We start from the raw sequence: 558,793 nt of genomic DNA, 5'->3' as shown, positions 1-558,793 counted from the left end.
TAATATTATAATTATGTCATGTATTTAAAGTTAAGGAAATTATTACTCACATGAAAAATATTTTTTAAAACATTAATTGCTAATAATGATAATAAAAATATTAATAAGTGATTAATATTTTAAAATATTTTAAATATGATATTAAAATTTGATATAAGTTTAATTATAAAAATTTTAATAATATTAATATACAATTATTTGTTTACTAAAAAGTTTTGTTAAGTAATTACTGTATATAAACATAAAATTTTTGAAATTTTAATCCATCATTCAAACACTTATTAATGATTTAAGGTATAGTAAAGATTAATATTATAAACTATTTTTCAGAATTTATAAATTAAAATAAATAAAGACAGAACTTTCTTGTATGGCCCACACCGGAGGCGGGTATGGAGTATAGGTTAATAGTGTTTGGTGTCTAGTATACACATGTAAAATATGGGGGGGGGGTCGCAAATCAAAGATTAAAAAGTTATTTGTATTTAAAGTTTAAAATTATTAGAATATATTTATATAATATTATAATTATATAATAATTTATATTAACTTTAGGCCTATTATGTGGTGTAGAATTCACTTTTTATGACATGAGTAATATTTAATACATTGTTTTAATAATATATTAAAAAGATAAGTTAGTTATGATATGTTAAACTAATGGTGTCCAGTAGGCCGATAGGTCTGTTAGATTAAATTCAGTGGTTTGTTAGGTTAGGTTTGATCGTTGAGTTAGTATTACATAGAATACTATTATAAATTTAAGTTAAAACAATAGATATCTTTTTAACCTTTGATTTGCGACACCCTATATTTTATATATGTATACTATGTAGACACTATCTACCTATACCCCCATACCCGCCTACGTCGCTGGCCATACAAGAAAGTGAAGCCTAAATAAAATTAAAAAATAATAATTATGATAAATATTTGTACTCAGATTTTTTAAATATACTATAATAAGTTTTTACTTATTAAATATATAAAGTATTCCGGTCTTTATATTTGTTTATATTTGAATACAATTTATTTAAAACTTTAAAAACATTATTACTATTTACTTATAAATAAGATATAATAATTTTGGTTGTTGATATAAATTATTTTTGTTGCATATAGATAAAATGTAGTCAATAAATATAGTCTAAACAATAGGAAAAAAACAATAAAATTAGCATGCTTATATTTAAAATATAACCTTCAATTCATGTGATAAGTTCAATGTAATTATCATTATTTTTTGTGATCAATCATCGCATCAACAAAAGTGTTTTTGCAATAATAATACATTTTTTTAAGTAATTAATATAATATATAATTTGGTGTTTTATTATCAATTTTTATGCAGTATATAAAACAACACAAATTTTCATTTATTGATAAAATATCGTCCAATTATAAAGATTGATGTTTATGTGATATATAAATAATTTGTTATAAAAATCTAATTAATTTAAATATTAATGTTTTAAAAAAAACTTCATAACATTAGCTATTCTTTAGTAATCATAACTGTTTCATAAAGAGATAGTTTGCAAACATTAAAGTTATCAAAATTCACTTAAAATATTTGTATAGTGTTTGTTGTGAAACAAGTTTTACTACACAATAAGCTATTATTTATGGAAATAATAAGTATAAGAATAAGCAATCTTTGTATTCAATGATAATTCAAAATTTGTGTTAATATAATATTAAGTTATTTTACTGTAATATTAGATGTTTTTTAACTTTTAACTTATAAACTAATATTCATTAGAGGTTTAAATGCGAGCAAACATTGAATCTCATTAATAGTGATTGACAGTACTGTCTCATTGGACAGTATGCCAGACACGACTATCCGTCCCCTGTGGGCAATACTTTTGTAATCTTTTTTACTAAACATTTGCTAATGTATTGACCAAAATATGGCTGTTTTGCAAGTATTGTCCATCCCATCAAAACTTATCTAACAGTTGGTCACCTATTGGCTTATCATAGCTATAGATGCAAACTGTTGTGCATATGTTGTTATATTTGATTAATATTATATAGTATTTAATAAGTTTGGCATCAATTCAATGCTCTCACAGTTGTGTTATGTTTGTGTCGGTTTGAGAGACAAACTAATTATAAGTTAGAGTACACTATAGTAATGATATGACTGTTAGGTATGTCTGAGTTAATGCATATACAGTGCTATTGTATGTGTTGTTCAGTGAAAACTATAGTCAATGCATAATAACATGGAGTGAACAGAGAGTACATTGAGTTTGCAGTGAAAACATAGCTATTGATTGAATTGAATGAATGAATGATTGAATGAGAGTCAAGACAACAACAACAGACAACAACTCTTGATTTATTTGATCCAATTGACCAAACATTGTCTCATTTATGTGATTATTGTATATATAGTGGTAACCAGTTGTCACCACTTAACCAAATGGCAACAACACAGACACATAGCAGAGACCGACGAAATGGCTCAATGAAGATAAGACTGACCAGTAAGTGATGGACGACTCAGTTATTTAAAGATAATATAAGATTAATATTAATTGTTTGACTACTCGTTGATTATGTAGTTTTATGCGCCAAAAATCTGGTCAAACGTGACTTCTTTAGTAAGTATTTTACCATTTATTACCATTTATTTTCATATATCATATATCTATTGAAAGTTAATAATTATATTATTATTTTATTAATAAATGTGTCAATAAATTAATGTATTATTTATTATAAATTTATCACAATTTTATTGTCAATAATAGCAATCATTGAATCATAATTTTGTTAATAAAATTATAAGTGATTTCAATGTCAATCATTAACTTTTATGCTATAAATGAATTTATTTACAAATCATTGCATAAAATTTATACTTATTTTATGACTTTTATTACAATAAATGATTTTTATTGTCAATCTATAGGTCTTCCCGACCCCTTCTGTAAGATTTGTGTGGACGGTTCGGGTCAGTGCCACTCAACCGAAGCATCAAAAGATACGTTGAGTCCCAAGTGGAACAAACACTATGATCTGTAAGACAACAATTGATTGATTTTAAGACATTTGTTTAACTATTTTTATTCAATAAATAGATACATTACAAGAACAGATTCAGTGACAATAAGTATATGGAATCAGAAGAAAATTCACAAGAAAGCCGGCGCAGGATTTTTAGGATGTGTTAAGATTATGCCAAATGACATACAAAGTCTTAAAGATACCGGATGTATGTCTTTGTCTTTTATTCTGTTAATTGTTGATAATTAAATATTTTAGTTATTTTCTAATTATTTATATTATAATTTTCATAATTTTCTAAAACAGATCAACGGTTAGATTTGCATAAATTTCGTGAAGAAGATCAAGATATAGTTAGGGGTCAGTTAGTGATAAGCTTACTCTCGAGAGACGGGAGTCGATCCAGTAGTGGTCGCCTTCAAAATGTAGTCATTTCTGATTCGGGAAATTCCAATAATTCTCAGAATTGTCTTCTCAATGATGATCTGCCCGAAGGATGGTCTGAATGTCGAACTTCTTTAGGAAGAGTCTATTATATGAATCACGAAACTAGAACTACTCAATGGGAACGACCCAACACTAGTGCCTATACATCTTCTCGGAGGAATAATCATAATTCAGAACAAAATAGTGGTACAAATGGTTCAACGAGTGCTTCAGGTTCTCAAAATGCAAGTGATATACCAGCTGTGAGACCACATGGACGCCGATCAACGCGACATCGAAATTATTTGGCCAGAAATCACTTACATGAAGCCGTGTTGAGCGCATCAAACTCTCATCAAAATCGGACACAAAATCTGAATACAAATCAACCAGAATTACGTGTAAACAATGATTACTCAAATGCCAGTGATTTGCCCGAAGGATATGAAATGAGACAAACATCTCAAGTATGCATTGATTTTATTACTTAAAATTTAAAAAGAGATTTATAATAATATTTAATATAATATAATGTATTTAAAGATTAAATTAATTTTAAAATTATGTTTTGTGTAAAACATTAAAACAATTGTTTAACCCATAAGACTACCGCAATTAAAACAATGATACTAATTATTGGTAAAACTTATTGAATCTGTAGTATCAAAATGTTTTATGCTGTTATTCAAACAATTGCAAAGCAAAATAATTTTATTAATCAGTTGTTTCAAATATTTACACATTTTTTAGCTTGATAAATTATTTTATATAATGGTATACATGATAGTAAATTTTAAAAAATAGTGATAGTTTAACAATGTATTTAAAATTTATATAAGAATGTATTTACCGGTAATAAAAAATAGCATTTAAAAGATTTTATTATTGTACAGTAAGTATTATTAAAATTATGAATATTTAGATTTTATACAGTAATTAAAGTATATTTTTAGTTATTTATATATTAACAGGTTTTTAATTATATATTTCCGACTATTATTATCTGAATAATTTACACTATTATTATTTTTTCTAAAATTTATAAGAACTGACTTATAATAATTATTTTATCATTTTTATTGATTATTTCGTAGATATTATATTAAATGAAATTAATAGATTGTCTAATAATAGTAAATTATTGTTTAACCTGATTTTTAAATGTTTTTAATGATAAATTAGGGTCAGGTATATTTCTATCATATGGAGACAGCAGTGTCCACTTGGCACGACCCGCGTGTACCCCGAGAATTGTTACAACAAGGTATCAATTTAGATGAATTGATAGGACCACTACATAATGGTTGGGAAGTAAGACAAACTCAATCGGGTCGTCAATATTATGTGGATCACAACAACAGGACCACACAGTTTACTGATCCACGACTTGTAGTCAACTCAGTGATGCTCCAAAATTTATTAAAGTATGGATCGAAATAAAGTAATAATATTTCTTATAATAAAATTATTTTTATTATTTAGGATTCGCTCGAACCGTAATAATAATGTTAAAGAGGATAACAAGAAAATTAGTCACAATATTAGCAATAATAATATAAACGATTTGCTAAGCAGTTCTCAAATACAACGACGAAATTTGGTTCAAAAGATGAGTGCCTTAAGACAAGAACTGCAAGCATTTCAACCCCAATCGGGTCACTGTCGGCTGGAAGTGTCGAGACAAGACATCTTTGAGGAATCTTATAGAGCTATACTCAAAATGAGGCCAAAAGATCTGCGCAAAAGACTTATGATTAAATTCAGAGGAGAAGAAGGTCTCGATTATGGGGGCGTCGCTCGTGAATGGCTTTACTTATTATCACATGAAATGCTTAATCCATATTACGGTCTCTTTCAATACACCAGAGATGATATTTATACGCTTCAAATCAATCCGGATTCAGCTATAAATCCGGTTTGTTATATATAACATTATTTGATAAATAGATTTACAATAATTTTGTATTTTAGGAACATTTATCGTATTTTCATTTTGTTGGTCGAATCATTGGTTTGGCTGTATTTCACGGACATTATATCGATGGAGGATTTACACTACCTTTTTATAAAATGTTATTAAATAAACCGATCACTTTAGATGATATTGAATCAGTGGATCCAGAGTTACATAGAAGTCTTTGTTGGATGTTGTAAGTGATACTTGATTTAGTGATAATTACCGTTAATGATATACTGTAGTAAATACGATAATTTTGATATTTTTAATTACAGAGAAAATGACATAACAAACGTATTTGATATGACATTTGCTGTAAATCACGATTCATTTGGTGAGCTTCAGGTTCACGAACTGAAGCCGAATGGAAGGGATATTATGGTAACTGAAGAGAATAAGAAAGAATACGTCAAACTTTATGTCAATTTTCGGTTTACTCACGGAATTGAACACCAGTTTCAAGCCTTACATAAAGGATTTTGTGAACTCATTCCGCAACATCTTCTCAATCAATTTGATGAGAAAGAACTTGAAGTATATTAATAATCAGTTATGTAATGAACGATATTATATGAATTATTTTTTTATAAATAGCTTGTTATCGGAGGATTAGGAAAGATAGATCTCGACGACTGGAAGGCAAATACACGGCTAAAACATTGTAATTCTGAGTCAAATATTGTTAAATGGTTTTGGAGAGCTGTCGAGGAATATAGTGAAGAGAGAAGAGCTCGTCTCTTACAGTTTGTAACTGGAAGTTCAAGAGTACCCCTTCAAGGTTTGTTAAAAGTTATAAACGATTTTTATATTTTAACCGTAAAGACGGTTTCGTATGGTTTACCGATAGTTTATATTAACAAATTATTAATGAAATGTCAATATAATAAAAATATTTAATTGATTTTTATAGGCTTTAAGGCTCTACAGGGGTCAACAGGAGCTGCTGGTCCGCGACATTTTACAATACATTTGATAGACACGGATACCGTTAATTTGCCTAAAGCTCACACATGTTTTAATCGTATTGATATTCCTCCGTATGAATCATATGAGAAACTTTACGAGAAATTAACGCAAGCTATTGAAGAAACGTGTGGTTTTGCTGTTGAATAACAACCCTTTATTCACATCACTTCAGTGCCTAAATCTACTGACAAATTGTTTTCAAAAATCGATTACTTTTTTCATTGTTATAAACAGTTTGTACGGTAAATGTTTCTCAAATTTATTTCTTTTAAATCTGTGATCTATTATTATAATTAAGGGAAAGGTATTGATTTTAAATTTGTTGACTTTTTTAAAAAAAAACTTTACAAAATATTCTTATAAATGGATATACATCTTATAATGAATTCTTGTATTTCTTACATTTTAAACATTAATTTAATAGTAATATTAATATTTAGGCAAATTTTTTAAACAAAACATTTACTATATATCATGACAAACAAATTATATAAAATATTTAATATATATTAGGACTAATGACAAAATTTATTATTATATTAGAAGCTCATAAATATTATACACTATAAGAGTTTGATATATCTGATAGCAGTCAAACAAAATATCATCAAATTTTTCTCAATTAAGTTTGCCATTAATGCCAACAGTTGTAAGCTATTCACGATTTATAATATTATTTGAAAATGTAATATCATATCATATATCAAATTAACTCATATATTCATTTTATTGTATATAGCTTGCATTTATGCCATTTTTGTTATTATATATATTGTATATAATGTGATATTTTAAACAAAATATCCCATTAATTAATTGTTGGTAAATAAAAAAGTTTTACAAATATTTAAATTTGAATTTTACATTACATTATAAGTTATAACTTATAACAGACAACACAATCAAATGTAACGTTATATACGAATAAATAAATGTATGATTTGTTTGCAATGTTTCCAATAATAATGTAAAGTATTTATTGTCTGTTTTGTTGTATGTATTGAACACGTGTTTCAATCAATGCATTCAATTAATAACTGAATTAATATTATAAACACTTTAAACATGTATTTAATGTATTACTTGAATGACGACAACAAACGGGTGTACACTATGTCTAAAGTGGATCCCGAAGGAAGACCTACACTGTCAGCACATCCAGGTTTGTCATCAAATAATAATAAAATGATTAAACAATTGACTAAATTATTTCCATGATTTCAATTACAGCCCGTTTCTCACCCGAAGACAAGTACTCGAGAGAGAGGATTACAATTAAGCGAAGATTTGGTTTACTTCCCACACAACAGACACAACAACCCGTTTAATATCATTTGACAAATACTTTAGATTTATTAAATTCTGACTAATTTTATAATAATTGAATTGATATCATATATCATATACTTATCATTATTTATAATTATATTTCAAATAAGATTTTTATTTCGAGTAAATACCAAAAATGTCTGAATTTCCCGATTTAGGCCAACAGTGCTATCAATGCAAGAGATTAGGTATATATTGATTGATTGATTATTACAAATATTATGTAATGACAAACACATGTTTTAATTTTGTTAAACAGATTTTTTACCATTGATTTGTCTTTCTTGTAAAGAAGTCTTTTGGTATGTCTTATCAATTTAATAAAGATTTTCTCTGATTAACAAATTTTTTGATTTTCTTTAATTTCTAATGAAAGCAAAGAACACTATTCAGTGGTGACTCACAGTTGTCCAAAGTATGACACAAAAGAAGTGAAACCCGTAGCCACTGGTGGTCACCGAACTATATTAGGAAAGTGTTGTTATTGTGTTGAGTCAGTGCCCGACACGGAACTGGTCTTATGTGACAAATGTAATGATAAACATTGTTTAGCTCATCGTTACTATGATTCACACAAATGCAAACACAATACTACCGCTAATGTTAAGTCAAATGTAATACAATTTGTCAACAAATCTACCATAAGTTCAACACCGCCTCAAATAAAGGGCACTAAAAATGAAGGTTTGGCCCGAAGAGTAGCTCTTATGAAACTCAAACAAACAGCTTCGGGACAGACATCGATTCCAGTGACCGAACGATTGTACTTCAAAATGCGATATCAAAAGAGCCAACAAATCCAAGAGTTTGATATTAAAGACATATTTGTGTCTAATGAGTGGTCAATTGGCAAATGTATTGACTGGTTGTCAACACATTTTGGTTTAATTAATAATAATAACAATCCATTGGAACCAAAGTTAGTTCTGTCGTCTGATATTAATAATTATGAATCGTTTCCTACGTCTTCATCACTGAAACAATTAGAAAGTGAAGGATTCGTTCAAAACGGTGATACACTATGTCTTAAATATGTTAATTGATATGAATTACTCAATAAATTTCTTTGAATAAGTTTTATAAATTATGATTTGTATTTTATTTAATAACTTAACATTCAATTCAATGTTAATTATTGTTAAATTAGTTTTTATTGTTACAAAAGTTAAATATTTACAACATTTATTGAAAATGTTATCATAACTTGAAAATCCTATCCATAAGAACCCATTTTTCTCCCGGTTTGGCAAATGGTAGGGCTTTCTGGAAGTTCGACATAAGTTCTTCCCATTCCTTTACTTTAGGATTATTTGAATCCATTTGTGATTTCTTATCAAATGAAAAGTTGTCTTCAGTTTCCATAATCATAAACATTCTGTCATTTATCCGATATATTTCCAGATCTCTTATACCGGAATCACTAATGCTTTTCTTGATCTCCGGCCATACATTTCGATGATATCTTTCATATTCTGCTATAATCTTTGGATCATCTTTTAGATCCAGTGTTAAACAATATCTCTTCATATTTAAAACAATAAACTAATATTCAACTTCTGTATAAAATACTTGTAATATAATAACTGATAAACAAAATTGTTTTTATTTTAATATTATTAAAATATATTACAATAAAAGTAATGAATATTTTATAAAATGGGAGTTATTTCAAAACACTAGAAAACATGACCAAGGTTATTAGTTATTACTAATTAGTTATTTATAGTTTTTGTTAATTTTTTTAATTACTCATATTTTTTTAATTATTTAATTGATTGAAAAATAAATAATACATTTGTTTATAAAATAATTAATATATTGAAGAAATGTCACTAAAATAGCAATAAATTAAACATTACTTTACATATCATATGTCTTAATACCTGACATACAGTGTATTGAATATTATTGACTGTTATGTCAAACAAATATAAACAACAAAACAATGAATTATTTGTAGAAATCATTGACTCATTCAGTGATCAATTGATTAGACAAACAAATGAATGAATAAAACGACGATTTTTGTGACTATTGTTTGATTGAATGACAGCAAAGATGTCCAAATCATATGAAGACCAACTGATACGTAAGTTTTATGAGATAATCATTTGATTAATTCATCAAATTTGGTGATATCTTTGTAGGCGAAGTCAATGAAAATGTTTTGAAACGTTTCGGTCGTTTTGTTGATCACTTTAACCACGAATTGGCGACAATTCATAATTTAAATGTCAAACAAATCAAATCTTCAATTGAAGTGCCATTTGATTGTCCGTCAATTGATTGTAATGATGTGAAAGAGAGGACAGATCTGATTGAATTACTTCAGACTTGTGGTAATATGCAGTTGAATAAAGTTGTCTTAGTTTTTGGTCGACTCACTCAAGAGATGCAATATTTGGCGCAAACCGGTTCCCAACGTTTCTGTGATCAACTGGTTCTTTACGGCGAACCAATTACCAGTGATATTAATAATGAAGACATGTCTTCAATCGCCAAACTCTTACCTTTACTTCACGATCTCTCTTCATTTGTTAATCATTGTCTAAATGTTGTGTCAAATGTTGTCCAACAGATCAATGGATTAATTAATATATCAAATATTCCGACAAAGAAAGGTTTGTCTAACAATTATAAGGAACTGATACCAGACTTGAGTTCAAATCTTAGATTTGATGCAGTTTTTGATGCCATATGTGAATTGGGAGTGACTTTAATTAATTTGGATGATATTATTACTAATCAAATGAATTTGAAACTTGATTTTGTTAATTATAAGCGTATTATTGAATTAGTTTCGGCTAATTCAGACAAATTTGATGTCAAAAATGATATCATGAAAGTCAAGACATTGTTTAAGTTAATAGATAAGATTGAGAAGCAGCTCATTGATGGCGATGGTATCTTCAAAACATTTATTGATGCCATGGCTAATGATGAAAGTATTGCTAAAAATAGTCAAATGGCTGAACAATTTGCTAATTATATTAGATTTAATTGTTCCGATATGGAAGTATCACCCGAACTGATTTTAGACAACAAATTTTTAGGATTGAATGCCTTTTTTGTTATTTATGTTTGGATTTTCAAAAAAGAAGACAAAAGATTATATAAAATGCTAACTGATTGTCAAAAGAAAATTGGGATCAATTTATGTCATTTAAGAGGCAATTGTTGTGTAATACCAGATAAGTTTGTGGCCAACCATTTACCGCGATCTATGTTTGACAAGAAATTGTTGGAGACTTTTAATAGTCAACGCGAGTTGTTTTTAAAACAAAATTTCGATCGTGAAGTCAAACAAATTAACCTCAAAGTCACTAATTGGTTGGTCCGCTTTGAACAAGACATCAGCGGTACAACTGATCTCAACACAAACCTTATTGAAGTTTTAACAAAACAACAAAAAGTCATTGAAGAAGGTCTTGAAAATGTGAGGATATTAACTAATCTTATAAAGAATTGTATATCACTTCATCTACAAAACGGTCGACCGATGGCTAAACAAGACTTACTGGCCATTTGTAAAGCCATTTGTATTGTTAAAGGCATTCAATTAACATTTTATCATAAAAAGGGTCATTTAATTAATATTTTAGGACATTTGGCTCAATATATTTGTTGTGTTATCTTAAAAATGTTAAGTAATGTTAAAACACGACTTATGGCAGACGTGAAGAAATACTCGGAAAAGAAATTAGATTTGTTGTCGGCTGTCATTCTGACCTCTAATTGTCTTAACGGTCCGATTCTTACCGAACAACGAAGGATTTTGATTTCAATTTGTTTGGCTTTTATATCATTCACTCTCAGCGCTGAAGAGTTGACAAAAATATTAACTTTAACTAAAAAACTTGAATTATTTACAAAAGTTCATTCATTAATGAATCAGTGGTCTAATTGTGATTTCTTATACTTTAATAGAGCCGTTTTGGGCGTCTATTTCATTGACTTTTTTGAAAATGATTCCTCAAATGTTAATGAATTGAGACATTTTTTCAATGCCTTAACCGATTCATTGACATTAATTAATAAATGCATTGATGAAGAAAAGCGTCAAATTTTATTAAAACAATTTGATTGTGAAATAAATGAAATTTTTGTCAATGAATTTCTAGATAAGATTTGTACCGAATTTGAGACCGAATTGCGACTACAGATTCATTCAGATCTTCAGCTCGACGATCAAAATCCATTCAAAAGAAATTTATATGATTTTAGTGCACTGTTTGCTGCGGAACCCATTTATTTCAACAATAAATTATTATCAATTAAGAACTACGTTGAAGAATATCTTAATGAAATGGCATATAATTTGACGACAATAGCACTTCACGATTGGAAAACCTATGAATCGATGTTAAATTTGGCCAAAACTAAGTATGGGTTTGAGTTTGTGAGGTCACAACTGCCCACTCAAACACTGGAACAGGGATTGGATGTGTTGGAGATTACCCGCAATATTCATGTTTTTGTTTCGCGATATTTATATAATCTAAACAATCAAATGTTTATTGAAAAGTCATCCAATAATAAACATTTAAATGTTTTACTCATCAGACATGTGGCCAACTCTATACAGACTCACGGTTTTGGTATAATTAATACTACAGTCAACTTCACGTATCTCTTCTTACGTAAAAAGTTTTACACATTTTCCCAATTTCTTTATGAAGAGCACATCAAATCGCGACTGATTAAAGATTTACGACATTTTCGTGAATCAAATGCTATTAAGTTTGCATTTGAAAAGGCAGACAAATTGGTTAAAGGTATTCGCAAATTAGGACTAACTCCCGATGGTATGTCTTATTTGGATCAATTCAGACAAGTCATTAGTCAAATTGGAAATGTCTTAGGATTTGTTCGAATGTTAAGAAGTGGTGCACTTCATTGCAGTTCCAATTCAGTCAACTTTGTACCCGATTTGGATGACTTGACTGAAGTTTCATTTCACGCGATGACTTCAGAAGAGAATTTAAGTGCCGATACGGTGACGGCAGCACACAATTTGGACTCAATTCTGGTCACTTTGAATCGAAACTTTACCGAATCAACAGATTATTTCAAGTTATTAGTTGATGTATTTGTTCAGATAATTCGCGATCCAAAGAATTATCACTTAAAAAACTTTTATGTAATACTTCCGGCTTTGACTTATAATTTTGTTGAGAATTTAATTATAAGCAAAGAGAAGATGACTCGCAAGAACAAAGTGGGCGCCGCCTTCACTGATGATGGCTTTGCAATGGGTGTCGCGTATATCCTTAAACTTCTTAATCAATTCAATGATTTCGATTCACTTCATTGGTTTAGTTCTGTGTCCGACAAAATTAAGGCTGAGATCAATGAAGCCAACAAACAAAATCAAATCAATGCCAACAGTGACGTCAAGTTAACACAAACCACTAGTTTAACAATTAAAAGGTTGGAAAACCTTCAGAAGGAGTTTGACCTCTTGGAGTACAGTCTTACCAGTTCTCGGATCCTCTTTAAGGCAACTCCTGAATCAGTCAACTAATTATCATAAAAATGTTAATATATTTTTATATTTATTATCTAATAATTTAAAATATAACTATAAATTTATATATTAATAATTTAACATAATAAATTTTTTAAAACAATCATTCAAATTATTTAAGTAATTAAAAACAGATTAACTGATTAATTATATAATAGATTCATAAAAATAAAATACGGTAAGCTTAAATATAGTATATAAAAAATTAATTTCTATATTTAAACTATATTATCAGTAAGTATTTATATAAATTACTTATACAAACGAGAAATAATACTGTATAAAGTATATTATATTATATCAGATCCAAAGATAAAATATGTAAAAATTAATTATAACAATTTGGCAAATAGTGATTATATTTAAAAATAAGAGAAAATACTGATTAAAAGTTAAAAAATATTGAATTTATAAATTGATAATTTAGTTATCAATTTCCATCATTTTAAAGATTTCATTAGTTTGTTGAGTGACTCTAACAAAAGTAGTACGTATAGGTAGTTCCTTAAGTTTTGAGGCACCGGTATAAGTACAGGCAGATCGTAGACCACCTAAGACATCAAGAATAGTGAACTCGACATCCCCTCTATAGGGCACTTCTACTGTCTTGCCCTCAGAAGCACGATATTCAGCGACCCCTCCGTGATGTTTGTTCATAGCTGTCTCAGAGCTCATACCATAAAACTGTTTAACTTTCTTACCATTCGGTTTGACCACAATTTCACCGCCGCACTGGTCGTGACCCGAGAGCATTCCTCCTAACATAACAAAGTCGGCTCCGGCACCAAACGCTTTACAGATATCTCCCGGACAGGTACAGCCACCATCCGAGATTATATGGCCTCCCAATCCGTGAGCCGCATCCATACATTCAAGAACTGCTGACAATTGTGGATAACCGACACCAGTCTTCTTGCGAGTAGTACAGACAGATCCCGGACCAATGCCTACTTTGATGATGTCAGCGCCCGCCAGAATCAGCTCTTCAACCATTTCACCCGTTACTACATTTCCAGCCATTATTGTATGATTTGGAAATAGATTGCGGACCTGTTTGACGAACTCAACGAAATGTTCTGAATACCCGTTGGCCACATCCAGACAAATGTATTTTATTTCCGCAATATTCTGAAGAATTTGTGATAATTTATCCAAATCTTGTTGACCGATACCCGAACTTACGGCCACATTCTGTGTTCAATAAAATACTAATTATAATATTGATATCAATTGATTACCAAAATATCATTTACAGTTAAAACCGATGGATTATTAGCCGCGAAATCCATCCACTCTTGCAATGAATAATGTTTATGTATTGTCGTAAAACAGGTGTGTTTGTTAAGAGCCAATGCCATCTCAAACGTACCAACGGTGTCCATATTGGCCGCTATTATTGGTATACCCGTGTATTCCTGACCAGAGTTACGAAAATGATATTTTCGAGTCAACTCAACCTGTATTTAGTGATACCAAAGGCATCAATACATGAGATACTAAATGCTTAACAAATTGCTTATCTATACTTCAGATCTACTCTTAAGTGTTGATCTTCTGGGTCTTAATAAGACATCTTTGAAGTCTAATTTGACGCCTTTCTCGATGCGTGGCATGTCTTCAAATCAGTCAATTAATTCAAATACAATATACTATTAATTTCAATGAAATGCAAACAATATTTATATATCAATGAATATTCATTTAACTATTCCTTCAAATATTGAATTCAATGTAAATCCCAGACAAATGTTATTTAAATAACTTTGAGATATATTTATAGCAAAATAATGACTAAAAAATATAATATAATTTTTATAACAATATAAAAGATCAAATAACTATTAGATCAGTGAAAATATGGCACAAAATGAGAAAAAAATTGTGATAAAATTTATTAAATTATACTTTAAAATCACGTTTTATCAAATCACTGCTACTATTCATGTAATACTGTAAATGTGTATTGAATTTCAATAACAAAATCATTTGACACTATATTAGACGCTCTCTATTGAAAGTCATTGTAAACATAATTCTGTAATATTCTGTATATTCACGAACTCCTGAAAGGAGTCCGTATATGCATTCTGTCGGTCTGTCGGTCTGTCGGTCTGTCGGTCTGTCGGTCTGTCGGTCTGTCGGTCTGTCGGTCTGTCGGTCTGTCGGTCTGTCGGTCTGTCGGTCTGTCGGTCTGTCGGTCTGTCGGTCTGTCGGTCTGTCGGTCTGTCGGTCTGTCGGTCTGTCTGTCCAATATAGGTTAGTGGTTCGAATCCAGACTCTGCTACAATTTTTTTTTTTTTTTTGAGCTATGAGCTATGGGTTAAGTATTGAAATTTTGATATTTCATCAGGAACATGGAGAAAATGGCGTCTAAAAATTAAAAAAATATATTTTTTGATTTTTAAATTTAGATTTGTATAAAGCATCAAAAATGAAGTATAAGAAATCTGCATTTAAATTTTTATCTCTTCAAGAACTACGAGAAAATGACAGCTAAATTTTTAATTTTATCATACTGAATCATTTGATACCCCACATGATTATAGTTGATAATTTTTTTATTCTGAAGCATTTGTTATCCAACATGTCTATAGTTGGGTTTATTTTGTAATATTGAATTATTTAATACATTGTATGACAATAGTTGAGTTATTTTAGTATTCTGAACTATTTATATTTCACATTACTATAGTTGATTTTATTTTGTCATACTGAATTTAATTTTTAATTAGGATTTAGGAGTTCGTATGGAAATGCTTTCTAGCATTCTCAACTGGTTTTTACATTCATTTGTGTTATAAATTATTATGTATATATGTATATATGTATATGTATATATTATGTATTATACTATATAATATATAGTATTTTGAATATTATAACTTATAATATTCAAAATACTATATATTATATAGTATAATACATAATATATACATATACATACATAATATATATACATAATATATATACATAATATATATACATAATATTATATATAATTTTAGTTATAAAAACAGCATTTAAGATCAGAATAAATAATAGCAATGATAATTAAATTTTATTATTTGTCATCAAAATTAATTTTATTTATTTCATTTTCATCATATTGAAAATCCTAATAATATTTTGAATATGATTTTATACTATATATTATCAGGGTTAAACAAAAAAGTAGGGTTGGATATCGCCAAATGATCCCTCTCTAAGATCGAGATTTTCGGATTTGAATACAAAGACTTTTTGACTAAATGGAAAAAATTGTGGCTAAAAAACGAGAAAAAAGACCAAATTTTTTGTTGTTAAAGTTATTATGCTTTTAAAATTTATATCAATCTAATTATTGCTTAAAAATAAGTAAAGTAGTTAAAATCACGTTAAAATTAATCTAAAAATAACTATTATTTTATTTAAAATATTCAGCTAAAAAATTAAAAATTATCTATTTGTTGAAAAGACAAAAATCATATAACAATTTAAATAAAAGTTAAATAAAGTTAGTAAAACAAAATATACTTATATGATAAAGTCTTTATTAATAATTTTTAAAATATTAGTTTAAAAATTTGAAAATATTTTCAATTTTATAATTACTTCAACTAAAACTTTAATAAAAAATAAGTTAAATAATTAGTATTCAGTGAATATTTATATAAAAATAACATTTAAAAATATGTACCTACAAACTTAAAAATTAATTATTCTTTAAAAAATCAATTATATTAAAAATTATTAAAATATTAAAAATAACTCATAGTTTATCATTAATGTATTTATCAACTATTTTTAAATTTTAAGTACATGATTATTTTATTTTTTAGTTAAAATTTATTTTTATAATTTGTTTTTATGTTGTTTTTAAATTTTGAAAATTTGTGTAATTTTGGGAAAATTTCCTATTATCCTTGGAATATATATATATGGGAATTTTATGGACTTACGTGGGAATATTCGGGAATTTTATGGACTTACGTGGGAATATTCGGGAATTTTATGGACTTACGTGGGAATATTCGGGAATTTTATGGACTTACGTGGGAATATTCGAGAATTTTCTCTTGACCTCTCCCTTGATTTTAGTTTTTTGAAATAATTTCCGTTTAAAAATGCAATAAAAGCTTACATCTCACCCTAGACCCCCCCCTCTAAAATCCAAAATCATGCTTAACCCTGATATATCATAACTTAAGATTCCTAAGTATATATAAAATATATAATAATTATGTATACATTAGAGCTATATTATAATAGTATTAAATTTAATACTATAGTACTATAATGTATATAATGTATGATTTTGTGTAATCATGTAATCATCTCTACGGAAGTCATGTGTTGACATTAGTTTCATTTGAAATCAGATACTATTATAACTTATATCATAACTATTAATAATAAACATAAAGATTATTATAATAAGCTATTATTTTTAATATTTCATATAATTTTATTTGTATTTAAACAATTTATATAAAAAATTTATGCTAAAACTCAAAACATATGATAATTTATAGTTTTAAGATTAATAAATTATAATTCATAGGAATAAATATTATTATCATTATTTTATATTAACAAATAACTTTAAAGGTTAATAAAATTTTATACATTAAAACAAACAAAATCGATAAATTATTATAAATATGATATGATATTAACAATTATTAACAATTATTTAAAATATTTACTTTATTTCTAAACACACATTAATTTATTCATAAGTTTAATATTCATTAATAAGTTATTCATTTATTCTTCAATTGATTCTATCATTTAATTGCTATTTTATAATAATAAATATTTTAATAATGTATTGTATTATAAATAAGTAAAATAACTAATCTATTGAATAAATTGTTAATATAATAGATTGTAATTATAATTGAAAGTTTCAATTTTCAAACAAAACTGCAAACAATAGATATGTAAATATTATACAGTATTATAAGTCCATCTGTTGTTTTGATAATAAAAATACTGTATTTAAAAAATATGAGACAATATAATGTTTTTAATACTAAAAATTAATTATAAATTATAATACGATATCATCATATGATTCACTATTTGTTAAACACTAAAAAATAATATACAATGTGTACAGTACTGTATAATACAGTGAAAATATTTATATAACAAAAAATATTAAAATTAATAGATTGTACTGTATTTTAATCATTTAATAATCATATTATATATTATGTAATATTTGTATTCATAGCTTAACATTGACTTTGAAATATAATTTTTGTTTTGTTTTTTTGAATTACTGTACTATTAATAGATTGAAATCATAACAACAAATGTCTTAAATATAACGTAATATCAAATGATTAACAATTGATAGCATTATTGTTATCGCAAATCATTTGTCTAACTAAACAAGTGATACATATTGTGATTAAATGTCACAAAACAAGACAACTATGAAATCATTTAGTAGTTGTGTTGCCATTGAAGTCATTCATCTGTTTGATCACCGAAAAGACAGTCTTAAAGTGTTAGACAAAATACATATTAATTTGAATGAATTAAAAGATAAATCCGATGAAACAGTTATTCAAAAGATTGGCAAAGATTTGTTGAGTAAAGTGATTGTCAAATGTCTGGAGAAATGTTTGCGAGAGTTGTCGGACAACATTGGTTTGCGTATCAATTCATTGAAGTTGGAAACCAATTCACCAATTGATAAGACATCAAGTCTTCGCCATTATTACGAAGAGTGTGGACTCTTTAAGTTTGGTGGATGTCTTCAGTTTGAATATTATGGCACAAGAAAAACGGGAAGAGCTTTGATAAAGAAGTTTTGGACTCAATTTTGCGAAAATAATTGCTTTAGAAATACTAACATTTCATTGATTGACGAAAACTATGAAACCATTAAATTCTTATCAAATATAAACCGATTGATACCACGGATTACGTTTGAAATAAAAAGTTTCAGTTTTGGGACAATCATTGATTTGACTAACTTTGTTGAGCACTACAATAGTGAGAGCTGTGGTAAGTCATTGAAAGTGGCGAAAGGAAACAATGATTTGATAACAGACTTTCAAACGGATCACAACAGTATGAAACTGAAGTTCAGACTCACGAGTGGTGGCAAAGACAAACATTTGACTAGTATTCGCTATAAACTCGAGTACGACTATAAACAGATCAATTCAATGATTGTTTCAATTGATAACCAAGTTATGAAAGTTTACTTTACATTAACTAATCCACCGATACTTTACAAACTATACGAAGACACGATGACTCCCGAAGAGAAAGTAGAATATCATAGTTCTAAGCAGTGGTCCGACAAAAGAAAGCCTTTTTACAAACGAAAACAATTCAAAATAGTTGAGTCAGATATTGGTGTTCATTCGGATGATGTCCAGAATCACCACAATTGGATTCGTGACAATTGTTTTGGTGACTGTGAGCCGCAAATCATTGGTAAATGCAATGTCTTAATGATTGAAATACCTTTGATTGTTAATGAAAACAAATTGAAAGATAACTATCGAGACTTAGCCGATCCCTATTGTCTTCTTTATCTAATGAAACGATTTGCAAGAATTCCTGTTTATATATCACGTATGGAAAGACAAGTTTTAAATGAAATTGATTTGAAAACTAAATTATATTTGAAATTATCAAAGAATTTAAGTTCAGAAGAAAGATTTTCTGTTGAATATGCTTTTCAGGCATTGTTTTCGCATACATTTCAATCTTCAGACGAACTTCGATTGAATAATCAATTAAAAGAATTTCTTGATTTAATATTACAATTATTAAATGATTTAAATTGCAGTCAAAAAGTTAATATTAAAGCAATGGAAGAAACCTTATTTGAAATGTTGGCCGTAAGTGAAAGAAAAAGCATTTATCGTACAATCAATGCATTGAAAAAGATTTTTCAAGAATATCAACAAATGAATGAAACGATTGAAAAGGAAAAAGTAGTTAATTTGAATTCATTTCATACGGAACTCGAAAACATCAGACGTTGTATTTTAACGCCGACTCGTCTTTTAATACTTCCACCGCAACCGACTCTCACGAGTCGGTTCATTGTCAATGCAAAAGCCGATTATGCCATAAGACTATCAATACGTGAAGACACTTTAGAATCACTGCAATTTACAGTTCAGTCTCAGAGACATTTCCTTCCGCTACAAAAGAAAGCCATTTCTGATTTTCTTAAGAGAACTATAAAAACCCCGATTGAAGATAGCATTAGAATCGGTGACAGATATTTCAAATTTTTAGGAAGTTCTTCAAGTTCTCTACGAGACGCCGGAATGATTCTCTACGCCAAAGATCCTGACGGAACAACTGCTCAATTGATTAGAGAAAACATCGGCGAAATGTCACACATTAGGAAAAATGTGGCCAAATATGTGGCCCGACTCGGACTTGCATTCTCTCAGGTTATGAAACATATTATTGTGAATCCAAATTCAAATGAAACCGAAGTTATTAATGATATTGAAGGAGATTTTAAAGTGGATGAAAATGGAGATAAATTAGACGAAAAATACAACTTTAGTGATGGAATTGGAAGGGTTTCGATAGATATTATGAAAGAGGTTTACAAAGAATTGCCAAACGAATGTACAAATAAGCCGTCAGCGATGCAAATCCGTTACGGAGGCTGTAAAGGGATGCTTGTATTGGATCCTAAACTTAAAGGAAGGAAAATACTATTTAGAGAAAGTATGCAAAAGTATAAATCCGATGCCAAAGAATTGGGTATTATAAAGCTATCACTTCCACGATCACTATATCTTAATCGACCGTTTATCACAATTCTGGAACAATTGGGCGTCGAGTCAAATATTTTTCTTAAGATGTTAATGAAAGATCTCAAAGGTTTGTCAAATGCAATGATATGTGAGTGTGCGGCCACTCCTTTACTTCGATCGCATTCAACTTTGGGTATTCCTTACACCAAACTCTTGAAATATGGAATCCCTTTCTTATCGGAACCAATATTCAGACAAATCGTCGATTCTGTGATTAATCACAGAATTGTTGAATTGAAAAGAAAGGCCAGAATTAAAGTACCGATGAATAGCGGTCGCACTGTGTTTGGAGTTCTCGATGAAACATCAACTCTTGAATATGGACAGGTGTTTGTCCAATTATCTGAAGTGGATGAGGACAATATGCCACAGGATAAGACATTTATATTGAAAGAAAAGATTATGGTCACAAAGTTTCCTTGTCTACATCCGGGTGACGTCCGAAAATTTGAAGCCATAGATGTCCCGGAGTTACATCACATAAAAGATTGCATTGTTTTCCCTCAGAAAGGCAGTCGTCCGCATCCGGATGAGATGGCAGGCAGTGATTTGGATGGCGATGAATACGCTGTTATTTGGCAATCAAATCTTATTTTTGAAAATGAAAACAATAAACCGATGATATTTCCCACAACAAAAGCTAAAGAATTACACAAAGAAGCCGATGTATCGGATATTCTCGACTTTTATTGTGATTATATTATCTGCAATAATGTCGGTGTTCTGGCAAACGCTCACTTAGCTAATGCAGATCTCAAAGATAAGGGTATCTTTGATGATATTTGCATGAAATTAGGTTTGTTTAATCAAAATCGTAGTTATTTATTAACTGATTACTTGTAATTAAAAATATTTATTTAGCGCATAAATATGCCGTTTCACTTGATTTTGCCAAAACTGGACAAACTGAAGAACTTGAAACGTAAGTAATATTTAGTTTTTAAAATTTGCAAATTTATCGGTAAATTATTTTAATTTATTCATAGGAAAGAAAGGCCTAAATTATATCCCGATTTTATGGAAAAGTTTGCACAAAAGCGAAGCTATTTGTCGAATAAAACATTGGGACAGATCTATAGATATTGCGATCGGTATTTTAATTTTATATTAATCTAATTATTGTAATTTTGTATTACAATTTATAACTATTATATTTATATATATTTTTTTAGTTATAGTTTGGGAATCTATTCAAACAGAAATTTAGAAATAAAAGCTGAACCCAACCCTACTTTTATATTAGAAGGTTATTATTTTTATATATTTTGTTATTAAAATTTTGATTAATATCTATATTTTTATATCTATAGGTTGGCAAAGATATGAAGAATCGGCAAAAAATGCTTATCAGACTTACAAACTAAAAGTAATGTTTTTATTGAATCGCTTCGGACTCGATAACGAAGCAACTCTTCTAAGTGGAACTTTCAGCAAAACTACCAAATATATGACCGGAAGAAATGAAACCAATGATGTCCACGAGTTGCTCGAGAATATGATTAATAAATTATTTATTGAATTTAAAGATAGATTTAATTTTGAATCAACAAATGACAACGACTCTGAAGATGAACGAAGATTAAGAGCCAGTGCCTGGTATGTCGTTCCCTTCAATGCTGACGTTGGTATTAACGAAAGATATTTTGGATTCTCGTGGACTATCACTGAAGAATTATGTAAATTACACAAAGATAACGACAAATTTAATGTTAATAAAGTAGATCACAAATGCATTCATTTGATGACTAATTTTATTGACAAATATTTTTACGATAACTATATATATCGAGATCCAGTTATTGACAATTCAATCACTGATGTAGAAAAAAGACGACTAATAGAAATGAGAAGTAGACTCGAGTCGGCAGAAGTTGTATTGAGAGCTTGGCTCGAAAGACAGGACCACTTGTTTTTCAAAAGAAATATCAAAAAGAAGTTAATTTCATCGACAGATTATGTCATTTCAGATATGGATCGCAAACTCAGAAGAAAGTTCACACAAATGAGATGTTTAGAGATGGAAATTGCAACTAAATGTCTCACTAAACCACTTAAGACTTCGGGTCAACTAATTATGACTTTCTTTAAGGAAGCCGTAGACGAGTGGCTCAATATTGATAATAACAGACGAATAGTAGACACGCCTTTAATAAAGTTTGGTTTCAGTGCACTCATGACTTTATATCATTTCTTTAAAACTCGAGAAATAAGTCATATAATAGATTTAAGACCGAAATTTACAATTTCATTACAATCTCCTGTAAGAGAATTATCTTTTTTTATATCACTTGATATACCAATGCCTAGAAAATCACAGCAAAATAAAGACGAAAAGATAAAACCAAAATCTTCAGCAGAAAGTAAACTGGAATTTGCAATAAATAAAAGACAAGAACAGAGAATTGAGTTAATGAAGAAATACGTGGAATATATGGTCGTTAATTCGGATCAGTTTATAGAGAAGTTGAAGTTTATCAGTGGTGCCATTGAAATATATCTTGAGCCGTATCCGCTTAAAACTAAACGGGTTCAACATTACTATTTGTTGACAGCTTCGGGAACTGTTTGGTCACTACAGACGATCAAAAATTTCATAAGTCATCCGTCTTTCTTTAATACAGTTGTCAATCATGACATTCCGTGGAAACGAAAAAATCTCTTTTACAAAGGAGATCCAGCGCTTGAAAGTATTGCAGAAATAAAGTCTTAAAATATTAACACAATTTTTATCGATTATTATTACATTTATAATATCAGAAATATTGTCAATTAGGATAAGACTATAATTGTTAAAGAACTCAAATATTTTATTTAATAAAAATCATTAAATTTAAATTATTTTATAATGTATTCATATACAGTATGTTTAACTGTATAATTGTATTACAATATTAATAGTCAAATAAATAAATGATTGTTAAACATTACAGTACTGTTTATATCTTTTATTGTATTTTGTTTAGTAATACTGTATTATAAAATCATCTATTAATATAAATGCTGTAATAATAATATCATTAATAATCAATTTCGTAAAGCAAATAAAAATTTGCAAACCATAGGCAAACTTAGATGATATCAATAATAATAAATAAAACATTTTTAAAGACATGAAAATCCTTTTTGTTATAATTTTTATTCTTACAATAAGTTTTTTAAATTACTACTTATTTATAATTATAGAAATATACGATATATTTCAGTAGATAATTAAATTTCAATCAATAAAAATAAACTAAAAAAATAATTAAATCAGTTTAGCATAATATACTGTATGTTAAAAATAAGTATATTATTATAGAATTTAACTGTATTTTACATTTAGAGTGACATTAATTTATTTGATTTATTTTTATCATCACTACTGTAATGTACTGTATATACAATATTTTCACTCCCAATGAATGATATTTTTGTGTTTTTCATTCAAACATTGTTTGAATTACACAACTGTTGTGCTTAAAAATTACACAAACAGTTGTCTTTATTTTTAGTTTTTTATATATACTGTATTAACTATACCGTTAACCTAACTTAACTAAATAACTTCAAAATAATTTTAAAAAGTATTTACTCTAATAATCACTTTAAAAATTTATATGAAAAATAAACATAACTTAATTGGCAATAATGACTAATTGATAAGTTTATGTGCTTTTATTAGTATAACTTTATAAATTCTATGTTTAAAACTTTTATAACATATTTTTTCAATAACAGTTCAACAATTTTAAATCTCTTATGTAATAAACTTAAAATTTATTATTTTATTTCAAATGTGTTTTGTTGTCTCACAATACAAGTTTTATTTATACAATACATTGTGATAACATATCGATAATAACCATAATTATAATACTCGATATTCAAGTGCTTATTACTGCATAAATTTTAACTAAAAAAATAATATATTTAGTAAAAACTGTTTAATAAGTATTATATAATCAATGATTATGGAAGTAATTGAAGAGAGATTGCATCCAAAACCACTAATTGTAAAACAAAGAGTTATTTACAACAAGAGATTAAGTGCAGAGAGTTTGCAATTAAGTCAAGTCTATTACTTGCCGTGGATTTTGAGTGTCATTATAGCGATTGTAATAATAGTTTACAACTATTACTTCATTGAAACCGAGTGCTGGAGTGATGGCTGCAAAAGAGCTACACTATTGGTATCACTTATGCTATGTTTGGCCACAATTATCGTCTTAAGCATAGTATTTGTTATAACATGTGTTTCCGATACCAACACATCTATAACCAGAAGCCGTTTCGTGACAACAAGTTTTGTCATAATAACACTGTTATCAGTACTCAATCTAATACTGGCTTTACTTATATTTATGCAAAAGTCTTGTTATTATAGCTCTAAAGTGTCGACTGATAGGATCGTCGGTCGAAATTTTGTCTACACTTTAATAGCTAAATACGACCTCAAGTTTTCTGGTATTTTTCATCTCATGGTATCTGTCCTCTCGTTTTTTGTGGCCATGGCTTTTGCTATCATTAAAAATAACTACAAATATGTCAAACAAATTAATTTTAATATTGAATAATGATTACTGAATACAACACTATTTCTGTAATAAAAAGTGTAATTTTTAGTTCAATTATTGCAAAAAAATTTATAACAATTAACTATTACCGATAATGAAACATATGTATTAATAGAGTTAGTTATAGAGATGAGTAAAAACATATTTCTAATAAATATTATTAAGAAATTTCACAGAAAAGTCACTACTAGATGGGATTTGAACTCAGTTCCTTCAACCCCAGCAGTCAGCTATCCTATTAAATCTACGATTTCTTAGTAATTTTAGTTATTTGATATGATAAATAATTTTATTGAAAATTGCAATTTTAAATTGTAGAAATTACTATTATTAAACTTTTATTGAATTTTATTATTTTATTTACTTTATTTTAGTGAAAATCAATTTATATAATTTTACTATTGATGGAAACCTAAGCGAAATTACAGTATACAATATATTGTTTCATTATTATCATCAAATTAATATTTTTTCGATATTTTAATAGATTTAGATTTTTATATTATATAATATTTAATTTGTGGTTTGTGTACAACAAACAAAAATTACATTTTGAAAGTATTATACTTATATTTACAGTAAGTTATAATTAAATGCATTTTATGATAATCTTATAATATATCATACAATAAATGTTTATAATGTTATTATGTATTATAATTTAGTATTATAAAATTTTGTTTTTAATAAGTAAATCATAGCTTATAATACTGTATAAGATAGCATATACAATAAACGTGTATATTAAAATTGAACGTTTTTAAATATTATTGGATAATTAAAAAAAGTGATTTATTAATAAGTGTTATTATGAATTGTTTAAAGTATACTATTATTTTCAATAATTTATTTAATAGATACAATACTTAACAATGATATATTGCCGATTCATAAAAATTTTATGGTTTATATAATATTTTTCTAATATACTGTATATATATACCGGTATAATATACTGTAAAGTTTATATACGGTAATGTGATATAATTTTAAAGAAAATTATTATTTTTTGATTTAAAGCCAAACAAATTTTGAATCAAATCTAAAAATATTTGTCAAGCAATTTCTTTATTTTATAGATTATTTATAATTTGTTTTTATTAAATTAAGCTAATATAATGAATTTTTAAATTTTGAGTTTTTTAAACCGTAAAAATAAAAATAATAATTTTTATTTTAATAAAGAATTTAAATTTAGAAATAGTTATTTCGATTTATGTTTTAACTGCAAATTATATCAATATTAACACATATAGTAAATGTATTGTACAGCATATAAACGTATCATTAATATTAAGTTATCGTTATATTTTAAATAAATAAAGTTAATAAGAAATTATTAATTAAATTATTTAATCATAAGTTGTAAAATTATATTTTCAAAATATTAATAGTCGAGAATAAACATTAATTGTGTTATTGATATTTTAAAAATGTTTACAAATTGCAATTCATGCCATTGAAACATTGCATATAATTATTTTAGATCACTAACTAATACCTGTATATGTTTTATTATAATTAGATATATTAATAATTTAGTTATTGTTATCAGATTGAAATATTCATATACTTTTATATTAAAAAATAGTTGATAATCAATTTAATAAAATATAATAATGATTGAATTATTAAATACTGTTAAATATTAAGAAAATAATAATAATCAAAATCATTGAAATTAATAAATTTAAAAAATACATTTTAATAACCATTAATTGATAATATTATTAATATATTAATAATTTAAACTTAAATCTCAATTGATTAGTACAGTAATGTGAAAAACAAGTTTTCTGACATTTTTTTGAAGTCATAACTTAAAGTACAATAACACTAAAGTGAAAGCAAATATAAGAATGTTAGGAATGGCAGGTAAATGGTATGGTATGGGAGGTATGGTATGACAGGTATGCATGCATTGGACTTATACTGTATATAATATGTATAAACAGTGCATCAGTTTTGTTGGGTCTCTTTGTTCAGTTGTTTCCATGACATACACTTACACTACAATATAATACACTATAATATCAAATAACAAATACATTTGAAAACAGTGGCGAAGTTTGTTGTCACGAGTTTTAGTCGACACTTGCAATGAATAGTAATTAATACACATTTTTAATGTAAACTTATTTTTATTTATTAACTATAAAATTTAACCACAAAATGTTATTAATTGTTAATTATAATGAAAAGATACAACAATTTTTAAACTTTTTATAAAAAAGTTTAGTTTTGTTTGAGTTGTGGTCGCAAACAATTAGAAAATGTCTAAAAAAACTAATAATAAATTTGACAGAAGTTGTAGTCATTTGAGTGAAAGAGAAGTTCAAATCAAATACAAAATGTTTGAAAGATTATCACAAAAAGGATTTCTCCAATCAATGCAACAACAGATGAGAAGAGCCATTAATCAAGAATTGGGACAATCGAGAGAAACAAATGATTTCATTGAAAGAGAAGTTCAAACCGAAGACAATGGGATATCGATTAAGGAAACAAATGACTTAAAGTGGGACTCTTTGGCTAAAGTGTCTTCAATTGCCAATTGGGAGAAACAATTGCGATATGAGTTGCAAATCGATAAAGAGATTCAAATGCGAGAACTCGAGAGACAAAGGGAACGACTTCTGACTGAATCCAGAGAACTACAAGAAAGAGATAAAAGTTTGAGAATTAAATTAGACGCGCGAGAGAAGAGAGTCAGACAGCGGGAAGAAGAACTTAATACATCTCTTCAAGAACTTAACGACAAGTTGGACGAAGTGACCGCCAAAGAACACACCATCGATACTATTGTTAACGAAAAAATCAAAAATGAATTAAAAGATGAAATCGAAAAATTAAAGAAAAAGTTTAATGAATTGGAAATAAATAAAATTGAATTAAATAAACGAGAAAACAAAGTGAAAGAAGTGGAACAAAGACTTTACTCTCAGGTGAAGATTGTTAAGGAAAAAATTGATAACAAAAAACTCTTAGATATGGAGTTAATTAAAACTCGTAAAGATCTAGAAATTGCACGAAAAGAAAATGAATTAATGAAGGAAAGGGTGGACAGTATGGATGACTACCAGATGACTAAATTTGAAAACAAATCACTAAAGAATGAGTTAAATATTGTCAAAGAAAGTCTAGAAAATAAATTGACTGAATTTGAGACCGAAAAACAAAAGTTTGAGAAATTGATTAAAGAAAGAGACGAAAAGGTATTAAAATTAACAATTGATTTGAGGAAATGTGAACAACAAATACTTTTAATGAAACAAAAGCATCAAGGTGATATTGACCAATTTGATAATAAACTCATACAATTAGATAACCAATTCAAACAATCCAAACTCGTTACCAAACAATTACAATACAAGTAATTATGATATTATTTTTTATTTTTTATTAGGATTTTATATTTTTTGATTACCGGTATTTGAAATTTTTATCGAAATTTGAATATTTTTGATATAAACAATAGTATTTCAAATTTTAATCAATATACTGTAGAAATAATATGATTTGTATATTAAATACACATTTATTTATAAACTATAATTTATTGTTTCAGAAACCAATTGTTATCAAAACAAGTGTTAGAATCAAGAAATGAAAGACAACAGTCCGTTAAAATCGATGATATTATACATAATAACAATATTATTAATAATAACGAAAATGAAATGAATGGCCATAACTATGGCTGTTATATATGTGATGAAAGTGTTAAAGCATTAGAAGAAACTTCATTTGACTTTATGTTAACTCAAAGAATAAGCTCAGAAATGAATGACTGGTTTAGTGGACAACAAAATATAAATTTACAAACATTGAAGACCAATGTCTCCACTCCTCCTCATCATAAAAACGAAGTGCCATTCAATGACAATAGTCAAGCCATACAAAGTCATAATCACAAGACTTGTGCCAAACATACTGTCAAAGACAACTCTAATATCGGTAATTCATTGCAAACAAGTGATGACAAAGACATTAAAAGTATATATAATGAAAACAATAACACTTTAAAATATAGTATCAGTAATGTTAATAATAATAATAATAAAGAAAAAGTAGAAAAAAGTACACAAAATAAAGTTAACGACAATAATATATCAAATTCAGAAGTCAATGATTGGTAAAATACATTTAACATTTGACACATAAGATAATAATAGATTACATTATTTACAATAAATTTATATACTTGTATTTGTATTATTATTATACTGTATATATATATATATATATATATATATTGTATATACAGCATACCCTTATATATAAATGTCAAATAATATCAAGTATTATCCAAAACTAATTATATTAATTGTGATTAGTGTTAATATCCTTTACATCTAAATGAGACTCAATAGTCTCCAAAGCGTTCTTAAGAACCGATGAAACGAGAAGTAAATTTTGTTGTCTTTCAGCCTTTAATTCCTGTTTATAAAAACCAATTAATTTATATTTAAATTTATTTGTTTTATTTTATAATTACATTTCGTTGTTGTTTTAAAATATTTTGAATAGTTAGAGCCGACACTTCTCCTTCTTTAGCATTATTTACATTATTAGTCTTTGGAGACAATGAATCGCCGGAATCAATGATTGAATCGTTTGTATTCACAACTCTAGTCTCTAAAGATGTAAGTCTTTGTTCCAATCGATCCATCGCTGATGTAATAGTTGATTGAAATTTATTAACCGTTTCAGTTAAGGTCGTTATCAATGCTTCTTGAGTTTGAGGAGAATTAATAGCCAATTGTCGCGATTGTGACTGTAATTCACGAATTTGTGTATCTTTTTGAAGCAATTGCTGTTGTAATAAAGCTTTTTGTGTTTGTAATGTCTTCACGTCTTGTTCTAAGCGATTCATTCGCATATGATTCGTGTCATTTGTGCCGTTATGACCACTACTTATCGTTTCTGACATTATTTTTGACGATCTGTTGGCTAATGAACTATTGGCCGTCGATTCGCGTGAAAAGCTTGGTTTCAATGCATTAGTGCTTAGAGTAGATTCACGGCTTGTGGTCAACAATGAGATATCGGGTAAATCTCTCTGTTTAGGTATGGCTCCCATATCTCTATGGTTCGGACGCATCACTACATTATGTCGCGATTGATTCGATATCACCGACTGTTGGTTCATATGATTTGATGGTTCGTCATGTGATGATTGACTCGAGTCAACCCTCAAGAGGTCTAATTGCGAGACAATCGGTTAATAATGATATTTACAAGTCATGTGTGTTAACAAACCGGGAAATACCCAATTGGGTGGTCCGCCCATCGCCTGAACACTTTCTGGCGCCTCATCTTCTGGACCCTCAAAGTCACCGAAGTCGTCGTCTTCTGTGGCGTCCGTCGGCTATCGGATGGACATTAAGTTCAGACAATTGTTGTTAACATTCATTCATTACATCAAATTCACTCACTTTTGATTGGTTTCTATCATTTGAACTCATTTTTTAATCACTTGTTATTCAAAATTAAATAACAAATCAATTATTCAATCAATGAATGAGTGTTTCAACCAATTATGACATCAATTAATCACTGAATCACTAATTGATTGAATATTTTTGTCTAAAATTGATTGTAAACTAACATAAACTCCAAATGCATTCAATCTATGTATTCATGTAATCATTCATTCAATGCATAACACAATGCAAGCGATCACTGAATACTGCTTTTGTACGCAAACTTATGTCTAAATATCATATAAATTACGTTTGAATGAAATAAAAACATTATTATAATATAATAATAAATGGTTAACTCATTTGTATTATAAAGTCATTTATTTTGAAAAAGGGTTTACTATTTTATTGACGTTATTTATGATTACAATTTATACTATAAGTGTGTAAATAATAACAACAAATAATTGTCAAACATTTGGTTTATTATTATTATTGATAAACATATCGTCTATTATAACAACAAATATAATGAATAAATTGATAAAAATTTTGATTATAATAATTGATTAGAGATTTAGTGTCAAACCATTCAAATGATTGAATATATTCTTTGATTTATTAAATATATCGACAAAACTATTAACTAATCACTGAATTCTGTGATTCTGTTGTTAAGAATATTTTCTTTGGAAGTGATTCTTATGATTAAAACAAATCTATTGTTTATGATATGTATTGTCAGCGGATTTCTGCTAACTCTTCAACTGATATGTCTTCAGATACTCGTCCGAAAGGTATTAATATTAATGACTTTATTAATGACAATAATTGTGATTTTAATCACTGAATTTAGGGTCAAATTGAAGTCAAGTCTTCGTGGGTATGGAACCGATGAAAGTATTGTTTGATTACTGAAATTAATAAATTATTTTGATATCTTAGTCCCTCTTAGATGTGGTCACATTCAACGCTCACCATAACTCCATCCCATTGTTTATCATTGATAGTGAAATCTTGAAGAATATTTCGATGAAAAGTCATGACTTGACTCGTAATACGTATTGCAATATCTTGTGTTCGGACCGACCGATCATACATTTGGCCACTTTGTCACAGTTTGCCACACAATTACTCGTCGACCGATTTATAAATGCCGTCAAAGCCAAAGGTTATACAGTATTACAGTTCAAAGAATTGGATCCAATAGTTAATCATTTAGACATTGAGGTCCACATTTTGACGCATCTGATTATCATTGATGAGAGCGTTAACTTTGAAAAGACAACTCATGTCATACATATCGCTGTATTTTACGAAAGACTTCAATCGACCAATTGGTGGCACGGATTGCTTAATCTTAATGATGACCAAAAAAGATTACTTCATCGACAAGGAGTTAAAAAATCTCACTTTAAAGTGTCACTTAATAATGCCATTTATGACAAGTATTGACTAATAATTAAATAATTATCATATTATTTATTATATTTATTAATTTATTAATTTATATCATAATAGAGTTGAAATAATAAGGACAACAATCGATGGTTTGTATTTGCATTTACCGAATCCAATGAATAATTTTATGCAAAAACCAGAAGACGTGGAGTTTATAGAATGCAACAAAAGTCAGGCAAACATTTTCCGTGAGAAATACGGTCGCGAAGACAATGAAGAAGCAAATAATTTTCGAATTAAAGCAACTCTTTTACTGACAAAAGTTAAACATATTTTAGATGAACTATCGGTTCCATTTTGGTTGAGCAGTGGAACAGCTCTCGGATATTACAGACAATGCGATTTCATTACATACAGTCAAGACGTCGATATTGGCATTTGGATCTATGACTATAAGCCTGAATTAATCGATGCTTTTTCCATCAATGACTTGCTTTTGATTCACAGATTTGGTGAAATTGGTGACAGTTTTGAATTGTCATTTCTGGACAAAGACATCAAATTAGACATTTTCTTTTTCTATAAACAAGAAGATCATGTTTGGAACGGTGGAACTCAGGCTAAAACCGGCAATAAATACAAATATATTTTTCCTGATTTTCAACTTTGTTGGACTGAATTAATCAATTTAAAAGTTCGTATACCGTGTCAAACGTTGACTTATATTGAGGCCAATTATGGTCGCAATTGGTTTGAGCCAATTAAAGAGTGGGACTGGAAGTCTAGTCCACCAAATGTTGAGCCCAATGGTCAGTGGCCACCAGACAAATGGAAAGATGTCATTCAATTACTTCCTATTCCTGGATTCTAATCATTATTAATTTAATAATCATTTTTGTATATTCAATAATTTATACTTATTTTTATATTTTATTATTTATTATAATTTATATAAAATAAAAATTCATATTTAGATTTTTATCAATTAAAAAAAATATTTTATTTAAAAAATATTAATAATTTTGTAACTTTTTTAATGATAAAAAAATAATCTAATAAGATATATATATATTTTTTTGATATATGTAACATCAAATTATATAATTTTCTTATTATTTCTTAATTATATAATAATTATCAGCTCTTAACACAAATTTCTTTAATTATTATTATTTTGGCCAATAAAACAAATGGTTCGGATAATTATGAGCCGATTGATGGTTTGGTTGGGCACTCAAGTCGTATGTTTCTAATGAGTGGTTTATTGAATAGCATTGAGTGCTCTGAGAGGGTGGTGGAGGTGGGGGTGGACTTAGGGTTGACATTGCATTAAAACTGGTGATTGAATTGCTTAGAGATGAAAGTGTTGCTAATGAAGAATAGTTCATAAAATTTCTATTATTTGTGTCAACCATTAAATTATAATTTTGTTTATGGTTTGGATTTGCATCCAATTGTGTTAAGTTATTGTTTGAGTTATTTTTGTTGCCATTTATTGGACTAATTAGTTGATTATCACTCGAATTAATTAGTGTTTGACAGCTCTTCTTCTGTGTTTTCCTTAGTTTCTCTTCACGTCTCCATTTGGCTCTTCTATTAGAAAACCAGACCTGAATTCTCGGTTCGGGTAAACATATTTTGTCGGCCAGTTTTTCCCGAGCAAATACATCGGGATAGTGAGTCCGCTCAAACTCTGTGCACAATATCCATACAAATTTAATTTATTATTTAATTTTTAATACCTGTATATTCATTTCAATTTATATTATATGCAATTTTTTATCAATTTTTATTTGTAATTACTAAATATTAAAACTAAATATTAAGAAAAAATATGCAAAATATAACAAATAATTTGATAACCAATAGTCAAAATGCAGTGAATAAATAATATAGTGATGAAACTAATGTTATAATATTAATATATTGTAATATACTGTATGTTGTATTAATACTATAGCTGTTGAATATATGAAATGACAATATATACAGAAATATAATATTTTTAAATTAAAATTTTATAATTTAAAATGAAATACCGTTTTCAAGAGCTTTGATTTGTTGGTCAGAAAAAGCAGTTCTGTTTCGTTGAAGACGTCGTTTAAGTCGAAGTCTAATCTGAGAATCGTCTTCAACGGTACCATCAGATGAATAGTTATTCTCAGAGCTAACATCACATGTAAGCCGATGTTGAGGCCGAAGACAGTCTTGAATTGCAATCATTTTAGAGATTAATAAGATATATGATTACATGAATTAAAATAATATACAATTTTTTAATAGCCTTAGGATTACTTCGTATTAATTATAATTAAAATTCAGTTAAAAGTTAGGCCTTTTATTTTGAAAAATGTCATATTATATGAAATTTACTAAAAGATAAAGTACTAACAAATTCACGCAAACAACTATACAATTATATGTTTGTAATGCCGTCAATAACTAAGATACTGTTCCGACCGATACATACTATTAATACTAAATATTATAAAGTAATAGTCATTTGATTGACTCGAAGGCATAAAAATATAACTAAATATTTGTTTTGAAGTCAAATATAAAAATATTAATAAATCTATAGTATATGTTACCTATCAATGGTGTCTTAATTGAAAAAATTGCATGACTTTTAATGACAATCGCTGTGATATTATACGCACGTAATACTCATTAAAATATAATAATTGTCATCGAAATTGTTGTTTAAATCATAAATTGATAATTTTAATTGTTTGTATTTAATGAAAATTTTGCAAAACAATTGATATTTGTTAAATGATATTTTTAATAATAAAAAATAAATATAACAGATTGAAATTTTAAGTAAGTTTACTTATAATTAACAAATATTTGACACATAATTAAAAATAAATTGTATAAAGTTAAAATTTTAGAAAATAATTATTATAAAATATTTTTTATGATTATATAATAAAAACTTGTATTTTAATTTTTATATCATAAAATAATGATATATTTTGCTTAGAAATTAAATATCTTAACTAAAATAATGTATTAAATATAATATGTATGATATACTTTACTGTAATACAGTATAATATAAATTTACAGTTTATATGGTATAGGCTATACCGTATAAATATTTTAAACAATTAACCATTTAAACAGTTTTTATTTAAACCAACTAATTATTAAACACAGTTTATAAACATTTATTATAAACTGATTATTTATATTTTTGAGTATAAATTTAGCTAACATTTTAAAAAAATGTTAGACAAAATTTATAGTAAAATTTAGAAAAATATCTAATAATAAGTTATGATAAGTAAAATTAACATATTTTAATAAGTAATCTGAAATATTACATTTCTTACTTGTAATTGTCAATAATAATTGTAATATATTTCACAAGTTTTATAGAATTTATAGGAGTTATAGAAATAAAATAAATCTTTTAACAAATCAATACTTTGGTTATACATTTGCAATGCATTATAGGTTGAAATGGGCGTTAAAATGGTGGTGACTGATCCGCAGACCTTTCGCAGACCCCATTTATCTCGAGAACCGATGGTCTGACGACAAAATGATCAAAAGTAATCTTGTAGATATTAGTAAAACTAAGTTGCACATCATGGTCCCGATCGGATCGGATCACCCGTTCCCGTTATATAGCCGAAAAACTGGTTATTTTTAACAAATTTTCTCTGCAGACCCCTATTATTTCGGTAACCGATAATTGGACAACAAAATGGCCAACATATATTTTGTAGATATTAGTAAAACTAAGTTGCACATCATAGTCCCGGTCGGATCGGTTAACCCGTTCCCGAAATATACCCGAAAAACTGGTTATTTTTAACAAATTATGTCCGCAGACCCCTATTATTTCGGGAACCAATGACTATACAAAAAAATGACTAATAGTAAAAATGTAGAAAATAATTATATAAAGTTGCTCGTATTAGTTTCGGTCAGATAGCTATAGCCGTTTTCGAGATATATCCGATTAAGTTTTTAATATATTTAAAATATATATTTATATAAGCTATGTCCGCAGACCCCTATTATTTCAGGAACCAATGACTAGACAAAAAAATGACCAATAGATAACTTGTACATATTAACAATATAAAGTTGCACATGTTGACTTTGGTCTGATCCGACTACCCGTTCTCGAGTTATACCCGAAAAACGGGTTTTTTTTAAACAAATTAAGTCCGCAGACCCCTATTATTTCGGCAATCGATGAATGGACAACAAAATAACCAACAGTAGACTTGTAGATTTTTAAAATATAAACTTGCACATCTTTGTCCCGACCGTATCGGTAATCCCGTTCCCGAGATATACCCGAAAAACCGGGGTTTTTTAAAACATTTTTCGGGTATATCTCGGAAACGTGTAGATAGATCCGACCGGAACTAATACGTGCAACTTTAAATTTTTATTTTTTACATGTTTACTGTTGGCCATTTTGTTGTAAAATGACCGGTTCCCGAAATAATAGGGGTCTGCGGTCTTAATTTGTTTAAAAAACCCGTTTTTCGGATATAACTCGGGAACGGGTAGTCGGATCAGACCAAAGTCAACATGTGCAACTTTATATTGTTAATATGTACAAGTTATCTATTGGTCATTTTTTTGTCCAGTCATTGGTTCCTGAAATAATAGGGGTCTGCGGACATAGCTTATATAAATATATATTTTAAATATATTAAAAACTTAATCGGATATATCTCGAAAACGGCTATAGCTATCTGACCGAAACTAATACGAGCAACTTTATATAATTATTTTCTACATTTTTACTATTAGTCATTTTTTTGTATAGTCATTGGTTCCCGAAATAATAGGGGTCTGCGGACATAATTTGTTAAAAATAACCCGTTTTTCGGGTATATCTCGAGAACGGGACAACTGATCCGGTCGGGACCATGATGTGCAACTTAGTTTTACTAATATCTACAAGATTACTTTTGATCATTTTGTCGTCAGACCATCGGTTCTCGAGATAAATGGGGTCTGCGAAAGGTCTGCGGATCAGTCACCACCCGTTAAAATAGTTAAATGAAAGATAACGATCCCATTTGCGGTCGTTTTGTATTAGATTTTATGATAACATATAACAAGATATAAGACTATAAAATAACATTAAATTATCGAAATTGTTACTATAATAACACTTTTTTAATTAATATTAAAAACTATAATATTGAAAATAATATTTTATATTTGAAAGTTTATTTATTATTATAAAGTAATTTATAGTATATTCAATTAAAATAATAAATTTTATTTGCATTCATATTGATTTAAATCTATAATTTAATTACAGAAATCTTCATATTTTACTAAACTTAATAATAAATTTTAGTTTCATAATTAATTATAAAATGTATATTTTCAATAATTTTACGTTAAATTAATACAGTGTCATAGCATTGATTTCAACAATTGATTCAATAATTTCAACGATTGAGATCATGAATTCAACGGTGAGATAAACAATTCAACGAATGTATTATTCAAATCAACTCATATATAGAGTATCACAAACTGTACATAAAATCTTATTGTTTGCATTTTAGACTTAAATGTTTTTGTATTGTTTTTTCTTGAAATACAGTAAATGTTTATTTAATTTAACCACAAAATGATTGCTTTACAAGAAGTAGATATTAACTCTTGTAAAACATTGATAATAAATATTTGTTTAAAATATTACTATATATGAGTTGATTTGAATAATACATTCGTTGAATTGTTTATCTCACCGTTGAATTCATGATCTCAATCGTTGAAATTATTGAATCAATTGTTGAAATCAATGCTATGACACTGTAATGTAAATTTATAATATGTTATATCAACAATAATTTTTAATGATAATGATCTTAATATCAATTTTTACAACATATGATAAACACGATTATTGACATAAGTTTGTAATTAAATTATTGATATAATTTAAATAAAAACATTTTAAAATATATATATAATTAAATAAAAGAAGAAAACAAAATCTGTTGATCTATTTGTGAAAAGCTATAGAAATATTGTGAATGAAGTTTAGCGTTAAACACAAGGATTGAAAATATTAGAAATGTTTAACAATTGAAAGACAGGTCAGTGAGAGTGAGAGGGGGTTACTATTATAAACACTTGTATTGGCTATGAGTGTAGTAAATGACAATAATTGTTACTTTTGGTGTCGAGAAATAGTTTGCAAAACAGTATGACTTAAATGACAATACTGTAGTATTTTTTCATTCATAGAGTCAAATGTTAGTAAAATTGAACAAACATTTTGAATATTTGTAGCAAACAATGCAATTCAATCACTTCAACACTTTTAAAGACTATCAGAAAAATTCACTCTAAAGAAGCATTTATTTGAATATAGTTAGTGAACATTGCATTCAATCAGTTGTATTGAATGCAATAGAAAAGTAAAACTATTGTAAAAATATGATATCTATATATAAATACCTTTATGTGAATTGTCGCTCACATTCTTCACATTATCGACACAATTAGGTGCGGGTAGTGTATGATTGGCACTAACTGTTAGATCATTATTGCAATTGTTATTTTTTGGCAATTGTTGAGAATGAGGTGAATGAGATTGTGGTGATGATGATGATGGTGATGGTGTGGTTGAATGATACCATTGATAGGAGTGATTGGATGAAATCATCCGGAATCTGTCGTTTATATCGTTGTTCGCACAGTTAGTCAGCTCTCTGTGTGATGTCTGTGATGAATGTGTATCATAAACTGTATGTGAGACCAAATTTCTTAATACTCTGTTTATTGATGAGACCTAAAGATAATGGTATTAAAGGAAGTATTAATAAATGCAAAAACTTGTAAAAAGATTGCTCAGTCTGTGTGCAGATGCGCGCCGGCCTTCTAGAGGTATCTCTGTTTTTAGGCTCAATTCCTCCCAATCCTCTGACCGACCAGTTTTTCAATGCATGCCATGGCTTTGCATTGCAATCAATGAAAAGAGTGTTTTTGACATAAGAAACCTCTTTTGAAATGTTGACGTTTTGACACAATCACTGACAACTAGACTCATGAGAAAATGTATGACTACAGCACAACTCATAACACTGACTACTGTCCCCTAACTATAGGAACCGCTAAGAATATAATATATTCTTAAATCTATCGCATTCTTCTATATTCACATTATATACCAAACTATTTAAATTAAAAATTTCAAATTACCAAAAATTTAATCATATTTCGATATCTAATATTGAATTTTAAAAATTCAATTATTGATATACTGTACTTATTCTCTTAAGTAATAGTTTTATTAAAGTTTATTAAATTTAATGTCATTTAGCATTGATATAATATTTGTATATTTTATATATTAATAGCAATGATATATACAATTATGTTTAAAATAAATACAATCAATAATAACAAGGACACAAAAAATGCTTACACTAGGAATGGTATCATTATTGCAAACTCCATGAGCGAGTAGCCTATCCCTGATTTCCCAGGCAAATATTGAGGGACACTCGCGTTTGTATTGTGTTATGGTTTGAACGACTTGAGTGGTAGCAACTCGTGGTTTACTGCCTCCGATAGCTCTGGGCTTTATAGATCCCGTTTCATAATATCGACCCAATATTTTGGAAACACAACCGTTTGATATTTGAAGCATTCGTGAGATATCACACGGACGGACACCACTGTGCGCCAGATCTATGATCTTTTGACGGATATAGTCAGGTAATGGTCTACCATTTACATACACTCCACCCAATTGATTGACACCACTTTGACCTATATTTGCATAATTTTGTTTAATTATCTTTTTAATTAAAAACAAATCTAATTGCAATTTGAGAAAAAATATTTAAATGATACAAACCTTTATTATGCATTTCCACAAAAAGTTTATTATTTTCAATTCTCACCCTAAATATGATATATTATCTGTAATAACAAAATTATTTTTAAATGATTAAAAAATTGACAAAATTCTCTCATTACTTACAAATATAATTAGAAAATATTAAATGATTTATAAAACTTTTAATTGATTGCAATGTCTCTCATCTCTCTTTAAGTGTCTTTAAAGCTGTCATTCGTTAAAATGATAAATACAAAGCATTTGACATATTTTTTAATGCAATTATTATAACATTATTAACTAAATTGTGAATACAAAACTTAGAAATAATAAAATGTTAAGCTTTTTGGTTCAATCAGTCCATCAAAAATATATTAAAAGCAATAAATAAAAACAGAAATAGTAATAAAAATTAGAAACAATAAATCGGATTAAAAGTGATATTTGAATAGATTTGGTATTAATGAAAATGAGTTGCATTTTATTGAATAATAATAAAGTCGGTGAAGACATTTTGGACAGTTGTTTTGATAGATTAATATACTTTTAATGGCAATGCAATTGTTATACAATATACAGTAAAGCTTACGTAAGTCAATGGGACTTATAATCAAATATATGAATGCATTTACATATTGATATATCTGAAAGTCGTGATCATTATATGTCAGATCACTTCAAAGTCCTGGTGTCCGACAAAACAGCCGTAACTTATAATCTTCTGATGAGGTCTTAAGTATTTGGCTCTTATAATACATTTAACGATAACATGAAGACACACACAACTGGAGGGGACTCCAGGGCTTCTTCAATAAGTAATATCATAATCGCTTGAAGGAAATGATATTTGTTTTTATTTTTATTTATTATATAAATATTTTATTTTATTTAAATTTAACGTCAAAATGATCGCAAAAAAGACACAAAGTTAATATGCTATTGAAAAGTAATTCTAATAATAAATAAGATTTTTTTTGAAAACTAATCAAAAACAAAGGTCTGATATGTTAAACGATTAAGTGATATCTCTCTTTATTTTTTTGATATTCATGTCCTTAGATTTTTGTCAAATTCAAAATATATACAATATTTTTGTATATAATATTATTGGGAAAAAATATTTCAAGAGGTGGTCGCATCTCTTGTGATTAGTTTATTTGACAGCTCATCACTCAGCTAACAGTGCGGCCATCCCTTCAACAGTTGACAACTCAAAGTCAATTAAATTTAGTCGGCATTTACTTTACATATGGTTTGAATCGTTTGAATTTCTTTGTCCTAATCAGAGACCAAATTTTAGTTTTCAAATTATTTTAATATAAAGTACTGTAGTATTTTTTATTAATATTTGTAAGTTATTATATAGAAATTATAGTGTTTCACCATTTAATTTCAAAGTATTTCAAAACTATTTAAATTATAAGCAAATTTATTTAAAGGTAACATTTTCTCTTTTATAACATTTAAATGTAACAAATTTATTTTTTTTAATGTTGAATCAATAGTATTTATTATATTTTACTTTTGAAAACAATTATGCTTTGTATTGCATTACATTGAAATACTTAAAAAATTAAATATGACTAATGTATTCTAAATTATTAATTGTATTATTTTGTTAATACTGTAAAATTTTTAGTCACATTGTGAATATATTTATAATTATGAAAACCCGGGGTTTAATATGTTTAAACCGTTTAAAACAAAACATAAGTAACAAAAATATTATTTATTTATTTTACATAAGTAATTATGGTTTAATTATATTTATATCTTTTACTATTATTATTTTTATTAGCAGATTCTATATATATATATTTTTTAGTAAAATCCAACTTTTATTATAAATATTTAAAAGTTATTTAGTTGTTTATTTCATAAGTAAATAATTAATATGTTTAACAATATGCAAACAATAAATTAGGAATAAAAACTATATTAACTAACTAAAAAAATAACTATTTCTAGTATGGTTTAATAGAAAAAAGTATTGGATAATATACAATTTATTATAATCCTAGTAGTCTAATAGTTTTTAAAAAATATAAGTAGTAATTAATTTTGTCACTTTAATTTTTTATAATAAATGTATATTTAAGATATTTTATAATTAATATACTGTAAATATTATATACTATATAAATTATATATACTGTATATCAGTATATAACTTAGATTGAATCCAATTTATAATTAATATTATGTCCAATTTAAGTCAAATATTTTCAATAACATGTATGTTTGGTTGAGTATTGAAATAAATACTAAAAAGTTATTGTTGTAAAGCAAACCATGAAATACAACAGTTGTCTCTAAAAAGGAGACAGTTTTTGATGAAAAGGTAACGCAATATAAGCTTTGAGCCTATTGTCTGATACAGGAGTGTATGTCCATTGAATATTTTAAGACATACTCAAACTATAGTATACATACCGTGCTATATATATACACACTATTATATACTCAATATTCAGTATAATAGGTATTAAACACAATAGAGAGACACACACTCATAGATAATTGTATTGCATATCTGCTTCTGGACAGACCTATTCTGAACGCCGACTCATTTAACGATAAGGATTACCACAAATGCACTCATATTTTGAATACCAATTTTTGATATACAATATATGGTTTATAAAATTTCTATCCTAAAGCTCACAATAGGTTTAAATTAATCTGAAACTTATAATCAGTAATTTTGTTAAAATGCATTTTGAATATATATTTATCAAATATACTATTGAATATGTATATTATATATAGTATTGTATAAACTTATGTTTGTTTTTTATTCAAAACTTTTGAATATAAATATCAATAACAAAATACAAATATTGCATATATTTTAAATTTTTTAATAAATATTTAGACAAATTTTATATAATAGCGTGCATAACTAATTAATGATTAGCAATTATTTTTAACATTACAACATATTAATTTCAGAAATCATACACTTAATATTATCTATAAAGTTTAGAGTATATCTTTAATGTATAATATAATAATATATATATATATATATTCTTAAATCCATAAATTAATGATTAATAATTATTAATTATCAACAAAAAATACTATCGTACAAATTGTGACACATCTTATATTTGATTGCATGCAATAATTAAAAACTAATGAATTGGAAAATCTTATTTTAAAATAAATATTATATAAAAATAATATTAGTTTAATTTTTAAATGTTTTTTCATTATTAGAATTTGTGATAATTAATTCACGCAATACTAGAATATGTTATAATTTGATGAATTATACATAAGTTATTGAATAAATTAAAATATTTATTCAAATAATAATAATAGTTGAGATTTAGTAAAATAATTTATAACTATAAGTGTAGCACAAAAATAAATAAATAAATAAATATTGAATCTTACCTTAAAATGTTGAAAAATGAAGAAAAATCCGTTTTAAGTAAATCTGTATTCATTTTATGTGATTATTTAGGAAAAAAGTACAGCACAGGTATTATTATTATTTAATACACTATGAGAAGCACACAATAAGCTTAAGCCGTCCCACAACTCGCCAATAAAGGGATTCTATAGATCTGGCGGCCAATGCTTTAGAGACGCCCTAACAGTTCATTGGGCACCGGTATGTGTTAAATGAATGCATCAAATATTTATCATACAGTACTGTATATTCAAATTTTATTTTATTTATTAATATGATATATACTTTAATATTATTTTATATTTAAATTTTGATTCAGTATTTTATAATAAATAAGAATAAAAAAATTAAATTATAATATTATAAGTAATAAATAAGTTTATTAATATTAAAGTAAATTTAATTAAATTATTCGTAATGTCAATCAATATAAGATATTTTTAAAAATTAAATACATTATCAAATTAGTTTAAAATAATAAATATTCTAATTATTATAAGAATAGAAATAAATTTTATAAATGTTTGTTTTTTGTTTTTAAAATATTGAATATTGTTTTGTAGATTGATATTTAAATAAAAAATCAAAATATCATATGAGATAACAGTTTAAACAAATATATATATATTATATACTACAAGTTAATGGTGAATTGAAAATGCTAACTATAGTTAGTAATACTGTCTTTGATTGACTCGTTAATTGAATATCTTATAGATATAAACCTTATAGAGTCTGTACTATACTATACTAACTACATGTATACTACTTTAACTACTATAATAACATTTCACTAATTTTTATCTTAAGTTTATTTAATGTAATGTAGTCTCAGTTAAATCAATAGGTAATCTTTGATTTAAATCATCACTATTTTACTAAACATCTACTGTATTAAGTGTCTCAAAGAAATATCCCCTCAGTTTTAAGATTTACTTATTTACTGATTAATAATACATAGACTATGGTTTATAGCCTGAGGGTTAACAATAAAATAAAGCCTATATCACAAAATATTTTATAAACGTGATTATTGTCTTAAATTTATCAATGGCTAAAATATTCAAACAAATTCAATATAATTTTAATTTATTTAACATAATTTAATATAATGTAAACTTAATATTATCTAATATTCTTATTGAAATAATTAATTAGAAATATTATTATAGACAACCAATTTATTTAATTGTACCAGTACCAATTGGACTTAATACAAATTATATATATATATTTGTTATATTTTAATAATTTATACGATATATTTCTAACATAATACTGTATATTGTATATAAATTATAAAATATTTTTTTATTTAAATATATTAAAATATATCTTTTTATATTTAATAAAATAATTTTTATAGTTAAATTACACAAATCTTGTAAATCACGATTTAATATTTATAAAATACATAAATTTATATATAATGATAACTTATGAGTTTTGTTTGTAATAATTATTGCCAATAACTCCTATATTATGCATATTATCAGGTTTTCAAATATAAACTACTTATATTAATATATATTTTTTACTAATAATATTTCTAATTATTTCTAATAAGATCGAGAAATTGGGATTTTACCACACTTTTTGACCAAATTGGAAAAATTGTGGTTTAAAAAAGAGGAGAGGTGACCCCCCCTTAAAATTTCGGCGCCGAAAATTTTTTTAAGTTTATAAAAATTTTAATTTTAGTTGATACTATTTTAGTAAGTGTTTTTATGTTTTTAAAATTTATATGAATCTAATTATTGATTAATAATAAGTAAAATAGTTAAAATAACGTTAAAACTCATCAAAAAATAACATTATTTTAATTAAAATATTAAACTAAAAAATTAAAAATTAAAAATTACCTATTTGTTGAAAAGAGTAATCATATTACAATTTAAATATAAGTTTAAGATAGTTTAAGAAGTTAATAAAACAATAAATACTTATATTATAAGGTTTTTATTAATAATTTTAAAAATTTTAACTAAAAAATAAAAAAAAAATTAATTTTATAATTAATATAACTAAAACTTTAACGAACATTGAGTTAAATAATTAGTATTCAGTCAGTATTTGTATAAAAATAACATTTAAAAAATAAAAATATATAACTAAACTATAAACATTAAGTATTATTTAAAAAATTAATTATGTTAAGTTAAAAATTATTAAAATACTAAAAATAACTCATAGTGTATCATTAATGCTTTTATCAACTATTTTTAAATCTTAAATACATTATTTTATTTTTTGTTAAACTAAGTTTTTGTTAATTTTTAAAAATTTTTTATATTTTTGGAAATTTTACCTATTTTCCTGGGAATTTATACGGGAACTTATGGATACTTTATGGAATTTACATGGGAATATTTGGGAATTTAAGGAATTTGTATGGAATTTTCTCTTGACATTCCCCTTGATTTTGGATTTTTGAAAAAAATTGCCATTTAAAAATGCAATAAAAGTCTATACCCCCCAAGATTTTTCGAGAATTTTGCAGATTTCACCCCAGTCTATCCCCCCCTAAAATCCAAAACCTTGCTTAACCCTGATGTATAATACAGTATATCCTTTATGATTAGACTAAAAAATAGTAAAGTTTTTTATTTCAATAATTGATAGCTCGATTTCAATTAAAAGTTTAAAAATACATTTAATATGCCCTTTGAAAAAATTATTAGTTTATATAATATTTAATAAAAATTATGAAAAATCTAAAATTAAAGTTTAATTATTTATTTAATTGATTACAGTATACAGGTATGTAATACCGGTATTATATTCAATACTATTATTAATATACAGTATTTAATACAATACATGTAGTATTGTGTAAATCAATTGAAAGTCACGTAATTTGTTATTAATATTAAAATCAATGCATTCATACATTTAATATTAATATAACTTATTATATAAATAGTGTTTGTGTTGTGTTTGTAAAGAAAATCACAGATCATATGATAAAGCGATCACTTATTAAGTGACTGTCTATTAGTACTCAACTGTATATATGATATCACAGACGTATTAGCAGTTGAAGACTGATATCTCTCAAGACATCGCTTCCCAACCATATCTACCACTAAATGAATGGCCGCTTCATTGAACACAAACTCCAATTGTATGTCTTATCCATCGAAGACTCCATTCCTTATTGGCGTCACTGGTATTACAATACTTTAGTTATTAAATGCACCGATAGTTTGATTATTGTTTATTATAAAACTATCATTTAAGGTGGAACTGCTTCGGGAAAGTCAACAGTATGTGACCGCATAATGGAGCAATTGGGCGAAGACAGTGTGGCCAATCGGGAACGGCGAGTTGTCTGTATAGGACAGGACAGCTTTTACCGAGAATTGAGTCCCGATGAGAGGGCGCAGGCATTCCGCGGTAACTTTGACTTCGACCACCCGTCGGCTTTCGATGAACATCTGATGCTTAATACACTGAAGGATGTACTCTATGGCAAAACAGTAAACATCAGTCAATACAACTTTAAAGAGCACACTGTGTTAGCCATCATTTGATACATTGATTTGCAATTTATTATTTAAATTATATTTTGTTGTTTAGCGGAGAAACCATACAAACGGTATATCCGGCGGATGTCGTACTCGTCGAAGGAATTCTTGTTTTTTATTTTCCAGAAATTCGGGATCTCTTTCATATGAAGCTCTTTGTTGATACAGATTCTGACACACGACTGTCAAGACGTGGTATTTAATCGATATTTAAGAAAATGATTTCAATTTATTTAAAAAAAAATGTTTTGTTTTTACAAGTTTTAAGAGATGTGAGAGAAAGAGGTCGTGATTTGGAAAACGTTTTAAATCAATACACAAAGTTTGTTAAACCAGCCTTTGAAGAGTTCTGCCAACCGGTCAGACATTTGGTTTTATATAATTACCGCAATATATTGACTTATTATTGATTTCATATTATAGACTAAGAAGTACGCCGATGTCATCATACCTCGTGGAGCTGATAATAATGGTATGATTCAAATGTATTGATTTTGATTTACATTAATTTAAAAATTAATGTCAAAAAAAGTTAATAATTTTTATTATTATAAACCCTATTACTGTATTATTGTTGACTGTTTTTATAAAAGATTACGATATCATTGATAACTATTGAAAAGGCAATCAACTATTGACAACTCAATGATTGAATTAATTATAGCTTTCTTTAGTAAATGATTTTATTTTTTAAGAGTTATTTTGTTTTGATTTTCAGTTGCAGTAGAATTGATAGTCAATCGCATTGAAAATCTGTTTCATTACTATTCGCTTCGGTTATCTAATAATGAAGAGGAGTCTAATAATGTGGTCTCAAATAATAACCATTGCGTCCTAAAAGCCGAAGAAAATGCCGTTTTATAGTCAGATCTATAGAGTATTAGTTTTTAAACAAATGTTTTGAGTTATTGATTCTCCATTAAGTTTATTAATTAACTCAATCAATGACCTTAAATGATCTAATTATATATTTTTTACTTTAATGAGTTTAATTTTATGTAAGATTTTTTAAATTATTATTTTAAAAGTATTATTTTTATACATTTTTAAAAACATATTGTATAAGTTTTTTATACCAAGTTTACATTTTTATTATTATAAATTACTGATATTTATACCGTAACATTTTAAATAATGATATTATTTTAAACGAATTTCTATTGTATGAATTAAAAATTAATAGTTATTTAAATAATTATAAATTAAACTAAAATGAGATTAAAATCATATTAAGATTGTTTTTTTTAACTTTTATTTGAATAGTTGCCATTGATTTGATCGTTCAGACAATTAAGGATTTGCTACAAAATCCAAGAGTCCGATCTTCGAGTCCATTATCACCGCCACCTAACTTAAGGGCACAAATGGATCAGTTAAGGAGGACTGCTGTCACCAGAAGTGTTTCAGTTGGCAGTTCATCGCGTCCACACTGAAGATGTCTAATGGACTTTTGACTGACAGATAAAATTTGTTATTATTTCTGACAATATTTTATTTCATTATTATATACAACACTCAGTATTTTTTATTTAAAACTGAAATTAATATCACATAATATTTTTTATAAATATTTAAAAATCATTATTATTATTATTACACTATAATATAATATCAAATGAAATTTGTCACTTATTACCGGTAAATATTATATTTAGTCATTTGAGATTAACGTAGTTATAAAGCGACAATTTATTGTTTGTGTTTTTGTAATTTTAAACGTTTTATTATTATTATTATTAACCAAAAATAAGTATTTTGTTAAATGATATAAATGTTTATTGTGTTTTATTTACATTTTTACTAATTAAATACATTAATATATTTGATGTCATTTATTAAACAACGAATTAATTGGCATTTCTTCGACCACTTCTTTGAGAAGTTGGAGTGCAATCACAGCTTTTTGAACGCATTGACTGTTTGGCTCTCTTTCTGTTATATCTTTTATATAAAATGATTATAAATTAATTTTAAATTAAAATTAGATTAATTTATCATATAATTGTCACCTTTAAGCCAGAGTTGCAGTTCAACTATTTGTAGTGACATATTATTGATGAGACAAACTGGAAGAACATTCATAAGAACCATACAAAAAGCAAATATAACGGCTTCCCTCACAAAACTAACAAAAAATTATATTAATAAACAATAATTAAAATAATTTCATAATATATCGAAAATTATCAAATAAATAGAAGAATTTGTCTAAAAATCAAAATAAATTACAAACATCTATGTATTGATATATATATATATATATATATATATATATATATAGTATATGAATATACAATACTTACACTTCTGAATGATATCTAAAAACAATTATGAATTCTAACAATTCTTTTGCCATTTGTGTAGATATCGGTGCAAACGAGACATTCTTGAGAATGAGTCCCAGAGTATAGACAAGTCTTCCTAAAACATAATCTTCGTCTTCTAGGAAATGAAATTTAACTTCATTTCCGTAAATATTTTTCATTAGCGGAAAAAAGAAATGTCCGGCAAATGGTATAAAACGATTGACAAATTCTTCTGAATTCTTACTCTTATGCGCTATAATTCTTGTCTTAGCCTCGACTCTCTTCTTAACGATATGAGTCCAGTGAATGTCAGCAACTGAGACATCATAATTAGGTAATGATATCTCTTTTAAATCACTTTTATTATTCATGTTTTGTTTGATATTAGTTGAAAGTTCAGTACTCGAAGATAAAAGAACTTCTAATGTATCTAATCTTTGGCGGATTGTATAGTTTGGTCCATAAAACTGTTGACAGAGATAAGTAGAAACAGATTTAGGCGAACAAACGCATAGAGATATCATTGCTCTTAATCTAAGACCAACAAAATCATTGATCGCATAATTGTCATCCAATCGGAACAGTATTTGTATGAAATCCAGTGAAACTTCTTCAACTAAATCACTATTTGTCCGAATTATTTGTTCGGCATTTTGTAAACATTTGATAAACCATTCAGTTTTCTCAGAGTCTAGAAGACCGTCCATACAGTCTCTCAAATATATGGGTTTGTTTTTATCTGCCAATAGTTTATCTTCTGATATATCATACGGAATGAGATCATCGTCTTCATCATCATCGCTGTCTAAATCATTATTTTTATTACCATTGTTACCATTATTAGCGTAATGTTTATCATAAGAGACATAATTATTTTCTTGACTTTCTTTGACATCATTTTTCGGTAAAATTTTTTGTTCCAACTTTTCTCTGTCCTTAACGTTACAATTATTCAGAAATAAGTCGTTTAAATGTCTTATTTCGTCATTTTCTTGGATTTCAAAATTAATTTCATTGTTTCCGCGATACAACACTGACATCAATGTTTGTCCGACAGTGAGACCAATATTGCGAAAGTCTGTCTGACTATTCCTCAGATGAGCTTCAATTCCATTCATAGTTAATCTTCTGAACGTATCTTCAAAATCACTAAAATCAATGGTTTTCATAAACCGCGAACCAATCATAAGAGCTCGCGAAAGATATAGATGTTGGGAATAACTTCTATACTTTATGGCACTCGAGTTACTCCAAGAGTTCAACACATTATTAAAAGCAACAAAAAATAATTTGTCAGAAGTTTGGCAAAGATATCCAAAAATATTAACCAAAATTTGGTCGTTTTTGAACTCATGGATCAATAAAAATTTATTTGTCAACAAAAATTTGATTTTAATATTTGTGTCAACACTTTTGCCAATAACCCAACCGATGGACAAATGATTTGAAACAAAAATGAAAACACTTTTTAGTAAGACTTCAATATATTGTGGTTTTTGTCCGATAATCACACGGTTTGCTAATCGCCTCCAAATAAAGTCATTATCGCAGTTGTCTATCATTTTAATCAACACTTCTTTGAAAACAATGTCTATATATCCTAATAAAGAGATTCGTCCCAAAAGTGATGATAAGAATTCAAGAGAAGAATCGACAGATTGACTGATATTTTGATAGACGTCTTCAATACATAAATAAATTGTTTTAACGATTGTCTTGAAATAAAAATTGCGCTCAAATTTGTGAGACTTATCTGTCTTCATATTGTTGGCCACAATATCTGGAAGTGTCACTAAAATGGTCTCTAATTTGGGACCAATTATGTTCAACTCGTCTACAGACCACATGCGACATGTCTTAAGCAACAATGACTTCAATGTTTGATCACAATAGACATATCTTGTCGTTAAAGATAACAATTTGTTTCGTTTATAACAGTCTTCCTTAATGTCGGCAAAACTGTTAACCAGAAGTACAAAGACTTTGAAATCAGAGCTCAAGAAGTGGCGATCAAAATCGTCTTCAGCAACACTGTCTGAAAAGGTATTGGCATTCAATTGATTAATTAGTTGATATAATTTGGACACCATTTGTGGTGAAGACTCTTCATTAGTGTTGTCACTCATGTCTCCAATCAATTGAATGTCAAGTTTTGATCCAAAAGTTGTCATTCATTGACACAAATGTTTACATATGTTGTAATCACGTGACTCTCATTTCTTTCATAATATTTTAATAAAATTTAAATTTACACAAACTTTACAATAATAATGCAATTATTGCATCAAATTATTTACTTAATTAACATTAATAACAATAGTTATCATTGAAAATGTGGATCAATAGTAAATTATAATATAAATATTGTTAATATTATCGATATTTTTATTTTAATGAATTAAGTAAAAAATATTTACATTTATTAAGTTTTGAATATACTATAAAATATACAATTTGTACATAAATTAATGGATATATATATATATTTAATAATTAGTATATTAAATATGAATTATTTAAATGTTTAACAATTAAATAAATCCTTTAACACTAACGACTCGTTTTTGTCGAGAGGTTTCAAATTAAATCCTTTCAACTCTTCTTTACCCTCCAATTGTCTCAATTGATCCACTTTTGGCTTTAGATCGTCTCTCAAATCATTGATTTGTTTATTCAGCTGATTGTGGTCTTCGGTAATCAAAGATTTGGCTGATTTAACACTAGTCTTGATAAATGAATTGCCAAAACATAACCACAGCTTATTTGACTAAATTTATTACAATAGATATAAACCAATGATTATTGTTATTTAAAAAACGGAAAAGAAATCTGTTTTGCGGTATTTAGGTATTATAATACAGTTAATTAAAAACTCAATGACTAAACCTCCCATACCTTCCTCACACTACACACCCCTTCCTAACCCTCCAAACCCACTCAACCTAACCTAAAAACATATTAATATATAAAATGTAATCATTTGAATGATTTTAATAATAAATATTTTATGGGAACTAATGTAGATTATATACAGCCAGTAGAAAATTATTTGCAACAAAACCCCACCCCACCCCACCCAACCACTTCCTAACCCACACTTACCCCAAACTAAATAATAATTAAGTAATAAAACAAACATTTTATATATCATATGTATAACTGCATAAAAATAATACTTTTTGCTGTCTGTCTATAAATTAATATACATTTAAGCCCTAAGTTTAGCTAAAAAACAATTATTAAGACAAACCTCGTGTTTGAAGTCTTCGTGTCGTTTCAAGACATTCAACGCTTCCCTATTGTTGTTAAGCTTAACATTTAAGTCAATTATCTCCTGTTTTGATCGCAATATATCTTCAGCCACTTCTTCTACTTTTTGTAATGCATTTAACACTTGATCCACATTACTGTCCATCTGATGATAGGTAATAATGTGTCTTAAGTTATGTAATGTCTTAATAATCAATTAGCTGTCAGTCATATGATATGTTTGAAGACAAATGCAATCAAAATATTAATAATTGAAAGCATGTGTTGTTGTTATGAGTTACTCAAAAACAACATAACAATTAACAAAAGGGTAATCAATGTAAACTCAAAGTCAATGCTTTGCTTTAAATTTGGGGAACAATTGGTATGACTTTGAGTAACAGATTTTGTTAATTATATGCTTATTAATGAAGAAGTGGTGCCAAAAGATGCCAGTTTTGGACATCAATTACAAGACATTGGATTGTCATTTAAGACAATTGGTAGACAAAGATAAAAGTTTAGTCAATGAAATACAGATCACTAACGATGGATGTGTTAAACAACTCAAGTATGCGACAAAAGATTGTGTCAAACAATTGATTTGCCGATCAAATGGTGACAATGATAATAATGGATCAATTGATGTGATCGATGGTAATAATGATGTTATTGTAAACCAATATGAGGGCGGATTCAAGATATGGGAGGGTTTATATGATATTATTAATTATTTTATTGATTATAAAACTCTTCAGCATTTCTCTGAATACCAAAATCTAAATGTTTTAGAAGTAAGTGATTGAAAAAATAATACAATTTTAATAAATGAAGAAATAATTAAATTTGTTGTAACAGTTGGGCTGTGGATCCGGTTTGGCGTCAATTTATTGCTCAAAAAAGTTGCCAAAAGCTAACTATTATTTACAAGATTTCAATGAAGATGTCATTAAATATTTCACAGCAATTAATGTATTACTCAACAGTCAAAACACAAACTGTGAACTAAAGTCTCAATTTAATCATTTGTGTGGCGATTGGTCTGCAATTGACACCGATATCGACAAATTAGGTCTTAAATTTGATTTGATTTTTACTTCTGAAACACTATATAATTGTGATAATTATGAAAAGTTATGCAAAATTTTCAAGACTGCTTTGTCTGCTTCGGGATCCGTTTACATTGCATCCAAATCTCATTATTTTGGATGCGGTGGCGGAAGCTTTAGTTTTATGGACTTTATTGATAGCCATAAATATTTTAATTGTCAAATAATTCACGAAATTGATAGTCCATTAATTAGACATATATTAAAGCTTTCGCGCAAATAGTTTATTTTTGATGTAAAAAATGAATTTTTATGACACTTAAGGATCACATTGTGGTATATCAATAAAAATACAATTAAAAACATATATATTTAAATATAGATATTTATCAGTATTTTATATGAACTAAACTATTTATAACATTATTGTTAATATTAATATAAAAATCTCAATTACCGTAAAAACAAATGTTTGGAACTGTTGTTAATTATAGATAAATTAAATAATATTCATTGTCTATTAAATACGACAAAGAGTTGCATCAATTTGTGTCAATTGAGGACATAATAACATAATCTTCTTTCGATACATTTGATGGCTAGAGATCGGGTTGTGTTCAAAATAAACAGTCTTCAAATTCTTCAAGTTTGACAGCACTTCTAAATCCTTCCAGTCATCAATTCCATTGTTATTACACCAAAACTCTTCCAACAGTTCCAAATGACCGATGTTGACCATCTTCTTGATCCGATTAGCGGCCACATCCAAAGTGGTCAGCTTTGTATTGTTGTCAAGACTTTCAATATCAGTGATTCCATTATTACTAATATATAATTGCTCTAAATTGTTGTTTTGATCCAATCCTTCAATTTTGATGATTCGGTTGCTTTGAATACTAAGTAATTCTAAACTCTTGAGTGACGACAAGTTTTCCAATTTTGTTATTTTGTTTTTGCCGAGAAAAAGGCTCTTCAAGTTTATTAATTTATCCACATTTTGGATGACTCTAATCCTATTAGATCCCAACTCCAAGAGTTCTAATGCCGTCAAATTCGATAGATTCTCAATTTGAGAGATTTTATTATTTATTAAAAACAATTTCTTTAAATTAACCAAATTCTCTAAATTCTCTATTTTTCGGATCCGATTGAATGATAAATCAAGAATTCTATGAAAAGATATGAAAGTTATTTAAAAAAATATGACTATAAATGGTAAGTAAACTGACTCTAAATTGACTAAAGAATCTAAATTCTCGATTCTTGTAATCTGATTGTCATATAACTCGAGTTCTCTAAGTGTCACCAATTGATTCAATCCTTCAATTTTCTTAATAAAGTTATTTCTAAGACCTAAAAACTCAGTCTTTGTCAACGTCGACAATATATCCATTGATTTTACTCGAGAGTGGTTTAACTCAACCTCTGTGGCGTCCAAATCCAAGTGGATCTCTTCATTGTCTTCATCTGACAACACAAATATGTAGTCAAATAATATTATATAAAACAAATTTCTATTAAATATTTGATTATCAATACCTGGATTATCACCGTTTTGGTTGATATCGTCATCTATGGCTATACTGTCTTCTGTTTAAATTAATTATATGATATATTATAATATATGATATAAATTGGATCAAATAATATGTCATTAAATATAAAATGATACCACTATTGTTGTCGTCCATCTGTTAATTAATTGGATTCAATATTAATTATAAATTTAACTTTTTATAAAATTAAATATTAACCAAACTTTTGATACAATATTACAAACAAAACAATTGATTCGCAGTTTGTTTACAATGTTTGACACAACTGTTCATCAAAAATGTCAAAACATTTTTAATTATTTATCAATTTGTTGTTTACTTTGACTTTTAATATTTATTTATATTTTGTTGTAAATAACAATTAGTTATTAATTAAAATTAATTTTACTTTTAGTTGTTTGCAATTATCTAATTAATGTTTGTGTAAAAATAAATTAATTAAAAAGTTTATTATTTAACTGTAAACGTGTTTTATTAGTCATTGTATAACATGTGATATAGCATTGCATAACAATAAGCAAATAATAGACGGATCCATATATTGATTGATAATCACTACAAATATGATAATTAATTGATTTGTTATCAATCACTATCTAATTGATCTCATTAACAATTGGATGGCTTCGAGAGGCACTACAGAAACAAACCAATTGAAGAACAATTTGGAGGATCAGTTGGATAGACTGGTCGCTCAATTGGCTGATCTCGAGGAATGCAAGTAATGTCTATTTATTGATGACAATCAACAACTTATATCTTATGATATATCTATTAGATTGTTATATATTTTACATTAATTGCTATATATATATCATATATTCAAACTGTTATTTTAGTCTTATTATACATAAATAGATCAATAGATAATAAAATAAAATTATTTAAATTAGAGGTGACTTAGACTCAGAGGAATATGAAGAGACAAAACGTGAGACATTGGAGCAGTTGGAAGAGTTTAGCCAATCGTTGTCTGCCATGAAGTCGGGAAATATGACACTAATCGATGAATTAAATCAAATGCAATTGGTTTGTATTGAAAATTAATTATAATAATTATTACAATATTTTGTATTACCGGTAATATACAGTAATTAATGAAATGTTATATTAATACACATTATGTATACTAAAACATATGAAAAGGCCATTCAAGCAGCTATTAGTCAAGCATTTTATACTCCAGAAGTTATTCGTATGTTTGCTAAGAGACAACCGGAACAGCTAAGGGTTAAGTTGGCTCAGGTATGTAGGCTTATAGTTTGGCCATCATTTTGATGGTTTCACTTTATTATTAGATTGAAAGGGACTCTAAAATTGCCAAATTATCACAACAAGTCTATACACAACAAAAAGTTGAGATTTTAATAGCATTAAGAAAATTAGGAGATATTTTGGATTCAAATGAAGAAAATTTCATAAAAAGTAATACAACCGATGCTCTCAAAGAGTTTGATAAAGTGGTTGACGAACAAAGTATTAATTAATATTTGTTATATAAATAAATGTTTAAATATATTTTAATTATTTTTTTGTCATTTAATTATAGTTAAAAACGAAGTAATTGCTTCTCAACTCAACAAAAACTGCTAAAACAGATATTTTCTATTAATTTAACGATTTTTTACTTAAAAATATTTTTCAATAATAATAATAATTTATTTGAATAACTTGTATAATGTATTATATTTTATTTCTAAAAATTTATCTAAAATATTAATTTTAAAAAATATTTTTAAAGCTTAAACTACAGTATAGTTTGCATGTTTTTTCATAAATTTTATTTTATCTAAAATCAATACATTTGATTGTACTGAAGGTTATATTAAATAAACTAATATTTATTATATAATTAATGAAAACTAATAAACTATAATTAATGATATTTTTATCATGTATTCAATAAAATTTGGCGACACTTAGAGACTGACTGTCTATTGATTTCTAAGATGTCATACGATATTATTGTCATTTATCTGTAATATATTTCACTACAAAATAGATAATAATTTATTTCAATCAAATTTGAGAATATACCGGTAATTATTAAATAATATGAAATTTAAAAATTATTAAAATTAATATTTACTATTTGACTTTTAAAAATATATAATTTACTAATTATTTAAAATAGTAAAGAAAACAATGAATGATAAAAAAATTTATTAAATTTTTGTTTATTTAATTAATAAAATTTTGTTTTCAAAAATCAATTTGTTATCTCAATCATTGAACAGTAATCACTGGATATCCCAATCAATTTATTGGACAGTTAGCTTATGACAAGGAATAGGCATATGTTTTATGATTTCAAAATTATTTTTAAGACCAAACTTATTAATATTTTAAATTATATTACAAACGTTTTTCAAGTCAACAATTTGTCAGTTAAATTTGAAAAAATATATAATTAGTTACAATTACTTATTGACTGAATTGAATAATTTATATAATACAAGAAGGTATGTATTGAATTTTAAACAAATTATTAATAGTACTAAACTTATATGTGATATGAATGATATAAAAAATAATTATAATAAAACTAACAAATATAGACTCTATAATATTGTAAAACGTGATTTTTTGAATATTACTAAATAATAAAAAATTATTTTATTTGATATGATTTAATTGAAAAAATACAATGATATAGTGCTCATGTTATATAAGTTTAATAAAATGATCATGTTACAACTGAGAGTTATTATATTTGAAAAACCATAATAGATATAACTAATTTTAACTATATAAAAATTAAATAATATTGAAAATTATTTCATTAATTTAAATACAATTTGTATAATCGCATAGTATTTTATTTAAGTTAACTTAATTGCTATCTAATTAAAACTTTACAAAGTTTATAGCTATAGTAATAGTATATTATGATATATTTATTGTATTAAATTTCATAACTAATAAATCATCTACAATACAATATATAAATTATATAATAACTAATTGTTAACTTATAAAAAGTTTATTACACAATACAGTATAATTGTATGTTTTTATGCAGAAACCACCTATAAATTCATTACGCTTATCGAAAATAGTGTTAATATAACTTATTTAAATTTTGAAATATTTTAAAAATTAATCAAAAAACATAATTATCCAATAACTATAATACAATATTAAAAATAACTATAAATAATTATAATATAAAAAAATTAAAATTTGAAAAATATTTGTAAAACTTGTCTATTAATTGAATGAATTAGCTATATGTGCCTTATATTTATTACTTGTATAATAATAATGTAATTATTGATAGTATTAATTGAATGACATTCAACACATTCAACACATGCCTATACTGTATAATACCAGTAATGTTCACAAAATTAGTATAATTTTTTTTGTACAATCGTTGGCTAATATCTGTAGAAATAATATAATTGTTTGTCAATGTATTTGATCAACAAAAGTGTTGACTGTTGGGCGGCTTAATGTAAGTAATATGAATACATCAGTGATATTGTGCTACAAATGTCTGTAAAACATGTCTTCATTGATATATTAAAAGACTATTTTATTCATAAATTTATTGTTTGTTTAAATTAATTTAATTTAATTTATAAAACATTTTTATCATATTATATATGTGTTTAGCACTCAATTTATTTGTAAATATATTTTAATTTATTACTCATTTCTTAATGTTATCGTAAAAGCACTGGTGTTTGACATAACCTCTTAAAAGAAGAAAACAGTGACAAGTGATCGGTATGTTTACCATTGATGTCGACAATTAAGACATATGTTATATAAAGATATGACTAATAATCAATTGACTGTTTTCTTGTAGAGATAATAGCAAAAGATTGAAATTTTTTGACATAATGTATGACCAGAACAGTGATAGTCATGTAATGAATGGTTTGCTTCACTCGGAGAGAGTGGCCATTCTTGACTGTGGAGCACAATATGGCAAATGTATTGACCGTCGGGTCCGCGAACTTAACGTCGAGTCACACATATTGCCGTTGAACACATCGGCACAAAAACTCATATCTGATGGATACAAGTATTCATACATTTATAACTACTTTTTGATTTGATTTTAAATGATATCTAAAATATGATAACATTTGATAATTAGAGCCATTATAATATCTGGAGGTCCCGGAAGTGTTTACGCCAACGATGCTCTACCCTATGATCCCGAACTTTTCAAGATAGGTCTACCAGTACTCGGCATCTGCTATGGTATGCAAATGCTTAATAAAGAGTTTGGAGGAACCGTTCATAGGAAAGACGCCCGTGAAGATGGACAGTTCACCATTAGTGTCGATAATACATCCCCACTATTTCTGTATTACTTTAACTGATATCTATTTTTTATATATACCGGTACAGTACTATTACCCTTAATTTTGTTAACCAGAAACATGGACTCATCCCAAGAGGCTCTCCTAACACACGGCGATTCGGTAAACCAAGTGGCAGATGGATTCAAAATTGTTGGAAAATCTAGTACTCTTGTTGTCGGTAAGTAATAATTAGTAAATACATATAACTATTAAATTTTTTAAATAATTTAAATAAAATTTGAATTCATTATTTGTATTAGCGATCGCTAACGAGAAACTCAGGTTATATGGAATGCAATTTCATCCCGAAGTAGATCTAACCACAAATGGCAAACAAATGTTAAAAAACTTTTTATATGATATAACTGGTCTGACCGGCAATTTTACGATGCATTCCCGTGAAATGGAATGTATTGAATATATCCGTAAAATTGTTGGAAATAATAAAGTCTTAGTAAGTATTAGTAAACATTGTATTTAATTTATCTGTTGATTACAATGTTATAATCTTTGTTACAATAGATGTTAGTCAGCGGTGGTGTCGACTCAACAGTTTGCGCGGCATTATTACATAAATCACTTAAAGAAGATCAAGTGATTGCTTATCACATCGATAATGGCTTTATGCGGAAAAATGAGAGTAAAGCTGTAGAAAAATCTTTAAGTGATATCGGACTCAAACTTAAAGGTATTTTATTGAATAAACTGAAGGAATGAAATAATTATTTTAGTATAATATGTATCGTATATTGAATTAGTGATCGACGCTTCGTATCAGTTTTATAACGCCGTTACCACTGTTTCCGTATCGAAAGCCGAACCAAATAGAAAGCGAACGACGAAAGTTCTTTGTCAGACAGCAGCGCCCGAAGAAAAGCGTCAAATAATTGGCGACACATTTGTTCGCATATCTGACGATATAATTAAAGAACTTAAGTTAAAACCCGATGAAGTACTCTTAGGTCAGGGAACTCTTAGACCCGATCTCATAGAGAGTGCCTCAGCATTGGCTTCAACTAATGCCGATGCGATTAAGACACATCATAACGACACTGAATTAGTCAGACAATTGAGAGAAAAAGGACGGGTCGTAGAGCCACTTAAAGACTTTCATAAAGATGAGGTCAGAATACTCGGCAAAGACCTAGGATTACCCTCAGAACTTGTACAAAGACATCCATTTCCCGGTCCGGGACTTGCCGTTCGTGTCATTTGCGCCGAAGAACCATTTATGGAGAAGGACTTCTCTGAAACGAGTGTTTTAGTGAAAGTTATCGTCAATTACTCGAATTCATTGCAACGGGTATTATTGATATCGATTTAATTACCAGTTTTTGTAAAATTAATGTATAATTATTTAATGATTTATATTAGAAACACGCTCTCATCAGTAAAGTTCAAAATGCCATCGAAGAAGAAGAACAAAAATTTTTAATAAAGTTTTCGGAAACATACAGTTTTACTGCAACGTTATTACCCATTAAAAGTGTTGGAGTTCAGGGAGATTGTCGCACTTACAGCTATGTGGTCGCTCTTTCTGAAGATCAAACAAAATCACATGAGAATGAGTCCACAAAATTTGAAGATCTGAATATTTTAGCTAAACTGATACCCAGGATATGCCATAATGTCAATAGAGTTTGCTATGTGTTTGGAGACTCCATTAAGTTTCCCGTTCAAGACGTTACGCAAACTTTTTTAACGCCTCACGTGTTATCCCAACTGAGAGAAGCCGATAGTATTGCCACAAAGACATTAATGACTAGTGGTTACGGAAGTGCTGTCTCTCAGATGCCTATTATTTTGATTCCAATACATTTTGATAGGGATGTTGTTTCCCGAAACCAATCGTGTCAGCGATCGGTAGTTATCAGGACTTTCATTACCGAAGACTTTATGACTGGTATAAAATTATAGTTTCTAAAAATCTTACTAATGTTTAAATGATTTTTGTTTTGTTTTATATCAAAGGTGTACCTGCAATACCTAACCGACACATACCTTTTGAGGTAATACAGTATATAACAAATTTTATTAATGTTTAGAGAATTTATGTTATTTTTTAAATATATATATATATATAGATTTTTAGACAAATGGCGATACAAATTGAAGCGATTAGCGGAATATCTCGAGTTTTGTATGACCTGACACCCAAACCTCCCGGAACTACTGAATGGGAATAATTGATAATCAATATATAATTTTGTCTAATTTTTTTTTTTTTTTTTTGATTATATTATGAACATTAAAGATATGCATTTTGAGTTGATTTTAGTAACAAAAAGTCTTAAATATTATTTTAAATTTTATATACTATTGAGAAATAAGTTATTTCTTAATGTTTAAATGTTTTTAATATATCTCTTTAAAAAGAAATTAAATTATTAAAAACTATAATAATATTTATAATTTAAATAAAAATAAATTATTTAGTTTGATATGAAAACAGTCGTTGAGCCACACGATTAATATGTGATTATTATAATAAAAATGACTGAATTTAGAGAAATATCCGCTATTGTTGTCAAATAACATCAAAATAAAAAACTAAAATTTTAACACTGGATAATAATATTTTTATAATATTCAAATTGCTATTTATTAATAATATCGTATTTTAATTGTTTATATTTATTAGATTGTTTATCAGCGTGTTATGAGTTTTCTATTGAATGCAATTTGTTAAATGAACCGGAAAATTGATATAATTATGAGATTTTTATACATAATTATGATATCGCAAAAATTTATATCAAGTGTAAATCTAAGCCGGATTTATTAGTTAGAAATTTAATATTTGTAACAATATTGTAACTTTCTATATGTTAATACTGTAATTTACAGTATATACGATACTGTATGTAATCACACTAATTATTAATCAATTATAGAATATAAACAAATTATAGTAATTTTATAGAATCCAAAAAATATATGAAATAATAATTTGTAAATTAATTTTATAACATTTATGACTAATTAAAACTTATAGACGCGGATAAATGTTAGTATAATTTTAATAGAAAATATGTTTTAAATGAATGAAAAACTAGATTAATAAAGATACTGTAGAATTAATATTTATACAATAGACTGCAAATTTATTTTTGATTTTCAAATAAAATAAAATGTACTGTATTTTTATAAAACAATTTAAGCTATTGAATAGTGTATAGTATACCAGACTTTTACATATGATTTTACCGATGTTTTATGTTTTATATATACTGTATATAATTTATCTATAGTTTATAAATTATTTATACCAACATATATTATTGACTTTCTATATTCTTTTTTAAAGTACCTAAATATGTATTAAAATTAATTATTAATAAAAAATAACTAAAAATATCTTAAAAAGTTATTGTTAATCTTATTTTATTAATTGAAATGTTTATAAAATAACATTTAAATAAACAGTTGTCTTTTATTGGTTTAAATTATTTTTATTTTGTAGAATTTTTTTAACAAATTTATAATAAATTCACTCATACAGTATTATTTAATATTTTATAGATAGATTTATAGATAGATGCAGTTTATAAAAAAAAATATTATAATTACTTTATTAAAAGTTTAATTTAAAAATTAATGTTTTTACATAGCATGACTATCAAGTCTTGTATTATAATATTTTGTAAATAATTAAATATAAAAATTCAAAATTGATAAAATAATGACTTTTGATTTTTAAATAGATGTACAGTTGAATAAACAAATAAAGTTTGGGATAATAAAAATTATTTTTATATATTAATTAATTTATAATTAATATTATTTATGTGATAATTGAATGAAGTAATTAATTGTAAAAATTGAATTATTAGAATCATTGCTAAATTATTTTTAATATAATATTGATTTCTTCATTTCCATTGTAAATATAATTGATTATTTATTTTGATTATTTGATATAAATAAAATTTAAATAATAAATACAACGATATATATTTTACATAGCATTTAATTTTAAATTAAATTACTTCTCAAACAATAATATATTTGTTGTAAAAATACTGTATATTGAATATACAAATGTATAATTTTAACATTTGGCTATTGGCTATTTTTATTTCTCAAAATCTCAAAATAAATATAAACGCTTTAATTTACAATTTATTGCTAATATTTATAAAGTTAATGTTATATATTTTAATTAAAATTATAGATATTATCTCAGTTTTTTGACAACAGAATGTTTAAAAGTCAACTAAATAATTGTTTTCATAAGTGTTATAAAAAGTGATTTAAAGGTTACAACTTTAATTATAATCTTTATTTTTGAGTACACACACACACACACATAGATACACACACACACACACACATACACACACACACATACACACACACACATACACACACACACATACACACACACACATACACTAAATAATTTATAATTTAATATTAATATTAACTAAATTAGCTGATATATAAAATATTGACTCTAAATTATGATAATTATAAAAATAATTACCATTTTTTAATCATTTGATATAAATGATAGTCATATTTCACTAAATATCTTATTTATTATTGATTGATTAAATATAAATAATACATCAATTTAATTTCAATACTCAGACTATTGTTGAATTTATTTTATTACTTTATTTATTTCTATTATTTAGTCTGTTTTTTTATTTAGTTTTGTTTTAGTTTATTTAGTAGACTTTTTTAAAATTTAGTAGAGATTTTTAAAAATAGTTTTTTATGAATCATAATATTGACTTCATTTTAATAAAATCATTTAAATAATTATTTATAATTTTTATAATCGCAAAACCATAAAAATATTTTTTGTGTATAAATCCTCAAATAGATTACCAAAGTCTTGTTTTTATTAAGAAATTTTTCTCTTAAAGTAAAGTATAAAATCGTTTTGTTTAAGATATAAGACTTTATCATTACATTTATAATTATTAATATTAATTGACATAAAATATTAATACAAAATATTATATTAAATATAATAAATACAATATATGTGTAACGCATGTGCTTTACCTCATATTTTCTAAGTATAGTTTTTATTAAGTATTTAAAGTATGCTTTCTCTCAAAGTTTTGTATTTTTGTTAACTTTAAAAGTTAAGCATAAGTACTGTCTTTATTAAGAAATTTTGCAAAAACTTAGAGAGAATGAGAAAACAGAGTATTAGGTCTTAAGCGGCAATAAAAAGTGGAAAAATAAATAATTGAATTAAAATTCAATACATTACTGATAAGTATTTAGTGGTGTTTATGTATAACTATGAGCTTTAAAGCTATGTTTGCCATAGAAAACAATGATCTGTCGATTGGATGAGAGGACAACTTTGCGAATAACAAAACATTATATATTTTTATTAGTTTTATTAATTTATTAATTAATAGATTAATTTAAATATAAAAGAAAACATTATTGATTTAATAATAGTTAAAAATTAAATATATTTTAGTGTTAAATCAATACAATACATTTAGATTGAATACTTTTAAAAAAATTTAAAATGTAATTTTACACTACATTTTAAATTAGCATTTTTAATGTTAGATCCAGGTTAAATAAATTTAGAAAAACTTTATTAAATTGTGTTAAAAATAAATTTTCTTCAATATATCAATATTATAATAATATTATATTATTAGTCTAATATTAAGTTAGGCAAAGATAACTATTTATATTAATCTTTCTTTCTTTTCAAACACAAATACATATATTTTGATATGTGCTTAAAAACTTGTTTTAAAATATATATAAATATAAGTTTTTATTTATTAATTTTATCACTTAAAATATCTATTTATTTATAATTTGGTATTATAAATAAAGCTTTACGATATTATATGCTAATAATAAAAATCTACTTTTAAAAAACAAATTATTAAATCTTAGAGTATAATAATATAAATATAGGGTTTAATAATTTCAAAGCATTTATATTTTAATTAATTAATTGAATATATTTTTACATAATATCAAAATTGCATAAAATCAATATTAAAAAATTAATAGTTTTAGTAAAAAGATATAAATACAACCTTTAATTTTAATTGATTGGAAAATTGATAAACACATCGATTATAAAATGATATAATGATATTTGATGATAAGTAAAATTATTTAGTTATAATTGTTGAATCATTTGTATTATTTCAGTCATTTATATATATATATATATATATATATATATATATATATATATATATATATATATATATATATATTTATAAATATTTATAAATTAGTATTTAATTTTTAAGTTTATATACACAAATATATATATATATTAATAGTAAAGCTTTATTATTAGTATTATTTTTGTATATATTTACTACTAGTTTCAATTGTTGTTAATTTTTTTACTTCAATAAAAAACTACATTAAAAATAAGGTCAAATGAAGGCATCGATTATTTTAATTAAATATTTAGAAATTTGTAATATATATAAACAGTAATTGACTGATAATTACTGATTATCTAACAATCGGTTTTCATATATGGGAACAAATGTATAATAAATTGTAAATGTATGGAATGCATGAATAAAAATAAAATTATTAGAAACAACACATAAATAAATGCCTTTATAATTGGCTACTGTTTTCATATATTAATATCATATTCAACAGCAATATAGCCTTCAAATAAATACAGGAATTATTTGAATCAATCAATGAATGAATGACCAGTTGTTGTGTAAAAATAATTGTTTACTCATTGATCCCTATCTTTCTATACAAAAGGTGGTGTCGTTCACTCTTTTAAACCTTTTTTAATATTTGAAAAACAAATTTTAAAATTGAAATTATAATTGATTTCAAACTTTATTACAATCTTTATTGTTGTGCTTCGTTTGACATAACTTTTCCTTAAATCACTTCTTTTTTAAAGCAAAAATAATAGTTATTTTGTGAAAATTGTGACTAAAATTGATCATTTGATAGATTTTATATCATAATATGAAACACTATTTTATATAAATATATATATATTTGAGACAATTTCAATCATTCATTGAATGTCTTGTTGTGTCAATTCATGATTGGTCTCTCAATTGGTTTTGTATTGCATTTGCTTTATTAAATAATATGTTTTTTTACTTATTATTCATTTACTATTTCATGTATTACAATGTTCTTTGATATATTAAATATTGATATAAATTTTATATAAATATCATATAGAAAACACATTATATAAAGTATGTACAGTATATCTTATATTATAACTAAAACTTACGGTATATATACCTGTTATATAATCTATCAAAATATTGTAATATACAATACTATAGTATAGCATATAAAATATATTAATAGATATGTACTGTATAATAGTTTTATGTTAGCAACAATTGAATAACCAGTATTTATGAATTTATGATAATCATGATTATTATATTTATTGAATACACAATTATCCAGCACTTGTGTGACAAACATTTTCACATTGAATACCTATAATTTATATAAAACACTATACATAAGCTATGATATAACGGTTTCAAATAGGAATGTATGGTTAAGACCGACCCTTAATCTACTTATAGTATATGAGCTAAACTAATATTTCCAGTTCTGCTTAAGTCATGATCTCATTGCTATTTTGGCTCAAATCTCTCAATTGATGTACAAATTGTATTGCATTACATACTATTGCTTTGAGAGAAATGCATTATATTTTGTGGGAATCACAACAAAAACTTGAAACACAATTTAATTGTGTGATCGCTATGATTGTGTAGTCACCAAAAAATTCATCATATATTGTGTGCCATTTATACATTGGTTTACCTAAACTACAATATATGAAAGTCCTGTTTAGGATAAAATTGATTTATTGTTAATAATTATTAATTGATATTCATATAAATGTTTTCTTTATAATTATTAAAATACTTTACATTATAATATTTAATATTTAGTTTTATGTGATTGATTTGACACTTTTTAATGACTTAAACAATTAATAAAGAAGAGCACCCAATGTATTGTGTGTCGTAACCAATGATCTGATACTTTATATCATTTTTTCAGTTATCATCACAAATGTGAAACATCTGTGGATTTTCTAAATTATTGTTTTTTCAAAATATCAAATAACATCAAATATGCATATTATTAGGAGAAGAAGTACTGGTAAGTTATTTGATGTATATTTTAATATTAAATATAATTTATAATATAATATAATATTTCATTATATAATTAATTAATTGTTTATGACATTTTAATTTAACACAATTTATAAAAACAAAGAGATAGCTTATAGATAATCGTATAAATTATTATTATTTTTTGGGAATATAAAAGTAAAAACTAATTTCTATAAAATATATCAAAAGTCTATATTGTTATCTGTAAGTCTATTAACGATACAATTATTAATTTTAATATTATCATATACAATATAATATGTTTTATCTAAATAAGTTACAAATATTTCACATTTTACATTAAAATTATAAGATTTTTAAAATAACAGATTGAGATTTATATTATTTATATCATAACATACTTAAGGATATATGTTGTGCTAATTTTAATTTTTGTGCAAATATTTTTAGTGATTATCAATAACCAAGAATTATGAACCAGTTTAACAATGATTACAATAAATTATATTTTTTTGTTGAATTGTTGCTAAAATAAGATATTATTAAAATAATTATTAATCTCAAATAATTGTTAATACAAAATAATCAATGATTTTAATGCTCAATAAGTTTATTTTAAAAATCTACTAAATTGATAAATATTTTATTAGTAATATAAATTAATATGTATATAAATTTAGTTTAATTTACAAATATATATTAGATTAATCTTTGACATAAAAAATATACAATATATTGTTGTATTATTGCATATAAATGAATTAAAATTTATAAAATGATTTTATATTTTTTTAAATGAAAAATTGCAAATTGATTTTATTGTTATTTAGAGTAGAAAATATTGTTTATATGTTATGAGGTACAGGTGTGCAGTTATTTTTATAGATGTATTATTTTTATAACTTAAAGGTTCAGAAATTATTTATACCTCAAAAACACTTTTGATTCTTAAATAATTATTATACAATAAATATTTGATTACAAACCTATATGTTATAATAAGTCCGTCAAAGACATATATATATATATTGTACACTAATTTCCAAAACTATCTGACAGTTTAATCATTGAATATCTAAAAAATTAATTAAAAAATTAATGCTATTTTTGGATTTCTAAAACCCATAGCCTATATGTAAACACAACTCTGTTTGCTATATTATATAACTTATATACCTTTATAAAGTTTATTCATTTGGTTTTAACTAAAATTATTGGACAATTAATTAAAAATTTATTGAATAGTTGACGGAAAAAAAGATTTCTTTATTTCTTGAAATATTTTAAAAGATGACATTATTAAAAAATTAATATAAATTTTAGATATAAACACTTTAATAAAAAAAAGTATTTTATTTAGTACTAAATAACTGGAACATAGACAAAAAGTAACTAAAAAATAAAAATGATAATTTTATAGTATATTGCTAATTATTGTAATTATAGTATATATATATATATATATATACCTGTATATATACAGTATATAATATACTGTATATATAAAATAAATTTAATTTAAAAATCATTTTCAAATGTATAGATTAGAAACAATACACTGTTCTCTCCAAACACTCATAAGAGAACATTAGATTGTTTTAAATTATTGTAATATAAGTTATATTGTGTTACATAAAAACTATTTCATTTTCATTTAACATTTTAAAACTTATTTAACATAAAATACATTATATTAAATATACTGTAGTATGAAATACTAATTATTGAAACATAATTTTATTTTAATATGAATATATAATTTAATTTTATAACTATTAATATCTAAATTTTAAAATTAATAAATACTGTATATTAGGTACTATAGTCTATAGATAATTATGTGCTAGAAATTTTGCATATTAATAATGATAACTTAAGCTTAACTATAGCTTAACTGATTAACTTATATTTAATTAAAATGTGTCTAAAAAGTAAATAAAGTTTATTAAAGCAGAGACAAGTTTGTCCTCATTTTTAAGATTACATTATATTTTTAAAAATATATTTATTTTATTATATACTATTCATTTTCATAATTTTTAGAAATAATAATTGAACAAAATTATACAAAGTTTATTATCATTTAATTTAAAAATACAATAAATGTCCGATTTTTAACTCAATGATATAATTATAATTTTCTATTGATTATTTCTATAATACTTTTATAATCATTTTATTATTAGAAAGCATTATTATTTGTATAAATCATTGAAATAAATATAAAGTAAAGTTAAATACAAATACTAAAAATAAATAAAAGCATTTTACCTAATAATATGAACAATTAAATACAGAGTTATGCCTTTTAGCTATTTATTATATAATTTAAATAAAATCAACAAAAGATATGGTTTTTATTTGTTTTTGATTGTAAATAGTATGAAGTGATTCAACAGTCCCCCCCCTCGGTGGGTGACCCCTTTCCCCCATCGGTCCAAACAACTACCCAAACACAGCAAACCTGTCTCGACCTTCATTTGTGGGCAAAATGAGCCCTTTTGGCGCATATTTTAATTGAGGATTAATTGAGTACAGCTTTTAATTATTGCCGATATTTAGTATATTATTTGAGAAGTTTGCAAACATTTGCTTCCGTGTCAACAAACAATTTAATGGTCACGCAATCACTCATATCTCTATAGATTTTATTATTTATAAATATATCCAAACTCTAAACCCCTATAATTTTACTGAAAAATAATAATTTTTGTATTATAATACTCATATTATATATTAAAACGTCTATTAATGCGTTATTATACTCTATTATTATTTTATTATTTTACTCTATAAATATATTATTGGTGTATATTTGTTATATAAAAAATCTAATTATTTATGTAATGAATGAATGATAAATATATAATAGGGAAGTGTTGAGTAATATTTATAATAAAAATTTGATATTATTTTTAGTATACTGTATTTGTATAAAAATTATATTAAATTAATATGTTTAATTTTTAATAAATATTTTTTAAATAGATATTAAGTTGTAGACATATGTTATTTGAATATATATTAAATATTTTTAAATAAATTATATTTCAGATATTAAAGTAAATAAACGAAATCCTATAGATTTACAACAGATTCTTACGATTTATAGTAAGTTTGTTATAATATGTTAACTAAAAGAAAAATTGTTTTAGTTTTTAAGGACATCATATTAAATGCTATAATGAAATAAAACAAGCATGCTAAATTTATTATAACAAATGAGTTTTTATGAAAAAATATAAAGACAATAGCAACGCAAATATTATATTTTTAAAAATATGCTATTATTTCAAAACCATTATTGAGATATAAACAAAATAATTATTTAATTAATGTAATATTTATTATAAACACTTTATGATATTAAAATAATCAAAATGCATAATAAAATAAAACTTAGTTTTTATTTGACGCACAAATGTATGGTAAATGCATTACAAATGAAATGTGAGAAGATTTTGCAATTAAAAAAATATATTAATATTTCATTAAAATAATAATCTATTGTTTAATGCAAAAAATGCAAATATTGATTTTTTTATACGTTAGAAGTGATTATATGCGGCAAATCTGTTAAATATTATGCAAATTTTTATATCTAGTGTTTATAAATAGTATATTTTATATAAAACTTATGATTATTGTTAATAAATAAGTTTTTCATGAGAAACAAACAAAACAAAACAAAATATATGTGTTTATAAATATTGTATATTACTTTTTGTATAATAATAACAACAGAGAAAAAACAATTTGTGTAAAACACAAAACTGTTTTAGTTATTATAATAGTTTAATAAAAACAATAAAAACAACATCAAAATAACAGCAAAACTAGAATTTTTAATTTAATGGATAATAATAATAATAATAATAATAATAGAAAAACAAGATTTATAAGAAGTGAATAATTATCACAAAATAATTTAAGTTTTGATAATAATATAAATTATGATTATTTATTGTATGTGTTATATGTTAGGCACTGAAATGCAAACCAGTGGACGACTAAAGCTGACCCGATTTCACTACAAGCAACGCAGCTTCGGTATGTTTGACACCGTTATGAAAAACTTATATTAATATTATTTATACATACTTTATACAGTATTAAGTTTATTAAGTATATACTGTACAATATATACAATATAAATTATACTGTACACACACATACACACAAACAATATTTAGCTTAAAAACAAGTCTAAGTATCACTTTATGTGTAGATTATTGTCAAACTTAATACTTAATATTGTATAATTAGCTAATAAATCAATAATAATTATTAAATTATAAATTTAAATTTAAAAAATGTTTTATATTAGGTTTTTAATAAACAAAGATACATTTACTATCTAGAAATTGTCAAATAACAAAATTTCTAATTATTCCTATTAAATGTTTATACAATTTCTTTGAAATCAAGTTTTTTATAGAAAATTTTAATTTACTATCAATTGATAATCGTTGACATGTATTAATTTTGTCAACTTTTAATTTATATATACAATTCAAAAGCAATAATGGATCCCATATATAGAAATTATTTTTTTTGTTATTTCTTTTAATTTTTTATTTTGTTTATCCATACATTTAAGACATCATTTTATAGGATAAACAACAATAGTAATGCATTTTTCACTTGTTATATGAACTTATTATATAACTGATAACTTATATGAGTTGTTATATAAACAATATTTATAATCAAAGTTTTTATACATTGAATCTTTTGAAACAGTGTAGTGATTGTTATCTAACCGCTCACTAACAGAGAGTAACTTTTGACTTACTTTAATAAATGATTTAAAAACACAATTTAATGAGATTTAATGCTAAAATCATATAAAAATTAATTCATTTCTATAACTTTAGTAACATAACAATAAGATATACTGTTGAAAACGATATTAATATCTTATATTAATGGGTAAATCAAATATCTTAACAATATATTTTAAACTTAATAATTTAAAACTGGATATCTATTTTATGAAACAATTTTCTTATATATTAAAACTGTATATAAAAATTAATGTGAGATTTAATCTAAAATCATAATAATATGGAGTAAAACAATGTTTTCTTAAGGCTAAACAAACATATATTCAATGAATATAAAATACAATATAATAAATTATAGTAAATGTTATTTAGATAACATTTGTCATAAATAATTTTTTTTTATTTTGTTTTAAGTATTATTATTATTAATTTAACATTTATTAGAAATAAAATAATCAAAAATAAAGATTTAATAAAAAATGAACTTTTGTTTAAAAAGACAAATAATGAGAACAAAGAGTTCAGTCGTTTATATTTTAATATAAATAAAATATACGAGAATTTGGGCCAAAATTTTATTATAATTAAATATATATTTTATATTTATTTATTATTATCTATTTTAATATAACTAAAAACAAGAAAAACTAAAACATTTTTTTCGAAAATTTCAATCCTTTGGCTCTTCGAGCGACTTGTTTTCGCTCCAATAGGTGTTTCTCCATCTCTTCCTTATTATTATTATTATAATTTTGTTTTTTGTTTTTCTCTTCACTTTTAACTTTGAATGTCATGACTCGGTTACCATAAACCCCACCACTTTTAGAAGTACTTCCAGAATTCAATTGATTATTTGCATCAAAGTCGCGAAGTCGCTCTTCAAATGTCGATTTTGTTTTCTCTTCGTCGACATTACTGTTCATATCATTAATATTAGCAAATGATTTGTGATCTTTAAGTTTATAAAACTTTGTTACACGACTTTCTCGCTCTTTATTTCTGTTTTCTTCTTTAAATTGTCTAAAATTTTGTTTAACTTCTTCAGTCCACTTATGATTATCATCAGAGCTTTCTGACTCTGACTCTTGTTCATCAAAATCACTGTTATTATCACTTCCACTATCACTTGGAATCTCATCAAAATTTTTAACATATTTTGGTTTTGATTCGGTTTGAAATTTTGGTACATTTTTATTAATTACTGGATGTAAAAGTCGATAATCTTCACTCTGTTCGTTGATTTCAAAGTCTGGATTCGTAAAGATATCTTTAAATCTATCGTCTTTAAGAAGATCTGGTTTGGATTTCTTAGAGCTTTTTTGTGACACATTTTGAGCTTCAAATGCCAGACGTTGTGCTAATTGTTTGTTAACTTTGGGTAAATCACTCTTTATGTTCACTCTATCGGCTCTCTGAGACTCAATCTTTTCTTTAATCTTCTTTCGCTTATACTCTTCATAAGCAAATGGATCTGAAGAAGCTTTAGCCTTATGATAGAGTCTAATATCTATGAAGAAGCCGTGCATATAAGCCTTCAATAAATTAGTTCCCATTAAATGAGTTAATCCCAAATCTTCTAAATCTTTTTGTGTGACAAACTGGTAGTCGTCGTAAATAGTATTTTCGTTGGATTCTTCCAACTCTTCAGTGATTCTGTCGAGAAAAGAGCACCATTTGGGTGCAGGTCCTACACTTGGCATATAATAAGACAAGATTTTTGGTGCCTCATTGGCCACAAACAACATTCCAGTGTTGGGAACTATACATAAATCGTTAAAATCAGAGTCGGCCTGAATTGCAGTGTAAGGCTGACCATCATTTCTGTGCCACAATTTCACTATTTTTGAATCCATCGAAGCAATCAAATCAAGATCATCAATAAACTCAATGTCTTTAATGGGAAGTCCATATCTATGATCTTTAACTAAATAAGGTTTCGATGACCTAATATCGTATAGCAAGATCTGACCCGTGGCGGTGCCCACAGCCATATGGATGGCATCCCTAAAGGTTACATAAGTGACTGATGGTATGCCATCAACAATAGATTCATTGGTAACACTACTCAGACCACAATCTAAAACACCGACACATGATTTAGTCCTCGGATCAAATGATTCGACCATTCCTTCATGAGATCCACAAACAAATAGATTATGGTATCGATTGATGGCACAGGTATTAAATGATATGGATTTAGTGTCAAATGGTTTAAGAAATGAACCGATTTCGAGGTTGAGTCGGTAAACATGACTACTGTCACCAACAAAATAGAGGTCACAAGTGCTGTCATTATATACCATATCACGACCAAACCGTGGTATACGTATCCGATAGTATCTACCGGACTGTGAATGCAATTCAACATATCTGTCGACAAACAAGAAGACGAGTTTAGTGTAATCTTCGGACAATATTTTAAATTTGACCACTTCTTCATCGAAACACCGTTCAAACTTCATCGCCAATTGGTTCACATCATAACATCGTACGCGTGGCTTATAAACACCAGTCGACAGTATATATTGACCATCGGGTGACACTTCAACACATCTGCTTACAGAAGGCATCTCAAAGTCTTGGATCAGTTGAATGCGACGCCGAAGATCCACATCTTTCTTGACCAGCAATCGTTTCTTGCGGTCGGACAGCCATTCGGGTATAGTCTTACCGTGACTTAAGTTATATATCTTAATGTCGTTTACTTCTGACACTTGCATTGTTGTCCACTTTGACCATCAAATGTCTTCATATGTAATGTTTATCATTCAAATCAAATGTATTGCAAACACAACACTAAACACAACATTAAAAGCACAACAAATGCAATGCTTTTGCACTCAAACCACATGTTTTGACATTTAATTTGTATCTAATATTTCATACAATAGATGGCATATCTGTTGTGAATTCTATTAATATTAATATTAATTATAAATATATTTTAGTTTCTAAAGAATATTCCGATTTAAACATAAAATCATAACATTTTTAAAACAAATTTTCTAATCTTTTAGTAAATTTTTAATTGTTTAAACTTATTAACAAAAATATATATTTTCTATTAACTTTAAATTTATTAAATTTATTGTAACTTTGTTTTTTATTTTAAAAATAAATACCAAATAAAATAAAACTAATTTGAAAATATGTAAACAAATTTATACATTAAAAACAAATATTTTATACATAATATTAATATCTGATTCAAATAGTAAATCTCTGTAAATTAATAAAATCTTACTCTTTTTATTAGTTATTATCACTTACTACTAGTATTTAATTGATTATGATTTTGATTTTTTTTAATAATTAGAAATGTTTAATAAATTTATTGAATTATTATAATTTGAGCACATAAAATATAACGAGTATTGAAAAATAAAAATTTGAACAATGTAAATTATTAAAATAGCAAATTCATTAAATTCTAATTAAGTTTAAGCTAAATTAAGTTTTTAACAGTGAAATTAAGAAATACAATAATTTATTATTATTAACATTTTAGCAATAAATATAAAGCTAAATGTGTTAATACTATAATATAAATGTTTTGTTAATTATAAAATTTACTTCAATTGCATAACACACACACACTATGTCCTTTAAATACCCTTTTCTAATGACTTTGCAATTTGTAAGTACAGTATATGCTTACAATTTATTACATAAATTATATCAAATCTAATTAATTTGATAAGTTTATATATTTTTTTATTTAAAATATTTTTATTGTAACTATTAAAATTATACAATGTTTATTTTATTAATGTTTAATTATTGAAAGTTAATTAAAAATAAACATAATATATACAAATACAGTAAAAGGGTATAAGTCATGATATAATTGTTTAAAAAACATGAATTTGATTAATAGTTTATTATTAATAATATTAATAAATGTACAATACTTTCTTAAATAATGCATTTCAAGGTTAAAAAATTATTTATATAAATAATAAGAAATTTTTTAACACAATTAACAAGAATTTGAATTTTAAAAAGTTTCTACTAAAATAATTGAGTTATATTTTAATATAAAAAATATTTAATTTAAATTGCTATTTGTTTTTTACGAAATTTATTTAATCAAGTTTTTAATTTTTTTGTAGTATTAAAGTCACAATTTAGTTTCAATGATCACAAAATGTAATTGTATTTACTAGTAGTACAGTAGTTGTAATGAATTGATTGATACAATGAATTAATGAATTAATTTGTGCACAATATGTGTTAGATTTAGTCTACTGTATGTCACAAATATCTATTGTATAATATACAGTATATATATATATATATATATCATGTATTTTTATGTACTGTAATATATTATAGTATACGGATATATCACATTTATAGGATAATGTTTCGTTAATCATGCAATCAATCAAACAATTAACACTAATTTGGCAATTATTTATGCGATCCATTGCTAAACATAATTTATATCGTCAACTGAAATATCGGTAAAAATAGTTTGGTTTCAATAATAACAGTGCCCTCTAAATGATGTCAATAATTTATGGCAATTTGTGCCGCTAGTGATTGCGATAAAATTAGGCGACTATAACACATGCGTATAACATATTTACAGTCATTTATACATTATTATTATATTCACATATTATATGTATTTCAGTAAACGTAACGATTGTGTGCCCATTAAGTTATAGACACGAGTTTTCTCTAAATAAATATATTAATAATAATCACAACTTTTTTCACTATAAAAATAATAATATTTCTCACATTCAATAAACAACACTTTGACAAACTATTTTTACCTATTGTATAATATATTAATAAATATTTTATTATTAATGTTATTTTTGAAAGTTTTGTTAACATCTATAATAACTGTATAAATATCACAAATTGTGATATTTATAATCATAAATATTTAACACAGAGGTAAGTGTTTTATTAACTATTTAAATAATTTAATCATGTTTAGATTTTTGTCATAAACTTAAGTATAATCTAGTCTAATAAAAATCATATCAATAAATAATTTTTATAAATATGTCATTTAAAATAAAGATTAAATAATTAATGTAATAATTTTATCACATTTTTTAAAAGTTCTCAACAATAGTTACTATTATACAAATATAAATATCATTATTTTGAAATTTATTATCTTTTTGTGAACTATATTTAACATGTTTAAAAATATAGATCGTGTTAATGAATTTTTTAAAATTATCATTTTATAACTGCTATAAAAATAAAACTATGAATAAAATAAAAGTTTAATATTATATTATACAATATATGAGTGTTAAGAGACTTACCTTAAGTGCAAAAACTCTTAAAATAAAAAATCAAATTTTTATGTTATTTAATGACATATTAAACACAAGTTTGTTGTGAAGTTATGCTGTCATTGATTATATCGTATGAATAAAATTCATGAATAATCACATTTTATTTGTTGGCTAAACAACAAAAAAATCCATTTTTTAGTATAGTCAAAATACAATATTTAAATATATATTCAATATATATATAAATTTATTCAAACAACAGTAATAAAAAATTGAATAATAATTTTGCTATAGTTTATTTTATTATTATTATTATTACTGTATATATTATAAGAAAAACTACAAAACAAATATTATCTAATAATTACAATATATATGGTAATTATTAAGTACGCTTACAAATAAACATAAATTGATTTAATAAATACATCGACTATTCAATTATTAAGCGATGAGATTGTGAGTCGTTTTTATTTATTTCTTACTCTTTAACATGATTTTACAAATTGTTATAAAAATTTATTTTATGGTACTTTTTATTGTTGTGTCGTTTTATATTGAATTTTATTCAACTGGAAAAGACTACAATAAATAAAAGTTTATAATTTGATTATTTACTTATTTTGGTGTCTTATATGTACAGTATATATCAGTATTGTACTGTATATACCAAAAGTCATTACCAAAAAAAACCAATGAATAAAATAGAGGACAAATGTAAGTGTTTTAGACAAAATGAATGATAGTATAAATGATAGCAAAATTATAATTAAATTAATTATAAGTAAAGATTAAATATTATACTATTTTATACATTACTCTTATTATATTTAGTAAATCTATTAAAAATATTCATAATTTAATAGTGTTTTTATGTTATTCATTATTGAAGACCAATATATTTATACGAAATTTTGTGTCCAACCATTTGAAACCTAAGAATATTCCGGTCGACTAATGCTTGAAATTGGGACACAAGTAATGTAAGAATTTTTGGTATTTGTTTTGCTCTTAAGATTTCTTGTATTTTTATGTGAAAATTAGTTTCACTCAAACATCTTAAAAGGAGTTACTTTTGACTCACTATTATAGCACTTATTTTAATGGTTTCTTTAGTTAAACCAATTTGATAGTAAACTCCGGAGTGTTTGGCTGTTATGTTAACCAGTGTTTCACAGTATTGTTGTTATTGTTGTCGTCTGAGAATTGTTAACATTTCAAACATACCGTTCAAACGAATATATATATATATATATATATAAAAGTAGACTAAAACTATTGAACAATATCTTTCAAATAACGGAATTCACAAAATTGTAATCATTTTTCAACTAATATATATATATATATATATATATATATATATATATATATATATTGTATTTTTGAGTAACAAAAAATATTTAAGTCAGAAACAAAAAAAAATAGTTTACGAATTGATTGTTTGGAAAAAATTTTGAACCATTTTGTCAATCCGTTAGCAAAAGTGATTGTATTATTACTTATAAATTTGTTTTACATTACTTTCTAAAAATATAGCATTTCTTGAGAGAGAAAAAAAAGTGATCATTAAGTTTGATAAGAAATTGTTGTGTCTCACGGTTTTAACATATTATAACCATTTAGTGTAGAAAATGTTGGCTCAATTTATTGGTTATAAATTTGCTTAAAATATTTGCATAATATTTTTGTTGTTGTATTACATTTCAATATACTATTTATTGAATAATGTCAATTCATTTCAAATATATTTATAACTTATAGTGAACATTAAATTAAAACTATTGTAATCTTCAACAAAATTTAATAAAAAAAGAAAATAGTTAAAGAAAATAACTAAATTTAGTGAATACCAGTTAATAATAAGTAAGAGATTGACTCAATTTTTGTAGTTTTGTTGCAATGATATTGCCTTTGGTAACCTATTTATCTCTTCAAACGTTTTTTCAATGAAAAGCTATTTATATCATATCAGAAGCAATGAATTTATGAGACATTGAATTTGAAAATCATTGATGACTCCAAACATATGTTTTTTACAGTATAATACTGTATTAAGTTTTATATTTATTATAGATATAACACATTATTGTTATAAAATATTTTTATTTTAATATAAGTATTTTTAATGTTTTGTAAATTATTATATTATTATTTTTGTTTTGTTTTTTAATTGAATAATTCTTTAAAATTGTAAAAATGCTAAAATATATTAGAAAAAAATAATTTGAGTGCATAACAGTGTGTAAAATAAATTTTTAAATTTTAAAGTTGTGTCATATGTGCTGCTGACTCAACAATATTTTATTTGTTTTTCAAAACTACATTTTATGAAATTAAAGTAAAAAAATATCAACTAATTTGTACATTAAAACAATTATAATGACAAAAACAGGCCAATTGTTTGTAATAACTATGTATTTACTAATATGTTTGGTATTGAGTATTAAATGTCAGTAAATTACAAAATGTTTTAATTAATGAATGCTAGAAATTATTTTATCAAATAATAACAATAATTAAGTTATATTTAGTAAGTTATATATAATATATTTGTAAAATTATTTAAAACTTCAATTTTATAATAATTGATTTTCTTTCTAATTTACATTTAATTAATATCCAAACATTTAATCTCAATAAAAATTAAAAACTATGTGAATAATAAATACAATTAATTATTTGATAAAATTTCTAAAATCCTAATAATTATCACATCATTTATAAATACACGGTATTATGAATAATAGTCAAAATTATTACATTTATTTTTTATGTCACACACACACACACAAACACACACTAAGATAATATATATACTAAAGTAAAATATACAATATATTTAAATAACAAAAAAGTGTTTACAAATAAAGCTCTCAATTACTTTGAGTATATGTAAAATAACACATTTTTAATTAACTTTGAAAGAACGCTTATATTAAATATAATGTATAATATATAATATACAGTACTTAACAGTATTACTAATTAGTAAAATATGTTTAATTTATATTTTTTTAACAGATGATGGTTTGAATCCTTCGGTTACATTAATAAACAGCAGACCTTTAATGGTATGTCAAAAGTTTTTTAATTGTATTTTTTATTATTACAATACAATACTTACAATTTTATTACAATAATCATCAAATAATTTATTCAATACATGTATTGACAATTGTATTCATTAATTTTTATAAAAAATACTTTATCGATGCAAATATTTTAAATGTATGATTATTATAATAAAATGTGAAAATTTTGTGGGAAATAAAATTTGAATATTATATATCATTAAAGTGGTATAGGTTTTTAAAGGAAATATCTAAAATAAATTTTGTATTTAAATTGTATGTCTTATATATATAATTTAAATATGTAGTATACGTTAAATTTATTAATCTTAGGCTTCTAAATAATATTATTGTATATTAGTAGAAATTCTATATTTGTATTAATTTAATTACTATACAATTAGGGCAACTCAATAAAAATAGACTTAAGTACTCATAAAGCATTTTACTATATTAATTTTTGTTTTTATTTTTTACGTAAATATATTATTTTATGTAAAAATTTACCTGTATAAAAAATTAATTTTAATAATTATTATATTCTAATAAAATCGATAAGAAATCAAATTCTAAACAAATAGCATTTCGTTAATACTTAACATTTACTAATTATGTTAATTATAAATCAATTGTCAAAATCCGAATCCCAAAAAATGTTCAAAAAATATCGTAATTATAGCTTTTTGTTTTAGTAGAAATCAAACCAAAAAACTAATATATATATTGTTAGTCAAAACCTAAAACTAAATAAAACTATTAATTTTTTGAATCCGTAAGAAATTATAATTAACTGTTAAAATTAAAACCGAATTCAACCGAATCGTATACGTTCTGAACTCTACTATAAATTGTTATTTATTTTATTTATAATTTTTTGTAAAATGCTTTATTTAAATCTTATTATTTATCAATTAAGATGTTTTTTTTAAATGATATTAGTGATTACTTTATTAGTTACTTATTGTTTTTTAGTAGAACATTTAAAATCTAAAATTTAGATAATAAATTATCTAAAAAATAGCATAAGTAGATTTATATGTTTTTATAAACAATTTCATCAATTGCAATGTTAATTTGTCAACAATAGATTTGAATGCAAAATACAATAAGAGAAAATTCATAGAACTTTTCTCACATATATATATATATATACAGTAATTCACAACCCTAAATATCTATAAAATGTGTTAACAAACCAATTATACTATTAATACTTTATTATTTGCTAAAAATGACATTTGAAATACATATGTTTATTTTGTTTAATACTGATATTGATATACTGTATAATTTAGATTATTTTCAGTTATTTTTAAATTATATATAAAGTTTAGTAAAATAAATATAATATAAATATAATTAATAAGTACTTGAAAATATATTGAATGCTAATTTTGTTTATAAAAATAAGATCTTTTAATAAAAATTTTAAACTTATTGTCTGATTTTAGCTTAAAATAAAATTTATAGACATATATTACATATTACATATTACATAATAATATATTTATAATTTGTTAGCAGAATTAAAGTTTTCTTTAAAAAATATATTCATCTGTTTATCAAAATTGTGAAAAATAAACTTTTAAAAATTTATTAAAAATAATAAATGATAATATTTTAAAATAACAGTCATAAATAGCATTTTATGATAATAACAATAACCAAGTTTGGTATAAAATTGATAGCGAAAATAAAATATAGTTTATGTCTATAACTTTATTACATAACAGAAATATTGTAGGAAACGTTTTGATAGATCGATAACACAATAGTTATTACATATTTTTAGATTATATTGTAGTTTTGATATGTAATCGAATGTTTGTAATGCATGGGTAGCGGGAATATCCCGGGAATATCCCGGGAATATCCGAGGAAACTAAAAGAAATGTTCAAATGGAGGGAATTATTTAAAGGAAGACAATTCTAATGTTTTAATGTTTTTATAGTAAAAAATTATTAAATAGCAGTCTTGACGACCCATTTCTAGTGACATCATTATAATGAATCGTTTTGTCGCTATTAATGTCATATACAATGGGTTTATATACAGTATATTGTGCTTTATATGTGAGTTAGGCCTCAATTATTTATCACAAAACCAAATGTTAAGCACAAATTTTTTTCCATATTATTTCATCACAAATCTACTCACTTTTAAAACAAATAAATTACAGACGATTATTACAATATATCATAAGTATTGTATATATGAAAAATATATTGCATTTGTGTTTATGTCTATGAAAACCATATTATTAATTTTATCATTTATTACATTTATCAAACACATAGTTTATATACAGTATAATATTTATAAATTATATAAATTACATGATTACTGTTTAATACAAATCAAATGTATTTTTTCCAATATTACAAATTATGTGTTAATAATTAAATATGTTTCTAAAACAAGTATATATCGATCTCCAAAATTAATAGATAGCATTTGAATTATTAAAATGTATTGTTATTCTAGTTTAGTATTTATTTATATTAAGGTTTAGCCAAATAATTATTGTATGTATAATATTGTTTTGTAAAATAACAGCAATTTTGAAAAAAATATTTAAAATTAGTGTTTACTTCTAAATTTATTGAACCACAAAATCATTTAATGCTCTAACAAATGTGATATTTAAAAGTTTCAAAATTTTCAAAATTGATGACTTTATATATATAGTTCAAAGTCTTATATTATTTATTTTGGTTGACTTGAAATTTTTAAAAAATTAATAAATTTATGAAAAATATATTGTTAATAAATAAAAGTAATATTAAATTTTATAAAATAAAGAAATAGTTTCTCTTAAGTTTAAATAGCTTATGATATGAATTCTTTATAAATCATTTATTTTAATTAAAATTGTATCAATTTTTATCTACAGTATTACTATATAAAATAATTGTAATATTTCAAATTTTTATTAAATTTTTTATATAGATTTAATTAATTAAATTAATCCATTTTATTAATTTTGTTTAATAAAATATTGGGAAATATTTAAAAATATTTTAATCTTACTGTAAGTCTAAAACAGTTCAAGTATTATTTAAATAATTTGATAAATTTATTTTATATAAATATGTTTTATTGTAATTAAAACATTTAAATTTTTAAAATATTTTGAATTTTAAATATACAAACATCTTACTATTTAATAAAGATTCTTTATAACATATCCTCATTAATATTTATTATTATAAAATAAATTTTTATTTAAATAATTCAAATTATATTACTCATTATATTTCATATTAAAGTTTTAATTTTTTATTAATAATACAAATTTTTATAAAAATTAGTAGAAAATTATTTATATTATTTTGATATTGTTTAAAGATATTAAGTTCAATTTCATTTACTAAGAAAATGCAATACAATACATTAATTGTTTGTTTTATATAATAACTATATTTGTATGAAATTATAGATTGCGATAGTAATCAATGAATGTTTAATTTTTTAAACCTTAAAATAGATTTGCAAACCATTTGTGTTCACTTAGTGTTATATTTTAACAATAAATTGATGTGACATTAATATTCATATAAAACTCTTTGTTAAATACATAACAACTCATAAATATCAGTAAAAAAATTTGGACAATTGACTAATTAAATTTTTAAAACATTTGTTAACATAATATTTATATGTACATTAATAAATTATTTAAACAAAATAGGTATTTAAATAGTATTTAAAATAAATATACTTTAAATTGTATTTTAATTTCATTGAGTAAATCTTTTATTGATGTGACTTAAATGATTCAGTTCATTGTTAAGAATATAATTTTAATATAAATATAATTATAAATATTAATATAATATAATAAAATTTTATATTACAGTATATTAGTATAATAAACAATTAAATACATATTTATATATATAATAAATACAATAAATAGTATATTAATCTGTGTTACTGTTCACTACTTTTAATAAAATATAATTTTAAGTTTTATATAAATGTAATTTATTATTCAAAATATTTATAATTATTACTTATTATTTACGATTTTTTATGAAAGGTTTTATTTTTCTAATTGATATAAAGTGAGAGTATTTTTATTTTGACATTTACAGACTGTCATTGCGTTTATAAATATTTTGATTTTTGTTTTATTATATGAAAATATTTGTTAAATATTTAAATATTATTTATTTAAAAATATATTTTTTAAGTAAAACTAATTTTTTAATTTTGAAAAAATAAATTTTTATTTTACAAGTAAATGACATTTATGAAGGTATATAATAAAATTCATTATTTATTGTTTAAGTAATAGTATAATACTTATATCATATCTTCTATTGATACAATCAATTACTCGATATAACATTATAAAAATGTATAAAATGCGTGAAATTGTTAATTATATATCCAATAATTAACTAAAAGACAACTTTTTATTTTTTAAACTATTTCTAAATATATAGAAAACAATGGTTTTCTCCGACAATAAAGTGACGGTTCTATGACTCCGGTTGTGATGTTGTCATAAAAATATTGTATAATTTATGTTAATAACTAGTTTTAAAGCATTATTATTAATTGTAATATAATATTGAATAAACTTGAGACTTGTTATATCATAAATTATTTTATATATTACTTATAACTTAATAGATTTTTAAAATAAATCAATTAATGAAAAGTTTAAAAATAAATAGTTCTTTATATTATTAAAAAATTAAAAATTAATATAATTTTAATTTAAGTTTTAGTTTCAGCATAGTTTTAGCTTTATTGCATTCATTTGTAACAAAGATATATACGGTATATAATAACTATGCTATGATTTAATTGTGTATTCCTAAAATGGTATTTATATTTTTATAAAATTTACGTAAGTTTGATTTCAAAATTGAGTCAATTTTTATAATTAAAATATGTTATATATTAGCTAAAAGGATATTATTATGACAACTAATATGACACCACAAAAGGTAATTATAGTTTATGGGAATTTTAATTTAATTTATTTTATTACATAAATAAAAATTTGTTTTCCTTTTTTAATAAAATGATTAATTACTATTTATTTAGAAATTTGTTTACTTAAAATAGCTATATTTATATTAATTCGATAAAATCTGATATGAAATTTTATGTAAAAAAAATAATGACAATTTAAATATTATTTTTATGGATATAATATTTTTAATGCAAAAAGAAATATATTTATTTGAAACATATATTTATTCTATATTTAGAATATTTTAAAATCTATTTTTATTGCCCACAACTCACACCTCAGTTGATAATAACATTTAAATAGCGACTCCTTTTAGTTTAGGGTTTGGCCGCATCTCTGATAGTATTAAAAAAATCAAATTTTATATTTTATTTTATATTCATTTTTATAGTTTAGAGAAAAATATTTTTTATATAAAAATATATTAATAAAAATGTATACAATATGTATGGCAAACGACATCAATCACAACATTCAATGAAAATGTCTTTTGTTGCAACTTTTAAATTACAAACTTAATGTCATAAATCATTTTAAAGATTTTTCTTTTATTATAATTATTTAATTATAATCTGTTTTATTTATATACAATTTTAAATTATTTATTATTTGATATTAATCTAATTAATGTTATTATTTGTATATTATAAATTAAAAAAATATTTATAGTAAACTATATGATATATAATTTATTAATTTTTAATAATACTATAGCGTTTTATACAATAAAATATATAGTAAAATAATTATTTGATGACAATAATAATAAGAATAAAAATTATTTAATAGACTTATTTAATATTGAAGTTAAATTGTTTATATATATAAATTATATTTAGATATTTTTTGTTTGTTTAATAGTAATATTAGTATTGCAATATAATAATCGATTTGTTTAATAATCAGTATTATCTATATCTTGATTAGTGGAGAAACTCATAAGAGCCCAACCCGTGTATACTTTAGAGACAACTATTATAAGTTATAATTTATAACAAAAAAGTAATTTATTTCATTGAATATAATATAATTTGCATACTTTCTGTCATATTTTTATTGCTTAATCGATTAATCCATAACCAAAATATTTTGTTAAAATAGGTATTATAATTTTGTTATTTTAGTTTTTATACATTATATTTTTATATTATATTATTATTATTATTTGGGTTAATTTCATGATAGTTTATATATAATTAATTTTGTAATTAAAAGAATGTGAAGTTAATTTTAAGTTAATTTTGTTTTTTCAAAATACATATAATACAAATTTAATTTAATAAATAATTAATAAATTAAAATTATTATTATTATTTATATACTATAACTGCTGTATGTTTATGATTTAGTTACGGTTCTGAATCTAAACGTTATACAGTTTAATGGGTATTACATTATATTGTATGATAATTATACGATTTTTCAGTTAAGATCTTAGGTGTGGTATGAAGTATTAGACTTTTCATTTAAATAATTATATCATTATTTAAAATACTTAATAATAACATAAATTCATATATATCTTAGCTGTTTTATATTTGTATTACCGTATATTATTTTTTTTAAATATTTAAATAATGTTTTTATTATTTAATATAAATATTAATAAATTTATGATAATTCTTGTAATGCATTTTATGTTAACGAAAATACAGTATATATCATAATGTATATACTGTATAGTAATAATTTCATATAAAGTTTAAGTTATAAGACATTTATGAGAAAAATGAAATTCTATACAACAGTATACTAAACTTGATATAAGTAATGAACATAAATATGAAAATTTAAAAATGCAATTATAAGAGATAAAAGGCCATCAAATTTGCTTTTGAAGACATAATTGGGTTTGTGTTGGGCTTGTGATGGGTTGTGATCTTAGGGCTAATTCGATAAATAATGTGTTAAAAGCTCCGGTATATTGAATTTTGCAAACGCCTGCACTTATCATTGCATTCTAACATATACTGGTATACGATATATGTTATATAAAATACCATAGAATATAGTATTATATTTATAAAGTAACTACAATATACAGTATAATATGTATAAATATACAGTTAGTCGATAACATTGTTATCCTTTTGTTTTAATGTTTAGCACAAAAAAATGACTTCAACTTTGATTTTTGGCTACTTTATTGGCTTTTGTATACATATATTTGCTATTTTTATATTCAGTTTAATATTAGATTAAATCAATACATGATATATAAATATAATATATATATTGGGACAAAGTTATAATAATTCAAAATATAGTTTCAGAGAGTCATTAAGTGTTCAAAATAATTGCTTTTTAGTGAAAATATAATGCAAAGCATGTATTAAAGTAGTGGTATTATAATGTAATGCAATGGATAGCAAACTTGTATAAAATATAACAGAATCTCATATTAATCGCGTGTCAACTTCTGTATCGTTGAATTACAATCAAAATAAAAGCTTTAGGTAAAAGTCCGTTATTGAGCTACCAGTGCGCTTACAATTACATATCGGAGCTATTAATATGACATAAAAGCTTTTTCGTCAATACATGACTTTACATCACATCAATTGTATGGCAATTCCTGAAATTTTCGGTTCACTTGTCTCTCAATGCATACAATATTAAAGTTATATTATTTTATTGTATAATCAATAGACAGATTGGCCACTCGTTTCACTTTTTTGTTTATTAATATATTGTATTTCCGATGTCGTTGAAGACAAATCATAATAACTGATGTGTTTTTGACAATATTTGCATTTTATATAATACATTGATTCAATTATGTTGTGTATTCATTCAATCTAAATATTATATATATGTTATAAAATTATATTTAAAAATTAAAACTACAATCAATTATTTATACTAATTATTAATTTCGAGTAATTTTAAGAGTTTAACTTTAAATAAATCTAAAGACATCTATAAACATCTAAATATCACAAATTTCTAATAATATAAATTATTATAATATGTTTATATCTGGGTTAAGCAAGGGGTAGGAGGTGGTAAGGCAAAAATACCCCCTAAGATCCAGATTTTGGCTTTTTACCCCTTCCCAGACTTTTTGAAAAAATGTGACTTAAAAACGAAGAGAAATGACTCGAATAAAATTTGGGCGCTGAAGACCAAAGGCGCCAAATATTTTTCAAATTTATAAAAATTTTAATTTTAATTTATAATATTTTGTGTTATTATGTTTTTATGACTAATATGAATGTAATTATTGAGTAAATAACAGATAGAATATCTGTATTATGTTTATCATAAATAATTTAAGTATTTCAATGTTTTAAAATATTTTTCAAATCTATATTTTTTCATTGATTATCATTTATGAAAATAACAATTAATTAATATTTATATCTAAAAAGTTTTTTGATTTACAAACAAATGCTTCATCGATGACAGTTTAAGACAGTATAGTTTGCTTAATAATTTCACACTTAAAGTTAAGAGAAATTTTAAAAAACAAAATTATTATTTTACAATAATCTTTGATGTTCAATATTAATAAGATTAAGTATATTTATCAAATGACTTCAATTTTTTATAAATCATTTTTTTTTTAATTTATCTAAATTTATCTTTATAAAATAGCACAATTCAAAATTGTATTCAAAAGTAGATATAATTTATATATCTTTTATTTTTAACTAAAAAATATTTTAAAGTGTAATAATTTAATTTTTCTAATGATACAAATTAAAATTTTTAATAACTTTTTCTATTTTTGTAATAATAAAAAATATATAAGTTATCTGAATCTTTAAAAATTTATCTTGATCAAGTATTTTTCATTGATTTTTGTAAATTATACAATTGTAGAAAATTTTATGTAAAATAATGTTTATTGTTATACAATATTTTACTATTTATTTTTATTTTGCGAAATATTTATTGATTAAATCTTTCTGTGTATCAATATTTATGGTGTAACTAAAATAATACTAATAAAATTATTATTATTTTAAATATTTATTGTGCTATTATTCAATATTTTATACTAAAAATCCTTAAGTCATTTAAAGTTTATAGTTATTACAGTTTATATTATTATTATTATATTTTTCTATTGGTATAGCTTATGCAAATAAATTTTTCATTGTTATGTAAATTCTGTATATAAATTTGACTTTTTAAATATTTAAACTTAAATATATTGTTTATTTTCACACTTTTAATAGTCAAAGTAATAGAATATAGTATTTTATTAATTTAAGTATTTGTATTTTTTAATGTTTTTTAATAATTAATGTTTTATTTTTTAATGTTTAGTAAAACTCATTGCCAATAGTCAAGTGTATATTTATGTATCGGTATTTGTCATTCACATAGATTTTTATATTAAATTTTGGCTTAAATCCAAAGTTAATGAAATTTTTAAATTTGAGAACTGAGCCAAACATTACTGTCTACGTTATGACTGGATATTTAAAACGTCTAATTCATAATTCACAAATTCATAATACATAAACTATTTAATTATATTTATATCAATGTAATTATAGTATAATTAATATTCATAATATACAAACACACTAAATAATTAAAAGATATATACTTATATAATAATTATAAATTGATTATAATTAAAAGGTTTGAATCGTTATTTATGAGTTTTATGAGTGAGTTATGTGAATTGTATCGAATGAGTGGGTCAAATGAGTGGGTCAAATGAGTGGGTCAAATGAGTGGGTCAAATGAGTGGGTCAAATGAGTGGGTCAAATGAGTTTGGATAATTTAGGTTTAGGTTTTTTTATTTTGTTATTTGAGTTATTTTTATTTTGATTAACATAGATATTTACATCTATCAATATTATTGATAATTAATTAATTATTGATATTTATTTTTATTCTATACAAATATATCACAATGTTTTGCTAAAATTATAAAAATAAAATCAAAACTATTATTCATTAAATATTAAGTATTTTTATTTTTTATATGATAATACAAGTATATTCATACCAAAACTGTTTTTATTAAATCAATTTTGAAATTAATTACTTTCTTATTAATTTGAGTGAATATAAAGTATATATATACTGTATATTCATATATATATATAACATTATTTATATTAATAACAATAAGAGAATGTGTTATAAATATATACTTAAAGAAGAATTTCTTTGTGTATATTATACTTAAAGAATAAGAATTTACGAAATTTATTGCTATAATATTCAAGAATTAACTTTTAATTATTGCCAACAATTTTTATTAATAATCTTTTGAATATTTGTAAATTTATTATTTATTATTATGTAGAGTATTATGTGTTATTAATAGAGTATACATTATGTTTTACAAAATGATTATAAGTTTTTAAATATTTAGTCAATAATTTACTTTTTAGCTAAAAACTCATTTTTTCAGTACTTTACTCACAATACTTTGTTTTATAATACTTGAACTAAAATTCAATTTTATTTCTAAAGCATAACATCTCTCATACAATTGCATGTATTTTTTAAAAGCTTATACTGAATAATGTTTATATAAAATTTATTTATTTTTCTATTTAAAAAATGAATAGTTTACACACCAATAGTGTCTTTAATACTAAAAACTTGTGTTTTATAATATTAAACAATTTTGTCGGTATTATAATATCTATAGTTAAATAATTTCATTGAGAATTTGTTAATACAAAAAATATTAATACTTTAATAATAATAATAATAATAATAATAATAATAATAATAATAATAATAATAATAATAATAATAATAATAATAATAATAATAATAATAATAATAATAATAATAATAATAATAATAATAATAATAATAATAATAATAATAATAATAATAATAATAATAATAATAATAATAATAATAATAATAATAATAATAATAATAATAATAATAATAATAATAATAATAATAATAATAATAATAATAATAATAATAATAATAATAATAATAATAATAATAATAATAATAATAATAATAATAATAATAATAATAATAATAATAATAATAATAATAATAATAATAATAATAATAATAATAATAATAATAATAATAATAATAATAATAATAATAATAATAATAATAATAATAATAATAATAATAATAATAATAATAATAATAATAATAATAATAATAATAATAATAATAATAATAATAATAATAATAATAATAATAATAATAATAATAATAATAATAATAATAATAATAATAATAATAATAATAATAATAATAATAATAATAATAATAATAATAATAATAATAATAATAATAATAATAATAATAATAATAATAATAATAATAATAATAATAATAATAATAATAATAATAATAATAATAATAATAATAATAATAATAATAATAATAATAATAATAATAATAATAATAATAATAATAATAATAATAATAATAATAATAATAATAATAATAATAATAATAATAATAATAATAATAATAATAATAATAATAATAATAATAATAATAATAATAATAATAATAATAATAATAATAATAATAATAATAATAATAATAATAATAATAATAATAATAATAATAATAATAATAATAATAATAATAATAATAATAATAATAATAATAATAATAATAATAATAATAATAATAATAATAATAATAATAATAATAATAATAATAATAATAATAATAATAATAATAATAATAATAATAATAATAATAATAATAATAATAATAATAATAATAATAATAATAATAATAATAATAATAATAATAATAATAATAATAATAATAATAATAATAATAATAATAATAATAATAATAATAATAATAATAATAATAATAATAATAATAATAATAATAATAATAATAATAATAATAATAATAATAATAATAATAATAATAATAATAATAATAATAATAATAATAATAATAATAATAATAATAATAATAATAATAATAATAATAATAATAATAATAATAGCTGTAATGACAGTATTTTAGATGTTTATAATTATGATTGCTTTTTAGTATAGACGTTGATATGGAAATACAGTATCATTTATAGCAAAAACTTTTTTGTTATACAATTGTTTTATCATTATTTGTTATTATATACTTTACAATGTTTAATAATAATTGCTCTTTATTTTATTTATACAATGAATTGTTTATACTCTGTTTATTTGACCCTTTTATCTACAAATCAATTATTTATAGTATTTCTACAAAATTAGCTATAAATTAGTACATGTTTTAGAGATAAAATACATTTAGATACAGTTTATATATATATTATATTGTATATCAAACAATGAGAATGAAAAAGTTTTTAAAACAATTTAATTGTTATTAATATTTTAAAATTATTATTTTTATTTTATTTATTATAAAACAATAGTAAATAAATAATTTATTGTATTTTTTTCTCATTTTTATCATATTCACATTTAAATTGATAAATTTAAGTTAAGATATAAAAATTTTATACTCAATTTTTATATTTTATTTAATGAAAATTAAATGTTTTTAACAATTATAATAATAATAGAGTCAAAGACACCGAAGAGGAGCTCTGATGGTCTCGTGTGAGAACCTTCTGGCAGACAGTGAACTGTTGAGTGGTTCACATGAGGGCTCACTTAAGGCATTTCGTGACAGACAACTGGCGGCAAACCGCAAAAGTGGTGGCATTTTCTTTAATCCATTCAAAAGTGATCGCGAAAAGTTGGACCAATTGACTGATCTGTTAAACCTATACCAACAAACCGGTATTCCAGAGCAATCAGGTTTGCTAACGTTTCGGACCAAATCCGAGACCACCGATGACACAGATATATATTATTTGGAGGACCATTGGATGTCTATCGTTGCAAATGCCGAAGAGTTACCAAAGAAGGTGCAGAACCAGAACGACGCCATTTGGGAATTGCTTGAAACAGAAGTGTTTTACTTAAGACGATTGAAAGTGATTACCGACCTCTTCCTCGCCTGTCTTTGCAATTTGCAGAGCGAGTGTCTACTTAATGAGGTATAGCCAACCCATCTGTACTACCATTTCATTCATTTAATCATTTTTCATGATTTGTCAAACACTAAACACGACTACCACTTGATTATAAACATTGATCGATGGGTCCTATCGTTTGCCGTATTATTTTACGTTAACTTATGTCTCGCGAGTTTCAGTTAAACCTTTTACAAGATTTTATTGTTAGTCATATCAATGGCTTTAGTCTTGCATTCAATCAATTGATTACATGTTTTAATGCAATTTCAGTCTATCATTAATCCTAATTGATTGCTCTATTTATAACTAATAAAACTACAATTCCTATTAGATTCCTATTAGACCTCTTGATATAGTATTAGTATTTGTGTTAGCAGTTAATCCTTTTATAATATTTATCATTATGTCATAAATATTTTACTTTGAATTTATAGGAAAATATTATTAAAGTTATTCAGAGGATTTGCTATAAAATCTCATAAATAGATTTTACTATCTTTAAGATACAAATATAAATTGAATAAAATTTGCAATAATATTGCATAATAAAATAAATAAATTTTTATAATTAGTTAATTAAATACTATGAAAGATATAAATAAAATGTGTTATAAATATACGAGTCCATTATCACCTAATTATAAAATTGTAACTTTTAAATAAGTAATTATTTTACGTGTTTATATATTTTTTAAAATAATAAAACTAATATTAATATTACTGTTACCTAACAAGTCTTTCTTATATAATAGTCTATACTGTTTAACATTAAGCATATTGTATGTAAAGTATTACACAAATACTTTATATAAAAATTTTGAATTGAAAAATTGAATGAATTTCTAAAATAATAATAAAATAAATAATTATATGTTTTTTGATAAAGAAAATTCAGTAAAAAATTTCTAGAATTCAATTAATGTTTATTAAATATTATTATTAATATAAGTTTGTTTGAAAGCAATGATGACTTTGTGTTGTTGACAATCATATCAAAAAAAATCTTTTATCACGTGATTTACTAACAAAACATTTATGTAGAAAATATTGATTTGCAATTGTTTAACAGTTTGTTATATTATCGCAAAAATCAATACTATATTTCATTAAAGTGTTGCCTAAATTTGAAATATTTCTCTTAAATATAATCCCCATTTGAAAATTTCAACAAAATCTTTCATCATTATTTACACTCATTTACATAATTTTTATAAATTTATATGTTTTACTAACAGTTATGAAATAATGCGTAAAATGTTTCAAATATAGTATTAATGTTAGAGAATAAATAAATTAATTAATTAAACCATATATTAATGTATTATTTTTATTTTGCGGAAAATTATCATTTAATGAAATATTTTTTGGTAACACTAAACGTTTACCTATAAAGCAAGTCATAAATCATAAATATGTATTGATTTACATCGATTCACATGAATAACTGAAACCATAGTTTGATATTTTGGTAGAAAATGTTGTCAATATTGTCTCTCTTGAGTCCAACACTTTAGTCAATAAGACATTTGACATCAGATGTTGAATAAGTCCAGAGTTGTGATAAAATAAAGCCCAAAGTTATAGCAAAAGTAAACAATGCATATAAAAAATCCAAAAACCCAACAATAATTACCCATTAGTTTTGATGTATAATAAACACAATATTAACGGATAACAGAAATATACTTTGAATACAACACTATTAGACACAAGTTCTGTAAATGACTTACTTTTGTATTATTTTGTCGATATATTCTATACTATTAGTTAAAAAACAAATTTTACTACAAAAGACATTTGTGTTCTTTATGTTTCATACAAATCATTACATATTATGATTATATATATATAATATTTAATATATAAATAAAGTTTTTAACAAATAGTTTGATTTACTTTACAACTAACAGATCGATACAACAAAGATGTTCAGTAATATAGTGGAAGTGAGTGCCGCAAACCATCAGTTCTGGTTCGACCATTTACTACCTATGCTTAGCTATAGCCGCCAAACACATCAACCACTTAATCCTTTGCTTATGAAAGATGGCTTTCTTATGGTAAGTCATTACTTACAATTGAATGCTTTAATTGTTGTATTAATGAATAAACTATTGATTTGCATAATTATGTTTAATTATGTATAGTGTGATCAGTTATTTCATCCCTATATGAAGTACTGCTTAGAGCACAGCACTTGTTTGCAATATGTTAAAGAAAATCATAAAAACAATGAACTATTCAAAGCCTATGTTGTGGTAAGTGATGTTGCTTTACAAATGTCATCTAATTTATGACAACACTGTAATTAATTATACCTAACAATAACTTTTTGCATATATATAATGAATTAGTGGTGCGAAACACATAAAGATTGTGAACGACTACGGCTTATGGACTTATTAGTCAAACCTATGCAACGCTTAACTAAATATTCATTACTTCTTAAAGCTATTCTTAAGAAGACTGACTCAGATGAACATAAGATTGCACTAAAAAATATGGTATTTTTATATTTATATTATTTACTCATTTATTATTTTATATCTCATATGAGTTATTATTTTGTTTTCACTCTTGACATACGTCCTCACAATTTTATTATTTATACATTATATATATATATATATATAAATTATATATCAATACAAAATACTACATATATATATACATAATATTACATATATTAATATTAGTAGTATAGATAATGTTTTCTAAAACTTTTTAAAAAAAAATTTAATCAAATTATTTTTGACTATTATTTAGATTTATATTATTTTGCTTTAACTTTCTCATGATTTAGCTGTCAAAACTCAAAATTTAATTTTTTGTGTGTAAAACTTGTTTTCATTATATATTCAATAGTATAAACAGTTGTATTTGTTGTTGTAACAAGAATTCCCATAAAATTGTTAACAACTATGAGAATAAAATATAAAGAATATTCTTTAAAATAACATAAGGATTGTATAACATAAACACAAAATGCATAATAAATGAAATACTTTTTTCAGTTGTGATAATATTGATGAAGTGTTCAACTATTGAAGTAATTGATAGCAATGTATGTCTTGTATTCAACAGAATGAATGTGTGGAGCGTTTTGTTTATGGCGTCGATGCGGCTCTTCGTCGACAACATGAACAGCAAAAGTTGGCCTCAATTGTGACCCGAATTGAGAGTTACGATGCAATTGATTGCAATAACGATGAGGCAGACAAGGTATACATCTATTGACTATTATTTATAACTCATGAAAATTTCATATATTTTAACCAATTATATTGACATTAGTTGTGTTTTTTGTTTGTTTGAATAATCTGTTTAATTTGTGACAATAGTTGTTGAAAGAGTACATCCATCTGGACTTAACTCAGCCAATGAATGGTTGTTCGCCTCATTTTATAAGGCATTTGTTAGTCGAGGGATCACTCAAACTGAAGGACTCATTCGCCAGTAAAGTAGACGTTCACTGTTTTCTGTTCACTGATTTGCTTTTAATATGTAAATCAGTGAATAAAAAAAGTGGAAACAAAGTCAGAGTAATTCGTCAGCCATTCATAATTGATAGAGTCGTCACTCAAGAACTGAAAGACGGCACGGGTTTTATATTATTATATTTAAATGAGTTTAAAGTGGCTAATGCTTTACATCTGCTATACTCGAGTGACACCAAGACATGGATCGATTATATTAAGAAAGCACAGGATCTCTATAGACATACCAAAAGCATTTCTTCCGAAGCGCTAGAAATTACTTACTTTCGCAATCTTGAAGAAGAAGAAGACTATGATTTTCCATCGATGGCACTGTTGGCTACATCTCGTAATTCTCCCCGTAGTTCAAGCCGTTCCAGTCTTGTTCACTCTCATAGTGGTTCAGTAGATATGAGTGACGCCACTTCTAGCACTTCATTAGCAATGATACCTCCAGTTCACACTCCTAACTATCTTCAAAATCCAGATTCATGGCAACAACCTCCCCGTGCAGTTAGCTTTGAATTGGGAGAACTGAGAAATCCAAGTCTTGTTGTTGAAGATTCTGAATCTTTTGGTCGTTCACATAGTGTTGATAATCGATCTCCAGTTGCTGTTACCATAACTTCTCCACGACCTGAAAGACGAGCCTTTTTGTTGCGAAATTCAAAGGGTAGTTCCGGTCAATACAGTCAATATCCAAATACTTTGTCAGTGAATTTGCCACCGAGTTATCATCCTATGTGTGATCACAAACAAAGTCTTAAATCTCCACCATCTCTGCCATCAATACAACTTCCTGTTTATTCATCGCCAACTAAATCCATAACCCCATCAACAGTTCGTTCATTACCTCCCCGACCAACTTCACCTACAATACTGAACCGATCCCTAGCATTCAATGCAAATAAGCCACCGCTCCTTAAAACAAAAAACATTTCGGGGCTATTGATACACTCGGCTCCGGCCAGTGAAGGGCCTTCACCTGTTCATAGTCTCGATAACGATACACACTTAGACAATATTACACAATATTCATCAAAATCAGATGAATCAATTGACAAGAATATTGATAACACTACTGAAGATCCCGAGTCTATTAAGGGTCGCATTAGTCAGAAAAGAAATGGTAGAGCAGCCGAGCGCCGGTACCATACGGCTGACTCTATCGAACATTTAAAAAAAGAAAAAGACTCGTCAATACACAAAAGGTTGTCCTGGAATTATGGACAACACAACCATAACCACAACCACAACCAAACTCATGGCAATAAAGTTATTCCTTCGCATTGCGAAAGGATTTTATGCAATAAACACTTCAATAAATGTCTGAGCGCTGAATCGGTCTACAGTTCCAGTGGTTTCAGCAGCACTTGTTCTGTGCCTTTGAGTGTCGGTAGTTCTGAATGCGAACAGTGCGGCATTGAAATACTCGATCACATCCAAGAAATGGACTCCTATTCCAATTCACCCGCCATTACGCCCAACCATCTCGACGACGACCAAACATCACAATCAAATGATTTCGATTGTAAAGTCAACTCTAATCTCAATATTAAAGAGTCGGACATTAAAATTGATATTTGCGAAGTCAAAGATGGCATTTCTTCAGTTCAGATCAGAGTCACCGGAACTCCAAATCAGGTGAAGCCATCTAAAGCTGATCTCAAGAAAATGAAAGAATTTCTACTTACAAACTATAACGTCGAGTCTTCGTAAGTATATTTTATATCAATAGTAATTGTATTGACATTATATTGATTTGTAAATGCAATTAAAAAACTATAGATTTCACTTATTAATAATAATGTACTGATATTTGCATTTTCATGAATAATGAAAATATATATAATATATTACATTATATAAATTACCTTAACTATAACTATATAAATAATATATTTTTAGATTTAATAATTTTTTATATATTTTTAAAAAATGATGATAATTTAACACAATATAAATCTAAAAAATATTGTTATTGAAATCTATTAGTAGTGAGATTAATATACATATATATTTGTTAAATAAAATTATTAAAGCAAAATATCCCAATTATTATATTTCATAAATATAATTGACTTATGGATACATTAGGTAATATAATAGATATTATTAGTTTGTGTAAAGTTTAATATAGTGTATATAATTGATATATTGACTAAATATCCAATTAATTTACTTATTTTACTTGACTTACCCTCTAAACCGCTTTCTTTTTTTATATTATGTATTGTATTATCCGATTTATGTAATATATTGTTCAATACATGAAGTAGTTATCTTTGGTGTCATTCATTAATATATATTATTGTTTTGTTTGATATGTGTGTCTATATATATATAGAGAAGTCTGACAGCATTATCTGATGATCAGAAGATTGTGATAAATTGATTGATAAAAATACAATAATAATAAACCTTTGGTGCTCTTATTAACTATATTTTGGGAAAATGAGCCAAAATATTGTCAATTTATTGGTTGACGACTCAAACTTTAGCATTGACTTTGACTAAAGATATTAGAAGATATGGTGGACATCAAAACTATATCAATGGCAATGATTATGGATTCAGTGTTGAAAATGATTGATTACTTTGAATAGATAATGATATTTTGGTAGTCATTATTATTTTCGCATAAAGTTATACCTTTAGAGAGTATGTGGTATTAAAATCTATGGAGAGTGTCATACAAATGAACCACCAATTTGTCAGATGCTATGGTAGCACATAGTTTGCCATATAGTTTGACAAATATATAACATATTATACAGTATAGGGTCCACTACTATGTTATACGATATTATCTTTACAACCAACTATTGTTTTATTTATAAGCATTAAATCAATAAATTGTCTAGAGCATATTGTTTTAGAAAAAATCAATTATAATATAACATTATTGTTGATTATTTTGCAATATTTAAGTATATTCATTCATATATAACTTTATATTGTTAATATAAATATATTTATGTTATCATATTATAGAATTATTATTGTTATTATCAAAAACAAATTAAAATTGCATTAATATTACAAATTATATTAACATTATTTACAATAGAATTTTATTAATTTTAATGTTATTATAAATTACAGTCATTTTAATTTGTTATAATAAATTCTGTAAATTTATATAAAGTTTAATAATTTATTTTTTGTTACTTAAATTAGTTAATTATTTATCTATGTTACAAACATATGTAATAAATTTATAAATATATTATAGATCTGTAAAAAAATTAGATTATTATATACTAAGTTGTGAAACATAAAATGAAAAATATTGTCATATAATTGTAAATAATAAATAGTTGTAAAATTTTAACACTATCTTATTAAATTAATCTTATTTAATTTTTACAAAATATATAAATTTAAAACATAAATATCGAAACATTATTGAAAAAATATATTTATTTTTATAAATCAGCAAAAATAAAATATTAATTTAATAAAAAATGTTTTTATTTTTTTCAAATAATTTTTCATTCATTTTTAAATAAATATATTAAGTAAAAAATTATATATATATATATATATACTAAAATTATAAAATTCTTAACAAATAAAGTTATTCAAAATAAAATTTTAATAATTGTGAGTAAGTAATGTTTTTAAAATTACAAATAAAAATTATTTGTCAATAAAAAAATTTTCTTGATTTTAGTTTAGTGGTATGTTTTGAACTCAAATTATAGTTTATCTGATTTTTTGCTGAAGTTTGCATTATTGAAGTCAAACACATGACGGAAGCTTTTACTAAACTAAATCAAGTAAGACTTCAATGTTTGACCACAATTACAAAGTTATTGAATAATACAGATATTGGAGATTAAAATATATAAGTATTGATTCAATAAAATTGTTATGAATCACATAAATATATCAAATATCAAATAGATTAAGAAAATTGTTATCTGATTTTTTTTTTGGCCAAACATTTTAACTTACAGTATAGCTTATATGATTATAATATATATTTAAGTTTCGATGAAATCATGAATTATTAATTCACAAGAAGATCAATGTTTATATTTAATGTATTATCATTGGAGTATTGAAAATATGCAAATATATTATTAACAAAATGTTATCAATTTGTATACTCGGAATTAACCAACTTTTTTTAAAATTAATAAATATAATTTTTTATGTGTTTAATGTGTAAAAATTTAAATAAAATAATAATAATAAGTTTTTTAATAAAATAAATATTTACTAAGAAATATTAAATTTTATATGAAATAATTAAGCTAATTATATTATAATTAATAAGTTATATATTTAAACTTTAAAAATATTTAGAAATAAATTAAAAATATTAATTTTATAACATATACAGAAGATCATTTATAAACAATTATAATGTAATTTTATAATTTATAAATATAATTTGGTATGCAATTAATTTTATTGACACCAATTATTTAATAAAATGTAATTTATAGCTAATATCTATTTGAAAAAAAATTATTATTGATCAACAACGTTTTAATATTTTACAATCTAATATAAATTAATAATTAACTAAAATAACTTTATTTATAATATTTAATAATTGTTTTAAATTTAATAACAAATAAAATAACTTTTTGTTAAATTATAGCTAAATAAATTTAAGTGTGTAAGTAATGGTTGACTAAAAATATGTTAATAAAGCTAAAAAATAAAATCATTTTGCGTTAACAGCACCGGGAGGCTAATGAGTTATAAAATTAAATTCAATTTTAGAGATTTAAACACTTTAGTGAATATTTAAATCAATAAATATATTGTAAGGCAAACATCGATAGCAGGAGTTGTCTCTAATTTGTTTAGAAATACAATAAAAGACGGAATTCTTTGTTATTTAGATTTTTTAATGTGAAAGAATTGAATGGCCCGTAGGCTTAAAGGACGGGTAGGTTTCATACATATTTAAATATTACCTTTTTATATATACAGTATATAGATATGATATATCATATTTTGTCATAATAAGAACTTACTAAACTTATGAAACTTAATGAAATCATTATACATATATATGTATAACAAATTTATGAAAATAAATGCTAATATGTAAATAAAGTGATTTTATGTCTAATTTATAATTTTGAGTTCAAATTTTATTAAATAATATATAAAATGTCTTTTGGAGCTAATGTCCAATTTCGAGGTTTCTATATTTTATTTAAAGTTTATAATCTTATAATATTAAAGTAATATTGTATATGAATTTAATGTAACGGATATTGCATTCAATATTTTTTTAAAGAATATTGTATATAAATATCAAATCAAACACTCATATACTCAATGTTTATTAATCAGTATATTCTACTGTAGTTTAAAAAGTCAACTAAATATACATGAATTGATTGATAAAATTAAATTACAGTGTATTTAATTTATTTGTTAACAATACAAGTAATGTTAAATATAGTAGAATGTCTAATGATTTTATTTAAATATTCTTATAATTGATTTTATTTTTAAAAATTTATAAAACTAACACTAAACTAAATTAAGAAATCTTAGAATCATTTTGTATTGAAAATTATTTATAAATCGTTTTAAGTAATTTCCACAATAAATGTTTTTATTTATACTTTAGTTAAAATTATTCTATATATTCAAATTCAATGTACAGTAGTATATAATGTATAAATTATATATAAATTAATAGACTTTAGATTAATTAATAGATAAAATATTTTATTGTAAATTACAATAAGTAAGACATTACTAAATAAATACACTTACTTTAATGTTAAATGTATAAATGCAAATTTTTACACAAACAATGTTATAATGTATTACATACTAAATTATGTATTGTATTTATATATTTGTATAGTACTTGTATATCAAGAGTCTATTTTGCCATTAAAATTGTTTAGACTAAAATCACAATTTTATTTAATAATAGTATATTTAAACAAATTTTTTTTATAAACTATATTTACTCAATAAATAATAATGAACTATATTTTAATAAAATGTGTAAGAATTAGGTTTCCTAAAAATAAAGTTTTATATTCATATCTTTCAATATAGAGTAGTATTTTAATAACAAAAGCAGTGTATAAACAGTTTGCTGTAAACTGTTTTTTACTAATATTTAATGTTTAAAATTGTTTTCTTTAGAAATTATTGATTAATTTAAATTTCTTAAAAATAATCTTTCAGCACTAAAATCCTAATTTAATAATAAAAATAATAATAATTTATGCAATAACAAGAAATATTTAAATTTTGTAAAAATCTATCCAATCGTTAAAAATATTTGCATATATAATATATTTATTTATAAAATCACAAATAATAAATTTTACTATAGATTTTTATATACAGTAATATAGAGACCATATACTGTATACTTTAATGTAGACTATATTGTAATTGTAAGTATAATAATAAATATTCAATTTTTACAATACATAAAATTACTATTGTATTTCAAAAGTTTTCATTAATTTTTAAACAATTTATCATAAAAACAAATTAATATAAAAACTTTAACAGTATATACAAACATGAAATTACAATACTATTAAAATACATATAATTATATAAGTAAACAACTTAGTTAAAATATAAAATTTTATTTTATGCACTTTTTAACGTAATATTATGTTATATGAATTCAATGTAGAATTTTATTATATTTAAAAATATGTTTATTTGGTATGAGTTTCCTTCTACTCCTAATTTTCTTAACCCATCTGATCCATCATTGATTCATAACTTTTAAAATAAGTCTAAACACAATTTAAAATATTGTCTATGATTTCGGCCTATAATACTAGACTTAGTATTTTAATTTTAGTATTTATTTAAGCTTCAATAATAAATTAAATTAAGCTTATCTAACATTACATATTGTATAAATCTAATATACTTAAATTTGTGCTAAAGTAAAAGTATACTGTATCTGTTTTTTAATAATTTAAAATTATACACAGTATAATATAATTTTAATACTGTATTAATAAATTTAAAATATAAAGTGATATTTAAAAGTAATTTTATTGATAAATTGTTAAGGTAAAAATATTTTAAAACATAATATTCAAGTCATAACTAAATGTTAATATTATATTATTGCAGCAAAAAAGCATATTATTAAATATCAAAGATTACAATAATATTGTATTTTAACAATATTTTTAAATATCAATAATAATAATAATAATAATAATAGCAATTAAAAACAATTGTCTCAACAATAAATGACAATTTGATCTGAGATTAATATTAATTCGCGATTCAGTAATTGCGTTAAAATTAATGTAAATAAGTTTTATAATTATATAAATGGATTAAAATAGTGAGTTATATACTAATTAATTGAATAGAGATTACAACAATTAATTTGAAATTAATCTCTCAAACAAATGTTTGCCTTATATTTTAATGGCAGATCTGATGAGAGAATTCAATGAATTAATTCAAAAGTAATTATTTAATTACTAATTAACGGCTGAATTGCGGACAGGAATGCAATGAATGGCACTCAACGTTCAACAATGGGTTCATATGTTTGTATTTTTATGAAGTCGTCGTAGGGGTTGGAGTTGATGGGGAACTGCTATTATTGGCCGCATTGTTATTGCTGTTTGTAGTGTTGTTTGTATTGTTTTGTTGTGCTGCCCATTGTGTGGTCAGTTGAGTGCCTCGAAATTGAGGCGCTGACACCTGAACGGGGATCAGTTGGATAGTGGCCGGACCTTGTGGTGTATGAATTGTAGTAGCAATGTGTTGTTGTGCCAGATTGGCCACATTATTTGCCACATTGTTTGCATTAGCATTACGAGCACCGCGACCACCGCTACCAGTGCTAGGATTCGTATGAATTCTTCTGTGACGACCTGTTTAGCCATAATTTAAGTGTTACTTCATTTATCAAACCATTTACTACAATACATACTAAGTTTATCTTTTCGGTAGAATCCACGGCCACAGTATTCACAAGGATAGGGCCGTTCGCCCGTATGAATCATCTGATGTCTTCTTAAATGATTCTTCTGTGAGAAAGATCGACCGCAAACATCACAATGGAATGGTTTGTCACCTAAATATATAACCAAATAATTACCGGTAATTAAATTAAGACTAATCATAACAAACAAGTGGTCAATACCCGTATGTGTGCGCATGTGATCCAATAGTTTGCATCGATAAGAGAAACCAGAACCGCATATTTCACACGAACAAGACTTCTCTCCGTGTGCTACCCGGACATGGATGCGGACCCTCTCAGCGCTGGCAAACAGTTTCCCGCATTGATTGCAGGGAACACTCTTCTCTTGTTTTGTGTGATTACTGTAATTCAATCATTTAATTATTAAATAAATTTTAGTAATAATTAGTTGTGTAATACCTGAGATGTGCCTGTAGTTCACTGGCACTCTTATAGGGTATTTTACACGCAGGACACGGCCACACAGTGGTCGTCGTGTTGTTGGTAAAGCTAACTGTGTTAACATTGCGGACTTGAGATGTGGTGCCAGCGGTGGCGGGGATTAGGATTGCGTGTTGTTGTTGTTGGGGCTGAAGGTGTTGTTGTTGTTGAGTGTTGTGTTGCAATGGATTGCCGGGAAATGCAATGGCAGTGGTCAGCAAATGCGGACCAGTCTGTGCCTGTTGTTGAGTCAGGCTCTGGGATGTCCGCTGCGATTGCTTCACAGCTTTGGTGGTGTGCTGTGAGTGCTGTGACTGTTGTGATGACTGTGAGTGTGGTTTTGTGGCACTACTGGTGTGAAGCATATCATTGGCCGACTGTTGTTGCGGCACATGATGTATGAAGTTTGCGATGTGTTGTCGCGGATCAAACCCTAACATATAATACATTAACAATACATATCTTAATGTTATTTTCAATTTATTGTTATTTTACACCAATTTTCACACAAATAGACTATAAATTCTTATAAATTTATGTTATATACAGTACTAACCAATTGTATGCTAATCTGATAATTATAATATAATATCTTATTTATATGTTATCAATACATTCAATAATAATAATAATATAAATAATATAAATTATTTTAAATCATGTCATTAAATCTAAAAAGATTTAAAATATTATTAAAAATATTGTAAAAATCATATAATAATAGACTGAACTATAACTTTGATGAGACACAAGTGTGTCCTTCGATGGTTAACAAAGAGTTTCTCCTATATTATGCTTATAAATAGTTTAATAATTATTAATTAATAAATCAATCTTTAGATTGATTTAAATGAAATAAATGAGGTTTTAATGAGAAAATGAAATCAAAAGTTTATAAAATACATAGTTTTGTATAAATTGTATGAAAAGTATTTGAATGTTTCAACTGATAGTAACAGTTAAGGCAAGCATTGGTAGTATTGAGTCCCCCATTGTTATAGTGATTGCCCTACACTTCAATCCCCCAAAACAGTGGTACAAAAACAGGTCTGCGGTCAACGCGTGCACCCAATGGTTGGCGGATGACGACCGACGGACACTTACCGGGAAAAGCGGTGGCCGCGGGAAAGACAAAAGTGGGCGTACAGACCACTTGTTCCGTGTGCTGACCACTTGTTTGACTTGCAGTCCCTCCTGAAGCCATATTAGCTCCTTTGTTGAGCCCCTTTAGGTGTGACCAACACATGCGTACAGCACTGGTATGCTTACACTCTCACATAAACCACACATACTCTCAAACATAACTGTTGTGACCACTGGTCACCAATACTTACAAACAATTATATACAACAATATATTGTCATATAATATAATATCAATTATTCTAACTTATAATCCAATTGTAACCAACTGTCCGCTTAAGTAACACGTGTTTAATATATGTTTATTAACGAGTGTTGACTGTAATGTTTGTATGCAAACAAACACATGATTTGTCATTCAATCAAATGATTTATAATTTTTGATTCAAAGATTGTTTTAATTTAAATATTTTACAATCAAATCATTATTTTTCAAACAATTTGGTGGCATTTTAACAAATAATATATATTTTTACACAAATAGTGGCTATAAATTTGATAAACAAATTTGCATTTTAACCGATAGTATAGTTTAGTATTTGACGGAAAATATGGGCAAAAATACGACACAAGAAGTGAAAGTTTGGAGGAAAATGTTGGCCATTGGGTCCAAATGGGAGGACAAAGTAATTAAAGAGACTATAAAATTGATTATAATATCTTTTAAAATTTAATAAATGATTACTTTTTAGGACCAATTTTTAGATGTTATATATTGGGGCCGACAGTTGTTAGCAATATTAATGGGACTAATATGGGGTTACCTGGGTTATTATTATTATTATTATTATTATTATTATTATATTAGTACATAATTTCAATATTTATTATAATTTATTATTATATGATATAACTTTATAAAGGATTGACGGGAATGTTTGGTTTGTCCTCATTTGTGATCGCAAACTCTGCCGCCGTTTATGTCTATTCTGGTAATTGAAATGATTGTCTGAATTAAAAAATTTATTTACAATTTGTTTAATAATTTTTAAAAATATATAATTAGTTAATTTCAATGTCGATAACGACGACGTCATGCAAGACGTTAAGGAAGGATTTATGACATCTTTTGCATCATTTTTGGTAATTTTATATAATTTATCAATAATTGTGTTGTAATTAAAATATTTTATGAAATATTATTTATTTTATCAAAGGTTTCGTGGATTTTGATATATTCTGCACTTTATTTTTAGACATTTATCAAACAAAAGTTTTGCAATTTTTTAAAATGACTACATATTCATTGTTTGAATTGACATTTTTATAGACATAATTTATATGTAAAGCAATTATTTTGTTGTATTGCTAATCATTATCAAGAATTTTGTATAAATAATCAGATTGTTATTGTTATAATCATTTATATACAGAAATATTAAATAGTTTTTTAAAAATTAAACCATTTTGATAAGCGATTTTCATTTTATTTGAAAATATAGATAAATTTTATAAAACTTAATATTAAAACATTTAAATTTATAAATTTGATTATCTTATAGGTAAGTATAGTTATATCTCAAATATATTATCAAATTATAAATACCTTTAATAAAATAAATCTTGATTTACCTGTAATTAAATTTTTACAAAATTATTGATTTTATTTGACATTAATATTAACATTAAATGAGACCAATAGTGACCTCTCGTGTGAATTGAAGTAATGTATGCATTGAAGTGAGTGTTTGAGTCCAATGTATTGTATTTAATGCTATTTATTGTTAGTTTCATTGAAATTATTGAATGCATTGAAAGCCAAACGCAAATCATTGCCAAAAAATGGCGACAAATGTGGACAACGTATCGGCGGTTTCTCTGACCAACAATAACCATATGATTGCCGAACAATTGAAACCAGTCTTCAGAAATGTTGTCATTTCACTTGAAAACTGTATTCTATCTGAAGATAAGCTAACAGTTACTCCATCGATGACCGATGGCTTAGATGCCACTCAAGAGACCGATCTTCGGATTCTTGGCTGTGAACTCATACATACGTCGGGTATTCTTCTACGTCTACCTCAGGTTTGTTGTGATGATTGTGTAAAAAATTTATTTATTAAAGTTAATTAACACTTAGGTTGCGATGGCCACCGGTCAGGTGCTCTTTCAACGGTACTATTACTGCAAGTCTTTTGTAAGATTTCCGATGGAGATCACTGCCATGGCTTGTGTCACATTGGCCTCTAAAGTAGAGGAAGCCCCCCGACGGGTCAGGGATGTGATCAATGTGTTTCATCATATGAAACAAATAAGACAAGAGAGGTATTGATTATATTGTATGCATTGATAATGTAATAATTAGTGGCACTTAACAAGCAATTGATTGAAAAGATTCAGTGTTTTAATCAATATATATATTGAGTGCTATATTAATATAACTTTCAGTAACTTCTCTTTATTATCGTTTATTCAATTGATTTAAGAGTTTTAATGCAAAGTTTATAAATCTATTATTAAAGTAATTAAAATATATTTGTTTAAACAATTTAATAGCGAACCGAAATCATTAGTATTGGATGAGACCTACATATCGACTAAAAATCAAGTGATTAAAGCTGAGAGACGACTACTCAAGGAATTGGGTTTTTGTGTTCACGTCAAACACCCGCACAAAGTATACCTGTTTTTCGTTTGATTAATGTTTAGATTTATTTTAATTATGTCTTAATTTATAGTTTATTGTAACACTTCTTCAAGTGTTGGAGAACGAAAAGAATCAGCTTTTAATGCAGACCTCGTGGTAAGCATTGATTTCATTACTTGTTTACAGTTAACACAAATGTTTTGAAAAACATTTTGTTTTTATTTGAATGCATTTAAAACTAATAATTATTAACGAATTTATTTTAATTTAAATTACAAACTATTAGAGCTAAATATTAAATAATTTTTGTATGCATATTATTGATAGCATTATACAAATCAATTCTTGAATTATTCATTAAATCTTTTATTTAGAGATTTTCTATTATAAGAATTGAATTTATTAAAAAAAATGTTATCAATAATTTTATTTACCGTAATATTATATACTATAGTTGAATATATTTGAATGTCATATTAATTGTTTTTTAATTTGTTGCCTAACAGTCAAATTAGGCGATTATTAGGTAAGTAATTATCTCGATTCCTGACAATGATTGCCTGGAATCAGGAATTGTCAAGTCTTAGCCTCGACTCTGGAAGAGTAAGCCCTGCAAACAATACCTACCGATTATCTATATCTACTTTATAGCAATCTAATGGATTTTCTCGTTATATCAACTTAAGGGACACTTACCGTAATAGTTTGATGTTAAACATACCGGTGTTGATGTGATTATATTGAAAGCCGTCATTATATTAAAATAAAGGTAACTCTTAGTAAGTCTATTGTTAATCACATCGACAGATGGTTTTTGTTAACTACCGGTAATCTTATTTTTTATACAACGGGTTGACAGCTAAACAAATGATGATCTTAATTACTTACACTATATATTATGGTACTCTAAATTGTCAATTATTATAATTAACTATCATTAATGTGATCAATAGATGTGAGCATCTTTTGTCAAGTGATGTCATTCCTCACAAGTGATGACATTAAGCACCGATGCTTACGACAGTGGGTGTGTTGGTGAACGAATCCAAACAATCATCCAATCGTCTTGATTTTGGATTGTCTTTAATCTAATTGATTATAATTAACTTTTGTGATTGACTTTTAACTTCTTAAGTTCAATAGTTTGCAGAGGTTTTCTTTTCCTGAAGTTTTGGCTGAACTATTCCTGAGACCAATCGGTCAGATTTGTGTTGGAAACGATTAATGAATTCGTTAATAATTGTGGTTTTCTTATGGCATTTTCCCGACAAACCGGTAATTATTTATAACAAACTTAATTATATTTTTATTTTTACAGGAATTATATGAATGACAGTTTACGAACCAATGTATTTGTCCGCTATTCACCCGAAACTATTGCCTGCGCTTGTATTTACTTGAGTGCCCGTACTCTTAAGGTATTTGATGTCCATTAAGTCTATAATGTATTATAAGTCCATAATTTATATTTTAGGTCTCACTTCCAAATAATCCCAATTGGTTTGAAGTGTTCAATGTCTCTGAAGACCAAATAAAAGATATTTGTAAGACAATACTAAAGCTATACACTCGACCAAAACCAAATCAACAACACTTGGAATCAATTGTCGACAATTTACGCAAGAATTACGAATCGGCAAAATTCAAGGCAAAGGAGTTGATTGTGACTGAAAACGGAACGCCTAATTCCAATGGTCTCGATATTAGTCCCGGTTCTCGAGCTAATTCTCCACAAGTAATTAAACCGAAACCTATAGAAAAAAATTCGCCTAAAACTAAGCTCAAGTCTGTAACTAACGTTGTCTCGCATACGAGTCCTAATAAAAAGGAGATAACAAATGAATTACCTCATAATGTTGATCATCGAAGTGGCTCTAAATCAAGAAGTATTAGTCCGATAAATAAAGATAGAAATGAAAGAGAAAGGCATAAATCGCCGCCAAAATCATACGCTTACTCGAGATCTCGTTCGCGATCTCGTGAAAGAAGTAGTCATCACAAACATAAACGCATTACTTATAGTAGAAGTAGAAGTCGATCACCGCATTACAGTTCGCACAAACATTACAACCATAACAGTAAATATCATTCATATAATAGCCATAAGTCACGGAAGCGCTCAAAATCGCCGTACGATCGCAGAGATGATCGAAATTCATACCATTCGACTTCTAACAAAAGTCGATCACGAGATTCACGTGATTTCTATTCTTACCGAAAGAGTTAAATCGTGTCATTGAAATTGTTAGCAAAATTACTAATAAAATATTTTAACTACTATTACATATTTTTTTATTAATTACATAAATGTATATTTATATTGAATATTAAATTCCAAATAATGGATAAATATCTGTATATATATATATATATATATATATATGATTATAAAACTGGAAAACACATTCTAAACATTTGTAAAATTTGACAATCAATTGATAACTTGATATCATTAAAAGGCTTTCCATTCATGACTTATTTATAAATACATTTTGACTAATATTTATTAAATCCGTCATCTCTTTCTATTACGTAATCTTGAAGTTTGTGTTCTTCTGGGTCCAGATACCGTTCCCAACGAAAACAGTGATTGTGAAGTGGATTCGGCTGAAAAACTAATGGGTTGTTGAGGAGTTGGAAATGTTGGAGCAGATAATCCGGCAGTGAAACTAATAGCTTGATTTGACGCTATTTTATTGAAATCGGGTATTGATATCGTCGGTGATGAAAACAATGGCATTGATGGTGCAGTCAATATGTTTGATGAGCTTAATGTCGTATTAATTACACCATTAAATAAATTATTTGAATTTAGAAAAGGAGTGGTTGTGGTGGTAGTAGTTGTGGTTATCGGTGTACTTGAAGTTTGAGTCAAGTTTTTGTCACTTGATTTCAATGATATTTCATTACTTATGTTTTTTGAACCACCAAATTGAGTGGTCGCTGAAGTCAATAGTGGCGTTGAACTCGCAAATGGTGTTGTGATTGTCGAAATTTCTGGAGAATTAGGTGCCGAAGTCATCGATACATTGTCCACATTATCGACACTTTGCTTTTGAGGACTTATTGATCCTATAGTTGATGTTAACACAGAAGAGATGGGAGTATTAAGAAGAGTTGTCGTAACACTTGTATCGATCTTAGTGTTTGTAAATATGACTGCCGCCGGTTCTGATGGCAAACCTATTTCTGAGTTAACCTCATTTGAAGTCTTATTCACCAATGATGGCAACAAATTGGAATCAGTTTTAGGGGAAGTGACCGATTTGACGGCATTTAAATAACGACTCAATCGATTTTTAGCTTTATTTCGATCTCTCTCATGATCTGCCATTGAAAACGATTGAATTAAAACTTCATTTGTCTTTACGGGATCAGTCTCTTCATGTTGTTTAATATCAAGTAAAGATTTTGTGTCTTCAATCATAATGTCTGACGTTATATTAGAAGACAATTTTGTAAAATCTGGTGTAATATCTTCATAAGTAACACCTTTTTTAGGCTTCACTTCATCGGAACCGACCGAATCCGGCGTCAGTTTTCGTTTAGCTATAGGTTTACTAATCGATGAATTCTTAGATTGAGGTGTTTTTAAAGAACTATAAGAACTAAAAATTTCATTATTTTTAAATTTCTTGACCACAAACTCTTGTCCATCAGGAGTTTGCCTCTTAATTGACTGCTTATTAATAACAGGCATAAAACCATTTGGTATTTTATGTGCATTTGTTGGTGCAATTGGTTGATCGCGTTTTACTCTTTTATTAGCTGTAATTTTAATGCTATCATCAGTTTCTGAATCAGGTTTTAATCCTCTCTTTCGTTTCAATGCGTCAGCAATTGATTGCAAATTAGATGTTTTGTTTGACATCTCTTTTGATCCGATAGTCGGATCATACGAAGCGGTCATATTTGAAATACGACTTAAAGTAATTCTTGACATACTTTCGGGCATCGGTGCAATCCGTACGGTCACGGGTTTCACTTGTTGTGCATTCAATTTTAATTCATAAGTTGATTCGCGATTACTGGTCGACAATTTAACAGACGAAGTGTTTCCTAATTGAGAATTGGATGACTCTCGGGTTAACCGATAATTAGACAAAGAGCATGTGTCAGAAGCAGATGGAGGTCTAGAAGATAATGTTTGACCGCTCATTGCTCTCAAAACACCATCACTTTGTAGAAAATAATTAGTATTCAATGGATTTGATAAATAGTTGGAAACATAATTATTATCATTAGGTCTCGCGTATAATGAATTATAATGTCTTCGGGCAGTCTTAATATATCTGACACTAGGATTGGCATCAAATCTGTTATCGATTGTAACCAATGAACTGGTCTTTACTCGAGACTTCAGTTTCAAACGGTCAGCATTTGCTTTGCGTTTGTAATAAACTTTTGCCGATATAAACACAATTAAAAATATTGTGATCAATGTTGTGATCAGAATCGGTGACCAAAAAAACATAAATGCCATAAAAATAGCAAATATGGATACAATTGAATACTCGAGTCGATCGGTCATTGTCTTCAGCGACGGGTCTTATCGTTTAAATCAAAGTCGAAATATAATCACATGTTTTGAAAAACTAAATAATTGTCAATTGATTTAACTCTTTTATGGCAATTGTGGCTAAAAATGACACAAATGTATGATTCAAATGATAATAATGTGTTGATAATGACAATCACCACGAGTTGGTCTCAAACACAACGATCGGCGAATCACTCGAAACGTGTGGTTTTGACACTCATTTCAATACATTCAACAAATCAAACCTTCAATATATCGATATATCGGTCAACTATCGATCGATACAACCAATTGTTATAACATATATTGACCGCTATATCGCTATTGTCCGATACACACACCTATTAGCACTAATTATGTCACCGATTATCACCACTATATCACCAATTAGTTGATTACAATTAAATGATTACAATTTATTAATACATTTATTACAACAATCGATAAATTCAAGTGACTATCGATACGATGTCTTAATTTATAATAATGTCATTGCATTTCAAATATGATATTCATTCACACATTACGTTAACTTGAAGTGCATATTATATATACACTGTATTACAGTATTATAGGTTTGCGTAGAGTTAGTAAAATAATAATTCAATCAATTGAGAAAAAAATAGCGCTAGAGATCCTCATTTTAGTATTATGGGTAATACTAGAGGTCCTGTACTACTACTTGACATTAGTTTACATTTGATATCTATGGTAACTAAATATTTGGTCAACTTTTTTGACACAACTCTTAAATTACGTTATCATATTTATTGCTATTAAGCTATTGTGTAAGCAATAAATATGATAACGTAATTTAAGAGTAGTGTCAAAAAAGTTGACCAAATATTTAGTTACCATAGATATCAAATGTAAACTAATGTCAAGTAGTAGTACAGGACCTCTAGTATTACCCATAATACTAAAATGAGGATCTCTAGCGCTATTTTTTTCTCAATTGATTGAATTATTATTTTACACAATTGAACTCAATTGTGGGGATTATTATATGATAAATGATAACAGTATTTGTGAGTTGACTGTGGAATCCAATGTTGAGAACACAATCAATGAGTGATTCGTTGTTTTGGCGCTAAAACAGTGTTTTGTTTGTTACGTAACTTTGAGGACAAACTTTGTTTACAAACACTTGGGATCAGATGTGAGAGATAAACATGAGATCAATAAGGTTTGTCATTCCCATCAAATTGGATGATTTGATCCAATCAACTGGACATCCGGATATCTATTCAGTTCAATATAAATACGACTTACGAGATATTGGCCACAAATTAAACGGTAAGTCCCGATGACTGACTTTCGGTATATATTTCTGATATTTAATGATATCTTTGATGTTTTTATTGAAGAATTGTCTGAATATTTCAAATCAAATGGCATTCACTTTCTTCTTGAGGATAATTTACATAATTTTGATGTCTTTTACTATTGTCTTAAGTGAGTATTGTATCCGTCATATGATATTTAGTTGTAATATAAAGATATGGTATTATATGATAACTATTTGACAGACATTTTACATCATTGGACACAAAACATAAGGAACTGTTGTGGAAACTGATGAGCAAATGTCTTAACACATTATACAATGATTTCGAGACATTTTTGAACCGATTTGATCCAAATGAAAGGGAAAATTATTGTAATCTCTTGAAGATGATTGTCTATGTCTTCTGTACACTAACCGAGTTGTTTGAGGAACAGGACATTAAACAATCGACAAATATTGACTACGAAAATATCGGCAAAAAGACAAACAAAAAGAATAAACGAACCGAAGAGTCATACGGTTGGCAGCAAAACAAAGACAAAGGATTGAGTGTTTTGTTGAGATTACTATCACTGCCATTGCATCGGGTTTTCAATCCACCCGTAGTTGAGGACGAGTTCATTAAGTGAGTTATCTATTGATTTGATTTTACAGTTGATTTATTAATAAATGTATTATATTCTAGTGTTGTAACCAAATGTTGTTACAAAATATTAGAAAATCCAGTCGTTATGCGACAGAAAGATTCAAATATAACAAACAGTGTTTTTCATATAATCGGAAGCGCTATTGAAAAGTATCGGCAGAGTTTGAGTTTGTATTTGTTTTATTTAGTATTTTATTTTAATAAATATATCATTATTTTAATTCTAAATTATTTCTATTTAAAGGTTTTTGTTTAAAGTTAATCCAATTACTTCAGCTTAAAGAACAATTGGTTCCTATATTAGCTAATTTAGTGGATGTTATTGTTAAGAAACACAACCAAAAGTTGATTATAAGTGAAATAATACGTGAAATTAAAAGACTTGATATTAAAGACCTTTCGCGTGACTCAAGTGGTCCCCGATCTATATCTTCCTTTTTGATAGAAGTGTCTGAAAAATGTTCACAAGAAATGCTGTCATCAATAAGTGATTTGTTGGAGTTTCTTGAAGAAGAATCGTATTTAATGAGAAACGCAACGCTCAGTATTATTGGAAATCTAGTTATCAAAGAATTGAGTAAAGATGGTACCAAAGAGCGAAATCTTAGGGATCGATTGCTTGACAAACTTGAAGATCATATTCATGACAATACAAGTTATACTAGAAGTCGAGCTCTTCAGGTTTGGTGTACTTTATGTCAGGCAGAAGTTATACCACTTCCACGACTTGAGACTCTCATTGAAGCAGTTGTCGGTAGACTTCGTGATAAATCATGTTTTGTCCGCAAATATGCCGTTCAGTTTCTAAATCAGTTTTTAACTAAAAACCCATTCGCCGCTAAACTTCCGCTTGAGATGCTCAAGACTTACCATCAAAAAGAAGAAGAAAAATTAAAAGAAATGATAAAACACAATGAAGAGCAGCAACACATGGATATAGAAATAGATAAGAATTCGCAACATATTTGGAGTGATATTGAAATCGATTTCTTAGAATTTTGGACACGACTTGAATCTTCATCTGACATAACACCTGATGATGAAAATGATAACAACTGTAATAACATTGAATTGTTTGATAACGAAGATTTAGATGGATTGCTCAAAGTATTCCGCGATTTAGTTGTCACAAAAAAATTTAAAAGTGCTCTTTCTTTACTTAACAAAATGAAAGAACAGTTTGCAGACAATCAAATCTTTGATGTCGTTGACAGTGATAGCGAAAATATGGAGGTTAGTGATGAAGAAACTGATGATGAAGTAGAAGAAAGTGATGAGGATATGGATAAACAAAACAGAGAAACAAAAAAGTTTGCAATTTTTTATATATAAAAAGTAATTAACAAATTAATTTACGGTATATTTATTTTTAGGAAAAAATCTAAGAACTGTTCAAAACTTCCTGAAATGATAGCATTATCCAAAAAAGTATTTATCGGTAATATTAATAATATTTAAGTTATTATTTAAAAATTTAATTAAATATTTTGTTTATTAGAGAATTCGACTGACGATAAATTAATATTAGATTTGGGTTCAAAAGCTGTTGAAAAAGATATTGAGAAGATTGCGACTGTTTTAATACAATCGAGTCAAGAGCCAACTGATCAACAGTCAAGACCGAGAACTACTACTATTGAAGTGGCCAGACCTTCAATCGGCGGCAACGATGCTATTAATAATGTTAATCGACAACAAGTTTTGGTTAAATATTTGAATGATTGCATCAAATTTACTGAACAAATACAGATTGCTATACCACTTGTGTCTGATTTATTGATGTCCAAAAACATAACTGATGTTCAGGAGGCCATTGAGTTTTTTGTGTCCGCTTATAAATTTGGTGTTAAAGAAGCCATAACTGGTGTTAGAAAACTCATTCTTTTAATTTGGTCTCAAGAGAAGACAATCAAAGACGCAGCGGTTTTAGCGTATAAAAGCATTTATTTGGACTTTGATTCTGATGTAAGACTTGCAGAGGCTTCAGAAAAGGCTAAAGCATTTTCTGTTGTAAAAAGTTTGTCTGAATTAGTAATGGGCGCCACTTTAGGGGAACTCATATCTATTGAACAACTATTAAAGGAATTGATGGACACTAATGACATCCAACAAATCCATATTCAAGTTTTGTGGGAACGCTTTTCAATGAAACTGTCTAACACTACACCTGAAGATAGTAAGGTTGCCATTCAATTGATAGGAATGTTGGCCACATCTAATCCAGAACTGGTCAGATCAGACAAGAATCTGAATGCTATTATATTAGAGGGTTTGGGAGAAAGGGGTCGAAATGATTCGCGTTTGGTTAGTGAGACGTGTATTGCTTTGGGTAAAGCATATCGTATACCAAAAACTGAAACTTCTGAACACTTTTTCCGTTTACCTAAATCTCATGATCTGTTCACTAATTTGAGACAAATATTGGTTAACGGTTTGGATAATTTGAATGATAATTATTATAATATGATGGCAGACAATGTCATAAAAGTATTGTTTCAATTGGCTGAAAATCCTGACTATCTTAGCGAACAATTAATTAAAGAAATGCTTCAAAAGTTAATATCTTTGATACAAAATGAAGAGATTGCTAATGAAAATAAAGAAAATACTGATTCTATTGAAACTGACAGACAATCGATACTTTCATCGCAACAAACAGTAAATTGTGAACAACTTGTTTCACAAACCATTCAATATATTCGTCACATTAACACTGAAATATTGTCACGTTTTATATCAATCATTGGAACCATTGCACTCAATGTCTTAATTCATATAGACTTAAATGTCTTAACAGAACTTAAAATAAGAAATCATATTAAAGAAGAAAAAGATAAGAAAACAAACAAAACTCCCAGAAGAAAGTCTAGAACACCGGGTAAAACACCGGGAACTGTAGGTCCCGATAATAATTTAGAAGAGGAAATTGGTTTGGCCGGCGCTAATGCTATGGAAGATCAGGAACAGGAATACCTGAATAAAATTTGTAACGAAGAAATTGTCATCGGTTTGTTATTTTTCTATTTATTGATTCATTTAGTTAACACTATTTTATTATAGGGAACAACCTATTAGGCCGACTGACCGAACTTGTTGTTACCATAGCTCAGGAACCTTTGACTTTTCCTGACGTTAAGTTGAGAACCGCTGCGTGTCTAACATTAGCTAAGTTTATGACTCTTAGTGAAAGTTTTTGTCGATTGCAGTTAAGACTATTGTTTACAATTATGGAGAAATCAGATGCTATTATTCGCGCCAATACTATTATAGCTGCCGGTGACCTATGTGTCCGATATCCTAATTTGTTAGACCAATGGTCTAAATTCATGTTTGAAAGATTACGAGACAATGATGTTACCGTCAAATTGAATACATTAAAAGTATTGTCACGACTTATCCTATCAGATATGCTTAAAGTTAAGGGACAGATCAGTGAAATGGCTAGACTTATGGTCGATGAAAATGAGATTCTTTCATCACATTCGAGATTGTTTTTTACCGAATTAGGCAAAAAACAAAATGCAATTTACAATGTCTTACCCGATATTATAAGTCATTTGTCGGACACTGAGAACGGTTTGCGCGATGAAGAAGAGTTTCAAACAGTTATGAAATTTATATTTGATTTGATTGAAAAAGACAGACAAACGATATGTTTAGTGGAAAAGTTGTGCCAACGTTTCCGGTCGACAACGTATGTCATTTGATTTATTGCTTTATTTATTTATATTATATTTATGTCAATATTTATATCTTTTATTAGTGATGAGCGTCAGTGGAGAGATTTGGCGTATTGTCTCAGTTTACTCAACTATACTGAACGTTCATTTCAGAAATTACACGAAAATCTTATTTGTTTCGCCGATAAATTATTTTGTGATTTTGTGTACGATTGCATACAAACAGTTGTAAATAGCACTCGAAAGATACCAAACATTAAAAATGAAACAAAACAACTGATCGATGAATTTTTAAATAAAGTAGAAGAATGTCGTACTAAAGGAACCAATGAAGACGATTCTGAGTTCCAGAAAGTGGTCGGAACTCCACCATCAGCTGTCAAACGGCTTTCTTTACATAAGACACGGCCTCACATCTCTTCAAATAAAAAACAAATAAAACAAAATAAGAATAAACGAAAAACAGTGTCTAAAGGTTCTGAAGAGGAAGACACTGAAGAAGAGATTATAATTAATAAAAACCAAAGGACAGTATCTGATCTCAAAATAGACAGACCTAAGCGCGCCGTTAGGAAAATGCCAGTTATTCACGATTCAGATGAAGAAAGTTCTTAATATTGATTACTATATTTTAAAATAATTGACACTTAAATCTTTTTTTTAATTAAAACTATTCATACGTTTATTTTTACCCATATTTTAAACACTTATTTCCCATTATATTCATGATGTAAACATTCTTAAATTAATTTAAAATTAAAACATTACGACACAACTCTATTATTAAATGTATAATTAATTTCAATTTAAGAAAAATTCTAATATTACTCATTACATCAAAATACCAATATTTATCTATTTATAAATTACATCCATTGGAATCATTTACAAACATTATGTAAGACAATGACAATAGACTGATATTTTAGACAAACAAACAAATTATTTTAAACTTAAAATAAACGAATCCAATGAATATATTGATATAATTTATATTACAATATAAATGGAAATCACCGGTAATTCATTCATCCCTATATTTATGTAGTTATTATTAATAACATCATATAATTTAGTGAAAGGGATTTAAAAGAATTTAATATTTCCATTAATTAATTTGACTATTAATTGTTGAAAATTTTAAAAATAAAACATTGGAATAAATGTTAAAACAATTTCAATAATATAGAATAAGTCTAAAAACTATTATATTTATAAAACCGGGTTATAATATTGCAATGAGTTATAAAGCAAACCGGGAATTGTTTCGTTTAATTTATATTAAATATATGTTATAATTCAAATAAATTTCTATAAATTTAAACTATTTTTTAACAAAGGCAGTGATTATAATAGATAATAATTTTGAGATAAAATAGATATAGAGTATAGTTTGCAAAAAAAATCATTAAAATTTTGCAATTAATATTCTAATTCTTGTGTGGATTTCTAAAGTTTTTTCCGGCGTAAACAGCATTAGCACCCAATTCCTCTTCAATACGTAATATCTGATTATATTTAGCCAACCGTTCGGAACGACACGGAGCGCCTGTCTTTATCTGACCGGTCGATAATCCGACAACGAGATCGGCGATAAACGAGTCTTCAGTTTCACCACTTCTGTGTGAAACCATTGTTCCCCAGCCATCACTTTTGGCCTTTTGATGACTGTTTTGACAGTTATTTATTTAATAAATATTTGTATTCAAATACAAAATAAAAATTCTTACGCTTGAATCGATTCGGTGACACTTCCGATTTGATTAACTTTTAGTAAAAGACAATTACAGGCTTTCTTATCGATTGCTGTTTGAATGCGCGTCGGATTAGTTACCGTTAGGTCATCACTAAAATCATATCAAACTATTAACAAATAATTTTATTATTAAAAATATAAATATAATACCCGACAATCTGGATGTTAGTGTTAGCCGTAAGTTTAGTCCAGGCGTCCCAATCGTCCTGATCGAAGGGATCTTCAATAGAAACCATTGGATTTTCTTTAATAAATTCTTGATAAAGATTTGCCAATTCGTCCGGTGAAAGCCATTTGGTTTTATCGGAATTAGGATTTTTGAAATCCAAATCATATTTGCCTTCTTTATAGAACTCACTGGCGGCGACATCCATACCGATTTCAATGCTGCCCTCATAACCGGCTAATTTAATAGCTTTATTAATGAGAATCAATGCATCCTTATTGTTAAGAATATTTGGTGCAAATCCTCCCTCATCTCCAACAGCGGTCGCGTCTAAACCAAAATCTTTTTTGATAACATTCTTTAAGTGATGGTATGTCTCGGTTCCCATTTTCATAGCCTCGGTAAAAGATGAAGCACCGGTAGGCAAAATCATAAACTCCTGCATAGCAAGCTTATTACCCGCATGAGAGCCACCATTGATTACATTAAAAGCGGGAACCGGAAGAATTATTTTTTTATTGTCGGCCAAATCAGCAATGTGTTGATATAGAGGAACTCCCTTTTTGGCAGCACCGGCCTTACAAACTGCAAGTGAGACACCAAGTATGGCATTAGCGCCCAACTTCTTTTTGTTTGAATCGCCATCCAATGCAATCATAAACTCGTCGATCTTTTTCTGATCCGTTTCGTCAAAATTCTAAACAAATCAGTTATAAAATTAATTATTTGTTGTATTCAAACAAAAATTATGAATTACTTGTGCAATAAGTTTGGGTGAGATTTCATTATTTATATTATTGACTGCTGTAAACACAGATTTCCCCATATATTTGGTCTTATCGTTGTCGCGAAGTTCCAGTGCCTCATAGATACCAGTGGAAGCACCGCTGGGAACGGCAGCTCTGAACAGTCCTAATGTAACAATTTGTAACAATTTTTTATCATTTAATTAACAAAAATCCATCCATACATTACATTCAAACAGTCATATAAATTATTACATAATAATAAACTATATATTAAATATTAATATTTAACATCATTCAAACATTTTTTGTTTTTTTTTAAATAAATGTAAATTATTTGCAAAAAATTAATTATAAATAGAAATTACTTTTTTTTAAAAAAAACCCCTTTACAATAATGTATATTACAATATAATACCCATATATTATTTAGTCACATATAAATTAATATTACTGTACCACTAAATATAGTATTTAAAAATTATATACACTGTATATACAGTATTATTACTATTCATTGATAGAAATTTGCTTAGAATATAATCGTAACTCTAATACTACAGTACTGTACATATGATATGCAATAATTGCACAGATATTACAATATACCGGTATATCATATACTTTACAATACACTACAATATTAACCACATTTCATAATATCAAAATGTACAAGGTCACTTCTAATGTCAATTTATTCAATTATTATAATATTAATTAATTAATAATTATTTTCTATTAATTATAATACAATTTCTAAATAAATAATTAAATTTATTTTATTAATGTATAATTAAATGACATTTCAATGATAAAAATTGGTGACAATTAGGACATACCATTATCAGTGGTCAGATCCACCTCAACGGTGGGGTTTCCTCTGCTGTCGAAGATCTGTCGGGCTTTGATTGTCTTAATCGGCATTTTGTTAGCAATTGATTTCAAAGATGTAATCAATGGTAATAATTGTGAAGACAGTGTTAAACGCCTAATGAATATAACGTTCAGTCAGTCTATAGTCTCTGAAAAGTGATCGTCAAATGAATCTATAGTTTACTCAATGTCTGCAATGACTTAACGCTTATAACTGATTGCATAACATGTCAACCAATGACTACAGACCTACCAGTGCTCTACCACTCCATACACTCTCACACTTTGACTTTGACCCACAATTCAAGGACTATTTTCAAGGTCATCATAACCCTGTCCTTAACATCGGCTAACTGGTCACTGGACACACATGTTATGCGATACTGATTGTCATAATATATTGATTGAGTTAACTATAGATGAGATCAAAACACTTACCAAAACACAAGAAGGATATTAAATCAAAATTTCAATCATTTGATTGCTATAAAGGTTTAGTAGGTATGACTTGTATAGAGGACAGGGAGACAAGTGATTCATTGATTACATAACTGCACCCAACAGAGGGCACACTTCAACATATCAATGATTGGATGGAAATGTTTGTCAAAGTGGACACAAAACAGATATGATATTTAAGACAATATTAATACTAAAACTTTAGATAAAAATACCAGTCATTGAATCCAATCATTTGTCAATCAATCAGTCAATCAATCAATTGTTGGTCATTTGAATCACTTATTATAACATCTTTGATGACATATGAAGATAATGAACGAAAAGTCATATGATTTGAAAATAATTGAAATAATGTAATGACTGAACAAAAAGTGATACTTTAATAATGACAGACAAGAAAACAATACATATGAAAGAAGACTTTATCGATCACTGGACGAGTCCAACACTTGTGGTCAATATTGTCATTTGATTTGTTAATCATTTTATTGAATTTGTTTGTATCATAATTGATGTAAAGGTGCGATCAATTGGTCCCAAATTGGTGCCATTCTTCAAGACAGTTGCCATATATTTGGTTTTAGCCGATCGCGAGAGTCCTTCATGGCTGACGTGTCTATTGAAATGTCTACCTATTATATGGCTCTGTATTTTTGTGATACTTCATGGCATGAGTTTAGGTGAAGAACATGTTTACTCTCGAAGAATACTAATAGGTTTAGTACTGTCTTGTATTGGCGATGCGCTACTTGTTTGGCCACAATGTTTCATATGGGGAATGTTGAGCTTTGCACTGGTATTTAAGCAGTTAATTGTATATATATTTTAGTATATAATTATCTATTATTAATATATCGGTATTAAGGCTCACATCTCATATATAATTGCTTTTGGTTTCTATCCGTTTAATGTAAACTCTGGAGTTATTTTTGGTTTGATTGGAGCAATGGTTCACTATATAATGTATCCAAAACTTATTGGTAACGAAACAAATGTATTTGATATACTTTTATTGATAATTACTACAACTACTACTACTACTATTACTACTATAGGTACAGTATTTAGTATAGCGGTTCCCGTTTATAATGTTTTGTTGTTAACAATGGTTTGGAGAGCAGTGGCCAGAGTGGAGGGTTTTTTTCAAGACCTATGGACGTGGACTAAGTTGTGCTCATGTTTTGGCGGTATTTTGTTTGCCATTTCTGATACATTGCTTGGTCTGAGAGAGTTCGGGCTAATTACACATATGATGACTGGTGCTCAATGGCAACTATTGGTGATGTCCACCTACTATTCGGCTCAGTTCGGTATTGCGCTATCAGTTGTTGACAGGAGTGCAATGGCAGCACTCAGTGCTACCACTGATTCTCACTTAAGATTCACTTAAAAAATCATTATAAATGAAGTACAAACTGTGTTATAGTTTTGAAACTACCGGTAATTGAAAGTTCTTAAGGAAAGACATTCCAAAGTCATGTATTGTCTCACTATTTGGTCATTCCTTCATTCGGTATATTTGTGCCAATTATTTCAAAATGATTTAAATCTTATCAATTGTTATTTATTTCAACTACTATAGCATTAGTTTGTTTATTGATATTTTAATAAATAATAGTAAATAAGTAAAAATTACGAATTATTATCAGTAATAATAATATATACAATATTTATAAAAAATTGTAAATAATTTTTATGCAATGATTTTAAGATATTTACAAAAATGTCGGTGACTTATAAAGACTTGATCTCCTGTTTGGTATAATTCCTTTCTGTCTTAATCTGCGAACCGCTTCACGAATATGTTTTGGCTGAAGAGGACCAGTCTCTCCATTTTGTTCCATTACATCCAAACCTATTGACAATAACAATAAATTTTTGCCATTTACCGGTAATAATATCAATTATTATTAACAATACCTTCTTCGACAACTTCACCAACAAATACTTTAGCGATTCCGGAGACAGCAATAACTACATTCTGAGACACCGAACAATTTGTTATGGATTGCATCAACTATTTAATCAAATAAATAGATATTATCAATACATTTCTTATAACTGATCCCCAAATCTTAATAAATTACTCTTTTGATGGCTGCCTTTGGAAATGCCGATCGTCTGTACATTTCATATCGATTTAGCTGTTCTTCAGAAAAGTTTGATACAAGAACTCTGTGAAAAACAATCACTTTAATAGCCAATCAATGAAAACCAATCGATCATATGATATGTCACCAATTGGTCACAATTGGTCATCACTTACTGCATGCGTTCTCTTTCTTCTTCTTCCATCTTTTGTTTCAACGCTTCCATCTTTTCTTTATCTTCGATGTCTTTAATAGCATCTTTTGCATCTGTTTTTGGTTTGTTATTACCATCTTTATTGATACTTTGATTGCCAATACTGTTATCTAATTTGTCTTCACCACCGATGCTGTTATCGTCGTTGGATTCGTTATGAGTGTCACTTGTGTTGTCATCACTGGCATCATCCGTGTCCTCACGTTTTTTGGCCAATTTTGATACTTCTGGTAATTTGATGGTCAAAATGGGTGACTCATTGCTTCTGTTTTTGCTATCCATTGATAATAAACATTAATATCAATGAAGTAATTGTTTTGTATATAAAGTAAACAAAATTTTATTATTTGAGTCAAACATACAATCAATACAAATGAATGACTGCTTTATAAAAGTCATTCAAATAATTAATTACATATTTCAACACAATTTATAAAATAAAAATGTATTTAAAGTTAATTTTGAGATTAATTTTAAATTAATTTAGAAAAAATATTTACTAATTAATTGATACAATAAATAAATGAATTGAAATATAAAAAAACGATTAATAATTAAATGAATTGATATTATTAAGTGTAACGTTATAAGTGTTTGTGTATTTCATATACAGTTTTATTATATTAATATTATAGTCGTAATACAAATAATACAATAATAATAATAATAATAATATAATGAATAGTTGTTTGACTCAAAAATAGTTGTCTTTTTGTTGATGTGTTTGTTGTTTGTATTAAATTAATATTATTAATAATTAATATTTTTTATAAAAACATATCATTTATAAACCAAAAATCCTAATTAAATGCTTTATTTATTGATATTAACTAACAATTGATTTGTGTCGTCAAATAAGATATTGATTGATACAAACAATTGGATCTGATTTGTGGTGCAATCATATCAATGATTTATGTCATATAATTGACACAAAAAGTGGTAAATAATGAATAAATTTAAATAAATAATACATTTATTTTGATATCTTTAAAATCAAATCATTTAATAATATGTTAATAAAATGCATTATTTTTATTTGCAAACTATAACTAAATGAGTTGCCATTGAAATTGTTTTGCAGATGAAAGTGAGCCTCATTTGAATCTCAAGACATTAAGTGATTGTCTGATTGAATAAACCGTTTGATTTGCATTTTGATTAATTTGATTGCCATTTGTTGGGATTAATCGTTAGGTAAGAAATTGATTGAAATCTTGTTTTTTTGCATTAAATTTCAATAACAAATTGATGTCCAACTGAGCGATAATATAATAACAATACTTTAAAATACAAATAATAATAAACAATATCTTATAAGTTATAACTAATGATACAATCTTTTATTTGTTACACATTTTTATTAGGTTTAATATTTTTCAGATATTCATTGAATTATTGATAACAAAAAATAATATCAATTAGTTTGGTTTAAAGTCATTGCCATTTATAGCAATGAGACATCACTTAAATGTTAACCAATTGACTCAAAATAACTACAATAATAAAAATGCATTTCATTGTAAACGATATATCACTTGATTTGCTGAGACATATCTCAACATTTTTATAATTAATTTAATGCATATATAAATTATTAAACTGTTGATAGGGTTTAATTTATTGTATGAAATCTATAGATGTTTATTATGAATATCAATAATACTAATAAATTATTGTATTTCTTAATTTCCACTTAATTTCAATGTCAATGTTTTAACAAATATAATGTTTAATTAAGTATTACATATCATAACTATTAAAGATATTTGTTAGAAATATCAAATTTTAATCAACAATTAAATTTTTATGACTAATAATTAAATATCAATTGTTTGCCCTAAACGGTAATTTTATATTTTAGAGATATTAATATTTTTACATATATTTTTATTTGGAAAAATTGAATTACAAGTATAAAACTATATTAGTATATAATTTATATTAGAAATTTAATTAGCTAAATTAAAATTAAACAAAATCATATCAACGATAAGCACAATGCAAGTGTAGAAATAATAATATACAATACAATTCAAATATTGCAAACAACATATTTAACATTTTCTGACCTCTTTTTCAGCAAATATTTATAAAAAAATGTGTAATTTTTAAAAAAAAATAAAATAGATGTATTTAATTTAAGTGTATTTTATTAAATTTAAGGTATTTGTAATATACCTACGGTAATGGCATAATAACATAATCTGATTTATTATTTATATTTTTTTAATTTATTAATGTAAACATTTTGTGTTGTTTTCAAACTCAAAATCATATCACAATTTAATTGAAATGTTTATAAAAACTTAGAAAACATCTGTTGAATGATGTTATGACTGCTATGAACCACTTGTTTGAAACAATAAAAGTTATGATTATAATATTAACTCAATTATTATTAATTACTTATATGACTATTGAAACTGAAAGTTGGTATTAAACTTATGCCAAATTAATTGAATGGCCTTTTATTTAATGTTTTATCAAATTGTTTAGTCTGTAAATGACTCGTGTTATAAGTATATGGTTTATAATTTAACTTGAAATAGGTTTGTCAATACATTTGTTGAGATAAATGATGTTAAATATGCTATAAAATAATATACAGTATATTGAAAACAATGGTGTGTTAAATGCGGTGAAAGACACGCCCGAAGATGTATTAGTTGTGAACAAATGAGCAAATCTTATGTCAAATATGTTTGCATTGAAATCGACAAAACTATTGTCGACACTCTTATCTCTGCCACTCTTTTGCTCTCTCTCTCTCTCTCTCTCTCTCTCTCTGTGGTTGTCTCTCTCCTCCCCTTTTGTTGATCACTTCCCCTCTTCTAAACATTTAGTGTCACATTTATGTTGAATTAAATGAAATGACTTAATATATTAATGAATAAATTATTTTAAATCCGTTTGAATGCATAACACAATGATAAGTGATTATTGTTATCGTAATAAATATATAAAAGGGTTTGTGGTTTGATGTATAACTTAATTCCTAATCTATTGATAACAGTGTAGAGTTGCCAAGTGATCACTCATTGCAATCACTTGTACTGTATATCAATAGACACTATTTGTATATTAAGTTTTGTATTTCATTACAATCATAATTATTGCTAAACTGTTATGAGCTTTCAATCGACTTATTTGATATGAAACAACTAACCAATACTAACGAGTTATTATTCAATACACTATTGCACTGATTGTAAATAATAATATTAAAAATATGAATTTGTTATTAATATTCATTTATATAATTTATGAAGAGTTGTGTTAATTTACTTTAATGTTTGCATTTTATTAATTGATATAATTGTGATTATTAGTATATCACTTACAGTTGTTGTTTATATTTGAACATTAATTTTTTAATTGAATTCATTCATAATTTTTTTAATTAACTTTTAATAAGCAGTTATAAAATATATAAAAAGTTTGATAAAATGCGAATTTGGAAATCAAAATCATCTAATAATGTAAGCAATTTCATGGCAAACATATTTTTGATATTTTATATATGAATTAGATATTAAAAAATACGTATATTATATATGTATTTGATTTTCCAATATATGTTATACTGAACTCATATGTATGGCTGAGAATTAAATTACAAATAATTTAACGAAATTATATACAATATAATTGCATATATAAATTTAATATACATTATTAATGCTAGATTATACATTTTAGAGTTTGCATGTCTCAATTTTATGTACAATATATAAATACAGTATATAATTATCACATTAAAAATAGTTTAGATGACAAAAAATATTTATATATTTTACTGCATATAATTTACATTTAATACTTTTTATATTAATATGTATTTATACTGTAGTTGAATGTTATTGTGCTAATGTGCTTGTATGCTGTGATGTAATTGTATATATTTTTATTAAAATGCTAATATAAGTGTATTTGTGATATCAGATTGTTTTGTATGGCACCTATTAATAACTTAATTTAATATATAATATCAATACATAGATTTGCATAAAATAAATAAATTTTAATTACAAAATAATTAGCCATTTGAGTGAATTATTAACGGCAATCACGAGACCTGTCTAACAGGTTGTCTCTGTTATATAACTGGTATTGAATCCGGAGTTATTATTTCAATGTTTGTATATTGTCTTATAATTAGACAATACTATATTAGGTCACATTTCCGATGGACTAATCATTGTTTAGCAAACCATAATAACATAATATTAAATTTATACTTTAAAAGTCATTCAATTTAATGTAATATTGAATTTCATTTATGGATAAAGTAGGCATTAAGTTATTAGTTAATGGTATAGCTTAGCAAATAATTGTATTTTAATCGACAAACAACGGGTCATAAAACAACAAAACTTGATTTTTTGTTGAAAAATATTGACTTTTTCAAGCAATTGGTCGCACATTCACACCATTCATATGATTCACTCAAGTCTTCCTATTGTAGTCTTAATAAGTTTGGTAACAATATTAATATGTTATACTGTAATACAAAACTACATCCCTATGCCATTTGGTATGTGCTTCACAATAGCCGTGTATTTGTTAAGTAACCGTTTGATATTGACTTTAGGGCCAATTTTCACCTGTTTTAGTTGTTTTGCTATTAGTGCAGCTATGGGAGTACCATACAACTATAATATCAATTGTTTTGTTATTACTAAATTTATTTTGAAAACTTCATTTACACAAAAATGCAAATGTTTTGATAAAATGTGTTACTATAAATTAATTTAAGTTTTGTATAATATTTTTTATTAACATATTAAAAAAATTGTAACGAAACTATGAAACCATAAACTTTTGTTTATACAAATAGACAAATTGAATATACCGTAAATCTTGTTATAAAACTTTATGATATTTGTTTTTTATATTTGCATTTGTTTTAAGTGTCAAAACATTTTCATCGACTTTTATTAAATAATTGATTAAAAGTTTGCTTTTTTCAACAAATTGTATAATTTATTGCTTTTATTTTTTTATTAAAGTTGTTAAAGAAATTTGTATATATGTTTGATTTTTGGACTTTTAATGTAAATAAATTGAAATTACATTTCAATCATAATGTAAGTTAAATCAAATATTATTTTAATTTATAACCAATGTTTTGATTTTTACTTAAAATAATTATTTTTTTATACAGTATATACCGGTACTGCTTATAATTATGACTTGTATGTTCACTAGTGTTCAAAGTTTTATTTAAATTTTGAAATTGCAGTTTATGTTAAGTTTAAAAATACTGAAAGATTAATAAAAAGTATTTCTAACATTGGTATTGTTATTCAAATTAATAAACTTATTATATTTATTTTTTATATGTCGGCAAACGTTGATTAATTGTTTTATTAAAATAATAATTGAATCATTGTTTTTAACTTTAAGTTTAACTTATTATTTCAATTAATATTTGTGTCTAACAATAATAGCAAATAATTAATATGTAGCTAAATAATACACAATATCTAACTGTTAAATTCTAACATTATAAAAAATATACTGCTTCTCATATAAATTAATTGAAAATTATAGATGGCTTTAGATGGCAATATTTTAAACTTAAATTCATATTAAATGTTAATGACTTAACACTAATTTTAACAAAACTTATTTTATTAAATTTATCAATAAATATAGTGTTTAATATAAAGTTATATATATTGGTACAATTACATCATATTTTTTGGTATTTAAAGTACTGTAAATATAAATAATTAATTTAGCATGTAACAATTATTTTAAAATTTTATTGGACAATATAATATGTAATTATTTAATATTACTTGTAATTTCCGGTTATTAATAAGTTATTATTACAAATATTTATGGTATATGTGAATGTGTTAGTTGTTAATACGATAATGTTATGATAATATAGATAGTTATGAGATATGCCGTTAGAAAATTGAGTCCTTACTCCCATTCCCATAGGTATACAATGTATACAATGTATACTATACATCATTTTATTTATATAAAATACTTCATATAATTATATGATATTTATATTATATACAAATGTTATATTTTTTTATACCTCTTTCGTTGTGCTTATCAATGTATTTTTGTCGAAATAATTTTTTTAATAACTTAAAATTTATTTACAACTATGATATATCAACCTTTTAACGGACGGATAAATTATAACAAATAATATAAACAATACATCTATCGATCAAAATGGGCATCAATTATGTTACTAATTAAGAAAATAATATTTTTTAATTTATATATGAAATAATACCGTAATAACTCAATATATACATTTAAACAATCTTATAAGCATTCATATCATATTACCGTCTTCCCATAGTTAACTCATGTTTTTAAAATTAATACCGTCTACCCACAATAATGTCAATTTTTTTTAAAAAGCACCGTTTTCCCATATTAAAAATAGTTTTTTTAAAAAGTACCGTTTTCCCATATTAAAAATAGTTTTTTTTAAAAAGTACCGTTTTCCCATATTAAAAATAGTTTTTTTTGAAAAAGTACCGTTTTCCCATATTAAAAATAGTTTTTTTTGAAAAAGTACCGTTTTCCCATATTAAAAACAGTTTTTTTTAAAAAGTACCGTATTCCCTTATTCAATACATCCACACAAAAAACAACCATATATCTATAACAGTAATTTAGGATATACGGTATTACATTGGAAATAAGTAGTCATAATATAAAAATAAGATAGTATTTTATGTAAGAATATAATAGCAATAAAATATGGTATAAATCTATAAAAATTTATTAGTTAAGGGAATACGGTATTATAAATTAGTTTCATTAATATTAAAATATAATAAAATAAGGTAAAGATTGTGAAATTATATTAATTTAATTAAATAATATGAAAATCATTTAAATGTGAGGTAATACGGTAAAAATTGTGAAAATCATTTAAATGTGAGGTCATACGGTAAAAATTGTGAATATTATTTAAATGTGAGGTCATACGGTAAAAATTGTGAATATTATTTAAATGTGAGGTCATACGGTAAAAATTGTGAATATTATTTAAATGTGAGGTCATACGGTAAAAATTGTGAATATTATTTAAATGTGAGGTCATACGGTAAAAATTGTGAATATTATTTAAATGTGAGGTCATACGGTAAAAATTGTGAATATTATTTAAATGTGAGGTCATACGGTAAAAATTGTGAATATTATTTAAATGTGAGGTCATACGGTAAAAATTGTGAATATTATTTAAATGTGAGGTCATACGGTATAATTTAATAGTTTTATATAATTTTTAATTTTGGGTCATAATTTATGGACAAAAATTTTTAATTCAATGTTTTGTGGTCCGTCCGTTGAATGGGGATTAGAGAAAAGTAATTTAATAAATAAATTAAACTATTTTTTAATTTTTTAAAAAATTTGTTGTCTTTACTAATATTTTCTTAGATATTTAACCTGTATATAAAAAATAAACAATTGATTAATTAATTATTAATCTAATTATAATTAATTTTCAAACTTACCCTTTATTTCATCCACTATTGCGTTAACCAGACGTTGTCCTAATTGGGATCTAATTGTGAATTTGTGTCCAAATTTTTTACAAATTTTACATTACTTTATGAGAGGTCATATAAATAGCTATCAAATGACCCCTTAATGACAACAATTGATTAATAAATAACATAAATATTTAATTATTTACTTTATCCGTCCGTTAATTGGTTATCCACTATTAGGTGGATTTATAATATCTATAATGTTTAGATGAAAGCTTTTTCAATTATATGATAGAAATGAAGTTTTTAAATAAAAAGCTTTTAAATTAGATATAAGTTTGATATTAAGTATATATTATATAAATCGTAAAACACGAAATGCCATTAACTATACATTTTAACGATTACTTGTACTATTTTTAAAATATATATATATATATTGAATATGCTTTTATAAGTTATAATTTATAACATATTTGATTATTTTTAGTGATATACTTCCCTATTTTGTGTCGATTATATTATATTATTTATATTTCACTTTAATGACCTGTTATTTAATCAACAAACAAAAATATTTTTATCAATTGTTTGTATTATCAAATAATCTCATATCTTATGGCATCTCATATCTTAACTCTAGCATAGAGTAGTACCGAAAATGGCGACCACTACTGACACTACTGGCCAACAAGCGATCAGATTTAGTGGCCATACATTGGATAAGGCGACTAAAGCCAAGGTTCATCTCGAAAACTATTACTCCAATCTGATTACACAACACATCGAAAGGAGGAACAGGTATGTCGTGTGTTATGTTTACTACAATTTTAATTGTTTTTCAATTGAAATAATTATTACATTGTATTTTAATATTACATTTACATATTTAGTATATTTTTGAAGTTTTAATTGTTAAAAATGTTTCATAATTTATTCATTTGATTTTATAAATGATAATATTTTATGCCAAATGATATTGAATGATAATTTATGTAATAATAATTTTATAATATTTTCCTTATTAATTAAAATATATACAAAATAAACACATTATTATTATGTTAATTTATATAAAAATGATTTGATTTTTAATAATTACTAAATGAAATGTTTATAATTATATAGTTGTATTAGTTAGTTGAACTATACAGTACAGTATATTTATATTTTTTATTGAACTTATTTTTTAATTTTATTATTTATTTTGCTAAAAATGTATGTTTTTACAAAATAAGTATTTATATAAAATAGAAATGTTATGTTATTAATATATAAGTAAATTATTATTTTTAAAAATGTTTTATATATTTCAGACACGAAAGACTAGAAGAGTCGATGAGAGATGAAGGTCTGACTGAAGAACAAGTAAGCCATATGTTTGCTATAAATAGCAGTTGTTTTTTATAATAGATTTAATTGTTTTTTTAGAAACAAGAGAAACGAGTCCAACACGCAAACAAAGAAACTGAATTTCTTAGACTTAAAAGATCACGACTCGGTGTTGAAGACTTTGAACCTTTGAAAGTGATAGGAAGGGGAGCTTTTGGAGAAGGTATACAACCAGTCATCTTAATATAGCTTTTATTCATTGAATTGTTATTTAAACCAACAATTAGTACGATTGGTTCAGAAGAAAGACACGGGTCATGTATATGCTATGAAAATATTGAGAAAAGCAGATATGTTAGAGAAGGAACAGGTAGCACATGTTAGGGCTGAGCGAGATATTCTTGTTGAGGCTGACCATCAATGGGTTGTCAAAATGTATTACAGTTTTCAAGATATTATGAACTTATATCTCATTATGGAAGTAAGATAATTGTTTATTTAAAATATATCAATTGTTGGACATTGATCTGTAATTTAATGATATATTATATTGAACTACAGTTTCTCCCGGGAGGGGATATGATGACATTGTTGATGAAGAAGGACACCCTAACTGAGGAATGCACTCAGTTTTATATCGCTGAGACTGCTTTGGCCATCGACTCGATTCATAAATTAGGTTTCATTCATCGAGACATTAAACCCGATAATCTACTTCTTGACGCAAGAGTTAGTCATATGTTTGAATAATAAGATAATGATATACTAAATGAAGTTTTCAATGAATTTAGGGACACATAAAGTTGTCTGATTTTGGTCTCTGTACTGGTCTTAAAAAATCACATCGAACTGAGTTCTATAGAGACTTATCTCAAGCAAAACCCAGTGATTTTACTTCTAATCCAATGGACTCTAAACGTAGAGCTGAGAGCTGGAAGAGAAATAGGAGACAATTAGCTTATTCTACAGTTGGAACTCCTGACTATATTGCACCCGAAGTATTCATGCAAACTGGTTATGTCTCGAGGTTTGTTAGTTTATTGTTACGTCAATTAACTTACCGGTAATTATTAATATTTTTATTATCAAATAAAGTGCCGATTGGTGGTCACTTGGAGTTATTATGTATGAGATGCTTATTGGTTATCCCCCTTTTTGCTCGGAAACACCACAAGAGACATATAGAAAAGTTATGAGTTGGAGGGATACTCTCATCTTTCCACCCGAAGTGCCCATTAGTAATGAATCGCGAGATATGATTCAGAGGTTTTGTGCCGAAGCGGAGAAGCGCATCGGTGCCTGTGCTGGCATTGAGGAGATTAAAGAGCACTCATTTTTTAAGGTTTGCATTGAAAATATTAATTGTGAATTAAATTGTAATTTTTATTTATTTTTTATTTTATCAAAATAGGGCGTTGATTGGGAGCATATTCGGTAAATTTCTAGTTTTATAATTTCATAAATTGATAATATATATGAAAATTTATTTTTATATAAATACACCGAATGAATGTTCATTTATTACAATTTTTATTGACATTTATTTGTATTTTGGTTTCAGAGAAAGACCGGCAGCCATTCCTGTTGAAGTTAAGTCAATAGACGACACCTCCAATTTTGACGACTTTCCTGATGTCGATCTCAAAATACGTAAGTTATTAATATTAGTTAAACTAAAATTAATGTTTATAATATATATTTGATTTTATATTAACAGCTTCAGCGCCTACTAAAGAGCCCGAAACGGCTGGTCTTAAGGATTGGGTTTTTATAAATTATACATTTAAAAGATTTGAAGGCCTAACTCAAAGAGGAAACAAAACTCCCCGAAAAAGTTAATTACATTAATAAGTATACAACATATGAAAACAACAAATGTATTGAATTCGTTGTTAAACATTATTCTCAATCGATATCTTTATTTGTATAGAAACGCTTGGTTTCAGTTTATTTATTATATTATCTTTTCGTTTATGTTTAATATATATTGAAAACAACTTTAGTACAATTTATTAAGTAAATCATCGAAAATACATGAATTTCTAGTCATATAATGTATGTCTAAATTTACGTTTTTATATTAATTAAACATTCGATGAGTAAATAAATGTTATAAATTTTCATTAATAGATTTTTCACTAATTTTGTTGCACCAATTGATATATACTATAGTATTCTCATATTTATTATAAATAATTGCCATAAATTAATTGTATTGATATTTGTTAATGACAGCCAATTAAAACTATTGTAATATTTTTTGTAATAACATTTTTTAGCAAATATTTCTTTATGTACCTTATTATTTATATTTTAAATTACACTGAAATTTAAGGCAATAAAAATTAAAATTGTTTTTAATATAAAATAATTGTATTTTATTTTAAAAGTGCTCAATAAAGTATAATAAATAATATATATATAAATAAAAATACAAACATATTTCAAATACTTAATTATTTAAAAATAATTAAAAAACAGTTTAAAAGAATAAATTATTTATGAAATGATATGCTATTTAATGAATTAAAATATGATGTGAAATAAATAAATAAAATGATAAAATTATAAAATATAAGTTAAATAACAAAATATGATTTCAAAAATGACATTTGAATTGTGCTTTTGCTGAGAATATTTTAAACGAGAGAACAACGAGAGAGACATTTGTTGACTAGTTTTATGTTAATTTAATTATCAATTAGTTTATGAACTGATTTTAAACATTAATATATTTATTAAATATTTTTTTATATAACCAAAAAAGCAACGAATCTATTAGTTAGTGATTGCATTGATCAACGATGTCTCCCATACACTACTGTCCTTATCTCTGGCCAACAGTTTATCGAAATTATTAGTTTGAAAATAATGGTCGCGTTTACGTCTTCTCCCACTAAAAATAATATTTATAAAAAATTAGTTTTATTATTATATACTATATTTAAACATTATTTTTATTATCTTTTATAATATTAAATTAAATATAACAAATTAATTTAGTAAATAACTATAATATTTTATTTAATTAGAATAATATTTGTTTATTAGTATATACTACTGTATTATATTATATGTTTATTATTACAAGTTTTACTTTTATTATTCAAATTATATAAATTTTTATTTATGTCAGCATATATTTTATATGATTTAATTTAAATAATATTAAATATATTGATATAAAACTACAAATACTAACATCTTTGCCGGATCTATGAGTCCATAAGCAACTGGTGTACGAGTCCTTAAGTTTTCTCTCAATCTCTTCAGTTCGAGAAGTGTTTCCAATTCGGCGAGTCTTTGATCTGATATTCCACTTCTTTTTTCACTATATTTTTGATAAACAGAAATAAATTGATAAAATTGTTTAAATTTTCGTTTTTATTCTCTAAGTTTCTAATATAAATCGATTTCAAATCTAAAACTTAATTTTTATTTAATAATTGATAAAACTTTTTATGAAGCACTTAGAGTACGGCCTAACCTGTGCTCTATATTTTATAACAATAAAACATTTACCGTAAGATAAATATACTGCTATTTTATTTATTTATTTTTATTAAAATACATACTACTATTACAACACTAATATAATAGACTATATTTATTATATGTTTAAAGATTATATATATGTTATTTCGTGTGTAGTGTAGTGTCCGATATTTAGCACAGACTAACAATCAATATATTAGATAGTATTTGTAGTGCAATAATACTATATTTGCTTTTTGACTAAATTACTTGTTTATACAAAGTTAGTCTTACAAACCAATATAAACACTAATACAATGACAAACAATTTATTTCAATTCAGGATTGACTAAACATAATATATTTGATTACAATATAACAATTAAGTAAAGTTATTACATAACAATATTTGAATCATAAATTTTAAAATTAAATATTGCTACTAAAAAATTATTTAAGTGTAAATTAATTTTTTTTTATTATTTATATGCATTTTTTATAAATTATTTTAAATAAAAATTGAATTTAAATATAGATTATAAATAAATGTAACTGTAATGACTGTAAATAAATCTTAATTTTTATCAATGAATAAATTCATAATTAAATTTAAATTTTTGATTTTTTATATAAAATTTTATTGATAAATTATGTATATTTGTTATTATTTTATACTTTAAGTTATAATAATAAGCAATATATTAATTTATTTGTTTATATTTCTTATATAATACAATACAATATCTTAATTCAATATTATTACTACAGTATATTTCATTAGTACTCAAAATAAATATCAAACATATCATTATTTTTTTATTTTAATGGCTCACTCACTATAAAAACAAAAATGTTATAAAATTTACTAAATTATTACTTTAACAAAAAATATAGTTTTAAACATATTTGAACTTTTAATATCTATACAGAATATTTGTATTATTTATGCATATATACTGTATATATTATGAGTAAAATAAATATAAAAAAAAGAATTTGTTAGATTATATAATTTTGATTAAAATCCATCCGTTTCATAATTATTATAGTATTTTTATTATTCACTATATTATATTATAAAAATTTGTTTCACACTTTCGATATATTTTTACCGTTAATACGTAAGTAAAAGTTTTTGAATATACTGTACAGCAATCATAAAGTCAATGGGGTTTTCAACACTTAAGCCGCCAAATGATTGTCAAAATATCATAGCTATGAGTCATCTGCTGTCAAGAACTATAGTATTTAAACTATTTATCAATTGTTAGTATAACTCAATGGATATTGTAATCAATGAATTATACCATTAAAGTAATAAATTAATATAAATTACATTTGTATTCAAATGTAAAGAAAAATAGTAAATAAATATTTCATTTACAGTATTACATAATATAAGAAAAACTTAACATTTTATTTTTAAAGACTCATTCAAACTAACTTTACTGTTTAATAAAATATCAATTTAATAAATTATTATTACTAATTATAAATATTATATTTTCTTTAAATAAGTATTAAATACAATATTAACTAACTGTTTAAATTATAATAATGATATTAATCTAATAAATTAATTTTAGTCTCTTAAAACATTGACAATGAAATTAAATGTTTTGTGTTATTATAATCATATATAATCATAATGATATCAATTAATAAAAAATAAAACATTATATTTTTTAGAAATATAAAAAATTAATTAAAGAGACATTAAGTTGATATAATTGAGTTAATAAATGCCGGTTTAGATTAAATAAATTCATATCTAATATAAAAATAATGTCTTATGATTAATGATTACAATTAATTAGGATTAGATATTAGTATAATTTGTTTATATAACAAATTCATTAACTTTAATAATATTCCGAAATTAAATACAATAGTAAATCTTTATAAATTTGTCATACAATATCACTAAATTATTATATTGTAAAGTTATTTTAATTTTATGATTTTTACGTCAAACGATGTTAATTTACACTTTGTTTTTATCGTTTATACAAATATCTATAACTTATACCAATGTTTTATTTGCGATAAAATCACAATTGTTTGTGTTGTCAAATATTTTTATTAATATAAATTATATATATATAGTGGTACTTTAAATTTATAATATTGTATTTTCTAACATTTTCTCTATAAAAAAATATTGCGTTAAACCTATAATTTAATATTATAATTGTGTCGATTTAAAAAAAAATTATATGTTTTAGTGACGTTCAGACAGACATTTAAGATAATAGTATAATTATATAATAGATTAGCCCACGACCCACACAAACACACAGTTAGATACATACATATATTCATACATACATACCTCATATAATGTATATCGAAAAGATATAAGATATATCATCAAACAATCAAACATTAATTTTATTGTGATTAACTTATCAATTTATTTAGTAATACTTATAAATTAAAATGTATTGATCTTATATAAATCAAATTTGTTTTGCATTAATTTTTTAAAAATTATTTTTATTTTATATCCATTTAGATTTCACTACAGTCTAATTATGATAGACTTAAGGCGTTTAGTAAAAAGTAGAAATTTATTTGTTACTTATAAAAAAATATGAAAATAGTATAATCTCTTCAAATTTGTTGTGACATTGTGTCAAACAAATTAAAAACTAACTGAAAACTTTAATTATAATTGTTGATATATATTATACATTGCATAACATGCAAATTTATTATTAGCAATATTCAAATGTCATTTATTATTATAAATAATCAAATTATAGTAAGAAAAATAATTCTTAAATGTCTATCATTTTATATTAAATAGTAACTTAAACTAAATATAAATTGTAATAAATAATTAATATTATTTTCTAATGCAAATATAATACATTTTAAACAATATTAATATTAAATATCATATTATAAGATATAGTAAACAATTATAGAATTGTTAAAAAAATAAAATACAGTATATATAAAAATATTAAAACTTTTACAATAAATTTAATCAATTATTTTCATATTTGTTTTTTATATAAATTTTGAGAAATTTTAATTAAAACCATTTATTAAAAACACAAAAAAAACTTATTTAGTATATTTGAATCTTTATATTTTGTTGCTTAAAGATAACATTAGGTGTAAAAAATAATATTTATTTAATTTAAATAATTATAAAATCTAATTAGTAGTAAAATGTATTAACTAGTTTTTATTACATATTAATTTAAATTTAAATAAAAATATAAAAATAGTAATAATTGACACATATTTTTAACTATTTATAATTGAAAATTCTTGCTGTATATGATTTACTATACATACATAGTTAATAAATTTAATACAACATTAACTAATAAATATTTAGTTTACAACAAAATACTAAATATTTAATAAAATTCACAAAAATAAAGTTTAAATAAAATTTTGCTAAAACTTTAAATCGATTTCTGAATTTGTAAAAATATTAACACAAAAAAATATAAAATATTTATATGATTTATACAATTTATGAAAAAATATAAAAGCAAAACTCTTATTGATTAAATTGATTTTTTATTGTTACAAATTCAAAGAAAAATAATAAATTGTTAGTAATAAATTAATTACTTTTTAACCTTTTTTAGTGTCTAATTAAATATGAATTATAATTAAGTCACTAATAACAAAAACATTAGATTTAATTATACGAAAAAATATTTTAAATTGAAATATTATAACATTATATTCTATTAATACCACAATAATTAAAGAGAAATATTAAAAATTTCTATAATGTTATATAATACATATAATTGATACTACTAAATTAAACTAAATTAAACTAAATTAAACTAAATTAAACTAAATTAAACTAAATTAAACTAAATTAAACTAAACTAAATAATTAACAGTGTATATTGTTTTCCAGATTAAAAATACATTAATGTAAATATATTATTACAATATTCTAATCAATATTAATATTTACATTTATTCTAATAGCTATTTATAATAATAGTTATTTACAAAACTTTGTCATATTTTAAATAATTTGTATTATTTAATGGATTTTTAAAGATAAAATTATGTGCTAATCAGCTAACAAAAACAACATCTATTTATATAACTAAGTGCTTTATAAAAATATTACAAAATAAGTAAAATTAATATAAGTGTTTGACATACCGTTTATTTTCATCTTTCACTGGTTTGGCCATTGCTTTGTTGAGTAAGACAACGGCCACTAATATTGTTGATATTGTAATTAATCTATAAAAGTGTTTTCCCATAAAAACCATTTTTTTAATCATTCAGTTTCTTATTATAATTAAATATATATAATAGTTGTCAACTAAATAATAATAAAGTTTTTCAATATTGTTATTCAAATAAGTATCGCTGTATTCCTTAAATTCTGAGTGACTTCACTGGTGGTCAACTAGTATTATGACTCTCTTCATAACAATTATATAGACTTTATATTATAAGTTAAGTTAGTTTATAATGCGAAAGAGTGGTCGACACAACACTTATATAATTGAAGTGATGAAACAACCGGTTTAGTAGACAACCAATACTTTAATGAATGCCAAAACCAATAACCACTAAATTATATAACGTTTTCTTGACGTTTACTCAATTTATATAATTATAACTAACTTTTATTTTATAAAATTATTTGCAATAACTATTAAATTTGAGGCAATCTTATTGAGTGAATTACATATATTTCAATACATGGTTTGAGAGCAAACTCACACTTTTATATTGTAAGGTATGCTTTGCATGTCTGCGCTAATACTGTACTCAATGTTAGGTATGAGTAGATGAACGACGACGACGACTGTGAATCTCATATTTATTTTATCATTTAATTTATAATTTTTATAGACTTTTATTAAACATCTAATCACAGGAATTGTTATATAAGGTCTGTCCCCAAGATTTTAATAACACTCAATGCCGGCAAACAATTGCCAATAAATATTAATACTTTAATTCTCTTTATTTTATTATTATTTTTAAAATCCCGACAATTGATGTAATATATTGGATATAGTGATCAAACACAAGAGTTTTTGAAGAAAATATTTTATAGGCGACGACTTCTGGGAATTCATATATACTTTTGTGTACTTTTTGTACTTTCAATATGTTATTACATATGAATTTTGAATGTTTTCCGACAGAAAATCAGTAATAATTTTGTTTGTTTTACAAATTTTCTCATAAAAACATTTATAGAAATCTGTAAATCAATGACTAAGAAGTTATGATAAGAATTTTTGGGATCGTATTTATGTTTATTGAAACAAATTTTCATCAATTATTGCCAATACATAGCACTCCTACACCAAACACTTTCATTTATTCAATATTTATTTAAATTTTACAAACATATTATAATATTATAGTAAAAACCAAATATAAATAATTTTAAGCACAACTGAAACACATAACATTTTTCAAAAAATTTATTATTATATTTTAGATTTTTACAATACAGTTATAACTATAGATGAATTTCATGTTTATTATTTGTATTATACTTACATCACAAATATTTTCATTATTATCCACATATCATACGTGGGCACAGTTTTTTGGAAAAATATAAATTTCATATAAGTTTAATCAAATAATATTAAAATTTTGTTCCTTAAATAATCAAATATAACACAATTAATTTAAAATATCTTTTTACATTCAATATTTTTGTGTACCAAATAACACTGATTTAAGTATACTTATAAAATAATAAGTGTAGTTATTGTTTGTTGATAATTATTATAAATTACTTTATTATTTAAAAACAGACTAAAAACAAACCTATTATACTTAGACTTTAATATTTGAGGTGTTTTTTGTTGTTGATTATATGATGAATAAATTTGTTATAAATAACAATAAATTTTATTTTGTAGAATAACACCTTAAAATAGTAATAAAAAATAAAATTTAGTTCAAATTGAGTGTCGAAAGTGTCCCCATTATTACTATCTTTGCTTTTTCTGGCATTTTTTTATCACACTTTCTCTAATATTAGAAGGTCTGGCAAAATATAACCTAAAATAACTAATCTATTATAATATTTTATAGTTGATATTCACCTTAAATGTGTACTAATATTTTTAAGTGCTATAGATATCAATTATACCATAAATTTATAAAAAATTTGTTTATATAAAAAAATAAAGATATAAATAAATATTTTTATTAATATATTGTTAGCATTAAATAACTTGTTAATCAAAATATTTTCAAAACTATCGATAAAATGAAATTAACAGTTATATTGTATAATGTTATGAAAAATGATATTTTAGGTAAAAATTGATTTGAAAAATGTTTAACTAATTGTAAACAGAGTGTCATCCGAAATATTTTTATAGTATTGCAAAAAATTGCCTCAAAAGTGGCAATATTTACACTGAACTCCCTTAAGTAATATTACTTCTATAAGACTTTTTTCAATATTTAAATATATTTATTTATATATATATAATTATATTAAATATACAATCAATAATTAAAGTTTAAATTATAAGTTGTTTAAACTACTGTACTATAAATGTTTTATAATAGATATTTAGTATGTCTTGAGTGCAAAAAAGTGTTAATCACTTAACTAATGAGTGATATGTTTGTGCCGACAGTACTGTATTGTATAACATGTTGTTTTACAAGTATATTATTTGATCAAAACATATAAATGTATTCAATCTTATGATGAGTAATAAAAATGATACATATTTTTATAAATATATTGAAAGTACATTCATTTATTTATTTATAAATAAGTACTTTACTGTATAAGTGAGTTTTGAATTTTACACATTAGGTTAAAAAACTTAATAAATTTATTTAATTTTTGATCAAAATATTTATGATAAATATTTTGCCATTTTAATACTTATTGCATTTTGAATTTATTTATAAACAACAGTTATATTGTCGACCAGATGTCGACTGTATCACTCACATACAGACAGTCACACCGAATATAGAGACATCACATCCCTTTCCACCCTTTAGTAACGTTTTGTCCCTCAACACAATCACTACATGTAATCGTTATAATTATTATTCAATCAAACCATCATTTCATCTAATTGTCGGCCTCTTGGCTGACATTATTGGCGCAGTCGGCAGGATAACGCATTACTGTAGTTGATTTCTTCGACAAAAATCGTGAATCCAAAATGCCGTACAGATACAGTACGAGGTGCCCAACACGTGCTGAGCGCATACGGGCCTCACTTCGTAGCAAACGTGTCAACCGCAACGTTATCAACACGACAAACACCGAAAACAGCGCGGACGAAGACGTAAGCGGCCACCACAATGAGACCGTCGCCGCACGGGTCTCACGGTTTCGCACAACCGACGGTCCAGTTTTACCGCACAATTTGGTAGCTCGTAATAACGTAATGACACTCAACAGCTTACCACCCACGGCATCGATTACTTATGCGGCCAAAGGCTCAACAAAGGAGTGGCACCGCGTATTCACGTTACTCACCACCGAAGACATCGAAAAGGAGCGTCTCATCGCTTCGGCTCTTCAATACCACACTGACGGCGACGCCGGTCAACCAACAGACACTATCACCGAAAGCTGGTCATCGGACAGCTCAACGAACAAAGACATCACGATTCGCGTTCAAATCGTATCACAAATCGATTCACACATCGATAAGTATATCGCTATCACTGAAGACTTACAAGCGATTCAGTCGACACCATTAACCGAAACATATCGTCCTATTGTGACACCGACTGTCCTTGACATCCATCGGGCGACAGACACTATCACTAATGGACGAGAAATCGCCGACACCACCCCACCAGACGTAGACAACGATGTAAACGTCGATATATCACCGAAATCGCGACATAATCTCCGAAAATTATCGTCAAATCACGTTTCGGTATCACCATCGCTCTATACGTTGTATATGAATAACACCCGCAGTCGACGACAACATTCATATTCATATACAACAAGAAATCGTTCAAAACAGACGACGCATCAGAAAGCGTCACACCATTCACGTGTGACTCCCGATAGTAGACGTACCGACATGTCGTTCACGTCATCAAATCGTGTCACATATCGCCATCGATCACGACAACACCGCAGCCATCACATTATGAACCGATTCTCAACGCCGCCCATCAATCCATCAGCGGATGGATTCGTTTCAAGTGTTCATAGGCCGCCCATTTGGCCGCACAGATTGGCAAACGTTCACCCGATTCGTCCGCGCCGTATAGACGCTGGTCTTCGCGGTCGGGGAATTGTCGACCAGATGTCGACTGTATCACTCACATACAGACAGTCACACCGAATATAGAGACATCACATCCCTTTCCACCCTTTAGTAACGTTTTGTCCCTCAACACAATCACTACATGTAATCGTTATAATTATTATTCAATAAAACCATCTTTTCATCTAATTGTCGGCCTCTTGGCTGACAATATAATTAAATTATGAATATAATTTAATTGTTAATATCAAAAATGATTTAAATAGTGTCTAAATATTTCACTAAAACTGACACAATTATAGAAATACTAATTAATTGAAAATTTTTAATATTAATTCATTTATTAATTAATTAATAATTTTTAATGATTTTCGACATTGATTTAAACTAAATTTTACTAAGAATACAAATCATTTAAAAATTAAGTTTAAAATATAATATATGAGACATTTGTTACATAAAATGTATTATAAAATATTGTTTATTAATAAATTATATAAAGATTTGTAAATTCTATCTATAATATAGATTCTATTCTATATAATTGCTGTTTTTCTATTGTTATACAGTATATAATAAAATAATATATTAAAAAACAATATTTTTCATTAGTATAATTAAAATAATTTATTATAACAGCAGGTATTGTATTATTTAATATTAAAATTATTTTCACTGTTTTGAGTTTATTAATTTTTAATTGATGTTAGTTTATAAAATCAAGTTAAATGAACTTATTTGTGAAATCATTGATCTATAAACTCTCTCTCTCTCTCTTTCTCTCTCTCTCTTTCTCTCTCTCTTTCTCTCTCTCTCTCTCTTTCTCTCTCTCTCTTTCTCTCTCTTTCTCTCTCTTTCTCTCTCTCTCTCTCTTTCTCTCTCTCTCTCTCTCTCTTTCTCTCTCTCTCTTTCTCTCTCTCTTTCTCTCTCTCTCTCTCTTTATATCTTTTATGTATTGAAAACAATGAAATGCTTTTATCTAAATCATAAAAATGAAATGCTTTATCAGAAGTATTATTAAAGTTTTATAATATATAAATTAATTTGTTTCTAGTCATATGTGGAAAATATTTTTAAATAATAAATGTCATTAATTATTATATATTAACAGTAAATTGTTATTATTATAATACAATATTGTGTACTTGGAATTATTTTTATCAACAAAAAAATATTTTACAATATTAACCAAATTGTGATAATTGTCACATTTTTAAAAACAAGTCTATTTGAAAACAATTTAATATTTATAATTTTATTAGTTTTGATAGTTTTAAGCTTACAATAAGGATATAAAACTTCAATTTGGTCTATTTATTGTAATATTTAATACTTTACAACTTTCATAATAAATTAGATAATATGTTATTATCATTAAGGATTTCAGTAACGAATCTAAAGTATTTTTTGGATAAATTACTCGAAACTGTATAGTTTGTACAAAAAAGAGATAAAATAATTGAGATATTTTAAGATATAAATATATAAACTAATAAATCTAATACATATAAAATTACATCCGACAAAAAAATTGTTAGCATAACTTCAAATTGTTTTCAGCCATTACAATCTCATTTAATGCAAAATTTATATTTATTATCATTATATCTAAATAGCTTCAGTTGTATAACTTTATTCAATACATACAATATTAATAAATGATTCAGACTTATAATAAAATAGCAAATTTTATGATTAAAAACTTCTACATTATCTACTTCACTGATATTATTTAACATATAGCTTCAAAATGAATAAATTATTACCAAATAATTAAATTAATATAATAATAAAATTTTATCAAATCAAATGAATTTTTGCGAAATGAGTTTTGTCGTAATAGATAAATCGTACTTCAAATTAAAAATATTATATTATATTATTTAAATCAATGAAATCTATTGATATTTTAATTATCAATTAATGCACTTAGTTAAATTGTTGACATATTATTATCAATTTATAATTAAATAAAATATTTTAATCTATAAAACTAGTCGTTTGAATTACTTTTTCATTGAATCCTATATGACCACTAAATGGCACTTTTATACTGTATATTATAAATTGTTGCATATAATAAATCATATAACATGATTGACAATATACTGTACATATATAATATATGTATGTAATATAGCATGTAATTTATTATATTATATATATATATTAAGTAAATATATAGAAATACATTTAAAATATTTCAATTGATGGACAAAATTCTAGGAAAATTTCAGTACATTTTGTAAGTTTGTTACCTTGTTTTAGAACATTACTCTTAAACACAATTGAAACATTGATTTCAACTAATTTGCAACACTGTATGTATAAAACCAGTTCAACTATAGTGCTCTACACGAGGGAAATGCAAAAATTCATATAAAGTTCAATCAATTTAATGTTTGCTTTAAATTTTGATATTTGCTTTGATATTAAAAGTGAAATTTAAAATAATATTCACAACATCTGTTGATATTATAAATACAGTACAGTATATCAAATAAATGAAAAAATATTTTTACTTTTATTATAAAGAAAAAATAATATAAAATAGTTAAAAATAATATGTTTATTTGTTATTTTTAGTAATTAAAACACATAAATAATTAAATTTTAAAAAATCAATTATTAACATTTTGCAAATATTATTGCCACTTAAATATTTGTTATCTAATAAATTAATAAATGCAATTATAAATAATACAAGTTGTAAAATCTATTAAATTATTATTTTATTTTATTAGTACCACTTGTATTATTTATAATATAATTATAATAAGTGTCAATAAAATTATTTTTAACGATGTTTTCATATATCATAAACATTACAGTACTTTATGTCGATTTGACCGTAAGATCATCTGTTTTGGTTGCATTAAAATATGTTATATTATAATACAATATATAATAAATTTATATAATATTATTACTAAGAATTCTAAATTTTTTCAAAAAATTATCTAATATTTTTAAAATATATTTTACACAATTTATGATATCAATAAATATTGCAAAAATATGTAAATTTTTATAAACTTTAGTTAACTCAATATTGCTAAAACTAAAGTAAATCTTTATGATATAAAGTTTAGATCATTCACATAATATCGTAAATTTTTAAACTGTAATTACTTATAAATATGACATCATTTTTGTGTAAAAATATTTAAAATATTTTTTAAAATTAAATTTTTTTCACAAAACACTTGTGATATTTTTAATGTAATTAAACAAAATATCGTAAATATTTTAGAAATTTCCGACTAAATCCTATTTGAGAACAAAAATATCAGTTTTGAAAATTATGTTTTCAGCTTTAAATATAATACAAATAATGTAAATACTAAACCAAATGACACTAAGATCGAGATTTTTGGATTTGACTCCTAAAACCTTTTGACTAAATTGAAAAAATTGTCGCATAAAAACTCGGAGAAATAACCCCCCCTTAATTTTTTTAAAAAGTTTATAAAAATTTAAATTTAAATTAATATTTTATTAAGTGTTATGTTTTTATAACTTATATGTAAGTTAATGTAGTTATTGATTAAAAATAAGTAAAATATTTAAAATCACGTTAAAATTAATCTAAATATAACATTATTTGAATTAAAACTTTAACTAAAATAAAGTTAAGTACTTAGTATTCAGTCAATATTTATAAAAAAATAACATTTAAAAAAAATATTTATCTAAAAAAGATTTATATTTTTATAGATATAGTCTATGAAGTTATTGATATATTGATATATATGATACAAATTATATGTTAACTATTTTTAACATATTTATGTATTAATTGATTTTAACTATTATAATTTATTATAAGATTTTAAAAACAAGTACTGTACATATCCATGGATGAATATCAATATAGATGTATAAAGAAATTTATGAACTTGATGAATTATTCAAAAATATAGTAAAATTGACAAAATCTGCATGATACAAAATTTTATAATAGATATACTTAATGATAATAAAGTATATACAATATAAATATTACAATAAAGATCTATTTACCGTAATATAAAATTAAATGTTTTACAATATCTATCTCTCATACAACTGTACTTTATATTTATGATTTATGAAATGAGAGTTTATTTAATAGTTATTTTAATATAATATAAAACTATGATATTTAATGTCATTGTCTTTGTACACACAATATATATACCGGTATATATATATATGATAAGGGTTGCGAAAGGGGGGGGTAGGGGGGGTAAGGCCATCTTACCCCCCCCTGAGGTCGAGATTTTTAGGTTTTACCCCCCTGGCCTAAAGCCAAAAAGTTAGGGGGCCCCCTACCAATTTTCGGCTCCGAAGGCGCCAAAAATTTTTTTGATTATTGTAAAGTTTAAAATTAAATAAAAATATAAATACTTATTAAGTTTTAATATAAATAAATAGCTTATCTTAACAAAATAAATAGATAAAAATACTTAATTACATCAATTTAACATTATTTACACTAGTTGGGGGCACTCCACTAGTTCCCTAATAATTCCCACCAATTTTCAAGAAATTTTTTTCATTTATGTAAAATTTAATATTAAACAAAAATATAAATACTAATTGAGTTTTAATATAAATAAATAGCTTATCTTTAGAAAATAAATAAATATAAATTTGTTAAGTACTAAAAAAACTATTTAGAGTTGGGGCATTTCAAGGGTGGATAGTCCCTTAATAAATTCCCTCCAATTATAAAAAAATTGATGTTTTTATTTTATAAATTTATAATAATTGTTTATGCTTCTTAATAAACAAATTGATCTGTATTTTCAGATTTTTTAATAATTACTAATTAAATTAACTAAATTACAATTTAATTTTTTAAGACAATAAATTCAGTACAATATCATTAATTTTAACAACATTGTAAATAATTAATTAAATAGTAAACAAGTAATTATAGTAATTGTTTTTATCTTATATATATTATGTAAAATTTCATTTTTTATTATTGTAAAAATAATATTGAAAATAATTTTGAGTCAAGAAATTAAGTTGGAATATTTTCCTTTTTTAAGAAATTTATGTGAGAATTTATGAAGAATTTAATGGGAATTTAATGGGAATTTAATGGGAATTTAATGGGAATTTAATGGGAGTTTAAACGGAATTTAATGGGAATTTAATGATAATTAATTGGGATTTCACTGAGTATTTACTGGGAACTTATTGGGAATCTATAGGGAATTTTCTGTAAATTTATAGGGAATTTACTGTAAATTTATAGGGAATTTTGTAGGAATTTAGTGGGAATTTAGTGGGAATTTAATGGGAATTTAGTGGGCATTTATTGGGAATTTATTGGGAATTTATTGGGAATTTATTGGGAATTTACTCAAATTTGGGAAAAATTGTCGTTTAAAAATGCAATAAAAATTGTTCACCCCTCTATACCCCCCCCCAAGCTTTTTCAAAAATTTTGACATTTTACCCCACCCTATACCCCCCCCCCCCCCTGAGATCGAAAGCCTTTTGCAACCCTGATATATGATATATTCCTTTTTATCACTCACTCAATATATAGTATATAAAAAAGTTATGACCAGAATATTCTTGAACGTTGATATCGATGGGCTATTAGTTAATTACAACTATTGTTCTTTATTTCTTAGTATAAATAATAAATAAATTTAAAAATAAATAACTATAAATTTATTTAGCAAAAACTAACGTTATATAAAAAAAAATCTGTTTAATTAAAATAAATATTAATAAAAACTATTTTTAATAAGCGACTAATAATAAGATAAAATTTGAATTATAAAAATATTTGAATTATTAGATGATATGAAAAGAATTTCTTTAAGTGATAATAAAACTCATAATTGAAATCTCACAATAAATGAGTCCAAACTTCATTATACATATGTATTATATATAAATTAAATTATATATTGCCTACAAAACATATGTATGATTGATAGCAATAATTATTGTTTTGTGCTATTGTATATATACAGTATATATCTATGTGTGTGTGTGTGTGTGTGTGTGTGTTAAATCATACAATTATAAGCGTCATCTGCACTACATTTGTATAAACCGATTGAAACCAAGTGCTACCAAATGGGAAGTCACGCTTTCAACACATTTAGATACAGTTAAGTATTGTTAATAGTTTTGCAATATATGCCATACAATGTTTGATCAGCTTATAATCACACTTACATCACATTTATCTTAAGTATCAATTTTTATGTTACCTAAACATAGTTTTATAATTCAAGTTTATATTACTTACTTACTTTCGTCGCTAACATCTACTCTATACAACTATGATATAAATTTTTGTTTCGTTGGAAACAAAATTCAATTTTACTAAAAAAAAAATTAAAATATTAGTTTCATTTGATATTTGATGTGTATATTTAGTAATTGATTTTTGTGATTCAGTTCAGTTCAAATTTCAAAGTTTTTTTTATTTATATTCAAATGTTGAACAATGAAAAACTAGAAATAATTTTTCAGAAATATAATTCTGAAATTTATTAATTGTATTTAAACAATACATAATTTATAATTAATTCTATTTAATATAAATAATATAAACAGTAAATTATATATACAGTATATATACAATATTTTTTAAATATTAGTATAATTTATAGTTCTCTTAACAAACGATACAAATAGTTATTAAAAATTAAATTTTATATTTAAATTGTATTTTATTGATTGATAAAAAAATTTAAAAAATAGTTGTTTATTAATATATATATATATATATATATAAAATTACAAAATTATTTATAGAATTTATGTACTTTCAATGATATTGTTATAATTGACAAATTATTCCTTCATAAATATGAAAAATAATTGTATTAATACAATATAAGAATTATATTATAGAATTTTTACTATCTATACATTGTATACAATATCATCAGAGTTTTGCAATATTATATTAAATATAAAAAATAATTTTAAAAATAAACTAATGATTATATATATATAGTAGTAAAATATGTTTATATATAATACTCAAACAATACAATGAAAGTTAGATCTATTGCTTTATTAACTCGACTCTCAATGGCTCAACATCTGACAGTATTATGATATTCTGTACATTACATACTACAGTATATTCATTACCATTGCATTTGTTTGTCTTTATTTTAACAATATTTAAATTACTATAAATTAGATTTTTCTGATAAATCTGAATAAAAAGACAAAATAAAATTTCTATAATAAATAATTAATTGAAAAAGTCCTTGATAATTGTAGTGCATTAGTGATTTATGACAATAATTATTATTATAGAGAATAAAATTTATAATAAAATAGCAATTAATGTAAATAATGCAAAATATGCTTTTAATGCTTATCTGACAAATATAACAGACAAGTTGTCCACATTTTTGATAATTATTGTGACATAAAATTTAAATCTTATCATATAATAGTTGTTTACTTTTAATCTATATGTTTCAATCAACTCTATAAACATTTGTTACATTTCAGGACAAAACCTTTATGCAATTTGTATCATAACTTAGAAACAAATTATAAAAAGTATATGTCCTAACATAAAACAAATTAAACTTTTATTTTAATTAATTAGAGATTTTAAACACAAAAATACTTGAAACTAAACTATTAATAAAAAGTATTAATTAATACTAAAGAGTTATTCATATTTTATATTTAGTAAAACTTGATGTAAATTTTTATTTTATATGTTTAGATATTTATAATATTTTTCTAATAAAATAAGTAATATATAAATTATTTATTATTCATAATATAATATATTTAGTTAATGGGGTAATTTTCGTTATTGTTAACATAAAAAATTAACATTTTAAACTTAATAATATATTATTTAAGATTATGAATCATTATATTAATATATACATTTTATTTAAATTTTTGTATTTGAGTGCATATTATTAATATATACTATTTAAAATACATATACACTAATAAGATTAAACAATTTATATAATATTACATAATTTATGAATTTAATAGAATATTAATCAATTTTGCTATTTTTATTAAAATTTATATTATTTATTGTAAAAACACCTCTTTTACATAAAATTTTGGTTAAAATTAATTTATCTGTTTTAAGTTAACCTAAATATATTTAATATATTAATAAAAAATGACACAATAATTCAATATATTATTTATCATATATTGAATTTGCTACATAATATTTATATAACAATTTGTAAACCAATGTTTGAATAACAATTACATTTAAAATCATAGAATAATATCTATATTTTATCATACAATGCCAAACATTTATTAAATAACATTATAACCAATTGACACATTGTTTTTAAAACTAAAAATAATCATGTAAAATAAATTGCTGTATTATTAAAAATAATAAAAATAAATTTTAATGTCTCAAAGTATATTAATAACTATATATTAATAAATAATTGTATATTATTTGAAAAAATAAGTAAATATTTATTTTGTTATTAAAATCAACTAATTTAAATTTAAACCCCAATTTCAAAATGTTGTTATTTTTATTTGTTAGAATTTTGATCAGAATTTTATTTTAATATATAATAAGTCATATTAAATAAATTAAATATATAGGGCAAATAAAATTGCAAATTAATAAAATATAAATTTTTAATTATGTAAAGTCAAAATAAACATTAATAAATATAAATATTATATTTATTACAATTTATTTGTTTATTTATTAGGACTAAATGCTGATGTTATGACTTATTATAGATGGCATAGACTGTAAAATTGACTGATTTTGCTCAACAGTTATCTAATGTATAATATTATGTTAAATGTTTGTCAAATATTTTTAGCAAAAGTGGTGAACAACAAGAGTGCTATGATTTGCATAATAATAGGTCGTCCGCACAGATGATGTCTGAGCACACCATTTATGGATGCGATTAAAGTTATGGGAAGAGAAGTAATGGAAAGACACACAAACTGTTTACACAGGAATTCACACTAACTTTTGTAGTCATTTCGTAGGCCTTCTTCTGCCTCACAAATAGTCAACTGTTATCGACTTTTGTGTGTTTTAGAAATATTTTTAATTATTTTTTAATTTAATTTTTAAATTACTTTAATAATAATTTTCTCATAATGTCTGATGAAGAAGAGTACAGGTATGTTGTCTACCATTTGATGTTTTGCTGTGATTTCAATCAATTTTTTATATTAAATAAAATCAAATTCTTGTTAAATATATTTAACAAATTCTTACTTATAAATAGTGTGTGAAAATAATTTATTTGCAATAATAATAAACTTATAGTGTTTTTGAATGTTATTTATCATTATTATAGCGAGGAGGAGGTCGAGGAGACACCGAAGTATGTATCGACCATTTAATGGCAATTATTTTATTTATTCATACAATTTCTATATTTGTTTATTTTACAGAAAGAGGTAAAACTAGAATTTTCTTCTTTGAAAATAACGATTTTGTAAATTCAGGTCATATTATATTCAATATTGATTTTTACATATTTTTTTGAAACTTTTTTGTGAACTTAATTTTATTGAATTAATTTTAGTGCTTATATATTATATTGTCGAAGTTATTATAATTATAATAATAATATATATTGCAGATTGTTATATATATAGATATAATGAAAAACTTAATTACAATATAATTTAAATAAAAATGTATAAAATCTAGGAATTAATCCAAACAATAGTATATTAATTTTAATCAAATATATCTAATAAAATACATTTAATTGAAGCACAAGTTCTGCACCAAAGGCAGAGTCGGCTCCCAATGAGGCCGAGGCAGCAATGGAGGTATGGTTTACAACATTTCAATGGATTACTATTAGATGCAAATTATAATATAACATAAACTTAAGGAAAAAATGAGAAAAAAGAAGGTCGAAGAAGAGGAAGCGTGGGGTGATTATATGGAACAGAGAAAAAAGGCCAGAGCTAAGGAAGAAGAAGAATTAAGAAAACTCAAAGAAAGACAGGTCTGACCAACACTTTATCGATTATATGTATAATAATTGTATTTATTTGGTTAAAGGCTTTACGCAAAACAAAACGCGGAGAACAGGAGAAGATGTTGTATGAATTCAAAAGGAAACAGGAAGAGATCAGAATCAGAGAAATGGTTTATTAAATCTTACAATTTTTTTAATCATTTTACTAACATTTGTGTCAATCAATCAAATAATTTTATAATAGGAAGAGAAGAAGGCCAGAGCTGCCGAAGAAAAAAGAAAACGTCTGGAAGAGGCAGAGAAAAAAAGAGCAGCGATGCAGGCGGCTATGGATAAGTCGAAACAACAGGCGCCGGTTGAACGTAATTTTGTCATCCAGAAGCGTAGTGATGGTGGGCCCGGCGCTGCTCTCGGCAACACTGGATTTGATAGAGTATTGATTAATCAAACATAAGTTTTGTCGAGTTGTGTCTAATGATAATATTGTTGGAAATAGTTTACAAACGTTATGTCAGCTCGAAGTGAAATGGGAAAGACTAAGGAACAGTTGGCTGAAGACAAGAAAATTGCTCTCTCTTTCCGCGTTAAGCCCTTACAAGTCGATAGTCTGTCAGCTGACGAGTTGAGGAAAAAGGCGTCTCAATTGTGGGATACAATCGTTCAGTTAGAGAGCGATAAATATGATTTAGAAGAAAGACAAAAGAGACAGGACTATGATGTATGACATTAACCACTCATTTATCAATTTCTCATTATTTATTTGATATAACTTTTATGCTATCATTTTAGTTGAAAGAATTGGCTGAAAGGCAGCGACAAATTAATCGGAATAAAGCATTGAAGAAGGGATTGGATCCTGAGTTAGATTATTATCTCATTTATTATTTTATGTATTAATAAATATATCTAAAATTGCTATTTATTTCATTAATTTAGTGCACTTTCGGGTAAATTCCCGCCGAAGATCTTGACGGCCAGCAAATATGAGAGACGACTCGACAGAAGGACTTTTGGGGATAAAAAGGGATTATATGAAGGAGTGAGAGATTGTCATTATTGTCATTATTGTTATTATTGTTACGATTTGTTTTAATATAAATGTGTCGACCATTTGTTTTCTTAAGGGATATGACGCTCAAGTGGAGGCCATACTCGAAAAGTCGTGGGAAGAGAAGATGAGTCAATTTAAAGAAAGAGATAACAAACAATTGAATAAATGGGACCCATCGGCGCCTAAGAACAAGGAGACCTTCGAACCGGGCACTCGAACCTATGATGACGATGCAGATGACGACATATTGGATGCATTTATCAAACCTCCTGGTTTTGAGGAGATACTTAGCGACTCGGCTCCGGCACCCGCAGCACCTAAACCAGCGCCGGCTCCAGCAAAACAGGAAGAAGAAGAGGAAGAAGAAGAAGAAGAGGAAGAGGAGGAGGAAGAAGAGGAAGAAGAAGAGGAAGAGGAGGAGGAAGAAGAATAGAGAAAATAAAATTACAAATTCTGTCAATTGTATCAATTAATGTATCAATTAATTTACCAATAAATATCATAAACTAAGTTAATGTTATTCAATTTATTTGCAATATTTATTTTTCAATTCTTCTAATTCTTTGTGTGCCAACTCATCGGCAATGGTTTGGTTTTTGAGTGTCAAACCTCTTTGTATCCATTGTTTGGCTTCTGTTCTGTTATTGTCGGCAATGAGAGTGCGAGCCATCCATAAGTGGTTATCCTTTGCTTCAGCATTCAATTCATGTACTTTTTTGAAAGCATTTAAAGCGTCCTTATAAGTAGCGGTCGGTATTTTTCCGTATAGTTTTTCGCCAATTTTTCTCTCGAGCCAACCCAATGTCGCCACATTATAACACCACTGGCCATACATTGATTGGATAAACTGGTCATCAGGTTTGAGTTTGAGTGCGATATCTGCGTGTTCTTTGAATTGATGTCCGTATTTAATCTTTTCTTTTGAAGCACTAGTATTAGCCAACAAACCCAATGAAGCGCACATCCATTTATGGCACTCGAAGTTGTTTGGGTCAGCCTTACAGGCTTTGTCTGCATATTCATAGGCTTTCTCTGCTCTACTTTTCAACATTTCGTTGTTTCCTTCTTTCTGTGCTTTTTTGGCCAAAAAGAGCCACACTTTTGCCATCCGATACAAGACATCAATTGATTCTTCTTTTTGAAGATTTGCTGTCATTTCTTTCAACAGCTTATCCTTATTGGATGTCAAGTCATCGCACTGTTTATCCCAATCGCTAAAATCAATGGCCATTACTTATTATTAAAGCTCACAATAAAGTCACTCCAAGACTTAGACTTTTGTGAACTTTGGTTTCACAAAATATCATACAGTAATTGTCAAATATTTTCTAACAATACTTTAATTTTTCAATTTTTAATTTTAATAATTAATCAAAAAATTCATTCGTAATGAAAAATAGAGATCTAATGTACTTAATTGTAATGTTATACTATATATACTAATATTAAATTACTTAATAATTTATTAGTATATATAGTTATGATTTACTGATTTGATCTTGTTTTTCACAAAAAAAATAATTTATAAATACTGTAATAAATTAAATATTTCATTTAATTTGTATTTTATTATTATTTAGTTTTGATTGTTTTTGACACCTAATGCCTACAAATTATTAGTCAATCAATAAGTCTCAATAATTTTTGTAATTTAAAACATAGTCAACAAAATATGTTATTAAAGCTTACAAGACTTAAAGGTTACAGTATTTTATCTTTTTTTTAATAGATATGTTTAATTATATTGTATTTTTAATTAAAATAATATTAATTTTTATATTAAATGTTTTTTGTATATTAGTTTGATTAGAGTTGTGTGCTGTGAATCAATTAGTTTTAGGATAAAAGACAAATTTGATAAAATTTTGACAAACCTTTCAATTTATTTGTATTTTAAACGATTATTGTTTGTTCAAAATAAATAAAAACGTTTCTGTTTATTAAAAATTAATTGTAATCCAAAACTATACATATATTTTTTTTATTGCAAAACCTTATTTATTAAATTAAATGCAATTTTTTAATTAATTTAGTTTATAATATATTGATGACACAAAACATCTCAAGTTTTTGTCAAACATTTTAATTAACAGAAAAACAGAATTGAAAAGAGAAAATAAAATTGAAATTTATTTGCAAAAAATCATTGGAGACTCTGAAGCGATCATCAAAACTGAATGAATGACCACAAGTACTGTATTATCAATTGATAACCACTTTATCTAATCTTCAATTTCAATTTCTTCAGTTTCAGTGTCGGGTTTGCCTTGTTTTGCACCCAAAGCCCATTCAGGTCTTACCTAAATATATACCAATCAGTTAATTGTAGATAATTTTCATTTTTTAATACTAAGTGTTTATTATTATTATGCGTTAAACATATAAATAAAAAATACATGCAATTTATTTAATTATTGTCTTAAGTATTTTATATAATCTCAATTAAACTGAAAAAATTAAATTTAAAATAAATTGAATATGCATGCTAAATTATATAAAAATTGTAAAATAGTTTCTAAAATTATACTTAACTTATAAAAATCGATTGATTATAAAGTAATCACTATTTGAAATATCATAACACACGCATAAATAAAGCGTAAAATAAATAAATTATCATTTATTTCGTGTTTCAAATAATTGGTAGAAATATCATAAATATATAAGTATGCATTTGATTTTAGAAATAACATATTGATGGACATATAAGTGACCAAATATATATATAAAGCAATTTCAAAATAAAAATTTAATGCATATAACAGTGGTTTAATAATAAAGAGGAATAATAGCAATAAATCGACACAAATAGTGATTTTGGTATTATTTCTATACAATATATAATATATTAATACAAATGTGTGATAAACACGTCGGACAACAATAACATGATTATCAGTTTGTTTTTGAATTTATTATTATTGAATTGAATTGTTTGGCCACAAATCAAGTCATAATTAATATTATTCAGTGGCGATAACCTCTCCCTTCTTAGCCCATTCCGGCTGTGTTTTAGGGTTTAGCTGTAGTCGAGACAAATAGGAGTTATGAATATATATATATTATATATATATATATAAACACTTAAAATAGTTATGAAATCAACAAAAAAATTATCAGAGGTTTTATCAGTTATAAGCAAAGGCATCAAAAAACAAAAATCAAAATATAACAAAAAAAATCTTTGCATTCAAAATATTTGTCAATAAATCTAAAGTCACAAAAATCTCTACAAAATAGTATTTCAAAAAATAAAGCAATTAATGTTAATATATATATTGAATGGTTTACTTGTTTTTCGTCGTCACCGATCGTAAACTTCTGTGACTGAACTCTCTTAAGATTGTTTCGGAAGTCGGTCTCAGCTTTTGCGGCAACTTTTGCCATCTTTTCTAATCTATAATTTCAATCATATAATACATCGATTGAATAAATATTAGTTTATATTTTACTATATTTTTCATATTTTATGTTAAAAATTATTTTTCACTCACTTTTGATCGTATTTTGAAACCTTCTTTAGCGATGGTTTTACACTTTAAATGATTGATATATCGATTATAATAATAATTATTTTTGGCTCAATCTATCTGTTAACATATACTAACAATTTTCCTCTCATATCGTTTACTTCAATCGACAATTCATTGACCTAAAAGAGAAATTATAATTAATTTTTTGTTTATGTTTTTGATGAATACATAAAAATTGATGACAAGAATTGTTGATAACTGACCACAAAATCTTTTTGTCGGACTTCGTATTCCAAGTCATACTTAAGTTCTTCGAGTTTGTTAATCCTTTTGTGATACTCTTTACATATATCACGCAATTGCGCTTAAATTATATGATTTAGTAATTAACTAAAAAAACATGAAATAAAAAGCCAATTAAGTGGTCATACATTCATTGGCGCCGTCGGTAGTCTTGCGTTCACCCGTTCGCTGGGATATTATTTTTCTTCTTTCTTCAGCTTTCCTTTCCTGTTCACGTTTTAGCTCTTCGGCGGCTTTTTTTCTTAGCAATTGCTTTGAAAATATTAAAATAAATATTGAATTAAATGAATAGTTGTTTTAATAGGTAAATGAAGACATACTCTGAGTTTCTTTTTGCGTTCGGGAGTCATGAATCCTTTTTTGCCTTTCTTAGCTCTGGCCGCCTCCTCGAGCCGAGCCCTCACCTCTGCCTTCTTTCTCTCCTTATCCTCGGCTTTACGCTTCTCTTCTGCGCTCAAATTCTTTAATAAACATTTTAATTAATTAATTAATTATTATTATATAATATTTTAATATATTTTTTAGATTAAAATTAATAAAATTAATAATTTGTATATTTTATTAGTTTCCATAAAATTATAATAAGTCTTAAGTCATTTACCAAATTTAGTTTTTGAAATAATATTTGTTTTTTGAATTTAAATTATTTAAATATAAAAATAATACTTAATTTAAATTAAAATAAATTCACAAATATTGAAGTATATAAGTGTTTACATTTATTATTAGATTATTAAATATTATTTTGTTATTTATTATTAGTATACGCAAAACAATAAAAGTCAATAAACTATAATTTCTATTGTATAATATGTATAATATAGCGTTTATTAAAAGATTTAGAGGACATACCTGTTTTTGCTTGTTTCTGAAAACACAATTTTTGTTGAATTTGAAACAAATTTAAAAATAGATTAATAGATTTTACAAATATTTATAACAAAAATATATAATAATATTTATGACATTAAATAAATAATTAATTGTTTGACTTTTGATTTGTAAGCAAACAAATGCTAATAATGAGGTCAGATGTCAAATGGTTTACCTGTCAGACATTGTGGTAGTAAACAGATAATCGATTTAATTAGTGATCAAAACAATTATAGAAATGAAGAAATAGTGTCAACAAAGTTGTGTGACTGTTGTCTCACTTCTACTGAATCACTAATTCTTGTGTCACTAATAACAGGCTTTCAAAGAGATTCATATATTGAATACAAGAGAGAGAAGTGATGTGTTGTTTGCACATCAAGTAAGAGAGCGTTTCATTTGGTGCTCTACTATAGTCTCTCATCAGTGCCAGTGATGTTGTGATGTTTGTCTCCCCTTCCTCTTCATTCAGCCTAACCTTAAATGGTGTGCTCCGAGCACTTCAAGTCTATATAACATATAATGGAAATGAATTTCTAAAAATATTCATTACTTGTCTCAAACAGTAATCACTATCAAAACCAATACATCCGAATCCCGATATAAATGTTAAGTCACTAATAGATAAAGTAATCTAATAAATGTCAGATAATTCTGGTTGAAAATCGCTTATATAAGCGTATAATGAGTGACAATAAATGAAAAATTCAAAAACCATTACAAACAATCATTTTATTGCCTTTACTATACTTTTACTAAACTATTTGAATCTTTTTAAAATCTCTAAAAATTAACTCATTTGAAAATGCATGTCTATTTTACTAAATGAATAAATATAATAAATTAATTATAATATAGTTTAATATTTTTCTAAATTTATGTTTTAAAAAAAACTTAAGACACGATAACTAAGAATTTTTTAAGAATTTTGATTAATTTCAATATTTTTAAAACAATATTTAATTTTATATTAATTTAATTGTCAATCTTTAGTTTATTATTAATTATAAATAATAGCAAATATTATTATACTATGATGTATTAATATTTTGTTGTAATTAAATATTATTGAATCAAAAAATTGTAAACAATTTAAAATTTATTTTTATTATAAATTAACAAAAATAATTTGAATGTTACAAATAAATTTTAATTATAATTTGTTTAGTTTAAATTATAATTATTTTTAAAGCCTTACATCAATTCAAATTTTCAATATATAATTAAATTCAAAAACAAAATAATTTTTGACATACTTTTTTATTGTTTACTATTTGTATTATAATTACGTACAAATTGTTGTCAATTTTTAGTTAATGTATTATAAAAATATAGTATATTCAATAAGATTTTATATAATAAATAAAATCAACATTTAAGTGATTGGCAGCAAAACAAAACAAATTTTTGTTTTATAGCGATTAGATCTCCTTTTTATTATAACTATCGTTCAACTCATATATTAGTTATCCTAATGTATTGATTAATGTCTGACAGCTATTCAATCATTTAGAATAATTAATGTTTTCAAAATCAATAATAATAATAATAATAATAATAATAATAATAATACTTTTATTATTATATATTTTTATTTAAATCTTACCTTATCATCAAAATCTATTATACATTTTATCTCAAATAATTTTTAAAAAAATATGAAATATATAATGTACTGTATATATATGGTATTTAATACATACCATATAAATTATACAGTACAGTATATTAAAAGATGTGTGTGTTTTTATTTTTTACATATTTCTTTAAATTTTAAATTATTTTGCAGAACTTTCTTAAAAAACTTAAATATGAAATTAATTTAAATTATACATTTAATTTTGTAATTTAAAATATGTATAAAATATATAGAATGTAAAACTTGTTGTTAATCACATGCTATTTAATAACATAATTAGTATGACTTTAAATAAGAATTTGTTATCAAAACTATTTTTGATATACAAATTATTATTAGAGTACATACAGTAATGTATATTAATTCATAGTATCAATAATATTCAATATACAGTATAAAAGTATTGCAGTTATAAGATAATTAATTTTATAAATTATTTTATACCATTTAGGATTTTTGGATTACTATTAACCATCAAGGATTATTATTATTATTAAATTTTTATGTTAAATATTTTTTATTATTTATTTATTTTTATTTCATAATTATTTAATTAATATATAAACTTTAAATTTAAGGATTAGTGAACTTAATTAATTTAATAAAAAATAATCTCATGTTTAAAATTTTTATAGATTTATGCAAATTCATATATTTAATTATTTATAATTTTCTCACAAATAAGTATTAAAATAATTAAAGTTTGCTTTAAAAAATTTAATTATAGTTGTTAGAAATAACCACATCTGCACTAAAAATAATTTAAATTATTTTGATCTAATTTTTATTATTATTGATAATTTAATTAGTTTTATTTAGATATACTAAATGCATATTAATTAAATAAGGCTACACATAATCATTGTTTTCAAATAATATGTCATATCATTACTTATTATATCATTTTTATTTTCTTTTATATCTACATATAATGATTTAAATGTTTTTATTAAAGATTAAGCATAAATAAAACATTTGGCAAACCTTGTAAATAGACAAACAGTACACACATTCAATGGCATGTTTTAGATTACTATTATTTATAGTAACTCATTTCATATAAAATATGATAAAAGTTAAAACTAACTTTATATTTAACATTTTATTTAGTTTTATCCAGTGTTTATTGTTTAATGATAAATAACACAATTATTTTATTTTTAGTTATGTCACTGTTGTCTTCAATGATTAAGTTATACATGTTTAGGTATTTTTTATTAAATTAATATTTAAAACTTTAAGTATACATAAAATTATTAACTAAGTCAATATTTATTTAAACTATAATAACTACTTTAAGTTACAAAATATGTCACAATTACCACTAGACGACAAACACTGATCTCAATTTTGTCGTTTTTCAATTTTCAGATAACTATATCATTACTAAGTTTTTATTTTTAAACTACAAATTATCGGTAGAAATCAATAACAAAAATATTTAATACTAACAATATATTTACAAATTATCTACTGTTTTATAACTTATTTTTTATTTATAATTAATAATAATAATAATTAAATGGACTAAAATTGAGGACATGTATGATATGCCTCGCCATCTCTTCCTAATCTTTATCTTCATCTGCATCTCAACTATAATACTAATCTTTTAGTAGACTTGAAGGGCTGAATGGATTGTTGTATGAAATATCACTGAATCTGTCTTTGAATCTCTAGATCTTAAGTCAACAGATCTGACCACTCGATGATGTGGTCTATTGATTCTTAGGGGTTGATAATTATAATAACTATTTATGGCCTCATAATTGGTGTTATCATCAAAAATACCATTCCTTCTTCTTATCTGTTGTTGTTGTCTTTGATTTGCAATTGGATTACTTGTCGTACTATTGTTTTGATTGAAATCATTACCATTGTTATCATTTCTATATCTAAATCGTCTGATAATAACTGGTCTAATAGTAGTGCTTTCAGTGTTTGTTGTATTCATCGGTAAAAACATGTCTTGTATGACATGATTTGCAAAGTTTTGAGCCAATGGTTGAGCGGTAGTTGTTGTGGTTTTGGTGTCAAATAAAGACCTTATCTTATAAAAAGGATTGGGACGTCTAGTAGATAATAAAATTTCTCTTTTGTTTTCTTCAAGGTGTAGGTGTGGGAACTCATCGGGATGTGAAGCATACGGCGCTCGGGCCACTCGTACCTGATTTGATGGCTTTTCAATCGTTGGCTTTTGTGATGACTTTTTAGTCGATTTTTTGTTTGATTTAGTTGTTGGCGGTGTAGTAGTGGTTGTAGTAGAAGATGTTGTTGTTATAGATTTCTTTGAATTTTTTGGTCTTTCTCTTTCAACACTAGAGTCCATTAATTCCCTCAATGGTCTTAATGTTGATGTAGACCAATGAATTTGTTCAACAATTGAATTAATAGCATCCGTTTGTCTGATTTGTGCCGCAGATTTTGGTGGCTTAGATGTTGATGTTTTTGCTTTGTTTTTAGATTTAGGTTTTTTGGCAGCTTTTGACTTCTTAGTAGTTGTTGTGGTTGGAGGTGTTGTAGTTGTTGTAGTAGTAGTTGTTGTTGTCGTCGTTGTTGTCTTTTTAGTATTTTTATTAACCGGACTTTCTTTAATTTTGGCAGAACTTTCTGCGGTGTCTTCATCACTACTGTCTTCATTATCTGTATTTTCGTCTTCTTTACTGCTTTCGGTGTCCGACTCTTCATCTTTAGCTTCAGTTTCAGAATTAGAGTCATCACTAGAATCTTCTTTTCCAGAATCACTTTCATTATCTCCATTAGACTCTGATTCGTCGTCAGTATCAGACGTTTCTGAGGCCTCTGTCGTAGTTGTAGTCTCTTCGCTATCATCTTCTTCTCCTTCTGAAGCTTCAGTAGTGGTTGTCGTTTCTTCTTCAGAATCACTATCAGAATCAGACTCAGAGTCAGTATCACTGTCGCCATCACTTGAAGCGGGAGTCGTTGAAGTGGTTCCTTCAGTTTCAGAATTATCTTCACCTTCTTCTTCATCGTCGCCATCACTCTCTGTTGATGTTGATGTGGAAGCAGTAGTGGGTGCAGATGGAGGAGCTGATCCGTCATCAATTTCTCTGGACCATGCACCTATTGCTACCGGTCCCGGCATTTCAGACGCACATCTCTGAGCGCATTGATTGCGACACAACTCTATATTACACGTCAACTGAAGATCCTGACGGTCAGGAAATTTAAATGCCTATTCATTTAATTAATAATTAATATTATTTTTTAGTAAATTATATAAATATACAATGAATTTATCAATTTTTAAAAATAATTAAATAATATTTAATAAATAGTTACAGTAGTAGTGGTAGTAATAATAGTGTATTATAATGTAAGGAAAAGTAAATCTAAATTAAACTAAATTAACAGAAATCTCATTCATAAAAATGTTTTTTGAAAATTTCTAAAGGTTTTCATATTTATATACAATATAAATCACTATTATTTTACAGAGTATAATATTTAATTTTATCAGTATTAAATGTTATAAAAATAACTGTATTAATTATAAAATAGACTTAAAAATTGATAAATAGCAAGATTAAATCAAAATTAAAATTGCACAATAAAATCTACTTTTAATAAAAAAAAATTTTTAATTATATATTATATCGATTTTATTTATTATAAATTAAAATAAAAAGTAATAGCTTATTAATAAATGGTAATTAAATAATATAAAAATAAAACACTAATTTAATAAAAATTATTGAGCTTGAAATTAATAAATGTTATGATAAATTGATTGTAAAAATAAATATTTAAGTTTTGCAACAAATTTCAATGAGAACTCAAATATCTATAATTTTTAATTTTGACAGAAAATCAAGTGTAAGACTAAATAATTGGCAATAATTTGCAAGACATGAGTCATTTAAAGCAAAATGAGAGCAATTGTTTTCATATTATCAATATTTCAACTTTTTAATTGATTTTTATTTTTTAAAACTTTTCAATAAAACTTCATTAAATAATATTTCGTGTTCAAATTTATCTCTTTATAATCAATCTAAAATAAATAAATCTATTACTTTTATATCATGTTATTTATTTATATATACAACATATGTATATAACAACTAATACAACATTTATATTTAACTATTGAAATGAATCCAATTTTTAATAATTAATATCTCGTTTTTGGAAAATAATTCATATGCTTAATCAAAATTACAGTAAATTATATTTTTAAAATAATAAATGTATAAAAAATTAAATAAGTGTAATATCAATGCTAGTACTGTATTTATACTAGACTTCAAAATTTTATATTAAATTTAAAATCGTAACAATTTATTTTCTTATGTTTATAACTTAATAATATGTGGTTATACGGGTTACGCCTCTGTACTGTCTTTTAAATAATAATTACATATATAATTCACTAAAAAAAAATTATTTTTAGAATTGTTTTTTAAGTGATCGATAAGTTTTGAAATTTAAGTTATGATTTGTTTGTTATTTTTAAATTTGATATAAATTATAATTAAAGAAACCAAATTGAAATTAATTTTAAAAATATTATATCATATATATATATATAAATTATATATAATAATAATAGTATAAGATTAGTAACTTTATTATAAATTATTTTTTAATTAAATACTAATAAATAATGTTGTGGTAATACAAATATACAGTATATATCTTACAGTTACAGTTGTAAATGCAATAATAGTAGCACCGGAAGGGCCCGCGTCATGAGTTCTTCGCCAAACTTCAATTAATTTAGGTTTAGTGGGACAGCCTTCAAAATCTGTAAGCTGTAGGAGCGCCGGACCATTATTTTCGGCTACTTGTGGGTCATCGTAAGCTTTAATAAAAAATGTATAATTATTTGTATTGATAAGTAAATGATAAGTAAATAAATACCGTAACAGTCTTTAACTCGAAGATCAGTACGTTTTCGGGCATCTCTAACAAAGATGGCTAATGTTAAAGGACTTCCAACTTTGACGGCACTATCAATAGGATTTGTCTGTGGGAACCTTCCTTTTGTAATTTCCATCCAACAGTCCACTCTACTTGACTCTCCGTCCACATCTCTTATAGGTATCTTAAATATTTGAATCATTAGTTAAAATAAAATAAAGTGAGTATTTATAAGACATACGCTGACGACATCTAACATATCGATGACAACGGGCTTAAAGACTACTCGTTTTTCTTTGAGGTCGAAGTCATCTTCAATGGTATATCTGCAGACAACCATCCTCGCGTGATCAAACACCTCTTGATATGTCGGATCGTTTTGGAAAACTAGAATATTCTCAAACCCACGTTTAGGTGGTGTTCCGTCTTCACCATCGATGTCCAGTGTGTTTGTCCCGCATTTATCCACAGGAATCTCAAAATCAGTTGTTGTTGAGGCACTGTTAGGCTGAACGTACCTGTTTTACAAGTATATACATATAACTTAGTATATTATATAACTTATAAAATTTCAAATTTCAAATTTCCTCAACACTTTATTATAACTCTACACGAATTGTGATAACTTTATTGGAAATATTAAATTATTTTCATGTTAAGTCATAGTTTAATATAAATTATAAATAATTTTATTATATAATTTGTATTATTTAAGTTATAAAATTAAAACTGAAATAAATATTATGTTTTATTTAAGATTTTCAAACATAAATTATTTAAAATTTTAAATAATGTAAGCTACCATTTTGTTAATTTATATAAACATAATCATTATCAACATAGATTCAAGTAATAATTATATGTTTAGTTAGTTTTATTTAATTCCCCCAAGCAATTTACATTTTAATTTTATATACAATATTTTTATGATATAATAATGAATATACAAATGTATAGTACAGTATAAAAAATCGATAAAAGAGTTTTAGACATTTGAATGTGTTTTGAATTATCAATACATAATACAAACAAAATTAATAGAAATATATTGAATTTATTACTTAAATTTACAATATAAACAAATAATTGATATATTTATTTGTTTTTTAAATTATTTAATTTTTGATTATATTTAATCATACAATTTTGATTTCAGAGAATTTGTATAAAAATTATTGTGTAAATACTAATATTAAAAAGCACTTTAATTAACATTACTTTAATACCTGTATAAATCTACAATATCCGACTAATAGGTAAAATAATTATAAATAAATAATAAAGTTGTTATTTTTTATATATAATCACTTTTGATAGTTTAGCAAAATTAGCAAATCTGTGATCTTATTAAATATGATTATAAATTGATACAAATTGAAAACTAAATTAATCAATATCATATTTAATTGTAATATTTGTTTGAATAAATGATAAATAGTCCAAAATAATTGAACTACGGGTGCACTTACCGACATCCCATATCACTGTAATGACCCTTTGAAAAGATGATTCCATTGAAAGCTGAATCAAAATTGACACTCACTCTCATACCGGTGCGATCGCAGTGTACGTTCAATGAGGTTATTTGGGGCACAACTCCCACGGTATCGTCTATAAGCCATAACTAGAGTAATATAAATAAACATTAATTTTTAAATAAAAACAACTTTACTAAATTATAAATTCTCTAATCAATAATATATAATAATAATAATTAATAAAAATATATAATAATAATTAATAAAAATAATAACTTTTTTGAAATTAGATACACTTTAAAGAAATTTTTTAATAATTTAATATAGTTTTTTATATAATTTATCTTTTGATATCTTTAAATTAACTGATGAATATTTATTTTTTAAAATTGCATAAAAAATTATCCATTTTTAAAACATTAATATGAACAGTATATCTAAATAACACAGTCTTTTATTATACATATAAATAAATATATACTAAATAATTTGATTGAATATTAATTAATTTCATTGAATGTGATTATAATAATAAATATTTATATAATTTATTTAATTTATTTAATAAAAAATACGAATTAAACGTCCAAATAATCTAAATTAAAATTATAATTTAATCGTAAAATAATTATAATATTTATCTCAAATATATTTGGAACCAGCTTTATATGATAGAAATAGTAGAAAAAAATATAAATGAATTGAACCAAGGTGCTTTTATTATTATCATTATCCTTGAGACTCTATCAAGTTATACAAAATATAAATCCAATGATAATATCGAGACATTAATACACAATTGTCCGTTTCATTTGTCATTGAAAATCTTTACAAAATTTTAGTTTATTTAAATTTCAATAAATTTAAAGTTTAAAAATTATAATTAATTTAATTTCAAAATTTGTTTCCATTTAATTTATATTTAGATTTTTATCAAATATTTAGATTAATACCAAATATACAGTATTTTCTTGCAAAAAGATGACACACTTTTCTCAACAACTGGTCTCAAGAAAAACGAGTCTAAAAAAATTGTACTAAAATTTGGCTTTCATTGCAACGAATTAACGACAGAAATATAAATATTTATTAATATGTTTATTAGAAATAATGTTATTTTCAATTTCGTTTACAAAAATTAATATATTGTATAAATATTTTTTTTATGTACAAAAAATTAGGTTCATATAATTTACATTATTTATATTTACAAATCAAATATTTTACTTAAAATCCCATTTGAAAACAAAATTACAATCACTATTTTGGTAGTAAACATCATTAATTTTAATAAATAGAAATGCTATACAAATATATTTTAAATAAATCTATAAATAACAATAAATATAAACAACATAATAATGATAATATGGTTGTACTGTTTATTTTAATACTATAACATTTATAAAACTATATAATTAATAAATTATGAGCAATATTACTAATTTTTAATAAACATAAAAATTAATAAAACTATGGTTAAAAATAATGAATACATATTTTATTAATAATAAATTAAATTATTTTAAAATATAAAATATTTAAATAATATTATAAATTTTTATATTTTTACTTATTAAAATATTGATTTAATTAAAATTTCATCTATTTTTTCAACTTTTTTGAATTTTTCAGTAATCATGTAATTAAATATAATAATATATAATAAATAGTATTACTTTAAAAAATTAAAATGTATGAAATATTTAATATATACAAATTTAAAATCAATTTAATGAATAAACTAAAAAATTAATATATATTTAAATAAATAAATAATACTGTAAATTATTATAATTAATTAAATAGAAAGAAAAATATAATTTAACAAATATTGAATTCTAATAATTTAAATATAAAACAATAATAAATAAATGTTAGATTAAATATCTTACATTCATAACTATAAATTAATAAATGATTTTAATATAGAAACCAATCGTTTTATTCTAATATTTATCATTTATATATTATATTTAATGAACAATATTCTGAACTATTTATGTATAAAACAAATATATTTTATTTAAGTGATTTACACAGTCATATTTAACCGGTTAGATCACTAAAAAATAAAATAATTTACAAAGAAAAACAAAAATTGTTATTAAACACTGTATAATATAAAGTATACTTCGATAGTATTAAAACAGCATTTTAATACATGAATTTTCAAATTAATATTTTTAAAATAAAATCATTTATATATATTTAATTCATAAAACTCCTACATTAGAATTGCGAAAATAAATAGTAAATTATTTTTTCAGATTTTAAATATATGGTATAATTATTATATTAAAGTTATATAAAATTATTTAAGAAAATTTTCAGTAACTTCTTAAACAATTTCAAGTAAATTATATTTCTAGTTAACATTGATTAGTAAATTGATAGAAAATAATAAATTTAAATAAAGACAAAATAGGGTTTATATTAACTGACTTATATGAAAACATATGAATTATTAATTTAACCCATAATGTGATAAAATATTCAAAATCTAGTAAAAGATCTCTTATAATGCTTTTTAGATCAAATAACTTAAATAATAATTATTATTCCAAGAATTAATAATTTTTATTTAATATTTAATATATATTACATTTAATAAATATAATTTTTATATTTAAATTTTATTTTTATAGTATATTATAATGTATAATATATATAATATTAAAATGACTTTATTTAAAAATTAATGATATTAACTAAGATATAGCTACTACAATAACAATATATATTATTAGCATAATTTACAAATGAGATTATTAGTATTGTTAATATATTATTGTTTAAGTAATAACAAAGAAAATTATATAGTTTTCAAAGCAAAACGAAAATAAATTATAATATAATATAAAATAATTATTATTATTATTTGACAATAATTAGAACATAAATGAAGATATTTTTTAATGTTATCCTTCAATGCTATAAATCCTTGAAAATCCCAGTTTTTAATTAAAATTAAAGACACAAAACTGTCTCAAATTTTTTTCAATTTTGAAAAAATCATTCAACAAATCATTTGAAAATTATTGTAAGCTTTTCATAATTTATTTAAAGTGATATTTTTATGTAAACTTCTATAGTTGAAAATAAATTATAAAATACATATAAATTATTTATCAAACATTAGAGAGAAAATTAAATTAAAATTACATGTGCTATTTGACTGTTTCATCCGTATAATTATTATTATAGTTACAGAAAGTACTAAAAGGCTATTGATTTGACCCAATTTAAAATTTCTTATATAACAACATTGACAATAACATAAAGTATTTAAATAAAGATCACTATTAAGTAAATTTATATTAATATATTCAAGTATAGTCTTTTGGTATCAACTTTTCTATAAAAAAAATCATAAGTCAAAGTGTGTCCTAATTTTTATGGCTCATCCATGATCTGTCATTATTGTTGATTAATAGTAAAAAGTTTACAATTTTGTTATGAAAAGTAAATCTGACGAAAGCAACGAAAAGAGATTAAAAACATTACAGTAATTGTAAGCAATTGTAAGCAATTGTAAGCAATGGCAAGCAATGGCCGGCGGACCTAATTATTAGAGAGTTATGTGTGCTATAAATATATATAACGAATAGATTTTTTAATAGTATAGAAGCAAATGGTGTTATTACGAGCTAATTATAAATCTAAATCAATTAAAATAAGTACTCTTTGGTTACCTGTATTATGGCTAACAGTGCCAAATGCCTAAGCAATGACAGGTGTGAAGGCATTGCTGTTGTGCTTCACTGTTGTTGTTGTTAACTGTTTTATCCCAATATTGACTATCGATATAACACAAAACACAAACAATTATATCATTTGTTTTAATGTTTTAAAAAACTTTAAGCACAACAAGTTATGGCCCAAACAAACAGTTACTGAGTTAAACACATTATATATGAATACAGTTATAATGGATAGTTAGGTGAGAGTACTGTGTTAGTAGTGCCAGAACTGGTGCAAAGTGTGCCTAAAACTAACTTTCCTTTTAATGATCGCTTTCTTGTAAATCAAGAATATTATATATAAATCTATAAAAGTTGTATTAATATTTCCATACATTTAGCCCCTGTCGAGACCACCCTATTTTGAAGGAGAGTTTAATGTTTGCGTCAATATATTAGTCGACTTTCCATTCGATGGCAAAGACTGGAAATCGAGGCAATGAACACCTCTTAATACCCCCGAAGCCATTCAGTTCACACAAGAGTCACTCAAACAACTAATATAACTGTTTGTCCGACTATTTTGCAAACTTTCAAAGCTTACAAACTTTTGATGAGAGAGAAAGAAAGAGAGAAAGAGAGAGAGAAAGAGAGAGAGAGAGAGAGAGAGAGCGTGGATGAGCTGTGGAAATAAGGACACACACGATATGTTATTACTGGTGCTGACACTCGTATATATGTTTGTGTATCAAATCAATTGTGATCTTTGGGTTTTCATCACAAGTAAAATTAGAATTTAATTATAGCTCGAGTGAAGTTTGTTCGAAAAAAACAAGTTTTAAAATCCACTTATAATATTATCAAACAATTTTGATGCAAATCTCTAAAAGGTTTTATAATTTTATATATATAATACATTTTTAAATATTTATAATATTAGTTTTCACTTCTATACACCGTATATAATGTCAAAGTCTAAGAGATATAGTATATTTGTACCATTTAAGTGTAAAATTGTTTATATGAAAAATACCAGATTTTTATTACAGACAGTATATAGACTTACAATATACTGATTTAAATTATGAATTTCACGTATCGCTTCATTTGCCATAAAACTTGATTTTATTACAATTTACTTTTGTTTTTTCAACAATTTTTCCTTTAAATGTCTCTTTATCTGAAAAATGTGTATAAAATTATATGAAATGTATTTGCATTATAATTCCTTTGTTTGATATAAATAAATAATAATTTAAATACATATAAGTTAGGAGAATCTAAAAAAATATTTAGTTTCTCAAAATTACATTATTATATTAATAATTAATTATACAGTATATATATATATATAATTTATATAATAGTTTACTAACAATATATATAAAATAGTATATATATATATATAGTTACATCGTACAATACATTATACAGTTAGTAACTCTAAGTAACATCTAAGTTAGTAACTTACTATATATATAATAATTATAAAAACAATAGATGAATACATATGTATATATTTTTTGTTTTATTAGATTTTTAAAATTATAAAATAAATGTTTCCTTAAGTTTGCACTGTTTTGACCATAACTTCATTCTGTGTCACATCTCTTCATTAATGACATAAATGATTGATTTTAAAGATCTCAATACATAATGAATTAAATAAATTAAGTCAACACTTATGTAAAAACTAAAACAAATAATTTGTTTTAAATATTGGCAAAAACTGTTTATATTAAACAAAAAATATCAATTAAAATATAACTTTGTTTGGCATTTCATTAAAAGTAAACATTGAAGGAAATGTCTAACCGGTAGCTCTCATGACTGGTCTGACCCATAATACGGCAAATTGTTTACCACTCTTCCCATGTCCTCAATGTATATACTGTTGTGAATCAACTCATCAAACATCGTATTCTTTATTGAAAAAAACAAAATAATTTTAGTATTTTATATTTATTTCTTGTTTACAGTTGTAATAATTTTTATGTTTACAAAAATAATGTACAATCAAAAATACATTAAAAAATTATATTTATTTAATATGTTATTAAATAATTATTTGTAGTTTTACTTTTTTATATAATAATATAAAGTTGTATGATAAAAAATTATTATAAACATTATTATATTTACAAGACTTAAATATTATAAATATAATCATTTTTACAATTGGAAAATATTTAATTATTATTATTTTGTATAAGATTTTAGATAACGATTAATATTATTTTGGTAAAATTTTTATAGCTAATGTGATTAAAATAAAATAGAAATTTTTATAAATTATTGTTGAGTACAATAAATATTGTACAATAGTTAAGTAAAGTCAAATTTGATTTTTTTATGAAATCAATAAAATATTTTTTTACGATTTATAAAAATTAAGTACTCTTCTTTAGCTTTAATTATAATTTAAATAAGTTTTAAATAATTAAAAATTATTGATTTACATTTGTTAATATCTTATGTAATAAAAATAATGACTAAACGTTAAGTCGTTAGATATATAGAAAATGATTTTATTTTTTAGTAAGATTTGAGACAATTTTAATGAAAGCAAAAAACTCTTTTTCAAGGATTTTATTTGAAGGTAATTTGAAAAGTAATACGAAATCATGAAAATAATGGCCACAACTGTTCCAATTAAAATCGTGTGTAATCTTGTAAAATAAAATATCATATCTTTATATTTTATGACTTATTTTAAGCTATTATATAGTTGTAAATTACAAAAACGAGACAAATCACCATTAGTTAAAAAATTAACAATTAATTCAATAAAAGTAGCACTTGATTAGATTTTTTTATTATGTAATTATTATAAATTTTATTTATACATTAAAGTTTTTTTTAAATTTAAATTTCATTGTTAGGGTTAACAAAAAATACAATGTAATTAATTATTAATTATTAATTTTTATTTGTTATATTTGTTAATTGATAAAAAATTTAATCGATAAATTATAATTTTTAATTTAATTAATTATAAATCAAAATAAGTAATATTTTAAAATATGTTACTACTTTCATTAAGATATAAGTTGAATATTTATTTAAAATTTTGCATATATTAACTTTAATTTATATTAGTAAATTGTATTGTAAAATATATATTCTTGTTAATAATATTTTTAATTAATTGATAGTGTAGTATTAAAATTTTATATTAAGTTATAGAGTAGTATAACAATGACACCCAATTTGTTATAATATATGCAAAATTTAAATAGTTATTCACTTTACTTTGCAGTATTTCATTCTCATAATTACTGCATTCAAAAATGAAGTTATTTATTAAATCAATTTTAAAATTGTTTTTTTAACAAAAAATGAATTTATAATAGTAATATAAATATTTGTAATTTTAAAATTTATTTTTTAAATTAAAAATTCAATAGATTTATCTATTGGACAAAATATCCATAATAAAATAGTGGTATAATTTAAATATAGAATTATATACAATACCAGCATTATAATAATATAAAAATAATAGATTATCAATATTTTTAAAAATAATTTAAAGATTCAAATCATGTTATCCCTATAGGCTATAGCCTTGTCTGGCATATATTCATGCAATGAATTTAATTTAAAATTGTTTGAGTGATGTAAATAATACATTGTATAATCAATTTAAATTAAATCATAAATGAAAGTATAAATATATTTTTAAATATACTCTGATTTATTCATATAAAAAATATTAATAAATGCAAATAAAGATAAAACTGATGGCAATAAAAAAGAGATTACATTTATGTTTTCAAATATTTTTTAATAAAATAAAGCTATTTTATGGATTGATTAATTGAATAAATAATTTTTATTGAAGTACTCTCAATATGTCTATTATGGTATGAAAAGCAATAATTTCCCCATATTTTGATGTAAACATTACTTTTATTTGCTTTATTCTAAATGCTTTATATATTATAAGATCAAACAATACATACAATGTATAAAAATCATTTGTTTGATAGAAAATTTTATATAAAATTTTATAAACAATACATTGTTTGATATGAAAGTTAAAAAGCAAATGTTTAATAATAATTTTTATATAATTGAATTTTATGACTACTTTTTCCTCTAAAGTGTGTCATCTTTACTAATATAGTATATTTAAGTAAAAACAAAATCATTTTATTTCTAAAAAATATCAATTTTCTGTTTAAAGTAAATATTGCAATTTGCAATCATATTTTAATTTATTTCCTATAATATATTATCAAAAAATCAATAGTTTAAATCTTATTAACACTAAAATAATTGGCTGTATATAAACTATTATTTAGAGAGAGAGAGAGAGAGAGAGAGAGAGAGAGAGAGAGAGAGAGAGAGAGAGAGAGAGAGAGAGAGAGAGAGAGAAAGAGAGAGAGAGAGAAAGAAAGAGAGAGAGAGAGAGAGAGAGAGAGAGAGAGAGAGAGAGAAGAAAGAGARAGAGAGAGAGAAAGAAAGAGAGAGAGARAGAGAGAGAGAGAGAGAGAGAGAAAGAGAGAGAGAGAACATAACTCATTAGAGAATTGAATTGATTTTTATTAATAAATATTCATTTTGTCTTATATTTGACCAAAAAATCAACAAATGATTGAGTTTTAAACACCAAACTAGAAGTAGAAACCATAGATTATTTCAGGAACCGAACCAAAATCGTAAAGACGTCAAACTTATACTTTTAAAAATAATTAATTATATATTTTTAAGTAATATTAGTGTTGCAAAAAAAAGAAAAATTTATAAAATAATAGAGAAATTTCTAGAAAGTTTGTAAAAGAATTTTCTATCTATAGGATCCCTATTTTAATTTTGTTATATCGATATTGCTATCATATAACAATACATTACCGTAAATCTTATTATTAGTATTTTAATTATTAATTATAGTAAAAAATTAATTAATTAAACTACAGTATGATATATATAATAAAATGATGATACAATTTTACAAAAATTAATTAATTAAATGTTAATAATAATAATTAAATTAATCACATTTGTATAGTACTGTACTATACTGTATAATATAATAATATTAATACTATACTAATTAATTAATACTAATATTAATATTAATAATATTATATCTATAATATTACAATAACTATAAATATGGGGATCTCATAGTATAACAGTTAGTTAGATTGAGATTCACAGGGAGGGAAGTTCCCAAATAAAATCCCTCTAATTTTCCCGGAATATATGAAAAATATATTATATTCGCTCCCTTGATTGTTAGAAAGGGAAAATATAATTTGTCATACATAAAAAGGACAGACTCTCAATGACTCTAAAAAATTGTACTGTAATATGTGAGTGTCAATAATGTGAACATAACTTAAAAGCCATGTAAAACAATTACATTATCACAAACATTGTCTGGTATTATCACACAGTTTTCAACATTAATAATTATGTTATGTTATAATTAATTTAATTAAAAATGAGGAATGAAATCGATAATTCTGAAGAAGACATTAATGAGATTATTAATTGAGTCAACCATATAATCAAATTAACATTGATTAATATACTTATACACAATAAATTCAGTGATAAAGTCTTCCCAGGGAATTCCCAGGAACCGGGAATATAAGGAATTTATGAAAAATAAGACGAGGGAGGGAATCTAATCTAACTCTAATAACAGTAAAGTTAAATTTCTATAGAAATTTATTCCTGAGAAATTTTCTAGAAACTTTCTATTTGCCCATCTCTAAGTAATATACACAATATGATCATGATAAACTATAATTAATGTAATATTTTATATACAATTTTTCAAACTATGTCTTAACTTTTTAAATGATTTGATGGTTATGTGACATAACTTATGTCAAACAGTATAACCAATAAATACTGTATGACTTGTTATACGTGACTCTTATATAAAATTTAATTAATTAAAGCCTAATTGCTATTAAAATTTGTTAATTTAATTATTTATGTTAAAGCAATTGCTTATAATCTAGATTATAATTTATTTCGAGGCTATATTATAAAAATAAAATGATTTTATAATTGAGTATTTTTTTGTAAATAGTGGTTTAAATTATAGTTAATTTAATATTCAAATAATTGGTGTAAATTATGTTTATATAATTTAGTTGTGATATTTTTTATATATTTTAGATAACATTTTCTTTTAACTTATTTTTTTTAAATGAAAAGAATTAACTAAATTTATATTATAGATATTAAAGTATTAATTAATAATTATTTAAATTGTATCAAATAGTTTTTATAATAGTTGGCAACTATTAGTTGCTATGAAAAGCCAAATAGTTATTGAAATAGTTATTTATTTGTTAATATTTGCAAATAATAAAAATATATGATTCACATAATTTTCAGCATTATTTACAAGAATGATGTACACAAATATACTAATTATTATATTTTTATTGTTAACAAAAAATAGTATGAATTAAAAACATTTTATATAATTTTTGTAAATAATATTTTGTATTTTTACATATATTTTAATTCTCATATTTTACAAAATCATTGAAATAGTTATTTATAAGTTTTTATAGTGTGCTAAGCCATCGAATAGTTATTTATAGTTATAATAAAATTTCGTTAATACTGTTCACTGGTTTTGTTTGGTAGACAACTAATCCTCACTTATAACTTATATAAGTTATAAGTTTTAAAACGATAAAATAATTTTTTAGTTAGAAATCAGACACTATTGATAATTAACGAACAATATTATTAATATATTAATAATACATAGCTAATATATTAACTAAAAATTTATTATTTCATGTTTTAAATAAGTAAAATATCTGAAACTTATGACAAATGTCATTGTTTTATAGTACATTAAAACAAAAATTATATTAAATTTTAATTTATTAAAACACAAAAGATTTTATGATTTGGGTTAATAGTGATAGAAATAAAATGATAGATGAAATAAAATAAGGAAACAAAAATGTTTTATTCACGATCTGATCATTTTTATTGCTTATTTATATATTGTATTTTAATCCTCAAGATTTGTATCTTTTTTTAATCTCACAAAAAAACAAAATAAATATCATATTTGTCTAAAACAAGTTTAATACTATTTAACTATCAAATAGTATATATAGTGATTTAATCTACTTTATGATTACATTATTTGCTACTTTTTTATAACGTAATGTATTTGTTGCTACATTAGACAACTACTAAGTTAATCACATACAATATGATATACTTATAACATTTTTTTAAATTCAATTTTCTGAGATAACACCAGTACATAAAAATTTAATTTTTACTTTCAATAGTATTGTAATAATAACTTAGTATTAATAAAATATAATAATGTTTATCACAGAATCTATTAGTGTATTGATATATCTATGAATTTAATGACAAAAATGTAAAAATATTTAAGCCAGTGCTGGGATTTTAATATTTAGCTTTAAGTTGTGTTAAAATTAATATAATGCAACACAATTAAGCTTTTTTAAACTATAAAACAAATTGTTTCGTAAAAAATGATTGAAAGGTTTTGTAAAATGTCAAACATTAAGTTTTATTGTTTTAAAAATTATAATATATTGAAAAGATATCCTACTGTTGTTTCATAGCATGTGTTCTCAGAATTAACTATATTTTTATTAAAATATTTAATAGTTGTAAATATGTTTTGAATTGAATAGAGAAACCAATATAAAGTTTTTATAAAATTTAATGTTATATTATTACATTTTTGATTAATTTGATTGTTATAGTAATTGATTTTATATATTATATCTTTATATGATTTATATCTTTAAATCATTAATTGAAATAATATAATTAATATAAAAACTGTATATAATATTATAAACAGATTTAACTTAAATAAATGATTAAATTGTTTTTCTATATTATGTTAAAAGTTAATAAAGAAATTAAAATCAGAGTAAGTCTATAGTCTTGATTCTCAAATACTTAATTACAAGTTTTTCAAATTAAACCAATAATAATTAAAATATGAGAGTTTATAAATTTACAAACATTTATAATTAATTAAAATCTAGTTTAATTTGATGTGAAGGAAACATTTAATTTATCATTTTTATTTTATATATTAAGTTATTATAAAAAAATGTGCAAAAAAAACAAGTAATTATTTTTAACACACACACACCACAGCCTACAGACTATGTAAATATATATAAATAGACATATATTAAAATAATAAAATAAATAATTTATTAAATCTTTACTTTAATAAATATTATTATGTTTTTACTGTATTTAATGTCAAATCTTATTTTGCATAAAGCTTTTATGATAATTTGTAAATCAATAATCTTTTTTATTGAAATAATATTCATCATTATTGTTGACTTGCTTTTGCTATTTGCAAATGTTTTATAGAATTATTAAATAAACAAAATTATAAATTATTATTAATTTAATGTATACGACATATAAAATTAATACATTTTATCCAATTATGAAAATTAATATCTAAAATGCAAAAAAAATTTCCTTTAATTGAATTTTGGTATATTATTTGTACAAAAAATAGTCAAAACATTTTGAAAGATCATTTGTCCTCTAAAATGACCAAATTTTTACTTAATATCAATGCTATGCCAACGCCTTTATAATTACTGCATCTTTTATTATTAACATTATATTATAACCAAATTAAATATTTTGTAATTTTAAAATATAAATTTGTTAGAAAATTTATAGGAAATATTTAGCATTTATATAATTTAATAAAATATTAAAGCTATTTTCTTAATTTTTTAGATTAATTTTAATTATTGCTGTTTTTGCATTTTATAAATAATTCATAAAAACTCTATATACTGTATATATATATATATGTATATATAAATATTATAGATTTATGTAAATTAAGTTTTAAAGTATAGGCTAATAATTTTTAAAAATTAGAACAGATATCATATTAACTAAAATGAATACATTATTAATTTGAATGTATTTATGATTATAAAGTATAATATTTACTATTTTAGTTAATTTCATACTCTCTGTTATATAAACTTTATTTATTATACAATAATAACTTTATTCAATCAGTATATACTATATATCAGTGGTAAAGACAAGATTTTCTTATCTCATTTCTTATCAATTGAAAAATATTATATTTACAAAAAAGTTATAGGATTTAAAAATTTTATTGTTTAACGTAATTGCTGTTTATTAGTAATTTAAACAAATATTTAGAATAAAAATAAGTCAATAACAAGTAATATTCACACGTTTTTTAAATTTACTAATATATAGTTTTCACAAAAATTTAAGCATTCAATCACTTTACAGAATTTTTGTTGTTTTCAACACATAATTTAAATTAATTTTATTGTCTTAAAATAATAATAAATATTATATAATATTAGTTATTGTGTTAAATATACAATGATATATTATTAAATAATGTCTTCAAACTATACATCCAATAATATATTATTTATTTTTAAAAACTTGTAGTAATGTTATAAAATTTTTATTATTATATTAAGACAATTAAATTAATTCAAATTATGTGTTAAAAACAACAAATACTGGCAATTCTGTAAAGTCATTGAATACTTAAATTGCTGTGAAAATTATATATTAAAATTACTATTAAAAAACACGTGTAAATATTACACGTGATCCACATGTTTTTGTCTAAATATTTGTATACTAATAACAAACAACAATTACTTTGAATAATAAAATTTTTAAATCTTATAACTTTTTTGTCTGATTTAATTGATATCATTCTAATTATTTTTGATCAAAAATGCATTAATGAAACACAGATTTTTAAAATATATTTGCTCTAGCTCAAATACACCGTTACAAATTTATTTTTAATTAAGTATTATATATATAATTTAATACTATCTAAAATTGGTTATTTAATTTGAGTATTATAAACTTTTTGTTTTTTATCTTGGTCGTTAATTACGTTTTTATAATAAGGGACCGTCTAATAATCTGATAAGGCCTAGTATTATATATAATACAGTAATTAAAATAATCTATATTTACAATAAGAAAAATATTAAATTATTGAATATGCTGTATATATATATATATATATATATATACTGTATACTTTCTAAAAATATCAAACACTATATAGATTTATTACCAAAAATGTTTACAAAATAGTTTATTGACGAAAAATATACAATATATGTACTTGATTATTTTGTAAATTAGTTAGGTTTTTAAGATAATAATATACAGTATTATTATAGTAATACCTACCCTCCCATCAATTTTCCGATTCATTGGTTAGTTTTATAATTGATTGTCTCTTAAACCTTATGACGAGTGATCGGATGACCAGTCGGACAATGGGATGGATTTAATGGATTTAAATTTATTAAAAACACATAAATGTTATGCTCTGAATTGGGGATAGAAAACGACAACATTTCGGTCAAAGATATTACTGTTAAATAGTTTATAAAATACTATTACTAACAAAACAAAATAAATACTCAAATTATATAAAAATATGACATTTAAAAATTGTTTTATAGATTTTGTAATTTTATTTTTATTATATAAGTTTACTTATTTCATTCATACTTTATGAATATTTTGCGTACAAAATATGTTTTATTTAATTTAAATATTTTTTAAGATTTAGTGTATTGGCTATATGATATGTACTGTAATTTCCATTTTATAGTAATTGTTATAAAATTTGATACATTAAAATTATTAATAAGTTATTAATAATAGTTTATGTGATATTATAAATTAAATGATTTTATGATTTTAATTAAAAATTATTAATAAATTAATATACAGTTCTATAAGTTTTTATCAATTTAACCGATCATTAATAGTTTGATCAATCAGATGGCAGTACTATATATTAATTATCAATTTATTAATTAATTAAATATTTTACTTTTTTCAGTAATTATTATTATTATTTGCAAATAAATTCCTAATATGTTAATTAACTATTATATTATTGATTGTTAAAGTAAAATCTATTAAAATATTTATCAATTTTATTATTATTTAGCTACTAAATTAAAATTTATGTAAATTACAAAGAGTACAAAATACCTTTGACATTTTATAATAATTTATTAAATAGTTTGTAATTATTTTTTGGATTTTTAATCTTATATATAAATATAATGAAAATCATTTTTATAAACATTTTATTTATAAGCACGGTTGTCATTTAATTTACATATTGCAGCCGGATATTTTTAATGTTTAGCCTAATTTTATCTGACATTATACTTTCAATTAAAATAAAATTTTAAATTCAAAATAATTTTTTATAATTTTATCAAATAATGTTAAATTCAAAATATTTGTGTTTTTTAAATAAACTACTTAATTTAAATAGATATATATAATGCTAATTTTATTTTAATTTAAGTAATAGTTTCTAATTAAAATAAAATTAGCACTATATATAAACTATATACATATATATACTGTATATAATGAATAGTTTATTTAACAAACACAAGTAGTTTGGCGTTTCTTATTTATTAGTCAATAGTTTAGCAAAAAAACTAATATATAAATAAATAAAAAGCATTTTGTTTGATAAATGAAAAAAGTAAAAATTAGTTAATTTTTATACTTTTAAAAAAACAAAAATATCTAAAAATTTTAATTATATTAGATGATCAAATATTTAACATTTTTTTGTCCTGCAGTCGGAAATAATTTTTTTAATTTATCTATAAACGCAATGATACAATTGATATAATTTATGTAGTATATTAAAAGTAATTATATAAATAATTTCTGACTATAATTGTTATTAAATTAACTAATATTTTTTAATTTTTAAATAAATTTACAAAATTTTAACCGATTTTCTAAAACTAAACAGATTGTTAATTTAATTTTTAAAATTATTAAAATATGCATTAAGATCACTGAAATGTATAATGGAAACTTTATAATGATTACTTTAATAAACTGTATATTACTTATTAATTAATTATATTAATGATTGTAAATTTGTTTATAAGATTAAAATAATTTACATGTTAAATTTGATAATTTAATTAAAGAAAACTAGATAAATAGTTTAAAATATATAATAAAACAAATATAAACAGTATTTTTATGATTAGTATAGTGACATATTTAAGATAATTTTAAACAAATTTATGTTAAATTAAAATTAATGGGTTTTCACTATTTTTTGGTTATATTATTAAAAAATGTGACATTTTAATACATAATATTTGCTATACTATTTTTTAAATGTATTAATTGATTATATTTGTTGTGTATATATTTTTTTATAAAATAGTGAATAAAATTAGTGAATTGATAGCTACAATGTATTGACTGAATCTCAACAGTTATCTCGATTATAATTATTATGATTACCACTTTAATGGACAACTGGTCAGTACTAATGTCAATATCATATATGAATATAAAATTAAAATTTATTATTGTTAGATGAAATCTTTTTTTAAAATTTTATTTAAATTATTTATTAAATAATACGTTTAAAACTTTAAAACAATTATATTAATTTATCTTATTTGTTTAATACACATTTAATATTAAATCTTTGAATCTTTACTAAATAACTACGATATAAATATTTTATTTATTTATCACATTTTTAAAAAATTTGGAATTTTTTTATTAAACTAATTTACTCAACTTTAAAATAATTGTACTACTTATTAAATTTGTAAAAATGTACAGTATATATATATATATAATTGCACAGTATTAAAAATGTACATTATTAATTGTAAAATATATACTTATAATTTTCTATTAATATCATATCATATTCATATATGTCAATATTCATATAATAATTTTAATTAAATAATAACTGAACTAAATAATAATAGATAAGGGCATAAATAAAATAAATGAAAAAATTAAATAAATATGAATTTATAGGTGATCTTAATTTAACGGAAGTATCATAAAATTAATTTCTAATTAAATCATAAATGTTTTTATATATAAAAGTATTGTAAATTAAACAGGAAAACTTGTAATACATAAAATAATATGATAACCTAAGTAACAATATAAATAAAACATTACAATTTTCTCGGATATTATAGACTCATCATATATAGTACTGATTATTAGCTTTTAAGGTTAATGAGATAACTATTAAATTGCAAATTAATAGTAATATAATTTCAAAACACTAATTATAATAAATTCTTTATTTATTTATGTTTTTGATTATAAAGTATAATAATTGTTATTAATTCAATAATTTATGTAAAATTACATTACATGCCGACACCTGATCCAATAAACATAATAAGCATATTTAAAATCGTGAAAAATGCCAATAAAAATAGCATTAGCTGTCATTAGATATGTAAAAATAAAGTTAAATATAAATATACTAAATAACTGGGAATAAACACCGGTATATATATATTTGTACAGATATTGAACTGGTAGTCAAGTGATTACATGTGGCATATCTTAGAAGGCCTGATATGTCAGAGCTGTGATCGACTGGTAGTCGGGTTTGTTGTCCGGGTAACTCATATATTATAATACTAATAGTATTGTGTTATAGTTGGCTATTGAAAGCAACAAAACATTCAAAAATAAAAACAAAATTATTTAATTCTTTGCAAACAAAGTTTTGACAAACCTTTGCAGTGTTTAAAATCAATTCGTTAAACATAACGTTTATATAGTACATCAATATATAGTTCATTTAATATTAATTTTCATTTATACAATAATAAATAGTTGTGTGTTTTGAAATATATATTATTTTGAATCATTAATTTGTTACATAATTTGTTATTATTAAAATACATCAAATAATTCTAAATTAGTTATTATTTTTGGTAATCTAATTGATTATTGCAGTTCTTTAAGTAAAAAGGCAAGTTTTATCTAAATTATAACTCATATTTAATTTTTATATATTTTAATTACTTATAAATTTTAATATTGTTATTTTTTAATTGATATAAAATTATTATTTAAAAGTTATATAATTTTTGCAAGTAATTATAAAAATAAATTATAAATTATAAAAATTGTTAAATACTAATTAATTTACTAATATATTTATAATTCAAAATACAGTTTTATATTATAAATAAATCACTTATAAGTTATAATTATCTATTAACTGTATTTATACCGTAACTATTCAAATTTGTTAATTTAACCTTTATTAATTTAAATAATTTTTAAATTGTTGAATTACAACTTACAATTATTTATATATTAGGTACAATACTTAATACATAATTAAACTAGCTTATATATAAACATAATAACAAAATATTTATTTTTAGATATAAGTCATAAACAGTAACTTTAAGAATATTTTTTAGAAAAATATCGTCTATTCATATATTTTAGGATTTTATTGAAATTACATTTATATGAATAGAGTTTTTATAAATTTATTATAATTAGAAATTACTGATTTTATTAAATAATATTTCATATTTTAAAAATAAATACTAATATTATATAAAACAATATAAACATAATAAAATTATTACAAACTGTTTTTTTATTAAAAAACAGTTTATTTAAAATCAACCAATTGTATGATACACGATAAATATATATATATAAACAAATATATATACAAATATATAAAAAAATATAATTTTATATTTGTTAAATTATTTGTGACTAAATAAAAATTTAACAATAGCAAGCTTTACAATTTCATCAATTATATATATACTAGTATTTATAATTGTTGCTATTATATACAAAAAATCTAAAGATTAAACAAAATCGTGAAATTATTAAAATTATTAAAATTATTAAAATTATTATCATCAAAAGCTTTCATCAAAAACTTTTAATTAATTTTTCTTTATAAAATAGTGTCTCTTTTAATTATATATTTTTAAAATTTAAATAAAACATTTACATTTTATTTATATATAATAATTAATAATAATTTGTTATTTCAGATGTCATTATTATTTTTAAAGATATTTTAGTTGCTTTAGTATTATTGTTGTTAATATTTTGTTTTGTTTAATAAATTTTAAATTAGAAATTAAAAGTCAATTATAAAATTGATAAATAAACAAATTTATTAATTATAATTATAGGTCTAATGAATTACATGAGTAACAAAATATTTAATACATTAAATTAAAACACTTTTAATATGTTTTAATTGCAAACAATCTAAATGATGCCTAACATACATTAGGACTAAATGGTATTTACCAAATCCCAACTCAAATAATAGCATCCCTTACCTCTAATAGTTGAGCGCATGTTATTTAACTTATTTTCCAAAAATTCTCTCTCTCTCTCTCTCTCTCTCTCTCACTCACTCTCATTAACCAATTGTTAAAAATAGACTGAGAAATGCATGGATGTATTAATATTAGTATTAAAATGTGAGTAAAAATGTATGAAACAAAAAAAACCCAAATATCACGCAAACCTATTTTTGCTCTTTTCTTAACAAATAATTCACTGTATGATAGGGTGTGGACTATATATTGGAAAGCCTTCTGGCATTTCAGTCTTTCCCAAAGTCTTAGTGTTGTTTTGATTCTGTTTTATATATATTTTATTAGCGTTTTTGTGGAGCAATCGTTTCCCTTCCCTATCATTGACTACAGAGTATATATCAGTCAATCAGTAATACAATTATGATTAATATATTGTCCTAAATTCCTAACGACACACCACTATATTATTTTTTGTTTTTGAATCAAATGTTTATTAATACTTCGACCTTAAACTTTAACACTTAAAGTAATTACTATACATACATATCAATAAATTTATATAATTTATTTTTAAAATATAAGACGTTATTAATACATACAATGTCCAATTTTATTCGGGTCAATAATAACTGTCTATAATTTTATAAAAAGATATCATGTCAAATTAAGCTATAAATGTTTAGATGATTTATAAAATTAATTATAAAAATAACAGATTAAAAAATAGTTTCTAAAATAGTTTAATAGTATATGTATATTGATATAAATAAAGACATCAATATATGACAAGTTTGTAATATTATTATATTACAAATGCAGTGAATATATCGTGCGTTAAGAGATCAAAAACCTTTCCATTATGTATATGATATTATATACAAATAATTTTCTTTATTTTTGTTATTATTAAATGACATTAGTTTTATACATAAATTCATATAACACAATCAATGTAAAACAGTTTTATAACAAACATCGATTCGTGAAATGAGTTTTGTACTTTATTTACAGTTAGTAATTACTATTTATATTAATTTTAATAAGTATAGTTAAAGTAGTATTAATAAAAATATGAATATATATATAAATAAATTTATCTTAATTAAAATTAATAATATTTTTATTTAAAACATAAATTAACATAGAAATAGAAAAGTGCTGTATTAAAGTAAATAAATCAAAATACAGTTAGAAAATATTGAATGCAATATATGATATCTTAGTAAATGTTAATTCAATTTATAAATAATTATTTATTGAAATGTTTTGGCAATAAATAAATTCGATATTTATATAAATTATTTAAACTCACAAACAATAAGCAAAACAAATGCTAGTAATTGATATAAAAATCAAAATTATTGAATCACAAAAAGAGTTTTGTATAAAATAACTTTTGAACGGATAATGAATTGTTTTTTATTAACAACAACTTAAACATATAATTTAAAATATTATAAATAATGAATTAAAATGATTTTAAATTAATAACTAAAATTGTAATAAAATATTATAAACAATTTTTGTTTACATAGATTCAACCTTCTTATTATTTGAAATTTCAATTAATAAGTTTTATCATTAGCATAAATATCTTATTTATTTTTAGATTTTATTAATTTAAATATCTAGATATTTATTAAATAATTAGAGAGGCTAATATTTAATTTAATTAAATAATTATTTTATTTTTGTATTTTAATTAATTATAATAATATGGTTCTAAAAATAAAAAATAATAAAAAAAAACAATAAATATAATTTAAATGAAAAGAATTGTCGACAAATTGAAAACATTGAATACTTATTAAGTATTTGTTATTTAAGTGATATATTTGTTGCTAAGAAACTACAAATTTATATAAAAACAGTTTAACAAGTATTTAGATGTAAATTTAACAATTTTATTTGAAATACAATTACAAATAATATTAATAATATATACTATTTAGTTGTCATAGATTTGCTTATTATTATAAATCAACACATATTTCTATAGTTTTCATTTATAACAGAATATAAAATGTTTTTTTTTGAATTTATAGACAAATCGAGTCCAATGAAAACACTATTTCAATAATAAATTATATTTTTCAATTTCTTTAATAATCATAATTTTTATACAAACGTTATTATAAAAACAGATAAAAGCTATTTTATAAATTATGATTTTTGTTAAGCAAAAAATTACTAATAAATTTATACTGTATTTTAAAAATAAATTATTTTATTGTTACAACATATAATATATCATACTTTTTTGTTACTTAATGAGTAGAATTATTTTTACAATGTTTTTCTAAAATATCAAATTAAGTTAATTTTTCTAACAATATTTTTAAATGTATAAAAATGTATATATATTATAGGATGTCTAGCATTTTATATCACTAACAATTGTCAATAACTATTGATAAAAACAGATAAAGTTCATAAAACATTATTATTTAATTAATAGATTATGATTTATGGTTATCTATGCAAATCATCAAAAATAAAAAATATGTTATTCATTATATTTTTATTCGGCACTTATTCACTCAATCTCTGAATAATTTATATTTTGTGGACATATAAAACAAGTCATTAAATAATGAATTATGTTTTGTGCGATGAGTGACTGTCATTGAATGCCATTTTATAGTACAGGTGCTCCACTCTCTGCCCAAACAATATTAAACATTGATTGTCCATCAAAAAAGGTTTTGCTTTAAATCTTAAAGCAAATCAATTTGTATTAATCTATTAAATATAATTTATTGATTGTTTTCTTCAATATTGACGTGAATTATCAACATTTGATATTTCAGTACTAAAATTTCGAAAACATTTAATATTATGTATTAATATAATGACATCAAAAGACATAGCATTTCTTTTAATGTCAAACTTAAAGTTGGGGTCAATTGTCATATATATATATAATTTAAATTTATGTACAAATATATACTATAATTAAATTACAATAAAATTTTGTTTTTATTTCTATTTTAAGTTTTTAATTTTAATAAAATATAATAAAAAATAACCGGAAGATTTTAAAAGTTAATATAAAGTATATCTCATAAGTTTAGGTATTTGTTTGACTATCACTTTGAAATGTCAGTGCTCTTCGTGTTGATTATTACGGTGACTCTAATCCACCCATTTTTACGTCTCTCATCCATTCATTTTACTTTCAATATTATCTTCAGTACCTTTAAGTGCTATGTTTTACACAAATCCATTAATGTTTGGGTGTAGGTATCCATTAGGGCTGTCAAACAGTGCCATAATAATAGAATTACCTGAAAATTTGCAAATACTTTCCTAAATTACTAGATTTACTCTAAAATATTATTTCTAAAATTTACTTGCATTACAATATATTTAAACAAATATTACTAGAAAACTTTCTTTAAAAATTATTACATTAACATCAAATGACATCATCTATAATAGGTGAGGCTTTATCTCCCTATTAACCCATTCATATAGTGATTCACTGAGAGGGGAAGAGAGAGAGAGAGAGAGAGAGAGAGAGAGAGAGAGAGAGAGAGAGAGAGAGAGAGAGAGAGAGAGAGAGAGAGAGAGAGAGAGAGAGAGAGAGAGGTAAATGGTTAACAATTTTAATAATAATATTCGGTATTTTCATAAAACATCTTTTTATATATATTGTTGCCATTTATGTCCAAAAAGTCTCACCACACCCTCCAGGGCTCAAGTAATGAGACATTATTTTAACAAATTATTTATAGCATTTGCAAAATATTTGGATTCACTAGTATTTTTCATACTCTGTATAGCATTTACTTAAAATCTACTCATTATTTGCATCTTTTAGTTTTTGTTTGTTTTTTGTGACCAACTTTATAATCATTACAATCATTACAGGAGTGCGTTAAGAAAAGTATGAGAAAATGGTTGACGGATTGGGAAAAGGTGTTAAATATGCTATGTTTGCAGCAAATGGTGTTATTTTTGTAAGTATTTTTAAAATCATTAATTTTTGTTAATCTTATTAATGAAGTTATTTTTAAAATTATTAAAGTTATTAAAATATTATTCTACAAATAATTGCATAAAATATTGGTAATAATTTGTATATTAATTGATTATAAATATTTTTATTTATAGATAGGAGGACTGGTAGTGTTTTCAGTAGGAGTATGGACACTAGCAGATCGGTCTTTTATGGAGCGCCTATTAGGCAGCAATCTATATGTAAGTTAAGATAAATTATTTTCAAAAATTTAATAATATTTATTTAACTGATAGGTAGCCTCAGCCGCCCTATTGATAGCAGCGGGTGTAGTGGTGGCTATCATATCATTTTTAGGCTCTTTAGGCGCTTATAAAGAGATCCGTTGTATGCTTTTGACGTTTTTTGTCATTTTATTCTTCATATTCTTACTTATGCTTATCGGAGGAATCCTGGGATATGTATTCAGAAATCAGGTTTTAAACAATATTTACGACACAATACTATATATTTAATTGTAATAATAAATTGTTGTTAAGGTTGACGAGCGTATGAACCGAGAGATGATAGCAACGGTTGCGTTGTATAAAAATGATTCGGCCGTTACTGAAGTAAAACTAACTTTTAATTTTAAATTCATTTTTACATTTTTTTTTGTAATTGAATTAACTGTATAATGAAGTGAAATATATTTTAATAATGTCTTTAAAAATATAAGAACTTATAAAATATCTATAAATTAATAATATATTTCTTTGTTATATAAATACTGACAAACGATGACAGGCCTGGGATTCCGTGCAAAAGAATGTAATTACATATAAAATATGTGATAAAAATAACAAAAATAAATATTTATATAACTAAATAATTTCATAATCAAAATATAGTTCAAATGTTGCGGGATATCAGTAAATACCAACAAAGGGTATGAGATATATCAACGCCAGAATCGGATTCATTTTGGTGGCGGTCAGGGAAAGCCTAAAGTACCGGAAAGTTGTTGCAGTAAAGAGAAAAACCAAAACGATGTCAACAATTGTATGGAAAACCCAAAGGATAACACTTTACTTTATAAAGATGTGAATTCAATATTTCATTAAATTTAATTATATTTGAATTGTTTTAACTAAAACTAAAATATTTATTCATATTAAAGGATTGCTACGAAAAAATGAAAGATTTTGTTAAAGTAAGTCATTTGTAATATACTATATATTTCATGCAAAATGCTATAAAATAATTTCATTGCTTTTTGCTTGACTGTATAAATGACACATTTTAAGCCAAAAATAAATGAAAAATGACAAAACAATTTCACAAATGTTGAAAGCATGTTACAAGACTAGAGATGGGCAAATAGTAATTTTCTAATAAATTTCCCTGAGAAAGTTTCTAGTAAATTTATCAGGAATAAATTTCTATAGAAATTTAACTTTATTGTTATACTATGGGATCGCCTTATCTATAGATATTGTGATACTATATTAATGAGACATAATAATATAAATATAATATTTTAGTGTATAATGTAGTAACACTAATATACAAATAATGATATTTAAAAAGAATGTTTTGTAGAATTTTATTCATCATTTATTATATATCATAGTTTAATATAATTAAATTAATTAATTTTTATACTTTAATAAATAATCAAAGAACTAATAATAATATTTACAAAATTTACAAAATTTACAAAATTTACAAAATTTACATGGGGATCCTATAAATAAAATTTTTTAGAAACTAGAAATTTCTCAATTATTTTATAAATTTCTCTTTTTCCAATACACTATATAAGAGTGTATTTGTGTATTAATATTAATTTTAAAATTATTTCTAAATATTTTTTTACTTAAGGGTCACGCTTTGCTTGTGGGAGGAATTGGTATTGGAATCGCATGTTTATTAATTATTGGTATGTATTTTATAATATGTTAATTATAAATAAAATCATTTATTTTTAAATTTTAATTATACAATTACTGAAAAATACAATTTTAGATATTATTTCAGTGCTACAATCAAACATAACTGAAAGCATATTAAAATCAATCTAATTATAATAAAAAAAAAATTAAAAGCATAAAATAATTTTTTTTTATAAAAATTATAAATTTTGTTGTAAAATAATTGTTTGCTATTTTGCCAATTCTTCAAGTTTAATATTATTATAATAACTATGAAAAAATATATTTATGATACAATAGTAAAATAATAAAATGCTGTTTTTTAGTTTGAAAACTAATCATTTAAATATTGATTTGTGAAATACTCATTAAATAGATTCGACAAATTACTGGCAAATATACTTTATATACAGTAGTTTAGTATTAATGGTAATAGTATTAAAAATCATAAAACATTGCTTTTTCTCAAACGATTTGTGCTATAAGTTAAGGAATTTGTCAGACTTTCAAAATAATTTTTTGTTACTTTAAATCTCATCGTAAAGCCCTTTAAATGCTTAAGAAAACATTTTTTTGTCTCATTTTAAATGATTGAATTAGAAAAAGAAAGTGAAAAATGTTTCTAAAATAAATTTTAAATATGTATTTGTATAAAATGTATATAATTTGTATGCATAAATGTATAAATATTATGTTATTAATTAAATAACTAATAGTTTATTATTAAAAAAACTAATAAAAAAATGAAATATTAATTAATTAAAATTTTGTTAAAATATTTTTAATTAACTTTTAATGAAAATAATAATAAATTTTAAATATTTATTTAATTTATAGGAATGGTATTATCGATGGCATTGTATCTTATGATTGATTAAGAGTACAATAATATCAAATAAAAGCCTTCAACTTTTGATTTAAGTCACAATTTTAGTCATATTTATTGTATAAACAATAGTTTTATATTTATTAGTTGACATTTAATTAAAATCAATGTTATATAATACATTTATTTTATAATTTCATTATTTATCATAATTTATATCATTCCAAATTAAATCATAATATTATTTTAATTGTATTATAAAATAAATACTTCAATATACATTGACAAATATTTATTACAACTACAATAAATAATATTTAAATATAAACTAATTATTATAATAGTTTGAACTAATAAACAATTATATATTAAGCAAGCAATAATAAATATTAAATTATAAAAATATTATTTTTTAATAGTTAACTAAAAAAGCAATTTAATGAAGTTTATAAATATTTGTTTTATAGTTTTAAAATTTATTTTGATTTTAAGTTTATAAAATATTTGATGAAAGACTTAATTTATTATTTTAAAGTCAATACTAAAAAATTGTAAATAAATTGCAATATTAACTAAATAAATGTAAATTATTATTTTATTTTGTATTATTTTTATATTTATTTAAAATGAAATTAATAATTAGATTTATTAAGTAAATTGTAACACATAATTAATAGATGGTTTAATTTGTAAGTTTCTAGAATTAAAAAATTTTTCTAATTAAAACTTAAAAAATAATTTTTGACAATTATTTTTAATATAGAGATAAATTGTTACACAGAATATGAAATACGAGATTTAAAAATTACGTGAAATAATGAGCCGATTGTTGTGAAACAGTGTGTCTGTGACTCTGTGTATGAAAATGGATGTGCAGTGATGTGTAATACTTGTTGTTATGTTAGTATTGATGCTATACTATCGGTGCTTATAGTTTTGGCTGTCTTTTCACTGCTTGTTTAGGAGAGCTTCACAATGATTTGTAAGGCTGTATATCACTGTATGACTGGAATCTAGAAATGTGGGTCTAATGCACATCACTATCACTACTGCCTTCCAATACATGCCATTACAGCACATCTCGAGGTTGACTCTAATTTTAGCAAACATGAGATTTCCGGACAACAAAATCCTTCGCTCAAAAACTTATACATTAAATACTATGAGAGAGAATAAGACACAAAATATAGACATGAAATGCATTCAAACAGACTCACAGACAGATAGAAAGAAAGTGAGAGAGAGAAAGATAGATAGATAGATAGATAGATAGATAGAGAGAGAGAGAGAGAGAGAGAGAGAGAGAGAGAGAGAGAGAGAGAGAGAGAGAGAGAGAGAGAGAGAGAGAGAGAGAGAGAGAGAGAGAGAGAGAGAGAGGACTAAGAGTGCGCTGTGATGTGTGGCTAAAGATGTTTAAAGAAAGAGTGAATACTTTTATAGAGAGCTGTTGTCTTCAAATAGTTATAATGTTTGCCAAAACATATTGTATATCTGTTTTTCAATTGTTTTCAATTCAATTCTCTTAAATTTTATTACATATATTATAATTATCAATTAATATCATTATTAAAATTATTGTTTTAAAATAGTTGAATATATATATATATATAAATATATTTATTTATGTGATTTAAAAATAACATTTTTGATGACTATAGTAAACTAACATAACTGTGTCTTATCATAAACTGCTATTTCATTATTCAATAAAGTTTTATTGTATTATTATATTATTGTATATCATATATGTTTCTTTATTTGCCATTACATTAGTGTTTATAATAAGAAACCATTTAATATTATTCAATTCAATCCTATTATATATTTTGATTCAAATAATATTTAAATCACATTTCGTATAATAATAACACTAAATAATTAGATTTTATTATTGTTTGAAACATTAAGCCTTTTATCTCATTATAGTTATTAATTACATAAAATTGTTAAACATATACTTACAACTAATACAGTATTGACATTAATATTATGGAAAAACTGATTGTCATTATATTGTATGCCATAAATGGGAAAATCTATTGAAATTTAATTAAACTTAAGAAACACGTGTTGTTAACGGACTACAAGATCTATACAAACAGTGATTACAAGTGTTGAAATTGTTGTGGTATTTACTGTTTGGTATTGTTATGAATAAATTGTATTTAATATGATATATGTAGACGAAACAGAACCGGATGAAGGTATTGACCCATCAATACATTAATACATTAATAATATATATAAATGTATATAAATATTGATAATAACATTCATATAACAGAAGCTGAACCACCTTTCGAGCCGAGGAAAGTGGTCGTCAAAAATAAGGATCCGACAAAAGAGTACAATTTAGCTGAAGAGTTGGGACGGTATGTCATTTCATTTACCATTTATATCAATATAAATATTATATCAATTATTTTATATAAATTTTTAAATATACTAAAAACAATAAGATTTATAATTATAGACTACTAAAACTGTCGACTCTCACAAAATGAGACACTGATTAACAGCAGAAAAAGTTACTTTATTTTTAAATTATTTATATTTATTATTTTGCAAAAACAAAATAATTAATCATTTGATCCCAACTTTTCAATTAGGAATATATTTACGAGAAACAGTTGGCAAATATTTAGTACAGTTTTTGTTTGTAAAAATAATTGTATAAATGTTATGATATTTACTTGAACTTTGTTTGTATTAAAAGTGATATCAAAGTTTCTAATAAATGATAATACAGTATCTAATAGCACAAGTTATTACAAATATTTATATAATTTATCACAACTAAATAGTATAATATAGATATTAAATATTTAAACAATTATAAACGATATCATTATTTATGAAAGTTTATCATCTAATTAATAATAATGAGCTATTTATGAAAACAGTGGCAAATTTGGTATCGTTAGGAAATGTACTGAAAAGTCATCGAAAAAGCGTTTCGCCGCCAAATTTATTACAGTTAACAGAATCGATGACCGACACGAAGTGGAACGGGAGGTCGATATTATGCGATCCTTACAACACCCCCGACTCTTACAACTGTACGACGCCTTTGATGACGGAAAGACTCAAATGTGTCTTATTATGGAATGGTTTGTATTGTATTATATTTTTTAATAAATGATTATTTGCTAACAAATGTTGTTTTTTCTATATATAATCATATGATTGCTGACAATCAATAGTATCGAAGGGGGAGAACTGTTTGAAAGAGTCATTGACGACGATTTTGTCTTAACAGAGAAGGCGTGCACTATATTCATGAGACAAATCTGTGAAGGAGTCGAGTATATCCACTCACAGAATATTCTTCATCTCGATATGAAGGTATGTCTCATTAATTACTACTTAATAATAATAATTTTAATAATTATCATCTCATACTTAATACTATATCATAAATATTATACAACATTAATAAATGAGATTTATTTATTAAATAGTCAAATGATTACTTATAAGTTATAACTCATTAGTCACATTTAAAGTTTACTTATAATATTTGATTTTCAAAATATTAAGATTTAACTAAACTTAATTTATTAAATTAGACAATCATACTAACAAAAAGACAAATTACCAATGAATCAATATTTATATAATAATCATTTTGATTGAGTGCACTCGCCCTTCAATTTAATAATCAAGTTTTGGCTTATTGCCCATTATAAACTTTTTATTCAATGTAGTTATTTGATATATATTATTATTATTAATAATTATAATACACAACTCTATGTTTGAATGTTAGAAAATATTTATTATTCATTTGATGTCATTTACATTATTTTGAAATGAATTCCTGAGACAAAAATGTTACACTAATTTATAATACTATTGCAATATTATTATATTACATAATGTATATAATACTATAATTGAATAGACACGATCATATTATTTTATAAATTTTAACAATAGTTATTTGAAACTATCAGATCTATTATTTAAATTTTTTGAGTTTTTTATAAATTGTATATATTTTTATAAATAATTTACATTTTCTTTAGTCATTTTGTGTCTTTATTTGAAAGACAAGTGTAACTGTTTGTAAAAATAAATTTAACAAATCTTATCTATTTTTATAACACAAGAAACATTATAATTTGTTTTTCAACGATTCAATGACTGAATTTATTTTTTGATTTTTATGAATAATGTCAGTATATGTGTTAATATAAATCAAGTTTGTTTTGGAATGTTATCGATAAACTTAATTTAACCGAAAAATAGTATTTTTAAACATTTTTCAAAATATTATAGTTTAAGATTTTTAGTATAAGTTATAATATTAACGTTTTTATTTAAACTAACATTTTTAATTTATTGATATTATAAATACTTATAAATTAAAGCTATTATTTTAATTTATTGTTTATAAAATATGAAAAAATTCTTTTAAAATTTAAGTTAATCTTTATTAATAAAACATGTAGTGAATTTTAGTTATTATTATAATTAAGTATTTAAAATGTGTACACATTGTTTATTTTATATTCAATAAATTATATCATTTATTAAAATATTTTAATGCAAAAAAATCTAAATTATTTTTCAATAAAATAAAAAATAATATATTATGTTATGTTAAAATAATTGTAATGTTGGCATACTTTTAATAAAATTTTAAGAGTAAAATAAATGAGAATTTAAATTTTAATAAACGATTTTACTAATATTAGAATTAGTTTTATAATTAGTGTTGAAAATTAAAAAAAAGTTTTCAATCAAAATTTCTATTAATTTCTTATGAATTGTAATAGTAATAATAATATAGACATTTGTTAATTTTAGTAAACATTATTATTTGAAATTTTCAGTGTATGATTGATAAATTAACGTTTGAAATAATTTAAATATCAATATCATAAAACATAATGTATAGATTGATGTTAAAAATTGTTGATATTTTACTCTAAATATTCATTTGTTAACTGTGTTTATGCAGTTAAGACTAATAGAGAAATATAATAAATTGGTAGTAAAGTTAAGACAAAACATTAAAATATACAGTAGTTTGAAAATCGTTTAACATAAATATTATATATATATTTTTCAGTGAATTTTTTTAAAGCTATAAAATGTAAGTTAGTTTATCATTGAATATTTTATCAAATTTCTAATGTTATTTTACTATTTGGTAAACACATTATAAAAAATAGATAATTTGTTTATTTTGATTAGGATTAAAAAGAAGAAAAATGAATAAGTATAACAATATTAAAGAAAATATTTTTGAGTTTTTTTTTAAATAATATTGAATTAAGTTTTTGACAATTTTTTTAAATTGTGCTAATTTTTAATGTAATTTCAAGGTTAACACCCCTTAAACTCTAATGCTTGCTATCATACTTAATGAGATTTGTTTTCAAAAATTAACTGAAAGCCAAAATTACAAATTGGCTTTTGTCTACATTAATAGCTTTAATGAAAATAATATATAAAAACCCATTAATGAATGCTAAATAAAGAATAAAAAAATGCTTTTAACAAAACTTATTTTAAAACTACAATTTAAAGTAAATTCTGTTATTATAATTCTATTAATAATAATATAAATACTGTACATAACATTATTTTATAATATTTATAATTTATTGTGAAAAATGTTATTAACATTATTGTATATAAAAATTGTAATTAAAACATATGTAAACTTTAATGTAAACTTACTAAATTACTAGAATTATTAGAAATTATTATTATTTTAATTTCATAAATATTTTTATAAACAAAATTGTTTTTTGAAAGCCGGAGAACGTGTTATGTGTGACGCGAACCGGGAATCGCATAAAATTAATAGATTTTGGATTAGCCCGTCGTTACAATAACAATGACAAACTACAGGTGCTGTTCGGTACTCCAGAATTTGTAGCGCCAGAAGTGCTCAACTTTGAAGAAGTTGGGTTTACCACAGATATGTAATGACACTTACACTCAAAATTAATTGTTATCTCTAAATATAAATTGTTTTATTAATATTGTCTCTAATGGACTAATGGACAGGTGGGCCGTTGGTGTTATCTGTTATATACTGTTAGTATAAATTATTATGGGTTTAATTTGAGTCAATATTATAACAAGTATTTGTTGTTATTGTATAGTCTTTCGGGTTTATCACCCTTTATGGGTGACAGTGATTTGGAAACTATGGTTAACGTCACGAGAGCTGAGTTTGATTTCGATGACGAGTCATTTGATCCCATCTCGGATGAGGCAAAAGATTTTATATCATGTTTACTAATTATGGACAGGGAGTAAGACATCTAATTAATTAATTAAAAACTTATTTAAAATACAAATATTTATTTGGTTAGCCAACGTATGACAGCCCGACAGTGTCTAAATCATCAGTGGTTGCGGGTGAGTGTTACACCAACGCCACCACCAGTTCCAGGTTTAGATGAGGGCAAACTGTTTGAGGTGAGGTTAGATTTGGCCAACAGGTTTGCATAGGTTTGCTGTGATCCCCAATCAAAATATCTTAAATTTATAGTATGGGTGTCTAAAATGGGATGACTTATTGCATTTTATTGCACAGTTTAATGCAATACTGAAGTTTGTTTTAAAATTATATTATTTAATATTTAGTTTTATTGTAGTTAAGTATTTTAGATTAGTTTTTATTAATTTCTATTTTAGTTGAAAATGCATTGTTCATTGAAAATTTAAATTATCAATTACAATTTTAACATTTTTACTATAACTGCATCAATCACACAATAATTACCATTAAAGGTAATGTTTGCATAATGTGTTTGAAACTTTAAAAATATACAATATCATATATAATTTATAATTTATAAATATATAACAATTAATAATTATGGCATTGGATGCATTGGAGTTATTTTATCAATGTTTAATATATATTATATATTATTAAATTTGTATTACATTTAATATAATTGTTTTGAAAACATATAGAAAGGGAAGAAGAAAAAGATGGAACAGAGTCTCGACAAGAAAAGGCTTAAGAAGTTTGTTATAAGACGTCGATGGCAGGTATGGATCAGTCATATATAACTGTCATAATTCATGGCAACTCAATATTTATAGTATCACTTAAAATAAATTTTTCTAATTTATCAGATTATTAGCAATATTTGACAATCATTTTTATTGTTTTTTATTATCATAACATTTACAAAGTTAATACATGTGTAAAAAAGTTGGCTCACAATTAGGTTTACATTTTTTAAAGTCATATAAATTACTAATCAAATTATAATAATAGCGTAATTCAGTATTAGAATTGAGTTTAAACATTGTATGACATCTATTCAGTGTTAAGTTAAAACAACAAATAATAACATTTATAATATTTTAATATTTTAATTGTTTAATGTCTTATAAATTTAAGTATTTATATTTTAATGTAAATAATATTTTACAGAAAGCCGTTAATGCAATTTTGGCTCTAAAAAGAATGGGAGCCGTTATTTGATTCAATATTTTAGTATATATTAGTTTAAAATCTGTGCACAATTATCAAGGTTTGTAACTTATAGTTATAATTAGTATATAATAAAAACTTAACAAATTTTAATTATTTTTTTCAGATAAATCATCGCAAGAATTTCAATATTTAAAACTTGATTTTTTTTAATCACTAATTTTACAGAATTTTGATCAATAAATTCAGTATAAAAATATTTCTCTAAAGTTTTATTATTATATACTGTGTTTCAAATCTATTTGAGGACTGTTTATACAAATTACAAAATATTTAATATAAATCTATTGTACATTTGATAAAATTTATAATTAATAACAATTTGCAGACTTTAAGCCAATCAACGTTTTTATGAATTAATTAGATATTTTAAATATATTAAAAAAAACACTATTTTTACTGTTTTACTATAAGATTAAAATTATTTATTATCAAAAAGATAAACAAGATAATCAAAAATATTGTTAATATATCATTAAAGACTTATTGTATTAATTTTTAAATTATATAATTTATTTTGTTGCCTTATGTTTTTGATTGATTGTTAAATTAATTTTTTGTTTGAATATTTGATGTGAAAATAATTAAAAACATTTTTTAAAAATATTATCATCGATATAATGTGTAATAATATAGTAATTTATTTAATGATATCAATAAATTGGTAAAAATATATCAAACAATATATCTTATTATAAGACTTATAAAATTAGTTAAAAATTAATTACATGTTCACTAATAAATTAGAATTTAAAATTTAATGACACAAATTGATGTTCAGTATATGACAATTGATTAACTGTTTGAATTAAAAAGTGTGGAATTAAAACAAAAAAATAATAATTAAATTACTGCAACTTTGATATCACTTTTTAATTTATACAAACAATGATTTTTAAGAAGTTTAGTTTATTTTTTAAACATTAATATCATTATTACAAAAATTGATAGTTAGAAAAGGTAGAATAGATAATTAAATAATAATAACTTAATTTATAATTTAATAGTTTATTATTACGGTAATAAAATTATCATTTTTAACAACTATTGATAATTTTTGATATTATTATTTAGTTTTCATATAAAACTTTTTAATAAAAAAATCTCTAGTTTATAAATTATTGTTGTTAACAAATAGTTAACGAGAATTTTGTCGTATTTATATATTAATTGTAACTAAAAGATTTCTATTTAAAAAATACATTTTCATAAATTATATATTAATTAAGTAAAGTTTAATAAGTTATATGTTCGTAAATTTCACTGCTTTTTGTCGCAATGATTTTAGTGATAAAAGGGTTTTTCATATATTTGTTCCGGGCGGTTTTTGCTATAATTCTTTAACGGAATGAGATATGTAAATTTTGTAAAAAGTGTATTAAAAAGTGATTTACTCGTGATATTATAAAATATTTTAATTTTTAATTTGAATCACGTGATCATATTTATTCTGTGATGTTTGCAAACCACTATGTCATAACCTAAGTTATAAATGATATATTAAATATTTCATAGAAAATTTGTAAAGCTTATATTGGAAATTTATGGGAAGAAATTTTTTTTAAATTGGCTAAAAAATAAATTTATTATGGCTTTTCAAACTTGTAAAAAAATACATTATATAAAATAATCGAAAATAAAATGACGTTATTTATGGATAGTAGATACATATTAGATAAAGATTTTAATACTATTACTTATTGTAAAAGTAAAAATTTTTTATGTCGAATATTTTTTTAGATAATCAAATTTAAATACAAAATACTTTATCGAATTATAATATTGTGTTTTTATTGTAAAATTTATATATTATAATATTAATTATATATATTAATATTTTATAATATCACGCGTAAATCACTTTTTAATACACTTTTTACAAAATTTACATATCTCATTCCGTTTAAGAATTATAGCAAAAACCGCCCGGAACAAATATATGAAAAACCCTTTTACATAATAAATATTAAATATACAAATTGTAATAATTAAAAAATATTTTTTACAATTATTAGTAATTGATATTTAAGTTATTATAACTTTTAATTTTTAATAATTTTAAAATTTAACTATTTCTTGTTATTGTGTATTATTATATCTAAATTCATAATATCTAGTATCAATATATTATAGTAATAATAAATATACTATATAATAGTTATAAACAAGACAGTTATTAAAGTAAAATATATATTGTATAAAATGTAATCATTAATCATAAATATAATAATATAGTGTTAACAAAGTTTAAATGTGTTGTATCTGGCGGTCAACAAATCTTAATTATGTTTATATAAGTTGTATATATTATATAATATTAAAGAATAACATGTTTAACAATATTGTTATTATGCATATTATAAATAGAATAAGTATTGATAGACTATAACAATATTGATAAATGATAAAATCTAATATACAAATTATTTCAAAAAATAAATGACCTATCACATTTTCAAAATTAAATTAAAGTACAAACTATAATACTATTCATTTAATACATTAAAGTAAAATTGACCTAAAAGTGTTTATATTGTTAAGTATATTATTATTTAATACTTATTAGTTGTATATTAAAAACCTTAATTTAATAGAGTATATCATTTGACCAAATAATCAACGATTTTAAGTGTTTTAAGTCGAGAACTCTCTTAAAGATTTATTTTCTATGAAGACCTGACAGACATTTCACTTCACTCTTAAAAACAACATTTTGTCTAAAAATATCTTTGAAATCTTCAGTTTTTGTTTAGTGATTTATTAAACACAAAAGTTATCATAAATGCATATTTTGGATTATTATTGCACACATATTTATAATTTTAATTTAACTTATTTTATAAAAATACATAATTATTGAAAAAAATAGTTAGTATTAGTTGCAAAATTGTTATCTTATAGTAACTAATATTATATTTAACTAAGATTTATTATTTTATACTAAATAAAATAAGTTTTTTGATCTCCACTTAATAAATAAGAATAAATAACAGTAATTTATTATAAATATAATTAAAATGTGATCATTTTATTTAAAGAAATTTTATCAATATAAATGTTGATTTTGTTATAAAATCAAATTTTATTATTCATATTTTATGAAAATTAATTATATATTTTTAAAATTATTAAATAATTATATTATTTAGTTATCATACATATTTTTAAAATGCTAATTAAACAACAACAAAATTATTCAAAAATTCAAAATTAATATTATAGGACATCATAAATTTATTATAAATAGATTTAATAAATAATTTGTTAATAGTAAGGTTGATAACTTACAGTAATTCATTTTTAACTGTAATTTGAATATAGTTCACAGTTATCTGTGTTAGTTTTGGTATACATGAATGACATTTTTATATTTTAAATTTTGCAATCATTGATTCCAATGAAATCAATTTATAATAAATTAATAAATAATTTATAATTTCCGTAATTCACTATACATTGATATTTTACATAAATTACAATACTATATACAATACAATATAATTAATAATAATTTATAAAAAATATTATATATTAATATAATTAAAAGTAAATATAATATATTTATAAATGAAAATAATAAAATTGTTTGTTTACATTTACAAAGATATTTACAAGATGTAAAATGTAATTTATTTAAAAATTACAATAAATGTGTGATAAAATTTACAATTAATAATTGTGCCAAAATAAATAGTAAATAATTATTTGTTATTTTTCTTTAAATAATAATTATTATTATTGTATTTGTAGTTTGATATTTAAATAGTATGAAAAATGCTTTTAATAATCTTATATTAATATAAATCTATTTTTACATTATTCAGTCATTAGGTTTTATTTTGTCAAAATTTAGAGCAATATTACTATTTTAATCTCCAACTCATATACAAGTATTTCATATACTATAATATATGTGTGTATGTCGTATAAGTAAATACTCTATAATATAATGTAGTATAAAATTATTTATTTTTATTTATTTTTTGTTTTGTGTTTTAGTGCTTTATAGTATAATTTAATTTTTTTAAATCCCAAAAAATTCCCAAAAAAAATTCTATAAATTTAATAGAGTTTTATTTTATTTAATTATAAATATATTAATTTTAATCAATAACGTAAAACTTTATTTGTATTAATAAAATATATAATTTATATATTTTTATTATTCTAATTTATATGTGTTTCAAATAATTCATATAAAGAAAGTTTAGATTAGTTTAAATAAAATTAATTTTTGAAATTTAAAGTATTTAGAAATTAAATAATTTTTTAGACATATTGTTTACGTTCAAAAAATGTTAAAAATAAATTAAATGTAATGATTAAAATAGTAACCAATGATTTGAAAAGAATACAATATATAACATTAATTTATTTAACTACATCATTTATAATATTGTGTAAATTTAAAAAATTAAGTTTTTTAATTATCAAAATGATACAAAAAATATTTTAAGATTTTAAAAATAATTAAAAATAGTAATAATTTTTGAAAAGTAACCAAAAAATAATATATAAATTTATATGTAAATTAAAGTGAATGTGTGAGACACCAATTAAATAGTTTTACAGTAAATGAAATAAATGTTTGTTTAATATAAATAAAAATATTAGTGAATAAAGTGTATATATAATGAAATGTTGTATTGGAGGGCATGTCTTGCCGTTTGGCACTCATATCCAATGCTCTCATTTGCAAACAGTATTACATTGTTTTGATTGTGATATTATAGTTAAGTTCCTTAAAAGTCTTCAATCGAGACAAACATTAATTTATTTTGTGATGAGGTTTACGCTTGAGATGCGAGTCGTGTGCAAACATTGTATGCTTTTGAGACGCATCCCAAACATCCCGATCCCACCCAACATCACCAGCTTCTTGTGTCCCAAACATCTATTAAATCGTTTTATTCAAACATCAAGTTTTCGTTGAAATAGTCAAGTGTTTGGTTAAGACATATATTTGTTTTAACTTTGAATTTACATTTATTTAAATTTAATACAAGTAAGTAAATTTATTAAATGACTAAATTATTGCTGATATATTTTTATAATATATGAATTAACAATATGAATTAAAATTATATAAATGTAATATTTTATATAAACTTAAATATTATTTCATTTATAATGCTATTTTTTAATTATTAACAAATAATTAATTCTAATTAAATATTTTATAATAAATTTTTATATAATGGTTTTTTAGATTATAAGTTGTGTTTAATAAGATTCTATAATTATTGTCTATTTTATATATAAACTAATATTATATAAGAATATTAAGAAATCTATTTTTAGATTTTGCAATAAACAGTTTAAATGACATATTTAGAAGTATTTGAAAACATTATATAATATATAGAGAATTCTAATTTATAGAATATTCCTTAATATATAGTTTACTAAAACTTTAAATAACTCTATATTTAATAGAATTTTTAAAGTTTATTAAATTATATTCTTAAACAAATTTAAAATAAATATTATAATTAATATTAATGATATTAATTATTATGATAAAAACAAATGGATAGCAATAACAATGCCATTCACACCAGTCCCTCAATCACAATGTGGTAAATGCCAAAAGCCTGTCTATGCGGCTGAAGAAGTGCTCGCAGGAGGTCTTAAATGGCATAAAGTGTGCTTCAAATGCGGTATGTATTCAATAATAACTGCTATATTTATATATATATTTAATATAATTTTTAACCAATAAATTAGATTTGTGTCATAAACGATTGGACAGCACCAACAACAATGAACATGCCGGTGCCCTTTACTGCAAACAGTGTTACGGCAGAAAATTTGGTCCCAAAGGCTATGGATTTGGTGGCGGTGCCGGTGCTCTTAGTATGGACAAGGGTGAGCACTTGGGCAACACTACAACCGAGATGTCGTAAGTTTTTTATCTCATTATATTATGTTTTTGATATTAATTATAATGATCGGTATATTATGTTTCAGAAACAAGCCAACCGGTGTCAACAATTAATTACCATTTCTAAAAAATGCTTTTATCTCACATAACAAATGTGTTTATTTAAAATTATTTAATTGTGTCATTGAATTTAAAGCAAATATTACAAATAATAACCAAATAAAATCTTTGATTGACTGTTGATATTTAAATTATTAAATCATTTATATTATACTTTATATTATAAATATTATGCGAATATTTATTATAGTATTAGGTTTTGCACCAAAAGTGCCTTAAAATTGAATACAATTTATGTTTATTAGTATCATTTAATGTTTATTAATTCATAGTTAATATGTATTTTAAACACAAAACTTTGTTTTTTGAAGTTAAATAACGATTTTAAACTAAATTATAAATATTATTTGTATACTTATAAAATAAAATTACAGTATATATGTCAATTATGCCAATGTATAAATAAAATAATAAATAAAATTATTTTAAATTTATATTGATATTGACCAATTAAGTTTAGTATAAAATTACTAGTAATTGATTTTTTATGTCATTATTAAAACTAGCAAATAAATAAATGATTTTAGCAAATACTTAATTCTTGTAAATTATTAAAACTTTTAAAAATATAATAATTAAAAATATTGTAATACTATATCTATACTAATATCTATAAATACTAATTTGTAAAAATGATTGAAAAAATTCTGTTTGAAATATTTAAATTTTCAATTAACATTAATTATTAAATTATTATAATTAAAATAATCAAATAATTAATAATCAAAATAAATGTCAAGTAATATTTATGTTTACAATTATTATAAGGTTATAAATTATATATATAATGTAAAAGTATCGCTTTATATATATCAATATTACAAAAGTAAACTAATAATTTATATTTTTAAATGTAAAAATATTAATTTTAAAATTAATCTTTTATTTATAAAAACATAATAAATATAGTATTATAAATATATTTAGTTAAAAATTTATTAAATGAATATAACTATAAATATATGAATAATACTGTTATACTGTATGTAAGCAAGTATTGGTCAAAGGATAAGATGTAGCCTTTGATGTGGTTATCGATACAAATGGCTTAATATTATGTCATTAATGTTAGTCTTTTGCTAAGAAATTTGAGTTACAATCAGTTGTAATCCAATCACATCTTAGGAATTATAGACTCAGTCAGTGATACTATTTCTTAATATATATATAACAATATACAGTATTTTTCTAATATATATAAATATAGTAAATATTCATTGTTTGACTTTTTATTACATATTACATGTCGTAAACTAAATTGATTTGAGCTTATAATCCCTTTGTGGTCAATGAGAGGCTTGTCTTATGCCTCAAACGATATATTTATTTTCATTTTTACTCTCATTAATCCTTTTTTGGCAAAACTTTATTATATTGAAAGTAAAATAACATCACAACAACAACAACCACTAACCATAATACCAACGCCACCAACAACACCAATACCACCAACACCTACATAATATCTAATACCATATCCATTGTCGATAGGCTACCGACTCCAATGTCTTTAATTCATTTCTCTATACAATATATATATAAATGAATTTTCATCGGATATCTTCACTTACTTGTAGTGACAGACATCGGGAAAGACTATTAAAGATAGTGTGAAAACTTGATAAAAGTCTTTGTGTTTGCTTTTAATTTATAGCCAATAAATTTTATATAAAATTTTACTTATTTATGTCATTGTTTTTAAAAAATTATCCTTCATTTATAGTTTAAAATATTATTATTGTTTTTATAAAATTTGCCAAAAATATCAATTAAATGTATTTAATGGATGTTTTATACTTAATATCACTCATATTCGCAGGTATGATATTATTAATTTTCAAATACTTTAACTTTAACTTATTACAATAATAATTATTATTTTAATAATTTGAAATAAATTAACTATAATTACTCTGAAAATACTTTAAACAAATATAAATCGTTTATTAAACTATAATATAAAATTTAACAAATTTAATAGATTATAATGTAAATAAAATTAATGTTAGTAGACATTTATGCCAATTAATAAACTAAGTTATAAATTATGAGAAAGTTAAAAAAGTTTTAGTTTTTTATAGTGCATTAATTTATAGTCGTAGTAGTTTTTATATTTTTTAATAATCATAAATTAGCTTGATTATAATAAAGAAAAACTATTTGCTACTCACTTATTCTTATTGTATTTCTATTTAATTTAAAAATTATAACAATTTTTTTATTTCTATACTAAATAACTTGAATTTTTAAAGCGTTTTATACTTAAATTAAATACAATTGAAATTAAATTAAGTATATTTGACATTACATATTTTTATATAATAAATTAATTTATAAATTTCAAATTAAGTTAAATTTTATTAAAAAATTAATGATTATCATTTTAATTAATATTAATAAAACTATAATGATATATGAATAATAATAATTATGTGAATACAACTTGTTATGTATCTCATTGCTTAATGCTGAATAAAAATTATTATTATTACTAATACTAATGCTTTTAAAATGTTGTGTCAAAAGTTATTTTGTAATATTTGTTTTTTAAAAGTTTAATCTAAAGTAGATAATTTATTGTAATTATTTTACCTAAAAATAATTTTATAAATAAAAAAATATTGACATATACCGTCCGTACGCGCATATACCTGCCCCCTAGGGCATCAGGGGCTAAATGTAAAACTATAGGACTATATGTGAGTTACAGCCCCATATCAAAAGTTTGATTTAAGGAATTCACAAATAGCCCCACTATTAAGGTTTTTAATTGACTAAATTTACATTACGTTGAACCATCCCCCAATCGTTTTCTACCCCCACGACTTCACATATAGCCCCAGTAGTGGGTATATGTGAGTTACAACCTCATAAAAGTTGTTTTATTTGTTAAAAAATCCGCAATAGAGGTTATATGCGCACACATACGGTAATATTAGGATTGAATTTAACAAATGTTAGTCATTTATCTCTTAAATAGGATACACATTAGCTTACAGTTGGGACTCTAGTAATGGAGAATATGAGAAGAGACAGTTAGTACCACTGCCGAGGTTTGCATTTCTTAAATATTTAAATAAATTGTTAATTATTTTAATTATATTTAAATTGAATTAAAGGATAGGAAGATCTTATAGTGAAGAGAAACGTCAGGGTCTGATCCCGTCTCCACGTGTGGGCCGTTCGTCACCATCTAATGGTATCGATATCTCGTGTGCTCTGAATCTTAAGCTTTGCCATAAAGTGTTGGATTATCTAAACCTGCATGAAGTGCATGACGGCTCTCCTTTCCTAAACTCACCCCTTTTGGCGGCCCGTAGAAAGAGGTCAACCATTGCTGACGATTATACTAATGATTTGAGTGACGATGACTTTGAATTAATTAAAACTTTGCGTTCAAATACCTGGGATATCGACGTTAAGAATGAAAACTTATTTCAGCGCAATGCCCGCCAACTTATTCCGGCCCCGAGGGTCGGCAGATCTGGTCATAAGTCTCATAACAATCACATCCAATTACTTTCAGGTTATAGTAATTCCGATGACAACGATATGATGGTCGACCCAATAGACCTGCAATTGAGGGCTGCATTCATCCCACGTCTGGGAAAGAGAACAACATATAAGCCGATCGATCGATTGAGTGATTCGGATGACACCTATAAGAGGGCCGCGTCTTTCACGCCTCGCATCGGGAGAGCGGCGTTCACACCGAGGATCGGCAAAAGGGCTTCATTTGTGCCCAGAATTGGACGATCGGTTAACAAACTCGACAAACACTAAACATTTTTCAATCATTATTTCTCATTTATTTTCTATTTATTAATTAATTTTAGCAAAACAAATAAATATAAAGCAAATAATAATACTTTAAAATTATATTTTATTTAATATTTATTATATCAAAAATGTATTAAATAATAAAATTATAAAATATTACTTAATTTATTAATCATAAATTGATACATACGGTATATTATTGCAAAGTAAAACTATTAACTTATAGTAATGTATTAACTATGTATTTACAATTTATTAAGTATAGTTAAATATTAAAACAAATTTTGTTATAAACTAAAATGTTTATAAAAGCTAGTTTATATTAATTGTTAATTTAATTTTTGTCGAAATAAAATAAACTAAAATATGATAAAATATAAAATTTAGAAAACTAGATAATATATAATATTTTAAAATGTCAATAATATAAAATGTATGTCATATGGTGTAAATTATTAAAATTCATAAATTAAATATTTAAAAAATCTATATCAAAAAATTGCATTAAAAGTACATTTATTAACAATTTCAGCTTTTATTAAGTTCAAAGTACAATCACGCGTATAGTATTTATAAAATATTTTTATTGCTAAAAAAAGCTAAGTCAATAATAATGAAATAATGTAATGTAAAATGTCTATTGAATAGTAATCAATGAATTCAAGTGATACTATTTTAGCTATAAATTTGACACTATTTGAGCTAAAAATTTGCTAAAAATTTAATTAAGACTTAAATTTCAGAAGTTTAAACATTTTTAATAGTTATAAATATAATTTACTATATATTATAAATGATAAGGTATTTTAAACTATATTACTATACTAAATATTATACTTTATTACTTTATAAACTACTTTAGTATTATAAAGTTAATAAATCTAGACATTTTAAAGACGGCTAATAGTTTATCTTTTTAAATATGATACTATACTGTATAGTCTATACAAATAAAATTGATATTTTCAACAAAGTTTTTCTATTTAAGTTTAAATTCTTTAAAACGTGAATTTATTTTGATTAATCTAATGTATTAACACTTTATTATAAACAATTAAAATGATTAGAAAAATGTTCATTTAAAAAATACAATTTAGTTGTAACTTAAATTAAAACTACAAATTGTAAGATACAATTATTTTATATTATATTTGTTATTAATTTAAATTTAGAACATTTCAACTAAATTAAGCAACAATTTAATAAATAGACTTAAATTTAGTTATTTTGTCATATAATTAGCATATATTGAACTTTCTCTAAACTATATATGAAATACCTGTCGATCTATTTATGAGTCAACCCTTTAAGTGTACTGTAAGTGATAGTACTGACAATAAAAGTAATACATTTATATGTCTATACTTACAACTCAACAAATTTAACTAAACATTGCAACAAAAAAATTATAATTAAATAAACTATTAATATTTAAAATACAGTCTTTTTAATATATTGTTGCACCTAAAAATATATTTTTTTTAAACTTTAACAAATGTTTTAAATACTTAATATTACTATATTACAATTTTCATTAAAATATTATAGAAATTATTAATTTAAATGTACAATTTTAATACTATACAAACATTATATAAATACTTTTTAATTCTGTAAAACTAAGTTAAAAAATAAATTGTTTGCCATATTATTTGTAGCAAAATGTTTACATTATTGCTATTTTTATTGAGTCGACAAATAAATGATTTTATTTTATTATTACTATTAGACTTAATTACTATAATTTGCCTATCCTAACTGTTTTCAATTTCTATAATATTAATCTAATAAAATTTAATTGCATTTTTATTTCACATATTAAAATTAATTGTGTGATATAATATTAAGCAACAGTTAATATATGCTTTTATATTTATCATAATATATTATTAATAAATTAAAAATATAATTATTTATTTGACAATTTTGATTTACAATATGTCAACAACTAAAGAACATGTATTACTTTTTTTTGCATCATTTATATGACATTTTAACGTTCACTACAATAAAAAAAACACAAACTTATATTATAAGACTATATTTTTGTATTTAATTTTCTATTATTATACGTAACATTAGCTAACAGTAAGTTATAAAACTAATATTTTGGTAAACTTTTATTACTTTCATTGTCTTATCGTTTTGGACAGACATTACACGTCAGTTAACGAGCCATTGATTGTCGGCCACAAAGACAACACAAAATACTGTATTTGTTATTTGTTTTGCTAATATAAGACTATTGATAAATAAGTCAAATATTTTATTATAAAAATTAATTATTGCCAAAACATTTATTATAAGTCATTTACAAAATAATGGTCAAACTTATAATAAGGAGTTTTCCATAATTATTATACCAAGTTTTTATAATATGTATATAAAGTATTAATTTATATACATATTATATATTAATAATTTATGTGATTTTTAAAAATGATATAAACAATCTTTGAATATATTTAAATAATATTTGTTATATAGTACTTTAATTATCTACTATATTTTATGTTTTTAATATTTATATAAAAATCATTATATATTATATGTGAATTAAAAATTATTATTTTATAAGAATAATGTGGTATTATATTTGTGTGAATATTTTAAAAGCTTCAAACATAATCTGATATAAAAATACAAAAAATATTAATTCATAATTAAAAATAGTTTAGATTTAAATTTTAAACAAATATTTCAATTAAAATATTTTGTTTAAATTCATTAAACAAAAATAACTAATAACTGTATTTTGTGTAATATGTTATTTAAGAATATATTTAAGAATATGTTTAGTATAGAGTTAAGCAAAGTTTTAGATCTTAGAGGGTTTGTATAGGGGAGGGGGTAAATAGAAAAATGTTGGGGTATTGGATGGGGTATTGGATGGGGTATTGGATGGGGTATTGGATGGGGTATTGGATGGGGTATTGGATGGGGTATTGGATGGGGTATGGGGTATTGGATGGGGTATTGGATGGGGTATTGGATGGGGTATTGGATGGGGTATTGGATGGGGTATTGATGGGGTATTGGATGGGGTATTGGATGGGGTATTGGATGGGGTATTGGATGGGGTATTGGATGGGGTATTGGATGGGGTATTGGATGGGGTATTGGATGGGGTATTGGATGGGGTAACCTTTCTATTGCATATTTAAAGGATAATTTTTTCAAAATCTATGGGGAAAAAATCTACTTAATTATCTAATATATTTACTTTATTAAACAAATAATTCATTTTTGTTTTTAATTACATAATTTTATTAAAATATTGTTATATTTGACTTAATTTTAACATAAATTAAACTATTTTACTAAATTTTATTAAATAATTCAATTTAAATATGTAATTAACAGTTATTACCTAAAATTAGAATTTTATAAATTCGAATAAAATTAGACGCCTTTTGAAGAGTGAGTGAGTGAGTGAGTGAGTGAGTGAGTGAGTGAGTGAGTGAGTGAGTGAGTGAGTGAGTGAGTGAGTGAGTGAGTGAGTGAGTGAGTGAGTGAGTGAGTGAGTGAGTGAGTGAGTGAGAGAGTCATTTCTCATATTTTTTAACGACAATTTGGTAAAAAAGTATTGGGAAAAATTTCTAAATTTTCGTCCTAGGGGCAATATTTTCGCAATACCCCCTTCCCTCCCCCTTGCTAACTCTAGGTTATTATAAATTTTTTTATTTTTTAAGATTTATTACAGTTGTTTAATATTTAAAATATAAAATCTAAATTTTACAGATTTTACATAATATTTGTTAATTCAAATATGTTTAATTAAATTTTATTATTATTTAATTTTCATAATTTATATTTTATAAATAATAATTTTACAAAATTATATATTAACCTAAATATACAGTATTTAACCTTAATTAACATGAAGTGTTACTCTAAAAATACTCTTTTGGAAATACAATGAAAATAAAAATATATTATTATATTTCAATTTTGTTTCATTTTAAAATTGTTATATTAATTAATAATTAATTTTTATATGTGTTCAATATTATAATTAGTATAACAAAAAATTATTTTAAATATTTTTAGTAATTTTTAAGTTATGAATCATAATTTATGATGAATTAAATTTTTATCTAATAACTTAGATAACTTTCTTTTTTTATTAGATAATAATATATTTATATTAAAATTCATCATTTATTTAGTAAATTTTTGTGTAATTTTGAATTAGACATCTGAACATCATTTCCATATTCAGACAAATACTTTATCACTGTTTATCATTTGATTACTTAAAAATATAATAATAATTTACAAAATATTAAAAGCATTTGTATTGTATTATAAAATAATAACATTACTATAAAAATCATCATTGAATTAAACTATTAGTATTTGTAATATTTTGCATTTTCACATTAATATTACAGTAAATAAGTTAATACAAAATATTATTTATTATAAACTGTGTATATAAATAAAAATATATAATTTTGTTTAAAAACTGTTACCTTTGACTTTTTAAGCTAAACATTAAAAAACTTTTTAATTACACTATAGACAAGTAAACAGTATTATTGGATAATCATTTAATTGACTTTTGCTATTCAAATATAAATATATCAAACTTTGTTTCTATTATAAAGTCAAGTGAACAGTGAACTCTGTTTTCACATATTATATAAGCATTTAGTAAACATTGTTTTCCCCAAATGGTTACTAAATTAGTTTCAATGTATATATAATAACGTATATTACTATCCAATCTTTTTCAATCCTAATAAACTGTTTTGTTAATAATTATAAAAGTTTAGCTATTAATTATACAGTAATAGTCATATAATAATATCATAGTTTATATGATCTGTATATAAGCGATATTATGTGAGTAAACATATTTGAATTTCAAACAATATTAAATAAATTGATGAAAAAACATAGAATTAGTGTCTAATCAAATAAATTACATTTTTGTCTGTAGTTTACTTTTAATGCTATTAAATAAAGTGCATTTCATTTTGTATTTAACACACTTTTAATGAAATGTCATTTAAATCTATTAAATTAATTAAAATTTTTATTTTTATTACAATTATTATTAAGTGATTTATTTAGCTAAGCAATAGTATAAAGCTAACAATGCAATTAACCAATTAATAAATTACTAATATATACTTATTTTTAATGACTGTTTCTAAATTATTCGTACTTATAATAGACTAGATTTTACTTAATTTTATGACTTATAGGATATTGTAACTATCAATCAGATAAACATAATTATTTGAAAAATAATAATAATATATATTGCATATAATTTTTAAGATCTTTTATAAATACAAAAACAATTTATTAATATTACAAACAACTAATGAAAAAATAATTAACTTATTTAATGTTTAGTATATACTGTATGTAAAAAATAACTTAAAGCTAATAGTATTGTAATTAATAGTATGTTTGAGAGGACCGTATCCTTACACTGCTATCCTTAGCCTACATTCTGGTCATCACTACTGCAGATCTGTCTATCATTTGTTTGTCATCTCTAATGCCATTTAAGTGATCTAACCATCAGTTGTTTGTCTCATACCGACCCACACGAGACAACTGATCCTTAAACACAATTAAAGCTTATTTCGTTATTTTTTTCTTTACTCACTTATTGTCTATTTTATCATTAATTTATAAAATTGTCTTTAAAAGCAATAAATACAGTATGTTTATATTTTATTAAAATTTACTAAATTTAAAGTTTAGTTTTCCTATTATTACAGTATTTTTAAAAATATTTTTAAAAATTATAATACAATATATTTTTATTTTGAATGCAATAAACAATGTTAAGACACGACTTCAATCAAATACTTAAAGTAAAACTTGTGTTAATACCTATTACTGATTGTGAGTCCCTTTGGTTTAAAATCTCACAAATCTTTGGTCATCTCTAAACTCAATACATTTGACAGTTATTTACACATTTTGTCACAAACTGTCAGTTATGGCCTTATATTCTCTACAGACTATTGTATAATATATTGATTAATATAATACAAATACATATACAGAATAACATACATCTATAAACATTTATATATACTGTACTGTATATACAGTAAATATATAACTTTTATATACTCTATACAAATAAGTGTATCTGTGTGTTATTGAATATAATTATATGTTTTTAAAATTAGATTAAACATTTAAAAATCTACATATTTATACGTTTATTGCTTTAAATAACATAAAAATTTTACTTATTTTATGTCTATAATTCAATATATAAATTATTTCAGAATTTTACTGAATTCATGCAAATTTTTATATCAAAAATATCAATTTTAATTCTTATATGATATCTGTTATATAATTAAATACAGTAACGCCTATTAAATTGCATACAAAATTTAATTTTTAATATATCATATATAAAATTTATTAGAAACAATTTTAGTTATTATTTAGTATTTATAAATTTTAATAATAACATACTATAAATTTCTTTATTAAAAATTGAATTATATTGAATATATATATATATTTATTATAATAAAATATTTTATATTTATAAATTTATATTATAATATGACTTATAAATTATTTAAATAAATATTAAATTTAATTATGTAAAGTAAATGAATAACTTAAAAACCATTACTACATTATTAAAAAATTACATTATAAAAAAACATTATTAATTTTCTGTTACAATAAAAATAAAGATCGTCTAATTTAAAAAATATATTTTATTAATTCTTATGAGTTAAATGCTAAAATTAATATATCCAATAAAAACAAATAAATATATTTAAAGTATTTAAATTTTTAAATCAAAGAATTTATAACAAATAAATCCTAAAAATCATTATTACTATAAACAGTGTAACTACAGTATTGATGTAAATTTATAATTTATGTTATAATTAGTAAACTGTATTTTGTTTTCTAATAGCTGTTGAATTGAATACAATATATATATATTCAATTGTAAATTATATTATGTAAATCTACATTATTTAGCGCAACAAAACAATCATAAATATTGACAATTATTAATATTAATATAAATTTAATATAAATATAATATAAATCATAGAAAATGTAGAACAGAGTCAGAAATAATTTTTTACTACTTCAATATAAATACATTGTTTTTTAAACTAAAACCATTTTTGTATAAAAAATTATATACAATTGTTATGATCAAGCTTATTTTATAATCATAATGTTTAGTTCAACTATTTAATACTATTTATTTGTAATTATATAAATATAATTTTGTAATTTTAAAAATTGTTTTATATCATTTGTGAATTACATTAATTTACTGTATGTTAGAGTTATGCTCACAAATGTTTGCTAAATATATTAATCATATTTTATATATAAGTATATATTTTAGTTTTTGTCATTTACCCTAAAAAGGAAATTATTATAATTATTAAAAAAAATCATAAAAAGAAATCTAATAACGTGTGAAATAATATTAAATCTAATATAGAAATCATCAATAATGGTATAAATTATGTTATAAAATATTATTATATTGGGTGTTTATTTTGTTTTCAAATTCAATGATTATGTTTAAATAATATAGTTTAAATAGGTCAGTGCGCTTAATATAAATACATTTAAAAGCTATTTAACTTATTTGAATTAATTATTGATATATTCACAAAAAAAATATATTTTTCAGAAATTCTTAAATAGCAATATAATACCATTATTATAATATAATAATATAATAGAATTTTAGTAATATATCTTAATTATTATTATTATTATTAATGTATTTATTTTCAACTAAAATAATTATTTTCCCGGTTTGTTGTTTTGTATTTAAAATTTATTATCTCTACCGAACATTACCTGTGAATACAATTCTCATTCAACATATATTAAATATAAAAACTTAAATTAAATATTTCACTTTTTTTGTCGAAATTGTAGTGATTTTTCATATTAAACTAAACATTATAATTTTCATAAATCAATTTTAATATTTATTTAATAAAATACTGTTTCTCAAACTAAAATTGACTCAACAATTAAAATTATTATTTAAATTATTATTAAGAAAATGTCTATAAAATTTATTAATAATATTTAAAGCATTTATGAGATGAGATTTGTTAAGATTACTATAAATAGAATATTTATTTATTGTAATTTTATTATTTAAATTAATTAATTTATCAATAGCTAATATTATAACAGCAAATATAAACATAAATAAAAAATTATTAAAATAATTATTTTGTATTTTTTAGTTTGTATAATAACAGGTATTTAATACATTTATTATAACTAAAAGACAATACATTAATTATTACATTGTATAATAAATTTAACATAAAATTGTATTTTAAAAATAAATAATAATATAACTTTTTCAATTGTTATATAATTGTATAATTAACTAATGGATTTTTAATCTATTTGTGTTATATAAATTTATTAAACAAACTTATTATATAAATATAAACTATTTTCTAATATAATTAATGTTAATCTTATATATAGAGTAAGAATATTCCAATAATATTTGAATAGGAATTAATAATCATTTAGCAAATCTTACTTATTATCTAAGATTAATACTAAAATGTTTTTAATGTTTTGTTTATTTTCAATAAAACGCTTATATTCGGAATGTGTACTACAATATACAAACAAATATTATATATTAAATATCGTATAATATTTTAACTAAATTTTATTTATTTATTATTATTACAATTTATACTAATTTTTTCAACGGTTAAATGTAAAGTAAACTAGTGAATTTTTTATATGGTAAAATTAATTAATTAATAATATTAATATATTATTTTTAGATAATATAATTACTTAAGTTAAAATATAAGTTAATTTTCAATTTGTTTATTAGTTGATAAAATGTAAAAAGAGTTTTATGGTTAAAACTACATTTTGATTTAGTTTGTATTTATAAAATATAATTTACATTTTAATTTACTAAAAGTTTAAATATGATTTTTAAATTTAAATTTAAACATAAATTACCTATTTAAATTTTTAAAACATAACATTGTTAACATATAACAGTATTCAACAATTAATAACAAGTATTTATTTAACAAAATTAATATTTTATTATTAAATTATATTTTATATTTATAAAATATAATTAATTATAGTGTAATCATAGCAAAGTGTAAATTATATTATAATATATATTTTTAACTTTGACAAAATAGATTTGACAAACATATTAAAGTATATAAAGTATTGTATTTGATAATAAAAATGTTTGTAATCCATGTGTGTGTATGTATGTATGTATGTATGTATGTATGTATGTATGTATGTATGTATGTATGTATGTATGTATGTATGTATGTATGTATGTATGTATGTATGTATGTATGTATGTATGTATGTATGTATGTATGTATGTATGTATGTATGTATGTATGTATGTATGTATGTATGTATGTATGTATGTATGTATGTATGTATGTATGTATGTATGTATGTATGTATGTATGTATGTATGTATGTATGTATGTGTATGTATGTATGTATGTATGTATGTATGTATGTATGTATGTATGTATGTATGTATGTATGTATGTATGTATGTATGTGTGTGTGTGTGTGTGTGTGTGTGTGTGTGTGTGTGTGTGTGTGTGTGTGTGTGTGTGTGTGTGTGTGTGTGTGTGTGTGTGTGTGTGTGTATGTGTGTGTGTGTGTGTGTGTGTGTGTGTGTGTGTGTGTGTGTGTGTGTGTGTKTGTGTGTGTGTGTGCACAAAACAAAAAAACTCAATATATTAATGCTACATATTATAAAAATATAGTCTATAACATACAGTAAATACAATTCTACAGTCTAACTTTTATATCTCAGAGATTTCATATACTATTTTATAACAAAAAATTATATTTGATGTGATAAAAGCTTTTATATAAAACACAATTAATTTCACTATTAATAAATATCAAAATCATATTTATACATTTTAAATGTTTAATGTAAATCATTATATTTAAGTAAATTGATTATGACTAATTTATAATAATATAGAAAATGTACTTAAATTATGAGTTCAGAGACATTTTTTGTATTTATTTACTAAATGTCTCAGTATTTGAATGTTTTTTTTTCGTATATTTAAACAAAACAATTAAAACTAATAATAGTATTTAAACTAAGAGTGCTTTTTATTAAATATAAAAGAAACTCAATATCGCTAATGAATTGTTAGTTTTGTCTAAATTGTTAAAATAAGATTAAATATAATCCAACACTTATTAATAATACTCATTTTCTTTGTTTTAAAATTTGCTTTACTTTTAAAAATTAATTTTTATATAACAATAATATTTGACTTAATTAAAAAGTTTAACTTATAGTTTTATTTAAAGTAACTTATAATTTAAAGTAAATTTATAGTAAAAATTGTACAGTAGTTACATTTACAATTTAGTACTGTATAACAAACAAACATAATTTGTTATAATGGGTTAATCTAAGAGTCAATTTTTGTTTGATTTAATTACGTGTTAAACAAAAAATGTTTTTTTCAAAATATTTTAAATTAACTAACGTTTTGAAAAATGTCAAATAATGTAATTTACTCTCTCTCTCTCTCTCTCTCTCTCTCTCTCTCTCTCTCTCTCTCTCTCTCTCTCTCTCTCTCTCTCTCTCTCACTCACTCACTCACACACACACACACACACACACACACACACACACACACACACACACACACACACACACACATACACATACACACACATAAACAAACACACATTCACTCAATTCACTAACAAATCATAATTTAGTTAATCATTTTATCCAATGGTTGTGTTAACATTTGTCAAACACTTTACTACATATATATCTTTTTTTAATAATTCAGAGTTTTTTTTTTGAAAAACTACAAAAAATAAACCCGACATAAAAGACACTTATTATACTTTATAAAATAATATGAAATAGCTATTTAATATTTTATTAATTAAAATTTTTAGCATAGTAAATATTTTTATTGTATTCTTTAACTGTATTTAAAGTTATCAATATATTAAATTTATTTATTGATAATATATGAATATTAAATTAATACAAATCAAAATTAAGTCACAATATCTTGATTTCTTAAATTAATTTTGTTAAATAACAGTCATTTTTATTTCTTAATTTATTATTTTAATTTTAAGTTGTAATATGTAATACATTTATTGATATTAAATAATTGTAATATACTGTATAATATATTTAAAACCTATATTTATTTAATTACATGAATTTTGTTTTAAATTAATTACATATTTTTTTGTAAAACTAATAACTGACACAAACAGCTTATATTAAGTAATAATTAGAAATTTTAATTGAATTTTGGATATAAATAATAGCCGTTATTATAAAAATTAGATATTTTGGATGAAAAATGTCAAGAAATATAAAGTTCATGTTTTGATATCAGATAGTGATGTGTAAGTCATGCGTTTGGGACGTTATATGACGTTATGTTTAGCATTAAATGCAATACAATTTAGATGTATTAACAACTTATATAAACTATAATACAAACTATAATCATAAGGCGTGCTCTTCATTGAACGTAACACTCAATACCAACCATTCGTAAGCATCGGTCGGTTGGAAAGCACTGTCATCTCTATAGACAAACCTATTATAAAGTGAACAATAAAATCGGTTTCTCTCTCTCTTTCTATAATTAAATCTACAATTTAGTCGTTTATAAATTGCAATCAAAAGTTTTCATTACTAACTTAATATTAGTTTGTCAGCGACTCATTAGAATTGATTTTAATATACATTATATATAAAAATTATTGCTGACAAAGATTTGATCTTTTATTATAATTATAATTTCAATTCACATTTAATACAAAAAATAGTTGAATTTAATTTAATTTTCTTTATATTTTGTTGTATTGTTTTAAAACTGTGTTAGTGTATAATATTTTTTTCTGTTTTAGGATTTTAACGATTCATAAGAAAGGTAAGTCTAAAACTTAAGATTAAATTAAAACATATTATTTGATGATTAAAATGATTAAAAATAATAATGTTTATATGTTATTAATATTAATTTTATTTAAGAAAGCTTTAGTAATGAAACTTTTTTTCACGTATAATATACCAATAAATACTATATAAATTTTTAAATAATTAACTCTAATATAAAATAATTTAGTTGTACGGTATATGCCGTGTGATAAATGTATAAGATTAAAAAATTTCCAATTTAAATTATTTAATAAAATTAAAAATTACATCTATTATTATAAAATAATTTGATTTGTTCATACATTTGTCTCTTAAAATTGTTTTATAATAAAATTTATAATTAAATATTTTTAAATAATTATATAATTACTAAATAAATTAAATAAAAAATAAATTTACATATTATATTAAAATTAAAAACTAATTATATTAAAAAAATAATATATATATATATATATATTATTTAAATTAAAATTCTCAAAAGTAATAAAATAATTTAAAAATTATATTTTAGATACATTAGTTATTACATAAATTTTGATATTCATATAAGTTAAATTATATAAATTAGAATAAAGTTTTAATTATTAATAAAATTTAAATTTAAAATATATAATTTATTATAATGATTATTTAGAAAAATAATAATAATATGTAATAAATTAAAGTAGCAAAAAAATCAATAGAATAATCTCAGTAAAAAGTTTTTTCTATAGTTTAACTATAATGATGTTTTTATACAACATAAGCACACACCTAAAATATGACAATCATTGTATAGTATATTTACTTTTTTATTTTTAATTTTTTACTCATTTGAAACTTTATGAATACTCTTGAAATTACATAATCAAATCAAAAATGTTGTTCACATAAAATACTTTCAAAAAAGTTACAGCAAAATAGATATATAAATTGATGTATACTATACTATACTATTTAAACTGAATATAAAAAATGTTTGTATCTGCAAAAAATGTAATCATAAGTTAATTGAATTTTAAAATTATATTTTCATTTTATTATATAGTATTGTCGGTGTTGATATAATAATAATAATAATAAATTATTTACAAAATTGTTATAATTTTATACTTTCATACATACAAATGACAATAAAATATATATCAAATGTCAAAATATTTTACATATTTAAACAAATTTATAGCACAAAATTGTGTTCATTTGTCATAATAAACAATAAACTGTACCGCAGTTTGTAAATAAAAGTATTACAAAAATAATGTCAAACAAGAGAAATAAAATTTTATAACACATTTTATGCATAATTGAAAGTTTTATGTTAATAATAATAATAATAAATACTGTAGTAGTTGTAATGCTATTGATTTTTCATCTTTCAATATATTTATGTCATATTAAGCAAAACATATGTTTTACTATAACCAAACTTTTAGTTAATAATGTAATGCATTACAGAATAACTATACTTTGCTATGAAGTAGGCTTTTGGGGTATGAAAGTAAAAACAGGTGTGAATAATAACAGTACATTCAGTACATTCAACCTCTTAATAACAGTACATCAATAATATATAGATAAAAGAGACAAATTGTAAGCGATGTATAGTTAATGAGATATATATCTTTGGTTATCCAAACATTTATCATAATAGAGGCAATCGTTTGAATTTATTTATAAATATTCAAATCTATTATCACTTTAAATGCTTTGCGCTCTACTTTCCATTCAATTGGCAAACATATAATACAATAGAAAAATGTCAGAATTTATTCAGACATTCAATGAAAGACATAATTTGTCGATTAATTTGATCGCACAAAACATCTTACTTTAAGACAGGATTTTAATGTAAGAGCAGAGACACCATATCTGTAGATCACTGTAACTATCATAACATAAAACAATTGCTAATACTTTAAGCCTTAAAACAAAATCAGGCATTCAATTGTGGCATAAATCTGATTGAATCGCTTTTACATTCATTTGGCAAAAAAATTATTTTTCACATCTTATTACTAATGATTGGACATTAATCAAGAGATTGTGTAAATAATTGAAAATAATTGTATTAATATGACTATACTATCTGCAAATGTTAGATCATGAATAACTAAACAATATTTATCGATATATTACACTTATGTTATTCAATAAACTAGAAAATACCGTATAATCTTATTTTCTACAAATTATGATATCTTATGGGTATTGTTATAAAAATGGTAATTGTGTTGCCTTTCAATCTTTTATTTTATCAGAGTATTGGACAATACTTATTTCACCATGTTTATTTATGTTATTATGCATTTAGATTGTGTGTAATTTGTTTAATAAAAAATATAAACAAAGAACTATTGATATAATACATAGTTATCTAAATTTAATCATCAAAATAGATCAAACTATTATATATTGTGATGAACTCAATAGACATGTAATCCATTAATCCCTCATTTATTGAGTGCATTACAAACATTCAAATCTCAATTGATGTTAAACTAATTTGTATTACATTTGTTTTCAAGTTTATTCAATATAAAAGATTTACTTTCGTTATTACAATTACGACACTTTATTTTACTACCATTTGTGTCCAGTTGTTACTCAATTTAAATCTAAATCTTATTATTTATATATTAGATTTTATTGAACAAAATTATAAAAACTTATAGATAAGTCCTAATAATAAATAATATATTATTCTAAACCTTTAATATTATTTTTATTTATTGATATTCATCTTAATTTATATACAGTATTTCAATATATTACTAGTCTTGTTGGATAAAACCACTAATTCTTAAATAAGTTATAATAAAAATAAATTGTAAAAGTAATCTATATTTAAATTTATTATACTCTATTTATAATATTATTAGTAAGTTTATGTTTTTTTAAATTAAGTTTTTTATAAATATTAAAAATTAAAATTTAATTATTTGTTGTATTATTTAATTAATATACAGTTAATTATTATTACTAACGGTTAATTTTTGTCATATTTATTATGATTAATTTTATTTTTATTAATTATGCTTAAAATACTTTATTAGTTTGAACTAAATTAAAAATAGTATTTTCAGAGTACGGAATATTCTTTTAAATCTAATACATTATATATTTATTTAATTTTGTTTATTTATATATTAATTATATTCAATATTTTGTTAACTAAATTAATTAAAAACATTTTTGTAGTCTACTTCTTAACTAAATCATTTACAATATGTAGTACACAACTATCTTATATTGTTTTTTATAAAATTTTTCAAAAGATTATTAATAATATACAGTATATAAAAAATTAAAATAAATACAAGTCATAATTTCTGTTAAATAAATATAGTATTATTTGTTAAAATGTAGTAAATAAATATACTACTAAAACAATTTTCAATAATTACAACCATAAATTTATATTCTGACTATATTTGAATATTTTTTGAAATTTTAAGTATAGAGTATTTTGTTGTATTTATGTTTTTGTAAATATTGAGTACTATAGTATTATGATATTTATTATAAATAATGAATACAAATACAAGATATATATTAGACCATTTGCATATATATATATATATATATATATATATATACCAGTATAATATAATAATAACACAAAATGATTGATTATATAAAAAACATTATATAATTAATTTATGATATAGTGATTTGTGTCAATATAAGCAGTTTTTATGAATTTATCTTTTTAGAAGATAAATATAATAATATTAGAAAATTAGTATTATTATGTACTTATTATTACAATAATTTTGAAAAATATAAATTTTATATAGAATATTACAACTATAACAACTACAAAATTCAATTTATTTTACAAAATAAAACAACAATAGTTTGTTATCTATTATACAATTAAATAATAATAGTTTATAACAAATATTCATTCGTTTTATTATTTCTTTTATATATAAATATATATATATATATATATATATATTATATATATATATAGTATATGTTATTGTAAATTTTTCAGAATAAATATAAAATATATTTTTTTATTATTTAGCTTAATTATATAATGAAAACGTCATCTTTAACATTAAAATTTTTATTTTATATTATATCTTAAAATATATTTAAATATACCAAAGTAATAAAATTAATTTTATATATTAATTTTTATGTTGCAGAGTTAAAATAACTGAGATTTATTTTATTTAAAATAACATAGTTAGGCTAGCTCACACAATTTTCATTAAACAATTATTGATTATCTTGTAAATTATAATAATAAAAATATTTATCGTATAACCTAATACATCTAAATTATGTTCAATCTATGTAAATAATTTTTAAAATGTTAATTAAATAGTGAAAACACATTTTTGTATTGTAGAAGATTGTTTTTTGTTTTGTATTATTGAATACAATTTATTTATTGTAAATTAAATTTATGATACATAAAAGATATAAAATTAATGTTAAGTACAATTAAATAACAATAACTATAGTAAATGCAATGTATTATATTGTTTTTCAAATGTATTTTATACAACTGTAAATTGTCAATTATATTATAATAATGTGTTATCTTTAATGTTTGGTTAAAACAAATTATTTACATTTAAATATAAATTCATTCAAAATTCTGTTATTCTATGATAACATAGATGTTTACTACTTTATTAAGTAATATCACGAAAAGTTTTCAATTTATTCAACTGTTATCATAATATTTGAATTCAGATAAAAGTGTTAATTTATTTTCTATAGTGTTTTGCATTAACTGTACTAAATATTTGCTTTAACCAATATATACTTAACATTTTAACTAGTTTTGACCAATACTTCTAACTAAACTTTAAAACAATTACATTAAAAATAATTTTTTGCATTAAAATAAATAAATATTAATAATATTAACAAATTTTACAATATAATATTTATAATTAAGTTACTGATATTAGAAATTGTTTATAAAGTACAATAATATGATAGATAACAAAAATATATTAATGCAATCAATTAATGTTATTAAATAACCAAATTATTTTCCGTAATCTTATTTATATTTATAACATTAAAACATTTTGTAACCTATAAATAAATAATATCGAAATTTAATAATTATAATATAAATAAAAAAAATCATTTACAATTTTTATGATAATATGTGGGCAATAAATTGAAACTGTATATACTTAAATAATAATTTGAGAAATTATAGGGTAGTAATAAATGCTTACCATACAGTATCTGTATAATTAAAAGCAAATGTGTGTCATAACTCTTAATATAATTTTGGACTAAACATATATTTATAAATTATTAGTTAAAGTGTTAGCAATCAAAACGATTTTATGTTTACTTTTGTGATCTCATTGGTAATCACAAAATGTTTGGTATGATTTAGGGCCTCATATCGCAAATATTTAATTTTATTTATGTAATAACATATTCATTCATACATTCAGCAAATCTTTGCTTTTGTAGAAATACTCAGAAAAAACATTTAATGTTCAAAACAAAAAAACATTTGAAAGCTCTCGTAAACAGTTTGTGAATCACTTTAATATCTTTATTTAAATTAAAGGCAATTATGATAATACTGTTTAGTCTTAAAGTCTAAATTATGATACATAAAAAAAGACTTGTAAATTGTCTTATTTTTTGTATATTATTTATATGTTAATTTTTTCAACGATTCTACAATTTACAGATAATTTAGTGATTCAGCAAATTTAGTTTTTTTGTCAACTATAACATAAAATTGCATTGGTGTAATAAATTATTTAAATTATTATTATAGTTTATATGATATAGATTTATATAAGATTGTTAATAAAATAAATTATATGAAATTATCATAAATAAATTATTTTATATTATATTATAAATATATTATTAATAGATCTAACAAATCTCTATTTATTCTAAATTTTAAAAACTAATAGTTTACATTTAATTAGTTTTTAAAAATATAATAAATTAAGTCATTTTATATTGTTTAAAAAACTCAGTTATTAGTTGAGTTAAATAAACAATTATTCTGAGATATTTTACATCAAATAATCCTCTTATCTTTAAGTAATACATTTTATTTATATAAAATTTATTCCTTAAAAGTATATTAGAATTTTCCAATAATCCTAACACAGAAATCCTGTGTATATATATTACAGATTTTTATGAAAATAAGTGGGAATTATATGTTAAACACAAAATAAATACAATTTTCTTTCAACAAAAATTGTTTGAATTGCTTTTCAATCTTGTCTGCAATATTCATATGTTTATATATTTTTATTATATATTATACAAAATACAGTTATAGTTATAATCTTTATTCAATTTTGGTTTTTCTATTTGTATTTAAAATCTTTTATCTTTTTCCAAACATTATTGTCTATATATTGACATAATGTTTGTCGCCCACAATGTTTACATCTATTTTAATAATTAATGAGTTATCTGTGTTTAAACATGACATGTTTGTAATTTATTATAATTATTATTAAAATCAAGAGTTTTAATTTTTATTTATTTATTTGGTAAACCAATAAATTTATTTATTGTATAGTTTTGGGTTAATATAAACAAATTAGATTATATAAAACAACAATAATACTTGTTTGTGAAATTATTATTTAATAGATTAATAATAATTAATAAAAATTTTTAATAAATTGACAAATTTATTCAGAATAATATAATTAATTAATATATATTTTTTACTTAAATAAATGCAAAATTTTATAAATACAATATTATTTAACATTATTTTTTGTTTACTATAATATAATTTAAAAAATATAAAAATAAGAATAAGTATATTTTTTAAATGTAAATTATAAATTAATTATAAATATAATTTTCTGTAAATTTCAGGCTATACTATGCAGTCAATGCCAAAATTGTTAATTTTATTATTCATTCAAATGATGGCATTAATTGCTATACAAGTAGACCTGGTTTTGGGAAACACTTCATCTTTAGATACCACTGATAAGTCATCAAAAAATATTGATATCAATGATCTAAGCAAAGAATCGCTTGACTCTGATCTCTTGGAACTGCTTGACGAAGAAAAAAGAGCACAAAAGTGGAATAATTTGCAAGGTTTGACATTTTTGCATAAATTATCATTTATTTAAAAATTAATTTGAAATAACTATTAATAGGTGGTTGGGGTAAGAGAGCCAATTGGAATAATAAGTTATCGGCCGCTTGGGGTATATATTACTATATATTACTATATATTCTACTATTAAGTCATACTTTTGTGTTATAATTATATAAATTTATATAAATAAATGTAATTTAAGGCAAAAGGCCGGCAAATGGTAGCCCCGGTTGGAATAATCTGTCGGCGATGTGGGGTAAAAGAGCCGCCAAATGGAATGAATTGAATGGAATGTGGGGTAAAAGGGGTTGGAATGACATGTCAGGCGGTTGGGGTCAGTATTCACTTATTTATATACATTTCACTATACATTAGGCGTTTTATTTAAAAATTTATATAATAATCCGTTAATAGATAACAATAATTTTTAAACATTTATATTTATATATAGTTGACTAATAATATTATATATTATTATTTATATTCCAATATTTAGTATAATATAATATACATGTATTGAGTGATTTCTAGTTTTACTTTAACTAATTTAGTGCTTTATCTTAATATCTCGCGATTCATGATTTTTTGAATATCTAGTAAACTACATTTTACATATAAAAATAACCAATAATGGTAATGTTATAAACAATTTTATACTGTATAACTTTCTATTTGATTATTTTTATTTAATTATAAGATTAACCAAAATAGTTGCATCCGATTGCTTAAAAGAGGTGCAATTATCTGGTCAATAATACAAGTAAATAAAAATTGATTAATTTTAAATATATTCATTATAAAATTGTCTATAACATTGTCCTTGGTCATTTATATATATATTGTATATATAATATGGTTTACTAGATATTTAAAATAAATCACGAGTCGGGAGTCTAATGCGGGTCTGATATTAAGATATTGTTCTAATTTATGCTTAATTTATTATATATTTGTTTACTGAAATAATAAATCATAAATATATTGATAAATAATATTATTTTTTAATTATTAGGCAAACGTTCGCCACACTGGAATAGGGTATACATTATTAATGAAAAATAATGATATATATTATAATTTTAATTTTAGTTAATATCTTTCAGTTAAGAGGAATGTGGGGTAAGAGAAGTGACAATGAAATCAACGATGAATTCGTCGCCAAATAAATTATTTTTGTCTCAAACAAAATATTATTTAATTATAATTAGATTATTAATCTTAAATCAAATTTATTGTTGAAATAGTTTACTTACTTTCAAATTTTAGTATTGAATCTGTTTTAATTATCATTATATATATATAGAAATAACTCATAAATTAATGTCAATAACTTGCTTTTATTGTAATATTATAAACTAAACTAAAATCTTTGTAAAAATATTTTAATGTATTTAAAAATTCAACATAATTAGTTAATTTTTATTGCTTAAACTTATTATTATTATTATTATTATTATTATAATTGTTATTATTATTATTATAATTGTTATTATTATTATTATTGTTATTATTATAATGGCTTATAATGTCAACTTAAATATTAAATTGATTTAATATAAAGCATATTTAAAACGTCAGCCAGTATTGCAATAATATAAATTTGGTCAACACAGTGGTATATATACAGTATACAGTATATACTATACTATATATACAGTATATTGTATTTAAAATATTGGTAAATTTCATTTAAAATTATATACTATATAATACATAAATGTTTTGTATATCACTTGAGAAAAAAGCTAAATTAAAACTATTATTATAAAATTTCAATTTTAATAAATGTGTTGAAAATATAATTTATTAAAACTATTTCATCATTTAATTCCCTAATTAAATCATATTTTTGTGAATTATTTAAAACTTTTGAATTAAAATTGATTTAAATATTCGCAACGTTTTATAGTTAGTTATGTTCACACATTATGTTATGTCAATCAATGTTACCAAAGACTCAACAAATATCCATAAAATATCCATTTAATGTTCATCACAATTATCCAAAAATTTTCATATAATTGCTTTACTTTCCTGAAATTAAAAATATGCATTTATTTTTAAATATATAGTTACATAATAATTATATGTACAGTATATATATTATATAAAGTAAATATAATAGCTATATTACAGATATTAATAAATTATATGAAAGAAACATAAGTCAAAAATAAAAGTAAGATTAATATCTATATATATTATATATAAATTTGACAAAATTCTCATCAAATCTATTCTTAATTTCTAAAATAAATTTATAATCTACTAAATAATGAGCAAATTTTATGGATTTTAAAATTTTAATTTACTAACATTAAACACAAAATATTTTTTAAAATTTAATAACTAATATTTATATACAATATTAAGTATAATAAAATTACATTTACGTATAAATTTACTAAAATTATTGTTTTGTTTTACAATAAAAATCCTTTAGTAAAACAAATCATTCACATAAAGTATATATAAAGTAAAGTTAAAATGAGATTATAATTGTTACTAACGATAATAACTTATTAAATTCAAAATCATTTATAATATTCTAAACATATAAATAATAATTATAAATACAGTAATAATTAAGTAATCGTTCAATAAATAAATGAATATTACACTCAATGAACAAAAATGAATAGTTATATTAAATGTCTACTAAAATTAAGTTAAATTAATAAATTGTATGATTATATAATATATGGTTTTTAACAGATAATACAACAATCGTTTCGATCTGTTTTATGTCTTTTAATAGATACACTGTTAACAGATTTGATATCACTTTTATCATTAATGGAGGAATTGAAGGAATCGTTTTCATTAAATAATATATTATTACAAGACTTGGACTGAACTATAATTCTCATCGAAGGAGAACTCGAGTTATTAATGGATGAGTTGTTTGTACTAACGTTTTGTCCAAAATGACTAATCAAATGATCAGTTTGTTTGTCATGTTTGGTCTCATTTAATAAGATCATTGCCGTCCCTTTAGGGCCGCGACCCGAATGCGAGACATCGAAATCATTATCGTCTTCATCATTGTTTCGCAACAATTCAGGAGAACTCGACACTGAATGCAATGTCGATACAGTGGTCGTCACAATCGGGTTGTAAATCGATGGTTCGTTAGAAAAATTTGTGTTAACAGTTGATTCCATATTGATATCACCTATTTGTCCCAACTCTGAATTTAGCACTTCATCTTCATCTGTCTGGGATTCATCTGCTTGTGAACAGTCAGTGACCACTATATTTATCGTTGGAAGGACTGGTTTGTGTTCATTAAGACTAATTCTATCATTAATTGGTCCTTCAAAGCTGGACAAGTCTGAGCCTTCAGCAGCACAACTGCCCTCTTCACTAACTATCGAACATTTTCGTTGAAGAGGTAAAACCAGACCACTTCCGTCATCATTAGGTAAATCTAATTGATTTATTCCAGCGCTAAAACTAATTGGGTTATCATCTTCAGACTCTTCCTCTTGAAAAGGTTTAGTATTTTTGGAAATTTGTTGAATTAAATGCTTTCGTGGTTTTAGAGGAAGCAATCGTTTAGTCAAATGTCCCGAAGTGTTTTGATTCACTGAATTGTTGTTTTGATGTAATCCATGAAACTCTCGCATCGATTTGTCTTTTAAGAGTTGATACGTGGCTTTAATATAGTGTTCATGATTTACACCACTTTGAGTGTTCACTGAATCACAGCCACCATTGGTTTTATCCTTCAAACTATTGTTTGGTTGATCTTCTAATAAGACATTTTCCAACACTTTTTCAATATGTTCTTTAGAATTGCCAACACCTTTGGTCACCATTTGATCGATTACTCTGTTATGAACTGAATTTTTGACATTTTTTGGAACAATTGGCAGTTTTGATAAATATTTTATGTCATCAAAACTAAATTCATCACTATCATTAAGCCATGGATGAGTCACTATCTCTTCAATAGTCAATCTATTATCGGGATCTCTTTTGAGCAAAGATTTAATCAATTCAATAGCAGATTCACTTATATATGGCCGAACAGGAGTTGAAAAATTACAATCCAATATCCTTTAATTAAAAATATTATTATTTATTACCACATAATTTAAAAACTAATTTTAGATAAAATGAAATTCATGTCACACCTGCACAATGTTTCGCTGTCATTGATTTGCATGAATGGATTGCTTCCATACAAAAGTATATATAAAATACAACCCAAACCCCAAATGTCAACTTTTGGACCATTATATCTGTCACCTTATATAATAAAAATAAATATTCTATGAATAATTGTTTCATTTTAAAAATATTAATAAAACCTAAGAGTATTTCTGGAGCTGAATAAGCTAATGAACCGCAGGATGTCCTCAACATCTCTCCCTCTGCCCATTGATTAGAAAAACCAAAGTCTATGAGTTTAACCAAAGGATATTTGATTCGTGTATTGTTTTGTTCTAACGGCTGAGCGATAATTAGTATGTTCTCTGGCTTGAGATCCCGGTGCACGATCTGAAGGGAATGACAGTAAGAGATGGCACAACAGATCTAAACAAACAAACAATCAAATGATATAAATGTATATCAAATCAGACAATAATATATGCAAAACCTGTCGAAAAATATGTTTGGCCTCAACTTCTTTCAATCCATTTCCATGATTTCGGCGTTGAATGTGATCGTAAAGATCACATACATCTTGACCACAATATTCTGATCAAGTGATTATAGAAAGTGTAATAAATTGTAAAATCAAATAAATAATTAAAGCAAACATCACACTAACCCATAACCAGATATAGTTTGGTTCGGGTGTCGATAACCTGATATAGTTTGACCACATTTTGGTGTTCGTGTTCAGACAGTCGAGACCACAATCGGATTTCAATCCCCAACTGCTGAAGACCTTCCTTATTGAGCTTTACTTTGTCTATGATCTTAATGGCCACCGATTCGCCTGAAAATCATTTGTCATCCTTTGTTAATATTATTCATTTAAAGCATTGTTATGACAATCACTATAAACATCTGATTTGTCATAAATCAAGACAATCATTACCTGTGAGACAATGTTTGGCCAGTTTTACGACCGCGAAGTGTCCCTTTCCCAGAGTCTGTGGCGTTATATCGTAAAGACCCGCAGCCATCAACTAATACACTGTTTACTATCACCACCAATAAGTTCACCAATGATTTACAACTCTTGTGATTTTTTAATCACTGTATTGTCACTAATTGGTCACCAATTATATTGTCAATCATTTGATTACATCTGTAAGCAAAACAAACATTACTTCAAATATAATTAAAAAAATGTCATTTAAAGACTCAAACCATTTGAATCCAAATAAATATATTTCAAATGTTTGACATAAAACACAAACTAAACAATAAATAAAATCAATTAATTATTATTTCATTTAATCATATAATTCATATAAAATTAATTTTCAATCAAAAACTTTGTTAGATTTGAGTCCTAATTATATTAATGTGTTTATCGTTTGCTTACATTATATTTGATAACACGTGTTGACAGTCGTATACATTGACCAAACAATTGATGACATAATCACTGATCACAACAATAAACGCATAAATCGGTAGAAAACTCGGTATAAATCACATAACAATTACAATAGTATTCAAAGTGAAGCCATATTTATGTTAATCTCTATATAATATACTTTATATAATAATATCATATGTTTTGAATGCATTGCTTTTGCGCAATAAGTTTGTCATTGATTTACATTTTACTCTAAATTTACTGTCAATTGTCGTCTCTATTGAGTTCTCATTGATTTTAATGGCATTAACTATATATTCATTGAATGAATGTCTTTATCGATTAGCTTTTAATTAATCAATTTTATCGACTTTTATATTATGTAATATTATTTATAATTTTTTATTATGCATACTATACTATACTATAACTGAACAATAGTATTATTTATACATTTACAATGAAATGATAAATAAAGGCATTTTTGAATTTATCATAATTTATAAAATAATATATTGTATATAAATTTACGATATTATAATTATTAATATATACAGTATTTTAAATTTAATTATATAATTTAAGCAATTAAAAATGTTTAACTAGCATTGCCAGACGGCATCTCCTGAACGGAATTTTTAATTTAAGTGAAATATAATAAACTGATATTAAGAATATTGATAAATCAACTAACTATTGATTTTAATTAACATTTAAAATTATTAACAAATAACATTAGAAATTTGATATATTAGATTGCCTTGGTTATTTTCTAAATTTTGTTTATCATTTTGTGTATAATCTCTTGAAAAGTGAAACATATATTCCAAAAACATTTTTAATCTAATCAATCATTTTCTATTCAAATCTAAAATCAAATATGAAATTAAAAAAAGAGACGAAACACACAAAAGACAATCAATTTTCATACAAATCTTTTCTAAAATTAATTATTTAATAGTATATTAAAGATATAATAAAAATTAATAGATATAGCAATTAATTAATTTAGATGTTAAGCCTAGAATTGCCAAATAAACTTCTGGACGGAATTTTAAATTTATTTAAATTTTATTTTTTGTCATTTTTTTGTTATAAATTCGTTGTTTTTTATTTGCAATGAGTAATGTGGACCCCATGGGGGCAGAGAGATAAAGCTGGATCAATACAAAATGAATTTATATTTGTAATTTGTAATTTATATATACTATATGTATAGTCATACTGTATATTTATATTATAAAATTCTAGATAATTATTTATTAATAATGACTTCAATAGCATCTCTATATATTTTTTGGTTATTTTGTCCTTTAATATGATATTAAAATTTTGACAATTAATAGATATGATGTTGTATTCAAAGACCTATTTTCTATACAAATTCAATAAAATTTGTAATATTGTTAAAAGACAGACAAACATAAACACATAATAAATTCAGATAAGGAATTCTTTTAAAATGTTTAAAAAAACAAAGTATAAACTAAAAACACTGATATTAGTATTAGCAAATTAATTTACCTTGTTGCTTTTAATTTATTCATGATATTATATATATTATAGTTAGGGTTAGATTGAGATTCCGAGGGAGGGAAGTTCCCAAACAAATTCCCTCCAAATTTCCCGGAAAATATGGAAAATATATTATATTCCCTCCATTGATCGTTAGAAAGGGAAAATATAATTTGTCATACATTAAAAAGTACCTAATCTATGTGTTTCATTGGGATCAGTATGTTAGTCAATCAAAATATGATTCAAATATTATTAAACATTTAGTAAAAACATTAAATACATTTTGTAGACATTTACTATACAAACGTGTTTCTAATTAAACATTATGTAATGTGAGTTAGTGTATGATAGGTGGTACCACAAGGAAATGTCTTCCCAGGGAATTCCCTGGGAACAGGGAATATAAGGAACTTATGGAAAATAAGACGAGGGAGGGAATCTGATCTAACCCTAATTATAGTAAATAAAAGTTTCAAAGAATACTACAAAGTTTAACAAACTTTAATATTTTTATTTAATAATTTTTGAATTCAAATATTATTTTACTTTACAAAACTGTCAGTTTTAACTAAACTCCAAAAAGAGTGGCTAAAGTTATGTAATACATAATATGTATGTATTTATATTTATATATAATTTTGCTTATGTTTTTCAGAGTTTTTAAATTTTAATATATTCATCATATATATATATATATATATATTATATTTAATAATATATTTAATATATATTCATCAAATATTTGATGAAAAATTAAAATAGGAATGTCATTGAAATCAGTGTTAATTCTCTTAAAGAATACAAGAAAAATATTATGAAATATAATATTAAAATAATTGTATTTAAATATAGACAACACTTTGTCTCACAATGTATTCGTCTAATATAAATGTCAATCAAAAGTATATTTATTTAATAATTATTATAAAATAGTAGTTAACATGAATTTTACTCTTCCGGTTCTATAATTTAATGACTTTTATACTATTGTATGATTATTATAGAAATGTTTTTATAATAATACTTAATAAAATATAATACATAAAATAATTTTTATTAATCATAAAATTTGTGGAATATATTAATACAATTTATTAAATACAAATTTTTAAAAACTTAAAATGAAAAATAATATAAAATGAATTCTGCATTTTTAAGTTATTAAGTTTTAAAAATAAAATTCTTATTTTTTATGTTAAATTAAATAGACAAATATGTTATTGTATTAAATTGTATTGATATGTATGGTTTTGTGGTGAAAAAAGCGCCTAAAACTTATTTAAACCACACATAATATGACATAAAAATTTGAATTTGTTAACAAATTATTATAATGATTTTATAATTAAAAAATAAATTAAGTATGCTAAATAAGTTTATTTTTTTACAGTTTTCTAAATATAATTGTTTAATTAATTTATCTAACTTTAATTTTGAAATCAATATAGTATATTGAAATGAAAATAAAATTTTAATCAATAATAAGATATATATTGAATATAACTTAATATTAATTATATTAAATATTAATATATAGATTCTTATAAAATAAAAATAAAATAACACATTTCTATATTAATATAATAGTCTAATTGATGACCTATTTTTACTATTGTTACAAATAAACTACAAATTACTTTACTATTGAATGTTTTTAATACAATAGTAATGAATAAATCTAAAAAAGAGTAAATGTTGTGAACCCCCACTCAATCTTTCGTTTTTGTCATATAATATCAAAACATGAAATATATTATATGATATAAGACTTCATCAAAATGTTAATTGTTTTATATTTTATTCATCAATTTATTTGTGAAAATATTATTTTTTAGGCTTTTCATTGTTAGCTCAGTGAATAATAACAACAATATACCTAATATATGTCACTTATATGGCTAATAAAGTTTTGTTATTTTTGGCACTTAAACTAAATTTAAGAAAATGATTTATTATAGTCTAATAAATCATTAAGTTATATAGCTTATTATATAGTTTAATATTAAGTAATTAAAAATTTATGATAATATTTGCTAATTTTATAAATATATATATATATTAATTTTTAAGACACATAAAACTCGAACATTATATGTAATTATTTAAATATAAATGTGTTTACTTTTTTAAATATATTAGAAAAATTGTCATAAATATAATAGTAAAAAATTGGCTAATTATGTAATGAAATTTTTAATTAGTATCAATAAATATTCAAAAAGCACTATTCCGGTATTATCTCTAATATAATATACTAATGTTTATTTAAACTTTTATTATTAATTGAATATCCTCAATATCTAAATTTTATTAATATTATTGTTAAATATTAAATAAATATTTAATATTGTGACAATACAGACAAAGCAATTGTGACAAATTGACACATTCAATAAGTTATATAATCTTTTAATTAATAAATTTCAACTAGTTCACTTATCAACCTATGAGTCAATTTATTATAATTACTTTGCCTGCAACATTTACATTAATTTTAAAAAATAATTAAATTATTAAAAATTATTGAAAATAATTGTTTTTATCAATTTTTCATAATTTCAAATATTTAATTTCTGGTTGATTTTAAATATATTATTTATTTTAATTAAACTATAAATATTAAATCAGAATTATTGAAAAACACACTAAAATATTTTATAGTTATCTTTACAATAAATATTTTTGGATAAGCTATAAAATTAGATTAATTAAAAATAATTTTAATTATTTTATCAATAAATATTAGTGTGCTTTTAGTATAGAGTCGGTCAAAGATATTATAGAAACAGATATGATGTCAATTCGTCACATAATAAACATTATTATAGTACATAAATATATAATTAAATCAATTATATCATATTAATATAATTTATATTACATGACATTATGATTCATAATTCATAATAATACTGTATATACAATATACTGTAGTTTGTAACATGCAATTAGAAATGGGCAAATAGAATTTTCTAATAAATTTGCCTGAGATAATTTCTAGTAAATTTCTCAATAATAAATTTCTTTATGAATTTTACATTATTAATATACTATGGGATCCTTATATCTGTAGCTATAAATATTATAATACTATATAAGTGCTATACCAGTACTATACACTACTCTACTATACAAATGAGATTCATATACATATCAATATAAAAAATAGTTATAATTTTTGTAAAGATTTTATTCATCATTGAATTAATATGGGGATCCCATAGACAGAAATTTCTTTTAGAAACTTTCTAGAAATTTTTCAGTTATTTTTTAGAAATTTCTCTTTTTTCCCAACACTACATGTAATGTAACATAAATTTGCAGCATTGATGAGGAAAAATAAAACATTAACAAAAATGTTTAAATTGTTTAATATTTTTAATGAATTTGAAATAATCTCATTTAATTTGATGATAAATTGATAATTATTTTACAAAAAGTAACAAAAAATATTTTTTTCTTAAAATACTTTGCATTCAATGTTAGATCCGTTAGATAACAAATTTTATCGACTATTTATTTTCGATTGTTATCCAACCAAATAATAATCTGATTGATAAATGTTTGTATTATAAAACAGTTGAGCCATCATTTTGTATCCAAATTTCTTAAAATTTTAGTGAATGTTTAAAAAATTATAATTCTAAAAAACACTAATCTATAATAGTATTTAATATTGTTTTTATTGATACTACTTTATATTTTATTTATTTTATGTATGTATGTATTACTACCAAATATATGACAGGAATCAAAAACATTTGTCTTAAAATATGAGATGTTTGGAGAGTGTTTTGAAAGAGGTTTTGAATTAATAATGCAAACATTTATTACATTTTGTTTACGGAAATTAATTTGATTTGTTTAGTTTAATATTTGTAAATTATCATTAATAACTTTAATTAAAAACAATTGATAAAATCAGTTAATTATTTTTTTAATATTCCAGTATTTATACAATATATTTAAATTAATTTTTTATTATTACTCTAAAATAACAATTACAAGAATTTTATATTATCCAAATAATAATTCTTAAAACCATATTTACAAAATATTTTATGTTTTAACTTAAAATAAATCTTTCTTTATTTTTGCTAGAAATGTTTATTTTAATAATCATTAAAAAATTCAGCTTAAATAATTATATAATGTAGATTTGCAAAAAATAATATATAAATAATAAATTTGTGTAAAAATAATTATAAAATATTTTTTCAGACTATTTTGTGCAAACATTAATTTTATAAAACTTATGAAATTCATTATGAAATAAAACAAAGATATGACATTACATTTCTAAATAATTTAAAAATATAAGAATAACATAATTATACAAATTATATGCATTTACACTACATTTTAGCTCATTTATCCCCAAAAGCATATAATGGATTAAAATAATGTTTACTACAACTTGTTATTAAATTAGTGAATGCAATCAATCACTTTTTATGAATTTTATTACAAGCAAATGCATACTTCACTCATTTGTTTAATTATATTTATATTTTACAACAAAAATAATACAGTAATTGATTAAAGCATATATTTAAAGTCGCATTCAATTTTAATTAACTTATAATTTATTTAACGTACTTAATAATAATAATTATTATTATGTAATATTTTTAATATACTTGTATTGAGAATTTATAGTTTTATATAATAAAATAATGTTAACTATAAAAATAATAATTAACTTATTATTTCTATATTTTAATTCTCATTCAATTATAAAATCAGTTAATATTTTTGTTTTATTTTATTATATTATATTTTGTTAAATAAAAACAAAAATTAAAAAATTATGACATCTACTTTATTTTATAATAATTTTAATGTAAAATATTTCACATAATCATAAAATTAAAATAAGTAGATTAAATAAAAAATTAATTGAAATGAAAAAACAACTGGAAATATCAATTAATAAATTATTAAAAATACATTAATTTTTTCTAACAGTTAATTCTTAATATTCTTAATTTTTAAACATTAAAAATCTTTTCATTAAAAACTAAATTTGTTTTATTGTTTATAAAAATAACTAAAAATATTATTTTATAAATTTAATTTTAACAAATATATACTGTAATTTTTAGTTTATAATTCATAAAATAGTTTTAATAAATATTTAAGACTAAAATAATTCTTCGCTATTTAGTTTTATTTCAGTGTAAAATTAAATGATCATTTTATTAAAAACATCAATTTTATAAATAATAACATAATTCTGATACTAATATAATATGATTTAAATTATTGGTGCATAAAATATAATAATGTTTAATAAGATAAGATTTGTGAAATAGTCTTAAAAATAGAAGTTTTAAAAAATAAATACATTTTTATATCATTACAAAATCTCAATGTTATAATATAAATGTAAATCTTTCTGTGAATAAGCATAGATATGACGAATATATGATCTAAAATTTAGTAGTAATAATAATTTAATATTGATGTGTTAATTATTTTTATTTTAATACAATACAAGGCTTACAAAAACTTACTTTACTTAAATAATTTTAGTTTAAACAACTAGTTTGAATTGCTAATAGTAGTTTAAGACTAATTTTTAAAAAATATAAATTAGATTTAAATAAACTAGTTTTAAAATTATTAATAATAATCAAGGTCAATTAAGTTTGGTTAATGTTTGTTTTAGAATTTGGTGATTTTGAGTGAAACCAATAATACATTATTTACTGTAAAAATTTTATTGTATACTATACTCACTTGAATATTATTTTTAATAAATGTCACTACAAATAGCAACTCTTATATATAATAAAAATATTTAGAGATAACTTTTGAAATCAATTAATTGATTACTTTTGAACAAAAATAAAAATATTTTATAAGTTTGTATGTTTAGAAACAATAACACTACTAAAGTGCTTTTGTAATACCAATTTGTACTTTTAATGATAAAATATAATTGAACAAATTTATAAAAAATATTTAGTTTAGTTTATATCAATAATATCCTATACTTTATTTGAACAATTTCTATATACTGTATATAAATTATAACAACAATGTATTAAATCAAATAATTCATTACTTGTATAGCAGTTATTTCTTAAGTATATTATCCCAAAATAACTGTAAATTCTAATTCTTATGATCTTTAATCGTAAAACAAGTCTATACCGTATTATTTAGTAAATAAATGTCTAACAATAATAATGTAATGTAAGTTCAGATTTATCCACCTGTCCTTATTTTTAATATTATATTAATCCATTAATATGCTTTTAGGAATAAATAAAGTAAATATAATAGAAATACATACAATTTGTATAATTATGTCAGTCTTATATATTTTTAAAACTTACTGTATATTGTTATTATTTTATTTAATAATATATTACATATATAAAAGTTAATGTTTGTTCAAATAAATTGAAAAGACATTCATTATGTTATACAAGCATTCATTCTATATTTTTTACATATTATGTTATTTTGCAAATATATATATATAATAAATGCAATATAAAAATATTCAATTTAAAGGACATTCTAAATGTTTTTTTAAAATAAGCTTTTATTGCAAAAAATATTTGGTTTATATTAAGTCAAACCATAAGTACATCATAACAAAAAATTATATCTGTTTTCACGTCATTAATCTAGATATGAGATTAAATTGTCGTTTTAATGCCGTATTTAAATCCATAACTTTATATACAATATTTTATAGAAAATATTCAATTATTATGAGATTGATCTAAATCTTTACATATTTTGTCTATATTAATATTTTTGGTTAAAATTTAATGAAAATATAATATAACCTTATAATTAAATTAATATTAATTTTAGTAATAGAATTGTCAATTATAAATTAAACTATTAATATTTTTAGATAACAATTCAGATTACTTAAATAATACTTAATTTTTTAAATTATATATTTATAATATTATATAATTTTTTCTATATTTTTGTTTGAAGAATATGTAAACTAAAAATTATGATATATGTTATAATTTAATTTATTTGCACATTTGATTTGTAATGGATGATTTGATTAATTTGTATAAAAATAAAATTATGAGTAAGAATAATATTTTTTATTTAAATATTTCATTTATGTATAGACTCTATACTATAGAGTATACACAGTAGTTATTTATTAGAATATCATAAATTTTAAATAAATTAAAAATTTAAACAGAAAGTAAGCAATTATGTAACAATACGTTATGATTTATCATTTAATAAACTATAATTATCAAGTTTTTGTTATATTGATAAAAACAAAAATTAATTGATTTTAGATATGATGTAAGAGTTTTAATGCTAATAGAAATATTAGGGAAAAAAACGTTTTAAATTGTGAGATAAAAGTCGTCAAAATCTTATATTTAACACTTAATTCGTCTAAAACATTAAAATTATTTGAAAATTTTCCGATCGACTTAAGGCTTATATTTTTCAGGATATTTTTTACAGAAATTTACACTCATTTATTAGTTTTTTAGCTGTTAGGTAGATTGCACTGCTATTTAATTTGTAAAAATTCAATTATTAATTATAAAATTAAATTAATTATATATAACTCGAAATAATAAATTTGTGCTATCTTAATAACATAATATAATTAAATTTTATTATATATTTTGTTATAAAAATTAATTATTATTTTTACAAAATTAGCTAATAGTATTATAAATTTTTAATTAAATTTGTTATTCTATCATAAATTGTTATCATTGCCTTAGTTTAAAATAATTTATATTTATATATATATTATAATTTATAAGTACTAAAACATAAAAACTTGATTTGAAATACAAGTACTGTAATATACACTTTTAAGTGGCTTATTATAGTTGTAATAGTTATTGAGTTCACTAATAAAAAGCCTAAAAAACGAGTTCTTCACAAATAAATTGAATGAATAGTCACTCAAACATTGAATACTTTCAAAGAAACCTTATGTTATATAATATATATGATTGACATTAAATTTGAAGATATACTTCACAATAACAAACTACTGATGGAGTGGAGGGTTAAAAACAACTGTTTTTAGTGTAAATTTTACTGAAACCACAATAATAGTTGGATTAAATTGACTAAAGCTACAAATCTTATTTATTTTATTATTAGATTTTTTTTTATATATAATTACAAAATAAATTGTTAAAATAAATTGTCAAAAATAAATTATATATATTATAATATGATAATTATAACATTGTTGAATAAAATAAATATATTTATAAAATATTCATATTTTTGTTTTTATGAGTTAATAAATCAAAATATTTCAAACATATTGAACACAAAGGTATTTAAGCTTAAAATATCGGTAAATAAGTTATAGAATGTTATGAATGGATAGATTGGATGCAAAGGAATCGGTAGGTATTATAGCATTTGATGACATGTATGGCAATGGATTGGATGGAGAGTCAGTCTGCGTCAAAGTAGGCCGTCCACCACAACCACCACAACCACCACTACCATCATATCTTGTGCTCTAAGCTCCCACTTCTTCATATATACAAGTCGTCCCATTGAATCAAATTTTGTCTTAACTCAACTTTGAAGAAGAAGAAGACAGAAGTGGACATAAAACCAATTTTGTGTTTCACTTATCGACTTTGAATTTCCATTTATTTATTATTACAATACATTTGAAACATTTCTTATTTGGCTATTTATATAATATATTTATTGGTAAAATGTCATTCAGGTATGTAAAGTTTATGTTATTTATAATATCTTAATTATATATATATTGAAATTTTTACTTTTTGTATGTTTTTTCATATTTAATACAAAATTGTAACAACATTTTTAAATATCAATATTATTAACAAGTCTTTAAGCACTAATTTTGATTACATATTAATTTTTTTAATCAGAAAATTATTTATATAACCCTTAATATATATTTTTATCTAATATATAAATATTTAAATTTATAAAATTATTTATTTAAAAATAGTAAGCTTTTTAATACATTAAAACATATAATTTGTAAGTTTATATTTGATAAATTGATATATTTAAGATTAGATGTTTTATAACCGCAACAATATTTGCAATAATTGCCTGCAATACTGCAATGTTATACATTAGCAGTCGTTAACTGTGAACATCAAATAAATGATGAAAAGCTTTTGGAAAAAATCATTTACTAATAATTATATAATAGTTTACCATAAGATGATAGACCAGAATCACTATTATTTAATTGTCATTACTGTGAATGTAATAACCAAAAGAGTGACATTAATTGTTACTTTTATTTGTGCAATGATTAGTGCCCTTCAAGATTAGTGCCAATTCACTGGTTTATATCAATTTGTCAATTCTATGAGTGTCCCACTTATAAAGTAATATATTTAAAATTAGCAAATATTATTGCTTTATTGTAACCATATTTTTTCTAATTATTATGTATTAGGTATTTGTATAAATTTATTTTTAGTTTTATTGTTACTATAAAGTATTTTTTCGTGCAAATATCTCTTAAAAAATACGTCAAGATTATAAAAACTTTTTTTTAATCTAAACTATTATTGATATTTTCCACATGTGTAAAAGTTAATAAAAAGTTAATATCTAAATTAAATAATAAAATTGTAGATAATTAAGTTGATTATCAAAAGATAAACTCATGACACTTAAAGTTATACTTCATTTAATTATTTAAAATTATACTCAAAATGTTGTAAATAAAAGCAATTGAAATTGTATTTTAATTGCCATTTTTGGCTATTTTTTTAAATTTTTAACAAATCACTAATTGGGTTAAAATAAATGTCAGGTAAGTAATGTCATAATGATGTGGGTAAGTGTGTTCAACCAATTTATTGATGTAATAATATTGTTGAAAGCGTACAATACTTCAGTCATACAATATATTTGTCAAAATTACAAATCAAACCATTACTCCTTTGATGTGGGTTTGTGTCGACTATTTTTTTGTTGTTTTAAAAATATATTGTATTTTTTATTTTAACATTTGTCTTAATCGGTTCAATTAATTCAATAATAATACATTTTTTTCAATTCAAGTAAATCTGAAGTTTGATGTCATTTTGCTTCAATTCATTTTTCAATTTTCTTATTAAGACTTTTAATATAACAATGATTTTTGGCTTTAAGTGTTTTATTATTATAAAATAAGATTACAAACCGATTATTATTATTTTTGTTAAAACTTTGATAGAAACATTTTTCTTTATTGTTTATGAACTTTAAATTAAATTATATCATAATATTTGTAACATATTAGGGAATGTATAATATTGAACAATATAAAATTTTCCTAAAGTAATTTTTTCTATTGGAGTATTTACATTATTGGTTCAATACTTGGTTATTGATTGAAGTAATTTAATTATAAAAAAATTTATTTTAAAGTTTATATAATGTAATAAAAATTAGAAAATAAATTTCTATTAATTAATTGAATTAATTTAAATCAGTTTATTTAAATAGTTCGATATCTCCTTAAAAGTGTTTTTAATATAAACTATAAATTTAAGATTATATAACATATATAATGTAGATTATTAATCATATTTATTTATCTATTATTTTGAAATTTAAATATTTTTTTATTAAATATTAACAATTAATATTTCTATAATATAATTTACTTATAATATTGCTTTCAACTAAAACTACAAAATGTCTCAAAATTTGTTAACATTAAAGATAAATCTTTAAATTTATAAAAGATTTATAATCTTTAAGAGTTCAAAAAACTTAAATTTAGTGATAAATTCAAGTTTTTACTAACTATTTTTATAATTGACTTTCAATTAAATATTTTCTAATCAATTATTATTATTTGAGTATATTTTAGTATTGTATATTAATGAGCTCATGCCTAATGTGATAATTGTGGAAAAATGAGTTATAATAAATTTTCATTATATGAATTTTATTTATAAAAATCTAGTGAACTATAGTTTTGTTAAATTTTAAAATAATTCATTTTATCACAATTGCATTAGCCCTGTATTTATGATATACGATATTTGATGTACAGTACTATATAATAGTATTATTATTGAATATGCATTGAATTGATATATAAAATATATTAAAATAGAAGTTCTAATATTTCATTTGATAAACAATCAAATTTTATTACTTAAATTATTTTTTTATAGTTATAATATAATTGATTTATAAACTCGTAAAATATAAATATAAGTAATGAGTAATATAATAGTTTCGTTCAAAATAACTAATTGAAAGCATTAGTAAATCTATGACACATTATATTAAGCTTTCTTTTTAATTATGAAATTTATTATTTAAAAATTTAAAATATGAAAATTGATAAATATATACAGATATAACATTTATACATTATTAAGTGTAATTTATTAATATAATACATTATTAATGTTTATATCATATATTTTATAATATAATCGTTTATTAAATTTTTATATATAAATAAATAAATATTAATATTAAAAATTCTATGTTTTAATTAAATTTTAACAATTAATTTAATAAATTAATAGTCTCCTGTGGATTACTAAATTAATATTAAAGTAAATTAAAGTCTTAAATAATATACAATCTAACAAATTATTTTAATTTTACTCTACTTTTACCATTTACTATATTTTGCTGTTAGCAATAATTTCTTAAAGTTACAATAATAAGTATATTAATGTATTAAATTTTCTCTCAAATAATATCAAAATTGTATAATAATAATAATAATGTAGAATTAATATTAAGACTAGAAGAATATATTATATTAAAATATAAATATTAATTTTTATTAAATATTTATGTATACTATTGTCAATACATTATCAATTATAATCTTATGATTTCAATAAAGTAAATATAATTTAATTTATGAATATAAAACATTAAAATATTTATAATTTTGTATGATATAAAATATCTCTTAATGTACAGTAAGTTTGATTATTTTCATAAAAGTAACATAATTAAAATTAAATTTGAATGAACACATTTTAAAATGATCTAAAAATATTATTTTAGAAAGTCATGTATTGTCGATATTTTACATTTTGCATTTTATGCGTCAATTATTTATACATATTTGTATATAACTTACTGTTTAATGTATAACACTCTTAATATGTAATAAACTTTAATTAACATTATTTATACTAATTTTTATCATACAAATCTATGATTTGGAAAACGCCATTTAAAAGTTTAAATTTATTAATTTTAATTAAAATAAATGTTATTTTTGTTATAATACAAAATAAACACAAAACAAAACAAAGACAGATTTTTATTACAATTCTTTATATTTTAATTATATGGATAAATAAATTTGTGATTTATAAAATAAGATTTAATACAACCAGTTTCAGAATATATTTATATTGTTAATTTAAAAATATAACATCAATAAAATGTATAATATTAATTAACTTTAATAAAATTTTTAATATATATTTTTTATGTTACACTTACTGAATTAGATTTAATGTGTTAAATATTAATTATAAAAAGTATTAATATAACATGTAGTTTTACTTTAATTTTCGTTATTTTAAAAATTATAAACAATGCATAAATTATACTTCATATTATATTTTTATTGTTTTATTACATATTTTATCAGTTTTTGTCAATTAATCTTTATAAGTTTAAATATTAACAAATTATAATATCTAAAAAATTGTGTGGTTTTATAAATTATAAAGTAATGTGTATATCAACAATAAAGTGTAGTCTTTACTTATATACAATTATTTTTATAAGAGTAAAGTTATTAATTTAAGGGTATTAAGCAAAAGAGTTGACAAAATAACAAATTATTATTGTTGTTATCATTATCTACTTAACTCTAGTGTTTGATAATTGCAAAAAATCTTGAGTTTTAAGATGAGGTGATAAGTGGAGGACATTAGATAAGTTATCCTGACTTTTGTGAATTAAAGAAATATTTTTTTAAATATTATTAATAGACGGATAAGACAAGTCATCGACTACTTGTCGCAAATAAAACAATAAACAATTTTTTCTGGACTTTAATGTCATTCACTAATAAAGCAATAATAAATAAATCTGTCTCATATAGGGTTAGATAGAAATAGAAATAAATACATTACACTATATAACATATACAAAGATATATAAATTATTTTTGTTTATTTTGTTTTTTTGTGACATAAATATTGCAATAAATATCAACGGCTTTTGTTGATCCCATTTCGACAGACATCGAGATTCAGATAAACTGTAAAAATCTATTCAATATTTCTTATTTAATAGAAATTAATTTCAACAACAAATTGTCATTATTGTTAAATAAAATATTTAATATTATATATCTAAATGTTTTCACACAGTTTCAGAAATCTAAATATTTTTTATGTCAATCATTCTGTATTATATCAATAAATTGTTATAAATTGATTTTTATTTACATTGAATTTATAGTTTACAATTTTAATTGTATGATTTATTTTATGCTTTATAAAAATACATTTATATAACAAAAATTATTCAATCATTTCCCACAATAATGCAATTTGTATTTCTAAATAAAAAATACATTTTCTGTAAATTACTACCAATTGAGAAAATATTAAGAAAACTTATGACTACTGTATATCTTTCAAATTTGATTTTACCATTGATATAATATAATATAATTTTTTAAATCTACAAATCATTGATTAATAATAGTAAATAAATTACATTAATGATTTATAAAGTTACTTAATTTTTAAAATAAACTAATCAAGGTGTCTTTCTTAATCAATTTGTGAATCCGGCACTTTATTTAATTTAATTTAATTTTTGTCATTCCTATCTATTATGATTTTAACAAAATATAAACTTTTTCTAGTGTAAAATTTAATATTTATTAATAATATAAATAATTATAAGTTTTAATTTTTGTAATTATCAACTATTATAACAAATTAGCGTATTATAAAAAATTTTTATAATAAACAATATACTGTGTATATTATATAATACTTTAAATTAAATTTCTGCGTTTTGCTAAATTGTTTATTTATATCTTGAAAATATTTTAATTAGTAAACACTTAATTCATTTAAAAAATAAATAAGTAAATTTTATATTTTAGTTTATGAACTCATAATATTTATAAAAATTATTTTAATATTAGTTTTGATAAATACTTTTAAGAGGTTAGTCAAATACTTGTAGTTAATATAAAATTATATACATAATACATTTAACGTAAAAAGATTTATATAATTAAAAGTTTTGCATATTTTATGATTATATTTTTAAAATTTTAGGTTATATTGCAATATCAAAATAAAATAATGTATTAAATAAAATGTTATTATCGAAAAATTTTAACAAAATAGTATTTTTTGTTTCAAATAAATTGTTATATAACTGATAGGATTTAAAATGAGTTATCGATTTTATAATAGTAAAAATAAACTAACCTCAAATAAAAAGTATAAAATTACAATTAAATATGGTGTTTAAATTAACTGAAACATATTCAAAACATTTAACTAAATTAATAAATTAATAAATTAGAAAATTACATTATATTGTTTTTTTTTGAAATTATGAATTAAAAAAATAATTACAACTTTTAAATGTAAATCATTGAATGTTTTTACAATAATATTGTGTAAAAAGATCTTTATTAGAAAATAATAATAAATGTTATTAAAGTATATTTTAATATTGAGAATACATATCAAAAAATATGTTCAAAAAGTTCAACTTAGTATAACATTTTAAAATATATTTTCAAACACTGTTTAATAAATTCTATATTTTAATTCCTCCAAAACAATACAATAGTATTAATCGACTTAATATTTACAAACATTTGACGACTATATTATACAAATATATGTTAAAATTATTTTTATATTATATTTTTATTTTAATATTCATAAAAATCATATTAATTTATGCAAACAATGGCACTGATTATGTCATTTCAATAACCATTCGCCATATAATTCATTATAAGACCGAATAAATTAATTCATTATTTTTAGACAATTTCTCATTCATTGGTTTCATAATTAAAATAGCTTTAAGAAATTATTTGTTTATGGATTATGACATTTGTTTAGTTATTTATTGTATTTCTATTTTATTATACAATTTTGAATATCATATATTTAATTATTTATTAGCTTAAATTGTTGCTATAATTATTTAATTAAAATAAATTTTTAAATTTAATAATAATAATAATTTTTAAATATAATTAGTTAATAAAATCTTACAAAAAAATGATTAAAAGCTCAAAAATCACTTTTTATTTATATATCTGTTTTCTCTATATATTCACATTTTAATATTTCTGTGAAAATATAATAATAATTAATAATTTATATTATTGTTATTGTTATATAAATCTATATAAATATTATTTTGTTACTTATTTTGTTATTATTTTATTTATTATACTCTATTATTTTATTGAACTACCATAATATGAATATTTGGTTTCTATAAAAAACAAAGTAAAGAAAACCCTTTTATTTCAATATTCAATAGTTATTATTGTTTATATTTAATTTTAAAATATTTTGTAAACAACATTTACTTATATTTTTAATAAATTTTAATGTCATTTAACTTTGTTTTAATTACAGTCAATTTTATATGAATATGCTTGTTTATAGTTTTAAAATTATAATAATACTTATCTTTAAATTAAAAATAAACATAAATAGCAATAATATTTAAGCAAATGTTTGTAAAATTGCTGAATAAGTGCACAAAATTTTAAATAATAGTTTGAATAACTTTTGACACGATTTTTCTATTTAACAGATTTACAGTTAACGGCAATCACTTTTCAGTACTAAATATAATGAAGTGTTCATTAAATTGTGTAATAGTGTCGTATCTATTGTGTAATTTACTATTTCTGGCAGTAATGGCAATGCCAGAGATATCTCCCGGTGCTGTAGGTTTGAGCCATAAATTAAATGCTGATTCAAAAGGTTCAATCATGTCTTTGGAGAAGAGAGCGAAACCGCGTCAATACAACTTCGGTATCGGAAAAAAGTCAGACTTTAACGATGAAATTGGTTTACTTGACGACCATTTAGACGATTCAGAAGAAACCTATGGTTCAGATGTCGATAAAAGAGGTGCCGAACAAAACAGATTTGCTTTTGGTTTAGGAAAACGAGCAAAAAGTGATCAAAGATTTCAATTTGGATTAGGTTTGACTTTATTTATATTCATATATATAATACATGTATAATGATTTGTTTCGCATTTGTTTTATTATTTACTAAAAAATATTAATTTTGTTAATATATATTTAATTTTTTAGTTAATAAATAATTTTTTATATTTATAGGTAAAAGAGCCAATCAAAAGGACAATAGATATGCATTTGGATTGGGTATATGAGCTTATATTTAATACTGTATAATATTGTTTCATATAGTGTTTTATGAATATATTATATACAAATTAAAATGTTTATAAAAATAAACTAAAGTATAAAAAAAAGTTTACTACAATTTAACACTAAATGTCAAGTAAGAGAGCAATCAAACACTATATGAGACTATTGAGTATTTTCCAATGATTTATAATGAATTGTATGATTAAATTGTTTCATTGATTCATTGATTGACTGATTTATTGGATGATTAGGTAAGCGCCAGGATTTCGATGAATATATCAAAAGGAGGTATTCTTTCGGATTAGGAAAACGAAATCCATTGCAACATTCACTACAAAACTACTACATAAGTGACACGCGATAAACAAAAATACATTACATTTTCATTGTTTAACAAAATCTATAGTAACTGTTAATCTTTAGTATCTTTAGTGTCCAAACTATTTATTTGTTTATCTTATTATTAAATGTATCTTAAATTATAGTAGATTTTGATTTTCATGCAATTTATTTATTTTATTTGTGTTTATAAATATCATATAGTACACTATGATATATATATCTATATAGTTCTAGTCTGTTAAACTATATCTGCCGACAAATAAGTTATGGAAATTGTATAAAAATGAAAAATAAAATTTAACATAATATTATATTAAGCATTTTTTTGGATAAATTATTATTATTATATATAATATAAAGTTATGAAACTTTTAAAAATTGTTACATTTATCAATAAATATTATATAATCTTTTAAAATTCATCTGAATGTATGCGATAAGCAAATTGTAAGTTTCAACAACTTTCTCGTATAATATAAAATAAAAATATTTTAATTTGTTTTATTAAAAATATTGTTCTGAAATTATTATATTTTTTATTATTGGTATTATTTGTCATCTTAATTATATAATATCGGTATTTGTGGTAATTGTCAATAAATTATAATATTAAATATTGTGACAGTTATATAAAAAATAATAACTTACATTAGTTGTAATATTGAAGAATAATATTGTACTGTATACTTAAATTATTAAATGAGTATTTTTATGTTTAAAATAAATGTTCATCAACAAAATTTGGTTACAAATAATAATTTACAAATATTTTTTGTTTATAATTTAAAGTTTATAGAAAAATAATTAAATTAATGTATTATATTAGAAACACATTATGTATTAAATTAAAATATAATGCATATTACATAAAGATTTTGTAAAAAAGCTATAATAATTCATTGAATTTTGATATACAGTGTATATATATATATATATATATATATAAATATATCTGTCGACAACAAAATTATGTTAATCACGAAAAGTGTGATAAATGCAATGTTTCTATCAAAATAATATATTTTATATATATATTTATATGTATATGATATATCACTATAATAATCTAATATAAAATATATTGATAAATACACTCACAAAATAGCAAATGCGGAAAATTTTCAGATTACTGGTAAGTATAATGTCATTGAATGAAAAATATAAAAATTGTTTTCATATAATTTAAAATAAAACAATATATTTATATTTTGTTAGAGAGCGCCAACATCTCGTTATGTATTAATATTTTATATGAATTTTCTAAATATATAGACAATCACTGTATTAGTTGTTTATCTATTGCACACCTTTTTAATACTACTTTATCAAAGATTATAAGTATGACATCAAAAGTTATATATAACGTTATTTAGTGACTTGAAGTCGCAATTTTCACTTATGATGTCAAAGAGAAAACAACTGATATAACTGTATTGAAATTATAATAAATTAAAGTAATATTAAATACTATATTAAACAACTATATTCAATATATTTTGCATAAGTTATGGTTCGTTAAATATAATGTTTTATTTCATCACACATTTAAATGAATACTTTTTCATATAAACTATAAAGTACTGTATTATTTTTTATAACATTAATTAACTTATAATATACTGTATTAAGTTATATATTTTATCACTTTATAAATAAATTAATAATATTTTTATTAAATTACTTAATGAAATATAGAATACGATATTTTAAGTATATTTACCTATTTTATTCAAAAATATTAAAATTAATAATAATATTAATTAATAATAACATTAATTTAACTTAGATACCTTATAAATTTAATAAAACTATTTAAAATTGTAATTGTCATGTAATTTACTATATGTAAATTAATAATGTACATTTCTCTAAAATTATATGTATTATATATAAATTACACAAAAAAATACTTTAACTTAAAAACTTTAAAAAATTATTATCTTAGTTGTTAGTTATTATCTGTTAAGTAAGCAATAAAAAATGGTTAATTAACATATGACTTATAATTTAAAAATATTAATACTTTATTCAATATATTTTGTTAAAAATTATTAATTTACATAATTATAATTAAATTATAATATAATACTATATTATCACTTACTTCTAAAAAATAACTCTTAATTTGTTGTGTCTATATGTTTGTCTGTTTTAGATAGTCTTTAAAAGTTTTGATTTCAGATTTAGATTGAAAAAGTAAAAGAGGAATATCTTTAAAACTAATTTCACAAGTCTTTAAAAACTTAAGAAATGGCGGACAAAGTTTTGAAGATTAGTAATAAAAACATATTAATTATATGAAATGATATATTATTTGAATGAAGAATTTAATTTAAGTTATAAATAACTTTGGTTTGGTTTTTAACTCCCCCTCAGATTCATTGTTTTTAGCCATTGAGTTCATAAACACCTTTTCAAATGTTTGTATATAAGTTAATAGAGTTAGTTATTTGATGTGTTTACTTGTGTTCAGTATTGCAAATACTGGTATAGATTGTGTTTGCATTTGGGAGAGTATTCGGTTATAAAGGTAATCGACTCATTAGTTTATATTAAATATCTGGTCAAACATATATTCAATTTTATAATGACCAAGGGCATAATTATAGATAATATTAAGCTCAACATAAATGTTGTTGGTTATTTTTTGATTACTTGTAAAATTACATAATAGTCATCTATTTTATGTCGATGCTCTTATCTAGTTTATATTACAATTAATCAAAAAATGACCAATTACAATAATGTTGAGTTTAATATTATCTATAAATATGCTCTTGGTCATTTTTAAATTGAATGTATGTTTGACCAGATATTTAATATAAACTAAAGAGTTGATTACCTCTACCTAACCGAATAGTCTCCTAAATGCAAACCATGTAAAAGCTATACCATTACTTGCAATACTGCTTGAGTTTATTTGGATAAATAAGTCAACAGTAAAATAAATTTATTACATGTCTTTAAACAGTACATCATTTGACAACCAATTTCTCAATAGTTTAATAACTCTTAAACTATTAATATATATAACAATGATTGAGAATTTCAGTGAACTATAAAATCAGTTGGTTTGACAAAACTAAAACTAAAATTGATAATTGGTTTTTAATTTTACATATTTTCCATAATTATATATATTTTTTAGTTGAGATCATTAGAAAAATTATCGTAATTTTCATGTAAACTACTTGTAAATATAGACATAATTATTACTAATACTATATTTTAATAATATTAAATGAGAATATTTTATTTTAATTCACAAAACATTACAATAAGTTTGAATAATTAAAAATTACAATAAATGATCATTTGTTTAGTATATGTTTTATGTATTAAGTTAAACGGTTTTATGATATAAGAAATATTATAATTAAAAATAAGTAAATGTTTGCATTTGTTATTATTTATATATATATATATATCAATATATATACTGTAAATTAGAAATATCGTAAGTTTCTAAAATATCACAACTTATATATTCTTTATTTTAGAGATTAAAAAAATATTGATATAAAATAAAATTGATTGTCAATGTTTCAGTCAAACCTGTATTATATATGACTTAGATTTTATTAAAAGTTAAAATTATATTCAAGCGTTTGGTTTTTACACAAAAGCTTTAAAAAACATTTTATTATAATTTATAAATAGATAACTTTAAGGTAAGTCTAATCCAAATCTAACTTCACTCGACAGGTTGGGACTGGTTTTTTAATTGTGGGTTTTACTCCACATAAAACAAAACAAGTCTTAAAATATATTTTTTAAGGTATTTACCAAATATTTTCAATATTACTTTAATAGAAACAAATAAATTGTTTGTTTGTCAATACATGTGTTTGTATATATATTTAATATAAATACAATATAGTACTGTATTTGCCATAATGTTTACAACGTATTATAAAATTCAATAACTTTTTAAGGGTTATTCATTTACTTAGAGTGACATTGTTTCATAATTTTCATAGACTTTTGTAATTTTTATTAAGCATTTTATTTATTTAAAAATAAATAATTGAAATATTCTAATTGAAACTTTTAGTAATAGGAAAAATAAAAAATAATATTGAAATTATATAAGCATTGATTTGAATCAAATGTATGATTTTATATTAGTTAAAAATAAAGTAATATTTGGGAAAAAGTTATGTTTTTAAAATAGCAGATATTATTTATTTAATTAAATGTATTTAAAGTTTGTATAATTTAAGTAATATTTTACTAATATTATTAGTATGTTTCGCATTGATTAACGACATTATTAGCTAAACAAATAATTCATTAAATCATTGCATTTCATAAACTAAACAAAATGTAAATATAATTAAAGCAATCAAAGTCACAATGAATTATTTTATTATAAAAAAATACTGACTTAAATCAAATCAACTAATTAATGATTTTATTTTAAATTTGAAAATTTCTAATAATTTATTAGATAACTTTATTTTTTAAATTTATTATATTGTCTAATCATTTGCTAGATTTGCGTCATTTTTAACGATATATTGTGATTTGTTTTGACAATTATTGGGCGGAGAAAACTTATATATAGATATATAGGGAACGACTTTAATACAACATAAATACAATTTATTAATATGTGATGAACTCATCTAATATTTGATTTGATGAATAAAACTCTATATAAACTCAACCAAAAAGCTTTTAAGCCGTGAGACAAGTAGTCCTATGATTTGTAATAAAAGTCAACCGATTATTACATGTGTTACTACAGTACTGTATATATTAACTAAAACGTTCACTTAATAGTCTATTTATTCACCATATATTTGGTAAGTTATCTAACAATTCACGTATATTTGTGTTTTTATAGACAAATTTATTATAAGATTAGTTTATTATATTATTTTTTATGTATATAAGTTAAAGGATAAATTAACTAAACAACAAAGTAACTAAACAAATAAAGTTAGTTTATAAAAGTATTGATCATAAAGTTATACATAAAATATATACAGTATATATATAATAAAACAATAGGTGATAGATGTTAGTATTGGATTATATTTAGTTGACTATAAGAGTCATTTAATTTGATCTTTTTGTGTCACATTATAACTGCTTTTAAAATAAGTTAATTTATAAGCAAAATATTATTGCTTTAAATGGTAAGAAATACAATATTTAACTATAGGTTATCAATCGCATCATTTTTTTATTTATAATGTAATGACCTTTTTGTTATAACAATATATTATGTGTAGTATTTCTATGATATAATAGCAATTACTCAACAAAATAAAAGTTAATATAAGATTATAATTTCTTTGTCTTTATAACTCTTGATGACAGTAAAGGCGAGATTCACATCCATAATGATCTCAGAAATGAAGTTTCAATTGATAACTATAGTCATTACATTTACACTGTTATTATGTATGGCATCGATAACATCGGCCAACAATCTCTTCAAATTGCGTTATAATCAGATAAATGAAAATCCATTAAATCGTATCCGAAGATCAATCGATGAATATTATGACTCTTTGACACCCGATATGTACGAACCACTTCTTAAGGAGCATTCAATTCTCAGATCGGCCGCTAAAAGAGCCGGTAAGTCATATAATACTCCTTATTATAAATTTTTATGTTAATTGATAGTGAAATTATTGCCATAAATTGCAAATATATTATAACTTACGTCAGTTAATAGCTTTTAAATTTTATTTTCTAAAATTGAAATATATTTAAAAATTAGTTTCTAATAGATTAGCAAAAATATAAATCTTTGATTTTTGGTCGCCTCAGAAAATTTTTCAAATTTATTAATAACTGTTTTAATCAATTAATTAACATTTATAAAGAAATGTTAACTAAAAAAACTTTAAAATTGTTGTAATATAAAAACCTGATTGAGTGAATAGGAAAAAAATCAACAAAAAAAATAATAATAATTAAAACTTATATAATTTGCAACTTTTGTTAAGCTATTGATAAAATAGTAAACCCATTCTCTCAATGCGATTCCACCTAATTTTGTTATGAGGAGACCTATTATATGGACAATTGTGGGATTTGTACATTAATTTAAGTCCTACTTCAATATCAAAACGATGGACTGGTACTGGAGATTATAATTTTAATTAATTTTTTAATTTATAATAATATTAAATTGTTTAATATATTTTTTGTAAATTACAGCTGCAATGGGTGTCGATTTACCGGACTATTTACTGCACTATAAGGGTAATGGTTGGTCTAATTTGGGATCATTTCGGGAAAAAATGCAAAAAAGTGGCAAATAGTTGACAACATAATACACTTGTCATCACATAATTGTTATAAATTTTAAATAACAAAATTATTTATTTATTTGATTATTTATTTATTAATGTTTATCACTAAATAATTCATTTAATGTCCATTTTAACAAGTGTTTCAAATTTAACAATTGATATTATAGTAACTTATAAATTCTGTATTTATTATTCAGAAAATTTATAACTGTAAAAATAATACTAATATTTAATAGCGCCAAATAAAATTAATTAAAAAACAATTAATAAAACATTATTATTATATATACCAAAATTTTTAAATAAAATACAATATAATATATTCATTAATAAAATTATTATTAAAAATTTTTACTAATATTTTCTATACTATAATGTAGTATAGTACTAGACAATATATTAAATTAGTAAATAATAAAGTAATTTATAATAATTAAAATAAATATAAGTAATAATACAATTATTTTATAAAAATTAATTATTTCTTAATTTAATCATTTGCATCAAATATAAATTATATTTAAATTAACTATTATTGATTAATTAGATTAATGTAAACAATATCATATTAAATTTGTATTATTTATTTAGTTTTTAGTTTATTTATTGTTTGTTTATATCAGTGATTAACATTAAGTGGTATCATGATAACTTTTTTGATAAATGTAATAACGTTATTAATGTTAAAAATTATAATAAATAAAATTATTCATAGATATTAACCATAGATATCATGGTACATTTCATAAATTATAATAATAATTAAAAAATTCCTATATATAATGTTAATCACTGGTTTATATACATTATTTTGATATATAAAGCAGATCTTATTCAATAATCCAATAATCAATCATATATTCATTAATAAATAAAATAATTAATTACTGTATATCATTTTAATTTTATTAAAATATTGTATTTATGAAACATTAATTATATATAGTATTATATTAATTATGTTAATTATATTCAAATGCTTTATTATTAATATGATATTATAAATATATTTTACTTAAAATAAATATTTTAATACAGTGTAAACTTTAGATAAACATTATGTCAACCATTATATGAATATACAGTACACTACTGTATAATACTGTATAATCATCAAAGAGATGATAACTCTATAACTCTACTAATAATTTATTTTTATACAGTATTTAATACTTTTTATTGAAATAAGTTGTAATTTATTATAAATTCTATGACTTTTAGATGTAATTAATTGGTTTTTAGTTTTAAATATAAATGTTTTATTGAATGAAAAGTCATTATTTAGAGAAAAAAATCAATGAATAATAGTGTCTATAAACCACTTACTGGTAAAGCAGAAAATCTCTTCTGTTTTTTTTGGTGATAAAAAATATCATTTGATTGCATTGTATATATCATGTATACTAAATACAGGTGATGTAGTGATGTAGTGATGTAGTGATGTAATTACAGTACATCACATTTTATGTTTACTACCGGTAATGTCAATCTTATATTAATTGTATTAATACTTACAATTTCAATTTGTAACTATTAAACTGTTTTATATTTTAAAATAATTCTAATTAATTTAATAATTATAAAAACATTAATACTTGTATTATCTTAAATATCAATTATCAATATAGATTATATTCATATTGAACACTATTGAGTTACAATAAAACATATTATTAATTACCGGTATACTTTATTTTTTACATATACTAAAAGTGTGTTTAAGTATAAAGTATTCAATATATAAAATTTATAAAAATAACGGATATTTATCAAAAATTATTTTATTTACTAAATTATTTAATATTATGTTGAATCACAACTTATTAGAATATACTGTAAATAAAATTCATTTCAATATAAATACTGTTTTTACGACTACCGTAGTTGTGAACATAATTTTTTATTCAATCATTAAAATACAATATTATAATAATTACCCTAGTTATAATAGTTATAATATTTATTTATTTTAAATTTACACATAATTTAATATTAATAATTTTAATATACCGTATCTTACCCTAATACATATTGTATTTAACAATAATTTAAAATTTTAATGTTTCATATTTTATAATAAGTAATTTAATAAAAAAAAATTAAAAATTATTTTCTAAAAATTTAATACAATCTAAATGATTCATAAAATATTTATCATTTCGATAATTATCTATTACTTCAAAAATTGGTATTTCTTCAGTGATTCTTTTGCCGGCTATTATAATATAAGGAAAGCCAAGTGATTGCAATCCAAACAATCGTTTGCCAATTGTTTGATTAGTTCGGTCATCAATGAAGACGTCTTCATTGAATATATTTGTCAAACTTTTAGCAAAATCTAAACTAAATTCAGTTCCATTATAAACATCTTCTTTACTTCCTTTCTATAAAATTAAATAAATAATAAATAAATTCAGTTTTATATTAATGTTTATATTAAGAGTACAAACCTTTGGCAAAACTAAACAGACTCTAAACGGCACTAAAGACTTTGGCCAACGAATTGAATAGTTTTGTGATAAAACTTCTACAGAAGCGGCTAATATTCGGGTCACACCTAACCCATAACATCCCATCTCAAAAACTCTATTATAAATACACATCAATATTAAAATTTAATAAAATTTTAGATAAAATATTAATTTTATTTACTTTCTTGATTTCTCTGAATCATTTGATATATAATTTGCATTAAAATTGTGAGAATAACGAGTCCCGAGAAGGAATGTATGGCCAACTTCAATGGCATTCAATTTCTTTAAATCATTGCTATTACATGTAAGACATTTGACTTCATCGGTGTTGTCTATCAGTTCAGTATTGAAGGCTGATTCACAAACATTACATTTATATATCTCGTCTTCACCTAAATCAGAGACTAACATAAATTCTTGAGAATATTTGCCACCAATATTGCCAACTGATCCGCGAACTTACAAATAAATAGTTTTTCAATATTATATATATACTGTATATATATATATATTAATTTAAATAATTTATATTTAATACCTTTAATAACAGTTAAATCAATTCGTTTAAAAATATTTTCGTAAGCATTGCATACTTTATCATATGTTTCCTTTGCTTTTTCTTCGTTTGCATCAAAAGTATATAAATCTTAAATAAAATAATTAATTTACTGTAACTAAAGATAATATAATGCAAAATAATACAATATATAAGTAGTTGACATATGACATAAAAATGTATTATAAAATATTAAATAAATAATAATTTTATTAAGTTATGTTATGGTTTTATCTTATTATATGATAATATCAATAAATTTATTTATAGATTATAATTTATATTTAGTATTTAGATCCCCGCTTTACTAATATTTTATAATTTACCAATAGTTTATTATAAACAGTATATACTGTATATACATTTTTTTTATTTAATAAATTATTAATTATTAATAATCACGCGACACATTAAAAGTAATTGTTTGTGTGACGGAAATACAAAATATACAAACATTTTCAAATTATAAAGTTGTAGATAGATATAGATTATTATTATAATTATTATTATTATTATTATTATTATTATTATTATTATTATTATTATTATTATTATTACAGTAAATATTATAATGAAATATACCTTTCATTAGAAACTCTCGTCCTCTCAATAATCCGTGTTTTGCTTTAATTTCATCCCTGAATTTATTAGTTATTTGATACAAATAAATGGGTAAATGACTCTCAGATAAATGTTTGGTTTTAGAAACTAATTGTGTGACCACTTCCTCGTGAGTCTTAAATAGTAAAAACAATTACAACACATTATAAACTCTCTCTCTCTCTCTCTCTCTCACCGGTGCTAAACAAAAGCTAGTCTTTTGTCTGTCTGTTAATCTAAACAATTCTTCTTTCGATTCCTCCCAACGATCTGTTGAGTGACAAAAACATCAATAAATAGTCAATACATAGACTTTATTGGTGTAATCACTTGATATATCCCAGAGATCTTTAGCAACGATTGATGGCATTGAGATCTTGTGTGCATTTATTTGACGCATTTCATCGTCGATAATATCAACCAATTTGTTCATTGCTTTGACCACATATGGCATCAATACATACAATCCTTTTTCAGTCATTGAAATCAAGTTTTTATTTTTAAAAAGCTTTTCAATAAAACAAATAATTAGTGAAATAAGTGTCAAATCATAGTAACTGTAATACCGATTGAGATCTATGTGTTGAAGACAAATGGCTACCAATTGAGTCATTGATATTCGTTAAGACAAACATTTGGTTCCAATAATACAAGTTATGATATCTTACGGATACAACCATTACATGTGTGTCAACACATCTAACCAAATGTCTTAAGCATAACATTGTCAACACATTCAATGTTTTCAATTAAATTATAACATTATGTCAACAATTATTTCATATTTCAATCACATGTGTTGTTTGAATCGAAACTTTCATTGATTTGAATGTTGTTTTGAAAACATTAGAAAGTTTTTCAATCGAATGTAAAGTCAATGCTTTTGTGAGCATAAAGTGAGTCAATAGATGACAGCAATAGAATCAATTGTGTAGTCATGGAAACCATAGTCAATGAGTGTATATGTATTGAGTTGTGTTGAGTTGTGTCGCCTTTCGGAGCGTTCACTCACTTGTCGTATAAAACCAATTGAGTCAACACTTAATGGCGTAAATGTTTTGGCATTGAATCGCATCTCAACTTAAGGTAATTACTAATTAATGTTTTGATTTTCATATTCATATTGATTTGCATTACTTTTGACATACAATTTATCACATAATGTCATCCAATATATGACTTATACTGTTATGCAATACATTGTTTGTATACATTGTTTGCATACATTGACCGCCACTCCTACCACTCCTACCACTCAATGTTATGACATATGATTGACATTTCAATTGATTGATTGATTGATGACATTATAGTAATTGAGTGGTCATTGAGTTAATGTTTGTCAATACGTGTGCATCACTTGTCAACTGAATGTTTGTATTTGTTTGATATATATAAGCAATTAATAGACGACTTCCCTATTCATAGTAATTATTATATCATATGAATGAATGTTATGAGAGTTTTACTAAATTATATTCAATTGATATCAAAGTTTTCAGTTAACTATCAATTGAATCATTTTTTCACATAATATGCAAATGATATGAGTTTTGAGAAAATCCTAAACTTATAATCAATTGTTGTATAGTTTGTTATATAAATTGTTAGCATTTAATTGACTTAATCTATGATTATATTGAATGCAACCACAAAACCGCATATTTGTGTCGTTGCTATTAATGATAAACAATTTAAAGATAAAGTTTATTATTATATATATATTTATTTAACGCTTAAATATTTTTTTCTCAAATGATATCAATGTATACTTTATATTTAATTTATAACATTATAAATGTCATCAATTGGTTAGCATTCAAACGAGTTGAGAGACATTTAAATAAAATATATTTTATTTAATTGATTCAACCAATTGTCAGATAATATAATTTTTCTTAATTTAAATGACTTGAATCTATCATTAATTCAAGGATTTATATATGTATTTAAATGGTTTCACTATTCAAGTCATATAAATACGAGATTTAAGTTAAGGAAAAAAATGATTACTTTTATAAAATATTTTGTCGATATTTGAGAGACTCATCTCATGTCTTAAACACGACTAACAGGTTTACAAGTGTTGCTTACGATCACCATTTGAGACCAATTTATATATATATTAATATATGACATATTACTTGAATTTATTAAAATTATTAGCAATAAGTGGCCAAACATTTGTTTGAATCAATTAATAATATATTTAGCATTAAATGGTAACAAAGTTAAGGATGACTTTAGTAAATGTCTTATCACTTATTTTATACACTAATATACAGTACATTAGTATCACGTTTTAACTAATAAATATAGCTTTTAATTACTCTGTTATAAAAAAGTCTGTTTTTATTAAATTATTTAATTATAAAAATACCATTAATTTTAATCAATCAATAGTATTGAATTATAAAGCATTAGTGCATGAATTGTGAGACAATATTTAAACGCATTTTTATATTATTTGATAAATCATGAAATGTTAATTGTGTTTGTGTTTGTATTTTTAAAAATATTTTCTCACAAATAGTGAGTATTAAATGACTTTTCAGGGAATAACACAATGAAAAAAATGTTTTATTTAATTTCAGATTTTCCTTTTGTGTTGATTTTTTTTGTCAGTTAATATTGTCTTTCATTTGTATCATATTATAGCAGATATCAACTCTCATGACATTTAAAGTCATGTTTTTATCAATTATTTAATATTTGTCTTCATCTCAACACAATTTCAATTATATTAATTTATAAAAGTATATAATTTATTGATTATATATAAAAAAAATTTTTTTATTTATTTTTTACATCAATTAAAAACATTAATTAAGGTTAAAATATTGAAACAATGTAATTATTTAATTGATTTCAATGTGTATAAATGATTTAAATAAATAAAATATATAATAGTATAGTTTGAATTGTTTAATTGAATTGCTTTATATTGATTTATTAAAATCTATAATCATATGTTGAAATAATAGCAAATGGTGTGCAAATGTATGTAAAATGTTATTAAATAAAATTGTGGTCAAAATGCTTCACTATTTTACATAACAAGAGTTAAACAAATAACTAATTTGAAACATTAATCTTAGTTAACATTATTAGTACATCTGTGCAATACTTTATTTAATTTTATCCATTTTTCTCAATATTATATTTTAAACTATTTATAAAATACAGTATAATTATATAAGGTATTAATAATAGTAAATTGAATGAAGATTTTAATTTATTTCGATAAATAAAATTATTTAATATATTACTTGTTTAAGGAATATGTCGAATGAAATATAATTTGATAAAATTTTTTGGATAATGAAATACGGTATCTATTTTTGTCTAAATCATATTGACATTGTTTGCTATGTATGTTATGTACAGTATGTCAAACAAACAATATTGCAATGAATTGCATTTTTGCATTATTTAGTCAAATATGTGTTACAAAAAATAAATATTATATAAAAGTAAAGCTTTTTATGGCAAATGTATTGTAAATTTGTTTTGCATTTTGTTATAAACACCACACCCTATCATTACTTTGATTGTATGTCTATACTCACCAAATACTTTAATTAACCTTTCAATAGATAATCACAATGTCTTAATATATAACACACTAATGTTAAGAGTCTAGACATAAATAAGTTTTATACTTTGATTTTGATTAAACCATTTTCACTAATTATATATTTAATTCTAGTTTATTATTATTATTTTATAATTAATAGTATACTTATTTTGAAATTAGTTACTTTTATTTATTTAATTTCAATTTCATAGCAATTGTTTAAAAACAAATGTTATTTATTTAATTAAAAATAAAATTTATTGGTTGTAGAGTCGTATTAATAGATATATGTATTTTAGTGAAGCAAACCATACATTCATAATTAATATCATATATTTATATCAAATTTTATACATTAGTGATGGTTAATAAAATTTGTACAAAAATGTATATACAGTACAAAAGTAAATAATATGTAATAATTTATATAACCTGTACTTCAGTTGATTCAATTTAATTGAAATTATTATTAAATTATAGCTATCTTTATGGTCAGTCATATTAATTGACTTAATATATGGATAGTTATTTATATGTATATTTATTATTTTAATTGATATAAATAATATTTTTGAATTTGTAATATTAAAATTAATTATTAATTTCTAAACTAATAATTAATGTCTTGATTTATAACTAAAAAAACTATTTTATATGTTTAACGGTTATAACAGTCATACAAAGCATTTGAGAAAATCCAATGAAAGTTAAATTTTTTATTTTAAAAATAAATATTGTTATGGAATCAAAACTATTTCTCGCATAATGATAAAAATGCCACTTAAAAAATCTCAACAATATATTTTTTCAAAATAAAAATTGACAAACAGCTGACCCAAACATAATTAGCACTCATATGGGCCGATGTTGTGTCAAATGCATTGTATCTCTGCTTATAAGTGAGGATTAGTTGTCCGAACATAACAAGTGGACACTATTCACGAAATTTTATTATTGAATATAATTTTAAATAATTATTTGATGGCTTAGCAAATTTAAAAACTTATAAATAACTAAATATTTCAATGATTTTGAAAAATATAAGCATTAAAATGTAAAATATTGTAAAAAATATGTGTAAAAATACAAAATATTACTTAAATTATAAAAATTATATAAAACTATAATGTTTTTAATTCATATTTTTGTTAAAATATAAATTAGTATATTTGTGTACATTATTCTTGTAAATAATACTGAAAACAAGTGAATCGTATATCATTTGCAAATATTATAAATATATTATAATATTTAAAAAAAAAACTATTATTACCCCTAGGCTTTTTTAAGCAACTATTGAGGTTTTTCTAAATTAAAATATATTTTAAGTGATAAGTGAAAATAATAAACGTATTTGAAGAAAATAATTTGAAATTTTTTTTATTCAATCTTATGAAAATTAATTTAATTATTTTCAAATATTAAAAAAATAACTCAATAACTACCTGTATTTGTTATCAACTATTAGATAAAGTTTAAATAATTATTAATCAATACTTTACTAATAATATTCTAAATGTCTTATATAATAGTTATATATTAAATGTATTAAAACATTTGGGCAATAATTGAATACATATACTATAAAAGTGATAACTATTTTCTCATCACTTAATCTCTGTAATGATTAAATGTTTTTCATTTTATTTTCACTAAATTTTCAAATTAAATTTAAGACATTGTTTAGTGATTTTGATTGCAAACGTAATAATAGTTTGTTTTGTTTAATGCAAACATTTAACACATGTTTTATTTATTGATCGATATTTAAAAAAAATGAAAACTTGAAAGTGTTTTATTGATTAATTAGTTAATAAATTACTGACGACAATATGTGTTTGAAAATATTAAAAATATTTTTTTGTTTCATTGATTATATAGTTATGGCATTTAATAATTAATTGAAACTCAAAGTCATGGCATAGTTTTTATTGTCATTTATTTATTTTCATATTTTAAGAAACAATAATTATTATTTAGCTATCAAATGATATGTCAGTTATAATTTATTTGTAAATACTGTATATTGTTTTATTTGAATTTTAATATATGGTTTAATTAGTTAATATAATAGTAATAATTATTATTGTGATGATTAAAGTAAACATTTTTTGATTTAATTATAATAATTATTATGCAATTAGTGTAATAGTAAATTAAAAATTAGTAAAATGATGATTAAAATGATAATAAATGATAATTAGGTTAACTTAAGAGATGTCACATCATAGCGACGATGCAATGCTTATCGCCGGTTCCGATAGTTTTTGGGAACCGGGAAACTACAAGAAGACAACTAAACGAGCCGAAGACGGATCTAAACTTTGCAATGATTTGATTTTATTGATAAAAGAGAGGTCAGAAATTGAACAGAACTACGCCAAGAGTCTGAAACAATGGTCAAAAAAGTGGAGTGATCTGATAGAGAAAGGACCTGAATATGGCACCACTGAAGCCGCCTGGAAGGCAGTCCTCGTTGAAGCTGACCGTCGATGTGATGTCCATATGAAGATCAAGGAGAGTATGATGCAGACAGTTGTCTCTCAGATAAAACAGTGGCAAAAGGATAACTTCCATAAATCAATGATTACAATGAAAGAAAAGAAAGAGTTTGACGACGCCTTCAAAAAAGTATTTGATTTTATTTTTTTTATTTAAATTTATTGTTTAAATATGAAATATGGGTCAACACTTAACGTCTATTGTTTTGTTTGTTATGTCTCTAATAATATAATATTAGGCACAGAAACCGTGGTCTAAAATATTAGCTAAAGTAAACAAATGTAAAATTGATTACCACAACGCCTGTAAAAATGAAAGGACTGCCATTAATCAGGAAAGAAATGCTTCTGGAGATACATCACTATCACCCGATCAGGTAATCAAATTCATAATCAATAATTGTTACAAATATACTCAGTTGTTATCAATAATTGAATTTATCATTTATATCAGGTTAAGAAACTTCAAGATAGAGTCATGAAATCTAAAGAGGAGGTCATTAAAACTAAAGAGAAGTATGAGTCGGCTCTTAAAGAAATCAATGACTATAACGCCAAATACATGGAAGATATGTCTGTTGTCTTTGATAAATGTCAAGAGTTTGAAGAAAAAAGACTTAATTTTTTCAAAGATATGTTGTTTGCAATTCACGGCTGCCTTAATATATCAACAGTTCCCGAATTACCTCAAATTTATGACGAATATCGACATACTATTCAAAACGCTGATTCAAATAAAGACCTCAAGTGGTGGTCAAATAATTTTGGTGTTGGTATGGCTATGAATTGGCCACAGTTTGAGGTAAGACAAGAGTTTATTGATTGGGCACATAATATGGCACATCAATTGAAATATTGTCATTTCTGCACATAATTTGCATGTTATGCATAAATCATTATTTTTATTACATATTATTTTTATAGCACTTTTGTTTTTATGATGTTTTGTTTGCTTTATATGTTATGCGATTTTTGTTAATTAGGAGTATTGTGAAGAGTTTCGAGACATTATCGGAAAGACTAAAAAAAGCGTAACTGTTCCCGAAAATGGTATACAACTTGTGAATCAACAAAAATTCAACGAAGAACTTCCTGTAATCACATATACTGTACCACAACTCTCTTAACTCTCTTTATCTTTCTTTCTCTTTATGTCTGTTTTCAATTTTGATGTATAAATTGCTAGTTTTTTATGTTTTTAACACTAATGACAATTGCATGAAATTTGAAAAAAATTAAATGCATGTGAAATATATTGGCTAATGATTCCTATATTTATCAACAAATCACACGTTTACTGTTTGAGATGTTATGACAAATATTGTTTGATTTTTGTGCAAAACATTTGTTGGTTTTATTATAAGCTATTATTTGTGATCATATCATTACATTGCTTATAAAAGTCATTTATATAATGATATTATCATTACTTTCGCATAAATATTACTATTATTTTATATATATATATATATATATATATATGAAAATTTAAAGTTAAGGAATTGTATATTATTTAATGTTTTTATTGCATATTTAATGTTCTCATATTAGAATTAAACAAGTATTTGATGATCTAATAATAGAAATACTAGTATTATAGTTTATAAATATTTTTAAATATTTGTATAGTAAGATATAGTATATATGCTATATTAATATACATGTATACAGTAGTTATAAGGATTTTATAATGAATCATAAAAATGAAATTACAGGAAACTGTTTTATATTATTGTTTAATTTTTTATTAATATTTGAATGTCATTAAATTATATATTTTTTATATATTTTAATTATAGGAAAAATTTTAATGCAAATTTAAGTATTGTCATTGCTTATCATTTAAATTGAGCTTTAAACTAAATTGCAAATAATCATAACATCTATATAAATAACATTTTTATAATATATTTAAATAAGGATCAAACTTTGCTGTTTAATAATTTTTAAATGTTTATCATTTAAATTCACTATTGTTATTAACATTGGTGTTATGGTCTAATTACTAATTTTAACAAATATACTGTATATATATATATTATAAAATAATTTAAAATTAAAAAAAATTAATATCAAACAGGAATACACTCCAGAGCTTAACAGCATTTCAAAGAAAGATAAAAAACTATATTCTGATGGTATAAACACCAATGATATCACACTATTAGATCACAGAATGGATATTCACAAGAATTGTGTTAATAACGGACATAAAATGGATATAAAACCTAATAATATATCTAACAATCAATACAAAACGTAATGTTATTTATATATATTTTATTAAGTTTTAGATTTAATTAAATTTAAATTACTGTTTATATATATAGAAACGGAAAACAAGAAGCAAATCCTTTTGACGACGACCACGAAGACTGGGATGACTATTCCAACGATGCACTCGTCGATAATGGAGAACCCGGTGTTGCTGTGCGTGCTTTATATGATTATAATGGTGCCGAAGCCGATGAACTAACTTTTAAACAGGGTTTGATTTATTTTAATACTGTAAATGTTATATTCATTAGAAATATATATTGATTTTATAGGCGATATATTTGAAAAATTAGAGGATGAGGACGAACAGGGATGGTGTAAGGGTAGAAAAGACGGTCGGGTCGGTCTATATCCGGCTAATTATATCGAACTCATCTCTAACTAATCATAATATTAAACATTTATAATTAAGAGATTATTTAAATAATTGAGACATCAAAACTTGTTTCTAATTTGATGTTTAAAAAATTATACAGTCTTTTTATGACTGACTTTTTATGCCACAAAATAACAATTTTATATATGAACTACATTTGAGATACAGTTTTGCCATTTTTGAAACATTTATTAATAATCATTGTATAAAAACATAAATTTGTTACACAAATAACTGATACAAATGAAAAAACTATTCTTATTTTATGTTATTATTAAATCACAATAAGCGGTGGCTTTAGGTTGTGGGTGACTATAGTACTAAGCAATCATTTCTATAGTATCACCAAAACATTGTTTAATATTTAATGTTTTATTATTAATATTATTGATATTTATTATTATAATTATTCAAAATTGTAAATATTTGTGTAAACCCATTAAATTCTTTCAAGTATTTAATGATGAGTTTAATTTCTAATTGAATTGTAGTTAACAATTTTAAATACAGTGTTTAATCTAGTATTTGACTTATTAATAAATATTATTTTTTAAATAAAATTTTGTGTATTATAAATATTTTATTTTTTTTAAATATGGTTCAACATTATTTTCATGGCAACTATAATTTACTTGATTATTAAATCTTAATATTATAAATTATATCAATAATACTGTATTGTTATAATGCATGACATGATATGTTGGTATTAAGTGTTAATTTACGAAAGCATTTAATACATTGTCGTTTATAATTATGAGATAACAGATCCATTTCCACTCTACACATCATCTATCAGAATAACAACGAATTAAACAACTTGTTTATGATATAAATATTTGAAATGTTTTAATTTTAAATCGTTTTTAATAATTTAAAGTATGTTTATTATTATTAATAATTTATTATACAGTATATTCAATTGTTAGCCTAACAATAGTATTCGAGTATATGTAGTATTAAGTAATAAAATGCTACAAATTGGATGATAACCCCTAAAAGTTATAGTAATAATAGGTTGAGTTCATTATGATTATACAACTTTATGTACAATACTGTATATAAATCATTCACTAATATCTTTGTTGTGATATATGAAATCATTTATGGCTATAATAGTGAAACAATTTCTTAACGATAGAATTGGGAATCAGATTGTTATTTCATTTTTTGGTTTATATAACAAATTATTGCATTTCTTGTCATTTCCATTAAATTATTACCAATGCTTTTGAACTCTCATTACTTTTTTGTACTTTTCTTAAATAAACTAAAATACAAAATCAAATACTGTATACAATTTTTTAGTTTTTTTAATTTTTCCATTTTTCAATTATGAATCAATTTGACATTCTAAGTGACGTTAAAAAATTAACCTAATATTTATGTTAATTAATTTTTACAAATTCTCCAATTTTTTGGCAATAACTATATTGAGTTAAGTTATTATTTATATTACAAAAATATTTATCAAAATACTTGTGATTATTTAAAACATTGACTTAGATATGTGTTAAGTACTACTTATAATAAGAAATAATCTAAAAAATAGGTTAATATAACAATAAAATTTTTAATTTAAGTTTATTCAAATGATGAATTCTAACTAAATAAATATAGTCTATAAATATATAAATAATAGATATTTGCACAGTTAGTTAGGGATTGTAATCTACGGATCAATAAATGGGAGGGGAGTTGAGTCAGTCATTGCTGAACATAACGGATATGACTATTCTTTAACAGTAATAAAACAACAGAATAAATGATATGATATTTATTATATATTATATATATTACACCCAATTATAGTTTGACTTTATTTACTAAACAAAATATATTTTAGAAAACATATGTGAATCAAAATGTGTGACTCAATGGTCGATGAAGAGGAAGGTTTCCTCTATGAAGAAGACAAGATGTGAGAACACCTGCCTATTCATCACTACTAATACATAACATATTTTTGCATTTTTATATCTATTTTAGTTTAAAATATATTTGTTTTGTTTAATTTTAATAATTTATTGTTTTCTATTATATGTGTTATATTATAATTTATAATTATATGTATCAATAATATTTAATTTACTTCAGTTATTGTTTATTTTTTGTTAGATTTTAATTTGAATAACTAATGACAAGACAATTAGATTTTTATAATCGCTATTCATATACTGATTACGAACCGTTATATTTAATGCATGACATGACTGATAGCTTATGGTTAGAAAACATGATTGAAGACAGAATGTATGCACCGATTCTTGTATTACACAAATTAACAGAATATTCAACACAAATAATTTACAAATAATCATAAAACTAATTATTATTACAAATAAATCTCATTTTTTAGGGGAATGACAGTAACATCTGGAAGTGTGGTCATCAAGAAGGATGACACCAATCTAATAGGCATTAGTATTGGTGGCGGTGCTCCACACTGTCCATGTCTTTATGTGGTTCAGGTATACATTTAAATAAGTAATAATCGATTAATTTATATTTTTACAAAAATAAATAAATGAATGAATAGGTCTTTGACAATACTCCGGCCGCCAGAGACGGCACTCTTCAATCAGGCGATGAAATTGTTGGCGTAAACACTACATCAGTCAAAGGCTGTACTAAAGTAGAGGTCGCAAAATTGATCCAATCGGTCAAAGACGAAGTAACCATATTTTATAATAAACTTCATGCGGATCCTAAACAAGGAAAGTCATTGGATATCATCATTAAGAAAATGAAACATAAAATGGTTGAGAATATGAGTGCCACTACTGCTGATGCTCTCGGCCTTAGTCGGGCTATACTTTGCAATGGTTTGTTATTTTGTTTATAAGTTATTTAAATGTAATTTATATAAATATCTTATTTATTTGTATGTTTTCTATATGTAATACAATTGTATTAACATTTTTAGACAGTTTAATAAAAAAATTGGAAGAATTGGAAAGGAATGAGTATATGTATAGAGGGCTTATGGATCACACAAAACATGTAATTAAAGTATTCATAGATATGTGCTCTACATATAAAGGTATTGTTCATATTTTGTCCAAATTATGTAATAAATTAATTATTAAATTTGTTCACAAAAAACGATAGCTTTTGGCGATATATTTGCTGAGATTGGAGTCCGAGAACCTCAGCCTCAGGCGAGTGAAGCCTTCTCTAAGTTTGGAGAAACGCATCGGTCTATTGAAAAGGCAGGCCTTAAGATGTTGTCTAACATTAAACCCGTAATAATAATAATTTCATTACTATTGAATTGATACGATAATTAAGTAAATTTATTTATAATTGTATTTAACTCTTATTATATATCATAGATGTTGAGTGATTTGAATACATACCTGAATAAAGCAATTCCCGACACAAAGCTAACCATTAAGAAGTATGCGGACATAAAGTTTGAATATTTGGTTTGTTTTTTAACATTTAATAATTTTTTAGTTGTAATATTAATGACAGTTATTTATAATTATATATTAGTCATATTGTCTTAAAGTGAAAGAGATGGACGATGAAGAGTACACATATCAGGCACTTCAAGAGCCTATATATCGTGTAGAGACCGGTAACTATGAGTATCGACTAATACTTCGGTGCAGACAAGACGCCAGAATTAGATTCGCTAAACTTAGGTCAGATGTTATGGTAAAACTTGAATTATTAGACCAAAAGCACGTTCAAGACATTGTTCAACAATTACAAAGACTCATCTCTGGTCTCTCAAACTTTCATAACGAATGCCATTCACTACTCAAAGACAATACAATATTCCCCATAGAGTTGGATCTCTCTAAGACATGTACTTTCAATTATGCCGATCCACTCGTTAGTCCCTTCCAGGATGAAGACGATGGCTATGACGACGACACTACAGATAATAGTCTGATCCAAGCTTTAGAAGCAAAACCATCCGAAAACCTTATCGAAAGTTTTCAATCACTTCATACCAGTCCTACAACCAGTACAACCATTTCAGATGTGGACAAACCAAATGAAACCGATCTCTTAGGACTTTTTAACTGATTGTCATTTTTCAGACATCAAAATAATATTTTTAATATTTTAGATGTGTTTATATTAATTTATATATTAATTATTTAAATATTGTTAAATTCTTTATACTAATACTTATGGTGATAATCATTAAAAATTAATGAAAATTGTATTCAAAAATCAATTATAATTTGCATTTTATTTCAATTAAATGCTATTTTTAATTATTTATTGAGAAAATATTCAATTCTTATAAAATTAAGTTTTCTATTATTTCTATATCAGAATATAACTAAACTATAAGAAAATTTGAGACATTTCTAAACATATTTATAATTAATTAAAAATATAATATTATTGTTAATAAATATTAAATACAAATATTTGCCATTTATTGTAAATTTTGTCATATTTTGATTAATTGTAAAATTAACTTAATAATAGAATCGACATAAAATAGTTGATTATTATCTTTTATCTAGTTTATTTTACAATTAATCAAAAAATGACCAATTACAATAATGTTGAGTTTAATATTATCTATAAATATGCCCTTGGTCATTTTTAAATTAAATGTATATTTGACCAGATATTTAATATAAACTAATCAGTCGATTACCTCTCTAACCGAATACTCTCACAAATGAATACACCATTTAATGCATAGATTTTATAATATAATGAATTGAATGGAAAATATTGTAGACTATTGTTGTTATTATTATTGTAAGCATTCATTATAGCCATAGAAATCTATTGAAAAACAAATTTATTGAATAATTAATATTTATATCAATTGTTTGATTAAGATATCAATGACACGACACGCGCGTAACAACACTGCGGGTGCAGTCTATTCATACCATGAAAGACAAAGAGATACCAAAACATCCGGTTATGGCACTCAAAGACTACGATTAGCCAAAGACTCCATCAAAGACTTCGATGCCTGTAATCTAACTCTTCAGCCGTGCAGACATCCAGTCCTTACGTGAGTTATGATTACATCTTTGACAAAATATCTGATAACTATTTATACAATTGACATAAAAGACCGGAAGGATATCTGTACGACAAGGAATCAATTCTTGAGTTTATCATTCATCAGAAGAGAGAAAATGCCAGAAAAATGAAAGAATACGAAAAACAGAAGAAATTGGAGGAAAAGGAGATCATTGATAAAGCAAATGAAGAGATAATGATTAAGACAGAAAGGTTTGAAAAGATGGAAACCAATATTATTAGTAAGATTGCATCAAAAGCTTCGACATCTTCAGCTACCAGTACGACAAACATTAATACATCAACAGTGGGCTCCGGGATCTCCAACATGTGCAGTGGTCGCGACAAACAATTGCCCAGTTTTTGGGTGCCAGCGATGACACCGCAATCATCTAAAACAAAAATTAAAAAGCCAGAGACAAGTGTATACTGTCCTATGAGTGGTAAACCTCTTAAGGCTAACCAACTCATTGAAGTTCATTTCACGCCAACAAATGATACAAAAGTTTGTTAATATTAATAACGATTTCGATATAATTATTGCAAATATCAATAATGATTATATTTTAGGGCAAATATAAGTGTGCCGTAACTCATGATCTTCTAAGCAATTCAGTTCCGTGCGCTGTATTGACCACTTCGTTAGTTTACATTATATTGTCTTTTCTCTAATATACTGTATTAACATTTGTCTTATTATTGTCTATATATCTTTAGTGGAGCCGTAGTAACGATGGAATGTGTCGACAAACTTATTAAAAAAGACTATTTGGATCCGATTAATGGAAAATCACTCAAAGATAAGGATATTATACCATTGCAAAGGGGAGGAACTGGTTATGCGGCTGCAAATGATTTGGAAGCTCAGGTCAAGAGACCAGTTATGATGGCTTGAAATTTCATTATTAGTTTGTTTTTATATTATTTTATTAAAAAATGAATTCATTAAACAATAAATAAATCATTTGGCAATTGTATTAACACATTAACACAATTTATTTTGACAATAATTCACCGGTAAAAATATCAATTAAAAATATTTAATTAATTTCACTTATTTTGAAAAAATATAATTCATGAGATATAAAATAGGTATAAAAATGTATAATATTTCAAAAATATGATAATTCTTATATAAAATATTTAATGAATTAATGAATACGTAATTAAAAATAATGACTGAATTACCGTAAATTGAAAAATACAAATATGTTATTAAAAAAATTGTAAAATAGCTAATCATATGTTTGTCATTTGACTTTCTTCTTGTGTTTGTTTTGGTTTGAATGGTTGCCATCAGTTGACTCATCAATATAACCACATCTAAGTAGTAGATCTCGGGCCACATTATTAATATGTTTGAAACGATCGGGACCTAACTGTATGCCTCCGTACCAACGCGAGACAACTACCACCACATCCTTTACCTCCAAAATTTGAAGCAAATGCAAGAGTCGAGAGCCGGCATGACTTTCGCCATCGTCATCACAATCCTGAAGACATGTATTGTGCGGACCCCCAGAGATTCTGTAGGCACTGATGTTATGGGTAGCGCTTTCTATCTTTTTGTTTACTTTGAGAACAGCTAATGCTTCGTGTGCTTCGGTTACTGAATGCACAGGAGATAAGTGTGCCTGAAATGTACTCCTCCTGTCTGTTAGTGGTTCGCCGTGATATAGGGCTGGAGATGATGTACCACCACTTGAATGGTTGGATGATATGGGCTGACAATGTGATGAATGACTATTAACTGACTTATCATTAGATTTAAGTCCAATATATTCATTATTTTCATGACTCGTTTGGTAGTCGCAAGAATTATCGTTGTTATCGTTGTCATCGCTGATGGATTCATCACAATTCAAGAACTCTCTGGACTTCTCAATCCAAAGATAAAGAATACTTTGCGCTTCATTACAACAATAGATGTCCTCCAACTGTGCCATTAATGATGCCTTTTCTTTGCGTGACATCCACGGCGCTGACAACGTATACATTGGTGGCTGACTTAACGGGTATTCATCGGGTAATCTGAACTCCAATCGTATAATTTTTTGCCAATCATTAGGTTTGCCGTGACTTTCGTTGCAATTGTTATCGCTCTTCAATATAATACTATAGACACTATTATCTGTATCTTCAGCGACCCATTCTTCGCCATAAATAGCAGACAAAGCCTCAATTTCATCATTACGGAGTGTCTTGCAGTCCATTGATGACCAATTGATCCGTAGATATCTTTAATGATATATTTAGTCAATTGTTTGAATGATAAGACAATCACAACACCAATGCATGTGATGTACAATATGTGTGTTATTGTTGTCTATAAAGCCATATGTTATGCAAGCAATCGATTATTGACTTTCAATGCATTCAATACAGAGAATGCAATATAACTAACAAACAGTCAATAATGTCATACAATTGATATCCAACTCATGTGTTCAACACATCATTGATTGTAAAAATAACTCATTGTTTGCTTCCTTTTCCTCTAAGTATCACAAAAGCAATGGTAAGTGATTTAACATTAATTGAATTAAATTAACTTTTATTTATTTATATTATTAATTATAATTAATATTTGAGATAATTTTAATGATATTAATGATTGTGTTTTCGTGGTCTAACAGCCGACCAGATTTAAGAAGACTCGTAAACTTCGTGGACACGTGTCTCACGGTCACGGACGCATCGGTTTGATATTTAATTAACTAATTGGTGATCAAACTTAATATTCAAATATTATTTTATTTATAGGTAAACACCGCAAACATCCCGGCGGTAGAGGTAATGCCGGCGGTCAACATCATCACCGCATCTATTTCGACAAATAGTGAGTAATGACTTCTTAACTTTTATGTCAACTAAATGTATTGTTGTGGACAGTCATCCGGGATATTTCGGTAAAGTGGGAATGAGGAACTTCCACTTAAAGCAAACCTCACTCAAGCACTACTGTCCGACCATAAACATTGACCGAATTTGGGCTCTGGTTGGAGACCGCATGCGAGAGCACTATAAAACAAGTGCTGACGGAAAGGCACCGGTAGTTGATGTTGTAAAACACGTAATGACTAATTGTTTGATTTTTTATTAGTTTTTTTTTACTTATTTTAAGATTATTTCAATTATTTTAGGGATATTTCAAAGTGTTAGGCAAAGGAAGACTTCCCAAACAACCCGTTATAGTGAAGGCAAGGTTTTTCAGTAAAAGTGCCGAACAGAAGATCAAGTCTGTCGGCGGCGCCTGTGTTCTGACCGCTTAAGAATTGTACTGATTTTTGTCAAAATTTAATAAAATGAATATTTCGTTAAATTATATGAAACTTATTTTATTTATTAAACATTAATGATTTGTTATACAATTGTTTTAATGGTATGAATGTTGAAACTGATTGATAATTGTATCACTTCTCGAGCGGAGCATAATTGAGTAGTTTTTCAATGAGATCGACGTGTCCTAAAAGCATACGACGACAACAATACCTCTTGAGTCCCAATGCGTCCAATGCATCACTAAATCAATTGGTGACATGAGATGACAATTGTTATATCAATCAATCTTTCCATACATACCCTTCAGTGTATTCGGCCTGAAGAAGGTTGAGATACGGTTCCCATTTATTGCCAATCACTTTACCACAAGTGAAACAACGGATCGGAATAATCATTGTCTGTCACTAATGATAATCAAGTGATGGATAAGTCGAGTGAAGAAAATTCAATTCAATTTAATTCAATAATCAATTGTAATATAAAACGTGTTTTCAATCAATATTATTGTATTTTATGTATTGTTAATACTTTACTGCAATAAATGCAAGCAATGGTCACATAAATGATGGCTTTTTATACATTTGTTTAATACAATATATTTTTATCTAAATCTTAATAATAAATAGTTTTAAAATTCAACTAATAATAGGTTGAAAATAAAATTAATTAAATATAATTTTAATCAAATCGACAATTATTAACAATCAAACAAATTAATGATTTTAATATAAATATAGTGATAAATATGTCGACCGATGGCCAACTCGGAGGACATACTTTGTGTTTATTGACAAACACTTGAACGCCATTTGTGTGATAAATGTATTGAATATTATGTTATAAATAGTAATTTAATATTAATTTAATGATATAATAGTATAGAAGTGATGACCCAATACTTACCGCCAAATCTATTGGCATTATTCGCACCGCGAGAGTCGATACCATACTTACCGCCGGCACAGAAGTTACCGCACGAGAAGAAAACACGCGGTTATGAAGGCGTCGGACATTTCTTAACATTCTTCGAGGTTTTGAATTGATTTGAAAATATGATTGCATTAATATATTAACAAATTGATGACATATTAGGACCCGAAGGACACACCGGTTCCCGTAAGACATGAGACTCGAGAAGAACGTATTGAACGTAAACGTCGTGAACGCGCCGAACAATCGGCCTATAAGTTGGAACAGGGAATAGCTCTTTGTATGTATTGATGAATATATGATATGTTTGGTATTAATTGATATTATTTTCAGGGGATCCACAATCAAGCACTACTGCAACGTCAGACCCCTATAAGACACTATTTGTGGCCCGAATTAACTTCGATACGACTGAAAGCAAACTTCGGAGAGAGTTTGAAGCCTACGGTAACATTAAAAAGGTTTGTTAAGACTGATTGGTTTAATATGATTTGATTTTATTATAATTTGATATAATTGCAGATAATGTTAGTTCAAGACAAGGTTACATCCAAACCACGCGGTTATGCATACATTGAGTTTGAACACGAAAGAGATATGCACTGTAAGTATTGTCTTATTTATTGACATAAATTGTAAATAAGGGTAGATATCAGTAAATGCACTCTTGTTTGAAGTAATTGTGACCAAAAGTGACGGTAATATATATATCTTAATAATGAATAAATAGCTTAGTTGTAAGTGACAATTGATCCGATTTGAAGCATTTTTATTGGTAAGCATTTTGTTTGCTTATAATTGGCCATAAAATCACTATAAGAGGACCAATGATGGGATAATTTAGTAATTAATTGAAAATAGGTGTTAATTTGAGTAAATATTAAGTGAGAATATTTACCCAATTAATGATCATTTAATGATTTGATAAATGATAATAAACTTCTTTGAAGGGCTCACTTATCCTATTACCTCATCTCTTATGCAGCTATTTTGGCCCAACTTTTTTGGTCCGCAATCAATAGAGACCATAGTTTTTGAAAGTATTATTGGTTTGTATGTGATGTAAGTTAACAATAGGTATAACTTATTATGTACTTACCGTAAGTCATATTACATTACATATAAAAAGTACATAAGCCTTACATTGATATAGTAATAAGTTAGCAATAATTAGGTAATAATCAATCGACTAATTAGTTTAAATATATCAAAACATTAAAATATTATGTTATGTTAATTAATGAGTATTTATAAAAACAAATAGCATGTCATCAGTTTCTTTATTTGAACATTAATTTGATATTACAGTAGTTAAGACTTACCATAACTTTTTAAAGTATTTTCTAATGTAAACAATATAATGTAGAAGTAAAACATTAATATTAAATTTTGCAAAACTAGTCAATGAAAATGTTATATTATAATTATTATTTAATGTAGTACTTTACAGTAGATACCATAAATCGTTATATTTAAATATATATTTAAATTTTATATAATAATATAATATGACATTTTCATAATTCATTATATAGTTTAATTATTAACTAAATAATGAAAGTAATCTGCAAATTAAAATTAGTCATAATTGTGTTAAAAATATGGGTAAGTATTACTAGTTGGGTAGGTATGAGATTATTTGGTAAGTATTATTTTATTAGTTTCAACTTCTATACCATAGCTGCCTATAAACACGCCGACGGAAAGAAAATTGATGGCCGAAGAGTTTTGGTCGATGTTGAAAGAGGTCGCACTGTTAAAGGATGGCTTCCTCGTAGACTCGGTAGACTTGATCTTAAAATTACCCTAATTTTAATTTGGGTAACATTTTTGATTTAATTTATTATAAGGCGGAGGATTGGGTGGAACTCGAAAGGGAGCGCCCGATGAAAACATAAGACATTCGGGAAGAGATGACGGCAGAACTGAGGATAGGTTTGTAAAAAGTTGGTTCAGAGATAAACAATATTTAAAATTATTATATCATTTACAGAGATAAGTATGAAAAGGAATCGCGCCGTCATTCTAGAGATAGGGAGAGATCAGAGAGGAAAAGGAGTAAAAGTAGAGAACGAGAGAGAAGGGATGATAAACGTAAAAGAAGTAGAAGTAGAGAACGTGAGAGAGACAGATCTGAGAAGACTGATAGGGATAGGAAAAGAGATAGAGATGGTAGAGATGGCAGATATGATAATCGTTCAGAAAGACGATCGGATCGAACTAAGAGTTCTCGAGACGCTTCATATATTGAGGATCAGACGGGAGGCGGAGACCTGAATGAACGCATTGAGAGATCTGATCGTCGAAGAGGTGATAGCAGAGACAAAGATGTAGAAAGACGAAAAAGACGTAGAAGTAGAAGCCATAGTAGAGACAGAAAAAGAAGTAATCGACAAACCGATTATGAAAACAATAGTAGAGACAAAATAGATCGGAGTTTGGATCCTATGAAGAATGATTTGATTAAAGAAGAACCAGAAGAAGGTCTTTATGAGAACGATATGTATGATAACGACAATTACCAAAGCGGTTACGGAGACAGCAACTCTGGTGACAATTTTGGTACTCAAAGCTATAGTCAACCCACTTATGTCAACTATAAACCACAAGAAGATATATATTCGCCTTAAGATAAGCTCATCTAATAACTCGACACTTATTTAGAGAGTCTTATATAAAGACTCAAAAATACTGTATTTTTAATTTTAAAAATTATTTGATTTAACGACAAACAGACTTACAATTCGTTAGTTTTTTTATCATTTATATATACACTTAATTAGGTAAGACCTTACTTGCTTTGGTAAGTATAGGTTTTCTATAATTTTAATAATTGATTTATTTTTCGTAAGTATTGTTTAATTATGTAATACATATTTCAAATGATAAAAATAATAATAAAAAGTCAACTTATTTATAATCAATTGATTTATGTCTTAACTCTAATTAATATTGATTATTGTTTACAACTATAAGTTATGTCAAAAATGAATATTTCTATTTAATAGCTTTTGAATAATAAGCTCAATGTTTCTCAAACTTATATAATACTAGCAAAACATACGGTGAATGGCAATTAAAAACAGGTATATAAAGAGCGCCTCTTTGATAACATACCGGCTTAAGGGATGGTATGGTATGCGGTGAATGTGATCTAATGTGTGTAACATTGTGTGAATGTGTGAAAGTGTGAGACTGAGACCTACAGTACTGTACGTATGGCATGTCTGCACAACAGGTGTGCCCCACTTATGCCCCACTTATGCCCCGCTTATGTCCCAATTGTTCCCCATTTATGCCCCACTAAGACATCCATTGCTATTGGCTTACAATATATAAGAGGAATGACTTAAGATTGTAGTGAAAGCAGTGATCGCTTTGATTACTCTCTACTGTAATATAAATGGCTTACAATTGAATGCATTGAATGTTGAAAATGATTGCATTGATTGCACACACAATAGATTTCATACACATTATGATTGACATTATGTTTATGTTTTGATCCATTGTTGACATGTCTTGAGATTAATTAGAGTTGTGTTTCAATGATAGGTTCACAACATGACTGACCAAAGAGACAATGATTGCATTTGTCTTAAATATAAGTGTCATAAGTCATCATCCATTGGTTTGACCACTGATTACATTCACATTAAATGCATTTATTTATTAGTCATACTATGTATTCACATCACCATAACATCAGGTTTGTCTTCATTACATTTATTATAAGACATAGTTTTGATGTCAATGTGCTATTCCTCAGGAGTAAGTCGTCCGACATATCTATTGTTTGCTAATCGCAAAGACATTCGTCTATTGAATTCCGACAATCAAAGACCAAATGCATCGGTGATAATGAATCACTTGGAAGAAGCGGCGGCTCTCGACTATTATTTCAAAGATAGCATTATATTCTGGGCAGACATCGGACTGGAAATGATTAAAGGAATCAAAATTAATGGCAGTCTTAGTCAAGACAAGGCGTTCACAATAATCCAATCGGGAATCGTATCACCCGATGGTTTGGCCTGTGATTGGCTCACGAAGAAGTTGTATTGGACTGACTCTGAGACTAATCGTATAGAAGTGAGTGATTTCGATGGCGTCAATCGTAAAGTACTCTTCTGGAAGGACTTGGATCAGCCCAGAGCTATAGCACTTTCACCTAAAGATGGGTATGTTTTTTGTGATTGATTTGTAAATTGAATACAATATTTAAAAATTATATTTTAATAAATATAATCAAATTATTTTATTTTTTAATGCTTTCAATATATGTGTAATCAGTGTAAGAGCTGTTGATTTTTGTTGTTTAGATAATTAAAAATTAATTATAACTTTTTTGCTAACTATAAAAGTTTAATGTTTTGGACGGATTGGGGAGAAATGCCAAAAATAGAAAGATCTTCAATGGATGGCGAGTCCATCACACGGACTGTTCTCGTTAAAGACAACATCCTTTGGCCAAATGGTTTAACTATTGATTATGAGGCCAAACGTGTGTATTGGGCTGAAGCCAAGTTTAATTTTATTTCTTCAATGGATTTTTCGGGAAGCAATCAAAAAGTGGTTGTCAGCGACAATATGCCGCATCCTTTTGCTATTACTATGATTCACGACATTATCTATTGTAAGTTAATATAGCTTTTTCTCATTAAATTTTATTATTACTATTTAATCAATTTTTGCAAATTTAGGGACTGATTGGACTACAAAAGCTATTCATTCTTTTAACAAAAATACACGACAACGAAGAAGAATAATAAGCGGACAGTTGTCTCCAATGGGTATTCATGTTTACTCATCACAGCGTCAATTGCCGTCTGAGACACCCTGTGATCAGGAGAATGGAGGCTGTTCTCACCTCTGTTTATTGTCTTCTATATCGCCATTTTACTCATGCGGTTGTCCGACAGGTGTTCAGTTACTTTCTGATCTCAAAACATGTGCCACCGGTCCTCAAGAGATACTATTTTTAGCCCGAAGAGTTGATATAAGACGTATTTCATTGGATACACCAGATTTCACTGATGTTATTCTTCCCTTAAGACACATTAAACACGCTATTGCTGTTGATTTTGATCCGGTCGACAAAATGATTTACTGGACTGACGATGAAGTTCATGTCATTAGAAGAGCTTATTTGAATGGTTCTCATCAAGAAGATATAGTGGCCACTGAAGTACATCATCCCGACGGAATTGCCATTGACTGGATTGCACATAACATTTATTGTATAAATACATAAATAATTATTTTATTGTAAATTATTTAACTAATAATTCATTACAGGGACAGACACGGGTACCGATCGTATAGAAGTAGCCCGACTTAATGGCACATTTAGAAAGATATTGTTAACTGAAGGACTTGAAGAGCCCCGAGCTATTGTCGTTCATCCCATCGAGGGATTTATATTTTGTAATTATATATTTTTATATTATTTTAATAATTTAAAAATATTTTTGCTATTCTATTGATTGATTTTATTTATTTAAATAAATAATTTATTATTACCTATTATTTAATAGGGTCTGATTGGGGGACAAAACCAAAGATAGAAAGAGCAGCACTCGATGGTACACAACGTAGTGTTATTATTAACAGAGATTTGGTTTGGCCTAATGGTTTGGCCATTGATTATGATTTATCCAAAATTTATTGGTCAGACGCTAAAACAGATAAAATAGAGAAATCAAATTTTGACGGCTCTGAACGTAAAATTATAGTCTCGGATCAAATACCTCATGTATTTGGCTTTACTCTACTTAATGATTATGTCTATTGGAGTGATTGGCAAAAGAGATCCATTGAAAGAGTTCATAAAATTACTGGACAACAAAGAGAGATAATTGTCGATCAATTACCTGATCTCATGGGACTAAAAGCAGTTGCCGTCAATCGAATTATAGGAACAAATCCCTGTGCTGTTAATAATGGAAATTGTAGTCATTTATGTCTGTATAGACCAAAACAGAATTATGTGTGCGCCTGTCCTATGGGTTATGAATTATCTACAGATATGCAAACTTGTATAGTTCCCGAAGCTTTCTTACTATTTTCCCGTAAAACCGATATTCATAGGATTTCATTAGCATCGCATCATTTGGATATAATACCAATTGCCGGCGTTCAAGAAACTACATCTTTTGATTATCATTTAAACGATAATCGAATTTATTGGACAGATGTCAAGCTTAAGACAATTAACAGATCATTTATGAATGGAAGTAATATTGAACACATCATTGAATATGGATTAGAATATCCACAGAGTTTGGCTGTTGATTGGGTGGCAAATAATGTTTATTGGACTGACACTGAATTCAATAGGATTGAAGTTTCCCGATTGGACGGTCATTACCGTAAAATTCTTATTTGGAAAGATTTGGAAAATCCTCGCTCTATAGCACTCAGTCCTGGCGAAGGACTTATGTTTTGGAGTGATTGGTCACCGATTGCCCGCATTGAACGGTCAGCACTCGACGGAACTCAACGACATGTTATTGCTAACAATATCGGTAAAGCCAACAGTTTAACCATTGATTATAGTGAACACAGACTATATTGGATAGACATTGAATCACATAAGATAATGTCCTCATCACTTGATGGCAACAATAGGAATGTCATTTTGAAAGAATCTTTAAGACAACCGTATACTTTAACTGTATATCAAAATTATGTTTATTGGGCCGATTGGGAAACTAATACTATTGAGAAGGCCATAAAATCCAATGGTTTAAATCGGACTCAAATACAAACTCAATTGGATTATGTGATAGATTTAATGGTTTATCACAATTCTCGACAATCCGGTTGGAATCCCTGTGCTGTTAATAATGGAGGCTGTGATCATCTATGTCTAGCTCTTCCCGGTAACAATCAACGGGCTAATACACATCGCTGTTTATGTTCATCACATTATATCCTTAACGATGACAACAAGACATGTTCCGGTAATTTATAATTTAATTGAAACATATTTTAATTAAATATTATTATTGAATTTTTCAATTTTATTTATAGCTCCACAAAGTTTTTTACTTTATAGTCAACGAAATGCTATCACACGATTAGTAATGGACACAATAATTGACGCGCCAGACATAACACTTCCCATTCATAATCTTAAGAATATTAAGGCAATTACTTATGATTCCTACGAAAACGTTGTTATTTGGATAGATAGCCGAACTTCGGCTATCAAAAGGGCTAATATTAACGGCACTGGAATGGGTGTCATTTTACCCGCTTCTCAGGATACTAACCAGCCGTTTGATATAGAAGTTGATCCATATTCTAGAGTTATATACTGGTCATGTAGTCACAGTAACTCAATTAATGCCACCCGTCTTGATGGCACAAACATTGGCGCCATTGTTAGCGACCAATTAAATAGACCGCGAACACTATCATTGCATTATAAGAAAAGGTATTTACTATATTTTTTAATTATTTATTACCAATACTTAAGAATTGATATCAATTAATACGATCAATAGATTCTTGTTTTGGGTCAATGATATAAGTCCTCCGAAAATTGAAAGACTTTCCATTCTTGGATTGATTGGTACGACTATAGCTGAAAGTAAATTAGACGAAGTCTCTGCTCTGACAGTTGATGTCGATCTCGACTTAATATATTGGGCTGAAAGTAGTCGTCAAATCATTGAGTGTTCAACTCTTGACGGCGATAATAGACATACAATAAGTCAATCTAGTATTATGCACCCGATATCGATGGTTGTCTTTGACAACTACTTATACTTAATAGAAAGGGAACAAAAAGTCATCGAAAGAATTCATAAATTAGCAGAATCTGGAAAAGAGACGGTTTATAGTCGGATACCTAATCTTACAGATATCATATCAGTGACTAAAATCAATACTAACGTTGTCTCATGTTTGGTATGTATTTGTTTTTAATTTGTTTTTAAATTTTGAAATAATTGAAACATAATATTACTTAAAGTCAATCAAGAATGAGCTTTGGGTTAATTTATAAAAATGTTTCAAATAGTAATTAAATGATAGTCTCTGGGATTAAAGTCTAGAGTTGTGACTGTAAGCCTCGTTCACTGTCTAATATATCGTATAATTTATATTTTTCAGACCGATAACGGCGGGTGCTCTCACTTATGCATTATATTACACACTGATGGCACTCATAAGTGCAGTTGTCCTAACGGTATGATATTGTCCAACGATGAGCACACGTGTATAACTCCTCCACATTGTTCATCGGATCAGTTTGCGTGTCTCACTGGAAACGTTCACTGTATTCCTATTGTATGTGTTTTATTGAATATATATCATAATATATGAGTAAATACAATGTTTTAATTGCAATTAGAATTGGCGTTGTGATGGTAACCCCGAATGTCAGGACAAGTCAGATGAATTAAATTGTCCAAAATGTCTGGAGAATCAGTTTACTTGTGTTACCAAAAGTGGCGATAAATATAAGACTCAATGTATGGATAATACACTGCTTTGCGATAGTGTCGCTGATTGTATGGACGGATTTGACGAACAGTGCTGTGGTTGGGATCACTTCAAGTGTAAATCGGGTAGAAATTGTGTTAATATATATCAAGTTTGTGACCAAAAGAATGATTGTAGCGATGGATCAGATGAAAGTCAGTTGAGTTGTCGACACAAAATGGATAGAATGCCGTTAGAAATGAACACATCTCACAATCACCAAAAACCAATGTATATATTGGTTGTATTGATCTCACTGTTCGTATTTGTCGTATTGTTTTTACTGATGTGTCGCTGTCGTAAAAAGAATCAAACCTACGATGAGAAAGACTATGGCGCTAATGATATGCTTATGAGTCCTCAAAGACCACTCACCTCTCAATCTAATGATATTCGTACCAACACTTTGTTGTCGGGATCTGAGAACACATTAGGAAAACGTATGACAATAAATGGCAATTTTGGTATTTGTCCAACACTTCAACAATGCGGTGACACACTATATGAACGTAATATTACTGGTGCTTCTTCTACCAGCTCTTCAATACAAAATTATCCTAAAGAGACTCTAAACCCACCTCCAAGTCCGGTAACAGATCAGTCGCAATGCAATTTTGACGGCAGTTCCAGTTCATCTATAGCTCACTCTCGAAGTTCCAAATATGCCATTCTTCAGCATCGAAGTAAAAAGAACCGTTGGATTAACAGATCGAGAGGACCACCACCGACACCATGCAGTACTGATGTCTATGAAGACAGTGACACTGCTATTAAATATACTGCCTATTATGACAATACTCAAGCAGAACTCGGCTACGACTCGGATCCATACCCTCCTCCACCAACACCGAGAAGTCATTACTTATCCGATTTAAGTGGTCCTCCATCACCAGTTACTGAACGAAGTTATAGTAATAATCCATATCCTCCGCCGCCATCACCTGTTCCTGAATTAGATACCTCTGAAATCACTTAACTTTTATTTATTTATGAAATTATTTTTGTAATATATTTTGTATATTTATAATGTATTTAATAATTTTAATGTTTATATTCGTGTGATTTTTAAATGTTTCATAAATTTACGTCATTATTATCATTATATCATGTTATTTGAAATGTTGTTTTCGAAACATTTTTATTTTATGAATTATTATATAAATTAATATACAATTAAAGTTATGTATAAATTTACATAAAAATAATATTGAAAAATACCAAATGATTATGTTTTTCGCTGAAGCCATTGAAGATAATCCGGTTTAGTTGCCGCCACGTACTCATTGACCAACTCTTGCATCACTTCCCGAGAGCTGTCGAGTTCATCCAAGTTATCTCTAAACATATCTTCTTTGCGAAACTGTTCCAAAAATGCCTCTCTTTTCCTAAGTTTGTCGTATTGAGCGAGTGTTCGTTCGAACAGCTAATTAAAATACAAATTAATAAATTGATTAAATAAATAATTGATGTTTTTTAAGTTACATGTGATATAGAAGTATGGTTTGCAATGAGAAGTCCAGAGACGCGATGTGGTGTTTGAATATACGGTGATTTCCTGGAGAGGGCCACCTGAATGCCTGCCGGTCCCCACGGAATAAACTGTGCTTTTTTTCCTTCCCTTATTCTCATTAAACTTTTGTTAACTTGTGTGGGATCAACCTCTCCTTGTATTATATTAAGAATCGATATATAGCAGTGGCCAGCATTTCGGGCCTGCATTAGAGTCGAAACCATCATATTTTTGTCGTCCAATAGACGTCTCATCACATCTAAAACACTCGTTTTTCTTACTGCCATCTGTTCATTGGTTTCGGTGGTCAACGGTGTATAACCAGTCATCAAAAAATGTAATCGAGGCATAGGTATTAACGGTGCAATGAGTCCAATGAGATCATTGTTCATATAAGATGGATATCTTAATGTTGCCGTTGAGGTCGACATTATAGTCGATACCTTATATTATCAAATATTGTCAATTAAATTGCATTTTGAGTAAGAATTGTCATAAAAACTTACCAATGAATTGATTTGATTGAATGTCGGGTTTTCAATGTGAAGGCGATCGACAGCAATACGAGTGAGGGCTGTATTATCGAGAACTACAACACAATCGGCATTCAGTGCCAATCGTTTCAATGTTAACAATGAATTATAGGGTTGAACCACAACATCACTAGTCTCTTCTTGATTTGGAAACACCGAATACGTTTGGATTAGCTTTTTAGGAAAGTGGTCATTAAGTCTTTCCAATATATAAGACCCCATTCCCGAACCGGTTCCGCCAGCAATTGAATGGCACAAAACAAAGCCCTCCAATGAATCGGATCCTTCGGCTTCGCGTTCAATGATATCAAACACTTCTTCACTAAGTTTCTCTCCACAGGCGTAACCTTTGGCCCAATTATTTCCGGCGCCGCCGCCAGTCTTTGACAGATATATATTTTCGTGATTATAAAGTTTAGTAAATGGACTACTTTTGATGGTATTTATAACACGCGGCTCGAGATCAAGGAGTACAGCGCGTGGGATGTAATGGTTGTCATCCGCCTGATAGAAGAAGACATCCCGACGATCGCCGACACCCTCTTTGGCAAACGGCTCCAGAAGTCCATCACAATTGATCGCGTGTTCCGCACATAACTTCTTCCAAAATTCAAATCCAACTGATTTTGACATTAATTAAGTCATAAAAAGATATGATATAAACATTGATATCAAATGTGATGACAGTCTCTATACTTACTTTGATTACCGCACTGACCCAACTGCAAAGTTATCATTTCCCGCGGCATTGTTGGCCACTAAATGATTGACAACTTATTGAATAAAAACTTAATTTAATTATTAAAATTTGTTAATTATTTTGACAATTAATGTAAACATTTAGCGCCAATACTAACACTACTAATGCATTGAATTTATTGTCAAATTGGGGATCATTTGTATATTGAATTAACAATAGAGTTGAGAATATCAATTGAAATCATATAAAACTATTTTTTCATAAATCGGAACAAATGAACCAATTTTTTGATATAAAAATTATAAAACTATTTATTTTTATTTAATATGAAAAACTTATAAACAAATATTAATGTAAAATTAAATTATAGAGTATTTTATATTTTAAAGTAAATTTTCTGATTTGCAATTTAATAATAATAATAATGAAAATCCAAAATAATAATTATAAGTTAATATATTTAGTTAATAATATGATTTATAAATTATAATAGTACTGTAATGTATATCTTTACTGTACATTGAAATTATAATAATTAATTACTGATTGTTAAATTTGAATTTTAGTTATTTAACAAGTAATTAATTAATTTATAAATAATTTTTTTAAATCTACAAAAATACTTCAATACATTATTTTTTGGACTAAATTCTACTGCAATTCTATGAAAAACAGACAAAATTCAAAAACATTTATCATTCAATTAAATGTTTACTAATACCTGTAAATTATAAAAAATATTTATTTATAAAATATTATTAATAAAATTGTAAATTAAAACTATTAGAAATTTTTGAAATATCCATTTTTTATATAAACTTGTAATTACTTTATAATCTAAAAGAATTTTTATATTTAAAATATATTTTAGACAAAAGTTAGATATACTTAGAATCATAATTAAATTTATAGATAAAATTAAATAATAGTTAATTACTTTAAATGACAGTAATTTAATTCATTTAATTAAATGATCTAAAAATCAATTGTTTTCATCGAATCTGTTTTATTGTAATATTTTAATGAAAACATTTAAATACATAATAATGTAATGAATTTTCTTTCCTAAATTTGCGGACACTTTGGTAACAATAAATGTTAGTTTTTAATAATACAATAAAGAATTTAAGACAAAAATTTAGTATTTTATTATCAGTTAAAGTAATAATAAAGAATAAAATAATATAATTAAGAAATAAATTCATTCATGAAGTGGTCCAACGTTTAGTTCTTGTAGTCCCTGGTGTTGATACCAATGGATTGAATTGAAACGTAGAGGAAGTATTGGAAACGGACTGATTTGGTGTCAAACTTGAGAATAGCAATGGATTTGTTAGTCCAGTAGTCTGTAAATTACTCAACTCTTTTGGGGTATTATCTGATCCAATGACTAAACTTTCATCGCCAGTGAATGCAAAAGGATTTGGACCAACAAATGATTTGTTAGTATCAGACAAAGTATTAATTTGCGGTTCTCTTGTATTATCAGTAAATTTTGACGAATAGTTTGAATGAAGTTTACTCTTTAATTCATTAATTTCTTCGTGAATGGCGTATACTTTGGCGGCCAAAGAAATGAGTGTCTCGTGTTGTTTACGCATAATTTGGAACAACTCTTCAGAAGTGTAAGGTTTGTTCATATTGTCGATATGTGTCCTCAACTCTTGTATTTGTTTTGAATAAGTATTCATTTGTTGTTCAAAGTTGTTAATTGTTTCCAAGAAGTATTGATTAGTGGATGCGTTAATATACTTGTTTTGAGCGATTGTATAACTGGACGGCGTCTGTAAAACATCCACTCTTGAGATCCGATACGCCATCTCTGCCGACGACAACAACTTATTAGTGTCTTTCTTGAGTGAGTCCATAGTCTTTGAGTTGCGCTGAATATCAACTTCTATTTTATTAAGAAGTAATCGCAAGTTGTCTTCAATCTGAGAGCCGACTTCAAGAATTGGTTGAATAGAAAACCTTTGCTGAGAGTTCTCTTCGCGAATCAACTTCTGTTCCTTAACGAAGTTCTTTAACGCTTCCACTAATGGCATCATTTCTGGAGGAATATATGACACGTCTTTGTTGTATTTGTTGGCATCGGCCGACTGGTCAGTGGCCGTCTCCGATGCGATGCTTGGGGTTCCGCCCATACCGTGAAATGTTGTCATCTGTTGTGTTGATGTTTGTGTGGTCGCTGTCGGAGCACTGGTCAGCGTTAAAGTTAATGTCGGTGTAGTTCCCAATGGATTCACTCCAGTGTTGGCCAAACTTGAGGTCAACAAAGAGTTTAATGCATTTGTATTCAATGAGAAAGGAGTTGTTGTTAATGAAGTGTTAAAAGACGGAAGTGTTGACTGAGATGTTGTGGTCAACGGACCAAACGTGAAGGTCGATGGCGTCGATGTTGTGGCCAAAGTGGGCGCCGAACCGAAATTGAATTGAGTGGTCATTGCGGACACCGATTGTGTAAAAGTCAAAAACAAATCAAATTGTGTTTTGTTTTTACTTTGAATAACACTTTTAAAACATGCTTTCAATCAATCGCTTCAATGTTTGCGCTATTTTTGAATTTTATTATTATTTTAAAAGTCTTTACTATTAAGTGTTAAAAACTATCATTAGTTTTGAGAAATAGCAGAAAACAATTATTTTTAGGACTATTTAAGAAAATCATTTATGAAGTGTAAAATAAATTACAATAATTTTTATTTAAAAGTAAATTAAAATAAAAAATATTAAAATATTCATTAGTTTTTTGTCGTATATTTTACTATTTATCTCAAAATGTCTATATTTTAAATCCCTAGTCATTCATATCAATTGACACAAAGTGGTGCATATTTTTTGTCAAATTTGAAATTATAAACTTTTAAAACTTAAGTAAAATACTGTACAATACTATATATCATGTTTTTAATCGACAAATTATATATTAGTTGTTATTTGTATTTTAAAAAAACTATTGGAAAATACTAAATTGTAAAATTGATTATTTTATAAATCTTCACTTTTTATTACACCAATTCATAATTGGTTTAAATATAAATTATCAATTATCTGATAAATTTTGTTAATTAATAATAACGTAATAATAAAGTATTAAAAAATTTGTCGAAATATTAATAAAACTATAAATTATATACACAATTTAAATTTATATAAAACTTATAAAATATTAGTTTGTTTTTAACTAAATTAATGAATTTGATACAATTAAAAAAAGTTATTAGATTTTTATTTGCAACAAATTTTGATATTTAAAATAACTATAAATTAAATATTTTATAAATAAATTTTTAGCGAAGTCGTTATTAGCGTTTATCAGTAAAAAATCAAATTAAAAAAGTTACAAATTATATACAATAATAGTATTTATTTAAAAATGTGTAAGTATTTTGAAATATGTGCTCAAAATGATTAAAATATGTAAACAAATTTAAACAAATCTTAAATATTAATGATATTTAAACCAAACCAAATAATTATATAAAGAAATTATTATTATATTATTAATTTTTAATGTTTAACTAAATTAATAATATTACAATAATTAAAAATTACTTATAAATGTTATATCATATTAGCGATTATTAAATACAATATATTACTGTATCTATATTATGAAATTAAACTTTTAAAACTTTATTCATTCAATAATATAATCTTTTAATTTTAACTTTCAAAAGATTGTCTTTTTAAATATTTTAGCAAAGATTTGATGATTTAATCTTTACATATATTTTACCACTTTATGACAAATTTTATTAAAATCATTAAAATGTTACGTTTGGTTGATATTTATTCCAAACAATATTACAACAAATATGTAAAACATGTGTTGCAGTCTCTACTGTAGTAATAATTACTATTAAATTGTTTTAACATACAATCAACTAATAACTTGATATTATTTATATCTCCTTTATATTTTATATTACCAGTAATTTATCATTATTTAAACTTTAAGTGAAAACCAACAATATTTTATCATAAAAATTATTAAATAATGTTTATTTATGATAACTCTACTTACAGTATATTGTAATTACTAATTTAACACATTATATATTAACGGTTAATATTTTTTATTAAAACTCGTGTAAATATTAAATTTATAGTGAATTATAAATACACAAAAATAGATATAATTTTATAATTAAATATTAATACAGTATATTGTCATCAAAATATATTATAAGAAAATAGGATTAGTTATGATATTTATATCATTTGATGTGTTTATTACTAACTTTCTGTTAAACTATTTATATAAATTATATTACCTTTAATATTGTTAAATATTAGTTTATATAATTAGTTTATTATTATATGATCCAATGTATGGTATTAATACATTAACAGTGATTATGCTATTAGTCTTATTATAGTAATAAATATGAAAATATTTCAAAACTTTAAAAAACGGTAGAAATAAACAAATTGAACATGCTAATATTAGACAATATTACAATAGTTTGATATGTTATTCAAATATTACTATTATTTGTGTTTACTTTCACAAAATATATTTATTAGTAGACATAATATATTTTACATAAAAATACAATAAACTCTTTAGATAATTAATAATAAATTAATTGTATAATGTATTATATGAATCAATAGCCTATGATTACTTGATTTGAAAATCATATATAATTTTACATTCAATGTACAGTATTATAGTCTATAAGTATAGAGTATTATAGAGTATTATAGAGTATTATAGAGTATTATATGATAACTTTGGTATTAATATTAACTTAAGTGAAGGCAATGTTTACATTGAATGGTCAACACGTGATTCAAATGAATCAATGGTTTTATACATTTATATGATATCTAATCACACTTTGCTATTAACTAACTAATAATGTTTGAAAATCAGACAATATTTGATCAAAACAACACTTGTTTTTTGCTATTATAATGTTTTCAAGTATTGATAAATCATATGCTTTTCAATTATCATTTAAAACAATGTTAAAACATCTCAAATAATACAAACATTTATAATTTCCGATGAAAAATATGGCAAACAATTATTGATAACAATATTCACCACATATTTATATTTATGGTATGTTATTGTATGTAAACTTAATTAGTTTTAATGAAATAATTAAATAATAAATAAATAAAATTTGATATAATTTCAACAATCAATGGATAGACTTTGTTGACAATACTTTTGTATCGATTATCTAAACAAACAGTTAAATAATGACAGGAAATATATTGAATATTTTGTACAATAATATAGTATTATTTAAATTTAATACATTTTGTAAGAATATCGGAATTTATATTAAATATAATATATGTTTTATATGATAGATATTTTAAATAATATCGAAATTGTTATGTGATATTTACATACTTATAATTTATACGGCATTTAAAACTCGTAATTTTGATCTCCGATATCATAAAACATACTTAATGTCTGCAAATATCTAAACTTTTAAAACTGATATTCATTTTAAAATTATAAATAAAAATAATTATTTAGTTTTGTATTAATTTTTTTATTACTTATAAACCATTTAACTCAGTCATTCAAATATTTCTTAATGCTTTCAATTTTATTATTTTATATAAATTTTTAGAGGTTTACGTTAATTATTATATACAATATATGACATACAATATCTATAGAGAATACAGTACTACAGTACAGTATATAATGTAAATTAATAAATATAATTTATATGATATACCTTGAATATTGGTGACTATATATCACGTTTCAATATATTTTTATTTATAAATACTTATAAAAATCTTATATTTAAGTACTGATACATGACTTAACAGAATAATTCTATAATATATTTATACAATAAATTGGTTATATTATATAAATACAGTATATTCTAAACTAATAAAAAAACAATATTTAAAATATGACAAATTTTAGTAAATAAAATTACTAATTGATAGTTATAATTATCGAAAAATATAAACTTAATAAAAATATATTGATGTAGATATTTTTACAAACATATTTGTGACACAATTTTTTAGTCATAATATAATATGAGATAACATAACAAGTTATGCAAATGTTTGTGATATTTGTCTGTAAGTGTAGAATATATATACCGTATTACTGTATGTATTACTATCGTATGTGAGAATTATTGCAATCGATTGTATTTTTTTTAATTTTAATAAATTGTTATAAAGTTTCTCAATGCTTATCATCGTATTTATTATTTGTTTATTATTATATTTATGTATTTATAAAAATATCAAAGATATGTATAAAGTTTATTGCTAAACAATACTCTGATAAATATTATACTTTTATTTATTAATAATCTTTAAAACTAATAAATCATCGAAAAGGGAATTACTTAAGAAAAGTAGATTAAAAGTAATTGCTATGTGTTTTAATACTTGTATTAATTGTTTTATTAGTCTTATCAATGTTTGATTCATTCAATAATGTGATGATAATGTTTATTGAAGGACATGTATAGTGTTTGCAAAAGATCTCATTTATTATATAAAGCGAACAACACTTTAAATTTTATATCAATAATGAGTTCATGTCTTTCACTGGATTTACTATCCGTTAAACAACAAGAAGTGACAATTAAGTCATGGAGTCGACAGCACTCGCACTCTATATCCGAAGGGATCACAAATCAAACGTACACTCAAAGTGATGTAAATTGTTATTTAATTTTCATTTAAATTATATGTTTTAAAAATAATTTATTTTTATTACTTTGTAAAAGTCTTATGACTTTAGTTATAAAGAGGCGATAAAAGCATTGAATGGATTGCAAACTAACGCTCAAACAATTGCACAGTCGGTTCAATTGCAAAGAGAAAGAGGAAGCAATTCAAGTAATTCATTGGATAAAACCATATATTTTCTATCGCTGTTAGACATCAAACTCGAAGATCTTAATCGATTGAATGTCATTCATGTTTCGGGAACTAAAGGTAAGGGATCGACGTGTGCTTTCGTGGACAGCATTTTGAGACAATATGGTTATCGGACGGGATTTTATTCATCACCACATTTGGTCGCTGCCAGAGAACGCATCCGAATAAATGGAGAACCGCTTAACAAAAGACAATTTGCAAATTATTTTTGGTCCGTTTATAAGACAATTGAACGAAGAAAGGATGAAACCATAGGAATGCCTCCGTATTTCAATTTTTTAACAGTTATGGCATTTCATGTATTTCTTCACGAGAATATTGACGCCACTGTTCTTGAAGTGGGAATCGGTGGACAATTTGATTGTACTAATGTAGTACCAGAGCCTATAGTGACTGGTGTGACCTCATTAGGTCTCGATCACTGCCAGTTATTGGGCAATACTATAGATCAGATAGCATGGCATAAATCAGGTATTTTTAAACCATCGACTCCGGCCTTCACTGTTGAACAACCACTCGCAGCGATGAAAGTATTAAAGAGTAGGTCTCAAGAAAAAAAGTGCTCACTTTATGTCTGTCCTTTACTATCACTTTATCCGCATTCAGTTCCAGTTAATCTGGGAATCAAAGGTAACAATACTTTATATTGTAATATCTATATTGTATTATAATATTGTAGTTTTTTGTTGATTTAATCAAATAGTTGTCGTTTATAATTATTTATCAATTTTTAACTCATCTTTTATTTTAAATATAAAATTAATTCTTAAATATAAATTGATTTCAGGAGATTGTCAAAGATTGAATGCTTCTTTAGCATTGCAATTGGCTAACACATGGCTTAATAAAGATAACGATAAATATCACATTCAGAATTTGATCACAAAAGACGGCACATTTGCCGATATATTTCCATTAAATAGAAAGCAATTATTGGGATTATCGTCGTGTGTTTGGCCGGGAAGGTGTCAAATATTACGCCAAAACAATTGCATTTATTTCTTAGACGGCGCTCATACTTATGAATCTCTGGCCAATTGTAGTAAATGGTTTTGGGAAGAATCACAGAAATTGTTGACATCTAACAGATTGGTTAGAGTTTTGTTATTCAATTGTACGGGCGATCGGCCAACTGAGACATTGATGAAAGCAATTGACGCCAAGTTTGATATCGCAATCTTCTGTCCAAACAAAGTGGACAACAATAAAGACTTTACATCAGACAATAGCAACTTTACGGTTACTTCGCAAAAACAAATGGATATTTGTAATACTAATGCAAAAATTTGGGCCAAATATAATGAGAAAACATTGATTGCTATTCATTCATGTATTACTGATGCCATCAAATATATCATCGATAAAACTCAGAAACAAAAAGCACTTCCCGTTCATATATTAGTCACTGGAAGTGTTCATCTCGTGGGAAATGTATTAGCAGTCATTGATTCTGATATGAGCTCTTTGAAGAGCTAATTATTGCTCAATATTTTAATAATTAACATATTTTTATAGTATTTTTCTATTGTTGAATCAATGATATATATTATTAATAACAACTTTTATTATTACGGTAAATTGTTTTTTTAATAAATATAAATTATTGATCTCTTTAGTAGTATAATAAAAATTTGTGTAAATATTTTTTAATAAAATTGTAATTCAAAACTCAATCACATGATAATAATGATAAGATGATTGCAATTTAAATAATTAAAAACCATTTGCTAAACCATATGATTTTGATAGACTTGATTGCGTTTTTCTCGCTTTAGGGCTTGACGTTTAAAAAATTTTCTCATTTCAGACACAATAAAAACAGTGGATGTAATACATAACAGAAATAAAAGATCGCTTAAATAGAGAGCTTCAGTGACAAAGATTCGCTGCAATTGTGGGACATATATAACAAGCATTTGACATATTATAGATCCCGTCACCGAATATACAAATGTTCTGTTCTTTAACAGTCCGATTTGAAATACAGATTTCACCTAAATTTATAAAAATATAATCAAATTATACAAAAATTTATTAATTTTAATTATTGGTTAATATAATTTTTATACCTGTGATCTACAACTTAATGCATTAAACATATCGAAAAATACAAAACACGTGAACGTCATTGTCGTATCTCTTGGAGTCACTACTTGATCGCTCATCTAATAGATAATACGGTAATTATAATAAAAATTTAATAATAATAATAATGGAATACCTCAGCAATGAAAACAAATAAAGTTCCCGTAATTATAATAGAAGCCGATATTAGAACATTGATTATTAAATCTTTAGTAATCATCGGCTCTTTGACATTACGTGGCGGTTGGATCAGTATGTCGTGATCTACTGGTTCTACACCTAAACTCTGAGCAGGTGGTCCATCCATTATGATGTTAATCCATAATATTTGCATTGCATTTAAAGGATTCGGTATATGTAAAAGTGTCGAGAAAGCTATCAATGAAAGAGCGGCGATACTCGTCGACAGCTGAAAGCGAACAAAATTGCGAATATTGTGAAAAATGCCTTTTCCTTCCTCAATGGCGGACCTAATCGACGTTTTATAGATAGATTAATAAAATTGTTTTATCAATAATTACAAACTTAACGCACATAATAGTAAAAAAGTCGTCGTCGACGAGTATCATGTCTGCAGCTTCTTTACAAACATCTGTTCCCATCTTTCCCATTGCTATTCCGATGTCAGCTTTTTTGAGAGCCACTCCATCATTAACCCCATCACCAGTCATGCCAACAACTGCACCATTCTTTTGCAATGCCTTAACAATTTTGAGTTTATGTGCCGGACCTACTCTATAAAAGACACCAATTGATGACACTCTGGTAGCAAACATTGTTTCATCCATAGCATCGATTTCATCTCCAGAAATAATAGCATTTCCTGTGGCATAGAATCCAAGTCTTGTGGCTATTATGTTGAAATAATAATAATATAAATTAAAATATGTATTAAAAATGATTTGTATCTACTGTATGATCTATTTTAGTTACATTGTAATCATTGTAATTATAACTATTGGTAATCTATTAAAATCTAATTATTACCTTTAATAACAATTTTCTAATTACTTTTAAACTGATTTATTAATAACAGTTATAATTACCGATAGCACAGGCAGTGTCCTGTGAATCTCCAGTTAACATCTTAACGTTGACACCACTGGCTTGTAGTGTACGAATAGATTCTCTAACTCCAGGTCTCGGAGGGTCTAAAATACCAACCATTCCGACAAAAGCTAAATCGTCTAATTTAGATCCATAAGCAAAAGCTAGAACTGTTTGAATTACCGTAATATAAAATATAAGAAATAATAGTTCAAAAAATAATAAATCAATTTCGAAACCTCTTAATCCTTTTCGTCCCAAATATTGTGATTCATTTAAATATTGTTCGTGTCTTTCATTTGTCAATTGTATAATGTTTTCATTTGCAGAATATTTAGTACAAAGTGGTAATACTTTTTCAAGAGCTCCCTTCACATAGTATTTCTCTTCATCTTTGGGACCAAATTTGGGAATACATTTGACAGCCATTAGCTTTTGGTCAGAAGAGAATGGAAACTCTTGTAAACGAATAAATTTATCTTTAATACTAAACATATCCAACTTATGTGCCGCTGCTATAAGTGCTCCTTCAGTTGGCTGACCTCTAAGTTGACCACCAGTTATATCTGCATTATTACAAATACAGCCGATCTCTAATAGTTTTTTAATTGAATCCATTTGTTTTTTATATGAATCGGTATCTTCACTGAGAATGACTTCTCCCCCTCCGGTATAACCGACACCACTAACATCTGCTCTATAAAGCTCTGATGTGACAATTGCAGTGACAGTCATCTCATTTTTAGTTAAAGTTCCCGTTTTATCTGAACAAATAGTGTCCACACATCCTAATGTCTCGACTGTTGGCAATCGTTTAATTATTGCTTTCCTCTTTGCCATTCTCATCACACCTAATGCTAACGTTACGGTCACCACAATAGGTAAACCTTCGGGAATGGCAGCCACAGCCAAACTGACACCAATATTAAACATTTCAAGTATAGGTCGGCCCTGAATCCATCCCAATATCATAATTAATCCAATTATTCCAAAAGAATAAAAAGACAACTGAGTCCCTAATGAGTCCATACTCTTTTGAAGGGGCGTTTTGGGCGCCTCCTCTGACTGCATCATCTTAAATATCTCTCCAAATTCAGAATTAATACCAGTATTAATAACAATTCCCCTCCCATTTCCACATCTGACTAATGTTCCCATAAATGCAATATTATGTCTATCAGAAACCGAATTAATTTTACAATTACCGGTAATAGGATAAGTAGTTTTAATAGAAGGTTCCGTTTCACCGGTAAAACTGCTCTCATCTATTGAGAGGTCAACCGCTTCAAAAATTCTGAGATCAGCAGGAATTCTATCTCCGGTCGCCAATAATATTATATCTCCGGGAACTAGATTTCTGGCTAATAGTGTCTCGACATGTCCTCCACGCAGACAACTACACAGTTGTGGCACTAATTTGTTCAGTTCTTCTAATGACTTCTCAGATCGATATTCTTGAACGAAGGCTACGGTCACTACAATAATGATTGCCTGAAATCGTTGACAAATAGATAGTAATAAATTGTTATTAGTTGTCAACTAAACATAATGTCAAACAATTATAATAATACTAACAGCAGTAATACTAAAGGCGTCGTCAAATTGTTGCATACATACGCTGACCAACGCTGAGGCCAACAATAAGATAATTAATGGATTTTTAAACTACCGGTAAATCAAAATAAAACATTTAGTTTTTAAAAAATAATCAATTGTTTTAATCTGAGACCTGATCGATGTATTTCTTCCAAAGTGGTTCTTCAGCTTTTACTTCAAGTTCGTTATAACCATAAGAATTGATTCGATATTCCACTTGATTCCAGTTCAGACCATTCCTTAGATCAGTCTCAAGACGAGCGGCCACTTCTTCAAATGACTGTTGTGCCGCCTCTTCAGTCCGCAAACACTTCAATCTGGCCATCGATTGCTAAATTGTATCGGCGATAATGAAGAATGAGTCAATCAATTGATGGTAAATATGATCATCACTTACCAGATCTGCTGAACTTTTAGACTGAATTAATGTTAACTTGTTTTGTAATTTTTCTGAAAAATACATTTTTGTCGGCAAAACACTAATAAATGATTCATTTGTTTATCAAATCATTTGTTAATTAACTATAATTATAACTAAATAACAAAAAACATAAACAAATGAATGAATTAAAGGCACAATCAATTGATATCACAAATCATTATATAATATATTAATTATATAATAAATAAGACAATAATTGTTCACTCATTTTGAAGTTAAAAGTAACAGTAAATACAATATTGTAATGCAATCATCAAAATGTGTCAAATGTTGCCATCAATGCAAACATACAACACATTCATTGCTTGCATTGCCTCACATTCACTACAATCTCAAACAACACAACACAACAGCAATGCATTGATTTAAATCATATGATTATGTGATCTACAGTTGACTGACAATTATAAGGTTAACCATAATATTAATTAATTTATAAATATATTATATATGAATGTGTCAATTGTCTAATCAATGTATTGTTGACCACATAGTTATAAGTATCACTGCTATACATAGTTGTGTTGATGTTTAAGACTTAAAGGTAGATCACAATCACCACATAATTTAGTAAAACAAACTATAATTGCATAGAAATGTTAGTTTCAATTACTTTAATTGAAAATTACTTTCTATTATATGTTTCATTGCATTATATGACTATTTAGTAAAATGATATGTAATACCATTAAATGGTATTTATTATACAATAATTATTGTATAAAATAGCTTAAATTAATTGTAAATTAATTGTACATTAAATTATATCTATGCTATGGTATGGTATATGATTAATATTTATCAGTTAATATATATAAAATTAACTATATATAATTATAATTATATTGATTTAAACGGTATTAAACAATTGATAACTTACTGAATAATTGCATTTTAATTATTTAAAAATGTACACGATGACTATTTATTATTTTCACTTAATTAGCTATAGCTTAATGAACTTGTATTAACCCATTTATGTATGTAATATATAATTATGAATTATTAGTTTATTATAAAGCAAATTATAAAATATATTATATTTAATAATTTAACAAATCTTATCAAATAATATGATTTACAACAGACATCAGTAATGTTTTTAACTAAACTATACGTGATTTCAATTAATTATTTGAATTATAGTTTATATACAAATTATATTTTGATAAATTAAAAACATATTTATAAAACATATGAAATATACAGTAAATATTAAAATATTTTCCAATTTTATTATTCGCATAACAATTAAAATATAAACAAAAACTAATTACTAATAGAGATAGAAATTAATTTTACTTAAAATAAAAACACATTTATTACTCTAAATAATAAAACAATAAAATATTTCTTGAATAACTATAAATATAGGATATTATAAATATATGTCTTAAATGTTGACTATTGTTAATAATTAACTAATATATAATATTTTAGTAATAAAATGATTTATTATTTATTATTTGAAGTTATTTAACTTTTTTTTATTGATATCAGAGAATTGGTTAATATTAAATATATGTAGAAATAATAAATTTATTAAAATAGCATATTTACCAAATTGTATATTACATTTTAAAACTAATTTATTAGTCATTATTAACTTTATGATACTTAAATCAACTTTTATTTAACTTTTGTGTGATGTTTGTAAAAAACTTTTAAATCAAACAATTTATTTAAAAAATTTAATACTATCAAAAATCAATTGTGTTAAAAATAAAAAGAGAAATAACAATATAGTTTAATCACATAATAGTGAATCACAAAACCTATTTATTATAATTTGTTTGCATTAAGAATATTTATAAAGTTATGTATTATTTTATTTTAAAATACAAATATTCAAATATATTATTATTAAAATTACTTAAATATAAAAAACATTGTAATTTTAATTAACTTATTAATTAGTATAAACTATATTAGAAACTATTAATTAGCAATTATTAAGTGATATGAATATTCATTATTAATGATTGATTGATTCAAATGAAAATGTTTGCCTTAAAAGTAGTGCACAAATGCAATGAAGTTATGGTCCCTTCAAAGTGCTATCAATTGTATTGACTTTATCTCAAAGTTTTGGCGCAAAGTATTCACTCATTGAATGACTGATTGAATAAAACAACAAATGATTTGTTATTATCTCTTGTATTGATTGATAACCGAAGAGATGTTAATCAAAGACGTGCGCAAAGAGTTTTACGATTACGTGATTACATCGCGAAGTCGTCTTCTGGTATTAGTTGGCTATGATTTGGATTCAATCAGTGCCACTAAAATACTTCAATATCTTCTTGAGTGTCATCGCATTCAATACACGATAATACCAGTCAAAGACAAACACCAATTGTTACAATCATTTCAAGAACATAGAGATGGTCTCAACGCTTGTCTTCTCATTAATATCGGTAATACATTTCACGTCGGCGAGTGGTTAATGCCGGCTAACACGTGTCGTATCTTCATTTGTGACACAAGACGACCAATCAATGTATTCAATGCCTACGCAAGTGATGTCTACCTAATGACTGATATAACTGGTCTCAACTCATTCACAGATGAAGCTAACATTATTCCCGCTTATGACGACATATTTACTGATAGTGACGATGATTTAGATGATGAAGATATAGATAGACGACAATTATCACTACAAGAACTGGAAAAGAGAAGATCAAAGAAGAAAAATAGATATCAATGGGAAACCAAAAGAAATAAATTATTGTTTGATTACACAGAGAAAACCTATTGTTCTTATTCTACGGCACTTCTTATATTTGATCTTTCGTGGAAGTTATCTAAAGATAATAATGACTTATTATGGTTAGCCATCCTCGGTGTATCCGATCAGATGATTAATGTGAAGATATCTCAGCAAAAGTATGACGAACAGTATCAATACATTAAGGAAGCGATGACTAGATTGAAGAATATTAGAGGAGAGCCCACCATTGCTTTGAACAGAATTGTCACAAATGCTGATCAAAATGTGATCACAAATCATAATCACTTGAAAATTACTTATGAAAAGGATTTAAAATTATCTCTTTATAGACATTGGAGTCTTTACGATAGCTTAAGACATACGATGTATATATCGAATAAATTTAAGATTTGGAGACTAAGAGGACACAAAAGATTGCTGGCATTTCTGGCCGAACTCGGACTCCCGTTATCTCAATGTAAACAAAAATTTTCATCAATGGATTTAGAGCTCAGAAGTAATGTTAAACAATGGATTGAAGATCTGAGCAATAAATATCAGTTGCAATCAATTATTGGTTACACATTCATCGCCAGCCGTGGATTCAAAGATAAATACAATTGTAATGATATGGCATTTGCTGTCCGAGCTTTGCTCGAGTCGGCCGACAAAGACAAGAGAGCGAACCAAAAGTTTTTTGATGCCATCGATTCTTTGTCGTGGAATAACATCCAGTTATTGGAAAAGGGATTAGATTTGGCTAAACTTCAATTATCTGCTATTCTAAAACAGGTGCAAATCATTGTCGACTCAAAACAGATACAACTATTGAATGATGCGCTTTGGTATGTCATTATAAGTGAGACCACTCCAGACGCTAATTTCTTTTGTTACTCTGGATGTCTGAACCAATTATCGCAATATGTTTTACATGCTTTGGCCGCCACTAATCCCAAAAGTAAAAAAAGTGTTTGTTTGCCACTTGTGATGATTAGTCCGAACCCGAATCGGTCGGGAATGGCTATGGCTTGTGGTATTCCTCCCATTAAAACCATACATAAAGCAGAAAACTTTTTTAGTGAAGTTTATGTACACATTAATAGACGGTTAAAGGACTTCCAGTTAGAGCATGATTTAGTCGACCCGTGTGTCGCACATCTGCCCTATACTCAAGCCCTGACTTTCCTTAATGAGTTGGCCGTCCTTTTTGCTTAATTATGTTATTAATTAGATTAATATTTTGCATGTAATTCAAAGTTTGAATTTCAAACCATATAAATAGCCATAAATAGTAGTTATCATTATTTTATTATAATTTGTACAAATAATTCACTTATTAATTGAAAGTCGCGCTCACAATGAATACAACAACTCGACTATTGATTTATTTTTATATTTATTGTCAAAGCTTTTCATTTTTACTAAGTTTTAAATATTTAACACATGTTTGATATGTTTTGTAGTTTTGATTTAATTAAAATAATTGTATATAAGTTTATATATGAATTAATGTATTTAAAATATTTTATAATTAATGTATTTCTAGTGGTTATCATTGCATTAGTAGTTTTCAAATACTTGGGTTTTGTTTTAAATTCATATGACTTAACATATCATCAAATAAGGTATTGTTTTCATACTTTAATAACTTGTAATTAACATAATAATAGTCTACTTATTAAAAATATTAGTCATTTTATAATAAATTTTATTTAACATTTATATTTATAACATATTTAACTTATTTGATATTTATTAATACAGTATTGTCTAATAATTATAATAGATTATTGATTATGTATGATATACTTTATAACATAATTGTGTAACTATTTGACAAAAACATTATTATTATATCAATAAAAAATTATACTAAAATGTAGTTAAATTGTTTAATTATGATTTATATTTGCATGAAATAACAAAACAAATATAATGTGTTTTTTCATTAAATTATATTAATCTGTAATTTAATACTAATATAATAACATTAGTCATTAGTAATACAATTATATCATTTAGAGACAAAATAATGAAATGTAATTGAAGTTATCAATTGTAAAGTTTATTATTTTAATAAAAAATGATTAAATTATTATTGAAATGATAGGCCATCTTCAGTGTGGTGTTTGGGTGATAATCACAGTCAAAGACGCTGTCGTTTTGTGAACTTATGCTTTAAGACCGATACTAATGATTATATATTCCTTACGGACGACAAACAGAGTCTTAAATCTGGTTTACCATTAAACAGATTTTCTCCGACTTTGGCTGACATGTCATCCGTCGTAAATCACAATCAGTTTTATTTTAATTACGTTGAAATACCATTTGATGTTTTGATTGATAACTTAACAAAAAATTATGAAATTAAGACATTATTGGGAAAGACATTAATAATGAGTCGCTTTAAAACTGATAATTTGATGCATTATTTTCACGACGACTTAATCCCATTATACGCCACTTTACAAGAGTTGGGAGGAAAGCAACAAATAAGTGCTATATTTTTAGATGATATCTACAATCAACCACTTTATAAGCCATTCAATAATAAAGATAATTTTGAAGTAGTTTTTCCAAAATCAATACAAAGAAGTGAATTAAATAAGAAAACAATATATTGTTTTGAAGAATCATTTATTGGTTTACATAAATCTATCACTTGGTATGACTACGGCTTTCGTTATCCTCAACAACCTATAAATAGGACGTCCATTGATTCGCAATTGATCTCAAAAACCATTAGAAAATTAAACAGTGATTTAATCAATAATTTTAAATGTAATAATAAATATATTGTTTTCATATCACGAAAACAAAATCGCAAAATACTTAATGAAAAAGTTTTTGTTGAATTTATAAGTGATTTTACAAAACTTGCTGTTATTATAGTCGATGATTTGAGTGATAATTTAGAGGATATTATAAAGACTGTTATGTGCGCACAGATCTTAATCGGAGTCCACGGATCAGCACTTATTTTATCTTTATTTTTAAGTCCCGGTTCCAGTCTTATTGAATTATTTCCATTTGCTATTAATCCAAATTATGTGAAACCTTTTAAGACATTAACTCAATTACAAGGAATGCAAATTCATTACTTCTATTGGAAGAATCATTTAAAAAATAATACGTTTGTTCATAAAGAATATACCAAAGAATTTGGTGGAATTGAACACTTGACACATGAACAACAACTTAAGATTGAAAATACTGATGAAGAAGTTGGTCAACAATTGTGTTGTAGTGATCCTTATTGGTTGTATCGCATATATCAGGACACAGTTGTAGACTTAACCAGTTTTACACCCATTTTATCCAATGCTTTAGAAAAATCAATGCAACCAATGATTAAAAATGATCTCAAGATTGAGCCCACAGTTGTGACAAATTTAATGTGTTTTAGGTATCAAACAAATGATTTGTTTTACATTAAAATTATTTGGCAAAAGCCGTGGAATTTAAATTACATTAAAACATCTCAAAAGCAAATTAAATATGAGATTATTATACAAGAATTTACTTTAAAATCAGCCAACGTTTCAGTCGTCGATATCAATGAATTCACAATTTATTCAAAACCTATTCTTTCATATAATATATGGATTCGTTGTAAACTCGACCACATTTACGGACCATTTAATATAAATCCGTTGATGTGTTAATAAATATTTTTATGATGCATAAGAAATATTTTATTTATCAATGAAAAATATACAGTATATAACTAATCTATTAATATTGAATATAAATGTATATATTGTATGTATGTATATATATATATATATAACTCATATATAAGTCATGATCATTAGTCTATTAAAATTAGATAAAACTGATGGCAAATAAAGAATATATAAGATACTATAGTCTACCAAAAAAAACAAAGATTAATATTTGATTGTTTAGTATATTAATTAAATTAAATTAAATATTGATTTGTTTAACATTAAACAATTAAAGTGTCAAAACATGATCAAAAATTTCAAGATAACAATAGTAATGATTCAATCATTGCTATTATCAATGTTACCATTGCTATTGAGAGAACCATTTGATTCTAAACTTTGTCTTTCAGTGACAATGTCTCTAATCTTACGGTTCATAGTGTCAGTACACTGTCTTTTTGTGGGCGAATTCTCACTTTCGACGTCGTCCTGGAATATCCTTTTACTCACTCTCTGTGAGACTGAACCACTTCTCATCATATTATTAATAGCTCGCAAGTCTTTGGCGGGACTACTTTGGAACCGGTATGACATCGGCCGGTTCGGTGACGGCGGAAAATTTGCACTCTTTAGAGGCGATATATACAAAGGAAAACGTTGTGATATTCGCCTATACGGTGACATTGCACTAGCATTAAGACGAGGAAGAGGTGACAGAGGAGGTGATTCCTATTGTCAACAAATATTAATCATTAATATACTGAAAATATAACACATTTGGATAACTACTGACTGAGATATTTGGTGAGAATTTCATTATGTATTTAACAGTTAGTTCGGGCAAAAAGATATTATTATAGAACATAATGACGTCTCCGCGCTCTTCAAATTCAAATTGAGATCCAGTGCCGGCAACACGTGTTGGAGTTGGCGGCTGACTGTTTGGATGAGGCACTGGTAGAGTACTCGAGGAACGAATTCGATCCCTTTCCTCCTGCATGAGTGGCGAACTCGAACCTGAGTTACGGCTCGTATCACTGCTTCCAGAATGTCGTCGTCTTCGAACTGAATTCATTAAAACGCTTCTATAAACCTAATGATAAAAAATATAATATAATTATTTTGCAAAATTATTTAGAAGTAAGCCATACATGACTGGCCGCTTGAGGTTGCAGTCGATAACATTTCATAATTTCTTGAAATGTTTGACTCTGTTTCGTAACTTTACAGATGGCATAGAAAGCGCACATAATTATCTGATCTAAATGTCTGTCACGCATGAGATCAGTGTGTTGTATAAGTGAGTGTTCAAAACACGTCCAAATCTTTTTACGGATATCTTCATCACCAATATTCAATCGATCGCATAAATCTCTTAATCTAAGACCAGCCATAGTATAGACCTTTTAAGTGATAACACAATTTGATAGAAAATATAATATTTAAATAAGAAATATTGCATTTTATATTAAGAAATATACCTTTCGGAAGAATAAGCCAATAGGTCCTGATTTTAGAGGTTTAACATTCTCTAGGATTGCAGTTTCATTGGGACTGTTGTTATTTTGTTGTGGAACAGTGCCGAAGGCAATGGCCGGCACCTGAATATACTGTATTCCTCCATTATCCATTTTAGCTATAATTTAAACAAATTAATAATAAATTATCACTTAATAATAAAACATATCAATTTCATACTCGGAATCATCATTTGCACGATATGTCCCGTTTGCGTGATATTGGCTGTTGAAGTGGTTGGCGTTTCAGCTTTTGTTGAACCAAACAATTGCCGTTTGGCTGTACTTTTGTAAGGAGAGCTGAATCTATCACTAATAGATCCCATATTTGATTGTAATTCAGTTCTCTTTAGAAGAGAAACCGGAGAATTTAAGACGGAAGGAGTATTGCCAGAACTATTCATTGGAAGAGATACTTCAGCACATGAGGGAACATTTGGTTTAACAGTTCCATTTGATCGTATTAGTTCCCAAAGTGGTGAATCTGATTTCCACGCCATACTCTCTAGAATTTGCTCTTCAACTGAATTAAGATGTTTGACCACATCTCTGGATAAGCTGTCCTCTTCACGAATAATGGGTTCAATAACTTTGTAAAAATTGAAAGCATGTAATCTTAAGTCATTTGAATCTGAAAAGACCTCCAAAATCCAGGGAAATGTTTGTTTGGCATTATATGAGAAGAGAATGATCTCAACAGAACAGGCAAACAAAGACAAGTGAAAGATATCTTTTTCCAGAATATTGGTTAGACTTTCAGCTAATTTGTCGGAAGCAATTCTCTTCTTTTCACTCATTAATATATTTTCCAGTGATTTATAGTAAAATGAAATCGCGAGACGCAAACGCTTTTTAGCGAATTCATCGTTCTGTGTATTCATTGTCGGTGATGGCGGACCCATCTCTTCATTGGTAGACAGCATACGAGATGCCGGGGATGGAGATTGCGTATCATTGTTATATGCAGTGAGAAACTTGTCGCCCATAATCTTAAGCAAATTTAGTATCTTTTCTCTTGGATTTCTAATACATTGCTTGAATATGGATTCAAGTGTTTCATTTGGTTCATCTTTTCGATTCAAAAGTATTGATTGCAATCGACTGACACTATTGGTAGCACTTGCTATTGGAGTCATTGGTGTATTGTTTTGTCGATGACTCAAATAATGGCGATTTGTTAGAGGAGTGGTCGGAACCAATGAGTTAGGGTTTGGGTTATCTAGACATCGGGAACTTTGCCGACTTTGCATCAATTCTGCCAAATCATTGGTATCTGATTGAGGAGTTCCCAATTCTTCAGAAGCATTGTCGTTGAGAAAAATGCGTTCATCAAAGTCTCCAATGTTAAGCACGTATTGATCGTACTCTTTCATTATGTGTTTGCTATTTGGAGCACAAATTTATATCATTTATATCTCTACTAAATCTTTAATAACACTTCCATTACTTACTAATTATTTTCATAATGATTGACATCAAAAGTACCCGAATTCTTGGTCTTGAAGTTATCTTTTTCAAGCATTCGTTTAATACATGGCTTACACCAGTGCTCTTTGATAGTCTTGGCCTCAACTGAAATACCGTGCCATTCATCACATAAGGCCTGTATAATACACACTGTTTTGTCTCCAATTTTCACACCGTCTTCACTCAAGTATTTAGATATTTCTATTAACAAATATATGATTAAATAGTTAATCACAAAATATAGTTAAGTCAACAAATTATTTTTATAATTACCACTGAAATTACTATTCAATAACTCCTTAGAATTTTCAGCGAGCAATGCGTTAGAAAAACAATAATCAATACAAGCGAGTAATAAATGGTAAGAATTGACTAAATCATCGCTTATTTGTGGAAAATTTGATTTTATGTGAATAAAGAGTGTCCAACAAAATGAAAAGATATCCGAAGACGTTACCAACTGTTTCCGACTAAATTCAACAAATATATAACAATCACTAATTATATTATTTAAAAACAAATTCATTATAAATTTACCTTTGCTTTCTATTTTTAGCCATTTTGTTGATTATAAAAATAGGATCTTTGAACACATCCTCAAAGATTGGTTTATACTTTTTAAAGATAACTGTCGATACATTAAAGTTACGCTCCAAATGGTCAATCTTTTGACGCATTTCTGCGGATAGATTGGCCATATCTGACCACTTCTTCATTTTGTTAAAGAATTGAACCAAACTATAGTCAAAAATAATAAGTTTTAAAAAATGCTAATTTCTGTGAATTAGTTTAACAAACCTTAGTTTACATGACTTAAGCAAACGAGTCAATGAAACTAAATTGCCTTCAATTTTGACAACTTTACCGACAGTTTGAGTGATACACTTACGACAGGCAACATATACGGCACACGAGAGCCAATGCAATTGATCCCCCTTTAAGAAGTGGTAGACATAAATCAATTAAATATTAAATATCATCATAAATGATAAAATCAATCAAATGAAACCCAATTTTATTTGAAATGACTGCTCATTTAAGTGCTTCACAATTAAGACAATTATTAAATCAAATGTTTGGTTATATGATATAAGATATTCAATTGAGATATTAATGGATAACAAACCTCGAGTGTGTAATTGATACCAATCCTCTGGTATGAGATCCAGGCATCTTCGGCACTGCCTTTGTCCAGATTCAAGTCGGACACCAACTCTTTGAAGCGCTTTTTCAGTTCATCTTCCGATTCATTGACTTTTGGTGCCATTTGTGGAGACAATCACTCAATGGATCCTTTGAAGAGTACTTCACTTACTAATGATGTCTATAATAGAGTATAATCTGTAGTATTGTTTGCAAACAATTAATGGTTTAGTTGTCTGACAGACATATAATAGCATTGATTAGTATTTGAGTCAAACATTGAATGAATGCCTTTAGTTATGCTCTCGTGTTATACTCTATGGTATAGTCTATGCGCTCAACAATATTGGCGCCAAACGTGTGTCGCAAACACATCACACACTTAACACAACAACAATCACGTCATACATACATAACATATCATACATTAACCACACATTCACTTACATAGAGATCACAAAACTGGGGTTTTATTCATCACTACAAACAACACGTCATTCACTATCAATACAACATTAAATAGTTCCTCATTTTATTCACATTTTATTGATTTTTAACTAATTTTTCAATCAATAAATAAATATATTATAAAATTTTATTTTTTTTTAAATATTAATCAAACAATAAAATTGACTAAAATATGCAAATAATATAAAAATGTGTTATAAATGCTGTCATTTAAATGGCATTTAAAAGGCGCTCACATTTTGGCGCGACTTTGACTTAAAGGGCGTAACAATAGAGTGAATGCATCTCTAATACATTGTTTTCATAAAGCATTCGCTGCAAGTATTTCTCTCAAAGTAAAGTATAAAATCGTTTTCATTAAGTTATACTTAGCATTACTTTTATAATTATTAATATTTATTAATCATTTAGATTTTGATATTTATATTGACATAAAATATTAATACAAAAATTGCAAATAATATAATAAATACAATATATGTGTAAAGCATGTGCTATACCTCATACTTTGTAAGTATGGTTTTTATTAAGTATTTGAAGTCTACTTTCTCTCAAAGTTTTGTGTTTTTGCTAACTTTAAAAGTCAAGTATAAGTAGTGTTTTTATTAAGAAATTTTGAAAATACTTTGAGAGATTGCTTTATGAAAACAGGGTATAAGTCTATGATTTGAATGAAATATCATTTAAATTATGTTTTATTTAAATGCAATACAAATGTCAACACAACTAATGAAAAGATAAACAAATCAATTGTAATATAAATAGTAAATAAAACTAATAATTATTTTTTAGGTTTTTTTGGATAAAACAAAGTTTTTGTTTTATTGCTATTATTAGTAAAATTGTTTGAATTGTTATTATCGTTGAGGCTTTCAGACCATTCCTCTTGTAGTCGATTCAGCATTTCATTAGTGATGAGACCTTTTTTAACTAATTGTTTACCTAAAGACTGTTTCGAGATCTGTTTGTTTGACTTATCATTAAAGACAATGTCACTGATATTTGGCTTATTTTCGGTCAATTTATTTAAATCATTGATATCTTCGTCATAATTGGTATCAAATATTGTATTATTGATAACATTTTTTCTGTTTTTATATTTTGTGATCAATTCATTATCGGAAGTGTTGGCCAAAGAGTAGGAATTGTGTGTTTCTGAAGCTCTCAAAAGTTTAGTTATACTGATAACTCCCTGTAATATAATGTAATCCAACTCTTTCTGCATATCGCGGACCAGCTCTGCGTCGGGAAATAGATCAGTAAATCTATAGCTAAGCCACAGATAGAGATCCAAAACATCAAAGACAGACTCCAAATGAGCCAATTCTATGATATTCTTTGGTGTAGAGATAGGCCATCCTATTTGTCGGCACAACCAGTCCAATGTCATCGGTTGGTTAGTCGAGTACTGTCGGGCGTACTTCAGAAACATCGTACACACGAATGCAAACCGAGTGTTTATCGGAGCACAACAAAACACATACCGAGCCTATCAATCATATTTAATACATATTTAGTATCTATTATTACATTTTAATACTATTACTGACAAACCCTAAGTGGAAGTGGTATGTGTTGTATCATATCGGCTAAGAATTTGAAATTTTCGATATCACACATAAAATAATTTGTTTCGTCAACTTGTGATAAACTGACAAATATGTCGATCAGATTAGAGAGACTGGCGTTTGGCAAATGATAAGCAAACAACTCTATTTGGTCAGCAGTCGGGTGCAGACCAGCCGATTCAATTGGTTCGACAACTCTAGATAATAGTTCTTTAAGTAGAGGCAAGTCTTCACTTCGAAATGTAGTGACAAATCCATGTGAGAACTGTGTGCCATATCTACCGGCGCGACCAGCAATTTGTAGCGCCTGTGAGGTTGAAATCAAATCCATTTCTTTTTCTCCTTTTTCATTGAGTGTGGGTTTTATTAAAGAGTAAAATATAACTCGTCTTAAGCTTAGATTGAGACCCATTCCTATAGCATCGGTCGCCACGAGTACTTTGCACGGATCGTTTGGATCATTGAATTTACTCGTTTGAGATAATTTGGTTGCCGGTGGAAGAGTTCCATATATTACTGCTACTTCGTGGCCTCTCTTTTCTAATTCAAGACTTACAGAAAAAATATCTTTCTTATTGAAACAGACAATACAATCGCCGGCTTTTATATTATCTAATGTTTGAAGTGCTTTATCTTCAATAGTAATTGGTGTCAAACGTTTATATCGACGTACTTCCAGGTCTTCACCAGTCGATTCCATAATAGTTTTTAATAAATCCAAAGCTGCCTCTTCTCCACATAGATGTATTTCTTCTGCTGGTATTCCCAGAAGAGCCCGAGTCCAGGCCCAGCCTCGGCCAACATCTCTTATCATTTGAATTTCATCGATGACCGCAACTTCTACTTTATCATTAATTGAAGACATCTCTACTGTACAGGCGATATGATTTGAAGGCATATTATCTTCTTTAGCATAACGCCTCTCTTCTCCGGTCACGAGATCACAATCAGTTCCGTAATTATTAGTTTTTTGATGCACTTCTACGGCCAATAACTTTAGTGGACCGCAATAAACACCAGACTTTGATGTCATAAACCTCTGAAGTGCGTGATATGTTTTACCACTATTAGTAGGTCCGCAATGAAATATAACTTTACGAGTCATACTCCGGGCCTCACTATACCAATTGGGAGGAAGTCTTAAATCACTTATTTTCTTTAACTCTTCAATACAGTCGAGATGTGGAAACATTATTTTTGCATGTTTTATGAAATATGGGAACAAGTCATCAACATTTGATACTTTTTGTAAAATATCACTTAAAACCAGATGAAGTTCTGGAGATAGTGTTTGTGATTCAACACAATGTTTGCGGAAACTAATGAACGCTTCGTTTAAAAGTTTTGAATTCAAACCATTTTCTTCACTCAGTTTACGAATGACAGGCCTTTGAATAAACTTATTTAAGATCATAATTAAGTCATTCTTCTTAAGCTTATTTCCCGACAACTCTTCGCCGACATTGATATCGTCGGGATTTTGTGTTCTTCGGACAGAAAGCGGTATAACAATGGACTCAAAATCTGTTTTATCATTACTTTTGTGACGAAACAACAATTTGTTGACCGAAGACACGGAACAGCTGTGCGTTCGCCATAACACATGTCTTGTGATTGAATTGTTATATAATCTTCTTAATGAAGACATCGTCTCTTCAATAATATATTACTTCATGTGTTGACAAAAGTAGTGCTAATATATAGTCATTGCAAACACTATTGTATTGATTGTAAAGTACTGTATATTTAGTCAATCAAAGCATTAATACATTGAAACACATGTTTTGATATTTCATAATATTCTATATAATTATTATATGTATTATAGCATTGAATACACTGTTCCTCAAACTTGACATAAATTTAGAACATTTATTGCATTCAAAAATTCAGTTATCATTTCATAACATTTTATACAATAAAACATCGATTGTTTGTATCGCGAGTTCGACACTGAATGTGACAACAAATCAATTGAAACAATGATTGAAATATTAAATGTTTTTTAGAAATTGAAATATTGTTTCAAATTGTTTGATATTTTCATAAAATACTAATTTAATTGAATGAGTGTTTTGTTAATATCTGTCACGTAATGCATGGATTGGGTGTCAAAACGGGTATTAATATTAATATTAAATAATATAATAATATTAATGATATAATAGTGTATTAATGGTCTGATTATGTATTAACTGATCAATTGGTGATCAATCGTTGATAACTTATTTGAAAACACATTAACTTATAATAAATAAATAAATATAATCTCAATCTTCATAAACAATGTATCGATCAGTTATAATAAGACATTGCGGTCGCAATTCATCGACTTTATTGAAGAGGTCGTCAACTTTAACCACAAAATTCTCAATTTCTGAATCTTCAGTGAAAAGAGATTTGAAAAATATGTATAAGACTTACTTAAGAGATATATTTCAGACTAATTTGTTTTATATGTATTTTTCTTACAGAAACACATCTGCCGTAAAGCCATTGCATTTATTATCTCCTACTTTAAAGATCACCCGACCATTGGTTATAAGCGAAGTGCGGACATATGCTTCGGACAATTTGCCGAAACACAGTAGAGTAGTATTGCCGGCACTTTCGCCGACTATGGAATTGGGAACTATTATCTCGTGGGAGAAAAAAGAAGGCGATCCTCTTCACGAAGGAGATCTGTTGGCTGAGATTGAAACAGATAAGGCAACGATGGGATTTGAAACACCAGAAGAAGGATATTTGGCCAGAATTTTAGTGTCAGCGGGAAGTAAGGATGTGCCCATTGGAAAGGTATTCATTGATTTGATTTGTCATAAATCTATCGATTATTTTCTAATTATTTTCTTTCTTTATATACCAATGAAATAGTTATTGTGTATAATAGTTGATAATGAATCGGATATACAAGCATTTAAGGACTTTGTGGATACAAGCAATTCGGTGAAAACTAAACCTAAAACAGAAACAAAGGCAAGTGCACCACCACCTGTACCATCAAAATCTATGCCGACATCATTACCACAACCATTGACAACAACTACAACTAAATTATCTGGAGTGGGAATCGCCAGCAGACTATTTGCCAGCCCTTTAGCTAAAAGATTAGCTGCTGAGAAAGGATTAGATTTGAGTTCATTGGCCGGAACAGGTACGGGTCCCGGTGGTAGAATTCGAGGACAAGATGTATTAAGTGCTCCGTCTGCAGTTGCTGGCGGTCCCCGAGCTCTGGAGTTTACAGATATTCAATTAACAAATATGAGACAAATAATTGCTAAACGTTTAACACAATCCAAACAAACAGTACCTCACTATTATTTAACAGTTGATTTAGAAATAGACGAACTTTTAAGGTTAGATAATTTTGTTAAATTTATTACCATATATTTGTAATTAAAAAATACAATTAAATTTGAAATTAGACTTCGGATACAACTAAATGAAATGTTGAGTAAGGAAAAAGTGAAACTTTCTCTCAACGACTTCATTATAAAAGCCGCATCACTGGCCTGTCTTCAAATACCTGAAGCCAACAGTGCATGGATGGAGACATTCATCAGACAATACACATCAGTTGATGTATGTGTCGCTGTCAGTACAGATGCAGGCCTTATAACACCAATAGTTTTTAACGCCGATAAAAAAGGAATCAAACAAATATCACAAGACGTAAAACAATTGGCACTTAAAGCCAGAGATGGTATGTTAATCTCATTGATGACAATATAATGGTATATCTATAATGAATTGATGTAAATATTAGGTAAATTACAGCCCAATGAGTTTATTGGGGGAACTTTTACGATATCTAATTTGGGAATGTATGGCATTACTAATTTCTCTGCTGTTATTAATCCTCCGCAATCCTGTATTCTGGCCGTCGGTGGCACCAAACGTGGTATAGTTCCCGACGCTAATGGAAATAACAGAACCGTATCTTTCTTGTCAGTTACTCTTAGTTGTGATCATCGTGTAGTTGACGGTGCGGTTGGCGCTCAATGGCTCCAATCGTTCCGTCAATATATAGAGAAACCTTTTTCAATGGTTTTATAGATTAATTTAAATTTAGTTATGATTTATTTTGAATTTTAAGTTAACTTTAGATGTGATTATTTAGTACATTATTTCACATAAAATTGTTTTGCAAATTATTGTTATTTAAATTGATGAGTAAATTAATTAATATGTATTAAAGTAAAAATTATTAGTGAAATACTTGTAACTATATTAAAAGTCAATGACCATTGACTAAATTTTTAATGTGGAGGTCGTGGCATTCCAGGAGCACCTGGAGGTGGGGCTCCAGGTCTCATCATTCCTGGAGGCGGTGGTCTCATACCAGGAGGTGGTCCCAGAGGAGGTGGTCCAGTGGGTGGCATACCTCTTCCCATTGGCATTTGTGGAGGTGGACCCCCAGGCATTCCAGGAATAATACCAGGTGGAGGACCGGCAATTAATCCGGGTGGTGGCGCACCTCTACCAGGAATTACGGGAGCGGTCGGGGGTGGAGCAGTGGGAATACCTCTGCCACCTTGTGGTGCCATAACAGTGGCTGCAGGACCTCCTACTCCCCGAACTGGTCCTTGTAGTCCTGGTGGAGCACCGGCTACAGGTGGAGCAGTAGGTAAACCACGACCAACTGCACGAGCAATTCCCGGTCCATGCATTGAGCCGGGAATGGGAACTCTAGGAACTCCTTCCTATTATACAATTTAAACAGTTTTTATTAAAATTCATATCATTTGTTTCCAATTAACATTATATTGTTATCTTAATCCATAGTATTTAAGTATTAGATATTATCTATAATAGCAATTAAATGTTATTATATGTAATCAATTGTGACAATCATTGGAATAAATGTATAGATTATATGCTAGTAATACTGTATATTATATAAAGTTATAATTAGTTAGTTATAGCAATAATGTTGAATCGATGCAAATTCAATAAAATGAGTAATAGTTTTAACAAAAAAATGTAGAAATATTAAAACTATTCATAGGATTCATACAAAGATAACAATGAAATGACGAATTGGTATAACAATTGTTATATCAATGTCTATGTCCTGTGCGTCGACACCAAAGAAACCTTGAATTGTGTTTCAAAGCATTGGTAGAGCCCTTGAAAGTCATCTAATATGAGATGAGGGGAGCGGACGATCACCTTTTGGTGACCTCCACTACTATACAATCCTTGAATTAGTCCTTAACATGTCCTCTGGTGACCCAACTCTCACAAATCGTGGCATTGAACACATCTTTTGGTACCCAAAGGAGTAAATCAGGAGTAAACCCATACCTATACAGTCTATACCACTATATTAAGCCAATACACAGTACAGTATATCATTGTTGGTAATCACAACCAGAGCTCTCAAAATAATCAAACAATGCTATATAAACTGCTATTATGTTTCATTACTAATAATTTAATTATTTTGACATTAATTGCCAAAGAGAGCGGTAATTTAAACTACCGATAAAAAAATAAACTAACGTTTGGTATCAGTTTCCGCATGTTTTTTGTGTAATAAAATATCACTTTTGTAAATTCAAAGCTTACCGTAATATAAATCTAAAATTATGATAAATTTAATATTTTAAGATTATTCGACTTTAATGTCGATTTTTGTTTGTTAAACGTAATATATAATGTGATTTATACATCATTTCAATTCAATATTTATCACTTAACACTAATTTAAATCTTAATTTTATCGAATCGTTTTAAAGATAATACAATTTATGTCGATATTTATATCTTAATAATCTCAATAAATATTAATTTTAATTACAATTAAATCAAAATACTATTTTTACAAATATTTGCAAAATATTGTATTGAATTTTTTTCTTTAATAATTTTGAATAATAAACTAAATTAAAAACTATTCTAAAAAACTATTTGTTATAATAAAAGTTACCGGCAATTATTATAATAATTAATTGTTAAATTATTACCGTAAGTATAATATTTATAAATATTTGATTTAAAAAAATTAAATTGCATTTATCTGAAAAAATAAATCGACAAAATATAATAAGAATTTAAATTAGTGTCAAGTGATAAATATTGAATTGTATTTACCAGTAATCACTGTATATTAATATATGATATTACGTTAACAAAACAAAATCGACTTTAAAGTCAAATATCTCACAAATAATTAAAGTTATTGTAATTTTAAATTCAGATTTATATCAAGCGTTGAATTTTACATAAGAATTGATATATTGATTAAACAAAATACTTGTGAAATCCAGACACTAATCCTAAACATTACCTAAACTTTAATAAACATTTGCTTCAACTTTGTTATGATATTTAGATATCATTTTATGTTAATATTAAAGAACGACAAATTCAAAGAAGTATACCTCAGGAGGTGGCGGTCCCTCAACGGTCAATGAGACGATGTTTTGTCCTCTCAACAGAACAAATCCAAGAACTCGTTTCTCTTCTCTTTCGAGACCTTTAGATCCTTTGGACTTAATTTTACGAAACTCTTCACAATCGGCTAATATAAGGTTCATATGCTTATCAAATGCTTTGAATGTACCGATGAATGTCCGACTGTCCTGAAGACTCACTCGCATCCGATAATTGATGAACTGAACCATCTTATTGTTCTTTGATATCGTCTAATAATTTAAATTATTGTCAAATTAATTACTACTTTATTGTCATTTAATTTTTACAATACATACCATCTTTAATGTCAATAATTGGCACCAAATATAACCCAAAATAAGTGATAAATCAGATGACAATCACTTAAAACAAATCAATTTATTTCAATCAATATATTAATTGATTTACGTTTTGTCACATAAAACACAAACACATGGATTGCATGAATGCCGACATCAATGATGACATCAAAGTGTATGACAAACACAATGAATGCAAACATCAATTGAAAGCACGTTATTATTGAATGCAATGATTGGTTGAAATGAGTATTAATAGTATAATATTAATAGTATTTTATTCATTTTGAGCGCACTTTTCATGAATTTGATTGGTTTTGAAATACTTTAAAACGTTATAACTATTGAACTGTTGTTTCATTGATTGTCTGATCACTTATTTTAACCACAATTTACACTTGAATTACATCTTTGATTTGCCATCTTTTAAGTTGATCTCAATTGGTTTAGTCAGTGATTTACTATTAGATCACTTATTGATTGATAACAATGGATTCAGGCATTGATTTGATTCAAAAGCCAACGGTTAATGTCAGGTATTGTTGATTATATGATTGGATGTAACCATTGATTAATCGGTGACAATATATTAGTGGCGATAAACAGCCGAAACGCTGGACATTGAATGACTTTGAGATCGGGCGTCCACTGGGCAAAGGCAAGTTCGGTAATGTATATCTGGCCCGAGAAAAACGTAGCAAATATATTGTGGCCCTCAAAGTGATGTTCAAATCTCAACTAATCAAAAACAATGTCCAGCATCAGCTCAGAAGAGAAATTGAAATACAGGCACATCTCAGACATCCAAATATTCTTCGTCTGTATGGATACTTCTATGACGACACTCGAGTTTATCTGATCCTTGAGTTTGCACCGAGAGGTGAACTCTATAAACTGTTGCGTAAAAGCAATCACTTTGATGACAAAGAATCGGCGAATGTATGTCTTATTAATGTTAATATAATTTGATTATTGATTTGATTATATGATTATTTATAGTATATCTTACAAATGATTGACGCACTCGAGTGCTGTCACGCGCGCAAAGTTATTCACAGAGACATTAAACCTGAGAATATACTATTGGGATATAATGGTGAACTCAAAATTGCAGACTTCGGGTGGTCAGTCCACGCGCCATCATCACGACGAGCAACAATGTGCGGTACACTCGACTATTTGCCGCCCGAAATGGTCTTACATAAGGCGTATGACGCGACCGTTGATTTGTGGTGTTTGGGTGTACTTACCTATGAATTCTTGGTGGGAAAGCCTCCCTTTGAGAATGACGACACAAAACTCACTTATAGTCGTATCGTTGAAGTCAAGTACACATTTCCCGATCACGTATCGGAGTTGGCCAGAGATTTTATTCATAGAGTAAGTCATTGGTTCTTAAGTATAGAAATAAATGAATAATTTTATTACTTTATATGCAATAATTGATTAGTTGTTGCAAAGGAAACCATCGGACAGAATGCCACTATCAGAGGCAAAGAATCATAAGTGGATCACAACTTATGCCAAAATCAAAGCTATGGAAAACAATGAAAATGTCTGCAACGTTAACAACAGTTAATTAATGTTTATTTAACTTTTCAAAAATTAATTACAGTATGTTTTTATTAATAATATTGTCATTGTGTTTATAAAACAGCAAATAATTGTCTTACAGTACATCCAAGTAATAATAATAATAATGATTAAATTTTTTGATAAATAAAAGTTGGTTTTTATAATTCAATTTATGATTTACTTAAAACTTAGATAACATTTCAAATGAAGAAAGTATTTTAAAAAGCATATGAATATACATAAGACTTATTATTTTCTAAACTTCTTATGTTTGTCTCGTCGTCCCTCATCTCTGCGATCTCTGCTTCGTTTAACTGATCCCTTATGTGATGAATGGTGTGAAGACGAGTGCTTAGGCGGTGGAGGTTTTGATCTAAATCCCGGTCCTTTGTTTTTTCTTTGAGTGTAATCATCAACAAAGTCGTTGTGATTTTTGTCTGCAGCGGCCGCCTCTTCTTCCAATTCAGACCAATCTTTACCACTTTCTTCGCTCGTACCTAAAGATTGTTCTGCAAATATATAAATTGCGTCAGTTATGAATCATTTTGTTCAAGAAGTAAAACCTGATTCCGATTCTTCTTCACTGACATCTGAATTCTCAGAGAATTCAGAATCGCTTTCTTCAACACTTTCTTCAGAACCGGATGGTTTGTATTGATCGTCTTGTTCACTATCAGAGTCGTCTGCATTTTCAGCTTCACTGTCTGGATCTAAGAAAGTCCAACCTCCGGAATCGAAGAATCCTTCGGGATCATCGACAATGGTTTTCATAATTTTTGCCCAATTAAGTGATTGTATGCCTTCTGTGTATCGAATATCACAAGAACTGGAAATAAAATAGTTTTAGACACAAAAAACTGGAGAAAATATTATAATAAGTACTTTAGCCACTCCTTTACGTGATCCAACATATTCATTGGTACCGCATTAACCATCGATATCTTTCTGTGATAATCTTTAAATACAAATATCATATCAAAGTTTTTAAGATGAAACTGAACTCTCTCGAAGTGCACCAATTCTACTTCTTCAAGAGTAATCACAAACGGTGGCTAAAAATAAATATTACCGGTAAGTGTGATAAATAAAAATATGTTTAGTACCCAATCTAGTATTGCATACCCATTCTGTAAGGTTGACGAGACATCCAGAAGTTGGTTGCAATAAAACAGTACTACGATTAGGAACTCCAGGAAATCCCAATTCTCTGAATGGAGTGTCAAATTCAATCTCTTGACGAGTCATTTGTTCGACTTTATCGCAAAATGTCTTAAATGCTGTCTTAAGCTTTTGTCTTAATTCTCTTTCTGCCTGTTCTGCGGCCAAATCGTCCCTATCGTGCATATGTTGATGTTTTCCCAAATCAGTGGTAATCTCTCCAACTTCTGTATAGAATTGGACTTCTGATTGTTTCTTCTTTCCAAACATAATTGGATTCTATTTCAATAAATTTAAATTATATTAATAATACAATAATAATATATAACTAAATAAATATCGAAAACTGTACCCTAAGTGTGAAATGGAGAAGAATAAGCATTTCTCCATCACAGGGCTGGAAGAAGGCGTGTTTGATGTTATTGTAGAGGATGTCCACCTTATCTCCTCTAATAGATGTAAATCTGAAACCATTTGTATGCGCCTCAAGTGTTCCGTGAATTCGTTTTGTAATAATATTTGGTCTGATATACAGATCCTTTAGTTTGGGATTTGCCTTATTTTGACTCAACACAAGTGTGTCCTGTTTAACGATACCCTCTTTCTCTCTTTCCTCTGCTTCTCTCGTTTTAAACTTTTTCTGAACTTCTTTAATAAGTCTGAAAGCAGTGTTTAGATTTGAAGAGGGGGCTGATATCTCTCCCGGCTCTTTAACATTAGTGCTCCGGTATGTCAATTCTTTAAGGAATGTTGAATCAAAATTATTAGAAAACAGATTCGACTCATTTCTAGCTAAAGTAGCTCCGGGATGAAAGAAATTGACTCTCAAATATGTATAATCGCCTTCAATTGATTGTGAAATGTTTTTAATGGTTGATATATGGAAGGGCACTGGTATTCCAAATATGGGTAAAATAACAGTTTCATACTTCTTATCGACAAATATCTTAAGATCTCCTACTTCTGGTTCTTTTGGCATTTGATTAACATTTTTATACGAAATGTTAGATTTTCGAGACGTTTCTTCCTTTTTAGATCCAGATTTGGATGCGAGTCGAGCTCTGGCCGCTTCATTCAGACTCTCTGACAACTCTTTCTGATGTATTTTGCGTTTTTCTTCAGAAGTCGATTCATTCTACAATAAAAATATAAAATAATTTTAAAAATAATAAATATAAATAAAGTAAATAAAGATAACTTTATAAATATTACTCTTAATTTATTTTCAAGAACTGCTGTTCTTCGACTGCCACGAGTAGTATAATCTTCTTCGGGAACAATTTCTGGTTTTTTCTCTTCTTCTTCAGATTCTTCGTCATCATCTTTAATAATAATCGCTATATTCTTAAGTCGTTTCTTGCTTTGTGTCAATACAGTTGCGGTAGAATTTTCATTGACAACAACAGTGTCTCCAAGAAATAAAGCGTAATTTTTAGCCTCGGCATCACTGGCCGAACGATTAATAAGACCAGAAAAACCAATGGCTATATTAAAAACCATCCCTTTCTTCGCAATTGCATTAGACTTCGGCGCCAATAACATAGAGCCCTCGCGAAACTCTAAACCCATCGCAAAACCTATATTTTTGGTCATTTTATCGACCAAATGCTTATCCCGTTTGGTGACAATATCTAAGGCGTGTTGATAAACATCACTTAAACGGATACCGTCCTTAAGTTTTTCCAAAACACTTTCTTCGAGTTCAACAAGAAATTCATACAAATTTTTTTGTTCATCGTTTGGATTAACCATAAGTGTTCGCACTATATTAGAACAATACTGCTTATAACGGACACCCAATGCACAGGTAATGGCACCGAAATGCAGATTATTTTTATCGCTAAATATCATATAATATAATTGTGAGAAATGCTAAACACTTAACATTTTTATGCTTACAAACCTAACTGCACTGAATTTAAGATTATATTTGCCACCGGATTGGATGATAGCTGTATAACATAGATCTACATTTGAAGGGTCGACACCTTTGAGGTATTTCTTGTTGGCGATGGCCTGTTCCACACCGTCTGCTAGCTTTGAATGTCTTACTTTTTTGTCTGAATCAATAATTTCTGTGATTTCGTCTCTCAAATATTTAGCGTAAATATCTGAAGACAAATTCGAAGCTTTTGTAATTAATGCCAATTCGTGTTCATCTTTGGGGGCCATTATATATGCCAATGCGTTACTCATATCCAATGTTTCGTAGTTCTGTGCGTTGAATACTTTTTTCCATTCATCGACAAACTCTCCGCTGAACTTATCTTTACTAAATTCTCCGATTATTTTTCCGTTTCTGGACTTTGCGATCGCTGTCCGCAATGTTTCAAAGTTTGCCGCGTCTTTGTCAGACTATAACAAACAACAAAATTTACGGTAAATTTAAAATTATGACATAAATGACACACAAAATGGACAAACCTTATCGCGAACTAATAGAGTAATCGGTGGAACAGATTCTTCGTTTTCTTTACTCGATTCAATTAACTTTAAGAAATCCACTTTCTTTTTAGAGGCCAACACATGAATAGATTGGTGACAGAAAACCATCATTATATCTGTCATTTCATAGCCAAAGAGCCACGTCTTCAATAGGTATTAATAAATAATAATTTAGACAACGATTGTAATAATTATTATCATATAATAACTTAATGGCAAACCTGTAGCGACAAACTCTTACTGTAGACTACATCCTGATCTTGACCTAAGATTACAACAATTGCATCCACTTTACCAATATTTTCCAAATTATCTTCATTGTTCTGATGACAAACAATTAAGACATTAAATCCAAAACAATTACAATCACTGACACTTCTTCGGCAAACTTTTACCAAACACTTACTTTCCATGAGTTATACAAATGCCGGACGCGTCGGAAAAAGGCGTCCTTATCGACGGTTAAAGTGGACATCTCTTTACACACAACTTGTGATCAAACAAATCAATAAAACCATTAAATGAGAGACAAATGTGAGACAAACTGTCACTAAATGACAATCAAAGTCTTATTGTGTCATCGATTGTGTCAAACATACAAACAAAACATTTCAATGCATTTAAAGCGTAATAATGGCTGACATTCAACACAACCATTCATTTGGCGCTCAAAGCATTGCATTCATTACAACACTTATTCATAAACAACGTAACAATTATTTATATATAACGTTGTCATTGAATATACTATTTTAGTCACATTTGCTTTAAACCTAACGTTGTATTCATTTCCTCTTCCTTTGCAATCATGTCAAGCACTAAGACATCCACAAGAAGTGCGGCTCCGGCGGCGGCGGTGACCAACAATACAACCGCCAAAGTGCCAACAGTTCCCGAAACTATTCTTAAGAAACGCAAACAAAGAGCCACACAAAAGGCAAAGGCTCTGAAAAATGCGATCAAAGATAGAAAAGTACGACAAGTGAAGAAACAAACCATCTTCAAGAAGGCTGAATCCTATGTCAAGGAATACCGATTAAAGGCTCGGGATGTGATTCGTTTGAAACGTCAGGCCAAACAACACGGCAATTACTACGTTCCCGACGAACCTAAATTGGCATTTGTTATGAGGATTAGAGGGTATGACCACCGATACTTTGATCACGTGTACCGATATTTACCTAATTATTATTACATTTTAGTGTCAACGGTGTGAGTCCTAAACCCCGAAAAGTGCTTCAACTTCTGCGACTCCGACAGATAAACAACGGAGTGTTCGTTAAGTTGAATAAAGCGACGATAAATATGTTGAGAATCGCTGAACCATACATTGCGTGGGGATATCCGTCACTCAAAAACATCAGGGATTTGGTCTATAAGAGAGGATTCGGTAAAGTGAATGGTCAGCGCATTCCACTGACCGACAACTCGATTATTGAAAATCGTTTGGGTAAACGCGGTATCATTTGTATGGAGGACTTGATCCATGAGATCTATACGGTTGGACCCAATTTCAAGTACGCCAACAATTTCATGTGGTATTTCAAACTGAATAACCCTCGCGGGGGTTGGCGTAAGAAAGTGGTTCATTACGTTGAAGGCGGAGATTTCGGTAATAGAGAGGATAAGATCAATGAATTACTGAAAAATATGATTTAAGAAGAAAATAAAAATATTGATTGTCTTTGTATTTAATTTTTCGAAATAAAGAGTTTTTTGATTAATTAAATAATTTTTATTTTATCGACATTTTAAAAATTATTAGATATAATAGATATGATATATAAGATATATAATGGGTTTTAAGTTAAATAACATTTGTATATAAAACTTGTTTGTATAAGCAATGAATGAAATTGTGGTTCAATTGGCATCAAATCAATCAATAGTCACTGTATGTCTTCATCATCTAAGAGATCATCAAAATCGTTGAAGAAGTCCGAGTGAACGAACTTTTCGTTTTGTGTCAAATCCATACCAATTGCCGAACCGGTGGCCACTTCGTCGATATCAATGAATGGTTGGACTCCGTCGGGAAACATCTCGTCGGCCACAAGTGTCGGCTTCATTGTAGTCAATCAATTGGTGTCCAAATAGTTTACAAACGTTTCATTGATTTAATTGTTTTCTGACAAACACTAGACTCGTATTGTTGTTATGTTTATTACAGCTATTCATAGATAGCGTTGTTGTCATTATAAGCAAATTTATTACAATAAATACAATACATATATAATATAATATACAGTTAATTATTTTCAAACAATTCATATTATTATTAGTATTTAACAATTATTTTTTTTAATTAATATCTTAATATATATATATATATATATATATATATTATTTTTATTTATTATCAATTAATTGATGCATTAAGTTAATTTATGTTAATTTATTTTAATACTGTATTTATTTTTTAAAAAACCAGTTGATAATGCTAGAAAGCACTGTATCTTGTACACTGTACATGTATATTATTTATACATAAAGTATACTGTATTACATTACAATTATTATTATTTATCATAGATTTAATTGTATTAATATTTACTTTATTTAAAATTATTGTTATTATAATTAAACCAAATATTATGATTATTGTCATTAAAAATCAATCATATAAATGAAGTCATTTCATATTTAAATGAATTTTTCATATAATTAGATATCAATTGTAAGACAGTATATCATATTGTAGTGACAAAAGTTTGTTAAAATTTAAAACAAATTGTTATATTAGACTAGAAAATAGTAAGCGGTTTGGTTTAATTATAAACAAATGTTATCCGAAACAAATAATTTTAGTTAATTAGTTGCCATTTATTCTGGTTTCTAAAAAAGGTATAAAATTACGTTAAAAATAATGTTTTATTCGGTTTTATTTAGGTTTTAACAATAAATTCTAGTTATTATGGTTTCGGTTTTTTTATTTGTTATTTGGTTCATGAAAAATGTTGGTTTGAAAACTCTAGTTATATATAATTTGCTATCAATCAAAATATTATTTTTGCAAATTTAATGTTATTAAATAAATATTTATACCAATAGTTATTATCAAACTTATTATAATAGCTAATATAGAATTACTAATGAATATAAATTAAAGAGAAATTGTTTATTTTAATAAACTTTAATTTAAATACAAATAATTAAATAAATATGTAAAAAGTGTTAGCTATGAAAAGTATTATCGCTTTTTTAACAAACTATTGGTTGGTATCACTAGTTTCCGTCTTATCTTTCTTTTTAAATAAACTCTTGATTTTATTTATTAATGATTTGGATTTTTTACTTTGACTACTGTTATTGACTATACGTGTTCTTCTTGTGGTCAGATTATGAATGGGACCAAATGCAAGACTAACAACAGTACTGACCAAACAAATAACATTGTAAGGCATTGAAAAGTCTGGTGTTGGAAGTGATACCAATAATGTCTGAGTATATATGCGTATAAAATGGACATTTTCTGACGATATAGTCTCACGAATCGGTAAATAAGTAAAATTGCGATCACTATTGAGTTTAGCACTAATTATGGCTGAATTAACGTAAACTCCATGATTAGCGTCGGGAGGATATTCCGTCCACTTTAGGAATACTCTTTCAAACTGAAATGATATATCTGTCATACTATTTGGTGGCAAAACTAATAATATCTCCAAATGATGTGATTGAATGCGATCTTTAGATGGATTGTAATAAATGGTATGTGGTTTAAGTGATTTGCCATTTGAGACAATGCTTAGTGTATGCAAATACATTCTTAGATACCACGGAATGACATCAAAATATACGATTTCAATGGGTTTATCGAAATTATTGAATATATGACAAGTGATACCACCATCAGAAAGACCGTAACCTTTGATAAATCGATTAGCAAAAAGTGGCGGCGGTTTGACTTTCGTATAATCAAAAGTGTTTTGAAAGTATTGTCCAATATTTAGGGTCTTTTTGTTTTGTGCCAAAAGTTGATTGACATCATAAGCCGCATATTTACGCTCCGCTCCGCCAATCACTGAATAAACCAGTTTTGTTGGTTCGGGTGATAGTTTAGAATTGTTTTTTTTGTGACTATCAGTTATATCAATATATATAGTGCTTTTCGAGGACAAACTGCAAGTACTTGTCAGCGGTGCGCCAAATAGTTTGACTAAAGACCAACTTTGTTTTCCTTCAAACATCACCGGAGGATTAAATACTACGGAAATACTTTGAATTAATTCAACAGAAGTTGATTCACATTTAATGTTCTATTTTGATAAAATCAGACAAATTATTAATGCTATTCGTATGGTTTGTCATTATATAACTTACTCTACAAATAGGTTTAAAGTCAACCGCAAGAGAAAAATAATATGAGTTAAAGAGATGTCCTGCGTTTAGAAGAGTTGCCAATCCTTTGGCCGAAAAACATGGCAACCATTTCTTCCACGGCGTCAAGTTCTCTGTACAGACAGATTCATGAGGCAAAGCTCCGTAAAACAGGGAACCATTTCTTAGTGAATCACCATCGATGACGCCCTCGGGTCTCAATGAATATTTCGGTTGAATTGTTGCTGAATTATCTATGAAATTAATGGACGCACAGAACTGACCCGACAGTTCACTTGTTATATCTCTCCACGCTTTTTGTGGACTAAATTATTAAAGACATTTAAAAACAAGTTGTAAGATATGAATCAATATTTTATAATACTTTTTATGGAAGTGTTGAAACCAAAGCCAGAGCTGGGCATTAGGCGGCGCCTCCCGTATGGCATAACCCCATCGCTGGTGTTTCCAAATGCCTTTCGTTAGACTGAAATGCAGTTCTTGGACCTCATGTCTTGATATCAATTTACCCAATGATAGCGGAAATATGTTGAACCGATTGGCTTAAGATTTAACAATTGATTACTATTTAATCAATGATAATGACATCAATATAATACCCCAATTGATTGAATGCAAATCTTTGTGCCAAATGGTCTTAAACTCGAAGAATGCATACAAATGTCCGTCAGGTAATGGTTTGACAACAAGTGATTCCGTGTAATCTTCTTCATTATTACACTTCAATGTCTTTATGATTAATATTACATATAAAATGGTAATCAATGATAATGTTTGACATGTTTTGAATGTTATTTGCATTTTGCCGACTGTTATATCAATTACACAACATTTACAAACATTACGTTATATTCAAGTGAATCAACACTCAAACTACAGTATTAACCAATACATCAATACTTGTATTAAATATAATATAATATAATATAACACACATGTATAAGGAGTATGTAATGTATTGTAGACTACAGTAAAGTACAATATTGACTAATTAAATAAAATTGAATAAAATCACCATAATCAATTACTTTTAATTAATTAAATTACTTTAATGATAAATTAAACAATCAATTTATTATAATTGATTACTATAACATAAATATTGTTTAAATACTCTAATTATTACATATTTTATTGAATATTATTATTACTTTACACATTTTGATACTGTTTATAAAATTAACAAAAAAATACAGTAATTAAATGATTTTTATTAACTTACGGTAAATAATTATTACTTAAATTTATATACAGTGCATAAAAAACTGTAAATATTTAAATTAATTAATAAATGATGACAAATGTTGAGCTAATAAATAATTAATTAAAAAACAAAGCGTTAATTTTTTTAAGCATAAAATAGATTTTTATTTTTACTGTTATTATTGAATAACTATGAATACTATGGTAAAGACGATACAATTGGTTAAACTTAAATCAGATGTATTAGTCTTCATCATTGCTATGATTTCTATTTCTTTTACGTTTTTCTTTGTTAAGTCTGAGAACATCTCCCGGACTCGGATATGGTCTCTGTTGGAACAGTGGTCCCGAAGCGGTTGAATCGACACCACTTTTGGCCTCTCCTTTGCTTTGAAGACCATCTGACCACTTTCCTCGAGGTATATCCGAATATGACGACGGATCCATTGGATCTAAACTATTATTTTTTCTAACAATACGTGTCTTCGCTCGTCTTTCTCTATCTCTTTCAATTGATTTACTTTCATTTTTAAACAAATTGTTAGAATCACTATCTGAATCATCATTTGAGTTGTAAGACATTTGAGAATTAGAGTCAGAGTCATCTCCATCACCCTCTTGGTCCTCGTCGTCGTCATCTCTTAATAATGCTAAACACAAATAGATATATAACTATATAAAAACAATCGAAAGAATAATCTATAATAAGTTTAATTAAAAATTTGTGAAATTACTTCTTAGTTTATCAGCAGACATAGATATACGAGCTTTTGGATGATGTGGAGGAAACCACGAAACCTCATCAGTCGATATCTTCCAATAGTAGAAACATTTTCTGCAATTTAAATATAAACTTATCTAATGTTTAATAAAATGTTTAGTATTTCATACACTCCCGGATCATAAACTTCTTGCCAACCCTCAGGCAATGGATATCTTTTTACAAGTTTTTGATATTTTCTCTGTGTTTTAGGTGATGGCTCTTCATTGATATCTGAATATCTTTTATGACAATAAGCGGTGCAATCATGATATATGTTATACTTGTTTGGACATCCTCTTACACATTGACCACTTTTACCATCAAACCGGTTGTCATCATAATCTTCAGCAATAACTTCTTCCAATTGTTCTGTTTATATCGAAAGATATAATAACAACAAATGATAAACAAAGTCAAACCTCATTTAATTGTCATTTCTTAAGCTTACTTTCAATGCTATTGTTGGTAATTAATCCTCTCTTTTGCAATCTTTGTTGTAGAGCTAATGGTAGTGGCATTTCTTCATAAGATATCACTGAATAATGTATTTATTTATTATACAAATAATTTATAATAAATTTTATTATTAAAAGTATTGTTTGTATTATTAATAATAATATAATATTTGTGTTGTGTTTTCAAGTCATGCGCTAAACATATAAATATTGTTTTATAAGACCATTGAAGTTGTAATGCATTTAAAGGTATTTGTAATGTATTTGTATGTCATTTGTATTAATAGTAAATGTCATCCAATTTATTGACTCATTGTTTGCAATCATTGTTTTGTTTGTATAATAAATAAATATATATTTTATTTATCACGTAATCAGCAGTAATTGAGTTACAATTTGTGAGTTGCAGTCATTGATATAGCCGTCAATTATCACCGATTGAGTGGTCAGTGTTTGATCGGAAAGTATGGAAGCCGTACCTAAACTACCGATGATTTACTTTGAGCTCAAAATAAGTCCCGTTTGTCCCGACTTTGCGACGCCTTTCAAGAATGTAATTATCTTTACTATTATTATACGATAAATGATATGAAATGTCTTGAAATGTCTTTTTTGATATACAGTTCATATCTTCCCATTACTCAGAAGATGGCAATTCTTATGACAGAGAGATCAATGAATTGGAAAATTTAAGAAATGTAAGCAAACATTACATTAGATGTTATTATTATTATAAGTTAGTTATGATTGTGTCAACTAATGTCTTAATATTTAAACAGAAGGCCACACGTGTTCCCCGAGATTTTACCGGTTGTTCGCTACTAAAGAGATATTATTCACAGATATATAGTCTTTTGAACCGGTTTTCTGCTTTTGACCCAAATGTGGGCGTAGAGTGTGTTTGGGCCGATGTATATTCTGGACAGACAGTGATCGGTGATCTGGACTTTGAGTTGTCGTGTGTCCTCTACAACATCGGTGCTCTTCACGCTGAGTTGGGTGCTCTTGATATGCGAAACACAGCCGACAGTATGAAGGTTTCATGCACTCACTTCCAGTGTGCGGTTTGGGCTTTTCAGCACTTGAGAGATGATAATAGACTTTATAAAAGCAAAGACATGTCACACGAATTGTTGTCATTCTTTGTTCAGGTGATGTTATCTCAAGCACAGGAGTGTATTCTTGAGAAGTCAATGCTAGACAACCGCAAGTCATCAATTGTTGCCAAAGTGGCCGCTCAGGTGGTTGAGTACTATAGTAGTTCTTTGTTGATTCTGTTGCAATCCGCTGTAAATACCAGTGCCAGTCATACTATTGTAGACATTGTTGGCTCAAAATTATATAAAGAGTGGAAAAAGTTTATTGAATTTAAAGTTTCGTATTATAATTCAATTTGTGCTCTTTTTATGGGAAATTTAGCTGAAGAACAACAAAAAATGGGTGAAAGAGTTGCGTGGTTTCAGTCCGCTGAAGCAAAACTTAATGAATCGATAAAGTTGTCCAAACAGATAGACAAACCCGAACTCAATGAAGGGCTTGTTTTTGTTTCTGATGTGATTAATGTTAAACTTCAGAACGCTATTAAAGAAAATGATTTTGTTTATCACGAAAAGGTTCCCACAAATGATAAGCTGACTGAAGTTAAAGGCGTTTCTCTCGTTAAAGGAATCCCTTTCAGTGTCTGTGATCCAGAAATTTGTGGAAATGATATATTCAGTAGACTCGTACCCATTGAAGCACACGAAACAAACTCTATTTATAGCGCAAAGAAAGATGAAATTATGAGAGATATTCGATATAAAATTGATGACAAAGATGAAGAGTTAACCGCTTATATGGCATCACTTCAATTGGACAAAGAAAAGGTCCGCACAAGAGATGAACCGATTCCCGATAAGCTTATTGAAGTGTGCGCTGCAATGTCTGTCAATCCAAACGTTATCATTGAAGTGAATAATGTTTTGACAGAATTAGAAGAAATTAGTGAAGAAGTAGATAAAGCTATTAATGAAACGAAATCACTTCTTGAAGAGGAAGAAAATAAGGAGAAAGAACATCAAAATTTATATGGAAAGAGACCCATCTCTATGATTGTTGTTGAACTCAACAAAGAGTTGACCAAACATGAAGAAACACATAACAAAGCATTATTGTCCAACAGATCACTTAGAGATAATCTGGAGCGACATTGCGATGACATTAAGTTATTGATTACATCGTCAGCTAAGAATGTTTCGTCTTTATTACCACCGACTAACACTAATGTGCCGTTTGATGAAACAAACTTAACTGAAATGGAGAAACTTCTCGACAAAGTTAATGAAATGAAGACACAACGCTCTAGTCTTGAAAATCAATTGAGAGAAACGATGGCTACCGATGACCTAATGAAACAAGTTTTGACTCATAATAAGCAAGAAATTGAAGAAGTTTTCAAAAATGAAATAAAAAAGTACGATAAGACCAGGTCTTTAATAGAGCAAAACCTGTCAGCTCAAGACAATATACTCCGGGCACTGACCAAAGCTAACGCTAAATATAGTGAAACTCGAAGAGCTCTTTTGGATAATCAGAGCAATAGAAATGCAAGAATTGATTCACTTATTCATACATTTGAAGTGTTTAAAGAGTTGCAAATCAATTCAAAAAAAGGTTTGGAATTTTATCAAAAATTCCAGAACATTGTGGCCCGACTTCACGCGCGAACACGTGGTGTTTGTCGTGTTCAGGATGAAGAAAGAGCTCAAATTAGTTTGTCTTACAAGAAGAAGAACACAAACTATTCATTAGAACACAACGTCAACGTCGCCTTAAATGGTGACACTCCGGGCACTCCTAAACTTAAAGATTATCTTCAATACATGAAACAAATGTCGAAACCTATTCCTGCAGCTAATGTTTTAGCGAACAATTCAGTAATAATGCCACCTTTAGCTCAAAACTACCCGCCTGTAAGCCTCAGTCAAAATTCACTAAACAATCGATACGAAACTAATGATCAAACATTACCTATAAATCAAAACCAGTATTCTTCACAAGAAACTCAACAAAACCAACAGATTCTGCCACAAACACAAACATCACTTCAACCACAACAGGAACAGCAGCTATCAGCACAACCACAGACCCAACAATACATTCAACAACAACAACAGCACATTCAATATTCACAGACTCCAACTCTAACCACACAAATTAATCAACAGTATACTCAGCCTTCGCCATCACAATCACCACAGTTTCAACAACCAATTCAACAATTTCCACATCAACCTCCTCAGCAATATCAACAACAATATCAAAATAATATTACACAATATTCTCATTACACACCACAAGGTATGCAACAATATTCAGGCCATCAACAGACAATTCAATCAGAACAACAATTACAGGTCCAAACAACTCAATACCAAACTCAACTTCAGCAGCAGTTACCACATTCACAACAAAGTAATTTTACAGTTCAACCAACGAGTACTGAGTCCGCTATTTCTCAACTATCCTATTATCAAACTCCACAACAAATGCAATTTCCTGCAACATTATCACCGACAACAACAGTTACATCAAATACAATTGCAGAAGGAGTTTCTCAAAAATATCAACAACAGATAATTGCTCAACCAACTGTTCAATCTTCAGGTCATATTTATCAACAACAACAACCTATAGTTTCTCAACAACAACCGATTCATCAATATTCTTCAACACAACCATTACAACAACAATATACACAATATCAGCAAAATGTCAATCAATATCAGCAACAGCAACAAATACCAACCATTCAATCTAATCCCTATTGTCAACAATATGGATACCAACAATATCAAGGAATGACTGGTCAAACACCATATCAACAGATGACTAATGGTTTTGATCAAAACGTACTTCAGTCGCAATACACACCACAGGTTCTTAATGGACAACAATTTCCTCATTTAACTCAAGAGTTAGATCCACAACAAATTCAGCCGTTGCAACCCATTAGTGAACCTATTAAACAATCAGACGAAACGCAGTTATCAAAAACGGTCATTCCTTCTGATAATAAACCAGAATCGGATCTATTGAAACAGTTTGATCCATTATATTAGTTAAATGAAGACATTAAATGTAAAATAGTGCTATAGTTTATACTTGAAATATATAAAGAGATTAATATTTTATTTTTTCATTAATTTATAATGTATAATTTTAGATATAACTAAAAATAAATTTAATTGAGAATCAAAATTATAAGTGTCATCAAGTGATTGTTTCAATAGGTTATTAACCTTTGATTGAAACTATATTTACGGCAATAGATTTTTTTGTTTAAAATATTGACTATTTTTTATGTGGTTTATATTTTTTAAAACATGAAAACAAAACTAATTTAAACTTAAAAAATTTGCAAATAAAGAGTTAATATAATTTATATATTTAAAAACAAAATAATTATAAATATGTTTATCTGTATATAATATATATTATTTTTAATTTAATATGTATTAACCAATCAATTGAAAAAGTCCTTCAAAGAGAGCTAAGGCTTAAATTGTAAGAATAAAAGAAAAAAGTATATAATTTATAATTGTTTTGAACAATAAAAAATATATATATGTATTGCAAGCAATTGAGTACTTAATTACGATAAAAATGAAAAACTTGTGATTTAAATATTAGATACGATTAACAAACATTGAATTGAAGTTTTGCGGCGCTTAAGACGTTTCACTAGAAATATAGGTACGAAAAACTGGTTCAAAAGTCTGTCCTAATTTGAAATACTATTTCATAAGCTTTTTCTATTAATTGTCACTATTATCATATATACTGTATATTATTTTCAATTTATATTTTTATATAATATGTTTTTTAAATATTTTCAAATATATTTTCATATGAAATATTTTATTAATTAATAATACTTTCAGTATTATAAGTTTAATTTAATAATATTTATTTCCAGGATTTCCATCAAATCTCATTTTCTATAGTAAGTGACGTTTTAATAGAAATTATTATTTTACTAAAATATTTGTATTTAACCTTAATTTATATAAATCATTTTAATATAAATTCAAAATTAATATAATTATTTCTTATTAAAAATAGTTGTATAATACGAAGATTAATATAATTACTAAATATAGTAAATACAGTATATATTGAATATATTAAAGTTTAATTCATTCGTTTATAAATTATAAATTCATAGTAAAATATAATGAATTATAAAAACTAAATATAATAATAAATATAATATATATATATATATTTAGTTTTTATAATTCTTCATATTTTATTAATACTATGAATTTATAAACAAATGAATAATTTTTAATATAATGTATTTATGTTTATATTAGTAATTATAATATTTTAACAATATTAATACTTTTATTTATAAATAAATTAGACTAAATTATTTTAATTAAAAAAACTTAACATTCGTATAATTGTTAATAACTTCCGTAACTCTATTATACATTAATTATAATGTAGTTTAAAATAGTGGATATAATTGAAGATTAAAAAAATATTATAAAAAGTGTATTTGTGTGGACAAGAGTACAATAGAATTGACATTAGCTTTAGTCATATGATTATATTGTAGTTAAAGAAAATCATAGCTAAACAGCATTTAAAAACTAAGTAAATTAAGTACAGAAAGCACTTAAAGTTATCATTGGGTACTAAATTAGTACTAATAAACAAAATATTTTATGATTATATTGAGTATTAAATTAATACTATTATTTTAATATAATTTATTGGTAGTTATCAATTTAAACATATTAATTTAACAAAATATCTTTCATATAAATTGTTGTTATAATGACCTGGGTATATAAATTTATTAATTTACTTTTATACATTAGTTACAATATATTTCATTTAGTACATTGCTAACTATTAAATGTTTTGATAAAAATATGTTTTTATACTATTAGTATTTTTTATTGATACATAATTTATACAATTTACTGTAGTAATTGTTTAGTTCAATGATAGACAACAATGATTTAAAAGTGATAAAATACAATTAGTTATAATACTGTAAATAATTAAAAATAAAATATGTTGAATATGTGGCACACAATTACTGTATTATTAATGTAAAGGTATAGACAATAGCTATACGATAGTCATTACATCACATGAATGGCTGAATAATAAGTATTTATGCAATACTTGAGTAGTGTTTGATTGGTTAATATATTTGGCATTTAATAATACATACAAATGTTTGACGAGTTGTTTGTGTAAAAGTATAGCCAATGTTTGACTCTATGTTTTGATCTAAACATTAATTAATTGATAATTAATTTGATTCAACACATTGTTATAATACTAGTGTTAAGCATATGATTGAAGTCTATACAAGAAATAGCATTTGAAGCAAAGTAATTGGTGGCCATCGGTAATAAAGTTTGACTAATCATTGGTCATGTGTCCCGTCGTGTTATTAGCGCTAATATTATCGGTAATACTCTTATTACTTGAAGTGACGGCCGCCCTATCGGTTACTTTCAGACCATCACAAGTGAAACAATTGAAAGAGGATCAGCTCATCGATGTGTCATTCAATCTGAACACTTCAATCAATAAGTTTAATACAAGAAATAATTATTACGAGATCTATATCGATGACCAATCAATTGTTGAAGTAGTCGGCAATAAGACATTAAATTTGGACAATAATTTGCACCAAAACTATACATTTGAGTTGAGGGGCAAATCATTGGGTCATTCGTGGCTTGAAGTGGTCAACAAAAATAATACCGACGATCGTAGCGAACGGTTGGCCATCAGTGTTATTCGGCCATCGAGTCGATTGACTAAAATCTTTACCATATGTGTTGCTGTGTTGATATCAATCAATTATATCAATATGGGATGTGCTCTGGATTTAAATGTTGTCCTCCAAGTGATCAAAAGGCCAATCGCACCGATCATTGGATTTGTATGTCAGTATGGGTTCATGCCTTTGGTCAGTACAGTATTAATCATAAAATATGGTTTCATATGTTAATCTTCTGAGTCTTACAGATGGCATATATTGTGGGCAAAGTGTTGTTAAGGGAGTCATACTTACAGTTAGGTTTGTTTGTGTTCGGCGCCAGTCCTGGTGGTGGGGCCAGCAATATGTGGACAGTACTATGCGGTGGTAACCTTAATCTCAGTATTACCATGACTTTTATCAGCACTTTATCAGCTATTTGTATGTATTTTCTATTTATTTTTATTAATTTCAAAATTGAATTTTAAATGTAATTTTATATAATTCTGTATATATTTACTGAAATTTAATTAATTCTAATCAAAACTTTAAGAATATTTGATAAATTTATTGAAATTTGATTACATAACGTAATGATTAGTTATTTTTGTTAAAATGATGACTAATTTTTCATACTATATAATGTGTACAGTATATATCAAATATGATGTCTAAAAATTTGATTACTTTTAAATTGCATGAATTACAATACTTTTTTATTTGAATATTTTTTAAAAAGTAAATTACTTTAAATATAACGATATTTTCATAATGTTATTATTTTATACTTCAGTATAAACTATAAATTAAATGTCAATAATATTAGATATAGTGTTTAATTTTATTTATTTATATATAAACTGAATTATTACATAATTTTAAATATCAACACATTTTTATAGAATATATAATATAGATAATTTAATATAACTATAATATAATATTTTTAATTAGACTCATAAATATTATTATTAATTATTTAAAATGAAATTTGCGGACATTGAGTGTAATATTTACACTAATTGTATTAAAATGCTTGTATTTATTTGCCTACAAAATGCACTATTTATTATACAGTACTATAACTCCACCCATTTTACACACAAAATATATTCCCGTAATATAAATACTAAAAAATATTAAATTATTAAAAATAATAATAAATATTAAATAAAATAATAATAACTAAAAATATTAATATATTGGTTCTTGTAGCGTTTACCGGTCCTGGGAATCCCGTATAGAAATGGTAGCCCAGACGTCCCTGAGTACCCCCATAGCACTTTCATACCTGTCCGACCTCCGCAATTTGAGATATTCGACTTTAAAGTCGATTTTTTAATGGACGTTATTTATGTATATGAGACATTATTTCAATGTACTTTTTAATGCTACTAATATATCTGAAAACAAAATTTCAATAAGACTTTTAGTATTCGAGATATTTGACTTTAAATCGAGTAAAAATTATTTGCAGTATAAACCAGTTGAGAATGATAGAAAGCATTTCCATACGTACTTTTTTAGGAGTTCGTGATAAAAGTATTATTTGTTGATAGTACTATAAAATACTATCATGATTTAACAAACTTATCATTCAAGTCTAGCATTGCCAAAAATATTATAAAATTGTATATTAATTTTACACACAATTAACAATAATAAATTTATACATTTAATAAAATAAATAATATACAGTAAAAATAATAATTAAATGCAATATACAAAAAAATCGACTATAGTCGAATATCTCGAATACTATATAACTTATAGAAATGTTGATTTTATTATGATAGTTATTATTAAAAAATACATTGAAATCATATATCATATGTATAAATAACGTAATTTAAAAATTTCGACTTTCGATTTAGTCGAATATCTCGAATACTAGAAATCGTATTGAAATTTTGTTTTCAGATATATTAGTAGCATTAAAAAGTATATTGAAATAATGTCTCATATACATAAATAACGTCCATTAAAAAATCGACTTTAAAGTCGAATATCTCAAATTGCGGAGGTCGGACAGGTATGAAAGTGCTATGGGGGTACTCAGGGACGTCTGGGCTACCATTTCTATACGGGATTCCCAGGACCGGTAAACGCTACAAGAACCAATATATTAATATTTTTAGTTATTATTATTTTATTTAATATTTATTATTATTTTTAATAATTTAATATTTTTTAGTATTTATATTACGGGAATATATTTTGTGTGTAAAATGGGTGGAGTTATAGTACTGTATAATAAATAGTGCATTTTGTAGGCAAATAAATACAAGCATTTTAATACAATTAGTGTTATTTTGAAACATTTAATTCATCAATATATTATATAGTTTAACATTAATCGATTGTCTTTTTAACATTTTAGCAAATATTTAATGATTTAATCGTTATTTTTACTGCTTATAAAAAATTAGCAGTATTTGGAAATGTGAATTTTTATTTTTTAAAAATATATTTTATGTAGAAATATGCGTTTAGTTTTACATAAAATTATTATAATATATTTGTTAATTTTTCAAATAAACAACAAAATGAAATCTGATCGCAAATATTTTGTAAAAAATATTTAACTTTAAGATTCATTACTAAATCTTATGATTCTTATTCATTATAGTACTTAAATATACAATACATTAGTAATGTGTTGACTGTATTAATCTAAAACCATATTTTGTTAAAAGGATACTTAATTTATATCTATCGGATCCCTGGTTCGGATAGATATCTAATTTCCGGTTAAATGTCTATAAAATAACAATTTATTTAAAGCAAAGTTTGTTTATTACTAAAGGAATTATTTGTATTTTAATAATTGTTTAATTATTAATTAACTTAGTATTATTAGTTACTATTTACATGTAGTAAATAACGTTTTTAGTATTATCGGTAAATAAAAATACTGGTCATTTTTATAGATCTTAATATAAAAATATTAGTTTTAAAAAATAGGAAAACTTTTATGACAAATGATAATTATTTATTTTATATAAAATATTTTATAAAAAATAGTTATGATGCCTCTATGGTTGTTCACATTGGGTCGCAATATATTTGAAGGCACGACAACTACAGTTCCTTTACATAATATATTTGGTTCATTAGCATCAATGACCATATTTTTAGGCGTCGGACTATTATTTCAAAGATTTATACCACGAGTTGCCAATGTATGTATAAAATGAATTGTAAAATATCTTTGTATTTATATACAGTATATATATATATATATATATATATATATATATTTTTTTTTTGATTAACAGATATGTCGCAAAATTTTAGCCCCTGTTTCTATTGCAATGATTATATTTATAGTAATATTTGGCACTTATGCCAATTTATATATGTTTCGATTGATGTCATGGCGTATACTATTATCGGCGTCTATTAATGTTTGGTCAGGATTTTTGATCGGACTTTTAGCATCAATACTCTTAAAGCAATCATCTGTTAATCAGATTGCAATTGCCATCGAAACTGGTATCCAGAATACAGGTGTTGCCATTGTATTACTGGGTTTATCTCTTCCACAGCCGGATGCAGACCTGGCATCCGTCATACCTGTGGCCGCCTCTGTTATGACACCCATTCCTCTAACTATTGTTTATATAATAATTAAAGTTAAAAATTGTTTAAACAAAGAATCCAAAGTAAATCTAAACTCAGGAGCATTGGACGACTCAATTGTTAATGAGTGCTTAAATCCAAATAAGACCATTAGTTCAACTCTTCCTCTAAATGGTGACAACAAAAACCTTCAAAAGTACACTTACGATCAGATCAATTGGACAAATGGAAACATATGATTGTTTGCATACATTTTGTTGACTTTTAGTAGATTTACTTTCAAAAAATCAGTTTTTATATTATATATTAATTCATTATTTGTTTGATTTGTTTGCTTAATTTGAGATAAATAAATAAAAATTATTATAAAATTGTTAGTACAGTATTGCTGTGATTAAAGTATTATTATATTCATACAAATAAAATACAATTTAATAAATTAAAGTAAAATAAATCATTATTTTGAATGACTAAGATTTTGATTTTATTTATTTCCAAAAATATATACTAAAAATTTTGACAAATTCTAAAGTTATATAAAGTAATTATTATATAATGAAAATAACCATGGTCATATTAAAAATAATTAGAAAATATTATTTGTTTAGAGAAAATATAGTTGACTTGAATATACAGTAGTAGTAGTAGTAGTAGTAGTAGTAGTAGTAGTAGTAGTAGTAGTAGTAGTAGTAGTAGTAGTATTAGTAGTAGTAGTAGTATTAGTAGTAGTAGTAGTAGTAGTAGTATTGATAACGTGTCAACACTTGCAATCACACGCGCACTCACTCTTTACTTTCTCTGTCGATCTCTTTGCGCGTAATTCTGTAAAAAATAAATATATTTTAGGATTTTTCAGTATTTGTAATACTATTTGTCACTAACTGTATATAATTACAAGTTTTAATTGTATGAAATATATTGTTTGGTATACAGTATAGTAATTGATATAATAACTAATTAATTAAAAACTATATTTTGATTATTATAATTATTTATTATATTTATTTACTCTAAACATTAAAGACTAGACTATTTTTATAATTTTATCATAAATTGATAATACTGTATATTATAATGATAAAGATATTAACAATATTTAATTATTTAAATTAAAATTTTCTATATAATATATAATATAATATATTATTCTATAAAATATCATTAATGATTAATTTTAATGATTAAGAAAAATTTTAAAATCTTGCATCAAATCATTGTTTGTAAATTAAATGATTAAAATTATTTTATACATCTTTAATTACAACTTGTTTTGACAGTGTGAGGCATATTTTTATTGCTAATTTATAAAATTGCAATTTTAATATTAATAATAAATAATAGTTTTAAATTTAATAATTTCAATCTTCAGTTTTGTCAAGAATAGGCATTTTTGTCTGTGAAATATTAAAGATATTGATTTATATACAATCATTTATTCTTATATTTGTATTAATATAATTATAACTATTGTCAAAATAATCCTCAATTGTTTAAATAAATGTGATATTTATAGAAAACTTCCGCAATTTTTTCACGAGTAAAAACATATACATGTATTATGTATTTTAGGAGTGATTAATAATTAACAATATATAGATTTATATAATTATAAAATAATTAAAAAAAAACATATTAACCGATCACTTGGCTTTCTTTATCATTTAAATCACTTTTTGTTTTATTCTTTTTGTTGGTCTCTTTATTAGCAGAATTACAGGTAAAGACCATCTTCTCGCCGGTCAAGTGAACCAAACGTGGATCAGTTGTTATGTTCCCGAACGGTGTGATTAACTAAATTTTAAAAATAATTTTGTTAAATAAATATTTTTTAATTTATATAATTTAGTAAAATTGTCTAATTATTATTTAATTAGTGGTGATTTTTACGACTGAATAAATGTTATTTCAAATTTAAGTCAAAACTTAGCTCTTATTTTTATGCACTTTAACTTTAAATGAATTAAATAAAACAATTTATTTTGAGGACAATCGTAACGGTCTATATCTCCTTGTTTTAATATACACTAATTTGATACATATTATAAATTTAGTTATTATAAAAAGGAAACTATTTTTCTTTATAAAATTTAAATTAATTTATAATAATTGATTTGTTTTCGTTTTAGTTATCAATTTGTTTATATGATATTAATATGATTTTAATTAGATTACAAATAATAATACCATTTTAGGTTCAGATGCGATGATTTCATTGGTAACCTTACGCTCGACCACACAATTGACGTGACCTTTTGTGTTCATCTTTTTCATTAAATCCTAGCATTAATTAAATAATATTTTGTTTAAATATTTATAAAACATGGATTCAATTTAATAATGATGACTAACTCCAGCAGATCCGGCCATTTCTATACTTAACGGTAATCTCCTTTTTTCTTTATCTTCACTTTCAGCAACCAATGGTTCAAAATAAGGTCCATTACGTGATTTCTAAATAAGATTGTTGTATTAAAAAAAATTATATCAACAAAATGCCTGAAATATAAGCGTTTGCTTTTGGTGTTGTATAATATATTTAAATATTTTCTTTTAAAATATTATTTACGATAATTATAAATGATTTCTTGTTTACTAAATATAAAATTGTAAACTATAATAATATAATTATAAGTTTTTTTCTAATAATTTTAGTTTAATTTTCAGAAATACTTATAGTATATAATAGTTCAATGCTCTTACTTATTAATACTTTAAAAATAAATAATTATCTTATAATTTAGGGTTTTCTAATCAATTGAATGCTTCTCAAAAAGTTTTAGCATAAAAAAGAGTATTTATTTGTTAGAAAAAATAACTAACAAATATTAATGAAATGTTATTATTATTTGTTAATTTAAACATTAATTATCACACACCATCACACAACATCAATTATTAATATTATGATATCTAAATATACAGAATACTTCTGAATGATATTATTATACAATATATATACACTATATATAAAATAATGATAACCAGAAACAAACCTGTCGTCCACAAGAGCATCGGTTGTTTGTTTGAATATAAATTGATATAATCACTAAACAACTGATTATAGCTGTGATGGCCAACAATGTCTTTGATATAACTTTTGCCATTTTTAATGACTCAGATGACTGATAGGTTTGAAATTCAGACTTTTGTATGCATTTTATTAAATTAAAATAATATATAAATATGACATCAAATTATAGCAATGAAACTGTTAATATTAATTAGTAAAATGTTAGTAATATTTAAACTAATAAAGAATATTATTTTTAAATATAATTAAAATTTAAGTTTTAAGAAATTAATTATTTGATGTATTTCATATTAAATAAATATATTATATACTATGACATAAAATATAATATAAACTGTATTTTTATAGCAATTATTTTATTATAATACAGTATTATAATACTAACTGTTAGTAAATTTTATAGAGTCTATACTATAGTATAGACAAATATTTATTTCTAATAAGTGATACTATATCTAAGTTTATTAAAAAGGAAAATGTGTAATAAATTAATTTTTATTTAAAAAAAGACAAAATAGACTTACAGGCGGTAAATCTGATTGTAATGTATTTCTTCTGTCCACTGAATTGAAGTCACAAATCGGTGCTGTTTTTTGATCCATAGTTATCGGCTTAAGAAGTGTCATAACAACTAAAATTTAAATTTTTATAAATTACCAAAAGTTATATATCTATAGTATATCCATAAGACTTAACATAAAATGTTGAATGATTTTTATGAACCCAACTCAACAAATCATAACCTAAAATGTGTCCCACTTTTTACACAACGCTATTTCATTCAATGGATTTAATTACAAGACAATAATATGTTAACAATGATTATGACTCTATGGCTATATAAGTGGTGCCAATTAAATGGCATAAATTTCAATAGACTTCCGCTTATTTGACTTTTTTGCCTTACAGTATAGTATATTAATTCTTTAAATTAAAATTATCAACAAATTATATACATTTATATTTATGTTAAACAGTCCAGGGACAATCATTGTCCATAACCATTATTTAATTGTTATATTTATAACAACAATTTGTTTGTTTGATCCAACTATATCTACAAATCAATTATTTGCAATCATTTATTGCATATCATAGATATACAGTATATTGGTTTAAAGTTTTATTTATCAAAATATTGATAGAAATTAAATTAAACAATTTGTTTATAATAATATTAATTTTATTTATATATTATTTATTTTTTAATTATTAAAAAATCTTAATTATTATCTTAATTATTATCTTAATTATTATCTTAATTATTATTGTAAGGTTAGTTAATATGTGAAATCTTAATAAATTAATGGTTTATTTTAAGGCTAATTAAAATGATATTAAGTGGTGACTGATATGCAGACCTTTCTAAGACTCCATTTATCTCGTGAACAAACTGTCTAACAAAATGACAAAATAGTAGACTTGTAAACAATCATAAAACTAAGTCAACCGATTTGGTCCCAATCGTGTCGGTTATCCGTTCCCGAAATGTACCCGAAAAACGTATTTTATTTTTAAAAAATTTGACTGAAGACACATATTATCTCTGGAATCAATGGGCGGACAAAAGTGACCAATTATAGACTTGTGGAAAATAATAAAACTAATTGGACTGACTTATCGGGTCGGATAGGTTAACCTGATTTTGAGATATACCCAAAAACGGGTATTTTATTACAAAAGTTGTTTGCAGACCCATATTATCTTTTAAACGGGTTCACCGATCCGACCCTCTTTAATCCACTTAGTTTTATTATATACAAGATAGCTCATGGTCACTTTATTGTCCAACCATCGCTTCCCGAGATAATAGTGGTCTTCGGCAAAATCTTGTTATAAAATACCAGTTTTCTGGTATATCTCGGGACCAAATCGGTTGACTTATGATTCTCTAAAAGTCTATTATTTATCGTTTTTTTGTTGTCAGAACATTGGTTCTCGAGATAAATAGGGTCTTCATAAGGTCTGGAGATCAGTTACCACTTAATAATATGTTAACAAATTAATTGCTGACAATTGATCCGTTAAATGAAAGAAAATATATTGTTGTATTACCACAAGTGAACTAATTTGAGTAATTTATTTTTAAATATTAAAATATTAATATTTAATACAATAAACATTTTTTTATAACATACTATACGTAAAAGTTATTTAAATGATAGATACAAATACAGTAACTGTATTGTAATTTAGTTAAATTAATACTACAGTATATTGTGGTATCAAATATTTCTATTTACTCTCTCTCTCTCTCTCTCTCTCTCTCTCTCTCTCTCTCTCTCTCTCTCTCTCTCTCTCTCTCTCTCTCTCTCTTTCAGTATTTAGTTTTCACACAACAATGCTTTCCTACACAACATTATAAAATATCAAAAGTACATATAAGTTAACTCTAATTGTTTTTTCAGATATTTAATATTATTTATGTCTAATGAATTGCATAACTGATTCACGCCATAGTTGTCTCATTTGTTTTGACACACGAGAGGACTTGAAGACGGATCCATTGACAACTGTAGACTTGTTCTGTAGTAATACTCATTCAAAACAATATCAAATTCCTATAGTTTTTACAGCAATTTTTTTGCATACGATATTAGTTTATTTTAGTTTATTATTGCATTTTAATACATTTAAATATACAGATACAGTATAATACTGATAAAAGTATAGTACGTATACTAATTGAAATAAAAGTATAATAAAAGTATAATTTTAATTTTCTATAAAATAGATATAATTATTTTAAAATTGTAAAATAATACATTTTAATATGAAAGCAAATGTGAACAGCAAACGCCACAATCCTTAGCTTTAGTAACTATTTTTATGTTAATATATGATATTTCAATAAACTTTGTTTTAATTTTTAATTATCCATTAGTTATTTGACGACAAATTGTTTTAATAATTACTAACAAAAAAGTTACTTAAATTATACTGTACTACAGTTGCCGCTTATACTATAAAAACTATAGATTTATTAAAATTATAATTAAATTATTATATATCAGGCGATATCACGATTATTATACGGTCCCTTACTTAAAAACATAATTACTGACCAAGATAAAAAACAAAAAAAAATTATAATACACAAATTTAATAACCTTTTTTATATAATATTAAATAAAATATACCACTTAATTAAAATTAATATGTAACAGTGTATTTGATCTAGATGAAATATATTATAATAAACCATAAGCTTCGACAGTGCATTTTAATCAAAAGTAATCAAAAATCACTTGAATGATCACCAGTGGTATATATTGAGGATACATCAAAAATATTATAAAGTCAATAAGGCGTTGTTCACATATTACGTTCGCACTTGAGGGGAGGGGGGTAGGCCAAAGCGAACTTTTGCGAACGAGGGGGAGGGGGTAAAGTCTATAAGAACGTTCGCATTTAAATAATGAATGAATTTAAGGGATTAATTTTGAGTAAACTTAATCCTTTGATAAACGGTTTAATAACTAATTTTGAATAAATATATGACTTTTGAATAATATTAATTTATTTTATTATTTGATTATTTTAAAAGTGAAAATAATTTTATAAAATATTTATTTAAATGGTGGGGGGGGGGGGTTAAGGACATGCGAACGTAATTTTTAAATATCATTACATGCGAACAATTGCGAACATAGGGGGGAGGGGGTCTAGATTTTTTAAAAACTGCGAACGTAATATGTGAACAACGCCTAATAAATGTTCCTAGTGCTAATTAAATGTCTAATCAAATTATCATGGTCAATCGAAAATACTGTAGTAATCGACAATTACTTTATGTTAATATAATGTTAATATAATATACAATTTGATGGCAATTATGTAATCAAAAGTAATATTTCTATAATTTTGTTTTGCTTTCAATCAATTAATTTGTCTTATAATTGATTAATTCAGTAATAGATTTGATAATCAAATTGTTTTCGGTGTAAAATATAGGTCTCTATACTGAATACAGACCTCTATTGACTGTATTAGTGAATGGCATTCATATTGAGTGACATTTGTATGAATGCATTGAATGATTGCATTTGTTTTGACAAACATTTGATTGAAAGTCACTTTTGGATCAATCCTTTGATAACATATATAATAGTTGTCTTAAGTATAATATCTGGTGTTTGATTGAAGTGATAATCAATAAAGAAGTGGTGGTAAGGCTTGGATTGAATTGAATTACTACTACAATGTCATTAATATGTGTGATAAATGGTGACAATGAATGGCGTTCCTCATATCCCTGGCCTCCTTGGCCTCCCTGAGCCACATATTAGTTATATTTAGCTTTTTTATCATATAATTTGATGGTTAAGTATAGGTTTGCTTTAGTTTAGGTATTTATCATATGATATATGGCTTATACTGTAGTGATAGGAAAGGACTGTATGGTTGTCACCAATGGTTGACTTAAAGATGACATCACAAGTGTATTAGTGATTGAGTTAATTGATTAGTCAATTGTTAAGACATTTTTAAATAACTATTTAATAGATTAATGATTTAAGTGTTGGACTAATTATCTTATGATTAACTGCTGAAGGCTTTGGACTGTTTTCTTGTTTTATAGATTTTGAACCATAAAAGGCATGAAACAGATTTGATGAATAAGATGTCAATAATAATCCGTTTGCAAAACCTTCCGCTTGAGGCCAACTCTCTGGACATCAGACGCTTCTTTCATGGCTTACAGATACCCGACGGTGGCGTACATATAGTTGGCGGCGATAATGGAGATGCATTCATAGCGTTTGCTAGTGATGAAGATGCTCGACAAGCCATGGAAAGGAATGGTCATACAATCAAAGACTGTCGGATCAAACTATTACTTAGTAGTCGTAATGAAATGCAAAAAATTATAGATTTAGCCAGAAATCAGACAATTGCTATAAAACCGTTAGACAATAATTCAAATCAAACCAATTATGTTAACTCTGGTCATATGGCTCTTCCAAATGTACAACAAAATAGTATTAAATCTAATTTAAGCGCCGGTAGGTTAACTAACCGAAGTCCCGATAGAAGAGGTATCAATTCCCGATCTATGGATAGAGAGAATAGACTAAGAGATAGGAGTAGAAGTCCTCTTCGTAATGAAAGAGATGTTAATCTCAATGGAAATGCAGGCAATGGTCTTAATAGGATGGGGTCAATGAGCTCTGGACTTATGAATACAATTAGAGATTCACTTAATAATACATATCCATCGTTGGATACACCAGTTCGCTCAAGACTTGGATATTCCGATGCTATGCCTTCTTCTTTGATTCATGAAGAAAGGGGAGGTCAATGGCAACCAAATGATAACTATGGAGTACAGAGAATGAATTCCTCCGGAGATTTTGATCGAAACGCGGACTTAATGAGAGACAACCACTTAATTAGAAATCAATCCGATAGGTCTTATACTATAGAATTAAGGAATTTACCGTTTAATATAGTCGTTCGGGATATTATTAATTTCTTTAATGGTTTGTTTGTTCCCGAAGAGAATATAAAGATTCTGATTGATGACAGAGGACTCACAACAGGCGGTGCTTTAGTCCGCTTTAACAATGAGCGAGACTTTGATGCCGCTCTTTCAATGAATAAGCGATTCCTTAGCGACCGCAAGATTGATGTCCAACCACTTATAGATAGTGTTATTGCCGACAACAACGATGCGTTATATCCCCAACAATCTCTTGCGCCTTCAATTGCTCCAAATATGGGTCAACGACAGGCATCAGGACATGACTTAGTTCTTTATATGAAAGGCTTACCCTATAATAATTGTACGGAAGTAGATGTAACCAAATTCTTTGAACCGATTAAATTGGTAGACATTGTCATTGAATGTGATCCAAAAGGCAAAATCAGTGGCAATGCATTTGTTGAGTTTGAGACTATCGGCGATTATGAGTTAGCACTACAGAGAAACATGAAACATATGGGTCGGCGTTATATTGAACTGTTGCCCACAACCAGAGATGATATGCTCGATGCCCGAAGACTTTTTCAAACACCAAATGGTCAAAACGCCAGCGATATGTCAAAGACTTTCTGTATAAATATCACAGGACTTCCCCCTTCAGTTGCAAACAGAGATTTAACGAACTATTTTTCATCACATGGAGCACAACCTTATGCTATACACATAATGCTCAGACCCGACGGCTTTAATGCTGGAGAAGCTTATGTTGAGTTTGGATCGCATGAATCACAATATATAGCTCTTAAAAGAGATGGAGATTTTATTGACAATTGTCGTATAATGATTAAGTCGGTCTCTTTTGAAGCCATGAGACAAGTTGTAGGCAATCCCAACCCACCACCAGTCCATATGCCAGACTCTTCCATGGCATCACTGCCTCATTCACGACCACCAAGAGGTACACGATTTGATGATCACATGCGACCACCACGAAGGGGGGATAGAGAGGATAGAAGGAGTGGTCGTAACGATCCATTCAGTGATATTCGTTGTGTTATTGTTTCTACTAATATACCGTACAAAGCATCGATTGAAGACATTTGTGTCTTTTTCTCTGACTTTTCCATAACTGAAGAATGTGTGCGAAGACGTTTCAATGAGAAGGGACAGCCAACAGCTGACGCACAGATAGCTTTCCATTCACCTGAAGATGCGACCCGTGCTTTAAGACAAATGCATAAAAAGTTTTTAATTGGAAGACCTGTCTTCTTAAGGCATGCTTAAGACATATATTATCAATTGATTCGGTACTTAAACTAATCACAAGTTTTTCAATCTTTAGCTACAATTTTACATATTTAAGTTAAGTCATCATTTGTACAGAATATTAATTAAAGTTTACAAAATATTTTAACATTACATAAAAAGATGACATTTTATTACATTTATAGATTAATTTACATAATATTCATCAATATGTTTGTTTAAATGTTCTACCATTTAGCTATTGCACTAAAATAACCATAACTTAAATGCATTTTAATAATTTATATTCTATGATTATTTTTTGTGTAAATTAATCTTAATATAGTAATAAACATTTGGTTAATTATTCAATAATATTATTGTTATAATTTTTTTTATCATAATTGATAACTTATATGTAGATTATATTTAGACAGACTTTGGTTGCAAAAGTGGTTTTCAGACAATACAATCACTAATTTTCAATTATTCAGTATTAATATATAATTAGTGAAATAAATTGATTAGAGTTCAATAGGTGGGACCACATTATAGTCTTACCGGGAATTTGAGTGAAAAAAATTAATCATATTTTTAATATTAAAAAAATAAATTTATCACTAATGAGGGAATATCCATATTAGTGTATTATAATTATTTTATACAGTATTGTATTCAAAATTAATAAATAAAACCACTTTTTGGAGTTAATTTCATATTAATATCTTAAGTGAATTTTTTTTTAATTACATTTATATACTGTATTTATACTTTTATAATACAGTATATAAATATTAGTAACGAATAATACAGAACTATTATTTAATTATTGAATCATTGAATATTATTAATACATCTATAGTAATAATACACTAGTATTGCAATAGTGTATATTTATTTACATTTGCATCTTTAATATAAATTTAATTAATGATTAATTATATTTAAAAATATTATTAAAATTTTTATAAACGAAAAAAATAACTTAAATATATTTTCATTGATACTTTTTGATAAATTTTTGAATTTATCTGTTTTTTAATTATAGCAAATTTGTATTGTATTGTAAATTTACTTTATTATTAAATTTATTCAAAAAATTAATTAAACTCTATCTGCGATATTTGGATTACGAAAATTATTTATATAAACTTGAATTCTTAAAATATTATAGTTTCATGAATCATGAGCTAACCTACCGGTGCTATCATATATAAGATTTGAATATATTATTATTTGCAAATATTATAGTATTAACTATTGTTATTAAGAAACTTGAATTTTCATTAATTTAATATTTTAATAATAGTTTTATTATTTAATTATATGATGATTATTGTATATTATTTATATGATTAACATTAATATCAAATGATAAGTAGTTAAATGATTGATATTATGAACAATAGTTGGCAGTAATGTGTTGGTGAATGTGATGAATGTTAGGGAAGTGTAGCAAATGTTGGGTGAGAGTCAATAGAGAGCAATAGAGATGTGTATGTTATGTGTATGTATGTGTGTGTATGTGTGTGTTGAGCTCCGGGAGAGGAGCAGAGAGAGTAAATGAGTGAGCGTTCATCCAATCCTGCAATGAGTGTATAGTAAAACTGTATATACAGTGTGTGACTGTGTATTGACTGTGAGTTGCATTAAGCAGTCATTCAAGTTTGAGTGACGTCTCTGTGCTGTGCAATGCATTGAAAACATTGTTCAATCATATAGTAAGCGGAAAAATGTGAGTTTACTTCACTTCATCAACACATCAAATGTTATAACAAACTTAGTCCTCAATTCATCACTAACTGAGTCCCACTCCAACTCCAATACATATACCTATTATTTGATGATACCATCACATCGACCAGTGCTTCAAATATGGCTAAAAGGAAACATAGGATCACTAGAAGTATGGCTAAGAATACCATCAAAGGTAAGACCAAAGAGTTTTACTTATTTTCAAATACTTGATGCCATCGGATGAGAGTATGTGAGAGACTATAGCATTGACTGCCAGTGTGTGAGTCTGTGAAGGGATGTTTGCACAGTGGGTGAGGAGTAGTATAGTTTGTGCCACAAGTTGTGCCTAATATTATATACTATATTATACTATACTATACTATACACCAAAACAACAGCACAAGTGGTTAAGCGTTAAGAAGTGCCGCATCACTACCACCACAACTACCGGCCCTTCTCTACTGTGCCAAACATTAGTCCAAAGTTCACATCTCTTTTTTTAATCGCACAGTCATATAGTATATCCATTAAATATACTGTACGTCCCTAAGCCTGTAAAGTGTTTGTTGTTTATAACATCACTCATACAGTATTATGCATTCAATTATAACTAACAAAAAAAGCCAATATTACTGTATGTAGTATTGTATTAATTGTTGCTATATTTCTATCATACTTTATATGGGAAACCCTCATCACATAAATGACATTATATTTAAAATTTATAATATTTTTCAATTAACTTATAATTTTAAATAATAAATGTTTTTGTTTCAAACCATTATTGCAAGCATTAGAGGTACATATCATATGTGACTTATAGGTCATCACTTGTTTAGGCGATTAGAGTATTAATATATCATAACTTTATTAATATTTATCATGTTTTCAGTGTTTAGTTGTATTCAAAAATCAACTGAGTTTAGTATAATATCAAATAATTATTATTATCATTATTTGAGTGTTTGTTTGTCTGCATCATTGTTTCAAATACTATGAGGTATCCATACATACAGTATATACTGTAGTGTACAAGTGCTTGCAATCAATAGAGAGTGAGATAAAGTGTGTGTGTGTGTGTGTGTGTGTGTGTGTGTGTGTGTGTGTGTGTGTGTGTGTGTGTGTGTGTATGTATGTGTGTGTGTGTTTGAGCTCATATTTTAATGTTTTTTATTTGAGTTGATTTAGTGATATGATGTTGTAATCATAGGTGAGTGAGTGGTATGTTTAGAAAGTAGTGACTGAGAGAGAGATAGTTGAGAAATATATTCAGCAACTCTTCATCACAAGAAATATATGAGAGTATATGATAGCAAATGAAGAGAAGGTCACTGCAAGAGCTCGTCCTTCAGTGCAAATGCTTTAGTGAAATACAGTCTCACAGCAAATGTATTGAATGTATTCATAGCTAACACCAGTCATATATATGTATATATATATATATATATACAATACATGACTGACTGTATGACTGCAACCAAACATTATCTTTAATTCATTGGAATCAAACAAATAACAGTTTGATATATTGAATACAATATTACAGCAATTGAGAGACAGAGTATATTATGTATGAAATGTATGCCAATCTATACCAATGTATATATAAGTTGGTAGTCATAGTAGTTGTTGGAGATATGAGTGCTGCAAAAGTTATATTATTTGATTAGTGATCCACTGTTGAGGAATTCAGCAGTTTTTGAATGTAATACGAGCGACACTTTATCTCGGGATGAGATATGTTTCTATGGGAGCAATATTAGAGCACAATCCAGGCGCTCACCAATACCTCAAAGGGGCACTCTTGGAGCCAATTGAGTGGTTAGCTTTTTAAGTGCTACTCAGATGATGAGGTTCCCCACTGATAACCACTGTAACTAAATGGCACTGCAATGAAGCATTTGAAGGAATGGCCAAAAACTAGATTCATATATGATATAAGTTTACAGTATTGAGTGCCTGTGCTATGTCTAAGCTTGTCTTTGGCTGCTTTTGGCTATACTTGTGCTCCCTTTTCTTTATATGATTGCGTTATCACATCAAATACATCCACATAACTACTACAGAGTATGACTATTTGAAAAATAAGTGATTTTATTTTTATTATGAAAATAGAAATATTAGTTAATATTTACATGAGTTGTCAAACTCATTGTATGATTGTGTGGGTCTTATCATTTCGGATGTCCTCTTTAGGTGGACTACTCTCATAAAACTCCATTTGAGTATATATTAAACTATAATATAGTATTCAAACGTATCATTACATTTGCAACAGTCTAACAGAGTCAGTACAGTTGTAATTGTAAGCATAGGGCGTACAATCGGTTTGTGTTTCATGTAATGAATATAAGGCTTTGCTTTCATTGACTTTTCATCTAAAAGAGAGTTGCTTTTAAAACTCGTCATATCCTTAAACACTGTGATGACCTCAATTGATGTGCACTGAATCACCTCAAGAAGTAATGCTAATAAAAAAGGAGAATAAAAGCACACAATTAGGTGATGCCTACACTTCCACCTCCCAAACCATTTTGCATAGAGTACTGTATTATTACTAATATTTTGAATGTGAATACAATCTTAACTTTAATGAGTCTTTTGATTTCACTGTCGGCTCATTGTTTGAGTTGACAAACAAGGATTGCATCCATTGCTGCCGTTAGTCATCTAAACCTGTGCTTTCAATTTGCACAGAAATTTAGGGCATCTAATAGTGGATTGCCTTTTGTGCCCAACGTTTGGATACATCACTTGATTGAAGTCATTAACCCACTTATGTTTGTCACTAGACTTACCATATCTTCACTTATAATAATTTTTCATATCTTATTCCATGTCTTCAATACATTATATGACATCTTATTTATTAATATACTCTAAGTCAAAGGCTTTGTTTGTATTCATACATATAAATACAATAAAAAACAATACCATTGATTACATTAGCTAAACACATGCATAATATAACTAATCATTAATAGTAAACCAATAGTTATTTATTTATACTGTATTAATAATATGAATTATACTTTAGTTAGATATATCATATATACTATACATTTATATATATATATATATATTTATTTATTTATATCAAACACTTTAATCCTTTTCTCAATTATTCAAACGTAATTTGATGTTTAAATGATTGTTAAATTGTTGTTAGCTCTGGGAGAGCCAAATCATATGTTATATTATAGTTATAGATTATAATATCTGATTAACTCAATGATAAAGCTATTGCTTACAAAATTTCTTAATGAGGCAAATGATTAAAATTGTTACTAATAACTACAGTTTAGAAACTAAAATGTTTGGTAAAATAAATAGTTGATGTAAAGTATAGAAATGTGTTATGTGTTGATGTGTTGAACATTTGGAGAGAACTTTTGGTTGACTTACGGAATATTAATCAAAAGTATTTAATGTGCAAAATCACGATCTCTATGAGTCTTCATCATTGCATACATAGTGTAGTATAATGTGGTTAATGTAGTTGAGAGCAGATGTATGTGAGGAATTCAACAGGCAATACATGCCATACACAGGCACTGGCCATACATGCCTGAGTTGCAGTTAGTTATAGTGAGTGAAGAGCAAATAACATCCCGTCCCCAACAGCTTTATGTGTAGGATGCGGACAGTATGTATGGCTTAGTTTAGTATACAGTATATACATATATATATACATGTATGTGTATATATATAACATATTGGATTCCATCGCTTCCCTTCAATTTTCATTGTCTGACAGGTTAGGCATTGCAGGGATTGTCTCCTTTTTCTATACAATCCTCAATATATATCTCAAGACAAGACTTTTAAAACATATACAATACCAACGTATGTGTGCCATAGTTATAGTTAGGTTGTGTTTCCCACCTGCTCTCCACACTCCACATATCCACTACCGTAGCCTTACATGTGTCGACCTCCTCTACCTCTACCGGTGCTCTTCAATAATAATAATCATAATAATAATAATACAACATTACAGTACTGCAAATGTTTGATTGTATTATCAACTGAATTGCATTGAATTGCACTTTCAAACTGATTCACAATCCTTACACTCAATACACCAAAGTTGTTGTTATCAACATTTCTCGCATATTCTCAATAACTCTTACAATAAGTTTTACGAAATTTCAATATACTGTATATATCGTATGTATATATATATATATATGAGTCGATTAATTTTTATATAAAATAAATCAGTTTTATGCAAATAGTGAGTTGTTGTCAGTTGTTGGTTCATTGTTTTAAACTATATAATAAAATATTTAAAAATATAAGATATACAGTATAACATAATTTAAGATATCATAATGAATTTGTGTAAAGTGCAGTCATTGTAACGCATGTCTTGCAGTCTACAGTATTATACTGTATATACTGTACTTATATAGCAATCTATATTCATAATAGCTATAAGTTTTCTCAAATTAATATATACTTCTCTATTACTAACAACTCATTTGTTGCTTATTTTTGTCGAAGAAATATTCATTTTTCACAACATATTCTCACTTAACAACCCATAAGTATCAGAGAAAGAGAGAATTATTAATAATTTGATAACTCTTAAGTTTATAATGCATTTATTATAATAATGACTTAAATATATTGTTTGTCCGGAAATGAAATGTCGTGCCGTTTATGAGATTTACTTCTCGGATGAGAGACTTAACTGATTCTCTATCTTATGAATAGATTTACTGAATATTTAATGTGTTTTATTGTTTGGAAAATTACTTTGAAAATTACATGAACTCAGTATGTATTTTAATAAAATTACCGTCACATCAGTGTCAATGAAATAATGATTATAATTTCAAAATCCTTACACTTAAATGCTTTATTTTACAATAATATATATTTTAACATTAACTAAATATTTTGTATTTTAAAGAGAGATTTTTATAAACTTTTCGATAAAATGCATTATCATCTTTTACTAATCAAAAAAAATCCTCTTTAATATTGAAAATAATAGCAATCTTAATGTAAAAGCATATAAAATTCATACAGTAAATTAATATAGTAGTATCAGTATAGTAGTACATTATAATTGTATGATACTATATGAAAAGCTATTAAAGCACAGGTAGTTAGAACGCTAACACACAGGTGCTCTTATATTGGTTACTATGATATGAGTTATTTGAAAAAATTAACATGTACAATTGTAATCAATATGTTTTTTACAAAAGACTTGAAAATAACGAGTGATATCAATATTAATGGCAGATGTCATTGTAATTGAATGTATCATATAATGAATTTTATCACAATTGATATTCATATTAATAACTATTATGTATTGAAATGGCTTAAAATTAGTAGTCTTTGAGTAATAAAGGCATCCAATAGTGACTATAATTGTTGAGTATATCACGGAATTGTGAAATTTTGACTTTTTATGAGTTTTACATAATAACACACACATACAGCTATAAGCTATGAAATGTTATGCTTTTAATGGCTATAATGAGTCTTCTGATAGCTCTGATAATTCAGATGACTTTAATAGTTGTAGATATGATAGAGAAGTGTAGAGATGGTAGTGTTAGACTCATTTCATGTGAGATGATATATGTTTTGAAATATCTGTCGAATACCTGCTTTCATGGATCCGTTCCTCCCTTCGGGCGTTTCACTGCTTGGATGCTCTCATTGCTAGTCATTGCAATGATTTGTGCCGAGACTTCAACTTAGAAGACAATAAAGAAGCGCTTCTTGACTTTGTTGTACATATAGTGTAAATGCATGGTATATATGGTGTATATGTCTTATGGGTGTTTGCCCTGTGATCGGTCTCGCATGGGATGTCCTGCGTGTATATTGTGCTCTTAGGGATAGATCTGCTTCCAGCTAATGTACTAAAATGTGTTTTCCTGCTTTCAGTCATCATTTAGTTAGTGAGCAAACATTAGACTCTTCTCATGGTATCCTCACTCAAGCCATTTACAGGCCTTTTCTGACTTTTTAGTTCGCGTCACGTAATGCTCCCGAAGTGACTATCCATAAGGTAGACACAGAGAGAAGCAGAGAGTGTGGTAATGACTCCAGAGATTGTGGGTTTCTTCCTGCGTATGTGCACTCAGGTGTTCCCAAGTCATCCCTTTTTTTGCCTAAAGCTATGCCAACCACAGCCCAATCCCTATAGACCTGACTCCGCTTACTCACCACTGGATGTTTGATGGCTTACAAGTGAAAAACAGAGACAAATGTTAAGAGAAATAGAAATACATTTTAACTGAGACTTAGTACTAGTTCTTATATGCAATGAGAAAATATCACAAAACATTGAGATAGAGGGGAAAGAGAGAGAGAGAGAGAGCTGTAAACTGTAAAAGAAGTGCATTTTTGAGTTGATTTCAGTTTACTTGAGTTGAAGTTGAGAGCTGTTTGCAGTTGAGAGCAGTTTAGGAGTTTGTGTTCATATGAGGCCCAATGAGCCACTAAGTCGCAGCTCCTGAGCTGATCTAAGAGTTGGGGATGTTTTGCTCTGAGATTTGCAACGATTGTTAAGATAGTAGTGAAGAAAAAGGCAAACACCAACTCATAGCAACTCATGCTCTTAGAGACAGTTGTATTATTTATGGGTGTCTGCAGGTTGTTGTGCCCGTTGTGTGCATTGTGTTGTGTTCTCATCCCAGTCCAAGTTGTCCTCATAACTCTCACTCTACTCACATGATTCACAACAAAATCATAATTAACCGTTTGTTATAATGTTTATGTGTATGTGTTGTATATAACTGCTGAATATAACATTAACATCATCTTAAAAATAAAGGTAAGCATTAATATAATTTTATAGATATTGTATTTGTATAAAGATTAAGATAATTTCATAAAAGTTTTACTTTGTTTTGTACTAAAAATTTTATTAACAATATAAGACAAACAGTGAATTACTGTTGTATTGGTATCTGTAGGGTATAGTGATATTTGTCAAGTAATGCAATATAATTAAAACCTTGAGATTTTCCGCAACCAATATGTGTTGTAAAAATAAAAAACTTTAGACACACTTGTGTTGTGTTTTCATATGTTAAGGTATACATCACATAATGATAGGTTTCTCTTTATTCACAGCTATTCAACTAATGTAATGATTTGTAGCAATAATTATGGTTTTGAGTTATTTCGAGCATTGCTTATAGTTATCACTTTTGTTACTATTGGATATATCATACAATAGATTAATGTTTTATTGATATAATGTGTGAGTTGAATGTAATGAGGATGTGATGCTGCTGTTGCTTGTCTTGTCTTGTAATGTATATATATATCAATATAAAAGTTGAATAGTGTTTGATAGTCAATAGCTATCAAGTTTTGTCCATTTGCCAAATGATTTGCTTCATGCGTGACTCACCTGCACATACATTAACACTATAGCTTATAAGGTACAACCAAATAGCAAAATCAACGAAGCAAATGCTCATCAACTCATGGTCTCATCCATTGATATCAAAAATGATGCATTTTTTTGGCTTTGATAACATCAATTTACGTTAGTTTAAACCCAATGACTAACTTTTTCTTACAAATGTTGTATTATTTCATTTCACATACAAATTTATGTTTTATAAGTATAACTTAAAAGTTACTATCTTTTATGATAAATTCAAATAATAGCGGTATATGTTTACTATATGATCTTTCTCTCTACTTATAACTATAGTATATACAGTATATTCAGCTTATTTCAGTTACAGTATTATTGGTTTTTTACACAAAATATCAATAATATATTTATACAAAAAAATTGTATCGCATCACTTGATATATATATATATATATATATATATATATATATATATATTGACTTATTTCTGGCAAAATAATGAATAATTTTGATAGAATTTTGTCTAAGAATTATATAATAAAAACAGTAGTTTTGTATTCATAGTATTGTGTAAATATGTTGATAAAGAAAATCATGATTTTTTATTATTAAGATATGTTTTGATATATGCAATACGTTATATACTGTATATATTGTCTAATATATAGTAAAATAAGAGCATAAGTTGAATATGAATGTGAATATAACACAATTATTCAAATTATTATTCATTAATTGTCATCACTTTGTTGTATAGTGTATTATATTTGGGTCAAACACTAAAACTGATTCACAATTTTGTCTGTATATGTGATGTATGCGAGTGTATGAAATAGTCGCGCCTAATATATGTACGAAATGGTAAAATTTGATGTAATATTAAATGAATACTGTTTTTGTCATCTAATAGTTATTATTTAATGCCAGTGCTGTTCAACTAATACAGAGTTTGCTTTCAATAGATAGATGGATGCGTGCGTGCGGTCAATGAGTGAGCCTATGGTTGCATATATGATAGTGAGTGATGTCGGGCGCACCCAAAGCCATATCAGGTTATTAATGACATTATGTGGTGGATGTTGCAGATGACTGTCGCTTAGAGACATGACTTCAATCATTACAAACAAACAAATATCACGATATATATTATATTTTCCGTTTCCAATAAATGCTTCCTTCAAACTGAATGACAAATTTACCAAACAATACAAAGTTTAACTATTTTATACAATATATACTGTATATATATATATATATATATATATATATATATATATATATCAAAGCTAAATCTTGAAAGTTATGTTCAAATAAGTCACAATTAAAGGTTGTTTGAGTTAAAACTTAATGCTGATAACAACTTTGTATTATTTTTACTGTATTTGTCTAATATATTTAGTTTAGACTTTTTTTTTAGTTTTATGTGCATTTTATCGCATATTTATCGTTAAAGTTAGTCGAGAGAAGTCAGAGTGACTAAAGAAAGTTCTTAAGCTATTTATGTTTAAAAATAGCTAAAAGACAGGTAAGCACTGGTAAAAGCAGGTAAAGGCGCAGCTCTGCTCTCTCTTCACATTTCTATCTCCATCATGAATACTGTTCTGTCATTTGGGAACGGTTTCAATGAAAGGCTCACTCAGGGAGAGAAGGGGAGAGTCAGGTAGTCTGAGAGAGAGAGAGAGAGAGAGATGTATGGTTCGATTCTCTATTGCTATCGCAACCACAAAGTTTTGCTTTTGTCGCTAAACTAATGATTTGCAAAAGCAGTAACAAAGTTGGCTAAAGATTGATGCAAATAGCATTTGCAGTCACTTAATCGACCCGCTCTCTCTCTCTCTCTCTCTCTCTCTCTCTTTCTCTCTCACTCACTCACTCATAAATATATATATACAGTATATATATATACCTGTACTTATTCTACATTAAAAGCAATATTAATGTCAAGATTATGACTGTGCGATGCCTTCACATATTAGTATCTATTTTGTGGTGTATATAACAAAATGATAGGAGTGAGAGCCAGCCCTCGAAAGCATTGATCGTCTCTTTCTCTCTGAGGCACTGGCAGGTGATGCGGCGGCACATCAAACAGCCTCCACCCAATTGTTTGACTGTGTGTACAATATGTAGCTATAGCTACCAAATCTATCGTTTTTTTCTTATGAATGCTTTGAAGTAATCAGAATATTCATAGTGTTATGGCTTATACATAGCACTGATAGCATAGGTCTCAACCAATGACATGACTTGAGATGTTTTGATGTGTTTCTCCCGATTCCATAGTGACTGTACTGATCGTTGTGATGGTTAACTCACTTACCATATCTAATGCTCTGTTACTTCACTTTCAAAACTAATATTGTTTTATCAGTCAAACAATTGATTCATTCATTCAAATGTTATTTTTTTAAATATTTATTAAGTAATAAACTGTTTGTTTGAATTTCAAATGAATTATGTTTGCCATAAAGGGAAAGCACACATGTATTTGATGTGAATAAGAGTAAGTAAAATGTTTTATGATAAGTGTATCTTTAATTGGTAAGTGACTCCAATTTTAAATTGATCCCAAACTACAAGTCATATACTGTATACATATTCACATTTATATATTTATATGAAGATAGATAAGCCATAGTTTAATATTTTCATAAAAGTTTGTCAAAGTGTATGAATGTGTCATTTCTTGAAGTTCTCATAACTTTTTACTCTCAGTCATAATGATAGCGCTATTACTTGACTTGAAATACAATTGCTATAACTATGATATTATGATTACAACGCTATTACTTTGCCTTTTATTACAGACTTAAATACAGTGAGTTAGTTGTCATAGAGTAAAATGTTTTTGCATTTATTTACGCTGATTCAGGTGCATAATCACGAATATCCGGGATATCTGTATAGAGGGAGATAGGAGGCTGCAAGTGCTTCAATGCTATACTTTATTTTATGCTATGCTTTCATATGATCTATCAATGTATGAGTGCTGTAAATGTTAGACTAAAGTATTTCCCTTCAAACGCTACATCACATCATTAAAAGTTTTTTGTTGTTATGTTTGCCATTCAATCCCTATCTATCATAAGGAATAACTTACAAAATAGTGGCATATTTTATATGGATCTGTACTTTGAACCACATTCAACATTAACCAAAACTCCTATTTGCATAACATAGTCTCTCTCTCTCTCTCTCTCCCTATGATTTTGATAATTTTTTTATAAGAAACGTTTCAAATGAGTTTTAACTGCTTTAACAGTATATGTAATCACATACTTTACTAGATATGTGATGTATATATATATTGAGGTTTATATTTCATATCAGTCTCGACTAAGGTTTTAATTCATGTTTGCTTCTCATAAACCACTCGTTAAGATTTACTTAAATTTTCTTAAATGAAAATATTTTGAAAACATTTCAAATAGTTTCAATCAGTATTTAATTAATCTTTAATCAACTATTATTTTAATATTCAAATTTGAATTATTAGTTTGCTTGTTTTAATTATTTAAATGTTATTTAAATCAATATATAGTGCATATTAAAAATTTTATGATTGACAAAAGTTTTCTCAATTGGCTATTATTCGACTAGAATTGAGAGAGAATTTAGTTTTTAATGCTTTAAAGTTTAAACTAATCTAAAATTATTATATTAGCTTATAATGTCATGTATTCACGAATTAATATTTATTAATAAAAGACAAATAATATTTAAAGGAAATGAAATAAAAATAAGAGATTTGAAATCATTGGTATCAAATAGTGGTATTAGTGCTCACTCTCTCGTATAAAATATTTGAAAACAACGATATTAAATATGATATACAGTATCTTTATTGTTAAGTTAAACAATTGATAGAAACTATGAGATTGCTATTATATACGTTATTTGAATGACTATTAAATGATTTACAGCTAATTAAAAAACATCACTTAATGAAAGTACTCATTGATATCAAAAGTATTATTAGTGTTGGGCTAACACTGTTGGCCAAAGGTTTAATATGTGTATTCAAGTGCTATTTGCTATGTGTTTGCGCGTGTGTTGAATGCACACCATTTAGCGACAAATCGCAAGAAAAGTCTAACTGAGCCCTAACTGCAAGCAATGCATCGGAGCATTGAAGCTGTAAGACATGCAAAGGCAAAGGCAGATCCACTGCAATCGTATCTTATGTTTGAGTGCTCTCTCTCTCTCTCTCTCTCTCTCTTTCTTTCTTCCTTTAACTGCTTTTGCACACAATATGAGTTTGAAGTGCTGTTTCAACCAATGATGGCCTTGTCTTGTCTTGTCTTTGCGTTCAACATTTATATCGGATTTATTGGACTTCTTTGTCAATAATATTGTATATACAATATAACTCAATACATATCATATACTGTATATAATTTATATTATAGATAACTATTTTATTGAAGTCTCACCCAAACACTAATGTTTTTAAACATAGCTTTTGATCACTTTTTCATGAGAATACTATTATAACTTATATATTTATATACAATTTATACTGAATAACTACTTATATATAAAAAATATTGTGAAAGCATTCAAACAAATGCTACTTTTGATTGTGTTTACAGCAAATGCTCTTTTCTCTGATCTTTTAACTCAAGTGTTGAGTGAATCAGATAATTAAATATCTTAAGGCTTATGAAGGTTTTTATTATCAACACTTTTTTTGAAGTCATCAAATATTTAATTGCATTTAACATTAATGCATATCAATCTAATAAACAAACGGTTTGACTTTTAAAAAGTATTGGTTTTTTGAAAAGAGATTTTTAAATAAAAGCACATATTATTGCATACAAATATTGAAAATATTAATTTATTTATATATAAACTATAATTTAAATGATGGAAGTTTTAGCAATTTGTCGATAGAGTGATAAAAATATTGGTTTATTTTAAATGATCACAAAATATCAGATTTCTCAATAAGGAAGACTACTATATAGCACTTGTATGGGATGTATGTGTCGATGTGTCTGTCCATCTGGACTTATATGTCTTAAATAACATCATTTTTTCAAAAATATTACATCTATTGCTCTATAATTTGAAAAATAATATTTTTATAATTATTATTATGTCAGTATTAAGATAGCATTTTTAAGTTAATGATCAATCAATTGAACGATAGGCTATAATCTAATTGATTTATAATTTTATTTTATTATCTAATTAGGCGTTTGTTTATTATATATATATATAGTATTCCCTAAACAGTGAGTGACAAATAATATATAAATAAAAAATTAATTAATTATTATACAACTTGTTTAACAAAATGAATTCTATAAATACAATACTATATAACTATTAAAAACATTTTTTTTCTCTAATTATTTTATTTTCTAGATTTATAACTTTTAAAGAAATGTTTCTATTATTCAATGATTTTATTCATTAGTACAAAAAATAGTGTTTATTTGTGGTTCAAAGTGTATGATATTTTTAGTTAGTATTAAATAATCACTGAATTTGAACAAAACTACCTATTTTGTGAATAATACAAATTAAATATAAAAAATTTAGAAAAAGCAAAAATATTAGATATTTTCGGATTAAATAATAGAGTGAAACAAATGCTAAAAATCGATTGAATTATTCGATTCACTATTATTTCTATGACTGTAAACTAAAAAAATAGATTAATATATTAAAAAAAATGAGAAAAATAGTGTTTATAATAAAAGATTATTGTATGAGATGTACACACAATTGACTGGTCCGACAATATAATGATAATAAGTGTCTCTTATTGAGAAAATGAATCAAATGAATGACTTAGTTATTCATTGAAGAGTTGTTATCGTCTTTGACAGCGATTGTGGTGATGTCAGTGCCAACTCTGTGCCAACACATAAATGACTGTCTTATGTGGTTATAAGTGGTTTGAATTAGAGCATTGAATCATTCATTTTCATCCAATATTACCGGTAATGCTAATAATGCTAATAAGTTTGGGCACTATTGGCTCATCAAAATGTTATATAAATATTACATATATTATTATACTATAGTATTGATATGTGTATAGTAATGGTATAGTAGTGTCAAAGTTGGTGAGTGTTAGTGCAAAGCAATGATATTTTATAGGTTACGCATCACTGACTCTGTGATCTCATTCTCAGATTTAAAGTTAAAGTTAACATAAAGTTTAGACCATTTCTCTTGATCTCAATTTTTTCATATCTCTTTCAATACACCTTTAGGTTCAATGAGCGACACTAAAGACAATCATACAAATCATACAAACTATACAAACATTGAGTCGATTACTAATAGGAAAATCATTAAAACTACAAACAAATGTAAAACACATTTACTGGACAACAATCAACTGACACAAGACATGCAACGAATCGACTGTGATATACAACGGGACCAACAAATGTGTGCGACTAATGATAACAACATATCCAACACTTGTACCACTTCTGTTAACACAGACAATCACTCTAATAGTTCCAATGCCTTAAACATGTTGACCAATGAGGACAACATAAATATCAAGAATAATAATAGCAAACTAAATGTGGATTCAAATAAAACTGATGACAAAAATACTATTAATAATGAGATGTCTTCAAAATGCAAGAATAATACTGTTTTAAACGATTCAAATAACGAATGCAAAGCTTATGCTCTCAATAATGATAACCCAAACAAAGCAAACAATGAATTAAAAGTTGAGGTAATTATAACTTAATTTATATTTTTGTTTGACTTTTTATTGACGATGTATTAAGTAATTTATTATATTTCAATTAAATAATAGGACGGTAATGATGGACCAAATGAGCTGTACAAGTGTCCGGTATGTGATCTCAAGTTGGACTCTCAGCACACGTTTACTATACATATCCGTCAGCACAACCCTTCAGATCATTCGCATACGTGTAGACTCTGTGGTAAAACATTAAGTTCTGCCAGTTCTCTAGACAGACATATGCTCATCCATTCAGGTGAACGGCCTTTCAAATGTCGTATCTGTAATATGGCATTCACTACCAATGGTAATATGCACAGACATATGAGAACTCATAGCGCAGATAACCATAATAATGAGTCTCGTGGCACAGACACCAATAAGTTGGTTAAATCTAAGAAACGCAAAGTGAGTGATGAAGAAAATAGAGAAGACATAACTAAGTTATCACCTAAAAAGCGTAACTCTGATGTTGGAACAGATCTAACTGTTCCAAAAGCAAACAGCAATATAATCAAAAATACAGAGATATATTGTCCAATATGCCAGAAGTCAATGCCATCAGTGGCTGCATTGCACACTCATATGGAGGATCATCCTAACGATGCAATATGTTGTCGTGACTGTGGTATGATTGTCAACAATTATGCTACTTATACACAACATCGATGCACTGTCACTACCGATAGTCCCACTAATTTGTCAGCAAATCGTATGAACTTTACGAGTGCGCCTTCAATCGGTTTCTATGATCTCAGTTTTACTGACTTTACATCCAAGAAGTTTTCAATGATAGCCAAATCATTTTGCGAACATAATCTTCGTAAAGCCAGCAGTCCTTACCACGACTTCGAGTGTGACAAATGCAAGAGAGCTTTTCCATCTGCCAGTGCTCTCACTCTTCATGAATCTACACATAGCAGTCAAACTTATTGTCACTTATGTCAACGCGACTTAATAACACCCGATCATTATTTGTCGCATCAAATTAAACATCGATACGATTATCCAATATCTTTATCGGTAACGACTTCTATACCACAACCTCTTGGATTGAAATCAGGAGACGTTCCACATTCAGACAAAGAAGACTTTTTGGCATTACTTGATCTTCAAAATAAAGGAACGCAATTAAATTCAATTGGAACTAATTATAAGTTTAACAGAAATGAAGATACATTTGATAACAACTCTTATTACATTCATGCGAAGCCATTCCCACAAACAGTTAATCAATTTCTACCAAAAGTTATTAATGGCAATGAAAGTGAATCAAATAAACACGATTTGGCTGATATTCAATCAATTATATCAGTAACCAGTTCTGCTGCTCCATTAATGTCAACCATCCGATCCTCACCTCCAGCGGCTTCTCCCGCATCACCCGTTCATTTGGGTATAAGTGGTACACAACCCGATTCACCAGTAGCGGCCGACTCGGCTAATGCAAGTCCTAATACTCCATCCAATAATTGCAATAAAATAGAAACCGATGAGAAGTCATCAGAAATGCTTGAATCCAATGATAAGACATCACCAATAATATCTGAAAAGGAAGAATCAATATTTAAGTGTAACAAATGTTCGCTTATGTTTAAGACATCAAATGCATTGAAGCGCCACAATCGGGGGCACACACAGGGCGGCCACTCATATGCCTGTCATCTCTGTCCGTATACCAGTCTTGATAAAAGCACTTTAGTCCGACACTTACGGACGCACAACGGCGAGAGGCCCTTCCAGTGCGCTATTTGTAAGTATGCCTTCACTACTAAAGCCAATTGCGAGCGTCACGTCAGAAAACGCCACAAAAAAATACAGAAGCATGAGATCCGCAATTCAATGCAATACAATTCAAATATGTCGACCACTACAACATTGTCTTATCAGAATCTGACCAAAACAGAGTCTAATCCGTCCCTATCACCGACAAGTGATTCATTTCCCGGTGGTTTTGATACAGTTTGCAAATATTGTAACGTAGACTTCAAATTCAATCGAGTTCTTAGACATCATTTGAGATCTCTTCACAATAGCTGTAGTCGAAAGCCTTATTGTTGTACTATTTGTAAATTGGGATTCAGTACCAAAAATAATTGTATCCGACATGTAGTCAAACAACACCCAGAATTAAGAGAAAAACTTTCCTCAATTGTTTTCGCCAACTCTTCAGCAATAGGTTTGAATAGTGATAATTCTGAGTCTGAATCAGTATATCGAGATTCACCAGATATGTCATCAAATCTGATGAAAGATTCAACAAATTCATCAAATGATAATTCAATGAGTGGTAGTTTTAGAGATACATCAACAATGTCTGACTTAACCGCATCACAACATCATTCAAGTTTAGCCGCTTTGTGTCAAATTGCAAAAAATGTTTCTGTAGATAATGACAAACCAATTAATTTGGCACTGAATTCAAACAATAATTTAGAAGATGAAGACCCTGATGGCAGTGGATATGAAGACGAACCGTTAAATTTGGCTAATCATTCAAACGAAGAACAACCACTAGACTTAGCTGTTCACGCACTTGACTTGAGTTGTAAATCTAATTATTCCAATAAGACATCAGACAAAAGCAATGATGATATCAAACAAGTTAATGATGCCGTCCGGACAGCGGCTTCAAGTTTACTGGCTTTGCGCTCAATGACTACATCTACTGTTTTCCCTTCAAGTTTGGCTAATTTTGTTCCCACCTCTGGTATTCAGACATCATTTTTTCATTCATCAGGTTTATCAATAGCCGCACCACTACCAGCTCACTCATCACCTCCGATACCAATTTTATCTCCTAATTCTTGCACATCAATTGACGACGTTTACAAAATGACTACTTTTCGCATTTCAAAGAATCGTCTTCTGCCAAGAAATGAAAGAAGTTTTACTTGTGTTTATTGTTCGGCCGGTTTTACGCTTAAGTCAAATATGGAAAGACATATAAAACGAAAGCATCCAGAGTTTGCAAGACCACCAAGAAGTCGAGGACAGTCCACTATTTCACATCAACAATCAAATACTTCAACTAACAACACACAGATTCAATCAAATCACTCACTTTTGTCTAAATCAAATAATACAACCCTTTCTAGTAAGACAAGGGTTGCTTTAAGAGCTGTTCTTAGCAATAAAGTGATGGGTTCTTCAGTAGCTAATTGTGATTTATTCAATCATAAAAACAATGAAGAAAATAGCGATAATACGGGTGATTTAGCCAGTGTTTCGTCACTCATTGATCATTCAGCTAACTCTTCAAATGCTTTAAAACAATATTTCAATAAACCTAACGAAGATATAGAAACAAATGGAGAAATGACTGCAAACTTGAGTATAACTGATCCTAAAACTAAAACAATCCGTCCAAATGACATAAATGAGAAGATATTTCTTAAGAATGACAAAGAAATAAATAATAATAATAATGAATTGGAAGAAACTAATAGTAATACTAATGCCGTAACTAAGAAACGAAGTGCCTATACTGACTCACCCAACAGTGTTTCGTGTCCATACTGTTCCCGCAAGTTTCCGTGGACCAGTAGCTTAAGACGGCATATACTCACTCATACAGGACTTAAGCCATACAAGTGTCCCAAATGTCCCATTCTTTTCACTACAAAATCCAATTGTGAGCGACATTTGGTCCGAAAACATAACGGCAAAGAAAAACGAACTTTTGTAGAACATTCATCCGTTCCTCACGAGACCAAGTCTTACAAATGTAATGTCTGTCCCAACAGCGTATTCTCAACACATGGAAACCTAAGAAAACATCAATATTTAAGACATTGGACTAAAAATAACAAACAAAGCAATAATTTATTTAAAAATATTAAAGAAGATAAAAATGATGATAATATTGATGAAGAAACAAATGAAGTAATTGATGGAAATTTAAATGAAATGTCTCTAACAGAAGATAATGGAAACCATTTCAACTTTAAATGCTATTTATGCGATACATCTTTCAATAGTCGATTAAAGTGCCTCAAACACATCCAATCCTGCCATTCAATTGATTATGAAATCCTCAAATCCAAAGGTGCTGTCGATAAGGTGCCCATCAATGACACACAAATCTTGTCTACAGTTGACAATCAACACGACGATTATGAATCTTATAATGAACACAAAGTAAGTTTAAAATTGAATTAAATATAAAATTGAATTAAAATGATTGACTAATAAATAATAATTAATATTTGTAGATATTATGTGTGTTCTGTCCGCGACAGTTCACTCTTATGGATAATTTGCGAAGACATATGAGAGTCCATTTAGGAGAGCGTCCATTCAAGTGTACTCTCTGTACCAAAAGATTTTCACTCAAAAATAGTCTTCTTCGACACCATAGAAGCAATCATCCGGAGAGTGAGTTATTGTTAAAGACTAAAACTAAGTCAAAGCAATCAAATAATCCATCCGTTTCTTCGATATCTATGCTTCAAGAGAATGATAGTATGTCTATAATATAAAGTTAATATGAAATTTGTATATTAATTAAATTGTTTTTTCTTCAGCTCATAGTTTGGCTAAAGGATTAAAATCTAAAGCGAATTGCAATTCTTTATTGTATTTGTATCCAAAAGAAAGTGTTCAACAAATGGATAACAGATTCGCACAAAATAGTAATGAAATGGAAGACAATAATGAAGATGGAAGTGATCTCATTCAAAATCTTTTGGGTCTTCAGGACTCCAAGATTTTAGATGACTTACTTGATTCCGGTGCTGACTCTGCGGCCCGTATTTTAGGCGTTAAAGATTTAGCCTAATGTGTAAATTGTTTGATCGAAATATTTTATATAACTAAATGAATATAACTGTAATACAATTTGAAACTGAATTATTTAAGCAAATTATTGTATATAAATACCATTTAAATTATATTGTCGTTTCATCATAAATAGCACATGAATTCAATGATATATTAATTATGAAACATAATACTATGTAATAATGTAATTATAACTATATTATATCACTAACTATGCACTCAGTAATTTCAATCATAAAGTGAAACAACATTTAAGCAAACTATTTATTTATTGATTACCACTAATCAAATTGAATATTATTATTATTATTATTGATCTAAACCTTTTTATAGTTATTTAGAAAATTAAATATAAATTTTTTGTTATCATAATAAATAACAGATATAACAGATATCATATATACAGTATATATATAAATACATAAATATAAATAAGTAATTTATAATATTATACAGTAATGTTACAATTATAGACACAATATTAGTACTACAAATGTACTAATTTTTAACATAAAAAATGAAAAATAAGGGTTTTGTTGCATTCCATTGAATATATCTACTATTAATATACTATATATCAATACAATTGTATTTAAATATAATTTAGTGCCTTTTGTCTGCACTTATGAAAACAATTTAACACTTTATTTGATAAATATGACTAACATATGATATATGAATGAAATAAGTGGTAATTTAGTTGAAAATCAACTCATTTTGATGATTAAGCGTATTGTGTGTGCCTTTCTTCGTTACCATCAATTACTTTAATACTTCAATACATTCGCACTTTTATTTGTCAATTTATAGATTAAAAATTATCAACTTTTATAAAATTATTTTATATAAATTATATATTGTTTTTGATTATTTCTTATTACTAAATATAATTTTGTTAAAATATTCCAGTTATCTATTATTATATTATACATTATTATTGATTATTATTAATATGTAAATTGGGAGTTATAAATGTATTTAATTTGTATTTTTTGACTAAATTTGTTAAATCACTAGTCGTCAGGACTGTATTAAGTAAGGGTGTCTTAAATGGATTTAAAATATTGTATATTAAAGACACTAAATTTCAAATGGTTCAATAAAATATTTGATATTAAATTATTTTTTAATTTATTTTCATTTCAACTACTACTTAGTAATATTGATAATTAAATATTTTAAATTGTGTTTAAATATTATTCAGTATTACACAGTAGTGTTTAAGATACAGAATTTACTAAAACATTTGCTAATATAAATCGAAACCTATTAAAAAGCAATTAAATTAATAAAATCTTATATTTATATTCAATAATTTTAAAAGTATTTTATAAAATATTTAAAAGAGAGACAAATATATACTGTATTTAAATATACAGTAATTTTTCATTATTTAATCCTTACTAATTAACATCATTTACTGTATATACAGTATCAGGGTTAAGTAAGGGGGGGGGGTAGAGGGGGGTAAGGCCAAAATACCCCCCCCTAAGATCGAGAAATTGGGATTTTACCCCCCCAGACTTTTTGACCAAATGGGAAAAATTGTCGCTTAAAAACGAGGAGAAATGACCCCCCCTAAAATTTCGGCGCCGAAGGCGCCGAAAATTTTTTTGAGATTTATAAAAATTTTAATTTTAGTTAATACTATTTTAGTAAGTGTTTTTATGTTTTTAAAATTTATATGATTCTAATTATTGATTAAAAATAAGTAAAAAAGTTAAAATAACGTTAAAACTCATCAAAAAATAACATAATTTTACTTAAAATATTAAACTAAAAAGTTAAAAAATACCAATTTGTTGAAAAGAATAATCATATTACAATATAAATAGAAGTTTGAGATAGTTTAAGAAGTTAATAAAAAAATAAATACTTATATTACAAGGTTTTTATTAATAATTTTTAAAATTTTAACTAAAAAATTTAAAATATTTTTAATTTTATAATTAGTATTCAATCAGTATTTACATAAAAATAACATTAAAAAATAAAAATATATATCTATAAACTATAAGCATTAAGTATTATTTAAAAAATTATTTTAAAAGTTAAAAATTACTAAAATACTAAAAAACTCAGTGTATCATTAATGCCTTTATCACCTATTTTTAAGTATTTAATACATTATTATTTTATTTTTTGCTAAAATTTAAGTTTTTATTAATTTTTAAAATTTTTTTTTTAAAATATTTATTTTTGTTAAAATTTAACTTTTTTTTATTTTTGTTAAAGTTTTTTTTAGTATTTTTGTAAATTTTACCTATTTTCCTTGGAATTTATACGGGAACTTATGGGAATTTTATCGAATTTACATGGGAATATTCGGGAATTTAAGGGAATATTAGGGAATTTTCTCTTGACCCCCCCTTGATTTTGGATTTTTGAAAAAATTGCCGTTTAAAAATGCAATAAAAATCTTACCCCACCCAATACCCCCCCCCCCCCAAGATTTTTCGAGAATTTTGTAAATTTTACCCCGGTCTACCCCCCTAAAATCCAAAACCTTGCTTAACCCTGATACAGTATATATACTGTACCAGTAGTGCAATCAGCTTTTCACTATTAAATGTTATAAATTATATTATATAATTTTTAATTTTTATAATAATTTATGCACAATATGTACTGTACAATAAAAATTACAAATCTATTGAGCAATTATTATATATAAAATTATATTTAAAAATATATTTTTATTAAAATACATTATTTATTATATTTAATAACTCGTTATCATAATCATTATAACATGAATTTGAATTAATATTGTATTTTCATTGAATAGATTATCAATAGATTAGATAAGTTATACAGTAGTAGTTAGCTATGGCTGTAATGTTTGTTTGACAACACAACACATGATTTCAATTAGTTTTATAAACGGAAAGTAATGTATTTGTTGTCAAATGTATGCAATGATTGTGAGAACCAATTGATTGGTTGAACAGCACTTAAGTGAGAGTTTATCTCAATTATAATCAATGACTTTAACAATGATATCATTTTTTCTGAATATTATTTTAAACCATTTCTACACTTGAAATGTCTTTTATTTTTCAATACAATCACTTGATTTGATTGACAATTAGTGATCATATGTTTACAATCATAACATTTGTAAACAACTATAGTATTGCATCAAATTTCAAGTCATTAACTAATAAATCATTGGCAGCGGTGGTCACACATATGGATTGGGTTAGCGATGAATGGCGTGAATTGTCTCTACCGGAACTGTTGTCATACACAGCATCTGCAGGTATCCTATCATTTGATTAGACTATTAGACTATAAATAAAGCCATTATTGATGATTATTGTGTGTCATATAAACAATTTAACGATTATATCATATATGGAAACAGTTTTACAAATGAATTAATTGATTTACCATTTGGTGATTATTAGGGATAATCTTTGGAGGAGTACTGCCATATGTCCCACAATATAAACAAATCAAAGACAATGACTCTTGCGGTGGATTTTCAACATATGTTTGTTTGGCACTACTCTTAGCTAATATACTTAGAATACTCTTTTGGTAATAAATATGATTTGATTTTAAATGACAACCAATTGATCGATGATTTGTTGTTTAATAGGTTTGGTCGACATTTTGAAACACCACTTCTCGTACAGTCTATTGTTATGATAATAGCAATGATTTTGTTGATAGAGCTATGCATTCGAACCAATAATAAAGATCTATTGATTCCAAACAAGAATCGATTCTTCATTGGTATTCATTAATTCATTAATTATTATTATTATTTAGTTTTAGCGCATTATTATTGAATTAATTTTATTTTGAATTGAATTATAAATTGATTTCTTCCACAACAGAAACACTAAAATCACATCCAATTAATAACCACTTAATTAATGATAAGAAATGCATGAATGATAAGAATAGCATGAATTACATAATAAACCCAAAATCGGGTTCAGTTTATTTCATTGACTTAAGTAATTGAAACTTAATTTTAAAGAAATATTTATAGACTTAGACTTTGAAAACTTCTTTAAAATAAAATTTCATTTTTCAGATATTTTTATTAAAATTACATTTCTTATCTTTATTTCTTTTTAAACAAATATATTATAAGTTTTCTCATTTATTAAATATCTGATACATATCTCTTGTGTTCAAAACTAACTTTTCAGAGAGTAGTGATGGAAATGTTTGCAATTTTCAACCAAAAAAATTTTTTGGTAGGTGACGGACCTTTCCTCTCCTAATACTGCACCCAAACTACACTTCACTAATAAAATGGTTTTTCCAAAAATGTTTTATAATAAAACATTTTTGCATTAAAAATTTGCGATATTTAATATACAGTTTATTACATTTATTTATTTAATATTAGACTTTGATGTACGCTATTTTTGGCAATGGACAGATTTTATTAGTTATATTGAATTTTTGGCCACATTTACTATAATCACTGGAGTTTTAATCTATATAATGTTAGACGTATCAATTTTTGTCGAAGCCATTGGTTTTTTATCTGTTTTTATTGAAGCTTTATTAGGAGCTCCGCAACTAATAAAAAACTATCAAAATAAGTCAACACTGGGAATGAGGTATTTATTTTAGACTAAATACTATAATATATTTTCTAATGTATGCTTTATATATAGTAAGCTAATGGTATTCATGTGGACATTTGGTGATGTATTTAAGACATCATATTTTATTATAAGACAAGCACCGGTACAATTCTGGGTGTGCGGTTTACTTCAAGTTTCAATTGATCTGTTTATTTTTGGACAAATTTTATATTATAGAAAACCATATAAAAAAGTTTCAAAATCTTATATTCATTGAGATTTTTATACATTAAAATACAATATACTGTATAATAAATGAATAATATATGATAATTCTGATATCAAATATGTAATAATTAATATTTTTAATATAAATTTATTTTAACCTCGAGAAGAGCTGAAATTATTTTTTAAGAAAATAATATATATTTTAATATTCATATATATTTTTATTATGCTAATCATCTAGTCTTATATTCATTTATATTTTAGTCATTATTATTTACTTTATATTTTTGAAAATAACTAATTTTAAATATATTTAAGAATAAAAATTTATTTAAAATTATAAATGTTTACTATTTGTTTGTCTATTATTGTCAATTAAAATGTCTAATAAAATGAATAATTATTTTAAAAAGAGTTCAAATTTTGTTCATTTGAATAAAGTGTTACCTAAAGTAATATATTTAATAGTATATTGAACTTTGAGAACAAACACCGGTAGCGATGACAGTGAGCTCAGGTATCACAGGTATAATCATTTAACAACTAATGTTTTTTGCTGTAATTATTGCCAAAAATTACTGAACCATAGGTTCCGATAAAAAGAGTCAACTTTTCTTATGTCTTGTAAATTTCAAAGTTTTATAGCAAAATAAAAGTGTTTCTCATATCTTATACACTGTTATCAAATTTTATTCCTACAACATGATTGGCTCTCCATTGTTACTCTGGTAAATAACGCGCGCAAATACTGGTTTTGGGGGGAAATGAGCACATGTTTTGTCATTTGATAAAATACAGTATATGTTTAAATGTGATTTTTAATTGTGATATTAAGTGCAATTATTATTTTAAATAATAGTTTTTTAATAATTATTAGTTTTCAATCAATCGTTTATATATCTAATTATTTTGTTAATATCTTTAATCACTAAAAATATAAGTTATATGTGAAATAAATGCTCTAATAATTATTTATATTAAATTATGAGTAATTACAGTGATGAAGAAAAAAACTTTATAATTGAAAATAATACTATATTTAAATATGAAAAAAGTGAAAAAAATAAATCAAGAGATAAATTTATTCAAAAAGAATTTGAAAAACATTTTAATAAAACATCACCTCATCGTTCAACAATTAACTATATACTTAATAAATATACTAAAAACCATACAGTTTCAAATAATCATAAAGTGGCTCATAAAAAAACTGTAATAATTGATGAAAATATTGAACTAATTAAATCAAAATTAGATACTTTTAAAAGTATTAATAAATTATTAGCTCACTTAAAACAAATAAATATAAAAATTAGCTATGGCTCATTGTATACTATATTAACTGATGAACTATTGCTATATCCGTATAAAATTCAATTAATTACTAAACTTACGGAAAAACATAAAGAAATGAGAAAAAAATTTTGTGAAAAAATGTTAAATACTTTAAAAGACAACCCAAGTAAGTAACTATTTATTTTAGTGTTTTTTATTTGAAAGAAAAAACATATATTGTATATAAAAATAATTATTATATAAATAAATTGATTGCAAAGTCTTTAACCATTGAGTGAGAGTGAAAACTGTAGTTTTTTGAAAGATAAACACAGAAAGTAATGCAATGTCTAAAAATATTTTATTATTATCAGATTATTTAGATGATTTTTGGTGGTCTGACGAAGCCCACTGTCATTTGGATGGCTATATAAATAAACAAAATTTCAGAAAATGGGCTACTGAAAGACCTACTGATTTTGTAATTGAAAAAACTGCTCATCCTGATTATGTTACAGTTTGGGCAGCTATTTCAAAAAAAGGTAAATATTGTCATACAGCCTTACATTTTAATAATTTTATATCTAAAAAACTGTACATTTTTTTATTTTTTAAATAGGAATAATAGGCCCTTATTTTTTTGAAAATGAAGATCACAAACGTGTTGTGGTCAATCAAATTACCTATCGACATATGTTGGAAACATATTTTATTCCTCAATTACATAACTTCACTGGCGATAAATTCAATAAACAAATTTTTCAACAGGACGGGGCCAGTTGTCACACAGGTTAATTAATAAATTTATGTAATTCAATCACTTAAAATACACACCTATGCTATGATATCAGCCGTTCATTCAATGAAACAATTATTTAATTTGATTCCCTCTAATGTCATTTTTTTATAAATTTAGCTATCGAAACACTTAATTATCTTAAAGAAGTATTTGGAAATCGTTTGGTTAGTTTAAAAACAAATGATATTTGGCCGAGTAGATCACCCGATCTCACACCTTGTGATTTTTACCTATGGGGTGCAATTAAATCTGATATTTTTCAATATAATACATTACCTAATAATACTGAAGAGTTAAAAAATAGGATAACAATTGCTTTTCAAAATATTCGTCATTCAACATTTCCTAAACTTATAGATAATTTTATTAGAAGAATTGATGTCTGTTATAAAAATAATGGCATTTGTATTAATAATTTAATTAAACATAAATAAATAAATACTAGACATATATTTACGAAAAGTGTTTAAATTTTTTTTGACATTTATTTGTTATTATAATTCGGGGGTTTATATTATAATATTATATTTATGACATTATTTATGTAATAATTTGCTATATAGTGTATTTTTAATCTTTATTGTCGGAATAATGTTTGACAACGGTGTAATATTATGAATTTATTTCATTAATAGAATGCTTTAAAAATTTTGTTCAAAATTTGTTTTATTTCATATGAATCAGTGTTTTAATGGCTGATTTAAGTTTAACTGATTTAAGTTTAGGTGATGACAAAGTTAGAAGATGTACAGTTGTTCAGATACAACAATCCGGCAACAAATCCAATGTTACCAAAGTTAAGCCAGAAGTGACCAGTTTGGAAATCAAAGACGACTCATTGTCTCCTCATTGGACACTATGTGTTCCGTGTCGTCCACCACAAGCTATGGATGATTCACTTCTTGATGATCTGATTCCAGATATTTCATTAACATCTACTATAACAACAAAAATGACAAAACACGAGTCGATGAATGAAAATATAATATGTATTAAAAAGCCGTCGTCTCCTGTATTTGACACCCAATCGATATCAATAGAGGACAGACTTAAACCTAAAAGAGACGATACTTTTACCAAACAGTTCAGCGATTTTAAATCAAATGAAAAATTTCGTGAATCAGATCTAATTAGTAATTCACGGAAGTCTCGCTATATATTTCTTTCGCAAATTTATCTTATATTTCATGTATCCATCACTATATGTCTTATGAAATATAAAGGTTAATAATATTTTAGTTTTATATAATTAGTAAATGATTTTTAACATTGACTTAACTATTATATTACAGATAATGAAATGAGTTTTAGTGATATTATTTCAAATAAAGCGATGACATTAATATATTTTGCTTATTTGCTGCTTTTATCCATTATATTAATACTATTGTTAAGATGTTATTATTTATATAATGATGAAATTGGACTCAAAGAGATTAGAAGTGGTAAGTCATATAAGAGTTTCGTAATTATTAAGTTTATGTTTGAATTGAATTTATTTTTAAAAAAGATAACTATTAATTACATTTAAAAAATTAATTGGCAGAACAATTAGCAATACTGATGGGAGCATTAGTTGTTGGTGTAGTAGAGATGGCATATTTGACACTAGAAATCATTTATTGTATCAATGAATTTAATGTTTTCATGCCTGTCCTCAACTTTGTATTTACACTTTTCTTAATACATTATCTTCTAAATCAGGTATTATAATCAGAAATTTATTAGAATTTAAATATTGATAAAAATAATTTATTAAAACGATTTGAAAATTATTTCAGACAATACAAGACAGACAGTTGGGTCTCAGAAATATAGTTATCTCTCATTTACTTTCCACACAAATCTCTTTATGGTTAATCAGTTTTGTTGCCAAACCTTTACAATTGTGTTATTTTGGTAACAATGGAAATCAGAAAAATTCAACATTTCTTGTTTCAGTAACTAATACCACGGATTCATTACTTCCGTCAAACATATCTTACTTAATAATACCAATTATACATCACTACAAACTATTAACAATATTTATTTTGATAACAATTTGGTTTACAAATAATCAGTCGAAGATTAACTTTATTAGAGCTAAACTTTTTGATGAAGAAAGCATTAGTGCAGCCTTTTTGTCGGCTAAGAAGTCTTCACTTAAAGGATTGGCAATCGGTTTTGTGTTACTTATATTGACAATTGTCGTCATTTCATTTGAAGATAAATCTTTGATTAAATTGACACATATTTTTATACAAGTATTATATTTTTATATAATTAATATAACAATTATTTTAATGCTTGAAATTATTATATTTAGAGTATTTCATCGATTGCTTCACTTATTGGTCTGATTGTGATCCGAAAGAAGAAAAAATATCTCAATTATAAATACAAAATGACTTTTTTGGACTACCATTTCATAGTCTACCCAACACTACTGTCCGCTTACATATATGGTATCACTCAAGTAATAACAACTTCAGTGTCAAAAGAAAAACCATTTGAAGACATAATCAATGGATTAATACTTATAATTCAAATAAGTTTACAATCATTTCTAATACGTTTAGAGAGAAGAAAGTTTGTACACTTAAACCAAATATTTATTATTTTATTTCTCACTAATTTAAGTCTTTGGGTTATTGAAGTCTATAATATATCGGATCATATTTTCATATATAATACCATTCAAAATGAATTAATTGTATTAATGATATTTGTATCACTCAATAGACTATATTCTTGTCTTATATTTTATCAGTTTTACAAAAATAAATAATAGTTAAAACATTGTAAGTAATTATTATATAAATTTTAAAAAAGTCATATCATTTAATCACAAAATTTGTATGAAATGTATAATCATTCATTCATAATGTATTGATATTATATACATATATGTATAGTAATTATAACACTTATTGTACTGTAATAACAACAATAGTGTTCATGAATTCAAACAATCATAATTATCTATATATTATATATATATCTAAATTAACTATAGTTTAATATAAGTAATATAAACTACAAAATGGTGAGGAAATGTATGCAAATATCACTTAATTCAAAGGATAAGCCTTAAGATATGCCTCAAGTTATTCAATGATTGGCGGCATTCAAGTCATGTATAACTGTTGAGCGCATCAATGCATCCAATGAACTGATAATTGAGACCTAATATTAACCCAATAGGTAACCAAATATGAGGTATAGTATAGTTAGGGTTGGGATATACTATGTTCTCTCATTTAAAAATTATTTTTCATTTTTGTTTTTTGTATTGTTTTTTCTTGAGTTATAAAAGACATTATAGATATTTTTTGATTTAGATAAAAATATTAAATAAATACAATGTTTATTAACTATTTTCATAAACTTTATATTTATTAATTTTAATGCATAAGTGCTAAAAAATATTCTTAATTATGATTTTATCCAATATATTTATATTTTAATTGTATTATTTTCAATTAAATTAAATTCATATTAATCAAGCACTTTTATAAAAATTATAATTTGTCTTTGAAATTGATAGTTTTATTTATTCATTAAATTATTAAAAATTGAGATAAAAAATGAAACAATAATAAAATTAATTAAAATGTAAAATTAATACATAATATAATTGTTATAATTATTTTTTTTTATAATTTTCTAGTGATTTACTTAATATATATATATATATATATATATATATATATATATATATATATATATATATATATATATATATATATATATATATATATTTATTTATTTATTTATTTATTTATATATATACTGTATATATATTATATGAGTGGAGTAATGCATATCTTCAAACTTAGCCAACTCTACCAAACATTTCAATCCCAACCCTATATATATTATATTGAGAAAAGTTAAAACATTGTTAACATAGGATCCGGTTTTAGAGTATTGCTATGCTTTAGATCTCTAGTATTGAATAATTGAATGTATTTTATGATCTATTGTTGGCTTCAGATGTCTAGTGTTATCACTGAATGTCTGTATTCAACAAAAGCGTGATTTTTGTCTCAATTATTGTTATAATTGTTTACATTATGTGATGACATGAGTTGATCCACTCTTTAGTAATGTTTTTATCTTTTAATTGTTGATAATTTGATTGAAACATTGAAATGCCTGACAATGAAATCAATGACAATATCAACAAAAGACCCAAAAGAAGAGCCTCTCAACGGGTAAACCATTTGTTTATTAATTATCATTGAATTGTTGTTTACAATAATGTCTTATACTGTTAGACATACATCGCCTACGAAAACGCCAGTATCTGGTCTTCGGAAGACAAAGATCTCAAGAAAGCACTTTTGGCGTCACTTCAAGACGTGAAGAAGAACACATCCAATGCAAAGAAATCTTTTAATAAAAAGACTTCTGTTATCAATAGTTCTTATAATAATTGTCAACAAAATAGCACTAAAGATAACGACTCATCAATAGTTGCGGATAACAATTGCGGTCTTTTGTCTAATGACAACAACAATGACAACAATGCAGTCAATCGTAAGGCAAAGGTTTCCGCACAACGAAAGTTCGCACAAAGTTCAGGCTATACGACCACCAGTCCTGTGGTCACACCCGTCAAAACGGCATTTGTGACCAATAATAATGTGATTGAATTGTTACCAAACCAGAAGCCAAACACTGAAGACTTTTTAACATTTTTATGTCTTCGTCGATCATCAATACTACCGGAAAATCTGGACTTTTTTCGGTTCAATGGCTCTCAAACGGAAAATAACGAAAAGAAATTTATTTTACATTCATCTGATGAAGAAACTGAAGACAATGATAAATCGGTTCAAAACATCAATTGTCGTATCAAACCATGTCTTGATAGAAGAGAAAGTACTTCTAGTAATGTAAGCAAAACTAACTCTTTTAGCAGCAAAGCAAGTGTTCAGGTCTTCAATACTAAAAAGTCGGAACAAAAAACATCAAATAAAAGTCAGACACTAAACAATAATAAGAATAATAATAAATGTGTTGTTATTGACAATTCAAATCAAAATAATTGTAAAAAGATTTCAAATAAGATAAACAAAAGCAATGCTAAATCTATTTTGTCTTTGAAAGAGAAATATAAACAACAAAGGATTGAAAAGAATTCATTAAATCCGTCCAAAACTGTTAATGCAATTATTGTAAAAAGTGATGTGAAAAACATTAAAGACAATAAAATTAAAGAAAATAGATTAGAGACTGAAAGGATACAAACGAGACAAATGAGAAACAATTTATGCAAACAAGTATCAGATGAAATACTGGACACAAAAATGGTGATCAAGAAAGACATGTTTAAAGAAGTGAACTCTAGTTCATCGGGACGTGTCTTACGTTCGCACCATTCCTCACATTCTCCACATGTATTGAATCGTTTGTTATCAAAAGTGTCCAATAATTTAATGATTCGGAAACAGCAGAACATTAAAACAAAGAAATGTTTAAATTCTAGTCAAAGAGCAATCAATCTTAAGAAAAGAAAAGCCAGACCTGTTGTTCCTCTCATTGATTACTATTTTGACAGTGAATTTGAAAGCGATTCCGATAAGAAAGATAATAAAAGCAACAGAAAGGGTAAACTATTAAATAGTACTCAAAATAAAACTCTTTCTAAATATAATCTGAAAAATAATTCAAATAAAACAAAACTAAAGTTTAATGCAAAACACGTGTCTTACAATCAAAAAGACACACAAAATGCACTGAAATTGTCGAAAAGTTTGGTAAAAAGTGGCCAAAATAGTAAAACTAGTCTTAAAACAGATACTCGACGACAAACAAGAAGTTTTCGTTCAATTTCACCAATAAAAGACAAACAACTCGAAAGAGAAATGCAAATAAAGAAACAAATTATTGAAATCGAGAAAAAACACAAACGTTTGCGTCGATGTCCTTCTGATGAAAGTCTTCATTCTTCTACATCAACGAGTAGTTCGTCTTCAGAATCATTGCCAAACTCGTTCTCGTCTTCGTCTAGTATTAACAAAACACGTTTAACGCGTTCTTTAGAACACTTAAAGAAGATTCGAGACATTGCAGCCAAACTCAAAAGAGATAATAATAATAAACAAAATAAAAACAAAAACAACTCTAAAACAGATAACTCGAAGAATACTAAACCCAAAACAAATGGCAAACAAAATGTTAATAAAAGTAAACAAGAAATTCAAAAAACTAAAAGAAATGGAAATTGTGACAAAAACTCAAAATATGTGTCAATTATTAATAATAATAATAAATCTTTAAAACCAGTGAAGAAATTGACGAAAAGGGTTATTAATAATAAAAACAAACGACGAAAAAGTGAAAGAAGTGATACAACAGATTGTGATACTGAGGGTATTGTAGCTTAAGATGCGTTTAGATAATTGAATCAGACGTACAATTTGTACAACTCTTTTATAACTGAATTTATAGCCATTTATATCCAATCGTTATGTCATTGTTTTTGTGCAAATATCTCATTCACTCACTCTTTTAAATACACAATAATACAGTAAATCATATCTTTTTAGCTAAAAATCAAGGACTAAAAATTAATCCATTTGAACGGTATATTTACCACATATGTTATATTTGTCATGTTTTTAATTATATTTACTCGTTTTAATTATTAGATTAGTAAATTGTATTTATCGTAATTGTAATTTTTGAAATTTTACAAATAAAAATATTCTTAATTCTTAATAATATTATTTGATATTAGATTAGATATTATTAGTTTTGTTTTCTTATTTTGGCTATAGATTTGGTTTTATTTATTTATTTATTTATTTATTTTTTGTTTTATTTTTTTTTAATTTAATTTTTCCAAAGGCAATGATCTAATGAGCGAAATGAATACTGAAGACTCAATGGCCTCTATTTATGACGAAGATATGGAAAGAGCTTCTATTGTTATACAAGACATGGCCGACGATATGAATACCCATTTAGTTGACACATCAGAACCTGATCTCCAATACGGCAGTACTGAACACATACAGGGATTGATGACCTGTGAGTTTTCGGGTGCCTTTTCAGATGAAACGGTCACTACTGCCAGTGCCATACTTTTACCACAAGATTTTCAACATTCACAATATAATTATAACCAAACAGATGACACTCATATTAGATCCACAGTCGACGCCTCTACCAATACTACTGAAGATGACATTTTTAAATCTGATTCCGAATACGAATCAGAAGACGATATTCAGACTTCATTGATATATGAATCCAATTGTCAAACACTATCTGTTGGCACACAAACTATAGTCAATACTAGCGTACAGACCGATGGACTTCTCGATTAATTATATATTTTTTAATTTATTTTACAAATTATTTTTCTAACTTAAAAAAAATCACAAATATTTTTTAAAACAATTTTTAAGGAATATTTTGCACATTTTAAGTAATTAATTTTATATTTAATTCATAAAATAGTAAAATTGTTATATTAAAATTTATGCTATTTTAATATATGATTATTTTAACAGAAATAATTTAAACTTAATTAAAGGTCTCATTAATTATTTACAATACTTATCAGAAATGATGCATATTTATTTTTTGTATATTTATTTTTTTTTTTTGGAAAAAATTTACAGATTTTAGTATAATCTTAAATAAAAAAATAAATCTATTGAAGTTTTATGCAAATAATACATAAATGTTATAAATGTTAACGAAAATATAATGTAATATATTTTTATATTATCAATACATTATTAGCATTATTGTCTATTTATAAAATTTATTTATTTTATTTTGACTAATTTATTGAATATTTGGGCTCAAATAAAGAATTACATTAATTATGGTTTTATATTTTGTATATTTTATTTTCTCAATATTTTAGTATCAATTTATTATCTAAACTTATAAAAAAATAATTTTAATCATACAATGTTTATAAAAAGTTGGGATTGGTATCTAATTTATACGTACTGTATAACAATTCCGGAAATAATATATAATAAAATTAAAATTCATTTAAAAACAGAAATAATAAATAAAAACTATTAAAAAACAATTACCGAAAATTTTTATCACAAATCAAAGTATTATTTTACGATAAATTGAATTAAACTTTGTTAGTAATATAATAGGAATTATATTTTTTTATATTGATAATAAAATAATGATAATTATAGATATCACTTACCGATAGTTTTATTTTTTTGCAAACAATATTTTTACGATACGTTACCGTAATTTAATATAATTACTTAATAAATATTTAAATACTATAATTTATAAGCGATTTATTTTTATTAAAGTTATTGAATCATACAATAGTACAGTACATCATATTAATAATTCTAATATATTAGTTTTATATATTTATATTAAAACATTTCAAATAGTTTATAAAAATCTAATAATTAATGAATAAATAATTTATATTTTTGATCGTATTATGTTAAATAAGCTCTCAAATTAAATTTTGTACTTTTAATTGAATAATAATAAATAAATATAAAATTATTATTAATAGTAGATTAAATATAAAAATTTAACGTATATTACTAATTAACAATTAAGTGGTTTATAATATATTGATATTATATACATTTTCAACAATATCTTATAACCTTGATTAAATATTAAATAATAAAAACTATTTATTCTAAATGATTTTAATACCGTTTGTTCTTATTTTTATATTAACTCCTAATTTATAGTTAGCTTATCTAAAAACCTAATTTATAATTATAACATTTTAAGCGGTTTTTTAATAATTATAAATAATAAAAAATAATGTAGAGATTTTTATAAACTGCCAAAAAAAAAAGTTATCACAAGCTATACACAAATTATACAAACAAATATTTTTTTATAATTTCTAAATCAGCAAAATGTTAATATAGATAATTGAACAAACCGTATAGAAATCAGACAAATAAGTTATAATTTATTGTTAACATAAATATAAGCTATGTTATATATTTAATTGATAAATGCAACATGGTACATTCAGTTGACAACTATTGTATTTAGATATTGTGTTGGATATATACCATATACCATATATTAATAAATTATATATTTTTATATAACGTAAATTAAAATATATTTAAATAATCTAACCTATGGTTAGTTAAAACAAACTCAATAAAATATTTCAATGATAATTATAATTACTCTATTAACAGTTTTTAATATGTATTATTTTTATATCTATATTAATTGATAATAGTATTACATAAGATTATATTCATAAAATTTATTATCAAATAATTTAAAAATTGTGTCTTAATTTATATATTTAATAAATTATTAATATTAAACTATAAAATTATTAAACTTAAATTAGTAAAAAAATAAATTTAAAATTAATTATTTTATTTGGAATTTGATTGATAATGGATAATATTTGGCCTTGCACTATTTTTATAATTTTTTTAATTATAAATTTATATGAATGGGTAATATATGGAAATTTGGCTCAACATAAAACATCAAATGTTGACATTGTTTTTTAATACTTAAATATATATATTTTTTAAATTATTAGACTTAAATATTAATTAATACTTTTGATATTATAAAATCTCATTCTTAAACAATAGGCTAATAACATATAAATCATGATACTATTAAATAATCATAAAAAAGTACTTTAAAAAATTAAATTTGAAAATTGTTAAATAGTCACTATATATATAACTAACATTCCCCAATCAGAATATTATAATTTTTTATTTAATAAAAAATTAACTTATTGTAAAAATTAAAATACTAGAGCACATAAAACGGAGAGTATTTAGTTTTTTTTTTGCTAAAACTCAAATAAGCTTTTTATTTATTTAGCTCAACATTTGGTGATTTATTAGTGACATATTCAAGAATATATAAAGATATTAACTTTTTTAAAAATCTTAATAACTATTTAATAAAATGAAATTAAAAAAGTTCTAATCATTTCTCAAGACTATTGCAGCAAAACATTAAGTTATAATATAAATTCTAGTATAATATTACAATAAATTTTTTAAAGCCCAACAATTATATTATATTTTGCCCAAAATTGTTACGATTACTGCAATGATTGAATGTATAAAATTATACAAATTATAATATTTAATACTATAATACTAATTATAATACTTGAATTTTGTGAATAGTAACATAAAATTACTTTTTCTATTATTTAACAGTCATTTAACTTATATTAATAAGTTATGAATGAAATAAGAAAAATGATTTCAATGATGTTCTTCGGCTTTAAATCCGGACACATATCCAGATTTGTTGGACACATCCTCTCGACCCTCTCTACCCTTTCCTTTGCCGGAGTTATCAAATCTCTGTTTGTGAGAACCGGTATATTTTGTATGATCTGTAAGTCTGCCGACAGCACCTGTAGTCACTGCAGTCTTAAGTTTTGAAATATATATAATTTTATTACAGTTTAATAATAACATACGTATACAACAATAACTTACTGTTGTCTTAGTGGTTGATGGCGTACCACTTGTAGCCAACTGTTTACAATAAAATTAAAAGATATAGAGTATGTAATATATTTTATTTATATTTGATGTCTATATACGTATACTGTATAAGTATACTGTATTTAATATACAGGTTTTACAATTTAAAATATAATTTTAAAAAATAAATATATACAAAAAAATACCAAAATTTTTATTACTTACTTTATGTTTAATTTCATTCAAATCTAATTTTTTATTTTTAGCAATCGTTTCCAAGAATTGACAATATTCTGATAAATTCAATGATCTCTTTGTCCTTAAATTTTTACAAAATAAATAAATTTGATATAAAAATAATGAATATAGAGATTGAAGAATAATAATATTTGATATAATACTTAGCAATTTGTTTGAAGTAAATCCCGGTATCAACTGTTGTTAATTTCTTGCCGTCGATGACTTTTGATTGTTTGAACCATTTATCACTATTTGATAGAGTGATAGCATCGCCAACACCTTTCGGATCACCAAATTTTGCGAACACACGAAATAATTCTTCAAAATTTGCCGATTGGTTAGCATTAGCCGGTGGAGTGGTGGGTATGGGTGTGGGTGTGGGTGTGGGTGTGGGTATTGGTGATGGCGGTGACTCCTTCACTGGTGCTGATTGTGTCCGGACTACAGTTGTTGATCCGTTAGTCTTTTCTATGGATTCCATCTGATATGAAGAAGTTATAAAAAACATTTTGATATTAGCCTTCCGTCGCACTGTATATTCAACTCTATTAATACATTTAAACATTACTTTATGTTTGTTTCACAAAGAGTCAAACCTAACTGTTTCACAAACTTTATAAAAACTTTATTAAAAGCTAAGTCCAAATCACGACAATTTGTATGGCGTTTACAACTTTCAATGCTTTCATTTAAGTTTACAATCGTTTAGTAAATATAGAAAAATGCAGGTGTTTTGTGATTACAAACACTATTACAAATATAATGTATTTTCATTTATTTAATATATTTTAAATAAAACATTTATGGATTATACTCTTTATTTTCTATTGTTATGAATGCCATATATGACCGACAAATAAATTGAAATTTAAAACACATTATATCAATGTACATATAATTTCATGGATGATCTTTCTCACTCACACTCACTCACTCACTCACTCACTAACTCACTCACTCATACTCACTCACTCACTCACTCACTCACTCACTCACTCACTAACTCACTCACTCATACTCACTCACTCACTCACTCACTCACTCACTCACAAACACGTAAGAAATATTTTTTTCACTTTTGTTTCACATATTAAAATTTAAAACTATTGGAAATATAATTAGTAAAATGTATAAATAATTTATAGAAAATAGTTAATATTTTAATAAATATAAAATTAAAAATATATTTCAAATACTTAATAATAGCTAATTGAATATCTAATATTAAATAGTAGCTATAATATAAATTTATAGCAATTTTCAATTATATATTTAAAAATAATAATAAAATAATATAAAAATAATATAATTATATTTGATATCAGAAACAATAGTATCAGTAAAAAAGTTACTAAGTTTTGGTTATTTGTACTTAAATTATATTTCTATTGTCTCTCATTGAGTCCCAAACCGCAAACATTTAGACAATAGTCAACAGATCCGACTAATAGTTATATTATTGAAAATTAAAAATGTTTAAAATAAAAACTTGTATAATTCACACAATTTATGACATATGTTTAGCCGATTTTTGTTACGACAAACTATTGCAATATTGTTTCGGACATTAATTATCTGTCGTATAAAATGTTTGTTTTAAATTCTATATTATATTTTTATACTTGAAATATGACATATATTTAAGTCTTTAGTAATTATACGATATATAAAGTTATATATTATAATTTATTAAAATTTATATCTGTTAATATATAGTATACTAATTTTATATTAAAATGTTAAATATAAAATATACAAAAGTTCAGTATTTTTATTATCATTATTATTCGAGTTTTAGCAAAAATGTATTTTGTTACATAAATTTTGATGATTTTATCAATTGACTAAATACTAGATAATAGATTTTCTATTATCATTAGAGTTGGCAAAAAAGAGAAATTTCTATAAAGTTTCTAAAAAAATTCTGTCTATTTGTATTAGAATAACTAAATATTATTATTAGTATTTTAATAAATATAGTTAAATATAATAGATTAAACTTAAAATATAATTGAATGATGAATAAAATTAAAAAAAACTAATTATTAATTAATTATATACATATAGAGATTAAATTTGTTTAGTCGTACAGTATATACTATGTGTATACTGTACACTGTATAGTATACCTTGTATTATAATAGCTATAGATATGGAGATATCATAGTAAAATAATAAAATAAAATTTCTATTGAAATTTATTCTTGATAAATTTATTAGAAATTTCTATTTGCCAATCTCTAAATATTGCATAATAAAAATAAATTATTATAACGTATTAAAACTTATCATTTAAACCAATAAATCAATTCATTTGAATGACTTTTTTCGAATTCGTTAGTTATTTCAGATTTTGTTTTTTTTATCAAAACTGATCCTATTATCAATTATTTCAATAATATAAATAAATAATAATAATAATAATACAATTGAATTATAAATCTAAATTATTTAATATTTTATTTATTATAGTAATTTGTAAAAATATTTATTAAATTATACAAAAATATAACTTCCGTACATACAGTATCATAGCTTTCTAGTATAACCAACTAATCGATGATTTATAGCAATACAAAATGATTTGTAATTGATTTCAATTTTTTAGATTTTTTTTAGATATTTGTTTATTCCAAAAATTACAGTACAATATATATTAAATAAAAAAGTATTCATATTTATTTGATACTCATTAAGTATATCTATAGTATATCCGGTTTGTTTATTATATCATAAAAATTTATTATAATTTTGTGTTTCTAACTCTAAGTATATTAAAAATCAAAACAAAAACGACGATTGAATCCATAAAAAAATCCCATATTTTTAGAACTTTATATATTTCCTAATTTTTAGATAATTTGTCGTTTTGTTATTCTATAAGTATAAACATTATAACAAATGTTTACACATTTTAAACAAACAAATTAAGACTAAATTAAATATTATTTTGTTATTATTTAATTCTTGTTTGTTTTATTTTTACAGTATTTATATTATTTAATTAAAATTACAACATATAAGATGTTATTATTTGAAATGTATTAATATCTTTATATTGTTTATAAAATCTATATTGCCTACAGGTCCACATTTAAACTAACCAGGATAATGTTATAAACTTATGATGCTAGTGACTAAAAACAGATATGTTAATAACTAATTTATAATATTTTAATATATACCGTAATAAATTATAAACAATTTTATATAATTTAATAAGTTAAAAAACATTTTTTTTAAATCAATATAATTCAACGAATATTTTATCTAAGAAATAATAATAAATTAATTGTATAGTTATATTGCATATATTCAGTACATTTTATAGCTATATAATAATAAATTCTTAGTAAAAAATAACAAAACATTTACAATAGTTTATGATTATATTTATATCATAAATATACACAGTTTATTAGTACAGTATATATTGTATATCATAACAATATATTATAAATTACTATCTTATACGTTAAACTAATTATTTTTTAAAAATTATTAAATATTTTTGTCATTTGTTTTGCATTTGTTATATTTATTATTGATTGTAAAGATGGATAAATGTTATTTTATAAATAATAAATAATATACATGTATTAATTTACTGTATAAGTAATATATTTTATATTAAATACTATGGAGACCACAAAAATATTAATTAATTAATGTCTTTAGTCATATTAATTTAAATTATAAAAATTCAAATAATAAATGTAAATATATTAATAGCTATAATATATTTACAGATAATTTAATTTTGAATCTAATTATTTTCAAAATGTTCATTCATTACAATCAAATATATTTCCTTTCGTTTGTTTCATTGTATTTAATAAATTAAGTAAAACAGTAAATGTTTGTTATTTATAATAAAATATTATTAAACTTTTCTATATAATAAATATTATATAATTAAAGAAATTTTCCAAAATAACTATTGTCACGACATTCATACAAATTACATATTATAATCAAATTTTGAATAATGTGGTCATCAAATGCTTATTTGTGACCACTTATCGATCGGTTGAGTCATAAGCTAATAGCAAATAACAAACAATATGCAGATTCTTATACAATATATTAATAAACTGTAGAATTTGTAGAATATTCTAATATTTATAAACATATTAATATAATAATCAAATTAATTGATACTTACATTTAGTTTCTCGTCTAATATATAATCGGATAAATTTAATTTAAACGCATAAATATAATTATTGGCACTTTTGTCATATAAATCTTGAAATGAAATGAAATAATAGTCTTAAATGTTTCTATCAATTGAAATCAATGGTGTATTGCGTTGAGTACATCGGATTGTGCGCTATATTAAGGTTTATATAAACATCAATTATAAAGGTGTGTATATTATATTTGAATATAAAATACAGTATAATATTGCAATTGAAATATGCATTTTATTGTACTGTAAATGCAATTGACTTAACTATCAATACAAATAAAAAATGCATGAAAACAATAGAAAAATAACTTTTTCATTCAAACGTAAATATTATGTCATTTAGAGAATAATTTTATTTTATTATTATTATAAAATTTTATTTAATTTTGTTTTCAATGATTTTTAAACAATTATCGACAAATTTAAGCAATAATTACAATATTAACAAAAATATAAAATATTAAAGAATCGTTTTGTTGCTGTATATTCAACAAAAGTCTTTTGGTTTGTTAAACCAATAGATTTTAAAAAATAATGATAATTATAACTATTATATTTGTTGATAACACCCAAATGTTTTAAAAATAAACAAAAAAAAGTCATAACAAATAATACAAAAATAGTGACTTTAAAATTAATTATTAATAAAATACCAAATGAGGAATGAATTGAAAGAAGACTAGAAATAAATAAATAATTTAAGATATTTTGCTCCCAATTGGCTTCAAATCAAATAAGACGTCTTCATCGATGCCTTCAAGTAATCGTTTCGACTCAATCTCACCACATACTGACTCCCTGTCCAAAACAGTTTGTTTGGCTATTGATTTTGATGTTAAAATATTAATTATAAAAACATTAGTAATGATAATCAAAAACAAAGCATAGCATACCTTACCAGTTGTATCAAAGGTTTTTATACTGACATGAAGTCCGATCCCAAAGAGACATACAATGAGTCCAATAAAGTTTAAACGACTCATTTGATCGCCGTTATAGTTAACGGCCAGATATAGTGTGAATACCTCTTTAAATATACCGGCGATTGAAAGGGTAAGACTCGATGTATACGTTAAGAGTAAGAATTCACTGAATTCCATGAAAAAGGCTAGAATTGAACCAATTATTATCAAACTTATTGCTTCCCATATAAGCTCCGAGTCATTGAATATTTGACTAATTGTTACTTTGCTTTGACTCAATGGTATGCCTTCAAACACAACGGCCAGTGGTATTAAACCTAATTTGTGTTATTTATAAAGTTATGTAATTAAATAAAAAATCTAATTTATTATTTCTAATATAAAAATATATTACCCAAAAGCATCCAGGGCTGGATGTGATACATCATGTCTAATGGATTGCTTAACCCTATTTCAATTGATAAACTTTAATATATCATATTATATATATTTCATTAATTTTTAAACCTAATGTTTATACTTAAAGATAGATATTTAATGCATACGTTATATAAATATGTTATAAAAACATGTTTTCCAAATATAGTACGAATATTGAAGTTTGTTTCTGATATCTATATCTCACATTTTATTTGTTAATTTCAAAATTATGACTTTAGATTCAGATATAAAACTTTCTTTAAGTTTGTTTTGGTTATGCTATCTGTTTAAAATATAATGTATATTTTGTATCTATAGTATACTATAAAACTGTATATTAAAATATTATTAATTTGCTTAAATTATTCTTTAAATTTTTTAGATTTAAAATCAGATTCATAGAACATATAATAACAAATTAGATTTAAAGTAAATTATTTTGTAAATATTTTATAAAGTAATTTAAATCACAACTTTTTATAATAGATATTATAAACTAAAATCTAGTCAAGTCTTGTATGTAAAAACTACAGTACAGTAGTTATAGAGATAGATATGAAGGCAATATACTGTATAATAAACCACATTATAATTGTTATTATTATAATTATTATTACAATCCTATACTGTAGTATTATATCATTTTTAACTATCAATATAATAAATGTTATATTTATCGCAAAATCATGTATTATTGCTTAACAATTGCAAAAACATTTAACAATCTTTTATCAAATAACTTACTTATGTATTATATACATATTTGACTCAATAAGTTATTGACAATAACATATAACTTAAACCGATAATACATTTAAATTTGTATTTTTATTTTGTAGATTAACCCCTTATTAATAAATCATTAAAAATATCTAATAATTTAATTTATTAAGTAAATTTAGTAAAAAACATTTAAAATCTATGGTTTTGAACAGATAAAATAATTAATTATTTTAGGGGTAATACACATATTACGTTCGCACTTGAGGGTAGGGGGGTCGGCCAAAGCGAAACCCCCTTATCTGTTTATTTACTATTTATAAGTAAATTAGCATATTTTTAAAGTATAAGAACAATATTAATATATTTTATAAATTTATATTATTTATAAATAGGCAATTAATCTTCAAAATAGTAAAAAGAAAAATTTATATGTTTTTGAGTTATTAAATATTTTTATTGTGATTTACATGTTGTGACAGCTGTATGTAAATAATATATGATAATAATTTTTTTCTAACTTTTTACAATTACCGTATATTAATAAATAGCAGTCATAAAAATAACAATTAATATTCAATTAATTGCCGGAACTTTCAAACAAAAAAAGAGAAAATATTTAATTTACGATATAATTATATCTTTGAGGCCCAAAAATTTTCATTTTTATCTAAAATAACTTTTATTAAAAAACTTATTTTAAATAATTCATTTATATTTCAAAGCAATACTAATGCATTTAAATTTATAATAACTATACTACAGATATATAAAATAATTATGAAAACCTGCAATCAAATACTGATAATGATTTAATAAAATTAAAAATATAATGATTTTTTAAAAGTATATTCAATATAAGACATACCAACTTCTTTGCGTTGCATAACTAATTGTGATAGAGTCCATCGTAAACCACCTTTAATATAATTAATCAATAATATTAATCTATTATAGAATATGTATAATAAATAGTATACTTAATTACATACATCCACACAATTAATCTAATTAGTAGTTAATATTTCTACAAATTCTAATAATTTCTAATATATATATATATATATATATAAAGATTATGTTATATGCATAATACAAACTTGAAATACAATTAAACAATTTAATTCATGTTAAAAATGTTAGTATTGCTTACAAAAATAACAAACATTACCGATACGTTATTACAATATACTTAGTGACCAATTTAATGTGCTGTAATTAATAATACTTGTATTAAACACTTGCCTACCGGTAATATATTTTCATATGTATAATAATGATTATAACTTATATCTAACTTAATAAAAGTGAAATCACTGATCTAATACTAAAATGTTATAATATAAACAAATCAATTATAATTTATTTGTAAATAATGTTAAATATGATTAATATATTAGTTATACCTAAAAGAGAAGCACTTAATACTAGAAGAAAACCCTGAATTTGAAATTGTGTTGAATGATAGGTAAACATGAAGAGTCCAATTGATATCAAAAACACAACAATTATTAGCGAAAATCTCTAATGAAAAAAATATTATACATTATTAATAAAAAATATATAAATTAAAATAATTGTTATTATGGGTAAACCTTTTTTTCGAGATCAAAGATAATGGCAAACAATAATATAAATATAATACACGTAGACTTTGTCATTGTATACAACGAAATGGTAATGAATTCAAAACTCCAGTTTGAAAAGCCGATGTCTAAGGCACTGGCCATTCCCGTTGCCGATAACTTGCGTCCATTTTCTGACCAATTTAGTGTTATTCGGGACACACCTATAATTAAAAATATAATCAATTACAACATAACATCATCACATGTCAGTCATCACTTGGACTAACCGGTCACCCATTTGTAGATCTGTCTAATTAAGGCCGCGATCAACAACTTGATTATCATATGACACATCACTACACTTAAGGGGTAATGAAATCTCTGGACAAACAAACCATTAATTAATTAATTAGTGACAAAACACGTGCTATTTATTAATAATATTAATCAATAATTACTTTAATAAACCATTTTTGGTAAAAAGTGATACCAATTGAAAATAAGTAATAAATTGAAATCAATCCAAGAGTTCTTAACGCTATAACAAATAGTTTATCAAAACAACAATATCTCCAAAACCATTGATGACAACAGTTTCGGGTTTTGGATTTCATTATGACTTTCGTTAAATTGTTATTAAATTGTGATATTAATCATTGATATGACAACTCATACAATAGTCATGTCTTGAGATAATCCGTCAAAAGAGTCAATGATAACCATATATTCATCAAATTGATGGCTAATATTCATATGAATCCATATATTATAATATCAACACAATATAAACAAATGTTTTATTTTTGTTTGTACTGTAAGTCAAGTGATTGTGGACTAGATTTTCAAAACAATTAAAAACTCAAACAATAATATCATATAATTTGTGTTAATTATTATGAAGAAGAGTTAAATCACTTAAACATGTGTTTAATTGATGACAATATTGTTGATCACTGTTTGCATTCATTATTAATATACAGTATTATGTAATCACTTGACTTTTATATACAGTACTGTATGTATGTATAGTACGCACACAATAGTATACAATAGTATACAGTAGTCATTCAGGTGTTTAACAATAATCATATAATATAAATATAAACTCATTAATCGAAAATCATTTAATCGAAAATCATTTTATCTAAAATATCAAAATTCAAACTAAATTTCTTTCAATTAGATTAATATTAAATTATATATAAACCAAAACTGGCGATAGTTCCGTATACGTCCTGGAAGATAATTAGAAGATAATGTTATATTTGAATAGGTTATGATATTAGGAACATATATCAAAAGGTCCCAGCTACATAAATCTTAAAATAAAAAAGTTATTTAAAATTTAATATTTTAAACTACATTGTTTTGTATTAAGATTAGTATTAGTAGTACCCTTATAATTAGGTTTAGGTTGCGAGAGGAACTCCAGGTTAGGTAACGCTGCAGAACACCAATACACTACTAGTGCTACTTTCAATACAAAACACTGTATTTTATTAAATTAAAATTTTAAATAACTTTTATTTTAAGATTTATGTAGCTGGGACCTTTTGATATATGTTCCTAATATCATAACCTATTCAAATATAACATTATCTTCTAATTATCTTCCAGGACGTATACGGAACTGACGCCCCAAAACTAAGTCTTAATATTTAAAAATCTAAATATCGATAATCAGAATTTATTCTATTATTTATTTTCAAATTTAATAATAAACCAGTTGAGAATGCTTCAAAAACATTTCCATACGAACTCCTTAACTTAAAAAAGAAAAAAATCAAAAAATGTGTAGCAGAGCGTGGATTCGAACCTATGTCCTCGTGGGACAGACAGACCGACAGACAGACTTATAGAATGCATATACGATCTCCTTTCAGGAGTTCGTGAAAATATATAATTGTTTCCATTAACTAGAATATCGATCATTAATACAATGCATTTCAATTGTTTAAGATCGACAGGTTTTTCTGCAATAACTTTTAGATTGGAAAATAGGATTTACTTATTTTAATGAAACTTTAGGTAATATAAATTCAAACATTAATATATTAAATAATGTGGTCAATGGTTGTATTTTTATTTATCAGGCGTTGCGTCCAAACTGTTGTTGTGGTACAACCAGTGATCACATTATTTAATGTATTCAATAGTTTTAAATCTATCAAAAGTTATTACAGATAAACCTGTCGATCTTAAGCAATTCAAACACACTATACAGTAGATGCATAACTTAAAATGATTTACATAATCTAACCAATTATTTTAAATAGTTTTTAATGGGTTTGTATCAAATAAATCTATTTTAGATTAAATGATTTTCTACTAAATGAGTTTGAATTATTGATAAATTAATATAAAATACAAACTACAGGTATATTACATAGCATAAGGTTTTCATTAATAATTTTAATAGAATTGTAATATAATTACCGGTAATATGACATTAAACTTAACATAAAATAATTAAAATTGTTTATAACTTAATAAGTTTAACATAAATAGTTAAATCAATAATAGGTTATAATATGAGTCAAATACCTATGTCTACGCAAAATATACCCTTGAATTTAGTGCTAACGCTTGTCATTGCATTTGATAATTATAATATACTTAGTATATTAAATATCAAATGCAATAATTTGTGTCAATTGTAATAAATTTTGTTGTATTAATGCAAAAGTAGTCAAATTAACTAACAAAGTATTACGTAATTATCAAAAAGTATAATAATATTAAATAATTTTTACTCAAAATTAAATAATGAAAAATTCAATGATATCTTTACATAAATACAGGTATATAGTATTAGGACAATATTTGACTGTCATTTATCACTATAATATAAGAAATGTTTAAATAGGCATCATTTTGAAGTATAACAAAAATAATATTTAAATAATTGATATCATTATTTATCAAATATGTTATAGTAATATAAAATAAATTTCATGAACATTATTGATAATTATTGTAACACCAAAACCATATTTATTAATTTTATAAATATTTACAACAATAATAAAATAATTACGGTATTTTAAATTATACTAAATTTTGTCTTTTTAAACTAAAATAAATCTGTTTATAAAATTTAGAAAAATTATCACATTATTATTATTATTGTTATTATTACGGTATATATTATCTTATAATAGACTTCAACATAAAATAGTTGGTATAAGTCTTATAATAAAACTGAGTCTTCATCAACAAGAGGTCTATAATTGATTTGTCCGAAGCCATCAAATCTATTTAATCAATACATAAAGTAATGTCTTATATCACCCATTAATCACTAGATATGATAACTTACTCTAAGATAAAATGATGAAATTGTTGCAATTGTTTGACTCTATGTGTAACACTTAGTAGTGAACATTGAACTGAATTTAGTAGATAATCGTAAATGTTTTGTTCGACATCTATTGATACCTATAATATAGAATTTATGAAAATCATAGTTATTATAATTACCGGTAATTTAATCAAATGAAAAATATTTAACTAACAGCTGAAGTGCATTCATCGAGAATAGCAAACAATGGTTTGTGATAAAGAAGTCTAAATTAAAGTCAACAAATGTGTCATCAAAAATACTTTAAGTTTAAATCTATGGTAAGTGTCAATACCGGGACAATGCAATCCTTTGTTTTTCTCCACCACTTAGCACTTCTTGCCAATCATGTACTGAATCCCACGATTCTCTTTCGAGTAAGTATTCAATTTGGACCTAAATATCACTTTTATTAATAATACAGATAATAATTGAATTATAAAACAATACAATTTTAAGAAATTGCAATAAATGATTGTCGTTAACGCCTTTCTCTTTCATATCTTGAGTAGAGTCCGGATAAATAACTTGATCTCTAAATGTTCCTAAAGTATTCAAATTTTCTTTAAATTTTATCATTTGCTTTCTAACAGACAAACCTATAGTCATATAAGGTCTCTGAGGAATATAGAAAAGTCTATTATTAGGAGGTTTTACAAGTTTACCCCCAAATAGTGGCCACAGACCTCCTAATAATCTAAATAATGAAGATTTTCCACAACCATTTGGACCTTAATTTATAAGAAAACAAATATTTAACATAATTGAAAATGTTATACACAGTATATAATAAAATACCAGTAATAATAACATTTTGACCAATTTTAAGTGTAAAATCAATTGAAGTAACCAACACCTCTCCATTTGGTGTACAAAGAGGTACATCAGTAAAACATATCATTGAATTATTTGGATCACAGATTTGCATAACACCTGATCCAGCTATTAATGGTTTCGATAATTTATCACCAATTATTGATAATGTATTATTTGGAATACTATAAAAAATATTAAATATACAATATATATAAACCATAAATAATATAAGTATTTTAAAATTAAGGCTAACTGTTCAATATTGTTAATTAGTTGATAAACTCGTGTTGTATAAGCAGCTAAACGAGTGTAATCACGTCCGGCCATAACTAATCTACCGATAGATTCGGCTAACTTAACCATCATTCGTCCAGATTTGTAATAAGTCTAATGGCAATAATCGTTAAGTTCTGTTATCTTTATATTAATTAAATTAATATCAAATAATAAATACCTCTAATCTAAATGCCTGTGAATTGTTACTATACCGAGCAGTAAGAAATGGTATTGAAAGTGATAAGTAGCCGCATATTGTTGCCAAATCTGAATTTAATTACTATTATTATCTTTTAATCAATATTTAACGATATATTTATTGACATACATTTAGCCACAATATTATCAAGAAATTCAATATTAAACTTAAATATAGATACATTTGATAAATGATTTGTGAGTCGCGTCAATGCATTAATAAGTGTCACTCTTTCTCTATATGATAAATAATAAAAGATGGAAGTGATGGAAGTGATGGAAGTGATGAAAGTGATGTACAAACCTAACATTGCCTTGGTAAAATGCTATTTCTTCACAATTTGCTATAATTTTGTTGTGAACGTATCTCAACTCTCCTTCCAGTTGTGTTTCAGTGACAGTCATTTTAGTCATCGGACGCCTCGAGTTTGTTAATATTGTGCCTAATATTACATAACGGGTATAAATCTCTGTAAAACCTATTGTTTTGTTTATATCTATTGTTTAATTAACAATACCAGCAATAATTAAATAGCCAATCATTGATGCGGGTGTACTGATGCCAGTGTAAGTAGTAGTCAATCTCTGGACCAATATTAGTATATCTAAAATTGGCTAATATATAGATAACATATTAGGAGACATTTTACTAATACTACCGTATATAAAGATATGTACTGTTGAACTAAAAACTTACTTTTGAAACATTAGAGTAAACATCAACTATAGTATTGCAAAACTTTTCAACATCATTGGTCATCAATTGATCAATATTTTGACATTGATTGTCCAATACATTAAGTCTATAATAAGTGAGTCCTTTTGAAATTATTTATTATTAGTTTTTGATTAGTTATATAATTTGGTTAATGGTATACCTGTTGTGTATTTGTGATAAAGCATATGTGAGAGTCGGTATCTAAGGCCAAGTCTTAACTGATTAATACAATATTTAAGACTATTATTGACAAACGCTAGTATTGGCATTGATATAAGGAAATCCACTAAATTAATAGACAAATAAATAATTTTAATTGCAAATTAACAATACATTTATGATATTAGTCTAACATAAGTTGCTCTTTAGTTTGGATACGTTGGCCGTAATGATTGCGGCCTCGATTTGAGTGCCGTTTTGAATGAGCCATAGATCACACATAGTTCGGACCACAAGTGAGGCCGCAATTCCTGTTTTATGAAGTAATCGGAGGTCAACCACCAAATGACACACTTAAAGATAAGACAAGACATACCCAAAACATAAGTATATTCTTTCGGTCCTAATATTCGCCTCAATATTGTCTTCAAGTTCTTTATGACTGTTGTTAATGACTCCATCTGTGTCTTTGTATTTGTCTGTCAAATGAAGAATAAACGGATAGAAAATAAGTATGAATTGAATTCATTAATGTATTGACAAATATGTGCCACTAGTTTATCCTTACTTTATCGGTATAACCGATGCCATCGATGGTTAAACTATAAGTTAAAAATTATTAATTGGTTAAAAAGAGTTAAGAGTGTTATTATACATTTGTCTTGATTTGGTGCCACTGGTGATCATATTTAAAACCCAAATGACCAGTGATGCCACAGATGAGGTCAATACAATGACCCGTTTTGCGTCCAATCCATTGGTCGACTGGTTAGACACAAGTTTGGACAATAAAGTCATCTTATGGATCAATTGATTGATTGATATCAACTAAGCATATGATGATTGCAATCAAGAGGTCACTGAAGAGCTGCCAAATTTCAAACCAATACTCAATACGTTTGCATCACATGATTGACGTCATTAGTGACAAAACTTTTCAATTGTTATTATAATTCAAAACTAATTCATATTTTAATTGATATTTAAAATGATATTCAGATTAATTGCCAACAAGTGGTCACTCAAGAAGTAATTAATTCATAACATAAACACTTATATCAAAGTTTTCTTAATTTATTAAATGATTAATCATTTAATTTATCGGTACTTCAGTTAGAAATCTTAAGAAGAACTTAAAGTTTTGTCAAAGTTTTTAAACTAATACTGTATTTAATTTGAATAAAAATATCAATTATTATTATTCATAAAATTTTTATATAACAAATGATAATCTTTATAATAAAATAAATATAAAAATTTTAATAAAATATATTTAATTGACTTTCTATAAATTGTCTTGTCACTTTTACTTATAATTATCAATAAATTATTTATAAATTTTATTAATTTATATATTTATGTGTTTAATCATAAATGGCTATACATTTTATTTACTAAATTAAAATAATAAAATATTTATATTATAGAAATAAAAATAGTTATAAATGTTTAAACAATTTGAAGTCAAATCGCGTGCAAATCAATAGAATTATGAATTTTGAAAGCAATTGATTTTTGAATGAATTTTAAACTTAAAATATGTTAAAACAAAACTATAAATGAATTCAATTAATTGTTATCTAATTAAATCCTTTGTCTAATTGTTTTCCAATTTTGGTGATCAAAGTTTTAATACAAAAGTTTATTTAAAGTAATGAATGATTTAAATAGCGGTTCAAATGGAGTGACTGTTGAGATAATACACATATCGGACGTCCCAACGGATCACTCTTTCAATGGTTGTATTGAAACAAATGATTTGAAACGAAATGAGTGGCGAATAAAAAAAGGAAAAGAATTGCAATCAATTATCCGAAGATTAAATAACATTAAGTTTGTGACACTCGAGTTAACCTCTTTGGCCAATAGTACAGACAAAAACTATTACGAAGATGAGTGGGTTTGCAGATATACAGCTCAGTTGATCCTTGAGAAGAACAGCTGTGTGTTTCTCAAGAAAATGATGGCAAATATATGTACCGAAAGTCGTCTAAAACAGACGTTGTTTTCATTCGCTGACGAAACTTATAAGTGGTTTATAAACCCAAAGTCAAACACAAATAACTCAGAGAACGAATTGATTGAGACATTTGAAGTAAAATCTTTCAAATTGGGAACTCTTATCGATTTAACGCAATTCATCAAACATTACGACAGCACTGATCGCAATCACTTCAACAGCAAAGTTCATGTGGCAAAAGATGATCTGACCGTTGAGTTTCATCACTGCCGCAAATTCATGACAATCAGGTTTCGGGTGACCAGCGGTGGCAACAATAAGAAGTCTTTTACAAACATTCGCTACAAATTCGAGTTTGACTATTCTTCCTTTGAATCGATTGTCGTGTCCACTGAACTCAACTCAATTAAACTTCACATTAATGTCAATCACCCGCCGATACTATATATGGTTGAAAATGATATCAAAGTTTATAACACGTCGTCACCAAACAAACGAAACAAATATCCCAAACAAACACTTAGAGAACAGTTCGACAACTTTGTCGGTATTCATACGGACGAGACATCCAATGCCATCAATTGGATTCGTGACAATCAGTTGTATGGATTGTCCGCACAAATCATTGGCAAAAGTAATGTATTTGTCATAGAGTTGTCAAATATGAGACAATCGCCAGAATTTGTCAACAAATTTAAAAACAGCGAAACATTGGATCCGTATTATTGTATCTATAATATCAAAAAATTGACACAAATTCCTATATATTTCTCTCACATTAGTGAACACATTAGTGTTAATAACAGAGAAATTGATTACTTATTGAATACAAATAACATTAAATTGCCGTTTAATGTCAGGTATGCCTATGAGTCGGTCTTTTCACACACTTTTCAAGCATCCGATGAACTCTTCTTTAAGTTTGAAACAATTAATTTTATGGAAAAATGTGAACAATTGGCCAAAACTGATCCAAAGATTATTGAGGAAACATTGTTTCAAATCTCAGCCATTATTGACAGCAAATCAATATTTCGTGTATTAATAGCTTTAGAGAAGATCTTCAGTCAACTGAAACAGAAAAAGCAGAACAAAAAAGAAGAATTGGATATCAAATCGTTTAGCGCTGAAATTCAAGAGATCCGTCGATGCATTTTAACGCCCACTCGTCTGCTTCTTCTTCCGCCACAACCTATACTAAAGAGTCGTTTTATAGTCAACTCAGAGCCAGACTATACTTTGAGGCTAACTATAAGAGAAGATAACTTAAAAGCATTGAGTTTTTCAGTTGTCAGAAGTGGTTCCCGAGAAAACCAAATAAATTTTATTAAACGAATTGTCAAAACACCGCTAATAAATGGTATCAAAATTGGTGAAAGAGTTTTCCAGTTTGTCGGCAGTTCTTCGAGTCAGTTGAGAGACAACGGAATGATTTTATATGCGAAAGACAGCTGTTGTCGAACCGCTCATACATTTCGTGAATCCGTTGGAGATATGAGTAAAATACGAAAAAATGTACCCAAATATGTGGCCCGACTCGGACTGGTCTTCTCACAGGCCATGACTCACATAAGCATTGATAACAATACCAAAATTGATGTCTTTCCAGACATTGAGGGCTCTTTGAAACCAGATTACAGAAATAGTCAAATACTAACCAAAGAACGATATGTTTTCTCTGATGGCATTGGAATGGTTTCCGAGGAAATCGCCGAAAAAGTCTATAAACAGTTGCCATTTGATTGCATTCATAGGCCGTCAGCGATGCAAATAAGGTTTGGCGGATGTAAAGGGATGCTTGTGGTCAACACTAAGCTTAAAGGAAAACATATTATATTTAGAGAAAGTATGAAAAAGTATGAATCAACAGACAGATCATTGGGTATATTGAAGTTGTCGGCCCCGCGAGCCGTTTACCTCAACCGACCGCTTATCTCACTATTGGAACAGTTGTCAGTTGAACCCAAAATCTTTATGGGAATGTTAAATGAAAATCTCAAAAGTTTAGCCAATTCGCTGGTCTGCGAGGCGTCGGCTATGAGTTTATTGCAAAATGAAAGCAGTCTTTGTTTACCGTATGAAAAGTTACTATCAGTCGGCACATCATTCTTAACGGAACCGATATTTAGACAAATTCTTGATTGTCTAATACCTCACAGAATTAAAGAACTCAAATCAAAGGCCAGAATTAAAGTATCAATGAATAGGGGAAGGATTGCATTTGGAGTACTCGATGAAACTGGAACTCTAGAATATGGACAGGTGTTTGCAAAGTTGTCACATGTGGACAAAGATGGTGTGGCAACCGGTCAACACTTTATATTAGACGGAGAGGTTATGGTAACCAAATTTCCGTGTCTACATCCCGGAGACATCAGAAAACTAACAGCAGTTAACATTCCAGCATTGGGTCACATCAGAGATTGTTTAGTATTTCCTGCTAAAGGTCCGCGACCTCATTCAGATGAAATGGCTGGAAGTGACTTAGATGGCGATGAATACGCGCTCTTCTGGAACACACATATTATATTTAAGGGACAGAATATGTCTCCAATGCATTTCCCGACCGGAAAATCACATGAATTAGACCACAAAGCAGAGGCCGAAGACATTCTCGACTTTTATTGCGAGTATTTATTGAGTAATAACGTCGGACTTTTAGCAAATGCTTATCTCGCAAACGCTGATCTACAAAAAGATGGCATATTTTCAGAAGTCTGCATGAGTTTAGGTGAGACCTACTCTTAACAAAAAAAAACACAAATCAGATATTAATAATTTTTTATTCAAAGCTTTGAAATATTGTATGGCATTAGACTTTGCAAAGACAGGAATTGTTGAACCAATTAATTGGTTAGTAAATTATCTTTTATATATTAAAAGTATTATTTCTTTATTTATTACAAAAAATAATTTTAATGATAAAAATGTTGTGACTATACAATTAATGTGAAAATCTGCACTCATATTAATATTCATAATACAGTAATTGTTTTATTAAAAATATTAGGAGAGAAAAGCCTAAAAAATATCCAGATTTTATGGAGAAAATCGACGAAAAAAAGACATATCAGTCCAACAGAGTGTTGGGTCAACTCTACCGAAAATGTTGCGCTTTCGAGACTAGCATTCAAACTAAGATTCAACTGGAAATTGATGCCAAACCTAATCCCAAATTTGTTTTGAAGGGTAAGTCTAATAAATTAATTAATATTTTAATTTAAATAAATGAAACATTATTTTTAAAAGGATGGCAAAAATATGAAGAGTCGGCGAGAAAAGCATTTATAGTCTATAGAAACAAAGTTCGCTATTTATTGAATCGCTTCCGAGTGGCCAACGAAGCAATATTACTGAGCGGTGCCTTCACTAAGACTTGTCGTTATACTAATGGCAGGACTGAAATCAATGATATTCACGAATTACTCGAGTCATTGGTCGGCAAATTGTTTGAACAATTTAAACAACGCTTTCAAATAGAGTCCCAAATCGACTCAAGCAATGACCAGAAGCTGCGGGCGTCGGCGTGGTATATGATTTCATACCAAATCAATGATAACATCACTCAAGACAGCAATAAGTTCTATGGATTTGCCTTTACTATCAGTGAACAGTTATGCAAAATAGTCGACACAATTGACATTAAAGGCATCACTGGATGTCAACCCTATAATTGTATTTGCAATTCTTCTCTTTTTCAACAATATATGGTTGATCTTAAAAACATTTGATTTACATTATTATTATTTTAAAATTATTTATTTATTTATATTTATTGAGTTTATTATTTATTTACTTACAAATATTGTATATACAATACAATTTTTTAAAATAAATTTATTAATATTAATTGTTTAAAATTATATTTGTTAAATGAAATAAAAAATAATACTAATGAACTTATACTATTTCGAAAACATTAATTGAAAATTTAATTTAAAACAAATACTATTACTATATGGATATTAGTTTCAAATAATTACATTCAAATCAAAAGTATATACGATAATTGAATGTTAACCATACTTATACTGTAATAATATTGCTGTAAATTATATCTATCTTAAAATTACCGGTACTATACAAACACTGTACTTGTATAATAAAAATATTAAATAATATAATGCACAAAATATAGTGTCTTAATTTTAATTTTATATACAATATATAATTATGTTTAACAACTTATATATTTTATTTATTTTATCAATATTTAATTTTTAATAAAAATTGAGTTAAATTTAACAATAGTAATGTATATTATATAGACTTTTATGCTTATAATATATATATATACTGTATATAAATTAAAATTTTACATTAAGATTTATATTACAAATAATTTAAAATTATATAAAAATATTTACAATTCATTATGATTAATTACAATTGAATAAAATGTTAAAATATATACAATAGATGATCAAATGTTTATTCACAGTTAGATACACTAACAGTTGAATCGTCTAATTTATGGCCACTTTCTGAGATTATCTGTTTGTCGGATTCACTTTTTTGATTATTAATAGGAGTGGGAGGAGGAGATAAAATAGGTATGTCTTTATCTCTGCCACATTTATAAGCTTCAATGAGCTCATCAACCCGTTCAGGTGTTGGCCCCCATTTGAGAAACCCGGAGTCATTCTGAAGGAAGACAATGAGTGTTCCGTGAGCTGACTTCACGTTCAGTTCATTTTTGTCGCACATGTGTTGCAAACCACTTCGGTATTCATGTTCATAGGCGGGTATAACCAGATGTTTACGTTTAAATTTACTGCTTTCCAATTTGGTTATCACTTTTGGGACCGGATCTCTCCATTCAGGCACAAACACTATGAACGACAGCGGTTCCGATGTATTACCCAAAAGACGCTCGAAGTGATCAACTGTTGATTCCATTAATTCCTCACAAAATGGAGGATTAACTTCAAATGATCCACAAACCGGATAAAAGTTTAGAATTGATCTAAAAAATTATATATATTTTTGTAAATTACAGGTAATCGCAAAATTCAAACATTTGATAACTTGTTTTACTAACCCGCGAGACCCGAAATGTCCGTCGGTGTCCGCAAATGCTGAACAGTATTGTCTAAAATAGCAGTTAAGAGGTGATGCAAAGCATTCAAAGGTCACTCCGAAATGCTTTTGTAATACACTAAACACCGACAGAGGTAATGCCCCCTGAGTGGGCGTACTCTCATTGCTTCCAAACCAAGTCTATATCAACATTTTATTATATTATTAATAACACATTATAATTAATAGTATAAATAATACACATTAAAAAAATATCGCAGTATTTCACAATTATTCAGATTCTTACTGACTATAATTAGCACAAGTAATACATATTACAGTAACAACTAAATCAACTGTATTTATGTTAACTCGCAATAAATATTGATAAATAATAATAATAATTATTATTAATTAAGTTAACATTTCATTTATTTCTACTTTTATATGTATAATATTTTAACATATTTTCTAAACAAATAAAATATTTCTAGTATTTATAAGAAATTCTTGGAATGTATTGTTAAAGTAATTTTTATCGTATAGAATAACTTAATATAATATCTAAATCAGTTTCAGAGAGAGAGAGAGAGTTGTTTGAACGATATAAAAAGTATATCAATGACACCTAACATAAAGCACATGCATTTAAGTATTGGCGCAAATAAATTGTTGAAAACTTTTTTACAAGCTTTTAGAAAGTGGTTCATAATATTAACATTTATTGATTTTATTAAATAAATGATAATTACTTGATATCTCTTAAGTAGACACCAAACACGTGTTAAAAACAGGTTAAACTTGCGATCATCAAAACAATTGTATCGATAAAGTTGTTCCAACTTTTGGAGGTATAGAGTGCTTACACGCAATGAATCATTTTTATACCGTAAATGAGTCATATCTTTATCGGTAAAGATATGGACGGGCGGTAATTTAGGACAGGGATGAGTCAACACTACGGGATAACAAAACACTTTTTTCGGATTTTGTACTCTTAAAGGACCGCTTTCTACAATAATAAGTAAGTATAAAATTTTAATAATTTAGACTAATTAAGTGTAAATTATTTTATCTTCACCTTTTAGTCCATCAGCGGTTAAGACTTCAATATTCTTCTGATAAATTTTCTTTGCGTATTCACACGACAAATGATAGATTTTAGTGCAAATAGATTCAACCGAAGCTTTGGCCGCTTCAGTCAAATGTGGCTGACATTGTTGCTTAAGATGAGCTAATCTTTGTTGATAATCTTCAAAAGTGGCATTTAATGTCTTTCGGATCCATTGGAAGGCGTCCTCAACATTCCACTTAACAATCTTTCGGCTTTCAGGCGATGCATTGCGTGATTCAATCATCTTTTTGGCCGCTTCTGCATATTTCGACAATTGTTTGCGGGCCTCACCCGAGTATTTCGGTTTATATAGTTTGATGGGAATGTCATTCATTATCTCATTATACATGGATCGAGACATTTCAGAATAGCAATCGCTTGGTATCATTGGATCACAACCTTTATCTATAACTTTCCTCTCCATAAGCCATCTATTAAACGATTCTTTAGGCGTTTCAATATTTTCTCTTGAATGACACATTTCATGATATTGTTGTCTTAATTTAGTTACCAATATTGCCCTCAAAGCTTCCAGTTCTGGATGAGCGTGAAATAACATAAGTGGAGATCTTTCCCAAATTATCACATTTGTATGCACTTCCAAATCAAACGGTCCGTTTAATATAAACCGTTTAGCGGGTGGCTGACCCGTTATTGCATCGTCCATAGACAGCGATCGCTTATCACCTCTTTGAGGCCAATGTCCAAAGTTAGTCGGTAATGTTGGCGTCACTGGGTCTGTAGGAGTGGGCGGAACCGGTGATTGAATTCCAAGAGGATCAGTGATTGGATCATACTGTCCACTACTGTTAGGCATATCCCACATCGACTCGTTTGTTACCTTATTGAAGAAATAAGGTCTGCCCTCTCTCTTACTCCAGAAACGACGCCAACCCTGTTGTAACAGTTCTGGTGGTAAATCATGAACTGGATCTGCACTGGAAGTCGATTGCGGAGGTGATAAAAATGGTGCGCTGTTTGCGGGCAAATGATTGGATGTTAGGTTTGTCGGTAAAGACATTTGTCGGGTCATCTCAACTTTGACCACATAATTGTTGGCACATTTGTTGTCTGTATTATCGGCACTCTTATGGTTGACATCGTTGGTCGACTCATGCGATGAATCTATTTTAATGTTAACGTCAGACATGATGACAGGTGTCGGGTGTCACACGTGATGGCCAGACATTTGTTGGTAAACAACAACACGTGAGAAGTGTTGACATTCAATGCAATCATCAAAACACTGAAAAACTTCAAATAAGCGCTAAAACTATAGTTTGATTCATCACTTGTCAAACACGTGTCTCGTCATTATCAGTGATTTGAGACCAGTTTGTCCACTCATTTAATGGTCAAATGATGTCAAATGTGATGATAAACAATATAAAAGTCTTGAAATTAAGTAATAAATGATATAAACATAGTTTGGGTTTATATGTTAGTAATGGCGTCGCAAGTGATGGGTCTCTGCTTAACATCGATTGACTCACACATAGACTGACATCAACTCCAATATAGGCATCACTTTTGCCACAAACAACACATTCCATACACGCATGCGTTCAACACTTAACACACGCACTCTCACACACATCACATCACAACATGTTATGTCAGTACTGTATGTATACTATTGTATAGTCAGTATCAGTCAGTATAACAATATATTTATTACTGTAATATACAGTACTGTACTTTAAATGCATTGTTTAGAATTTGATCACATTTTAGATACAATACAAACAATACTCTAAATTATAGACTAGTTTTAAATATATACACAAAATATACTAATATTAATATACAATCAATATTTCATAACTAATATCATATATACAGTACATTATCATACTATACACTATAGCATGTAATTCAAAGTGTTATACAATATATTTTAATTCTGCTATTATTGATATATCAATAGTTTAGGAATAATTTTTTCAATACGTTTTTTCTCATAAAAAATGATAAAATAAGTGCTAAAACTAATTCAATATTATTTTTTGAGGCATTTATTTAAATGGCATTAAAAATGAACTAAAAAAGCACTGAAATTGTACTTCAAGTCAATTGAATGATAATAACGTCTCATAATATAATGTATAAGTTATAACACAACAAATAAGTATTGAATAACATATGTATACAATATATACAAAATATATTATATTTAACTAATAGTTAAACCCTTTTGTTGTAATTCATAGTATTTTCTAAATATTTGGTTTAATATTAAAATTTAATGTAATGTTGTTTTGTTGTAATGATTATAAAAATAACAATCAATTGATTTATCAATTGTTTTGGCTGTGAGTGTCAATCAAAAACATCTACAATTGATCCACTTCTTAGCTCAACAATTGGCACAAATTGTTTAAAATAAGCTTTGATTTTATTTGTCTTAAAATAGTTAACACATTTGGACCAATAGTTTGGATCAAATGATGGGCTAATGGTAGCCATCGTATGAATCACTTAATGGGCTCTCATTTGTCAAACATTTCAGATAACAATCCGTTTGTCAGAAGATCGCGACTCATGTCTGACATCGACAGCAACAGTGAGACAGCAGCTGATGACTCGGAAACAGACGCCGATTTGAATACAATATTACGATATCTTATCAGAAGAGGTCACATAAGATTTATTAGGTCTTCAAGTTCTTCCAATGACGATGACTCGGACACCACCGATGACTCCGGTTATGTTTATCAACGATCCAACTCTAGTCGTAGATATCAAACACCCATTGGTTGGTCACATAGCTATTGATAAAATATACGAAACTATAATTTAATTGTTAACTAATAATTTTAGTCAATGTCCCCAATCCGGACACATCAGTCATTGATGAAAGTGATTTAAAGCTTATACTGAGAGCACAAACAGGTCTGAAACCCGATAAACCTTTGCCACCAATTCCTATGCTTTTTCGAAATCGTGAAATTGGTGTCAATAGTTATGGAGATCATGGGTCTACTCAAGTCTTTGGGTTAAGTGATCGCTGCAAACTATCGGACACTTTCCTGCCAAACAAGATGTCCACAGTTGAACAATACCCGAGTAAAGGTATTTTCATAACATTTAACTTACGGTAATTATTTATAAATTACAATAAATAAAATTTTTATAGCTTTTTGCGGATTTTACTCGAAAAGTGGTGACTTATTTTTAACGGCCTGTCAGGACACAAATATCAGGATTTATGACACAAAATATGATAAATTTAAACTTTTAAAAACTGTTTGGGCCCGTGATGTTGGTTGGAGTGTACTCGACACTGATTTTAGGTATCGTAACATTTGTTTAATTTAATTGCTATTTATTAAAATGATTTTTTTAATGGACAGTCCTAACGGCACTCACTTTATATATTCGAGTTGGTCTGAATGCAGTAAGTATACAGATGTTTGTATTGATTTCAATAATTACCGGTATATTATAATAATAATTTTGTTTGATTAGTACACATATGCAATATATATGGCGACAATGAGACTCACGAAGCACTTTCACTATCACCAGATGACCGGCGTTTTTGTATATTTTCATTGCGTTTCTCTCAGAATGGTTCTGAGATATTAGGTGGTGCTAATGATAAGTGCCTTTACGTATACAATAGAGAGTGTAAAAGTCGTGTACTTAAGATCAGATGTCATGAAGACGACGTCAATTCCGTAGCATTTGCCGACTCGAGCTCTCAAATCTTGTTTAGTGCTGGAGATGACGGACTTTGTAAAGTCTGTATTTCTTATAAATTGATTTTTATTTTATAGTATCGCTAATTAAAATTTTAAACAAAGGTTTGGGACAGAAGAACTTTGAACGAAACAGATCCTAAACCAGTCGGTACTTTCTCAGGACATGTCGATGGCATTACTTATATTGATTCTAAAGGCGATGGCCGTCATCTCATAACTAATAGTAAGGATCAGTCGATTAAACTTTGGGATATGAGATGTTTTTCACCGCCCACTGGCTCTGAGGCTACCAGAAGAGCTGTTTCTAAACAAAATTGGGATTATAGGTGGCAGGCTATTCCTAGAAAATGTATATTTTTTGTTTTATCTTTTTTATTTACCCTAATTATTATTTGTAATTATAATTTCAACTGTTTTTAGTGCTATCTAATAGAAAGAAGATTGAAGGCGACACCTCTCTAATGACATATATGGGTGCGTAATATATGTCTCATTAAAATTGATAGAAAATTTACAATAATTTTTTTTTTTTAAATTAATTTTAGGTCATTCTGTTTTACAAACATTAATTAGGTATTAATTTATTAATAATTTAAAAATAGTATTTTTTATATAATAAATTTACAAAATTAGGTGTCATTTTTCTCCTGAATGGAGTACTGGCCAGCGATATATATACACTGGTTGTTCGTCTGGAAAAATAGTTATTTATGATGTATTAAGCGGTAAAATTGTCAAAACTCTAAGTGGACATCGAGGATGTGTTAGAGGTAATAAAATTAATTATCAAAATTATGGTATATTGTTTATATGCTGGTTATAACATTATAATTACCGTATTTATGTAACAGATGTCTCGTTTCATCCCTACGATATGACACTTATGTCTTCGAGTGTAAGATTAATAAAAAAAATTAAAACATATTTTTAATACATTTTTTAATTCATTAATTATATATTTATTAGTGGGACGGGACTATAATTAAATGGATTTACGCCGACGAGAATGCTTTGTCTTATGAGACCGATTCAGATACAGATTCAGAGTTTTGTCGATCAACTGGTTTAAGACGATCCAAGAGATTGGCTGAAAAAAGAAGAAGAACTCAAGAATAATGAATTACTAAAAATGTCTCAATTTTACAATTACATAGTGTAATAGTTTTTGTATAAAATATTTTTACCAAACTATCAATAATTTTAAACTACCGGTAATTATATTTATAAACTGTTTTTATAATTGTGTATATTATGTAAATTAGTATTATGGAAATATTGTATAACTAATAAATTATTTTGTTGACACATTTGAATTTCAAATATTTTACAATTAGTTTTGATTCTGTTTAGGTTTTGCCGATAATAGATTTGAATAAAAATTGAGATTAAGTAATGATTTTAATTAACTGTCGGTTCTGATGCAAATCGTCTCAAAGGTGATAGTGTTTGCATTTGGTCTTCATTTTGAAGTTTGGTGGCCTCGCGTTGAGGTGAACTCAATTGAGTGAAATTAAAGAAATGACAAAATTGTTGTAAATCTCGATCCGTATCGATACTCAATATATGCTTATAAGCTTCGGTTAACATCTCAATACTCTTTGCGTGAAATAAAAGTTCATTTTTGGTGAACTCGAGGAATATTTTCTGTATAGAAAATAATGCCTAAATTAATAAATGATTTATAAGATAACAAAACAAACCTTAAGATCGCAAATCTTTTTTAATTCAAATCTTTGTATTTGAAGTTCATAAGTGTTGAATATATTGGACACTTCATTAAAGCTCGAACTCCTCACCATTTCACGCAATTTAGATTCTTTCATATCTGTTAAGTGTTTGCTCCGGGCATTTGAATTAACTTTGAGGTCATCCTGTTTTTGATATATTTAAATTATATTTAAATTATATTTAAATTATATTTAAATTTTAATAAATTAATAATATGCCGTCAATTATTAGATTTTACTTTAGCTTTTTTAGTTGACTCTCCGTAAACACTTAACTCGTTCACAGCTTTTTCTTCAAGTTTTTTCACCTAATTTTGATTACCGGTAATTATTTTTTTTAAATAACAACAAATATTTATTGTATAGCAAATAATAACATTATAATTATTGTATTATTTAATATTAATTAACATAAAACAAATAGTACTGTACTGTACATGGTCATCTCTATAATCTTGTATAGTATTCAAACAATTGGCAAAATTTGTAAGTCCATCATTCAAACTATTGAAAAATATGATTATATCAATAATTTACTATATTATATAGTAATAGTTAATTAATTTATAATAATTATTTGAATAATGTATAATAAATGAATAAACAAAACCTGGTATTTATTTTTTCAGTTTCGATAAATTGTAAGATATTAGTGGCCAATATGTCACCACTATCTCGGAGTTTAGCAACTCTTGTAACATAAGAGACCAAAGAATTTTGAATTTCCAGTAAATGCTTCTCTAATGTCTCGATTCTCATCTGAAGTAAACGTGTTTGTGATTCACCACTAGTTTATGTTTATAAAAATAAGTTATAAATAAATTATCAAATTATTAAATCTTAGTTGAAAAATATAAACATTTATTAATTAAAAATGATTTGAGATGAGAGTATAAAGTAAAGAAAACACATTATCTATTGAACAGTACATTCAATGAAAAGTTGTTATTAATAATACAATATTATAAAAATATAATTATATTGTAATTGATGTAATAATAGACTAATAATTGATCAATGACAATTTAATTATAATGTTGACGGCTTATTGTAATCAATACTTGTATTTCAATTGAATTCAACAAAATATGTCATCATTTACTTTCAATTAGTCATTGATTTGTAATGTAATATTGTTGGTCACTATTAAATGCATTGTATTGTTCTAACTGTTCATCAATTATATCAATGCATAGTACTGTACTGTAATTAATAATACAATACAATATACTGTACTTATATACAATCATATGATAAATATTTTTAAGTATAATTAATTTTTACCCATTATTGGCAAATGATATCGATGTTGGATTCATTTTAAATTAAATATAATTTAAATTTAAATTTAAACGGTTTGATATAAATGTTTTTCAACAAAATATATTACTATAGTAACCATTAATTTGTAAAATTCTCAACAAAAGTGTTTTACATTAGAAACTAATGTTTAAACATTATATAATACAGTATACAGTATATCAAGTATTGTAATATCCTAACTGTATGTATAATTTGAATTATGTTAAATTCAAATAAATGTATTTTATTGAAAGCTTAAAAATTCAAATATTTTACTAAATGACAAATTCTATAATATTATTATTAACTAAAAATTAATATTAACATTAAATAATAATACAAAATTCTATAATAGCATATATTACTATAGATATTTATTTGACTATTATAGAAATTAGCTGAAAAATACACTTATAATGAAAAATAAGTGAAAAACAGTATCTAAGGTTTTTGAAATTGATTTTATTAAACTAATTTTTAAATTTTATTATAATTTTTAATTAATTAATATTAAAATGTTAGATTGAATATCTTCAACATACAGTATATTATTTGTTAAAATCTTATATATCAATAGATGGAGCACTAAACCAAAAATTAATCTCATTTCAATGTTGTATAATATTAATAATATACTGTACTGTAAATTATATGTTGTATAATAAAGTATAGTACAGTATAATAGAGAAACTTTGAGAAATCTAAATTTTAAAGTAAAGTAAAAGTGAATTGAGATGTATATAATATTATTAAAAAATTAATACCAAAATTAATACCAAAATTAATACCAAAATTAATACCAAAATTAATACCAAAATTAATACCAAAATTAATACCAAAATTAATACCAAAATTAATACCAAAATTAATACCCGGCATAATTAAGAGCAAACCCATATAAGCAGTCTTAAATTTTTTTGTCACTTATAAAGTTATATTCAATTGATTTAAATACTAGAATATAATAAATATCAAACATTGATGTTTATATAATGTAATGACAAAACAAACCATTATTACCGGTATTAATATACATTTTATTGCTAGCAATTATATAACTAAATAAATACATTATATTATTTTATATCTATAATAATGTAATAAAAATTATCAAAGTTGGAGTTGAGATTAAGAGAAAGAGAAATATATAAATATAAACTTAAAGTGAAGCAAATGTTTTGATATTTTATTTGATAAGTTATGAAATGTTGTGAAATTCATTGAAATAAGAGTCGACTTTACGATCGTTGCTTAAACTATAGACCGATCTGTGGATTGAAATACAATTGAAGAGTATGTGAGGGGAGAGATAGCAGACAGGGATGAGCTAACAGAGCTGTGGGCACTGTATGTCTCTATAAAATTGATGGCTTCAAGTGTTGCCCTCATCTCACGTCTCTTAATGAAGTCTGGACTCAGTCTTTGTCTTAACTGTTAACTTATAGTCGTATATAAAGGCAATCATATAGTGAAGCAAATGATTATAGTGTTGACCAATAAAGCAATAGTTACTCAACTTTGAGAACTACCACTCAATGCACTCCATGTAATGCATACTAACTTCACTATTGATAAGTGAATAGACATTAATTATATAGTAATAAAACTTTTTGAAACATAACAACCAAAACAAGTCATTTGTTTGAAACATAACTTTTAATTTTATTTAACATTTAGTTACACAAAAAAACTTACAAAAAAATCAGATTAATTTTTCAAGTAAAACATAAGCAGTAATTATGCTTTAATATAATCAATCTATTAAAAGCAATATTTGATTATGTTTTATCATATGATACCTGTATTATGATTAAACCATTACCTATAATAACAATTATTTTAATTTAATTCTATTATAAGGCTTTTTGTGCTCAAACAACATATTTTAGGCAATTTATTGATACCTTAGTTATACAAATAGTATTTCTACATTTAAATATTGACCACATATTTAATTGGTAATAATAATATTAATAATAAAATAGCAAATGTTTTATCAAAAATAATAACATTAATTAGTAATTGATTGGACATTCAACTCGACAAGTGGTCATCTCTTTGTTTACAAGTTTAATATTTTGTTAATCTTTCATTAAATTTATATATTTTATTTCATAACAAAAATAACTTATTTCTAGTTTGAGCTGAAGATATGAAATTAATGTGATAATTAATATATTGGTAATAAAATAAAACTTTTCGGACATTTTATACAAAAATATAATATATCTAATGAGATCCAACACAAGTTGCACTCAATTCATTAATAATAAATTGTAATATAAAATTGATTAAAGTAAAAAAATTATACTATAAATTATCGCACTTATGATATATTAAATCCCTATTAAAAATAACTTGTAATTAAAAACTTCAAATATACAGTAAACCTGCAAACAAATTATGGCTAAATATTGCAAAATGGACAAAAATAATTATAATGCGGATAATATAATAAAATAAGCTATAAATGTGAGTTGAGTCACATAAGTGTATAGATCTCATCGCCAATTGATTACATGGGTTATTAAATATGTATAAATATATATATTATAATTTGATTTACACTTTACAACAGATTCTTTTACGTTCATTGAATAATGAAAAACAATGTCAAACACAACTCATTTTAAATAGTTTTTAACAACATTTTTAAAAGTAATGAAAGAAGATTTATAATAGTTTTTCACAAATTTGATATTTAGATATCACAGCTTCGGAGACAATCAATCATTAAATTAGAAGTAAAACAATTATAATATACAACAATTGATTTAACATTGTTTTGTAGATTAATTAAGAGCCGCTTTTAAGTTAAATTCATTAAATTTTAAGCACAATTGAGAGCATGGGTTCTGGTCTTTGGAAGTATAAACTATGAATTACAAGAATTATATTTTCAATCAATTAATTACTTTGAATTAATTAAATAACAGTTTTGGAGTGTTGACCATAATTGTAACAATCAAATAAAAGTCAATATATCAAACAACAAACAATAAAAAGTCGATAAAAATACATTCAATACAATCCATTAAACTGTATACTATATATATATATATACATATTAATAATATATATGAATCCATTAGTTATATATGTTTAACCCCATAATATATTTATAGAAAATAATTAATACTAAATAATAAAAAAATAAAGTTATAATGAGATCATTTAAATCTCATTTTATGAGGCTTTTGAAGGCTCTGACTCTATATCTATAGCATCAGGAGCTGAGTGTCTTCTGTTTCTATCAACTGTTTTAACAGTTTCTTCAATATTTGATGAATTCATTGGCACTGATTCTGAGAGATTGGACACATCGGACAATTCCGATACTTCGGGCACTTTCGATAAACTGCTTTCGACTTTATTTACTAAAAGCTCGTTAGGTTTGGATTTGTCGTCATTAAGAGTAATCATTGAACCTTTTGCTTCAATAGCACTGGTGGTGATGGTAGTGGCCATCTGTGTTGAACCTGTTGTAACCGGTGCTGAACTTTTCACTAAAGATAACGGTGTTTCTGAAGGAGGACTTAAGATTTTTTGTTTTATTTTGTATTTCTTTTGATGCAATTCTTCAGATGTCATGACTTTATTTCTCATACTTTTGTGTGTTCTTTGATTTTGAGTCAAAGAATTTCTTGGAGTAAGTGAAACACAATTATCTCCAACTCTGAGTCTTCGGCATTTAAGACCATATCTATGATGTGACCTCTCAGGTGAGTATGAAGACCATCCTTTATGAAATACAAAGAATGGGTGTTCGACGGGTGCCTCCACAGTGACGGGCACTTTGTCTCGACCAACACTAAAGCTTAGTAACACAGAACAGTTCTTTATTTTTTCTTCAATTTTCATTACTTCACTACAATCGGCGCATAAGTCACGACTATCAGTGGCACTATCTATGAAATCTTGAGTACACATGTCTTCAACACGTTTGACGTCTCCGTTTCCCAATTGAATAATAGATCCCCTTTGAAAATATGTGGGATATTGAAGTCGATTGCTGTCTTCATTAGGCAAAGAGTTCTCATTAGTAAAATGAGAGCCATCTTTAGAATTCTCTTTAGTGGCAAATGTCACAAATGATTTATGAGAAAAGCTTGATGTCTGTGGAACTGATTTTCTTCTTTGATGATATACTAATGACATATTTTGGCAGTTATTTTGTTCGGCTATCGTTTCCTTTGGATAGCGATTAATGTCTGAATCATTCATTTTGTTGAAGAATTCGTGACGACGCACACCAGGAATTGGTGGAGCAGATAGTGGTGCGGATTGTGTGTCAATCGTTTGACTTTTTTCTGAATCTAAACTGATATTTGGCGGCTTTAAGATGCGATGCTTACGACTACCTTCTCTACCAAACGGAAGTTTATATAAATTCTTTTCATTTAGACTGAGGTCAGGACTTGACGGCGATTTGCGTTTAATGCCAGTCATTGTCACCGAATTGGTCAACTCGTTTGTGTCACTTCTTGAATTGATATCAGTTTGCAAATCAATTGAACGTATCATTGACTTAGTCTGTGGTTCAGCTGAATCAGAGCTGATGGTAGGGCTAGAGAATGGACCAGAGCTTATCAGTGATGATGAATCTGATGAATGCAATGATGGAGATCGAGAAGTTGATGCCATTGAGCACGTGTTGGTCGACAATATGGCATTGTGTGAGTTGTGGCCATTCTGTGAGTGCGGGTTTTGATGAAACGACTCGAAACTACCCGTCGAATAGGTTTGTCGAGTGTTTGTTACACTCAATTGATTTGGCACTAGAAATGGTGAGATCGGGTTCTGAGCAGTTGTTGGACTATATGATTGATAAGCATTAAGTGTTGACACAAAAGGACTGTTAAAGTGAGTACTGGATGGCACCGGACGTAAACCATTTATAGGGCCGCCGATCGGACTGTTAGTCGCCGGATATGAAAAATATGTCGGAGAGTTTGAGGCAAACCTCGGAGAGTATAAACGTTGACTACCAGTCATATCATTGCCTAACGATGGTATATATGGATTACGTTGCGATGCATGTGTTGACCCATGAGTTAGTGGTAGAGCCAAGTGAACAGATGCTGTTGGAGATGACGGCACAGTTGGCATCACTCGCGATGAATTAGCCAATGAATCTGCTAACCAATACAAGTTGTCTGCAATTAGTTTATCATTTATAATCAACAATGTATTCAACAATCAATTAATCATTACCTGAATGGTTACGCGCGGCTGTAATCCTATCGGATTCACTTATCGGTGATTTACCCGAACTCATCATATTTGATGCTTCAGTTGTTGTTACCATTGGTTCGTGTATTGTCTTATCTGTTATTTTGTTTGGTTTAATCAATGCTGGCGTCGAGTCTTTAAATTTATCCATTTTATTATTGTTATTATCATTAACAATGCAAGTCATCTCTTTTGGATTATTTGTGGTTAGACTTAATGGTGCGCTCAATGAGTTATGATTAGAAAACCACGACATCGATGACTGAGGATTGAATAGATTAAAGAATAACGGATTTGGAGGAAAAGGAAAAGCCGTATGAGTTGAATGGCCGGGAAGTGTTAGCGGCGATGGCATCGATCCTAACATATGAGGTCCAAATGGCTTTGATGTCAACGGAGAACAACTCATTGATGGACTACAAGAATTAACTATCGATGACATCGAGTGCTTACCTATAGATATAGACATCAATTATATTAAATGATATTTTGTTAAAAACATTTGATATTTCCTTCAAAACAAATGATTCAATTTAGATATCCTTTCATTTAGTTTCCTATCAAACAATTGTTGCATTCATTTATCATTTATTGACAATTAATGCAAACTATAGTTAAATATCGCATAAATGAATGCATTTTAATATTCATTCAATTATTTATAGTCTAATACTGTAATAATAATTATTATTACTATTAAATGCAAATACTGTATCATATTATAAATGATAATCAATGTAACCATACATACCATTATCAAGTGAACACATTTGGTTAGACATTGCATGTGTTCAATGTATTTGTTGCCAATAATGCTGTAATCAATTCAAGCAATGGTTGGATCAGATGTAGTCATCAGAACAGTCTTGTCATTCATGGCAAGTATATGTCGTTAGATGAGAGTTGTGGTCATGTCTGCCATCGTTAGTGTCATGTCTTTGTTGTTGTCAACTATAACTGGTTTGTAATCATTGACTGCATAACAACACTGTTAATATGTTTGCCCATTGAAAGCACTGATAGCACCGATAGCCAGGTATAGACTACACATATATTAAACATACTATGGTTTGGTGTAGTAGTGGCCGTACCAGAGGTGATAATGCTGTGCTGTAGTGGTTGTGGTGGAGCCCAGCAGTGGCATCAATGATGCCTGTGATGGCTGTAATGCCTAATGCCTTAATGCCTGAGCCCAACACATAACTAGTCTACTGTTGGGTTGCTTTTCAATGCATTACTTGAAACGTTAATTCACTGCTAATAGTAGTGATGGTTGTGATGGCAGTAGTGGTGGTTGTGTTGCAAATACCTCTCATACCACTCAAGCGCGCCTTCACTACAACTGTAGTACAACTACTGCAATACTCCCTGAGCTGTTAAGCTGAGCCCTGGCCTTGAAATGACTTTTGACCGCTGGGACCAACTTAGCAGTGGCGCAACCATTGCAACAGGTCTTACATTCAAATTTAATACATTGCATACATCTATCATATTATTGCAATTAATACAATCAAACATTCACTCTATTCACTAACTAATCATCAAAAATATATTATTTGATTGAATAACAATTAATATAATTAACACATTCATGGGCTCTGCTCTTAAGCTATTAAACATTGCATTCAATTGATGTAAAGCCTGCAAACCATCCAATGCTTCCTCTCATTCACTGTATGTATGTATGTGTCTGTAATACAGACTCTGTATGTATGTATGTAGTTGTGTGTCTGTATGTGTGTTATTCATGACAAGTCAAATATGTTTAAAGTTGTGGTGCACTGCCTATGATTTGACACTACAAACCATTGAACAGACTTTCATATGAATTAACAGTCAGTAGTGAGTGAGGGCTGGGATGAGCTGGGATTTGCTTTGTTTGTATAGCTATAGCCATAACACAAGTGAGAGTACACACTATACTATACACACATACCCTAACAACAAAATGATTGCAGTCATTGTCTGATAACATATTTGATAGCATTTATTATTTTTATTATTATTATGAAAGCATATGATTTGTACAAACAATTAATGTTTGCAAACTTTGTATTTGATTTAACAATCATTTGAAAAGTCTAAAGTTGGCACACATTCACCACTAATGCATACAATTAATTGTTTCAATAAATATTCATTTATTTAATATAATATAATATGTTTCTTATATATTGTATATTTATATTGTAAGCGTAAATTAAACACATCTAATGATAACATATAACTGATTCATAATTTTATTTATTGATTAAAAGCATTTATTCAATCACTCCTTTTTGTAGTACAAAGATATACTAAATACTCTAATACTTAATGAATAATAAAATTGTTTATATAATAAATAAATCGTTTGTTAAATAAAGTAAAAAACTCATTAACGAAAAGTCATTATAGTTTTCAAATAATACAGTGTTATAATAACTATAATATAGACTCTATTGTATTGTTTTATCATATAAATTATATTATATAATAAGCACTCAATGTATTCAAGCGTACACTATTACTACAGTATATAAACTACAGTAATATATTATAGTATACTTAATACATGTATATATAGTAATGTAAAGTCTGCTTAAATGATTGCTAACTAAATCACAGTTTCATTCATACATAACAAGTGATGTAACGCATCGCTCACAACATTGTCCATCTGTTCACTTAATTTACAGAACATTATTATATAAATAATTTATAACATATAATATAAGTTATCAATTAGTCAGTTAAATAAAATGACATTTTAAATACTGTATTTTCACAAATATATGTATTTATAAGTTTTGTTTAATAAATGTTTAATTTTCTATTAAATTCTCACATGTATTGAAAATCAGTGATAAAATGTTACACAAAAATTTGCCGTATAATGACATTAAATACCTAAATATATACAGTATATGCCTTAATATTGAAAGTGCTTTAACTTATACAGTATTATGTTATGTAACTTATGTTATGCTTACAAACACAGTAGTAGTTGTTTTCTTTAAGGCTAACACTTGTAAAGTGCAACAGTAAGTCCAGTGATCACAAGATTTATGATTTTATTATCACTATTTCAATGTTTTACCATTTAATGTGATTAGTATTTCAAAACTCAATGCAATATACAGTACAATACTACTAAACAGCAGTACATTAGCATCTACTGTATATTCAACACATATAATCATAATCACACATTTATACTTTAGTTAATTTATTATTTGATAAATTGTTAATTTTTGCAATGTTTAGTATTAATAAAAATAAAAATTTTAAACAATCATTGAATACAATGTTCTGATATTACATATTAAGTTACATAGATATTACATGTAATATAATGATGGAAAATATCATACAATCAATGTTACATATTATTGTAGAGTTTAAAGTTTAATACAAAATGACAATATTTGTATATATTCTACAGCATAAACACTTTACTGTATATTAATGATTAACTAAAATTATAATACATTTAATTAAAAATGACATGTTTAGTCTCATTAGTCTTTTATCAGTTAACAATATTTATATAAATTGAATTATTTTGCCAAACACTAACTAAATGTTAAAATAGCGATGCATTTCATATCATTTTATAACAATTATGATATTTCTAATAAAAAGATAATATATTAATTGACATTATACTCTAATATGCATTTGTTTTAATGTAATGATTAGAGCATTTATTTCACATATAACTTATATTTTTAGTGATTAAAGATATTAACAAAATAATTAGATATATAAACGATTGATTGAAAACTAATAATTACGGCAAAAGTTTTTGTTACATAAACACATACAGTATAACAACATATTTTGAAAGGTAGTCACATATTATCAAATATTAGCACATATTTCGCGTATAACTGTAATATAATGTAAAATAATAATTGCAATTTTCTTATATGTTTTTTGTATGTATTTTTGTGTTTAATTTTAAAAAATAGTATTTTGTATCTTAATTATGCAATTTTATACATTAATACTATTTGTTAATTTTTGTAGACAAATAACATAATATTGATATATTTTTTACAATTCTTGTGATCTAACTATCAATTGTTTGTTTCAAACCGATCCACGCGAGACAACTGATCGATCAACTAATCAATTAGTTGTAGAAGTTTTGATAGATTTAAAAACCAACTAAACTTAAATCTCTAACCACATCAATATAAATATTCGTGATATAAGACTCATGTCATATAATTTATAGTTTTAAACAAAATAATTAACTATTCATTATTAATCAATTCTAAAAATGGTTGCATTAAAATAGTTATTTATATATTTTTTTTGTTACAAAAATATTTTATGAATCAGCACTAAATTAAGTACTTTTTCAACGAACTCATAGTTTTCATAATTATAAGATACAGTATATACTGTATATAATAATATCTTACATAATGTTTACAAATTTAATAGTAATGTACTGTAGATACTGTACTTTATATACACTTGTTGTTGGAATATATAAACACATTAGAGATTTAACATTAAAATTATAGCGAAATTTCACATCAAATGATTATTTCATAGAATTGAGTAAAAAGTTTTTTAGCAATAATTGAGTCGTTGACTGAAACTAAATATAGGTTTACAATAATATATTGTTATTTTACACTATTTTTGTCTAATAATTTTTGATCATTAGAGACATCAAAACATGTAAAACACATTTGTTGGTTAAATATATTAATCTGGGAATCGATATCTATCCAAATCATATAATAAGATCCATTTTACAAATTTTCAAAACACATCACATATTTACAAAAATATATATAATTTAAAAATTTATAAAACGTTGATTTTTATACAAATTTACTAAATTAACAAATAAATGAAAAAATATTTAATAACAAAGACTTGAGTTTAATTTAAACATTATATCATTAAAATAAAATAAATTATATGATAAAACATATTACTGTATATATATTTTTTATAATAATATTATAAAATGAGTTTTCTATACTTTATTATTGCTATATCAAGAGTCTTGATTCAAGACAACCAATATCTCAAAATTAATTACTAATAATATTCTATTAAAATATGCATAAATTTGTTTCGATTATAAATGAATTTAAAAAAAATAATCACATATTTTGATCACTTTGAGCACACATTTTATTAATTATTTTTAAATATCGACATATTTTGCACATATTTTGATGTCTCTAATGATCATAAATACTGCGATACAATATATGTTTGATAAAAAAATTAAGACTAAAATGCAGTAAATGAATGAAACACTTTCACCTGTAATGCATTTGTATAGAATTGACAATAAGTTATTGTATTGAAATGTATTGAATTGTATTGAATTTTATTGAAATGTATTACTTATTTTATTTTTCCAAATATATAAGCAATTTTAATAATACTGTAAAAGTGTTCAAATATTGACAACAAAATCTACACATATTTTGCTTAATTTAAACGAAAAGGAATAAACTATTTGTACTTTTATTGGTATTTTAAAAATACTATTACTGTATATAAGAAAGTATTAAGTATTAAGCTGCGTTCACACTAATGCTTATCCAAGTAGACTTGACTTGAACTCAAGTCAAGTTTCAAGTAACATGTGTTCACATTGCTACACTTAAGTTTATCTAATTTTATAAAAATTAATCAAATTATTGAAATTATTTTATTAATTTTGATGTTAATTATAAAAATTATACAAAAATAATTAATTTTTATTTATTAAACAATTTAAATAAAATATTTTTGCTAGACAGCGAAGCAGGTATTTAAAACGTAATAATATTTACATATTATACTTAACACTGATTGGCTAAGTTTATAAGTCTCGTGTGTTCACACTGTGCTTAATGAAGTAAACTTACTTAAGAAGGGGTCACTACTGTACTTGAGTTAAGTCAAGGTAACTCAAGTAAGTACATGTGTGAACACCAAAACTTAAGTCAAGTCTACTTAGATTTTGTCCGTGTGAACGCAGCTTTAGCTTATGTTATCACAGGTGTTGTTTAGCAGTCAATCAGTCAGTGTTTAACATAATATATTTCACAGTCATTACTAGAGCTATGCATTCGGGAATTTAAATGGTCAAAATCGGAAGATAAATCGGGAAATTAAATTTTCTTTATTTTCTATATTACTGATAATCTATGGTTTATTTATCACAAAATTGGTTATATTTGATGAAAAGCACATGTATTTTCAACTTTTATTCAATTATTTAATTATAAAAATAAATTTATCTTAAATTTTTACCTACAACTTACCCATTGTTATGTAGAAATACATTAATAATAAGTTTGTGATATTTATTACAAAACTAGTTTTAATAACATAAAATGTTTATAATATTTTCTATAGTATGCTTTCTGATCATATATATTGCTATACATTGTTGTTAAGTTAATATTGTATTTGATGTGACTATGTTTTACTGAAAATGTATTTGTTATTTATTTAAAAAATTATCAAATTTTGGCAAAAAACAGACTCACTGTTTATACAGTTATTCGGGATTTTTAAAAAAAAAACACTCGAAATCGGGAAAAAATATTAATAAAAAGTGTTTATTTTATTCTAAAAATTAACATAATTATTGTGTAGATATTAAATTCCCGAAGATTTGATTTATTATAAAGTTTCGGGAATTGCCGAGAATGCATAGCTTTAGTCATTACTAATTATCTACAAATAATCATATATTTTATACTATAGTAGTGCTGCAGAACAAGATATTATCACGTCTTGGTCTTGACAAACATCAAGACGGGGTTTGGGAGAAAAACTGCAATACTATTATATACAGTATATAAAAGTTTATTTTAAAATTTACAATAAATTAATAAAACTTATAAAATGTAAAATAATTTATATAATATACTTTATATTTTATATCAAATATCTTTGATTATACATATGCTTTAATAATATGTATTATTTAACTATTATATAAAACGAATTAAATTGAAAATAATGTCTAATTTCATTAAGTTTGATATTTTAATTTTTGTAAATTATAATCCATTATACAATAATATACATTATTTATTGCAATATTATATTTGCAAATATAGTGTATCTAACAAAATAAAATTAGTTGAGAGTTATACAGTATAATGAATTAGCAAAACAAAAAAAAACTTATATTTAATTTATCAGAAATTATATATAATTATTATGTTTGATGAATCCTCTCTCTTAACAATAGACGAAATAGCGCTATCAATGGTATTAATTGTGCCGCCGTTTGTGGTCACAAGTGTCGTAAAAGTTTGCAAACGGTTATAATATAATAATTTATATCATTAAACATAAATAGCTTAGTAATTGGATTTTAATTTTATATTTAAAAATAATAATTTAAAGTTAATTAACAGGTTTTTTAAGTTAATTATATTTTTTCATAAATTTAGTCTTTATTTATTTAGGTGTAAATGCACTTAAGGTAATAATACTCTGTATTTTTAAACAGAAAAAATATTTTAAGTGCATTATTTCAGTAATTTGAAATCAATAAAATTATTGTTTATTTATATTAGTATTAGAGTTTGATCAACATTATCAGGGAGGGAAGTTCCCTAAAAAATTCCTCCAATTTTTCCGGAAAATATATTACTTTCCCTTCCTTGATCGTTAGAAAGGGGAAAAAATATTTTATATTATTACAATAGATAGTACCAAAACTTAAATATTTTGCAAAAAATATTGAAATATTTAAAAATAAATTTCAATTCAATAAATTTAGTGAGATTATTTATCAATATAACTTAAGAAACAGTTTAATATAATATTTGTTTTTCAAACATTATAATAAAATGTGTTGTTTAGAGTTTAATAGGTGATAGCATAAGGAAATAAATTTTCTATGAAGTCCCAGGAAAGGGAACAAAACAAACTTTTGGAATTTAAAACGAGGAGGGAATCTGATCTAACACTAATTAGTATATAAAAAATACAATAAACTTATAAATAATGCATAAATGTTATAAATTGTCGGCTCATATTGATTACTAATAATTAATTAATTAATTATATATACATTATTTTGCAATTTTTATTGTGATGAGTGTATCAAAAATAAATATTAATATTATACTCAAATTGTTAATTGGATTACATGTACTGTATTGTACTATCTGTATAGTTATTAAATATTTTTATGTCCATTCACTCTATCATTACTTTTTTTTATTAAAAATGTAATTAATTATTAATAAACTGATTGAAGAATATATTGTATGAATATTATATAATAAATAGATTAGTTTAATATACCGGTATAGTATGTATGATATAATTTGTACGGTATATGACTTAATATTATATTAAATAATACATATTATGTGCATAAGTTAAGAATTACTTTTTAAAAAAAACTACAATAATTGTATAATTATTATAATATATAATTTTTAAATAAATTGTTTATTGCTTTCAAAATTAAAAAGTTTTATACTTAAAAATATTGATAAACTTAATTTAATCAAAATTAATAAAATGATTTCTTAAATTCTTTTTGAATATCTATAATTTTTTCTCAAATATATTTATCAAATCATACAATATATCTCTCAATAATACAATTTAATTGGATTAAAAAAAAATTTATTTTTATTATAAAACATATTTTCTTTTAAATATTTATAATACAGTACAGTATATAAACATTCAGTCAAATCGTGAAAACATAATGTCCAACATTTTATCTTAATTTTAAATTAATAATGATTAATAAATAATCTTAATAAAAAATTGTGATATTTAAAAATAGTAAAATATGTTAGAAACTTAATTAAAATTATTATAAATATAAAACACATTAATTTTGATGATTTTGTTAATTATTAGTGTTTTTTGTACATTAATTTACTAAATATAGTCAACAGAATAGACTATATTATAATAATTTGATAAAAATAGTATAAAATTCATAGAGTATTACAAAGTATTGAAAATTATTTACAATTTGTGACATCTATTGAAATGAAATGCATTTATAAAAGTGATTACAATTTACTCCAAAAGTCATCAATTAATTGATTTAATTGTTTATCATATGTTTTGATCACTTTTACCGATATGTCGGACAAGTTATCGGAAGCCAATGATTGTTACATAAAGGCTGACAAACAGTAAGTTGTCTTTTGAATTATCAATGAATGGGTGATAACATGTCTATCTGTTTGTGATTTAGTCTTAAGACTGGATTTCTCAAATGGCGACCCGATTATGAGTTAGCGGCCAACGAGTATTCGCGGGCAGGTATTAACCAAAAGACAATTGAATATCAATTTACTGACCAATTGTTTGATAGCCACGTGTTTCAAAGCGGTACGAATGCCCGACAAGTGTTTGGACGCCCACCTGAAAGCCGCCGATTGTTATGAAAAGACTAAATCATATTTTTCTGCCGCAAAGTATGTCAATTCATATCTAAAATGAAAGATTAATTAAAACATTTTTAATGTATTTATAGATGTTATGAACAGTCGGCTATGGTTTGTAAAGATCTTAATGATTGGGATTCAGTTATCAAATACATGGAAAAGTCATGTCATATGTTTCGAGAGCACGGAGTCGTCGATACGGCTGCTCTGACCTTCAATCGCGGCGCACAGTAGGTCTTATAATAGTAGTGTTTGAGATTAATTTAAACTAATTTTACATCAAAAGAATGATTGAGAATCAAAGACCAGAAAAGGCCGCCGAATGGTACGGTCAGGCATCGGAAGTAACAATGATTGAGGACAGACCCAAACAAGCGACTGAATACGCCAACAAAGCCGTTCGTATTTTTCTTAAACTCAAGAAATATGACAACGCCATCGATTGGCTTAAGAAAGCTATGAGTTATTTAGTTGAGTCTGAAGACAACCAGGCATTGGGTCGTCTTTATGTCGGTCTTATATTGATCCAATTGGCCCGCGAAGATAGTGTGGCCGCAGAAAAAGCATTCCGTGAGGGCAAAGGGTTTGTCTCTTTTACAAAAACAAAGACTTTAATATTTAAATAATTTTCATTAATTACAGTTATATTGAAGATCAAGAGATTTATTATATCAATCAAATATTGGAAGGATTCGACAAAATGGATGCAAACGCTATCGTCAATGGACTCAACTGCCCGTTCATCAAAAGTCTGGACAACGAATACACTAAAATTGCCAGAGATTTGCAACAAAAATTTAAAGCAAATTTAAACACAAATGAGAGTTCAAAAAGTAATGAAGATTTGGATGATGAGGCCGGAGCTATGCTCTAAATATATCTATGCATTGATTGATTGTTTTTAATTTATATTACATTATTTTGTAAATATGTTAAGTATGTATTGCAAGTACCGGTAAATATAATTTGTTTTCCAATATTTTAGTTCATTCCATATAATTTTTAAAATCATAATAAAATTATTATTACCCGTAATTTAAAAATAAGTCGATTTTATCAAACAAAATATTGTGATACAAAACATTTGAATTTGGATTAACTTATGAATTTAATATCAATCATGGAATGCACTCATTGGTTACGTTAAAATTGAAAATCCATAAAATGTTTACTTTAAATGATAATTAAAACACTTGTTGTTAATGAATGACTTATTATAATTTCAGACAATTTTTCAAAGTTTATGAGTAATCATTATATATACATAAACTGTATATAATTAGGCACTAAATAGCTATTCATCCCCAGAACCCGTTCCTCTCTTCACTTTTCTTTGTCGAGGAGATTGCCTTACTTTTGGTGACTTATCTGAAACAAACAGTAATTTATTTAAATATAAATTTTACAACTAATGATAGCTTACTGAGTGAATTAAGTGTTTCTTGTGGTAACCAATCGTAGTCGACATCATTTGGATTTGAAGTTCCCATTTCTGTCTTAGGTTTGGCCGAAGAAATGTGCTTTTTCTGTCATTTCAATTAATTATTAGTAAAAATAAAAATATAATATAATTTAACAATTCTTACACCAAAGGAGATGAAGAATTGTTGGGTTCCGACGACCACTAAGACAACAACAGCCGCCAAAAAGACATATAAGAAGAATGTCTCGCCATCTAATCCTTCATCCAATTCAACGATATTAACCGTTTCATTGAAGACTGCATTCAAATATTGATTTCCGTCCTATAAATTACAATCATTTTAAACTCATGTCAATCATGTGATCGATTACGCAATACATACGGAATCTCTATAGTAGAGGTTAACAGTGAAACCATAGGGTCGGGCGCTGTAGGCCTCACTTACAAACAGTTGATACGCCAAAGTGGTCTCTTGTTTAGGTTTAACCAATCGATTGTAAGCGATGGCAGAAAACTAACCAACACTTGAGTTAACTTCAAATACTATAAACACTGATAATTCAAAAGTACTTACATTTTGCAAATGAAAACTAAAGTCTTGAGCGTATCTAAAGGAGGCATCCATTGAGTCGACAACAAAATCTTTTGTGCCTTTATTGGTAAATCCGACCAAAAAGTGGACCTCTTTTCCAGCGGGAAGTTCTAATCAATTGATAATAAAATGATAATATAATCAGATGATAGTCGACGTGTCAATTGGGTAAACAATTCAAACCTAATGTCGTTTGCGCCGGTTTTGTCAATAAGAAGAATGTGTTGATGTCTGGAGACGGCTTTAATGTAACCGATTCACTGTCTTCATCATCAGTTTCTTCTGTAGACTTCAATATGTCACTGTCTTCAACATTAGCCTCTTCTTCTCCTTCAACTACATCGGGTGTATCTTCTGATTTGGTGTCTTCTGCAGCCATTGCATAGGAAGACTTAGAAAGTCCTGTCAAAAAAAGTCATCACCGGTTAGATACATATATCAGATGAATGGCACCAATCAAATGAAGACTGTTTTAAATGCCACGTAAGCGCCAAACACATGACCAAAACTATCTTATTTACCATTTTGCTGAAGAATTACAGATATGGGAACTAATAATAAGACAATTAATAAAAATCTTTGAAACATAATTGCAATGAAAAGAGTGGTTATCACTTAATTGTAACCAAATTATCACCAAAACTCTTAAGCGTTTAAAACATAAACTGCAAAAAGCATTGTTTTCGATGAGATCGACAAACAGTGAATGCAATGCAAAGTCAATGTATTAGTGATGAGCCGTACATACAGTCAATACATTGACTTTAATGACATCTATTGTTATGTTTGTTATGATTGCTATGAAAGTGTCGTTCAATTTATTTCAATAATAATAACTGTATTATTAATAATCAATTGATTTGATTTAACTATTTGTTTCAATACATTGATGTCCAACACATCTGTCATCTGATACCTCACGAGCTATGAGTTCAGTTGAATGGCCATCACTTCTGTCACGATTAATAGCAAAAGAAGTGAACTTCAAGTGGAGATTGGGATCAAAAGTAATTGTTCCGACAGTTGGTCTGATAAGCAAATTATGGATGCAATGTCTTAACTCAAGTCATGTCCAAAATCGGGTCGTATTGTTGGACACTTTGGCCAAACATTACAAGAACAAAGACAAGAGACCATTGATAACTATATCAAACCATTCCTCCTGTTTGGATGACCCTTTGATTTGGGGAGTATTAATACCAATGAAATGGCAGCTCAATGCCGGTCGACATCGATGGTCAGCAGCGGCTCAAGAGATTTGTTTTACTAATGTCTTATATTCGATGTTCTTTGCAATGGGAAAAACATTTCCTATAATAAGAGGTAAAGGATTATATCAACCGGCGATGGATTACGCGTTAAATCTACTAAAAGATGGTCAATGGATTCATTTCTTTCCTGAAGGAAAAGTTGTTATGAGAAATAAAGAAATTGATTCACTTCGTAGTCCAAGACTTGAGACACACGTTAATGTTAGTGAAGACATTGATTGTGAAGTGAAACCGTCTTATGATTTGAAGTGGGGTTTGGCTCGACTTTTATTGGACCACGTCTTCAATGATAATACTTATCCTGAAGTAGAGGTATTGCCATTCTATCACTTGGGTATGGATGACATACTGCCCACTCAAGAACCATATATTCCACGCGTCAACAAAAGGACCACATTTTATATCCGAGAAGACGGACCTATTGTTGTTAACCGAAACTTCTTATCCGAACTAATGGATGATATTTCTAGTCTGAGTTCTAAAGACAAACGAATCAAAATTATGAGATTCTTTGAGTCGGAAATGAACTCTTTGAAAGTCAAAGCTATTGAAATTCATAATAATTTAGAAAATATTGTTAATATTAAACACTAAATCAATTTTACATTGTTTTGACACAAAATGTCTTTAATTTGTTAGTTTAATATTCACTGATTATGAGATTTATTTTTAAATACAAAATAAACTTATTTTTAAAATTATTTACAAATAACTACAGTATTAATACTAGTAATAATAGTATTAATTGTATGCTTTAAATTGTTTTAAATAAACTATTAATATTACTGTAATAGATAATTATAGACAAATAACTCACAGAATATTAATTGTGATAATATTTACACTTTAGAGTACAATATATGAAAATATTTTAAATGATACGAAAGTCAAATAATGTAATAAATAATTCGGTTCAGAGTTGGGATCAATATTTAATTATTTAAGAGATGGTAATGTAGTCAACAATACTTTGGTTGACATTTCTTCCTTACTGTCGTTGTTTTCACTGTCATCACAATCACTTCCAATAGAATTTGTTAGAATAGGAATCGTTGGATATTGAATGCCATCAATTGTGACAATTGGAGGAAAAGAGCTTCCGATATCAACAGGTGTTGTAATAATCTCTATGTGAGCGGTCGGTATGTTGTCATCGACTAATCCGTCTTGAAAATGAAACGTGAATTCACTGTTTGATGAGTCTTTGGAAGCCATTTGTTCAGATGAGTCGCCCAATACAGCAGTGGTAAGTGTTGTGTTAACATTAGATGACTTTGTTTTACATTTTGTTGATAATATACCCGTTGTAGTAACAGGAGTTGCACTCGTAGTTATTGATCTTATATTTGTTGCTTTTTTGAGTGATTTAATGTTTGTCTTAGAAATCTTTTTATGTTTTATAGCAATGTTTGTATTGGTTGTTGTATTTGTTGTACAAGAATGTTGCCTCAAATCCTGCTCTGAAGCAAATAAATTGCCACAACTTTGACAATCAAACAAAGTTATAAAATCTGTTTTATTCAGATCTGTATTAGTTGTTGTGGTGGCAGTTGTTATGGTTGGTGTTGCAGTAGTGGTGGTGACATTCGTAGTATTAATGATGTTTGGATTGCTTTCGTGAGCCTTTTGATGCTCTCGTAGATGTGCTCGACGTGAAAATGAACGCAAACATACATTACACTGATTATAGAGTAGAAAATCAATGTCTGTTAAGTTAAATCATTAAAATATATGGTAGACATACCTGATGTGGTTTAATACCGCTATGGGTTAATATATGAGCCTTTAGTTTGTCTGGTCTATTAAATTCTTTTGGACAACCGGTATGTGCTTTAAACGGACACTTAAATCGTTTGATGGGATCGTGAACCAGTTTATGGCGCTTAAGCTTATCTCTCCGATTGAATGCAGCGTCACATTGATTGCATGCAAACGGCTTTTCTCCTATAATAACATTTTATATATCGAGTTAATCAAAACAATTTTCAATTATTTAATCAATTATTACCGGTATGTATGACTAAATGCACTTTCAAATAGTTGGCTGTTTTGAATGTTTTATCACAATATTGGCAAATATAAAGACCTGATCCATGTGTTAGTAAATGGCGTCTTAAATAACGTTCGCAGGGAAACACTTTGTTGCAGTTTTGACAGGGATAGTGATGACTGGATGTGGCTAAATGGTGCTCAAGTGCTGCTGGTGTTGTGTACTTATTAAGACATTTTTGACATCGAAAATATCTAAAAAATAAAACATTTAACTAAAATCTTAATTACAGTAATAAATAAATCAAACCTTTGACCCGTTCGTGAACCCTGATTGGGATATAGAGAGTGTGAATATTGATGTAATCCGAGATCATATAGTGAACTAAAAGTTTTGTTGCATTGATGACATCGATAAGTCATTTCTGTTTCATGTGTCTGAATGTGACCTAAAAACGGTTCCAACTCTGAAAACATTACACCACATGAAGACTGAATACATTTGTAAACTTTTTCTCTTTTATGTGATTTCATATGACTTTTAAGTTCAAAATAAGTTTTGCCATTATATGCACAATAAGGACAAACATAACTACTATCTATAGAATTAATATCAATTAGTTTGTCGTCAATAATAGTTTCTACAATTTCTTTGGGAACATCATTTGAAATAATGGATGACTGTGGAGGTAATGTGTGCGCCAACCCATCGGGCCATACCTTATGAGTTTGCATGTGTTTCTTAACATTACTCTTTTGAGCGAAAGCTCTGCCACAAACTTTTTAAAACAAAAGTAAAAATCGTTGAAAATTTTTAGTACCAAACAAATACCGTAATTTTAATAATTATTATTATATACCAATGCATTGAAATGGTTTCTCTCCGGTATGACATCTAATATGTTGTTGTAAATCAAAGTTTTTATTAAAACTCCCTATAAATGACAATATAATGATTAAATAAAAATAATTTTAAATAAAACATTAAAAAACATACTGTCACAAAAAGTACACTTTAATTTAGCATTTCTTTTAGACTGAACTGAGTTTAAAGTGTCGGTGATATCATTTTTGATGACTCTTTTTCGTGTCTTATGTGTAGAAGCTTTGAGATCAGATGATGGTAACACATGTATAGCAGCGTCCAATTGTTTCTTTAATTGAACACTTGTTTTATTTAGAGATTCCTTTGGTTTAATGTTAGTTAAATTGTTTATTTGACCGAAAGTTAATTTTGATTGAGTGACTGTCGGTGTTATTGGAGTGCCCGTTGAAGTTGCGATCACTGTTATGGGTATAGAGTTAACTACAAAATTTGAAGACAAAGTCACTGATGAAGTGTTTAATGTATTTGAATTTGTCGTCGTTTGAACCAAGAATGGTGATGAAACCAAATTGTTAAGTAAAGAAACGGGTAAACCAAGGGTTTGTGATGTCGGTGTCAATGTCTGAATGTTATTACTATTATTAGTGTTAATTCCTGACAAAACATTAGAGAAGGCATCGTTTCCATCATTAGTTCCCAAAGAGCTGTCTCCCAGTGCTGACGGACTTATTGTAGAAATGTTTCCTATGTTATGGTCAAGACTTGTGGTTAACGACAATAAATCCGAATCACTTAAGATAACTCCACTGGCAATAGTTGGTAATATTGGTGATGTGGGAAGTGTTAATTGAGAGCTTAAAGATGAGGTATTAGTCGATTTCAAATTATTTTGTAACAAATGGCTATCATTTCTATTATTTGCTTTACGACCGCATTCTTTCTTGTGGTTAACAAACGAATTAAGAGCTGAAAACTGTTTTTTACATTTTCCGCATTGAAACACATCCTCTTCGTCATCATCTTCTTCATAAACAAAACCATTTTAACAAATTATTTATAATTTCATATTTATTAAAAAAGTGTTATATTATAAATATAATGTGTAGTGACGTTAAATAATGTATTGGGTATATCAACATATTACTGTAAGTATTATAGTTACCGGCAATAATTACCGGGTAATCAAATAATTTATTTCTAATAAATTTTTAACTTAAAAGTAGTTTTAATAACTAATAGTAATCTAATTAAATATATTGAAATTTTACCGATATTTGTAATGTTTGATGTATTTGTATCATTGAAGAGTTGCTGAACCGCTAAAACAGTTTGATTATCAAGAGTCGGAACACCTGTTAATTCAATTATTTAAAAAGTATTATAATTTAAGCATAAATTTAATTATTGTATTTTATATAAGATTATACAGTAGTTATATAAGATAATTAGTTTATACCAGATTACTATAATATTAAATAATAATTTAAATATAAAGTAAGTTTACTATTTATGAAATAATAAATAGTGACAATAGTGTAGTTAACTTATTATGCAAAAACTTATATTAAATAAAATATGTAATACAATACCATATTTATGACAAAAAAGTTTTCAAACTAAAGAGTTAAGTGTTAGGATAGTCCTCCCCTTAAATATAATACAGTTAACAGTTTGTTATACATTAAAACATTATTTTATATCCATTGTTATGCCAAAAATAATTTAATAAATAGTTAATTATTACTAAAGTATAATATAATTAATCGTTTAATTAATAAATAGTTTGTAAATATAATTAAAACTGAAATATTTGTTGAAAGGGATGACAAATAGTGAGAATAGCGGTGTGTTTGGTGTAACGTATGGGTGCTATAAATGCTATGTTTAGGGTATAGTTGTTGTGCTTATGGGCTGTGCGTAGGGCTGAGGGATGAGACGTTTGTGGGCTCTTACATGCAAACGACACACAACCCATTATAACTGACATAAAGTATTGCTAACTATTTAATCATCACTTTTCACACACAACTACACACACTTACACCGACACACAACCATTGACCACACGTTTGGCCAACTCTTTGACCGCAACTACAGACCAATAGCTTGTTTGAAGCCATCTTAAGACTGGATATACATTGGGTCTCACTATTCAATACATTGTCTTTCATATAACATATGATTTATGATTGAAATAAAGCAATTGATTGACTCATTATGTCATCAATTGATTGTTGATTTAAACCAATGAAGTGAACAATCATTTTAAATGCAATTAATTATAATTTAATGAAATAATTACCCAAAGAGTCGAAAATCAACTGCGAAGTGGTGGCCATTACTATAACAAACTACTTAAACAACAATTACGTTCACTAAACACATACTTTTCAATACAAACATATTATTAGGGGTTCAATCAATTTACACGTTATTTATCAACACTTGATATAAACAATTGATTTTTTATTGTTTACATTCATTTGTAAATACTATTGAAAGTGAAAGTGAAATGCAATTCAATGTAAATGAATGTCAAAACAGTTTGTTATTAAATGTAATGAAGTTATTGTCGATCACCTGATGACCGGTTCATACAATGTCTAAACCAGTGATCACTCGTTGAAATTGTCATAAATTAACTTATTTTAAACTAATTGTTGATTTTTATACAAATTTTATTAATTTATTTATTTACTAATAATTGTCGAAAATGTCTGTTAAAAGTCTAGTCTTAATTGTGATTCAAATTGTTTTTGTTGTTAACTATATTTGTTGTCAAAAGTTGTCCGATAATAGTGTCCAACAAAAAGATGGTTCATCTGATGATACTAATAGAGACTTAAAACATGTGGATGTAGTCAAACCAGAAGCCAATCGCGTCAACCCATCGACTGAATCGCAACTTTCGGCCGATGAGTCGCATGTCTTACCATCTAATGGGTAACCATTGGTCTAATAGAGACTTATGAATAATAACTAAACTATTTAATTGATTTTAAGAACCATTATATCAAATACAACGGTCTTTAATAACGAAACGATGACATCGCCGACACCATCGACGGTATCTCAGGACTCAATTTTGCCGCAAAAAGGCGCCGCAGAAGAGGAGAAGCACTCTTCAATGGCTATATTCTTTGTGCTGTCTGTTATTGGTTGGTCTCATTAAATATCATTAATTTAAACCATTAATTATAATAAGTTTTTTTTTATCAATAGCTTCGTGTATAATATTAATACATTTGATAATTCAAACCAAATTTCAATACATTCCCGAATCACTCGCTGTTGTATTTCTTGGAGCAGCCATTGGTTTAGTCATGAAATTGATATCAAATCAGCATTTGGGAGACTGGAAGGTATTGACTATTGTTACAACTTTAACAACTATAACTGATTTATAAAAACGATGTTTTAATAACTTATAGAAAGAAGAAACATTAAACCCAACAATGTTTTTCTTAGTTTTGTTGCCACCCATTATCTATGAGTCGGGATATAATCTACACAAAGGAAATTTTTTTCAAAATATTGGTTCAATTCTTGTGTTTGCCATAATTGGCACATCCATATCGGCCTTTGTTATCGGTGGTGGTGTCTATATATTAGGTTTGGTGAGTTGAATACATAATAGTAATTTACCTTAAGTTTTATGTTATAAAATAATTTAAATTATATTTTCAAGGCTGATGTCGCTTATAAAATGACTTTTACTGAAAGTTTTGCTTTCGGATCTTTAATATCTGCCGGTAATAAATCAAAAGATTTTATTAAGTTTTTATAATTAAATTATTGAAAATATATAAATATTATCTTTTATTTAAACAGTGGATCCGGTGGCAACACTGGCCATATTTCATGCCTTAGATTTGGATCCCATACTAAATATGTTAGTTTTTGGTGAAAGTATTTTAAACGATGCGGTCTCTATAGTGTTGGCTACGACTGCACTCGAACTTTCACAAACAGTATCATCGGTTTCTGGACCCACAGCTGTTATAAATGGTATTAATTCCAAATATTATATATATATATATATATTCGCAGGGTTGCGAAAGGGGGGTAGGGGTAAGGCCATCTTACCCCCTGACCTAAAGTCAAAAAGTTAGGGGGCCCCCTACCAATTTTCAACTATGTAAAATTTAATATTAAACAAAATTATAAATACTAATTGAGTTTTTATATAAATAAATAGCTTATCTTTACAAAATAAATGAATAAAAGCATTTTAAATACTAAAAAAATATCTAGAGTTGGGGCATCTCAAGGGTGGATAGTCCCTTAATAAATTCCCTCCTATTTTCCAAAAAATATTGATGTTTTTATTTTATAAATTTATAATAATTATTTATGCTTCTTAATAAACAAATTGATTGTATTTTTCATATTTTATAATAATTACTAATTAACGTAACATTACAATTTAATTTTTTTTAAGACGTAATAATAAATACAGTACAATATCATTAATTTTAACAGAAAAACATTGTAAATAATTAATTAAATAGTAAAGACAAATAATTATAGTAATTGTTTTTATCTTATATATATATTATGTAAAACTTCATTTTTTAAAAATAATATAAGTTTGAAAATATATTTTATGAGTCTTAAGAAATTAAGTTGGAATAGTTTCCTTTTTTTAGGAAATTTATGTGGGAATTTATTGGGAATTTACTCAAATTTGGGAAAAATTGTCGTTTAAAAATGCAATAAAAATTGTTCACCCCGCCAAGATTTTTCGAAAATTTTGACATTTTACTCCCCCCTATACCCCCCCTGAGATCGAAAACCTTTCGCAACCCTGATATATATATATATATATAAGGTTTTGTTTGTCTATTAGGTTTTGTAAGGTTTGGTATTGTATTTTTTGGATCCGCCGGAATTGGTGCAGCTTTTGCTTTAATTGCAGCTTTGGTTTGTCTATAATATTATTTTATTATTACCGTAAGTCATATAATTTACAAATTACTAAATAGGTATTTAAATATATTGATTTACGAAAACACCCGTCCCTTGAGTTTGGAATGATGTTAGTCATGATATACGCGCCGTACGGTTTGGCTGAGGGCTTGCATTTGTCTGGAATTATGGCCATTCTGTTCAATGGTGTAGTTATGTCTCATTACACACATTTTAACTTATCTCCAGTAACTCAGATAACAATGCAACAAACACTTAGAACATTGGCTTTTATTGCAGGTTTAATATTTGATTAAATATTTTGATTGTTTGCTGTATTTGACTATTATTTATATATTATTTATAATATACAGAAACGTGTGTCTTTGCATATCTTGGTTTAGCAATATTTAGTTTTAAAATGAAAATAGAAATTGAATTAATAATATGGAGTATAATATTGTGTTTGTTTGGACGGGCGTTAAACATATATCCCCTTTCATATGCTGTTAATTATTTTCGTGAACACAAGATCTCCAAGAAGATGATGTTTGTTATGTGGTTTAGTGGTCTTCGCGGTGCAATTGCTTATGCTTTGGCTCTTCATCTTGAATTTGAAGAAGAAAAGAGAAGAGTTGTCGTTACGACAACACTTATTATAGTGTTATTTACTATTATAGTTATGGGAACTACTTCTATGCCTTTACTCAAAGTAAACATTTTATATAATTTTGTTTTATATATAAAAATATATACCGGTATTAATAATAATAGTATGTTTGTGTATAAAGTATATGAATTCAGCGAAAAAAGGTAGAGGAAAAAGACGTGGATCCAAACGATCATCAAAACGAGCACTTAGTTTAAGTAAAACTAAAGAAATGGTAGTTTTTAAATATTTTTTTTTATATAATAATTGTTATGATTTTTATTAAAAATCAATTATATGTAATGTTAGGGTCAAGCTATTGATGCGGAACATCTATCAGAACTAACAGAAGAAGAGTATTCTTCGGGTGTAAACTTCTTGAATACTTCTAATATCACTGGTTTTGTTAAATTTGATGTCAAATATTTGATGCCATTTTTTACTCGAAGATTTACAGAACAAGTATTTCTTATTAGACTAAAGTTTATTGAAATGTTTATAAATTTTTACAAATATATATTTATATATAGGAAGTGAAAGATTGTAAGTCACAAATGACTGATCTGACCAATAGATGGTATCAAACAGTGAGACGTCCTTCAGATACTGAAGAGTCAGAGGAATTCAATATTGAAAGTCCGGAACTGTTTAAGGCATGAGCAATGAAACCGCTTATCTATTACATTGCTATTACAATATTTTTTACTAATTTTGCATTTTTCAACTTAAATACATTTTATTGAAAGTGTTAAATTTACTTAAAATATTTTTTAATTTATAATGTTAAAAATTAAAAATCAAATTTACAAATCAAATTGTTTTTATTGGTATTAATTTAGATATATTAGTAATACTGTACTATACTGTATAAAAAATTAAAGTACAGTTACTCTTATGGTACAAATTTTGTTGGGCGAGTCATTCAAGTGAGTGATTTCATCATTGCTTTCAAATTCATAGTCTTTTTGTCGCATCATTTCCTGTTTACGCAGCAAACTGTATGAGAAATTTACAGTAATTAACTAAATCAACAATTTTGATGGCATTACCTCAATATAGGTGATTGTTGTTGCGGTCCTTTATTTTTAAGGATACCATTTTTCTGACATTTCCTTTTAAATAAAAAATATTAATTATAGTAAATGTATAATTTTATAATATTTTTAATCACTTTATAATACTGTATATCTGTATTGAACAGTTTAAACTGTATAAAATCTAATGAAAATAAATTAATGAGAAAATAACATAATAATTATTGTAGAATAATACTATTGTACTAAAAAATTCAGTAATTATTCATAAATATATTATTTAATATATTTTAATCAAATTAAACTATTACTTATTAATTAAAAACTATTCATATTAAATTAGTTGTTAAGTAAAATATTTAAATACGTATAATAATCTATAATAAAACTAAATTTGCATAACACAGACATAAACTAATAAAATATAACTTTTATTCTACTGTAAGTTACATTATTTTATATTTATTCAAATATAATAATATTTCTATAAATATATTTCTAAAAAACTTCTCATATAAAAAATTACATTATATTGTAACGGAGTATTGCAGACTTTATAACATAAATATTTCCCGATAAAAAGTTATTTAAAATTGGGCATGTACAATTTTTATAAATAACATTTTAATATAAATACTATTTGCTAAATATTTTTTCGATATTAAAAAAAACTATAAAACATACAAACGTTAACTAAAAAAATTAGTAATAATTCTGATTTAAAGTTAAATATTAAAAAACGCCAAAAAGTTTTTATATAAATCTTTTTATATATTTCATCAATACTACAAATTGCATAAAAATGATTTATAATTTATTTATAAAAATAAATTATTATTTCAATTAAATATAGTTTTATGAAATCTAAATCTATTTAAAATCAATTTATGAATCAAAATCAAAATCAATGAATTTTTCATATAAATTATATAAAGTATTTAGTAACACTTTAGACTACTGTCTGTATAAACTATTATAAAACAGAAATAAAATAATTATTTATAAGAATTTATATCACTTTATATTACTTTATTCTAAAAAATCTTGAAATATTGATTAAACATTAATTTCATTTTATGACAATTTCTTTATCAGTTGTTTTTGTTTATTGATTTTAATATAATTTATCACAAATTGAATTAAAGTCATACTTGATATTTGGATAATCATATGAATGGTTTTGATGTGTTTGGCGACGATTTGTAGTATTTTGTTGCCATTGATTGACTATTTTATTGCCATTAGTATCCGGTAGAGTGAATCCAAGTAAACCACTTATCAATAATAAAATACCAAATATTGCTAAACTTAATGATAAACCGATTCCTTTTGTAATAAAAATTTCTTTCTTCTTAGTCTTAATAAAATATAAATAAAAATAATTACTAATTGTTTATATAAATCTTTAAAATGTTGTGATTTTATGGTAAAATCAATAATACAATTTTAATGATTTATTTGACTATTAATGTATCTGATAAGTAATATATTTGAAATTTATTTCAATTTAATAAACTAGAAAAAGGAGTAACACTTGAAAAGCTTACATAAAAGATAACGATTGGAACCGATATTAACGCTAAATTAGACAGAGTTTCACAAAAAGTTATCACTGAATAGTAATGAGAAAGTGGTAGCAATTCATGGCTCCAAACTTGTAAACAGCTTTGAGAGGATGATTGAAACACTTTAGCCGATGCATAGTATATGAGACATAGATTAATGTCTTTATTTTTGACAAAAGCACTCATTAAACTGAAAAAAGCGGACAATATATTGCCAAAACTGATAGTATATTTGCGGCCAAAATATTTCAAAGTTATCCATGCAATCAATAGACCGAAATAGTTTGCAATGATTGCCACCAAAAATGGGAAATAAATGTCACCATTTCCTCGACTCTCTAAAAAATTTATTGAATTTTATAAGACATTAAAATCATAAAAATACAAATCAATCAATACTGAAAAGTCTATTAACTATACAGTAAGTATAATAATAATTTTAATTAGTTTATGGTATGAATGTTTCTAAAGAGTAATTACCTGAAAATTCAATGACATAGTAAGTGAATCCGATGTCAGTAACAGATTGTGTGATATATAGTATGCAAAGAGTTATGACTTTGAAGCGCATATTCGGCAAAAACAGTAATTTCATTAGTAATGGTTGGCTCCGGGATGTCTTGAGTTCACTTTGAAGGGCGCATTCAATTTGGATTCTTCTCTTCGCAATTGAAAACATGAGTATATATCAAATGATACTTAAAATAAGATAAATTATTGTTGTTTTTAGTTCATTAAACCGTTACCCGCAATGTTATACTGAAATCAGGAGAAAGTAATGTGACATTAGTTGTAGCGATATCTCTGACCAATCTATCGACTTGTTCTATACGCTCGTTCACTATAAGCCATTTAGGAGACTCTGGAAATACCCTTTATATCAAATAACATATTATTAAATTCACATTTTCTCTATTAATCTATAAGTTTTGATTTTATCTTTAATTATATACTAACCAATAATATAAAATAAATACCATAAAAGGCACACTTATGGCAACTGTTAAATGATTAAAGTCTCGAATCATATATGAGATAATAACCAAAAGCAAAGCACCGAAATTACGCCAAAAATCAGTTAACAATAAAGTATTGGCACTTCTTTCATGTGATGTCAACTCAAGAGCTAATCAAAAATGATATTAATATATAGTAATATATGTCATAAGATTAATACTAAATTAATAATTGTATAAACTTATAATGGTATATCATAAAACTATATTATTTATTATTTTTAAAAATACAATTAATAGCACAATATATTGATTTATTACTTACATAGACATCGAGGTATTAAAGCAATGTTAGATACACTGAGTCCGACACAAAACCGCATTAATGAGAATATATCGAAATGATTGTTAAATGCAATACTTGTCCCAAAAATACAATGAATACATAACATGAAAAAATATGTGAATTTCATTCCAAATCTAGTGTTTAAATAATACTTTTAAAATATTTGTCTTCACATTAATTGAGAACTAATTATGAAAAAATACTTACTTTGTTGTTAATATATTACCGAAGATAAAACCCGTAAAACTTCCCGAAAAATATGCAATTATAGGAATCATTTGAAGGAAAGCTCGATCGCACACCAAATCCCACTATTAATTACAATTAATTAATTATTATAACTTTTATTAAAGTATTAGTTCATCAATATTTATATATCACTTTGAAGTATAATTATGATAACTTTTTCTCGGAATATTATATTTTAAAACTATCAAGTTTTATATTGTAAGTGAAATATTTTTATTTTATTAAATTTGTTAAATAATCAAATCAAATTTTATAATTCAATAATTTATTATATAATAATTTTGATATATATGCAAATCAATTATTATTCAAATGTATGCATATTTGCCTTTTCATTTTAATTAAATGTATTAAATCACAAGATTTATCATTTTTCAAGTGAAACCAAACTTTAAATTTAACAAAACATTTAAATGTCAAAACATTAGTTGTATACATGATTTGTTAGTAAATAATAATTTTTGTAATAATTCAAATTCACAAAATACTCTATTATTACAGTTTTGTTATTTTAACTCAAAATGTGAAAGAAAAACAAAGAAAACCAAAAAATTAGACAATAAATGTCAAAACTAACAAATATATTTATAAAACATATTTTACCAAAAATAACTTAAACATAATTCAAAGTAAAAATACATATATATGAATAGAAACAAAACAAATGGTTAAAATAATAGTAGTTTCTCTTTTGTTTTAATAAAATAATATTGTAATCAATAATAGCAAACTTGGTTTTAGGAATTTGATATATTGTATCGTAAAAATGATATATAAATCTTGTATTGTTATATAAATTAGTGATACAAATAAGAAATACAGAATTAAAGTTTATTTGTGATTAAATATAGTGAAGTAAAAATTTATAATAAATTTCCTTAAAAATATTTCTCAGTAATAAATTTTTGTAAAATTTTTTCTTTATTTTGGATATATCTACAAATATAAACTACAAAAGGGTTGGAAAAATACAAGATTCTGAATTTTGCCTTTTAATAGTATAATACAAATTGTATTTCAAAATGCACTTCACTAGTAACTGACGGACAACTTTAGGCATTTTATACTAAATAAACTACGAGTTTATACTTGAGTTAAATGAATTAAAAATAATAATATTAATAGACAACAAAAATTCAAATATAGACCACAAAATTTAATTTTTAAGTTAATTAAGTGAAATAAATATACAACTAATTCATTTAAAAATTAATGTATAATCTAAATAAAACATTATTTTATTGAAAATATGTAACCATTTTTTTGTATATCAAAATTTAATGTATTATATTTCTACATTCTAAACATTTTGTCACTTCCAACACTGCACTACAGTATTATACGGTATAACAAGATCCTAATAAATATACATATATTGTATTTATCTCTATTATACTTTATATATTGTGTGAATACAATAAATAGAATTAATAAAAATAATTTATTTTTGTAAAATTTGTTAACTTTTAGCTAATTTGGTAACTTTAAATATTTTAAAGCTTATAATTAGTTTATAAATAATATTAGTTACAATTAGTAACTTTTAGAACTATATTTAGTTTATAATTATAATGTATAACAAATTTAATGTAACAAATATAAAAAACAAATTAAATGGAAACCAATAAACAGAAATTTCTTTTAGAAAGTTTTCAGATTTTTTATTTTGTTAGAAATTTTCCTTTTAGACCAACTCTTTTAGTAATTATACTTAGGATTACAAAATAAAAAGGATTCAACAAATCATTTAAACATTTAAAATATATATATTTTATACAAACTTAATATTTCAATTTACTAAAGAGCATATTCACATAACTTTTGTGCTAATTATTATTATAATAAAATATGTACAGTAATTATATTTAATTTTTCTATACTTTAGATAGAATGTGTAATTTATATAATAAATTAAAGTTTTTAGATATACTATAAAACTCTATTCAATTGAAAACAAAGTAATTTACAGTAAAAAAAATAGCTAATAATATATTTATAAATTTTATGTCAGAATATATAGTAGATTAATATGTTTGGTTTAAAACTATAAAGTTTGCAAATTCAATTACAAAATTAAATCTCAACTAGGTACTTTATTTAATGCCATCATTTTTCTGTTAAAATTCTCTAGATTTAATGTCTTTTATTTTGATCAGTTTCTATTAATAAAAAAACTATACGACAAACTATTAGATTTACGATTTGTTAGAATTCAGTGTAAATAATAGTTTGTCTTATGATAAATAGTATTATAAGACAACTTCAATTGTTAGATTAAATATAATATAATTTTATTTTTATATTCATAATTATTATAATATATAAAATTAATTAAATTAATTTTTATTGTAATTTTTTAAAAGTAAAATTCTACAGTAAAAATATACAGAATATTAGAAAAGTGTGTAAAATCATAAAATATGATTGACTTGTTTTGTTAAGTAGTTATGAAAAATGATTTCATGGTTGATATGTTTGAAAAGTTTTTTTTAATAAAATTATGTTTCAATGGATATCATACTCAATGACTGGTCCTATAATGCAGTGCCTGAGCAGTGAAACACATTGTCACTCATTGAATGTCACCCGAAATACCATTAAGTCTTATAGTAAAAGCATTCTTAAAGTCTTTAAAATTTTTGAGACATATTTTGAATGTTTAGGGTTTGACTCGCTTTGCAAAACATTCAAACATTTATCATTACATTTAATATTATGCTTCAATAAATCACATCCAATACACTGATTTGTGATCATATTTTCTATCATCTCTTTATTATTTAATTCAATCAACATTTTTTGTCAATATATCGCTCATTATTATGTTAACACTCTCTGTTAAAAAAGCTTTTTACATAAACAATAGTGTATTTAAGTTGACTTTTATATTCAATTTTATTATAAGGATAGCAATACATTTGTATTAGTTTTAAGTATCAACTCTAGTAAGTAATGAATTGCAAATTAAATACAGTTTTGTTAATAAATTATTATAAGATTTTTGGCGATCTTTATATAATAAAATTCAGTTGAATTTAAGATCAGAATTACATAAAAGATATAATGTATTTATATATAAATAATAAAATAATATATATATTTAATCAAATCTTTAATCAAAACGTAAGTACTAAAATAATGAAAATTTATAATTTTTTATTAAAATAATCAATATTTAGTTGAAAAAAATTGTCGGATCAACCAATTGAGTTGAAGTTAAAAAATCACTAAAAGTAACATTAAATTCATGTTTCATTGTTATATGAAAGTAGTTCAGTTGTGAATCAATAAAGTGCTGTACATAAAGATAGAGAAGCACAGGGATAGTAAACATCCTAAATGTTATTAATGCTTACTGTATTGCAATTCATACAAGCGTTAAACGTCTTAAATAAAGTTATATTTATGGTATAATTATTACTATAATACACTCAAACTTATTAAATTTTAAAAATATAAATAAAATTATTTATTTAATGAATAATATGTTTTAACTTATTTTAGCGTTAATTAGTAGATAACATATAATATCAAACTAAAATAAAAATAACTTATTAAATAAAATTTTATAGTTATAATAAATATTTCAAATATTTACAATTAATTAAATAAAATATTACATTATATTATACTGTAGAAGCAAAACAATTAAGTATTAATATTTTAATCATTGCAAATAAGTGTTATTTAAGGGGTAATTTATATAATTTATATTTCACTATTTATCTTTACTATAAAAATATACTTTAAATAACAATTTAATATTCAATATATCCAAATATTACATCAAATAAACATATTATTATTATACTGTTATACTATATTTAATTAAGTATATTATATAGTTGTATTAATTATACAGTATATTATTCTACTGTAAAATATAATAAATTAATAATTAATGAACTAATTTAAAAACTTTTTTTTAAATAAACAGATAGTAATGAGGCAAAATTAATTTAATTCATAAATAACTTTAAAAAGTATCACAATTTAAATACTGTATTTGCAATAGTTGATGTAACTGAAATGTTACTATTAAAAATACAATACAATGTTTACGTATCTTTGTTAAATTGTCAAATTAACTAAATTTTTAAATAAATTAATAAAGTTTGATATATACTCATATATTTTATAACCGTTTTTATGGCTATTAGAAAATAATTCTTAAAGACTATATCTGTTAAACTTCACTTTAGTTTAACTACTATTTAATAGATTTTCAATACATTGTTAAAATTTAAAAAATACTAATCAATTAATATATGAGTATTAAATAAAATATTATAATTAGATAATAAAGTATTAATAAGACATTATAAGATAAACCTTAGTAACAATGGAGTGATCATCTCCAAGAAAAGTCCTGTTGTATATCCATCCTTGAGAGCACCGGGTGATAGGCCAGGTTTGGTTTGGTATCCAACCGATTTGAACGCTATGTTCAACTAAAGCATCGTAACTAATATTATATACAAAGCATTGTTCGTATTGAAGACTATGCAAAATGTTGTCCTTTTTGGGTACAAATAGGTGTCGACTGAACTGTTCGGTCACATTAAACGACTCTAATAATGACATTCGGCACCAATGGTCGGGTGTTATCGACATAAACAGATGACAGTATAGTTGACATAAATATGGTAATTGTGCCGGAAATAAGACAAACCATATCATCAACTTTTGGTATTTGCCGTAATCATCAACTTCTGAAAATAACTCATAAAAATTCATTTCAACACTTTTATCAATTAAATTACTGTTAGTATAAATAATTGATAAAATTGTAATATAACTTAATGTCAAACATTATGTATAAATTCTATATATATTAACATTTAGACTAATATTTGAAATGTATTTTAAAGTTTAAATGCAAAGGAAAGAGAGATAGAGAAAGAGTGAGATTATGTATAAGTTGGCGTAAAATTCACTTATAAAACACAATTTAAAGAGAGATCTATATATACTGTATATACGATAGAAGGGAACGACCTCTTTGTCGACAATCTCAGTGTATGACGACTGGAGTGAAGTGTCTTTTATAGAGTGATGTCGTGTTTTGCTATATACTGGATATACACTGTATTACATCAGTACTCAATGCATGCTATTGTTATAAGCAATGAAATACATTTAATGTATGAATATAGGGATAAGCGATGCATTTCTATGACTGCAACTATAACTTAGTATTGGTATTGTATCTCTTGATTGCATAATCCCTATTGAAAAGCAAAAGCATTGCTGTTTGACATAAGATTTTTACGTTCAAAACAATAACTCAAACATATGATAGAAGAGATAATAAAAGTACAATTGAAGAGACAGTTATACCGTATAAAGCATTTTAATGGCTCATTGACAATGTCTTCAGTGATTTATACAAACCATTCAATACTTTTATTTGCGGTCTTCTCTGTAATCATTTACTATTATTTTCTCTTATGTCTATAATATTATATATTTTGATTAATCATATTAATGATAAATCATCATAACTTAGTTTTTTTAAAAATAGTAATTAATATATACTCTAATTAATTGATCAACAAATTTTATTAAATAACTCTCTTAATAGTTTCAAATATCTGAATAATAAAAACAAAATTTCAACTATGAAATCATGAAAGGATGCAATAGTTAGTAAAATTTGATATAATAAAAGCTCAGGGGGTCAGAGCTCAGGGGGTCAGAGCTCAGGCGGTCAGAGCTCAGGGACTCAGGAAAATTCAATATATAAAAAACTAAAAGATATTGATAATCAAAAATTTAATAAATTAAAATAGTCTGATCTAATTTAATCAAATTATTTTAATTAGATTCAATATTTATTATGATTAAATCATTAAAGTAATTACAAACATTTTGCAAATTAATATAGAATTTGAAATTTTAAATGAAATAATTTTTAAATTTTGCATTTTTCATAAATATTACACTTAATAATCAATAAAGATATTTAATACTAGTTTTTAATTAATGTTTTAATTAGTTTAGTGTCTTTAGTGAATAATAATTGTCAAATGATTGAATAGATTATGCTATAAAATCACTGAAATAAATTAAATATATGTTAAAATCAGGGTTGCTAAAGGTTTTCGATTTCAGAGGGGGGAGGGGTATAGGGTGGGGTGAACATTTTTTATTGCATTTTTAAACGACAATTTTTGCCAAATTTGAGTAAATTCCCAATAAATTCCCATTAAATTCCCATTAAATTCCCAATAAATTTCCAATAAATTCCCAATAAATTCCCAATAAATTCCCAATAAATTCCCAATAAATTCCCAATAAATTCCCAATAAATTCCCAATAAATTCCCAATAAATTCCCAATAAATTCCCAATAAATTCCCAATAAATTCCCACTAAATTTTCACTAAATTTTCACTAAATTTCCACTAAATTCCCTATAAATTCCCACTATATTCCTATCAATTCAGACTAAATTCCCACTAAATTCCCATTAATTCTCTAGATATTTTCAATAAGTTCTCACTAAATTAACTACTAAAAATATTCCAAACTTAATTTCTCAATACTCAATGTTTTCTAAAATTAATATTCATTTTTACAAAAATTTTAAAAATAAAGAAATGAATAAATATATATAACTTATCAATGATATAGTACTGTATTTATAATTATGTCTTAATAATAATAATAATGTAAGAAATAATTATAAATTAACTCTTAATGTTTAAATAATTAAATTTTAAAAATAAATCTACATATAGTATATCACATTGAACACATTTTAATATAAAGTTTAAAAATATTAAAATATAATTTTAAAATTTATGCAAAAAATTTGTTTTCTACTTTTAATATGAAATAATATATATATATATTATCATTTATAAAAAACTAAAAAATAAGATAAAATATATTTAATTTTTTTGAAAATTGGTGGGAATTAGGGAGCTTTTTTCCCTTGTGAATGCCCCAACTCTATTTGTGTAATATTTAGTTAATATCATAATTATTATTTTTAAAGAACATAACTAACACATTTTAATATAAAGTTTAAAAATATTAAAATAAAATTATTTTAAAATTTATGATAAAAATTTTAGTTTTCGACTATTAATAAGAAATAAAATATATATTATCCTTTATAAACAGCTAAAAAATTAAATAAAATATTATCATTAATTTTTTTGAAAATTGGTGGGAATTTATTTTTTAGCTTGTGGAGTGCCCCTACTAGTGTAAATAATGTTAAATTGATGTTATTAAGTATTGTTATCTATTTATGTTCTATACATAAACTATTAATTTATATTAAAACTAATTTAATATTTATTTTTTTGCTTAATATAAAATTTTACATAATTGAAAAAAATTTTCGGCGCCTCCGTAATATTAATGATTATTTAAAATATTTACTATTTTTGATTGATTACAAATTAACTAATATTATAGTAAATGATAGTAGATATTAAAATGTATGATTGGTTTATAAATATTTTCAAATATTTCATATTTGAATCATTGAAATGCAAATCATAATAATTATTGTTTTGTTTATATAATTTATTATATAATTATTAATAACTTTAGATATATGTGACTAAAATTAGTGTTTTATTGAATGAAATATTTGCTTAAAAACATGAAAATATGTGATTATATTTGTATTAAAATAGTCAAAATATGTGCTTATATTTAATAATATGTGAATACCTTTTAAAATATTTTGTTATATGTGTTTATGTGACTAAAACTTTTGCCATAATAATCAGTTTTCAATCAATTGCTTATAAATCTACATATTTTGTTAGTATATTTAATCACTAAAAATATAATTTATATGTGAAATAAATGCTCTAATAATTATTAATATACTGTATATGATATAAATTTATAATAAAAGTTTGCTTATATTTTTCCATTACTTTAACGAAACTTTTGAATTAAATGAGTTCATAATAATTGAATATCAATTTAATTGTAAAACTGTTTTCAACTGTAATTAAATTTTAAAGTACAGTATTATAGCCTAAATTTATACTATATTTGAATTGATTTTAAGACAACAGTATAACACAATATTCAAGTGATATCAATGACTAAACTATTAATAAATTGAATTAGTATTGAATTCACTGTTCAATTCATTATTTCAAACATTTGCTAATTATTTAATCCGTTCATCGATTGACTGATTGCTTGATAGCAATGAAACCGATATCAGTATCGATACCTAAGTTTGGCGAAAGAGACCAACAATTAAGTGATGCAAACAATGATTTAGGAATTGAATTGGATTTCATTGCAAATGCAAACAATTGTCTAAACATTACAAACAACTCAATGAAAGTTCACTTAAACTTCTTCAACAAATTTGATGACCTCTTTGATGACCAAGACTTGCAATGATTTACATCAATAGAGAGGTTTTAATTACAACCCATTAAGACAACAATTAATCCATACTTTTAAACAAATTGTAAAAAATAGTTAAGAAATATGTAAATTGATTTGATTTGTATTAATAATAAAGTTTGTTATTTTTAATAAATAAATTGTTTGTAATTATAAATATTAATTGAATTGAAATAACTATTAATTTGAATAACAAAAGCATTGTTTGCGCCAAATGTGTGAAACTATTGACACTTTTTGTGAAATATTTGACTTTAATTTGTTTATTATTTGACTGTTTGGACAACAATTGACTCATTTTGTTAACCAATCGTATGGTTTGACTGCTAAGTGATGTCACCGAAGACTAAGAAATTAAAGACAAGACAAGAGTGGACACAATGACAAACCATTGACCACTCAATTGCCGACAAATGACAAGAGATTCGTGGTATCAATTTGATGACCAATTGACTCAAACATTGATGTCTTTTATAGCATTTAAGGACCGATTCAATTACGAGTCGGTGTCCAAACAATGGTAACGATTAATATATTTACCACAAACAGAGCTCACTTTGAAGATAAAATGGTTTACATCTCATATGGGATCCAAACAATTGGATCTGATTCTCAACAAGTGTCCAAATATTTGAATTATTCAATGTACTGATGTTGAGGTCACTGATGTGATAATTGAATCGATTACAAGACATATCAATAATTTGCAATCTATTTATATCAACGAAAATTCAGGAATTAGTGGACAAGTATTGGACAACTTCTTTGCAAAGTTTGCTAAAGAATTGCAAAAGTTGTTTATCAGACCTAATGATGACAAGTCTTTTAAGAACATAATGACTAAAAATCTAAAGAAGTGCACAAATCTAACGGATGTTATAATTAGTAACAAATCTGTTATAAATTCATCGATTAAGTCATTGATTAACAGTAAAGCAAAACCTGATGTCTTCAAGAATTTAAAAAGTTTACGATTGGAGTACTCGGTGGACACGGAAGATGTTTTTAAGTTATTTGTCAAGAAATATAAAAATCAATTAAAGTCTATTGAAATCTATGAAATGTCTGAATATGCTCTAGATTTGGATGCAAATGATAAAAATATTAAACCACTAATTAATGGATTATCTGAGTTGAGATCATTGGTTAAGTTATACATCGATTGTTGTGATGGATCTTATGAGGCATCGATGTTGTTGTGCTCTTTCAACTCATTTGGACAAAATTGTGAACATTAAGTCTAATTTTTAAGAATGAATCTTTGAATTTGAAGAGACATATATTTATCCGACTTTGCAATCAATGAACAAATGTTATCCTCATTTCAAGCGTTTACGTATTGATGGCTACTCTCCCACAGAGTTCTTCTTAAAGAGCAATATATTAAAAGGATTGAAACATTTGACTCAATTAACAATTGTTTCCAATTTCATCAACGATTCATTCTTTATTAATATTGATAAAAATCTTCTGAAACTCCTATCCCTTGTTATGTCTAAAGCAAACATATCTGCAAAAGTATTGAACGCAATGACTAAACTCAAACATATTGAACACATCGGACTCTATAACATTGGAAAACAAATGTCGATAAGATTTACGCGAATTGTCTCGTGTGTGGTCACCAAATAATGTCATATTTACCGATAACATAATTTTCAATATCCATTATTTCTTATTTTACAGTATCATAATTATAAAACAATGAAAGAAACATTTGTATTACAACAATAATTTTCAATAATTATTGTATAAAAGTTGGTTAATATTTGTTCATTTTATAATAAATACATTTTTATTAAATATTATTCAATAGTATTTGTATTATCTATTGAATCATTTGTATCAATAGTTTGATTGTTAATTACCACAATTGTGCTGACATTTGGCAGATAAGACAAACCCATTGGTTGTTGTAAATGATAAACTATTTGTCCGGATGTTGTCGATGTTGGCACTAATTGCAAGGCTTGAGTTTTAAGCAATGATTTGTTGTTTTTCACGTTTCGCTCTCTCTTGGAGTATGTTTTTGGTTCAATTGTCCGATTGTATGAATGTTCTGTTGATGTCTCGACGTTGTCTTGCATTAATTGTCGATAAAGTTGACTCTCCACTGCAATTGTATCGTTATTGTTGATGTTTGTCTCCATCTCTAACTCGATTTCTTGAGATTCTGTTTGTGTGGTCACTATTTCTTTATTTGGATCACTTGTTACTATTGGTTCACTCAGTTTACTTTCATTTTGCAATTGCAATATAGCTAATGCAGCGCCTGTCGTGGGATGCATGTCTTGATGGTGTCGTAGATGACTACGAAGTGAGTCTTCTCTAACAAAACTACAATCACACAAATGACAGTTGAATATTGTCTGACAATAAGCTTTATTTCCTTTGCGACCGCCTTTCACACGAGTTTCACATTTTAGAATTGCTTTTGTGGTTTTGATAGTCTTATCGGTGCCACGATTGGGATGTTTAGTCTTCATATGTGTGTTGAGATTACATGCCTGACGGCAACTATAGCCACATATTTGACATTCATATGGTTTTTCATTGGTATGAATTCTGTAGGATTTTATATTTATATGTAATTATTATAAATATAAATGAATAGTTGTTATATGAAAATACCTGATATGATTGTTTAGGGCTGATCTTGAGTTAGTTGTGTAATTGCAATCATCACATGATAATGGTTTAATCATATGATCTCTGATGTGATCTTTCAATTCTTTCTTAGAATTGGCAATAAATTGGCATTCATTACAATGAACTCGACTTTCACTCGAGTGTTTCAGTTTGTAATGCATATGAAGATTGCCTTTAATGGATGACTTGTATGAGCACTGTTCGCATTCAAATGGTTTTTCTCCGGTATGGATCTTCATATGTCTCTTAAGATCCGAATTAATTTTGAAACCAGCCTTACATAAGACACATATGAAGGGGGAATCACCTGTCAGTTGGTCAACAAATAAGTGTAAACTTTATGTTTAATTTCTTCGAGTCTATTGTTAATCACTAACCGGTATGTGTTCTTAAGTGGACAACGAGTTGACTTGAATTACGACTGGCGTACCGACACAACTGACACTTGTATGGTCTTTCATCTGTACATTCAAATACATTAATTCTATTATAACATACAATACAATCCATTAAACTTTTTCTTTCGCATAACAATAAGCATAATAACAGTATATTTTTATAAAATTATATAAATTATATATACCTGTAGTATATACCGGTTTAATACATTCTCTTTCTCTTATTATATTGTATTAAATATTAGTATTATACTAATATATGATACGGTATTATATATAAAAAATTTTTACCGGTAATTATAAGTAGATATATATAAGTATATATTATATACTACCGGTAATTATAAGTAGATATATATAAGTATATATTATATACTACCGGTATATAATGTATGTAATATATAAAAAATATACAAAACTTTTTGAATTAGAAATGTCAAAATCGGTAATAATTTATTAGTAAAAAATCAAATGTAACTAAACCTGTGTGTATGCGTTGGTGTTTGACAAGACTACACCTATCACTTGATGCATAAGAACCTATAAATCAATGAAATATTAATAATTAATAGATTATAAATGTAATTAAATGATTAAACAATACATTGATCGCATTGATACGGTTTCTCTCCCGTATGACTTCGAGTATGAAGTTTTAATTTATCCGATCGGTTAAAACAACGGTCGCAAACATCACATTTAAACGGTTTTTCTCCGGTATGTATCCTATTGTATACGATATCAACAATTAAAATAAATTAAAAAAAACTAATTATACCTGTAATGTCTTTCCAGATCTTTTAGATAATATGTAGTAAAAATGCAATTATTATTATATTCACATTTAAACTTTTTGCCGTTATCTGCAATAACTTTTAACAAAAAAAATAATTAAACTAAAATCTAATAGAAAGATAATCTAATTTTAACTACCATTTGAATAATAAATAGTAGTTCCGGTAACAGTTACTGTCGATTGGACAACATTTGTCTCAATGTCTGTATTGACGATATTATCTGAAGTCATGGTCTGAGAAAATTCCTGCAGTCGTAAGGATTCACTCGTATCTGTTACTATCGACTCTTCGTTCAACACTTTTGGTTGTTTGTCAACCATTTTAGTCATAATTTTAGATTTCGTTTTCAATTTTCTTCGACTTCGTTAAAATGATTTTTAAAATTAAAATACTTTCAAAATACAGTAAAACTAAATTAACAATACTTTTTGATAGTCTTTTTTGAAGGGATTTGTTGTTTGCATTGAAGACTATTTGATTTGCAGACTTTCTTGTGTTCAACAAAAGCATTGATATCACTATATGATTGTCTGCAAACACCACAGATATGCGTGTCTTGTATTTCATCTAAAGTTATTGAAACAAATAGTTTCAGTTTTTTTTAGTAAATTTAATCATTTTATTTACAAAAATGCAATCCATCTCTTAATTACAATATATAAATATTTGTTAACAATTATCTAAAAATATATATCATATTTACAATTAAACAACAAAATTAATATCAATTAAGACTAATATTAATCAATCATTAGGAAGCAATTTGTCGTTCAATGCGCTCAATAGTCTTGTGGTATATATATCTTTGTCTACGTTTAACATAAAAACCACTAAAGATGGCCACAAATATCATCATAAACTCAAAGGTCCAGAAATTTGCTTCGTTTGTATTACACCATCGATACACTAAACCAATTGTTTGGCATTTGATCCGCTGTTTATAACCTGTTTTCTTGCAGGCAGTCAATAGTTTGGAAGAAGTGTCTGTTTTATCACACGGCAGACAATCGGTGATGGACTGGAACTGTTGGTATTGCCAACACTTGGACTCAGTGTTTGTATTTTCACGTTTAATTGCAATCAAATGACTTGAATTGAGATCAACACTCGTTTCAATTGATTTGTTGATGATATCATCGGTTGTGTGAATCAATGGATGATATGGTGATGTGTGTACATTGTCGGCCATCAGGTCTTCCCAAATGATGATAATGACCATCAAAACGGCGAGAATCACCACAATTGCTATCATTCGTCTCCAATTCAATAACTCAATCATTATTTGTGTTGTTATTAACAATACGTTTGAATACATTGAATGTGTGTATAGTTTGTCGTAAATTATGTTTGAATACAATTAGCATTCAATCAGTGTTTGGCCCCAAAACTCAACTATAGGTCTATAGTATTATTCAAGTCTTACCTGAATTCAAATATCTGTCCATTTTTGGTGTCAATTGTCATCAAAAGTCCACTCAAAGTAAGTCTTTTAGTTTATTATTATTTTTTAATTCACTATTAAATGCATTCAATGATTAGTTACAATCAAATAATAAACATTGTTTCACATGTAATACAATAGTAATGTTAAGTAAATGAGTGAAACACTAATGTTATACTCAAATGGCATTACTTTATGCCCACTTCAGGCACACCACTAATTGGGCGCTATTTTCAAACATTTCAAACAATTAAATGAATTTACTTTTATTTATTTATATTTAATTTATTTTATATAATTGTTTGACAATAAAATATAGTAAAATACAAGTAAAATATCAGTTATTACTATAATTTAAAGTATTTGATACATTCATTATAATAATAATTTCTGATAATATATATAACGTCAGACTTGAAATAAAATAATGATATAATAATAATTAAATATATATTAAAATATGTATTAAAACGTGTATTTTGATAATAATATTAATATAAAATTAATTAATTAATTAATGAAGAGATTCTCCAATGAAATGAATGGTATGTTAATTACAGAGAAGACTCTCTCCTTCAGAGTAAAGCAAATCATTGATAACTTGTATGAAAACGATTACAAAAATGAAAGCACCGGTCAGTATAACGACCACTCCATAGATTAATAGACTTTTATTGAACAATACATTATTGCCTAAATGTGCCCTACGTTTGGCCAGTGCTACCATACATAGACCCGGAAAGATAAACACATTACACGACGCTAACGAACCTATCAATTAAACATTATTACAATTTTCAATACATTTATCATATATTTAATTATTATGTTTACTTTAAAATATAATTATTTTAGTATATATATAATAAGATTATTTTTATGTTAGGTTTAAAGTTTATAGCTATAATACTTCGAGTCATTTAATTTTCCAGTATTTTTAACAAATTTAAAAAAATATTTATTTGGAAATTTTTCAAAATATTCTGACACTTTGTGACAAAATATTGATTAAAATTATTGATATGAAAGTAGAGTATATGATAACTAAATAATAAGATAATACAAACCTAAGAGCTCGATAGCAATGGTGATGTTTGGAGTGACAATTGATAGGATGAGAACCACTACATTCCAGATGGTTGTGATGACTATCCGACGCTTAAACTCACCTAAAATGAAGTCTTCTGCCGATAGTTTAGTCAATTCAGCGTACAGTCCATCCAAAGCACCTCTAAAAGACATATTGTTATTATCATACAATTGTTTTTTTTTTTAATTATTTAGATCAATACCGGCCACAAAACATTAGCGGCGCATAAGTTGTGATCATTTTGATTATCAACGCTATAATTCCTAATTAGATTAAAAATAAATTTAATAAAAACAAACTTATTATATAACTAATAATTGATTTATTAATATATAATTACCGGCGGCTACTACTGGATCTCTTGCATCAAACAATTGCTATAATTAACAATAACTTGAATTAGACGACAAGTTATAACAATTATTGAAATTAAATACCATTATATCTGCTGAAACATAAGCTCCAAATGTTAAGTAACCAAAAGTACCGGCAAAACAATAGAGAAGAAATAGTAGTAACAAAGCCAATGCTGTGGCCTTTGAAAATGATTTGAGTTTCCTTTCAGACATACACGCGTAGATCGGAACCACTATCTCATGGGTCTAACCATTTCATTACAATTAATCACTCATTATATTAAAAAACAACAATTTGTATGCAAACATACCTGATATGCAAAACATACGACAGGAAGGGCCGCAAATAAGCTGACGGCGTTGTGTGGACTAAAAAATATTACAATTTAGCAATTTATTTGACACATTACATGTTAATAATTTCAAAATTTACAAATTCATTATTATTTTTTAAAGTAAATTTAATTGACAATAACATTATTTTTTTGAATTATTTATTGATAAATGTCAAATAATTAAAGTATAATTAATTAAAAATACCTAATAATAAATATTTTAGTGTATTAAACTTAATTAATATATTTCATTATTAAGAATCAATCGTCAATTAGTTGATAACAAGAAATAACTGTCAGAATAAGTTTGTAAAATAAAATTTATTAAATTTAACAATAATTGTTAGATTATTCTAATCATTAGAATATAATAACATTGGGTTTAGCAGTTTATAAATATATACAAATAATATATATATTATTTTTACTAAATTTAGTTATTTTCAAATATTGATCTTTAAAAGATTTTTAACAAAAACTTAATTCTTAATCATGGATAAAGAAACATAAATTGTGATAATAATAATAATAATAAGTATTTATTTAATTGTCTTATAAACAAGTCCAGAATACCCTGATTTTTTTTAATCAAAATTAAATTGATAATTTGTTATTTTTTATTTAGTTAAAATTATAAACAATTTAGTTTTCATTAAATAACTTAAATATTTAAAATATATAATTGTTAAACTAATATTATTGTTAGTGAACATAATAAACATTGAATTAATGCTCACCTGGTTTTAATAGGACCGGGAGTTGTATCAAGTTTTATATATTCATAAACATTTAGAAAGACCACATAAAGCATAGCAAATACTCCAAGTGTGCTATTATTAAATAAAGTAAAGATATATTAATTTATAAAATTATTATACCATTAATATGAATACCTGGCATATCTGAGAAAATCTAATCGTTTATAGTAACACATCGTCCAAATACATACTATAGCTGTTATAGAAATTGTAAAATTCCTATTTAGATACCATAGATGACAAAATTGTGATCCAACATAGGTTGCGAAGACTAATCAATTATAAATAACATTATATTTTATAAGTTAATCATTATATAATAGTTTAAAAATTCTAATTTTTATTTTATATCAGATATTGAATTAATGCTTATTTGTCTATTTTTATTGGTATAAAATATTTAATCTATATTTCACTATCAATCACAATAACTTTTTCTTAATTTTAAGATTTATTGTATGAAATTTATATTTTCAAGCTAGTTTAGTTTATATATCAATTACATTGATTTTTATGTTATTTTGTATCAAATTTACTAAATTTCATACATTCAGTGCATTAATCAATTAATTATTCAGTCATAATCTATCATTTGTCAAACATATTTAAACTGTAAACTTATTTGACTCAATAATTTCAAAAATATTTATAAATTTTTAAGATATGCTGTTATATCCTATTTAATGAGTAATAAGTTATATACATTTAATTTAAGTTTAAAATAGAAATTATATTAATAAAAACAAAATTTAAATTGCTTTTTTTATCACATTTTTTCTAAATAAGTTTAATATTTTATAATTATAAAATTAATTAATATGATAAATGTTATTTAAAATATAAATTAATTAAGCTTTTTGATAATTTGTATCAAATATTTGCATTTTATAAATACATACTTCTATCGTATTGGTCACCAATGATTATAAGAAATGTCACATTAATGCCAAAACAGGTGCACATAATGGATGCGGCGGCCAATTGTTGGGCTCTTTTACCACACATTGATAGCAAAACGTCGTGATATGTGCTGTCATTGTTGATGTCTGAACAGTATATTAATATAAGCATAGTTGTGGCTAACATTGCTATTATTACCTGTCAGATCAATTGATTATTAGTTTAATTTATAAAAAAAAAACAAAGTTTACAATCTAACCAATTGAACAAATGTAGCAATAGTTATGCCTCCCAATCTATCATAAGCAACCGGGTAGTTGAGAACACCCGCTCCCAGAGCAGCGTTGACCAGCAAAAAGGCACCCACTCTCCAAGTAGACCCTAAATATTAGATTATTATTTTTTAATTTTATACTTTATAATAATTTTATTTTTTAAAACTATTAAAACTATTAATTTTTTGTTATAAAATTTACAGGATTTTCATGATTTCAATGAATTATAGTTAAAACAATGATAACTCCAATATTTAGTATAACTCAAGACAACAACTATTTATATGTAAGCATTAGGGCTCCAAATGCAAGAATCACCGAAACTGAGGTTCAATTTGAAGACAACGATTTCACCTTTTTTTCTAAACCTTATTATCTTAGGTAATGAATGGCTTTAATTTCATACTATATTATAATTTAGTCACGTTATCATTTACATGATATCATTTATATTTTAGAGTAAACAGTTTATGCGATAAATTTATATTTCATATACTTTAATAATTGTATATTTTAGATTATTTTATTTTATAAAAACCATTCAAAATATTTATTAACTTAGTTTAAACTTGAAAGATATCACAATAATTATAATTGACATTATTCTTATTAATGAAATATTATATTTTGAAAACTTGATATTAACCTTCATTATAATTGAATATTAAACATAAATTAAAACTTATTATAACTTATAGATTAACATTTTCATCGAAAGTCATTGAAAATGGAGAAGAAACGACAGAATATGATTCAAATACTGGAACTTTTGTGGTAAAAGTTCCCAAATTAACTAAAGGACAACATTTTGATGATTTAGATCTGTTAACAAAACTATTATCGGCTAACACTAAGAGTACACTAAATAAAAGAGCTTTAATTGAGGTAATCAGTGGACAAACAGAGATTAGTCCTGATTTAATAGATGAAGATTTTGATTGGCATTTTGAGCAAACATTGAGACATGAGAGCGAAGATTTGCAATTATTAGGCAATAAGTATGGCTTTGCCAACAATTATTCAGGAGTTGTGGCCAGAATTGTTGAAGAGTTTAATGATGTCATTGATATAAGAGATCCAGAACTGAAAAGTAGTGAAGAAAGAAAACGAGAACGACTTGAAAAGGAATCTTTAGATTTTACTGATGACCACTACTTATCAGATCTTTACGATCAAAAAGATGTCATTTTAAATATTATAAAGTTTAATGTTATCGATACCAAAGCTATAAGTAATGAATTTACAGAAGACGATAGATTTAAATTGAAAAATTTGCCCAAAAAGGAGTATATTATGGAAAAGTCTATTAAAAAGAAACTTTTACTATCAATGATAGACATATTGTTTGCTTATGTATATGATATGAGGGTTAATGAATGTGAACATAATGTGGAGTCTGCTTGGAATGTATGTAAATTGTCGACCACTCTCTCGTGGTTTGACTCATTTGTCTCAATCAAACCCGTCTTAGTGTCATCAATGAGGAGATCTCTGTGCTATCCATTATATAGACATTGGGATCTTTCTCTCAAAGTATTGGAAGATACCATAAGAATAGTATCAATGGGACAGAACTGTATTTTAAAATGTTTTTTAGATATACATAAAATGTTTAATGAGAGCGGAGACGGCAGGTATTTGTTGAATGATCTTTATATCACTGACTACTGTGTTTGGTTGCAATATCTCAAACCAAATACATTTGACTCATTAGCCACAGCATTGAAAAACATTAATATTAATAAATGTGATATAGATTTTGATTTGACAGTCTTAGAGAGTGCTGCTATTATGGCTATTGAAGAGCAAAATATCAAACAATTAAATAATTTGAAAGTCAATAATCATTTAAAGATTGAATCTATAAGTGAATCTGATGTCGACAGCGAAGAGTTTATGCATCAAACAAGTAGTGAATGTAGTTCTCCTACAACTGAAACCACATTTTCTTCAGACGATAAAAACATTGACATCGATTCAGACGATGACTTAGAACTCAATACAAACAATATTTCTGAATCTAATCTTTCTTAAGACTAAATATTAATAATTAAGTCTATTGTTGACATTGAAAATAGCTATCAATTGAAAAAATAAGATTACCGTAATTTAAATAACTATTTCCATAAATGTTTATATTATGTTAATAAACATTTTGATATCTTTATAATTTACATAATTTTTTCAAATTTATATTTAATAAATATTTTTATTATTATATGATTAGCGTATTATTTATCAAACCTCCACTCAATGCATCTGTTGCTCCGTGTTTGCTATATTCCGAAGCACTTCCACTGCTGTCATCTGTAGAAGCGGTAGGTTTTCGGGCCAAATGTTCCAATAGTGGTGCCCTTTCATTCTCCTCTTTAATAGTGGCCCACTCGACAATATTACTTCTATTTATACGAACTGATCCCTGACTATTGAACAAAAAATAGCTATTTGTAGTAAATTAGTCCAAAAAACAACAACAATTGTTTACCGAAGTCGATCCGATAAATCGGATGATAGCGTTTGCCACGGGATATACGCAGGAAAGTCAACACTACTGTTTATACTGTCGTGAATGAAAGATCCGGAAAGTTTGCGCTGACGGGTCGGTCTATCGGTCGGTCTCTTAGTAATTGAGGAATCCATCAAAATTGAAGACTCCATTGTCTTGTTTTTGAAACTTTGTGAAGCTTCCATTGTTTCACAATTGACACTGGACACTTTACGATCTCAATAAAAATCTTTATATTAATTTATATCAAATATTTATAATTATATCACTTTATAAAATAATATATGAATTTAAAAACTAAAAAATTTATTTTAAATTATTAATTATTATAATAAAGACATCACTTTTTTAAAAAATTAACAAAACTTTTGTCACTGAAAATGTTGAAACAATTGAATGAACGAATTGAACGATTGATCAACAAAATGAAACTAAGAGCAAATGTTAGCAAAAAAATAACTTAAAGTTATTCACATAAAAATATTTCCACTTATAAGTAGAAAATAGTTCATTAAAGTAATAATTTGCTAAATCAAAAAATATCTTAATTTTCTATACATTAATCAAGTATATAGTACTAAACACCTATCATTAGTTGCAAATAATAGACTATTAGTATTAGTGATCGATATATAGTACTTATGGTTATTGACTGATATATCAATAATTTTGAAGGCGTCTTAAAGGACATGAAATTAAATGTTTGTTTTGTCAAATATATACTACTATATCATTATATTGAATATTATTATTCCACTAAATTTGTTTAATTTGAGATTTTAATAAAAATCTTGGTGTAAATGAAAAGCTGTAATCTTTTATTTATGTAGAGCCTATCAACAATATAAGTGATAATATAAATTTCAGGGCTATTTTGTATAAACTTAGCCCCATTTGCACACATTTATATTACTACTGTTGCATAACTTAGTTGATGATGGCTTGTGATGGTTGTACAGACTATTGCCCACAATTTTATCGGTAAATTTCAATTCAAATGACATGTTGTGTTCAACCCATCGATATGTGATTGCTCTCAATGTATGGCATGTGTGCATCGCTATCGTCTATATTATTTCTATTCAATTCATATGACTGATAATAAATGGCTAATAATGATACATAAATTTATATACAGTTACTTTATTAATATACATTATAATATACATGTATTTATAGTTTGACTATAATTTATTCATCATGTTAAATATTTAGATAATTTAAAATCAAATGATTGTTTATAAATTATATATAGAAATAAGATACTGTATATAAACTAAAGTATTATATTTATAATTAGATATTTCCATAATTTTATTTCAAATGACTGATAATTAATATTATAATTAAAAACATAGATTATTATTCAACATGATTTAATTAGTTATTATTAAATAATTGCTAAATTAAACTGAAATTAAATTAAATTACTTTGATATTTATAAAAGTTCAATGGATTCCACAATATTATGTTAATATTTGATTAAATATAGATTTTAATATACAATATAACTACTAATAAACAATCTTATTGCAATCTATATAATAATTACTTTTAATATAAAACTAGTTATTTATAATTATAATAATATAAATAATTTAATTGAATTACCCTTCTTAAATACATTTATTGTAAAGTTTCATATTATCAGAAATATTTTAATTTATGCAATTTATTGATTCGCATAATAATATTTTTTATAAAAAATAGTTTTGATAAACTATTTATAAAAATATGTATTCAATATATGCACAAATCTTATTGAAAATAACTTTGATGTAATGATTTGATGTAAAATTATTTATACATATTTATATATCAAATATTATTTTTGTTACATCTGTTTAAAAAATGTTTTAATTGTTTATCTTCTTTAAGTGTTTAAAAATTCAAGTTATATGCAAACTATTATTTTAACTAATTTATTATAATTATTATTTTCTCTATTTAAACTTTTTTATATACTGTAATTAATTTTATATATTTATTTTGTTTCAGTTTTCTATTTCAAAAGTTTTAATCTAACAAAAATTATTACTAATTTCAAAGTTCATATTTAAAATAATTTTCAAATTTTTAAGTTAAGTAATTTTTTTGACATTTTTTTATATTCTTTATGTTGTATAAAAATCTTTCTTTTTATTGTAGATTATAGTAATAGACATTTTAAATGTAATTTTCTTAATAAAATATAAAAATTGTAGTTATCATTATAAAACACCAATAACTGACAACTAATTATTAAAATTAAATAAGTAAATGTAATAAAATTATTTTAATTAATATTAATTATAAAAATAATAGCTAACTTTAGTTAATTTACAAATTATTTACTTGAAATTTCTAAAAAATTAAATAACACATAAGGTATCAAACAATATTTCATTATACCAAATAAGGAAATTATTATTATTAGATATAAAATTTATATAAATTGATATAATAATTATTATTATAATGTTTTTGTATAAAATCTTATACTGTAGTGTATAATATAGAGTCTATTTATAATTTATAACTTAAATATACTTGAAAAAGATTTTTAAATACTATTTACTATAGTCTATAGACTGCGCTATTTTCTCAAATATAGTTAAAGTATTTTTAGTGATAAAAATAAGGAATGAAAAGTATGTGAATGTGATGTATAGCTATAGTGTTGTTGAATCTGTAATTCATAAATAAATACATTTATTAATATATGTGTTATTTGCGGATATTTATGACTCATTCAAAAAGATATTACTTTTCAATGAAATAAGTTTTTTCTGTGAATTCATTTTCAAACAATTTATTCTCATATAAACAATAATTTCTAAATTTTAATATTTTCATAATTTGTTTATTTTTTATATTAACCTATAGTATAATAAATACATTTTTGTATAATATATAATAAATTTAACACTATAAAAGTGTGATTGTTTTTTATGACATAATTACATCATATTAACACCAAATAGTGTGAATATTTCACATTCATTTGCATTGATTACTTGAAATATTTAATTTAAAGTTTGGATTACAAATAATAATGTTTTTAATCAATGTTGACAAACAATACTGTATTATCAACTAATAAAGTTATAATCGATTAATTACAATGATATCAAATTTACAAAAATGATTTTTTAAGAGTAATTGTTATAATTCGTGATCTCATTTCAATATAATTATCAAATAAAGGATAAAATTGGTGTTTAGACACAATTAAGTAAATATTTACTTAATGTCTACTTAAAATAGTAATAATATTTGAAAATAAATGTATGACTAATATAAATGAATGAATTCCTTATAATATTTAATTTAATTTATAAACCTTTGAAATACTAGAGTTTCTACTTATTTTTTATCATTTATTTTACAATATTATAAAAATAAACTATTGTAACAATTCAAATAAAATTATATTTAAACTACAAAGTCTTAAACATTTAAGTATTAATACAGTAATAATAAAGGCTAAAAAAGGCTATAGTATTTGTAATGTGTTTTTTATTTTTGTAAATACAGTATAATATTAAGTTACTGTGATATATATTAAACTATATTTTATGTATTGTATTAATAACCGTAAAACTTGTTTTTTCGACATTTCATTTATTACATATATTATCAGTCATTACCATAGTATGTGTGATCCAAAATCTATAATTTAAAAATGTTGTTATTTGTCGTTTAAATCTAAATTTTTAGTATCGTATCAGTAATTTAATAGTATTGATGCAAATGAATTCATTTCAAATTAAATATTATTTTCTAAATTATTCAATTGTTTAAAAAAACATTCAAATTACTTAATTATATTATATTATATATTATTATAATTATATTATTTTCAAATGATTATTTGTCAAATAATTTATTTTTAAAGTTATAATTTTATAATATTAAATAAACGTCAATTTGATTGACAAATATTAAAAGTGTAACAAAAGTGGAAATATGCCAAATAATTATATTAATATCTATACTATAAAATAATTTTTTGTTATATGTTAAAAAATACTTTGAAAAATTGCTACACAATAGGATAAATGAAAAATTTAAAATTAATTCTCAATAATAAATATTGTTTGTAATTTAATTTGATAGTTGGTATCCTAAAATTTTGAAATAATAGCATTTATGATTAATTGTATAATTTATAACATGTATAAGTTATGATTCATGTATATGGCATACGATATTATAAATTTATATATTTATATTAAAAACCTTTTTAAAAAATTTACTAATGTTTGGATAACAATATGTATTCGTACGAAATAAACTTCCTTTTATTAACTATATAAAACATATTTAAAATATTTGTTATAACAACAAAATTTGTTAAATAATTATATATTAAATACTTCTATAAACTTATGTTTATATTCAGAATCAGTCAATAATTAATACTCATTATTTCTCACTAAAATTAACAATAATATCATAATATTGTTTATAATGCTTATTAAATTAACAAACATTATACAGTATATAACATTTATTAATGTTATGTAATTAAATAGTCAATTATTATTGTAATAATATAGAAAAATTATTAAAGTTCTAATATGATTTTTTAAAAATAGTAAAATAAATTTTTTAAAAATAATCAAAATGGTGATAAATATTTATTTTTATTTTTAATTTGCAATAACTTAGTTTGTAATACTTATACATATCGATTACGAGAGATTTTTGGCAAAAATTATATATAATATAAGTAATTATAATAATATATTCCTTTATTAAATTAAATATATTAATAAATATATAATTTATTATTTATCGGTATTTAAGTAATATTATATAACAGATACTTTAGTTACATACTTTATATACATAGTTATCTGTAAAGTGTAATCTAATTTAATATAAGTTAACGTTAATAGACTAGAATTTGTATGCAAAGAGTTTCCGGTTTATTGCATTAATAAGCTATAAATATTTGAATGTCGATATCTGTCGTATATTTATGTTATTATATATACTGTATATATTTTATACATTAAAAATATTGGTTTATAAAAGATACAGTAAAACTTTAGACAAAAACATATTTAATATAAAAGTGTTGCCAACTTTGTTTTAAAAACACCGGACCCAACCTACAGGTGCTTTCGGTAAATTATATTATATAATATTCACATAACTTTATATTCTTATTTTAAGTTCAAGTTGGATAAGTGTAAAAACTATTAAGAATATTAATTTTAAATTGTTATCAAAATTTACATTTTCTAAGTTATGTGTATTTATAAATACAGTAGATATTAAATATTGGGTTATATAATATATATATATAACTCATATCGAGTTTTTTAAATAATTGAATAATTATTGTACTATTAATATCATAACAATTATTACAAATCATTACATTCTTGCAATTAATTTATTTCTATATATTTTTAATTAATTATTTTTGTACTATAAAACCGAAAGTAATTAAATAAAATTACAAAACCTAATATAACAGCACAACTGAATCTAATCTAACAGACCTATGTGGTAGCTATTAGTTTAACCCCTAACTAACCCTTTTTACAAAATAATAATTAAACTAATAGGTTGTGACCTAACCTAAACACTAATCAAATTAATTTACAAATCAATTCAAATAATAATAATAATAATATTGATGACAAAACAATTTGAAAGATATAAAAATCAAACTTTATAAAATATAAGTTATAAAATATAAGTTATAAAATATAAGTTATAAAATATAAGTTATAAATAATAAAAGTTTGTCAGAAAATTAAATTTTTGGTAAAATTGTTTAATTAAAAACATATTTAGATTTTGTTTAGAAATTATTTGGTTATTCTATACTACAGTATATGTCATATAATAGACTATAAAAAGCTTTAATGTTTTCATCGACTAATACCTGTCTTTGATTTTATTGTCACAAATGTATACAACATATCACTGACTAACTCATTGATTGACTCATTGATTGACTAATTCATGTATAGACGACTCACTGACTCACTCTCTCTCATATATGATTGCCGTCCATCACAACAACATTACTGAGCGATTCAAACGTTTGAATACAATAATCACTGACTGAATCACTAACCCCTGACTGAAGGCTTTAATCATATATAGTGTTACCTATTATTGAGGTTTGGGTTCAATATATTGCATACAATTTAAACACTAATTATATGATAACTCAAACAAATAGAGTATTGATTTGATTATATAATGTGTAATAAACTAACAATTAATTGCAATAAACATTAAATTTGTTAATAAATGAATCAATTGATTAAAATGAAAGTATAGTTAACAAGAAATGATGACAAAGGGATGGCATGTGTTTTGAATGTGAGGAACGGTAGCTGTTATGGGATGAAAGTTATGTCCAACGAGTTTGCGTTCACTTTAACTGAAAGGGCGTTGTTTTGTATGCATTGATGTGTTTGACTGTAAGCACTGTTAGCTCGCGATTGTGAGGAACGGCAGCTCTAAACTCCTCCATAGAGAGAGACTAAGCGTTAAATTGTTTTTAGTGGACGTATGAGTGCTTTGATTGCAGTGATTGACTGTTTTGACTGATTGTTGTTTTGGTCATTGAATTGAATGCAATCACTGTTTATATGAATCACAGTTTGATTTAATATTTGTTTGCCATTTGTCTCAACAGTGATAGTGATGACCAAAGCGATGGTATATTTATGATAACAACTGAAAAAGTGATTTCTGGAAACTGTTGCTGAAGTGTCTGAGCACTCATACGGTCGCCAATTGTGGTCAATGAGTATCATAAGTGCAATCAATTATCATAAAAACTTTATCACAAAGTGATGTCAAAAATGGTAGAAATTAATACCTTTTTAGTGACAGTCGTCTTATTGTCGATTGTTTGGCCAATCGATAGCACTCACGGCAATCATATTCATCATTCATCAAAATCTATGCAAAAGCGGTCAGTGAGGCCAACAAAGAGCTATGAATTCAAAGAGTCAGACGGATCCACACAAGGAATGACTGTTTTCCAATTGGACCGCAAAATATCTGAAGAAAATTACAAAATAGAAACTCCTAACAGATGGGTAACCGTCGACCTCAACGGTGCCGTCAAAGTCAAAGAGGTCTGGGATTATGAACAACTCGGAAAAGAAAAGACAATCGACTTCTGGGTGTATGCGACCGGTCCTCATCTCAATGGTTAGTCTTATGATATAATTTACTGAATATTTAATAATCTAAATATTTTGTATTAGATCTCGAAAGACAACGTATTATAATTCATTTAAAAGATGTCAACGACGAGAATCCTTATTTTATTAACAGACCGCTTCCCATGCAAGCTGTGGTTCAATTGAATGCACCGCCCGGGACACCGGTATTCAAACTCCAAGCCCGCGATCCCGACACTGATCATAATATTCATTATTTTTTGGTCAGAGATAGAAGTGAGTTAATCTAAAAACAATTATTGACTTAATTACTATTAACATTATTACTATTAATTACAGCCGGAGGTCGCTTTGAAGTCGATGAACGAAGCGGTGAAGTGAGGACTCGCGGCGCCGATCCTTTTATGCTCGACAAGGAATATGTTCTTTACGTCAAAGCTGAAGATCATAATGGGCCTACTGGTGATCGACAATTTCAATCAACCAAAGAGGAACGCCTATCAATTATGGGCGGCAAAAGACCGCCACAATTCTATTTGCCTCGATATGAGGCCACCATTCCTGAGAATCAACGAAAAGATTCTGATATTATTGAAGTAAAGGCTAAATCTTTTGCCGATAGAGACATCAGATATACTCTGAAAGCTCAGGGTAAAGGAGCCGGCACTTTCAACATTGGACCCACTAGTGGTGTCGTCAAATTGGCTAAAGAACTTGATTATGAAGAGCTCAGACAACCGAAGACATATTCATTGATAGTGACGGCAACTGAAGATTCCGGTGGTTTTTCAACATCTGTTGAGTTAACTATTAAAGTAACGGATGTTAATGATAACGCACCCCGATTTGAATTACCCGACTATCAGGCACATAATATTGACGAAGACATTCCTATTGGTACATCTATTCTTCAAGTTTCGGCCACAGATTTGGACACTGGAAAGAATGCAGAAATAGTGTATTCATTAGGTCGTGAAGAGTTTACTATCGATGAAAAAGGAATTATTTATTCAAATAAACGACTGGACGCTGACATAAATAACACTTATGTGTTGACAGTAAAGGCCACCGATAGAGGAGATCCACCAATGACTGGAACGGCCACTGTTCGCATTTACACAGAAAATAAAAATGACGAAACGCCTAAATTTAGTCAAGACGTCTATACCCCTAATGTTGATGAGAACGCCGGACCCAATACTTTAGTAACAACTGTAGTGGCGAGTGATAAGGACGGCGATAATATTCATTTTGGATTTGTTGGCGGAGGTACCACTTCGGGAATGTTTACTATAGAAGAACGAACTGGAGTTATTCGGCTTATATCTGGAGAAATTGAATTAGATAAAGACAAATATGAATTGAATGTGACGGCTAGGGATGACGGTTCCTGTTGTAAAAACGGTGCGCTCACCACACATACGAGTACAGCATTAGTGGTAGTTTTCATAACCGATGTCAACGATAATAAACCCATTTTTGAAGAATGCGGACTTTATGCTCCACAAGTAGAAGAAGGTGCCCCCAGTGGAACAACTGTTATCACAGTTAAGGCTACCGATCAAGATAAAGGTCACAACGGTCAGGTCAGATACTCTATTGTTCAACAACCCAATCAAAAAGGAACTAAATTTCTTGTCGATGAAGTGACCGGAGAAATAAAAACCAATAAAGTGTTTGATAGAGAGGGAGACGACGGCCGCTTCGTTAGTGTTACAGTCAAAGCCGTTGATAGGGGTTCGCCTCCTTTAGAAGGCGTTTGCTCTTTTAAGGTCGAAATAACTGATATTAACGACAATCCACCACTTTTTGATAGACAAGAATATAAAGAGAATGTCAAACAGGATACTCCTATTGGAACAAACATATTGCGTGTTTCAGCATCTGATGAAGATGCCGACAACAATGGCGCCATTACTTACAACTTAACAGCTCCTACTGAAAAATCTGATATTCATTACTTTGCCATTAATCCAGAATCCGGTTGGATTATGCTTAAGCGACCACTTGATAGGGATCAATATCATCTAAGAGCCATTGCAACAGATAACGGCTTTCCACAACACAGAGCTTCGGTTGAAATTGTAATAGATGTGGTCGACAGAGCAAACAATCCACCCATTTGGGATCAACCCGTTTACGGACCCATTTCTATTAAAGAGAACCTCGATGTTGGACGCAAAGTGATATCAATTAAAGCTCGATCGGGTATTCCCGACAATCCAACGGTGTTTTACTCTTTAATGAGAGGCGGAACGGAACAGACTAACAAAAGAGACAGTTTTTATTTGAGTCAAAGGGTTGAAAATGAGGTGACCTGGGCTGACATTTTTGTCAATTATCCACTCGATTATGAAAAAATACAACAATATAATCTAACAATTCGTGTCGAAAACAATGGTATTCAACAATTAGCATCCGAGGCAACTGTTTATATTGTATTAGAAGATGTAAACGATGAAATACCATTGTTCATTGAAAGGGAACAGGAGACTGTTTTGGAAGGTATGCCGTCCGGTACTAAAGTAACACAAGTTCAGGCCATTGATAGGGACGGCACTTATCCCAACAATAAAGTCTATTATGGAATTGAATCTAAAGATGGAAGTGACCGCTTCTTTTCAATTGATCGCGAAACTGGAGAAATATATACTAAAGTAGAGTTTGATAGAGAAGAAAAACAGGCTTACGCTATATTAGTCAAAGCTGAAGATGGGGCCCCATCTGATAGACCTAATAGAAAAGCACAAGAACCCAATTCAGTGACAAAATACATCCGTATTGGAATCGGTGATAAAAATGATAATCCACCCTATTTTGATCAACAACTATATGAAGCCGAAGTCAATGAAGATGAAGATATTCAACACACAGTCATTACAGTTACCGCCAAAGATAAAGACGAATGTAAGTTATATATGAAATAGTATTGAAATGTGTGTTTAAAATAACTAATTTATAAAACAGCCTCAAAGATTCGTTATGAGATAACCCGGGGTAATCAGGGTGGAGCGTTTGCCGTCAAAAATGAGACGGGTGCTATCTATGTGGCCGGACCTCTTGATTATGAAACTCGAAAAGAGGTATTGTTTTTTTTGACTTGTATTCAGTTTTTTGTTTGTTATTGTTTTTATTTGTTTGGGTTTTTTAAACGAGTAAACCGTAAGTAAATGTTATGAGCAAATGACATATATTTCAGTATAAACTACGATTGGTTGCGTCCGACAACTTGAACGAGAATTTTACGACAGTTATCATTCATATTAAAGACGTTAACGATAATCCTCCGACATTTGATCGGCCAACTTATGAGACACAGATTACTGAAGAGGATGACAGACATGTTCCCAAACGAATACTTCAGGTCATTGCAATCCATCACTTGATGTGTACACATGTCTTGTCATTGTTGTTAATGTTGTTATTTGGCATCACTTGAAACCATTGAATGTTTTTTATAAATTTTATTATTTGATTTTAATTATAATTTTGCACGATTTATGGCATGTTTTTATTATTTTGTTGTCCCCATTGCCTTATGTTTAGTATGAATTAACTTTGGTTGCATCCGATACTTTGAAAGAAAATCACACCAAAGTTAGAATCCATGTGAAAGATGTTAATGATTTGCCCCCAAAATTTGACCAAAGCTCGTATGAGACCACTATTCTTGAAGAAGACTCAGTTGGTCTTCCGAAAGGCATTCTTAAGGTATTGTTTTAAAATTACAAACAATAGGTCTTTCACTTTGGTATGAATGCTGATCACAACTTTAACTTATTTATATTTACGTCAAACCTTGCATTTTGTCTAATTTGTAATATTATATTTCAAAGTTTTCAAGCATATATTATTATTAAATTTATTATTATCACAATTTAACATAATATTGTTGGTACGTATAGGTGACGGCAACCGATGGAGATCGAGACCGTCCGCAGCAAATAGTTTATTTCCTTACAGGTCAGGGCATTGATGACGATCACCCGCAGAATAGCAAATTTGCAATCAATACAACTTCTGGTGAAATCTATGTATTGCGACCTTTGGATCGTGATTTACCTACCGGTCGATCGCAATGGAGATTCACTGTATTTGCTGAAGACGAAGGAGGAAATGGATTAGTTGGTTACGCAGATGTTTTGGTTAATCTTAAAGACATTAACGACAATGCGCCATTTTTTCCATATTCAATTTATACGGGTAATGTTACTGAGAATGGAACAGCTGGTATGACTGTTATGACAATGACTGCCACCGATTACGACGACCCGAGCGAAGGTCTTCACGCGAAACTCAAATACTCTATTGAACAAAACCAAGTCAATGAAAACGGCGAACTTATCTTTACTATTGATGAAGAAACTGGTGTTATCTCTACTGCTGTTTGTTGTTTAGATCGCGAAACAAATCCCGAATATACCATAAAAGTTGTTGCTATGGATGGTGGAGGACTTAAAGGCACTGGAACAGCTACAATCAAAATTAAAGATATTAACGATATGCCTCCAGAATTTACTAAAAAGGATTGGTTTGTAGAAGTGGATGAAACGGAAGGCGACAGTCTTCCAGAAGTACCAATTCTTGTTGTATCAGTCAATGATGGAGATCTATTGGAAACAAATCGATTTAGTTATAAAGTTATTGACAATGCATTTGGTTCGGATAAGTTTACAATGGTTACCAATTCTGATGGTACCGGCTCTCTAAAAGTCGCCAAACCTCTGGATTATGAAGATTTACAACAACGTTTCGGTTTTAATATAACAATATCTGTTAGCGATAACGGCGGCGAACAAGTGGACAGCTATCACATTGACTACGCAAAAGTGAACGTTAGGTTACGTGATATTAATGATAACAAACCTGAATTTGAAAAGCCAAACATCGAAGTGACTGTTCTCGAAGATTCTAAAGAAGGCACGAGTTTGGCCACATTTCTGGCCACAGATGCAGATCAGGGCGGAAAGTCACGTGTTAGCTATCAAATTGATCGCACATCTGATAAACGCCGACAATTCAGTATTGATCAAAATGGTGTCGTAAAAATACAACGAATGCTTGATCGTGAAGAGACACCCAGACATCAGGTGAAGATATTGGCCGTTGACGATGGAGTGCCTCCGCGTACAGCAACTGCTACACTGACTGTTGTGGTCGGAGATATCAATGACAATGCTCCACGATTTCTTAAAGATTATCGACCAGTTATTACGGAACATAACTCTCCCGGAAAAGTGGAAGAAATATTAGCCACCGATGACGATGATAGGTCTAAAGGCAATGGACCGCCGTTTACCTTTAGAATGGATCCCAACGCACCCGATCTCATCAGAAAATTTTTTGATGTACAACACGACCCTAAGGGTGCAAATGGAGACGGAATGGCTATCGTTCAGTCAAAAGAAAAGTTTGATAGAGAAACTCAAAAAGAATATTTGGTTCCTATTATTATTAAAGATAGTGGATATCCATCAATGACCGGAACCAGTACTTTGACTGTAATTATTGGTGACATAAATGACAATCGTATGCATCCGGGCAGCAAAAACATATTTGTTTATAATTTTAAAGGACAGTCGCCTCCAACTCAAATCGGTAGAGTTCATGTCGAAGACTTGGATGATTGGGACTTACCCGACAAAACTTTCTTCTGGGAGGGCAATACTCCGCATCCATTATTTGATTTAAATCCTGACGACGGAATGATTACAATGAAAAATGTAACAAATGGTGAATATTTTCTAAAGTTTAATATTTATGACCGCAAACATACGCAAGAAGTTCCGGCTAATGTAACAGTTGTTGTGAAAGAGATTCCTGAAGAAGCAATTTATAATTCGGGATCAATTAGAGTGTCGGGAATTACATCGGAAGAATTTATTCGTGTTTGGAATTATCAACAGCAGAGACAACACATGTCAATGTATGAAAAATTTAAAGACGTATTGGCCCGCATTCTGAAAGTCGATAAGAATAATGTGGATGTGTTTAGTGTGATAACTAAACAAGAAAGACCTCCGCAAACAGATATCCGTTTTGCAGCTCATGGATCTCCTTATCAAAAGTCTGTCTTCCTCGACGGTGCTGTTAGTTTAAATAGAAGAGTCATTGAACATGAAGTTGGCATTAATATTACATTAGTCGGAATTGACGAATGTCTCATCGAGAATGTAAATTGCGAGTCCAGTTGTACTAATATATTGGAAATAAATCCTCAACCAATTGTAGTGAATGCCAACCGAACCTCTTTTGTTGGCGTAAATGTGTGGACAAAAGCAAAATGTGTTTGCGGTGCACGAGATTTTACCGAAGTTGAGACGTGTCGCAAAATGCCTCCTCCGTGTCATAACGGTGGCCGATGTACCGACACTTCAGTTGGTGTACTCTGCAAATGTCCCGAAGGATATACAGGTCCTCAATGCCAAATGCCTGTGCGATCATTCAGAGGTGATGGCTGGGCATGGTTTGCACCACTGCAACAATGCCAAGACTCGCATCTAAGTCTTGAGTTTATGACCCGAACACCAAATGGTCTTATATTTTATAATGGACCTATTGTTGAGCCAGTAATGGGAATGAAAGCCGTCAGAGACTTTATATCATTGGAGTTATTCAGAGGAAAATTAAGATTTTTGATCGATTTTGGTTCGGGAACGGCTGAACTTACACTTAATCCTCTCGGAGATCTACACGACGGTGAATGGCATAAAGTCGATATATTCTGGTCTAAAGAATCGGCACGTCTTATGCTTGACAATTGTGTCGGTACTCTTATTGATGAAGTAGATCCACCAAAGATAGATAGATCACGATGTGAAAATATAACTCGAATTGTCGGCTTTAATGAATATCTTAATGTGAATTCTCCGCTTCAAATCGGAGGAGTACTTATTGGACACAAACCAATTGATAATTATTATGACTGGCATTACTTGCCATCGAAAGAAGGTTTTAATGGTTGCATTAAAAACTTCATTCACAACTCAATAACGTATGACTTGGGATCTCCTGGAAGTTCTGAGAGAAGCGAACCGGGATGTCCTGTCTCTGATGATCAGTGCAATGCCAATGCCATTACTAAGAAATGTTTTCACGGAGAATGTATCGGCACTTACAACTCTGCCCGTTGTCTTTGTGACTCTGGCTGGTGGGGCGCACGATGTGATAAAGAGACGCAATCGAAAATGTTTCAACAAAGTAGTTATATTAAATACGCCCTGTCCTTCGAACCCGACGCTTACAAAACTGATATTCAGCTAATGTTCCGCACCCGACAAAAACACGGCGAACTGTTTCGAGTGGCTTCAAAACATGGCCGCGAATATTGTGTACTTGAAATCAAAGACAAAAAATTGCGGTTTAAATTTAATTTAAATAATTTGAGATCTTCTGAAGAAAGAGAGTTATGGCTGCCATTTGTGTATATCAGTGACGGTCAGTGGCATTCAGTTCACGTACAACGCTTCGGCAGCACTGCTTCCATAGCATTAGACGGTGGCGGTGGACGTCGTTTTAATGAAATAATTGATTACGAAGGGTTGCACCAACTCTTGCCCGTCGAAAAACAAAATGTGATCGCCGGAGGAGATGTCCAATATGTCGGTCCCGGTGTTACTGTTGTAGAATCTGATTTCCAAGAAGGATGTATGAATGATATACGACTTGACCAGAGATATCTTCCAATGGAAAATGGATCTGAAAATGCAGCTGTAGTTGAATGGAGGAATCTCTTGAATGGTAATAGTTATGGTTATTATTAACATTTTAGTTATGAAGAAATTGTTTTTTTCGATAGGCTGTCCCTCAAACAATCCCTGTGAAGGCATTCATTGTAATCATCCGTTTGAATGCGTTGATCTCTGGATGATTCATGAGTGCAGGTAAGATAACATTGTTTAACAATTGCATGTCTGAGCATAATCTAAGCTTTTGGGTTAATTAACACAATTAATGTTTACACTAATGGGTTAACGGTTTTTGGTGTTGATTGCATGCACTCTTTGACTAATAGATGCCCGGCTGGCTTTACCAGTACTTATGATGGGAAAAATTGCACGGATTTGAATGAATGTGAAACATTGAATCCGTGTCAAAATGGGGGCACCTGTATGAACCTCGATAAAGGAAATGGCTATTATTGTATCTGTCCTGAAGGCTATTCTGGAGAGCTTTGCAGTGCTCAGCAAATTGGAAAAGAGGTCCAATTGTCGAGCGCTGCCCTTATGATGATTATTATATGTCTCGTTAATATTATGAGTGAGTATTTCCATGGCTTTACTAATTATTATATATATATTCTTAAATATAATACTAATAACTTATACACTGAATGTAATTAATACTAATATTTTAAATAACGGGTTACTATTACTGTCTAAACTAAAACGGGTTGAAACTAACTAAACAATTAATTGAAATATAAGGTGAGATTTGCTTATAAAATACGATTTAAACAAACAGTTGTCCGACTGGTCTTCAAATGACTGGCAATAGACTCGGTTGTGAAGACAAGAATGAATGTGATTATCATCCGTGTGGTAGAGGAGGTCAATGTTTTAATGTAGAAAATGGAGGCGGATATTGGTGTGACTGTCCTATTGATGGCTTTCGATGTGATAATTGTAGCTGTGATGAGGGGCCATACCTACGACACGCTCACGCAACCATTGGATTAGGGGGCGACGCTTTAGCTATTATTATATTATCACTTATTTTTTACTTAAGTAAGACAGTGTCTCAATTTGGTCATTCGGTGTCTATTATAAACTTATAAATTAAATGAATTAAATTAGTTTTAATTGTTATATAGTTTATATATTCTTAGTTTTATACTTATATTATAATAATTAATATTAGTCAATTTGACTTACAGTATAAATATAGTTTAATATTTATATTATTTATAGTCATAATATAAATAGCATTTATATAATTTTAGTTTATTATTTATCGATATAATTATCTAAACATTATAATAGTTTAAAAAACTAATGAATTGTATATAAAAAATAGTTCTCGTTTTGGTAATCGTTGCCTACACTCGAAGTCGTCGTCCACACCATAAGTTTGGCAATGAAATGGACGATGACGTACGAGAAAATATCATCACTTATGATGACGAGGGTATGTCTTAGATATTTAAATGATTGGTTGAAAATTAATTTATGGTTTTTATTAAAGGTGGCGGTGAAGATGATATGAACGCTTACGATATAACGCCATTACGTATCCCAATTGATCCAACAACCGGTGCTATGATTGGTAAAGACAAACCTGGAATTATTAAAGATATGCGTCAACGACAATGTATGTTTTAATAATTAATAATAAGTTTTTAAAACATTTTCTTATTGTATATTAATTATAGTTGATCCCAATCGAGACGTTGGAGAGTTGATTCGTGAAAACTTAGAAAAGGCAGACAATGATCCAAATGCTCGTAAAGATAATTATTATTATTGTTTTGTAATTATAATTATATTATTATTAAACAACTTATCAATGATTTGTATATAAAGCGCCTTTCGATGACTTAAGGAATTACGCTTACGAAGGCTGTGGCAGTACTAGTGGCTCATTGAGCTCATTAGCCTCAGGAATGGATGACAACGAACAAGATTTTGATTATCTTAACAGATGGGGACCGAGATTTGCTGCACTCTCTGCTATGTATGGACAGGGAGAGAGTGAAGACGAATAAAATGATAGCCAAATATTTCAAAGATCTCATCTAATTTAACACAAATGTTATATATATTGTAAATAATGACTTTATCGACAAATAATCCAATCAATCGACACAATGTTTAAGTCAGCACTTAAAAGGATTATTATTATTACTGTTTTAATTTTAGAATCAATTTTAGAGAAAAAACTGCAATAATGTTATGGATTAATTAACAAATCAAAATGAAAACATGACATACAATGACCAACAATTGGCACATTTATAGCCGTCCCTTACTTTTAATATTATATTACTATTATAGTGTTGAATGAAAGTGTTTTAAAATGCTTGACGGCTCAAGACATTAATGACAGATATGCTAAGTGCTTACGATTGTGATTATCATTGACTACTAATACGTGACATTATATAAAAGTGAATCATAACTACAACTGCTCAACAAATGAATCATAAATGCCATCAAATTTGACTTATTTTACATTTGATATATTCCGGCAATTCTGATGAAGAATGTGTTTATAACTAATTGTCTGTCGATTTATTTGTTGTTTTATACGATATTTTATATGATTTATACACATTTATACTTTAGATAATAATAATCGGCCCAAAACTGCCATTTTATTATCAATCTGTTAAACGATTTGATTTTAAAGTGATTTTTAATTGACAATTATGTACAGCCTTTCGATAAGGAAACGCATTGATTGACCACTTTTTAGGCTATAATTAGCAGCTCTTAAACATTCCAAACAAATAATAAATTTGTAAATTATTTACAATTATTTTAATTATTGATTTTTATACTTTTAATTACACCATTATATTCAACTACATTTTACTTATGTGCCAATTTTTAGTATGTCTAATAACTTTAATTATTAAAATATTCACTTATTTCAATAATTCATTTATTTATTAGATAGTCTTTTATCTTATTTTTCATATTTTACGACTTATTTGTTATGATTATAACAATAATAAAAATCTGTGATTTCTTGTATTTATTTACTTTTTTAGTGTCTGTTTTTTAAAATGTTTGTCTATATTTTTGTGATAACTGTTTAATTTAGGGTATTTAGCAGTTTTAGAAAATTATTTGTTAAAACAATGCGTTTCACTTTTTGGGAAAGATTTTTATTAATAATTAATTCAATACTTAATAAATGACAGCTTTTTTTTGCCATTCAATTAAAATGTCAAATGCTTTAAAATAATTTTATACATTTAAAAATCTAAGTTTATATATAAATGTTTAACTAAAATAGCTAATTAATTATTATACAGGTATAATAAAATAACTTAAATAAATGCAAACACAACCAGTATTTAAAACTGCCATAAAATGTAATAATTGTTTGGCAAACACTAGTCATTCATTTGTAAACAATTATCATAATTACATTAATTCTTGATAAACATTAAGTTTAATTTATTATTTAAAAAACATATTAATAATTGAATTGATTTTTCTATCATAACTTTATATATAAAGTTAGTTTTTATCGTATGTTGAGCCACATCTTCCTTATTGAGAAAAAACAATTTACAACTCAATAATTTGTAATGATTTCAATTTTGTAAATATTTTTTGATAAAAATAATGTCTAAATGTGCCTGAATTTTGACTCTAAAGATGATTACTCAGAGATAGTCAACTAAAACAATGTCTAAATTACTAATAATAATCAAATAAATAATTATTTCTATTGAGTAAAGAGTCTTGAGTTAACTGACATCATCGGCACTAATAATGGCATTCAAATAAATGTTTTGCTAAATTATATAATAAAATGTATATTTGAATGATGTTTTATTTATATATATATATTGTTTAACAATGTGTAAGCAATTTATATTTAGTGACAATACAGAGATTCATTGATCTATTAATTAATAGTGTTTTTTGTTAGTAAAGCAACAAATTGTGTGAATTTGTATTCTTGTGCCTCGTTTTACACGTTTTTTAGATATACTTTTGTCCCTCAAATCAAACATATAAATACTGTTTTCTCTCAATTCATAACAATCTTTATATATATATATATATATAATATATATCTTTAAAAAGACCAATTTTTCTAATTGTAATCAAATTTGTTTACATTTTTCATTATTTATTAATATTAATGATATTATTCATAAATAAAATACAATATAATAATTAAATTGTAAAACATTTAGTCAATAAAAAATTATTAATTAAATTACTTGTTTGTTAATATTTAACTTACATTAATAATTGTGTAAATATTTTGAATGATACTATGAAACTGACATTTTGAATATTACACAAATTTGACAAATAAACAAATTAATTAATTATAATATTATCATTGGTAATTGTTATTAAGGCTACAATAATAATAATAATAAATGTTTTATTAAATACTAACATAAATTTAAATAAACAATATATAATTAAATAATAATTTTTAAATAAAAAAATTAATAAATACTTTAATAATCTTTTTTCATAATAATCTTTAAATCAATTTTATTACTTAGACTACATGTTATTTAGCATGTTTTCAATATAGTACTAATGGACTTATATAATAATATACTGTAAATCAATTATATAATGTACAATAAAATTATATTTTATATACTTTACAGCAATTAGTTTAATATTTAATTATTGTTAGAATAGGAATAATTAAAATTACTGTAAACTTCTGTCTTTTTAATTAGTTATTTATAAACAATATTACATTTTATTGTTTTATTGCTAACATTATTTCAAAATTATTTTATTTAATCAAATATTATCTTTTAACACAAAATATTGATGGCCTGTGTGTCATAATAAAGCAAATGTTTTTTAAATTGATTATAATCTTCATTGATATCATAATTATATTAAATATAAAATCAATATTATAAACAAATAAAAATTAATAGTTATAAAAAAGAGCAATGAATACATTGATTGCGTAAAAATATTTACAAAGCACTAAATAAATTTAGACAATAAGTTTAGACAATTAATTTATAATAATTAATATTACTGTAATATTACTGTAATATTACTGTAATATTACTGTAATATTACTGTACCATAAATACTGGACATTAAATATTAAAGATAACCTAAAACCATAAAGTCATTTGAAAAATATTTTATTGGTGTAAATATACAGTAGTTTATTATAAATAAAATAAAATTAGTTAATATTTTATTCTATTTATTTTGGATATAAATTTATATTAGTTCAGGATTTATGTTATATACTATTTCTTTATAATTTTTTCTATAATAATAATAATAATGATATATATATTAAATATTTATTTTTTGTTTTGAATTAAACAACATTTTTAGAATTTGTAGATATATGACGAAATATTTATAATATAAATATTATTATCATAATATAAATAAAATAAACCGGATAAATTACAAAATATGATAATTTAAAAATTAAATATTTTATAGTACGTTATAATATTAAATTTGCTAAGTTTGCCAAGTTCATTTTTACAATACTTTATCAATAAAATTTAATAAAAGTTTTTAATTAGTTGAATGTTTATGATATTAAAAGATAGCTTAATTGTATATTATAATATAATAAATTGTAAAATGCTTTATGACATTAATTACACTGTTATTTAATTAATTATTTTAATTAATAGTATAAATTTATGTAATAAAATTGATATAAAACTAATATTGTTAAATAACGTCAAACAAATTTGATTAAAATCTTAAGTGTTCACAAATAATTGCAATAATATTTGATAAATCTTTTAAAAAGTGATCATTTAATTTTGAATCCAACAAACGTTTAATTACTTGTCTCTAAAGTACTGTAAAGTAATTTACAATTGAATTTGTTAGGCATGAAAGTATGGGATGGCATACAATCCAAATTTCCTGACAATAATGAAAATAAAAATATTAATTTCAATAATAAATTGTCCGATAATATTGGCGATGACGACGAAAAAATGGTATAATTGTCTAATAAATATAAGTTTTTAATTCTAAATATAAGTCTATTTATAGGAAATTTTCTATTATGAGAAACATTGGCTTAAAAGTATCTTAACTTATATTTTGATAATTTTGACGATTTTTATCCTAAAATTGCTATTCTTTTGGAGACCTCATTGGGAACTGTATTTCACTCATAGAAGATGTTCATCAAATGTTGCAGATTCTGTGATTCTGATTGTAATTTTGATACTAAATTGATATAAATTGTTCACTAAATTTTAATAATTATGTTATTTATAAAAATTAGGATAAATATAATCAGATATTTACAGAAAAAGTGGTTTTATTCAATAATAAGAACAATGACAGTAAATATGTGATCCCAGAATCTGACGGTAACTTTCAAAGTGTCAGTTCTTTGAGATATTTTATAAACAAAAAGCTTCGGTATCTTTGGAGTGAAAAGACCAACAAATTTGAAAAACTTTATGGTTTAGATCGGGATATACTTTGCCAAACAATTGGTCAACACAGGGGTCTTACAGATGAACAACAATTTCAAAGGTTTGACTTTTCTCGTATGTTTATACTGTAGTATTAATTATTAAAATTAAATCATATATATATATAGAGCTCTAGTTTTTGGTGAAAATAAAATTGAAATCAAAGTCGAGTCATATTTTGAGATTTTATTCAAAGAAGTATTGACTCCTTTTTATGTGTTTCAAGTGGCGGCTATTATACTGTGGTGTTTGGATGAGTACTACTATTACGGCTCATTTATTTTGGTGATGTCTATCGCTTCCCTTCTTTCAAGTGTTCTTCAGATTCGTCGAAATCAAAAACAACTTCGAAAGACAGTCGGCGGAGAACAGATGGTTGAGGTCTGGAAGGGAGGAGACGTATATCAGACACAAGACTCAAACAATTTGGTTCCGGGAGATGTCATAGTATTGCCATCAAATGACTTTGAAATGATATGCGATGTCGTCCTTCTCAATGGTAACGCTATTGTCGACGAAAGTATGTTAACCGGAGAGAGTGTTCCGGTCATGAAAACTGGTATTCCTTTGAGTCCTTCGGAGTTCAATTACAAACACCACTTCAAACACATTATATTTTCGGGAACTAAAGTAATTCAAACCCGATATTATGGCAATCAAAAGGTTAAAGCAGTTGTCATTCGTACCAGTTTTCAGACTGCAAAGGGAGAGTTGGTTCGCTCTATTCTGTTCCCTAAACCGGTTGACTTTAAATTTAATCGACACATAAATCAGTTTATTATAATAATGATATGCCTGTCGTTGTCGGGATTTATATACACTTTTGTTATTAAAGCAAAACGCGATGAAAGTTTAGGCGATATTATAATCAAAGCGCTTGATTTATTTACAATAGGTATTAATAAAATTATTTTTAATAGAAATTACTATAAATTACAAAATGATTTGATTTATAATAATGATTATTAATAATTTGTAGCGGTTCCACCTGAATTACCTGCTTCTATGACAATCGCCAGTATTTTTGTTGATAACCGACTCAGAGCTAATCAGATCTATTGTATGTCACCCAAGTCTATCAATATGTCTGGTTGTGTGGATTGTGTTTGTTTTGATAAAACCGGAACACTTACTGAAGATGAGCTCAGTTTGGCTGAAGTTTTGCCAATAAATCTTAAAACAAAAAAATTTACGGATCCTATAACTTGTTTGGAAGATCAACAATTGAGTCCAATATTAATATGTGTGGCCAGTTGTCACTCACTGACTATATTAGATTCAAATATAATTGGCGATCCATTGGATATTATAATGTTTGAATCAACTAAATGGGTGTTAGAAGAGCCTGAAGTTAGCGATTCAAGTAAATATGATCTGTTGGCGCCTACTATAGTAAAGCCTCCATATGTTATGGGTGTCGATGACTCACCTCAAGTCGGAATATTACGACAGTTCCCATTCTCATCACATTTAAGCCGTATGTCTGTCATCACTCGGGTGTTGTGTGAAAATGAATATCAACTATACGTAAAGGTATTGTAGTTTTTATTTAAGTAAAACAATTATAACATTAGATTATTATAGGGAGCGCCTGAAGTAATAGCAACTCTTTGCGATCCAAATACTGTTCCCAAAGATTTTGATCAAAAATTGTTGGAATACACAGAAAAAAGTTATAGAGTTTTAGCGTTGGCTTACAAACCATTACAAGATATGGATTATATTGAAGTTCAAAGAGCGAAAAGAGATGAACTCGAAATTGATCTCATTTTCCTGGCTTTGGTTGTTATGAAAAACAATTTAAAAGATAAAACAATCGAAACAATCGATGAATTAAAAAGAGCAAACATAAGAACATTGATGGCAACGGGAGATAATCTGATGACAGCTTTAAGTGTAGCTCAAGAGTGTCACATCATTGATAAAAATGATCCGATTATTATTATCGACACTTTTACCGACAGTGATGGCACTCCAAGACTTGAATGCAAATACAAGAATCCGGTCAAGAATTCCAAGGAATCGCTAAAAGAAGTGAATTTACAAATTGAAAACAGATCTCATTTGGGTCTAACAGGAAATACATTCAAAATAATTCACGACTACTACTCATATCTAATACCAAAACTGATAGTTTGTGGCACTGTATTCGCCAGAATGTCACCCGAAAACAAACAACAACTCATTGAAGATCTTCAACAATACGGATATATAGTCTCAATGGTAAATGACATTAACTTATATTAACATTTAAATCAAATTACTAAATTGTTATAATTTATTAGACAGGTAATTTGTGATTTTAAAAAATCAATAACAACTGGTAGTATTAAATGTATATATTTTGTAAATATTAAAGGCGACGGCGCTAATGATGTCGGAGCTCTTAAAACATCTAATTGTGGCATAAGTTTAGCTGAAACTGAGGCTTCAGTTGCTTCTCCTTTTACATCTAAGACACCAAATATCTCATGTGTTTTAGTACTACTAAAGGAAGGCAGGGCTTCATTGGTATCGGTGTTCGGTATAATAAAGTATATGTCCTGTTATAACATCACATCATTCATTGCAGTGCTTATTCTCTATTCGGTATTTATTACTACAAAACAAATAATTATCAAAATTTATTAATACAGTAATAATAATAATTTGTTATTTAATTGATAGTATCGCTCAAACATAACTGATATCCAAAATTTATATCAAGATATGCTTCTTATATCTCTTTATGTATTCCTTTGTAAGTTTGTTTAATTATTTTATAAATTATAATACAATAAATAATATAAAATTATTGCTAAAATATTATGATTAGTTGGCAGAACAGGTGCTCACTATAAGCTGAGTCCAATCCGACCGCCAACGAGCCTCATAAGCATAACTCAATTATCGTCAATAGTTTTGCATTTGGTTTTAGTATTACTTTTTCAAATGACAGCAGTTATGCTTCTTTGGCAACAAGACTGGTATGAAGTGCACAAACCAAGTGATGAACTCGACTATCAATCGCACATCAATTACACGGTGTTTACGATTCAAGTGTTTCAATACATATCACTAGTTATTGTCTTTTCAAAAGGTCGTCCCTATAGGAAACCTATTTATACAAACAGTAATCAATTGTATTTCCATTTATGTCATAATATTCTTTAAATATGAATATCTATTTAATTTAGAATTATTGCTAACCGTTATTATAATAACCACATTATTAACACTATACATATGTATAGCACCTGACTATCCCAGTTGGACAGCCAATTTTTTTGAGGTATACCTATAAGTTATTAATTTTAGGCTATAACTATAAAATGTAATCAATTTCTATGATATCCAAAAATCATATAATAGATTGAAACCGAAAATTTTTCGTTTGAATTTCGAGGCATTTTAATAGCTCTTACTTTAGTTCACTTTGTTTTGGCTCTACTTCTTGAAGTAATTATTAGACTATAATTTGTTATATATATATATTAATTATAAACTTTTAACAATTATTTAGGAGTTTATAATTGGAAAGTTAATCGCAGAAAAATTGGTTGGTTTGACTAAAGAAACTAATTATGAAAAAATAATAAAACAGTGTCACGATTATGATTGGATCAAATCAAACAAACATCAATTACAATCAATAAATTAATGACTTATTTTATTAGTATCAATTATGATTAAGTTAAATAAATAAAAATTGTTTTTTATTATTTTTAGTAAATAAGTTTTACTGTATTCGTTAATTAATTCATATACAGAATTTAGGGATTAATGTATTGATAATCAATATATTGTTTGCACATAAATAACAATTTGTAACAAAAAAATCTTTTATATTAATAAGATTTAATTGAAAAAATAATAATTACGATTTAAGTAATAAATTATTGTCTTATATATCAATTAATAATTATTATATACATATAATATCTTTTTAAATCTTAAATATTTTAAATTCAGACAAAAACATACAAAATATATAAAACTCTTTAAAATTAAAATTTCATTTAATTATTGCCCAACACATTACCCGATCCCCAATTATGACGTCCACTACCTCTTTGATTGTTTTGGTCATTAGATCGTTGAGGTGGCGGTTGATATTGAAAGCCTCCGTAAACTGATCCCCTGCCAGGAGTTGAAGGAAAATAATTATATAAAATTGATGGCGTCTGAAGGAGCGATTGGCCGCCATGTTCTTCAGGATATCTATACATTATAAAGTAGTACAGATGGCCAACAATGATACCAATAATCTCATCCACGCCACTAATCAATTAATTTTAAAAATGTAAAAAATATTATATAATCAACGGTATTGACATACCCTCCGCCCATAATTATATTAAAGCCCAACAAAACCCACGGCAAGTATAAGGCTTTGAATTGAGTGCCGAACCAGAAGTTGACGATAATGTCTTTGTTTAGATTACACCAAATATAAAGGACACTCAAAACCATTGGATCCATAAGAAGCATAACATTCATGGCTAGTGATATGATCTGCAATAATAACCAAATCTGTTATCAAACACCATATAATTGGATATGAAATGTCTATAAAAACATACGACAATTGAGAACCAATTGAATATCAGAAGAAACAAGTAATCAGCCGGACGTCCATTGAATTGCTCTAAAAGATAACAATTAAGTAATTATTTGTAAATTCATGTCATAAACATATCTTCACTTTAATACCATTCTCTAATCTAATGGAATAGCTGTACAAGAAATACAAATTAATGAGATAATGAAATTTCATCGGATAGAAGAATAGGGCTGTCAATGGTCTCCATAACTATACATTCAATAACAACAATCAAATCAAATATTATCACCATTAGTACATCCCATACACCACTTACTTGAAACTTATTAATCAAATCTGTCGTCAAAATCATGTGATATGGACTCAAAAGACCGATACGACCGGCCAATGGAAAGACCACCGAAAGGCCGAACCAATATCGAGTAAATTGTGGTAAACCGAGAAACCATTGCTTAATTTCAGACATATCTTGTGGTATAACTTGTGGTATAACTTGTGGTCAAATATTATGGATAATATCAGTGACGACAACAACACTTCAAAACTATTCGTTAAAGTGATTCAGCCTTTCGTTGACTAAAAACAAACCAATTGTTGTTTCAAATCAATTACGGCTTTCATTTGATTCATGTATTCATTGCTTTAATAAAACACAATTTTTTTGTTAAAATTTTGTTTTCCTTTAATTTACTATTAATTTATTTAAAATATTAAAACAATATTAAAAGCATTTATAAATGTTTTAATGAATATCAACCATAAATATAACACTAAATATATGGCAATTAAATAATAATAATCAATGATTTTTGAACACATATTTGGTTTTAAATTAATTACAATCAACTTTTAACACAAAATATATCTTAATTTATATATATATATATAAATGATTTAAATGCTAACATATTATCAAAATTTCAATCAATTAATCCATCGAAAGACATGCCTTCTTATCGATGTTGTCTTCGGACTCGAGTTTCCTTTTAACACCTTTTCTGTGACAATCAAAACAAATATATTAAGCATTAAAACAATAATTAAAACAAATCATAATTCAAACTCTGTATCGATGTCTTCATTGCAATTATTTTCATCAAAAGATATGTTATAATTATTGCAGATTTTCTTCACGCGAATACATTCTTCCTGTTTAAAAGTTTGTGATGAGTTTTGGTGACACTTCCTAAATGTCTTGTAATTAACAACTGGTGAGCCCTTCCAGTTGTCCATACGATTGGTCACCAATTGTTGAGACAATATTTGTGAATTATGTCTTACTTTAGGTTTAATTTTGACATCCATTTGATCCAAACAATCATTGTTTTCATTATTTAATGACGAAATGTCATTAACTTTATGATCAGTGGTTTCAATCTTCAAACTGTTGTCTTCAAACAAAGTTTGCAAACTGTTGTCATCTTTACAATTATCCATCATTTGGTCATTTAATCTGAAATCAAATATCTAATCAAATGATGTGATTTAGTGGTCAACTAAAGGATAAGTCGGCGATCAGTGACTTAACAATGAGTTGAATGAAATGTTTTGTCATTTATTATGAATTGAATCCCAAAACAAATGCAATGTTTTTGACGTCCTTTATGTTTGAATTGTTTGAATCAATCAAAACGTGTTTCAAATGTTATGTCATTTGTTTGTCTTTTTTGTGGTCAACTCTTGCGGTAAAAACTCATTGTCGGACACTATTAAAGATGTCATTCATAGACTTGGGATTCATTCAACCGATTGGCCGAAGATATAAATTGAAGAATAAGTACTTCCCGTCAAAAGTCGGTGGAAAACCAGTCTTTTTAGAGCTCAAGTCAATACCGACTTCAGTAGACATGAAGTGTCCTAATTGTCAGCAGATGTTGCGGTTTTTGCTGCAAATCTATGCTCCGATTGAGTCTAAAGACAGCGCTTTTCACAGAACTTTGTTTGTCTTTTGCTGTTTTAACAACAATTGCAATCACTTTAAAGTTTTGAGATCACAATTGCCACGAATTAATACATATTATTCATTTGATCCGCCAAACTATGACTCGGATGATACCAATTATGATCCAAATCCACAACAGTTTGGACACGAATTATGTGTTGTCTGTGGTTTTGAGGCCAAAAGCAAGTGCGCGAAGTGTCGTAAAGTGAACTACTGTTCAAAAGATCACCAAATAATTGATTGGAAAGAAGGCAAACATAAAGAGTTGTGTGGAATCACTGACACAACATCTTTGCCATTAAATCATAAATCAATACTTTTTCAAGAATTTGAACTCATTATTGGAGATAATGAAGATTCTGATGACAGTGAAGACAATAAAGACAATGACAACGAATCGGATTCTGAAGAGAGAGAAATGCAAAAATACAAAGAGTTTATGGATAAGAATGAGTGTAAATATCAGACACAAAACTTAGACAAATATGAAGAAGTGGAGAATGAAGAGCAAAGTGTGTTCAATAAATTTAAAAAATTATCAAATGATGAAGTGATCCGGTATTGCAGTTATGATAGTGATAGCAATGAACTGATGGAACCGCTATGGATATCAACAAAAAACAAACCAACACTTCCGATACCGAAGTGTCAGTACTGTAATAGTGAGCGAAGATTTGAGTTTCAAGTTATGCCTTATTTGCTGAACAAAATTATCACAACAACTGATGATTCACTCGATTGGGGAACACTTGTGGTCTATACCTGTTCACAGAGCTGTTCATCATATGATAGTATCGATGGTAATACTTATAGAGATGAATATATTTGGAAACAAGATATCTGTTGACATTAAATATTTGTTTTGTTTAATATTATATATACTATATTTTGGATCAAATAAAAAATAAGTTATTTTGTTATTAAATATTTATTACCGTAAATACAAAATACATATTCAGTATTGAATATATTAATTATATTAATTCATAATAAGATGTATTAAAAACAATTGACGAATTTTTGGATATTTTATTTACTTAATATCTATTGAGGAGTTTAATGGATGCAATAGATGTGGCAATCAGTGATGTTATTATATATGATCCCAAAATTGTGAGATGTAGTGGACTGTTATGTATAAACTGGTAGTTTTCGTCTTCAACTATAAATACAATAACTTAAATTAAGATTTACTCACAAAAGTAACAAAATAACAAATAATACAAATTTCAATGAATAGGATGAGATAAATAGCTATTAGTAGTATCCAAATGGATGCGCTAATGATGAATGTGATAACCATTATTGTATGGTTCAGACATAGACCCACATATCCAATGGGAGCCATCAGTAGATGAATTGTGGCCAAAATGCCAACACCAGAGAGTATCCAATTTGAATCATAGACTCTTCCGAATGTTAAGAGCGATACAAATGTGTAAATTGATGTAAATATAAAAAGTGAAACAAACACTAGATTTATCATTGATTTGCCACAACTTATCACTTTTAGATCAATCATTTTGTTGATCACTTATATTACAGTATACTGTATAACAATAACAACGATTTACACTTTTTTAAAATGATTTTATTAATTATTAATATCTCGAGAATTTATGTATTAATTATTAAATTTATGTACAAATTGTAAAAAATGTTGCTTTAAATAACTATTATAATTTAATTATATATATCATTAAAATATACCATAATAAATATTTAATAATTATTAATAAATCAATGAATGTTAATCTTCAAAAAATATCAAAAATATTGAACTATAAAACTAATAGATTGATATAATTTACTGTATTTTCAAATTTTATTTATTTTAAACAATAAAATATAAATACATAAATACCGTATATATGATAGATAAATCTTTTTAATCTAGACATTAAATTGTATAACTAAAATGCAAATAATCACAATTTATTAAATACAATAAATATTTTAAAAGTTATACAGTAGTTAGATTTATCATTTTTGTTGTTGAATAACACTAATAAAGCAATCAATAAAATAATAAATTTAGAATAATTCTATAATTTAACCTAAAATAGTAGAAAATAACTAATCTTTTTAAAAGTAATATTTTTTAAAATAATAAAAATTATTGAAATAACTGAATTCAGTTCATCCATGAATTGATTTAAAGTTAAAACAAAAAAATTCAATAAATCAACAGAATTTTAATGTTTTTCAAATTTTATAAGTTATTGGTGTCTACACAACAACAACAACAAATACTACTACTACTACTACTACTACTACTACTACTACTACTACTACTACTACTACTACTACTACTACTACTACTACTACTACTACTACTACTTGAGAATTAAAGCAAGAAAAAGAAAAAAGTCTAACTATAAGACTGTAGTGAAAATGAGTGCAATATTTACGAGTGATTTATATTTGATGCGATCGTTATTAGAGACGATAAACATGAGACAGGAATTAAAGAAATACACGAATTGGGGAATTGTTTTGTCGTACGACTCGTACGTAACGATCATAATATAATTGATTGAATTTCATTCAATCATTTATAATACAACACTATTCTATACTAAAGCTTATAGTACTCTACATATACTATACAATACTATACAGTCTTGTACTACAGTTTATACTAAGCATTGTTATCGTTAATAATGAGACAAATTTTTTTTATATTGAATTCTTTGTTGTTTTTATAAATCATATAAATGACAACTGAATACTTAACGTATTGAATGTCAAACAATTATTAAAGTCTTAAAAATGAAAAAAAACTTTTAATAATTTGTGTTTTTACTTTGAAAATATGAAAATAAGATAAAATTTGTGGGTTATGTTAAATGTGTGATCAATGTTATAAACAAAGCAATTATTTTTATTTATATTGGATTCTTAATGTTTAGAAATATGTAAATTATAAATATAATTTTATACGGCATATGTGTCATAACAAGCAATAATAGGTAATATTATTGAACACAATATTGATGAATACAAATGCTTATCAAGAATACACTCTTATATTATATAACTCACCCCTACTTTTATTTAATAGATAGCTCTGGATATACTTTAGCTATAAAAACATAACAATCTATTGAATATAATAATAATAATAATAATGCAATGGTTTGAATGTCTTATTTTTATATATGATAGCAATGCAGTAAACTTTACTTTCATTTTCATTCTAATTTAATTCATTATAATTATTATAAGTCATGATTTAATTAAATTTATTTATACAAATATTATTGATATTTTGGAATAATTAACATTTATTATATAAATAGTAAATTTTTACTTGTCTTGAAGTTTACGTGAGTATTTATTTGATTAATAGCTTAATTGACTTAGTTTTATATAAATTTTTATATTAACATTAGTAGTAATTAGTTATTTCTGAAAATACCAAATATTGGTTTGAAAAAATTGTATTCAGAAAAATGTTGTCTTCATTTGTAGGATAAAACATGTTGTTTGTAATAATAATAATAATAATACATTTGTATATAAACCTATGTTTAACTATTATTATACAAATTCTTATTAGTTTTTTGCCGATCCATACAATGGATGCGTTTGTGATGTTAGGTCTTCATATTGATAGGCAGTACTGTATATTAAACAAACAGAATATTCTGTAAAATCAAGAATAAAGTATAAAATTATAGGATTTGTTAATATTTTGTTCTCACGTTTGTTCTTCTCCTAAGAAAACGTTTCGTGAATTGAATTCTCAATTAATGGATGCCATTGTGTCCACAGTTTTGTCCTCATTTATGTCAACATTTTTCAACCAATAAACTTAATTTACAACAATATATTGTATGCCTTTGGAAAGTGAACTTAGTTTTTATCGATATTTTTATTCAGTATAACTAGTTTTACAAATACAATGTAAACAATGTGCATAATAACCCATATTTAAGCTTTATTTGAAATGTATACACATTTATCATTAAAACATTATTAATCCCATAGTAATTTTGTGACAATGATTATGCACTATATTTAAGTGTGAATATATTGTTGTTGTATATAATTGAAGTGTGTGTGTGTGAGCACAGGTGGTTAATAAGAGAAAAATTGTAAGTTGTCATAGCATTTCATGGCATCATTCACTATGATTGCTATCGATTTACTCAATTTTTACAATACTATTCTGTATATAACTATACAATTATTTTATTTTTAATATTTGGAAACAGACCTACAATTGTCGGTTCATTTTTGATGTCTACTTTAATATATATATATATATATTAGTACTGTATTGTTTGATTATAGAAGGTTACAAATAATATATTAATTCAAATATTTATATTTTTTAGTATAAATAATTTTTAAAAAAAATATTAATATAAAACTAACATTGAATTCATATTATATTAATTCATAAATATATTTAGTAAAACAATAGAATTAATTCTTTTTTATTATATATATTATAAAATAATGATTTCTTTATGTTATATAAAGTTTTAATTTTTGTTATTTTGAAAAAAATATTATATTAACAATTCCAATAATATCATATTATAATGAATTTATTTGATAACAAAATTATTAATAATATATTGATAACAATTGAAGGCTTTTGACTTACAATTAGAGATAGTGGGGTAAAATAGTTAGTATATTTTGGTTTTAAGTTTTGTGTTAATAGCTTAAATTGTTTAAAAAATTATAACTTAAAATAATATAAATAGCTAACTTTATAGAATTGTGAGTATAAATTATCTAAAATTTCTATTTATTTTTTTCTAAAATTCATGGAAATATTAATATTGTTTAAACTAAACTTACAATATATCTGATATCTTAATATTAATTTTAATAAATTTTACTAATTAATAATTATTTTATTTATTAAATTAAGCTAAATTAATTAAATTATTTAAGATTATATAATATATATATATATATATATTTAAATTATTTTAAGTCTTAGAGTTTAAGAAATGTAAAAATTTTTATATTTAAAATTCATAAATTGGATGTAATTTTAAATAAAATAAAGCACATAAAAATTGTATTAAAATGCATTCATATTTACATTAAAAGTATGTTTTTATTTTATTATACTTAAGGGTCAGTTGACCTAAATATTTAAAGATAAAAGTTTCAGACAATTCTCGTAAAAGAATTTATGTTTAAAATTAATAAAATATTGCTAAAAAATAAAAATGATGAAACCATATTATTTGACATAATTTGCAATAACTTATTACAATAAAAACTAAAATGTTTTTACAAACATAACAAAATTTAAAATCACTTATAATTTAAATTATTCACATTATTTTGAATAAAAAATATTAATAAAAACAAATATACAATTATTTAGAGTAAGAGCAAGAGTTTAGAAATTTAATTTTAAAAAATAAATAAATAACAAATTTTATTCTAGCAAACTAAAAAACTATACAATATATTATAATATATTTATTTTATAAGTTTATGAAATTTAAATTATATTTTATATAAATAGTTAGTTTTTCAGCAAATTATAGTTTGATAAGTACTACTCATAAGCTTTTAAAAATTTTATTATTTTTTCAATATATAAAAATTTATGTAATATTTATCAATAATGAGAGCTCTAGTATATAATAAAGTAAAATTAGCATTTTCTATTAATGAAATCATCATTTTAATTGTTAATTTATATTTCATTAACATTATTTAATAGTAAACTATTCATAATTATATATTCAATATAAATATATTTAATATATAAATCTATATTTAAATTTTATACTTATTTAAATAACTTATTTTAATGTCATTCATATGAATCTGAATAAAATTAATAAAAATTGAAAATTAGACATCTTTTTATAAAATGTCATAATTCCACAATAATATATCATATTAATAAGTACATGATTTTAATTTAAATATTATATTAAATTTCTAATTAATGATATTCTTTCTATTTTGAAATATACAAAAGATAAAATTATTTATTATAATTAATATTTGTTATAGTATTAAAATTAATAAATATTTATTAATATATAATACTAAAAAATTTTACTAATGTGAATATTTTTTAATTTTGTATAAAATTCTAATCCTAATAACTTTAAGACATTTGTTTTGTCTGTTTGTTTGTTTGTTTGTTTGTTTGTTTGTTTGTTTGTATGTGTGCACACTTCCTCAACAACCATTTTTTAATTCAAAGCTAAAAATATATTGTTATATTTTCAATTTTAATTTAAAGCAATGTTATTTCTATGGGAAATTTTAAATGATTATTGAGCTCAGTTAGGTTTTAGGGACAGGTAGGCTGGTGTCGTGTAATTACACTTTGCTATATTATATGAGTTACAGGGCACCGGGAGGTAAGCTACCTGTGCTAAATTTTTGCAAAATTTTCTCAAATGCAAAAATTTTCAATTTGTGTTAAAATTTTCAATTTTAATTTAAAGCAATGTTATTTCTATGGGAAATTTTAAATGATTATTGAGCTCAGGTAGGTTTTAGGGACAGGTAGGCTGGTGTCGTCTAATTACACTTTGCTATATTATATGAGTTACAGGGCACCGGGAGGTAAGCTACATGTGCTAAATTTTTGCAAAATTTTCTCAAATGCAAAAATTTTCAATTTGTGTTAAAATTTTCAATTTTAATTTAAAGCAATGTTATTTCTATGGGAAATTTTAAATTTTTGTTGAGCTCAGGTAGGTTTTAGGGACAGGTAGGCTGGTGTGTCGTGTAATTACACTTTGCTATATTGTGTGAGTTTATGGCACATGTTAGCTACATGTGTTAAATTTCAGTAAATTTTTTTCAAATGCAAATTTTTTTTCGCAAAAATTAAATTTTCAATTTTTATTAAAATTATTTAAATATATATAAAAACTAAAATTTCTCAAAAGTTTAGTCGAATTAATGTGTATTGGTTCAGTAGTTTTGTTACATTAGGTTATGTAGTAGTTGTATAAACAAATTAAGTCTCATTCAAATTACTTATAGTAAATATTTTTAAATTAGTAAAAGAATTGCACGGCTATACATGTTGCTCGGGACAAACTAGTTATTGTTAATAAAATAAATGTTTTTTAAAATTTGAAATATATTAAAATTCACAGTAAAATGATATATCATGGCATTTTATTCAATTTTAGTTTAGTTAAATATTTATTGAAAGTTATTTTAATCGAAAATTATTTAATTTTATAAAATGTCAAAACACATGTTCAATCATTTATAAAATAGATTAATATGCCGTTTATACAATGTATACAATTTATACAATTTATATATTATAGCTTTTGAGATGCTTTCATATCTTTATCCTTATACATTAAAATAGTTTTACTTAAAAAATAGAGTTGGCAAAAAAAGATAAATTTCTAGAAAGTTACCTAAAAAAATTTCTATCAATGTTAATTTTCCAATATTAATTTTGTTATATTAATATCTGTTATGTTTCAACAATATATTATATTTATAACAAAATTATAAAAAAATTATTAATTATTAATATTATTTTAATTAACATTCAAAGTAAACAAATTAATTCATTTAATTACATTAAAGTAAAAATATAATTAAATTATGAATAAAATGTTACAAAAATTATAAGGCGTGGTTCACATATTACGTTCGCATTTTTTAAGAAATCTAGACCCCCTCCCTCCCCTATGTTCGCAATTGTTCGTATGTAGTCATTTAAAAAAATTACGTTCGCATGTCGTTAACCGCTACCCCCCCCCCACCACAAGAAATAATATATTATCTAAATGCGAACGTTCTTAAAGACTATACCCCTCCCCTCGTTCGCAAAAGTTCGCTTTGGCCAACCCCCCTCCCCTCAAGTGCGAACGTAATATGTGAACAACGCCTAAGTATAAATAAATATAAAACATTTACTGTATTCCCAAATACTGTATAATACAGTAAATGCTATAAGTAAGGGGATTTTCTTATGGATATTTATTAGAAATTTCCATTTACCCATAATTATCAAAAATATAGTTTTAACAATATATTGATTAAGTTTTTTTAGTCATTTAAAGTTATTCCCCCAAAATCAATCACATCTATTTTGAAATAGATTTTATGTAACATAATTATATTATATGATTACTTAGAAATTTGATGAATAATATAATTGCTAAACCACTAAAATTAATCAAATTTCTATATAAATAGTATAAAAAGTTATTTATTTGTCAAAACACTTAAAAATAATATTTATATATATAATAATAATATAGTGATCTTAACTTATAATAAACTATTTAGTATTTATTAATAATTAGTACAATGAATGATATTTTGTCAATTTTTATTCATTCACTCTTCACTTACCCAAACAATAATGTATCAGTCCTTCAATTTGGACTATCTTTTAGATAACTATAGTAATCATAAAAGAAAATATTGATAACAAAAGAGAGCAAAATGAGAGAAAAATAGGGGAATGAGTGGCAGTCAGAGTGAGAGAGTGTGTAAAAATGTCAGTGAAGAGAGAGAGAGAGAGAGAGAGAGAGAGAGAGAGAGAGAGAGAGAGAGAAAGAAAGATAGAGAGAAAAATAGAGAGAAAAATAGAGAGAATGATAGAGAGATGATATTTGTAAAAATAACTAAGAAAGTGTGTGAATGAATGTTGAGATATTGATCACACACATACAAACACATAAACATACACACACATACACACACACACATACACATACACACACACACATACACACACATAAACACATATACATACACATACACACATACACGCACACACACACATACACACACATACACACACATACATACACACACATACATACATACACACATACACATACACATACACATACACATACACATACACATACACATACACACACATACACATACACATACACATACACATACACATACACATACACATACACATACACATACACATACACATACACATACACATACACATACATACTGTACAAACATAGTATATATAACTTCACGCAAATACTTATTTTTGAGAAAACACCAGATTATTGGAGAGTAGGATATGTGAGGATAGGAGAGGAATAGATAAATATAATAATAAAAATTCACTAAAGATTTCGTTTATATCAAATGACTCTTATAGTGTTTATACAGATTATGAGCACTACTACTACAATACATAACTATTATTATTTTGAGACAAATTCTTATATCATTTGATAAATCATGAATTTCTCTTTTATTTGTGTCTTTATAGAGGATTCAACTCTCAAATACCACTCCAACCAAATTATTAATGAGTTTTTTGCTGTTTTTATATTTCTAACAAAACAAAATCTCTGTGTCTTATAGAGGGTTAGACTTACTCCTATGGGCAGCACGTCGTGGGTTCGTTACTATCGGGTGTTCAACTATTTTTTAAAAGTAATCATTTATATTGAAAAAGTAAATTCAATTGAATCTATCAATTCTTGTCAATCCATAAATCTTTTATTATTTTCCATCACTAAAACTATCTAAAAATCAAAATTAGTTTATAAAACACTAATAAAAATTAATGATTATTATAATAATTAAATGTTTTAGATGCCTCATTAAATATATGTTAATTAATGATATTAATGTACGATATATTGTTAAAAATAGTGTTTTCATTACTCGCATTAAGTATTTTGATTCAAACAATAAAATAGAAATAGTATAATAAAATTCAAAATCTAATTAATGGACATTTTATTATATCTAAGTTTAATACTATATAATATACAATGTATATATATATATATATCAGTGTTGGCAGAGACAAAATGTTTGTATTATAAAAGCGTATTATACAGTATAATACAATGTAAAATACATGACAAATTTGGTTTACAAAAAAAAAAATTAGCGACAACTAGTGCTAAAAGCATTGATATAAGCAAAGTAAACCAAGTTTTATAATAAATATAAATTTAATATTATTATTTTTTATTGAATTTCATTTTTTAGTATAAATTATTTCATTATTATTACTTAAAAACAACGGTTATAATAATAATAATGCATTTTATAGCAATTATATTTTTAATGTATATTTAAAATTTATTTTTTCAACATAATGTAAAGTTATAATATATTAGTTTTAAAATTTGTATAATACATGTAATACATCGTATTATACAAAGTAAAAATTCAAAACCTTGTATTTTTCCAACACTGATATATACTGTATATACTGTACAAACAATGTTTATTGGTTTATATTCAATACATTACAATAATTACTACCATTATTTATATAATGTCTATAAGCTAGCTATAGGACACATATGACTTTATATTTGTTTATACCTATTATTTTTTGGATTTATACAGTATATACTATATATATTTTTTATTGTATTGTTATAAAATTATTTTGTTTAATTTTAATTTACTATTTAAAAAAATAATTTTAACAAATACATTATTCAATTTTTGATAATTATGGTCAAAATTATATAATGTTTTTTGAGTTTAAATAGAAATTATAGAAACGATGGTTCGGTTTTTATGAAAATGCGGATAAATTTTCAAGACTAGTGCATCAAATTTATATGTCAGTACATATTGGCGCCACTAATTGTCGTCAAATTTATTGATTTCTCTGAATAATAGCTAAAGGATAGAGAGTTGCTTTTTATAGCATTTTACTGTACATTGAATACAAATATTTATACAATTTTAAGAAAAATAAAAATTTATTTAAAGATATCAAATATGGATTTGAGTTAATTTGATATAAATAAATAGTATAAATATTGAAATACAATTATTTATTTTACAAATATATCTAAATGTGATAAATAATTACATATATTTCCAATAAATAATTTAAGACCGGTTTATAATAATTGAATTAATTATTACACTATTTATATATTTAAAAAATTATACTTTAAAAGAAAAAATTGTTTATTAATATTTTAATTATATATTTTCAACAACAAATAATTTATTTAATATCAACAATCAAATCACATACATATTTATGAAATAACTTTTCTATAAATTTAATTGTATTTCTTATTAAAAACTAAACTTATAATAATTATTACTTAAATGTTGAAACCATTTTACAGTATCATATGATAGCATTGATTTCGATAAGTGATTGAATAATTTCGATGAAGGAAATCATAAATTTAATGATGAGATAAACAATTGGAAATAAATTAATTAAAATCGACACAAAAATCTGTTTCAAAAGTGATGACACGGTTTTTGGGTTATAACTTTAAAACATACTATAAAGTAATATATTTTTTGGTACTATGGAATCATGGAACTGTTGTTATAGCATTTGCACATTTTTTATATTACAGCTCCGGGATGCGGGACAGGTATGTATTATATAAAAAAAAGCTATAAGAGATATTGAAATTCTTTAAAAGCATAATATACTAATTACAAAATCATTAGATACGTGTTTTGGGAATTTTATCAAAATTTTGTTGTATTTGAATAAATAATTAATAAATGTTAAAATTATAATATTTCAATATTGTGGCGTAAATTAAGTGTCTTGGTATTTTGATATGCAATTAATAGAATTATATTTTATATTTTATGAGTAATAATTATTGTATTTACAACATTTAATTATTATGTTTAGTTTTTTAAGATATTTAAGAAAAACATTTTTTTCATTATATAAAAATACCTATTAATTTCATTATTGCATTTTAAGCAACAAAATTATATAACATAAGAATTGTTTTTCTTGAATATTTAAAAAATATTAATTAAATGTTATAAATAGATTATTACCTATATAAATTATATTATATAAATTATATTATATAAATTATTACCTATAAAATATAAAATACAATTCAATTAATTACATAACAATATAACAACATAACAACAAACTTTTATTTACGCCATTTTGAAATATTACAAATATAAAATTTATAACTTTTTTATTTGAATATTAATATAATACAATTTTGAGAAACTTCCCAAAACACTTATCTAATGATTTTGTATTTATTATACTATGCTTTTTAGTGAATTTAAATATCTCTTATATAATAGTTTTTGAGATATAATAAATCCCTGTTCCCGTATCCCGGAGCTATAATGTAACAAATGTGCTAATGCTATGACATCCGTCCCACGATTTTCTAGTATCAAAAATTGTTATATTACTTTAAAAGTAACAGAGAAAAAACCGTGTCAAACACTTTTGAACCCAATTTATATAGATTTTATATAGAATGTCGCAAACTCTACATAACATTTAAAAGTTTTGCGTTTTAAACCCAAGTTTATTAAGTATTTATTTATTTATCATTTTGTTGTTAACTTAATTCAAATATTTACAATAAATATTTTACAATAAATTATAGCACAAAAAGTTTCAATTTTATGGAAAATTAGTTAAAAAATTAGTATTAAAGAAATGTAATTAAACGCATCCGAGTACTTGTATTTTTTAATCACAATGTTATAACATGTGTTAAAGTTTAATCAACTTTTTATTATATATTTTAACCAAATTGATAAAATAGTACATTAATTTCCATTTAACAATTAATATTAAAAGAAAACTAGTATTGGCATAAAAATTAAAGCAAATATACTTTAATTATATTAAATATATTTTTTGTGATACTATTATAATTAATTAAGCATTTGATGACTATTCATATAAAAGAAATATTTTACTCAATACTCTGATCTATCATTTATTATCTTTTGAGTTGTCATCAGATCCTTGTTTTAACTGTTAGACAAACTTCCGGCGATTGTCTGTTTGTCCAAAAACAAAGTTTCAATTACACTGTAGACTGTTTTATGTAAAACATATTTTGATAATTTTATCGCTGAAATATTAAACACTTTCATATATTAAACAATTTATTTTCTTATAAATAATTAATAAATTATTATTTTTTGTTTTTTAAAATTTTAATATTTTGATGCATTTCTTAGTATACATTCACTATAAGTGATAATATCTGTTACCTAAATATATTTGCATTTTTATAAATCTATATTAGACTATCGATAAATTAAAACAATATATTATGCAATCATTTTTACTTTTTACTGATATTACAGTATTCTTCAAAACAATTATTATTCTTTTAAGTATTATTTTGAGAAATAAATTTAATAAAAATAACTTTACTTTATGTAAATATAATAGTGTATAATACTCTACATTTATAATAACAATTTTTAAAAAATAATTATTGATTTTATCTTATAATTGTTATTTATCATAATAAAAGTAATATTATATTTGCATGTACAATTAATTAAATTTTATTTAATTATAAATAATGAATAAAATGGCTTCAAACTTGAAAATCGCAATTATTAGTTTTACGTAAAAATTTGGTTATATAATAATATAAAAATGTTCAAGTCTGTCTGTCTGTCTGTCTGTCTGTCTGTCTGTCTGTCTGTCTGTCTGTCGGTCTGTCTGTCCCAATTTTGGTAATAATCAGAAACTATTAAAAAAATTAATTTTTCAGAAAATAATATGCAAACGAAATAAAATATATTGTATTAAAACATATATTTTTAAATTAGTGACAATTTTGTTTTAAGCAATGTTTTTATTAATAAATTAGTAATTACTAGAGATTTCTATTGCATATACAGTACAGTATATATCATACAATACTATATTTTACTGAATCACACAATTTTATCGGTAATATATAGATAAGATTTGAAAAGTGATATAAAGTTATATATATATAATATATATAAATCGCTAAAAATGTAGTATAATAGCAAAAGTTATTATTACATTTTAAATTTTTTAAATACATACTTTATAAGTAAACACGTATGTTGCTATAATGTACAACAATTTAAAAATAATTCTCAACTTATTAGTAATAAATGAAATTATGATTTAATAGAAACATTAGTTTTGATGAACTAAAAATTACTAATAATATTATTTATTTAAATTAAGCTAATGTTTTCTATTTGAATTCTAAAATTTGTCTTTAAGAATATTAAAATTTATTAGTTATTGAATATTTTAGTAAATTTTAATAATTTCAAATTTAAATTTTATTTTACTGTTTGTGAAAAATGCAAGTACACTTTTTAATATTATATGATATATGGCATCTATTATATGCAGTAAAACATAGAAGTGAATACATATTATGATAGCATAAATAAAAGTATAAAATTAAAAAAAATATATAACTTAATTATTATAAAAATTATCAATTAATGATATATATATTTAAAAAAATGTTATAATATTTATACAAATAGAACATCTATAGAATTATAGAGTATTACTGTAAGTATTAACAATCTGTTAAAACTACTTTAGTATAATAAATACAGTATATATATATATATACTGTAAAATATAAAAATACAACTTAAATAGGATATGAAAAAAATAAATATTAAAACATTTTAATTTTGCAAATTTTTTTAATATAAATTATATTATTTAAATATTTGTATTTTAAAATTTTAATTATTATATTAAAATTAACTAAAAATTAAATAAATTATTTGCTGTAATAATAGTCTTAGTTATAGTAATAATAGCAAAGATCTGCAAATGAAATATTTTTATTAGATATGTAATGGTTTACAATAAAAAGCAATAAATTTAATGTCAAGAGTTAAAATGAAATTTTAGAAAAAATTATTGTTATCATCAATACATCAAAATTGCTGTCAAAATAACTTGTGCTAAACAATAATCAATAACTCAGTGCTTAATATTACATAAGTTTGCAATAAAAATGGATTTCTTTGATTAAAATAAAGTGTGGTTTCAAATAATATTTTATTTATCTAAAAACGTTTCTCAATCTTCAGAAATACTTTTACTAAATGTTTTACTAAACCAAAAATTATTTTTTTAATAAAAATATATTCAAAACATTTATTATGAAAATACTACAATTTAATGGTTTACTTATATTTCAGTTTACTTAATATAAGTAGAAAACAATAAAAACTATTTCACCAGAAAGTCATCAGTGGTTTGAATAGGAGTTTATTTTCAATCTTTGATTTTTACCATTCATTTGATTGCATTTTACTCAATGAGAAAGTAGTAGACTTTATCTACCGGTGCTATTGATCTAGTGTTGGCAAAAAGAGAAATTTCTAGAAAGTTTCTAAAAGAAATTTCTATCTATGGGATCCCGTGTTAATTCTGTTGTCTTGATATTTGTTATTATGTAACAAAACATTGTTTTTACAAGTAATAATTAAATATTATTATTAGTATTTTAATTATTAATTAAAATAAAAATTAATTAATTTAATTATATTAAACTATGATAAAATACTGTATATAATAAAATGGTTATTAAAATTTTACAAAACTGATTATTATTAAATAATTATAATTTTTTTATATATATAGGTATCATATTTTGTATAGTAGTGTTACTACATTATATAGTTTAATATTATATACATAGTATAGTATCATGTCTCATTAATATAGTATTACAATAGTTATAGATATGGGGATCACATAGTATAAGAATAAAGTTAAATTTCTATAGAAATTTATTCCTAAGAAATTTATTAGAAACTTTCTATTTGTCAATCTCTATATTGAACACTATTATTGGAAATAAGTTTAAAGTGTTTTTCAATTGTGAAACTATTTGGTCAAATGCACTCATTCACGATCACCCACTCATTCATTATTATTTGTTTGTATTATAATAACAATTAATTAATGTATGCATAAGTTTAGTCAACATAAGTAAAAACACTAATCTCATACTTAATGATTTGAAATTAATTTTGATTTTATTTGAAATAATATTAATATTATTATGATAAATTTTTAAAAAAATAATAAAATTAATAATTACATTGTATATTAGTGTAAATAAAGTACATTTGCTATAAAATAATATTTAAATAATTAATTAGAAAAATTTACATTATTATTATTTTAAATTAAATTAAAATTTAAAAATAGATACAATTTTATTATACTAATTGTATTAAAGTATCAATACAATATAATTTTAACAAAATTGAAAATAAAAAATATTTTATTAATTTGAAAACCTTTGAAATAAAATTGAATATTTAAACTTTTTACTAATTTTTTTTTGTATTTACTTTTATATAAAAGATAAAACAGAATATAAATAAAATGATTAAAAATGTGTTATTTTAAGAAAAAAATACATTGTATTAGATTTTTTAACAAATAGATTGTATGTCAGACAACATTTCTACATATATAATGTGTAAACAATAAATGTGTACATAATATACAATATATATAGACTTTGATGTCTTTATCAAAAGTATTTGTCTATAAATCTCGTGAACATCTCTTCAGTCTTTAGTCTTCAGACACTTTTTTACACCAAAAATCTAACGCCTCTTATGAGAGATTGGCGTCAAATGTTATACGAGTAAAATAAATCATTTCTTATATGATATTAATTTATTTCACTAACGGTTGAATACAAATATAATACAAATATAATACAAATATATTACAACTTAATTTACTTTACACGCTATGACTCTTAATGATGAACAACATTGAAGTATATAATAACTCAAACTATTTTCAGCTCAATGTTTATCTTATACCAGATTTGTCGTGAATTGTCAAGAAATGTCTTCAATTGACACGATTTGTCGTGACCTCACTTATAACATACAATATAAAGTATATAACAATATATTTTTATAGTTATATATTGTATATTTAATATAGTGTAGCATAATATATAATATTATACAGTATATACAAAATAAATTTATTCAATAGCAAATAGACAGCAAATTTGTCTCCTATTTGCAGAGCTCATGAATTATGCAAATTACACATTTATTTTATGAAATTCAATTATATATTGAAAATTTGCCAAATTATATGTATTTATACTATATTTCAGTATAACTTCAGAATAATAATTATTGAAAGCTTTAGTTGAAAAATTAACTAATATATACTGTATATTATATAATATAAACGCATACTAAATGAATTGTAAAATGAATAGTAAATTATGATATATAATAAATAATACTAAATTTAATGTTTTTTATTTAGTATCTATAGTTTCGATCAAATTTAGTTTGACATTTAATTAATTGATTAAAAAATAAATTAGATAAATAAATAAATAAATAAATCTTAAATATTTTTTTAATTGAAGTAATAAGTAAACAGTCTTAAATTAATATTATAATTGTTATATATTTTTAATTTATTTAAATACATTAATATACCTAAAATAATTTTAAGTTGTTTATAAAATAAAATATTTTTAATAATTTATTATACATTTATGGTTAATAAAATTTTAAATAGAATAACTTTTTTAAATTTTATTTTAAATATTAATTTTTAAAAAGTTTTTAATACTTTAACTGGATCTAAAAAATTGGTTTAATATTTCATTATTATAAAATAAAGTAAATATGAAAATTGTATACCAAATAAATAGCTAAGTCTTAATTGATATTTAAATTTATTAAAATGAATTAGCAATTCAAATGTAAATTTTGACACAAATGAAATATTTCTCTAAAATAAAATAAAAATATATAAAATAAAAATAAATAAAATTATATATTGGAATAAATTTTTGATTTATGTATTTAATAATAATAATAATAATATTAGGTATTATAGTTAACTTAAACTCTATAAAATTGTAATAAAAAGTTTCTACCAGGTTTGGCATAGACAAAATGTTTATATAATACATGACCAATTTTTCAATACAAACAAATATAGCGCCACCTATTATCAAAACAGTAATATAAGCAATAATAAATATAGATTTGATATTATTTAAAATTCATTTTTTCATTTTAATTTATTTTATATTTATTAGAAGACTATAATTATTATAACAATAATAAATTTAAAAAAATTATATTAGCATTAAATAATTTTTATAAATTTTTCAAAATAGTAAATATTAGTTCAAAAAACTTGTATTATACATAAAAATTACATGAAAATTATAATAAAAATACATTGCATTGTATTATAAAAAGCTAAAATTAAAATATTGTAATTTATTTTTACAATCTTGGTTTTTACCCTAAGATTTATTACTATAAAACGTTATAACAATTAATAACATTTTTTAGAAATAATTTTTAAATATAAATTTGAGTTATTATTATACTACACGGATTATGATCTACCGAAAACTCGGGCCCTTTTTATGTATATTACATATGTTTTTTGTGTAACTATATCTCTATTAAATAATTATATAATTACATAAATGATGTCGCATTTTTTTAAACAACACGTGACAATATGGTATCTTTTATAATTACCAAATGTAGCACAAAAAAAATAAGTAACATAAATAAAAAAGTACCGAGTTTGTTCTGAAAATGTATAGGATCTCAATATAGAACAATATTAATACTCTATTATGAATACATTATTACACTAAAATACAGTTGATATTGATATTGTGTACAATTGATATTAATATTATTAAATAGTATTGATGTAAATTATTTTAATTAAGAATTATAGTAATTTCAAAATTTTAATTATAATTTAATTAATTTTTATTGATTGTGATAACAGAATTTTTTTAAAACAAAAAATATTAGACTAAAATGTATTAATTTTGTTTACTTTGAGTATAAATTTAGATTATTATAAATAAATTAGAAAATTCATAATAGTTTTTATAAGATATAATTTATATATAAACAAATTTAATAATTGGATTCCAATAGTATTGTTAAACTATTTAATAATTATAAAATTTGACAAATTCAAATTATACCGGTACCTAATTTAACAATATTTTTTAATCAGATTGTATTACAAGACTAAACTTAGACGAGTTTTGTAAAAATACTTTTGTTACAATAGTCTGTATATTATGTACTATAGTTATAATTTACTATTAGTTATCTTATAAATACAAACTATTTGTTTAAATTGAATTATTTCAAAAATATTAAAAAAGATTTTATAATATAGTTATTGTAATTGAATTTTAGGAAATAATATTTAAGTTAATATTGCAAATCAATGACTAAATGATATCTTCCTTTAAAATCGTTTTGATTCAAAATATTTCAAATCTATTTGCAGAGTCGATCCCATCCTAAAGTTTAACACAAGAAAAACTATTAATAAACTATTAGTTTATTTTTTGAACAAAACTTTACTTAATTTTTTACATAATTTTAACTTAAATTTAAAATCGTAAAAATAGTTTATAAAATAACATTAGTATATTAGTAATATATTGGTATTTTTTATTTAATCTAATTTAATGCAATAAAATTAATACTACGGTTTATTTGATTTGATTATTATTTGTATTTTTCTTTAAGTTATTTGCATAAATAGTATAAATATAATAGTTTTTATTCAAATCAAATCACATTTTTGTCACTCAAAAAAATAATACGTGATTTTAATATTATTTAATTTATTCAACTTATCTATTAAAGTAAATGTACAAATTATACAGTACTGTATAGTATACTGTTTATATATATTGTATTATTTGTAAATTATAAACTTTATTTAGATTGAAAATGATTGTATTAATCAATACAGAGTATTATTAAATTATTATTTTTCATTTTCGGTGACATTTGGGTAAAACAATTACTAAGAAATTCATTTCGAAGAAATCAATTGGTTATATAAAAACAAATTAATTGAAATAAATATATTACATATTATGATTTTGATTAATTTGTTTTACTTAACATTGCTATGTATTGTATTGTATAAATGTAATAACTAATTATATAATTATCAATAATAAAAATTTTCTAAATAAATCTAAATAAAACTTAATAAAATAAATTTAACCAAAAATTGTGTCTCTGTTTACATAAATGATAATAATGTTGACATGAATTTATAATTAGTGGTCATTAGACAATGATTGACAATATGCTGTAAAAGTTCAATATACTATAATTGATAAAAATAATTATTGTATTGTATAGTCAGTGAAATATGTTTTATAATTAAAACTATACGTTATTAACATATTTTTGATAGATTTTGTACTATATATAGTATTAGTACATCCGAAGCTAAAAGCAAATGTAATTTTATAATTTAATTAGATTTTTATTTAAAATGTATTAAAATATAATAATTATATATGTGATAAAATGTTTTTTATTGTTTAATATATTTTTTTGTGTTATTAATCAAAATTATTGTTAAAAATCATAATGATAAAATCAGTTTAATAATATAATATTTGATATGTTAAATTAATATAAAATATAATATTTTAAAGTTGTGGTTGTTTAATATAGAACTATAGTAATTAATCTATAAATTTTTACTGCAGTATAAGATTTATGTACTGTATATATTTATTATTTTATTTATTAATTTTAAATTATATTCATTATATAAAATTACATAAATTATTAGTTTACAATTTTTGTATACTCTTCAAATTTACTATTTATTATTATTTAATTATTACATTGATTTATACACTAATCCTTTCTAAATAATTAATACTGAAAAATATAATTTTGTAACAAATCATTGCAAAGAGTTATAGCAAATAAATGAAATTCTGAATAATAATAAAAATATAATTCAGTAATAATATTAAACAAATATTAAAATCATATATAACTTGAAAAAGCGATTGAATTTCTGCGAACAGTTAGTCAACTGTTCATTGGAAGCACTGGTATCTCAGTATTTGTAGCAATGCCTGAGTCTGTGCTCTATTTGCACGATTCGCTGCAATGCCTGCAGTGATGTGCAACTCATATGTTGTGTTAGTTTGTCTCAAACCATAGCTAACTGTGCTCTTCTATGCTAACTGTGCTGCAAAAGCTGCCAACTAATCGACTCATGATATTTACAACAGTTTTGTGACTAACTTTCTATTTATTATATTTTGTTATATAAATTCATTATTATAACCAAAAGGAAAGGGATTTTACTGATCGTTTCAATTGAGTTATTCAATAGTGAAAAAGTACTTTATGTTCAAGTTTTTAAAGCTCTAATACTAGTATTAATAGCATATGAGATACGAACTATTATTAGATATTTATTGCAGAACTAACTAATCTTATAGAATCTTATATATGTTTTAAATGAATCATAAAACTTAAGCAAACATAACATTAAAGATGAAGATTAAAGACAATCTTTATTAGCATTTGAAATACACTTCCAGTAAAATAGCCTTTGATTGAGTGCTCGCCAATACATATCATCGAAATGATGGCATTAAGAAAATTGTTTCGCCTTAAGCCAGGCTCCAGTGATTCGCGATCGGTCAGCGCTAAAGACAATGGCGGTCGACGATCAAAGAGATCGTCGACCACTTCTTCTCCATCATCTCACTCGTCATCGCCGACTTGTTTGCCAAACGGTCACTCATCAGCTCGTAATCACCAAATTGTTCCGACAACTAATCAGCCATTGAGTCGCCAGACATCTCCAGATAAGTCAACGAACAAACCCTCCAACTGTACAATTAGGTCAAGACGTTTGCTTAAAGAATACCAAGAGTTATGCCGTAGTGTCCAAAACAACACCCAAAACGGTTTTACACCCTTTACTGTCGATTTAGTGAACGACAGTCTCAACGAGTGGAACGTTAAGGTCTACCAGTTTGACAGCGATTCTCAGGTCTTTTAACTATTTTTTATTATTTCTATTAAAATATTTTCAACTAATAAATAGCTCAAAAATTTTTTTAATTAAATTAACCAAAAAGTGCTGAATATAGATATTTGAAAGATAACGGATACTCAATAAGAATAGGCTATCGATTTTTATCGCAAACCATCACATCTTTTATTGCTTTTATCCCAAAAACACATATCAAAAACATATGCCTTTCCCTTAACAGTCTTGTGTTCTATATTTGTCTCTTTGCTAAACAACTTCATGTTATATATAATATATTTTTGGCGATACCAGCGATTGTAAGTAATAGTCGTACAAAAAAAGTAAAATTCTGTTCTTTAAAATTGCAGAATATTATTATATAAGAATATTCTGTATCTTAATGTATTGATTTTCAGTGTTAGCATAAGATAGAGACAAAATAATTTGTATTTTTATATTTTGAATATTATGGTCTACTATTCTGAAATGTATTTGAAAAATGTTTTTTTTTGTGTATAATCTATAAATACTATATAGATTTAGAAAATCATAAATGCATCTTAAAAACACCTGCTATCTCTGTAATCAATTAAATATCTGTCAAAAAATTATTTTTTATCTAAACACTCAAAAATTTATTTCTCTGAATAGTAGTATTATTTTTTTAAATGTACAATTGTTGATATACAAATTAACAAATTGTTTATTAAAAATAAATTATGATTGACTTATATTATTTGAATTATTATACAATATATTATTTTGAAACTTTTTAATTACATTTTTTGTAAAGATAAATATCCAGCTAAATGTCTTTAAAGACCATTATTTATATTTGAGACTATAATCTTTGAGTTAAAATTACTTTTATAAAATTTAATGCCCAATATATCAGTAAATACAGTGTATTTTAAATACTTATATTATGTTTTCCGTAAAGAAATAATGGATGAGATAATGATTTTTCTTTTACATTGTCTATAGTTTTATCGCGATATGAAAGAGTTGAGCGTCGAGTATGTGCTCCTCAACGCAACGTTCCCCGAGAACTACCCGTTTGCCCCACCCTTTGTCAGAGTCGTGTCACCACATATTGAAAAGGGTATTAAATTACATATTATTTTATTAATGTTTTTGTTACAGAATTATAAAACATTTTCTTAAAATCTATTAACGCTACTATAATTATAAATATATCCCTCTTTACAAATACGCTTTATATTATGCAAATATTTTTAAGTATTTTTGTTTATATATGATATTGAATATCAAAGCATAAAATTTTAGTTTTTTATTATAATAAATATTAAGTATTTTTTATTAAAAACACTGTATTAAGAATATAGAATAAAACATATTTTTAATTTTTTTAGGTTTTGTTATGGAAGGAGGAGCTATCTGTAAGTATTTATTTAATTTATACAAAAAATTTAATGTTCATAAACTATTTATTTTTTAAATAACATTTACTAAAATAAAATTTAATTCATTACATAAATTTTTAATTAATTGTATATTTTTGTTTTTAAAATGTTATAAATTAACTATAAGTATTAGTAATATACAATATCTGCATATATTATTATTAGTTGTTATTCATTAAATAGTACATAAACTATACTATTGTACTTTATATTATGCAGTGAATAGTTATGCTAATAGTGTAGTAAACATAAAATTTATCATTTTTTCAATAATAATGAATAGCAAATAAATGTTGATTTGAATCACAGTTTTCAGTATAAAAGCCATTAATGATTAAAATACAAATACTATTCACTATATTCGTGATTATAATTACTAAAATTTGAAAGAAATTTAAGTCAATCAAAAATTCATGTCCCACTCCATTGTAAATGAGAATTAATTTCATTAATTTGATTATATTTAATGAAATATCGGTTTATAAATAAATGTTATGAAAGCACATCAGGTGTGTCGTCAATGACAGTCTGTACTTATGACTGAATATACAATCAAATTATCACTACTGGTAATAGTTATACCATTGAATTTATCGGTGATAATAATTTTACTTTAGTAGTCAACCATATAATATAAAGTTTATACTCTATGATCGCATATATTATATAATATGGTATCGATTTTAAAAATTGCAAAATTGAAAAACCATTTTATTGATTATGTGCTTAAAATATAAAGTATATTTGTTATTCATTTATATTTAATAATATTTTTAGATAATACTGTTTTTATAGTGAAGTCAAATAAAACTTTTTTTAAATATTTTTTTATTATAAATTAAATATAATTGATATACAAATGTAAATCCATTTTAAAATAAAATATATATATAAAAGTAATTTTATATAAATTAAAAACATTATTAAAAAAATTTGTTACAACAAAACTGTCAAAATTTTAATGAGTCTACAGTTAGACTTAATTTATTGTATAATTTGTTTTTTTTATTGAAGTGACGCTAAAAATATTCTCTAAAGAATTGTTTTACAAATTCTTTTCTATGAGAATAGTGTTATTCGGAAAAAATAATATAAATTTTTAAGAATATTTACGAAAAGTTTCCTAATATACTATATTTATTGTAACAAATCTTAAACTATTTATCACAACTTAAACATTATCATAATTATCTATTGTGTGTATATTACATTAATATTTAATTAATTATATAAATTAAATATATAAATTAATTATATAAAAATGAGTATGTTTATATTATGCTTAAATTATTTTTAATTTAATTAAAAAATATTTTTATTATAAACTTACAAAATTAAAAACATATTAATTTAATCTATTATTAGTCATTAATATAAAATAAAATTATAGTACAGCTATCAATAAAGACAAAAACTTTATAAATGACATAAATAATAAAATAATTACCAAAAGTAAAAACAAGATTTTTCTTAAAAACAAATGTTTTGACATAAATTATCTAGATTACTTATAATGATTTTAAAAATCAATATATTATACTATTAAAATACTTTTATTACTTTTATTAGTTTTAATTTTAATAAATATATAGTTATAATAGATATTTTTAACGTAGAACTTTAACTTCTAACTTTTAAAATAATTAACATTTTTAATATATTTAAAAAAAATAAATATTGAGTCAAGAATTAATTCTAATCATTGAGTATTGGGTTCAATAATAGTAATAATTTTATAATATAATTCAAAAATATTGGTTTTCTTAATAATGTTAATAATTTATAATTATCTGAAGCACGTTAATAATAATTTTATTTTTATATAATTTAATAAGTATTATATATAAAATAAGTAATCCAAAAAATTATTGTTTATATTTTACTTTTGTCTAAATTTATCAATTTTAGTTATTATATCATTTAAAGTTAATATATTATACTATACTAACGGTATATTATCCATTTGATGATTCCATATTCAGTTTGAATATTTATTTATTTATTTCAAGAGAGTTATATTTTTTTAAAAATGCTATCAACTATTTTTTAAATTATATATAAATATTATATATAACATGTTCATACTCATCATTATTATATTAGTTATTTTTACATTAATGTTTTAATAATTGACAGTTTATTTCAAAGTTATTTATTATACAGTAAACCTAAAAATATATAATTTATAAGCACTTTATTTTGTTTTAGTACATTAAATCTTTACATTATTTATTAATTTTAATATATTGTTTAATTATTAAATGAACAAATTAATAATTAGAATATCGAAAAATATATATTTAGGAAATTAGTGTTTTACTTCAATTAAAAAGATTTAGATATAAATATATCTTATTATCGTATTATTATACATATGCTATTTAATGTTCAATTATAAAAATGATAGTTCAATAGCACATAATTTAAAAGTTTTTCCATTTGAAGTAATTTTAATTTATTAATACAGTAATATTGTTTAAATACAGTACTGTAATAACAACTTTATAATATACTATATTTTATTCTATAAGATGCTATAATTTAAAACATGTAGTATAGTAATTAAAATAACATCATTTAATTAGTTAATACATCAGCAAATTTGTAATTAACAAAACGACAACAAATACAAAAGTACGACAACAATAGTGGTGTAAAAATAAATGTTTATAGCAATTGACAAACAAATAGTTTATTTTATACTTTAGATATATCCGAAAGCGAATTCAATTGAATCTCTAATTTTATGCTTCAATAGAAAACACAATTTTTTCTTTTAAAAAAACGAATAAAACATATTTAAATAAACATAAAAAATGTTATGTTATGTATAGTAAATAAATGAAACATTTCGTCGACAATATTAGCTTTTGTAATACTCTGTAATTTGTATTTGAAATAATAAAAAAATTTTTAAAAATCATTTAAATGACAAATTTAAATATATTTTTTTGTAATTCGAAATTTAAAATTATAATTTTATAATATAAAAACTACTTTATACTTATCTTAACACTAGTGTCTTTACACTAAAAACTGGAAATATTGAATTTTTATATAATCTATTTTATTTTTTATCTACACAAAAACAGGAATATAGTATGTAAATATTATATCGGTATATAATATATATAAATTTAATTAATCTAATAATTTTTAAAAATAATAGCTTTTAATGGCTTTTTACTATTGCCATAGAGTGATAGTATTGTTTTATTTTGTTGTTAACAATAGGCTTAGAGCTGCTGACCCGACACGGCTGGGCCTCTGCCTATACTATGGAGGCAGTGATAATGCAATTGTGTGCCAGTTTTGTGAAAGGACAGGCACGGATCAAACGTAATAAAGGAAACGCCAAACAGTTCAGCAAAAAACTGGCCGAAGCTTCCTTCAGGTATTCAAAATATATCAATTTAAATCACTTTCCCTATAATACTACAGTATATAATATTACATATAAATTTATATATTCAACATATGATTTAATGTGCTATACAAGCAGTTTAGCATCAATTTCAAAGTGTATTTAAAATTCACGAGACTTTTAAAGTAAATGATTTCGTATTTAAACTGCTTTTGAGAATTGAGAGTTAAAACTAATATTTGGATCTAAATTTTTATTATATATAGATAAGTATTTATCAAACATAGTTTACTAAATCTAGTATTAATAATAATTAATTAATAATTTAAACTAAACTTTCTCTCTAAAGAAATATTAGTTATTTTATTTATAATTCCAAAGTTTCATTTAAAATCATTTTATTTGTCACAAACATATGGCATTCAATAGATTTTTCTCAGTACTGTATTTGATGATTGTTAGGATTTTGTATGAAATGTTTATTGTAAAAATCATTAAATTTTAATTTATTATAGATTTATATGTATTTTTTCAATATTGCAAATAATATACTGTACATAAATTACAATATAATAATATATAATAACATATTTTTAATTGATCTAAATATAATATTTAATTATAATTGGTAATTTATTTAAAATACTGTATAACAGTAACAGATAAATTAAAATAGCTGTTTAAATAAAGTATACAATATTTAGATTTTATATTTAAATGCATTATATAGCCAAAACAAATTAAATTTACAAATAATAAAATATAAATTTAATTAATTAAAATAAAATAAAATAATAAATTAATTTTTTAATTAATATTTTTAAAATTAGTGCCAAGATTAGATGTTTAAGGTTAAAAGTTATCTATTAAGTTTACATACAAATTAGTTATATTTAGTACAAAGATAAAAAATATACATAAATTTATATAACATATACAGTACAGTATTACTATGTGCTGTATATTTAAGTTACTATAAATATTAACATTATATACTGCATATATAAAGTTGAATATATAATGTTATGAATCTTAAAAATATACTGAATTTTGATATAACCTGAAGACATAACTTATATTTATAATATACAGTATATTATATCATAAATATCCAAAAACTCTTCTCAATTCAAGCATTGAGTGAATGTTTGCTTTAAACCATGAAAAAAGTGAAACCATATTTTTGTATAGCATAAGTACATTTTGTAATAATATAATTTTAATATATATTAATACTAATAATTTATTCCTTAATTAAATAAAATATTAGTTTAAACTATAAAAACGTGTTTAAATAATTCAAAGATTTTAAAATAAATATATAAATGAATGAATAGATGGATAGAGAGATGGATAGAGAGATGGATAGAAAGATTATAAAAGTTAAGAGATGTTTGTAGTGATGGCATAGCATTCAATTGGTTCAATAGAGTGAATGAGAGTTAATTAGTTTGTTTGTTCAATCAATACAATGTTGAGGCAAAAGTACTACTGTAGTAGTGATGCACTAATTTGTCTGATTTTTATTGAATTTTCTTCAAATCCCAACATTAAACTTGTATTTTATTCTTACATTTAATCAATTGTTTTCTTTAAATATATCGCTATTTCTACTAATAAATAACTTATTATATTAATATCTTTATAGTATTGTAGTATATATTGAATATTAAGATATATAATTTAATTTTATATCTAAGCTAATATAATTAAATAAGCACACATTTAAACAAATATAATTAATACTAAATCAATACTAACACCAATTGTTTGTAAATTAGAAATGTTATTAAAATCCATGACCGACACGGATGGGTGAGTGACGCTTAGAAAATGGTAAATGAGCCCATAATTTATGCCATACTTACCTATAGGTATGTCTAACTATTTAATATTTATAAATATTTATAACTTATAATTGATCAAAAAATAAATTTGTATAATTGTGTCAATTGAACATAATTTGTCAAATTATATTCGTATAAATAGTTTGTTTAAATTATACTAACATGTTTTTGGAGGAAAAAACCTATTTAAAAATAATGTTTTATAGACAACTCAACTAAAGATTTTAGTGTAATGTCTATTACAAGAAGGGTTGGAAAATACAGTATAATACAATGTACTTCATGTATTATAAAATTTTAAAAATTATATATATATATTAAGGTAAAAAATAATAACAATTATTTAATCACAATATAATTGTTAGAAAAATTGTTATTTTTATAGCAATTGTTTTCGAAGAAAAAAATTTAAATAAATTAAGATAAAACAGAATTATAATAAAAAAATAACATAATATATATATGTATTATATTGTACAACATGTTGATTTTTGCTTATATCATTGTATTATAAATTACTGTATTATAAGCTTTGTATTATACAAACATTTTGTCACTGCCAACCCTGATTACAAGCACTGACTTATACTCTATAATATAGACTTCTATGAGATATTTAACGAACAGTTATTATGCTATGTCTTGCCTTTCGGTTGATTAGCTTTACTTAAATTCAATATTATTATGTTATACAATATAAGCCGATTTATTTTATTTATTGTTAATACAATAGTAAAAATATGTTTTGAATTATAATTATAATTAATAAACAATTAGTGAAGAATATGATTAATTATTAAAAAGATTTGAGTTATTTAAATAAAAACTGTTAATTTTCTATTTAATAAATCTTTAATTGTGATAATATTTTTATACAATTTATTTATAGGAATCTTATAAAATCAATAATTTGTAAACATTTCATTCGTAGACTAAGATTAATGAAAATTAATTTAGAGATCTCACTAAATATGCTGTAAATGACAATCACTAATCAGGGGATTAGTTTGCAAACCAATAGTAAACAAGAAATAATTAAAATATTTTTTGGATAAAATGCTAAATTGTAATGTACAGTGTACAAGCTCATTTAACATAACTATCTTATTATATAATTTAATAAATTAGATTTATATAACAAGTTAGTACACAAAAATAAGACAAATTATAATTAATTTTTCTTATAACTGTTATAATAGGTTAAACTAATCTGAGATAATTTATTTTATAATATTAATTTTATTATGATTATTGTAAAAATAAAACTATTTAATTAAAAATAGCAAATTATTACTTATACAATACTTATGAAATCAGTTAAACTTACAATTTTTAATAAATACAGTATGTGATATCAACTATATAAAAATATTTATATTTCATAACCAAATAAGCAATGTTTAAAAGTAAATTTAATATACTAGCAAATATGATATTTAAAATTATTCATGTAAATGTACAAATAATGGTGTTTCCATATATTTCTAATAATATATCGGCAAAAATCATCAGATAATCATTTTTATAAAAATAAATTAATTTTCTTATTTGTGTACACCATTAATATAATAAAAATAAACATTATGTAAAATAATTATATATTTTTCTTTTTATTTTTTACAGATAAAATAGAAAACAACAACAACTTTCCATTTGTAATATAAAATATAAATTTTGAAGAAAGAATAACAAATAGCTATTCAATTCATTTAAGTTTTGGTTATTAATATTTTATTCAAAAATATGATAATTAATATTTAAATTTATAATTTTTGTTGACTTTCATAAAGTCTATATAAAGTCTAAAATAATATACTGTATAACTTTTATGGATAATCGTATACATCGCATTTAATTAATAGTATTATCATCTTTATTAAAAAAACAAAACTAATTATAATATGTATAGTATTGCGGAAATATTGCAAATATATATATAAATATATATAACTATTCAATTGGTTGTGAATTTAAAAGTTTTTATTAAATAATTCAATATATAATTATATTGATTATATTACGATAACTATTAATATATGAAATACCATTAACTTATATATTGTGAGAAAATGTTTATCAGTTTTAATAGAAATAAACATATGTCTCAAAATGCGATCAATAATTGCCAGCCTATAAACTATTGTATTTTTAAAAACTAAACCTCTGAAACAAATAACATTTTTTGATTGAACTAAACTTATATTTAGAATTATTATAATATATTGTACTTTTAGCAAAAATTATTGTATTTAATAGTTATTAATTTAAATAGTCAATAGTCAATCTAAAATTAAAATTACATTCAATTATTATTATATGTAATACATTATATGATATTTTAGTAGATAATATGTAGAACAAAGCTCAATAAAAAAACTAATTGATAACAAAGTGACAAAAATGACTTAAATTTATGCTATTATTTAAAATATACCAAATATATTACCGGTAATGTTAATTTAAAATTAAGTTATTTTTTAAAAATTGTATTTTTTTAGTTTTATTCATTTAAAATATATTTATTAATAAAATTAATTAAAAAACAATGTATTTTAAATTATTGTATTAAATTCTATAAATTCAATGGTACAGTAAATGACATTGCACTTATAAAATCAATTTATAAATATATATATATATATATATATATAAAATATTCAAATATATTTTTCAATATAAAAATTAAATAATAATTAAATAAAATAATTTAATATTCCTGTAATTACTTAGTTTTTTTCTCTTCAGTGGTCTCTCCATATTCATTAACTCGATTTTTGTCGACCGGGTATAGCCTTTATTGAAATATAATTAACAATATATTTGTTAAGTTATATAATATATCGGAAATAAAAATTATTTATTTATACCATCGCTGATAAAGATATATAATAAAGACAACGTCATCGCGAAAAGCCGCCACTCTGTGTGCCGTAGGAATCGATGTTATGAGGAATGCAAACAAGTCGTCAATAAAAGTATTGAAAGCTTTATACATGAATGCCTTCCACGGCAAGTGAGCCACTGATTTCATCTTATAATTTATGAAAAGTTGTGGTAACATAAACAAGAAACCAAACGCATAAACACCGTTAGCAGCGCTTTGGATCAACTGTTTATAATTTGATAGAAACATTTTAATTATTATATAAAAATACAACTCATTTTATAATACAAACCCATGAATACCAGGACTTGTGTTGTGTATAAACTATTGAATATATGGCACCTCCGATGACCAGAGGTGTCAATACATATATTGACAAGTATTTCATAAAAGTCGAATCATAGGAATCAGTCTTCAACTCAGCTTCAGTACGAGATTTGAAAAATACTTTAAAACCTTTTATTTCAATCTTTAAGGCCTTCTTTAGTTTCCACAACTCTATCACAGTTCCGATAGCCGACGGAATTAATACTAAATATGAAGTTTTGTTTTCCATTAAATATAATGTTATCACAAATTGTGAGACACATCTCCACAACAATGAACTAAAGGATAGGCCTTCCATAGACTTTCGTTGTCTCCAAAACTGGATATCATTTTTAAACGCCAAGAAATCAAATAAAACCTTTTAAAAAGCAATTATTTACATTTATATATTATTAAATATTTCAAAATAACGGTTTTATCTCACATGAAATGATGTAATAAAAATAGTTAAAAGCAATAAATAAATATTTGTGTCAAAGAATATTCCTTTGATGTCATCGGAATCGGATTCAGTGAAACCCATTTTATGCATTGAATTCAGTGAAGACTCTATTATTAACATAAATCTTAGTTTTCCGATAGCAGTCGGTTCGTAAACCACTTCCAATGGCAGCACCGGATGAGACGAGTTTACAGGCTATCCATTCAATTATTTTTCATATTTAAAAAAATTTTAAGAATATTACAATAAAAGTGCAAAAATACAAACCCATAAATCTTTAACCCTTTGTCTCAATTCACTAATGTATAAAATCGGTAAATATTGAGTCCTTTCATTGAGTCTACAAATTGTCATACATTTAATCAATTAATGTCTTTAAATAAAAAACTTATTATTCATTTACTTTAAGAGATGAGTGATCTCTCCAGGAAGTGCTCTCCGAGACAATGAAATCGGTTCTGAAATGATATTCAAAGTAATCTTTGGTTTCCAATGAGTGACCACACGATTGTCACGAGTTTTTCCTTTCCTTTCAGACACTTTTGACTGTATTTTCGGTGCGTTCAGTAAATTAAATGTTTCGCTTTCTTTTATGGCATATTTAGTCACTGTTATGGTGGCAGTGGATGTGCTTCTGTGCAAAATTATTTCACGACTTAACTTATCTCTCTTTAAAGGTGTCAATACTGCGTGCAAATACAGTGAACCGTTCCGTAGTGTCTGTGCCGGCAGTGACACAGATAGGGAACTGTTAACAAACATATCATAAATATTAATTCATTCAAATTAAAGACAATATTTATTACAGTTTTTGTTCTTTGATTAATGAAAAGTCATTATTTTGATGAATACAAGTCATGTCTTTAGCCAACGGATGTTCATCGAGTGATGTGCAGAGAAATATCTGTCAATAAAATTCATTTAATCACTTCATTTGATCTGATAATCACATTAATAATCACTCAAAACATACAGTAAAGATGTCATTGCGAGTGTAAGACGGATCCAAACAGTGATCGGTCTTTGGATTGCATTCTTCCGGATTATACAACTTATAGATGGTATGCATTGAATGCAAAATATAAACTATAAGATAATCACTCAATTGGATCAATAAACTGATTGTAATTATGAATTGATATCAAAACTTACCGGTAAATAAAGTGGTGATAATCCATGAAAACGATGGAAACATTGTTGTCATACAAATAAATGCTATAAAAATACTGTCTATTAATCAATAATATTAACGTAATATTAATAACAAATTAATTGAAAATAATTAATAAATTAATAAAACAAAAAACTTATGTCTTTTTTACCGTATATTCAATGCATTTACAACTCATATGGGTTTGTATGACATTTGGGCTGTTTTTCAAGTCATTACTATAGGCTTTAGTTGTGTATAAAAAGTAATAAATATGTATTTCATAGAAATGTCTCAATGTTTACATAAGACTTAAATTATTAATAAATGAAATAAATTTTCAAAAGATATTAGAAGTGAATGTGTTTTGACTTTTGAGTCAAATCTACGCCAATATTAACGTCAAACACATTGCAGTCAAACATTTAATAATCAAAAGTCTAATCAATTTGAGAGCTATTTGTCGTAAATTATGTTCAAAACTATAGTTATTTGAACACAACTTTCAAAAGTCATTCATATATGACATGAAAAATATGCGGCGTTTTGACCGCAAAAGTGTCCCGAAATGCGACAAATTGTCGGTCAATCCATTGAAGAACATTAACGTGTCTATTGTGTCGGTGAATGAGTGGTCAAATAATGGTTGGACAGCCGGTGATGGTTTCAGTAATGAGTTGAATCCCCGAAGTTCGGGTCAAATGTCAAATGAATCGTATAGTAGTAATAGTTCACGAAATGACCAGAAACACGACCGAAACCGTATGGCCACCAAAATCGGTAACAATAAATGTAAAACACAACCCAAACGAAGTCGATATGCGAGAGATTTGTCACCAATTTTTAAGACAGACTCTAATGACAATCGAGTGGACAATCAAGAGCTCAATAAACATCTTGATATCGATGTGGACAACAATACCAATGATGACAGACTGACGTCACCGATGATGGATATTATTGTTACCGATTGTAGTTCACCACTCAAAGATAATACACCACAAATTAGTGACTTCTCTTCACCGATTAGGTCACAAAGTTATCGGCAAATCGAAAGAAAAGAGTCGACAAACCAAACAATTCACAGATCGATAATCAATCATTTGGACGATACGGTCGACAAACTGCGCAAACAATCTGCCGAAGGACGCAATCAATTGACAACACGTGCCATGAAATTGATGCAAAACATACAACAATCGAGACTCAAGTTTTGTCAAAGAGATTCACTATTAAATCAAAACAAAAGCAAACCATTGGTTTTGCGTGTCATTCAAATTGATACCCGTTTTGGCATTTCTTACTTGAAGTCTATTGTGATTATTGATCCAAATAAACAATTTTCTCATCAAATGAAGGTTTTATTAGTTTTAAACCACAAGATTATCGATGGCATTGATGTCACATCTCATTATACGATTGAATTGTTTAGCGGATGGAATCAACTTGAAGTTAATGATCAAACATTTATTGTTAATGCATTCAACATTAAATTTATTGAAGATAAACATAGTTTTGATGAACCAAACAATAACTGGGAATCAGATTATTCAATAATCTGGCAAAAAGAGAAACCATAAAAGTCAACGATTCGGTGCCCGTTTGAAATTTATATCATTTTGATAGCTATTTTGAATTACCGGTAATTACTTATTTTTTTCTATATAAAATAGTTATAATAATAAATGTGTTAAACCAATTTATTTATGATAATATATATCATTGATATTTTTTTTAAAAGAAATAATATACAATTGTTTTGTAAATATTAATTTCGATAATAAATTAATGCCAAAGTATTGAAATATTTATGAGTGTTTATTATAATGTATAAATATATTACATTTATTTGATTGATTGATAAAATATACCGAAATTTAATTGTTTGAACGCGTAAAAGATCGCGAGTTTTGTTGATAACGAATATCATGTCGATTACCACTAATTCTAGTCCATCGCATACCACTGTTATTTGAATTATTAGATTCTGGTTTATTACGATTCGATGACAACGGATAGACATCACGAGAGCCACTGTACCGATCGGTCAAATTTCGTGCACTGATTGGAGAATTTCTATAATTGTTAGCATTGGTTGAGCGCTGGTTAGTTGAGAAGTTGCGAACTGAAGTACCCATTCCTCCTCTATTGGGACGAACCATGTCTTTACGTTTGGTATTGGGATCATAGCGTTCGAGTGCAACAAAGTCGTCGACATGCATTGATGGCGGTCGGGATGTATTGGGTGGACGCGATCGGAAGGGATCGTTAAGTCTAGTGAAGGATCGTCCTCTACCTCTTGGAGCTTGAATTCGCTTATTAATAACAATCATCTCTTTATGTCTGATCAATGGTTGTGTTGTCTTTTCAATTGTCTCATTCTCTTTACTTTGTGTATCATTTATTGGTTCAGACCATAATTTCTCGAGACTCATCCGAATGTCAAATTCATTTCCAAAATATTTAGCCGACATTTCAATCAAATCGACTTTAATTGCATCTGAATTATCTATTTGTTCCGAGTCTTCATTCTCAATAGAAAGCCATTCCGGAAGATTTGGATCGCCTTCTAATACAAAGACACGTCTGTTCGCAAAATAATTGCTTAGAGATTCAACATTTAAAGCACTCGTCTCTGTAATATTGCCATCAGATTTGTTGATATCAGTTATATTAGAATTTAATATCTCAGAAATTACAGGATCCGATTCATTGGGCGTTTGTAATATCAACTGCAATAAAACGTAAATAATTATATTATAAGAGTTATCAATTTAAACATTACTTACATTTATAAATTCATTTGAACTAATTTGTGATGATTTTTGTAGATGTGATTGAAGTCGTGTTAAGATAAAAGCATTTTTATCATCTTTTTGAATACAATTTGATAAATTACAACTCAATCCCAAACGGAATGGAATAAAAGCCATCAAATCATAGATTATATTCAATATGCGAACAGTCGGACAAATGGTTACATTCCCGGACTCATTGGTTATGTTATTAAATGTTTCAATACTACTAACTAATGATTGATAAACTGCTTTAGTGACAATAGTAGCGGTTGGCACCGATAAGTCGCACAGTTGGGTACAGACACGTTTCAAAAGCATTTGAATTGATTGCAAATTACTTGATAAATAAGCTGAGATCAGTTGCTCAATGCTTTCATTAAGCACATGGATGTGTAATGACCACAGCTTTCTAAAGTTGACAGTTTTGTTAACTTCGTTGTTAAGCATCGGTTGCTTTACTAATAATGGTAACGGTTGTGGCAATACATCAGATAACAATGTGAGTCCATGAGTTAAAGCAAGTGGTGATGATAATGTATAATCAATGATATATTTAACCATTTTTGTCCAAATACTCTTAGTTATAGCTTCATCTGATTCATTGATATTGATATACAATTCTGTATAAATTAATAAGATTTCACTGATTTCGTACTGAATTTGTTGAGCAGTCGATGAAATCATGAACTGTATTGAAGCCGAAGAGGGAACTAATGCCAACACTGAATATATACGAATAAGTATCGGAACGGCTGTGATGTCTCTAAATTCAATGCCTCGCGAAGTCACCAAATATTGCACTATTGCTTTGATTATAAGTACGGCTGGTTTAATGAAATGAACAACAAGTGAGCCCTCGTGTCCTATGAGTGCAAAACTTTGATGCGAAGACTTTAAATAGACTTCACTTAATTTGTTCAAAAGTGATAATATTTGTGATAAGCCATCCATTGAAAAGATCTGAATGACTGCATATTTGTGTTTTAGTTGGACCTCTGTTTCTGATAATGTCTGTTCTGATGGCGAACAAAGATTATGAAGAATTTTTAAACTTGTTATCAACTCTGGACTTATTGTAAATACTGTCAAATCATTTGATTCACAAATAGTTTCATAGCTTTTCTTTATGACTGACATTAAACTCTTGAAAGTATTTTCAGTATATGTATTGTACGACACATTCTTGATAGGACTCAACCAGTTTGAGATAGTCTTGAGTTTGGGAATTGACTCGTTCTCACAAACTTTCAATAGATTGTGTCCGTAAGTGTCCAAAAAGCTCATCAAATTTGTATCAATAAGTTCGAGTGTAACTAAACAAAGATCGAGAGCACATCCACATGAAACCAGTTTAGATATCAACAACTCTTTACTTTGATCTCCAGTAAGAGTAATAAATGGTAAAATTGAATCAAAATTGTTTTCACTGGACATGACGTGAACGATCGCATCTTTGCCTATACCTGTGAACATCATTGTGTAAAGACTGGTAAGAGTTGTCACGAGTTCTGTGTCGTCAAAATTTTCTTTAATAGTCACTGTTTTACTTCTTTCATGTGATGCATGAAATGAAAATATTGAGTCAATTAATTGCAAAACTTGTAATCTATAAATCAATTTCAATCCAATGGTTTGCAGTGGTGTTTCCGCTTCATCGCACTGTTGGGTTACAACTTTTTGCAGATTGTTTGTCGAGTTTATCATATCATAACTCAACAAAAATCTTAATCCATGATTCATATTGGATATAGTGTTCAGTAAATCGATTGCACAATCAAAAGCATCGGTATTGCATGTCTTTTCCGATAATATATTTATCAGACAATCAATGAAATTGTTGTGTTTAAAGTACTTATACATTGATTTATATGAATCAATTGATGAACTCTTCAGTTCAAACTGTCTGGTGGTCGGCAATGAACGAAATGGTTGACTCAGTAAAGAGTTTGCATTTTTATAAATCAACAAAATTTCATTTAAACTCATTGATAATGAATCGTCATTAACTGTTGTGTCGTATCGTATCGATTGATAGCATGATTTAGACAAGAATATTAAAACTTCAAATAAATGAATTTTTCTCAATAAACACGTCAATGAAACAACTATTCTTGTCGATGGCTTTTCTAAAAGTAGTTCCAGTAATCTTTGATAACAAGTTTGCTTTGATTGTTGACTTTTATCATCACTGGTAGTATATATATTATTGATTACATGTTGGACACCGACGGGCCAATCGCATATGACATCAATTGCACGAAGAATAAGTAGTCGGACTGGAATTGTCATATATGGCTTGTTATACAATTCAAGTAATGAATGAATGACATTAAGATCAAGTATTCTCTTAATTAGCTCTTCTGATGTCTGTGACAGTGATGTCAATAATTTGATGCCAGCCTTCAAATGTCTCACTTTGTATGCAGTATTTGTCTGTTTCATCGCTAACTCAAAATTAATTCCATCGGCAATAAAGTTAATTAATGTCTTAATTAGTGAATCATCTCTTATTAAACACTTATTTACATCAAGAGATAACTGTTCAACAATTTCAACCCATTTATCATTTCGATGTTCACCAAAACTGTTTAATAAATGGCAAAGTCTTGATTCATTGGACCACTCAAAAGAGTCGTCAATTTCAGACAACTCATAGCCTGTAAGTGACGGGTCTTTTAACGACTGCAACGAAGTAAACTCGCATTGAAACGGATTAAATGTTCCGAAATCTGCGTACGAATTGATATCATATTCCGTGTAATCAATTAATAACTCGTTATCAATATTGCAGTCGTCTTCATATTCCTCTTCACTGCTAATTACTTCTAATCCGTCTTTAGATTGATCCGACTTAGAATCGTCAGAAATAATTTGTTCCAAATTTTCATCGTCTGATATCTTCTCTGCAATGTCTGATAATGAGTTATCAGGAGAAAGTGGATCAAATAACTCAGAATCATCTAAATTTCCAGTTTCTTCTTTTAATTTATTTTCAGATTTACAAATTTCTTCGTTAGTAACTTTTGGTTCATCCAAACCATATGTTAGAAAAAGAGGAGATTTCATAGGAGACCTGTTACGAGATCGAGAGTATGGACGAGATGGCGGTGATGTTAAGTTAACACTATATGAATGTAAAGGAGAATGTGGTGATGCAGATCGTGATATATCTTTTCGTGGAGAAGATCGATGTCTTTTAGGAGATCGATCTGATCTATAATATGGTGAACTTCGATGACTATTTCTATGTCTTTTTAATGAAGTTGGAGTTGTACTTCGACTTTTTGATTTACTTCTAGATCTGCTTTTACTCTTTCTTTGTTTCACTAATAAAGGAGAGCGACGGGAATGCGTTCGTTCCATATCTCGAGACCTCTGATGACTTCTATGAGAAGACATTTCTTTCTTTTTCCTGTCATTGTTGTCATTACATTGTAAAGAAACAATAGTTTCCCGATTTTCTGTCTTCATGACCGTCAAAAGTGTTTCATTTTGTGGCGAGAGTTTCATTTTCGGTGATTTCGGTGAATTTTCGGACAGTGTTTGCAATATTTGACTAACTTTTATCTCATCCATTCGTTCACAAACATTCAATTCATTAATAATTGAATAATCAGTTTTATTATCATTTATTGCTTCTTCAGTAAAGTTCATCTCTTTGTCAATTATTTGTTCACTGGAGACGGCATTTGATGAATGTATTTCATCGTCAGCTATAATACGGGAAATGTCAGCAATACAACCAAAGATGGCCAGAGTTAGTGTGCTATACATTCCCCGTAATATTAGTCCGTCGGTAGGAATCATCTCGTTTGGCACAAACACTATATTCACATTTTGCTTGTAATGTAAACTATTAATTAAAATTATAACAAATATTTATTTTTAAAAATGTTTAAATTAATAATTATTAAATGTTTAATTAATTAAATTTTGTCAAATAAAACATAATTAAAACATCGAAATATAAAATACTAGATCTCATACCTTCCGATGTCTAAGAAAGTACAGGCATTTCTTTTGGTCAAATCATTGATGAAAAACTCCAATTCAAATGCCGATGGATTTGTGGCACTGTTTTCAATCAAAAATAACATTTTTTTTGAATCCATATTATAATATAAATCTTGTAAATCATTGTCAAGACTTGAGATGTTATTATAATGAAAGAAGTGATTTAAATAACAAAATCAATACAAACCCTAATCGGAAACCGCCGGCAAAGTCGGCCTCAACTCGAGATCCCAATGGTATTACTCGTATCTCTTTAATGATAATAGGATTGGGAAACTGTACTAAACCTAATTGTGGACCCTTTATGGTGATCGACAACAAAACAAATCAAATGCCAAATGTTATGCCAGACAGAAATGAAAGTATAATTTAAAAAAAATGGTAACAAACGATACCTCGTGAACATCGGTTTGAGCGAAGGTATCAAAAAATAGTAGTTCCAAGTCTTGAGTTGTTGTGTCCATTGTATGTCTTATTGTGTCCAACACTGGCCACGACTGTCACCGAAGTAAACAAATGACACAACAAAACAATCGGCGATTCAATCAATACATCAATTGCTTTGATATTATATTGCAAACAATAATACATTCAATCATACAATAGATGTCAACACTTGTTATAAATACATTGCATTGCTTTGTGAGCATAACTTTAACTAAAATTAATATATATATAAACTATTTTACTTAATAATACTAAAAAATACTTTAAATTATAAGTTAGTTTTATAGTAATATCCTATAATTGTAATAGTAATAGTATCTAAATCAATAAAAAAAATTAATTGATTTGATTATACGATATTATAATTAAAGTGTAAATATTTTTCTTAATAATTTGCTAAACATATCAATGAATTATTTGATATAAATAATGTGTAAGAATAATATAAATTAATAAGTATTACTTTAGATTAGCTTAGATTAGTTTAGATTAGTTTTTTAACTTTAATTTTTTTTACTATTATATTAATTTTTACACTTATATACTATTTTTAAAAGTTACAAATATAAATAATATTATTAAAAACTGAATATAATAACATAAAATATATTTAATATTACAAGTAGTTTTAATTTAAAATATATTTTTTTGTATGTTTAGAAATATATAACTTAATTAAACTATTTAATTTTTATATTGTATTACATAAAGTAGAGAAAAATTTAAAAACATTAAACAGTACTGTAATTATTTTATCTAATTTATAAATTCATTCTTGAATTATATAAATATACATTTTTAGTAATATTCATAGTAATTAATATACATACATACATACATACATACATACATACATACATACATACATACATACATACATACATACATACATACATACATACATACATACATACATACATACATACATACATACATACATACATACATACATACATACATACATACATACATACATACATACATACATACATACATACATACATACATACATACATACATACATACATACATACATACATACATACATACATACATACATACATACATACATACATACATACATACATACATACATACATACATACATACATACATACATACATACATACATACATACATACATACATACATACATACATACATACATACATACATACATACATACATACATACATACATACATATATATATATATATATATATATATATATATATATATATATATATATATATATATATATATATAGTATTCTTCAAGTATCTTATTCATAGTAATATATATTACTATGAATAAGATACTTGAAGAAATATTGTTTTTTTTTGTTAAAATGTGTGATAAATGTGAGTCTAAAGTAATTTGATCATGTTAACTTAAAAATATAATTGAGAATTATAAAAATATATATATTGTACTATATATTTATATATATAACTTTATATTGTTACTTAACTTATAATACTTGTATAATCATATAAAGCGTATTCAAGCCGATTGAATGTGCAATCAATTTTGAACCAACAAATCGTTGTTTGATTCACTCTTTTAAAGCATTTAATCGACTTTTTGTGTGTAAGTGATCTCCAAAAGGCATCGAAATGAGTAAAATCTCTATTTATTTAGTCATTCAAAATAAAATCAAGTAATGAAATTGTGAGCCGTTTTGAAGCAAATTAATACTTGACTTAAATTACATGAATGTAAATAAAGAGAATCTTACATACAATTAATGCTTTACTTGTATTTAACTATATATTCATTTTTCAACTAAATTATTATATTTTTTAGTTTATATATTCTTTAGAATTGAAATTTTTTAAAGACAAACATAAGTAAATAAAATAATTATAAATTTACAGACATAGTATTGTTTTTAATAATAATATAAAATGATTTAATATTATTTAATAGAGATATTTGTAAAAATGAATATATGAACTTAAATATGCTTAACAAATAAAATAATAATTAAAATTTAAAAGTAATCACTAAAAAAGTATAATAATTTATATAAATTGATATATTCAAATTAACTAAATATTTTGACAAATTCTATTTATAGTTTAATGATTACTTCAATAAATTTATTATAATAAATTTAATACATTTTACAGTTGACACACACACACACACACACACACACACACACACACACACACACACACACACACACACACACACACACACACATACACACACACACACACACACACACACACACACATACACACACACACACATTGATGGTTTCTCTCTTATGTGACTAACATTTGACAGCATATTGTTGTCACTCCTCTGTTGCTATCAAACTATCAAATAATAAAATAAAATAAAATAGAGAGGCTTTGCTTTTGAATATTTATGAGGATTGTCATCAAATATGTTGGATTGAAACTGAATTAAGTCAATGTTTGTCACCATTGATGTTGAATCATGTGATGAAAACGGCAGTCACTGACAAAGCAATGAAAAAATTAATGTATAAAACTATATAAAACCAGGTTTCACACTGTGATCACCAGCAAACACACTCCCGGTGCCAACAGTGCTAAGTTAGCTAACAGTGATAATAAAACACATACAATTTTGGTAATATTGTAAATTGCATTCACATTACAGTCAAACATATGTATATTTTATAATATACTATATATTATAGATATATGTGAGGTTCATGTAATGGTAATCCATCGACACTAATAAAAAAGTTTGATATAAGTTATGCCATTAGTAAATTTGACAAAACATTATATTAAAGTTACTATTGCTGGCTTTGATTTTGATATTTTAATTTTGATTATAAATCTGATTAAACACTGTCTGATGATTTTGAATCCACTTTTATTAAAAACTTTGTGTAAATAATAATATTAAAAAAGTAGAAAAACGTCAAATATTCTATTTATTTAATTAAAATACAAATGGATTTATATATATACTGTGTATATACAGTATGAGTTGAAATTCTGTATTTGCAACAAAACAATAAATTATCATAAATTTCAATAATATTCTTAAAGTGACAATTTATAATAAATATATACATTAAATTGATTTTGTAAAAAAAATATATGTTTTAATATAATATATTTTTATGCTTTTAATTATAATTATTTGTTTTATTAATAAAATCAATGTTTTTCTTAAAAAATTAAAAATACATTATAATTTTTTGCATATTAGTAAATACAATTAAAAATTAATTTATATTTTCAGTTTTATATTCAATATTATTTCACTTTAATAATTAATAATCATTAAAAAAATAATAATTTCAATATAATGATATAAATAAGTAAATAAGTTATAAAAATAAATATTTTTGGATAATTAGTTATTATTATCTTTTATTATTATTTATTATTAACTTAAAAAATATTGATTTAATATTCTTGATCTTAATTTAATTTATTTATAAAATACAAATGACTTATCATTATTATTATCTATATCTTATTATTAATTGTATTACTAACCAATGTTATAAAAATTATTATTCTATGTATTATAAAAAAACTATTACAAATTTATAATACATGTACAAACTGTAATAACTGTAACTTATTTTTACATAATTTTTTATAGTACTTTTTTGCTGTAAATCAATATAAGATAAAAATGATATACAATGTAAGTATAAAATAATATATAGAGATAATAAAATAATTTTCATAACCCCTTAAACAGATTTTAGTCAATAACTTTGAGAACAATTGAGATAAAAGCAATTTTTATAAAAAATATGGACTTTAGGAACAAATCTGCAATTATATAAATTTGTGTATTAAGTAAAGTTAAATAACTAACTATTACTACATTGTACTACAATTATTATATTTTTATATAATAGAAGAATTCAATTCTAACAATATGTTTAAAAATATTTGAGTTATTAATAACAAATTGTGATAAACATAAATTATGTTATATTTAAAATAATAAATATTTTGAAATTAATTATAGTTATATACTATAAGTATAACATATACAGTATATACACATTAGAGATATGTTAGTTTGAAAAATCCAATTTTCATATTTGAACGTAATTTATGCTCAAATCACACAGTTTTATGTGAAATGTCAAAAGACGTAAGAATTAATTTTTTGATCTAGTTCATTTTCATTTTCATTTTCATTTTCATTTTCATTTTCATTTTCATTTTCATTTTCATTTTCATTTTCATTTTCATTTTCATTTTTATGTATTTACTATATCTTTTATAGTTTTAGGGATATCACACATCCCTGAGCTAACATACATGTCTTTATTAATAATTTAATATTTGTTACCATAAGGTCTGTTCCTAAAGTCCATGTTTATCATAAAAATTGATTTTATCTCAATTGTTCCTTAGAGTTATTCACTAAAAATCTGTATAAGGGGTTATGAAAATGATTATTGAATATATTTGTTGTACTAATCATAAAAACTTATAACTCAATAGCAAACGCAAGATAACAAAATAAATATTTAAAAAATAATTTGTTGACTATTATAAACTACGATATCTAGTCTTTAATTAAATTATTTATTATTTGTGATATATTGTCAAAATAATATATTACAAGACCTAACATCACATGACATCCGTTTCAGATATTATATAAATTATGAATATTATCGCGTAATTAATTAATAACCAAAAATTATAATAATGTCTATCATAAAGACATTAATGTAATGTCTTAGCAGACATAAGAAAAAAAATTAAAAGTAAAAAGAGTTGATGAGTTGACAAAACAAAATTATGAAAAACATTAAAACTTAAAACTAAAAACTAAAAAATTAAAAGAATTAATTAACATAAATCAAAGGTTTTTATGAAAATTAATGGCAGAGATATTGGGCTTTAATTTGTTAATCGCTAAAAAAATTATTTGGTCACAACATGCAAAAGATGTATCATTTGTTTAGGTATTATATATTCTTCACTCATTACCAATAGACCCAATCATTTGAAAATATGTCAATAATTATTTTAATATAAAATTTCAAGGGATTTATACCATGGATTAAATCATTTTATTCAACAGATATTGTTTTATCAGATTTCTATTAGTTTTCATTTATACAACACATCTTTGACGGCATAAAAAATCAAAAATCTTGAAGTCATCAAAATGGCTGACAAATAACTTTTCCATTTAAAACCAAAGCAAGTGTTTAGTCGAATGGATTAAAAATTTGTCAGACAAATGAAGAGATGTTAAAAACTAGTAATTAATTAAAAATTTAATAACTTTTTAATAAAATAAAATTAAAAAAATGTGTAATGAAAACGAAAAAACATAAGTGATATCAATATTGTTTGAAAATTTTATCACAAAAGCTATTCTTTTTGTGTCATAGACTTCAATGCAATGAGAAGTGTATTGTATTTCTCGATAGTATTTTAATGAAATATCTAATATAAGATGCATTCAATTCCATAACATTAATAAAACTTAAAGTTTATTAAACTGTTATAAGATTTTTTTCTCTATAAATTTATATAACAATTTAATAATATTTGAATAAAAGTTTTTATTATCTGTATTATCTTTTTTATATATTGTACGTATGCATTGATTATAAAATTATAAAATAAGACACTGTAATACAAGAGATAACAATATACAGTGTAGTAAATAAATATATAATGATTATAAAAAGTATATATTGTATGTGTATTGAAATGAAAATGAAATGACATTTAACATATATAGTGATGACATCTGATTGTTAGTGCCATACAGTAAGAAAAATTTAGATAAATTAATGGTTCAAAATGATTAATAACCCGTTTTTGTCATAATTGCAATATCTATACTATTGGTTTTACTACAGCATATAGTTATTAAATAGTTAATAATGAAATATATGTGTGTTTTTAAATACAGCTTTAATATCTAATTGTGTTGATTGAAAACTGTTGTCTAAAACTTATTTTTCTGAATATCATACACTCTATTAGATACAATGTGTTTTTAGTCCATCAAAAAATGTAGTTTATATTGTTATGTTGGATGTGATGCGGTCTCTACTGATTTAGACTTCACTCATACATAAATGACTATACAATCATCTCATAGACATCTAATGTCTTGACAATACAATTGATGAGAAGAACTAAACAACAGTTAAAGTTAGTATTTATTGAGATTAACTGCAAAACCACTCAATCCTTATAAGTTGAAGTGAATTTGCAAACTGTGCGACACATATACTGATGAGTTTGATTTCAGACTCACTTCAGCTTTTATTTTTGTATATATAGTTTATGCACACAAATATACGATATCCATATAAATAAGTTTATATATATATATATATATATATATATATATATATATATATATATATATATATATATATATATTTGTAGTGCAATACATTGTATATACGATACATGAGATTAATGACTGAGAAGTACAGCGAATCCCTTTCCATCCCTTTCCCAAATTCATTTTCGTTAGACAACACACACACACAAACTTTTACTAACTTTCCTCTCATAAAAACAGTTTCTCATTGAGTGTATTAACTCTAATGCAGTAATGATGCACTACTAGTCCTCATCAATGACCAGTAGTAGTAATAGTAGTCCCTCTACTCTCCAACCCTTTCCACTTATTATTGCTATTTATACTATTAGTTTGGATATATTTATATTAAGAAAAAGTAAGTCTTTTTGGAGCAGACACTCCCCTCATTTGCTTTACATCCCCTCTTCAATAATAAGAGTGCATTGAAATCAACTAAAAGTGCTGATCATTGGTATTGAGTCCTAAATGACCAAAGAGTTGATGTGAAAAGATTTCTTAATAACACAATCATCCGATTGATAACTATTTGGTATGAGATAAGCACTCATTAATGAAGTCATACTCAGCAATGTTATCACAATTAATCAAATGTTTAGAGTTTTCAAACAATATTATATAATTAACTTTTATCATTATCACTATTTTCATTATAATTTAAACAATTTATTACAATTATTATCCAATAGAAGAATTAAACTTAAAATAACAATTTATTAAAACAATTTCAGATATAAATTTTAAATATTTATATATTACTAAATAAACAAATTATACGGTATTAATACAATAGTTTATTTGTTATATATTTCTATATATCTCTGCTTAATATTATAATTATTGTGTATAATAATTACAATATATTATAGACCATAATTTATGGTTAATAATTTAACGTAATTTTTTTTATATTTTATTAGAAAACAATAATTTAATTTAATTTTTGATATTATTTTTGTTTTTTAGTTAAATTTAATTTTAGTATAGTTTCTATTTGTATACTAGCCATTAATATAAAATATAAAAATATTAACTAATTAATGTTAATATTACTTAATATTTGAACTTTTAATAACAAGACTTAAAGTAATAAATTATAGCCTATAACTTTATTTTCTATATATTTTATACAGGGTTGCTAAAGGTTTACGATCTCAAGGGACATAAGGGGTAAAACGGAAAAATTTTCTAAATATCTAAGGGTATAGACGTGTATAGTTTTTATTGCATTTTAAACGACAATTTTTACCAAATTTTAGTAATTTCCCAATAATTCCCTATAAATTCCTTTTAAATTCGCTTTAAATTCGCTATAAATTCACTATAAATTAAAAGCTAAAAATAACTACAATAATTGTTTGTTTTTAACATTTAAATTATAATAATTAATCAAAAATATATTTTGATTTTTTAATAAATATTTTTAAAGCATATTTTGCGTTAATTAATAAATAAAGTAAATTTTTATGTATAGATTTTAAATTAAACAATTTTTATTGTTTTTATTACATTTCTCTATGGCTTAGACCCTACCCTCTCAATAGCAACTCTGATTTTATAATAATTATTTTAACATGGTTATTTCATGTTTATTTGCTTAGTCAGATTATAACTAACTAATTATTATAGTTATAATTAAGTATTTCTATATGTGATTATTTTAAAAATATTTATAATGATATATAATATATTGTAGAAAACTTTGTTATTTTCAACTAAAAATTAAATTAAATGGTTTTTAGGCAATACTGTTATGAAAAGTTGTTTGTTTATATTAACATTGTTGTTATAACGAGAGGTTTCACTTTATTTTACTAAATTTAGTGAATAAAATAATTAAATATTTATTGATTGGTTTTTATAGTTAACTTAGAATTAAAATTAGAGACAAATATATAGACAAAGTGTTACTAACTTAGGTTAACAGCATGTGTTTGACAACTAATTTATTATCAAAATGTTTGTCCTAAAGCTGTGAATATTCCTAAAATAAAAATAACATATAATATCATTTGTTTAGTAAAATTAAATTATAATAAAAATATCTACTATCACAAAAATAAAAGTTGTATTATAAGTTAAATTACACAAAACTTTTTTAATAAAATTAAATTTATTGTCAGAACTTATTCTTTTGTTAACTGAAAAAAATGAAACTTAGTTAAATAATTAAGAAAATTATATTTTTATATCATTATACAAAAAAATGATTAGAAATTATATAATTTTGAAATTTATTAAAAAATTTTATTATAATTTTTTAAAAACTAATAATAATAATAAATAAATTTTTATGTATTAAAAAAATTTCTTCTTAAATTCTATATTAAATTAATAGTCACAATATATTAAATTAATTTCTATGCAATCTTTTTATTTATTTTGTCATTGTTGAATTATCATCTTAAAAACTATTTAGTTTTTATTGTTTTAGTCTAAATATAATATAAATGTAAATATTAAGTAATATTAAAAAATTATAATAGACAAATCTATTTAACTTATTTGAATTTTATTTGTTATTTTAATAGATAAAAATAGTTTATGTATATGATGTTTTTATTTTAATTTAACAATAAAAAATGTTAAAACAAGTCTCGAAATTACTAATTTTAAAAAGTCTTAAACATAATATGTACTTAATTTGTTTGATTTTCAATGAATTTTTGTTTAAACTTTCTATTATTACTATGTTGACATAAAATTTCTCTTAAAATTTTATTTTAATTGTATTTTACAATAGTTTTTTAAATATTAGAGAAAGAAATATTTAGTAAACTATTTAATTTAAACATATATTAAGATTTTAATTAGTTTATTATCTTAATGATATACAGTCTGTAATAAATTGTAGTATTGTATTGTTTATAGTATTGCAATATCTAAAATATAATACAAAAATATTTTTGAATTTATGTAACAATTACTAGTAATAAATTAAGTTAAATTGTATAAATATTAACACTTTTGTTACGATAGACATTTGAAATACACTGAAGCAAAAAATTAAGATTAATATGAATAAAGTGATGAAAAATGTATTGTAATTATTATGCTTTAATACAACTATAACTTTAGTTTCATTTCCTCTCAAACAATATTTCAGTGAATGTACCGTAAGTGCAAACAGTGTATGCAATTGAATGGCAATAAATGATTGAATAAATGAATCAAATATTAGTTCAAATAAAACAGTCGATTCCAAGTTATGAGTAATAAATTTCTTGACTCCCATTCCCTCTCTATGGCCGGCACTGGCGTTACACTTGTAATAGCAATGAACACACATTGATAGAGAGGACAGTTGACAATGCGATTCTCTAGAGGATACAATAACTATGCAATAGTCAAATATAAGTTTATACAATAAGTTATTAAGTGAACCGTAGCTGAGGGATGGCAGGGGGTCAGGCTATATGAAGTTCATGTCATATTAGGGCAATACACTGTTATAATATAGTCACAGCACATGCATGTATTTGCCCTTTTGTTAACCCCTCACTAGTTGTGTGTTAACCCCCTGAGACTCAATACACATGAATTTCATTTTTACAGTATGTCTATAGTATACTGACTATTGCTTAATATCTTATTACTATTATTTTTCAGTTATTTTCAATACACGTGAGACACCAGTACTACATATCAACATATGATAAAACTACAGTATATATCAGATATAATACTAAATCTCATATACCATAACATACTATGTATTGCATCACTGGATCTTGGATTCAATTCACCGGAAGAGTAAACATAGAGAGAGAGAGAGAGAGAGAGAGAGAGAGAGAGAGAGAGAGAGAGAGAGAGAGAGAGAGAGAGAGAGAGAGCAGAAGTTTAGCTAAAACTTAATTTTATTGATTTTAATCTTATATTTTGTTATTGATTTAGCAAATATAGTATAAAACATACTTTTGTCAATATAATGGAAATTGAGACGTTGGCTATACTAGAATAGGTCAAGCAATTGACAGCACATATATAACTTATTATAATGTTATTGTTATGTTTATGACATAGAAATTACAATATTATGATTTATAAAATTGTTAACATATTCTTGTGTTATCAATACAATAGCAATAGTTTGCTATTATTTGATATTTTATTGACAATATATAACCGGAATCACTGTTTAACACAAATATTAGACAAATGTATTGAAAATATATTAAGAGATGACAATTGATGTTAGAAATGAAAAGCTCTCCTCCAAAGTGTATTCACTGCATAAACATTGTGTAATGCAGTCAAACAGTTAGTGATGAATGTGTTGACAGTTTTCTAACATATGTTGTGTTGTTTTCACTAAAAAATGTGACAAAGTTTTAGTGCACTTGTGGTGAACCGTTTATATGACATATGTATTACAAAACAATATATCAATTGAAACATTTTATAATACTTGTAGATTTAATATAAGACAATATTTTTAAAAAGTTACTCAAATAATCTTAAACTACATACAAACATAACAAAAGTATATATAAGTATAATATTACAGTATAAATATATTTCAATTCAACTCTAACTGTTGTATATTATCTGTTATATATTTAAGTGAATTGTTTGAACACCAAAATGCTTTCAACGATTAAATAACTGCAATATTCAAGGGAATTAAATTATCTTACAATATATCTCATCATTTTATACATTCACTATAAAAGCTTCAACAAATAATGCTTAAAATAAATGAAGCAATTATAAACATTTTTAATTCACTAACAATAATAAATAACTAAAAATTTATATCAATGTAATCAAAGATTGTTAAGTTAGTAACTTCTCCCACCACTTACTCAATAATTTCGGTTAATTTAGTTAAGCGTATATTTGTTGGTAAATATAACAGCAATTCGTTGGTTAGGAGTATATATATATATATATGAGGAATGTTGTGTCGTTGGTTAGCTTTTCCTCATTTGTTTTCTTTTTTTTTGTGACTCCAATTGATCACTAGTCGCGTGTCTGTATTTTCGGTAATAATTTTGTGTAACTGTTTTATATGTTTAGTTAGTATGCGGAAGATCTGATCGTTTTAGTTGCAATTTGAATGCAGTGTTAGTCAAGTTTTGTCAGTATTGAATGCAAATGCCTGCCCACTAACCGACTTTCTCTTTGACTACATTTTGTCTATTATTTTGATTTAAACACAACTTTCCTTTCACTCCCATTCTGTCTTTCCTATTGTGTTTTACTCGGTTTGATTCACTCTCTTTCTCTCTTTTCTCTCTCTCCCACTCTTATTGAGATAGAGTCAGTCACTCTCAGCTCACATCTCATCCCTATTTTGTAGTGTAAAACTAGTGTTTGGCCTTTGAGAGTAGTATACGGTATGCAAGGCTGGAAACAACAACTACTTTATCTAAATGGATGTCCTTATTGGTCAGCTTTAAAATTATCTGCTTTTCCTAACAGTCTATCACTCTCTCAATACTTTCCCAGAGCTGTCTGTTCTCTCTTTTCTCTGTTTTAGTTCTTTGAGTTAAATTTCAAATCAACTCAACTTAGAATAGAAAGTGTTTTACAGTCGATCAGTGCTTTACATGAGTTAGAGATCAGTTAAACAGTATTTTAATGGTTTGCATTACTCGAGTGTTACTCTACTTTACTAAAGCATACTATGGATACAATCTTATGTCAATCATATATATATGAGTCTAAATATAGTCTATATTTGTGTTTCGTGTCTTATAGTTGGTGTCAAGTGATGGTCGAAGTCATATCTGATATAATAAAAGTAATGTTCAAATGTAAGTAAAGCCAAACAAATATTAGTGTCTGTCTGAGCAAGTGCTACATCTCATCCCATCTCATATCTGTATATATATGTATATATATATACAATACCTTCCTTTATGGCATATAACTGGGAGGTGGAGCACAACCATATACATAGCATTGACAGTGCATAGCGTTATACAACACTCTTATTGGTGTTTTGTTAGCCGACATAAAGCCCCGACTTCTTGGGGCTGCGGCTATAAAAACAACACAAATACTAGTTATTAATATGAGAATCATGTCGTGTATATCCCCTTTGGTTTGACCAACCGGTCATAACATACCATTCCATATATTGTCAAATATGCAATCAATACTTTTTATATTAACTTTAAGCTCATCAATAACCTTATATTAAATCTTTGTTTTAACAATTTTTAATTATTTTTATAACTATAAATTATTATAATTTTAATCAAATTAAACTATTATTTATCTTTAATATAAAGTTATATTAATTAATTATTATTTAAATACAATATAAAATGTAATTATTATAATTTTTATTGTAATTAATATATACTGTAAGAACGATTTATTTATTAACTAAAATATGTTATTTTTCTAAGATAATTAAAATTTTAATCAATATTAATCGATAATTTAATTAAATTTAATAACTTTATATATAATTTTTAAAAAGATTTTTTTTGTTGCTAATAAATTATATTTATTTTAGAATTATAAATAATAATAATTTGTAATTATGTTTATTTATAAATATATTTAAAAATATTTTTATATGTTATATGTTATTAAATTATATTAAATACATTATTTACAAAATTTTTATTTTTATAATATTGTATAAAAATATTATATTAGTTTCAAGAATAGAAAAAATGCTTAAAATATATTATTTTTGTAATTAAAAAATAATTTCAGATTAATTATTTGTTATACAAATAAGACAATGTTAATACTAAATTTTTTATACATGTATTTTTAGAGTTAATTTCAATTATTGATATGTTTGTCAATTATATAATTAAAATAGACTGCAATCTAAAACTGCAGTATTTATATACAATATAAATTGAAAGTCATTGCAAGTCAGTATTTGTTTGTTTTAATTTAAAAAGTGTGACACTATTATTACATAATATATTATAGAGTATTGTAAAATTGTATTTGAGTTGAGCACTCATTTATTTTAGTAAAAATGAGATGCTTTTGGGAAATAATGGTGTGTTTGGTTTAGGCGCTGATGATATAATGAGCCGTATATACAGCAATGTATAGAGCTATTGCTTAATTGTCCCCCGAGTGGACACAACCTCATCAGACAGTAAACTTTCACAACTAACACATTTGTGTCCATTTTTGTGTTTGCAAAACACTAACTCAGTTATAGCTGTTAGTTGTCTCATGTGTTGTGCACTATAGCACTGTGACCTGAATTGCTATTAAATGAAAGACCAGAGCTCTAAGTTTTTTCAAGTAATCAAACGGGTTGTGAAATACAAAGACATTCATTCTCATTGAATGCTTTTATTCATGTATTGATCACTAAATTATCAGAAAGAGAGAGAGAGAGAGAGAGAGAGAGAGAGAGAGAGAGAGAGAGAGAGAGAGATGAGAGTTAGTAAGAGTTGGTGTTGTGAGGCGAAAGAGCGCTAACTAAACAAAACTTTATATTACATTTATGTGTATATCTATGAATGTGAGCAAAATTGGTTGTATATATACTACAGTTAATGCCAATACAGCAATATTTGAAGCATTCCTGTACTCTGTTTCTGTAACTTTAATTATGAACATTGGATAAGATGTGTCTCAGGGCTCAGTAAAACTTTTAATAGACTGTCCACTAATTAACTGCCCCTTTCTTGACACTGCAAAACATTACATCTCTTATTAAAGCAAATTTGATGTCATTGTATATGCAATTCATATAATATATGTATTAAAGAGTGAATGAATAATAAGAGTGTATAGTTTTCTTCTAAATTTATTTCATTTAATGTAGACCTTTATATTGGACTTTTAGGGCACCGTTAGCTCAAAATGTGTATAAGAGAGCATAGCATCTGTGTTGGTCACTACTAACGCATTATTTATAATAGTAATTAAAGTGTGACCGCCTCATTAACTGACTGTATTGGCTGTCCATAGCAACAGATCCCATAATCATCCATCAGTAGTGAACAAGAGAGACATTGCTATAAGTTTACAGATATCGATAGCAACTCTCAATTTCACTTTATTATTGAACTACAAAAACACTGTATATTGGTGTTGTGTATAAAGCAATTATAGACAATTGCAAACAACTACTCGTCCAACACTTGCATACATACATACTGTACACACACACACACACAYAYATATATATATATATATATATATATATATATATATATATATACTAGTTTACTAGTCTCGTCTAACTCAAAATCAATAATAATTTACTAATATATATAATACTGTATATTGAATACAGTAACATACAATACAATACATACACTTTGCAATAATAGTAATAATAGAGACCACTGACCAGTTTGGTCCCTCATTCTACACTCTCATATAAATAGTAATGTCAATGCATTAAATTATAGTATAAATTTTGTGTATTAGATTTATAGCAAGTTTTATCAGTTATCGTAAAAAGAAAATGCATTACATTTGAGACTATTATGTCGCTATTGACATAACGATCCTCACTATTGACAAGTGATAGGCACTACTATTGCTACTTATTTTAGACATTCATAACATTGACAACATTTTGGGAAAAGTAAGATCTGTTTGTATTCTCTCTCTCTCTCTCTCTCTCTCTCTCTCTCTCTTTCTTTCTTTCTTTCTTTCTCTCTGTCTGTCTGTCTGTCTCTTCTTTCTTCTTTCTCTATATGTATGTATGTTTCACTGATGCTGACCATCATTACAATTATCAGTTTGAGAAAAGTTGTTGTCCGGCAATGATATCAATACTGTCAGCTAACATGTGGATACATTTCTATACCACAGTTCACATCAATGAACCTTTGGTTTTGAGCACCAAATATATCTCTAACACAATACCACAGACATCCGTAACAGAGACTATTGATTTTGAAAGCCTTTTGTGTGTATGACTTACAGTAGTATACCATCAATACTGTAGAAAAGCATGGATAGGCAATACCCATCAATAATCTCCATAAATGCAAAAAACAATTTATCTCTCTCTCTCTCTCTCTCTCTCTCTCTCTCACACACACACACACATACTGTACATACACTCACACTTTCTCTCTTCAATTTAATTCTTTACTAATGCTTACCATTTTAGCTGAAAATAGCATTATTTACCGCTTTATTTCACATATCTTTTATTATAATAAAATTACTCAACAATATGTTATTTTTAATTAAATATCAATAAAATTAATTTTTAGACAATTATTAATATAGAAAATTAAAAAAATTATGTTTTTATACCGATAAATTATATATTATAAAATATATAAAGTATATTTAACTAATAGATATTATATTACATTGTAATTGATAGCCTTTTTTCTTATGAATTATATGGCAATAATGTTTAGCACATAATAAATACAGTTTGAATTTGAGATGAAACTGAGGTATCATTTGTTGAACAAAATTATAAATAAAATATCAGTCAAATCATTATGAATTGAAGCCAATATACTATGTCATACTATCGATGCTAAAATAAATGTTCACTTGAAAAGTATATCTGTTATTAAGCCCATAATATATTAAATATATAAATTATATAGTTGTGCTTTACTTTTTGTAAACATCTCTATTATAGGTTATACAACATATCGAGTTTTGGTCTTTAAATTATCTTTTTTTAAATTATTAAACAAGAGGTCCAAACCTTCTCTC

The 558,793-nt window shown here is 25.2% G+C and overlaps 95 protein-coding genes across 123 annotated transcripts; 51 read left to right on the top strand and 44 right to left on the bottom strand.

Moving 5' to 3' along the window:
- The first annotated feature begins 2,086 nt into the window (after positions 1-2,086).
- On the top strand, positions 2,087-6,694 carry LOC128962662 (E3 ubiquitin-protein ligase SMURF2-like). Its single transcript, XM_054309056.1, has 11 exons — positions 2,087-2,495; positions 2,574-2,612; positions 2,924-3,032; positions 3,093-3,226; positions 3,325-3,911; positions 4,627-4,868; positions 4,927-5,359; positions 5,416-5,594; positions 5,677-5,935; positions 5,996-6,179; positions 6,312-6,694. The coding sequence occupies exons 1-11, from the start codon at positions 2,432-2,434 to the stop codon at positions 6,512-6,514; spliced, it is 2,433 nt and encodes an 810-aa protein (XP_054165031.1). The 5' UTR covers positions 2,087-2,431; the 3' UTR covers positions 6,515-6,694.
- A 1,015-nt stretch (positions 6,695-7,709) lies between these two features.
- LOC128962233 (AN1-type zinc finger protein 1-like) lies at positions 7,710-8,739 on the top strand. The gene is made up of 3 exons (XM_054308593.1): positions 7,710-7,884; positions 7,956-7,998; positions 8,073-8,739. The coding sequence occupies exons 1-3, from the start codon at positions 7,833-7,835 to the stop codon at positions 8,737-8,739; spliced, it is 762 nt and encodes a 253-aa protein (XP_054164568.1). The 5' UTR covers positions 7,710-7,832.
- Positions 8,740-8,893: 154 nt separating this feature from the next.
- LOC128962418 (L-fucose mutarotase-like) lies at positions 8,894-9,223 on the bottom strand. Its single transcript, XM_054308792.1, has one exon. It carries the CDS (start codon positions 9,221-9,223, stop codon positions 8,894-8,896), a length of 330 nt encoding a protein of 109 aa, XP_054164767.1.
- A 343-nt stretch (positions 9,224-9,566) lies between these two features.
- On the top strand, positions 9,567-13,220 carry LOC128962417 (WASH complex subunit 4-like). The gene is made up of 3 exons (XM_054308791.1): positions 9,567-9,785; positions 9,844-12,501; positions 12,559-13,220. The coding sequence occupies exons 1-3, from the start codon at positions 9,743-9,745 to the stop codon at positions 13,218-13,220; spliced, it is 3,363 nt and encodes a 1,120-aa protein (XP_054164766.1). The 5' UTR covers positions 9,567-9,742.
- Positions 13,221-13,468: 248 nt separating this feature from the next.
- Positions 13,469-15,138, bottom strand: LOC128963024 (GMP reductase 1-like). Its single transcript, XM_054309489.1, has 3 exons — positions 14,750-15,138; positions 14,477-14,680; positions 13,469-14,414 (listed from the first exon to the last, which is right to left on the bottom strand). The coding sequence occupies exons 1-3, from the start codon at positions 14,834-14,836 to the stop codon at positions 13,647-13,649; spliced, it is 1,059 nt and encodes a 352-aa protein (XP_054165464.1). The 5' UTR covers positions 14,837-15,138; the 3' UTR covers positions 13,469-13,646.
- Positions 15,139-20,006: 4,868 nt separating this feature from the next.
- On the top strand, positions 20,007-23,723 carry LOC128962416 (uncharacterized). The gene is made up of 5 exons (XM_054308790.1): positions 20,007-21,809; positions 21,875-21,935; positions 22,000-22,104; positions 22,186-22,259; positions 22,324-23,723. Exons 1-5 carry the CDS (start codon positions 20,042-20,044, stop codon positions 23,721-23,723), a joined length of 3,408 nt encoding a protein of 1,135 aa, XP_054164765.1. The 5' UTR covers positions 20,007-20,041.
- A 4,152-nt stretch (positions 23,724-27,875) lies between these two features.
- On the top strand, positions 27,876-29,708 carry LOC128962415 (putative uncharacterized protein DDB_G0286901). Its single transcript, XM_054308789.1, has 2 exons — positions 27,876-28,942; positions 29,138-29,708. Exons 1-2 carry the CDS (start codon positions 27,921-27,923, stop codon positions 29,706-29,708), a joined length of 1,593 nt encoding a protein of 530 aa, XP_054164764.1. The 5' UTR covers positions 27,876-27,920.
- A 137-nt stretch (positions 29,709-29,845) lies between these two features.
- Positions 29,846-31,276, bottom strand: LOC128962883 (uncharacterized). The gene is made up of 4 exons (XM_054309289.1): positions 31,008-31,276; positions 30,832-30,940; positions 30,068-30,774; positions 29,846-30,009 (listed from the first exon to the last, which is right to left on the bottom strand). The coding sequence occupies exons 1-4, from the start codon at positions 31,035-31,037 to the stop codon at positions 29,893-29,895; spliced, it is 963 nt and encodes a 320-aa protein (XP_054165264.1). The 5' UTR covers positions 31,038-31,276; the 3' UTR covers positions 29,846-29,892.
- Positions 31,277-31,674: 398 nt separating this feature from the next.
- On the top strand, positions 31,675-33,267 carry LOC128962882 (ribitol-5-phosphate transferase FKTN-like). The gene is made up of 4 exons (XM_054309288.1): positions 31,675-31,792; positions 31,852-31,878; positions 31,941-32,443; positions 32,517-33,267. Exons 1-4 carry the CDS (start codon positions 31,700-31,702, stop codon positions 33,265-33,267), a joined length of 1,374 nt encoding a protein of 457 aa, XP_054165263.1. The 5' UTR covers positions 31,675-31,699.
- Positions 33,268-33,565: 298 nt separating this feature from the next.
- On the bottom strand, positions 33,566-34,619 carry LOC128962414 (paired box protein Pax-6-like). The gene is made up of 3 exons (XM_054308788.1): positions 34,436-34,619; positions 33,886-34,089; positions 33,566-33,765 (listed from the first exon to the last, which is right to left on the bottom strand). The coding sequence occupies exons 1-3, from the start codon at positions 34,617-34,619 to the stop codon at positions 33,566-33,568; spliced, it is 588 nt and encodes a 195-aa protein (XP_054164763.1).
- Positions 34,620-35,871: 1,252 nt separating this feature from the next.
- On the bottom strand, positions 35,872-42,841 carry LOC128962413 (paired box protein 1 homolog). The gene is made up of 6 exons (XM_054308787.1): positions 42,827-42,841; positions 39,823-40,197; positions 38,853-39,186; positions 36,901-36,961; positions 36,664-36,784; positions 35,872-35,961 (listed from the first exon to the last, which is right to left on the bottom strand). Exons 1-6 carry the CDS (start codon positions 42,839-42,841, stop codon positions 35,872-35,874), a joined length of 996 nt encoding a protein of 331 aa, XP_054164762.1.
- A 3,735-nt stretch (positions 42,842-46,576) lies between these two features.
- Positions 46,577-48,699, top strand: LOC128962875 (uridine-cytidine kinase 2-B-like). Of its 2 annotated transcripts, none has more exons than XM_054309279.1 (6): positions 46,577-46,829; positions 46,901-47,177; positions 47,240-47,382; positions 47,449-47,546; positions 47,611-47,659; positions 48,451-48,699. In XM_054309279.1, exons 1-6 carry the CDS (start codon positions 46,754-46,756, stop codon positions 48,618-48,620), a joined length of 813 nt encoding a protein of 270 aa, XP_054165254.1. In that variant the 5' UTR covers positions 46,577-46,753; the 3' UTR covers positions 48,621-48,699. The 2 variants fall into 2 exon arrangements, with proteins under 2 accessions (XP_054165254.1, XP_054165255.1); XM_054309280.1 differs by lacking the exon at positions 48,451-48,699 and adding an exon at positions 47,906-48,133.
- A 316-nt stretch (positions 48,700-49,015) lies between these two features.
- On the bottom strand, positions 49,016-55,602 carry LOC128962412 (telomere length regulation protein TEL2 homolog). Its single transcript, XM_054308786.1, has 10 exons — positions 55,464-55,602; positions 55,331-55,381; positions 55,021-55,258; positions 54,320-54,960; positions 53,925-53,980; positions 52,744-52,908; positions 52,049-52,260; positions 49,491-51,656; positions 49,197-49,312; positions 49,016-49,128 (listed from the first exon to the last, which is right to left on the bottom strand). The coding sequence occupies exons 1-10, from the start codon at positions 55,480-55,482 to the stop codon at positions 49,016-49,018; spliced, it is 3,777 nt and encodes a 1,258-aa protein (XP_054164761.1). The 5' UTR covers positions 55,483-55,602.
- A 227-nt stretch (positions 55,603-55,829) lies between these two features.
- On the top strand, positions 55,830-56,948 carry LOC128962268 (protein LZIC-like). Its single transcript, XM_054308634.1, has 5 exons — positions 55,830-56,068; positions 56,241-56,376; positions 56,494-56,592; positions 56,646-56,823; positions 56,897-56,948. Exons 1-5 carry the CDS (start codon positions 55,968-55,970, stop codon positions 56,938-56,940), a joined length of 558 nt encoding a protein of 185 aa, XP_054164609.1. The 5' UTR covers positions 55,830-55,967; the 3' UTR covers positions 56,941-56,948.
- A 752-nt stretch (positions 56,949-57,700) lies between these two features.
- On the top strand, positions 57,701-61,946 carry LOC128962559 (GMP synthase [glutamine-hydrolyzing]-like). Of its 2 annotated transcripts, none has more exons than XM_054308942.1 (11): positions 57,701-57,809; positions 59,028-59,079; positions 59,162-59,380; positions 59,456-59,668; positions 59,741-59,844; positions 59,927-60,120; positions 60,189-60,354; positions 60,425-60,969; positions 61,041-61,569; positions 61,638-61,675; positions 61,751-61,946. In XM_054308942.1, exons 3-11 carry the CDS (start codon positions 59,196-59,198, stop codon positions 61,850-61,852), a joined length of 2,076 nt encoding a protein of 691 aa, XP_054164917.1. In that variant the 5' UTR covers positions 57,701-57,809; positions 59,028-59,079; positions 59,162-59,195; the 3' UTR covers positions 61,853-61,946. The 2 variants fall into 2 exon arrangements, with proteins under 2 accessions (XP_054164917.1, XP_054164918.1); XM_054308943.1 differs by lacking the exon at positions 57,701-57,809 and adding an exon at positions 58,663-58,804.
- A 9,838-nt stretch (positions 61,947-71,784) lies between these two features.
- LOC128962203 (pleckstrin homology domain-containing family G member 5-like) lies at positions 71,785-99,710 on the top strand. The gene is made up of 9 exons (XM_054308557.1): positions 71,785-71,827; positions 80,856-80,905; positions 93,396-93,875; positions 95,765-95,914; positions 96,002-96,112; positions 96,209-96,358; positions 96,939-97,076; positions 97,196-99,045; positions 99,678-99,710. The coding sequence occupies exons 2-9, from the start codon at positions 80,903-80,905 to the stop codon at positions 99,685-99,687; spliced, it is 2,892 nt and encodes a 963-aa protein (XP_054164532.1). The 5' UTR covers positions 71,785-71,827; positions 80,856-80,902; the 3' UTR covers positions 99,688-99,710.
- On the bottom strand, positions 73,165-75,432 carry LOC128962205 (nucleolar protein 10-like). The gene has a single exon (XM_054308559.1). It carries the CDS (start codon positions 75,282-75,284, stop codon positions 73,212-73,214), a length of 2,073 nt encoding a protein of 690 aa, XP_054164534.1. The 5' UTR covers positions 75,285-75,432; the 3' UTR covers positions 73,165-73,211.
- Positions 99,711-104,628: 4,918 nt separating the features above from the next.
- Positions 104,629-107,410, bottom strand: LOC128963021 (zinc finger protein 436-like). The gene is made up of 5 exons (XM_054309487.1): positions 106,830-107,410; positions 105,705-106,158; positions 105,465-105,646; positions 105,252-105,395; positions 104,629-105,192 (listed from the first exon to the last, which is right to left on the bottom strand). Exons 1-5 carry the CDS (start codon positions 106,969-106,971, stop codon positions 104,873-104,875), a joined length of 1,242 nt encoding a protein of 413 aa, XP_054165462.1. The 5' UTR covers positions 106,972-107,410; the 3' UTR covers positions 104,629-104,872.
- Positions 106,929-108,156, top strand: LOC128963023 (GEL complex subunit OPTI-like). Its single transcript, XM_054309488.1, has 6 exons — positions 106,929-106,984; positions 107,394-107,493; positions 107,560-107,635; positions 107,731-107,799; positions 107,874-107,950; positions 108,025-108,156. Exons 2-6 carry the CDS (start codon positions 107,419-107,421, stop codon positions 108,061-108,063), a joined length of 336 nt encoding a protein of 111 aa, XP_054165463.1. The 5' UTR covers positions 106,929-106,984; positions 107,394-107,418; the 3' UTR covers positions 108,064-108,156.
- Positions 108,157-108,533: 377 nt separating this feature from the next.
- On the top strand, positions 108,534-111,723 carry LOC128962919 (cyclin-L2-like). The gene is made up of 6 exons (XM_054309334.1): positions 108,534-108,895; positions 108,951-109,135; positions 109,367-109,487; positions 109,549-109,613; positions 110,776-110,875; positions 110,932-111,723. Exons 1-6 carry the CDS (start codon positions 108,650-108,652, stop codon positions 111,682-111,684), a joined length of 1,470 nt encoding a protein of 489 aa, XP_054165309.1. The 5' UTR covers positions 108,534-108,649; the 3' UTR covers positions 111,685-111,723.
- Positions 111,724-115,031: 3,308 nt separating this feature from the next.
- On the top strand, positions 115,032-120,463 carry LOC128962987 (condensin complex subunit 1-like). The gene is made up of 9 exons (XM_054309442.1): positions 115,032-115,293; positions 115,365-115,452; positions 115,527-115,910; positions 115,971-116,098; positions 116,176-117,241; positions 117,305-117,369; positions 117,430-118,938; positions 118,992-119,625; positions 119,695-120,463. The coding sequence occupies exons 1-9, from the start codon at positions 115,170-115,172 to the stop codon at positions 120,224-120,226; spliced, it is 4,530 nt and encodes a 1,509-aa protein (XP_054165417.1). The 5' UTR covers positions 115,032-115,169; the 3' UTR covers positions 120,227-120,463.
- Positions 120,464-120,868: 405 nt separating this feature from the next.
- Positions 120,869-123,679, bottom strand: LOC128962989 (enolase-like). 3 transcript variants are annotated; one of them, XM_054309445.1, is made up of 6 exons: positions 123,591-123,679; positions 123,119-123,301; positions 122,291-122,445; positions 121,518-122,230; positions 121,342-121,458; positions 120,869-121,279 (listed from the first exon to the last, which is right to left on the bottom strand). In XM_054309445.1, exons 2-6 carry the CDS (start codon positions 123,201-123,203, stop codon positions 121,042-121,044), a joined length of 1,308 nt encoding a protein of 435 aa, XP_054165420.1. In that variant the 5' UTR covers positions 123,204-123,301; positions 123,591-123,679; the 3' UTR covers positions 120,869-121,041. The 3 variants fall into 3 exon arrangements, with proteins under 3 accessions (XP_054165420.1, XP_054165419.1, XP_054165418.1); XM_054309444.1 differs by having other exon boundaries at positions 123,119-123,267; positions 123,591-123,665; XM_054309443.1 differs by lacking the exon at positions 123,591-123,679 and having other exon boundaries at positions 123,119-123,396.
- A 67-nt stretch (positions 123,680-123,746) lies between these two features.
- On the top strand, positions 123,747-125,136 carry LOC128962990 (lysoplasmalogenase-like protein TMEM86A). Its single transcript, XM_054309446.1, has 4 exons — positions 123,747-124,068; positions 124,135-124,410; positions 124,480-124,594; positions 124,670-125,136. The coding sequence occupies exons 1-4, from the start codon at positions 124,000-124,002 to the stop codon at positions 125,002-125,004; spliced, it is 795 nt and encodes a 264-aa protein (XP_054165421.1). The 5' UTR covers positions 123,747-123,999; the 3' UTR covers positions 125,005-125,136.
- A 140-nt stretch (positions 125,137-125,276) lies between these two features.
- On the bottom strand, positions 125,277-126,250 carry LOC128962991 (transcription initiation factor TFIID subunit 11-like). The gene is made up of 4 exons (XM_054309447.1): positions 125,881-126,250; positions 125,702-125,789; positions 125,535-125,631; positions 125,277-125,469 (listed from the first exon to the last, which is right to left on the bottom strand). Exons 1-4 carry the CDS (start codon positions 126,198-126,200, stop codon positions 125,330-125,332), a joined length of 645 nt encoding a protein of 214 aa, XP_054165422.1. The 5' UTR covers positions 126,201-126,250; the 3' UTR covers positions 125,277-125,329.
- Positions 126,251-126,750: 500 nt separating this feature from the next.
- LOC128962610 (serine/threonine-protein kinase tricornered-like) lies at positions 126,751-136,771 on the top strand. 4 transcript variants are annotated; one of them, XM_054308994.1, is made up of 13 exons: positions 126,751-126,860; positions 127,003-127,115; positions 134,051-134,203; positions 134,719-134,770; positions 134,834-134,957; positions 135,022-135,215; positions 135,296-135,463; positions 135,526-135,761; positions 135,830-136,076; positions 136,146-136,168; positions 136,296-136,384; positions 136,452-136,568; positions 136,738-136,771. In XM_054308994.1, exons 3-13 carry the CDS (start codon positions 134,064-134,066, stop codon positions 136,752-136,754), a joined length of 1,407 nt encoding a protein of 468 aa, XP_054164969.1. In that variant the 5' UTR covers positions 126,751-126,860; positions 127,003-127,115; positions 134,051-134,063; the 3' UTR covers positions 136,755-136,771. The 4 variants fall into 4 exon arrangements, with proteins under 4 accessions (XP_054164969.1, XP_054164968.1, XP_054164967.1 ...); XM_054308993.1 differs by having other exon boundaries at positions 134,046-134,203; XM_054308992.1 differs by lacking the exons at positions 126,751-126,860; positions 127,003-127,115 and adding an exon at positions 129,354-129,400 and having other exon boundaries at positions 134,046-134,203.
- A 741-nt stretch (positions 136,772-137,512) lies between these two features.
- On the bottom strand, positions 137,513-142,473 carry LOC128962406 (uncharacterized). The gene is made up of 3 exons (XM_054308778.1): positions 142,361-142,473; positions 137,937-138,065; positions 137,513-137,630 (listed from the first exon to the last, which is right to left on the bottom strand). Exons 1-3 carry the CDS (start codon positions 142,471-142,473, stop codon positions 137,513-137,515), a joined length of 360 nt encoding a protein of 119 aa, XP_054164753.1.
- A 12,929-nt stretch (positions 142,474-155,402) lies between these two features.
- Positions 155,403-157,966, top strand: LOC128962611 (troponin T-like). Its single transcript, XM_054308996.1, has 10 exons — positions 155,403-155,582; positions 155,763-155,789; positions 156,189-156,246; positions 156,312-156,428; positions 156,485-156,571; positions 156,646-156,834; positions 156,898-157,119; positions 157,191-157,261; positions 157,338-157,440; positions 157,526-157,966. Exons 1-10 carry the CDS (start codon positions 155,560-155,562, stop codon positions 157,883-157,885), a joined length of 1,257 nt encoding a protein of 418 aa, XP_054164971.1. The 5' UTR covers positions 155,403-155,559; the 3' UTR covers positions 157,886-157,966.
- On the bottom strand, positions 157,966-158,786 carry LOC128962612 (regulator of microtubule dynamics protein 2-like). The gene has a single exon (XM_054308997.1). It carries the CDS (start codon positions 158,681-158,683, stop codon positions 157,979-157,981), a length of 705 nt encoding a protein of 234 aa, XP_054164972.1. The 5' UTR covers positions 158,684-158,786; the 3' UTR covers positions 157,966-157,978.
- An 819-nt stretch (positions 158,787-159,605) lies between these two features.
- LOC128962609 (troponin I-like) lies at positions 159,606-162,543 on the bottom strand. The gene is made up of 9 exons (XM_054308991.1): positions 162,277-162,543; positions 162,081-162,096; positions 161,549-161,689; positions 161,357-161,480; positions 161,189-161,289; positions 161,061-161,104; positions 160,947-160,988; positions 160,744-160,849; positions 159,606-159,752 (listed from the first exon to the last, which is right to left on the bottom strand). The coding sequence occupies exons 1-9, from the start codon at positions 162,285-162,287 to the stop codon at positions 159,675-159,677; spliced, it is 663 nt and encodes a 220-aa protein (XP_054164966.1). The 5' UTR covers positions 162,288-162,543; the 3' UTR covers positions 159,606-159,674.
- Positions 162,544-165,240: 2,697 nt separating this feature from the next.
- LOC128962198 (mucin-5AC-like) lies at positions 165,241-174,107 on the bottom strand. Its single transcript, XM_054308552.1, has 6 exons — positions 173,798-174,107; positions 170,094-170,248; positions 168,866-169,142; positions 168,625-168,808; positions 168,405-168,565; positions 165,241-166,936 (listed from the first exon to the last, which is right to left on the bottom strand). The coding sequence occupies exons 1-6, from the start codon at positions 173,849-173,851 to the stop codon at positions 165,353-165,355; spliced, it is 2,415 nt and encodes an 804-aa protein (XP_054164527.1). The 5' UTR covers positions 173,852-174,107; the 3' UTR covers positions 165,241-165,352.
- An 18,668-nt stretch (positions 174,108-192,775) lies between these two features.
- LOC128962282 (CD151 antigen-like) lies at positions 192,776-195,731 on the top strand. The gene is made up of 9 exons (XM_054308649.1): positions 192,776-192,941; positions 193,096-193,182; positions 193,237-193,416; positions 193,480-193,551; positions 193,727-193,750; positions 193,831-194,022; positions 194,100-194,132; positions 194,804-194,861; positions 195,691-195,731. The coding sequence occupies exons 1-9, from the start codon at positions 192,879-192,881 to the stop codon at positions 195,729-195,731; spliced, it is 750 nt and encodes a 249-aa protein (XP_054164624.1). The 5' UTR covers positions 192,776-192,878.
- A 1,818-nt stretch (positions 195,732-197,549) lies between these two features.
- LOC128962083 (myosin light chain kinase, smooth muscle-like) lies at positions 197,550-203,315 on the top strand. Of its 2 annotated transcripts, none has more exons than XM_054308415.1 (11): positions 197,550-197,883; positions 197,964-198,051; positions 198,583-198,789; positions 198,883-199,024; positions 201,449-201,618; positions 201,704-201,733; positions 201,802-201,954; positions 202,015-202,060; positions 202,625-202,702; positions 203,094-203,193; positions 203,260-203,315. In XM_054308415.1, the coding sequence occupies exons 1-10, from the start codon at positions 197,850-197,852 to the stop codon at positions 203,142-203,144; spliced, it is 999 nt and encodes a 332-aa protein (XP_054164390.1). In that variant the 5' UTR covers positions 197,550-197,849; the 3' UTR covers positions 203,145-203,193; positions 203,260-203,315. The 2 variants fall into 2 exon arrangements, with proteins under 2 accessions (XP_054164390.1, XP_054164389.1); XM_054308414.1 differs by having other exon boundaries at positions 202,015-202,120.
- Positions 203,316-208,013: 4,698 nt separating this feature from the next.
- Positions 208,014-209,323, top strand: LOC128962045 (muscle LIM protein 1-like). Its single transcript, XM_054308367.1, has 4 exons — positions 208,014-208,158; positions 208,691-208,813; positions 208,881-209,055; positions 209,124-209,323. The coding sequence occupies exons 2-4, from the start codon at positions 208,699-208,701 to the stop codon at positions 209,149-209,151; spliced, it is 318 nt and encodes a 105-aa protein (XP_054164342.1). The 5' UTR covers positions 208,014-208,158; positions 208,691-208,698; the 3' UTR covers positions 209,152-209,323.
- A 1,554-nt stretch (positions 209,324-210,877) lies between these two features.
- Positions 210,878-212,940, top strand: LOC128962405 (uncharacterized). Its single transcript, XM_054308777.1, has 3 exons — positions 210,878-210,976; positions 212,138-212,210; positions 212,277-212,940. The coding sequence occupies exons 1-3, from the start codon at positions 210,931-210,933 to the stop codon at positions 212,938-212,940; spliced, it is 783 nt and encodes a 260-aa protein (XP_054164752.1). The 5' UTR covers positions 210,878-210,930.
- Positions 212,941-224,831: 11,891 nt separating this feature from the next.
- LOC128962297 (prothoracicostatic peptide-like) lies at positions 224,832-233,251 on the top strand. Its single transcript, XM_054308669.1, has 6 exons — positions 224,832-224,900; positions 231,749-231,979; positions 232,042-232,092; positions 232,186-232,317; positions 232,996-233,021; positions 233,087-233,251. The coding sequence occupies exons 2-6, from the start codon at positions 231,757-231,759 to the stop codon at positions 233,147-233,149; spliced, it is 495 nt and encodes a 164-aa protein (XP_054164644.1). The 5' UTR covers positions 224,832-224,900; positions 231,749-231,756; the 3' UTR covers positions 233,150-233,251.
- A 1,440-nt stretch (positions 233,252-234,691) lies between these two features.
- On the bottom strand, positions 234,692-237,647 carry LOC128962404 (uncharacterized). Its single transcript, XM_054308776.1, has 8 exons — positions 237,490-237,647; positions 237,312-237,360; positions 237,037-237,249; positions 236,764-236,934; positions 236,590-236,690; positions 236,300-236,525; positions 236,123-236,237; positions 234,692-236,045 (listed from the first exon to the last, which is right to left on the bottom strand). Exons 3-8 carry the CDS (start codon positions 237,122-237,124, stop codon positions 234,692-234,694), a joined length of 2,055 nt encoding a protein of 684 aa, XP_054164751.1. The 5' UTR covers positions 237,125-237,249; positions 237,312-237,360; positions 237,490-237,647.
- A 9,881-nt stretch (positions 237,648-247,528) lies between these two features.
- Positions 247,529-255,753, top strand: LOC128962522 (allatostatin-A-like). Its single transcript, XM_054308898.1, has 4 exons — positions 247,529-247,720; positions 254,788-255,185; positions 255,326-255,370; positions 255,628-255,753. The coding sequence occupies exons 1-4, from the start codon at positions 247,710-247,712 to the stop codon at positions 255,738-255,740; spliced, it is 567 nt and encodes a 188-aa protein (XP_054164873.1). The 5' UTR covers positions 247,529-247,709; the 3' UTR covers positions 255,741-255,753.
- Positions 255,754-260,411: 4,658 nt separating this feature from the next.
- LOC128962577 (uncharacterized) lies at positions 260,412-262,011 on the top strand. The gene is made up of 3 exons (XM_054308963.1): positions 260,412-260,526; positions 261,047-261,310; positions 261,899-262,011. Exons 2-3 carry the CDS (start codon positions 261,070-261,072, stop codon positions 262,000-262,002), a joined length of 345 nt encoding a protein of 114 aa, XP_054164938.1. The 5' UTR covers positions 260,412-260,526; positions 261,047-261,069; the 3' UTR covers positions 262,003-262,011.
- Positions 262,012-264,009: 1,998 nt separating this feature from the next.
- Positions 264,010-266,462, bottom strand: LOC128962403 (probable proline--tRNA ligase, mitochondrial). The gene is made up of 9 exons (XM_054308775.1): positions 266,190-266,462; positions 265,954-266,131; positions 265,820-265,893; positions 265,606-265,759; positions 265,006-265,113; positions 264,646-264,925; positions 264,444-264,579; positions 264,107-264,377; positions 264,010-264,014 (listed from the first exon to the last, which is right to left on the bottom strand). Exons 1-9 carry the CDS (start codon positions 266,346-266,348, stop codon positions 264,010-264,012), a joined length of 1,365 nt encoding a protein of 454 aa, XP_054164750.1. The 5' UTR covers positions 266,349-266,462.
- A 108-nt stretch (positions 266,463-266,570) lies between these two features.
- On the top strand, positions 266,571-274,661 carry LOC128962975 (protein kinase C and casein kinase substrate in neurons protein 2-like). Of its 2 annotated transcripts, XM_054309427.1 has the most exons (8): positions 266,571-266,709; positions 271,405-271,831; positions 271,941-272,078; positions 272,156-272,503; positions 272,685-272,795; positions 273,782-273,960; positions 274,032-274,189; positions 274,251-274,661. In XM_054309427.1, exons 2-8 carry the CDS (start codon positions 271,418-271,420, stop codon positions 274,361-274,363), a joined length of 1,461 nt encoding a protein of 486 aa, XP_054165402.1. In that variant the 5' UTR covers positions 266,571-266,709; positions 271,405-271,417; the 3' UTR covers positions 274,364-274,661. The 2 variants fall into 2 exon arrangements, with proteins under 2 accessions (XP_054165402.1, XP_054165404.1); XM_054309429.1 differs by lacking the exon at positions 272,685-272,795.
- Positions 274,662-276,204: 1,543 nt separating this feature from the next.
- On the top strand, positions 276,205-278,395 carry LOC128962402 (PRKCA-binding protein-like). The gene is made up of 7 exons (XM_054308774.1): positions 276,205-276,275; positions 276,714-276,825; positions 276,894-277,179; positions 277,281-277,397; positions 277,466-277,599; positions 277,690-277,782; positions 277,853-278,395. The coding sequence occupies exons 1-7, from the start codon at positions 276,220-276,222 to the stop codon at positions 278,393-278,395; spliced, it is 1,341 nt and encodes a 446-aa protein (XP_054164749.1). The 5' UTR covers positions 276,205-276,219.
- Positions 278,396-279,042: 647 nt separating this feature from the next.
- LOC128962225 (nitric oxide synthase-interacting protein-like) lies at positions 279,043-280,353 on the top strand. Its single transcript, XM_054308585.1, has 5 exons — positions 279,043-279,091; positions 279,175-279,356; positions 279,419-279,872; positions 279,938-280,008; positions 280,085-280,353. Exons 2-5 carry the CDS (start codon positions 279,181-279,183, stop codon positions 280,260-280,262), a joined length of 879 nt encoding a protein of 292 aa, XP_054164560.1. The 5' UTR covers positions 279,043-279,091; positions 279,175-279,180; the 3' UTR covers positions 280,263-280,353.
- A 238-nt stretch (positions 280,354-280,591) lies between these two features.
- Positions 280,592-281,748, bottom strand: LOC128962533 (protein IMPACT-B-like). Its single transcript, XM_054308909.1, has one exon. The coding sequence runs from the start codon at positions 281,578-281,580 to the stop codon at positions 280,618-280,620; it is 963 nt and encodes a 320-aa protein (XP_054164884.1). The 5' UTR covers positions 281,581-281,748; the 3' UTR covers positions 280,592-280,617.
- A 51-nt stretch (positions 281,749-281,799) lies between these two features.
- Positions 281,800-282,714, top strand: LOC128962535 (60S ribosomal protein L27a-like). The gene is made up of 5 exons (XM_054308910.1): positions 281,800-281,885; positions 282,004-282,067; positions 282,131-282,206; positions 282,260-282,440; positions 282,511-282,714. The coding sequence occupies exons 1-5, from the start codon at positions 281,883-281,885 to the stop codon at positions 282,637-282,639; spliced, it is 453 nt and encodes a 150-aa protein (XP_054164885.1). The 5' UTR covers positions 281,800-281,882; the 3' UTR covers positions 282,640-282,714.
- Positions 282,715-283,453: 739 nt separating this feature from the next.
- Positions 283,454-286,335, top strand: LOC128962994 (U1 small nuclear ribonucleoprotein 70 kDa-like). The gene is made up of 8 exons (XM_054309450.1): positions 283,454-283,471; positions 283,527-283,680; positions 283,742-283,859; positions 283,913-284,040; positions 284,102-284,183; positions 285,261-285,362; positions 285,430-285,514; positions 285,573-286,335. Exons 2-8 carry the CDS (start codon positions 283,537-283,539, stop codon positions 286,207-286,209), a joined length of 1,296 nt encoding a protein of 431 aa, XP_054165425.1. The 5' UTR covers positions 283,454-283,471; positions 283,527-283,536; the 3' UTR covers positions 286,210-286,335.
- A 630-nt stretch (positions 286,336-286,965) lies between these two features.
- On the top strand, positions 286,966-293,119 carry LOC128962986 (low-density lipoprotein receptor-related protein 6-like). Its single transcript, XM_054309441.1, has 10 exons — positions 286,966-287,288; positions 287,349-287,760; positions 287,944-288,215; positions 288,283-288,819; positions 288,878-289,006; positions 289,117-290,544; positions 290,615-291,020; positions 291,091-291,496; positions 291,701-291,877; positions 291,942-293,119. Exons 1-10 carry the CDS (start codon positions 287,144-287,146, stop codon positions 293,046-293,048), a joined length of 5,019 nt encoding a protein of 1,672 aa, XP_054165416.1. The 5' UTR covers positions 286,966-287,143; the 3' UTR covers positions 293,049-293,119.
- Positions 293,120-293,225: 106 nt separating this feature from the next.
- On the bottom strand, positions 293,226-295,014 carry LOC128962933 (tubulin gamma-1 chain-like). The gene is made up of 5 exons (XM_054309363.1): positions 294,973-295,014; positions 294,816-294,888; positions 294,089-294,735; positions 293,555-294,025; positions 293,226-293,495 (listed from the first exon to the last, which is right to left on the bottom strand). Exons 2-5 carry the CDS (start codon positions 294,862-294,864, stop codon positions 293,298-293,300), a joined length of 1,365 nt encoding a protein of 454 aa, XP_054165338.1. The 5' UTR covers positions 294,865-294,888; positions 294,973-295,014; the 3' UTR covers positions 293,226-293,297.
- Positions 295,015-295,962: 948 nt separating this feature from the next.
- LOC128962267 (uncharacterized) lies at positions 295,963-297,369 on the bottom strand. Its single transcript, XM_054308633.1, has one exon. The coding sequence runs from the start codon at positions 297,257-297,259 to the stop codon at positions 296,021-296,023; it is 1,239 nt and encodes a 412-aa protein (XP_054164608.1). The 5' UTR covers positions 297,260-297,369; the 3' UTR covers positions 295,963-296,020.
- A 2,275-nt stretch (positions 297,370-299,644) lies between these two features.
- Positions 299,645-303,293, top strand: LOC128962042 (folylpolyglutamate synthase, mitochondrial-like). 2 transcript variants are annotated; one of them, XM_054308362.1, is made up of 4 exons: positions 299,645-299,889; positions 301,284-301,484; positions 301,556-302,339; positions 302,497-303,293. In XM_054308362.1, the coding sequence occupies exons 1-4, from the start codon at positions 299,887-299,889 to the stop codon at positions 303,183-303,185; spliced, it is 1,677 nt and encodes a 558-aa protein (XP_054164337.1). In that variant the 5' UTR covers positions 299,645-299,886; the 3' UTR covers positions 303,186-303,293. The 2 variants fall into 2 exon arrangements, with proteins under 2 accessions (XP_054164337.1, XP_054164338.1); XM_054308363.1 differs by lacking the exon at positions 299,645-299,889 and having other exon boundaries at positions 301,237-301,484.
- A 97-nt stretch (positions 303,294-303,390) lies between these two features.
- LOC128962040 (calcium-transporting ATPase type 2C member 1-like) lies at positions 303,391-307,798 on the bottom strand. Its single transcript, XM_054308361.1, has 10 exons — positions 307,760-307,798; positions 306,835-306,887; positions 306,571-306,768; positions 306,417-306,506; positions 305,081-306,332; positions 304,841-305,011; positions 304,329-304,644; positions 303,931-304,264; positions 303,779-303,874; positions 303,391-303,703 (listed from the first exon to the last, which is right to left on the bottom strand). Exons 1-10 carry the CDS (start codon positions 307,770-307,772, stop codon positions 303,437-303,439), a joined length of 2,790 nt encoding a protein of 929 aa, XP_054164336.1. The 5' UTR covers positions 307,773-307,798; the 3' UTR covers positions 303,391-303,436.
- Positions 307,799-308,903: 1,105 nt separating this feature from the next.
- On the top strand, positions 308,904-310,927 carry LOC128962219 (cell division control protein 45 homolog). The gene has a single exon (XM_054308577.1). It carries the CDS (start codon positions 309,059-309,061, stop codon positions 310,805-310,807), a length of 1,749 nt encoding a protein of 582 aa, XP_054164552.1. The 5' UTR covers positions 308,904-309,058; the 3' UTR covers positions 310,808-310,927.
- A 130-nt stretch (positions 310,928-311,057) lies between these two features.
- On the top strand, positions 311,058-313,260 carry LOC128962401 (protein O-linked-mannose beta-1,4-N-acetylglucosaminyltransferase 2-like). The gene is made up of 3 exons (XM_054308773.1): positions 311,058-311,217; positions 311,703-312,352; positions 312,401-313,260. The coding sequence occupies exons 1-3, from the start codon at positions 311,102-311,104 to the stop codon at positions 313,258-313,260; spliced, it is 1,626 nt and encodes a 541-aa protein (XP_054164748.1). The 5' UTR covers positions 311,058-311,101.
- A 243-nt stretch (positions 313,261-313,503) lies between these two features.
- LOC128962957 (retinoblastoma-like protein 2) lies at positions 313,504-317,717 on the bottom strand. The gene is made up of 10 exons (XM_054309399.1): positions 317,374-317,717; positions 317,046-317,182; positions 316,785-316,985; positions 316,521-316,717; positions 316,232-316,448; positions 314,962-316,163; positions 314,745-314,899; positions 314,415-314,666; positions 314,057-314,356; positions 313,504-313,992 (listed from the first exon to the last, which is right to left on the bottom strand). Exons 1-10 carry the CDS (start codon positions 317,512-317,514, stop codon positions 313,603-313,605), a joined length of 3,192 nt encoding a protein of 1,063 aa, XP_054165374.1. The 5' UTR covers positions 317,515-317,717; the 3' UTR covers positions 313,504-313,602.
- Positions 317,718-318,699: 982 nt separating this feature from the next.
- On the bottom strand, positions 318,700-321,189 carry LOC128962400 (ATP-dependent RNA helicase SUV3 homolog, mitochondrial-like; the record flags this gene model as incomplete). Its single annotated transcript, XM_054308772.1, has 2 exons — positions 319,413-321,189; positions 318,700-319,347 (listed from the first exon to the last, which is right to left on the bottom strand). Coding segments are annotated over exons 1-2 (2,310 nt in total), but the record flags the coding sequence as incomplete, so codon positions are not given.
- Positions 321,190-321,370: 181 nt separating this feature from the next.
- Positions 321,371-323,482, top strand: LOC128962961 (dihydrolipoyllysine-residue acetyltransferase component of pyruvate dehydrogenase complex, mitochondrial-like). Its single transcript, XM_054309404.1, has 6 exons — positions 321,371-321,546; positions 321,726-321,837; positions 321,901-322,222; positions 322,301-322,782; positions 322,852-323,129; positions 323,193-323,482. Exons 1-6 carry the CDS (start codon positions 321,522-321,524, stop codon positions 323,480-323,482), a joined length of 1,509 nt encoding a protein of 502 aa, XP_054165379.1. The 5' UTR covers positions 321,371-321,521.
- A 58-nt stretch (positions 323,483-323,540) lies between these two features.
- LOC128962970 (small nuclear ribonucleoprotein-associated protein B-like) lies at positions 323,541-326,318 on the bottom strand. Its single transcript, XM_054309417.1, has 3 exons — positions 326,143-326,318; positions 325,813-326,076; positions 323,541-324,129 (listed from the first exon to the last, which is right to left on the bottom strand). The coding sequence occupies exons 1-3, from the start codon at positions 326,143-326,145 to the stop codon at positions 323,686-323,688; spliced, it is 711 nt and encodes a 236-aa protein (XP_054165392.1). The 5' UTR covers positions 326,146-326,318; the 3' UTR covers positions 323,541-323,685.
- Positions 326,319-326,416: 98 nt separating this feature from the next.
- On the top strand, positions 326,417-327,912 carry LOC128962965 (aurora kinase C-like). The gene is made up of 5 exons (XM_054309414.1): positions 326,417-326,681; positions 326,739-327,084; positions 327,145-327,525; positions 327,596-327,719; positions 327,803-327,912. The coding sequence occupies exons 1-5, from the start codon at positions 326,635-326,637 to the stop codon at positions 327,850-327,852; spliced, it is 948 nt and encodes a 315-aa protein (XP_054165389.1). The 5' UTR covers positions 326,417-326,634; the 3' UTR covers positions 327,853-327,912.
- Positions 327,913-327,946: 34 nt separating this feature from the next.
- LOC128962956 (FACT complex subunit spt16-like) lies at positions 327,947-332,015 on the bottom strand. Its single transcript, XM_054309397.1, has 10 exons — positions 331,730-332,015; positions 331,545-331,646; positions 331,303-331,467; positions 330,782-331,233; positions 330,091-330,718; positions 329,231-330,013; positions 328,843-329,157; positions 328,603-328,772; positions 328,284-328,546; positions 327,947-328,229 (listed from the first exon to the last, which is right to left on the bottom strand). Exons 1-10 carry the CDS (start codon positions 331,796-331,798, stop codon positions 327,970-327,972), a joined length of 3,207 nt encoding a protein of 1,068 aa, XP_054165372.1. The 5' UTR covers positions 331,799-332,015; the 3' UTR covers positions 327,947-327,969.
- A 61-nt stretch (positions 332,016-332,076) lies between these two features.
- Positions 332,077-333,049, top strand: LOC128962969 (60S ribosomal protein L7-like). The gene is made up of 2 exons (XM_054309416.1): positions 332,077-332,463; positions 332,526-333,049. Exons 1-2 carry the CDS (start codon positions 332,132-332,134, stop codon positions 332,980-332,982), a joined length of 789 nt encoding a protein of 262 aa, XP_054165391.1. The 5' UTR covers positions 332,077-332,131; the 3' UTR covers positions 332,983-333,049.
- Positions 333,050-334,464: 1,415 nt separating this feature from the next.
- LOC128962960 (GPI transamidase component PIG-T-like) lies at positions 334,465-336,535 on the bottom strand. The gene is made up of 4 exons (XM_054309403.1): positions 336,264-336,535; positions 336,029-336,206; positions 335,647-335,968; positions 334,465-335,582 (listed from the first exon to the last, which is right to left on the bottom strand). Exons 1-4 carry the CDS (start codon positions 336,463-336,465, stop codon positions 334,533-334,535), a joined length of 1,752 nt encoding a protein of 583 aa, XP_054165378.1. The 5' UTR covers positions 336,466-336,535; the 3' UTR covers positions 334,465-334,532.
- Positions 336,536-337,101: 566 nt separating this feature from the next.
- Positions 337,102-338,174, bottom strand: LOC128962966 (polyglutamine-binding protein 1-like). Its single transcript, XM_054309415.1, has 4 exons — positions 338,079-338,174; positions 337,759-337,999; positions 337,602-337,702; positions 337,102-337,517 (listed from the first exon to the last, which is right to left on the bottom strand). The coding sequence occupies exons 1-4, from the start codon at positions 338,146-338,148 to the stop codon at positions 337,111-337,113; spliced, it is 819 nt and encodes a 272-aa protein (XP_054165390.1). The 5' UTR covers positions 338,149-338,174; the 3' UTR covers positions 337,102-337,110.
- Positions 338,175-338,336: 162 nt separating this feature from the next.
- Positions 338,337-342,239, top strand: LOC128962955 (tyrosine-protein phosphatase non-receptor type 23-like). The gene is made up of 3 exons (XM_054309396.1): positions 338,337-338,638; positions 338,709-338,783; positions 338,865-342,239. The coding sequence occupies exons 1-3, from the start codon at positions 338,552-338,554 to the stop codon at positions 342,183-342,185; spliced, it is 3,483 nt and encodes a 1,160-aa protein (XP_054165371.1). The 5' UTR covers positions 338,337-338,551; the 3' UTR covers positions 342,186-342,239.
- Positions 342,240-343,043: 804 nt separating this feature from the next.
- LOC128962962 (hepatic sodium/bile acid cotransporter-like) lies at positions 343,044-348,693 on the top strand. 2 transcript variants are annotated; one of them, XM_054309407.1, is made up of 5 exons: positions 343,044-343,069; positions 344,432-345,067; positions 345,127-345,298; positions 347,882-348,039; positions 348,136-348,693. In XM_054309407.1, the coding sequence occupies exons 2-5, from the start codon at positions 344,525-344,527 to the stop codon at positions 348,676-348,678; spliced, it is 1,416 nt and encodes a 471-aa protein (XP_054165382.1). In that variant the 5' UTR covers positions 343,044-343,069; positions 344,432-344,524; the 3' UTR covers positions 348,679-348,693. The 2 variants fall into 2 exon arrangements, with proteins under 2 accessions (XP_054165382.1, XP_054165380.1); XM_054309405.1 differs by lacking the exon at positions 343,044-343,069 and having other exon boundaries at positions 344,234-345,067.
- A 502-nt stretch (positions 348,694-349,195) lies between these two features.
- LOC128962399 (uncharacterized) lies at positions 349,196-352,096 on the bottom strand. The gene is made up of 6 exons (XM_054308770.1): positions 351,995-352,096; positions 351,433-351,582; positions 350,789-350,890; positions 350,624-350,716; positions 350,077-350,230; positions 349,196-349,261 (listed from the first exon to the last, which is right to left on the bottom strand). Exons 1-6 carry the CDS (start codon positions 352,094-352,096, stop codon positions 349,197-349,199), a joined length of 666 nt encoding a protein of 221 aa, XP_054164745.1. The 3' UTR covers position 349,196.
- A 3,361-nt stretch (positions 352,097-355,457) lies between these two features.
- Positions 355,458-358,356, top strand: LOC128962958 (RNA-binding protein 12-like). 2 transcript variants are annotated; one of them, XM_054309400.1, is made up of 2 exons: positions 355,458-355,639; positions 356,053-358,356. In XM_054309400.1, the coding sequence occupies exon 2, from the start codon at positions 356,086-356,088 to the stop codon at positions 358,177-358,179; it is 2,094 nt and encodes a 697-aa protein (XP_054165375.1). In that variant the 5' UTR covers positions 355,458-355,639; positions 356,053-356,085; the 3' UTR covers positions 358,180-358,356. The 2 variants fall into 2 exon arrangements, with proteins under 2 accessions (XP_054165375.1, XP_054165376.1); XM_054309401.1 differs by having other exon boundaries at positions 356,026-358,356.
- Positions 358,357-359,618: 1,262 nt separating this feature from the next.
- LOC128962953 (ras-responsive element-binding protein 1-like) lies at positions 359,619-379,015 on the top strand. 3 transcript variants are annotated; one of them, XM_054309393.1, is made up of 5 exons: positions 359,619-360,070; positions 373,471-373,952; positions 374,037-378,107; positions 378,182-378,431; positions 378,494-379,015. In XM_054309393.1, exons 1-5 carry the CDS (start codon positions 360,016-360,018, stop codon positions 378,745-378,747), a joined length of 5,112 nt encoding a protein of 1,703 aa, XP_054165368.1. In that variant the 5' UTR covers positions 359,619-360,015; the 3' UTR covers positions 378,748-379,015. The 3 variants fall into 3 exon arrangements, with proteins under 3 accessions (XP_054165368.1, XP_054165369.1, XP_054165370.1); XM_054309394.1 differs by lacking the exon at positions 359,619-360,070 and adding an exon at positions 366,622-366,682; XM_054309395.1 differs by lacking the exon at positions 359,619-360,070 and adding an exon at positions 373,000-373,194.
- LOC128962972 (uncharacterized) lies at positions 365,366-366,561 on the bottom strand. The gene is made up of 2 exons (XM_054309423.1): positions 366,273-366,561; positions 365,366-366,089 (listed from the first exon to the last, which is right to left on the bottom strand). Exons 1-2 carry the CDS (start codon positions 366,559-366,561, stop codon positions 365,872-365,874), a joined length of 507 nt encoding a protein of 168 aa, XP_054165398.1. The 3' UTR covers positions 365,366-365,871.
- A 2,601-nt stretch (positions 379,016-381,616) lies between the features above and the next one.
- Positions 381,617-383,603, top strand: LOC128962964 (solute carrier family 66 member 2-like). 3 transcript variants are annotated; one of them, XM_054309411.1, is made up of 7 exons: positions 381,617-382,011; positions 382,160-382,292; positions 382,354-382,490; positions 382,595-382,717; positions 382,916-382,963; positions 383,119-383,335; positions 383,393-383,603. In XM_054309411.1, the coding sequence occupies exons 1-7, from the start codon at positions 381,849-381,851 to the stop codon at positions 383,577-383,579; spliced, it is 1,008 nt and encodes a 335-aa protein (XP_054165386.1). In that variant the 5' UTR covers positions 381,617-381,848; the 3' UTR covers positions 383,580-383,603. The 3 variants fall into 3 exon arrangements, with proteins under 3 accessions (XP_054165386.1, XP_054165387.1, XP_054165388.1); XM_054309412.1 differs by lacking the exon at positions 382,595-382,717; XM_054309413.1 differs by lacking the exons at positions 382,595-382,717; positions 382,916-382,963.
- A 5,971-nt stretch (positions 383,604-389,574) lies between these two features.
- Positions 389,575-392,926, top strand: LOC128962397 (probable cyclin-dependent serine/threonine-protein kinase DDB_G0292550). Its single transcript, XM_054308768.1, has 3 exons — positions 389,575-389,803; positions 389,867-391,967; positions 392,445-392,926. The coding sequence occupies exons 1-3, from the start codon at positions 389,741-389,743 to the stop codon at positions 392,924-392,926; spliced, it is 2,646 nt and encodes an 881-aa protein (XP_054164743.1). The 5' UTR covers positions 389,575-389,740.
- Positions 392,927-395,520: 2,594 nt separating this feature from the next.
- On the bottom strand, positions 395,521-400,550 carry LOC128962971 (tubulin polymerization-promoting protein homolog). Of its 4 annotated transcripts, none has more exons than XM_054309420.1 (5): positions 400,458-400,550; positions 396,454-396,773; positions 396,278-396,371; positions 396,065-396,103; positions 395,521-395,995 (listed from the first exon to the last, which is right to left on the bottom strand). In XM_054309420.1, exons 2-5 carry the CDS (start codon positions 396,771-396,773, stop codon positions 395,825-395,827), a joined length of 624 nt encoding a protein of 207 aa, XP_054165395.1. In that variant the 5' UTR covers positions 400,458-400,550; the 3' UTR covers positions 395,521-395,824. The 4 variants fall into 4 exon arrangements, with proteins under 4 accessions (XP_054165395.1, XP_054165397.1, XP_054165396.1 ...); XM_054309422.1 differs by lacking the exon at positions 400,458-400,550 and adding an exon at positions 396,861-397,070 and having other exon boundaries at positions 395,524-395,995; XM_054309421.1 differs by lacking the exon at positions 400,458-400,550 and adding an exon at positions 396,848-396,905 and having other exon boundaries at positions 395,524-395,995.
- Positions 400,551-401,198: 648 nt separating this feature from the next.
- Positions 401,199-405,105, bottom strand: LOC128962963 (solute carrier family 35 member C2-like). Of its 3 annotated transcripts, none has more exons than XM_054309409.1 (9): positions 404,574-405,105; positions 404,403-404,496; positions 404,143-404,336; positions 403,954-404,071; positions 403,416-403,466; positions 401,802-401,855; positions 401,510-401,724; positions 401,383-401,405; positions 401,272-401,304 (listed from the first exon to the last, which is right to left on the bottom strand). In XM_054309409.1, exons 1-8 carry the CDS (start codon positions 404,727-404,729, stop codon positions 401,391-401,393), a joined length of 897 nt encoding a protein of 298 aa, XP_054165384.1. In that variant the 5' UTR covers positions 404,730-405,105; the 3' UTR covers positions 401,272-401,304; positions 401,383-401,390. The 3 variants fall into 3 exon arrangements, with proteins under 3 accessions (XP_054165383.1, XP_054165384.1, XP_054165385.1); XM_054309410.1 differs by having other exon boundaries at positions 401,279-401,304; positions 401,378-401,405; XM_054309408.1 differs by having other exon boundaries at positions 401,199-401,304; positions 401,378-401,724.
- A 2,152-nt stretch (positions 405,106-407,257) lies between these two features.
- LOC128962959 (ATP-binding cassette sub-family D member 3-like) lies at positions 407,258-410,530 on the bottom strand. The gene is made up of 18 exons (XM_054309402.1): positions 410,278-410,530; positions 410,191-410,224; positions 409,999-410,101; positions 409,817-409,933; positions 409,624-409,749; positions 409,443-409,564; positions 409,264-409,360; positions 409,050-409,188; positions 408,876-408,982; positions 408,726-408,814; positions 408,525-408,658; positions 408,254-408,453; positions 408,055-408,186; positions 407,906-408,000; positions 407,751-407,851; positions 407,631-407,682; positions 407,435-407,553; positions 407,258-407,369 (listed from the first exon to the last, which is right to left on the bottom strand). The coding sequence occupies exons 1-18, from the start codon at positions 410,418-410,420 to the stop codon at positions 407,306-407,308; spliced, it is 1,974 nt and encodes a 657-aa protein (XP_054165377.1). The 5' UTR covers positions 410,421-410,530; the 3' UTR covers positions 407,258-407,305.
- Positions 410,531-411,163: 633 nt separating this feature from the next.
- Positions 411,164-415,313, top strand: LOC128962395 (uncharacterized). The gene is made up of 4 exons (XM_054308767.1): positions 411,164-414,313; positions 414,375-414,435; positions 414,593-414,771; positions 414,832-415,313. Exons 1-4 carry the CDS (start codon positions 411,277-411,279, stop codon positions 415,311-415,313), a joined length of 3,759 nt encoding a protein of 1,252 aa, XP_054164742.1. The 5' UTR covers positions 411,164-411,276.
- Positions 415,314-416,013: 700 nt separating this feature from the next.
- On the bottom strand, positions 416,014-419,297 carry LOC128962394 (mRNA (2'-O-methyladenosine-N(6)-)-methyltransferase-like). The gene is made up of 4 exons (XM_054308766.1): positions 417,683-419,297; positions 417,354-417,613; positions 416,624-416,802; positions 416,014-416,548 (listed from the first exon to the last, which is right to left on the bottom strand). Exons 1-4 carry the CDS (start codon positions 418,863-418,865, stop codon positions 416,014-416,016), a joined length of 2,157 nt encoding a protein of 718 aa, XP_054164741.1. The 5' UTR covers positions 418,866-419,297.
- Positions 419,298-419,975: 678 nt separating this feature from the next.
- On the top strand, positions 419,976-422,661 carry LOC128962926 (DDB1- and CUL4-associated factor 11-like). Its single transcript, XM_054309347.1, has 12 exons — positions 419,976-420,027; positions 420,129-420,470; positions 420,536-420,787; positions 420,852-421,008; positions 421,069-421,112; positions 421,184-421,458; positions 421,522-421,768; positions 421,840-421,893; positions 421,965-421,992; positions 422,053-422,189; positions 422,271-422,314; positions 422,386-422,661. Exons 2-12 carry the CDS (start codon positions 420,185-420,187, stop codon positions 422,533-422,535), a joined length of 1,674 nt encoding a protein of 557 aa, XP_054165322.1. The 5' UTR covers positions 419,976-420,027; positions 420,129-420,184; the 3' UTR covers positions 422,536-422,661.
- Positions 422,662-422,817: 156 nt separating this feature from the next.
- LOC128962393 (CBY1-interacting BAR domain-containing protein 1-A-like) lies at positions 422,818-423,905 on the bottom strand. Its single transcript, XM_054308765.1, has 5 exons — positions 423,757-423,905; positions 423,584-423,650; positions 423,386-423,454; positions 423,120-423,290; positions 422,818-423,063 (listed from the first exon to the last, which is right to left on the bottom strand). The coding sequence occupies exons 1-5, from the start codon at positions 423,903-423,905 to the stop codon at positions 422,818-422,820; spliced, it is 702 nt and encodes a 233-aa protein (XP_054164740.1).
- Positions 423,906-427,492: 3,587 nt separating this feature from the next.
- On the bottom strand, positions 427,493-431,101 carry LOC128962984 (uncharacterized). 3 transcript variants are annotated; one of them, XM_054309437.1, is made up of 3 exons: positions 430,432-431,101; positions 429,663-430,133; positions 427,493-429,604 (listed from the first exon to the last, which is right to left on the bottom strand). In XM_054309437.1, exons 1-3 carry the CDS (start codon positions 430,460-430,462, stop codon positions 427,635-427,637), a joined length of 2,472 nt encoding a protein of 823 aa, XP_054165412.1. In that variant the 5' UTR covers positions 430,463-431,101; the 3' UTR covers positions 427,493-427,634. The 3 variants fall into 3 exon arrangements, with proteins under 3 accessions (XP_054165412.1, XP_054165413.1, XP_054165414.1); XM_054309438.1 differs by having other exon boundaries at positions 427,493-429,586; XM_054309439.1 differs by having other exon boundaries at positions 427,493-429,583.
- A 7,529-nt stretch (positions 431,102-438,630) lies between these two features.
- LOC128962574 (gamma-soluble NSF attachment protein-like) lies at positions 438,631-440,104 on the top strand. Its single transcript, XM_054308960.1, has 6 exons — positions 438,631-438,814; positions 438,877-438,944; positions 438,997-439,099; positions 439,159-439,299; positions 439,356-439,652; positions 439,712-440,104. Exons 1-6 carry the CDS (start codon positions 438,762-438,764, stop codon positions 439,941-439,943), a joined length of 894 nt encoding a protein of 297 aa, XP_054164935.1. The 5' UTR covers positions 438,631-438,761; the 3' UTR covers positions 439,944-440,104.
- A 191-nt stretch (positions 440,105-440,295) lies between these two features.
- LOC128962575 (translocon-associated protein subunit alpha-like) lies at positions 440,296-441,824 on the bottom strand. The gene is made up of 7 exons (XM_054308961.1): positions 441,606-441,824; positions 441,268-441,486; positions 441,067-441,194; positions 440,875-441,006; positions 440,656-440,814; positions 440,493-440,595; positions 440,296-440,437 (listed from the first exon to the last, which is right to left on the bottom strand). Exons 1-7 carry the CDS (start codon positions 441,670-441,672, stop codon positions 440,364-440,366), a joined length of 882 nt encoding a protein of 293 aa, XP_054164936.1. The 5' UTR covers positions 441,673-441,824; the 3' UTR covers positions 440,296-440,363.
- Positions 441,825-441,849: 25 nt separating this feature from the next.
- On the top strand, positions 441,850-442,949 carry LOC128962392 (tafazzin-like). Its single transcript, XM_054308764.1, has one exon. It carries the CDS (start codon positions 442,011-442,013, stop codon positions 442,947-442,949), a length of 939 nt encoding a protein of 312 aa, XP_054164739.1. The 5' UTR covers positions 441,850-442,010.
- A 321-nt stretch (positions 442,950-443,270) lies between these two features.
- On the bottom strand, positions 443,271-447,584 carry LOC128962572 (zinc finger protein 341-like). 2 transcript variants are annotated; one of them, XM_054308956.1, is made up of 8 exons: positions 447,473-447,584; positions 446,439-446,522; positions 445,342-446,193; positions 445,205-445,279; positions 444,655-445,123; positions 444,364-444,599; positions 444,100-444,299; positions 443,271-444,035 (listed from the first exon to the last, which is right to left on the bottom strand). In XM_054308956.1, the coding sequence occupies exons 1-8, from the start codon at positions 447,507-447,509 to the stop codon at positions 443,292-443,294; spliced, it is 2,697 nt and encodes an 898-aa protein (XP_054164931.1). In that variant the 5' UTR covers positions 447,510-447,584; the 3' UTR covers positions 443,271-443,291. The 2 variants fall into 2 exon arrangements, with proteins under 2 accessions (XP_054164931.1, XP_054164932.1); XM_054308957.1 differs by having other exon boundaries at positions 445,342-446,190; positions 447,473-447,581.
- Positions 447,585-447,816: 232 nt separating this feature from the next.
- LOC128962573 (sodium/hydrogen exchanger 8-like) lies at positions 447,817-451,409 on the top strand. The gene is made up of 12 exons (XM_054308958.1): positions 447,817-448,113; positions 448,174-448,328; positions 448,393-448,532; positions 448,602-448,787; positions 448,859-448,922; positions 449,002-449,178; positions 450,020-450,093; positions 450,156-450,378; positions 450,453-450,790; positions 450,870-450,962; positions 451,037-451,189; positions 451,258-451,409. Exons 1-12 carry the CDS (start codon positions 447,884-447,886, stop codon positions 451,384-451,386), a joined length of 1,962 nt encoding a protein of 653 aa, XP_054164933.1. The 5' UTR covers positions 447,817-447,883; the 3' UTR covers positions 451,387-451,409.
- A 1,854-nt stretch (positions 451,410-453,263) lies between these two features.
- Positions 453,264-459,636, bottom strand: LOC128962391 (beta-alanine transporter-like). The gene is made up of 7 exons (XM_054308763.1): positions 459,210-459,636; positions 454,836-454,939; positions 454,608-454,762; positions 454,284-454,452; positions 454,073-454,199; positions 453,807-453,987; positions 453,264-453,664 (listed from the first exon to the last, which is right to left on the bottom strand). Exons 1-7 carry the CDS (start codon positions 459,612-459,614, stop codon positions 453,264-453,266), a joined length of 1,542 nt encoding a protein of 513 aa, XP_054164738.1. The 5' UTR covers positions 459,615-459,636.
- Positions 459,637-465,075: 5,439 nt separating this feature from the next.
- Positions 465,076-468,596, bottom strand: LOC128962390 (zinc finger protein 64-like). Its single transcript, XM_054308762.1, has 9 exons — positions 468,538-468,596; positions 467,540-467,681; positions 467,251-467,474; positions 467,096-467,180; positions 466,922-467,043; positions 466,801-466,857; positions 466,297-466,380; positions 465,902-466,226; positions 465,076-465,835 (listed from the first exon to the last, which is right to left on the bottom strand). The coding sequence occupies exons 1-9, from the start codon at positions 468,557-468,559 to the stop codon at positions 465,076-465,078; spliced, it is 1,821 nt and encodes a 606-aa protein (XP_054164737.1). The 5' UTR covers positions 468,560-468,596.
- On the bottom strand, positions 467,859-468,594 carry LOC128962182 (protein JTB-like). Its single transcript, XM_054308535.1, has one exon. It carries the CDS (start codon positions 468,427-468,429, stop codon positions 467,866-467,868), a length of 564 nt encoding a protein of 187 aa, XP_054164510.1. The 5' UTR covers positions 468,430-468,594; the 3' UTR covers positions 467,859-467,865.
- A 483-nt stretch (positions 468,597-469,079) lies between the features above and the next one.
- LOC128962638 (sodium-coupled neutral amino acid transporter 7-like) lies at positions 469,080-475,003 on the bottom strand. The gene is made up of 12 exons (XM_054309033.1): positions 474,755-475,003; positions 474,514-474,692; positions 472,254-472,375; positions 471,994-472,192; positions 471,230-471,365; positions 471,074-471,166; positions 470,313-470,370; positions 470,083-470,247; positions 469,986-470,022; positions 469,848-469,908; positions 469,623-469,786; positions 469,080-469,326 (listed from the first exon to the last, which is right to left on the bottom strand). The coding sequence occupies exons 1-12, from the start codon at positions 474,958-474,960 to the stop codon at positions 469,106-469,108; spliced, it is 1,641 nt and encodes a 546-aa protein (XP_054165008.1). The 5' UTR covers positions 474,961-475,003; the 3' UTR covers positions 469,080-469,105.
- A 6,094-nt stretch (positions 475,004-481,097) lies between these two features.
- Positions 481,098-492,571, top strand: LOC128963005 (neural-cadherin-like). 3 transcript variants are annotated; one of them, XM_054309464.1, is made up of 12 exons: positions 481,098-481,949; positions 482,006-482,197; positions 482,261-484,828; positions 484,889-485,004; positions 485,468-485,632; positions 485,827-489,661; positions 489,720-489,804; positions 490,385-490,647; positions 490,937-491,047; positions 491,105-491,230; positions 491,292-491,363; positions 491,443-492,571. In XM_054309464.1, the coding sequence occupies exons 1-12, from the start codon at positions 481,586-481,588 to the stop codon at positions 491,622-491,624; spliced, it is 8,079 nt and encodes a 2,692-aa protein (XP_054165439.1). In that variant the 5' UTR covers positions 481,098-481,585; the 3' UTR covers positions 491,625-492,571. The 3 variants fall into 3 exon arrangements, with proteins under 3 accessions (XP_054165439.1, XP_054165441.1, XP_054165440.1); XM_054309465.1 differs by lacking the exon at positions 490,385-490,647 and adding an exon at positions 489,936-490,180 and having other exon boundaries at positions 481,099-481,949; positions 491,443-492,570; XM_054309466.1 differs by lacking the exons at positions 490,937-491,047; positions 491,105-491,230; positions 491,292-491,363; positions 491,443-492,571 and adding an exon at positions 489,936-490,180 and having other exon boundaries at positions 490,385-490,477.
- Positions 492,572-495,377: 2,806 nt separating this feature from the next.
- Positions 495,378-498,305, top strand: LOC128962389 (polyamine-transporting ATPase 13A3-like). The gene is made up of 6 exons (XM_054308761.1): positions 495,378-495,569; positions 495,625-495,792; positions 495,863-496,119; positions 496,187-496,953; positions 497,038-497,591; positions 497,643-498,305. The coding sequence occupies exons 1-6, from the start codon at positions 495,459-495,461 to the stop codon at positions 498,303-498,305; spliced, it is 2,520 nt and encodes an 839-aa protein (XP_054164736.1). The 5' UTR covers positions 495,378-495,458.
- Positions 498,306-498,416: 111 nt separating this feature from the next.
- Positions 498,417-499,792, top strand: LOC128962388 (probable cation-transporting ATPase W08D2.5). The gene is made up of 7 exons (XM_054308760.1): positions 498,417-498,647; positions 498,726-498,798; positions 498,874-499,170; positions 499,235-499,329; positions 499,410-499,496; positions 499,561-499,642; positions 499,767-499,792. The coding sequence occupies exons 1-7, from the start codon at positions 498,597-498,599 to the stop codon at positions 499,790-499,792; spliced, it is 711 nt and encodes a 236-aa protein (XP_054164735.1). The 5' UTR covers positions 498,417-498,596.
- A 107-nt stretch (positions 499,793-499,899) lies between these two features.
- Positions 499,900-501,214, bottom strand: LOC128963016 (derlin-1-like). Its single transcript, XM_054309481.1, has 5 exons — positions 500,918-501,214; positions 500,751-500,850; positions 500,621-500,685; positions 500,377-500,552; positions 499,900-500,318 (listed from the first exon to the last, which is right to left on the bottom strand). Exons 1-5 carry the CDS (start codon positions 501,065-501,067, stop codon positions 500,057-500,059), a joined length of 753 nt encoding a protein of 250 aa, XP_054165456.1. The 5' UTR covers positions 501,068-501,214; the 3' UTR covers positions 499,900-500,056.
- Positions 501,215-501,529: 315 nt separating this feature from the next.
- LOC128962387 (uncharacterized) lies at positions 501,530-502,041 on the bottom strand. Its single transcript, XM_054308759.1, has 2 exons — positions 501,665-502,041; positions 501,530-501,599 (listed from the first exon to the last, which is right to left on the bottom strand). The coding sequence occupies exons 1-2, from the start codon at positions 502,039-502,041 to the stop codon at positions 501,530-501,532; spliced, it is 447 nt and encodes a 148-aa protein (XP_054164734.1).
- A 98-nt stretch (positions 502,042-502,139) lies between these two features.
- On the top strand, positions 502,140-503,431 carry LOC128963013 (programmed cell death protein 2-like). The gene has a single exon (XM_054309477.1). It carries the CDS (start codon positions 502,140-502,142, stop codon positions 503,388-503,390), a length of 1,251 nt encoding a protein of 416 aa, XP_054165452.1. The 3' UTR covers positions 503,391-503,431.
- A 20,192-nt stretch (positions 503,432-523,623) lies between these two features.
- Positions 523,624-530,756, top strand: LOC128962386 (ubiquitin-conjugating enzyme E2Q-like protein 1). The gene is made up of 5 exons (XM_054308758.1): positions 523,624-524,156; positions 525,123-525,240; positions 525,512-525,538; positions 528,797-528,956; positions 530,708-530,756. The coding sequence occupies exons 1-5, from the start codon at positions 523,743-523,745 to the stop codon at positions 530,754-530,756; spliced, it is 768 nt and encodes a 255-aa protein (XP_054164733.1). The 5' UTR covers positions 523,624-523,742.
- Positions 530,757-533,490: 2,734 nt separating this feature from the next.
- LOC128963008 (lipid scramblase CLPTM1L-like) lies at positions 533,491-535,843 on the bottom strand. 3 transcript variants are annotated; one of them, XM_054309471.1, is made up of 10 exons: positions 535,749-535,843; positions 535,579-535,656; positions 535,400-535,512; positions 535,233-535,330; positions 534,830-535,174; positions 534,694-534,766; positions 534,409-534,621; positions 533,950-534,342; positions 533,641-533,882; positions 533,491-533,565 (listed from the first exon to the last, which is right to left on the bottom strand). In XM_054309471.1, the coding sequence occupies exons 2-10, from the start codon at positions 535,628-535,630 to the stop codon at positions 533,496-533,498; spliced, it is 1,599 nt and encodes a 532-aa protein (XP_054165446.1). In that variant the 5' UTR covers positions 535,631-535,656; positions 535,749-535,843; the 3' UTR covers positions 533,491-533,495. The 3 variants fall into 3 exon arrangements, with proteins under 3 accessions (XP_054165446.1, XP_054165448.1, XP_054165447.1); XM_054309473.1 differs by having other exon boundaries at positions 535,579-535,652; XM_054309472.1 differs by having other exon boundaries at positions 535,579-535,641.
- Positions 535,844-537,392: 1,549 nt separating this feature from the next.
- On the bottom strand, positions 537,393-543,025 carry LOC128963006 (protein virilizer homolog). Its single transcript, XM_054309468.1, has 5 exons — positions 542,784-543,025; positions 542,576-542,688; positions 542,362-542,448; positions 538,366-542,227; positions 537,393-538,308 (listed from the first exon to the last, which is right to left on the bottom strand). The coding sequence occupies exons 1-5, from the start codon at positions 542,850-542,852 to the stop codon at positions 537,454-537,456; spliced, it is 4,986 nt and encodes a 1,661-aa protein (XP_054165443.1). The 5' UTR covers positions 542,853-543,025; the 3' UTR covers positions 537,393-537,453.
- Positions 543,026-558,793: the final 15,768 nt, after the last annotated feature.

The sequence above is a fragment of the Oppia nitens genome, unplaced genomic scaffold, assembly GCF_028296485.1.
Source record: "Oppia nitens isolate AA-2021 unplaced genomic scaffold, nextdenovo-longstitch-racon4-pilon3 scaffold6_pilon_pilon_pilon, whole genome shotgun sequence".
NCBI classification, from domain to species: domain Eukaryota; kingdom Metazoa; phylum Arthropoda; class Arachnida; order Sarcoptiformes; family Oppiidae; genus Oppia; species Oppia nitens.
The sequence above is the reverse complement of the archived record's forward strand: the minus strand, read 5'-3'. Positions and strand labels throughout refer to the sequence as shown.

Excerpts from the sequence above, each read along its gene's own strand:
- LOC128962662 (XM_054309056.1), top strand. The coding sequence starts at position 2,432 with ATGGCAACAACACAGACACATAGCAGAGACCGACGAAATGGCTCAATG. Across the intron at positions 2,613-2,923 it reads GGTCAAACGTGACTTCTTTA|GTCTTCCCGACCCCTTCTGT; the intron begins GTAAGTATTTTA and ends GTCAATCTATAG. Across the intron at positions 3,912-4,626 it reads AAATGAGACAAACATCTCAA|GGTCAGGTATATTTCTATCA; the intron begins GTATGCATTGAT and ends ATGATAAATTAG.
- LOC128962233 (XM_054308593.1), top strand. The coding sequence starts at position 7,833 with ATGTCTGAATTTCCCGATTTAGGCCAACAGTGCTATCAATGCAAGAGA. Across the intron at positions 7,885-7,955 it reads CTATCAATGCAAGAGATTAG|ATTTTTTACCATTGATTTGT; the intron begins GTATATATTGAT and ends TTTGTTAAACAG. Across the intron at positions 7,999-8,072 it reads TCTTGTAAAGAAGTCTTTTG|CAAAGAACACTATTCAGTGG; the intron begins GTATGTCTTATC and ends TTCTAATGAAAG.
- LOC128962418 (XM_054308792.1), bottom strand. The coding sequence starts at position 9,223 with ATGAAGAGATATTGTTTAACACTGGATCTAAAAGATGATCCAAAGATT.
- LOC128962417 (XM_054308791.1), top strand. The coding sequence starts at position 9,743 with ATGACAGCAAAGATGTCCAAATCATATGAAGACCAACTGATAC. Across the intron at positions 9,786-9,843 it reads ATATGAAGACCAACTGATAC|GCGAAGTCAATGAAAATGTT; the intron begins GTAAGTTTTATG and ends ATATCTTTGTAG. Across the intron at positions 12,502-12,558 it reads ATTAGGACTAACTCCCGATG|GATTTGTTCGAATGTTAAGA; the intron begins GTATGTCTTATT and ends GAAATGTCTTAG.
- LOC128963024 (XM_054309489.1), bottom strand. The coding sequence starts at position 14,836 with ATGCCACGCATCGAGAAAGGCGTCAAATTAGACTTCAAAGATGTCTTA. Across the intron at positions 14,681-14,749 it reads CACTTAAGAGTAGATCTGAA|GTTGAGTTGACTCGAAAATA; the intron begins GTATAGATAAGC and ends CACTAAATACAG. Across the intron at positions 14,415-14,476 it reads ATAATCCATCGGTTTTAACT|AATGTGGCCGTAAGTTCGGG; the intron begins GTAAATGATATT and ends TATTGAACACAG.
- LOC128962416 (XM_054308790.1), top strand. The coding sequence starts at position 20,042 with ATGGAAGAAACCTTATTTGAAATGTTGGCCGTAAGTGAAAGAAAAAGC. Across the intron at positions 21,936-21,999 it reads CAAACTGAAGAACTTGAAAC|GAAAGAAAGGCCTAAATTAT; the intron begins GTAAGTAATATT and ends ATTTATTCATAG. Across the intron at positions 22,105-22,185 it reads ATCTATAGATATTGCGATCG|TTATAGTTTGGGAATCTATT; the intron begins GTATTTTAATTT and ends ATATTTTTTTAG.
- LOC128962415 (XM_054308789.1), top strand. The coding sequence starts at position 27,921 with ATGTTTGAAAGATTATCACAAAAAGGATTTCTCCAATCAATGCAACAA. Across the intron at positions 28,943-29,137 it reads ACCAAACAATTACAATACAA|AAACCAATTGTTATCAAAAC; the intron begins GTAATTATGATA and ends TTATTGTTTCAG.
- LOC128962883 (XM_054309289.1), bottom strand. The coding sequence starts at position 31,037 with ATGAGTTCAAATGATAGAAACCAATCAAAA. Across the intron at positions 30,941-31,007 it reads ATGATAGAAACCAATCAAAA|CCGACGGACGCCACAGAAGA; the intron begins GTGAGTGAATTT and ends TCCATCCGATAG. Across the intron at positions 30,775-30,831 it reads ACCCAATTGGGTATTTCCCG|ACCTCTTGAGGGTTGACTCG; the intron begins GTTTGTTAACAC and ends TCTCGCAATTAG.
- LOC128962882 (XM_054309288.1), top strand. The coding sequence starts at position 31,700 with ATGATTAAAACAAATCTATTGTTTATGATATGTATTGTCAGCGGATTT. Across the intron at positions 31,879-31,940 it reads TTGAAGTCAAGTCTTCGTGG|TCCCTCTTAGATGTGGTCAC; the intron begins GTATGGAACCGA and ends TTGATATCTTAG. Across the intron at positions 32,444-32,516 it reads AATAATGCCATTTATGACAA|AGTTGAAATAATAAGGACAA; the intron begins GTATTGACTAAT and ends ATATCATAATAG.
- LOC128962414 (XM_054308788.1), bottom strand. The coding sequence starts at position 34,619 with ATGATTGCAATTCAAGACTGTCTTCGGCCTCAACATCGGCTTACATGT. Across the intron at positions 34,090-34,435 it reads AATCAAAGCTCTTGAAAACG|AGTTTGAGCGGACTCACTAT; the intron begins GTATTTCATTTT and ends TATTGTGCACAG. Across the intron at positions 33,766-33,885 it reads ACTAATTAGTCCAATAAATG|CAACACTTTCATCTCTAAGC; the intron begins GCAACAAAAATA and ends ATTCTTCATTAG.
- LOC128962413 (XM_054308787.1), bottom strand. Across the intron at positions 36,785-36,900 it reads GAGTTATATCCGAAAAACGG|TTCCGGTCGGATCTATCTAC; the intron begins GTTTTTTAAACA and ends TGCACGTATTAG. Across the intron at positions 35,962-36,663 it reads GTCGGGACAAAGATGTGCAA|ATTACTTTTGATCATTTTGT; the intron begins GTTTATATTTTA and ends AATATCTACAAG.
- LOC128962875 (XM_054309279.1), top strand. The coding sequence starts at position 46,754 with ATGGCCGCTTCATTGAACACAAACTCCAATTGTATGTCTTATCCATCG. Across the intron at positions 47,547-47,610 it reads TTGAAGAGTTCTGCCAACCG|ACTAAGAAGTACGCCGATGT; the intron begins GTCAGACATTTG and ends TTCATATTATAG. Across the intron at positions 47,660-48,450 it reads TCGTGGAGCTGATAATAATG|TTGCCATTGATTTGATCGTT; the intron begins GTATGATTCAAA and ends TTATTTGAATAG.
- LOC128962412 (XM_054308786.1), bottom strand. Across the intron at positions 52,909-53,924 it reads TAATGAGATTTGGATGCAAT|ATGGACAGTAATGTGGATCA; the intron begins GTAAACGGATCC and ends ACCTATCATCAG. Across the intron at positions 49,313-49,490 it reads TTTAGATATCATTCAGAAGT|TTTTGTGAGGGAAGCCGTTA; the intron begins GTAAGTATTGTA and ends ATTTTTTGTTAG.
- LOC128962268 (XM_054308634.1), top strand. The coding sequence starts at position 55,968 with ATGGCTTCGAGAGGCACTACAGAAACAAACCAATTGAAGAACAATTTG. Across the intron at positions 56,069-56,240 it reads GCTGATCTCGAGGAATGCAA|AGGTGACTTAGACTCAGAGG; the intron begins GTAATGTCTATT and ends TATTTAAATTAG. Across the intron at positions 56,377-56,493 it reads AATTAAATCAAATGCAATTG|GCCATTCAAGCAGCTATTAG; the intron begins GTTTGTATTGAA and ends ACATATGAAAAG.
- LOC128962559 (XM_054308942.1), top strand. The coding sequence starts at position 59,196 with ATGTATGACCAGAACAGTGATAGTCATGTAATGAATGGTTTGCTTCAC. Across the intron at positions 60,121-60,188 it reads TTGGAAATAATAAAGTCTTA|ATGTTAGTCAGCGGTGGTGT; the intron begins GTAAGTATTAGT and ends TTGTTACAATAG. Across the intron at positions 60,355-60,424 it reads TATCGGACTCAAACTTAAAG|TGATCGACGCTTCGTATCAG; the intron begins GTATTTTATTGA and ends ATATTGAATTAG.
- LOC128962205 (XM_054308559.1), bottom strand. The coding sequence starts at position 75,284 with ATGCAAGTGTCAGAAGTAAACGACATTAAGATATATAACTTAAGTCAC.
- LOC128962203 (XM_054308557.1), top strand. Across the intron at positions 93,876-95,764 it reads GCGAGTGTCTACTTAATGAG|ATCGATACAACAAAGATGTT; the intron begins GTATAGCCAACC and ends TACAACTAACAG. Across the intron at positions 96,359-96,938 it reads AGATTGCACTAAAAAATATG|AATGAATGTGTGGAGCGTTT; the intron begins GTATTTTTATAT and ends TGTATTCAACAG.
- LOC128963021 (XM_054309487.1), bottom strand. The coding sequence starts at position 106,971 with ATGTGTTGGTCACACCTAAAGGGGCTCAACAAAGGAGCTAATATGGCT. Across the intron at positions 105,647-105,704 it reads GAACTACAGGCACATCTCAG|TAATCACACAAAACAAGAGA; the intron begins GTATTACACAAC and ends ATTGAATTACAG. Across the intron at positions 105,193-105,251 it reads CTACCGAAAAGATAAACTTA|GTCGTCACAGAAGAATTCAT; the intron begins GTATGTATTGTA and ends ATGGCTAAACAG.
- LOC128963023 (XM_054309488.1), top strand. The coding sequence starts at position 107,419 with ATGGGCAAAAATACGACACAAGAAGTGAAAGTTTGGAGGAAAATGTTG. Across the intron at positions 107,494-107,559 it reads GGTCCAAATGGGAGGACAAA|GACCAATTTTTAGATGTTAT; the intron begins GTAATTAAAGAG and ends ATTACTTTTTAG. Across the intron at positions 107,636-107,730 it reads ACTAATATGGGGTTACCTGG|GATTGACGGGAATGTTTGGT; the intron begins GTTATTATTATT and ends AACTTTATAAAG.
- LOC128962919 (XM_054309334.1), top strand. The coding sequence starts at position 108,650 with ATGGCGACAAATGTGGACAACGTATCGGCGGTTTCTCTGACCAACAAT. Across the intron at positions 109,136-109,366 it reads AAACAAATAAGACAAGAGAG|CGAACCGAAATCATTAGTAT; the intron begins GTATTGATTATA and ends ACAATTTAATAG. Across the intron at positions 109,488-109,548 it reads ACGTCAAACACCCGCACAAA|TTTATTGTAACACTTCTTCA; the intron begins GTATACCTGTTT and ends CTTAATTTATAG.
- LOC128962987 (XM_054309442.1), top strand. The coding sequence starts at position 115,170 with ATGAGATCAATAAGGTTTGTCATTCCCATCAAATTGGATGATTTGATC. Across the intron at positions 115,911-115,970 it reads GTTGAGGACGAGTTCATTAA|TGTTGTAACCAAATGTTGTT; the intron begins GTGAGTTATCTA and ends ATTATATTCTAG. Across the intron at positions 117,242-117,304 it reads CAAAACAGAGAAACAAAAAA|GAAAAAATCTAAGAACTGTT; the intron begins GTTTGCAATTTT and ends ATTTATTTTTAG.
- LOC128962989 (XM_054309445.1), bottom strand. The coding sequence starts at position 123,203 with ATGCCGATTAAGACAATCAAAGCCCGACAGATCTTCGACAGCAGAGGA. Across the intron at positions 122,446-123,118 it reads GGATCTGACCACTGATAATG|GACTGTTCAGAGCTGCCGTT; the intron begins GTATGTCCTAAT and ends TTGTTACATTAG. Across the intron at positions 121,459-121,517 it reads ACTAACATCCAGATTGTCGG|TGATGACCTAACGGTAACTA; the intron begins GTATTATATTTA and ends ATATGATTTTAG.
- LOC128962990 (XM_054309446.1), top strand. The coding sequence starts at position 124,000 with ATGACAGACAAGAAAACAATACATATGAAAGAAGACTTTATCGATCAC. Across the intron at positions 124,411-124,479 it reads GAATGTTGAGCTTTGCACTG|GCTCACATCTCATATATAAT; the intron begins GTATTTAAGCAG and ends ATCGGTATTAAG. Across the intron at positions 124,595-124,669 it reads AATGTATCCAAAACTTATTG|GTACAGTATTTAGTATAGCG; the intron begins GTAACGAAACAA and ends TTACTACTATAG.
- LOC128962991 (XM_054309447.1), bottom strand. The coding sequence starts at position 126,200 with ATGGATAGCAAAAACAGAAGCAATGAGTCACCCATTTTGACCATCAAA. Across the intron at positions 125,632-125,701 it reads CAAAGGCAGCCATCAAAAGA|TTGATGCAATCCATAACAAA; the intron begins GTAATTTATTAA and ends TTGATTAAATAG. Across the intron at positions 125,470-125,534 it reads TGGTGAAGTTGTCGAAGAAG|GTTTGGATGTAATGGAACAA; the intron begins GTATTGTTAATA and ends TATTGTCAATAG.
- LOC128962610 (XM_054308992.1), top strand. The coding sequence starts at position 129,368 with ATGCGAATTTGGAAATCAAAATCATCTAATAAT. Across the intron at positions 134,958-135,021 it reads AAGGGGAGCTTTTGGAGAAG|TACGATTGGTTCAGAAGAAA; the intron begins GTATACAACCAG and ends ACCAACAATTAG. Across the intron at positions 136,077-136,145 it reads AAGAGCACTCATTTTTTAAG|GGCGTTGATTGGGAGCATAT; the intron begins GTTTGCATTGAA and ends TTATCAAAATAG.
- LOC128962406 (XM_054308778.1), bottom strand. The coding sequence starts at position 142,473 with ATGGTTTTTATGGGAAAACACTTTTATAGATTAATTACAATATCAACA. Across the intron at positions 138,066-142,360 it reads GTGAAAGATGAAAATAAACG|TGAAAAAAGAAGTGGAATAT; the intron begins GTATGTCAAACA and ends TCAAAAATATAG. Across the intron at positions 137,631-137,936 it reads CTCATAGATCCGGCAAAGAT|TGGGAGAAGACGTAAACGCG; the intron begins GTTAGTATTTGT and ends TATTATTTTTAG.
- LOC128962611 (XM_054308996.1), top strand. The coding sequence starts at position 155,560 with ATGTCTGATGAAGAAGAGTACAG. Across the intron at positions 156,429-156,484 it reads GAAAACTCAAAGAAAGACAG|GCTTTACGCAAAACAAAACG; the intron begins GTCTGACCAACA and ends ATTTGGTTAAAG. Across the intron at positions 157,262-157,337 it reads AAGAAGGGATTGGATCCTGA|TGCACTTTCGGGTAAATTCC; the intron begins GTTAGATTATTA and ends TCATTAATTTAG.
- LOC128962612 (XM_054308997.1), bottom strand. The coding sequence starts at position 158,683 with ATGGCCATTGATTTTAGCGATTGGGATAAACAGTGCGATGACTTGACA.
- LOC128962609 (XM_054308991.1), bottom strand. Across the intron at positions 161,105-161,188 it reads TCCGACAAAAAGATTTTGTG|GTCAATGAATTGTCGATTGA; the intron begins GTCAGTTATCAA and ends TTTCTCTTTTAG. Across the intron at positions 160,850-160,946 it reads GTTTCAAAATACGATCAAAA|ATTAGAAAAGATGGCAAAAG; the intron begins GTGAGTGAAAAA and ends TTGAAATTATAG.
- LOC128962198 (XM_054308552.1), bottom strand. The coding sequence starts at position 173,851 with ATGCCTTCACACCTGTCATTGCTTAGGCATTTGGCACTGTTAGCCATA. Across the intron at positions 168,809-168,865 it reads ATATGTTAGATGTCGTCAGC|ATACCTATAAGAGATGTGGA; the intron begins GTATGTCTTATA and ends CAAATATTTAAG. Across the intron at positions 168,566-168,624 it reads TCGAGTTAAAGACTGTTACG|CTTACGATGACCCACAAGTA; the intron begins GTATTTATTTAC and ends TTTTTATTAAAG.
- LOC128962282 (XM_054308649.1), top strand. The coding sequence starts at position 192,879 with ATGGTTGACGGATTGGGAAAAGGTGTTAAATATGCTATGTTTGCAGCA. Across the intron at positions 193,552-193,726 it reads ATGATTCGGCCGTTACTGAA|GCCTGGGATTCCGTGCAAAA; the intron begins GTAAAACTAACT and ends AAACGATGACAG. Across the intron at positions 194,133-194,803 it reads AAATGAAAGATTTTGTTAAA|GGTCACGCTTTGCTTGTGGG; the intron begins GTAAGTCATTTG and ends TTTTTACTTAAG.
- LOC128962083 (XM_054308414.1), top strand. The coding sequence starts at position 197,850 with ATGATATATGTAGACGAAACAGAACCGGATGAAG. Across the intron at positions 198,790-198,882 it reads ATGTGTCTTATTATGGAATG|TATCGAAGGGGGAGAACTGT; the intron begins GTTTGTATTGTA and ends GACAATCAATAG. Across the intron at positions 201,734-201,801 it reads GGTGTTATCTGTTATATACT|TCTTTCGGGTTTATCACCCT; the intron begins GTTAGTATAAAT and ends GTTATTGTATAG.
- LOC128962045 (XM_054308367.1), top strand. The coding sequence starts at position 208,699 with ATGCCATTCACACCAGTCCCTCAATCACAATGTGGTAAATGCCAAAAG. Across the intron at positions 208,814-208,880 it reads TAAAGTGTGCTTCAAATGCG|ATTTGTGTCATAAACGATTG; the intron begins GTATGTATTCAA and ends CCAATAAATTAG. Across the intron at positions 209,056-209,123 it reads AACACTACAACCGAGATGTC|AAACAAGCCAACCGGTGTCA; the intron begins GTAAGTTTTTTA and ends ATTATGTTTCAG.
- LOC128962405 (XM_054308777.1), top strand. The coding sequence starts at position 210,931 with ATGTATTTAATGGATGTTTTATACTTAATATCACTCATATTCGCAG. Across the intron at positions 210,977-212,137 it reads AATATCACTCATATTCGCAG|GATACACATTAGCTTACAGT; the intron begins GTATGATATTAT and ends TCTCTTAAATAG. Across the intron at positions 212,211-212,276 it reads CAGTTAGTACCACTGCCGAG|GATAGGAAGATCTTATAGTG; the intron begins GTTTGCATTTCT and ends ATTGAATTAAAG.
- LOC128962297 (XM_054308669.1), top strand. The coding sequence starts at position 231,757 with ATGCAGTCAATGCCAAAATTGTTAATTTTATTATTCATTCAAATGATG. Across the intron at positions 232,093-232,185 it reads TAAGTTATCGGCCGCTTGGG|GCAAAAGGCCGGCAAATGGT; the intron begins GTATATATTACT and ends ATGTAATTTAAG. Across the intron at positions 233,022-233,086 it reads GTTCGCCACACTGGAATAGG|TTAAGAGGAATGTGGGGTAA; the intron begins GTATACATTATT and ends AATATCTTTCAG.
- LOC128962404 (XM_054308776.1), bottom strand. The coding sequence starts at position 237,124 with ATGGCTGCGGGTCTTTACGATATAACGCCACAGACTCTGGGAAAGGGA. Across the intron at positions 236,691-236,763 it reads CAAACTATATCTGGTTATGG|AATATTGTGGTCAAGATGTA; the intron begins GTTAGTGTGATG and ends TCACTTGATCAG. Across the intron at positions 236,526-236,589 it reads CCAAACATATTTTTCGACAG|ATCTGTTGTGCCATCTCTTA; the intron begins GTTTTGCATATA and ends TTGTTTGTTTAG.
- LOC128962522 (XM_054308898.1), top strand. Across the intron at positions 255,186-255,325 it reads AAGATTTCAATTTGGATTAG|GTAAAAGAGCCAATCAAAAG; the intron begins GTTTGACTTTAT and ends TTATATTTATAG. Across the intron at positions 255,371-255,627 it reads TAGATATGCATTTGGATTGG|GTAAGCGCCAGGATTTCGAT; the intron begins GTATATGAGCTT and ends TTGGATGATTAG.
- LOC128962577 (XM_054308963.1), top strand. The coding sequence starts at position 261,070 with ATGATCTCAGAAATGAAGTTTCAATTGATAACTATAGTCATTACATTT. Across the intron at positions 261,311-261,898 it reads ATCGGCCGCTAAAAGAGCCG|CTGCAATGGGTGTCGATTTA; the intron begins GTAAGTCATATA and ends TGTAAATTACAG.
- LOC128962403 (XM_054308775.1), bottom strand. The coding sequence starts at position 266,348 with ATGTTATGCTTAAGACATTTGGTTAGATGTGTTGACACACATGTAATG. Across the intron at positions 265,894-265,953 it reads AGATCTCTGGGATATATCAA|ATCGTTGGGAGGAATCGAAA; the intron begins GTGATTACACCA and ends GTCACTCAACAG. Across the intron at positions 265,114-265,605 it reads ACGAGAGTTTCTAATGAAAG|ATTTATATACTTTTGATGCA; the intron begins GTATATTTCATT and ends ATTTTATTTAAG.
- LOC128962975 (XM_054309427.1), top strand. The coding sequence starts at position 271,418 with ATGTCACATCATAGCGACGATGCAATGCTTATCGCCGGTTCCGATAGT. Across the intron at positions 272,796-273,781 it reads AATTCAACGAAGAACTTCCT|GAATACACTCCAGAGCTTAA; the intron begins GTAATCACATAT and ends AATATCAAACAG. Across the intron at positions 274,190-274,250 it reads TGAACTAACTTTTAAACAGG|GCGATATATTTGAAAAATTA; the intron begins GTTTGATTTATT and ends TTGATTTTATAG.
- LOC128962402 (XM_054308774.1), top strand. The coding sequence starts at position 276,220 with ATGTGTGACTCAATGGTCGATGAAGAGGAAGGTTTCCTCTATGAAGAA. Across the intron at positions 277,180-277,280 it reads TCGGGCTATACTTTGCAATG|ACAGTTTAATAAAAAAATTG; the intron begins GTTTGTTATTTT and ends TAACATTTTTAG. Across the intron at positions 277,600-277,689 it reads TGTTGTCTAACATTAAACCC|ATGTTGAGTGATTTGAATAC; the intron begins GTAATAATAATA and ends TATATATCATAG.
- LOC128962225 (XM_054308585.1), top strand. The coding sequence starts at position 279,181 with ATGACACGACACGCGCGTAACAACACTGCGGGTGCAGTCTATTCATAC. Across the intron at positions 279,357-279,418 it reads TGCAGACATCCAGTCCTTAC|ACCGGAAGGATATCTGTACG; the intron begins GTGAGTTATGAT and ends TTGACATAAAAG. Across the intron at positions 279,873-279,937 it reads CGCCAACAAATGATACAAAA|GGCAAATATAAGTGTGCCGT; the intron begins GTTTGTTAATAT and ends ATTATATTTTAG.
- LOC128962533 (XM_054308909.1), bottom strand. The coding sequence starts at position 281,580 with ATGGACTGCAAGACACTCCGTAATGATGAAATTGAGGCTTTGTCTGCT.
- LOC128962535 (XM_054308910.1), top strand. Across the intron at positions 282,068-282,130 it reads TCACGGTCACGGACGCATCG|GTAAACACCGCAAACATCCC; the intron begins GTTTGATATTTA and ends TTTTATTTATAG. Across the intron at positions 282,207-282,259 it reads CGCATCTATTTCGACAAATA|TCATCCGGGATATTTCGGTA; the intron begins GTGAGTAATGAC and ends TGTTGTGGACAG.
- LOC128962994 (XM_054309450.1), top strand. The coding sequence starts at position 283,537 with ATGACCCAATACTTACCGCCAAATCTATTGGCATTATTCGCACCGCGA. Across the intron at positions 283,860-283,912 it reads GGAACAGGGAATAGCTCTTT|GGGATCCACAATCAAGCACT; the intron begins GTATGTATTGAT and ends TATTATTTTCAG. Across the intron at positions 284,184-285,260 it reads ACACGAAAGAGATATGCACT|CTGCCTATAAACACGCCGAC; the intron begins GTAAGTATTGTC and ends TCTATACCATAG.
- LOC128962986 (XM_054309441.1), top strand. The coding sequence starts at position 287,144 with ATGACTGACCAAAGAGACAATGATTGCATTTGTCTTAAATATAAGTGT. Across the intron at positions 287,289-287,348 it reads TCACATCACCATAACATCAG|GAGTAAGTCGTCCGACATAT; the intron begins GTTTGTCTTCAT and ends GCTATTCCTCAG. Across the intron at positions 288,216-288,282 it reads GATTCACGACATTATCTATT|GGACTGATTGGACTACAAAA; the intron begins GTAAGTTAATAT and ends TTGCAAATTTAG.
- LOC128962933 (XM_054309363.1), bottom strand. The coding sequence starts at position 294,864 with ATGCCGCGGGAAATGATAACTTTGCAGTTGGGTCAGTGCGGTAATCAA. Across the intron at positions 294,736-294,815 it reads GGGTCAGTGCGGTAATCAAA|TTGGATTTGAATTTTGGAAG; the intron begins GTAAGTATAGAG and ends TGTCAAAATCAG. Across the intron at positions 293,496-293,554 it reads ACCATACTTCTATATCACAT|CTGTTCGAACGAACACTCGC; the intron begins GTAACTTAAAAA and ends TATTTTAATTAG.
- LOC128962267 (XM_054308633.1), bottom strand. The coding sequence starts at position 297,259 with ATGACCACTCAATTCAATTTCGGTTCGGCGCCCACTTTGGCCACAACA.
- LOC128962042 (XM_054308362.1), top strand. Across the intron at positions 301,485-301,555 it reads AAACGTACACTCAAAGTGAT|TCTTATGACTTTAGTTATAA; the intron begins GTAAATTGTTAT and ends ACTTTGTAAAAG. Across the intron at positions 302,340-302,496 it reads AGTTAATCTGGGAATCAAAG|GAGATTGTCAAAGATTGAAT; the intron begins GTAACAATACTT and ends AATTGATTTCAG.
- LOC128962040 (XM_054308361.1), bottom strand. Across the intron at positions 305,012-305,080 it reads GGGACGAAAAGGATTAAGAG|TTCTAGCTTTTGCTTATGGA; the intron begins GTTTCGAAATTG and ends TAATTCAAACAG. Across the intron at positions 303,704-303,778 it reads CATTAAGTTGTAGATCACAG|GTGAAATCTGTATTTCAAAT; the intron begins GTATAAAAATTA and ends TTATAAATTTAG.
- LOC128962219 (XM_054308577.1), top strand. The coding sequence starts at position 309,059 with ATGTTAATCAAAGACGTGCGCAAAGAGTTTTACGATTACGTGATTACA.
- LOC128962401 (XM_054308773.1), top strand. The coding sequence starts at position 311,102 with ATGTATTTAAAATATTTTATAATTAATGTATTTCTAGTGGTTATCATT. Across the intron at positions 311,218-311,702 it reads TTAACATATCATCAAATAAG|GCCATCTTCAGTGTGGTGTT; the intron begins GTATTGTTTTCA and ends TTGAAATGATAG. Across the intron at positions 312,353-312,400 it reads AACCATTAGAAAATTAAACA|TATCACGAAAACAAAATCGC; the intron begins GTGATTTAATCA and ends ATATTGTTTTCA.
- LOC128962957 (XM_054309399.1), bottom strand. The coding sequence starts at position 317,514 with ATGGCACCAAAAGTCAATGAATCGGAAGATGAACTGAAAAAGCGCTTC. Across the intron at positions 316,449-316,520 it reads ATTGAATAGTAATTTCAGTG|AAATATCTAAATACTTGAGT; the intron begins GTAATTATAAAA and ends ATTTGTTAATAG. Across the intron at positions 313,993-314,056 it reads AATTCTCACCAAATATCTCA|GAATCACCTCCTCTGTCACC; the intron begins GTCAGTAGTTAT and ends TGTTGACAATAG.
- LOC128962961 (XM_054309404.1), top strand. The coding sequence starts at position 321,522 with ATGCATGGATTGGGTGTCAAAACGG. Across the intron at positions 321,547-321,725 it reads TGGATTGGGTGTCAAAACGG|TTATAATAAGACATTGCGGT; the intron begins GTATTAATATTA and ends TGTATCGATCAG. Across the intron at positions 323,130-323,192 it reads GGCACTTAAAGCCAGAGATG|GTAAATTACAGCCCAATGAG; the intron begins GTATGTTAATCT and ends TGTAAATATTAG.
- LOC128962970 (XM_054309417.1), bottom strand. Across the intron at positions 324,130-325,812 it reads AGGGACCGCCACCTCCTGAG|GAAGGAGTTCCTAGAGTTCC; the intron begins GTATACTTCTTT and ends ATTGTATAATAG.
- LOC128962965 (XM_054309414.1), top strand. The coding sequence starts at position 326,635 with ATGGATTCAGGCATTGATTTGATTCAAAAGCCAACGGTTAATGTCAG. Across the intron at positions 327,085-327,144 it reads ATGACAAAGAATCGGCGAAT|TATATCTTACAAATGATTGA; the intron begins GTATGTCTTATT and ends GATTATTTATAG. Across the intron at positions 327,526-327,595 it reads CCAGAGATTTTATTCATAGA|TTGTTGCAAAGGAAACCATC; the intron begins GTAAGTCATTGG and ends ATAATTGATTAG.
- LOC128962956 (XM_054309397.1), bottom strand. The coding sequence starts at position 331,798 with ATGTCCACTTTAACCGTCGATAAGGACGCCTTTTTCCGACGCGTCCGG. Across the intron at positions 330,014-330,090 it reads TTCTTGAAAATAAATTAAGA|AATGAATCGACTTCTGAAGA; the intron begins GTAATATTTATA and ends TTTTTATTGTAG. Across the intron at positions 328,773-328,842 it reads TCGTCAACCTTACAGAATGG|CCACCGTTTGTGATTACTCT; the intron begins GTATGCAATACT and ends ATTTATTTTTAG.
- LOC128962969 (XM_054309416.1), top strand. The coding sequence starts at position 332,132 with ATGTCAAGCACTAAGACATCCACAAGAAGTGCGGCTCCGGCGGCGGCG. Across the intron at positions 332,464-332,525 it reads TTTGTTATGAGGATTAGAGG|TGTCAACGGTGTGAGTCCTA; the intron begins GTATGACCACCG and ends ATTACATTTTAG.
- LOC128962960 (XM_054309403.1), bottom strand. The coding sequence starts at position 336,465 with ATGCAAATAACATTCAAAACATGTCAAACATTATCATTGATTACCATT. Across the intron at positions 336,207-336,263 it reads TTTGCATTCAATCAATTGGG|CCAATCGGTTCAACATATTT; the intron begins GTATTATATTGA and ends TTAAATCTTAAG. Across the intron at positions 335,583-335,646 it reads ACTTTAAACCTATTTGTAGA|AACATTAAATGTGAATCAAC; the intron begins GTAAGTTATATA and ends TTATCAAAATAG.
- LOC128962966 (XM_054309415.1), bottom strand. The coding sequence starts at position 338,148 with ATGCCACTACCATTAGCTCTACAACAAAGATTGCAAAAGAGAGGATTA. Across the intron at positions 338,000-338,078 it reads TACCAACAATAGCATTGAAA|AACAATTGGAAGAAGTTATT; the intron begins GTAAGCTTAAGA and ends CGATATAAACAG. Across the intron at positions 337,703-337,758 it reads GAAGTTTATGATCCGGGAGT|AAAATGTTTCTACTATTGGA; the intron begins GTATGAAATACT and ends TTTAAATTGCAG.
- LOC128962955 (XM_054309396.1), top strand. The coding sequence starts at position 338,552 with ATGGAAGCCGTACCTAAACTACCGATGATTTACTTTGAGCTCAAAATA. Across the intron at positions 338,639-338,708 it reads TTGCGACGCCTTTCAAGAAT|TTCATATCTTCCCATTACTC; the intron begins GTAATTATCTTT and ends TTTGATATACAG. Across the intron at positions 338,784-338,864 it reads AATTGGAAAATTTAAGAAAT|AAGGCCACACGTGTTCCCCG; the intron begins GTAAGCAAACAT and ends ATATTTAAACAG.
- LOC128962962 (XM_054309407.1), top strand. The coding sequence starts at position 344,525 with ATGTGTCCCGTCGTGTTATTAGCGCTAATATTATCGGTAATACTCTTA. Across the intron at positions 345,068-345,126 it reads AGTATGGGTTCATGCCTTTG|ATGGCATATATTGTGGGCAA; the intron begins GTCAGTACAGTA and ends TGAGTCTTACAG. Across the intron at positions 348,040-348,135 it reads TTATACCACGAGTTGCCAAT|ATATGTCGCAAAATTTTAGC; the intron begins GTATGTATAAAA and ends TTTGATTAACAG.
- LOC128962399 (XM_054308770.1), bottom strand. The coding sequence starts at position 352,096 with ATGACACTTCTTAAGCCGATAACTATGGATCAAAAAACAGCACCGATT. Across the intron at positions 350,891-351,432 it reads GATGCTCTTGTGGACGACAG|AAATCACGTAATGGACCTTA; the intron begins GTTTGTTTCTGG and ends AATCTTATTTAG. Across the intron at positions 350,717-350,788 it reads AAATGGCCGGATCTGCTGGA|GATTTAATGAAAAAGATGAA; the intron begins GTTAGTCATCAT and ends AATTAATGCTAG.
- LOC128962958 (XM_054309400.1), top strand. The coding sequence starts at position 356,086 with ATGAATAAGATGTCAATAATAATCCGTTTGCAAAACCTTCCGCTTGAG.
- LOC128962953 (XM_054309393.1), top strand. The coding sequence starts at position 360,016 with ATGGCTAAAAGGAAACATAGGATCACTAGAAGTATGGCTAAGAATACC. Across the intron at positions 373,953-374,036 it reads ACAATGAATTAAAAGTTGAG|GACGGTAATGATGGACCAAA; the intron begins GTAATTATAACT and ends ATTAAATAATAG. Across the intron at positions 378,432-378,493 it reads TATGCTTCAAGAGAATGATA|CTCATAGTTTGGCTAAAGGA; the intron begins GTATGTCTATAA and ends TTTTTTCTTCAG.
- LOC128962972 (XM_054309423.1), bottom strand. The coding sequence starts at position 366,561 with ATGAGGACAACTTGGACTGGGATGAGAACACAACACAATGCACACAAC. Across the intron at positions 366,090-366,272 it reads AGCTCTCAACTTCAACTCAA|CCATCAAACATCCAGTGGTG; the intron begins GTAAACTGAAAT and ends TTCACTTGTAAG.
- LOC128962964 (XM_054309411.1), top strand. The coding sequence starts at position 381,849 with ATGTTTACAATCATAACATTTGTAAACAACTATAGTATTGCATCAAAT. Across the intron at positions 382,491-382,594 it reads CAAGAATCGATTCTTCATTG|AAACACTAAAATCACATCCA; the intron begins GTATTCATTAAT and ends CTTCCACAACAG. Across the intron at positions 383,336-383,392 it reads AAGTCAACACTGGGAATGAG|TAAGCTAATGGTATTCATGT; the intron begins GTATTTATTTTA and ends CTTTATATATAG.
- LOC128962397 (XM_054308768.1), top strand. The coding sequence starts at position 389,741 with ATGCCTGACAATGAAATCAATGACAATATCAACAAAAGACCCAAAAGA. Across the intron at positions 389,804-389,866 it reads AAAGAAGAGCCTCTCAACGG|ACATACATCGCCTACGAAAA; the intron begins GTAAACCATTTG and ends TTATACTGTTAG. Across the intron at positions 391,968-392,444 it reads AACAGATTGTGATACTGAGG|GCAATGATCTAATGAGCGAA; the intron begins GTATTGTAGCTT and ends ATTTTTCCAAAG.
- LOC128962971 (XM_054309418.1), bottom strand. The coding sequence starts at position 396,800 with ATGTTTTTTATAACTTCTTCATATCAGATGGAATCCATAGAAAAGACT. Across the intron at positions 396,104-396,277 it reads TGAATGAAATTAAACATAAA|TTGGCTACAAGTGGTACGCC; the intron begins GTAAGTAATAAA and ends TATTGTAAACAG. Across the intron at positions 395,996-396,064 it reads CATCAACCACTAAGACAACA|ACTGCAGTGACTACAGGTGC; the intron begins GTAAGTTATTGT and ends TCAAAACTTAAG.
- LOC128962963 (XM_054309408.1), bottom strand. The coding sequence starts at position 404,729 with ATGAAATCCAAAACCCGAAACTGTTGTCATCAATGGTTTTGGAGATAT. Across the intron at positions 404,497-404,573 it reads ACCAAAAATGGTTTATTAAA|AGATTTCATTACCCCTTAAG; the intron begins GTAATTATTGAT and ends TTGTTTGTCCAG. Across the intron at positions 401,856-403,415 it reads TATGCAACGCAAAGAAGTTG|GGTTAAGCAATCCATTAGAC; the intron begins GTATGTCTTATA and ends CAATTGAAATAG.
- LOC128962959 (XM_054309402.1), bottom strand. The coding sequence starts at position 410,420 with ATGACTTTATTGTCCAAACTTGTGTCTAACCAGTCGACCAATGGATTG. Across the intron at positions 409,750-409,816 it reads CAAACTAAAGAGCAACTTAT|TGGATTTCCTTATATCAATG; the intron begins GTTAGACTAATA and ends CTATTAATTTAG. Across the intron at positions 408,187-408,253 it reads TCAAAATGTTATTATTACTG|GTCCAAATGGTTGTGGAAAA; the intron begins GTATTTTATTAT and ends TTATAAATTAAG.
- LOC128962395 (XM_054308767.1), top strand. The coding sequence starts at position 411,277 with ATGAATGATTTAAATAGCGGTTCAAATGGAGTGACTGTTGAGATAATA. Across the intron at positions 414,314-414,374 it reads AGAAGTCTGCATGAGTTTAG|CTTTGAAATATTGTATGGCA; the intron begins GTGAGACCTACT and ends TTTTATTCAAAG. Across the intron at positions 414,772-414,831 it reads TCCCAAATTTGTTTTGAAGG|GATGGCAAAAATATGAAGAG; the intron begins GTAAGTCTAATA and ends TATTTTTAAAAG.
- LOC128962394 (XM_054308766.1), bottom strand. The coding sequence starts at position 418,865 with ATGTCTGACGTTAACATTAAAATAGATTCATCGCATGAGTCGACCAAC. Across the intron at positions 417,614-417,682 it reads AACCGCTGATGGACTAAAAG|AAAGCGGTCCTTTAAGAGTA; the intron begins GTGAAGATAAAA and ends TTATTATTGTAG. Across the intron at positions 416,549-416,623 it reads GGACATTTCGGGTCTCGCGG|ATCAATTCTAAACTTTTATC; the intron begins GTTAGTAAAACA and ends ATAATTTTTTAG.
- LOC128962926 (XM_054309347.1), top strand. The coding sequence starts at position 420,185 with ATGAATCACTTAATGGGCTCTCATTTGTCAAACATTTCAGATAACAAT. Across the intron at positions 421,009-421,068 it reads GTACTCGACACTGATTTTAG|TCCTAACGGCACTCACTTTA; the intron begins GTATCGTAACAT and ends TTTAATGGACAG. Across the intron at positions 421,993-422,052 it reads GTTTTACAAACATTAATTAG|GTGTCATTTTTCTCCTGAAT; the intron begins GTATTAATTTAT and ends TTACAAAATTAG.
- LOC128962393 (XM_054308765.1), bottom strand. The coding sequence starts at position 423,905 with ATGAGAATCGAGACATTAGAGAAGCATTTACTGGAAATTCAAAATTCT. Across the intron at positions 423,651-423,756 it reads ACTGAAAAAATAAATACCAG|TTTGAATGATGGACTTACAA; the intron begins GTTTTGTTTATT and ends ATTTTTCAATAG. Across the intron at positions 423,455-423,583 it reads AAGATTATAGAGATGACCAT|GTGAAAAAACTTGAAGAAAA; the intron begins GTACAGTACAGT and ends AATCAAAATTAG.
- LOC128962984 (XM_054309437.1), bottom strand. The coding sequence starts at position 430,462 with ATGTCTAACCAAATGTGTTCACTTGATAATG. Across the intron at positions 430,134-430,431 it reads AATGTGTTCACTTGATAATG|GTAAGCACTCGATGTCATCG; the intron begins GTATGTATGGTT and ends CTATATCTATAG. Across the intron at positions 429,605-429,662 it reads AGCCGCGCGTAACCATTCAG|ACAACTTGTATTGGTTAGCA; the intron begins GTAATGATTAAT and ends AACTAATTGCAG.
- LOC128962574 (XM_054308960.1), top strand. The coding sequence starts at position 438,762 with ATGTCGGACAAGTTATCGGAAGCCAATGATTGTTACATAAAGGCTGAC. Across the intron at positions 438,815-438,876 it reads TACATAAAGGCTGACAAACA|TCTTAAGACTGGATTTCTCA; the intron begins GTAAGTTGTCTT and ends TTTGTGATTTAG. Across the intron at positions 439,653-439,711 it reads GCATTCCGTGAGGGCAAAGG|TTATATTGAAGATCAAGAGA; the intron begins GTTTGTCTCTTT and ends CATTAATTACAG.
- LOC128962575 (XM_054308961.1), bottom strand. The coding sequence starts at position 441,672 with ATGTTTCAAAGATTTTTATTAATTGTCTTATTATTAGTTCCCATATCT. Across the intron at positions 440,815-440,874 it reads ACCTCTACTATAGAGATTCC|GACGGAAATCAATATTTGAA; the intron begins GTATGTATTGCG and ends TGTAATTTATAG. Across the intron at positions 440,438-440,492 it reads AGAAACACTTAATTCACTCA|ATAAGTCACCAAAAGTAAGG; the intron begins GTAAGCTATCAT and ends TGTTTGTTTCAG.
- LOC128962392 (XM_054308764.1), top strand. The coding sequence starts at position 442,011 with ATGAGTTCAGTTGAATGGCCATCACTTCTGTCACGATTAATAGCAAAA.
- LOC128962572 (XM_054308956.1), bottom strand. The coding sequence starts at position 447,509 with ATGGCCACCACTTCGCAGTTGATTTTCGACTCTTTGG. Across the intron at positions 446,523-447,472 it reads GTTGATTTTCGACTCTTTGG|GTGTTCCGACTCTTGATAAT; the intron begins GTAATTATTTCA and ends TTGAATTAACAG. Across the intron at positions 445,124-445,204 it reads GAAACCATTTCAATGCATTG|TTTGTGGCAGAGCTTTCGCT; the intron begins GTATATAATAAT and ends TGTTTTAAAAAG.
- LOC128962573 (XM_054308958.1), top strand. The coding sequence starts at position 447,884 with ATGTCTGTTAAAAGTCTAGTCTTAATTGTGATTCAAATTGTTTTTGTT. Across the intron at positions 448,329-448,392 it reads CTTTGTGCTGTCTGTTATTG|CTTCGTGTATAATATTAATA; the intron begins GTTGGTCTCATT and ends TTTTATCAATAG. Across the intron at positions 448,533-448,601 it reads AGCATTTGGGAGACTGGAAG|AAAGAAGAAACATTAAACCC; the intron begins GTATTGACTATT and ends AATAACTTATAG.
- LOC128962391 (XM_054308763.1), bottom strand. The coding sequence starts at position 459,614 with ATGAATTTTTATGAGTTATTTTCAGAAGTTGATGATTACGGCAAATAC. Across the intron at positions 454,453-454,607 it reads TTTAATACCTCGATGTCTAT|CTCTTGAGTTGACATCACAT; the intron begins GTAAGTAATAAA and ends ATTTTTGATTAG. Across the intron at positions 453,665-453,806 it reads CTATGTCATTGAATTTTCAG|AGAGTCGAGGAAATGGTGAC; the intron begins GTAATTACTCTT and ends TAAATTTTTTAG.
- LOC128962182 (XM_054308535.1), bottom strand. The coding sequence starts at position 468,429 with ATGTATTCAAACGTATTGTTAATAACAACACAAATAATGATTGAGTTA.
- LOC128962390 (XM_054308762.1), bottom strand. The coding sequence starts at position 468,559 with ATGGACAGATATTTGAATTCAG. Across the intron at positions 467,181-467,250 it reads TACTATTTATTATTCAAATG|ATAACGGCAAAAAGTTTAAA; the intron begins GTAGTTAAAATT and ends AAGTTATTGCAG. Across the intron at positions 467,044-467,095 it reads GATCTGGAAAGACATTACAG|GATACATACCGGAGAAAAAC; the intron begins GTATAATTAGTT and ends CGTATACAATAG.
- LOC128962638 (XM_054309033.1), bottom strand. The coding sequence starts at position 474,960 with ATGGAAGCTTCACAAAGTTTCAAAAACAAGACAATGGAGTCTTCAATT. Across the intron at positions 472,376-474,513 it reads AACAGATGCATTGAGTGGAG|GGTCTACTTGGAGAGTGGGT; the intron begins GTTTGATAAATA and ends TCTAATATTTAG. Across the intron at positions 469,787-469,847 it reads CCGCTAATGTTTTGTGGCCG|AGGTGCTTTGGATGGACTGT; the intron begins GTATTGATCTAA and ends TATGTCTTTTAG.
- LOC128963005 (XM_054309464.1), top strand. The coding sequence starts at position 481,586 with ATGTCAAAAATGGTAGAAATTAATACCTTTTTAGTGACAGTCGTCTTA. Across the intron at positions 490,648-490,936 it reads ATCACTTATTTTTTACTTAA|TTCTCGTTTTGGTAATCGTT; the intron begins GTAAGACAGTGT and ends TATAAAAAATAG. Across the intron at positions 491,364-491,442 it reads AGACAATGATCCAAATGCTC|CGCCTTTCGATGACTTAAGG; the intron begins GTAAAGATAATT and ends TTGTATATAAAG.
- LOC128962389 (XM_054308761.1), top strand. The coding sequence starts at position 495,459 with ATGAAAGTATGGGATGGCATACAATCCAAATTTCCTGACAATAATGAA. Across the intron at positions 495,793-495,862 it reads CAGATTCTGTGATTCTGATT|GATAAATATAATCAGATATT; the intron begins GTAATTTTGATA and ends TATAAAAATTAG. Across the intron at positions 496,120-496,186 it reads GATGAACAACAATTTCAAAG|AGCTCTAGTTTTTGGTGAAA; the intron begins GTTTGACTTTTC and ends ATATATATATAG.
- LOC128962388 (XM_054308760.1), top strand. The coding sequence starts at position 498,597 with ATGTCCTGTTATAACATCACATCATTCATTGCAGTGCTTATTCTCTAT. Across the intron at positions 499,497-499,560 it reads TTTTGGCTCTACTTCTTGAA|GAGTTTATAATTGGAAAGTT; the intron begins GTAATTATTAGA and ends ACAATTATTTAG. Across the intron at positions 499,643-499,766 it reads TGAAAAAATAATAAAACAGT|TAAATAAGTTTTACTGTATT; the intron begins GTCACGATTATG and ends TATTATTTTTAG.
- LOC128963016 (XM_054309481.1), bottom strand. The coding sequence starts at position 501,067 with ATGTCTGAAATTAAGCAATGGTTTCTCGGTTTACCACAATTTACTCGA. Across the intron at positions 500,851-500,917 it reads ATTTGATTAATAAGTTTCAA|TTATGGAGACCATTGACAGC; the intron begins GTAAGTGGTGTA and ends TTGAATGTATAG. Across the intron at positions 500,319-500,376 it reads AATATAATTATGGGCGGAGG|TGGCGTGGATGAGATTATTG; the intron begins GTATGTCAATAC and ends TTAATTGATTAG.
- LOC128962387 (XM_054308759.1), bottom strand. The coding sequence starts at position 502,041 with ATGATGGATAATTGTAAAGATGACAACAGTTTGCAAACTTTGTTTGAA. Across the intron at positions 501,600-501,664 it reads AATGAAGACATCGATACAGA|AAAAGGTGTTAAAAGGAAAC; the intron begins GTTTGAATTATG and ends TGATTGTCACAG.
- LOC128963013 (XM_054309477.1), top strand. The coding sequence starts at position 502,140 with ATGAAATGTTTTGTCATTTATTATGAATTGAATCCCAAAACAAATGCA.
- LOC128962386 (XM_054308758.1), top strand. The coding sequence starts at position 523,743 with ATGATGGCATTAAGAAAATTGTTTCGCCTTAAGCCAGGCTCCAGTGAT. Across the intron at positions 524,157-525,122 it reads AGTTTGACAGCGATTCTCAG|TTTTATCGCGATATGAAAGA; the intron begins GTCTTTTAACTA and ends CATTGTCTATAG. Across the intron at positions 528,957-530,707 it reads CTGGCCGAAGCTTCCTTCAG|AAATGTTATTAAAATCCATG; the intron begins GTATTCAAAATA and ends TTTGTAAATTAG.
- LOC128963008 (XM_054309471.1), bottom strand. The coding sequence starts at position 535,630 with ATGACAACAATGTTTCCATCGTTTTCATGGATTATCACCACTTTATTT. Across the intron at positions 534,767-534,829 it reads GAGATCACTCATCTCTTAAA|ACTCAATGAAAGGACTCAAT; the intron begins GTAAATGAATAA and ends GACAATTTGTAG. Across the intron at positions 533,883-533,949 it reads ACAAGTCCTGGTATTCATGG|TTGATCCAAAGCGCTGCTAA; the intron begins GTTTGTATTATA and ends AATTATAAACAG.
- LOC128963006 (XM_054309468.1), bottom strand. The coding sequence starts at position 542,852 with ATGGACACAACAACTCAAGACTTGGAACTACTATTTTTTGATACCTTC. Across the intron at positions 542,449-542,575 it reads GCCGGCGGTTTCCGATTAGG|TGCCACAAATCCATCGGCAT; the intron begins GTTTGTATTGAT and ends GATTGAAAACAG. Across the intron at positions 538,309-538,365 it reads GTTCAAATGAATTTATAAAT|TTGATATTACAAACGCCCAA; the intron begins GTAAGTAATGTT and ends GTTTTATTGCAG.